Source organism: Neodiprion fabricii, chromosome 5, assembly GCF_021155785.1.
Source record: "Neodiprion fabricii isolate iyNeoFabr1 chromosome 5, iyNeoFabr1.1, whole genome shotgun sequence".
NCBI lineage: Eukaryota > Metazoa > Arthropoda > Insecta > Hymenoptera > Diprionidae > Neodiprion > Neodiprion fabricii.
Window position 1 is genome coordinate 28,368,425 of NC_060243.1, and position 537,842 is coordinate 28,906,266.

Sequence of the window (537,842 nt, forward strand, 5' to 3'; positions counted from 1 at the left end):
GTTTTACCCCGCGGCTTGTTTACCGCGGTTGAGAATTCGCCCCACGGCCATGCAGGTACTCTCAGCCACTTTCTAGTAATTTTCAAACGAGGTAATACACGTATATAACAGAATTTGCGGAAACGTCAACCGGAAGGTCGTAACGCTGCGAGGCATGGTTTTGCGACCGCTAACATCAGAGATCGTTATTTTTAATTAGTATAACTTGCCTCGTGTTTTACGCGATATATGTATACATATATATAATAAATACAAATATACGTTATATTTACGCGAACCACCCGGAACGATTCTCATCTCTAATTCCCTGCCACTTTTACCGCCGTCTACCGTGATAAATGACGAGAAATTTTTGAACAAACGGTGTCGAAGGAAACGAAAAAAAAAAAAAAAAGAAAAAAAGAAACAAAAAAAGGCAAAAAAAGAAACAAACACACTGAAAATGATAAGGTGAAATCGACGAGGACGATAATTGAATGGAAGTAGGTGTACGATAAATTACAAAAGTCTGAAATTATTTCCGGCTTGCGATTTCATCGCGGCTCTAACCTCGTTTGCTGTTTGCCATAGAACCGAAATGGCATAGGCGTTGTATTATTATATAAGTTATGAAGCGCCGATAATCATACGGATGTGTATCAGATACCCGGAAGCAATAAACTTCGCTGGGTGAAATAACGACTCGGCAGTTAAGGGTTAACGCCTGCTTTAAGGTGGGCTTAACGATTGTACGTTGCTGGTTCGTACGTGTGAAAAGAGAGAGAGGGAGAGAAACGCGGAACCGAAATTTTTAACCATCGATAAAAATCCAACACCGTATATCAAATTTTTTCAATATTCTTTCACCGTTCTAATTTTTCCAATTCTTTCATTTTCATACAATTGATATAATCATCAGTTTCATCAATTTCACACAATTTGACTGATTGTAAGTTGAATACTGTTTAACTGAATGAAAAATTTTGAAAAGCTCTGTCATTGTTTCGGTTTTTTTTTTTGTCGTAAACCGAGCTTTTTTTCTTGAGCTAACCTCAAGAAGAAACTCTTTCAAATTTAAAAAGTTGACTTCGATCGGAGCTTGCAGGCTTTTGCTTAATGTTCAGACTGTAAATCCGATATGCATCCTCAACTTTTGCTCGCAGAAATTTAACGAATTACAAAAACAGGTCCGTAAATTTTTGGAATTTTTCATTCCAAGTCGACATTATTCTCGAGGTGAGAGGTTAAAGCATGAAAGAATTTTTTCTACTTTTCTTTTTTCGTTTTTTTTTTTTTTTTTTACTTATTGTCTGTCAAACGAGACTCCTTGCTTAACAGAATAATTTTTGGCAAACACTGCGGAATCGTAGACGCGAATCGACGCACGAAAGGCGTATTATGATCGTGATTCGACGGATTTGAGGAATGCCTTTCGCTTTTCACACTCTACCGCCGTCGTCGCCCTTCACCTTCGCCCATTTTCCTTCGCTCGAAAACCTCCCAGATTACACGTCGGATGTTTCTCGCGATAGAAGAACGTCAAAGTTACAACGATATCGTTGTTTTATAGACGATACACGTACGATACAGATCCTGAAAAGATACTGATGGAAGATTGAGTGTAAACTCGGTGAGAAAAATTCTTTTGAATTAGTTTAAAAATAAAACATTACTTTCTAATGAGAACCGATAGCTTGACTGAATAATTCAGTTGATGTGAAGCAAAAAAATTAATTTCTTAACTCTGGCAATTTTTGCATCGAACTTGCAAATTTTCTAATCATAAACTCGGGTTGGATTTAACGCGCAATAAATAATCACAAAATTGATTGGGTAAAGTTCGTTGAATTTCATAAAAAATTTTCACAATTTATCAATAGTTTTTCTCAACCCGTCTTTGTCCGACATGCACGAATCGGTCTTTTGTATTTACAGTAGGTACGGCAATTGTTTTTACATCGTTCTAAACCAGACAAAATTATCATCGCTAATTTGAGATAATTTTATGCTGCTTGATCTTGAACGAAGGAACTTGAAAAAGATACTAAAGAGTTTTGTTACAAAAAACAACTTTGTTCCCAATGTGGCAAAATTCGTTTCTGGTTTTGTCCAAAATCCCATCGACGAGGATTTCTTCCTATACGACAGATTTTCGCTGAAATAAAGAATTTTCTGCCCTTAGCTTAGTCGCAAACGAGCTTTAATTAATGTTTGCCACAGAGTGCAATGCCGTGTCGAGGAAAAGCGGGAGGAGGACAAACAGTATCCGGAAATTTGAGCCAGATTTACAGGAGCGTCAAAATACGTTGGAGCTTGATCGTTAAAATTCCGCGATTGCGGTTGGAACGAAAATACTGCCTAATATTTGTCGTTTTTTTGTTATTTTTTTTCAAGTTTATATTTGAATAAATAAATTTCAATTTTATACATCGAATAACAACCGATATCTTCATTTGTCACTTACAAAGCTTGCGTAATGAGAAAGAATAGTAACGGATACTAGACTTTGTGGTAACAACTACAAAACTAATTTTTATTTTCTACCTAGAACTATATTTTTCGATCGTAGTAAAAAATGAAAATAGTCAAGGACTGAGCCGTAACCGGAACGAAAAATTTCTCTCAATGCATATTATGGTTGTCTATTCAGAAGAACAGGGAAAATGTGTTTCATAAAAATGAGATAAGTAAACTTTATTTATCGATTCTTTTACATTTGTAGTTTATTATCGATTAGTGACGAGTGACTGAGAAAATAGGTAATTTTTTTTTTGTATAAACTGAAATATCGTTCCGGTTTCTGCAAAACCAAACTCTGTCCAATAGAACCATTTTTTCTTTCATCAGTTAGACGGAAGAAATCAAAATTTGGCGTCTTGATACCAGCGACTCAAAATTCTTGTTGACCGGTGTTATTAAATACCGTTGAAAATTAAACCGCGCGTCATTTATTCAAACCTGCAGGGTGCAGTGTTCCTGTATCCTGCAGGATATCCTCCGATTCCGCAGAGTCCGTGAGCGAAGCTAGCCGCGGCTTAATTTAACTTTTAATTGGCGTGCTGCGGATTGTCATTCCGGTAAATGGCGGGGGTTGTTTGTTCAACCGAGGGAAGGTATAATTCCAACGATTCGGAAGACGAAACGATCGGCATTGCAGTTGGCATGTGTGCCGGATTAACCCGTTCACTTTGAAATGAAACTATTCGCTCAAAATGCCTTGATTTGCGTAATAAAAAAATTTAAAAAACAAACAAAAAACATTTTTTGAACGATTTTGGGAAGTTTTTTAGTTTTTTTTTCTTTTTCTTTAAGTTTGCGTTTTTCCAGCAATGAGAGGATAATTCTAGAAACTAAATATCGGCAATAGATTTTTCAGAAAATTTTACCCCTATTTCGTATACTTGACAATTATTTAACGTCTATTATATTTCGAGAAAATCGTAAAAAACGAAAATCAAGATCGTACACCTTAGGGTGAAAAAAAAAAAGCAAAAGCAAAGTGGTTGATTAGTAATTGCAATACGTACCGAGGGGGTGAAATTTTTCTCCAAATTTCTTTCTCCCCGTTTCCAGCACAGCAAAAATTCACTGTAAATCGTCGCACCGATAATCGTTCTCAAACTTATTCATCCCTTGACTTGTCTAATCTTGTACCATATCATCAAAATTTCATTCAACTATTTCCTCCCCGCACATTCACCACCACCGTATTCATCCCCGGTTATTATTATTCACACACGCGGTAATTACCCACGTGCCCATAAACTGCGGAATTACTGCCTCAAATAGTTCACCGTGTTTTCTCATCGCGTTAAAAATTCCACGCGACGACGTCACGGTGGGTGATTTTTTGTTTTATTTCTTTTCTTTTTTTTTTTTTGTAATTTTTGTAACTTTTTTGTCAAAAGATTACGGAGAGGGAGAAAAACGACGAGCAAAAAATTATTCAAAAATACCCGATCCTCCGGAAAGACCGGATCAACATCGAGAGCGAAAGAAAGGACAAAAACGAACCGCTTCGATCCGAAGAAACGAAAAATTCACCCCCTCCCCACCCTCCCAGATTTTGATTTATTTAATTTTTTTTATTTCGCGATTCGTTTCTTTCTTGTATTATTTTTCGACACTGTTCACTCGCGCCCATTTATTCGTCTGTTCGAAATATTCTTTTAACCTCGCAAAATTTTTTTCAAGGCCAGCCTTACCGCACCCTGCAAATCAACGGTGGCGAAAACTCACACTGTCACCACGGCCTATTTTCCGGGGGGTTTGCTGCAACTCGCCGACGACGTTTGCACGTCACGGATTTTCCCGCGCGTCCTGCGTCCTCTTTCCGGAGGCGGTCGGCGGCTGACTAAACGCGACAGTTTCAATCCCGAAGCGCAGAAGGTTCGAAATGTTCCGAGATGCGCGCCGCGGCGGCGCTCTGAACTTTATTTCACCCTCATGCGAGCCCGTATCGTAACGGATTCTTCGTCTTATTAGCAGAACCGATAGCCGCGTGCGGTTCGGCGATACCGTGGATGAAAGAAAAAAAAAAAAAAAAAAGAACAAAGAATATTGAACAAACAGAAACAAAAAAAAAAAAAAAAAAAAAAAAACGACTCGCCCTTTTATTGGAGGCGCTTCCGATGGAAGGACGAGGATGTTTCTTTCTTTCTTTCTTTCTTTTTTTTTTTTTTTCAATTTTCCACCGATCGATGCCAATTTTCTGACGCTCTTCGCTTCCCTAGATTAATTTTCCATCTAAAGTCTTGTCGACGCTCTGCCAGAGAAAGGAGTTTTCTTTCAAAGATCGTTTGACATTCGAAATTTGACACGGAAATTAGAATAGCTTGTTGTTCGATTTGAAACGAGAAGAAAAAAAAGAAAAAATATAATAAAATTCTCGATATTTAGATCTCAGGGAATTTCCTACATTTTCTCTCATCGCTAGGACCTGTATAAATGTGTAAGAATTACGAAACAGACTTGAAGAACTAAAATATACGGACAAAAAAATATGGAGAATACAAACTTCATTTTCCGCCCATAATAATTTGCTTTCCTTTTAAATCATTTGCGAGCCTCTAGTGTTCAAAGAATGGATTTTTAGAAATACATCGAGTAAAGGTAGATGTTAGAAAAGATTTTCATCCCATACAAAAAATTTTAGATCCGCAAAACTTGACATTTACTTGCTAACATGATGAAAAGTACTTTAAAAATACTGTTCTTGCAGCTTTCTTTCATTAATTTTTGTGGGGTCCGTTTTACCCCGATACGTTTGACTGTTTTCATTCAATTTTAAAAAATACAGGCAAGGTGCGTATATTCCAAAAATTGATGCAAAAAAAATTGATGCAAAAAATAACCTGAAGTTTGCCTTTTTTTTTTTTATTTTCAGTGCAGACATCTAGCTTTACTTTCTCGTATATCGTGCGGAGATGTAACGATTGTAGATACTGGATCGTTGACGTGGGATCCGCGAATTATTGATCGATGATAGCGGGATGATGATTACAAATTGATTCTGTTTAACTATCAACAGAGGACAATTTATTGATACGATATCAAGAGAGAAGAGAACGATAACTGACGAGTTACAGGCGAGAATACACGCAGATGATAAACAGATATGCTGTTGCGGATCAGATTTGTTTTGACTCGCGACACGGATTTGAAGTAGAGACGGACAGGTATTATAAACATTGCACGCGATTGCGATTACATTGGTGAGGATGATTTGAAATAGTGGGTGAAATGAGAATGTCACGAGTGTGAAATACTTTTGTTTAAACTTACAAGTCGCTACTTTGCCGAAACATATATGGAGAGACATTTTTTTCTTTTCGTATCATATGAAATGTACATAAATTTGATGAAAATAGTGACGGTGGATTTTTTACAATGCGGTACTTTTGCAATTATATGCGTGAAATTTTTCGAATAAATCAGCGTGATGATTATATTCCGGAAATCTGATAAAATCCCAAAATCTACACTGATTAAAATCTCCACTCGTTACAGTCAAATCACTGGAAAATCCTGCGTAGGAAGAGTATCGTTACAACAAGAATTCAAATATTTTTAAAACTCATATTATATCTGATAATGGTTAAAAAAAAAAAAAATAGTAATAAACGTATACCAGATATTTTCAGATCACCGCTAAAAATATTTTACAGTTATTTTTTACCGGGAACTACACTGAGAAAAATTTCATTTGTTACAGTAACTAGAAAAGTTCAGTAAAACAGGTATCGTTAATAAAAACTGCTCGAATGTTGTTGAAATTACGAAAAACGAGGTACGCGTAACTGTTTTGCGCTATCGTCGATCCTTTTTTGGTAATTGCGACGCAAAATCAGTTTCTGAGGTTTACTCTACGTTTTTAGCTAAACAAGGCTTTAACGTCAATTTATTTAATAAATTTTCGCAACGGTTACCAGAAAATATAGTAACAACGATCTCAATAAGAAAGAACAGTAACGGTTTTCCGGTAACAGCTATAAAACGAATTTTCATTTTCTACCTAGAACTATATTTTTCGATCGTGGTAAAAAATGAAAATAGTTCAGAACTGAGCGATAAACGGAACTAAAAATTTCTCTCGGTGTGCGAAATTCATTTGTTACGGTAAAAAATAGAGATATGTCAAGGAATTCATGCCTCTACCTGCATAGCTGGAACATCCTCTCCGTACAATGACAAACGGAAGAAGAATTGGAAGAGGAAAAGAAAAACAGGGAGAAGAAAATTGACGGGTAGTTAATTGACCCCAAACCAATAGACAATTAGTGAATATTCATGGGAGAGTGGCGTGTAATTAGATACGCAACATCCATGACGAGCTGTTATCCGTGAGCAACAACGCCTCCGCGCTTCTCGAGGACGGTTCGAAGGGTGAGGCATCTCGTTTCGTCTATAGCCGCCCCTAGCTATCAGTTCTTTTCCCCCCTAATTCGGCACAAATGAACGAATTAGCAATAAAACCCACCCCCGTATTTCGCCGAGCCCGGCTTGCAGCGTAGCTTTGGCATTAGGTTAATAAACTCGAAACTATTGGCCGCGGGAGATGGGATTGCGGGCGGATATCCGGGGGCGGGTGAAATATTTCTGCAGGGGCATCCTTGTGGCGGGTGACTATTTTGGAGGACGTCGCGAAAGAATGCGGATCCCGAGATCGAGGAACTTGCCGAAGGCTCACCCCGTTCTCTCGAAATTACTTTATCTACGTTCTTCCGAGTCTCAGCCTCTTCGTCTGCTCGCAGGATTTTTCTAACCCTAAGTACAGTTGAATTCATTAATTTTCCTCAACGAGGGCGCAAAATAGAATATTTCCGCACTAGTACGGGAATTCAATTGAATCACTTAATTACACTGCAAGAATAGTACGTTATGTAACAAGGGAATAAAGTCAACTTTTATTCCTGTGTTGAATATAGAACTTTATTTCTCAGACTGAACTTTGGCCGCAAGATTTGTTTGAAAATTGGGACTTTTAAATTACGCTCATATTTCCCGCAAATGCGTTTTAGGGAAAAATATGCGACTTTCGTCCCGCCTTTGAGGTAAAAAAAGTTGACCTCATGGTTGAGTCAGGAACAAGAGATATTTTTATTCAATTCTTGGGTACGCAAAGTAGAGTTTGCTGCCCTAATTCAGCCAAAATATTATGCGCGACAAGCACAGGAATCACGTATTTTGCGCACTGCAATGAAACTTCAGTTATAGGGTTTTCAAGGGTTATGGTAACATCGACGTGTATAAACGAGATTGACGTTAGAGTCGAATACCTGAATATTCAAAACCTTCGTGATTGGTAGATGAAAAATGATTGATTTTTAGTGGTTTTATTTGTTTCATCTCGTCATTTTATTCATCCCTAGCGAAATCGACTAATGTTATTAATTGGAACATTTTACCGCAGCACGCGCCAGGTTAGCCCTTCAAGAACGTACTGAATCATTCTTGCCCATACCGTTTGCTTCCAAAACTGTAATTCTTCAAAATTTCTCATTGTACAGATTTTTTTTTCATATTTATGATTCATATTTATACTTCTAAACTACACTATCGCATTCTAAGATAGTGAAGGTATACCTCTGAATTTTTTCAGTTAAATCGTACTCGTACATTTGAAATGGTAACTCGTCAGAAATGGATCAGGGTAATTTAGACCCGGAGTATTCTCCATAATCGAAAAACTACGTTTATTCTCGAAGGGTTGGCATTAATCCAGCGACGGTAAGTAAAGATCGTCTTTCCGTAGACGAGGCGCTGACCTGAACTTGCTGGAACGTGTTTGGAACAGGAAAAGGCACGTTTGTCAAGCAACGCCATCCAGCGGTAGAAAAGTTCACGAAACACGAAAACGCGCTCGCCATCTAGCGGTAGGCAAGTTGAACGTCAAATCGAAAGCTTCGACTTACAAGTCAGCTGTAACAACGTACAACCGAACAGAGAACAGCGCTGGAGGACGGAATACGCGGCGTATAAGTGGGAAAAACGTGTGAACGAGAAAAACGTACAAGTTCGAAACGTATAACTAAAGTATCACTATAGTTCCGGTTTAATAATCACCCGAGGCTTTTCTTTGCTACTCGGATTGAATAAACCAACCAAAATTGGCAACCGTTCGTTCAATCCACCTCCATCCCCCACCGCGTTCACAAGGGTCAGCCTAATTCTGACCACTCATATGTTTCGATAATCTCCCACCGCCTGCTGTGACAGGAAAAATCCTCGCGATCACCCCGTTTTTTTATTTTTTTTTTCCTTACAAATTCTCGATCGAATTCTTTATCATTTCTTTTGTTTTCTCATTTTTTTTTTTTTGGTGATTTTTTTTTTTATCTCTAATAAAAAAATTCAACCGAACGTTCGTGAAAAATTTGTGGAAATATTTGGGGGAATAACTGCATGTCACTTAGAAGTATCACAAACATTTAAACTATGTATAAGATGAACTTAAAGATTTCTGAAAGTTCTCTCACATTTTACAGAATTTTGATGGGCTTCAAAGATTAGAGAAAAGATTCTATACAGGGTTTCGTGATGTATGAAAAATCAGTAGAGTTTATACATTTATTTAAGTGTTTAAAACATTTTTTAAAATACAAACTTGAAAAACAGCTTCAAATTTCAGGGATTATACGATACAGAGCTTGAATCGAATTTCGAATATTTCAGAGTACTTTTTATACAAAATTCGTGTACAGAGTATCCAGAATCAAGAATTCAATTCAGGACTCGCCCGAAATTTTATCCGTCCCCCAAAAACACAACAGTTTGTTTATTACACGGTATAATTTTCCGATTACAAAGCAAGCCTTTCACCGCGAGTCCTATTTATCAATCGGAAGTAAGCCGCGTAGCGTGTATACGGAAGAAGGGATGAAACCACGGAAGGATTAGAATGAGGAGAATAAAGAAAAAAAAAAAAAAAAAAAAAAAAACGAAAACAAAAAAAGTAAAGGAGAGAGAAAAACTGTGGCTTTAATAGGAACGCCAGAGGAGAATGAAGTGCTTAACATTCTTTTGTCTCGCGGAGAGACGGCGTTATCTTTCCAGATCATATCAGCTAATTATTTCACCGAGAAAATATTGCCAATTTCGTATTCGCGCAGAGCACAATGGGCTTCCTGGTTTACCGGACAAAATTTTCTCCCCTTTCTTTCTTCCCTTTTACGCCGTTGCAGAATGCACTGCAAACGGGCTGAAGGATTGTTTTGCATCCTTATTATTTTGCTTAGTTTTGAAATTTGGTTGTTTTTTTTCTTTCTTTTTAATTATTTCTGTTCCTTTCTAGTTTCGTGTCGATACTCTTCGGCAAAATTGTTCGCGAACGACTTATTTTCAAACCGGCTTCAATTTCGTCTGGTTCAGAAATCATTGTTATTGTTGTTATTATTGTACAGCTCCATCTCGCTTCGCCGAACGAAAACTTTATAATCCTTTCAAATTTTTCTCAATTATGGCGATATTTATCGAGTAAAGACGCGATCGGCGTCGCTCAGTTTTTTGTAAACAAAAATTTGCCGACGTTATTTACCGATCTTTCATTTTTCCTAACAGCTTGTTATAATTAAGCTCATCCTTCAAACCTTGTTATAATCGATTATAATGCGCGTCGTTCATCTTTCCCATCCCCTTTAACGAGCGAAAACATTTCGCAATGCCTGCAGGGGGTAAAAAAAGAAAAAACAAATTCCAATCTGTTTTTCCCGGCATACAGTTAGAAACTTTGTTTCAATTTGAAATATATTCAAGGGTTGAACCTCTTTTTCCCGATGATCATACTTACCTGAAATCGTAAAGCGTCGATAATTATAAACAGCGTAATAAATTTTCCTTGTGAAAAAAAAAAATATGCATACGTTTCACACAAGTTTGACAAATCGTTCAAGAAAAGAATCTTATTACGATATGAACGCGGCAAAATATAATATCGAATATCTGTAATTGAACGGAATGATTTTCGAAGCAAATATTTCTACAGCAGGCTATTTGAATTAAGAAAAATTAAAACCTCGAAAGGAGCGTGCCTTGTGTGAAAAAAGCAAAGCTCTGTGCTTCGTTGTTTGAGTCACTATTTTCGGGTCAGAACAGGTTCGCATAAAATTCGACGCTCCTTTCCCCATCCATTAAAAAAATGTGAAACAAAAAGAAACGTAATGAAACTCGAGAAAATGAAACCTTCTGGTCTTTGATCTCGACCGTTTGTCAAAATCGAAGAGAGCCGTTCCGCGCGTTTGAGTTTACCGAAAGTATGTAAAAGAAGGAAGGAGAAAGTGACGACTGTACGACAGAGAAGTATAAGAAATGTGCTGTTATGTATGTATATGTAATATATGTACAAAATAAAACGCGCGGGGTGTAAAAACGGGGGCTGCTGTGCCGGACAGTAAACTGATTTAATTTCAGCTTTGTTATGAGTTGTGTCGCTGTGCGAACTTGAAGTACAATTAATTGCAAAAGCGAGTTTTCCGCAACTTTGCAGCGTTTTCGCATTCTCGTTTAGAGGAAAAGGGATCGATTATACGAAGCAACGACAAAAGGCAGTGTGTTATAAAACGGAAAAGTCGAGAACTCTGGCCTTGGATGAAATTTAAAAGGTAAGTGAAAACAAAAAACAAAAAAAAAAACAAACAAACAAAAAACAACAACCAAAATCGTCTGCAAGTACGTGTACGGAAGTGAGGAAAATAAAAAAAAAAAAAAATACCCATGTCCCGTTGAAAATTAATTAATGATAAACGTAAAGCTCTTCTCCCTTTTCACCTCTGGAAGCGAAGCTATGAGCTAATTAAGAGTTATAAAACCGGTAAAATGTTTTATCGTGTTATTTAGACAAGAAACTTTATCAAAATATTATTTCCCCTTTCCTGCTGAATTTATATTTATACATATATATACAGCCACGAATCCCCGAGTCGCTCCCCTGTCGCGATGTAAGATTGTGGCTATATTTTTTAATTAAAAAGGAGTGAAAAAAAAAAAAATAATAAAAAACGAAACCACCCTTTTCACGCTGCATAAATCTTAACTTCTCAGGCTTCTGATAATATTTTTTTTTCTCTCTGTCTCGTCTTCTGACCTTTTTTTCAACTCCCTCCGGCATCCCGTGATTTCATCTCTAATTACCTACGGTTGTTGCCTTGATTTCGATTCCGGCTGAGGATATCATTTGTCTCGTCGAACGATCGCTCGACGTTTTGAAATTAAGACAAATTGAATTTTTTCTTCCTAATTACCCAGCACTCTTCCGAGTCTCTTGCTTTGTTTCTTGTTTGTTACAGTCACATAGTTGTTTTTTTTTTTTTTTTTACTGACAGAGAGTAAAAGCCTAAGGTTTCGATGTTTTGTTGAAAAAAAGCATTGTCAATCGCCTTCTTTATATTTAATGTCATTAAGTCTACCGTTGCAGTAAAACCTCAGTTATACGTTTCGAACTTGTACGTTTTTCTCGTTTATACGTTAAATTTTCTCGGTCCTGGCAATTTCTTCCTACAAATGATGCGAAAATATTTCACTTGTACGTTTCTCGTTCACACGTTTTTTCCACTTATACGCCGCGTATTCCGTCCTCCAGCGCTGTTCTCTGTTCGGTTATACGTTATTACAGCTGACTTGTAAGTCGGAGCTTTCGATTTGACGTTCAACTTGCCTACCGCTAGATGGCGATCGCGTTTTCGTGTTTCGTGTACTTTTCTACCGCTGGATGGCGTAGCTTGACAAACGTGCCTTTACCTGTCCCAAACACGTTCGGGCAAGTTCAGGTCAGCGCCTCGTCTACGGAAAGACGATCTTTACTTACCGTCGCTGGATTAATGCTAACCCTTCGAGAATAAACGTAGTTTTTCGATTATGGAGAATACTCCGGGTCTAAATTACCCTTTCCCATTTCTGACGAGTTACCATTTCAAATGTGCGAGTACGATTTAACTGAAAAAATTCAGAGGTATACCTTCGCTATCTTAGAATGCGATAGTGTAGTTTAGAAGTATAAATATGAATCATAAATATGAAAAAAAAATCTATACAATGAGAAATTTTGAAGAATTACAGTTTTGGAAGCAAACGGTATGGGCAAGAATGACTCAATACGTTCTTGAAGGGCTAACCTAGCGCGTGCTGCGGTAATATGCTCTAATTAATAACATCAGTCGATTTCGCTAGGGATGAACAAAATGACGAGATGATACAAATAAAACCACTAAAAATCAATCATTATTCATCTTCCAATCACAAAGGTTTGGAATGTTCAGGTATTTCGCTTCAACGTTATTCTCGTTTATACACTTCAGTACTGTCATATCCCTTTGAAAACATGTCACTAAAGTTTCACTGTACATATATTTGTGTGATCCAAACGCATTCGGTAATCTGGATAAACGGCTATAATGATAATTACAGCTGCGATCAATAAATGAGGCATTAGTTATTCTGCGGAGGTGGGTGTATAGAAGCGTAAGTGTCGCAAATGCGCACTCGATTTAGTTCGCGGCTTTTAAATTCCGCCACTAAAATACCCCTGGTCTAATAGTGGTGCCCTCCACCTATATCGGCCGAGTGGTTGGCTCATGTTCCGTAATCTATATCCCATCTTTATCGGAAACGGATAAAACGACCCGGGTAACAAAACGACATCACCGAAGGCACTTTCCAGGTTACGTTATTAAAAACAAACGAGGCTTTCGAACCTCGCTGGAATTTCTTTCCGCGCACCTGCGAATACTGAACTTCAGGCTTTCCGAGGACTTTTATTCAACGAATTCGTTAGCAAATTTGGATAGCACAAGCTAAGATTTCAAGAATTCGAATAAAATACGTTTTACAATTATAGAACGTTGAAAGTTGTTTAAATCTGAGCTTTTCGATCCGATTCCACTACTTTCGGCTTCAGCTTGTTCACCTCAGAGATTCCCAGAGATAACGCGAAGAAAGTTAATTATTTCCAGAGTGGTTAGAAATAGATTCGTGTCTCCGATAACCAATCACATTTCCACGTTATAAACATATCACAATGTCAGACTTCTAAAATGTTTTCCAGACAAAATGTGTTAAAAAAGTGTAGTAAAAACGTGCATATTTCAAATGTCAAACCTCACATCCCCTTCGCGAAGCTTCAGAGTTGCAGAGGTACAGATCACTGCTTCGAACAAGATTAACGTTTATTTATTTAGAAGCAATCCGAGCGATGGCAGAGTCAAGAATCGAAAAAGTAAGAAAAAAAAAAAACACCCTAGCCAACACTTCTCTAATCGGATGCGTCAAAGGATTCGAAAGCGCTCTGCGCGCGTCACGATTTATTATTCAGCGTTGATGTGTATAAAATACCTGATTTGTCGAATGAAAGGAGTCGAGGCAGAGCCGAGCAGAAGCTAGACGCAAGGGTTTCGAGACGGGGGTGACCCTTCCTTTGAAATCTGTTTAGAAGGACGGCGAACATATTGCGCCCTCCTTCCCTATTTCTCGTAGCTCGCCTTATTTAACCCAACACGCGTTCCCCACGTGAAGCGTAGACGAGCACACGAACCCACGTCGCGTTAAAAAATCACCCCCATCCGCGCCATTAGTCCAGCACCTCTCGCGCACCCTCTTCTGGTAGGATTTCTGGTCGCGACGTACGAGCAGCGAGCGTAGCGGTGACGTCGCGCAACGTGGAAATAGCTCTATACACCATTTGACGAAGAGGCATAGCGGACTTCGCGGGGTGGGGGTTTTGGGGTTTTGGGGTTTGCGAAGTTGGGGGGGGGGGGGGGGGGAGTACGTCGCACTTCGCCACGAACAAAACTTCCCCCCCCTCCCCCTCCCCCTCCCCGTCCCGCCACGTCTCTCGAGATGTAGACCCCCAAGAGAAATGGAGGCGCTGGATGAGGCCGCGGAGAAAAAGGATCGCGCTAAAAAATGTCATACGACAGTCGGTATGAGGCACAACCCCCTTTTGTATAATATGCCAAAGTGCAAAGAGAGGAGGTAGAGTAAAGGAGTGAGAGAGGAGAAAGAGAGAGAGAAAGAGAGAGAGAGAGAGAGGAGGATGAGGGTGAGACGGAGACTGGCGCGAGTTAAATGTGTGTTATATAAGAAAAAACTTTTTTCAACCCCCTTTCGCACCCCCTGTGATATGGATGTGTATATATATATACACATACACACATATATATATATATATATATATGTATATATATTTATGTATACACGTCTCAACTTGGTACATTACTTGGAATATAATAACACTTTTGAGTATAAGACGGTTTCATTAATTCCAACACCCATTCTTCGCCCCCGTTCTGAGTTTCGGGGTGAAAGGTGAGCTTTTTTTGGTGAATAATGCGTACAATAATTCTAGGATTTTATGCACCTGTCTGATTATATACGACGAATTTTATTTAAGAGTATAAATTTTTCGTAACCAAACGAAGGGTTGAGGGTACGTAATTGGACCAAGGGGCTAACCCCTATTGCATTTCACTCGGTAAGTCTTACATGAAATTGTCGGAAGTCATTGGAATTGCTTGTATTTTCGTCAAATCAAACGAACCTTCGAAATGTTTATTAACGCGTGAAATTCCTGCAATTTTTTGAATTCTGAAACCGTTTCTACTTTAAAACCTGTGAAATTTTGCAAAATTGCTTGAAATCATTTGAAATCTATTGATATTGTACAATTTTGAGAACTGTTTGAGACGGAATTTTTCTTGATCTTGTTAGTTGACGAAAACAAAAAAAAAAAAAAAAAAAACAAAATGGATGTGTACAGGCATGTGATTCTAGAAAAATTGACGATGAATTGAATGACAAATGAAACGAAATATTGCTCATCTGCAGAATCGTACATGCGCTGTAAAGCTATTAAGTTTTTTATAATGAAATAGTAGAGTAGCACGAATTTAACTATGGGAATTGTCACTTTGCAATACGCCACCTGGTGGAAAAAAATGTAACTAATGCAACGAGCTGATCATTGATCGTGTTTTTTCGCGTGAGAATGGTTTGACAAGTATATTATTGATGATATTCCATTAATGTATATGACTTGAGTAATTTTAAGTCCCAAGAATTACGATTTGCCTCCATTAAAATTAAAAACTTTGGTTATGTGGTGATAAAATGGCGCTGACAATCAGGTTCCGACGGCATAAGGATATTTTCCAATAATCGTTGTAATGGCGAGGTGTTCACGGTTCGAATTCGGTGTATTATAAAATTTCGGCTACGTATCGTGTGAAGCTTTTTAGTCAGACGTAACAAGATTAGCTTTATACTGACACTATTTGAAGCTTTGTTACATGAGGTTTTATCCCGTCAACCCCGCAAGACGGAGAGAAGTGAACCGGCTGAGAGACACCGAGTTTGCTGGAACCCGTTTCGAGTCTCTCAGTCACTAATTACTCAATCTTGGTTTCCGCTTCCGCTAAATCCCGCGCCATGTTCATCATAACTCACAAGGCGCGTAGCTCCGCGGAGCGAAACTCGAATAACAGAATAATCCATTCTCTCGAGGATTAGCCTTCAGGCATACGCGAATGCCAATTCTACGTTAGAAATCGCGAGTCTTGCCGAGCTCTGTATAATACATTTGCATTATCCTCGTGCAAGTGCAGGTGACTCGGAGCTTGCAGCGCTAGGCAACGTCTGTTGTCGATTCGACTCACCGAATTCTCTATGCAAAGCTGAAATCTACACCCCGTAATTCCGATATTACGCAACCCAATTATCAGTGACTAATTAGGGTGACATCTGTCTGATGCATTGTGTCGATACGAACATTGTGTTTCTACTGTCAGACTGTTGCTGAAAATTATCGAGGCGTGGCTAGAGAAAAACAAGTTCAAAGTTAACCTTGACAACTGCGCAGAAGGATTACTGATCCTTCGGCACGTAAAGAAAGCTAGATAATTAATTGAAGACAATCGCTCGGGTGAACGCGTTCTCGAATAACATCTCTTACTGTTCCTCGGGCAATAATTATAAGCTGTAGATACGAACTCTAGAATGGAATTATGAAGTCGAGTTTGCGGAATGCGCAATGATGTATTTACGTTTTTTTGCTGTCAAATCCGTAATTCTACGAATTTTTGAAAAATTAAAAAGCCAAATACGCAGAAAGGATGCCGCTTTGGAAAGAAAAAAAAAATAACAATTTTTCGACGCTCTAGTCCCCCCAATTTCTTGACGATGATCTTGAGCGACGTAAGAATTCTCTTTCGCTTTAATCTCTGTGAAGATTTGTTGTCTTCTCGTTTATTTTTTGCACAATATGCGCGGATTGATTTGAGGATCGATAGAGACGTTTTGAGTTTAGGTCGACTGTAGAGGTTCGTGATTTTGAAAGCTTGTGCGACTTTGATTGTTTACAACAATGATACAAATTAATGTAATCGGCTCATAGTTTCAGGGGTGTTGATTAGCATATTTGTGAATAATAATATTGTACGACATCGTTCCCAGGTCAATAATATGGACGGTCCAACGTAATTAGTCCAACAAGGTTAAATTGGGTTTTACCACAATTCCGACCGAACGGGTCCGGTCCAATCCGGAGTTTCTTTGTCTGGATATCGTTATTGATCCCCTCTCTATAGATCCCCCCCCGTAAATATAATCCCTAGAAAAAATGTTGTCGCGATTTTACGATAACAAATGTCCCGATTTCTTCCTCATTTTACGTTTGTTGATCGTCGTTATTCCTAATCTTCATCCAATTTAAATTTCTCAAGGAAGAGGGGCGGAGGGGGGGGGGGGGGGGGGGAGTGGTTGACAGAGAGAGGTCAAATAAAGAGATCGAGACAAAGAGACTCCGTTTAAAGATCGATCTCCGCATTTAAGAACCGTTGGAGTGATTTGTAGCGACAGTATATATTGTGCGAACCGTAGCGTCTGTCGGATGACGAGAAATAAAACGGCGAGGATGAGATTCGCAAGGGCTCTTACAGGGGCGGAGGCGAAGTCTAGGCGCGAGCCATTGTTAAACGCGTAACAAAAGGTCTTCACTTCTGTGCGGATGTATAACGGCAGAGACGGTAATGGATACAAAACGGGACTAGGCAAGAGCGGATAGTATAACTGATGCGTTGCACGGTTTATAGTCAGATGTTAGTGTCACGACGAATTGTGTGAGTAACCTCCCGGAGATTTCACCCGCCCCGAGTAACGTGTCAAGTTCAGAGCCTCGCCTCGCCCCGAGCCGTCATGTTTTGCTCCATCGCGTGCTTGAATCCAGGAGGTCCTTGCCGTTTTTGCAAGAAATTCCAGGGCCTAATCCAACGGGATTACAAGGCGCTCTGCGTTTTTGGCCGAAAAAGGTCTCCCGGTCTTCAGATTTCCTCCATATCGCTTCCGTATTCCGGATTTTGGAACTCAGCCTCCGAAAGCTTCGGGCTTCCACCTTCCGATCGCTTAATCTTCCGTCTGGTCCTCGATTTTTGGGAAAAAAAAAAAAAAAAAAACATGGAACACGTCGCGCCAGCACCACCTTGCAGTTTGCCGTAGCGGATTAAAACGACTCGACGGTCAATTTCCACCCCTTTATTCCTCCAGGAGTGCGGGGATCGTTAGCGCGTCGCGTGCGGCTTTTTGCGACCCGCCAACGAAGTCGCGTCCCGAGTCTGCAGAGGGTAACGGAAACTCTTTAGCGCCCCGGAGATCCATCGCTGGGGTTGTTATCGTTCCGCGTCATCGCCGCCCAAACTTGACTCCAGGGAATTTTCCGCTCTCCCTCTCTCTCTCTCTCTCTCTTTCCACTTTGCGAACCACCCCCGCTCCGCGAAAAAAGAAATAAAAGAGAAAAGCACTGGCTGCAATATTTCCGAAACCTTTTGCCATCAGGGCGTCTACGGTGACACCCTTCGAATCTAGGTGACGTGCGGATGACTGGAAGTTCGAACTACTCATCGCCGTTAAAAGCTGCAGAGGTGGAAATTTTTGCCAAGTGAATTTTGATACGTGTCTCATACGGTGCAGTAGCGAATCACCTTTCACCTACAACCGCCTAAGTCATCGGATAAACGGGGACCTTTTACACACCCCCCCCCCCCCCCCCCCCCCCCCCCGCCCCCGACATGCATTCCAAGGTATGTTTCTATCGTGTGTGAGTTGAACAGATCTTAACTCAAGGGGATTGTTAGTTTCTCTGCGGGATGGGACTGCGGGATAATCCTTTGATCGCGCAGCTGATGCCCTCACGGTTTGTGTTTAATCAAGGGATGATAACATTTGCTGTACCGGAAAATGAATTGTTTCCGTATCCTGTGACTTTCCTGATTTCCCCGTGCAAGTGTACTCACCTATGTATTATATTATTATATCTTCTGCAAGGATTCCACCGAGTTTTTTCATCGATTATGTTTGAAATTAAAATCCGGCCGCCCCTCGTTCAGACCAAGTGCTTAAACTCACCCGTAGGTTGCCGTCATGCTTCGAAGGCGCCGTTTCCGTCAGGGATGAAGAGGAAAAAAGAATCTCGTTTCGCAAATTAAACCTCGTTCCCGAATCTACTCGACTTTTAATCCATCAAAGAATGATCCTGCGATAAACAAACAATTCACGTGATTTTCAAAAACAACAAGATTCATCCCCGGATCGCCCGATTCGGAATTGTCGAACACTCTGCTAATCAGTGAAATTGACTCCAGTCAACCCTTCTCTTCAACTTTTCCCTCGCAATAACCAAAGAGTTTTTCTCCTCACCCTGTGAGCCAAGCGTCGCGTTGTTTCTTGCCTTGTGACACAGCCGAGCAGACGTACGACTGGTTGCACCTTCTCCTCCTCTCGCGGCGTGAAATGGGGGTGGGATGAGTAATGAGAGCAGCTCTCGCTAGCAGAGGTCCTCCGGTGATCCTGAGGGAGGTAAGAAAAGCACTCGAAAGAAGATCAGGAAGAAAATTCCCTGGAGTCAAATGACAGGGGCGGGGATAGAAGAAGGTTCTGGAACGATACAGGCGCGGATAGCGAGCCTGACAACTTGTTCGATGCTCGGGGAAAGTTTTTACATTTTCCCAGGTCAAATATCGCTCTCCCCTCTTCAAGAGCCTTCTAGTTCTCCCGCGGGACCGAACACACGGCTGAGATCCCACCCCGCTGTCACCAGTTTTTGGTTCGAGTTTTGACAACACGTAGCGTCCGTGTCACCCGGAATCCTCTCCCGACAAAGCGATTGACACTATCAGAATGAGCCCACTCGTCCAGGACTCGACTGGTTAACGGAAAACCCTTTAGCCTCGCGCTTTTCCGCCCTTGACAAATGACAAGCGGACCCTATGCCGTGGATCTTATCAAGCCTTTGAGCCGTCAGAAGTCACGGCATGTAGATTAATCGCCTCTTGATGGGGGTTGCAGGTATTTTTCCCGAAAAACCCAGAGACGATATTTTGGACCTCATTATTGGACTTTAAGAAAATTTTCAGGTACTCCGGACTTACGTAATTCCTGGTACTTAGATAGGGAAATATCGTGTCAAAAATACCTCGTTTCAACGTAAAAACTGCACAAAGTAAATAGTCCTTGAGATTTACTTTTCTCGAGTGACGCATATTCGAGGTTTTATCTCCAAGGATCTGGAAGGCCAGTAAAACTTTATAATTTGTTGATTGGCTTAAAATTTGAACTTGTAATAATACTTCGTATAAGAAGTGGTTTTCACCCAACTCAATAAATTATGCCCCATACGTGTTCAGATATTGCTTAAAACAACGTCGAAAAATGGTGCTCATCAAAAAGCAAGATTTCTGTTGCAACAATTCCAAAAAAAATTCATAGTTATAATCGTAGGAGCGATACGACAAAACTTGTGTAGCAACTTTTGTTCCCACTCGGTACCAAAGTACTATGTCGAAAGCTCCGCTCTCGAGCCTCTACAAGGTCCACCACCTTCCTCAAAATGTGACCTACCCAGAAAACAATGGGCCCAGAAATTTCGTAGGATTGAACACCGGCCTGACGCGCCCTTTGCCTTTTCCTCGGTTCTTCGCCACTGATTGAATTACTTCTCTTCTGGCATGCAGTCGAGGGACTTTTAGTCAATTCAACCCCACCATACGTCCGTAAAAACTTTCGTTTGACCCGTACACTCCACGTATTAAACCTTCTTCAGTCACTGACGAAGACGTCTCACCACGTAAAACTGAGTGAAAAACCGAAAGGTTCTTTGCGCTGATTACAAGCTTCACCATCTTCTCAGTTACCCGTTACGTTGGTCTAAGGTACTCTTGTTTTGATCTTCCAAAAGCAACGTGCTATTTCGCCTTTGGTGGCCACCTCTAGCGCCATCCCTTCCATTTAACATCTCTGCAAATTCATCCCTGTATTTAGTCTGCTTCCACGAAATTAAGCTTCGCGGTCGTGAAACCCTGGGCAACGATCTGAAATGCACATCACATACGGATTGACACAGCATTCCCGGAAATTTGGAAAATACCCAAACTGCTCGTCTCTGAGCGTGAGTTGAAAGTGATATACTAGGTGTTTCCGACTAAACACCGCGGTATGTTGAGTTGCCTACCACTGAAGGGAACAAATATCGGTAAAACAGACCTACCAAGTTATCGATAGATACGAAACGAGCATGTTCAAAGTCCTCGCGAGTGAACTGGAACTGTCTGTGTTGCCAAGTTGTGTGGATTTGGCCAAGCAGCTGCTTCGTTGTTTATAAAGTAATTATATGATTCCACTTGACTCAAGTGACTGTATTATTTTATCACGATAGGTCTGTTTTACCGATATTTGTCCTCCTCAGCAGTAGGCAACACAACATACCGCGGCGTTTCCTCTGAAACACCCCGTATATCTCGTTGCAGAATGCCGGCTTTCAGGATGCTCGGAAATTTCTTATCAATTCTTAATCATTTCAAAACTACGCCCCCATTAGCGGATATTTATCCAGAGGCAGCTGTAATTAGGGTCGAAAAATGGCGCATTGCTGAAACTTAGCTTACTTATTTACAGAGTCTTTCACCCAACGTTCGGTAAATCTCTCGAGCTCGAAATTTGAACGAAATTCCCGGCATCGAACAGAGACTAAAGCAGAGATCGCAAGGAAGTATATATGCATAGGGTAATGTACGCGCGGCCTGTTTGATCGCCAGGGGTTTTCGAATGCCCGGTTTGGGACGCTCGGCGTCAGCCTACAAGGCAATATAATATTGAAATAAGCTCTGCCCCGTGCTTCCGGCAAAGCTCTCCGGCCAACACACGCCTTCATCCCCGTCAAACACCGCGGCCTGTAGTTCGTGCTGTAAGCCGTTTTCGGTGAGAGTGCGCGCGAGTGAGCGGGACAAGGTCTATCAAACGAAAATTGGGTGAAATATTCATCGGCGGGGGGGAGAAGGAGCATATATACCGGGCCAAGGTATTAGTTTGAAGTAAAAGTTTACCCGCGCTTTTCACAACCGCAGTAGGAAAACCCACCCTTTCACATCCAGCCACCCACTGGCGCGAGAATATAAACGGATCAAGAAATTTTCACCGCTACCCGGTTCGGAGGTGTGTGTAACAACGATTGTGTTATTAACACCTCGGGAACCCCTCCATTTTACGAAACTGTTTGCACTCATTAATTATTATTCCCGGCGTTATTTATATACTCGGTCGAATTTCGTTCCTCGCTCAAGCGAACGCACCTCGGACAACTTTCATTCGTTCTTCCTTCACCGCCCACACGTGGCCAACAGTGTATACTTTTCTTTATTGATTTTAAAGATGAAATATTCCAATTTATATATTCGTGAGCAACGAAGATCAGCTCTTTCAAAATACAAGGACAGAAAATTTCAGAACTACGGTGAAAGAAATAAATGCTCAGATATCGAGGCTTTGCTTTGAATCACCACGGATTTGTAGTGAAATCTAGTAGATTTGCTCGATTTCGCTCGCTATGGGATGGCTCGTTTTATTCGGAAGACTACATATCAACTGAAAAACTTTATTGCTTTCTTTATGATCGCGTCGTTATGTACATGCAAGCTTACAATATGTAATATCGATATTGATTACGATCAACAAAAAGCGATATTGATTTGACTACTGATAAAAAAACATTGATTTTTGGCCAACCAACCGTAGCGAAGGTAAAAACGTCGAAAGACAAAAAAGAAAAACAATAGCAGAATTCTGACGTTCTTCGTTTTAAGATTTTCCAAAATACATGTCCATTCTCAAAGCTGATCCTCCCACTTTCTCATCTTTCAATATTGTCACCTCTGCAAATTTGAGTTCGTACATTTGACATTCATCTCCAAGAAAACAACCATCATACTAACAAGGAAAGTACCTCATATCGGTCTCTCCGATTTGATTTCTTTTCTGATATGTTATAGTAGACTAAAAACTAAGCGACACGTGTTTTTCTTTTTATCTGTCATTAAACACTTTAAGGGGGTGAAACCACCCTCCAAAGCAAGGCATGTCAAGGGTCGATTTGACAGTGTGTTCTTTTAAACGAGAATATTACACGTTCCATTTCTCGTTATGAGAAAACTTGCCCAGTTGGATTGGAAACTGCCAAATTGCCATTTGACATGCCCTACTTTGGAGGGTGGTTTTACCCCCTCGAAGTGTTGAATTGCATTTACAAAAAAAAAAAAAACAAATACGTATCGCTCAGTTTTTAGTCTACTATAACAAATTACAAAAGAGATCAGCCTTGGACACTTTTCTTGCGAGGCCAAGAATCACCTTTCACATTTTACGTTCATCAGAAACCTCCACGGTGTCAGCGAAGGGCGGGGCCTTGGTTCAGAGGGTATTAAACCGATCTGCATCGAGTGTTCCGTCCCCATCGTCAGGGATGACGGCCCCGACAAACAACATGTAAATCTAACGGAGAGGCGAGTCCCCGCGCCAAAAACAGCAAGGGCCGAGTAATTAGACGGCTCGTTTCGGGGGCTAACCTTTGAACCCGTTATAACCGTGCCCGAGTCGTGCAGCCGTGCATATCGGACGACAGGCGCCCCGATACCCTGTATAATTTATTCCCAGGTGTGTGTATATGCGCGACAGCAAATGCCGTCTATGTACGTCGACGTATTACGTTTGCCCAACGTCGTCGTCGCCTCGTCGCTGACGGCAAGGCCTTGCAGCTCTTCCTCGCGTCCACTTCAAAGGCTCCCGATGCTACCGATCGACGCCCCTGATGTCGATGAGAGATCCTCATCCCCTTCGGCCGAAACTTCTGGAAGATTCGTTCACCGCCAGTATTTACGGGAACCGATTTCTGCACCGAAAGCACCGATTTCGAACCGATTTCACGCAGGTATTCCAAAGTTTGAACCACCGATATTAGGATATTAGTGTATTCGGAAGGTTCAACGATTACAGAGGCTCTTATTCGTTGATTTTTGATCGATTCAAAAATCAACCACCTTCGATTATTCATCCAATCAATTTCATCGGAGTCCAAACTTGATACTAAAAAATTTGATTCACGTATACTTTCAGCATTGAAATTCGAAATTCAATATCTTAATAATTTATCATCAACAAACACAGCCGTCGTTTCACCACCTGCAGTTAACCGACGATTCGTTATGGTTACATTTCGGAAATGAATGAATTATCGAGCATCGTGTATTATATACCTAGATGTGTAATGGAAATGCATAAAGGAGGAGCAGTTAATGGAACTGTAAAATTGAAGCTAACAACGATTTGTTGGAGCATTCCATAGCGTGGGATAAACGACTTATAAGATATAATCTTGGCTTCTCCAATTTCGGGCTGTGTTTAGATTATGTATATGTATGTAAAGATATTTGGCAGGCATTGTTATACCCGCAAGCTGCTAATAAAATCTCCCCAACCCCTGCATTTCATCTCGCCAACCTAATTTGACAGATTTATTGAATGCCGTCCCATAATATATCAGCAAATCCACTTCGCTCCAGGTTTAGGGAAATTTTTCGGGGATGAGAAAGAAAAGAAAAAAAAAAAGAAGTTACGTTGTAGCACGACGGACGCGCCACGGAAGCTTCCGGCCGTCAATAAATCGAGTCAGGGTAAGGAAATAAGGGAAAACGGGACTGAATGGGACGGAAAAACATCAACAATGCTGTACGGTGATCGCTGAAAATATCTCGGTGAAAACTATAACTCCGTGACATTCATAAATTAATCAAGGTGAAGGAATTGTTTACAAGTAAATTTTACCCGTTGTTTTCACAGAAAGGTCCGATTATCCCCCAAAACTTACCACTGGGTCTTAATAATCTGAAAATCATTCAGATTTCCATGAAAATGAATGCAAAGAGAGTGATATTTTTAGTCTGCAACATTTCGAAATTCTTTATCAAATGCTTCCTTGTCGTAATAAAAAACGAGGAAAACTTCTATATTTGCGATCCTTGGAAAGGATAAATTTCTTCGCAATTCTTCCCGGATTACCTAAAGGAACGAACTTAACTCGTCGCAGATCTATTTCCTACGTTTTAGGGTGGTATTGGGTTTAAGGGTTGTGTTTATCGGCTCCAAGTTGACAGGGCAGATCGACTGCGAGGAATTATCGGCAAATCGCACAGTTATAGCCGGGGTGACAAGGGAATTTCGGGTGTTTTATCCCGTGGGAAAATACGCCGGGTACGGTACATGTGTGGAGGGGTTGAGAAGCGATGAGACGCCCGTTTTCTACCGTGTTGTTCGGCCCGCGAGGCGTCGCGACGCCATTCCTCCGCTCTGTTTTATCGACTCTTTATCTTTTAACCGCGCTCGTACATAACGAGCCCTCCCCAACGCAAAGAAACGATGTCTACTGAAGCCCTCGAGCTATTCGAAGGAGCTTTGACGGGAAGCTGCGTGGGCTTGGCAAAAATCACGGCTCTTTCTTCTCTCCCTGAATTCAAAAAGAATGCGAAAATTGGTTTATCGAACAAACAAACACCTTTTTGTGAGCCTAATCTTTCAGTCGTAAAGTCCATGGATAGTTTCCAACGATTTCCGAGCGTTTTAGACGATTTTCAGTGATTCCTGGATCGAATGGAATCACAACGAATCACTCAACATCGCATAGAACGTTCGAAAATCATCGAAGATCAATGAAAGTCATTTAATACACTGTAAATCAATCAGAGCACGTGACAAAATTAAAGTCTGTAAAAACCATTTCGCGTTTACGACAAACTTTCAACGATTTCTCGAGCAATATCTTCACCGCTATCATGTGATTTCAAGCGATTCATATCGACTTCGGTTGTCTCGATTGACTTCTGGCTCCTTCAAAGAATCATTCAGTCATACAAGTTCCTTTGATTTACAAATTGATTTCCAACCGTTAAATTGATGGTTTCTTCGATTGAATGGTTCCGCCAATTTTCCTTCAAGACAGAAGCTGAACAAATACATGAAAGGTTAACTTCCAGCGATCGGAAAGCTCTGCGTAAAAATTCATTCGAATGATTAACATCGAGAGGCAAAAATTGTAAAGCGAAATTTCAACCCGTTCCAATATCCGCCGCCATGGCTGTGGAACAAATCAATAAAAGCTGGAGCAGGGGCTCCAATTGTTCGGCAGTAATTACTCAAAATTGAGTAACGCGAAGAGGAAATTTTACGAACGAATTCGTGAGCGGCATGAAGAACAAAAAAATAACCGCGGCAAATGGAATTGAGATAATTGATTCTAACGCTGGTTTCTAGTGGGTTCTCGAAGGCCTTGAAGCCGGCCGATAACCCCGAGACTCGACGTCACAGTCCAGCGGGACTCTCGAGTGATTCCTCTCACAGTCACGTACGAGCTGGAAACCTCAAAGTTAAGCGTTGCATGAACCGGACGAACCGATCGTGTCAACCCTTGAATACCTACAGGTGATTTGACACGGACCGAATCGGTACTTAAAGTGCATTTCTCTAAAGAATTGGAAACTTTTCTGAAGATTTGGAGGATGAAATTTGTCACCGAGTCTCTCTTTGTTGGAAATGACTGCATTCCAAAAAGTCAGTTACATGATGTAAATTTTGACGGTTTCGAAAAATCCATGTTTGACGTTATCTGCTTGAACATCAAAAACCACATTTCACATCATCGATTCATCGCCAGTGCATGTCTTCATTTTCCAGTAAAACCTTTTTGCTGTAAGCTTGAAAGTATACGGTTAGTCCAATTTGACTTCACCAGGCAGATTTTCCTTCAGAAAATCGGATGTCTGCGACAAAAAAATTTGAGTTACAAGGTCTCGTCTATTCGCTCAATTTTGAGGAGAATTGCAAAAAATGCACGTGATTATTTTGTGTATTACTCCTTGCCACCAAGTAATGAAGAGGAAGAAAATCACTGGACTCGAACGAAAATGGATTGTCTTGTGAAGAGAACGGTGCCTTACCATTTAAGAACGGACTAACGGTTTTGTGTCTTCAACCTGCCGAAAAATCAGCTTCTGGATTCAGGAACCTCGAACATGAACTTGTAAACCTTGAAAATCCCCCAGAAGTTATAGTAATCGTTAAGAAGATTGGTATCCTTGCATCCCGCAGCAATCTGCAGTTTCAGCGATACAACGGTCCTCTTAAGGATCCAAAAAATGCGAAACGAGCAGTTCCATCGATAGTTGATCAATTGACGAACACTTTGACCCTCCTCCATTCTTCGCCAAGCGATGAGGGATAGATGGAAAGCGATGTGGATTTGGGGACGTGCGTTGTCGAGCTTTGCAGTACGGCTTCACAGCGAGGGATGAATATCGCCCATTACGGAGAAGTTTAAACGAGGTCAGTGGCAATAGAGGAAGAGGAAGGCTGCGGGGGTGTTCTGGTAGCCTGATACTGTTTTTGCAAACAGCAGTTTGCCGGTGCCGATGCGAGATTGAGCACCGTGTCGCGGGGTCACGCAGCAGACGCGATATGTAATTGGTTCACTCAGGGTGAAACACGTTTTGCCCGCACCAGCAACATCCACCCCTCTTTCAATCCCGCAATTCAACTTGCACCCGAGTCGAACCCCTTCCTTCCCTCCCTTCACTTTCCCCGTTAGGTATCATATTAGGCTTTGTTTTCAGCGTCGACGAATGTGCCAGGAATACCTTCTCCAAGTCCCAAATCCAAATTACGAAAAGGTCGAACGCGCTCGAAAACACGGTCGAAAAAGTTCAAATCATCTCGATAACGTTCCTCGTGTGTTCTCGGCACATTTTACATGATGATTTTGAGTAACTTCGCGTGACTTCGTCATTAGCGAGACAGATTATAGTTTCGGTATCTTTTTTCGATTAGTGTACCAAGCCTCGAACTAAGTGACCACATTCGCACGTCCATTGATCAACGAGCTAGCTCAAACAGCGTGGAAATGTTATAAATCCATGTTTGTGAGTTTCTGATGTACGAGGAGGATCGTGGGTTGATCCAAAGAACATTGAAGTCGAATCTGCGGCCGAGCTTGTGGCTGTTTGTGATTTAAGCCGCTGCACGTGAGACCGAGCGTTCAGATAGGCGAAGATTATTTCTGGAAGGAATTGTGTCGCCCTTCGTCTATGATCGCCGATGTGGTCGAGAAACTGGGCCACAAATCCGGCCAAAGGGGTTTCGATGAATCGAATTTCAATGGTAAACTTTTGTCGTAATGGTGTAGTTCGTCATGCGTCGTAGACGGGCGGATAGCTAGTTAAGCTAATAATGCGAATTAGGATTCAAAGGGTGTTTCCTCCCGCGTATATATCTGCAACCGCCTCCTCGCCAACCAACCGTGCCTTCATATAATACCAGGTACCACGAGGGTGAACCTGACGCGCCTACTAAAACCGCGACTTAGGGGTGGCCGCGGCCTGAAACTCGTTGCCGAGTCCCATTCCTCTGAAAAGCTCGAAAACATTAAGCAAGATCAGTCAACCTCATAACGAGAAATTACCGGTGATTTAAATTTCAGGCATCGCTGCGGGGCGCGATTCGCCCTTGCTGCCATTTCCCTCCCCCCTCCCCCCCCCCCCCGACTTGGCCGCATCGATCTCGCATTGTTTGATCTGAAACAGTTTTAATTGGCTTTTTCCTCCTTCTTATTTCTCATTATCAGCTATCGGGAAGCGGGAATAAATCAAGGAATGAATCACCCCCCTCTGACTGATTCAAACGGTGTCCGGTAATATCGCGCTGAAGCCAGGGACTAATCGTTTTATTAAAACTTTTCATTTCGGTTTCGTGATCACTCCGAATAAGCGAAGACGTCACGAGCAGATTCCGTAGAAAAAGTGTGCGATTGTTTGTACAGAGTGAATTACTAACCTCTGCACTTTTCGTCGTCTGCTAAAATTTAATGCCCATGTGCTTCAATTCGAAACTATCTGTTTGCCAGGGCTACCAACTCTCATAAATTTATACGACAGTTTGCCGCGATGCAAATAAGTTCAAAAATTTTGACACTTGTCGTTGGCACTTCTACTCAACTCACAAATGTCAAAATTTTTTAGTTTAGAGACAGTTGGTCGTCCTAACAAACAATTGTTCTCGGATTTCAGCGCGTGCGCTTTAAATTTTAGCAGACGACGGACCGTGCGGTCTTTAGGAATTCACTCTGTACACACCATTCAAAAAATGAACTGAATCTGCGTAAGGAAATGATATTTCTGTGCTCTCAGGGAAGCGATTATTTACGATCTATCAGAGTCTAGGGAAAGGTCACTGTTGAGGCAAAAAAAAAAAAAAAACGTGTATAAACTTTCAGCCATAAACGGGATCCACTTAATTGTTTCAACAACTTCCGAAGTGCTAGCGAGTAGCAAAAGTTCAAGTTCTTCGCCTAACGCGATGCTCAGCTAGGCGATCCAACAGCCTTCGAATTTATACGAGAAAACGTTCGGCGCATGATTAGATTCGTTTTAAACGGATCTTGAAAACGACGGTGGCTGACGGTAATTGTTGAAATGTACTGTGAATGGAGATGAAGTTATGGCGGAAAATTTCAAAATTTGTTAGACTAGTTACATTGGAATTGAACAATGTTGGAATAAAGATGGCTTGAATTTTGAATGTCAGTTCTTTTGTCGACGGTCTTGTTTTTGGTAATGTGAGACATCTCCTTGATTAAACCTTCTCTGCCAGTCCTTATCATTATCTATAATTCTAACAATATGAAAGTCAAGTGTGTGCCTTTGCATTATTGAGTGATAAGCCAAAGCAGACTTGTCTGGATCTCGAGACTTCAAATCGTATTTTGATTGGCTACGCGTTTTTGAAGATGTCGAGATGATTGGCCGATATAACATTTGTCCAGTCGTTGCAGTCAATTTTGTATACACTATCAATTTGATCAAGAGTAGAAATTTTAGATTTCGAAGGAGTGAACAGATTGTTAAAAGTATTGGTGATCTTATAAGTCACATTGATGTCTTCTTTGTTCAAAATCCTTTTTATTAAGATCCAAAATACTTGATATTCCATTTTCCAAAAACCTCAAAACCTCGATACCCTGGCTACTGAGTTTCCAAACAGACCGGTTGTAGATAAAGTGTTTCCAGAAAATCAGTGACAACGAAATCGGCGTGATACACAATTGAAGAGTTCGCAGATTGTGCGTAGGAAAAAAAAAAAACAAGGATAAAAAAATAGGGGCATCCGGTTCGATCGGGAAAAAGATAGGCGCCCGACGATCATTCAATTGGGAATTCACGTCCCAGAGCAGCAATCAACGCCACAGCTACCCTGTGAAGATTAATTATCGAAGAAGGTCGTATCTAAATGCCATCGTCAACAGGGTCAGAATCGAGTGATAAATGGCTAGCTATTTTTTCTCCTCTCCTCTCCTTCCTTATTCCTGCTAGTTTTCACCGTTTCTTTCTCCTCTCCTTATCCCGGGAAGCCTTCTCCTCGTTCAAGGTACTTTTCGTCCCCGTTAACACGTCGAGGCATTCAGTTGCCTTATTGAGTTCTTGAAAGATATCCTGCGTCGACAAGGAGCACGACGAGTTTTTTTCACCACCTCGTGACGGAGACTCTTTCACCGATCAATATTGCCTCTTCCTATTTGTCGTCAACACGGGCTGATCAATGTTCAACTGACGTTTTACCCTTCAGCAATTATTGTCTGCACACTGTCGTAAACGTCGAGCAATTACTCAATTTTATATCCCATCGTTAAAGCCCGATGATAATTCAGCGTTTTTTAACACATTGTATTCGATTCCAAATACGTTTCATTATTCTGCGGACATTAAAATGTCCAACGATCAATCACGCATCGTGAAATATTTTCTATATGCATTATAATCCACGGTCATTAGGGTCAGCCTGTTACATTACAGCCGATAACTACACAGAGTGAGTAGCTGACGATCGAATGATCTAACGCGCATGCGCTAAAACTGTAGAGCAAAAGCAGTTGTTTCCTCAGGTTGACCAACAGTCATAAGTTCAAATTACAGGTTACCGCGATGCATGTAACCTCAAAAATATTTATCTTCCTGACAAAGAAACTGTTCTTGCCACGGAGATCAGATAAGGAGCACCAACTCAATCGCGAGAATTGATCAAATCTGCCCACTAAAAAAGTACACGTTAGGTTAATTTGTTTTTTTTTTGCCACCAGCGTCGCTGGTGTTGCTTTTGCACCGAAGTGCCATTTGTTTTCACGTAGTTGGTACTCCTTATCTAGTCTCCACGGCTTTGGCACTAGAATTTTAGCGCATGCGCGTCAGAACATTCAATCCTTAGCTATACTCGCTCTGTATACGGTAAGATGATGCAGATATTTTGGCGTAAATTTGAAAAGATCGTAGATACGAGGCGACTAGGTCGTTCGGTTTAAAATCTCGTTAAGCGATTAGGGATTCTAGAAGAGATAGGGGGAGGAAGAGGAAAAAGGAGTAGCAGGTGGGGGGTCGAAGTAGTCGATCTCTGGGGTAATTATGTCGGAAAGGAAAGTTCGCCGGTTGATGCATGGGTCACACTTGGTGTCCCGGTTCCGTACAACTTCGCTAAAACAGCTGCTCCAACTTTTTAACGGCTTCGCGTACAACGTTTGCTCCATAGATCACTCCGCACCTCAGTTAAGTATTTCGCCAGCGTCAAACCAGGGGACTTGATAGACTTCGCGAATTTCATTATAACTATACCGGCGGTCCAGTTTCCCTGCATAAAACCACCGTTCACGTACACCCTCTGACAACCCTCCAGCTTCCTCGAACTGGACCAGACTTTTCGCCATTTTTCCACACCTTAAGCATCGAAAATGATTTTGTAACAAAAATGAGGAAGTTTTAATTTTTACAAATCGTCCGTTAGGAACAGGTAATATTTTGAAAAGAACTTTTCTACTATAATGTAACTGGAATTATAGTTTCGGCTGACGGTAAAATTACTGCTTGAACTTTATCTGTACCTATATTTGAACTCACAGTATGGTGTTTTATACACGAAGAGTTAGAAGGTAGCGATTTTAAACGAACCAGCCATAAATTTGGAAATATGTGAAATAAAGAAAAAAACAGAATTAATTTGTTTACAGTATTTTGAATCGATAATGCAATTGATTTTAAACCTTGACGACAATGCCGATGGAACTTGGAACAATGAATCTTGAATAGAAAATCGATAAATGCAATGAGAAATCTTATACATAGACCGTTCATTTTATTTTCTATCACTTTTTTCATTCGAATTTTAAATTCAAACTTGACGGGTATAGGTCACGTGCATATATTTGATAAGTCTCATCGTATCGACGAACACACGGTACTGACAGCTCTCAAGATAGATAAACTTGACCCTATAACATTCGAGGAGGGTAAAAAGGTTGAAGAGGAAAGGCGGTGCTAGATATAGGTATATACGATGCATTCTACGTCAAACCAACCCATGTGCCTCACCCCCTTCGATTTTGATAATTTTTTAGTATGATGTTGCAACCGACCCAAAAGAGCCTCGAATTTTTTTTTAGATTTTTTTTAGCCACCCTGACGGCACTTGATTCAACATATCGTGTTACTCGCAAAGATTTTTTCCCCATTTTTGTCTTCGCTTTTCGCCACATTAGTAATCAAGTTTCTTTGGTTTCTGCCTCATTCACATGGCAATAACATTCATAATAATTCGCCAAAGACGAAAAATCACGACTGAAGGAACTATGTTTTTTTACAGGTGGTGGTGAAAAATTGTACATTTTTGTGTCGAGCAATTTCACAAACATGCCCGATTTTTGTCTGCGAAACATTATAAACACACCTCGCTACGACTGTGCGAGATTGACAAAGTTTCTAAAAATTTTCGTCAAAGTTGTATCACACAATTTGTTCACATTATTGTACCAATCAAGTTCGCGACTTTTTGGAACTTATACTTTTCAATATTAATTAAAAACGTATATGATCTTTGTTCCCTGCTTCGATCTGCCTGGAAAAAATTCATTGCCATACTCGCTATTCATAACGACTTATTGTCGATAAGGTTTAATAAACTGCATCTTTGCAATGTTCATTGCACAGTGATGAAGTTATTGATTATATTTGTGAAGAATTAAAAATTGTATGAAAAATGCGAGGTGTACGATTTAAAGTTCGACGCCTCTTCAGCTTCATCTGAACTTTCGTCAACTCGCAAACTCTGGAAAGTTATTAATGAGAAATTACAGATTATTACAGAAAGAGAGAAAGAGAGAGAGAGAGAGAGAGAGAGACAGAAAAGAAGACAAAGCAAGAGAGAAGAAGGCTTCTTGCACCATTGTTACGGTCCGACAAACTCGCTCAGCGAACTGTGAATGCAGGATCTCGAGATCTTGTTTCTATTTGAACCCTCGGCGAGTAACTGAGCTCAATATCGTCAAGATGCGTCTGTCTTTACAGGTTTATATTACGGAAACTCGGTGCTACGATCACCCTTTACTACCTTTGTAGCAAGACTATGAATTGACGTTATTGTTCGTCTGCTGCGCTCGAAGATGTATTAATTAATAGTAATCATTTAATTTTCATACACTCTACTTTTATACAAGTTTGCGTTTTATTCAGACGATACCTTACAGCTCTACTGTACGAACGTTTCGTTTCACTGTTAAAAATAAATTTTCAGTTGATACAAGTGTCGCGCACGTTCTGTTAACAACTATTACGTTATAGACATAATTATTTTCCACACTGCTTGCCGCTTTGATAATTACCATAATTTTACACTAGATCAATATACGGTGTAATATCTGTCTACATCAAAGCTCCCAGTATCGATTCAATCGTTTCACCTGTGGGTCCGGTTTTCTCCCTGGAATTTCATCATCGTCATCGGTAGGACTACGATCGCGGCTGGTTATCAGCACGAGTATAAAGTACGAGTGGAACGAGGTGGGCTGGAAGGTTTTTAATATCGGTTTGTTCTTTTTTTTTTTTTTTTTTCATCCACTTTTTTAATAAACATTTTTTTCGAAAGTAAACGCCTTCCGACCTTTGATCCCCCGTAGTTCTACTTCGAGCCGATACATTTTGTAGATGTTGAAAAAAAAAAAAAACAGGGAGATAATTGTTTCTCAGAACCACCTTATTACACCTTATACCTTATACTTTATACCCTTTGTCCGGTTCTGAAACTTGAGATCATAAAGACACTTGGAGAAACTTTTGCACACGAGAATTTACCTGAAATCAAAAAGAAAAAAAACGTTGATTCAAAGCCAGTCGTCGAATATTGGTCAAAGGTATCGATTCATTTCACAAGTTCTAGAAAATGGAAACAAATGTCACAAATGTTGTAATATTATTGAGTAATGAAAGTTTTAAAAGCTCCGTTTTTTTTTTTTTTTTTTTTGCACCACCCCGTTCGAATAAACCGACCGAGAATTTGAGCTCGTGAGCTTTTTCCTCTTTATCGACTTACGCGTCTCTGATGATAACAAGCAACATTCGATCACACGTACCGATGGAAAATTAAACTCTAGACATGTATGAAAATAAAATTCATACGCTTTTTCTATCCATCGTGTTCCCAATTTTTTTTCTGTGATATCATGATAAACCTACTCATGATCAGGTTTTTTCATTTGTTTTTACTTACCAACAGAGCCCGTACCGACTGAGTCGTGTGTAACAGCGGCAAGTAAAACGTACCAGTGAACTACGTAGGTACTCGATTTACAAAAGATAACTTGTCAAGGCGATAAGATGGAGGTTGATCACGTTTCAGAAACCGCAGGAAATCGTTCAATTCAAACAAATCATTTCGCAGCGCAGTTTTAGTGGATTGAGATTTCCAGATTCAAATAATACGTTAAATCAGTGAAATGCTCTTGACTTTCGGGCTAATGAAAATACTCATACAATATTCGTCTGAGCAGTAAACGATTATGCAGATTATTAAGAAATATATTTGAAAAAAAAAAATCAGTACGGATAATTTTCCGTAATTTGTTACTTTTGAAGTATGCAAGCGGTTCAAAGCTTGTGAAAAAAATCAAATCTGTATCAAATTTGGAAATGAAATAATGAAAAAATTTGATCGATTGTACAAATCATCGTCATCATAATTTAGATTAATATTGAAAAAAAATCTTTCGGAGTCTTGTCGAATTTCTTTTCGTCGAGCATATTTGGCCCGATTTTTTGAAATCTCACCCCGCGTTGGTTCTTCCCATAATTACTTGCTGTGTTTTGTCCCTGTGAGTGTCTTTTACGGGAAATTTTCGACTCGCATACCTCAAAGAATTCTTACCAAGCAGCCGGAGCTCGTCTGGCCGCTGGCCGAGTGTTCGACTCGTCCCGTTGAAACCTTATAGCAGCGAATAGAAGCATCGCATCGCATCGGGAGGGTATCGACTCGCAAGACGTCGCGTCGTGTGGTTCGGTTTGGTTCTCGTGTATTTTTCATTGTAATCTCAGGTTACAGAGCGGCTCGCCCTGTGTTACGTTATTACACCGGACTTCCATAGATCGGCCTGAACAAGACGCCGGTGCGGTTCGGTCAAGCCCTCCTTTTCGTCCCTGTCGCAGAATCAGGACGCTCCGCGAATTCTGGTCGTCAAAAATCCCCGGAATCATCGACGTGGATTAGCGAGCCGATATTGAACCGCGATTTAACCCGACGCCATTTTGGATAACTTGGAATCGATCCTGAAGCAAGCCGCGCAGAAAAGATCGTGGAAAATAATCCAAAAATATTGTTTTTATTGAAAACCAACGGACTGTGTCACAGTTTTGAAATTAGAATTGATTAACGATTCGATATCGCTGTTCATCTAATAGATTCATCTTTTATACTCTGTGTAAAGAATCGTGGAGCTTGAGAAGGCTGTTTTAAATTTTGACAAATTTTGGGAATCTCCAATTCCTGCCAGGAAATTAACGTAAACTCGTTTTTATTGATGGTTTGAGGAACACTTACGTCAGCTTATAAATTCGCCCACGATCTGACTTAACACGCGAGACTGTAATTCCTGATTTGGGATACCGAATACTCCTCGAAAGATCTGTTCACCGAGTGAAAGCGGCTGGCGAACCGTTCGCAGGAACTCGGATATCTCCGGACACACACGCTGAAAATTTCAGTAACGGGAGGAAAAAACACGCGACACGTATCATTCGCGTTTCCTGTACGATAAAATTGTAAAAATATACGAATCACCGTATTCGCGGGGAATATTCGTCAGAGCAAAGGTGAGTCGCCGCTGTATGAAGAAGCCTCTTAAAAATCTGTCGTACTAAAAAGTGTGTGTAACGATGACGAGACGTTCTGACTCTAGGAATATATTGTGCGCAATAAAGATGGGAATAATAATTATTGAATACGGTAACAACTGAACAAGATTTCAATTTTTTTTTTTTTTTCTTCTTCTTCTCTTTTAGTCGCTAAATCTACAACATTCTTGACTGAAATGTTTATTTTAAACCCACCTGCAAATTCCTAGCTGCGTTTTATTTACCATACTTATCGACCGGAAATTTACTGTACGGTGATTTTGTTTCCCGTTAAATACTCGATGACTGTTTTGTTTCTTTTTTTTTTTTTTGTTTCGTCCTCGAGAGAAGAGCAGTGAATTTTTTTGAAACGCATAATTGAAGCTTTACGTCGATTATTCACGCGTTAATCGGATATTTTCAAAAATTCTTTTACCAATTTATCGAGTTTGTTATTCCAACAGGAAAATACATCCGTTACCTCTGATTTAGATTTTGAAATGTGACCACGTATTGGAAAGAAAGAAAAATGAATTCGTTTTACCGTTTTCTTTCGTTACTTCGTTGGAAAAAGTTTCTATCCAACTGAATCAGCAGAAAATTATATACCCAGCTACGTGTTCAAAAAATTTAAAGATGTTGGCGTTCAACGATCAAAAATCTGTGTCCTAGAATCTCGACGCTGATGTTGCGGAAGAATCGAATAATCGCGAACCATTCGATTGGGGAAAAAAAAAACCGAGTACGCGTTGCAATCGCAAGAGGAAATAAAAACTCGTTGGTTATATTTTTCGTACCGAGCAACGGGTTTTCAAAAACAAAATCGGACCTCAAGACGGACGTCTGTTGATATCGAGTAAAACGATAGCGTAAACAATCGATGAGGACAGCTGTGGTTGAAACGCTGTCATATTACATACGTGTGTGCATGTATCACGTATGTGTGCACCATTCACTTCCGGCGAGAAAGTAAACAGTCGCGTTATTCAACTCCTGCAACAATATATCTTACCCGTTGTACGAGTATCCATGAACGTATCAGTCGATAAAATCCCCGCGATTAAACATTAGCTTGTACAACACGATACTGATTGTAAAACAGGTTGCGGACACCGTTCAACACAAAATTGACGGTAATTCGAAGTGCTCAAATCCGGCGATTAATCCGGGAACTGTAACGCTACTTTTTTTTTTCTTCTTATTTGTAACTATTCCGGTAACGGGGGTGAAAAAACTCCCCAATCTTGTAAATTCCATCTATCCGGTACATCGAACGTCGAAGATCCTACACAGTGTCTCATATTCTTAGTTTTTTGGTAAAGAATCACGTGGGTGAGAAAAAAACCTTTTTGTTTTTTTTTACTAACGAATAACGAAATTGAATTACGGTCGATGTATCGAGACAAAAACGTGAGCTGTTATCTTGCGGCGGGAAATTTGAATTCGTTTGGGATGTTTTTTCACTCCCCGTTGCGGAAATTGGAATACCTTGAAATTTATTAAGTTGCACGTCATACTAAATGTGCATAAAAACGTTTCAGCGAGAGTTTCGAAAACATCAAGAAAGAGAAGAAGTAGAGGAAATAGAAAGGGAACCGAATCGTTTGTCTTCAGCAGCAATGCGTCAATCGTCATCCAAGAGTTCCGGTTCCGGTGTGAGATTCGTTTGAGGAAAATTAACTCATGAGATGAACCCTGAGATGCGGAAGTACACGAAATTCTTTCATTGAAACCGTCAGCCATGGACATCAGCGGGGAGCGGATACCTTTGGTGGAGGGAAAGATGTCGAGGACAGTCAGGGTGTCTTACGCCCTCGGTCACGTATTCAATGACCTGGCAGCCGCGATGTGGTTCTCATACACGCTCCTCTATCTCCAGAGGATAGTTCTTTTCGAGCCGGTAACTGCGGGCGCGATGCTTTTGCTGGGTGAGTTTCAAGCTGGTCTGGAACTTGACTTCGGTCAAAGATTTAACCAATTTATTTTGTGAACAAAACGATATGGAAAATAAGAAAAAATACTAACACAGAGATTGATATTTGGGCTATGAAGGTGAAGACGACACTGTTGAATTCGATTGAAATTGTAGAGTATCTTTGAAACGCGTGGAAGGAAATAAAAAAATGAAATGGATTCGTGAATTCGAAGTGAAAGAAAAACCAAAGTTTTGATAAGCTGAGATCAATAATTTGCTGTTTTATGAGCTTTTTTGATTTATGGAAACCTGTCGATTCTCCCGATTTCACGAGGTTTGTTGGTCAATTAATCATTTATAAATAAAATCATGCGAATAACACAAACAATGGCTACGATTTTGGTATTACAAAATCAAAAGGGGACTGAGATTTTTCCAGATTTGCAAAAGAATTGTATAAACTTTTTGTACTTAAAACAGTGGCATTCGAAATTATTTTTCCCAAAGTAATCAGTTGAGATTCTTTCAACAAAATTCGATTCCAACAACTTTAGTTCCACCGTTTAGACCTTGGTTCCATATTGTTTTTGTGTACTTTAAAAATGACCATTTCTGAACTGTGAAAAAAATATCTCATTACCGATCGGAGTTCTTCATTCTTCAGGGCAAATCGTGGACGCACTTATGACACCGGTCTTCGGCATCCTGGTAGATCGCTATGGCAGTAAAAAAGCTTGGCACGTGTTGGGCTCGGTCTTGGTCAGCCTGAGCTTCCCCGTGATCTTCGGGACGTTCTTGGACGTAAGAAATCCATCCGCGACCTTCGTCTACGTTGCCAGTATATCCGTATTTCAAACCGGATGGGCGGCCGTTCAGATATCGCACCTTTCGATGATCCCTGCTCTTGCCAGATCTCAGCTGGCCAGAACCGATCTAACAGCAATAAGGCAATTATCATTTTACTCGACAATCGTCATCGGCCATAAGTCGATGTGTATAACGTACAATCTTAATTACTTTAACCTCTTTTTAACCCAGTCGACATCGTGTGGTACGAAAAAATTCGAGGCTTCTTAAAGTGCTGCCTAATCGTTTGAGTACGCGGAGAAAATTCTTCACATCTTCCATTTTTGTGGATATGATTACTTTTGTCGACTATCACTTTCGGCTTCTGGTTTTCAGATACTCGGCCCAGGTTGGCGCGGCTGTAACAGTCTTCGTGGTGACCTGGATAATACTTCCAACCCAGGGTGACTCGGTTGTCCAGGTGACGATAAACGACGCGTACAAATTCCGGGTGAGTTTCGATGCTCGCATACGTGAAAACCAAGACGAAGTCGTGAGCCTGGAAAAACATCAATTGATCCGTACAATTACCGATTTACAGAACATCGTGATAATCTGCACTGTGATCGGAGTGACGGCGAGTGTCTGCTTCCACGTCTTCCTCAAGGCGAGACACCTGGAGGACGGCTGCATCCCGCAGAGTCTGCAGAGCGACAAGAACGGCGATCGATCACCGCTGAGGAACGCGTCCTTGGCTAGTCGCAGGTACTGGTCAGGAACTACCCTCCTTTTAAGGGTGGCCCTCCTCTACGTCGCGAGCCGGCTCTTCATCACCCTCGCGATGGTCTACCTGCCACTTTACATCGAGGAGTCCGCCGTTGGTGGAAAAGAAGCTCTGGCCACCGTTCCATTGGCTTCATATCTCGCCTCCTTCGTCGCGGCGCTTTGCCTCAAGCACATGAACAGGTCCTGCGGCACTAAGGTTCAGACCGCAGTTTGATAAGTGATCGGAAATTAAGAATGACGATGATTGGTTCCAAAAATTAATCGGCAGATTTTTTAAGGCCTGTTATCTCATCGGAGCACTGATCGGTATCCTGGCCTCCCTGATCATAGAATTCGCCGGAAGCAGCACGGGGGTCGTTTACCTTGTGGCCGTTTTGATTGGGAGCGGAAGTTCCATCACCATGGTCACGTCTCTCAGCGTGACCGCTGAACTGATTGGACCACGAACGGAACGCAGTGCTCTTGTCTACTCGGTAGTGACGTTCTTGGACAAAGTGGTCACTGGGCTGGTGGTGATACTCATCGAGAAATTGTGAGTCATACCTACACGCGTTATGCTACAAGAATGTCAACAACTACTGTTCATGTCACTATGAGAAAAAAAACATTGCTCGTTTCTTGGTACCTGCTACATGATCGTAATGTTTTGTGATCAGATACTGTCAAGATTATTTCAAATTATGGTCTGTGGAAATCCACATTGCATTTTTACTGGATACCTCCCACATGATTACGATGTTTTGTGATGAAATACTGTTAGGACGACTCCAAATTATGGTCTGTGGACGTCCACATTGAATTTTTTCTGGATACCTCCTACATGATTACGATGTTTTGTGATCAGACACTGTTAGGATCACTCCAAATTGTGGTCCGTGGAAGTCGATGTCGCATTCTTGCTGGATACTTCCTAGATGAACACATTTTTTTGTGATCAGATACCGTTGGGATGACTTCAAACGATGGTTTATGGAAGTCCACATCGTCGTTTTCCTTGCACCGTACGATTGCGATTTTACTGACTTATGTTCTCCCTTCGCATTAATAGGAGATGCTTGGACAAGGGTTTGTGCCCCAGCTACTACCGGGACACCTTGTCAGTCGTTTGTGCAGCCTCGATGCTCCTGGGACTTCTCGCGTTAGCGTCTGTCGCGAGATGTCTGACTTGACGGCCAAGCTTCCTTCCAATTATGCACAACCCCTGAGAGTCAGCCCTCTGCGTTATTACCGAATTCAGCACCAATTACCTGGCCAAGTCCTCTGTGTCAAAAGCCTGCCAGGGAATCAACTACTCGACGACAATTGCAACTGCACCCCGAATTTATTATTAGAAAATTGATAATCTTCATGGCGATTTTGTTTCGGCCTTAGCAGAAACCGTAAGTTTAATCGTATTTGAGATTGGATTTCCAAGATAAATTATACCGATAACGATAAATGTGTATTGATAAAATCTGCAGCGATTATACGACAATTTATACCACACAAAATACATAGAATTTTAACGGAATTTCAACTCTGGTTCGATTCTAAACTTACCAGAAAGAAAAAAAATATTAATTTAAATCTGTCTCCTTTCGTGCTGCCTCCCTCCATTTTTCGAGATTTTAGGAAAAATTCTACGTCATGATGAATCGCGAGATGTTTTCAAGCCTCGATTTCATTTCCTTCAATCCATGAAGGAAATCGGCATTGTTCGATTCAACAAACATTAATTATACTTGCAATACTTGTTATTGCGATTCAACTCAACACTCAACACTCGCTGGTATTTCCATTCTTCAAATCTAAGTGATTCACTGATAAAAACGTTGGCTAATCGGGGCAATTTTTTTAACTCTTTTTATATCCGAGAACAGATTCTGTAAGCGATTGTTGACCACAAAAGAGACTAATTGGAGAAGATTTCAGAGAAAACAGTGAAAAAAACAAGTTATATTTCTTAAAAATTGAGGAGCGCGTAGATTCAAATATGGCATTGTGCAATTTCCCATCGATGTTAAATCTTTTTCTTTTTTTTTTTATTCTATATAGAATATATCGATAGACAATGCCATGTTTGACGTAAGATCGTTATAATCTTCATTTTATTATTACTAATTCACATATTCGTTATGTCGGATTTGGCACTTACGTAACTCAGGTGCCAGTCGTTACACCGAAGCTTTGTCAGCCACAGAGGAATTTTTATCTACACAGACAGATCGGAATATACTTGTGTAGATTTGTATCGGTTAAAAATCGCCCATATGCCAGTCATTACAATCTGTTACCGCATCACCAAAGGTCGCGATTAGTCTATCAACAACCACGGTCTTCTCCGATGAGTACATAATCATGATCTAAAATATTTCTATGTACACACTGAGAAAAATTTCATTTCTTACAGTATCGATCGATTTTCAAAGCGTTCCAAAAATAATACCCTAAGTCCTTATCGATGTCCGTGATAAAATGTAGCAAAGCATTATACACACGGTATTCGTTTCCAACTCAACGTTTCGCGTGTTGCCGCAGTTTTTTTCTATTATCTTTGTTTGCGTAAGCGGAAAACGTGTGTAACGAGCTAAACGGTATCTCGTACATTTGATTCATCATCCGCAAAAATTCCGCTGACATGCCTGTTGAATAATGCGCGAAGTTATGTTAAATTTCGCAATGCTTCTTTGTTCTTTCCCTGATATGAATATTGCGATTTTTCCCCCATCGAGTTGGGCGGAAAATGGGGAACATATCAAAGTTTGGAAAAGAAATGTCAGGATGAAGCGAAAAGTTGGAAAAAAGGAAAAGGCTGAACTCATATCGAACGTAAGATAAAAAAGAAACTTTAAAAAATGAGAAAAAGAAAAAACGAGGAATAAAATTATACAGAGCCAAAAATAATTTTATTCCCACTCCCTTTTCGAAATGAGATATACATATTTTTTTTTTTTTTCTGACACGCTGTGAATGCGTTAATCCTGCATACGTAAGTATGATTTGATACGTGTGGATACATGACGAGCTGATCCGAATTGGTTTCAATTTTGCGACAACTTAAAGCGGATCTTTATCAGCCTAGGACTTTCTATAATCACGTATGATTACGTGTCTATTCCTGACGTAACCGGCAAGTGTCACAGAACGCCTTGGACCATAGTACATATTTACGTTACGTAAACAATACCACGTTACGTAAACAATACCACGTTTCGTGCTTATCAAATACTTGATTTTCAGGCAAGTACACTTGTGCAAATGAATTCTGAAATAGTTGCCAACTTTTTCGAGAAGTTACTTTTTTCGATTGTCTAAAATTTCCCTTAGCCATTGATTTTATTTTTTTAAACGTAAAAAGTTTTAATTAAAAAATTAAATTTAATGGTCAATGTATTATTTTTTCATTAGAAACCTGGGCCGAATCTGCATTGCTAAGGTAATTACCTTGTCGAAAAAGTTAGTCGTCTCATATTCCATTCCCCCTAATATACAAACAGTACGTTATGCAATGTTCCAGACGTTTTTGAACAAATGCGCCCAATACTGTCAAAATTTTATCAATTTATGATGCTGAGATAATCTCGGTCAAGCATCAGATACGGGTGATCGTGTTGTTATAACTACGAGGTTCTGTCGAAAAAACGGCTAGTTACACGCTTGTTCTCACGAACTCAACATGGGCGAGTCGAAGCCGCACAAAATTTGGCTGCTCATAGTTGCCATTATCTTGCCAAACGCTGGCGGATGGGTCGGAGCTGCTCTATGGCAAGACAAGGACTGGTTCGAGGTAAGCTCAACCTTATTCACTTACACCTATGGAAACTTTGACATCACTTACACGCCGGCTTTGGAACGTTGTTACTTGAACAAAATTATGAGAGAAAATTTAACAAATTCAACACTTCAGACATAGAATCCAATCTTAGTCTTAGCGAAAAACGATGGAGGATGTGGGTGAAATTCTTTCAAGCAGAAAAAGCAAAACAACATTAAATACGTGTACGGGGTCTCTGAGAACCCAAAGTTTTTTCAATCATTCTTCATTTCACTTGCACAAAAAACCCTGATCCAAGCACGCGCACTTTAAAATTTTACGTAAAAGTCGGTTCTGGATTAAACTCCGCTTGCTCACTGATATTCTTTCCAATTTCCACTTCCGTAGAAAACAATGGTCTAATTTTTAGCGTTCCGACTTTTCTTAGAGTTTGAATAGATTTAATAATCCAACACTGAAACGTTCGATAATTTTTACACGCTATAGAACGAGGTTGTGCAACCGTCATGGAGGCCACCAAACTGGCTTTTCCCAGTCGCTTGGACGATAATTTACACATTGATGGGCATCGCTTCTTACTATGTATGGAAAGAATCGCCGAGTAAGGAGAAGCTTTACCTTCCGCTCGGAGTTTACTGTCTACAACTGATCTTCAACTGGTTCTGGACGCCGTTATTTTTCATCTGGCATCTCATCCTCGTGGTGAGTGTAATTCTAGGGATCAGATTTCCTCATCGCGTTTTTAATTTTTTTTTTTGCAAAGTCCGTTTCAATTCACTTGCAATAACAGATATCTGATTTCCGTACCTGTGACTTCTTATTTAAAAACAAACTTTTCTCCTCAGTCGCTGATCGACATCGTGATCCTGTGGGTGCTGATCGTTGTCATGATCTACCTGTTCTTCAGGGTTTCAAAGAAGTCAGCGTTAATGCTGGCCCCGTACATCATTTGGGTAACGATCGCGACTGCTCTGAACGCGAACTATTATCACCTTAACAAGGATCTCTAAGCCTTAGCTGTGATAATTGTGCAATTTATTGTACCTGTTCATAATTATATACTCATGTAACTGCGTCAGAGTAACACACGCGTGCGTAAAGAGTGAATTTTTAACGACTGCATGGTCCACCGTCTGCTAAAATTTAATGCGCATGCGCTGCGGTCCGAGAGCAACCATTTGCCAGGGTGACCAACTGTCTCCAGACTCAAAAATTTTCACAGTTGTAAATCGAACACAACTGACATCGACGATTGTGAAAATTTTTCAAGTTAAACATTGCGGCGAACTGTCGTATAAATTTGTAACGGTTGGTAGCCCTGGCAAACGGTTGCTCTCGGATTATAGCGCATGCGGTAATTAGAAATTCACTCTGTATAACGCTATATGACAAGAGTATGTGAAAAAGGAAAGGGAGCAGACAAACGATTAAGTGACAATCAAATTTTATATGATACTTGTAGGTTTGGTGATAATAAAATTAATTACTGACAAATCAAATTGCGACTAATGAAAACCCAATTCACCAATTACTATAATATTAATCCGCTTATGGTGAGCAGGAATTATATTAACAAGTCTGAATTGCGAATTTTTTAAACAAGCAATCTCGTCATCGTCAGAGGCGCGAATGGAATCTTTAGAAACTTTGCACTTACGCAATATAATCACCGGAAACTTTTCTAGGCGGTCAAACACTTTTTGTGTCAACAAATGATAAAGGGAGAGGGCGGGGGGGGGGGGGGGGACTGAGAAGACGTTTCAGCAAAGTCATCGACAAGCATCACATAACATTTCGATACGGTTTACCTCCAGAGAGCCGGTGCAAAGTTTGCTTGAAAATTCTGATGAGATCATTGACTCTTTGTCGAAGTGTCGTCATAAGTCCTTCTTTTCATCTTACCGTATCACAAGACTTATTCCGATGCTCTGATAGATTACTTCAACTACACTTGTACGCACATTCAGGGCTGCCCTAATGATTATTGAATAAAGTTTGCGAGGTTAATCATGTTTTACGCTTATCTGACAAGGTAAATATTGTGAATCATCTTACTGTAATCGAGGGCACACATGACAACGCCGATAATGTAACGTCAGCTAATATCGATTAATATTTTAAGGTTCCGCGTTACTGTGTTCTTATCAAAATTTATTCCGACATCGCGATACTTTGAAAGCGAGAACCGCTGAACGCCTACTGACATCTCGTGGCTGTTGCGAGAACCTCGATTGATTGTTCAATTTATTTATAAAGGCTTATCGTCAGAGTTATGCTTTCGTTACATTGTCATATGAAATTAAACTGGTTGATTTTCTCTCTAATTCGATGTTATCGCAACGATACGGATGTTGAAAATTATTTTCAACCATGCGCCATTTCTATCTAAATACGAAGCAGTTATATAATCAGCAGGTGTGTACATATATGTATATATACGTTAGGGGGTACAATTTTAGGGGGTATGCTAGTATAGGTATCAAAAGGTAGTAAACATTACATACGTATAATACGTATGTCAAAGGGTTAAATATTCATAGCCATAAAGGCATAAGCGTAGGATGAAGGGTTGAATCTGCATGGGTATAAATTTGGTTACAGTGAAGGGAAGGTGGTGGAAGGAATTAGATATCTTTACAGTATAGAGAGATATATCAGAATGTATAACGTTGTAATTATGTTATTAACTATCATGTTGGTTATTGAAATCGGAAGCCCCGATTTGTATAAACATGAAAGGATTGCTAGTAACGGCAGAAATAATGTTATCAATCCAATTTTTTGCGGACAAAATAAAAATCCCGAATGCGGATAACATCGTTAAAGGAAATATCACACTTTATCGAGTCTGTACGATTCCACGGTTCATTATCCGCTAGGCATTGAATTACCCCAATAAGACCCTCATTTTTCCGATTAGATCTTGAAAATAAATGAGAATAAAAGAAAATACTTGAACGTCGCTTTTATGTTTTCACGTAAAATTTTCTGTACATAATGTAAACGGAACTTGTAGTTTGTGAAACAACGCCTTGTTTTCAGAGCAACAAAATACAGTTGGGCGTAATTTGTCAGTCCCAATGAATTGAAAAAGAGGAGTTAAAAATTGTTAAAAAATTAGTGGAAAGTTACTAAATCGTCGGTGAATCAGCTTGTGTTGTATTTTAAATCTGAGAAACAGTTTTACAAGGATTTTTGGTGATCTTGCTCAACAGAGCTCAAACTATACTTACGGAGAAAATGACGGGTAAATCGTCCTTTTCTTTTTCTTCTTCTTCTTCTTCTTCTTCTTCTTCTCCACCATCGAATCAATTATATTAATAAACCGTACACATCTATGTTATGTAAGCAATCCCACGTTTCGCACTTATCGAATGCCCCTATATTTCTGCATGTAAGTATTACGCCTGTAACGTACTTTCATCTTTTCGACTAATGCATCATACAGTGTCAAAATATTATCAATTAGCGATTTAGAGATTACCTCTGTCTAACTAAAATCAGCCCTGGGGGCTCGTTGCGTTATAACTAGATCGTATCGCCGTAAGGACGTCCAGTTCAACCTCAATTCTCACTCACTAAGGATGGGCGAAAAGAAACCGGACAACATTTGGATATTCCTCTTTGCCGTTGTGCTACCAAATGCCGGCGGATTGGTTGGAGCCTCTCTCTGGCAGGACAGAGATTGGTTTGAGGTAAGCATTTCGCAAATTTTATCCACCTCTACACATTTTCTTCTTTTCTCTACTCCGTACGTGAACTGCCGAGCGTGAATCCATCATTTACAGACATTCCGTTGTCAAACCGAAAGAGTCGAAAATACTCACCGTCTTAAATATTTTCTGAAATCTTTAAGAACTTGGTCGGATTTTTTCATCGTTTCATATTTCAGCGCTAATTTTAGTTTATCGGTACAGTAACTACTTGATTCACATTTCTTTTTCTCATCTATTTGTTGCTCATCTATTATCTTATGGTATTTCATTTCACCTTCGTAGTAATTGTTCGTAAAAAAATCTGCAAACGGTTGTCGTTAAATCGTTTAGCAAAATATCTAAGGTGCTGTGCTTTGGTTATATAATTCTTGAAAAATTACGCACCGTGTGAAATGAAAAATTTTCTAGATCTTAGCACGACATTCAGCGAACCTGTTATAGAAGTGGCTTTACTCTTTATGCATTTAAGCACGTTCAATTTCACCGTGATTCGAAATTGACTTGAATAATCACAAAATCACACTATTTTCTACTTCTTCAATGTCGATTCAACAAATCACATTCCTACCATCATGGATGGTTCTTTCGCAGATCAGACATGAGTGAATTTTGCTGAAAAGTGACCTTCATTGAAAAGAAAACTCTCTCAAACGGATTATGGGATTTATTATCGGTGTAAAATTTTTCCCACCAGAACGAAGTAACGCACCCGTCATGGAGGCCACCAAACTGGCTTTTCCCAGTCGCTTGGACGTTGATATACTCTCTAATGGGGATCGGATCGTACTACGTCTGGAAGCATGGCGAGGGTAAAAACCTCTGGATCGCGCTCGGAGTTTACTGCGTTCAGCTGATCCTCAACTGGTTCTGGACGCCGTTCTTCTTCGTCTGGCATCTTTTGCTCTGGGTTGGTATAATTCTCAGGATCGGACCTCTTCTATTCGTTACTTTCGTATCGAATTAATGCTCGTTTACAAATATTTTTCAACTACATTATCTGTAAATAATTATTCTTCGTGGATTCCCTTCCCCATTCTATATTTCTCCCCAGTGCTAGATCCACTCGCCGTATTGAAAACACGCTTTTCCGCACTTGTGACCAATTGCACAGATCTACGATGGAAAAGTTTTCCGGATACTTGCACATGATATATTCAATTTTTGGTCTACCGATACAAAACATCAACTCCGTTTTTACATATCACATAATGATTTTATTATTTTATTATATTATACACGGAGAGATACATTTCTCAGGATAACTCTGGTAAAATGAATATTTTTCAATAAGATTCAAAGGAGTGAGCAATCTAGTCAATTCATGTTTACTTCGTTGGTATGAAAATTCAGAGTTTGATAATGCGGCAAGCTAAGAAAAAAATGCCTGGAATTCTTTCAAAACTGTTGTTTCTAAATTTTTAGGCAACGTAAAATATCCTAATTGTTAAAATATTGACCAAGAAGTGTTCAGCAACTATGAAAGTTAGCGTATAATATGAGCTTGAAAGTTCACTATATATTATATTGGCGCTAGTTTTTATATTATTGTAGTATTGTAAAAGTTTCTGATATAATCCTGATTTTATACCTAAATTCTACGTTTTGAAACACGAAAATTCACGGAAAAATTGAGGCAGCAAAGAAACAAATTTGTAGCTGTGTAGTATTGTTTGATTAACTTTAGATATTAAAAAAAAAACCTAATTTTTTATGAAATATCGCTTTTCCGAGTCATATATGAAAATGTCGATAAAATAGGTAGTTGAAAACAATTTCAAAAAAACTGCGCTTAGACCCAGGGTCGTTGAGATCAAATCTTACTAAGACTATTCAAATATCAAGGGCAAGAAGACGACTGTTAACCAGTGTAATCAAAACTTTAGATACAGGTAGTTTTATTCGATTTGACCTGCAGTTTACACCTATTTTTTATATAACAAAGTTTCAGCTAAATGTGACATGTGTGTATGTGACGTGGTATATATCAAACGAATCTCGTTTTATACTACATTCAGGACTACTTTCACGTATAGTAACAATCCGGTAAAAGAACTTTTAGAAAAAGAATAAATAAATAAATAAACGCAGGCTTGTTCTATTTAACAATTTTCCTCCACAGTCGCTGGTCGTGATCGTGGTCCTGTGGGTGCTGATCGCCCTTACGATCTACGTGTTCTACAGGGTGAACGTAAAAGCGGCGTGCTTCCTGATTCCCTACATCGCCTGGGTTACAGTTGCTACCGGTCTCAACTCTCATTATTATCACCTCAATAAGGACCTCTGAAGAAAATTTTTTTATTATGTAATTTACCGTACCTGTACACGTGCCTGTATGACCAGTTGAAACGATATGTATGTTACGTAAATGAAAAACACGCGAGCCTTGGTTTTTATACCTATATGATGTATAATAGATCCAGTGATAATAAAGAAAAGTTACGTAAAAAATGAATAATCGATTTGAACGTGAACGTTGATTACAGGCGGAATTTTATCTTCCTACATTTGACACTGCCGGATTAATCCCGTTAGTGAGTCATTGATGAACGAGTAATGATGAATCCTCAAAATTTAAACAACAGTCTTCGAAGCAGCGGCTTGTTTCGCAATTATACATAGTTGATAATTCATCGGAACATCATTTAGCGACGTAGATTCTATTTCTTCACTATGCTGTCATGAAAAACGTCAGAATTATCAGTTGTACCCACATTTGCGTGAATAAATATCACTATTACGCAGCGTTTCATTCTTTATCGTAATGAATCACAGTGCGAACGTATAAAATCATTGCCGTTTTTCAACCGTATTGGAAATTTGCACAGTATACAAAATCTGCGTCCAATTGTACTACGCTGATCATACGTAATTATATTACGTTGAATTCATAGTCAAGTGAATCAAGTTTCAGAAGTCGGAAGCCTTGCGAGAACTTGCATGCACACGGTAATAAACAACTGAAACAATGGCGTTTATGACATTGCACGACGCTTGCAGATCGCAGGCAACCCGACAGGCTGCGATGTCCACGCATCGTTGGATTGATTTGGCTAACAAGACGTAGGGGTAAATTTCACGGACTAAATTCTCGGTTTTTAGGTGTTACCCAAGAGTGCGGTCACTGATCATCAATTCTTGCCACAATTTTCTTCGGCCTGAAATAGCGTTCGACATCAAGCGAGTGCTGAAAATAATTGCAGAGCCAAAATAGAACTCGAAGCGTGCAATTGCAACATGGCCGACTGCACTGACGTCGCTGCAATTTTATTTCGGTCTTGTGATTATTTCCAGGGGTCTACAAGTTTTGAATGACAATAATTATAGCTGAAAGATGATTTTACCCTTATTGTTTTCAATTAGCTCTGTGCGGAAATACCTGCATGAAAATTGAATAAGGTTTGGCTTGAATGCGTCGCATAACAGCAGAAATTTCATTAGTTCTATAAAACGAGAAGTCGCTGAAATTTTCTTCCACAAATTTCACGAAAAATTCGACCAAACTTTGCGAATTGGGAGGTTTTCGTAACCATTCTTCAAAACCCGCAGAGTAAAATAATGAGAAAATTTTCGATTTTCACTGCAAATACAGGCAATACGTATTTGTCCGTGAAAATCATGCGAAAAAATTGGGGTAAAATACCCGAAATATTAAATTTCGCAGGATTTTCCCAAGAATCAGTTGATACCAGACTAGAAAGGATCTGGAAGGTATAAGGGGGTGCGACTCTATCTGACCATGACCGATGACGCGTTGATTAACGCACCGGAGTGATCTAATCGTGAGATACGAAGGTTCGTGATATTATAACTAGATAGTAACGCAGGTAGGATGATCAGTTTAACTGGGATTTTCGCGCATTCAATATGGAAGAGAAAAGAGCCGATAATGTCTGGATTTTCCTTGCCGCTATTGTGGTGCCGAACCTTGGTGGTTGGGTCGGCTTTTCCTTCTGGACGGAAAATGAACAGTTTGAGGTAGCCCTTCAATTATGGTCCAGTTATTAATCAAGCCTCAAAAGGCTTAAGCCGAGTCCAGTACGCTATGTGCTGAACAAAATGTTTCGGTACAATCGATATGAGTAGAAAAAAAAAAAAATTGTTTCCTACTAGAATCGCATCGGTCATCCATCATGGAGGTTTCCAAATTGGATATTCCCCATAGTTTGGACGGTAATGTACACGCTGATGGGAATTGCGTCTTATTACGTGTGGAAGGAAGGACAGGATAGGAAAAAGCTCTGGATACCTTTCGCAGCGTACACTTGTCAACTGATCGTCAACTGGTTTTGGACCCCGCTCTTTTTTATCTGGGTTTTAGTACTTGCAGTGAGTATAAGTCAATTGCAGGTTATTCATCTACCGTTTTTTTTTAATTCAGCCTCACGAGCCATGCAAGATTGATGTTGTAGCGTTATGTACTGAACACAAAGAAGTCTTTCCATAATCGCGCAATGTCTTATCATTAGCTGGATAAATTATGGTGTTATAAGATAATGTTTGCTTTATTTTTCAGTGTTTACAAGCATTCTCAATTTCCTACAATGTTCCACATTTTTTTTTCCTCAGGCCCTGATCAATATCGTTATCCTGTGGGTCATAGTCTTCGCTACGATCGTTCTATTCTACAGGGTAACAAGGAAGGCAGCGCTTTTCATGATACCTTATCTCGTTTGGGTCACGATTCTCATAGCGCAAACTTCGCACTACCATTACATGAACCCGGAACTATGAGCCATTTATTAATTGTGTAATTTATACCGTACCGTTGGCATATTTTATAATGCTTAATACATATCACACGAATATGAGTCAGTATGCCAGACTAATTTTTGATATGATAATAATGTGTAATGCGAGAGAATAAATTTGAGGTAATGCAATACCAGTTGAAACTTGTCTTTATAATATTTTTCTTTAAAAATTATTGATATTACCCGTCTCACGTGCACGGAAATGTGCATTTTTTTACATCTCGATATGGGAAATCGTAATTTTTTTTCCGATAATAAATGATTTTTCGAATCGAAACAAAGCAGTCGCTGGGTTTCGACAATTGAATATTTTTAAAAATCATACAGTCATACTGAAGAAAATGTTGTTATTAAGGATCTGTCGAAATTTCACTTGCAAATATCTTTTTCATATTAACAAGCAGTCCGTTGTCAAATGATATTTTTCGATAAATAAGAAACTGAAACTTAATAAAACCTTTTGCTAATTGTGTGCAAAAATCCGACGTTGTAATCTATAAATACCCGCGTGCACAAAAAAAAAAAAAATAAATAAATAAATAAACAAACGTTAAAGATTTACATATCTTACTTACTAAAGTGTGTTGAGCGTGCCGTCACGTGACAGATTTAAGAGTTTTCATGAGGATCTATTTCATTCTTTTGCAAAACTTTAAATCCATTTAAACGTTGTCGTAAAATGGTCGTGCTATTGTCGCTAATTGCGGTCTGGTCATCTCACAATCCGTCAAGCTTACATTATATTATAACTAATATATATTATAACAAGATTTTTTCGTGCAATAGCAATGCGTAAGCGTAACGGTGAAATTCAGCGATATTTCACTCGCTCGGTAAGAACGGACTACAGCATCCTCTTAATGGAGCGATAAGTAGCGAGCTGATGCGAGAATCGATTTCTCCGCTCCGTCAATTGTTTTGAAAAGTTCGAACGGCGACCGTTAGACGGCAGGCGAGTCGGTGCCGGGCGTCGAGGGCGAGTCGAGTTTCCATTCTCGGTCATTCGTGTTGCGCTAAATCGAAGCCCTCGGTTCCTCGGAGTCGGCAATATGGCCGCTTGGAAGTATAATAGGGTGTTACTGTGGTGTTAGTGGTTCGGTTTTATTTATGTCGAATTACCGTAAATCCTGTCCAAATCTCGCTTGTTTTCATGGGATCAGTGAAATACTGTGCAAACGAAGACATTCGCCCTGTACGAGAGCATAGCAGTTACCAATAACCGGGAACATGAAGTAAGTACAGCGGTTAACGTCGCGTACGTACCATTGCGAAGAATCGAAAGAAATCGAATACACCGAACGAGCCGTTGCGTTACCCTCATCGATGATTAAAACCGCTCGCTCCGCGTCATTTTGAATGATACCCGAAACACGGTGACTCATTTCGCTCCTTCCGCCAGACTCGCCACCCTTCGTCTCTCTCTCTCTCTCTCTCTCACTCTCACTCACTCACTCACTCACTCACTCACTCACTCTCTCTCTCTCTCTCTCTCTGTCTCTCTTTGCGTCAACTGTTTTCCTCCCTTCGCCCACCTCGATTCTTTTTCCAACAACACGTTCGCTCGTCCGGCCTGCCAGCGATCGTCGTTTGTTTACGGCAGAAACCGCGGAGCGATAAGTAAATCGAGGGGAGAAGAAAAGCGAGAAACCTGAGGAACCCTCGACCGATTGACAAAGGAACAACGCTCGTTTCACGACTTACTCACACGCTCATTGGTCGGGCAACGTCGAATCTCCCCTAATTTAACGCGAAAACGCAACCCGCCTGACAGGGGAAGTAGAAACGGGAAACAAACGAAAGCCTGCAAGGCGCGAAAGGGCCCAAAACTACCCTCGATCCGCATGCACGCGTGTCTGTCACAACACGCGTGTGTGTCGCATACGCACGCCGGCATCCCCCGCAGCGTGTGCAGCGTTCTAGATCCTGGAAGTCGGACTTTCGCCGCCTCCTCGTCGAAGTGCGGAGAAACCCGCCGCCTCCCACTCGTGTAACGATTTTTGACAGAAGTTAACGTTTCGCCGGGGTGCGGAGATCCCTACGAAACGACGTGCTTCGGCTTCCGGACGGGTTTCGTTTCGTTTCAATTCTCGAAATCGGTAAAATATTAGTAAGTAGTTGGTCACGGGAGCGATGCGATATATTTTTAGGGAAAATTCGATGTTATGCAGTTTCAGGAGGGTCCGATGCTACCAAATATAACATTCTAATCGGTTATTGTTGTAATGATGCTTCTTTAGAAAGAGTCGTTATTTTACAACTTTGGGATTACGTGGAATTTGTATAAGCCGATGATAAAGCGACAACAAACTCAGATTTTGTACATTCAACTTCTTCAGTTATTCCAGAGGTGCGAAATAGTAAATTTTTGTTTCAACATTTTCGATACGTTTATGTTACTAACTTGAGCCTAGTACATTCTGAAAACCCAAACGCATGTTCAAATATACGTATCGTCAAGTTAAAAATTGATCATTTTATTTCAATCTATCTACACTCGTTTAAAGTTACCAACTTCAAGCTCGTTCGAAATTCGCTTGAAATAGCATTAAATTGAGTGAAATTATTGAGTGTCGTATAAACTCATTGAAACCTTGCATTCGTTTGTTACTTGATCCGGAAGCGAATGGCCTCTCGTGAAAACGTGATTGGGCCGAGAATTGGGCTGATACCGTTTGTACGCACATGCCATGCTGGTTTTTTCACGAGGTTGAAGTTGGTAACGTTATAGCAACGAAACATCGGGGAAAAATCGTTATTTCCTCAAGTTTGAAATCATTTTGAAGAAAACAAGATTTCGAAATACGAGTGTGTTTTGTTTTACGACGATCTACCGAACTCTTCAGACAGTTCCAAAATGGAATAGATAACGGTTTTTCCTCAACATGAATCATCACGATAACGTGACTAACTTCAATTCGATGGTTTTTCCCAAAACCATTTTACCCTGCATTCTCATTCTTCGATGTTCTGTTTCTATTTACTCATCTTTCTCTTTTCGATGTATAAGTAGGTGTCTTTTCTCGTTACTAATCCCTCAAAAATTCACGAAACGTGTTTTTCGTTAGGTTCAAGTTACGTGTAGTGACGTTACTGTAACGTTGCATGTTTAAGAAACATCGTTCCTTCGCACCTTTAGAATTGTCTGAAATTTAACGAAGCATAATAGACAAAACGTACTCGTAACTCGAATGCACAATAACGAACTTTTCTTTCATGTCTCGTTGCGTTAACGCTGCTAAATTCAACCTCGTTTTTTTCATCATATTGAAGTTAGTAGCTTTATCGTAACGACTAATGCTGAGGATAAAACCTTTATTTCGCTGTTTTGGAACCGTCTGAAATTCAGTCAACCGTAATAAAAAAGCACACACTCATATTTCGAAATCTTAGTTCATTAAAAATCGTTGTAATATTGAAAAAACAGTGATTTCTTCTTCTACGTTATATAATTTATGATTCCTACGCATTACTTGCTTCTCATCATCTTCTCGTATTTTCTTCACTCTGTATTACAAGGCGTACGCGTGTATTGGAAAAATGTGGTGCGCGAAAACCAAAGTTCCTCAATAGACTTTCTTTTCAACGGCCGTTGCGGTAATTTCGTATCAATCTGTTCCGAGTTCCTGACCACAGACAACAATGCTTGCAGCGGGTTGTTCAAGATGCTGCCGGAAAAATTACACTATTCGAAAATTCATCATTTTTCACAATAGATACGTTCGTTCTCACTTGAGGCAATAGATTTTCCACGTAAATATGATTTCGGAGATAATGAATCACCGTTACTTCGTTCAATTACTATTCGCGTATAATCGCCTAGCTAAAAAAATTTCTTATTATTACAATCGGCGCGATGACACATCATTTCTCGGATCTAATGGTATACCCGATGATAATAACGGAAAAACCGCGAGTTATTACACGCCTTAAACGATCACAGAATGTAACGAGAGGGTGAAGAAGTAATGAAAGCAATTAAGAAAATCGAAAAAACAAAAAACCTCGAGTCGATAAGATAATTGAAATAACGAATGGCGAAGAAGCAGCAGAAGCATCAGCAGCAGACCGGTTTGCGTAAACACCTCACACCCCGAACAGACTTGCTTTAAGGGTAAGTTTCAAGCCATTCCCAAAAAAAAAAAAAAAAATTGTAAAAACGCTGTAACAATAACAACGTTGCGGACCAATGCGCATGTATAATTAACATCTGCGGGGAAAAAACGGGGGACGAAGAACAAGAGGAATAAGAAGAAAAACCGCGGGGGGGGGGGGGTGGGGGAGGGGGGGAGAGGCCTCCAAGCCGGCTTAGGTTCGGTTAGGCTGGTTAAATTTGCACGGGTACGTAAATGTAAATCGCAGGACGATGACTTCTCCTCCTTCCCAGCTTCTTCTGCTTCTTATATTCCGCTGCTCTGAAACGTCAGTCGCGAATCCCTCCCCCCCCACGTGCGTTTTTGCGATCGCCCAAGGCGTTAAACTGCGGGATCTAATTTTAAGAATATCGGTCTCGTTGTTCGACTTTGTTATATATGTATATATGTATATCCACGATTGCACTCGCCTACATTGTACGCCCTGCGGCATTTCGATCTAAACTATGTATAAATAGGTATAACCTGCGCCTCGAGACCCTGTCTCTGCAAAATTCCTTCTAATATGCGCACAGCTTTATGCACGGAGAGAAATTTTTAGTTCAGTTTACCGCTCAGTCCTTGAATATTTTCATATTTTACCACAAACGAAAAGTATAGTTCCAGGTAGAAAATGAAAATTAGTTTTATAGGTCTTACCGGAAAATTTAACGCTCGTGCAAGAATAAATGGACGTTAAAGCCTTGTTCGACAAAAAAAAAATAGAGTAAACCTCAGAAACTGATTTTGCGTTGCAATAACCAAAAAAGGATCGACGATAGCGCAAAACGGTTAGGCGTACCTCGTTTTTCGTAATTCCAACAATATTCGAACAGTTTTTTTTTTTTATAACGATACCTGTTTTACTCAATTTTTCCAGTTATTGTAACAAATGAAATTATTCACCGTTCAAAATTTATTTCTGCAGTTGTCTCAACTCTGAAACATTACCCTGAGTGTTTTTTTTGTTTTTTTTTTTCTCGTTTTTAGATTTTTTATTCAACCACCCATGCGAAACGATGAAATTCATCGACGATTATCAACACGACGAATCAATTTCAAATCGTCGATCCGCCAGCGATGAATAATTTTTCATTCGATGTATAAACTGCGATCAATCGAAAGCGTTTTAGTCACCCTTCAAACTCACCGCAGCGATGATGAATTACAACGTCTACTCGGCTCGACAATTGTCAGGACTCAGGTAAATTGCCGTCGAGTAACGGACACTCGTCGGTGTTGTTGGTATACCTATATATAATAACATCGTTTAAGTTACCGCGAGTCAGATTCAGCCGAACGTAATTAGCTCGACATGACGAACAGGTGAATCATCGAGGTGATCGAGGAACCGAGTTACCTGACTAACAACTCGTGTCTCATCGCGTTCCCATTACCCCGACTATGTAAGATAAAACCGGCTTGTCTCGGTATTCGTTGTCGTCGTCGTCATCATCATCGTCGTCGTCATCATCGTCATCATCGTCATCATCATCATCATGATCGGCATCGTTACGGACAAGGTGGTTCGAGCCAATTCGGAAGCCGGCTCCTCCTTTCACCGAGCAGGTGACTGAAGCTTCTTTCTTTTTTTTTTTTTACTCCCCTGCGGATGACGAACGGCGAAAATGAAGAAAAAGAATAAGGAGAAGGGGAATGAAACGGAGGGATGCGATTGTGACGCGGCGTGTGCAGTCCGCAGAAATACGGCCAATGTTATAGTCCTTGGATCGGTACGCTGTTGGGTATAACGATCGGCCCCCTCTCGTCTTCGTTGTCGTCGGCATTGTGATCGCAGCTAATCAAGTCCGCTGAAACGTCACGAGTTGTTACAAGGGGGTAGGAAGGGGGAGAAGAAGAAGAAGAAGAAGAAAAAAAAAAAAAATTAAGTAAAAAATAAAAATACCGGGAAACTGATGCTCGTACAACGGTGTTAAAAAATTCTTCCACCCGCGTATTTCTTTTTATTTTTTTTTATACGTCTGACACGTTCGTGTCAGTCATTGGTGGTTCTACGTTTCGACCGACGTATGCCGTCATTGTTTAACACTGAAACGTAAAACGAATATGCATAGTATTTTCTAAACGAACTGACACGTGCTACGCGGTATTGAAATTGGAATAAATGATGTCACTAGAGATAGAGATAGAGATAGAGATACATATGTACATTTAAAGAGGGATTAACACTCACGTACTTATCGAGTATACTTCTTATCGGGTTCAATCGCGACTGCTTTGCGAAGGATGAAAGGAACGCTTTCATCGATCAACAAATATCACCGCGGACTTTTACCGCTCCACGTATCTCGTAAGTGTAATGCACGCTTATTTGCTCTTTCTCGCTCTCTCCGTTGCGTCGGGATGACAAAAGCCCTCATCCACCTGGATGAATGAACCAGAAACAGGGAAGTTGGTTTTCACTTTTCTCTTTTTCCCCGTTTTTTTTTTTTTTTCCCTCTATTTCTCTTGTTCCGTTGTGCGCAGTCCCTCCAGTGCAGCTTTTCTCTCACTTTTTGAACGTCCAGAATACGGGTAGTAGTTTGCTCATTTAGAGCTTAAGCGTTGAGGGAATATTCGGGGAATTCAGTTTTGTGGAACAGAATTAAATTTTCAAAGTCTGGAATGGGGTGGGGGACAAACGAGTCAGGTTATACGAATGTGTCTGATAAAAAATAATAATAATTATCAGCCACGTTATCGTCAGCAGCAGCAACAGCAGCAGAAGTTGTTTACTTTCTAACGATATCTAGAAAATGTTAACCGTCACCGTCGGGTTAGAGAGAAATCCAAGGAATTTCATGCACTCGTCGTGAACTTGTTCAATCCAGAGTCCTAATCTCGAGTCCTAAGTCGAGTGGCCGGGCGTTAGAGTTGCAACCCAATGGCAAGGAGAGACGGTGTACGCTAAGAGAAATTTTCTTATTCCGGTTACCGCCAGTCCTTGACTATTTTCATTTTTTACCACAATCGAAAAATACAGTTCCAGGTAGAAAATGAAAATTAGTTTTCCAGCTGTTACCGGAAAGTCTGGTATCCGTTGCTATTCTTTCTCATTACGATCGCTGTTGCTAGATTTTCTTGCAACTGTTGCGAAAATTTAACGCTCGTGCAACGATAAATTGACGTTAAAGCCTTGTTTAACTTAAAAAAGTAGAGTAAACCTCGGAAACTGATTTTGCGTTGCGATAACCAAAAAAGGATCGACGATAGCGCGAAATGTTTAGGCGTACCTCGTTTTTCGTAATTCCAACAATATTGAAACAGTTTTTTTTAACGATACCGGTTTTACTGAATTTCTCTAGTTACTGTAACAAATGAAATTATTCTCAGTGTAGAGTTTCACGGTTATAGGTATAAAGAAGCAAGGAACCGTGCCTTGCACCATGCACACCATCTAGATCCGGGTATTCGCGTAACGCGGAAGAAGGATGCGAGAAGTTGAAACGTGATAGCGATCCGTCGTCGTCTCGTGATCTGCAAGTATAAACCTGAGAATCACGCTCTTGTTTTGCATTCTGTTAAGCTGCGGTACGCGGAACCTCCCGACGATGATTTCTCCGGATGACCGGAAGTGTGGAGAGAAAAAGCTTCCCGCCGATCGATTTCCAAAGCTCCGATTACGATTGTCGGCATCGCGTTAATCGTCCGTGTAATTGAGAAGGTCATCGGCGACTATTCATGTTTCTTCGCTGCAGGCACACGTGTCTGACTTTCGTTTCACTCGGTCGATAACGTCGTATGCTATCAAATGTGGCAATTGTACCAAGTCGATGTTACGAGTTTGGGAATCGAGTGATGTGGTGTAGATTAAAGATCATCCATTCGTATTTGCAGCAACAGTTTCAAGCGGTAACAGTAACAACGCATTGTTTTTCTGCACCATTCCCACAGCAATGATGATGGGATTTTTTTTAATAGTCCTTTTCGAATGTTTTCGCGAATGTGCCAGCTATGAAGCGAGAATGGTTAAAAATACCCTGGAATATGTGTCACGTAGGATAGAAAACGCGCGTACGATTGTTGTTATCAGGAGGAATGTGTACCGCAGCCGGAAGTGGTCGGCAACATCCTGCAGTGAAACATTTCATCCGGAGATTTCAGTCTGTACAATAAAGTTGTCCGAAGCGTTGGACGTTACGGGATCACCGCAGATCGGAACGTCTTGGAGGACCAGAATCGGGTTCGCGAATATCTGTATGAAGTTGGAAAGACATAACGTGATCGGTGAACTTCTTCCTCCTTGGGATTCCTGATAGTGTTTCATTTGTGTAGTGCAGAAAGTTTTTTTTTTAACGACTTCGGTATTAACCCGAGATACGGTTTCTTATGATTTTTATCGAAAGCTGAAAAATATTAGACTGTCAAGGAGAAGCGGAACGGTGGTAAAAGATATGCAGTTCGCTCGATTGAATTTCATTCCTAGTATCCTACGTAACCGTCATGGTGGCGATGTATTTACGATACTCGACATATCGGTTGATATATTATCAGATGTTATGTAACGATGTTCTTCTATAAATTTTAGTTTGTTCAACAACGGCGTTACTCTTATACTGCGATTTATATACTTCATTTCACAATACTCAAGGGCAAAAAAGTTTCATCGTAGAAACCATTTTTTATCACCCTTGTTCCAAGGAGAATCGAATCCGCAACCCGAGGAGAAAAAAGTTAAGGGATTCAGGGGACGAGTATGAGTTGACTTTGACGTATGGGGATAAAATGTATATATGTATACGTGTTCAGTCGTGTGGAATAAAGAACATTTTTCATAGAAATTATTCGTCCGAGTTGAGATGTCGGTCCGATTTCAATTGCCAGGACTACTAACTTTTTAAGAGACAAGAGAACGTCGAAAATATACCGTCGCCAAAGATATTTCAACTTTATTTGTAAAGTTATTTCTGAAAGAAAATCACATCGTTAGCGAATGAAATTGGATGAAAAAAAATAATCGAAATCAAACCAATACTATCAGGTACTCGTTTAACCTCAATGAATCATTCTGAGCGAATTTCATCCCAAAAATTTATCAAACTCCTCGTAGATTTCAGGAATAGACTTTGACAGTCGTTCGTTTTGCTGGAAATCAATTCTGTAATCGAACAAAAAATCCCTTAAATTTTTTTTCCATTTTACTTCAACTTCGCCGATGTCTTACAATATTTAAAAAATGAATTGTGGTTAGGAAAACTGAATCGAGCCTCTTCTCCGATCCTTAAACAATACCTAGATATTTTTTGTTGCGATTTTTAGAACAAATTGTCGAAGCAGGATATCGCTTTTTTGGAAGTGGAAAACCGTTATTCGATTCTGCCGCGGTGTGACGAATTAGGGTTAACGTGTAATTTTACACCGCAAGGACGAGGCAATTATTTACAGGAAAAAGTTGTTCGTTTTTCAGTGATGAATCGCTGAAAAGAAGTTTGAGAATGCTCGAACACTGCTCATTATCGTCGATGATAAAACTTTCCGGGTAGCGGTGTGAAAAAGGGTGCTCACCACGAAACAACGAGGGCAACATGCTGCAGACGTAATTGAATCCCCGCGTTTTCCCCGTTTCGCAAAAGTCAACCGATACCCCGGAGGCACAGCAGAGGCAACACCGTAAAGCGAATCCTTGAAAGACTCGCGCAGTGAGGTGTCACGAAAATGGCATCGTTTACCTGCAAAGCTGGCGGGGAGCTTGCGGCGATGAAGTAATCGTCTTAGCCGGCTTCCTCCTTCGGACACTGTTGTAAAAATAAACAAGGTGACAGGGTGACTTCCTCTGTCCTTGGCTCGGGCCAACGCCTAACGGTACCCCGGAACAAGGGTAAAGTACAACCCAAGGACGACACGTACCCTTCATCGGCAAGACCATCGCCGACATGACAACCGCTAATCACAAACGTTGGTCCGACTGGAATACCTACTGGGCATGGTATTGAATGCTAACTAATTCCATTCGCTTCCAAGCCGTTCGTTACCGTCTGTTCCATTTCTGTTTTCGGCTCGCCCCTAAGCCAACGCACGCGTGGCACCGTCTCTAATGACGAATAACAATGATCTCTTACCACTTGGCGAGTATGGTGGATCTTTGCATCGAATCTTACTTCCGAAACACGCGATGTTCCTACGTCAGATTACCGAATCCGTGTCACAATGTCGGTGAATCCATTATTGTTCCATTCGTCGTGTACGCGAGTATTTCGAACTCGTTTTGGTTTCAATTTATCGTTTATCGACGTACCGACTTCGCTCTGGTACTTGGTGTGTACCGTACTTAACGAAACAATGTCATTATCCATTTCGCAGTGAGGTAAGCATATCATCAGCACGGGCGTCGGTGATGGTGTACGACGACGTGAACAAGAAATGGGTGCCGAGCGGAAGTTCGTCCGGCTTATCGAAGGTGCAGCTGTACCATCACCAGGTGAACAACACCTTCAGAGTGGTCGGTCGGAAGCTCCAGGACCATGAGATAGTGATAAACTGCGCTATCCTCAAAGGACTGAAGTACAATCAGGCTACGGTTACGTTTCACCAATGGCGGGACAACAAACAAGTTTACGGGCTGAACTTCTCGAGTAAAGATGACGCCGACGCTTTCGCCAAGGCCATGCTGCAGGCCCTCGACGTAAGTGTTGTGTATACTTTTTATTTCCCTTTTTCTGTCTCTTCGCCGAGTCGAAATTCTTTCTTTTATCAACCATTCCCGTCTTGGAACTATGCACCTTGGAGAAAGGTCCCCGTATCTTTTCACTTCTCGTATTATATATTACACTTGTTTACCCTGCGGAGATGATATACGGACGTCAAAAATGGGGCGGCTTTCTTACCTTTATACATATACTATCTTCGATACACTTTACACAGCTGTACCTGGAGAGATACGGATATGTATTGAATTACTTCATTGTCAGGCTGGTCGCACACGAAATCAACCGGACGCTTGCGTGGGAGAAAGAAAAGAAGATAAAGAGAAAGAAAGAGAGAGAGCGAGAGAGAGAGAGAGAGAAGGCAACGTGCAGAGTGCATCGAGCCACATGCCGTGTAATTGGATAACTTCTCCCGGCCACACGAATATTATATCCGATGCAAAAAATTACGTCAACGCGTCAGCCTTCGCTTTTTCACTCCAATAATTCACAAACGAGATTCAACTCGGTTATTAAGACCATTTACCAAAACCCTGACTCGACTATATCAGTCGCTCCATTTTCCGAATCTGACTCACTGCGTGAGATTATGCGGTTTTTTTTCCTCCTTACCTTTCGTTACAGATCAACGACGATTATCCAATAACCGTGACAATTGGCAGTGTCTATCAATTTAGAAACCTTTAACTTTATAATGAAGTAAATTGAGCTCGCGGCGTATTATGATACATCAGTAGCCATTGAAAGATCGAACTTTAACCCGTACTAATCCGTCTGAATTTTCGTCCCAGGTCCTCAGCAACGGCAGCAATATCTCGAGGAGTTTGGGTCCGGCAGTCGCTTCCACAGTACCGGCGAATTACCAGCAACAGCAACAGTCCCAACAACAACAACAACAGCAACAACAACAGCAACAGCCTCTTGGTATCACCCAGCAGTACGAAGAGGACATGGGATACAGGTCAGTCCCTAGATTCGTTTTTCTTATCCAATTTTACTTGATCTTTTTTTTGCGGTTTTACCTTTCACCTCGATTCACGTTCCGCGTTCCATTTCTCGAGTGCTCTCTTTGTCCCCGATGTTTTCATTTCTGTCCAATACGTGACGGGAGTATGTTATCTGCAATAATATGGTAAACAGGATAAGACGACGATTACGGCGTTTCAGGACGATTCGAGAACCCGAATAGCGGCACTTTGCCAACGATTATATGTAAATGTTCCTGCAAGGATCCATCGACTCAGATTTCTGAAGAGGACTAATAGACTCTGACTATTCTTAAACTCACAATGTACATACCTGCTCCGTCTCTTTCATTCTTGTCACTACATAATTTATGACTAGTATAATATTAGTAGAACCATATTATTAGAAATACCGAACATGAGGTAAGGAGGCTCTTTGGGTGCTAATTAGCTGCTAATTACGTGCTATTTTGAAAAATACGATGCATAATTTTACTCGAATGATACTTCGGTTATATTGTACATTGCTTTGACGGGATTCTCCGAAATAAATTGAATAAGGAAAAATTTACGGCATTGTTTAGACCGCAGGTGCAATTCCAAAGTCCCTGAACTCTGCAGGACATATGCTCCGTGCAATCAGCCCGCCCGGAAACTTTGATCGAGTTACTCATTATTCCAACTGACTAAATGACACCTGGTAATTGAATAAATCACTCCGTGTCGCCTGCGAACAAGGGGATAACTGAGTATAAATCGCGACAATTAAATTACTGCGTATTGAATTAACGAATTAATTTAACGAAACAGTTGGATAGATAAAGATAATATATCTACTGCGAAAAAGTGACTTAATAGCAGCGATGACAAGTGTCTATAAATAGATGGATAAACGAATCAATGCAGGATAAGGAGACAACTCACGATCAACTGTATCTTGTATGCTCAGTCAAGATAACAACTGACAATGTACCATCCAGATAACCGAAATGACTGTAGCAATAACTTCATCGATGTAGAAACTACTGAGAATGAGTTACCAACCGTTTGAATGCCTCAATGATCCCATGCAAATAGCAGGTACCTACTTATCGTCACTGGTCAATGATGTGTTGGGTGCTTCCAGTCAGAGTCAGAGTCAAAGCCAAAGCCAGGCCCAAAGCGGATCTGGTCCCGTTCAGGGGGGCCTGGGGATGGTAGGAAGCATAGGGAGCGTAGGGAGCGTGTCGAGAGTTTCCTTGTCCCTGGGGCACCTCGGTGGAAGCCCAGCCCCCCCATCGGCAACCGCCGCTCCGATAGCGAGCGGCATCACAACCGTCATTCAGGTCGGGGGTGGAGTTGCGAGTCGGGGATCACCGGCTGATCGCGAGAACGTCATGAGGTGACTTACGACTGCCGGATATCATTGTCTCTGCTTACATCCATGTTATAGATGTGCGGTATAACATGTAAAGCCGGTGCTGGAAATAATATTTCTCAAATAACATTGTCACGTTATTGAAATACCGCTGACCTTTCAACTCACACTTCGCTTTTCTTTGTTTCTTTATCTGTTTATTTGGATTTACGAATCTTGTCACTTTTTTTTCGGTACTGGTGAATTATCACTCGCATCTTATCGATCGGAAAAATTCTAGAATTTTGAGTACCCACTCGGGTGGGCGGACATACGTTTTGGAAAATCAAATGGCCTTTAGGTAGAGAAAAAACGAAATTTCGGAGTGATCTGAGTATTCCTCAAGTTGATATAAAAAATTATTGACTGCTACAACTATCGTTATTCGTCAAGTGATTTCACAAAATTGATGATCCTCGTTCAGTTAGAGCGATTGGGAATAGATCGAAGATCCAAGTGAAGAGGTTCTTACCAATAACGATACAGCGCGCATGTCCTTCAGCGTTGGTGCCCTGAATAATACAATGACAAATCATCAATGCGATGTGATCCCTTGATCAGTTTTAGAGATTATGAATTAATTGTAGTTATATGTCTTTCCGCTATGCGTAATGTAGTTATAAAAATCTTGTGAATAACAAAATATATTTATAATAAGGAAATGAAAAATTGGATTGTAGCGATCGTCACAGCGGGCGACTCTACAACCTTAACCTACATCGAAATTATATTTCATTTTGCCTCTATGCATATACGCCAGTTAATACGGACTGAACTGGTTCTACTGTACTACCCACTAATATCAATAATGTTTCAAATTTTACTAGCATCCTTTCTAGGTAGCTGGTTTCTAGAGGTATAACCAAATATCCTAATTTTTCTAATCATGTTAGTCTAGCTGGCTGACTAATACGCTTTGCTCTAACCTCAAATACATATATTTAAGAATAAATTATTTTTCACGCAAGTTTAAAGGAGAAAAACCTTTTATTAAGAGAAAAGAATTTCGAAACAAAAAATCAACTTCAGACCTCCTAATTCACGTAAAAATTTTACCACACACAGAACCATGACCAGAGAAGACGTGGCGATAATTCAAGAGCGACGGATGTCTCAACAGAACCAAGGTACAGTGGAAAAAAATTCCATTCAAAACACGTTGAACGTTGCAATTTTCAAAACAAATAATCATTTCTTGCGTAATCATTGCCTCGGCGTCGGTAGCGCCCCGGCCGCGTTCGTGGCCACGGATCGAGAGGTCCTGGGTTCGAATCCGAATGGGGCCGTGGTTTTTTCATCAACATTTTCCGTCCCATTGGCGTTCCTAGCTAATGATGATGGTTTCTTCGCAGTAATGAGCAGCCCAAGCGCTACGGTTCCACCGGGGTGTCCGCCAGCGGCGCAACAACAGTCCGGCCATCATCGGACTTCGTCAGCACCCCCGGCGCCTCAACCGCCGGTAATGCCGGGCCCTATAAACCCGGCACAATCACAAATAGGGGGCGGTGGTCCGCCGGTACCGCCGCCACAACCACCGGCAGCACCCCCACCACCCTGCCCGCCGTGTCCGCCGTGTCCACCGTGTCCACCAGCGACGATAAGCTACCAACAGCAACAGCCTCCGAGCGTCAGCACCGCACCCGTACCGCCCCCGATGATGATGAACCAGTACGCATCATCCTCCCAAAATCCCAACCAGTCACAATCCCAGCCAATATATGGTACCAATCAGGGGAACCAGTACGGTGTTGTTGGTCAAAACAGTATTTACGGTGTCGGTGGTAGTGTGAGTCAGAGTAACGGTGCTAACCAATACTGCACTGGTAGTCAGAACAGTCTGTACGGTTCGACGACGATTCAAGGCGGTCACTTTGGTAGTAATCCGAGCATTCAGAACGGCCAACAACAGCAACAGTACGGTAGTAATAATTCCATAAACCAGTACGCGACCACTGGTCATAATCAACAGTCACAGTACGCGGTTGTTGGGAACGGTTCCCAGACTCAGTCACAGTCGCAGTATGCGGTAGTTGGCAATGGTACTCAGCAGTATGGGTCGACCACCGCTACCCAGTTGAGTAATAATAATTCGACAAACCCGTACGGTACCCCTTCAAATTTGGTCAATCAGTACGGCTCTCATTCCATTTTGAATTCTAACACTTATGCTCCTCCGGTTGGCAGCAACGGCCCACCGCCACCCCCCATGGGCCCACCTGGTGGCCCTGCTGCCCCACCCCCACCTCCACCTCCGCCCGCACCCAACGCTAATTCAAACAGCTCAGATGCACCGCCCGATACCAATTCGTTAGCTGCTGCCCTCCAGGCTGCGCGTCTTAAAAAGAAACAGGTAAGTTCCGAACAGCAAATATGCTTTGTCCAGAATTTTCAGTTGTAACAATTTCCATGCTCCGATATTACATGATCCAAATTTGTTTGGTATCTCAATGAATGTGATTTTATGTATCTTAATACAACTGAAGATCTTTGCTCCGAAGCTTGTTTGTACAACAACTCCATCGATGAAATCGATCTTTTTCTATGCGCATTTTTAATCAACTATTAGGAAATCACATGCTGAGTCTTGACTGGACACCCTGGATTTCTAGCGAAGAGAAGATAATGGCTTACATGCAGACCGATGGCTTTCATCCGTTCATTTTCATCAATCACCATTGTCGTTTTCTTGTTTCGTTTTTTGCTTCTTTCTCCTCATGTTGTACTTTTTAGCAATCCCAGCCAATCGAGAACAGCGGCTCGAGCACAAGCAGTAGTGGTAGCGCCACTGGAGGGGGCGGCAACTATGGAACACTTGGACGTGGCGGAGGCGGAGGAATAGCTTCTATGATGGATGAGATGGCTAAAACACTTGCACGCAGGCGCGCAGCTGTTGAAAAGAAACAGCCAGAACAGCCTCCGGTATGTACCAAGAAGTAACAAAGTCACGCTTACTTTATTCTGAGAAAAATTGTAAGATCAGCCTGGAATTCACTTGTCAAGATTGACCAGACGGTGAAATTTTCTTTTCAGGAGCCAGAGAATTCGCCGGGAAAGGGTACCTGGGATAAGAACAATTCTTCGAATAACAAATTCGCGAATGGCGCCGAATCCCCAAAGTCAGCTCGCAAGAGGTTCGGCTCCGCATCGGAAGACACATTGCTCAAGGTGAACGGAGTCAACGAAGGTACGCCGTTGTCCGCCCAAGAAATGGAGGCATTTAAGGCTGAAATAATCAAGGACGTTCGTAGAGAGTTTCAAAAGATGAAACAGGAGATAATCGAAGGTATGTTTCAAATTTTAGGCATTCTCGACGTGTACGGAAAGAGACAAGAATATTACAACAATATCTATATTTATCATCAATCTTTTCTTCGCTAAAAATTAAGGAATTTCATTTTATTCTGTATATATGAAGGAATTCGATGAATGTGGGACTTTTATTGTATTTTTCAGCACTCAGGTCGGAATTGAGCAGAAGGTAAAGTCAGCCTGATTTATCTTAAGGTTCATTTTCTACGGTATATTTATAAATGGATTCTACTGAAGTAAAAAAAAAAAAAAGAAAAAAAAAAACTAAAAACTAAAACAGAAAAAAAAACCACATAAGAAATGAAGAAAAAAAAATAAGTTAAAAGTAAGAAATTCATCATCGACAAGCGCGGAAGACACCGATTTTCATCAGACTTACATTGGGGGGAAAAAAAAATAAACGAAGAAAATCAGAATAGAAGCTACAAAACTAAACAACGGAGAAAGTAACCAATAGAAGATATTGTTGGAAGAACAAAGCGAATGAACGGGAATAGAAAAGAAAAGAAGAGAGAGATACATACACGATGTAGTAATATCCATGTATATCAGCCATTTGTATGTATAAGTACCTTGAATTAACTTAAATTAACTTAACTTAAATTAAATTAAATTATAATTAGTATATTACGTCTCTTACATTATACATATACATAACTACACGTATGTATGTATATTGCCTTTACGGTCGATATAACAAAATAGGTATCTACCTACCTATAATAATTAACGATACACTTATAATCGTCGCAATAACGCGTGCTGCTCATTGTCGTCCATTATTTTGGGCCTGAAACACCTTCTGTCGCGTCTAAAACGAGGGTTTTTCTTTTCGTAAACAACGTGTACCGTGATCACCATATTTATCTACCACAATTTTATTTTCTCCTTAATTCGATCACCGACACTGCAAAAATCTACGGTTTTACGTAATTGTCCCCCTCGCCCCCGCCCCCCCAAAAAAAAAAAAGAAAAAAAAAAAAGAAAAATAAGTCTGGACTCGATTGCTTTTGGTAACTATATTCTTATTTTATCGTAAGTTTCGTATTATGAAATCAATTGTCACCGACTTGGGTATACAAGCGCGTATTAAAATTTGTGCGTTCGTGTAAACTCGTGAAAGAGTTCAAAATCGGGAACGTCGATGGTTGATATATTTGTGAACCAAATACTTTTTTTTTCCTTCACGCTCAGGATGAACGACGTTCGGTCTACTTAAACTTGTCTTGCTGATTGAAGGATATCGATCAGTTGCTCAATTTATCTCTTCGTTTAGAATTTGAGTGTAAAAAAAAAAAAAAATGAAAGAAAGAAATAAATTAAAACAAATAAAATATATATCAACCAGACACGTCGAATTTTACGCACGTTTTAGATATCAATTCGAGATCATTAAATGATACTTGATGATAAAAAAAATAAGGATAAAAATAACGCACACGTAGGCGCATAATTTTTTGAATTACCTAATCGCTAGACGCGCTGTCATATCCTCCGCCCGCCCTTCCACGACGTAATCGAGCTGTGAACATTGACGTACATTTAATAGGGATCAAAGTCAGTAAAGATCTGTGGTATCTGTGATATACTTCAGAAATAATCACATTTCGAAAATTATTTTATCTCTCTATATTGATTTTAAATCTACTTTCTAAGCCGCGATACATTTGCAATTTTATCCTTAACCGAGATGGCAAGATGTACACTTGTCGCAGTCATAATCCGAGTGTTTTTATTACCCGTGTTTCATTATTTTATTCAATATCTTTCGTTTTTCAAAGGTTTTCCTATTTTCCATGTTTCAAGCCTCTGATCGCAGTTTCATTTGACGCTAATTCCGCGTAGATTCCTAGAATCGATACGACACCACAGATTTGCTAGATGCAAAGTTTAAAAAAAAAAAAAAATAATAGTATTGAGGAGAAAAAATTAACGTATTTCTTCTTCGAATAACGATGATAATAATTCGTTGCAATGAAACGCAAGTTTTGACTGATACAATATACATATAATTCAATTGTATTGATACGTGTATAAAAATATATACACATATATATATATAAAGTATATACACGTACATATATGTATATGTATGTATATATGTATATATATATACGTATGTATAACTTACGACTAGACGATAAATAATCCCTGCCTTGGGTTACGCATTATATTATAATAGTCAAATTGTTTATAGACGTAATTTTATCGATGACTGAAAAAATAACAATGACCGTTGGATGATGTGAGAGAATCGCAGGTGAAACGAAATTCCGACAAAAAAAAAAAATAAATAAACAAACAAATAAATAAAAAAGAGAAGAAAAGTTTTTTCTAAACAGTTAAGAAATGTAAGAAAACCAAACGTAACAAGTCGGTTGTACAATTGTGTCGTGAAAATTAAATACGCGCCATACGTTAGTAATAATAATGACCCATTGACATTCGTAAGATTAAAAAAAAAAAAAAAGAATACAAAACAACAAAAAACGATTATAACAGCACCCGTTCAACTCTTCGGTAATCATATAAGTTATTACCTACCGATTGGCAGTTTTTGTAATTGAGAACAATCATAAATCGTGATGCTGTAATAATTATAACAACAACAACAACAACAACAATAATAATAATAATAATGATAATGATAATAGTTGTAATGATAATGGTAACATTAATCGCGAATAGTTCTTTAATCTATTCGCTAATCAATTTTTAGCAATTGTTTTTCTTAAATCTTCTTTCAATTCTCATTTTCTCATTTAACCAAAAGTACCCATACCCACAAAAAAAAAATGCAAATTGTAGTATATATATATACATATATATATATATATATTTTTTTTTCTTTCTCTTACAATACGCGGTTTTAATCGGGCATCTAAATTATTGTCTTGTGAAATTTTACGACACAACGGTTTCATCATGATCGTGTGAAACTGACCGTTCGGTTGAATGTTTATATAGATGTTTTATCGCTGTATATTATTGTGATGTGAGTAACGTTGAAGCGACGGGAGGTGGACAAAAAGGACAATGCCATAGTGTGATAATACACTCTGCATACGTGAGATCGTACGTACGAGCGAAAAATTTGCTGTAATCATTCCGCCGATTTTATTGACAAAAGATTTTTCAACCTTGATACTTTTATAAATCCTAACTGATAATATCATAATTAGTTTTATTATCGTACTTTCGTACGTGTTTGCCGTTTTGTCCTGAAAAAAAAAAATGAAAAGAAAAACAACAAAAAAATAAAATTAAAAAGAAGGTAAATTATATTCCAGGATAATTATATGTATAGTAAATTCCACGACAAAAGTGTCAAACGAACAAACGAACTCAAAGGCTGGTCGGCTTGTTGGTGAGAATGTTGTATGATTAGTTTCTTTTTTTTTTTCTTTCTTTCTTTCTTTCTTTTTTTCTCCTTTCCTCAGCAATTGCCATTTTTCCATAAGTTTTGCTGGATTGTGCGTTAAAAAGAGATTGAAAATAAAAAAAAAAAAAAAGAGAAAAAAGAAAAGAAAACTTCCTATATTTAATTAGTTAACAATAAGTATTGTAATTGCTAGATCGCGCCAGCTGCCATTGAATTGATACGCGCGTTGCGGTTATTATGTTTGTATAAAAAAAAAAAAAAAAAAAAAAGAAACAAATAACAACAACAACCGTAATAATATTGTACGTTAGCTTTTAAGAGAATTTAAAATATTGATCGACTGTAAATACCATTGTTTTTTTTTTTTTTTTCCCCCTCATCAACTCAACCTATTTCTTATTTCGTTTGGTGATTCAAAAACGTTTCTAGTCCGAGGTGTAAAATGGTATTTAGTTAAATCCAGTAAATCTATGGCGATTCGGTATCTCTCGACCATCTCAAACCCCCGAGCTGTATCGTTAATGAAATTACGTTTTTAACTTATCCTAATTTGTATTAACCCTGAATGCAATGACTATGTTAAATTTGTAATACGGCAATATTAAGAAATTATTTTATAATTAGTTGCTTAACGCAGCGCAGCGTTACGGGCGATAAGTGATACAACTTTTTTTTGCTAAAACTTTCATTATGTTATTTTTATTTTTTTTTTTTGTCATTTTGTTCTCTATTTCTTTTCTCGACATTTTTATACAACGCATATATTATACTGAATTATCGTTGATCTAATTCTCTTGTAAATACATACTAGGATTATATATACATATATATATATCTATTGTACTAATATTCCACTGTAATTTATAAATTTTGATTTTTTTTTTTTTTTTAACTTCAATCACTTCAAAATAACGAAATTTCCGTTCGTCTAGTGTTTTTGAACGAGAAACCTGATTTCACACTTTTGCGAAACAAGAGTCTCGAAGTTTTGCGAATATTTGCGCCCTGAAACGAAAACGGGGTGAAATAAATTGAAAACAACATTGAAAAGCAATATCGTCGAAAGTTGAAGGATACTCGTTATTTTCGATCAAATTTGAACAAAGTTATTCCATTTCGTATAAATCGAAGAATGTCACATCTCTCTTTGACTGTATTCCATCTAAACTTATGCATATTTCCGCAACGAGGCAAAATATGTATTAATTTTATGCATACATAGACACGCATATGTTTACATTACAAATACATCATAACGATTATTATTTTATACAAACGACAGAAATTCGTCTAGAATTTTAAATAGCACTGTTTTGTTTCGCAATTTTTTTTAATTATAATGATAATAATAATAATAATTATAATAACAACAACAACAACAATGACAATAAAGATAATAGTAACAGCAACGATAACGATGATATTTTATATTTCAGCATCGTTGCCGGACTGGGTATGAAATCCGTAATTAAAACCGTTTCATTCCACGCTAGAATATAAATGGATTTAATTTATATGCACGCGTTACCGCGATAATCTATGAATATTTATAATTCGATCGACCGATCGTTATTGTAATTGTTGTTGCTATTATTATTATTATTATTGTTGTTGTTGTTATTTTAACTATTACTACTACTACTACTAACAATATCACATCTTAAGAATACAAAAGTCTGTTGCGTAAAGTATTTCTCCAGTTTGCCATTATGCGCACATTTTGTACACTGGCATTCGATTTTTTTTATTTTTGTATTTTTTTTTTTTCTTTCTTTCTTTCCTTACACAACAGCGAAAGGCCCAGCTAGTATTAGAAGGCATTTATACACACTATAAATATTACGTATACAATACAATACATGCAAGTATATTGTGATTAATTGTTAAGTATAATAACCACACACACACACACACGACACGCACGCACGCAAACCCAAAACACACGTAACACATAAAGTGGACCTACGAGTATTAAGAATGTTTTTAATATTTAACGACAAATTAAATAAATGATAATACATTATACATGTATAATATAAATATTTAGTGTTCCACGGTGAACGATGGTTGAAAATCTTAGTTTCATTTAAGATATATGATATGAAAATATACCTAGAACGTAGAGATTAAGACCAACAACTTTGCATTATCCTATTATTTCAAAATTCTAATTATTCTCATCGTCATTATTATTATTATTATTATTATTATTATTATTATTATTATTAATAAAAATTATGAATAAATTATACAGGAAATTGAAAATTTGTCGCGAGCCGCGGTCGGAGACAATGAGCCTGCAGTTTTTTGCTTTCTCTGTTTTGTGTTTTTTTTTTTTTTATATAACATACTGAAAGATCAGCTTATGATTACGGTTAAAAACGAAAGAGAAAAAAAAATGTGGAACAAAAGCGGAACGTAAGATGAAAAATCGCCAAAAAAATATTTGCCCTCCCAGCGATTATACGTATGCATATCTACAGCTTTTTGGAAGGAATTTTTTTCATCGTTTTATATATATATATATATATTGAAAATTGATGCCATTTTTTTTTTTTTTTTTAATTATTATTATTATTATTGTCGTAATATAAAGTATATATATATATATGTGTGTGTGTGTGCGTGTGTGTGTAGAAATAAAAAAAAAAAAAAAAATGAAAATACAAAATTTGGTATATGTGAAAAGTGAAACAACAAAAAAACAACTTTAAAAAAAAAAAAAAAAAATGGCTACTCATCGTTGTAAAATTATTTAATCAATGGACGAATTGCCAAGGAGCGTATTTCGAGTCGTAACTGGCTGACGTTTAAATCACACTGCCGTTTGTTGTGCTTGCTCGGTATGTTAAACATGTGAATGAAACCGCGTGCGTACAAAAGATACTATAATATACATACGTATATAATATACTTGTAACTGTAAAATTTGATATCGCCGGTGTAGTAAGAAAATTAATACCGTAATTCGTGAATCGAATTGTGGTTTCGTCTCATTCAAAACGCGTATAAATACAAAATATGGAAATCGACCTAAATCAGCTTTACTTACCGTGGGGCTTAAGTTTATTTTACGGACGGAACGAGAGAGAGAGAGAGAGAGAGAAAGAAAAAAAGAAAGGACGCAGTACACGCGTGGATATGTTATTATTGTTTGTTTTTTATTGTCTTTTGGACGACGGATGAAGGATTTGATTTTTCGGCTTCTTATTTTTTTTTTTCCAAATTTCTCGTGGCATACATCGAATTCATTCGGATCTTGGTTGACGGAGAAAATTGACAGACGATAACACGAAAAATAAAGTAACGATTTATTCTGTTGATGATGAAGTAAGATTCCGTTAACCGAGAATCACGGTAAAGAAGAAATAATTAAATAAATAAATAAACACCTTTAGCGTATAGCGTGATAAGAAAGATAAACTGATTGTTAGATTCTGAAGAGAACGTGATGGCGAATCACGATGTAAATAATGATGAAATCTTGATCGAACAGAGTATTTAATTTTTCAATATTTTTTTTTTTTTCAATTTTCACGCCCTATTCTATAATCTCAAGTCGGGAAAAATATCTGAAAACAGAAATCACGCGCGAATTAAATTCTGTCAGAGGATAAAGATTATATGAACTTTCGTTCGTGTTTTGTGACTGTACACGAATTGTTGTTCACTTTTTTTTCTGATCAAATTGCGTCGATAAATAATGTAATTTAAGATTCAGGGTGGGGTTAAAAATTTTTACAAAATTTCGTAACGAACGATAGCGATATTTATAAACAATCACAATCTTCAATAGCCGTATTTACGATATTCCAATTAATTAGCAAATAACTTTTTTCTCCGGGATCATAGTCCAACATTCACCACGGTGATTTAAATATTTCCTCCATACATGTATAGTAACGATAAACAATATCATAATTGAATAAAATTTTCACATATTTTTCGTAACGTGGGCGTGAAAAAAAAATTATTTCGTGTAACGATGTTACAATTATCGTGTAATTAACAATAATTAAGTATAATAAGAGAATGTGTATATACATATATACATGTATACATGAAATATATAATTTACATGTATACGTATAAATTATATGCTGCAAGGTTTCGATGTGTGTATAAACTATATTATCAACGCAAACTATATATAAATTAATTAACGAGGTGATAATATTAATGACGAAATATCGTCTTTTTGCGAGACCGGAAATCATGGCGGAACCCGCAAAAGCCGCGCATATATACACGTTACAATATTATACCTATATAATACAACATATACATATAATAGTAATAACGACGTATTACGTAATAGTGATGATTTCTATTATTATTATTATTATTATTATTATTATTATTATCGCGCTCGGTGCGTATAAATATTTCGTACCTTGTACTTGGATGTCCACCGCAAAAAGTGAAAACAATATTATAATTAATATTATAATTCTTACTACTATTATTATTATTATCATTATTATTAATATTATTGAAAATGCGCGCGAGCGTTGCTGACTATTGTTTCACTTGGCAAGGATGGATACCTATACATATGCTATACATATACCTATAAGATATTTGTATGTAAATGAAAGATAAACAATAATAAAAAAAAAAAAAAAATACAAACAATACATGTACAATGTGAATGTAAAACAAATAATCTCAAACACTCCTTGCGATGATTGAAGAAAAAATTTATAGGATTCGTGGAAAAGTTGTCGAAGTTTTCGCTATTTTTCTTCTTTTTTTTTGTTTGTTATTATATAAAACCAGCGAAAAATAAGGAGAAACTGCACTTGTTACAGCAAGAAAAAGGTAAACTGTTCAAAATTTCTATACGCAGTGCTTGTAATAGTTGATGTTTCGAATGAGGAAAATAATGGAAGTTAAATAAATAAAACTGTCCTTTATATAACGCGAGCATGTTTTACGCATTTTTCCATGCGTGATTTTCGTGAACAAAGCATCCGTTTCTGTGACGGTAGAGCGAGACTGCGAATGCGCATGCGCGGAGTGCAGAAAAGATCACTTTTCAGTCCTAGGAGTTGATGCGCATGCGCCGTCGCGAACTAATCTGTCATTACGCGACCCTAACCTCAATTTCGTGCTTAAACAAAGGAGGCGACGATCTTTTCGCCTCGCGTATTTGCAATATTCATCTTCGACTTAACGTACGTTTCGTATCGCAAACTTACGCTCGGGCCGAAAAAACCGAGTTTGCCTTCTTGTTAAAAAATAAACGGTACTGATTATGCCGGATAATCAGAACGAGGATACATTTGTAACGAGCGGAATGTTAATTATGGGTGATTAGCGAGGAAACGGCGGGGTTTCGTGCGGTGGAATAAATTGAGGATAGTATCGAATTGTGTGGTTATAAGAGGAATATCGGTTGATATCACACGGAATGCGGCAAGAAGCGAGGAGAGCCGAGGGCCGAGCCCATCGTACTCCAATCAGGCTAATGTTCCAATAATTCGGAGTCAGCAAACAGCCTTCGAAGGCGTAATGAATGGAGGAATGAATATGGCCTTGCCCTCTTAAGCAGCAGCTAAACCCTGAATCTACTCACAACTCCGTGTATTTCTTTTATACTCTGCACAAAGTATGAAAAATACCGATGGAACGGAATAATTCAAGAGGAGAAATGAAAAAGACTGTCTCTGTCAATTTTGTTTTTTTTAAAGTTTAAAAAAAAAAAAATTGCTCTTTAAACCTTTTTCAATTCATCAGGTTTTTCAACTACCGTCGAACCCCCCATTTTTTGTTTTTTTAACAAAAATTATTTGTATATAAACATAAAAATTTCGAATTTAATCGGGACACGATTCGACCAAATTTTCGTATTTGCACGCATTACTTTGCCACGTATGTTACAAGAACGTATTTCTGGATCCCGAATTTCAGCAGTGCGATGACTAGACTGTTTTTCTTGGCTTAAATTTGGTGAAAAATCGAGGCCCGTTTTCATTATGACGACGAAACTGTATAAACTTGTAATTTCCGGTACCTAAATTGCCCTTCGCACAGCTCAATAATATAGCTATACGTATAACGTATTTATATATCCAGTACCTTTACAAAATGATTAATATGTTGTACAATTTCGTTATCAATTGTAAGTGTATCCGTATATCTTGCAATTGACCAAGTTTAATACACGCATCAAAATTAATTCCTCCAAAATTCTTCACCTTTTGCGAATTATGTAAAAGAAAAAAAAAAACATTTCCATGAATGGATAAATTCAAAACTTTCAATCGTATAACCACACGACTCATATTCTACACACCGAGAACAACAATCTTCATTTTAAACAAGATCCTGATTTCAATAATCTGAAACGTTAGAATTCGATGATGGACGAAAATCAACGTCTGAGGCCAATTTCGACGCAGGATGTTTAACTCTACAACTTTTACGGAAAACAGCGCTAAAAAATACTTCGTGTTTTTTTTTTTTTTTTGGTTTTTTTTTCACCACCCTCACGATTTCCCGGATGTCCTTTTACCCCGAAAATTTTTGTACAATATCTTCGTACGTAAAACAAAGATAAAAATCAGTTTCGCAGCCGCTTCTAAATTTTCGAAGCTCGCCGCTCGTGGTTTTCCACCCCTAAGGGTGAACGTGTTGAATAATTATACATTCTCTTGCCTCGTGTTATACCTACGTTGAACCCGAATGTAGGGATTATTCGCGCGGCGTCCGAGGACCTTATCATTTTGGCCTGAATCTAGTTTCGCGTGTTTTCTCCAAGCCGGGCATGAATTTCGCGCGATCCATCCTGCGAACCGAGTTTTAAACCCGAGTGGAAGGGTGGAAGGGTGGGGGGGGGGGGGGGGATGAAGGAGAAGGGGTGGAAACCACTAAACGGAACGTCGCGTCGCTAAATACTCACCTGTTTTCTATTTGCGTGTACGTGCGTGCCCTTTGCACATGAAATGATTCTTCCTAACCCGCACGCACTGAAAAATTCAACGGGGTCGCCTTTTAAACCCCCTCCAACAAACCTCGCTCAACTTCTTCAAATAACATCCCTTGCATATATTAGGTATATTATAATTAAACCGAGCTGTCCTACTTTAACCACTGGGAAATAATTTCTTAGTAAATGTTCGGCGCGGGCGTCGATTTTTATTATTGTTTAGATAATTTGGGGCAGGTTTGAAATTTTGAATTTGAAAAGAAGCGAAAAAGTCTAATTTCGAATTTTTTGTGGCGAATCTTGAAATACGGAAATCAGACTTTTACGAAACAACAAAGGTTCAATTGGTCGGAAACACGACGGCTCAGAGTTGAAATGAAAAGTTCAGGGTTCAAATTCCGAATTTGAAAAGTTTTGAAACAGCCTAATTTCGAATTTTTTATTGCGGATCTCGAAGTATGGAAATCAAACATTCATAAAATAACAAAGTTTTAATTGGTCGGAAACACGATGGCTCAGAGTTGAAATGAAAAGCTCAGGGTTCAAATTCCGAATTTGAAAATATCCGAAAGAGCCTAATTGCGAATTTTTTGTGCCGAATCTTGAAGCGCGGAAACCAAACTCTGACGAAACATCCAAGTATTGAATGGTCCGAAACTCGACCCCCAAAGTTTCGAAAGGGCAAAATTCCGAAAAATCAAAGCTCCGAAAGTGCAAAAATGAGAAGATTTAAAAATCTGCAACATCGAAATTCCGGATCAGCGGAGATTTTTGAACTTTTGGCTTGCTGAAATTTCAACACTTTAATCTTTCTTCGTTTTGGAATTTCGACAATTTTATTCTCGGAATCCTGGTCATTCCCGATTTTTGGTTTTCCGGATTTCTTCACTACGCTGTGTGAGTGTATTTTAATTATCGAAGTCTTACTTTATCGAAACTTTATTGTTCGGGAATTTGCACCCTCGGAACGTTACTTTTTCAAAATTTGTTCTATCGCAACTTGATTTTTCCTACCAATTAAAACTTTGTTGTTTCGTAAAAGTTTGACATCTTTGCTTCAAGTTTCGTCACCAAATAACTCAGAATTAGGCGTTTCCAGAATTTCAACCTCGCCCCAAAATTTTGAAGGAAAAAATTGACGTCACTCACGTATGCTCGTTTCATTTTTAGGATATCAGTAACAGTTTTAATCGTCAATCTGTCGCGTCAAATTTCAAACAATTTCATCCAGAATCCGTAATTTTCACATTGCAATAGGTACAACATTTCCATCGGACAATTCTAAATTGCGATAAATTTTCAACGCTAATTTTCAAAATTCTCGTGAAAACAAAAAAAATCATCGCTGTCAACAGAAGTTATTATTCCTTATTCACCGTTATTCCCTGTCTAATAAACGATCGAATCGACGTTGAACGGTAGCTTTTAAAATCACAAAGAAAAAAAGCAAAAAAAAAAAAAAAAAAACTCGAGCAGTGAGAATTTGAGCTCGGAAATTGGAAAACTAAAACGCGAAAAGTGTTGAAAGCACTTATACTTATGGCTGGCCGAATGAGATATTCTACGAGGATAAGGGGTGCAGGTGTAGGTCAAAGTCCTTCAGCGGTCACCCCAATTTTCGCAAAGCTCCGATCTGCACGCATCAAGGATACTATAGTGAATATTATTCGGGTACGTAAAGACGGCGAAAGTAAAACGATAGGATTGTAATAACGTGAAAAAGATTTCGAGGTCATAAATGTCGGGAGAAAAGTTGAGAAGATCAGTTCAATTCGAAAATTTCGTCATTATCGATACGATTTTCACAAATCTGAGGAGATTGTTTGGACAAGAATCAACGTTTGCTATCAATTTTACTGTGAGAAAGTCGATCGTTTGGTACTTGGCCAATTATTACATTCGCAAGCTCTACGAATATCTCATTGAAAATACAAAGATCAAAGGTACTGGAATTATAAAATAAACGATTATATATCGACACTTTGTTCCAAATCGTTTCCAAATAGTTTTTAAAATCTATTAAATTCGTAAGCTAAAAATAATCGATCCATCGATTGATCGAGTCCAAAAAATAATCGAACACGACTGGATTGAATCGTTAAAAATTAGCCGATTGATCGAATATTTCGCAATTTTTTAAAACGTTGCATACGAAACCAAAATTTCGTAAATTTCACTATACAGTCTTAATCGCGGAAATTTTTTTTGACGATTAATAATTTCATTTAAAAATATTATTCAATTTCAGATGAAAAAAATTCATTTATCTTTCACTTATTGTATCAAACAGGTGCTTAGTAAGTAAAACAATGATAATAATTAATAATAATCCAATCGCGTAAATTGATATTTTATCGCATCGTTCATGGAAGTAAAAAGGAAAAACCGATTGCGGTGAAATACAATCGATTTCACTCGATAAATCGTGTAAAATTGATCGATTATTTCTGGTAAATCTTACACTGCGTTTCTCGTCTTCTTTATTTCGCTTCTTCTGCTATAAAAACCGGACGCGAGTGTGAGAGAGGCAGAAAAAAAGGGGCGCGATCGGGGGCTGCAGATACGCAAACCGCCTTCTTTTCCGCGACCTACATCCCTTGTCCTCTTTCGAAGGACCTTCGTTATTTTCTCGCCCCTCGCTCCCCACCCCGATCCTCGCAACCAGTCGCCAATTATTTACGCAAACAGCCCGTTAGCGCCGATTACTATATCGGATAGAAACAGTTAATAATTCAGTTTGATTCTCTCCCTTAAGGGGTTAGGTGGGTTTCAAAAGCTCAAAATAGGTACATTTTTATGAATTTTTTTTCATTTAATCAACAGAATATTTCATTCCATCAATTAAACACATTAAATATACATATTTTATAAGTAGTTTGTGAAATTTTCGTTGAAAAATATTGAAAATTAAGGGGTGGACGCGTCGTCTGCTATGACCCCTCAAAAAAAAGTTCTCTCGGCGTAGTCAGGATAACTCATGACAGATTCATCTGAAATGCAAAAACCGAAAATTTTCTGTTAGTAGATGTTTAAAACTCGTGCTTGGACGAAGGAAAAAAAAAAAAAAAAAATCACATTTTTGGCGGCGTTGAAAACAAAAAACCCTTATTTTGAGTAAAATTTTCACCCTTCATGGCCTTGAAAAATCACTTGGAATAGAAAAAAAAAAATTCCTTCGTTCAAGCACGAGATAATGTTATTTTGAAGAAGTGTGCAAAATTTGAAAGAGATCGGTTCATAAGTTTTCGAGAATTCGTGACTACCGATTTCAAAAATGTAGTTTCGAGAAAAACGCGATTGAAGATTTCCAGAATAGTAGCCAATAATCGTACTTACACCGTATAATGATGCAAACCCACGTTTTTTCCACGTGCCATCACCTGACACGGTAACATCTGTCGTATCTTCAACATTATTTTCATCACACGTTAATTTTTTTTCTTGATTCGCAGCAGACAACCTCCATATACCTGCGTCACGCTTCGTTATAGCCTGATGGGTGAAACATCCAAAGGCTATATCTCTTAGAATATGACTCGGATCGTTTTAAAATTTTAAAGAAATATTCTCAACATATTCAATTATAAGATAAGCAAAAAAAAAAAAAAAAAATTCGATTTTTTGAAATTTTGAAACTCACCTAACCCCTTAATTCCTATTCTTACAAAATTTCACCCCCTGATTTGACAAAAATTTACCAAATCGACTTTCTACTTCTCGTCATTTACTTTTGCTATTTTCCTCGTGCTTTTCATCGCTAGCTTTGTGATTATAACGAACGAGGGGCGGCTGCGACGTCGGTAGATTCGGAAAAGCGGAAGCGCTCGGTTCGGGGAAAAAAGTTGCTTTTAAAAATAACCCAAGTTGCTTTAAATTAAGACTTTAAGGCTGCACGATGGCGCCGAGTGCCGCCGGGGAAGAAAGCTGCATGCTGCATAATATACTCGCATTTCAGTTCTTCGACGAACTCGCCGCGCTGCTTATCCCATGACGAAACGTTCGGGTGTACGAGCGAGCTGTAACCTGACTTCGAAATAAACCCCGATCTTTATCTCACCTACGCGATATATATCGGTGAGTGAATCAATCTTGTGTATATATATATTAATATGCGAAATAGAGTCTCGGTTATACGGTCTACGCCATTTCAAGACCTGTTTTACACTGAGAAAAATTTCACTTGGCACAGTAATTGGAAAAATTGAGTAGAACGAGTATCGTTGAAAAAAGAAAACTGTTTGAATATCGTTGGAATTACGAAAAACGAGGTACTGCGTAAAAAATTTTGCGCTGTCGTCGATGCTTTTTTCGTTATTGCAACGCAAAATCAGTTTGCGAGGTTTACTCTATTTTTTTATTAGGTTCCAAGTCTAGAAGTTCGTCTAACGTCATGTTTTATTACAATTTATACATCTCTGCGATAAAAAAAAAGAAAAAAAAAGCTGAAACATTATTCATCCTGGAATTGGTTGAAATTTTTATGAAAGTTTTACATTCTTTGTCGGCGATAGGATAGAAAAATTAAAAGTAGAACAGTTTTTTTCTTTTCTACGGTAGCGACTCTTGTTCCGTAAAGTTAAAGAACCTCTCAACTGAAAATGAGACTGGCTTTATTTTAGTGAAAACTGAGAAACAGATTATCGATGAGAATACATGACTCTAATGATCAATTAATGACCGTGGGTTGTTTGAAAAAAAAATTTTGACCAGACGAAGTACGAAAGAAAAAAGACCCACAAACATCGAATTGAAAAAGGACAAACTAGCCCCGCACCTTACAATTAGTGATAATTTTTACATCCATAACCCTGTAGCGAAAAAATATATGTCGCCGTTTGATTTGAAGTCGAAGAATCCTAATCGCCGATATTTCAAAAAAGGTAAGATTTCGCGGAGGGTGGTAGAAAAAAACTTGGGTAAAACCGTTTCAAGAATTTAGCGAGCTCTGCTTTTTAACACGTGAAAAAATCTTCACACCAAGTTCAAGAAAATATTTGCACGACAATCCCGAAGCTTGCAATATCGGAAGGCGTGCATAGAGGTTCGCGAATTGATCCCGAGGGTGGGTTTAATTAAGGTATGTGTCGTATCGAGGGCGCGGGGTTAAAGAGGGGTGGTTTTCAGGACTGGACACAAAAGGAAAGGAAATCACTCGACAATATCGCCTCTGTTATACCCGCTTCACTCACGGAGCTTGCAGAAGGTACGCGGCGCTGTCGGCGCGAAAGCTCACGGCTTTCTGGGTGCGGATGAAAAGGGGGAGAAAAGTTTTAACACGGGGTGAAACTCTCAGTAAGACCGGAGACCGCGGACCGAGAAGGCAGTCGCTCGATCATTCTGCCTTTACATTTTCCATCACCTTAGCGCGATCCTCGCCTCGTGAACGAGAGCTTATTTTCGAAAGATCTTTGATTTCCGTCCGCCACTGATCGAGTGACGCGCGAAAGCTTTTTCACGGGGTTGAAACGTCGTTTCGGAAACCGATCGCGTGTATGCGATGCTTTCGGGCTTTGAACAGTTCGACTCCGGTGCAGTGAAATTGAAAGCTTTCGTCGCTCGGAGAACTTATTTTTCCAGCTTTCACTGTTTTTTAATTATTCATAACCACGTGATTACGAGGGAAATATTCACGGTACAGATAAAAGACCAAACCGATTAGTGCAAATCGTTCGATTATTGACACCGAGTGGTATTAAAATCTACGATAAAATTGTCTGGACTTCTGTAGAATGTTTTCGGTGTTTGATTCAACACCGCGTTTCTAACAGCGTGCAATCTTCGTTACTTTTGCAATTGAAAGAAGCGAGATTTTTTTTACTGGTAATTATATTTGTACGATCATTTTTAGCATCGTTGTGTTTGAGTGTGGAAATGTTTTTTTACTTTTCATCCCTGGTTCGATGTGTTGTTCGTATGTGGGCAAAAGTGTCGACTGGTTTTGTTTGCGGATTATACGCGTGTGAAAGATATTACACTTTGCAATTCCTGCGGAACTTCGGTGTCGAAAATAATTTTTAACACCACGGGAATCGGACGTTCGATTTACAAATTGGATGATATTTGCTGTATGAATTATTAAAGAACGTACCCGTGAATTTGCAATTCTAAACAAAGAATCGGCTCGCAGTATTTATCGAGTGAATCAATTACTGGAAACGGAAGTGCCGACAGCATTTTCTGTTACATTCGTAACGTACTGAAAATAAAAGTGAAAACTGTAAAAAATTACACGTGGTTTGAGGTTACGGGTAATAAAAGAAACCGTTAAATGTACTTATTAAGTAAGCATAATTTGTGAAAATTTGCATTAGACGTAGAAGTTATAACGCGTGTGTAAAAGTGGAGCAACTTTATCCCCGCGTGTGTTGCATTATAGCCGAGTGTGAAAAATGAATTTTTCCTTGTACGGCAGGCGTAACGTCTATGCGAAGAAAAATGAAATTCAAATCCACGATAAGATCTGCGCGATCCAAGCTAGACACGAAATCCAGTATTTATAAATTGTAATACGCACAATTAGCGTGCGGCTGTAATTTATTCCAGCGATACAGAATTACAAAAGCAAAGGCGGTTTCGTAACGTATAGAAAATAGAAATCGCTGCAGGTACATCCAATTAGGCGATAATTAACGCACCGATTGCGTATGCAATTTTCGTTGAGCCGTTTTTTCTTTCTCCTGAATAAACGTACGATTTGCACAATTATTTGTAAACTGCAACGTGAAGACGATTCCAATAGTCTTAAAGTAATAAAAAAAAAGAAAAAGAAAACAGACGACATGTACAGGAATGCACCCAAAAGCAGAGAGACTCCAGTCTGGGAATGACTGAGTGCCGAACAGCTGCACCGATTTTTTATAAAATTAGCTTAAACTTGACTTTAACACAGAAATGTAAACGCCACTTGGACGGAAATAGAGCCGACGATACTACGTCCGGTAAAACGAGGCGGAAATTCTTTCGCCTTTCTTATTTCTTTTCCAGTCCAAACGCATCGAGAAAAATCGATGCTTAATAACGACGGATGGAACACGGATACGGAGTGAATTTCTAACGAATGCACGCTCCGTTGTCTTCTGAAATTCAATGCGCATGCTCTAAAATCTGAGAGCAACCGTTTACCAGTGTGACCAACCGTCCCTAACCTAAAAATTTTTCTACGTACGCGAATACGCGAGAACTGTGAAAATTTTTGAGGTTAGAGACAGTTGGTCACCCTGGTAAACATTTGCTCTCGAATTTCAGCGCACGCGCATTAAATTTTAGCAAACGACGGAACGTGCAGTAAGAATTTAAGAATTTACGTTTTCTATTGTATAATTATTCAACGAAGAATTTCGACGAGGCTTTTACGCGATTCAAAAAACTTTCAACGAGTTACGAGCTTAAAGAAACTCACTAATTGCCAAATGTTGATCACGGCGATAAGGGGATAAATGCGATAATGCCAATTCCGTGTTTGCGCGTGTATTTACGGTATTATGACAGCTATCACGCAGGTACGTGTATAATTATTCTCTGGTTTTCACCTCCGATTCGACACGCGCAAAGCCGCATGACTACGGCGTAACTTACAATTAGCATCCTCACAAAAATCGGACAAAAAACTAATCAGAAGAGCAATATCTCTAATTAATTTGATGCCCGGAATTTAAGCCGTTATCTCAGCGTGAAAAATCCAGCTGAAAACCAATCTCAGATCTGATTCCGAGTCTACGTTTTCTTCTCGATCAAAGTATCGAATAAGTGAAATTTTCTCTATCGAGTTTATTGCGCAATGATTTCGCCGCTTGACTCTGGTCTTTAACGATATATTTTTGTCTCAAAAACTATAACCGATTTCTGTGAAAATCTATAGAAAATTTTTACTCACCAAATATTTTTCGGTGACTAATTAATGGCACCGGTATTACAGAAATAAGTGAAATAGCGTTTCGCGGATAAGCATTCCGCATTTTTGGCCTGCGAATAACGGACTCGGACGACTGTTCAATTATTCAATTCTCCGATTTCAATAAAATTATCATCGCTGTAAGGTCGAATGGAAAATGCCCAGAACCCTGTACTTTTTGCCAATAAATCACGCGAGTATCGCGAACGCGTGTAACGTGAATTTGCGATAAACTGACGTCTGTGAAACATACACGCGCTTTGGTAATAATTAAGAACCAAAATGCGGCCGTGAATATACGCAGAACTCCGCGACTATGATAATAATTACCAAATATAATAACGACAACGATAATGACAATGACGAATGACGAAACAAGCATTGCAATGAATTATTAATGAATAATCATTCCGCGTATACGCGCGCAGGATGAGTTTTGTGTTTGTACGTGTGTGTGTAAAGAGCCGTGTAAGTGTATTCGGAGTATAACAGGCACTGGGTCCGAATCGTTGTGTGTACCTTAAGTTTTCGTGTCGAAGTTGTTTGTAGCGTTTGATACTTAATTGCGAATAAAAAGTCACGCGAGCTGCACGATTTCCTTGCAAATCTGTTCTAGCTGCTTATAATACTTATAATATAAGACGTCGTTGCAACAACGGTGTAAAACTTTACAAGATTACATATTTGTGCGTGTAAATATTAGAGTGGTTGTTATTTTGGATTTTTTCAAATTTTTATTCGACCGCCCCGCAGATCAAACGAATGAAAATCTTCTTCAAACCGCAGATCTCGATTTTTGCAACTCTGAACTCTCGCGCAAGAGCTGTCAAGTTTCCCAATTAAAATACACACGTTTTTACAACAATTTCAGTATATATTTCCTCGCAGGAACAATCGTTTGCAAAAAAAAAAAAAAACAAAAAAAAAATCTGTCAATCTAAGAAATCATTTAGCATTTATTCTAATATTCGGTAAAAATATTAGCATTCCGTGTCAGCTGTAACCAATCAGAATTCAAATTTTTTTACGAGTTTCATATCAGCGGACAATTGACGTAAAACATTGAATCGACGATGCTGATATTTTTATCAACCAGTATCATCAATGCCGATTGATTTCTTACGCTTATAAGATTCTTCGTAAATAATTAGTCCTACGAAAATTGAGTAAAAATGTGTATACTTTGAACGAGAAACTTGATTAATTTTTCGAGAGTTTTCAGAATTAAAATATGCGTATCCCTTTTATTTCGAGGAGAATTATATTCATTCATTGAAAAATAATTTGGGGGTCGTGTCTCGATGGAATTTCGAAAAAGTTTTCAACAAAAACCACCCTCGTACACACGGCTCGATAGTTTCTCACAATTTGACACTTGGGTCGACTTTTTTTAGATTCGAAATGAAAAACGAACGAAAGAACGCACCTTTTTGAAAAAGACGCAAAGTAAATAAGGTAGGAAGAAATTGAACCGTTAAACTTTCTCTCCACGCACGCGTGCAGGAAGAAGAAGCCTGGCCGAAGGGATAATGAGCTGGTCTTGGTCGGCGGAGTTATTACGGCCTATGAAGGCTGATCCGGAGGCACTCGAGCGTTCATCGTCGCGGCGGTCACCCCGGCTATGAGAGCGTGAATGTCATGCCTTGCGGATCTGTTCTTGTCAGCGTGACGTTGCCTGCAGAAGGATCAGCTCGACTCCTTCCGCGGAAGAGCTACACAGCCTTCGGTAAGTCTGCACCCTCCTCGAACCGCGTTGACGTGGAAATTTTCACAACTTTTTTCAAATTTCGCATCTCTCTAGCTCACGTCGAAATAACAATTTATCGGTTCTTGTCTTCTTTTTCATTTGAAACAAAGTCGAAGCAAATTATCGGCAGATTGTAAAAGGCACGAAAATACGCAATATATCTGTATTGTGGAAATTGGAAAGGGTGAAATTCAGTTAGATATTGAACTTTTGCAATTGTAATTATCGTTCGTATGATAAACGGAAATGGAGAAATATGAATTAATTATTTTGAAATGCTGTATTTTTTTTTTTTTTTTTTTTACACATAGGAAAACATTGCAGGTTTTTTTCCACAAAAATTTTCCGTTGTAAGTATCGTATACGTAAAAGTACGTGAGATTGAAAAACCGATGAAAAAAACTATTGTTCGGGTTTATTTCTTCGACATATTTTTAGTGATAATTTAATCATCGTTCTTAAATGATTATCAATACCTTTTTTTTTTTTGTAAGTTGTTGTATTCGTTTTCGACCACTTTAATAGCACCTCAATTTTTTAAATTATGCATAACAGCAATCACAATAAAATTGAAAGAGAAGAGAAAACGAGGTTTTTAAAATTCACCATTACAATACATACCTAGTAAATTTTTTTCAAAAATGATTACAATCTTTTCATCGATCTAAAATTCATAAAATCTATTACAACATACTGGATTGTTTTTCCTCAATTTTCGACGTTTAAGAAATATACTTTATTATTTTGTCACTTGATTAAGGTGAGAGTTCGGTACAATTCAAAGTTATCTCATCTTTTAACGAATATTTCTGTCCGATAAATTTGGTCTATTCGTCAAAACTCCGAAATAGACTTTGATTAAAATTTGAACCCAACAAGTCGAGCGATTTGAAAGTTGCGAATATTTTTTCGAAATTCCTTCAAAACGTTCCCATTATACGTACAATCGCACGATGCATTATCTTACAATTGTAGAATACTAAATTTTTTTCATCGACGCACTTGCTACCATGAATTAAAAATTGTTGCAAGAATTCATGGATTCCAGTTTTCTAAGTAAAGTTTCTTTTCACCGCGATATTCGACGTGAACACCAAAATCCCTCGTCAATAATACAGGATATTTTCAAGTAAACTCTGCTATGTTGGGTTGCCTACCACTAAGGAGTACAAACATCGGTAATACAAACCTACCGAGTTATCGGCAAGTAGCGCGTTTAAGTCCCTCGAAATTGAGCCGGAACTGCCCGTGCTGCAAGGTTGTGTGGATTTGGCCAAGCCATTGTTCGTTTGTTTATAACCTATACCGAAGCGGTTCGCAATCGCGTTCCTTATTAACGTTAAAGTGATTGTACGACTTGACTCGACAAAGGTAATAATGACTCGGTACGTCTGTTTTACCGATATTTGTTCCCCTCATTGGTAGGCAATCCAACATACCGCGATGTTTACTTGACATCGCCCTGTAAAACCTCGATAAAATTTCCCCGGCAAATTTTCTTTCCTCGGCAATGTATTTCCTCCTTCGGTAGGTGAGACGGTTTTTCCTGGATACGAGAGGCGAGACGAGATAACAGCGGACAGCGATGAGGCGGACGGAAGGTGATGCCATGCGGGCCGCGCCACCCTTCCGGGTCCTCGGGGACGGGGGCGAAGTCTTCAGGGTTGCCTCACCGCCCCCGGCGCTGGCTCCGGAACCCTACAAGGTCGCCGTATCCTCGATGTCGACGAACAGGGCGCGCAGAAGGTCAAGCTTCGTCATAATCGCCGAGGCCAGACCAGCGACTCCGACCTCCAGGAGCCCTTCGCCCGGTCTCACATCCGGCAGAGCCTCGCCCTTCAGGGGGCGCGGATTTAAGGGCCCGTTACCCCACGCGCAGTCAAGACCGCAGACCCCGGAGGCCAAGGACACGCGGCGTCCTAGTCGGCCGGATCGGAGAAGTGCGTGCAATTCAATTTATCACACCCCTAACGGATTTAAAAATGCAAATTCGCGCCTTAATTACGCTCTAGACCTTGTGACATAAGCGTGTGAATTTTTTTCTTTTTTTCATTCAGTTTTCTCAACGCGCCAAAACCTTCCAGTGAATCGTTGAACTTTTCTCGATATTTTATAGTAACGCAGCAGGGCTTCCACTCTATCAGGAAACCTGAAAATCCTGAAATGATCAGGGAATTTAGTCGATTTTTTTTTGAAAAACTGAAATTTCAGACTGAGGACTTTCTGGAATCGGCGTGAGATTGTTCTTTTTCCTGTTTTCTGCTCCGTTTATTTGTGAATTTTCTGAATGTATTGAAACTGTCTAGTAAATCGTGAATTTTTTTTTTCTCGCTATATTTTAGTAACTCAGCAGGGATGACACTCTATCTGAAAAACCTAGAAGGATCAGGAAAATTCGTCATTCTGATTTAGTGATTTATTTAAATCTAAATATTTTGGAGTGTATAATTTGAAACTTTTGACTAATTTTTTCTGGACGTTGTTGTACGTTTGAAAGAGAGAAGACGTATTTGGAAAACTGTAATTTTAGAATTGGAGTAAAAAATATTCGTTTGAAGCTTTTGGCCAGAATACGTTAAAAAAATAAATAGACATTCTGTATAATTATGAGACTTGCCGAAAGAGGTTCTTGTAAAACGGCCCAGGTTTTAGCTCTTCGAATTTTCCACGTCAACTGCATTGAGTCGTGAGTCAGAAAAGTTTCAACGAAGGTTCTAAGATTACGGCTGAATAACTGCAGACCACGAAAACCGCGAGTAGTAAAATTAGATATCGCATTAATTTGCGTTCCCTGCTTGCATGCCTCGCTGTTGTACGATACTCTGCTCGTTTTTTCTTTTGTCGAATTCCCGAGGTAGGTATATTAATACTCCGAAGAGACTCCGCGTACGGATTGATTCGGAAACAAGTTTTCACTACCGAAAAATAATTTCAATGCCAAATTCTCAGAATTTCTTTCGATAAAAGTTATAAAAAGAACAATGCGATGTAAGGATAATTGCTTTTATTAATGCTCAAGTAACGCAAACTGTAAAACAACTGGTTTCAAGTATCTTTTGGTATTTCAAGATGTCGGTAAAAACAGAATACTAAATCTTTGTTCGGTTTCATCGTCAGTTGGTATTTTGAAAAAATTCATTTGGCTAGCTGGTTATCTTGATTCTTTAATTTAATCGTAAATACGTAAATCTGTCGTCGAATTTACGAACTCGATTAATTTCTGACTGCATATTTCTAGTGTCGGCATCGCAGCAAAATAGCCCGAAACGCAGCCTGATTCCGCAGCCTGCGCGACGCCGTTCCGTGTCGTTGACGAAGACGGAGAACGTTCGAGGGTCTCCGAAGTACGGACGCCGAGCTGGTGCGTCGATGACGGCAAAGAACTACTTGGAAGTGACGCCGGCGGCGGCGGGTCGACGAGGATCACTGAAGGTGCCGGGTCTCTCTCCGATCCAGGGAACGCCGACGAAGCCACCGGAGAGAAGGGGCCAGCAAAACGTCGGCGGGAAGAAACCATCTCCCGTAAAATCGCGGCGGAATTCGGTGGCGCCACCACCGGCGAAAAGTGGCGTCAAGGTAGCGCCAACGACGCGATCGAAGCCGCCGAGCAAACCGACGAAGAGTAAACCGCAACCTGATACTTCGCCGTCAAAGATTCCCGTGAAAAAGAACTCAATCTCGGAAGCTAAGAGCCCGAAAAAAGCGCCTCAGATGTCCCAGACCTCGCGGCGTGGCTCGGTGGCCAAACCTGTAGTTACAAAGACCGCCGAAAGGGGGGATAAAACGTCGCGGGAAAAACCGGTGGAGCCAAAACAGGAGGCGGAAAAACCCCAGAAAAAGACTGAAAAGAAGGCGACTTCCGTAGCTGAAAACGAGTCAGGAAACACCGTTGGGAACGTGGAGGATTCTGTGAAACAGTCGGAGGCCAAGGCCGAAGAACCGAGCCTCGTTGAGCTGCTTAAACAGTCCTCGGGGGCCAGTGGAACCTCCAGCGTCGTAAACACGACAACGGTTACCGCTGCTCAGCCTCTCAAAATCGACGCGGCGGCGCTGCTCGACGGTGAGATCGGCAAGGCTTCGGAAAAGGAGTCTGAAGTGAAGCGGCGCAACCCAGACAGCGGGAAAAAAGCTCCTGCCGTTAGGCCCTCCGCCATAAGCGTTCCGCCGCCCACTTTGCCCCCGAAAATCGACGGGGCCCAGAAAACATCCGCTGCCACGACGAAGCCTGAAGTGGCGTCTGATTCTCCCATCCGAGAGCCAAAACATGAGACCCCAAAGAACCTGCATCAGGTTGTCGACAAGCCCAATGGTCACAATGCCGATGGGAATAAAACGCATAATGGACAGGCTGTGAATGTAAGTGGAAAAAATGCCAATGTGGAACACAGCGAGGTGACTTTGACGCCGGATATGAACCGTGGACGACATCCTATGGGCAGTGCTCAGAATCGCGTCAACGCTGACGGTAAGATTTTTGTTCGTTGCAGAGCTGATTCGTTTTTGGCATTTGAAGAGACTCTGTTTTATCGAACTTATACATGGTCTTCCAGCTAGTGCTTTACCTTAATCACACCCATAATCAATTTTCTAGTATATGATGTACCCCTTTTTGTTGGCTTCCTATGTTCCCGCATACGCGACAAAATCATCCCGTCACCTTGCCAGCATCTTCACCAGAATTCCGATCATCTTCCACGAAGGACATCCTTAGCTGATGTTACTAATCTTAGCTACATCACCTTATAATGCAACTTCTAATGACTGTTAAAAAATTGCCAACAGTGAAAGGGACCAAGGAGAATGCTGACCCGACTGCGGAACCGCCTGCGGGAGAAGATCTCCACGCCGCGTCTAAAACCGGCAGTGTTAAGAGCTCGGACGAAAGTGTAAGAAGTTCGGCGCGGACAGTTAAGAGTGACGGTATAAGAGCAGCGATGGACGTGTCGGGGAGTGTAGGAAGTAACAGTTCAAGTGTGGTGATTAATCATCAGGGTAGTGCGATTAGACGATCGGAGGACATCCACGGAATGATGGGCAGTGCGGTGTCGCTCAGGTCGACCGCGGGTTTGTCGACTGGTTCAACGGACACTGGTGTAAGCGTTAACACGATACGCGGGGTGTCTTCCGCGAGGGAGAAACGTGGCATGCACATGGTAAAGCAGCCCCAAGGCATCGAGACTCTGAGCGGAAACGTGGTTCACCTGGAGCAGAACGGAGAACCCATGTAAGTTTGCTGTTGCCCCGTAAATTTATGCGCGGAACCTAAGGGCCTAGCCGGACCGGAAGTCGGGGTTCCTTAACCCCGGGACAGTGTCTGCCCACTAGGTACACACACTCAGGTGGGGAAAGCATTTCGCTTCCGAGGACGAGCGGGCAAGCTGCTTATCGATCCCTGACCAGATTTGCATCGACGCGGGGAGAGACAGAGAGAGAGAGAGAGAGTGGGGGGGATGAGGATGGGGTCGAGCCGGGGTGTCAAAGGGTTAATAAATTTGATCGCGAGATCGGTTGACCTCGGGATTATTCTTTCTACCTGTGATACATTAGCTGAGCGAAGGTCGTTGCTTTTGGAACGAATCGTTGCCGTCTTTAGCACACGCGGTCGCGAGCGCTAATTAGAATCATCACTGTTTAGCTGGAACAGACTCGCAAATCTGCGAGATACAAGTTATGAACAAAAAAGGGGAAAGGAAAATTTTTGGTAGAAGTATAAAACGTCTTTTCTTCAAATGCCGACAGGCCACAAACTTGGCTGTGATTTTTTCCAGGGCGAGGTTTCATGAATTCCCCCCCCCCCCCCCCCCCCCCAGTATTGCACACACATACACGCAAACGCACGGATGTTATACACTAACACAATGTCGAGTGGAAATATCGTTATGCATAAGGAGCTGAAGTAATAAGTAGCGCGAATTAGCGCCTACCTTATCGCACGATCTACCGTAGGGATCCCGATTGCTAATCTCCGAGAGACTTGCCTACCTTCAGAAAATGTATACCCTATACCTCGCACTTCTGGCTACCCGCCCTTCTGCATATACATACTTGACTATGTACTCGGTGTCGCAAAAATACTCTATGCCATGATTCTTCTTGGTCGTTTACCAAGCCCAGCTGCTTATTTTTTGTCAACTGTCGACTAAACAGTTCGGGTGTGTCGTACAGACTTGAATTTTTTACCTGATGTATAAAAAAAAAACTTGATAAATACAATTCCGAAAAAGAGCGAACGCTTAGCCGGGAATTAAGCACCGTTGGAAATGAATAGTACGTAGCAGACACTTGCGGACAGCGAGGGATCATGGCGTCCATAAATCTTCGCGTTTAGTCCACCTCGCGACTTTGAACCACGCTTTCTCGTCACCAACGTACAAGATATTCAAAACTGAGTTTTAGATCACTTCTTTGGTCCTGATAGAATGAAAAACCGCTCATAATGTCTCATTGAAAAACTTTTCCCAAACATTATTTGCAAATGAAAATTGCTGGCCAGTTTCATCTCGATACCATATCTGCATGTGTGTCGCAATCCACGCCATCTTAGCCTGAAAACCAAAATCTTGGAAAACATCACGATTATAAGTGGTCGAACTATTCCCTGTCCCTTGGATCTTGTAATACCAAAGTCTCGGTCAGCTCCGTGACCTCTGTTCGAACGACACCCTGTACACATCGGGTGTCACGCAGTCCCGCGAACTTAGTTGTGCCCAGCGATCACCTAGAGCCTCGCCACGTGAGTCGATGGTGTGTAAAAGTGTGTTATAGGCACCGAAGTGGATGGCGGTGAGGCACATAGCCGAAAATCGACGCAGTACGTAAGAGAGTGACCCAAGCAAAGTCGCGTGCGGCCAAGGTCGAATATCGCGCTGTATTTTACTGTGTCTTTGAAGGTGTGCCTGGCTTTCCTTCGGCCCGTCGCCTTCCTCCTCTGCAGCTTATGGTTGGCCCCCTGCAGCCTATCGCCATCCCAGAAGCCGCCCTGCGACGTCTGCGGTCCCGTTTTACCTCGGTATCAACATACATCATGTCCTCTCGACACAAACCACCCGCGACTGCGGAGGGTCGGCTTATTAACAATTCACTATAAATTTCACGCGTTGCTGATGTCGGTTAGCTGCGGATCCAACATGCATCCGTTACACACTGCAATTACCGTTAAATACGTTGTTAAAGCTGAAGGCGTTCGCGTTTAACCGGCCTCTCCAATACCCCTGCACATCCAGACCATGGACTGATGAATCGAAGTAAATTCTTGTGTCACGATTTTCACTCGTGATAGAAGATTCGAAATAATCTCAAGGTCCATGTCACCCAATTTTGTTCACCCAATTGATTGAAGAAAACCTTTGTAGGCCCGCCGTAGAAAGTATCATGTGCGCGAACTTGGCCGTTGATAATCGCGAATCGATAGCGGTGTCAAGTTTAAACCTCGGGTGACTTTAGTGGTATTTAAAAAACTACGGTAAGGGGAGGTGACCGCCGTTCGTCGTCGCGGGAACGATAATTATCAAGCTGAAAAATCAATCCTCGCGTATTGCGTACTGTGCAAACATATCAACCACAGTCATTCGATTCATCGGAATTGCGAGGTGCAGCGAAGAATGAAGGGTGAAGGGTGAAGGGTGAAGGGAGCGAGGATCGAATGGACGTTCCGTCATCGCGAGGGTGTAATTTTTGGCTTGCCTACTCATTCGCGGATTCTCGAGTGGTCAGCGTAGAGCGCAGCGAGTAGTATCGATTGCAAGACGTATGCAAGCAAGAAACCAAGCAAGGAAGGAGTTAGGCACCAGCGAGAAATCTTTGCGTGACTTAAACTTGGGAGGGAAAATGAGCCGGCAGGTTGCGCGCCCACCGACTGACCAACCGCTGACCACGGCGACCTGCAATCCCTGACTCGCAATCAATCCAAACTCGCTTATCGTCGCACTCGGACGAAACCGAGAGAGTCGAAATACGCGCTCAGATACTGATTTTTCTGCATTCGTACTATATTCCAACGTCATTTTTCGCGGCACGGCATGACGTAGCCGAACCTCCAAAGAGCAAAGTCGCTTCTTTTAGAGACGGCGAAGGCGCGGGGCGGAGGAAAGGGGTGAAAAAATTAGGAGGATCATCGTCCTTTCGCCGTGCTGCATTAATATTCAGGAATTAAACTTGTCCGTCATGACTGCATGAATTACTTTTTAAAGAGTGTCGAAAATCGTCCGGCGATTTTAGCGGTCTGCGTCTGAGAAGAGGTAAATTTTTGACAATTTTTTACCTTGATCTTACTAATTCCTGCAATTTCACGCCTCTACAAATATCGTGCACAACGTTATCCATTATTACAGTAGATCTTTTTCGTTTGCCTGGCTAAATGCTGCGGAATAAATGTTTTTCTTTCAAATTACTCGCCGTTTTACCCAGATCACGATTTAAAAACAAAAATCTCTTCGACGCTTTTGTTCACAGTATTATGGATATGCGAAGACTGAATCAATCAGCCTTTACGTTGATAATTACACAACTTTATTCAAGATTCAAATATATTATAACTTACCCGCTGATTACCGTAATCGACGTATGATAACACGTTGCAATGCGCACGATTTAGCGCAGTGTAGCGTATACGCAACGCAAGACTGCATGAAATGAATTTTCAAATCCGCATTCTTTGTTTGAAAATAAGCTGTTACGCGTCGCGTAGGAAAATTATACAAGAATGCTCATACCCGGCCATTTTACGCTTTCGATTAGGAAAATATACCTACGTGCATATTTATTATACGCGACGTGGGCAAAACTGGGACGTAATAATTGGCGAAAGTGCAAAGTGTGCATAAGACGCGGACAATACGTGATGCGATATTATTTCATTCCCTCTATATTATTACACGCTTTCCCAAAATTATCTTTAATCAGTTTTTACTCGTTAGTCAACAGTCGTGATTTACACTGGGGGTGAAAAATATTGATCCGTCCGTTGAACGACGCTGCGTTACAGCATTATAATTTCCATGATATGTATACACATATTCAGAAACGTGTATTCCTGAAAGGTTTACATATATATACATAAAACCGTTGTAACAATCCCTACACCGCTAATCGTTATTATAACGACGACGAGGAAAATCAAATCAATAGGAAATTAGCTTGATGGTTGAAAGAAAATTGACTGCCAAGAATTTCAGGTGATCGTTCGCAACGTTGCTTTAACTTACACGATTTACACACAATTTTCGAAAAATGCAAATCGTTTCAAAATGAAGGTGATAAATTTTTCGCGGTAACACGCCGAGCCGCACAATCGATAAAAAAGGGTTGCAGGTGAATTGAGGAACGTGAACGGAAGTTCAGGGTGTCATGTATACGTCTGTATCGACGAGCACAACTCGAGGAGCTTAATAACGCTAACAGGTTTACAGACACGCCTTGCTTTCAGGCTGCCGGGTGCCAGGACATCAGATCCTCATAGAAAGGACCAGGATCAAGACTTGCGCGGTGTTCCCGACGAACCCGAGAGCCGTTTTAAAAGGATATTTGACCGCTGCTGCGGGTGCTGCAAGTGCAAGTGCAACTGTTTCGATCTTGGAAAAAGCATGAGGTGTCTCGCCTGCCGAAGAGGCTTCAAGCCTCAAATGAACCAACCCTCGATGTTCCCGGGGACCAATACCAACCCACCGACGGGCTGTTTGTCCAAGATGAAAGCTTCGAGCAGGTAAAATGCCCTTGTCTTCTTTTGTCTTTATTTGAACCTTACGCTGCACACCTCCTGGGTATAACACTTAGGGCGATCCTTGAAAAGGTCATTTTTAAATTTCTAATGTCTCACCCCCGTGATCGAATCCAAATAATTAAAAAAATAGTCTGTTCGAAACCAGTCTGAAGTCGACATTTTGAAATTCAAAATAACTGATTCAATATAGCAGTAGGTACCAAGTGATTTTTGGTATGTTTGTCCGCCATATTGGAGCGGCCATATTGAATTTCAAAATTTCGAGTTCAGATTCGTAATTAGTAACTCAAGGAAATCCCCTAGATGAACTTTTATCGAAATCCGTTTGATAGATTTACTGTCTCCTTGAAAAGGGTTAAATGGAGAAATCAACCCTCTGACAGCACGAGTTTGAGTTGAGATAAAATTCTAAAAAAACATTCAGGAATTATTTTTTAATTATTTGTATTTTCTTATAAAAGAAATGATTTTTTAGAAACGTACTGAATTTTGTATAGAATTTTATTGCATCTTTAATTAATAACTCAGAAAGGCTAGTTCGGACATGAACAATTTTAATTTTTTCAAAAACGTCGCTTCAGAATAGAATGTCTATCAAATTTTATCGAAATCGTACGAAAAGGTTCGAAACCATATCGTACAAAAAATTTTGAATCACGTCGATTCGAATAAATCGAATGCAGTTGAAGAACAAGGGATGATTTTTCAAATTTCAGAGCTTGGAACTATTTAAAGTGAACTCAAAATTAAAACGTGAAAGGTTGAACTGACACAGTTAATTTTTACTGCCGTCTACCTGAAAAATTTATACTCGTGTACAGGTGTTGCCGTCTGCCGAAATGGAAGGGATGTTCTCGAGGAAGTCGCGTCGCTCCTGCAGAGGATGCTGGCTGTTGCCCGCCGGAAAGAAGGTGCGGAGCAGTATTCAGGAGGCTCTGCAACCGCTGTTCCTGCAAGCGTCAAGACTCTACCCAACAGACGAGGAGCCTTCAGGCCAAGCAGAGCCTTACCAGCGTCACCGCCCCGGTTCTTCCGGAGGTAAACTTGGGGGATAAATTCGTCACGGAATTCGGTTGCGTTTATTAATCTGCGATTCCGATCCGCGTTTTGGTCACGCGTAACGACAGCTTGACCGGTCGCAGCCCCGATTTTGACCTTTTCGCAAACCTCACCGAGACCTTTGATAAGAAATCTCGGAGTATGTATTTAAGTTGCGATCTCGTGAGATATAAAATTTTCGATAGTTTTCTGGTTCAACTCTTTAAAAAAAAAAAAAATAACTTTCTGACTCCTGTTAAAAGACTTTTTCCATGATTATATCAGGGATTTTATCAAGGAATTGAAAACGAAGGGGAATAATTGGAAGTGAAAATAATCCGTTTACCAATTGAGAATTGTTGGAAAAATTAATCGAGGTATTTTTTCAGGAACCGAAGAGTAAGATACCGGAAGTGTTGGTCGAACACAACGCGATAATGCGAGGAGCGATTCCCTGTCTTCCAATACCATTGGCCTGGTTTTGCCTCGTGTGCAATGTTCTGATACCGGGAACAGGTGCGAATTACTGATCCCACGTTTCCGAATTTACAAAAACTACGACCACATACCTGTCTGCGGAAATATCCAGATGAATCTTCTGGCTCATTTCAGGCACATTTTGGAGTGGATTGTTCAATCTGTGCGTGGGACAGCCGAGGTTCTCCACTGTGGCCAGTCCGAGAGCAAGATTCGGTGCATTCTTGGTGAATACGGTAGTCGGCGTGGGACAATTGTTCACTGTGTTATTCTGCCTCGTTGGATGGGGATGGAGCATCTGGTGGGGAGTCATGATGGTGCGATTGGCCAGTAAGTATCGAGCCTTGATCGATCATGTCGGGAACAATTGAGAAAACGGAATAAAAATGATGGTGGACCGTTCTTGTATCGACAGGAAGCGCGTGTAAAAGTGGGAAAAAATCATTCAAAGTCGATGAAACTTCATCGAGTGCTTTAATTCGAACGATATTCAAACGTGTGAGAAAAGCAGATCAGAGTTATCGTTCGAAATGCAGTTAATGGAGAAAACGAGCTTTTCCGATAAATTTACCGAGTTTTTCTACATGCATACTGTCGGTGAAATTGACGCGCATATTAATTGGCGTTCGAATTTTCATCAGGAAAGTACAAGCGGTACCGAGATTCGGAAGCAGCTAACAACGACGTCGAAGCTCAGGGTGGTAACGACGTGTCGACGCTTCCTCCAGGAGTTCCAAGTCAGGCACTACGGGGTATAGAGAGGGCGCGTTGAATCGATATTTTGGTAGTAATATTTTTTACCGCCTGTAACAATTACTTCGTACTTTATATCATAATAAACATAAAGAAACACATGTCAAACGAGTACATAAGCTGTATGCATTATTATTACGATATGAAATTTGTTACTATTTCTTAGACATGTAACAATATAAATTACAAATGGAAGGATTTTCTCAAAATGACTATACAGTGGAAGCTACCTGGCCTCTGTCTGTAAAAAGTTTCTGGATTTGTTTTTTCTTTCGTTTTTTTTAAAATTATTTTAGAAAATAGATTAAGTTGTATACTGACCATGTATTTGTAAATATACCTGTGTAATCAGTGATACTCCATATATACATAATCCACATTCTGAATTAGCATGTCATGTAGTTATACATACGGAGACACATTTTTTTATACGTTTATTATACATAGTTATAATAATAACAATAACAGTAAGAATAAAAGTATTTCTGTAAACTAAAAGTATAATATACATATCCCATTGTTATACAGAAGCAATTGCAATTTACGATATATTGATTAAACTTTGCTTATGTAAGATATAAAAAATAAAAACATATACGGATATAAATGTACGAATTTGTAACGTCATTCATCAATCTGAACATACGTATTCACGGTCATACATGTATTTTCTTTTAAATTTGTACATAATTTTCGCAACGCTTGGTCCGGGAAGGTTTGCATGTTACACAGATTCGAACGTCCGAAGATCTCCGAACGCAGCCGAAGGCGGTCGACGGCGTCTTGTGGCCGTTTGTGACCACCAGACGAGTGATGGCCAATCAGGAGCCATGATCGGGAGAATTCGGCGTCCGTCAAGCTATCAAGACGTGCGCGGTCCGCGGATGAGTCTAGTTAGTCAATATTCGAGGAGTTGTGATCGTTGTTGCGTTGCTGAAGATATACCTACATTTTCATCGACGTTCTATACAAGTATGTAGATCTATTTCACCTCTCACTAATATACTTTTATTCAATAAGCCAATTTAGAATTCATTCTCCATCAAGTTCAACTCCTATTATTTTCTGTGCTAATTGGTCTGGAAGTATCGGTTCCGACAGTCATCAAACCTCAGAAACAATTTTCTACGAATAACAATTTCACACTCAACAATGTTTTCTTGAACGTTAAAGGCAGATCACTGATATCAATTTTAACTAATATTTCCCTTTGATACTAGTTCCTTTTCCGACCTTCCATTCCTTGCGTAGAGTATTGAAAACTAAACACCTTTTGTTCAAAAAAGTAGAGCTGACCTCTTTGGATTCTTTCAGTCAAAATTTGGCTAGTTTTCAAAAACAGTCGCATGCATTCTTTGTTATATACATGTATAAATTTCTGAACAGAAACGAGATCCTTTACCGTATGGAAATACTGATCAATACGGAAAAATGAATGATTTCATCACTGTTTTCCTCCGGGGTAAGATTGCTATCTTCGCTTCTTAATCATGTATTCACGACGGCCTAATCGATGAGAAAAATTCCTCGACTAATATGCCACTTAAAAAGTAGTACAAATACGAAAAATTGCGACAAGTTTGGGTTAAAAATGCGAAACCTTAAGATATTCTCTATCCTTTCACAATATGAAAACTGAAACGGATCCAGAAGAAGTTTTTGTTTTAAAAATCGTTTATATGTTAAATTCCAGCTTTCCGAAGTCGTTTTTGCAAACTATAAATATTTGGCCATTGGGGGCGTCTCTTTGTCATTTTTGAGACGGCTTTCATATCGATTTTCGTCAACTGTGTTTTATATTAAGATTAACCGTGCTGTGTGAGCTAGGACTTGATACTTTGCTGTTCTTTGCTATGAAAGGAAGCAGCACACTTGACTTGCGCACGCGTCCTTGAAACCTAACACACTCTGCGATTGAGATATTAGACGTATATTTCCCTGAATGACAAAAATGCGTTTCGTGCTTTTCAGCGATCATTGCCAAAAACTGCAGCCGGTTTTCCGTCAACACATCAACACCGATTTTGAATTTTTTTATCGAGATCACGAGTAACTTTCAAGTGTGAAGTGTTACGCTCGAAGCGCTGCAAGCGGCTGCAGTTAATAGTTCGTTTTACGGTCTTACCGTTCGAGCAAGGCTCGGCCGTCTCTCTCAGCTGTAATCAATGGCGAATAAGTTAAATGTAGATACATATTCCACCAAATTCAGTAACTCCGAACGCAAGTCAGCTGTTAACTTGGACGTAAATTGGACGCTTGGTTAATCGAGATTTTGAGAAAATAAAAGGCTGATAGAGTAGCGTTATTCTATAAAAAGTACAGAAGGTAAGAACAGACGACGTTATTGCTCAATCCGAATGTTAGCATGATATTATTTTCACCCTTTTACGATATTCAACAATACATACGAGTTCTTGTTCAACTTCCTTACAATGACAGATAACAACACAACGTACCATTCGCGGATCTTTGATCCGATAATAACATCAACATATAACTTTTAGCACTGAACGAACTCGCGGCAGTAAATTCAAATCGAATCAACGTAACAACGAAAAATTGAGGAGATCAAAATACTGTGACACATCAGATCAGCCTGTCGACAATTACTTGCCCAAACATGCCGAGAGTTGAAAGAGTCAATTGCGGCTCTAAGGTGAGACTTAAACTCGAGAAGAAAAAGTCTGCCTCTGCGGTCGAAAGTACCGATTCACATCCATCCTGCTCCGATGTAGTGCCTAAGACAGACGACTGCGTCATTCATGACGAAGACAACACCCTGTTCGAGAGGATCTACTCAGACTTGATAGTTCCAAAAATGCCAAACTGCTCGTGGGCCATTCACCGCAGCCCGCTGCCCAATAAAACCATCGTTGCCAGTGAGCTCACCGCCTGGACTGAGCATAACGTCGAAGTTGCGCCGCTGTACATCAAACAGGTAACTTGGGTGAACTCGAGGAGAAAGAAGCCACATGCATCAAGCTTGAAGAATCTTTCGTATCGTTCTATGCAAATTTAATTATTCTGTTGCAGATCGTATTTGACCAGAAGTTGAATTTTGAAGTGTTTTTTGTGAACACTAAAATGGTCTTGAAGGACAAGCCGAGTGCTCCTCAAACTGTGGAAGAGTTTGAGCATATACTGGCTTATATTGACAATATTAAATTGTGTCCGGGAGGACCTGCGGTCACGGAATTCAGCAACGTTAGTATAGAATGCGCTTATAAAGACCCGACGGAAAGGTGGCGGCACAATTTGTGCTCCCTTGAAGCTGTCGGCGAATTGGTGTGCAAGTCCTGCTTCTCGCTGCAGGAAATACTTCAGAGGCATGTACAACGAAACAAAGTGAACGGCAGATCTTTACCATATTCCAGAACGGAGAAGAGAAAAGTTCCATACCGGAAAGCTAAGCGTATTTGAACAATAAACTTGAAAAGTTTGTCTTTCAACGCATCAGGCGGTATCGTTTTGTTGAATAGTGAGGTAACTTGCGTTACTGGAGTGCTACGGTGACTTACTGATTTATGGATTGTATCGTGTCACGATACGTCCAGACCTTTTGCAATTTGGATCTATATAAATTATATGCCAATAACTGGTCTTAGAGCCAAGAGAGGAACAAACTTGTTGCAAAAATTGTTTGCAAACTTTAAGTTTGAAATTAAAACATTCTATTCGTCATTAAGTCGAATCCAAAAATAGTAAATTATCGTTCAGTTTTCGTGGTATTTAACTTTTCCGATTTTATTGTTTAGACAACACGGTTTTATCTTATTTCGCTCGAGTCGAAAAAATGCTGGGATAAAAGAGTAGATTTGAAAGGAACAGAAGTAAAATAAAACGTAATTTACCTACAAACTTTGGAATTGAACAATGTTATCCTATCAATTGGTCAAAATGCTCCTCTAATCAATAACTTTACGCAGAATCTTTGTACGTATGTAAAAAAAGTGTTTTTTTTTTTTAATTTTTTTATTATTTTTGTCAGCGATGTATTTTTGAAAAACGTACTGTTTAAAGAAAATTTTCGAATTGTTAACTACAGCGTGTAAGAACTACCTCAGTATAATCGTCGATAATTTTAGTTCTTAAATAATTTGTGTATGTGCGTATGTGTATTTTATTTTTTCCTTTGATTAACGATGAGTTTGTTTTTTTTTTTTTTTTTTAACTGTTGACATCATAATAACCACGCATATAAATGTATATTATCAGATATAACAACGAATTATGATGCCACTATAAACTGAACAGTGAAATATTTTACCGTTTGATGATTTAATTCTTGAATAATTGTCCTCACCAAAATAATATCCCATATTCGACCTGGCCAAGGTTGAAAGCAAAAGAATAAGGAAAAATCATACGTGCATCGACATTGTTCTTACATTTCGAAGTAATTTTCAATCTGGAGATACTTTCAGTGATCAGTTAGGTAAAAGTATGAACGGTTGGAAACATCACCGATGTTATATATTCTATTATAATTTATTTTATATATAAACATTTGATACAATTTTAAATTTTATTCGTACAATTCAGTGTTTCAGCATTTATAGATAGTTAATTAGATTTGTATATAACTATAGATTTTTAAAAATTTTATTTAATATAGAACAAAATAGTTTTCCGAGTGATGATAAGACAGACGATCGGATCGAGTGACCAAGATTTATGTATTATTTTTGGCATGATGTACAGTAAATTTATTCTAATAATCATTCAACCTTTTCTCGTGTGCTGTCATGTACCAATTATTGCTTTAATAATTGCAGCTAAAAAGTTTGAAAGAATCGGATGTTGACTCAAGCTAAGTATTCATTTCCGAATCTTGTGCCGTGAATTTACAAGATGAAAAAACACGGAAAATCTTACGAAATTAGTATTTGATTTGAAGCGGTTTGAAAATTCATTGCACGAGTTAATTGTTCGAATTTCGTTTCTAAGAAAAAGAAAGAAAAAAACAGAGAAAAAAACTGCGCGTTGACAGATTGCGGATTCAGTAACTGTATGTTATAAATTTGTCGTCGTGAATCTGATTGTTTTAATTAGGAAATGCATACATATACGTGTGTATGACGTGATCGTGTGTGTGAAAGGGAAATAGAAAGACAGAGGGAGAGAGAGAGAGAGAGGGAGAGAGAAGTACAGATAAATTTTGATCACTTACATAGTATTGTACTTAGAAGGTAACGATACAAAAACGTACGTCGTACTTCCGCTCGGATTATTTTTAAAAATAACTATTTTCAAACTATACCCCTATATAGTTAATATTTTCTTACTCCTTCGTCTTCTTCCTCTCCTTTTCCTTCAATTACTGGGTTGTCCTAGTTTAATTTACGTACGCAGTTGCGTATATATGATACAGTCGTGATAACTTCCGATGAAAAAAAAAAAACTTGCAAAAATCTATTGTGTACATATAGGGATCCGATAATAACGAATTATTTTTTATTTCACAAAGTAACTATCAATAAACTGAAATAAATAAAGGAAAAACAAAGCTTTTCTCTAAAATCAAACTATTCGAACGGTGTTCATTTTGTTTGCGTCGATATTCTTTTTCTTTTTTTTTTTTTTTTTTTCTCTCACTCTTCAACAAGGTTGTTATCACGAACGTTAAATTTTTTTGCACATACTACTAATTCGCATCATACGTGGACTAGACTTGATTACTTATCATTAATAGTAGGGTTCTTAATGCGATATTGCGATAACACAAGCGAATTAACTAAAGGTTCAACAGCAGACACAAACATCTACCGCCTTAACCTGCAATGCCAACAGTTTTCTCATTTCACCAGTGTTTCGTATGTTTAGTAATAAACGTGACAATTTTGATCGAGTCTAGAAGATCAGGTCCTTTTATCCTTGCATAAAGATGGCGTCGTGGGCCGCCAAGAGTGCTGAAGTTTTATTTGCTTTTCACGGTCGAGTTACTATTTCGAAATAGAAACTATCGGTTTTATTCGAGTATGCAGGTGACGGATAAATACTAGAAGTTGAAATTGTTGTCATATCAACGAATGGTAAGTCAAATTTACGGGCTAAAATCGTGAGACGGACCGTGGCTTGAATCATGGCGACCGTGCGAGGATTCCGCTATTGGTAATATAGTAATAAATTCTGGATAAGATTCAACGATTGCATTGCAGGTGAAAGCGTTACAAATTGCCTAAACTTATGGAAGGCTCATCTAGCTTTGCTAAACACCGATTATTTACGTGTACATAAATAGTGTATAAATTAATTAAGTACAAAAATTACAAACTTATTAACAAAATGTTGGCAAGACTGGGTTTCGACCGAATTAACAGGCTAAATATTTTTAATTAATTTTTTCATCTCTTTTCGCGCCATTCATTTGTCCCCTTATTACGTTTCTCGGTACATAAGCAGTTGCGCCGATTATGCATAACGATTAAAGTATTGTGTGACGATAACGACTGCGGATAATTACATCTAGAATCATTCATTGCGAATTGAGAAAACGATAGTTTTCCTTATTTTCCTTTTACTTCAGTAGTCCGAATTCTTATATGAGTAATCGATTTTGCGGTTTATTTTCAATAGATACGCAAATACAATAATTATTATATTAACAAAAAAAAAAAAACTGAAAAAAAACTTGTAAATGAATAACCGAGGGAATCACCCCATAGTCCCCGCAGTGTACAGCTCTAATTTTTTTTCTTTTCATTTTAGTTTTACTATGTACCAATTCAATTAATGTTCCAGGCGATTAATTATTATTGCTTGTATTAGTTTTATTTTTCATTTCCCCTTTTTTTTTTTTACTCTCTCTCTTTCTTTGCCGTGATTCTCGCTATATCATCCTGCAACCAAGTACGTCTCTGACGATTTTCGTGTCGAAATAATCATCTAACACTTATCACAGAATACGTATTTCATTTCGTAATTATACAAGCACGATATCTATTATTGATATTATTGTTATAATTATTATTTATTACCTATTTACTGCAGTATTATTTATTCATCTATTACCATTATTATAATTATTATTATCTTTATTTCTATTTTTTATTATTTATTATAATTATTATACAGAATCGTTGTACACTTTTGTGTATATTGGATATAATTATTTACGATATTAAATTTATATATAATATATAGTTTTCTTATTCTCTTACACGTACAGTATATGTATATAAATTATCATATATATATATATACCTATATATGTAGGTCAAATAGGAATTAATTCATGTTACGTTTCCAAACGTAATACAGATCTGTGTTGCGTTTATTTTGAGTTAGGTACAGTAAGTTTGTGCTTCTACCGGAATTCATGGCGGTTGTCTCAATTGGTTCGATCTGATTTTATCAATTTTGAATATCTGACGTCTGATTTACAATCTGCACGGCTTCCACCAAAAAAATTAAGAGGATAAAATCAATAATCCACGAGACTGTTTCGGGGTGAATTAAAAATTTTCTTTCATTCCTACCTCATTTTTGTAGTGTAATTGAGTGGAATCGATCTCTTCTTTTAGATGACATACGTCGATACTCCAATAAGGCATGATACGTATCCATGCATAACGATCAGTAAATGGGTATGTACAGAGTTAATTTATACCGACTGCGCGGTCTATCGGCTACTAAAATTCAATGCGCATGCGCTCGATCCGAGAGCGGCTCTAAGTCAAGGCAACTAACTCTCACAAATTTAGTCGACAGCGCGCAGCCATGTAAGTAACTTCAAAATTTTTGACAGCTGGAGACAGTTGGTCACACTGGCAAACGGAGGTTCTCGGATTGTAGCTCGCATGCATTAAATTTTAGCAAACGACGGTCCATGCAGTCGTTAGGAATTCACTCTGTGTATGTGTATATTTATATTACAGGATATATCATACTATACATTATACACGTGTATAGAATTTATAATTCTCGATTAATTGAACTGATTATTTTTTCATCTTGTATGGTACAATTTGCGCACTTATAAATTCCATGATCGGTCGATTTAACAGACAGCCTGCAACGCAGGGCAATATAATACGGTGATAATTCGCCTGGAGAGGCCCTTACTTTCATACAAGTCCTGAAACAAATCGAAATTCAGGTGTTTAAGTTGACCATTTCTCAAAGTTACATTTTTCAACTAGTACTTCTGACGGCAGGTTATTTCGAGAAAATTTATTAAAAAGTTATCATATAGATTGCTCGTAGATCGCATGCACCGATATTACCAACCATACCGCAAGTTTTTTTTGAAACCGCCTATCTACAGGCGTTGAGCGGCGAGTTTCGCAGAAAACAACCGGTAAAAATATACCCGAGTACTCGAATAAAAAATATCCAACATTGATTACTTTCGATACGTACGAAGAAATCAAAATCAATCTAATTGTCATGGTTTTTCTTTTTCATCTGCCGTAGCAACACTCGACCGGCTTACCTTCATCGTTCTAGTCGCGAAGAATTGCCGACTACAACGAATAGATACGTTGGATCTTTTATCGATGGCTACTGGTTGAGCAGGGTGTTTGTCACCTCAGAGATGGACAGCAAAGGACTCCCGGTGTCCGGCTTTGGATCTGCGAGCCCACTATTGGGACCACACCGTGATGGTTGTGATGGGCCAGATGGTACGATACGCTGTTGCTGTTGCTGATGTTGGTGTTGCTGCTGTTGCTGATGGTTGTGATGCTGCTGCTGGTGGTGGTGGTGGTGGTGGTGCTGGTGCTGCGGCTGCTGTTGTTGATGGTGTTGCTGTTGCTGGTGCTGTTGCTGGTGTTGGTGGTGTTGCTGTTGCTGGTGCTGTTGCTGGTGTTGCCGTTGCCCGTTTCCATCGACAGTCTCGTCCCCATTACCCCGGCAATTCCTCCCCCCGACAACGATCCCGGTGACGTGCTGCAACCAAAATTAGGGTCCCCCTAGTCAGCTCGCTCCTCAACGTCGATTAAACCCACTTCCATTTTCTTTCTTTTTCTACAACCATGACCTTTCACGATTTGCCTCGTACAGGAATCTTATCAAATATCCTAGCTGGGGTAATTGCTCTGATATTTGGAAGTAAATTCGGCATAGGTACTTATAATAGGTTTTTTTTTTTCTGAACTATTGTAGACAGATAAGATCGCGATAGACAGATGGAATTTCATTTCATAAAAAAACGCCTTCGACAATATTACATCCAAGGAAAGACTTCCGAATAGAAAATTTCAGACGCGTGTTGACAAATTTTTAGTAGAGATTTTTCTCGTGACTCAATCGCATGGCGGTAACTCACGACAATGAGCTGGTTAAAACTGTATCAACTGTCTTGTCGATGGCACTGACATAATGATTAACTAACAGCACTGACTGTTTCGTTTCGATCTTTGCATTTTGAACATATTTGTGTTGACAGAAATTTTTTATCGCTCCTCGTTTTCAAGGAAATTGGATTTGAATGATGCGAAGAGTGCGCGGTTTTAGCCATTTTTTGAATGTATGACTGTAAAAGAGCTGTCTGTAATGTTTGAAAGTAAAAATTTAAAAAGAATTGCCGTGTTTCTGAGACAGTTAGGAAGGAAGGAAGGATGGCGGAGGAGGCGGATCACAACAACCATAATGCATCAGCTAATCTCTGTCGACTCAATTATCATTTCGAACATTGCAAACTGTTTCGTACTATCGGCGAGAGTTAAGTTTCATTAAATCTTGTCGAACAACTTGTAAATGTGTTGTTCGGAATACGACAAAAACTTGTTATTCTCTTTCTACGTACGCTTCATCCAAATCCAATTTGCTCGAAAATGCGTCACGACACAAGGTGTCCGTAAAATCGAAGAAATCATCATCATCATGATAAAGAAAATCTCGAACACAACAGTATCATAACGTTTCGTAATGTGTAGTTTTAACAATGATTAACGAATACTCTGTTCGAATGCGAAAACGTCGTGCGATAACAAAAAAAAAAAGATAAGAAAAAACAAACAGAACCAAACAGGAAGAAGCAAAAGTATAAGAAGAAAAACGGCAAAACAACAAACGAAAAGAGGATCAGCCTGGGAATGGCGACACTCACTGGGGCGCACATTGCAGTGTCCCGTGCCTTTGCGGCGGTGCGAGGTGATTCTGGTGGTGCTGGTGGTGCTGGTGATGGTGATGGTGGTAAGGATAGTACTGGTAGTGGTGATGGTGGTGCTGGACTCCTTGCCATACCTCCGAACCGCCCTCGGAGTGACCGTGGCCCGAATGAGGGTGCGGGTATCCAGCAGGAGTGGCGTAATGGGCGGCAGTCACAGCGTACTGCTGATGGTGCTGCTGACCCTGATGCTGAGCCTGCTGCTGCTGCTGCTGCTGCTGCTGCTGTTGTTGCTGAGCCTTGCTCCTCGTCGGACTAGTCGATGAGGCGACACTGGTGGTTTGCCCGTTGGGCGAGGTCTGCTTCCACTTGCAATCACCGTTTACAGAGTTCATCTCCGCAAGCGATTTCAAGGGGTCGTTTGGGGTTGTCTGAGAATGTGATATCGGGGGACTGTAGGCGCCGTTGTTCCGTGGCGGTGACCTGGACGGTGGTGCACCCCACATAAGCACCGTCTGTCTGGGTGCCTCGCCGCCGTAAATTACGTCCGGCTTGACGTCCTCCATCTTCGGTGTAAGGACGCCTGTCCCAGCACTCGTCACCGGCGAACTGCCTGCCGAATTGCTGGACGAAGCACCACCCTCCAGAGAGTGACGACTTCCCGGACCATGGACCACCGGCACCGTGGCCACCGGACTGGCCGCGTAGGGGGAACCAACGCTGCCCGGATGCCGAGCCTCGACGTACCCGTACTTCGGGGAGTCGGCCAGTTGTTGGCAGTAAAGCTTATCGTCCCCTTTGCCCGACGACGAACTCGTCAGTTGGTGGGGGTCGTAGGTGGGCAGCGAGACGTCGAGGAAACCGTTGTAGGCACCGGTTGTCGCGTGGTACTCGGGGTAGTAGGAACCCAACGGACGGTACTGGAAGAGGTTCTCCGTTGCCGTTAGGTAGCGGTTGTCCAGGGCACCAGCAGGGTACAAGGTCTGATGGTAGTTGCCCGTGTGTCCGATGTACGTCGTCAACGACGGATCGCTCGTCGCGGCGACCGCCGTCGGCGCGTATGCGGTTGGGTACATGTTGTTGAGGTTGCTGTATGCCGCGGCCACTGCCGCTGCCGCGCTCGTGTCAGCAGTCAGGTAATCGACAGATGCCACACTCGGCGTCGCTGGCGGTGATGAGGAGGACTGACTCGTCAGCTTGGTTCTCTTCCCTCTGCATGTCGAGAGGAAATCTCGAAGCTGCGTCTTGTAACGACGGTTCACTCGCTGTGGCGTCGGCTGAGCCGGGAGCGTTGGTGTTATTCCTGAACCCGTGAGGCTATCGCTGTCCGAAAAATAACTGTTCGTCAGACCCGCGTCCAGGTAGCTGACCTTGAAATCCATCGTTCGCTTGCCTAGCAGGTCTCGACCCTCTTCTTCCCTGATGACAAACAAATCACTTATATGTTAACATGTGACGCGACAATGCCAATCGGATGTCGAACAAACTCTTTTTGTCGATCTGAGTCTTGGGTTCAAGGCAGGAAACGGTAACTTCCGAAAAGATGATAGTGACACGTAGTTTATAGATTCTTTTTAACCACCGGAGTTCTTGGACAAGGTATGAGTCGATATCTTTTTCGGAAACCAAATCCGTATGTCGAACATGCTTCGAAGTTGCGCCAAACCACAAGTACTCTGACATAAAATTGTTAATATTATTTAAAGGTAGATATTATTATGATTGCCGGGTAATTTGATTCGGTTAGCAATGAGTCGTTGATCGGCCCTGATCGTAATTGACCGTACACAGGCAGTGGTAGTTACCTACGTAACTTTAATTCCCAGTATATATATATACCGAATATTCAATTTCACATCGCATAAGCCCGTGAAATTATTAACATCAAATTTATTCTATACGTTACACATGTGCGTATATTATACGTGAAACCCGTTGCGGGTATAAAAGAAAAAACCAAAGTTATAGCTCGTCTATCGTACAATTACACAGTACTGCAGGTATACCAGTTACCACCGAACGAAATGGCGTATTATGGTATTCATTTTATGGGAAATATATACTAACATTAATGGACGGTGTGTGCTGATTACGAAATCCGGCTTTGAGTTCTTGTAGACGAGCCTTGAACTCGTCTGAAGCCACTGCCAACCACCGTCCTTGGTCTGATACCTGTAGGCTATCATGCCGGATGCTCCAGTCTTTAGAACTGCACACAGAGGGAAGAAAGAAAGAGTCAAACCAATGTTCGCAAGTATATGTACCATGAACCGATACCGTCGAATAGCGACTTTGTTCGAGGAAGTAAGGAACCAAGGATCGTATTTAGCACTTACGTTCTTGGTGCGCACTCGCCACGTAGGCGAGATCGTCGTAGTGCACAAGGTCGTAGCCACCCAGGTTCGCCAGCTCGGCGTCCGAGTAACCCAGCAGCATTTTACCCCGCTGATCCATGGAGACGAGGGCGAGGTCCAGTTTGTGCTTGCTTTTGAACATCACCTCCTTCTGTGGCACCTCGAGCAACGAGGGTGGACCGAAGGGGGTGCAGAGGGCGAACAGCGCCAAGGGCGGATCTTCCGTCTTCCGGTTTTGCCCGTGGAGGACCTTAACTCTACCCCTGATGTCGAGGCGCTGGAGGAAAAATGGCCGTTCAAAAATCGGTAAGAGATAAATATTGCAGGTATTAAAAATCGAAGGTACACTTGGGACCACGAATCTGAGACGGCTAATTTTTTACACTAGACAGTTATGTTGGCAACACAGCGAAGCCTACAGCGCCACAGTCGGCCGAACGTGAAACTAACTCAATCTCAATAAACATGACATAACCCATGAACGTCGAATCTAACCTTAGTATTGACGTGTCAATCCAACAAGTCATCATCACCTCGGTATTCTAATGTTAGATTCGACGGTCATGGGTTATGTTTTGTTTATTGAGATTGAACTAGTTTCGCGTTCGGCCGACTGGGGCGCTGCAGGTTTCTCTGTGTTGCCAACGTAACTGTCCAGTGTAAAAAATTAGCGGTCTCAGATTCATTGTCTCCAAGTGTACGTATAACGAATGTTTCCATTTCATCCGCCTCCACCACGAAGATCGGGTGAATCGATATTTAATTATTACATTATGCGTACGAGGGTAAATGCATGATCTTGTACGACACGTGCGTTTCTGTTGGTACACATATTGTTGTACACCTGTATTAACATGTACGTTATTATACATGGCGAGTTAAGCTACGCGGGTTAAAACTACTTATCAAAGACTAACAGTGACTAATAGCCTCGAAAATGATATTTACGCTCTGCTGGTATAATACACGCGACCCCCCAAGACCTTTATTTATTACACGATGATTTACACACGCATTATTATCACCGATACACGAATATATGCCGTGTGTATTTGACGTATCGTAAATGTATATTATACAACCTACTGCACAAATATTAGAGTGGGTGTTCTAATCAGATTCAACAATGTGGAGAAAAAAAGAAATATTACCTCCACCCCCGTCATACGCGGTAAAATGTTTAATTTTGAGGGTTAAAATTGTTTCACCTTCGGCGAATTTATTCTCCCCCGTTCCTAAAAAATAACGATTGATTTTGTATAAAAACTAAGAAATTCTCTCCGAACGCAACCTCGAGTTTCGTTCGTTTTTTGGTTTCAAAGTGAAAGCGGTTATTGAAAATCGGAAAACTACGTGTTGAACCGGAATATATTTACCGTGAACCGAAATTACAAAAAAAAAAAAAAAAAAAAAATAAAAAATTTCCAAGCAGTAATTACTTTCAGTTTTTCTTTTTTATTATCAGCGTATATCACATATCCTTGAATATGATTTCAGTTTTGAATATATAATTTATTAAAATTGGGGGGTAGCCGTGTGAAACGAAGATGAATGAAGAAAATAAGCCTCGGTGTATCCCTGTAATTTTGCGATTTATTTATTTATTATTATTACGGTTTGCTTTTTTTGTTTTTGTTTTTTTTTTTCTTCCATTCCTCGACTCTTTTGTTGCGATTTACATGAATTTTCTTTCATTCAAATCGCGTGTTTTTTACTCTGTAATTGGCGAATCGCGGGGTTACCACGTATAATGATAAAAATTTATACATACACAACAGCTCGAGTCGGACAGCGGGTTTGAGGCTTCGTTCGCCGACTCTGATACTGACTCATTTTAATGTTTATTATCGCGGTTGCGGTGTACACACAGTATTATCCCTATACGCGCGGGAAAAAGTTGCGCTCATTTGAATACTTATCGCCCGATTCGATCTTACGATATTACTGTATACATGTGTATAAGGCATGTCTACGTATTCGTATACCGTACGTGTATGCATACGTATACAAGGATTGCCAAGAATTCATTATATCCGTACAACGTCTGATATACAAATTACAGTGAATACATTATCGGACCTTATAAATAATTATTAATGAATAATCGATAATGTATTCAAGGGATACAAAGTACAATCAATTATGCAATCAATTAAGAATCGAATCGATATTTTTTTTTCTTTTTTTCTTGTCTCCCTTTTCACATGTCATGATTTTTTAGGTTTACCGAATTACCGAATACATCGTTATTTGACACAATAAATATCCGGGCAACGATGTTGAGGTCGAAAGGAATTTTCATTTTTTATTTCAATAGAAAGAAAAAATCGTTACAGTTATCCGCGTTTTTGCAAAAATATCCATGTATTATTTTTTTATCCTCGATTGTTTGCCGATTTTTATTTATCACTCTTTCCTTCATTTTTTGCAACGAAAATCCCGTCGTTTCGTGCAATGAAGTTGTTAATCACGAATCGCACCGTTCACATACGCCTGCGATGAGCTTTCAACGGCTTCGACGCCGAATTATTTTCGCTGGTCCTGCGCACATGCAGGGATGCTGGGAACGGTACCGCATCTTCGCACCCCGCGATGTTACTCAAGGTTATATTCTACCTCACGGTTTAAACGAGCGTTACATTCGTACAAGCCGTAGCTTCTCTCTTTCGATATATAATACCGATACAGAATACGACGGACGGATATTTATACACGAGATATATCGCCAGCCTAGAATTATAACCTCATTCGCAATGAATCACGAATTTCAAAACCATTCGTTTGCCGCTCGTCTTGTGCAATTTATTTCAATACCTCTATGTACGTACAATCAAGGATTTCAAATTCAGTTTGATACGAGTATCCTAATCGATAAATGAGTTTTTCGATCAATTCTTTTTCCGATTAATCGATTAATCGACGGTTTCGATTAATCTTTTTTTCCAATTAATCGATGAATCGACCGTTTCGATCAATTCATTTTCCGATTAATCCATCAATCGACGGTTTCGATCAGTCGTTTTTACGATTAATCAATTAATCGAAGCTGCCTCATAAGAATTCTGTAGGTATAATAATAAAATAATAATTCAGAGAGGAGTATAGTTGGAAAATGTTGAATGAGTCGCGACTTCTATACCGATTGATCCCCAGAATTATTACGAGACAACATTCGATAAAAAAAAAAAAACGATTGATCGATTAATCGCACATCACTGGTATTATACTAATCAGACGAAAGTTTTAGTCACTGGAATAAAATTGAAATTCAATATCGATATTAGAAAAATAGATTCCAAACAGAATTTTATCGTCATATTGAATCAGCTAATTAATTCCGATAAATTATGTAAAATCTCGAATCGATATTATTGATTATAAAAATCAGCTGATCCGGTACGGATAGACGATTTTAAACAATTCGCAAATCATTCGACGCATGATTGATCCATCTTTTTTTCTATCTTTTCCTTCACTGCACATGACGCCGTACCTTCTATCACATGAGGATAATAAATGCAGGATGAGGGGAAGAGGGGAGGGGGGGGGGGGGATATTTCCGGTGAGGGATATTCAAGGATCAGCGAATAGTTTGCGGCGGCAGTTTGAAGCCTCGGCGGTTTCTGACCAACACTGCCGTAAAGCTTTTACGATTACAGTTTCATTTTCATAAACGTCAAAGCGACCGCGTTTTTGCCGTGACCGCGGTATACTCAGCAAAATCTTTTTATCTCTGTCTCTCTCTTTCTCTCTCGCTTCCTTCCTTCCTTTTTCTCTTTTTCTCCACGTCTCCTTGGAGAGTGTGACTATAAGACGCCGACGTCGAACTTTTTTTCTCTACTCTACTCTATTCTTCTCTTCTCTTCTCTTCTCTTCTCTTCTCTTCTCTTCTCATCTCTCTGCTCTTCTTGACTGTTTGCTGTAAGATAATTAGTGTTTTGCTTCTGGTCTCGACGCCCCTTATTTTCCCTTCCTGCCGCTCTTTTACTTCACCTTTTCAGGCCTGAATGTTCAATGTATAATCAACCAACCTACTGTGTATATATATATATATTCTCCGATACTGCGCAGATTTTACTTGGTTGTAAGTTTTTCTCGGCATTTGATTTATCGTACCTCTATACGTGTGTATATTATCTATACTTTTTTTCGATACGGTATCTACGCAGCGAATGAAAATTTATTTTGTACGAAAAGTACTATCAATATTCCGTACAAGTTGTTCGGAGAAAAAATTCATTCACAACCCGTTTTTTTTTTTCAATTTTCAGGATATATATTGTATAAAGATTACATTACGGATGTGAAATTAAAATGAACATTACAGAATTGATATATATTTTATCGAGTGTCTGTTTTTTTTTTTTTTTTTTGTCTCTTACAATTTATACAGTATTTTTAAAATCTCAAGAGGATCATTTTATACTATGAGAAAATGTTTGAATCAGGAATCTTGATTCCATTAATAAAAAAATACATGAATTTTTCTCGCGTCCTTCAAACCATCGAATAACTACAATAATTTCATAGTTTTTTTTTTTCAATAATCTTCAATGACTCGTAGCAATGTTAAATTAGATTGTTTAATTGCGTATTGATATTTTCAGATCACGCAATTTGTGAAAATAACCGTTGAATCCCCGAGACCGTGATTTTGTTTTTTTTCACTTCCATCAATTTTTTGTCCATCGTAAAACGAAAAATGTTATAAATAAACGCACTAAAATCACTGGATGTGAAAAAAGTCCATCTATACGTAAAAAATGTTTCGTAATTTTTTTTTTTTCCTCTTTACAATGTTCGCACAATTGCGATACGAATGCGTTTGAACATCTCGTCTATACGATGTAAAATGTAAAATATATCTATCGAACGAGATCGCGAGGCAGAGTTTTAGTTTCGAAATATCTCGTCCGCGGGGATGAGATTTTAACGGCTGAATCGTGCGGAAAGAAACTTGAGGCGTAGGGAAAAAGCAATTACCTCAACGGGTTTACGGGATGTGTACGGGAGGGTGGAAGACACACGGGACTCTCTTCTTTAATGACAGTGAAATTATTAATTACTGTTTTGTATACCGACGGCACCTCTCTCAGAGACGAACGTACCGTGGATAACCGGCCGCAGACTTTAATACCGCCGGGTGTTTCCTTTCAATTTACAAGGTCGATCGCGGCTCGAGATGAGATATGTCGAAAAGTCGGGAAAATCGTTGGTACGAGAAATCGATCGAGTCTATGACTAAAGAATTCAAATTTATGGCGATGTGATCGTTCGTAGATCAATTTTTCATCGATCGTCAGTCGACGGTCGCTTGATTTTTGTTTTTTTTTTCAGATAATTTCATCACCTTTTCTTACCTTCTTCATCAAAATTATTCGCTCATTTTCTTCACTTTTGTAAAACTTTAACTTTTTTTCTAAAAAATATTTGAGTTGAATAGTTGAATATTGAAAAGAAAAGAAAAAAAAAAGGCGGAATGCCTTGAGCACTGGTGAACGCGAAGTTTAGGCGTTGAGCGTATGTATTCACATCGTTGTTAGTATCATTGTTATCATCTTCGCGAATCGATGAGCGAGTAAAAAAAAAGCTAATAGCAACGGTTTAAAAATTTACAAATCGCATATTTCACAGAATTTCCACGAAATAATAACAACGTTTGTAAGTATTGGTCACAGATCCCCGTTGAAATGAATTTGAACGTTTTTTTTTTCCGACTCTTGGAATTTAGTTTCCTTGGAAAATATTTAATTCCGAAACGGTAATCTTCGAGAATTGATGATCGAGGGAAAAAAATCACGAACATTAAGGTTTAAACTACTAGTGACGGTTTAAAAATTTACAAATCGCATATTTCACAGAATTTCCGTGAAATAATAATAACATTGGCCAAAATTCCCCATTGAAATGAATTTCAACCATATTTTTCCGAGCCTTAAAATTTGGTTACTTTCGAAAATACTCGATTCTGAAAAGGTGATCCCCAGGTTTTTGGGGATTTTTGAACATTGATGGAGAGGGACGCTCACCAGGAAGCCGGAAGTGTTGTCCAGGAGGCACCGGAAGCGGACGGTAAAGCTGCGCTCGAGGAGATGTCCGTGCTGAGGCGCCAGAGCGTCGTTAAGCGGAAGACCGGCGCTTTCTGCGGGTAGGAAGGAGTTCCACATCAATTGCCTTTGGAGTTCCTCACGGTCCTCGCTGTGCACCAACTCGTACACGCTTTGGTGAACGATGTCGGACTGTGGAATTGAGCAGGTAAAGATATTTTTTTTGAGAAAACTGATAGACATAGAAAGAAGGAGAAAAAAACAAACCGAAGCAACAAAAAAGCAAAAACAGACGATGTTTTATTTTATTTTACCCTTTACACCTCCCTGTGCAGTAAGTAAGGTGGTCCAATGTTGAGAATTTTTCGAAATTTGACCATGACAGTCTAGGCTGTTCGTTAATTTCCGGCATATACTTGCCCCCCTTGGAATCGATGGAAAGTGACGAAAAAACGGTGTCTGAATTATTTCAAATTTTTAGGAGGATTGGAAAGCGTGTCGAAATAAATTTGACGAATAAAAAGCGTTTTGAAACCCTCCGTGCTGCATTTTTGATATTTTCTTTTTTCTCTAGCGAGCAGTTTGCGGGAAGCAAGTATACCCTGTGTAACTTTTTAATATGATGAGAATACTGTGAAATGTAATTGTCTGCTGAATGTATCTCGTTGTTATTTATGTCATTTTTTTTTCTTGGATATTCCAGAAATTTTCCCCTTTTCTCTGACCGAGTTTTAATCGAACCTCTAGAATTCGAAAAATATATTTTACAGAAAATGTCGGTCTGTCGGTTTGTTCGACAAACTTTAGCGACGATCTTTCGTAAACGGTTAGATTAAAAAATTTGTAACTTGCATGATTTCAGAATAAATTGATAAGCGTGAAAAATTGCCACGTCCCGTTTAATTAAAACTTCCGATTCCACCGGAAATAAATCGATTTTAAATGGTTTTTCCACTTTATTACTTTTTCTGAAGAAGCAATTATGTTTTTTCCAGTTTATATGTTGATTTTTTTTTCAAAATGTATGAATTTTTCGTTACTCCGACATTTTTTTCTCTACTTTTTCCTTAAAAACTTTATCATCCGGCTGCCAAGTCTTCTCAGTTCCAGATTTTTCACTATTCCGTTCCCTTTCCATTGCGATGAAATCTATCGCGAAAAAGTTGTCTTTCCGGTTTGTTCTTTTTTTTAGATTTCAAATTCGTTTCGGCACTCTTTCCAATCGAGCTAAAAATCTGACATAATTCAGGCAGAATATATGTCGGGCATTAACGACCACCCTAACGGAGCACCCTGAGTGAAAATTCGAAAATGTCCAAAATCAAAAGCACCTTAATATTTAATCGAAATTGAAATATTCGCCATTTGTTGCTGAAGGAATTTTTCACGCTATCCGATGTTGAGAGAATAATTGAACTTTTACACTGCGGGGAAAATGCACTAAAAATTTTACGATTTGTCTGCAAAAATAAAAACTCATGTCACAAGAAGAGCAGAGTGGCGCAGTGGAAGCGTGCTGGGCCCATAACCCAGAGGTCCGTGGATCGAAACCACGCTCTGCTATGTAAATTACTTTTTGCTGCCCGTTTTTGATCCTGTTTATGATCAAAATTGCCAACAATCAACTCGAGAAATAATTATCCGCAATTTAAAAGCTTTCAATTCCAGGTCGTGAACGTATTAGATCTCACTTATCATCCGTCGTTTGCGAGCAAGATTTCTTTTTGTTCAAATTCACGTATCATAAAATACATTTATTTTCTCTCTCGTCCAAACACTCATCCCGCAAGTAATTGCAACAAATTTTTCACTACACCGAAGTGAAATAACAATTCGCTCGAATCTACCTGACATATAAAATATATTTTTTTGCCGTACATACTGTTTAAAGTAATTATTGACCTTTGCGTCGTTCAGAAAAATATCCCATCGTAGATAATAACAATTTTTTTTTTAAATACATTAAAAAATACAAGTCAAATCTTTTCCGATCGGTATTCTGTTTGATTAATTTATACGTTGCGGTATTCATGAGAATGAGCAATCCGTACAATCCATATTCACACCGAGAAATTGAATTCCCGTGTTCTTTATAAACATATTCTGTACGTAAAACGCATGTTACAAGTTACGCAGTGCTTGACGACAAAATTTGTATAATATATGTTTTATCAGCGATATTCTGCGGCCTGTAGGCGTACGTGATTACCGAGCTATAACCAATTGAGCAATTAAATTCACACCTATTACACACCTTCGACGGTGTCGGATAATATCTCTGGATCGGTTGTAACGTGTTCGTCTGTATACGTAATATTATCGCAAACATGTGTGCATCATACACGCGAGTCTCTTGGGCCAATTAGCTGTGTAATCTGGACCGAGGAGGAGAGCGAGCGAGATGATTGAACGGCGAATAATTAGAGCACGAATTAATAATGCGCGCGTTTAACCGCGTATAATGTGCGAAGTGATTATTCCGTGCAACTTATTTAGTTGCCACATGTACGCGTTACTACGTACGTAAATTATTCGATTCTGTATCAGTAACGGAATCAAAGTGTCATCGTAACAAAAAAAAAAAAAAGAATCATTCAACATCGACGGATTAGATTGAGATTAATTGTTGACTCACTGAAAAATTCCAACTTTATTTTTTTCACCGAGAAAAATCATTATACACGGATCACGATTCTTCCATATCCTTTTTCTCCCGCAAGAAGAACAATTTTTCTGAACCGATTTGTTGAATATTGTATTCTCTTCTTCTTATTTTTACCATGTTTCGTTGGTAGATTAACTGACCCCCGGTTATACAAATTGACTCGACTCAAGCGACTCTGAACGATTTTCATTCAAGTTTCAATAATGCTGAGCGGAATAAAAAAACAAAATTCACTAAAAACATGCCGACAATATAATCGTTGAATCGAATAAATTTCATCAATTCATTAAACCTTCGCTCTAGGCATTGCGTATCTGAAACAAAACGATCGTCGAATTATAATTTATTATTCCGTATGTACAAAAAAAAAACAACAATCATCTCATCCTCGGTGTGATTTTTTCCCAAATTTATACCCGGGAGCGGATCAAACGAGTAAGATAAGCAGCTGACCGTTCGAATCTGTATATTATAATATAATAATAAGAAGGGTGGCGATCAGGGTGGCTCAAAGTCGCTTGTTATTGGCCGTATGAATGATAGCGTCCTTATAAATGCATAAAGGCCCCATAAAGCATCGGGAACGGGGGGGATGTGTATGGGAAAGAGCGATGAACGAAGTGCAGGTGGGAGAGGGGGCGGGTCGGGGGAGGGGAGGGGGAGGAATTGGGCCCCCTCGTGGGATCCCGGAGGGGCCGCACGTGATTCCATCCGGGCTTCATTCGCCCCCCCGCCGAGACTCGCGAGGATCCCCGGCGAGGTGGGTTTGTTTGTTCTTGTTTTAATTATACCCGATGCCCGAGGTCTCAAACAGAGCCGCGAGTCAGCCCCCCATCCCCTCCGATCCGTCGAACCACCCCGTTCGTTATATTACCCTGTATCCGTGAAACCTGCGAGACGGTCATTTGTCGGAAAACGCGTCCCACGGTGTCGTTGTTTTTTTTTTTTCTTTTTTTTTTCTCTTTCCTTACCTCTCTTTCCATCTATCGTGACCGACTCTCCGTATTATCTCTGTGAATTCTCCGACTGTGAGAGAAGGGGCATTTACACCCTTTAAGGTAATACCGACATACCTTACATCGACGCTTTACAACCTTGCTGTAAGGACCCCACGGATGGTCATTGTAATTATAGTAGAAAAGTCATTCGTTTTTTTTTTTTTTTTCGAAGATATTCGAGATACGCGGGGAGATCAACCAATTCATTCGAAGTCGGGATAACTTTTTGTTCGTTATTTTTATCACTTATAAGTAATACTCGCGTACTCGGTTAGTTCACTCGTTCGTTTCGTTCGAACGATCGATTGGCGTAGTTACTTGGCTGAATCTAACCTAACCTAACCATCCGTGTTGACTACTTTTTATTCATCGATACTAAATTTATCCTGAAATAATTTGTTCGTCACAATTTAGGTACCGTTGATAAAGAGAGTGTTTTACTTTCTTTTTTTTTTTCTCCATCATACGAATTTATCCACTCATTCAAAGATACCTACATCCGCTGAGTACTCCATTCGATCATTAATCCACTACTAATCTTAATTCGTCAATTCCTCAATTCATCAACATATACTGGGCATAATTAACGTATTGATTCACTCGATAATCGTTTAATCGTATCATTTATACTCGATGATTGTGAGTCAATAATTAATCTACGTATCGTTAAGGTACACTCGGCGTGACGGTATCTGTCATCCCGGAAGAGATAACTCAAGTGACGCGTTCGATATTTAGGTTGGCACTACGTCGCGTTGTGTAGAGATCCGCTAACTCGAGTGTTGGCAAAATTTGAGGTTAGCGAACGAACTAAGCTCGTAGATAGCAGATCCCTACATTACCCAGCTATTGCCAACCCAAGTTGGCCGTGTCACTTCGTTTGCCTATTTCAGGGGTGACAGATACCGTGACGGTTGGTGTACTACGAGCAGATTTGCTTACAAAATCTCATCTCAACTCGTTAGACCTTGTTCATTAATTTTTCGATGTGTAATAAACTAATAAATTGATATACATTCGTTCGTTCGTTCGTCCGTTTCAGGTACTTGTTTGGTTTGATTTCGGTGCAAGGTATTTTGAGGTTGATGGGGTTTGCGGCGAGGCAATTACACCGAGACGTGTAGAGATGCCTACCTGAAGGACACCCTGTATACAGGTACTTGTATACCTATAAGGTTGTAAATCCCGACGGCACTATTCACGGATGGTTTTAAATATTGTCGGTGGAACGGTATATCAAACGACCCTAACGAATAGGTTATTTGTTATTCGTACGTTGTATATGAATAACTCGTCAATAATTCATCGACCTTTTCCTATGTAGATATACGTACATTTATATCTACGCCATTCACGGTATATACGTATAAAGCCTGGCGCACGACCAAACTCATCGTCTATATACGCGTATTGAATGCGACGTGTAGTAGTATTAATGACGTTGATAAAAAAAAAGGAAAAAACAAAAAAAAAAATAAAAAGAACAATCGTGTTTCGTGGGTGTGAAAAACATTCGTAAATATGCCGCTTTTTTTTTTTTTTTTTTTAATGTTAAAAAAAATTTTTAGTAACCTCTGCACTACTATTCACTGCGAAGAGAAAAATTGGTGCACGACGAAGAAATATTGATTTAGAAGTTGTACCGGTTGATAATTTATATAAAAAATACGTCTCGATAAGTGAAGAAAAGAAGAAAAAGAAAAAAAAAAAAAAACAACAAAAATACACGGTAATTCCGTTTTCCGATCGATAATCGGCGAGGATTTCCGAGTTCGCCGAGAAGAAATTGCTCGATCGTTTGAATACGGGGTTATGTACCTAATACATTATGAAATATCGAAGGTGGCTTAAAGAATGGCAGAGGCGAGCCGCGGATGGGTTTACGATCATCTCTCGTCGTTAATTAAGAGGTTGTAATTATTTAGGTGATACGCTTGCGCACCCCCGTCGGCACCGCGCTCCATCTCTCGATCCTGTTAACTCTTCTTCATCTTGTTATATTTATCCGCCTCCTTCTCCTCTTATTCTTCTCATCCTTTTTCTCGCATATATCATATTATTAACTAGCGGGCCCGTTGCGACTCCGCCCGCGAATATTTTCCAATGCTTCTTGTGGCAAAACTGTCAGACTACGTAGCCACGCATGCTCTCGCTTACGTTTTTGTCCGGCTCGTCGAGAGCCTGAAAAGTCTTTGCAACGTAACTTTCCTCTATCTGTAAAACTTTGGGCATGCGGTGTTCGCATAAGTGTCCCTCATCCCCTTCCGCCTTGACTTTAAAATTTCGTTACATCTCCGAAACCGTTGATCTGGTTTTAACGAAGTATAGTTTAAAACATGGCCGGACTTCTTAGCTATCCGCAGAAAAAAAAAAAACAAAAATCATCGAAATCCGTTCGGTAGTTTTGGTAGAGAAGAGAAGATATTCGTTTTTCTCTTTGCGCTAAAATTTAGTAGGTACCGCGATTTTCATCGATGTTACATTTCATTCGCAAATCGCAATCCCGTGACGCGAAAAAAGTTGGCTAATTTTTATGCAAAGGTTTTTGTTTTTTTTTTTTTTTTTTTTTTTCGCACAACTGTTCTCAAATCAATCGCGTTTCAAATTCTGTAATTAGGCGAAGAGAAAAAAGCGTTTGGTAGCTTGTAAAATTTCTTACGTGCACACGTAGAAGATTAATTCGTTTCACTAACCATTGAATTTTTTTTTTTTTTTAAGCCATCGCCTGAAATTATAAATGATTTTTTTTTTTTTTTCATGTACAGTCCATTATTTCAACAATACAACGACAATTGTATTCGTAATCGATCTTGCTATATTCGAACAGTACAGTCTGGTATAAAAACAAGCCTACTCCAGATAACAATCAAAATAGTTTGAACCCCATCTCAGGTGATTTTTATTTTCACCTTCCTTCCTCTTCACTGACATTTTTCTTGCAACCTTGTAGCGACATTTACTGTTACGATGATTATTATTACCGTTGTTATTATTATTATTATTGGTGAATAATTGATATTAATAGTACATAACTGCATTGCGGCGCATGGTATGGATATTATAGGTGTTGACGACACACGCCCGAGTGCAGATAGCGGGTTAAACGGCCCGAAGCTATGGCGAACAAGTTCGTTCGGCGTGATCAAAGCGAGATCACAAATTGAAACAAATCAGTCCTGTAATAATAATGAATTCGTACGGAGCATTAATAACTCGTGGCTCGCTCGACGTCGCGCCTTTCTCTGTGTTACACTCGCGTAGATACATAAAAATATATATATATATATAATATTTTATATATGTATGCGTATGCACACACCGGTTAGGGATATTTACACATGTGAACTTATGATCGTGACTAAGACGTGTAACGCGTGTATTACATCTTTCATACACGCTCGTATTATATACGCGTGCATCTAAATCACATCGCTTGTCTACTCGGTGTTCTATTCGAAAACCGTAACGATTCAGTGATGGAAATTTGATTTTCGCAAGAAGGAAGAAAATGATAAAAGCATCGGACGTGTAATTTTCAAATTTTCTACCACGTGCGACAAAAATTCCTGATAATCTGTGCGATTTTCTTCTTGTTTATTTAATATTCAAAAGTTTTTCAGTACGAGGACATTTTATGAGAATTTCGATGAAAATTACTGGTCTTTTGGCGATTAAAATAAACTCAGATAAATCAATTCGAAACTGCAAGCTCTATAAATTCTAATCCTTGTGAAATTGACGTTTTCTTTAATTTCTCTGCTTTTGAATAAATTTTTGAAATCATCATCTCGACACTGTTGAAACTGCCATTACAATTAACCCTGTCATCGTTTTTGAACAGAGATCACGATATGAATTGTTCGTTTTTTTTTCGCGACTCAAAATCGGTATCAGTCTACTTTGTACACCTGGTATAGACAATAAAAAATACAAAATATGAGCGTCAACTGTAAGGCTGTACATGTATAGGCATGCAGGAAGGTGTATATTGTCGTATTTACATTTATTTACATTTATTTATATACGTTATGCAGTGATCGAGTTCCCCCCGTTATTTCACTCCTTTTCTTGTACGTATATTCTTCCCCCTTACATCCCTCTCTCTCTCTCTCTCTCTCGTTATCTTTCTCTCAGTCTCTCGAAGCATGCTTTGAGCTCTCAATTACTGCGAAGAATTATGAAGCCAGGATGCCCGGAGCGTAAGAAAAGGGTCGTCGGTATGTTACCGTGCACGCGTACGTGTTATACCATACATGGACATGTTTATTTGTATAACCACGTGTTATTTAAAGATGCGTACCTGTGTCTATAATTCTATACATATAATACACACCGCGCGATTCCACTCGCGTCTTTATTAGCCTCTTTCCTCTCACCCTCACCCCCTTACTTCTCCCCATTTATTAATAGTTCAACCGATACGATCATTAGTCAATGGGGCACCATTAGTTCTCAATCCGCGTCGTTCACCCTTACCCCCTACACCATCCATCTAGATAACTTCTATTTCTTTGCCAACTTCAAGTAGACGTATCCCCGAGGTATTCAGTGCTAGGCGTAATAGTTTATAGACAAATACGCGCAGATTATCAGACCTTTGTCTTTTGCGACAGTCACTCATGCTTGACTGGACATTAATTATTCTCTCTTCACAGAAATCTGAGTTTAGTGTCTGGCAAGAGTGACATTTGGTGATGCCGAAATCTGATTCCAGACTGAGTATCGGTGGAAGTAAATCTCGAAATGACAGAGTCAGTTCAGAGCCCGGTTCACCGTAACCGTGTCTCATTCGCAAAATAATTGTAGACGAGTAGAAAGGTTGAAAATTGAAAAAAGAATGGTGGAAAATCTGGGATAATACGCTCTATTCCTAACCCAAGGTAATCGAGGTGGTGTTACGGTTTATTACCATGTATTATCGCGACGAGCTGGAAAATGACTGGCTTCGTGTTCTCGCCTTTTGGAAGCTGTGTAGTGGTGCATCGTGTGCAGTGCGTAGGTACATCGACGTCACGGATACGTGCGTGAGTGTAACATATCCGAACGTGAAAGTCAGTCATTTGGATACACGTGTGTACACAACCTGCCAACGGGCGGCTCTGTAAACACGAATGTACGGAGGAGAGAGAGTGAGGGAGTAGCGTGACTCGGGCTCTTCGGCACGGCTGCAGGGATTTGCGTTTCTACTATGTAAACTTTGCTAAACGCGACCAACGAGCCGCCCTACAAACCGTGCACCGGCTTTCCGGCAGGATTTTAGACAATGCGCGTGTCTGGTGAGTGGGAACTAATTTTGATATGTTTATCTCTGAACGAGCCACGCTGATTGGATTCGGTATTGTAGCCTGACGATCGAGGATCGATTAATTGATTTGTCGGAATTGTCGATAAGTGGAAAGCTCGATCGGTAACCTGTCGATAAACGGAAAGCTCGATCGGTAACCCGTCGGTAATCAGAAAACTGCATCGGTAACCAATTGATCCTCTACCTTTGATTTGACGGTCCGATTTTTAGTCGCGGATCATGAAAACGATTGATTTTCAACTCCTTTCAAACTCACCTGATGGAAGCCCAGGTAACTCTCGATACTGTGAGTTGCGAAGAAGACTTCACCGTCGCACGTGAGGATCAGCAGGAATCCGTTCAACGCCTGAAAGAGAGATCGATTAGTGACTGAATGATCAGTGCTGATCCTGAAAGATGTACAACATTTTTTCTCGGTCGATACTATAAGGAGAAAAATGCATTCGTTGAAGCCAAGATTTTTCGTAGTAATTTTTTGCTCAAACCAATCAATCGGGTATTAATTGTTCATCTGCCATTTACAAAGCGACGCCGAATACTCAGGGGCTGGAAATATCCGCGTTCCAGTTTACGAATGGTTCGAATGTTATATCGACTCAAGGGGGTGGTGCAAGCGGAGGGAAGAAGTTGGAGCTGAGGCTCCCGAGGGTTGTGTAGCTCCGTTTAAGGCCAAATATATTATTTTGTTTTATTTCGGCGCAGTTCCGTGCCAGGCACAGCCACCCCGGCGAACCACCGCCGAGGGTATAAGAGGGTAGGTGGATACCCACAAACGCCCAACCTTCCGAAATACGACGGGGAACCTCGGCCGATACAGAGTTGGCTGTAAAAAAAAGTTTGATAACTTTTTGCCTCGGTGTGATATCGACGCAGAGTTTCTACGGAGGTTGGGTTGGCTTTACTTCCGAACGGAAATTGATGTCGAATGGCTGGAAAATTCGTTTAAGGTTAACCTCCAATTCGGGTTCTTTACCTTATTATTAATGCTATCAATAGAAATTGGTAATCCGAAGTCGAGTCTTCGACGGTCACTGCTAATGGGCCCGTTTGATTTGCTTTAGGGGTGGATGAGGAATCGATGAACAGCTGCAACGATTCGCGTAGCTTCTGTGATTACCTCGAGTATCCAGCCAATTCGGACGAAGAAAAGGGCTGCAAGCGTGGTTCTATTGTCGTTGGAAAGATTCTTCTTTCTTCAATAAATTCACTGATTTTCGTTTTTTTGTGTTGGGCAATTAATGGGATTGTTACTAGCTCGGATCGAGGCTCGTAAATCCGGTTTTACGCAGAAGCTAGCATGTGGGGAATCGTATCGTACAAGGGGATGTTTGGCAGTGGTAGGTATTGTTTTATAACTTGACTGGAAAGGCCATTTGTCTTTACTGCGCGTCGCCGGTGGCTGACGGTGTCCGTCACTTTTCTTGAAAAATGTTATCCCTGCTGGTCTGTATGCGTGTGTTTGGGGGCTGGATGGAATGGATATAAGTTACCCGTCTGTTTTACCGTTTCACGTGCGACTCGAGTGCCATGGCACTGCCGCCACTACGCGTTGTTTATACAGGCACACGAGGCAGACATACCTGTATTAGCATAAATCACGTATTCAGGGAATTTTAACGAGTTCCAGGTGGTATTAAAATAATAACAAAATAAGACGCCCGCGCCCGCGCCACACAGTCCCTATATAATAGGCACACTCCGTCGAGGAGAACACTTTTCACGGTAATGACCCGGCCTTTTTTACGCCGTTGCTTCAACCTGCACAGCGTAGTGCCACGGTGAAATATCCGAGTAATTACACCACACGGTTACTATTTTATCAAGATTCAAATGATCTACAGTATGGACTACTAGGCGCTACGGTAGCTGTTGGATACCTTGGTGTAGGTATGGTTTAACCCCTCGTTGACACCCCGGGTCATTTTGACCCGTACGAATGCACTTTTTCATAACTAAGAATTTGCGATAATTTTTTTTAAACCATTCAATTTTATACTTTCCAAATTTCAACTTTGCAGACATGGTAAAAAATGTTTAAAGTATAGTCCTAAATTTTTAAAGTAAAACCCGACTAATGGGTTCTAAATGTGCAGGTGGATGAAGCACCATACGGGTCAAACTGACCCCATGTGTCAAAATCGTGGCCAGCAGTAAGTGTGTTCAAGAAGTGTTGACTGGCTTTTCCCATTGTTTCGGTACACGATAGCCTAAACTGTAGTCTATAATATAAACGGTCTGCGATTTGTCAATCTGAGAAAAATGATATGTTTATACTTTATAGTTCATCCGTGGGTCCTGAAGGTAAGAAGATACCAGAGTTTTCGTTACGGCCACTTCGAAGGCGGATCACGTATTCCGGATCACTCTTCGTGCATCCTTGAACTAGCAATTAAGTGTTTAGCCTTCTATACGGGGAGGATCATGTCCCAGGTTGAATCGTGAAGTCAATTCAGTCTCAAAGCCGGCCAGCACTCTGCAGTTAAGATAACTCGAGGAGAATTCCCCACCCGCCCAGTTTATCCAATGATCGAAACATCCATATCAACACGGGGTTGACACAAAATGGAATCCCAGGGATAGCGAGATCCGCATGCGCGGATGCTGCTCTCCCTTCATTGGTTATAACGCCTTGGAAGCGAGGGTGATGAGGAAGGAGGAGAGAATCAGGGGCGAGCTGAGGGAGTATAGTCAGCCATGGTTCGAGGCAGGGAAAGCGGGGAGAAGATATAGGTTTCGTCGATAGAGATCTGCGCGTAGAACGCGGACGGGGTGCACACACCCCTAAGCCCGGCTTGCTCCCCAACCTGAGCCGTTCACGACCCAATCCAAGAACCCGATTCCCCCGGGATACGACGTAATAGGATTTCACCTCGATATCTGATGCAGCTCGGAGCCGTGAATCCAACCCTCTGAATGTACCGGGCGTGTATAGGTGTATATTTCTACGTGGAGGGTGAAGCAGAAATGGCAACTTCCTTTCGCCATCGCCCTAGCTGGTTTCAACTTCGGGATACTTTCTGATCTGTACAACATTTTTCATCGTCACTATACTGCGGGATTTTATTTAGTTTCTTATCACTTGGATTTATAACCGATGGAAATACCCCACCGTATTAATCAAAAGCTTAAGGAGAGGAGAAGAAATTGTTTGAAATATCTTGACCTGTGTTATTTCTACCAGTGATAGAAGGTACAAAAGGGACTACTTCCCTGCTGTGTGATAGAAATGGATCTGCAAAAATTTTAAAAACGCAACTCAATTTAAGGTATCAACGTTGATATGAGATAAAGTTTTATCATCAAAACGATCAAAATGATTGAACTCTGGTGTTTTACATCAGATTCTAATATTTTTGTGCTCATTTTGTTCGATAACCAGAAACCTACAAATTGACCATAAAATTATTAAGAAATCATACATTACAGAAAATTTATAACGTGCAAATGTAATTCTTGACAAACATCTGTTGTATCATGCTTAGAAAAATCTACATCTATTTACGCTGGAGATATCTACTTCTGAGGTTATTTTTCGGCAGATTTCTGAATATCTCAATGGTGAACAAAATATGCTAAAAGACATGCGGATTGGATCAAAGTAATCAGAGTTTAAGTATTTTTAGTGCTCAATTATGAAATCCTATTCTCAAATTGTTGGCATCTTGGCTTGCGTCATTCAAATTTGATCATATTCATTTCGATCACATAGTACAGGGATGTTGTTTCATTCGCGTTGACTAACATTGACACAAACGACATTTCTTGAATTTTTTTAAACGGTTGCTTTACTCTGTTTCCTAACTTTTCATTCAGACGGTACGGCCAATTCATCCCTAAGATGAGTCGCGCTTTTACTTCGATCCCGTGTCATGCGTGTTTCTGCAACAACGTTGTAGGGGCAGGCCTAGGCGTAGCCGGTGGTCAGCGTTGAGTCTAGGTAAAGTGGGTCTCGCGTGCAGAACAGTCAAGTTTGTTTTCGCGTGTCTCAACAAAGCGCGAACTCCTAACGGGCTTTAACACCCCGCATTTGCACCGCCAGATCATACAACCGTCACTGCAACCCTCCTGGTATTTCATTCCGCAATTCGAATTTTGAATTTTCGTGACCACCTTCGCGTCCAAATGTCCCAAATCTCGCACACATACATCCATTTTGCAAAAAATATTATGTAGTTGCAATTCTGACCCCATCAAAAACACTCCTGTTTCCTCGAGTTACCGTTGTAGTATCCGTTGATTTTTCAGACGACACGTAATACCCGGCATTCTTCTATTTGCAGCAGAATTTTCGCTCTGTATTATTTTTTTTCCCCCATTTTCTTTCAGTAATTTCAAGACTGTGGAAATCGTTCCCGGAACTAGTCACCGCAATGCTTTTGTGAATAACTGTTACAGAATGTATTCCTGGAATTGGTACCTTTGTACTATTCGCGAAAGTGAACCACAAAGTAACTTGCTGCTTGCAAATATACTTATAGTTCAGACATGTGATTCTTTGTTGAAGAAAATAGCCACGTTTCTTTTATGTGTACGCTAGACGCGTGCAATTTCCGCATGCGTAATGCAGGCCGACGTTTAGACACCCATACGAACCCCTCGTTCTGTTCCAAGAACATGAAAGTTTTTTTATTTCAAAGATTCTACACATTTCACCACTCAAATGACTCGAGCTACTTACAAGAGGGTCGAAAGTTTTTGTCAGTTTTCTTTTTTCTCTTACATTCTCATCCTCTACTTCCGGTGGGTCATTACCTTCACTTTTATCCCGAATGAATCTTGACGGAGCTCGCTAATGATCTCGGTTTTCAAAATTGTACGATAACGGGGCTTCTCCTTTCATTTTCTCTGTGATTGTATTACAAGAAGAGGCAAAAACCCGGGCAAGCTTGTTTTCTGCGAGAAGACACAGAAGGCGGAAACGGGAGGGTCGGTGGGCTCAAGGAGTCCCCGATCAATACGGCAAGGACTAGCCGTGCCAGACGAAGGCGCGCGAACCTCGCCAGCTTGCCTAACCTGAACTGACTCGGGTCGACCCAATCCAATCCCATCCACCTTCTTCCCTCGTTCAGTTTATATTGCAGGCGCTGCACTCTGCGGCTCCATTGCTCTGGTCGCAGGACTGTGGATATTTTTTAACGAAATGAATTACACGAGTGTCTGCAAGCCGTTGGTCATAACTGAAAATTTAACCTACAATTGAGTCCAACTGATCGATACGTCCATTCGGTTCTTGCGATGGAAAGAAGAATGGAAAGGGAGGAAGCTGGGCATACCTGATGAAAATCGAACTTTGAATTCAAGTTCGAATTAACTGTCGCACGCGACCTTCGCACGAGGTCTTACTTGTTGCTGACGAGCCTCGCATGTCTTTGGACTCTCTAGCCTAGCGACTAAACGTAAATATGGCGGACACGCGTCAGCTGATCCATCGAGAGCCCCAGCTGCGGCACGCCAACGATAAATTATCGCGTCAAGTTGTATAATTGCAATTTTCAACGTGCACGATGTGAATAACGTGACTGATAACGGACTTTGAAACGTTTTTGAAAAGTCAACGCGGCCGATGTATCGGACTAACCTCTTTTGTCGATAATCAATTTCCGCCTTCCGTTTTTTACACGTACGAGGAAAACTTTATTCGAGTTTGTATAATTCAAGAGAAGCGCGTACAGGCTGAAACGTAAGAAGATGCCGGAGCGAAAGGCACGAAGGTAATGCTTTCTAGCGTGGAAACCGAACCTTATACTGGTTACGCAATAATCTTTCTCTCGAGCCGGCATTAATAACAATGAAAACCTTTACGACGCGGCCTTTGGAAGGAGGAAGAGGAGGGCGAGGAGGATGGGTGGATGCTCGGCTCTTACCTTCAGGACTCCGCGAGCTAATGGCCAAGGAACTCGGTAAAAAAGAAGCGTCAAAAAAATAAGTAAATAGATGAGCTTATTATAAAATCATTAGGGTCAGCCAAGCCCTTAAGGACGATTCACCAACGGCGTCAGACTTCAGGGATTGAAATCTATGAATTTTATTCATACCGTTGTAAATGATACAGTGTATGATACATCGTGGACGTATTACAGGTTTATCGCTTTTGATGGAAATATTTAACGTGCATTGTCAAAAATACGAAAAGAAAGAGTTATCCCGTTGAAGTAAAAATCTGAAACCGGCCATTCGGAGCAGGAATCTTTTTTCGAACGGTATATTTCATTCTTAACAAGAGATAAATTGAATTATAGATCTCGTTCCGATTGAGCGTGTAATACCTGCGGGTAAATATGCTTATATCGATAATTTGAGAAACACCCGAGGTGAATTTATTTCACGCCTGTCGGCCAATCGGATCATCGACACGAAACATACGGGCGAGGGTCGATTATTGGCCATCGTTAGTATCGCATTGACAGCTCGCGGGGAACTCATTGACTTCGGAGCCGCACACGAGCGAAATATAAGCTTGAACGACTAGACACAATTCATCAAATTCATTCCCCGGTTACACGGCGCACGGTCTGACCATCCATTAATTTTTCTTCTTCTACCTTCGATCGCGTTGCCTACTTATTTTCTTGCACCACTCGCTTTTGCCACGTTTCATTGCGTCTTTTGACACCGCAGTGTCACAATCCCATCTCACGGACCTGCGTTTTATATACCGAGTTGCACATGCACTTGTGCAGCAGTGTAAGTACTATGAGCGATTGGAGATAAGGGGTCGAGGACGAACGACACCAAGTCGTGACTTACTCACCTGTAGGAACATTTCCCCGTCTAGGTGATGGTGGTCGTACGCCGCAAGAGCAGCAAGCTCGCGTGCTCGGTAATGCGAATCGTGGTGAGCACTCTCGTCCTTGTCCTTGTGCATCACAACTGTAACAGAGATTCGAATTAATAGATTCATCCCATTCTCTACATCTCAACGTTCATTCGTATCGGTAATTTCAATTTTCCCTTCTTGTTGATTCGCACTGGTTCTGGTTATCTCGTGAGAGAAAAGAACTTGGACTACTGATCACGGTAAACACGTTTCGAGTCTTTTACTTTCTTCAATTCCCCTTCTTTCTGTTTAAATCATTCCACTTACAAAATACCGGATCTTTCCGAGTAAACGCCGTAGTATGTTAAATTGCCTACCACTGAGGGGTGAAAATATTGGTAAAACAGATCTACCGAGTTATCGGTAGCTAGCCCGTTACCTACCGGTAATTAGGTAAGTCTCTCTTAACGATATTTGTACCCCTCAGTGGTTGGCAACCCAACGTAATCTGGCGTTTACCCGGAAACACCCTGTATATACCCTACGTCTACTGTTCTTTTCACTATATCGTTTGGACGAGTATAGAGGTAGAGGTGGGCACTGGGAACCGTGTGAAACGAAGCGTACAGGTTAAACGAGACCGCAGGCGATCACCGGGATACGACAAGGTCGACTAACGGCGCCTAGCGTGTCACAGGACAATGCTGTACGATTTCGAACGTATCCTGAACACATCCTGAACACGCTTGCCACTCCCTACTTGTGTTTCTTTCTCACCTTCGTCGCACCTTGTCTTGCTCTCTCTGCGGCTTTTAACTATCCTCGGTGGACGATTCCATGTCTCGAATCCCGTTACTGCAGCTTTTTATTTCAGCTTTTTTCGCAATTTCGATCTGAACCTTCCGTGTCATTTTTACACCCAGGTAATACTTTGAGCGATAGACGGTTGACGAGAAGATTCTTGAGGAATGGAAGGTTGAGAGAATTTAGAGGTTATTTGAGCTGTTTGAATTTTTTTAACCTCAGTCTTAGACAAAACCTCGAAGAAAAAAATGAAAATTCTGTCGATGAGGATGGAAGAGGATTTTTTTAACGAATCGTATGCTGTTCTCCCGCTCGGATTACGCGGAGAAATTTAAGTATACAGACATTGTTTCACGGTTTTTGCTTGAGATGAGTCGAGGATATCGCTGTCCGATGTGGGATGTAGGATGTGAATTATTTGTCGATTAAATTAGTAACGCGTGCATTAACGAAAGACGAATTGTGCACACAGTTCATGGAGTCGTCAAAGTTGAGGGCAAACAATGACCGACACATTTATCCCTGTTATAGGCTGCAGTTGCATCAACGCTGTTGGTTGCGTAGCTATAAAGGCAGGGATGACTTGCAGGAAGGAACGAAGAAGGATGAACGGCCCTAAGTGAACGCTTAACAAAATTATTATCCAAGGGTTACACAATCGATCGGTGATTAATGACCCGTCACTCGGACGTCAAATTAACCAGGAATCTCCATCGTACGTCATACTATATATAATATACTCAACAAACCTTCTAGCCCTGTATCTCTTTTCCCTCATGCACTAGATTCCTCAAACTGGTCTCTCATTTTCTTTATAACTGATAATTTTCTCTCGTTTGTCTACTTCTTCTTCCACACTCTACCCATTTGATCACTTCTTTAAAATAGTTTTGTTTGTACCGATATTTGGATCAAGTTATTCTCAAATTTTTCACATCAAAACTGACCGGTAGCTTCGTGTAAAAAGTATAAAAGCTACGCGAGTGCAGCTTTATATCTCGCTGAGTGCTCAACGCCACGTTACAAGGTATGGACTCTGATATAACTAGACTCTCAAGTGTCTTTATCCCTTGTACATTACTAGTGCAAATTACGTGAAATTACAGTAACGGTGATCTCAGACGGCGGAATTCCGATGCTCGGATCCTGAACGCGCTGCTAGATATTTTGATTTTTTCCTTCCTCATTCACGCAATTGCTCCGTCTTTCGATACAATTCCGTCCGAATTCACCGTCGCCGATAGTCGGAGGGGGTGAAAAAATACACCCGTTCGGTGTGAAATATATTACACCAACGAGAAAATGGGCGAGGAATACAGACGAGGGGTTGAAATGGGAAAAAAGAACAGAGGGGGGAGGGAGGTGTGGGGGGAGGCACGCCCTATCGCTGTAACTCAGCGATAAGATCTCACCCTGCTGCTAACCCGACTGAGGACCCCCTCTGCCCCCTCGTATTAACACCGCAAGAGCTCTTTGGGTTGTTTTCGGGTCGCCGGGGAGGGTTTTCACTTTCAATGATAGATTTTAGACTCCCAACATGGCGGTCGACGTTGTCGATAAATCGACGCTGCGCGAGTTCTCTTCCACCCCTAACAGTGTCGTCATTTTTTTTTTTTTTCATCCCGCGTTTCTTTGGAAAATGACAAAAATTCTGATTTACTTTTACTTCCGCACGAACGTCAGTTGTGTCGTGTAATACGATCGGTTGCATTTATTTTATTTTATTTATTTTTTTTTTCACGAAAAGAATCTTCCACCACACGCGTTTTTTTTTGATACTGGCAATGTTTCGGTTTTGTGACAGACCGCTGCGGAGACCGGAAGTCATTCCGTCTGACTCAGTAACATCAGATAAAATTTTCTCTTTCTCTCTCTCTCTCTCTCTCTCTCTCCCTCTATCTGCAACGTTTCTCGCAGCTGACGCTTATTGCTCGAGTCCCTCCGTGGCGTTGTAAGCATAAACATATATATATATATATACATATATGTATATATATGGGTAATATCGTGTACAATGCTCGACGAAATATTCGCGTATTAGATTAACTGCAGCTTGTATAATATTATTATACGATCCACGAGGCATAATGATCAATGCAATTTGCTTGTTTACCGCAACGGAATTGGATCGCGATCCTCCCTCCCCCCCCCCCCCCCCCCCCCCCGTCCTTTTCTAAAAAGTTATACACATATACCACAGTCGTATAAGTTAATGGGTTTATGACCCGAAATTGGTCCTTCTTTACTACAGCGTGCAGTTATCGCCGTAAGCTTGACGTAAGCTCGCAGCGCCGAATGATTTGATGAGCTTGTTATTATAATCCTCTCGGAGCAGTTCGTCGAAGCTGTCTCTATTAAGATCCTCCAATTATGAATTTTAGTCTTGTGAAAATGGTAGGAAACTGACGGAACCAGAGCTTTGTTGTAAGGTTGTTCGGACAGTATTCCGTAAATCGTAATAAAGGCTAGATTTTTTTTTTTGTGACTGAAGTAAAAAATGTGAACATTTATAATTAAGGACTTGAATTCAGATGTTATCTGAGATCACTTCTGATCGGATTAGTTTAGTTGTTTATTTACTAATATTAATAAACCAAGGTCTTTTAACTCAAGTATTTTTTCGTATAATAAAGATCTGGCAACAGCGTATTTAACAGCTGTACGTTTTTGTTGCTAGTGTTTAGTTGAATTTCGTTTCTAAACTTACAAAATGAGGAATGAATCAATTCAGTTTCGACACAACGGACGATTTGTGAAGAAAAAAAAAAATTATAAAACGGAAAATAACATGATTGAATGAGTGAATTTAAATATTGGCGCGTTTTTTTGTTTTTTTTACCAAACGTTGCCACACTTTTACGTTCTTCGATCATTTAGATCAAAATATTGACAAAACTACACATCGGAACAAGTTTTTTATAATTCTTTCGTAATCTACAAGAATCGATTAACACAAATCACAGTTTTTTGTATTCTCAACTTCAGCAGTTGTGGTTAAATTGTATTCTCTATCGACCACGCGTTAAATATCCAATTCTTACAAACGCAATTACTCAAAAAAATTATTTTATACCCATTTATTTGCGAATAATAACAAATAAATAATGTAACTTTTTTTTCTTTACGCTGCTCTAACGTCCGAGCAACCTTGACTTGAAAATACTTGAAATCAGGAAAGTCCGATGATGACGATAATCGCCGAATCCTGTTTTTAAATTAGTTCTTATTTCTCCACATCCCCGTCAAGGCTTCTTTCTGTCCTGCGTAGCCGAATCGCCCAGCGATATTTCCGGTCCTACGCACCCTCGGGGTGGGAATGGAGGAGTAGAAAGCACCGCAAACCACGGACTGTACCTTGGCGCATGAGCCAAACTGCTCTTTGTCACGATATAATACCCGCGGCTTGAGAGCTTTGTCTGTCCCTGATGCCTAATGAACTTCATAACTAAATTACATTTTTAAACAACCTTACGGAGGCTCCACTCCCTCTGCGTTGCTATTTTTGCTCGTCTGTATTTCGCCCTGATGTGCAAAAGTTTGCTGCCAAAAAACTGTGCGACACGTATTTTTGGCCGATTTATCGAATCCACAAACGCGATTCAATCTATACCGGTGTAATTTTTAATCAAACAATTTTTTCTGCAATTCATTAACCATCCTGGTCACTGGAGATATTTTAAAAAATTCATTGACTCTTTCCTGACTTTTCATGACCAGATTTAGATTTTTTTCCGCGACTAAAATGCTAAATCGTAGTGCCAATAAGAGTAATTATTTTGTTACTAGTAACATTTTATAACTTGTTTTTTTCTGACCAATTCAAGAATTCTCTGATTTCCAAGTTTTCCGTGACGAATCACCACCGTGTGATAACGGTTTTTTAAATGATTCGACTTTTGTCAAAATATTAACAAGAGCCTTGTCTAATACTCGTTAAAAAAAATCCTCCCAGTCATTTCTACGACGATTTTCTCAGCGATCGGCTTGAACAATTTTTTCTGATACACAATTCTGCAAAGAATTCACGGCACAATTTATACTGACCTAGTTTTTCAATTATTCTCTGATAAATCTCGCAACTATTATCACGAATCGATGATCTTTCGATTTCAAATTCTCGTACTTAGCTTACATGGTTTTATTCTTCCGTGAATAAAAAAAAAAGAAAAACGAGTACGTACTGATTTAGATCGTAAAATTTTACCGATCACTGTCTAAAAATGTTTTTTCTGCACTTCCGTTACTCAGATGCCTGGATTGGACTTTACAAAAATGCGATGTAAAGCAGTAATGAAACAAAAAAAAAAAATAAGTAAGACAGCTGCTAATTCTTGGCGCGATCAGCGGCTGTACGTCGTCAATCTCAGCTTTGATTTCTGCCTCCATCGGATTGGATACTTTTACTGCGTGCCTCGTAAATTGTAATTACGCCCCCGATTGTAGATTGCGATAGCCAACCAACCAACCAACCGACCGACCGGCCGACCGAGTTGGTAGATTTGTCGAGTAACCACAGCGAGGAATTTCATTGATTTTTATTATACCTCCAGCTTTTACCTTTCCAGTTACATGTACGTAAAATCCGAGGTAACGGTTTTGGAAAAAATTCATCGATTTTATAAAACAAGAATAATTCAGTCGTACAATAATCGAGCAGCTAGAGAAACGGTGAAAGAAATAAAGATCGAATTTTCCAAAATTATTCAACGCTTATCGATTATTGGCGTTATAAACTCTTGTCGCAACAAATGGACGAGGCAATTTTTCGGTCAACAGTTAAGCGGAAAACGATATTCCAGTTTGTAGATAACTTTTTTATCGCGAATCTGTACATCCTGTAACATTGAAAAATATAGAATCAACAGACGAGTAGATATTTAAAGCGTATTACTTTTAAATCCCTCGAAATATTCCGAGGACATTTAAAAATAAAAAATTAAAAAACGCTCTACTTTAAATTATCGGAAGCTATTTTAAAACTTCCTTTTTAAAATCGTTGAGATCCATTGTTTCAAACATTTGTCGCTTACCCTGTCAAATAAATCGGTATATGAACGGCTGCTGAACAAAATTAAATTCCAAAACTGGAATATTTCGTAGACAGAAAGTTAAGAAATGGATCCGAGGAGGTGGAGAATTGGGGTGGAGGGGGGCTTACGTGTGACCATCGACGACCCTTCGGGGACCGTGACGTCACTCCGTGCGTGACCTTACAATTATAGGAATAGCATCGAGTACCCTCTTCTCTGAGGAATGGCCTGCATAGCTGAGTCCGAACATCGTATCCGGATTGAATGCGTTTTCGCATAGCTAAATAATTGCGGATAGATTTTACGGAAGGCCATTTTTCATCGAGTCAATTCTAACGGTGATAAATTTTCGCAAATTCAATTACCGAAGTATTAGAATTTTTGCGAAAAACAATCATTCATTTTCGATTCTGAGCTCTACGCTGAATTATCGATATTTCTTCTTTTTTTTTTACACTACACATTTCTGTCCGAATTTTTCTCGTCAAAGGTTTGCCAAAATATTTACAATTTTCTGCTTTTCATTCCAACGTGACAGGTTGTTAGGTTAGACTTTTACCGATCATCGCGTATAATTTCTACATTTTTTCACTCTCTTTGTAGATATTCTAAAACTAATGTTAGTTTAATCTCAAGCACACTAATTTCCATCCAGAAGAACCTATTTTATCAGTTTGTCACGTTCTTTCAATTTTTAATCTTCGAATTACGCCGGCTCAATATCCGAGTCCGCAAGTCTTGAACGCAGAAAAAAAAAAAGAAAGAAAAGAAACAATCACATTCTGCGTTAAATTTTTAATAAAAAACAGGCAAAAAGAATTCCATTTTCAATCAAAAGTATAAAAACAGCATGAGATCTCCGAAATTAAAGTAGTCGTAACAATATTCGATGTCATTTCCCTACTTTCCGGTGAAAAAAAAACAAAAATCTTTCGGCCAGAATCCCATACCGTAATTCCCTTTTCACATTCGATATCCATGGACTTGGATATTTCGAGTTACCCAAGTGCGCGTTAAAACTCGAGTACGTATAATCCTCTCTTTTTTTTTGTTTTTTGTTTTTTATTTTTTTAATCACTTCCTTCGCTACTGCGGATATTTACGAAGCCTAATACCCCCCCCCCCCTTATTTTCACACAAATTGTCGTTTATTCCCCCTCAAATTGCCAGGATTATAAAGGCCGCGAAGCCTACCGCACGTCGGTATATCAACGCAACCGAGTTTTAAACGCTCCAGGTTCTCCTCTCAATCAAGCCGCTGCACAGGATACGACTCAATCTCGCGGTGATTTCTTCATTATACCTGTACTATCCCGTTTGTATTTAAGCGGTTTTTATTGGTCTTTGATACCGGTGTGATTAGGTATGCCGTCGTTCCCCCCTCCTCCTTCGCCGCGTGTTATATATATATATATATAAATATATGTATATACATATATGTATATACATATAAATACATACATACATACATTCATATGTATATATATATATGCTAGGGACACGTTTCCACCGCTGCAGGTCTCGGATCCGCCCCTGGCAACGGGATAACTAGAATGAATCGACGTAATATTTCATCCTATACGCAGAGAGTCGTGACATCGCGGCAAATGAGCTTGACAAAATACGCAAAGTTCTGATAATCATCATCATCATCGCAAGCGTATTATACACCAACTGCGGGGGGTTGTTTGCATTATTTATGTGTATAATGATACGGGTATGTGTACGCAGTTTTGAACGATATTATTACAGTTGGTGAAGTTTCTCGCGTGGATTCTAATAAGAGAATGAATTTTTTAGGTAAATGAAGATGTAAGAAAATCGATCGTTACAGGAACAGATCGTACCAATGAACGATTATTTTTTAACCGTTATCGGCGATTTTGTTATTTGGAAAAATTTTAATCCTTGATACTCGTTCGTCTTTGAGACTGATTCATACTTTTAGGTTCTATCTAAACCGCAGTTTTGAAAACAAGTCTTTTCGTTCTAAAGAGTATAATATTTATCGACTCGGGATTTCGGCGAAACTTTCGTCAAGTATGAAATAAAAGAAGGAATAAAAAGAACAAAGTTCGCTCAATTCGTACGGTAAATTATATTACTTGGAAAACTGGAATCGAAAAATCTTTCCAACAATTTTTTTAACAAATGATAGTCAACTATGACGACAAGAAAATTTTATCGTTCTGTATAAAAATTGAAGCAATTATCAGGAAAGTTTCGAAGAAATCTTACAAAAATATTTACAATGAGATCAAATTTGCATAAAATTCTTATAAACTCATGGCTTTAAACAAATTCATGTGAAAAAAAATTCGGGAATATTCATATAAAAAATGTGTTAAATTTTTGTTCAATTTCACCGAAGTCTCTCCTCGGATTAAATACAGCACATTTCTCTGCGTTTGTATACTTACTAGAAATGTCGATGTGTCAAATCACACGGTGTTTCGGAAGAATTCAGCGTTTAACTCACTAAATGATTTATTTCGTAAATTCGATAGGATATATAAGAAATCACACAATAAATTACAAAAGCAGACATCATCAGATATACTAGATTAAAAATCATGTAAACAATTATACGGTGAACTAGATGATTTTTGATCCAGTATATCCGACGATGTGTGCATCTGTAATTTATTGAGTAATTTCTAGTATATTTTATCTAATTTACGAGATAAATTTTGTAGTAAATTACGCATTGAAGACTTTCAAAATATTTTATGATCCAGCCATTTTCAGTTCAGGTAAGGATCGAGCGATCAGGACGAGAGGCGAAACAAACGTAAAAAATAAAAGAAGAGGCAGAAATAGCAACAACAGCCCTATGAAAGCTGTAATCACTAATCGTTACTTTACGCGTTTGCGTTTATACAGAGCGGCAGAAGCAGAAGCAGGAGCAAAAGCAGAAGCAGCAACGCCAGAACCGTCCGTCCGTCCCGAGCCATTAATCTCGCAGTTAGTTTGTTAGTTACCGGCGCCGTTGACTGCGGCGATAAATACCCTATACCTACCCATCTTTACCGTGGATATACGTTAATTGTTATTTACGAGGGAGTATAAACTATATCACGGCTTTATTAAACTCGACTTGTAGGTGTGCAGGTATAGAGAGACGACTCTCCGTCTGTGAGATGCCAAAATACCGTCGCTAGTCACCGTGTACACTTTGGGACGATGAATCCGAGGCGTCTAATTTTTTACACCAGACAGTTACGTTGGCTGCACTGAGAAACCTGCAGCGCCACAGTCGGCCGAGCGCGAGACTAACTCAATCTCGATAAACGTAATATAACCCATGACCGTTGAATCTAACCTAAGAATTGACGTGTCGGTTCAACAATTCAACAGATTTCTCCGAGCCAGCGATTCGGTAAGAAACAAAATAACTCGAGGCAAATAAAATCGATTAAGACTCGATTCAACGAAATTCAGTTTAATTGCCAAGTATGCAAATGATTTAACGTATAATTACGAGTATTTTGTTGTGGTATGAAATTTATCGCGATGAATTTAAAGCGTATTGATACTGCAATCACTAATTTATTTAAATTTCAAGTTTCAAGAAACTTTCCGAAACTAACTCAGCCTAACTTTGTTGATTAATGTGTAAATTTGATTTGTCGAGATATTTGGATTGATCCTTCATCGAGAATCAACAATTGCATTACATACGAAAACGATTACTAAAAAACCAGACGGGAAGTAAAGTTGAACAAGATATTCGCCGTGTTTGTTGACTTTCATCGTTGAAACGAATGCCAATAAAAACGTTTCGCTAACATGTATCGTAATCAAAGTCGAGCGTATGACGACAAAAAATCGTACTAGAAAAGATAGTCGGGTGTAATATCTTCGGGTCAATCGAGGTTAGAGTTAAGGGAGAGGAGGAGGGGGAGGGTTGAAGGCTGGGAGGGTCGACAACTGGTGGAAGCAGGAAGGGATGAAAGGGGCTTCGGCTATCTCTGGCATAAATCAGACCGTAATTAGCCGGCTAGGGTGGAACCAGACAACGCGTGACGTCACTACAATTAAAAATACCGTTAATTAATGCGGCATACGGAGCTATACGGCGTTTCGCCAATTTCCGGCTATCTGTAAAGGCACGGTGGCTCGATCATTTTTACGGTCATTTGTAGAAAATTTCAGTGAAAAAAAGAATAACAATTTGTTCCAGTCTAATTATATAACGAGCTGGTAAATCGCAATTCAGGTGTGTCGAGAAAAAATTGACCGACAATTTTCAATGTCTTTACGCTACTTTCAGAACTTATTCGTCAATCAATATATATTTCATATAACGGGGACACTTTTTACGCTGTTTTTAACAAGTCACCCGTGTTATTATCGATTAGTATAATTGAAATATCTATAAAATTATTTACCTTCACGTATTTGTTATACCTGTATGATGAAAATTATAATTCCGGAGGGTTATTATTCATACTGATATACCAATGTATAATTTATACATATACGGATCCGTGTATACACACCCCTTTTTATGCAAGGTTGCCTATATGTATATACATATATTGCAGTAATAGGAACAGGCGCGTAAATAATCCACTTATCGTATCCGGTGTCGCGTCTGTTGTGGTGTTCGGTTTCGCTAAGTATCGCTAAGACGGTTAATTTGCAAATCTTTTCAAAACTCCGAAACCCGAGGCGAAAGTCACGCCGTTATAAATGCAGCGGATTGTAGGTATACCTCATTCCTTACAAACATTTCATCCAGATTTTATATAATAAACAATACCGTAGGTCAGAATCGATTCGCGATTAGTTTTTTTTTCTCACAAAACGAGTATTTTGAAGAAAAATATGATCGTTTGTTCACCTAATTTCTTATCATGTAAAATGAATTGAAAAAAAAAAAAAAAAATTGCAAACGAAGAATGTTAAACGATTTCGTCCAATGAGTTGCAAAAAATCTAGTTATATTACGTTCACGTGTTTCTTTTTTATCGAAAAGAAAAAATTAAAAAAAAAAAAAATAAATAAACTTCGTTCGTTTCGTGATATTTTTTAATCACTGTATCATTCGCTTTTGTTGAATCTTCAATATTTTCATCGCATTTCGGCTGTTTATTTATTTGTTTGTTAACTTGTTTATTTTGTTGAGGCCGTTCACCGGCGAGGCGATTGAATTTGAATATCATCACGGGAATTATAATTTGCGGGCCTGACTCATTAGGGATTGGACGATTATAAGCATCCCCCGTTTCTCGCAGCTCTGAGCTCCGAGATCGGTATTTACGATCTTTCGTTCCTGGTTGATGCGCTTTGGCGTTGCGTATATCGTCGCGTCCCTCGAGGTGTAAGGTAACATCTCGTCCCGTGCCGGACCACCTTGGAGCCATCGCCGTCAAGGAGGACGATGAAGACGAGGAAGACCGAGACCAGGACGAGATCGAGCCTGCGCTACCCTACTCGGGGATTAACGGTGTTGGATTCGCGATATTGCTCGCGAATTACACTCTTGCTGCTCCTTCTTTACACCGATTTTCTTCATTCTTCATGCTCTGTCCGATACGTTCAACCTGCGAGAAATCAACCGGTAGTCTAAAAAAATATCCTAATCAAACTGGTGAAACTAGTTCAATCCACGTCGAACTTTCACCAAGTCGTTTTTTAAGTCTCAATCAAGCAGTGATATCTTTTACATATTTTCAGCCAGGTTTGTATCTTCTGTTTTGTACGGAGTTTCTTTTTCTTTTTCTTTTTTTTTCATCTTTTTTGGTGGTGAATTTTGACTATCCACTGGCGTTTATGAGCGAGTTTCGTTGGCAAATCGTACTTATATAAAATTACCAGTGAAATTACATTTCTGGGAAATATTGAGGTTTCAGTAAATGATGGAAATTTATTCTAAATCATACTGTGTCAGGAGTTTTTTTTTACGGTGTTGTAGGCAGTCTGGATTTTTCGAAAATCGATTTTTTTTTATTTAATTCTTATCACGCACGTGTATTCAAGCATGTACACAAATAATTTCATGCTGATCCGATGAGTATACTCGAAGTTACGCGTTTGAAATTGCATTTGAAACTTAGAACGCGGATTTATCAAAACTATGTTTACAGAGTCGGTGAGCAAGATTTTTCGAAAACGGCTGAACCGATCGGTCTTAAATTTTTACACAAACTTTATGAATGTATTTTTCAGTCCTTTTTTCGACCTCCCGACTGCGTATAATCCCTTAGTGAGAATTTTTTCCCCCCAAGCCTCGTAAAATCTGATACTCGTATCATTTATTTGCTAAATAATTGTCAACGATAATCACGGAGTTCGTAAACAATAACTCCCACCACTTTTACTGCTTTTACTTCCAGTTTTGTTCCTCCGTAAAATTGATTCTGTTAAATTTCGCGATCGCGGTATAACAATAAAGATAACAATAACTTTCCCCGAATGAAGAATCGAGTGAGGATAGTCGGTCCCAAGAAGCGGTTTTCCGCCGTACAGATCGATAACCACGAAGAGAGAAAGAGAGATAGGAGAGCGGGAAGAAGATAGCAAGACGAAGGGAAGTTCGGATGGAAAAATAGAGAGCGAGCGAGAGAGGGCGAAGGCGATAGAGGGTAGGAACGATTACGCGAGTGACTCAGGCGGTTTCCGGTCGGCGCCATGATGGATTTAAATACTTCCGGTCAGTGGCGCGTGCGCCTTCAAGTCGGAGAAGGTAACGGAGAGAAGTAAGAGAAGGAAAGAGCTAGGGTGGAGGGTCGTTTATTGAGGTTATTCGACCCCGAAATATACCTGATCCTCGATATTCCCGCGGTACTTTCGAATATCTGCATAATGACAGGGCTGCCAACCGACCCCCTAATGCCCTCATTTGTTTACAATAATTACATCGCATTCGCGGTTTCTAATACCGCATGTTCTGTATACGTACAGAGTTTGAGGATTTATACACTTTGGATTACTGTGGTGGCATTTTAATATTCAACTGCAATCACGACACTAGGTAGCTGAATGAGGATTAATAACTGCAAAGTTAATGAAACCTTGCAGAATTTTTCCTTACGGAGTCTGGAGGTTTAAACTGAACTCAAGGCGTCTTAAACTCTTAAGTAATATAATTTACTGAGAAACATGTGCTGATTTTTATCGAGAATTAGAAGGATCGATCACGGAAATCATTATTAGCTCGTTAGTCTCGAAAATTGAAATGTGGAAAGAGATGCTTCTCGATCCATTTTGGAGAATTAGGCTAAAGTTAGAAAATTGTTGGACAAAATGTCCTGATTTAGCAGTCTTTTGGAATTTTCCGAAATTCATTGAATCATAGTGAACCACTAGGTGCTAATATTTCGAGAACTTTACTCCTTCAAATACGTTCCAAAATTGCAAATTTCTTACTTTTGATTCAACGTTTCGTTACGTTGATGTCACCAGCTTGAACCTCATTTCAGAAACGACTATGAACGAGAATTCTTCGACAAATGGTAACGACATCTTCAAACAACAGTGACTGCAATGTTCGTTTTCCAATTGAATGGAATAAGGTAACAATTCACTTGACCAAAAACTTCTGGCAAAGAAGTTTAGGCGCTTCGTGCCATTGTCGAGTGACCAATGTTCACATGCAAAGAGAGAGTGTAGCTGGACTAGCACATAACGTGGTTGAAGCACGCGGCGCCACGTGCAAGCCTCGCTAGGTGAAAGCCACTGGGAGGGTGTCGGTCAGAGCGTGGAAATATATGGGGCCAATGACAGGGGTCGAACGGTTTTCGTGTTTTTATGGGCTGACGAAATCCATAAATCCCTTGACTTGTATTACGGATAAGTATAAGGGAGGTTCGGGATCAAAGAGGACGGAGAAAGAAGACTCCTCGCCAGTGGGAGGAGGAAGAGCTGGCCTGATTCCTATTGAAATTAATGACACATCGACCAACCTATAGACGCTCTCTTTTTCCGACACGTGACGTTGCCTCGACTTTGATTAGTCACCGCCCGCACCTTGGCAGGCACCTTTTTTCCATAAGGATTTTTACACGGAAGTTCGTTTCTGATGACCGCAACCTCGGATCGATGGTTCGTCGTTCGGATTTCGTGCCAACTTCTATTCTGATTGTCTAGGACCTCCAAAAACTAAGTTTAGTCGAAAATTTGTAACGTTGTGTATGCAACGATGCGTTATTAGAGAAAATCGCGACATCACAACCTTGGGATTGTCCGAAACTCGGTAACCAAGCAAATGATGCTACTCAGCTTTGGTCACCTCAACCAATTCGAAATAATTACGTGGTTGTGTACTAGTACATTCATTCGCAACGCTTCGTTGCTTTGACGTCACTGATTTCAAGCTGGTTAAACCAGAACCTTGAATCACCGAATAAGCGCCATCAAACTTTTGAACCCATCCTTCAGGAACATGAAGGACTTCCGAACTTTGTTGCGGTTTTGACTTCTTCGTTTCGTTTTCTTTTTTTTTGCTGAGCAACACCAGCTCCGATCGAAACATGGATTGTAATGTTCAAAAAAGTGTTTTTATCATTCATTGTATCGAAAACCTCGCGAATGGTTGCAACAACGAATCGGTGGTCGCCGGTTGGTCTCCGATCGATATTCAAGATCGTGCTTCGTGCTGTCCGGATTCGAAGAGGTGACTCGGGATCTCTTGGCTTCTTCCGACGCGCTTTTGACGAGCAGTCTCGTTTCCCCGGTTGGGGGCGGCACGCAACTGCATTTTGCATGTATCGAGCGCACCGGTAACAAACTCGGAATCTCAAGTTTCGTTGCTGTCGCTGTTGCCCCTGCATGTAACTAGACGTCAGTCACATGGCGCAAGCTGCCACCAGCACTATCACCATCACCAGCATCGTTCCTCACCCTTTCGGAGTAATTACTTTGTTTATCGTATCCAATCACTGGCGGACACTCACATTTGCATAAGTAAGGTCGCCAGCAGTTAAGCGCGTTTGTAGTTGTGAGGCTACACCATGCGGAGGATTACGTTGTACCCACCCTACACCCGGTACCAAGGAATGATGATTGTAAATCCAAAGCCTTGTCGGGATTTTTATTTCCATAGACAGGTCGATGGAAGTCTTGGGGAGGGAAATGAGGTAGCAATAAAAGGTGAAAAATAAAACGAGAATCAACCGAGAAGGGAATGAAAAAAATGGCGGCATTCTTTTCCCAGATAAGTAAAACCTTGCAAGGTATATAAAACTACCAACGTACCAACAATCGTGCAGCGGGAGAAGGGCTATTAAGCCATTTTATCATATCCTGAGGTGGAAGTAAGTGTGTAAGGTCTTTCCTCTCCCTCTGCCTTTGCTTACTCATGTTTACTCCTCGAATCTCTCTCTCTCTCTCTCTCTCTCTCTATCCCTCACTCCGTTCCTTTTTCTCGCGCTCTCTTTCTCCTCGGCTACCTATCGCGATGTATGTACCAACGCGTGGCTCATGCATATGCATGAACACAGTGAGTAGCGCCGGCGGTGATCCTCCCTCGGCACTCGGCTCTAGGGTTGAGTACAAGGTACTCTCAAGACAAGTAGATTCTGCTTGTTACGAAGGATGAAGTAGGAAAATTTTCACACCAATGTGCGTGAAATCCTGCATGTCTGTAGAGTCGTAAAATTACCATTCCTCTTCGTTCCTTACTCCACTCCTCGTTGCACGGTATAACAATCGTGCTTCATCTTCAGATATAACGACTCAACTTCCAATCGATGAGACGTTTAATCAGAGAATTACATTCGAGATAGACCAGGTGTCCTTAACAAATTTTTACAACTGTTTGGACCATCACCGTGGCTGGTGAATCACCTCCATCATCTTCCAATTACCCTGGAATCACCAACCGCAAGATTGGCTGGTACTTACTTCTGTTCTGTATCTTATGAACTGGGTAGTGTTACGATTTGGTATCGAGGAGGAAACGACTCAACTCCTTGGATTGAAAAGACTTGGTAACAATGCCTGGAAACGCGTTTCTGGCCTTACCATGGAAATTAAACGGGGGTCAAACACTCTGCGAAGACAACTACCAGGCATCGATTTACCAATAGCGACACTTTCCTTCTCCATTCTTCTCTTTCCTTCCGATCAAGAATAATTTCAAGAGCGAGTGTTTCGGTTGTGGATACATCGCAGGCATATCCTTATGGCGCTGTTCTTAAATGACAATGATAAACTCGAACGGCTGGGCTAGTCATCGTTTCTCGTTGGAATACAGAAACGCAGCTGCCGGTTAGGATGCCATTTGCACCGATTGACACCGATCCTTCGCTCGTTAACGATTCAGCCATCGTTCCAGGTGCGGCATCGGTTTAAGGTATCCATCCGTCTACACATGCTTCGAACATCATCGCACGTGCGTTATATTCATACACGAGGAATACGTGAATCATCACCGTATAACGAAGAATAAAGTGCGCTTTATCATCCTAATTACTCTTTTTTCGTTGTACAGACTTTTCCGAATGGTTTCAACCGTCGTCAGCGCGTTAACTTCGAATCGTTCTCTATGATCATTGTCAAACGTCACATTAATTTGCCTTGAAGTTACTTGTCTATACATCAATATCCAAGAAAAAAAAAGGAATAATTTGATATTGTATCTAGAAAAAAAGTTAATCAAAAAAAAAAAAAATACTTGATCAAAATTAGAAAAATCATCACAACAGGGAATTACGAACTACTCATGCAGCAGGGATATTATTTGATGTAGACACTGGGTATAGGTTTCACCCCTTAATTGTTACAACTTCGGGCTGCAGGGCGCGGTGAGATACTCCAGGTGGAGGAGGCGGTGACCCTGACCCGCTAGCTGATTTACTGCTAATCATTTTACACGGTTATCGCGCCGCCTCGTTACCCACGAATCACCGCGTTTGTCTGCGTGATGAGTTGGTATTTTTTTGTCCCTCTCTCTTATCCTCCACAGCTTTCAATTTGCAATTTTCTTGCGTTCGATAATTACGAGTTAAGGTGTTCGACGTGGAGATCGAGGAAAATTTTGCGTGAGCTTTACAAATACTGTACATACTGTACTTTTACAGGAATCGTTCTTTATATTCTTTTTTTTTTTTACTTTTGTCATCTTGTTTCGTCGACCGCGAATATTTTCACACTCGCGGTGTTTGATAAATTAAAAATTAGGAAAGAAACGAATCGTCGTTGAAATTTCGAATCGATTTGACCGCCTTAACGGCCTTGCGTTACGATACGCTGGATAAAGGGAGCTAAAAAACAGGGTTTTTCTCCGCCTCGTTTCCTTCTCGTTTTTACTACCTTTATTTTTTCTTCTTTTCACCACTCTTTTTCGTCATCTCGTGTTTACCGGGCCGGCTTGATTTCGGCTGGTCAACCTTATACTGTCGACCACTTCACCAAGCGGTCGTCTCACCGATGGCGTCAGATTCCACACTTTGGTCGTGATCGACGATTTCTCAACGCTGTCCCCCCTCTTCCTTCTCTCGCTATCCCCAATCGATATTCGACACTTCGTTGTTGCTCTTATTTCACCGATTTTAGCACAGCTTCTGTTGCCAATTCGATAATTTCAACTACAATGACAGTTACTTTCCTTTTAATTAACGTCTATCTATTTAATATCTATCTATTTATCATTCTAAAAGAAAAGAGTTGTCGTCCCTTCCATTTCACCGATTTTTTTTTAATACTTCTGCTACCGATTCGATAATTATAACAAGAACGAGAGTTTTTTTTTTTTTTTTTATTCACGAACGTCTATCTATTTTACATCTATCTATTCATCATTCCACCGGAACACGTATGAAAAATTTTTCATCCGCTTCGACGACTTTAAAAACTTTCTTCACAATCATTCGAGATCAAACTGTGTTAATTTCATTGAACAATACATAAATCCCGCGAGTGTCCGAACCTGCTACGAACGGAATCAACAAGTCTGGATCTTCGGTCATAAGTTGAGGTGCCTGAACGGGAATCTGGTATTGCGCAATTCGCCGGGTGCATGAAATTTTCATTGTCCATGGTGGTTCGTTTTGGCAAAGAGCCGTCGTACCCGAATGCAACGAGTCGGTGCCGGGTTTTCGTGGTCACCGCATGAAAGGTGAGATATCTCGTGATATCCATCTCATGCACTGCATACCTCCATGTACCCGACTGACGACTGCCGAGTTACACGCGAGAAGCGTCGACGCGGTTACTCAAAATCTTGGAATATACCTCCTCGCTGCGTACATGTCATCATTACGTGTATGTATACATGTATATATAGACATATATGTATACGCATATATATGTATGTGTATATAAGTACGAGGCCGTCATGTACCTGCACCTGCTTTCGTACATATGCCGACACTCGAGACAAGAGTCTCGATCTCATCCCTTCCTTTCCCATATTCCATTTTTATTTTTAGTTGTATTATTATTATAATTTGTTTTTTTTTCAATTTTTTACTCTGTTTCTTTATTTTTTTTTTTTTTTATTTTTTTTTTTTTCTACCGCTTTCTCACAAGTCTCGCATACTTTTTTTTCACCCACCGGCATCGCGTCTCTGTGACTTTTTGTTTTTTTTTTTAGTCGAGGGTTAAATCATTATGGAAAAAGGGGCAACGGATAACTTGGACGATCTTTCGATGATTAACAAGTCTGAGATTTGTAGTTTATGTGAAATTGATGTCGCGCAGGTACTATTTGAAGTCTTTAACCATGATTGAAAAACTACGATCGTGGGTACAAGATTAAAACGGAGTTTGGTAACTGTGACTTAATGTCCTGGTACCTACGTGTTACTTTTCTATCTTCAATTATACGATCGCTCGTAATGTGTTTTCTTGTATTTATTTGACGCTGGTGCTTCGATAAATAGACGCTGAGACTTTGTTCTACCAAATGAATAGAAAAAAAAAAAAAAAACAAATCAATAAACGTATTTGGTAAATTAAAGAAACAGATCTTAACGTTACAAAAACTGGAGAATGTAACACATACAACTACAATCACACTAAATAGTTACTTGTAATTGTTATTTTATATCGATATCCATGTTACTAGAATCTTCTAGTACCTAACCGTAACAAATAAGATCTTCCTAAGCTGCGAACAGGTTAAAAAGTTACGACAATACCGCAAATTCTTTTAAATCTTGAGTCTTGTAATATTTAGCTTTGCAATACCGTAAATGTGGAAAGAAAACGGAGCGACAGAGAGAGAGAGAGAGACAGATGAATAGATGGATCAGTGGGTAATGTACCAACGGGTATAAAGGGTGAGAAGAGTAACGTAGGAAGTACAGTAACTTGGAATGAAATAAAATAAAAATGAAATAAAATAAAGTAAAAGATAGAGAGAGAAGGAAAGGGAGAAAAAAGTAAAAAGTACGGGGAGGGGGTAAAAAGTAAACGACCCGAGGGCTCATCTGCTCGCCTCTCGTGAGATTAATTCCCGTTATTTGTCACGAGGATCTGCTGCACTCCGGGCGGGAGACATTAGCGGTGGCTTGTTGCACTCGCGTATCAACTATCATCATACTTTAACTTGATATCCACCATTTGCTTCCTCGTGATACGCCTCGTAAATCGATACGGCGTTTCGCCGTTTTCACTTACGATGTTGGTGTATACGCATGTGTGTGTATGTATGTATATATATGTATGTATATATATGTATATACATACGTGTACGTAACACGTGTGTATTTATATGTGCACGCTTTACCTGGCTGCTTGCCTGACTACCTGCTGCACCAGCTACCGTCAACCTCCGGCAACCTGCTGCCGAGGCTAACGTCAACTCGGTATAAATCGGGTCCCGTATATTTTTTGCTCTCAGACCCATGTCACCTCGTTCCTGTGCACGTATATCGTTATATATGCGTAATTCACACGCACTTGCGTTTCTGAAGTTTGCCAATTTATATCCACGTTATGAATCTTGGTCATAGGTATTCCATGTACCGGGACAATCTTTTGACAGTTGAAAATCGACCGCGCATGCGCGAGTTTTATCGGCTCTTCGCGCAGGCTGGCCAACCCGAGTTTTCAGCCGTCAAACTGTTTCTGACGGCGATGTAGTCGATACGAATTTTCGAGGTTAGAATCTCGAATAATTGAGGTAGCGACTCGGAAAGGTTTGGGAGGCAATTGTTGTCGTGTCGGAAAGTTGATTCTTCGAAGAACGCTCGGAATTCAATGCTTACGCTCTTTGAAAATTCAAAAGTACACATTTTGCGTACGTTGGCCCGCCTGCGTCGCAGATAAGAATATCGCTGCGGGAAAATTTCGCCGACCAATGAGATTTAAGTACTTGGCGCATGCGCGGTTTATTTACAAGTTTCAAGAGATTGTTCCGGTATAACACGATTTAATTGAAAATAGTTCGAAAAACAATTTCTTTCATCAGCTTGCAAGCTCTGATAATAATACAATTGATAATTAGCATTATTTAAAAGTTTATTAATCGTCATAATCAATGTCAATTCAAAGTACCTGATAGTGGTGGTCATGAATTTTTATTTCAAATCACTTGTTTTCTATTTTCCCGAATGTTGCTACCGAAGGTAAAAATAATAAGATATTTATCCGTTTGCGTACGGTTATGAAAGCGCGGAAAGTTTACACAATCTTCTTACGTATTACGCAAGAGAAAATAATATTATATTTATACGTAATCGCAAGACATGAATCTTGTTGGTGTATATAATTATCAAATGAGAATCTAGAATGAAATTATTATTCGCTTTGGAAAGTATGCTGCAGCCAGTTTTTTCACCCAAACTTGCTGAACTTCAGTTCGAATTATTTATTAATTAATCAATCGCGATTCTGAACTGTTCTTACTCAGTATTGACACTGGCTAACGAATTAAAACCAGAAAACTATTTCAGTGTATACTGAATACTGAACCGTCTCACATTTACAGTAAATTGCTATCCGAAAACCGTAAGAAACAACTTCTTCATCGTTCTCAATAAAAATTTCAAGTTTCTTCGAAAATTTCTTCTTCTTCTTCAAAAAAAAAAAAAAAAACAAATTTCCAAATTATCCGGTGTTCAAAAAACACATCGACAGAAGACGGTCCTTTTTTTTATAATTTATTTCTCGTGTTTGATTTTTTTTTTTTTTTTCCAAGAAACATCGTTTGACAGTAGAAAAACCTCAATAAAAACCAATGAATCGATTTCAACCGAACGAAGGGATCCGAACAAAACATTTTTCATTCGCCTCTATCAGCTGACCAACAGATTCGGTAAATTCGAACATTATTTTTTACTTTCGTACATGAAATACTGTAAAAAATATACCGCGTCGATAACGGTGAAAATAATTCATTATTAATACCGTGTTGTAAAAGTGGTCGAAGGGGGAGGGGGTGAGGGGGTGAGGGGGTGGGGAGGGAGGTGCGCCTGCAGGGAGGAATGAGTCGCCAGGCATACGCAGAGCCGCACACGGGGCAACGTAATATCTAATTTACCGATCGAGGAGATTGACCCGAAACTCGGGGTCTCCACGGCTCGTGAGCATCATCTGCGGGGGTCGAAATCCCCCCCGCCCCCCTCTTCCACCACGCCCCCGTCCCCCTCCGGACCTTCGGCCCTTCAGCCCTTCAGCCAGCTCGTGGTCAGCGCAGAAGGGAGGGCCAGGTGGCTGAGAGGGCGACTACCGTCGTTCCTCTCCCTCTCCTTCTTCCTCTTCCTCCCTTACACTCCCCCCCACCCCACCCCCTCTCGCTCATTCTCTATTTCTCCGACAACGCGATGATGTGATCGTGCCATATGCCGCCGGCGCCCTTTTCTCTCCCTCTCTCTCTCTCATTTTATTTCCCGCGACGTCGGCGTCGGCGGTGAAATTCCGGCCCTATACCCTACAGACCAGGTATGTATATATGTATATATATATGTGCCTAGGTATAATGTATAATCGTCGGACGTTGTCCGCGCCCCCGAAACGCCGCAGAGATAGACGCGGGAGGTAAAGGCCCTCCTTCTCCTTCTGCCTAATTAATTCTCGGCCCTTTGTTCCAACGGAAATTCACCCCGAAACTGTTTCTGCCTGTTGCCCTTGTATACTCGTAAAGTTTTATCTCTCGGCCACGTTTGCCATGCATCGGTGTAATCGATGTGCTGTATTGCATGGATTCGATAAGTTTCCAACTTCTCGTTTGTACGTTTTCAGGGTGAGAAGGATGGTTGTCGCAAGCACCACGATAGTCAAGAGTTGAGTTTTCCATACATCTACACGTTTTTTATGCCCAGAGAATCACCTCCGATCATTTTCGATGACGATATCTCGAGAACGAGTTGCCGGATTTCAATGATTTTCATCTCAATCAACCCGGCTTTTCCAAACTTAGAAATGGTTAAATTTTTGCTTCGATCGGTTGGCCGCTTTTTTAGTTATTCAGATTTGGATGAAAATTGGTACCTACTCGTCGGTTTGTTGAACGGCTGATAAAGAATCTGAGATCAAATTGCGATATCCAAAACGGCGGTTCAATTTGGTGAAAAAAACAATCTACAATTGTTTCGATTCTGGTAGAAATTGGTAGGAGGAAATTTTTTCGGTCACCGATGACGGATTACAAAATTGTAAAAAATTATGTAAAATGACGTGGGTATAGTTTTATGCAATTTTGTCGGGTCAAGTTCTAATTATAATTTCACACAAACTTAGCGTACAGAAACCTCTTTTTCTCCTGGTATTCAATAGTATAGGTACGAATTCGACGGCATCGTTGAAAATTTTTACAAAATATCGTACTGTACAAATTCCATAAATTATTTTACTTTCACAATACAATATTGAACGCCTAAGCTTGCTCAAGTATTTAAACACGGAGAATAAGAAAAAAAAGAAATGTAGCCTGAAACGTTATAAGTCGAAAAAAATGCACTCGCTATAAATTTTCACGAAAATTATGTTCATTTTCTTTCTCCCTCTCTTGTCCGCATATTTGTCCATCTATACAGATGCACTCAATATATCTACGCATCGTGGCTCGGGGGGTTCGGGGAACCCTCGGGAAACCCTCGGGTATCCTGGAAGGCACCCCGTGAAGCATAACCGAGGGCTGAAAGCGATACGTTTGTATTTGCCATTGGCCGGATGTGTCTTACCATTATTGCCGGTTAATCGGTCGCGTTATTTCGGTCTATTCAATCCTCGAGACTTTTGACCTTGCTCGTTTCGCTTGTCAATGTTCAATTTTGTTCGGTTTTTATCCTCATTCGGAAATTAACACGCGATTTCTCCAATCCACGTTATTAAAAGCCCCAAATTAACCCCGGAATGATACACCGAAGTGAGTTTGTACCCCACGGTGATTTCAAATCTCCCGCCAAAACAGGTATTCTTAGAATCAAGCCGGAAATCGAAAAATTTTTCACACACTTTTTGGAATTATCAAAAATTTTCAAATGGTACCAAAACGAAGAAAATGTTTTATTCAAAAATCTCCCCGTTTGTTGCAATGACGATACATTTGTGTCTCGGTGTATAGTTGGGTGGTAAAAAAGGAAGATATATATACCATTCCAGGGTTAACTGTCGTCTTAAGGCACAATGCCAGGCGAATTGCTCCCAATTTCATAATCCTCTCAAATTCTCTGTCGAATTATGCTCATCGACTTTTTCCCTCTAGCAGGTGTTCGTCACTTTCCTTTATTTCCATTTCAATTGTAATTTCGCAGACTTTCTTTTCATCTAGTTTAGAAAATGATTTATTGTTTGTTGCTAAAAGTTGGGTGAAAAAATTCACAAAGCGAAAGTCAATTAACGTTGAACTTGTGTGGAGTAAATAGGTTGAAAAGTGTAAATATTTCGAGAATTAAGTTTTTGTTTCGTTTCAGGGAAAGATAAGGGTCGTATTCTGTACGACCGTCTGCCCAAATACTGTGAGGGGCTGGTTTGAGCGGTCGAGACAATAGTGATTATCCATCGATCAAACATCAATTAAACCAAGCCTTATTATACGCTATTTGTGCATACGTACGATACGCGTATATACTAATACTCATGTAAATATTTACTGTTATACATATTAACATGCTTCAGTTGAACATCAGTAGTTTATCGGAAGAAGGATATTTCATTCCGTAGAAGGTCACCGATTTTTATCGTCCGTTGCGAAACTTTTCGTTTTCCTCGAAACAGCGAACGTGTCGCGAATTGTAATTTCGATCAGCGAGAGAAATTTTTTTTTTTCCCCATTTCGAGCCAAAATTTTGCGAGTAACGAAAAGAGAGGATGAGAGAGAGAGAGAGAGAGAAAAACAAACAAATTCTCCATTTTGATAATAACATACGGATTACTTGTGCAATTATTACCTACAGGGAAAAAGTTTCAGAATCAACGGAATTACATTGCACATTTCGCGTTGCGTAATAATTTTTATTTCATTTCACATTTTTTTCGAAATACCAATTAACCAACGCGTACAACGTATATACGTCGATTAAATGCAAGAGAAGAAAAGAAAAAAAAAAGAAAATATGCACAAATTGCATGCTGACAGAGAATAACCGTGCGATAAAAATATCATTCCCCTCGGTATGAAGTATTATTTGCAATATCAATAACTTTGTACAGGCAATAATTACGAAGTGTATAATAAGAAATTTTTTATAATAATGTCAAACATTAACACGTCTCAATCGTAACGACGAACAGAAGAACCAGACGGTACTCGGTAGAATTAAATTAAAGGGGATATTAATTCGTATTAAACTTTTTTCTCGGTACTTGTAATTTATACAACATTTTTATATATTACAACAATATCAAGAGGGAGAAATCGAATATACGTATATAGTGCGATATATGCGTAATGTTGCAACGCAACATATGTATATATGTATATATTAATTATATGCGTGCATGTAATGTGTATATATGTATGTATTTAACCCCGCGCGGTGTCTCGCGGAGTTAACTAATGACGTCATCAGTCACCTGGTGACTCTCCCCGAGGCAACTCGACGTTCGAAGAACAACCCCGTCGACTCTGTTACGGTGAGAACGCTTACAATTCGTTCCGCAGCGAGGGAATGGAGCGGAATTATTCACGCGATGAATCGGAGCACCGCGACTCGACATTTCCTATTTTTATTTCCCTCCTTTCCTCAACTTTCTCGTCCGTATAACACTGCCGCGACCGACTCGCTTCTTCATTTTTTAAAACCCAATTCTTTGACAAATATTACACTTAGAAGAATGAAAAGTAAGTGAAAAAGCTGAGTAATTCGTGTGATGTGAGAATTTGAATTTTATCTTATATTTTTTCTTTGAACGATATCGATAAAGAACGAATCATAGGTAAGAAAAATTAGGGAAGCATGTACAAATTTTGGTAATTTATCACTCTTAAATCAATCATTATACGCGATCGGGGTTTGTTTTGTTAAAGAAATAAGTTGATCGAACTTCGTTTCGATATTTTTATCATCGGAATCAATTATTTGGAAGTATCGTTGTCGGCAATGACGTTGTTAATATCGTTCGGTGACATGTTTTTCTTTGCGGTACCGTCGATATTTCAAAAACGTTTCAAAACGATTTAGATATTTCAAACTTGGAGACTCCTTGTTATTTCACCCCACTTCTTCTTCGATCAATGAATTTTTTTCTCGGTCGAATCAAAGCGTCGTAAATTTTCGAAATTGATTAATTGAAATCAACTTCCAACAGTCGATCGTTATCCAATGAAAAGTGAGCGGGAAAAATAGGTTTTCACTACACGTTTTATCATCGTGGAAAGGAAAAAATCTGTCGGTTGGTCCGACAAACTTCCGAAACGATTTCGAAAACAACCGAGTGAAAAATCTGAAAATGATAAAACTTGGCAGCTGAATGAAAAATATTTGAAAGAAGAATCGGAACGAAAGAGAAATTTCTGTAAGAAAAAAAAAAAAAAAAAAAATAGAAGATAATACTTTCTCCAAATCTCAAGTAAACCGTACGATCCGATTTTGAGATATCGTGAACGCTGCAAAATTTTTTATCGATCTAAACGGCCGACGTTTATAGTCAATAACACTGCAATGTTTCTCATCAATTGATTATATTAAAAAAAAAAAAAAGAAAAAATCTCTCGAGTGGGTCAGAAGTGGCAAGAAAGGTTGTTCCGGAGCACGTCTCACTCAGCTGATCGCGTCTTTATCGGTGCATGGTGTGTGTATGGTGGCGTGCAGCGGACCAAAGACCCGTGCGAAGCCTTATGGCAGGCTTTGAAGTTGTCCTGCGTGAGCGAAAACCGACTCACGCAACCTCACACCCCCGCACTAACCGATTTCTGTGTCTTCCCGCTTAAAATGCGGATCTCGGCTTCGAGCTGCCCCGAGCACAATTGCTATAGAGGGGTGAGAAATTGTTCGTCCATATTATTTATCGCAAAAAGCAGCAGAAAACTACGGAGTGGGAGAAAATAAACGCCTTTCATTGTTTTTCACGATTTATACGATCGCTGTGATAAGATCTGGAGTTTTTCTTGTCGCTTATTTTCACCCTCTTAATCATCCGCTAATTACAAACTCTCCGCAATGATGTTACCCTACAGATGCTGAATTGCAGAAATGATATTCATCGTCTCGGTGCATCGGGCTTGTGTATCGCTGTTGGTGTACTCGCTGCGAAAAACAAGAAAAATTTATGCAAAGTGCTACTTGTCACCCGGCAATTCCTCGAATAACCCCTTTTCCATCCCCTCGATACAAGCCGTATTATTCACGCGCGCAAAATATTGTGTTCCATTTCAGTGTCCAGACGAGATATCGTTGGTGTTGCCGTATCGATTTTCAAACGGTACAGATTTTATTCACTCTACGGTTTTACGAAAAAGAAATTCAATCACTGAACTATCGACTAACATCAGCGAAATAAAATTGCGCAAACAGATGCGGAACAGAGGGAATATTTAGTTCATTTTGTCTACTGAAATCGGTAAGAAATCGCGTCCTGTTCACTGGATTATTCAAAGATGATTGTAAGATTTTCCAATAATCTTCAGTCAGAATCGCAATTGCAAAATTCCCGCGTCTCTGTTTCACTCGCAACGGCGCGTGGGCGTCCTGCCGATTTTTTGCGATCGGTGATCTGCGGCGGATGATAAAGAGCCGAGCTATTTGGGTCGATCGTCGGTATTCTCGGATCTCTGCGGTAGTTGGGATTGTGCTCAATTCGCGCTTACAGATTGCGGCAATTATAAATACACGGGATTGAATCTAGTCCGTCAGTCAGCTGCGAGTTTATATAATACAGAGAGATCGGCAGATCGATCCCGCCCACTGCATAAAACAAATTGCGAAATAAATCGGTTGCGAAATTATCCCGGCTTCGTTCAACTCGCTAATCGCCCGAGACAAAGGGCTGCTTGGCTATTCAATCCGGTCTGTTTCACCGATTTCCGCAGATCCAAGATCTTTAGAAACTCTTCACTTATTATTTTTCGAACCGGTATTGATCCGCAGTTTTCACTCGAGACTAGCTGCTCAAACGCCACTTCGTGAACTTATAGATTGTTTGATAAATTGCTGGAAAAAATTTATCGCTTAACCGATTTTTCAGCGTGATCTGATTCACCGATTTCGGTAGAACTGCGATCTGTAGAAACTTTTCTTATCGACCGAGTGTCTAATCCGAAACTGTACAAGCTCTGTTTCACGAATTTAGATACTTTGATAAATTGTTGGTGAAAATTTATCGCTGAAACATGATGTATTTTTCTTTCTGTTGTACTTGTATTGTGTGGGTACGTGTAAATACAGGCGATAAGGAATTGATATTTGTCAAGTGGAGTGTATTTTTTTCTTTTTAATTTTTTCACGTCCAAGCGATTCATTAATTCCGCAAAATCGCAGGTAGCCGGTCACCCGTGCAATTACAGTAGGTACAACACACCCGGATTGTGGAGGGTGGCTTATATTTATATGCATAGAAATCTGATATATGTATGATGTGCCAACCTCGTGCCGTACTTTTTTATCGGTCTAATATGCATATATTCAACCAGCAGCAAAGGTCCACTTAGACAAATTAAGTACACGTTATTAGACGCAGTTAATGCAGCACGAGCCGAGGTGGGATAACGGATATAATTCTTATCGCCCTTGTACGGAGAGTATAAAACAAGAAACGTAAAAATGTTATCGTGGATAAAAAAGTGAAACAGGAATCCGCCGAGTTCGGCAACTCAGGCCTGCAATTTTTGAATTTTTCAATATGTCTGCAAAATCGACGAACTGATTATTCTTGTAAAAGTTCATACGGTGTGAAAAAATATTCAAGTGATTATTATACGGATAGGAATTGATTGAACAATGTATTTAAGTGTTGTTTAAAAATTGAATATTTCATTCTTTTTTCTATCTCTTAATTTTTTGTGAGAAAGTCGTGATTTCTGCGCAGAGCTGGGAGCGAAAAAATAACAGTCCGTGTCGCATGTGGGTAGCATAAATGAGATAAAGCTGATTGCACAAGCCCGTGCAGTAAAATACGAAACGTGCCAATTACGGCGTATATACCTCAAACGGGTAATAAGGTAGGGCCTTGAGTAAGAAGGGTTCCTTTTTAATTAAGATAATTGCTCCCGTAGAAGCGATTATACCGCCAAACTTGGTCGATAATCATTCGTATTTCATTGATCAGAAACTGTTGTTATAACACGAAGTTTTCAAGGCTTCCGAATCATCGAGGGAGACATTTTCTTCCTCGATTTATCGATGACGGAACGATCGGATTACGTTTTGAATTCGAAACGCACGGCTGCTGCATCGTGCGGTAAATATTTTTCCATCGAAAATTTGAAGAACAAGAAAACACACTTCACGATGTCGTTGTGGCACAAATAACGAGGGGATCGTATATTTTTTAATGGCGAAAACTATCCGCCTGATTTGCATTTAATCGGTTCCCGCTGGACGATATTACCGGTATAACCACTTGATAAATATCGCTCATTAACGATACTATTAAGAAAAAAACGTGCAATTAGTTCACCCGCTGCACCCTGCACATTATTACTCATACCACATGTAAGTATATTATGTACGTCATACGCCATGGTTAACGATTTTCTGGTTGAAGGTTTTTCACCTTTTTGATTTTTCAAAAATTATCGACACGATATGAGAATGATTTTATGGCGAAACTTGGATAATTTGATAACGATAACGAGCCTAGGAATCGTCATTTCGGTGCAGTGGTCAGGTGCACTTCCGGTTCGCGAGCAACCCTGTGAGTGACGTATTCAATTTATTAATTTAATCAGGTGAAGCAGCTGCAGAACGAAATGAATAATGGCGATAGATAGATTACGGTCGAGCGGCATGAGCAGGGGCTCCGGCTCATAATACATACTTAAAGATATAGAGATATAATATGCAGGAGCCGAGTGTGTTGCTTGTATCGTAGGAACGTGTGCTGTAGACATTAAACGAGAACGGTGGATCCGAACCCCGCTGCTCGACGTTGGATTGCGCAACTCGAATATCATCCACGTCCTAATTGAGACGCTCTGACGATGAGGATCGAAAATTAACCAAACGATTTTTATAATTTTATCTAAATCGGTTATCGCCCAACCGATCGGGATCAGCCGAGTCTCTCATGTCGAATCGATTTATCCCCCCCAGTTGGAAATGAACCTTGGACGGTATAAAACTAGTCGCAGACCATTTTTCCGATCAACCGATACCTGCAACGTTTTTTTTTTTTTTTTTCTCTCTCTTTCAAAGATAGTAAACGAGATAAGGAAAATTTGGTCTCTCTTTCGACTTCGGTTCTTCGAAAATTTCCTTAGACGCGGTGACGAGAGTTCGGGGCAAAAAGCTCCGGGTCACGTGCACCTACCGTGATGAATTTCAGGTCCATGGTTACCATAACCAAGTTGAGGAAGAAGATGAAACGAAGATACGCGGGGCTGCGGTTTAGTTTCCCAGTCAATCTCGGCCGGTCCCGCAGTGTGTGAATTCATTAGTCGACGAGTTGCGCGGGCTTTCGATTAAAACATCGGAAGAGTGACGAATTGTCTAATGAGGATTTGATGCGCATGCGCGGTAGGTAATTAGTCCGCCCGTCGTTATTAATGGTCCGACCGGGACCGCGACGGTCCTCTTTGCCCGGGAATTTCATCCCGCTCCGGGAGTCTAGGCCCGAGTCTAGTCCATGAGGCCTGGACCATTAGACCAACGTCCTCATCTCCTTCGTCTCTCCCTCGCTTCCCCTCCGTTCCTGCGACCGGGACAGATTACACCCGCACCATTTACTGCCTAATGGTACGCGCCCGATAACCTTTTCCGCAATTCTTCCGCTGCAGCTTGGATTTGACAATAACTTAAACCCAGACTTGCCGTTGTATCGATACTTGAAGTCGGGCTAGAGAAGCTCATCTTAAATGGATTCGAGTCACTTGCTCAGTGTGCACCTGGATTGTTTTAACCGAAAAAAATTCCAATAATGTACCAGTGCTAATTGAGTCATAATCTTTTCATGTCTCCCCGTCAAATACCTTTCGCAGTTTTAATCACTCTTCGAATCTTACAGTATCGGCAGCAGATGAGTTTTGAATATCGGATTTGCCAACAACTTCAATCCAGACTTGAAGTCGGTCTAAAGAGTTTTTCGTTAAACCAATTGAAGTCACTTGCTCAGTGAGTACTTAAATTTTTTTGGTTAAAAAGAGGTTCAATAATGTACCAATGCAAATCCAGTCAAATAGCTGTCCAAGTTTTACTCGCTCTTCGAATCTTACACTATTGGCAGCATCAACTTGTGTACACGATCAAACCTGATCTATTAGACCAGTTGAGGTGTACGTAATCCACTGATGCTGAATACGAAGGAAAGTCATTCTCGTGACGATTGTAGTTTGATACATCCGTGAGACGGAAATCGCGAGGTGGTGAGGAACAAGAACAAGAAAAAATCAAGATAAAAAAAGTAAAAAAAAAATACCATCAGCTTGTGGGATTGCACAGATGTCGGCGCACGAGAGACTTCAAAGTGCCGTGACCTCGCGGTGAACCGGATAGGATCTTTTGTCGTCCTGGGATCGGTACCGCACACACCAGTGTCTTTCTACGTCTCAGGCGCATTGTTCGATCTGCAGATCCCTCTCTTATTCCATGGTGAGGCGAGAAAAACCACCCGAAGGAGACAAAGAAGAGCGAGAAAGAGGAGCAAGAAGAAGCAGCAGCAGCAGCAGCAGCAGAAACGGTGCCAATAATAAGACTAAGTGGCGTCGCTCGGTTAATTGCGGGGAGTTGCGCACCTTGGTTCGAAGATCGAGTGTGTGGGACGCGCTAAGCGCTACCCGAGATCTCTTATCATCCGGGACCCGGGTGCTCGCGACGGTGTGCGCCGATTTCCCACCTACTACCGAGCCGACGGCACCGTTCCCAGATCCCGTCTCGCGACGTCCACCACCTCCACCTCCTTCTCTTCCTTCTTCTTCTTCTTCTTCTTCTTCTTCTTCTTCTTCGACTTCTGCTTCTGCTCCTCGGCGAAAAATTACCCCGACGTTGCGTCCCCTGGTTTTAACGGGAAGAGCGAGAAAGGAGGCTAATTAATTCAACCACAAGATCCTGGAGGAACTGCAGTGCAGCAAGTTGACCATCGGAACTTTGAAAAGAATGGAAACCGACCCAACGGACTGTTAAACACATTCCTAGATCTGGTTCTGGAGTCACATTTTCTCACCGTACCAACTTGTGTTACTATAGTGTCAATATCTTTCTGCTCCGCTGCGAGAAACCCTCCTGCAATAATCTGTTCGGAGATCTTATTACTAGACCGATGGTCTCAAGACACTGTGTATGGTTTCGAGTGAATTGTAATTCATTGTCAGTGGCACGGTCAGTCACTTCCGTGTTTTCGGTGGTTCCGATTTTACACCAGCGGAGCGGAGCAAGCTCTGCGATTTCGCCGATTTCGGATCGACGGAGGGCTGCGCAGGGAGAGACGAACTACTTAGCGATGTTCTTAAAAGCGGCACCGAGAGATTGCGTCCGAAGATATCCACGGGGGGCTGGCCGCTAGTGTATGCAAGTCGTTCCGATCAGGCCGAGGGTTACACGGCGAGGAACTGCATGGTGTTAGGTGTTCCCTGGAGTTGCGATCGCGGGCTGGAAGTTGCCTGCAGGGTGAGAGTCGAGAGGAGAGAAGCAGAAGAAGAAGAAGAAGAAGAAGAAGAAGCGTGCAAGGACCGGCGTATAATCGAGGATCTGGCAATATATCACCCGGGTACGAGAGAGCCGGCAGTCGGGCTGACCGGGTGGACGTCCTGCAGGCCGGCGAGTAAGCGAACAGTGCGGGTGATCGAAGGAGGGAAGGAAGCTGGAGGCCGCGACGATTCGACGGTGCGCCTGCACGCCGAGAAATACGGTAGCGCCCCGTACTGCTGCAGCATTGTTCACACCGTTTTAATAGCTATTCATTGTCAGCATCCCGGGATCTTTTTGGTCGCCAACCGAGTGTCGCCCGATCCTCTGATACCCGGGACCTGCATCCTTCGACTCGAGCACCAGCCACCCGCTTCCTCCGATCAGCTTCGTTACCCATAATGCTCCGATTGAGCTGGGATTGCCGTCTTGCTGGGATAAGATTCCTAAGAATCCTTGGAACAGAGTTCAGGAAAACATGTCCGAATCGTACGGATGTATACTTGTACGCTCTGATGGACCTGAAGTTGCGATCAATCAAGGTTGATTCAAGTCTTGAATAGACAGACATACACGAACACAGAGGTTAGGGAAAACCTCTGGATGGTCTTCATGCTGACTGATGATGGACCTTAAGTTGTGATCGATCAAGTTTGACGGAAGACACGAACAGTCACCGATAGTGTCCAATAATGTATAAATAGGTCATTGGAGGAAGTTGAATGTTCCAAGCTGACCAGGTTTTAAAGATCCTTCAAGAACTAGGGATCGAAACTCAGCACCAGTGATAATTTTGGGTTTCGATCGTATCATCGGGTATAAGTATCTCTCCGAGAGCGAATGGGATGTATTTGCAAGGCCGAGTTTCATCGCCGATTATTATTTCTAACCGCGCGTGGGGTGAATTAAGCGGAATGAAAGGATGCGGGAGAGGATTATCGAAGAAGAAGGGGCAGGTTGGCAGGAGTTCGACAAGAATGGCAAGGGGCGTTGCACACGGCACCCGCTGGAGCAGCTTTTCTCGCAGTTCTTCTCTATGCCAGCCACGGTATTCCCGCCTTATCCCCTCGAACCCCCGGACATTGTTTTGCTTCGAGTATTGTTTCCACAAGAAGACTAAACGACTCGTTCGCGTGGAACATCGTTCTTGGAAGCCGTACCAAAATTCTGTGATAATTACCGTATATATGTGCTCGATTCAGATTAGACTCTGGTACAAAGCATTAAAGAGGTACCCGATTCTATACAACCTCGGGTTGAACTCGGTCTGGACTGGAAGCAGAAGGACGAAGAGAGGAAAGCCATAGAGGGGGGAATCCAAATCTCCTCGTCCAGGCGATGAGACACTCCATAAAATCAACATTCGACTCACCTTGGAAGTAGCTCTTGGTTCGCAAGTAGCTCACGCTTAGCCTGAGGATGCTTAGCCGGTCGAGTTTGCTCAGTATATTCTGCTCGAAGGGTAGCAAGGACGCGAGAGTGTCCAGCTCGGCGTTTAGTCGTTCGCGGTGCCGTTTGCTTGGGTTCGATTTAGTCACCCCATCCTTCTGCGGTGGCTTCAAACTGCAAAAGAACAAGAAACGTGGTCAGCGAGTGAGATCGTCTCACGATACTCCGGGTAACAACCGGCGCCTGTCGCACCTGCCCCGAAATCCCCGAGGATGCTTGGATCCTAGGGATTACCTTGTTTCGTTCCTTCAATTTCAGGGGGTTTGGCGTTAATGACGAGTGTCGGATCGTGGGTAACGATCCGAGCCTCGGAAGGTCGTGATGGTTGCTGGCTGTACATGCGCACCGTTGATATTAGTTTTTAATTATGGAAATCTTCGGTCTCTCCTCTCTCTTTCTCTCTCTCTCTCTCTTCCTCTTCTTTGATGGAATCGTTACTAATACCCTCGTCCCGTTCCGGAGGGGCACCGCTGCGTTTACTGCGCCGCCGTTTGCCCGTCGGATTCCCTCCGTGATATCACAGGACAATTAAAAGGTCGTAATTAACCCGCGGAGGCCGGACTCTCGGTGCCTGATTGACACGATGAGACGCGACGGTGCATCCTACTATATATGAAAATAAGCTTCGTGCGTTCAACTCGGTGACGGGGAACCGTCGTAAGATTCCGGGTTTACGACTTTTCTTCGTAAGAGGTTTTGCCCACGAAACTCGAACGGAAAATATCCATATATGTGGATGGGAGCCGAAAGGGTGGAGGGACTATACCAAACAGGGCGGCGATTCATTTCACCTATAAAATCTCTGAGTTACGAAACTTTGGCTCACCGCTCATGACTGACGGCTGCAGTTACATCGTGCCGCGGTTCTCGGTCTATACCCATCAGCGGAGTCAGGGTAGCCCTTTCACCCTACCTCCATCATATCCATGTATAACCGCGCTGGGAGATTCAGAGGGAAATGAGTTGAAGAAGAAGAGAAGAGGAAAGTGGAATTGACGAAATGGTGATATCCAATAATGACACGAGGACATGACCACTTTACAAATCCTTCCATTCATCATGTTTTTTTGTTAGATCGAATTGTCTATGCGTCTATACACCCCCAATGAACATCCCATCCCAAGGTTCAGGTGATGCGAAACTATAAGAGGAAGTGTATTCCGCTTCCCGAAGAGTTCTGACAAACCCAGATGGAAAATGAAATTGTTGGTATTGATAAAAATTCGAATAATACTAGGAGTATGTAACGGGAAAATATTGTAGTCGTGGATCATTAGTTGCCAGAGCGGTGCGTCCATTACCGGAGCAATGCAGCGGCCGTGGCGAATCTGTCGAAATGTTATTTCTATTTTTTTTTTTTTTACTCCAATCCCTGTGAAGCTGGAGCGTCCTAAGAGAGGGCCAGAACTCTTCACTGTTCCTAACTATTAGATTCTTCGCGGTAATCAACCGGCTCCAACACCAAAGCGTGTAATGCAGCGTTATAGGCAATAATTACAACGCAGTGAGGTTATAGGACGTTGCTCGTGTCGGTGTGCATGTGTCCGCGTATAGGAGTTTGAAAATTAGTTAAAACAGACGTCGAATGTCTCGAATAGGCTTCAACTACGGCAAATAAAAATTCGTTGATAGAGATTGAGAGGGGGAGGAGCACCGTTGCCTCTTTAATCCGGTACCACGTAATCGCTCTGGGACCATAGCAGTGCTCGAGTACTTACCAAATTAATATGCAGAATCAAATTTTACGGATTTACTCTCCTCGGGACTGTTTGTTTAATTGAAGGAGGCGGTCCCGTGGGAAACACTCGGGAGGTGGTTCGGGGCGGAGGGGGGGGGGGGGACGAGAAAAAGGATGGGAACTCAAAGACACCGGCTCGGGCTGTCAAACGAAGGCGTATACTTAACCACTATACGAATAATTATTATTCTTACAGCGTGTACAATTAAAGAGCGAGGAGATGCTTCCCCGACGTACATCCAGCTCTGTATAACCTGTATTAATATCCTCTCCGTTTGTTCACGTAACTCCACATCCGAGACAGGAATACCTCACACAACTGAGGCGTTCAGAGAACGGGCTCCACTTCTTATCGTCGGTTATTACGAAAACAGTGTTAATGAGATATTGCCGGTCGGACGGAGGAACTCTGAAACCGCCACTTTGAACGTACAGTGGACCGTTTTGTAATCCAATTTTCTTTCACGCTGACAAATCTTTTTCGAAATCTATGCAGTCAGCGAGGTTAAAAATGACCTCGAATCCACCCCCTTTCGTGTTCACATCACCGACTGACATTGACGCCTAGGATTCGGCGTATCATACCTAGCCTAGGAGGAGACCCTTGCCTTGGTCAAAAACCAGTTTTATCCGGTTCACCGAACTTTCGGGAAACGGAACCTTTCAACTTTTGATCTGAACCCCAATGTCGGGTCAGAGCGAGGTGTTCAACTCTGGGCGTCGAAGCTTAATTGAAGTAAAGTGGGCAAAAGTCGTTCAGGTACCTCAATTTTTGAGTTTCGTTGATAAACGAGTAGGTTAGGTTACATCAAACCACCCTGGCGACCTTACTGTCGTAGAGTTGAACGACAGCTAAGACTTGACGTCACTGTCAAGTCCGATCAATCTAATCTTCGGATATGACGTGATTGATAAACAATGTACAGTCATCAAGATTGAAACGAGTTTTCTTTCTATGTAAACTTTATATATCTATGGTTAACGTATCGTTTGTATCACCTGTCACTTGCGTGTCACCAGTCATTGGCACATAAAACTTTATCAGAAAGGAAACTCGTTCCAGTTTTGATTCCAAAGAAATAGTGAGACACCGTGAACCCATTGATGAACATTACCGTACAATAATATTCACGAATGCCTTAACCTTCCTGCCAACTTGTTTTCGGTCCGAAACAAAATGAGAATTCGACACCAGTCATTGTCACATAATTCGTATAGAATCGAAACTCGGATTTCGTTTCGCACCGATAAAACAAGTTAGCCGAAAGGTTGAGGCATTTAATCATTTTACCGTAGATACAAGGGTTTTCTCTTCCGTTCCTGAAGTGTGTCAGGTGTTGTTCGGCGAGTTTAGTCTATAGGCGAAGAGGAAATTCATGCATAGACGGGTTGGCAGTGCGAAGTTGGCGCTGTTGGTCGTGCGCCCAGGACTATCTTGAGCTGTGTGGTGCAGCAGGCGGAGGGGAATAGTAATTAGCTTTGTTTTGCACGTCGAGAAGAGGAACAAAAGGCGAGTGCCGCTCGCTCCGGTCTACAGCTAATGGCGAGCTAGCTCCGAGAGCTCCATGGCATGGCGTCCGCTCGCCGCTGCAGAGCGGTAATGGATTTTGTGTCATCCAATAATTAATAGAGTCGCTCGGCTGAAGGCAAAGGCAAAGGCAAAGGCAAAGGTAAAAGGCAAGGGCGCCGGGGAATAGACGGACAAGAAATTTTGAGGACGCAGATGGCGCTGCTGAGGAGGAAGACCGGATAACGGCCCCGTCGTGTCTCTCCTCTTCTCGGCTTTCCTTATTACACACCGCTGCTGGACGCGCGGTGAGGCTATAAGGTCCGAACCCCGTTCGACACGCTTTCTACCATCTAAACATTTTAATTTTATTTATAACCGCGTTATTGTCCCCGCTCTATTACCCCACCATTCACCGCGTTCCGCTGCACAATTTTCACGTCTATGCCATGTAAACGCGCTCAATAATCTCACGTATCTTTCTCATCCTCGTGCGCTTATCACGGCTATGTTTGTCCATTCGTCCTTTATTCTTGTCACCGTCGTACGGGCAAAGCTGTTTCGTTATTATCTGCGGATAATAATTATAAAAGGTCGTTCTTATTCTACGGTGATTTCTATAAGAATGTATCGAGGGAAAATAAATTGAGTAATTTATTTTATACTCATCTGAAATCTTATTCATTGCCGGATTAATTTGATTGTAATCATATTGTAATCTCGCTTATGCTACAGTGTCAAATAAATGACCCGCGTATAACAGCGAGCTGTGAAAAAATGTCGTACACTTTACATATATTATCAAAACAAGTTTCAAAGAATGAAACAAATTTTTAGGCAGAGAATTTATGCGTCAACGGTGATCTACATAATGGCTTCTTTCTTTATTTTTATTTATTTTTTTTTTTTTCATCAACGCAATTAATTTGCTCAATCCGTATTGTAAGACGTGCTGCCGCATTATGTATGAGGAATTAGTTTCTTTTTTTCACTTCTTCTTCTTCATCATCTTCTTGTTTTCTCGATTTTTTTTGTTTAATTTTTTTTCTTCTTCCACCTTCTTCTTTTACTGTTGAAATTATTTTCTTATCGGCGAACATCGCTATTCCGAACGACGAAGCTTTCGAATAAATTGCATCGAAGGCGCTGCGCGAGTGGTTTATATACAGTTTATACCAGAGAACAGCAATTCACGTTCTAATTTCGTTATAACGTTGCTTGCGGATAATTTATGGATCGCATTTTCCTATCTTGGAATGGTGCACATGTATACGTACGGATATGTAATATTTACAAATATACATACACAGACTAGCTCGGTGTTGCTCGTGGTCTAAAATTTGCACCGTAATATACTTACTGGCGGCAGATCAAATCGACGGAAGTGTTCCACTCCCTCCAAGGGTTTCAAATCCGGCCGCCACACCGCTGCAAACGGTGAGAGAAAACCATACGAAAGGTGCTTCTGAAAGCTCCGTGAGCGAAAACTTTTCTCTCATACATCATGTATCTAGATATAGATATATACGCCCTTTGATACTCCAGACTAATTGATCACCGTCATACTTTTTCTCCCCGACGTTGTGCGCAAAATTTAACAACAAACAGAACAGCAGCTTGCAATCTTCCTTAATTATCATCGTGAATTGTTTCCCGCCATAAACGATTATCTTTGCACATTTTCTCATCCCGCGAGAAAGTTAGTTTACTTCCATGATCGCGATTAAAAGTCTTCTCGCAAAACTGCTCATGTTACGACTGACAAAATGTTTGAGGTTAGAGACAGTTGGCAAAATTATCGCGCGTGCGCGTTAAATTTCAGCAGACGACGGATCATGCAGCTGTTAGAAATTCACTCTGTATGTACGTATATACGTGTGGCGAGAGAGTTAGAAAGGGTGAAAAGGACAGTAGCCAATAAATAATAATGAGGAGACACAATGCTTGTTCGATCGATCCATTCCACGTGGCCAAAGGCCAGACGAAATCGATTTCATTCCACGCCTCCTTCAGACCGTTGGATTATCCTTAAAAACGAAAAATACTTGTCGTGATTCTACAACCTAAACTGTACCCAAGTACATATAATTTTCAATTATGAACTGACATACACGAAATACATAAATCGGTCGTAATTGTTTCTGCAAAAGACTTTTTCAGTTATACATTTTTAGTTTTTTTGCTATAATTAATATTCCTTATTACGTTCGTTGAAATCATCATAATTGCGAGATTAATGGATAGTCGACGAAATGAAACGTGGAATGTTTCGCAGGGACAAAAGGATAAACGAAAAACAATTGTAACGGGAACATTTTACCGCGGTTGACTGTTCGATGATTTTTTTTCACGGCCAATAAAGCGAACGATGGTAGACGCTTGACTATAATTGGGGACTTCTTCTTCTCGCAGATTGTGAAAATAAATCGATCGTTTTACTCGCTAATATAAAAATCGATTCCCATGCACACGTACCGTCACGAGGCGACGCAATTCGTCTGGTATTCGTCGTTGCTAGTTGCCGCATTTAACAACGGCATTCACCATCCGTCGTGTAAAATAATTTCCACGTGAAGTTTTGAAATAAAGCGAAGAATAGAAATAGAATAAAACCGCAGTTCTAAGGGTACGTGCGATTTATAGAATCATTGTCAATGAACGAAAAAAAAATCACTGCGAAACGGTATCGATTCAACATTCTGCCATATTGTGGGTGAAATTTCGCCATTTATTAAACGGAATTATTGTAATTAACAATAATGACGATGATAGTTACGCAGAAGATGGGACTTTTGAGACAAAAAAAAAAAAAAACATAAAAATGGAAATAATGGATGGCTTCGTAATTTTGCTGTCATTCTGGACACAATTCAATCTCTAAAAAAAAAAAAAAAAAAAAAAAAATACTCGCATTATATATTAATTAGCTTGTGTTACCAAATATCAAGCTGCTTTGTCTTTTACTACATATTTCTTAAAATGTATTCATATTCACCATCGTATTTAAATACCGTTAATTTCGTCAACTTGTATACGTATAACGTTAAACATTGAACACGATCACGTATCGTAAATACTCGGGTAGAAAGTGTTTGTCCACGAGCTTTTGCGAAATAAATATCTTTAGAAAAATAATTTAAAAAAAAAGATACAGTTTTTTTTTTTTTTTTTTTTTTTTCCTTGTTTTTTACAAAAGTCGGAAGGTAAAATCAACGAACAAACAGATCGACTATCGGATATAAAGTATTACATCGTGCAAGCATTTAACCCGCGCAGCCTGTGCGTGTACAATAAAGTGCGTATACGCAGGTATTTACACATTATGTACGTGTGTTCATAAATAAATATAATGATTAACCCTACAATTCTTTCGGTGAGATAAATACTTGCGTATGTATATACATACATACATATATATGTGTGTATATATACATATATCCATACCTACCCCGATTAACCGTAGCGTCAAATAAAACTGAATCTAAAAATCTAACCAGCCATTCGTAAATCGTGTCCCACGCGACTTCCCCCAAATAATAACAACAGTGATAACAATTCGAACGTTCAAACCTTCAATGGTCCGCACATTTTTTACCCGCGAACCGTATCATGCCTATATAAAAACCTCATTATCGCATCACGCGGCGTTACATGTCAGCGTGTTTGTTAATCACGGTTGTGTATTTTTTTCTTTTTTTTTTTTTTTTTTTTTATTTCACTTCTTTTTCCTTCCTCCTCTTTCCTCGTTACTCGTTGTATTTATATTTTACCTTGTATGTACGTGGTTTTAGTGTTTTATTTTTTTTTTTTTCACCCATTCGCTGGCACCACCCCTGTTCAGTTTTCGCCCCCGCGCCTAATCTCGGTATTTAAATTCCCAACAGGGGAGGCGGGATCGGGGGTGGAAAGGGGGGGGGGGGCTGCATTAGCCGTTGTTATGCCAGGCGCTACCGTTGCCAGACATAAAAAACCCTCCTCCCCCTCTTCGTTCCCTAACCCCCCCCCCCGAAACTAAAGCCCACCTCTCTATACCCGCTGGTCTACACGAAATATCAGATCAGGTCAAACCTCGGAGCTATAAATTAACAAGAAAAAAGGAAAACGAACGATACGTACAGAGAGAGAGAGAGAGAAAGAGAGAGAGGGAGAGAGAGAAAGTTCTGCAAAAAAAAATACAAAAATAAGCAAAAACAGTCGGAGAGAAAGAGAGAGATGGAAAATATTCCGACTCTTTGTAATCGTATCTGATTTAAATAAAAAGGACGGTGATAAGCTCGTTCGATTTTTCCGTTTCTCGTGCGTTGTGTTGTATTTATTTATTTATTTTTTTGTTTTTTTTTTTTTCTCTCCAGATACTCTGTTTCGTTTTATTTTGGACTTACTTTATTACTCTAGCCGCGACCTTATTACCGGACACAAAAGCCGGTCGTCGTTACTTAATTACGCAATTTTTGCACGTGGCCCAGTCGTGGATCTAATCCCCGTTTCGTATTTTTTTTTTTTTTTCACCTTCCTCTTTTTATTTTCTATAACCACCGACTTGATACTTGAAAATTTACTGAAATACATTTACGAGCGTGAGATATAAACGGCGTATTATTCATCGATAAAACGAAACGTAGAAGTTTTTAATTAGAGAAGTAGAGAAAATAATTATCTGCAGTGTAATAGAAAAATAATTGATAAATGTCTGAAAAAAATATGTTTTTTTTTTTCTGTCGACTAAAATTTATTCTCGTTTATTCTCGGGTTAATTCGAACGAATCAAGAACCAAAAAAAAAAACGTAAAATTTAACTTTACGTACTTTACCCACACGATCTGTTATAAATCGAGATGAAAAAAAGAACCGCCTTCCAACCACGGTAAGAATAAAATTACGCTGAACTCGGAGGAGAGAATTATAAATCACACATCTAATTGCTACGAATATAATACAACAAATAAAGTGTGTCTCGATCGTTTCACGACAGTCGTGATGATCGATTAAACGAATCTCATTTCGTACCGTAAATGCACATATTTTATTTCATAAAGACGCGTAATAATTCGTATAAAGTTCACACACATGGCCTGTGAGCTCTGGACGTTGCCGGCTATGATATTATCTGACCGGAAGTCGAATGAGGGAGGGAGGTTCTCGGTTGCCTGTTGCTAGACACCCGCCGCAGGGTGTGAACCGCGAAACAGTGGAGTTCCTACGCCGGTGGTGGAAAATAAGCACCAAAGTGCATCAAAGTATGTTGAATATACAAGCCTCGCATTTTATTCGACGCCTAATTTCGTACAATATATTTATCGCTTCGTGACAATCCCAAGAATATTCCTTGAAATTTTTCTCGACTTTTCCAACATAGATCACTGTCCTATCATATTTAAGAGAGCCGAAAACTTCAATTAATAGCTTTTCTGCAAATAATTTTATCTATTATGCAACAATTAACAGGCTAACAAGGCTCTGGAATAACACTTCGTGTAATTTATAAAGCTGTTCAAGCCAGTCGATGTTTAAACGTTTATTCAAGTGAACAACTGCAAATTTTTTATTATTAATCATTGTTTTCGGATATAAATGTGTAAATAAATAAATGAATAAATGAATAAATGAATTAATGAACGAACGAGTGAATGAATGAATAGATGAACGAATGAATAAATAAATAATCGAATGAGTAAATAAATGAATGAATAAATGAATGAATGAATGAATGAATGAAAAAATGAACGAATGAATGAGTGAATACATAAATGGACGGATAAATGGATGAATAAATGAAAGAATCAATGGATAAACGAACGAACGAATGAAAGAATGAATGAATGAATGAATGAATGAAGGAAGGAACGAACGAATGAACAAACAAAAGAACGAACGAACAAACGAATAAATAAATAAATGAATAAGTAATTATGTAAATGAGTGAATGAATGAATGAACGAATGAATGAACGAATGAATTAACGAATGAACGAATGAATGAGTGAATAAATAAACGGACGGATAAATGAATGAATAAATGAAAGAATCAATGGATAAACGAACGAACGAACGAATGAATGAATGAATGAATGAATGAATGAATGAATGAATGAATGAAGAATGAAGGAACGAACGAATGAACAAACAAAAGAACGATCGAACAAACGAATAAATAAATAAATGAATAAGTAATTATGTAAATGAGTGAATGAATGAATGAACGAATGAATGAACGAATGAACGAATGAACGAATCAATAGAGGAACGAAAAAGCGAACGAAAAACGAAAGAACGAACGAATGAACGAACGAAGAAACGAATGAATGAATGAATGAATGAATAAATGAACGAATGAACGAATGAACGAATCAATAGAGGAACGAAAAAGCGAACGAAGAACGAAAGAACGAACGAATGAACGAACGAAGAAACGAATGAATGAATGAATGAATGAATGAATGAATGAATGAATAATTACAAAACGCGTCCGTTAATGCAGTGCAGACTTATTGTCCGTTCATCCTGCACCAGGGCTCTCGACCTGAACGTCGACCACACGCCAAGCGTAGATCGATCAGCTGGGCAAATTACTTTCAAGGTTGCCGCTGCTTCGAGCCTCGAATTTTTTCAGATCCTTAATCAACCCTCAGTGTTTTGTGCCTGTTCGTCGATATCAGCAGCTCGCGAGTGCTGCTGATTAATTACTAAAATTTTTCGGGAATCTTACGAAAATATATGTACAAACTTCTTAAACATATGTCTATTTATGTTAGAATTGACGTTATAATTTTCACTTCAAGGATCTAGAAACGTGAAGTAACATTTAAGGAATTTTACGAATATCGTTTCCATATGCAAGCCACTAATTTCCAATTATTAGCTGCTAGAAGAATTTTTTATTTTTTATTTTTGCCATCGATAATTCTGCAACGAGTACAAAAATCTTACACGAGAAGCTAGAGAATTATTTCCAATATTTTTGGATATGCTTTGTGTTTGATTTGAGAATTTTTTTGTCAGAATTTCAACGAAAAGTGTTATTCCTGTTTATCCACACAAAAAGAATAACAATACGTGTTTTTCTAATCTAGATTTTTTTCTGTGAAAAGGATTCTCTTGCAATTAGATTCCATCGGTATTTAATCGTTTGAAAAATATATTGAAACCTGAAAATCGGTAATAAAATTCTTTTTTCTTTAATTTTGTCTCATATATGCATTAGACTGTTTCGGGAAAAGATATTTGCAATTTTGCCACCATGGTCGAAATAAAGATTCCGTGAAAAGATGAGCATTCTACGTTACGTGGAAAATCACGCTCAGTTGATTTTCAACTCTTTTTTTTTTTACACCTTTTTGAATTCTCGAAGTACAGTGAATGAAAAAAAAATATTTTTTTGTTGGTTACATCGATCGTAACATCAATTTAGGTCACAAAAAACATCCACACTTGTGATATCAAGTCTCCTGTCGATGTTCTGACAAGTATATCTGACGACTTTTTTCATTACTAATTCAATCTAATAAAATAGTTATAATGTAATATGAACTTTGAATTTAGGACAATAAGAATCCCGGTTGATACATCGTTGTGTTATGTATCGTGATCTTTGTATCGAATACAAATGTCAGGAAAGAAATAATGATTAAAGTGCTACAACGTGTTTCTTCACAAATTCTGAAAAATATTAATAAAAGTGGAAAATCAAACGAGCACGATTTTCCCCGTAACGTAGGACGCTCATCTTTTCGCACAATCTTTCTTTCCACATAAACAAACCCTTCAGGAGTTGCCACGGTGGAAAATCGCTAATTATTTTTTCCGAAACACCGTAACATATGTACCGGGACAATCTCTTGAAAGTTGAAAATCAACCGCGCATGCGCGAGTTTTATCGGCTGTTCACGCAGGCTGGCCAACCCGAGTTTCCAGCCATCAAACTGTTTCTGCCGGCGATGTAGTTGATACGAATTTTCGAGGTTAGAATCTCGAATAATTGAGATAGCGACTCGGAAAGGTTTGGGAAGCATTTGTTGTCGGGTCGGAAAGTTGATTCTTCGAAGAACGCTCGGAATTCAACGCTTACGCTCTTTGAAAATTCAAAAGTACAAATTTTGCGTAGGTTGGCCCGCCTGCGTCGCAGACAAGAATATTGCTGCGGGAAGATTTCGCCGACCAATGAGATTCAATTATTTAGCGCATGCGCGGTTGATTTACAAGTTTCAAGAGATTGTCCCAGTATACAAAGCCGTTTCACGAGCCGTCGGCCATCTTGCGAGTGATATTTGCCACCCAGGGTTGCGCCGTTGCAGGATCACAGGGACGAACAGAAGCGTACAAGGGTTGCCTCTTGCCTCGGTGTGAGATAACGCCCGTCCTCCCTCTCTCTCTCTCTCTCTCTCTCTCTCTCTCTCTCTCTCTCTCTCTCTCTCTCTCTCTCTCTGCGTGTGCCTGTATAAACCGAGAGACGCTTTCGCAGGTTGATATGCACGTATATTCGGCAAGGGGCGCCTGCGCCTGATAAGGGTGGGTCCGCTATGGATTTTCGAAGGTAAGCGACCCGCCGCGCAGGTTCCGGGGTGGCTTCTTTCGGGGGACAATTTCGGGGTGGGGATAAAACGGGGGGAGGTTGAGGAACTGGGGGATAGAGAGAAAGAGAGAGAGAGAAAGAGAGAGAGAGAGGATAAGGGATGAGGGGGAGTGGCTCCGGGATAAACCAAAAACGCGTTGTTGTTTCTTCTTCGTTATTTCGATGAAAGTAGAAAGTTTTCACTTTGACCTTCCGCCAATCAACATGGACGATATCGTCCACCCTGATTTTTTCACTTATCGTTATATTGGAGATTTTTTAATTGCTTAACCGTTTCGAATAATTAACCAATTGAAAATTTGATAACGCAAACTATCGGAATAGCAAAAAGCCACCTGAAATTCATTACCTGAGATTTTTGAAAAGCACTAAGTGGGAAAAAAACGAGCCCCGAACAGAAACGTCCATGTTGGCCGTTAATGATAGTAAAAAACCACATTGCCGATGATAGTTTAATTTTCAACGATAATTGTTTTTGAATAATCTCTTATTTTACTCTTCGTAGAATGACGCTAAATACTTTACACATCATTCGGTGTCAAAAGATCGAAATGTGTGTATTGGAAAGCTTTAGAGAATTGTTCTTCATTTTAAAACACATCGAGCATAAAAACATGATTTTTTTTTTTCATTATTGAAATACGACTACAAATTCCTTGTCGTGCAGCACCCGAAATTAGAAACGTTGTTTTTTTTTCGTTTTTTAACCGAAAACTTGATGATTTTTACTATCCATGAAAAAAATTGTCTTTTTCAAAATTTCTGTACGTCAAAATATATTTCTTGCATTAAAATTATGTTTCGTATGAAATTGAGGATTCTTTTCAACGCTCACTTCGTTGCTCTTGATCGTTCTCCTTTCGTCTCCGTTTCGTCGCGTTTTTGATTTATCCGTTAAGAGGCGAACGATACAGAACATGTATTATAAATATCCTCGTAACAATCGTACGACGCAGAGTTATACAGTAATTACTCAACGGAATTGAATTACGAACAACAAGCTATCACGTCCGATCTAACGAGTTAATGCGAGCTGGTCACGTGCCCCTTGGATTATGATCAATTCACAATAATATTCACCCATTGCTTCGATGTGGAGAAATAGCACTGTTTGTTTTGGGTGTTTCGAATAAAAAAAATATCCGATTTTCCAACGAGTTGATAAGGAAAACGCTTGTTCCTGGCCTGAAAAAAAAGCCTTGAAAAAACTGGACGCTGTAGCTCAGGTGGAAGGCCGATCCGTTTTGATTTTTGTAATAAAAAAATCGAAAAGTCGATCTTCGCACCCATAATTTTTTTTTTATTTTTTTTTTTTTTTTTGGATTCATCGTAGCAAATAAATTAAATTAATTATCGCTGTTCTTTTGAAGACAGAGAGTTCAACTTTTGCTTTCGGCAATCGGGATACAGTTTCCGGTGTTGCCGAACTAGTTGCAAAACGTATTGTGCTCGGTCTTGGTTCTTCGTTAATAAAGAATTAAATTCTTCGACCAACGCTGCTGCTCGTTCAGCAGCATCGTTGACGACTTTTAAGTCCTTAACGACTTCCAGACACTTTTTGAAAAGTCTCATCCGGCTTCCGCGATTCAGGACTTTTGTCGAGAAAATCGTACGGCAAATCGAATTGAACGAACAGAAATAGCTATTTTTTTTTTTGCTAATAAAGTCACTTGAAGCTTTTTTTTTTAGCAGTGACTAAATTTCCATTGGAAACAGTGTTGCTCTCGGATTGTGGCGCGTGCGTATTAAATTTTAGCTGACGACGGACCGTGCAGTCGTTAGGAATTCGCACTCTGTACGACGTTGACATCAACACTGCTAGAAGAGAAAATATTGTTTTTCTTTAAGACAAGAAGAAAAAAAAAAAAAAACATGTCCCGCTCTTAACAATTGTTTTTTCATGGACTCTTTGATCGAAATCTTTCCAGCGTAATTTTTACAATTTATAAATTAACATTTTACACGCTCCAAGATTGAAAAAAAATCTCCCGCTTACCTGTACCTCTCAGCTGTGCAGACGCACGAATATTACGGCGTAAGTACGAAAGCTTTTCGTTGTAATGGAAAATAAAAATATGTTCAGCACTCCATCAAACGGCTGCCGGATGTGGAAGGGAAGGGCCGAAAGTCGCCGCAGGTTTCTTGGCGAAGTTACAAGGCGGCAGAGCCACCCCTTAAAGAACTAAAGGCGAGGGCTGAGTGCTGTTCAATCAAAGCTCGATTTACTTTTCACAACCACGGCCGCGATCTCAAAGAACAAAGAAAATTATAAAAATAATATCTCTCTATTTTTTACCTTTCCCATTTTGTTTTTTTTTTTTTCTTTCTTTTCGTTTCGACAAATTGCTTCCGAAATTCGTTCGATTTTGTCGCAGACAGCTCGCGCAAAATTCTACTTCCTCGATTTCCTTTTTGTTCCCAAAATTTCATTTGTTACGGTAACTAGAAAAATTCAGTAAAACAGGTATCGTTCAAAAAACCGTTTGAATATTGTTGGAATTACGAAAAACGAGGCACGCCTAACCATTTTCCGCTATCGTCGATCCTTTTTTGTTTATCGCAACGCAAAATCAGTTTCCGAGCTTTACTCTACTTTTTTAATTGAACAAGGCTTCAACGTCAATTTATCGTTGCACGAGCGTTAAATTTTCGCAACGGTTGCAAAAAAATATAGCAACAGTGATCGTAACGAGAAAGAATAGCAACGGATACTAGACTCACCGACAACAGCTAGAAAACTAATTTTCACTTTCTACCCAGAACAATATTCTCCGATTGTGGTAAAAAAATGAAAACAGTCGAGTACTGAGCGGTAACCGGAACAAAAAAAATTTCTCTCGGTTTAAGACCAAACTTGTCTCAAATTCCTGCATCGCGTTTTCAGGTTATGCGTAAGTTCATCCCTCGTTGAAAAATCTGATCGACAAACGGATGTAAATGTCTGATTCAAAAAAAAAAAAAAAAAGAAAAAAAATTTCAAATCAAAATGTCTGATTTTTCTTCATTGCATTGTTGTAACTTATCGGTTGAATTCGTCTTTGAAGGAACGAAATAAAAGAAATGGGGGGATAAAAACCAAAAAAAAAAAAAAAAAAATGGCACCTACAGCCTTTTCTAATTCTCCTCTTCAATTAGTTGTAGTCGCGTTGCGTCGTTGCGTCATTATCAAGTAATAACGTAATTTCGTATACAAGATTATATATAATACTAGACGAGCACACGTCATATCCGTATCGCGCGTGCCTTTCTTCCGTAATATTTATAGTCTCGTATAGACGGTGTTTTTATTATTATTATTATTATTATTATTATAATATATATATACACATATACCTAGGAGCTAGGCCTGGTTCCACAACTACGTGTATAATAATAATGGTAAAAACAACAACAATAATACATGTATACCTTAAGTTGGTATGCAGAGCTGCCGCGGAATAAGTTACGACCGTTGAGATTAAAGTTCCGTTTATTGTTTAATTAGTTAATTGTTTAATTACATAAGTAGATTCCCGGCCGCAACACGTTCATGTAATGCCCTTTCTCTCATGATCTACGCGAGTTCGTATCGCCATTGCGGACGCTGGATTCGCTAATTGTTACGCGGCCCGGCAGAGCTCGGCCCTTAATTAACTAGATTCTAGAACAACGGCGTGTCTTTTTTTATTTTTTTTTTACGCGTGACAGCGGCGGTTTCGTTGAGTAAAATGACTCTGCAGCGAAACAAAAAAAAAAAAAACACAAAACAAAACTTGACAAACCGCGAAAATTTTTTTACGAAGGAAGAAACGAACAACGAAATTTATCGAAAAATTATGATCGTGGTTTGAAAAAATTCTCCACCCTTACCCGACGCGAGAAAAGTTTCCGATGGTGTTGCAAGTGTGAGGTCGAAGAAATTTTGAATAAATTACGCGGGAAATATCGGAATACGGATCGGCGATCTTGTTTCTTGGCTATATGTTTATATACTATTATATGCGCTTTTAATGCGCATCTCTGTGCAAATGCACCTCGCTTATATTGTGATATTTTACGTACACGAAGACGTGACGCTCTGCTTCGAAAGCTATTTCTTCGCTAATAGGCGAGGAACTGCAGCGAACGCAACCCGGAGTTTTATGCTCCAATTAACGCGCCTATCACGCCCTGACAGGTTACCATATATAAGTTATACACGCATATTTTCGTTTACGTACGTGTCTTTATGGGGTATCGACTCGTCTTGGAGGTGGGAAGAAATTTCTAAGATAAGGTACTTGGCTGTTTTTTTTTTTTTTTTTAAACCTGAGTATAAGAAAAGTGAAAAATAAATTAATTCAATTTTTATGATAAATTGCGTTAGGGATGCGATAATAAATTGTCGTAATTTTTTCTTACCAACCGTTGAATTATTATACTTTTCTTTTTGTTTTTTTTTTTGTTTTTTGTTTTTTTTTAAACCTGAGTATAAGAAAAGTGAAAAATAAATTAATCAAATTTTTATGATAAATTGCGTTAGGGATGCGATAATAAATTGTCGACAATTTTACGACAGGTCTGTACTATTGTCGTAATTTTTTCTTACCAACCGTTGAATTATTATACTTTTCTTTTTGTTTTTTTTTTTGTTTTTTTTTTTTGTTCGTTCTCGTCTTTCTACTCGTCGTACTTTGTTCGCCGATGCATAATGTTTTAGGATAAATTGCAAAGTTCTAATGTATTCTGCTGAAATTGTCCGAACAACGATAAGATCGACGATCAAATCCATCGTACAGACAATTTTTACTCGTTTTATTCATTTCTTCATAATTGCTTTTTTTTTTTTCTCTCCCGCTGCAGCTATTCTCCGAGCGAAGAATCGAAGTTGATAGCTTTTTGCACGGATACTTTGAGAATATATTCTTGTTTGTATAGAAATTAAACGAAGATTCGTAAGCGATTAATTAATAATTGATAGGCTGTCTGTTGGACGAGAAACGAGAAGGTGGGAAAAAAAATTAACAGCGACAAAAAACTCAAGTTTTTACTAGCGACGTGAAAAAAAAAAAAATAAATAAATAAAATTCGGCTGTAAAAATTATACGCAACTACATTGTTCGATTTACTCATTTTAACGACATCGTGTTCTTTCACCCTGAACTTATTCTCGAACTGTCATTTTTAAATTGCATCGTTTACAACTGACAATTGTGAATCTGGTCACCCTCCTTTATTTCCTTGTTCAATACATACGCACATTGTGCGAAAGAAACTTTCGCGTTTATAAATCGTGCGAGAATAACTTTCGTGAATCGGAATGTTTTGAAATTGAAAAAGAAAAGAAAGGAAAACAAAAATTGATAAATTTCCAACATTGATTGAAGTTTTCTGTTTTCTTGTTTCTTTTTTCTTTTTCTTTCATTTTTCCACAAGACTTGGAACTATTTCTCGAAGCTGTTTTGCGCGTTTCCAAATCACTGTTTTCCAAATGGAAAATAAAATGTCGATCAATTGACATCGATTCAGTTTTTTTTCAACCTTTTAGAAAAATATCGCAGGAAGTTGGATCATTTTTTTTTTTTTCAAATTACTCTTCTCCAAATGGAAGATAAGATGTCGATCGATTGATCGATTGAATATTGTTAACCTTTTAGAAAAATATCGCAGGATATTGGAATTTCATTTAATTTTTTTGCTCCTTATCCAGCGAAATAATTTCCGCGTATCGATAACGAGAGTGATTATTTTTTCCGCCTCAAGAAACTTGAAATTATTGCATAAAGGTGGGTCTCTTTTTGTTTTCTAACGAAAAAGAAAACGTCGGATCGATTGATCGGTTGAATATCGTTAACCTTTTAGAAAAATATCGCAGGATATTGGAATTTCATTTAATTTTTTTGCTTCTCATCCAACGAAATAATTTCCGCGTATCAACGATTCGAGCGATTATATTTTTCCTCCTCAAGACTCCAGACACCCGTGTATAAGTAGGCAAACGCGTAGGCAGGCCGTGGAGCTTTGGATATAACGCCTCCGGGGTAGGAGAGCTGCCAGATATACCCCTCCGATAAAATATAACGATGAGATCGTTACCGGGATATCATCCTCCGCGGTTCAAGGAAGTTGTGCGTTGTACTTTGTTCAACGGCGCACATAGCTAAATAGGATATTCCTTGCGTACCTGAGGCCAATGCAACGTGTAGATGCGATCCACGTACATCCATACGTGCGGTGTACGATAGAAATTTATAGGATAAAACCGTGCGCGTTTATAGACGAAAATACACGCGTATTTTTATGCACAAATGTACGAGCGTATGTTATGAGTGGAAAAGCCGGCGCTGCTAATTGTTAGAAAATTATTCCTCGATCGTAAACACGCTTTTCTTTATCACGATCTTGTCTCATCATTATTCATAACTTTTTTTTACCTTTTTCTTTTCTTCTCCGCTTGTTACAGCGCCTTAAATTACCCTTGAATATATCCATCGCACGGTAATAATTGCGGAAATTATTATTCACTAGGTACGCGTTTGTGTTTACAGTGTGAATGAAAAAAAAAAAAAAATATTTACATATTAATAATAATAATCAGACGAGGAGAAGAAATTTTTCAAAATTTGACAATTCTTACGGAATTCCGCGGTTGATCAAAGATTGACGATTGTTTTTTTTTTTTTTATTTTGGTTTTATTTTCAGACACGGATGCGTTTCGTAATGTTTTGTTGGTTATACTGTCAATACTTTTAAATTATGTATATTGCGATTGTTTAATTGATTGTTAAGTGCGATTCGGAGTTTAACATGATTCGACCATCTTTGAAATTAATGTGTTACAATTCTTCGTTCCAGTTGTTAAATTAGTTAATATTTTTTTTCAACGCTGTGAATTTTCATGCGAACAAAAGCAAACAATCAAAGAGACGTTTCGCCTGATTCTGATTGAAGAGGGGAATTTAAATCGGCTTGTGAGAGCTACTTTTTTTTCGAAGATATATTTTTTTTTTTCTGCGCAAAGTAAGCCAGTGTTTCAAAAAATGGCACTTACAGCACTTTCAATTCCCCTCCTCAACTTATCGAGTTTCAACAGGACGGTGACAATTTCTCGTTCGAATAAAATTCCCTGACTTTTCCCGTCGTAAAAATTCCGTAATCCCGGACATTTTTTCCTACAAAACTTAGGTCACGTTGGGCAGCTTTTACGACCAAAAGCTCCGAAAGTTATAGACCGTGAACGGATAAATTTGGATGATAAAAAAAAAAAAAAAAAAAAAAACAGCATTGCTTCGTTTCGTAGAAAAATAATTAGAAATTGAACGAGATGCAATTTCGAAAAGTTAGTTTAGTCGAATTTACGAAGCTTATTGTCTGAAGTCTGAAAAGGATTTATAAGAGAAAGTACGTCCGTCGTAAATCCCCGACTTTTCCCGGTTTTCACGGTTTTCACGGTCTGTTCAAGAATCCAAATCCAACCGGATTAAATGGTCGACTATTCCGTTGAATCCGGATTTCACATTCGGTAAGGTGAATCTTATCCCGAGATGGATCTCGGAGCCACGCGGCGAGGTCATAGCAGTACCAATTTATCGGCGCCTCCCGGCATAACGGTAACCTGTATTAAAGTCAGATTAGGATATCTGGGAATTAGTTGGCGTATTGAGGTCCCGTCGCACTTGGAAGTACACTTAAAAACGCATTAGGAGATATATCGAGGCCCTCGCGGCAGCGAAACAGCGCCTTCGAGATGGGACGCGATGGTTGTGAGAATCGAGCTGCCGAAAAACCGCGAATTTTCTATCGCAAATTTCCGTCAAATTTTGCAAATTTTTATACAGGGTTCGAATTTTAATTTCTGTTTTTTTTTCCATGTTTTTTTCTCAAACTCTTGACAAATAGAAAAGAAATGCAACATTTTTACACCAGGCAGCAATCGTGAAGACGAAATTCGTTGATTGGCGTAAAAAAAAAAAAAAACAGCTACTTGAAAAACTTTCTATTAAATTTTTTTTTTTTTTTCTTTTTCTCTTTCCACTATCTTGTCGGATATCTCGACGTTTGTTGGACGTAAACAGTGTTGCAAGTGTCGTGCAGAATTGCGGGGCGATAGTTTAACAGATCGAGGGGATTATTCCGTAACTACGATACGTTTTGTGCCAATACCCGTTTCGATAAGAGTATGAGTTATCGCCGCGGGACGATATTCCGATAAAGGATCGGTAAAAAGTAAGAGGCTGACGAGTAAAAAAAAAAAAAAATGACAAAGAAAGAAAGAAAGAAAGACGATAGGAGAAAGCATTGATGGAGATACGTTGATTACTGTACCTACAACCAACTTCACAACAACAAATGTGCTCAATGTCCATTAACATAGACACTGTATTTTCTAGGTATATATACCGCTGCTCCAAGGCAATTAACTCATTTTTTTTTTTTTTTTCATCGTAGGTTTAATAGTTCGAACGACTGTTAGGGGTGTTTGTTTTATAGAAATGTCGGAAAACTGACGCTCGACTCTTTAAGTCACACATTATTGTGCCGAAGTCAAGTTTTAGGGCAAGATAGTATTCTGTGGTTCTTGGACTCGCTGATTACGAATCTGAAGTAAGATTTAAAAAATTCAAGACGGCGGATTTAATATGGCGAATGAAAATTTCAAATTTCATCGAATCTAGTGAAAAAAAACTCTACGCAGCGGTTTTTGGGATCGATAATTAGATTCGCCATACTGGATTGTCAAAATCTGATTCCAGATTCGTAATCAGCGACACCTGAAAAGTTCGATCGAAGTTGAAATTTTCGTCCGCCATATTGGATCCGTCATCTTTAAGTCTTACAATACGATTTCAGATTCGGAATCGGCGACTCCAAGAACTTATAATTTCTGTAAAACATGTACATATGTATTTGTAGAGGGGTAACTTTCTCGGAAATTAATTATTCCTTCAAATTTCACGGTTTTTTCAATCAACTTTCTTCTAAGAATAACAATTTACGTTACATCGCAACAGTCACTCCCGAGTATTGAGAACCTATCACTATACTATCAGAAATAGCTAAGAGCCGCAAAAAATTATGTTGAAAAATTCTTTATATACATGCAAAAAATGGATATAAAATATGTGGTAAAAATAGTTACCGCTGTGACTCGAAGGGTTAAATTTCTGTTAAAATAATGGTGTCGAAACGAATAAACGCCCAGCTCTTACAACCGTAAGTAGAAATGAGTAATTTCCACGAAAGTTTATTTAATTCAATAACTCAAGGAGGAAAAGTAACGATACGACAAATTTAAAACGCTTTTTTTTCACCTTCGAAGCGAGCGACGGATTCATGGAATTGAAAATCTGCAGCCGATAATTGAAAAATTGTAATTCCTCATTTCGGCCACAATACAAAGTTCGCGATAGAAAATAACGTTGGGATCCGGGGATAAACTATCATCCGAATAATGCTGTGGCTAATTTCATCTGCTACCGTTAAGCCGTAACCGCAGGCACAATAAATAACGTTAATACATGTAGTTACGATTATTAATACGGCGATATGTAAAGTGTCGTAATATTTCGACGGGCAGCGGCAGAAGCTAAATCCTATTTATAAATATTACCAAGCGTTCATGATTTGATTGGTCGTAATCCGCGAATTACAGCGTGTAATTAAACCCGACGATTATCGTTGTTTTCTTTCTTGTTTTCGTTAAATTTATCGTTGATGATATTTATTTTTCTTTCTTCCCCTTTTTTTTTTTCTTATGCTTTTCGTTTTTTCTTTTCTCTTATTCCATTTTTGGCTAATTTTCTGCCGTTAACAGCCGGAATCATCGTTTCTAATCAACGAATCTATACCTGCTCCCGGAATCCGTCTAACGGGTTTCTAGCATGGGTAATAGATGTTCGGTAATTTAATTGTCCATCGGATAATATTATTTCGAGTTTTATTTATTTTTTTTTGTTTTATTTATCCCGTTTATCCTCAAAATGTTTTATCCCTGGGAACCTATTAGAAAATATAATCTCTTTTATAGATTGAACGTGGGGAAGGAAGGAGGGTGGGGGGGGGGGGGGAGGAGGCTTAAACAGCCGCGTGGCTTATTGTACGCGTATAATTAACCGCAATCAATTTTATTCACCGAACAATCTGTAGATGATCGGTACATAAAAATTGAGAAAAAGATGAAAATACACGCGTTATATTATCCCATAAAATTGACAAAATACAATTTCATACTTTAATGGCTGCAGTAATACGTATTTGAGGTTATTGAGCTGTATGTACATATATCGTGGGAATTCGTCTTCCTTCTCATCCTCGAAACCAAAGAGAATATCCACATAGAAATTGGAAAGAGTAAGAATAGAAAAGAGAAAGAAATCGACGAATCGGTCGGCAACAAAATCTTGTACCTACATTGACTTCACACTTTGGATCTGTTTCAATGTTTCCGGGTCGATGTGATTGACGTTGGACGACCCTTGATTCCCACGTTTATTAACTGGCTAGATGAAGTTTCCGATTTCCTCTCCTAGGTTTTTAGCTGACAATAGAACTCACTCCCAACTACTAGACGACCTGGCGTAACGAAACAGCTTCGTCGACATTCGATCAGCCGAGTCGAACGGAGCTAGGAACCCACGGGGATCATTGCCACTCGATAGATTAGCTCTCCCTGAACTGAGAAACATTTCATTTGTTACAGTAACTAGAAATATTCAGTAAAACAGGTAACGTTAAAAAAAAACTGTTTTAATATTGTTGGAATTACGAGAAACGAGCTACGCGTAAACATTTTGCGCTATCGTCGATCCTTTTTTCCTAACTGCAACGCAAAATCGGTTTCTGAGGTTTACTCTACTTTTTTAGTTGAACAAGGCTTTGACGTCAATTTATTCTTGCGCGAGCGTTAAATTTTCGCAACAGTTTCATGAAAATATAGCAACAGTGATCGTAATGAGAAAGAATAGCAACGGATACTGAACTTTCCGGTAACAGCTGGAAAACTAATTTTCATTTTCTACCCAGAACTATATTCTCCGATTGTGGTAAAAAATTAAAATATATTAGGACTGAGCGGTAACCGAAACTAAAAATTTCTCTCAGCGTATTATTTTTACTTCTACCACTCGATTTTCACTTCTTCGTATTTTGTCGACTCTTCCAAGATTCGTTGCGTTACCAAGATTTGATTTTCACCGGAATTATTGAAGGAATCAGCAATTCTTGAGAAAGATTTATTCAATCATCGAATTGTGTTTCACATCTTTTCTGGAGTTTCTTTACTGTTTTTTTCTTTTTTTTTCTCACATCCCCCTGAAATTCCTTCGGTTCGATTAAATCGAGGATCGGATTTTGCGATTTGTATCCTTTTTTTTCCCTCCTCTCTCTTCCTCTCCTTTACGCCGTTTAATCGGTCGTATTCAATTTCTCTTCTTTTTTTCTCCCCTTTTTCACTTCACCTTCCATTTTTTTTTTTTGTTTTTGTTCCTTTCGCGCCGATTTCTTTACTCAACACCGTCGTCGCCGTTTAAAACCGGTAGCATAGTGCTCGTCAATCTTGATCGTCGATAGTCAATGCTTCTCGAATCAGCTCGCGATCTTTCGCAATTAAAGGAGGGGCGCGTCGCACGCGAGATTCTTCTCCTTTTTCCTCAGTCTTGAGAGAGGGAGAGAAGAAGCAAAAAAAAAAAAGAAAAAGAAAAACCAAACGAGTAAAAAAAACGTATCGAAGCCGCCCAATCTGTAGCGCTAAATTGCAATCACTGAAATTCTACAACGTTACAAAAGTGTCGCAAAACAATTTCCGCCGTTATAAAGTAGGTACATTGTAATTATAGTTTGAGAAGCCGTTGATACTATTTTGTTTTCCTATTATTTATTTTTTTTTTTTTTCTTTGCTGTTTCCGGCTTTTTCGTCCAACAAAATTCAGTTTTCGCTGAACAAATTGGCTTCGCATTCATCACATATCTCTGTAGAGATACCAACACGTAGGCGCTAAATCGTTCGGCACTTATGTTGGTCGTAGTTTTGTTATTGCGTAATTGTAATACACGATGCGGCCGAGGCAATGTCCAATCCAACAAACAATGTACAGGCGTAATTTGGCACCCGGCACACTCTCACTCTATATCCTATCATTTGCCCTCCCTCGTATAAATATATTCACATACGTGTGGCCGCGTATATATTTAACGCTCAGTGAGTGCAAATCATACGTACCAGAGGCTCTAAGTACCAGTTACGGGTTTCAGCTTTTTTGCCGCAATTATAAAATCCCCGTTGACTACGGACAACGGTATAAAAGTGACATAAAAAAAAAAAAATAATAACGGGCGAAAGAAGAGAAAAGAAGAGGAAAGAAGAAAAGAAATAAGCAATGTCAAGGAAGCCAGCGAATTAGACGAAGCAACAGTTAGACACTAGTTTTCTAATATTTCGTTTCTCGGTTATTCGAGCTGCGGAAAAAACTCAGGACGTATTTTCCGCTCCCAGGTAATTTTCGGGACGCATTTACCGAGGAGGGAAAATTCACCGGTCCCTTTGCCACAACGCAAATTTATACCTCGTTTATCGGGATTTTGAGCAGCTCGCGAGAGGCTTGTTCGAAACGGAGAACCGTTGACGTCGGGCTGCTGAATTAAACGAACATCTAAATCGAGGAGCAGAGTCCACAAATCTTCGCTTTGGAAAGACACGAAAGTGAGGCAGGTCTGCCGGCTTCTGTCCTTAACCGCCCATAAATTTCGAACCATCCGCGCAGGTTTGAATTTCGAACGAAAACCGGCGTGTCACGCTCGCCTCGAGACTAAAAAGTCTTCCCCGCCTCGACGTATCCGTGTGTGTATATTGCTTATATGCTTATTCTTCTGCCGTCCGAACCTCTCGATCGCCCCGCCCCGTCATCTCGTTCTTTTTGCAATCGAAGATCGCGTGGGCGGAATGCCAGGTGATCCATGATTTACGCGCTCACCGTTCGATCCTCAATGCGAAATCAAACCGCAAATTGCACTTCTGATCGTGTAGTCTTCCCTCGCTGTGTAACAAATCACGCTCGTTGTGTATTCGTTGAAAAAAATGTTATCAACCAAACCGTGAAACCGGAACCAGTTTCCCAGATGTCAAATGTTATTCCTACGGTCAATTTCGTGGCTAATTATGATCGTGATTTACTAAGCGTGAAACGTTCGTCTTCGTTCTCCCGAAAGTCACTCAATCGGCTGAAAAGAGCGAACGATTTTATTTATAGTAAAGATAAATGATCGACGAACGTTGATCACGACGCTCGGAATCGGAGCCGAAACACGTGTTTTCAAAGTCTATGAATAATTCAACCCGTTCGAAATTGATCGGGCCCAAAGCGAACGGATGGAACGAAAAATCGGAGCCCCGTAAAGGTGACGACAAATTCCGTGATAATCGCTACCGCATCGAGCTTCCGGACGGTCTTGACCTCCTGATCTCTTTGGCGTCGCGGCGCACGCACCTCGAGCAGTGATTTTCATGCGCGACTTGACCGGCGTCGCCTCAAGAAGCCCGGCCGTGCGTCGTTAATCAAGGCAGCCGACGAACCCGGCGAAGTCAACAGGTGTCGGGACCGAGAGAGTCGCGGGTCAACTCACGAGAGGCACGCATGTGCCTGACCCTCGACACGAGAACCTGAACCTCCCCGATTCCAGGGCGAAGAGAGGAGGGACGCAACTCTCGGCTCGTCGAGGCCCGAGGGAACCGGAGATGAACGTCCGATCCGAAAACCATTTAGCGGCTCTTGGCCCTGAGGAATTCGCGCTAGGGTCGGTCTCTGCCCTGCGTGTGAATGTACACGGTGTGCCTGGAACTTCCGCGACACGCCCCTTTATAAATTTTGTGCCAACTGTCTAAAGAAATCACTATATTGCTAGGGAATTATCTTTTCCCTACGCAGATTCGACCTCGCGACGATCAATCACCACCGATCTAGGGTATTTTGGCGTGGTTGGTACCGAAGTTAGTTATGGTAAGTCCAGTCCACCGCGAGAGGGAAACTTTTTTAGAGAAAGAAGCTGCACTCCTAGGCACACCGTGTATATTCACACCACGGTCTCTGCCCTTAGTGTGAAGCAGGTCCGAGTCGAGTGTTGTTCCCAATTTTATCTCGATTGCGAGGTCCATCTCCGTGTGGGTGACTGTCGGTTTTAACCCAGGCTACCGAACTGTAGGATACCTCGCATTAACATATGTCCCCCGACTCATTAGACCGCAAATTAATTATCTAATGGAGTCGTCGCTTTCGAGGTGAATGCGGTTGGAGCTGCATCCGCACCGACCAAGGAAGTCGAGTTATTGCGAGACCATCCGGTCGGCTCTGTTCCGAAGAGAAGGCTCCGGGTATTTGGCGCGTCGTTCATCAGCCACCCTGAGAGCTCCTGCTTCTCCTTTTCACCTTTCGTTGCTAATGGCGACCGAGGAGACAATCGTGGAGGAGAAGGAATCATGCGGATCGTTTAAGTGGCGGTGATCGGTGATTTGGGGTAATTATTCGAGCCAGGTGACAAAGCAATCTCACCGCCGAGAGCGGATATTCAGCACCTTCTCGCTAGGCAGGGGAACCAAGCTGCGCCAAGTGTTGTGATGCACGAAAATATACCACGCAGCGACTTGTGAGAGGAGGAAAAAGAGCGAGTGAGAACCGCGATGCCCAACACCGGGAGAAGCAATTAACCTAATGGATGCAAAGTCGCGCCCTGCACCCGGGATGGTAATGAGTCGATATCGCCGCATACCGAGGTCTTGTAGCGCGTTCTACCCGCCTGTCTGGCTTCTCCGAGAATCGGCGTCTTCGATCCCATTTCCATTTCACCACCACCTTATGAACATCCTTTATTCTCAACATCTCACTCGCCGAAGAAGTGTATCCACGACTATAACCTCGAGGAACTCATCCTCCACGAATGATATCCTCACTCATCAGCTCTTCTCTCGAGGATTCGTGACCATGCTCACGAAGATCTGTCCCGAAACCAAAATATTTTCGATGATTACGAGTATTTTTGAAGATCCTGGAAGCTCTTGATGTTCTCTTGAAAGTATCCAAATCATCACCAAGAGTTTGCTCATGAAGTTCAAATAGTCTCTGACTGTAATTTCTGACTAGCTTCGAGAATGACGTCTTAGGCAAACTTGCGCGAAGACTCAATTGCGGCAAGAGTGCGGAGCAAAAGGAGTTTTTCCACATCTGAACTCTGAACGCGCGTCGTCGTTCGTGTCGCGTCGTTCCCGGAACGGATCATGGATACCACAGCTCGGAGTTCCACCTGTGGTGAACACCTATGCTCGCTCACGATCCTCGCCGAGTGGCTCACGATTCGAGGAAACCTAGGCCTCACGTGGTTTATGGTTTATGTAAGCCCGGGATACCGATTGCTCGATACCTTCTTGGCTGCACTGACGACTCGACACTGACCGCCGCCGCAACGTTGGTGTGCCGCGTTATTATCCATAGAACAGGACGTATTTAATTCTGGTTACGGACATTGGCGACGAGCTGAATTAGAACCTTGGCACGAGCTTCGGTATGCACTGCCAAACACAAGTCAGAGAACGAGAAGCCGTTCGGATGGTGTCAGCGATTTACACAGTTATTTTCAAACGTGAGATGACTCTCATCTTCACCAGGAAGATGATGATGACGAAGAAGAAGAATAAGACGACAAAGTTGTTGGGTACATTGAGCATCATAAATACGTTCACAATCCTGCAACTAATTGACTATTCGACGTTACGAACGACAGCCACGATGATCGGTAACAATCTTCATCGCATACTCACATCCATCCATCCATCCATCCATCCTTCCATTTGTCCGTCCGGGATTGACCGCAGAGGACCTGCAGGGCGCAGCATGAAATAGAATTCACTCGATACACCGCGAGTGATATCTGGTAGCAATTGAAACGGAATACCCGCTCGCCGATGGTAGGTACCTGCCTAGATAAAGTGTGGTGGGTAGGTACCGACGCGTAACCGTATATCAATAAACATGGGTCCCGGGACGACGAGCTTCGTGAGGTGAGAATCGCTTGCCCCTTGCGGTCGAGAATGGGGGTCACTCAACACCCCGTTTTAGGCGAATTCAGTGGACATGGATGACCGCTCCAAGGGGGCCGAAATTCTCACGGATTTAAATTTCTACCGATAATTAAAGAGCTGATTCGAGTTTTCGAATTTTGTTTCATTCGAGCAGGGTCTGGACATTTCGAATTAACAAAATCACTGGATTCAAAATCACACCGAGTTTCGAAGCAAAAAACTTACTGTTAGTGGTTGGGCTAGAATTTATCAAAGACAGTGAATTATGTCTTAAGTTCGTTTATTTGTAACAGGAATAATGGAGAACGATAAAGAACTCAACCCTAGTAGTAGGTCGGACCTGAGTAGAATCGCATAACGGTCACACTGGGTGGAATTAAACTCAAACGTGATATTTTGCTTCAAAAATGAGTTCTAAAAATCTAAAAAAAATATCTAGATATTGGTATAGAATCGCAGAAAAAGATCCCTCAGTTTTTCTAACCAAAATCGATTGTTTAAATATCGTAAAACGTCGGCCAAGTTAAAGAATGTGACAAGAATGTCAAAAAAAAGGTCTTTATTTGCATGAATAATAGCGCCAGGAGGCCCATTTCCACGACTAAGGTCTACGAGGAGCTTAACAAATGTTTGGGGTGAAGTTCACCCCAAGTGACTTATCAGGGTTAAGCAATGAATTCTAATCTACCAAGAACAGGTATAATAGAAATAAGAGCGCAGGAACTGTGAATCTAGGAAATTTTCTACAACCGTGGAATGGACAAAAGAAGAAAAACGGAAAATCGGCAATGTCTACACTCCCATTACCATTCCGGACAAACGTACATACCTGTAGAGTTCGATACAGCCCGGATATAGTGCGAGGCATGCAATTTCGTCGATTTCTGACGAAGGTTCGTGACGGGAAATTGTTCGGTGCAGTTGGTATTAGGTGCTACGCGATATACCGTCGGTGTATCAGGAGTGATCGAGTGGCAAAGCAGCATGTCCGTGAAGCACTCTCTCGAACGACACCAGATAGACTGCTAAAACGGCGTTGGACCCGAACCCTTTTGTACCTTTCCGCAAGCCCGGATCGGGGGGCTTGCAGCGCGGCATTACGTGCACCGGCATTGATTGAAACGTGAACCAAGAGAAAGGGGTGCAGTGCAACCTTATCTCTAAGCTAACAAAACGACCGCTGACACAGTCACGGCTTTTATGCACGCACCCCATCACGCCATCCGAGTGCTGCCAGTGCTTTCACTGGTCAGAAAATCCTCGAAACCCACTTTCTTGCCTCAGCTGTAATCTATTAAACGCCAATTCCACCTTCCGTCAGACCCAAATTGCGTCTGTTAATCGTTCGAACGTCGATCACGGAACGGAATTCTGCTCTCCTAGCTGAACGGTACTTGAAAAACTTGGATCTACGTAAATGATTTTACTCGATCTCGGGTGATGACACATGATCTGTACCTTCGGCTGGTCCGTTAAACATAAAAGTGGAAACGGAGAGGATCAAGAACAATTTATGGTGAGTTAATGCTCAGTTGATGACACTGCTCAAGGTACTCTGCAGGTCATTATCGTGGTCGGTGTCGCGAATACTCGGTATCATATCACGTTGAGTTTGAGGCTGACGATGATGTCCCGGTTTACGCGGATTCCTAAGCGGATAACCGTCGTCCTTCTGGGGTCTCCGTCATCGAGGTTGTCCATTCGTTAGATAACCTGGCTGAGCTTATTCCGTTTCTGTAGCCTGTAGGTGTTGGTTACCGTGTATCGAATGCTTGAGCCTCGTCGTAGACGCGGATTCGAATACAGTGCGCGATCCGCGCCCTGCGCTTATGTATATCATGTTGAGATCCGCTTGTGTTGGGGCAACTATTGGATTATTAACGCTGACAACTCCGGAACGGACTGCAAGCCTGCGGTTAGCAGGTATCCGCGGCCTGAGTTTGTCGGATTCGGGATCAGAGCGGGTAATCTCATTTGCCACCCCCGATCAGCCTATCCTTGTCAACCAGGGGTGGCAAAACCACGCCCAATAAAATTCTCGGCATGGCCTGAAAAACTGTTGGAAAATGAATTGTAATAAAAATTGTGTCAAACTTTCCCACCATTTGATCGAGAAAAATCACAGAGTTCGTTGGGAATATTCGGATGACGTCGATCCCTCGTCCAGACCTTCGAATCTCTTCACGATATTCATTTTCAACGTTAAATTGGTCGTTTTAAAAGCTAAAAAACTGACAGAATAATTATTCACCGTGTTTTAGATCGTGCCGATAAGAGTGTCAGCCGAAGGGGTTCGATTTGCGAAAGACGGTGAATTTAAGAAAAAAAATTTCACCCAAAACCGTTAAAAAAATTTCTTACACTTCTCGGTGTGAATTGTTCGAGAAAGTTGGACAGCCCTGGGAGCAGCTGATGCGTGTAATCCAATTTGCAAGCTCTAGGGTGGATTTTGCCACGGTTCGGCTACCGCAATCCCGTATGCGCTGTCTTTACAGACGGATTAAACGTCGAATTCGCTTCAAATAACGTGCAAAAATTCAACCGATCATTCCAGAGGATGGTTCGTCTTCTTCTCGTATTTTTTCCATCCAATTTTCATCGCACCAACTTCTTGTTCCGTCCCGTTTTCTTCAAGGTAAAAGAAATACCGCACCAACCCTAAATTTCCGTCGAATAAATCGTCGAGTAACTCAATGCTCGTTTGACGAGCCCCGATCAAGGACACGCCGACAAAACTTGCGGAAATTCTTGGAGAACAGCTCGAGCAAAAAACCTGACCCAAATTGACGATATTTCAAAAACAAGGGTTGAACTACTCGAGGGAAGTCTGAAGCCGCTGCATTTCTCCCTACGATTCGCCGATCTTCCTCAATCTGGATCCGCGGCCAGCTACCCCGAAGATATTCGTGCCTGACATCAGGCGATCGGGCTGCCACGTGGCGAACGAACCCATCGCGTGGTCCATCGTCTGTAGCAGTTGAGGCACGCGCGATGACGTGCTCACGTGACCCTTAGAAACCTGACCTAGCCCACACCCACGCGTCCCAGGAACGTCAGAACCGGCACGCCATCAACCAGCCTCTACCCACTGTGCACATCGACCATGAATGGAGAGTCCCCGAGTCCTTCTGTCCCCAACGAGTCCAAGACAGGCCCCGAAGGATCGGCGACTCGGCGTCGATGTGAAAAACTTTTTTATTAATTTTTTTCCCCGAGAGTTTTTTCTAATTTCTGAAATTATTTCTCGATTTTAAATGAAATCCTTCGAACTTCACCTCACGATTATCTTCGAACATGAATTGAGTAATATTTATGCACCTGGCAGATAAACTGATTCAATTCAGCTTCTTTGGTTCACTGGACATATGAATTTACGAATGTTATTTGCTGGTTATTGCAAATATGTACATTGCAATTTTTTATACTCTCGATATATTGTGTCTAGTAAATTTGAACGAACTACATGAAAGCCGGAAGAAGAAAATTATACGTAGGAGAGAGATTTGTGAAATTCTAAATATTTAACGATAATTGCATCTTTTCACTCTGCAAACGATTATCTCTGCACAATGTCATCAAATTCCTGATAACTGCAACGTAATTTTACGAACGAATGTTTTCGCTGGTGGGAAATATCGTTCGATATTAACGCTACCGAATCGTCTGCAATTTCTTTAACACTCCTGTGATTATAGGGTAGGAAGATTATTTTTCCTCCTCAGACAATATGCTGTTCCAATATCCGAACCAGCCTGATTTCCTGTAAGCAAGGTACTAGGAAATGTTTTCTATAATCGTTCCAGTAATTCACCAACATATACAACTTTGTTTATTTCTCTTTTGCCGATGATTGAATCGAGTCCGCGTTGAAGTTTCAACGTGAAAGTGTTACAGACGCAGAAAACTGAAAGTAGGCGCAAGGTAAAAATCTACAGAATGTATAATTAAAACCCGGAAAAAGACAGAAGGGATGTAATTTAATTGCATTCCCAATAATTCGAAGCTACAACTGTATAAACGAACATGTTTATACAAAATTGGCGTGGAATTGTTCGGCGATTCGAAGTATTCTACGAGTAAATTTTTCGACTCGTAACACAGAGATATATAAAGCTTAATTGACGTGTGTCGGAGAAACTCAACGATCTATCGAAACAGTCGATTAGTTACGTATCGTACTGCTCCAGTATACACTTGGAGTCAGTGATTCCGAGACGGCTAGTTTCTTTAGGCTGGTTCCTTTCTTTAGTTTCTTTGCACAAGTCGGTTACGTTGGCAACGCAGAATCAACCCGCAGCGCCACCACCGGCCGGCCGTGAAACAAGATCAACCTCTGTAAACATAACATAATCCATGACCGACGAATTTTGTAGTTTTGGGTTAGATTCGACGGTCATGAATTATATTATGTTCTGAAAGATTGAGCCTATTTTGTGAACTTTGTATTTTTTGGTTAGGTTTGAGAGTTAACGGTCACGGGTTGCGTAGTGTTGGAAAGATCGATCTCGTTTCTAGACCGGCCGTCTGTGGCGCTGCGGTCTGATTCCGGATTACCAACGTAACCGACTTGTCCAAGAAATGAGCCGTCTCAGAATCACTAATCCAAAGTATACATTGGCTATAAATTGTTGTAAGTTGGCTTGTTCGAGCCCGCGGAATTCGTGCTCTTCTCCACTCGTCTGTACCGCGTAAGCCTGAGTTATAATTACAAACTGGTTAAATTACCGCGGGAGCATTTCAGCCCGTCGAGCTGTGGAAGGAATAATATCATACCGATCCGATGATTAACTTGCGCGGGGGTCAGCAGCCAAGTCTCATCCTCTTTGGTCAGCAGCGCCGGGAATTGACGTAAGAAAATATCCGGTAACGATATCCTCGAAGATGCCCTGAAATGCAGCGAAATCCGAAGGAACGCTCGCTTCGAGGCGTTATTAAATATAGCGAAAAAGCGGAAACCACTCGACCGTGCTATTCGCGTGGCGAAACCACCCATCCAACCTCTTCCAGCCGTCTGTGCCCTCGGGAAGTTTTCCAGTTTCTTGCCGACGATTCTCCGCGGGCAGTGCTGCCGTTAACCCGGCGGGTAAAGTAGAAAAACAACACGAGAACCTGTAAATACTAAGAGAATCGTTTGGGCCAAGCAATGATCATTTCTCAATTCAGGCTCGCGGAAGGCGTCGCCGTTTTCTACAGGATATTGTTTCATTTATTCACCTGACATTCTGCCGTTACAACAATAAATTTTTACCGTTTCACATCGGAAGGTTCAGGCCCAATTAAAGGCCCTGCGGGTACTTGATCGAAAATTTTACGCGTTACTCATTTTATTACCATACAGTCGTGCTTCGAGTATTTATTGAATTATTATACTGGAAAGTTGCATGCGAAGATCTCGTTAAAACATAAAATTAGAAAATACTGGTATTGTAAAGAAAAGCTTGACCGGCATCGATTTTTCGTCTCGAATTGCTTTGAGATCGTTGAAAATCTAGTAGATTCGTTCGATCTTTCATTTTATTAAGAAAACTGTTATCGACAAACTCACGGGACCATTTTTTTTTTCCATCACGTTGGTATCTTTTGGTATTCAGTTTTACGACATTGCACCGATATTGATTACGTTCAGACTATTGCAATGCTAAATTGATTACTGAAATAAAAATCTTTGAATACAAAGATCCGAGTGTCCAACGTAGCGTGCGATCGACAGAATCTGCTGCATCAAAGTTTCCAGATCTACAATCTCAGTCTTCACATTAACGAAAAACGAGAAGAAGCGAATGATTTAAAAATTGCGCGACGACACCGAATTTTCTTTGAAAAAACGGTGATGAAAAAATGAGATACTCTGAGTATCGGAGCTCAGATCAAGTTCCATACAATAACAATTTGTCAATCTCATCAGAGTTCGACTATCGTAAAATTTGAAAGCTTGGTTTCTGTAACATAATTCCGTACCCCAAAATAACGAGATAGGTTTTTCTACCACATCGAACCTTTGAAAAACGATTTTCCCGATGCGAATCAAACCATTCGCGTTATCCGTTCCGCGCCGATATGTTTCAAGTTAGATAATTTAGGGTCGAGAGGATGTTGCGCAGATTGTTTCTGCATTGTTAACGAGACGAGTGGTGATTATAATTATTAGAATAACAGCCTTTCGAAGTAGTGATAGTGGCTCGGGAGTGCGGATGTTTTTGCTAAAAGTACCGATCGTTTCGTGCAAGAATCCCTAAGAGCGAAGAGCCGCTCATCATCGACGCGTTCGAAAATCTTCGAGCAAGCCTCGCGGCCTCTAACCGCCTTCAGGCTTTACTACCGAATGCGCCAAGCTGACCGGATAATTATCGCCGAGGTTTACTATCAGCGTACATAACGAGAAGATGGGGAAAAACGGCGAATGAAACCATGGTGAGCGAGAGATGAGGATTGAAAATAGTAAAAAAACACCTTTTCAAACAATAATAATAATAATAACAAAAAGCGGTGAAAAACCGCACGCGGAAACAACGCCAACGCTTTCCCACAGCTTCGCCCTCTCCCTGTATACATAATCCTTCTTCTTCTGCTCCTCCTCCTCCTCCTCCTCCTCCTCCTCCAGCTGTTCTCCGATATTTCTTGCCCCGAAACTCCTCGTTCCGAGGACTCGATAACGTTTCTCCGTTTTCAACACCTGCTGATAAACGGCCGTCGCGCAGCGAGTGTGTGAAAATAACCGAGGGATGAAAGGATCGATCGCGTTGACGGTGAGATTAAGGATCGATAAATTCGTACGACGTTTCACCGTTGATCAGGTTTCGATTTTCTGGTAATTTAATTTCCGCCAATTTCAATCGGCTGCTAAACTCTCCCTGCAGGTGCTGAACCCCGTCTCTTCGTCCTGATCTTCCACGGGGAACTACTCCGAGTATCCTTTTAATGGGGTTCACCTCCGGAGCCGACCCTGTGAAGGTAATTAAGTGAAAAAATGATCCGAAGCCGATCGGAATTATAGATCTTCACCTCTGTATTATATCTTCTCACGGTTCGATTTCATTCCTCGACGATGCCGATGCATCGATGGAAAGGACGCGAAAATTTCGTTTCGCGAATTGTTTTTGTTTTTTTTTTCCCCCTTTTTCGTTCACTTTGAAAAGCAACAGCTGTTCTTCGGGAATTTCAATTGCGCGGTTGATGCTTCAATTTACATATTCGTGTTCGATTTTTCATCGATCTTTGTGGGCTGATTTTTGAATTGAAGAGCAGGCAATGTTTTATTTTTTATTTTTTTTTTTATTTAATCCTTTGAGACTGTTTCGACTAGTTACCGCTGTAAGCGATAAATAATCGTGCTTCGAACAGCGACGATAATAACAATGAGAGAACATTGGGTCGTGGAAACTGGATCGAACCGAATAATTTGGCGAGTAACGCGTAACATTGGGACTCGAGGATCGTAAATGCAGCAGGGGCCTTGTTGAAAGCGATAAAAAAAGAAGAAGGATATGACGAAAAGCAGATTTAACGATTCAGCTAAATAACGATAGAGGGGTGAGATTCGGGGGTGACTTCGTTTCACTTTCGGCGATAAATAACTGTAAGAGTTTAAGTTTGTCAGATACACTGAGAGATATTTTTTTATCCCGTTACCGCTCAGTCCTTAACTATTTTCATTTTTTTAACACAATCGAAAAATGTTGTTCCAGGTAGAAAATGAAAATTAGTTTTCTAGAGTGGATAATTTAACCTATGAATTTCATTTATTTCTGCAGGAATAACGTTAACATTTATCTGCGATAAAAAATTTTATTCCTCAAAGAACGAAACGCGACAGGAGTTTGAAAATTAATCCTGGAAACACAAAATGAAGTGTTTGTTCGATTGTGGGATTCAAAATTTTTTTTTTAACGATAATCAATTTCGTTTAATTGTTGATTCGAATCCAAAGCACAGGAATTCGATTCAAATAAATTTTGTACGCGAATAGAAAAACTGAGTTTCATCTCATCCGTAATCATGTTCATAATACGATATTATTTCTAATCGAATAATTCGTGGTTTTTCAATTCACTAAACCTTCCAATTAAATTTTCAATTAACAACAAAGTTCGTTGAATTCGACAAATTTATACTTCTTGATAATCGAATCTTCGGAGTGCAACAAGTTGTAATTCGAAGCCATGAAAATTTCGAACTATCCAAAACACGAAATTCAGTCTCTCTGTGAAAATCAATAGTTAAAACATTATACATAGTTTTCGAATTCACTAAACTGTCTTTTTCAACTGGTTGAACAATGATTGACCCGATCAAATGTTCGTTTGGAAAAAATCTAATTTTCTCATATCGGACTGGACCGTTGTTTTGTTTTTGTTTTTTTTTTATTTCTAATTTTCTTAGACACTTCTCTTTTTCGCGCTTAATTTTACGCGAGCTATAAATAAGTCGAGGCGGCGATCGGACCAGTCCGGTGGTCCAGTTTTGATCTCTGGCTAAGTGGAAGCGAGCCTTTGGCTCGTCAGTGGTGTAACAAAGGCATTAACCTCTCGGAGGCTATTTAATTACAGAGGGTTTTAAGGCCTCGTTGATCCCTCGGCGCGAGCTCGCTTTTCGTTTGACGCTGGATTAAGAAATAGTTATGATTTTCAAACGGACATCGTGTTATTACGCCTTCGCCGAATCTGGAACTTCGAACATTATACGTATTAAGTAACGATTGCCAGTTTGTTTATTTCTCTACCGCCATTTCTTATTTTTCATTATAGTCTTAGCCTGTAATAACAGATTCTTTTTTCCATCTCGTTTTCTCTGAAATCTGTCGTCAAGTTTCCGTCTAAAGTAGATAAAATGAAAATATATAATAAACGATAATAATGGAAGAAACTTTTTGGTTTATAACAGATTAGACGTAATTTTTTTTTTTTTTTTAAATTTCGCACCGAGAGTTAATGTATCTTGTTAATGTCGCCATTTCCTTGCTTTTCAATTTTTTTTATAAAAATTTCAGATGCATTCTCAACGTCGACGTTAAATTTGATGATGTCAATTTCTTTGCTTTCGGTTTCCTCCGTCTCCGCAGCCTTTCGTTCTTCTTTTTTTTTTTTTGTTACTCAACTATGGAATATTATACGTTACTTTCTTCACCACGTACCGAGAACAGAATTTTAATTTTTTCGCGCGCGTTTCGATTCTAATTTGGCAAAGAAAATCGTGGAGAATTTTTAAAAAAATTCCAAAATTAATCCTCGAATAACAATTTCAGAAGTAAATCGAGTCGAACAAATTTTGATGTCAATTTTTTTCACTCTCTCATCGACTTTTTCAAGTGCTTGTATTTATTTAATTTCAAGAAAAATAAAGTTCTCGTAAATCGGCCAACGCGTTCGGATTTTATTCACATTTCAAATCGGTCCCATTTATTTTTTTATTTTTTTCTCATTCTTTCTGTTCTTACTTCATAATTTCGTTAGCTAAAATTTCCATTATTAACCGCCGGTGAAGAAAGAGAGAAATAAAGAAAAAAAGAAAAAAAAACGTATAATAAAAATATGTGAGCTCCTCTCGATTTCTTTCGTCCATATTTTCGTCCCTACCATAAAAACGGGAAACTTTAACCCGTGTGTGTATTGAGTTTATAAAATTAAACACACACACACACTCGCACGCGCATTTTACCAACAAAATAATGACTGCCTTGCGGCAACTGTGGCATCGATACCATTTCATACAAAAACCGGCGGCTACGCCGACGGTTAAAAGGAGTCGATAAATAATCCTTACGTCAATTCCAACTAGATTTCATTGGATTGGATTGGATAGGTGCGACCTGTTACTCGTCCTGTGTTCACCCATCTACGCGCCTTTGTTAAACACGAACATTAATTAAGAACGGAATTGTTTTCCACGGATTAGTTGATCCGGCTTTACATATTCGAACGGCATAATCGCCCTGTTAAATCTGATTGCTTTTCCTCTAGAAACACAATAATCGTATCACCGCTGCTATTTTCTCAAGAGTCAAGCTATTAGAATGAAATGAATTCTTTCCAGCATTTTTTTTTTTTTTTTTTTGTCTTTTTTAGTCACGTATTTCACCATTTCCAATAATAACATCTTCATCGCATTTTCAATGGTAAGAATTACTTTTAGGGAACTTGTCGAGTGTTCTCAACTTTTTACATTTACATATTGTTCGTATACACAGCGTCTGATAATTTTTAGTCATTTGTTTTTTCATCGAAATTCGCATTGTAAATTATAATGTTGTCGCTCTATAAATGTGTGAAACTAATCTTCCGGTGAAAAATAAAATAAAATAAAAATAAAAACGAAACGTATAGTTATATGGTCAGCGACCTTATCGAATTAATTGTGAATGTTTGTAACCTAAATTTGTATGTTTATTTGCTGGTTTTCGTGAAATTTTTATTGATTTTTACAAAGTTCGAAAAATTAGGGAACATTGTATTTTTATCACATTTCAATTTCCCGAAAACGAATCTTTCAGTCAATTTGAAATTTCAAGAGTATCTTCATCGGTAAACTTTACTTTCTTAATTATTAATCGACACAGAGCTTCGAATCCTAGAAAAAAAAAAATCGATGTTTTCACGAAAATGGTCGAATTTTATTAATTTCTTTTTTATTGTTTATTATTTTCTCCGAGCATGGCCTGAAAACTACAAGTCCTAGAATCATTACGGTAAAACTTGACTGAAATCGGCCAAGTGGAACTCAAGTATTTAATCTCTGCAAAACGAATCATGTGTGGAAAAAAAAGTTACCCAACCTTCGACCCCACATTCCACCAATATTGATAAATTTATGTGACTGGAAAAATTTGCTCAACACTGTTCAAACCATTGATAAACATCGCGCAAAAGAGTAAAATTTTTTACCGCCATCCCCATTCGTTCGTAATTAATTCCCGAAGAAAAGTGCATTTTCGGTTCCTTCAAATATTCTTCCGGCTATCAAAACGGCAATAATCCTCACCGTGAAACGTATCTTCGTGAATTTCGAGCACAGCCGTCATCCCGGTGACGTTATAATAATTTATCGTCACACGAGTCGACGCCGGCATTCCGGTTTGATCAGCTGCGTTTCGAGCGGCGAGATCAAAGTGTTTCATGGTAGGAATTGGGAGAAGAAGGGACCCCGATCTCAATTAACTTCTCTACGCGCCCAAATACTTAGAAGAACTAATTTAATTCTACCGAGAGGTTAATTGCCCTTACATTTCTACAATTGCAGCCAGATACAAACTTACATCTATTTTTGTCCTACAAAAATAAATTTTCAACACAATTTCATGAAATTTCCGACCAAGGAGATAAATTTTAAGCGCGACGTCGCAGCTGCAAATCTCATTTCGTTTCCAATTGGTAGCTTAAGGTCATGCGGCATTCCTACCTTTACCGACCGAGCAGGCTCACCGTTTTTATTCTTTTATTAAATAAACAAACGGAAATTGGAACCCATTCCGTTTGTTCGTTTGTTTGTTTACTTATTATTCGAAGAAAAATTGCGAGTTTGCTCGGTCGGTAAGGGTAGGACTACTACATGACCCTGATAGATGTTATTGTGTTTAAGCTCGTATCGGCCAGCAGAGGATTCATAAAAACCGTGCTGTCGTCTGGTACGAATATTAATTGCTTATAGTACAGTAATTAACAAGATATTTACAGACTGACGCATAATTACGTTGCACATTGCATGTTTTCGATAACAGAGTTAAAAAAATATGTCAAGGTAGGTTGTACAATAATTTTTTTCCGATATCAATTTACCAGCATCAGATTTCTTTACAGTTTTCTCCTGTATCCAAATTCTCAACATATATCGAAGACAGAGGAATTATAATAAAAAAATTTGATTATCAATTTTGAACCGTCCGATTGATACGTAATATTATTAATTATCCGGAATTACGTATCGTATCAGAATTCCTACGATAATTATTATTGAATAAATTTTTCTTTTCTTTCGTTTGACAGGATTTGTTTCTTTTTTTGTTTTTTTTTTTTTTTATCGAAAAAGACGTAAACCCTACATTGTATACGCAAGAGATTAGAGCTTTGCCGAGACGGGGGAAAGCGTTCAAAGCTCGACGGTCGAATAGGTAATTCGATAATTATGCATGTAATAGACGTATAAGGATGCCGAGCGGCGTAACATCGGCTGCAACTCGGTAATGATTACTTTCCTAATTAGCGGCAATTAAATCGGTTAATTGATATCCTTGCTATTTTTTAAAATGCGCGCGCTGCAGTCTCGGGGCTTCTCGTATTATAATACTTGTTAATGCCATCGGTGCAGAGGTTTTAATGTCACAGTCGTTAAACTGTTATAAAATTGAAATATTTTATGGCCATTGAGCACAGGCTTAACCACAAACTTACACGATTAGCGGGGCCGCCGAATGATCGGTTACGTAATCGCCGTCGATATCACTTTGTGTTTATTTATCACGGAAAAATACAGATTTCGCCATGACGTCATTTTTTTTAACAACAATTTGGATTCTTTTTTTTTTTTTAACTCGTCAAGATCATACTCCGGATTTATATTCGAACAAATAAGCGAATTGGTAAAATTGAAAATACGAATTCAAAATTGCTACGAATGCCTTTGAACGAATGATTGAAAATAAAAAAAAATAAAAAATTTCACTCGAAACTTTTTTCAATTCTTTTATTCAATTCTTAATCCACTGGTGTTATCATTTTCAAATTTGATGCAAAAGTCAGGTGATTTTCGTGAAATTTTTTCCCTTCCGTAACGGAACTTTCACTTCATATAGACGAAAAATTCGATCGATTTTCTTTGACAAAATATTTGCCGACATACTGGGATTACGATTATTTTATAGCAACAGTCTATTTATAAACTGTGTTTATTTTCGCTATCGAAGTTGTCACGAACAGACCATTTTACAAGTTTTCAGTGGGTGAAATTGTATCGATTTTTTTTTTTTTTTTTTTTTTTTACCGGCATCAATAACCAAATTCAAAAAATCGTTCGAATCAGGTGAAAATGATGCAAGAAAATTAATTCAACCCGCAAAAAGCAAATTTCTATTTATATTTTCATTTGAATCAATCTTTCATTCACACGGAGCAAGTTCTTTTTTTCCTACCCCGTTTCTTTTCTGTAATTTTTTTTTTTTCTTTTTTCTTCAAGTTTAGGTTAAATAAAAATTATTATTCGCAACGAATGAATGGTTTTTTCCCAGTATCTGTCTTGAGAAAATTATGTCCTTCATTTTCGAAACCAATGGTTCAGTCATTTTGTCCGACAAAAAAATATCAAAGTGATACTAACGACGGCACTGTGCCAATTTTCACGTAATCGCGCAGAGAGAGCTCAGAAAAGTCTGAGCTCGAAATTTCGACCAGATTTTTTCTGCGCATTTTCCGCCATCTCGAATAAAAAGATAAATTTCATTAATTAATTTTTTTTTTTTTTTTTTCGTGCGACAAATCGACTCACCGTCGCGACACAAAAATTTGTACGAGAAACTTTTTCGCGGCCTTGACTCTACGTTCTACAATTTAGGTTTTTACAAATTTTTTCACCAATATCACCGACCGTTGTCGATTTATCGCGCCGAATATACGAAACTGATTGAATTTAAACCGTGTTTTCGCTGTTTTCTCCTTTCCGGTGATAAATGTCGAAAATGAAAAAAAAAATGGGTGCGTGTACTTATGTACGCGCGTGAGAAGTTATACTTCTTTGGCATCATTAAATAATAAATATTCAACATTGATAATTTAATAATATTTTGTATTAATTATATTAAATAATGATATTTTAATTCATATCAATAAATAATACATACGGATAACTAACCTTGATTATATTGGAGCACTTGAAAAAGTATTTTAGCACAATTTTTTCACTAATATTCACAAACAGTAAATAATATTAATCCAAATATTAAATTTAAATCACTACTGAATATATTTTATTGCCACATATATAATTCGCACTTGTATGAAAATAAAACACGTGCTGTGACTGTAAAAACTAAAACCATGTGGATAAATATTATAAATAAATATGAAAACAGTGATCAGAGGCGATAAGCGTACCAACGTTAGCTTTTTTTCGAGACTTGATGAATTCGGTTGAGTGGGCAACTTCATCCTGTCAATTTTGTGTTACAGTGATGCGCGCGCATCTTGAAATTTCACTCTCATCAGTTTTTCATAACGCGCCTAAAGAAGTATAACTTCAAAAAAAAAAAAAATATATATATTTAAGAAAATTGCAGGAAAATAATATTTCACCGTTCTCTTCGGTCTCGCGAGTTAATTTCGCCAGGCTAAGACCGCGTGTAATATCTCGCCGCGGATGAAGTCATTCCAAAGCCAGAGAGATAAGTGAAGAACAAAAAAAAAAAAAAATAAAAAATAAATAAATAAACCGAAAGTACGTTACGAGCAACGAGAGCGAGAGATCGGGCGAAGAAACTCCGTGTCGGAAAAAATCGCTCCGGATTGCCTAATTATAACGAGTTACAGAATAAACTTATGCTTGATGACTCAAAATTACATCTTGTTGAGCAGGGGTGGGTCAGGCATTCGGTATAATACGTAAGGCCGAGATGTTTACGTACCCTAAATGCGCACTGGTTTCGACATTTATTTCAGGCCTCGCAGTCGAATAATTTCAACGTTCAACCAGAGACCCATTGATATATACCTATATGTATCCAACTTGTACCGTTTCGCAATTGCTCCGGATGTACCTTCGCATCGCCATATTTATTTTTGTACTTTTACATTCGGACTTCGGTACGAACCGCGCAAAAACGAAAAATTTTAGCGACTCTATCGATAGGGAAACGAAAAAGCTCACTTGCTGCATTTAGCGCAGTTCGGCAGATCGGCTACGCGAATAGATTCTCAATTTTTGTTCGTATCCTCGAATTGTTTCATTTTTCATTGTTCTTCGATTTGCAGAATTCTTATTCATCGGGTTGTTGGGTTATTTATACAAAGTTTAGAAATTTTAAAGCTTACAAGGTAGATTATTTGCAATGTTCAGAAATTTGAAGGGTTACAAGGTTATTTGTAACGTTGTTTGTAAGGTTCAGACATTTTTTTGAAAGAAGAACCGGCAACGAATTAAAAACCCATGAAAAATCAATTATTCGTATTCAATCCAAAGGCCAGACAATGGATTTAAAAAATCCGTTACTCGTTATATTGTCAGCCCTGCACGAAAATTCCGAATGCACTGAGAAAAATTTCATTCGTTACAGTAACTAGAAAAGAAAACTAATTTTCATTTTCTACTTGCAAGTATATTTTTCGATTGTGGTAAAAAATGAAAACAGCCAAGGACCGAGCGGTAACTAAAACGAAAAATCCCTCTCAGTGTACAGAGGTTAAGAGGACATCGCGTCAGGTTAAAAGGACGTTTGATGCACGACGTTGCATCCTGACGTACGTGCGTTTTCAGGGGCGGAAAATCGCAGCACGACTAAAGCCGCAGCAGTCGGATTACCGAGTTTGTACCAGTCGGTGCTACGCAACCCCTTTCCATACTCCGTAATACATCACGTAGATACCATGATTGCCGTATAAGCTGGCAGTGTGTTCACCCCACCTCGTAGTTTCAAAGATATACGGAGCGTTCCAGGTAAATTCGACCCAGGATCGAGCCCCGTGTGTTCAGATTCAGTTTCGACAATAAAGATTGGGGGTAAATCGATCGCGAAGTGCTTGACGAGAAGAACGATTTTTGAAGTTATACTTCTTTAGGCGCGTTGTGAAAAACTGATGAGAGTGAAATTTCAAGATGCGCGCGCATCACTGTAACACAAATTTGACAGGATGAAGTTGCCCACTCAACCGAATTCATCAAGTCTCGAAAAAAAGCTAACGTTGGTACGCTTGTCGCCTCTGATCGCTGTTTTCATATTTATTTATAATATTTATCCACATGGTTTTAGTTTTTACAGTCACAACACGTGTTTTATTCTCATACAAGTGCGAATTATATATGTGGCAATAAAATATATTCAGTAGTGATTTAAATTTAATATTTGGATTAATATTATTTACTATTTGTGAATATTAGTGAAAAAATTGTGCTAAAATACTTTTTCAAGTGCTCCAATATGATTAAGGTTAGTTATCCGTATGTGTTATTTATTGATATAAATTAAAATATCATTATTTAATATAATTAATGCTAAATATTATTAAATTATCAATGTTGAATATTTATTATTTAATGATGCCAAAGAAGTATAACTTCTCACGCGCGTACATAAGTACACGCACCCATTTTTCTATTATTTTGTTTCGTTTCAGGAGGAAAGAAAATCACCCTTGGGGAAGGTCGCAGCTTTTTTCAAAATTTTAAAACTACCCGTATCTCTTCTTTTTAAATTATCGGTATTACAGTTTCCTCCATTATCGACAACCGTGGCCCAACCGCTTCGTAGAAACATTGAACAAAGTCGACGGATTCCCGAAGCCGAGAAACTTGCCTCGCCTCGACAGTTCCAAATTCAGTCTTGATTTCGAGGCGGCGGTGATCGGATGTCGCTAATTTCTACCTCGCGATTTCTAACGAACAATGGAATATCGAGTGACGTTTGAACCGGTTACGCAGTGTCTCAAGTGTTCGAAACTGTGCGCAATCGTCGGTGTTCGTGTCCCGTTGCTTGTGCGTCTTGCACCGTGTTTACTCTCTCTCTCTCTCTCTCTCTTTCTCTCTCCTGATACTCTGTTGTTCCTGATCACTGTTTACCAATAATCATCCGGAGACAATTGGCGATGGGATTAGGAAAGGATGCTCCGAGGTGATATTGGGTATGTGTTCCACTTCCAATTGGATTAACAAACGTGCAAATCGTAGTGACAAATGCATTCGAATATGATACCTGCCGTGTGATCGAATCGCAACGTTGAATAAAGTGGGACGATAAGGAAACGGTGTCGAAATCAGTCCATCCAAAGCTCTGCGTTGATTTTTTTTTTTATCGATCTTGAATGATGTGAAACCATCGCGATTCAACCCGTCAGTTATTTTGTGACAAGTTGACATGTTTCTAATTTGTCGTTTCTCTGTTTTCACGGAAAAACAAAATGTTGTTGCAATCACTCCGAAAATCGAAAGATGAATTTCTAATCACCTCAGATCATTTTCGGATAGATCTTTGTGTGCGTGTGTGATCAATTTTTTTCGTCCGTTGATATCTGGAGAACGAGTTGCTGGATTTCAATGATTTTGGTATCAATCGACGCAGATTTTTCAAACTTAGAACTGGTTAAATTTTCGCTTTGATTGGTTCGGCACTTTTTCAATTATTTAAATAACAAAATTCCAAAAAATCGAATAAAAACTATGATATATTGAGAATGGATGAATGGATTCGAATGAAAATTGGTAACGTGGAGTTTTTTTGGTCGCTAATCACGAATCTAAAATCAGATTCGAAAAATTTTAATTTCGCGTATTCGATGAGCTGGGGAAAAAAAAAAACTAAAAACATTTCGATTTTGATGATAATTGGTACTCGTCGGTTTATCGGGCGATGACGATCCAATACGGTGTAAAAAAGTCTACAAATCTTTCAATTTTGATGGAAATTGGTAGGCGGAATTTTTTTCGGTCACGGATAACGAATCCAAGGTCAGACTTCAAAAATTTGTAAGAGCGGATCCGTTGTAGTGGTTCAAAATAAAAAAGAATCGTCATATTTTCATGTAATACGGTATCCGAGAGTTTAAAATCGTTAGTCACAAATCTGAATTTTTAGTTAGAAATTCAAATTGGACATTAGTCTTTTTCTCTCTCTATGAACTTGGAACCTAGTTCGGCTGGCTCATGGTTTAGTCAAACTTCGAACCGAACTAAGTATTTCAATTCAATGAAATTTTACCGTCAGAACTCACATTCTTGCGCTACGTCCTTGTAGAAAATGTGGATTAATAAAAAAGGGCGATTTAAAAATAAAACGTCGTAGATAAAGTAATTCAGAATCTTCTTGAGAGTTGATGGAATTTGGGAAAAAAAAAACAAATTGAGAGCTGAACCTAAACACGTGAAGTCGAGCGAAGGTCGGATTCGGTTGGAATGCTCCATACATAAATTAACAACGGCTCAAAGCAATCATGATACATATATATATATGTATAATAAACATACCCGAGGAGACCTGAAGTTTCTTATTGGTCGCTTGTACGAATGACTTGCAGTTTTCTTCGCGCTCCTCATTGGCTTCCAAGACTGCAGGGGTTACCCCGAATACATACATACATATATATATATATATATATATATATATATATTCGACCAATCCGAACATCCCCGATTTTCCGACCTCCGGGACGTACGTATAACCCGACAAAAAAAAAAAAAAAACACATTCCCTACTTCTTCTATTGTCTGCATTTTCACGACCATTTTATTCCCGATCACGGTTTTTGGCAGCGATTGTACGATTTGGAGATTCAAATTTTCTCCCCCAGTTTCGATTAGTTCTATAAGGGATTGAAATTTCATTTCAATTTTTAAAAAAATATCATTACAATTTTCACTTTCTGTGCCTGCTACCATAATTTTTTTTTTTTTTTTTTTTTTTTTTTACCAATATACGTTTAATTTACAAATTAGAAGTAAGAGGGATAAAAAGAAAAGTTTTGTTTCTGCAACTAACCGTAACGAAAAATTTCTCTCACTGTTGAAAAATAATTACTTACACAAGTATCTGCAAGGTTGAAATGAAAGAGCGAGAGAGAGAAAAAAAAAGAATAAAACAAAATTGTTCTCTTTGAGGTTGGTTGAATTATTATTATTATTGTTGTTGTTGTTATTATTATACAATGTCGTGTACCGTGTAATAAAATTGCAATAAATTAACGTTTGCGTGATAAAACGAGAAAATCGAAGCGTTTACCTGTAATAAGGAAGAGAAATTAGGGATGAGGAGGATAATGGAGGCGAGGGGAAAAACTAACGAGCAAACGAAATGTTATTAAAATTAATATCGAATTGAACGCGATGAGGCAATACGAGATTGGCTTCCACCGTTCTCCGCATTATACCGATTCAATGTATTACATTTGATATACGTGTATTTATAAGTATATATATATATATATACACATATATACACGTACCTAAAAGCATACGTGTGGATAATAATTAATAATATAATGTAGCCGCAATGCGTCGTCGATCCAGGTGCACGCGGTAAATATATATTTACGACCTGCATTACGCTTGTAAATTATATCCGCCCGACTGTGATGCTTGTATAATAATATCGTCTCTCTACGTCCGATACACACAGGCGCAAAATCAAACAAAACACACACACACACACACACACACACAATCATACAGGCGGTGATGCCCGCCTGCGTATAAAATTTTTTTTTTTTTTTCTTTCATAGCGATCGCGTAGTCAAGTTTAGAACTACGTGTACACGCACGTATTACATTATACGTAGGTACGAATTTATACGGAGTTGAAATTTACGTGCGACAATCGAAAATGAAAAAAAAAAACAAAAGTGATGAGAATATTCCGCGTGTGCGTATAATGCGTACACAGTATACAATTGATTGTGATCGTGTTGTTTTTTTTTTTTTTTTTCAAATTTTTGACAATATTCGACTTACCGTATACAGAGAATCTTACGATCTGTCGACTTTTTTGCAATGATAATACCTCAACTTTCCTCGGCTTGGTTAATTTATCGCTTTACACGGATGCGGAAGTTTGTTTCAAAAACGAGATAAAAAAAAAAATTAAATTACGAGTTTCGCAAATCAATCGGAGACAGATTCAATTTTTATCGATTGTATTTGAATATTACTCTGCGTCGCGATCCATTCATTCTGGAGAAAATCAATGAGAAACGATGAATAAATGAATTTAAAAGAAAATAAAAAAAAAAAAAAACTCTTACCGAATTATTTAGAAGTTTAAAATTTATCCGATAATTTCGAGAGATCCCCAAAATGAAAAAAAAGAATCCTAACCTAACCTAACTTAACCCAACCCAACCTGATCCGACCTAACCTAACCTAACTCTTTTTTTTCATTTTAGGGATCTCTCGAAATTCTCAGATAAATTTTAAACTCCTAAATAATTCGGTAAGAGTTTCGTTTTTTTTTTCAATTTATCATTATATACATGTGCAATTGCACAATTATAAATTTGGCAAGATGACGAGAAGAAAAAAAAACAGGAAGATGTTTGTATCGTACGCAGGAAAAAGGTTTCAAACTTGCAATATATTCTCAATATCAAGGCATCGAGTGTGTGTAAGCATAATGTATAATGTTATCCTGAGTACATCCAGGCCAAGTTTCCGTTGTAATTCACTGCTCAATTCTCACTCGCGTTAAATACGTACCATAAAATACGTCGGTTGTTTGCTTTTTGTTTTCTTTTTCTTTTTCTGTTTTTTTTTCTCTCCTCTTCTTTTTTCTCTACTTTTTTGGAATTATTTTTTTACCCTTCATCTCTCATCGCCGGAGAGGAGCGAACTAGCTTTCTACTCTTAATACGAGAATAATAGTCGCCATGCATCAAACAGCTATCTCTTACGTGTTATTATAGTTACCTATGCTCAGTTTATTATGGCCTGAGTACCTAGACGGGCAGATCGTGTTTCGAAAACGGTAACAACGGTTGGTGTACGTTTTTTTTTTTTTTTTTTTCGTTTTTTTTAAATCTTTCTTAACCTCCCGCAGGCACCGCGATATATGCACAAGGTATCCGCGATTTATCCAATTAATTTTTAACCCTTCTTTTTCACTTGACGTTTATTTTTAGGTTAAAATTATTTTTTTTTTTTTATCATCCTTATTTCTTATTCGTAATTCCAACAATATTCAAACAGTTTTTTTTCTAACGATACCTGTTTTACTGAATTTCTCTAGTTACAAATGAAATTTTTCTCATCGCATCTATTCTCGATTTCCAATGTATAATTTTGTTCTATCACGAATCGTTCTTTGGAATGATGCGGTTTTTTTTTTTTTTTTTTTTTCTTATCGCGATATTGAATAAACGAAAATCGGAAATATTGGGTGAAAAATGAAGACCAGATTTCGATGTTACAATTAAAAATCTAGATAACTGGTAACATGTCAGAAATATCTTCATTTCTCCGTTCGACGAGCTATCTTGAGGATTTTTATCGTCAAGATGACAATCTTGACTGATTTGAAGCCAGGAAAAGGTTTATTAAATAAGAAAAAGAAACCGAGAGTAAGAATTTTTCCTGACGCAGTCAGGGATTACACCGCTCACTTCTGTACTAAGTTCAACCGAGATAAGTTCGGATTTGTTTTCCCAAAAATCCTAATTCAATTCTCACCAAGCTCGGTACGCAAACCAACCCTCGACGCGTATAATTGCAATAGGGTGAAAATATGGTTGCGGCCGAGAACGAGCAAAGAATCCGCTACGAAACTTGAACTTCCATCTTACGGAATCGACGATACTTTTTCCGTGTATCGTGGCGTTATCTATTTTTGTCGTAATTTTTCTTTCCCCAAAGAAAGCGTCCTAAAGCAAGAAATTTTCAGTACAATATCGAATTCGAGAATTGAACGAAAATGGTTCGGAAGAAAATAGTGATGGAACTTCGATTCTGGCGAACTCGAGAAGGATTGAAAACTCGAAATTTCTATACTTCTTTCCCCTCACCCTCGCCTTTCACCTTTTGATATATGATTCTTCTGAAAGGGCTGTAATTACATGGGATTCTACGCGTTTTTGGCCCTCAGCCCAGTCACGCAGTTGTTTGTCAGTGTACTCTATGAGACTCTATGAATACCCATACACCGCACGGTTCTTATATGGCTGTATAAAGGTGTCGCGGCAACGCAACTTCGTCCAGAGGCTTATACTATAAACGTGACTAATGAGAATGGGGCAGCTGTCAAGCGGCACACCCTGAGTAACAACCGGCAACAGAGGCGCCGCGATCCGAGTCCCATAAATGAATATTTTGTCTCATTCTTCTTTTTTTTTATCCAACAATTTTATCCTTATTTATTTATTTATTCATTCAATTTTTCTACAAAGAGTAAAAAGATGACAGGAAAAATGCATGATTTTGTACGGAGTGAATTCCTAACGACTGCATGGTCCGTCGTCTGCTAGGATATAAGGCGCACGCGTCAAAATCCCAGAGCAATTGTTTTCCAGGTTGACCAACCGTTTCCAACTTTAAAAATAGCGCCGGTTCCGAATTAAGCACAACTTGAACCGACGGTTGTAAAAATTTTTGAGGTTAGAGACGGTCGGTAACCCTGAAAAACAATTGTTATCGGATATGGCGGTTCTTACGCGTTCAATTTTAGCAGACGACGGAACTTGCAGTCGCAAGGAGTTCACTCTGTACAGTTTTAAGTAATTTGTTTGCCGTTTATCGCTATTCGAATCTATCAATAACAAACAATGACCGCTGATCATTACCCAACCATTTCTCTGAAACAAAAAAAATAAACAAACAATCTAGGCAGTATTTTATTATTCCATAAATACGTGTAATTCGAACGACAGCTTTAAAAAAACCATAAATCAATCCAGTGATAAAAATCCTTGAAACGAATCGCACAGTGGATGATATAAAATCCTCGGCCTAATATCCGTTACGACCATAAACTACTTGATCGAACATTTTCGATCGTGAGAACAACGCTGTTAAATATCCAAGCGTCGTTTGCAACAAAAAAAAAAAAAAAACCAATTACATCGCTGCAAACCAGATTGCATATAAAAATATCGTGCACTTCTGTCAGATATTACGCAACGCGTCATTTTTCTCGAATGGAAAAAATATCCCGAGACTGGACTGGGATCGGATGTTCGGGCAGATGTGAACGCGTGATATGTGAATAAATAAGGGCCGTGAAAATGACGATGAAAAATGAGGGAGAAAAAAAGAAAAAAACAAAACAAAAAGAAGCGCAACAGAAAAAGAAAAAGAGCGTGGACATCGGCCCCTGTGTTTAATTACAGTAACGTTACATACGCGATCGGAAACGGATTATACGAACATTTTCACATAATATATCCAACTATACCAGCAGATACGTGTAATCTGATAGTAATTTTTATACTTGCACCTTGCACCGCTGCTGCCATACAGAGGCAATGCACATCGTATTGCTGTCGCGGATTGTCACGCCCCTCGGAAATACACGCGGACACGGCTTGACGGCTCGTATAATGCGGCCATTTTTCTTTTTCTTTTTTCTTTTTCTTTTTTTTTTTTTCACCGCTCCTTTTTTTTCTCTCTTTTCCCTCGGCCGTTCTTCCCTTTCGTCGATTTATTTTATTGTTGTTAATATTTGTGCGTACTTTTCCTTTTTTTTTTTTTTTTTTTGTTTTCTCCGATTCTTTTTCTCTTACATTTATTTCGTTGTTATTATCTAGGTTCGTCCGCTTATCGCAACCGTTGCGTAAGCTTCTCTCTCTCTCTCTCTCTCTCTCTCTCTCTCTCTCTCTCTCTCTCTGTCTCTCTTTATTTTTCATTGCAACTCCGACGCATCGTGCATAATAATTGTCGCTGCAGGGGGGGGGAGCGATATTATATGGACAACAGACGCTGTGTAATTAATACGAATTAAAATACACAGAGGCGGAATACAGATCCTAAGATATATTGTATAATTGCGACTCGCGGTTCTCTTGTCGTTAGTCGTAACAACGTCCATTAAAATCAGATTACTTCCCGTATACCTAAATGTGTACAAAATATTATACACGTACGACGTGTGATACAACTACACGTGTATCATATGTATATACACAGTGTGAATATGCGTTTTTGCTTTATCGGTATTATTTCTATGATAGCTTTATTCTTTTTTTTCTTTTTTTTCGCAACGGACGCAAACGCAAAAATTTGTGGCGATTGCTCGATGCGAATGACCGATCGTTGACTGAGGCTGGAGGTAAAAAAGAATTAGAAAAAAAAAGAAAAGAAAAACAACGATCCGTCTATTGCAAAAAAAAAAAAAAATAAATAAAAATAAAAATTTCCCGCGTTTAGCCGCGGGAATGAATATGTAATTAGAATTCGAGAAATTTACACGGTTTCTGCGTCAGCGATTTTAACGGTTATTAAAAATTAGCCTGAAATCTTTTTTAATTCGTATTAACAAATTGCTTTTGATGATTATTGAATAACCTTTGGTAACAGCTGCGCGTGTGTGTGTGTGCGTAATGTAAAACGTACGTTAGAACTGTTGGATCTCGGTAGTTACGCCAATTTATGTAATTTCACACTGTAATTTCTAGACATCAAACGTCGAGCGATAAAATATATGTGTACAATTCTTCCCTCGGAAGTATCATGTGTTCGTGTTATTATTAAACAGTAGCTGTCGTCTCAATTACGTCAGCGGCAACAAGCAGCAGCTGCTTTTTTAAAATTATCCTTATCGATTGACCAGAATGTTTTACACAATAATATTTAGTCAATTTTCTTTATACAGTTCTCGAAATTTGTTGCGAAATTTCGATTTTTCAAGTTTAACTTATTAGACAATTTTAAAATCCTCACTCCAGAATGATTGATCGTAACGTTTAATCGATTTTATTCGTACAATTCTCCAAATTTTTGACGAAATTAAAATTTTTCAACACTCAACAAATGGACAATTTTCAAATTCTCAGTGCAGAAGCTTTGACAGTAATATTTAATCAGCTTTGTTTATGCAATTCTCCAAATTTGTGACGAAATTAGAATGTTTCAACCCTTACTCATTAGACAAATTTAAAATCCTTACTGCAGAACGATTTGTCTTAATATTAAATCAATTTTCTTTATAATATTCTCCAAACTTGCTAAAAAATTTGAATTTTTCGTCTCTCGCTCAGCGAATTCCAAGCCATCGATTCCGTTACGATTCCATAATTTTACCATCAATCAATAACGGTTCGATTTCCGGTTACCAAAGTTCAAGACAACAATAGTCAGAAATTATTCATATTGGATTTAAATTCCTACCGCAGCTTGGGTCGATTAAAAATCGTTCACTTTTCTTCCCCTCGATTCGTTTCAGGGTTTTAAATTAACCGCGAATAGTTTGAGGCGTCGGTTTACAGGCGTAACATTAGTCGTGTGCCTGAACCAAAGGCAGGTGGTAAAACTGGCAGGCCTTGCAACGGTTTGCATATTCATCGGGCACCGCGAGCTTATCGGGCTTATATTATCACCGCGAGCTTAATTGACTTCAGATTCCCTCATTAGCGCTAATGGGTTAATTCTTAAACTGTTCGCCTGCAGCGCCACCAGAAAACCGCAAACTCCGAAGTCGGTCTAACGCAATTCAAGCTGCATACGCAGATATGGGGCATTCCGGTCTTAATTTACCCTTCGCTGTTGTTTTCTTTTTATTTTTTTTTTTTCTCTTTTTTCTTCCTCTTTCTTTTCACCCGTAAAAATCTTTGTTCCTAGAAAGCGGGAATTTTATAATTCGCGCTTATTATTTTTTATTTTTCATTACATTTATTATATTCGCGCTATATTTTCTCGCAACTCTTGCGAAAATTTAACGCTCGCGCAACAATAAATTGACGTTAAAAATGACGAATTTTTCCAGTTATTTCAACAAATGAGATTTTTCTCAGTGTACGTTTCTGGTCCGAAGAATCGGAGATGTGCGTATATATATATATATGTACGTTATGTACCAGAGTTATGTATGGTTGCTGAAGGGGAATTACTGACAATAAGATGGAACGGAAACGACTATCGCTAATTCAATGCCAGGACATACAGTCGGCAAATAACGTAGGACGTACGGCTAACTTTTATAATACGCAAGGTTTTACGGAGCTTGTTAGGAGTTGGTAAATTATATACTTATATGGAAATAGGCTGGGAATTATATCTCAAGAAGTTTACTTTACCCAGGCGTGTATGTAAGAAATAACCTTAAGAAATACAACTGTCCTAAGTACAAATATTAGCGATGCTTAGCCGTAATCAAAGTTCATTTTTTCTGCTATTCTCAGCCCATCGAAGTTTCGCATTTGTTCGTTTATTTATTCATCCATTTCGTATATTAAACTCCGGGATTAAGGTAAAATTAATTAATATCGATCCTTGAATCAATTTCATCGTTATTCCATCCAATATGAAAAAGGGGCAGAACCGAACTACGATGAATAATTAACAGCAACATTGTGCAAATTCTGTTTATATCCTTAATTAAACCGCGGCGTTCCGCTGTTGTAAACTTATTACCGTACTGTAAGATCTAAGTAACTCTCGATCAATCGCGAAAATTTTACAACAATAATTACACACATATATATATATATACATACATATTGTGCAAGAATTTGTTGACTTCATTGGGATTGAAAAACAATTAGCGTTATAAAATAAAAAAAAAAAAAAAAAACTAGGCTCGCTCTTGTCATCGATATGAAATTCCGTAAAACAAGTCGCGACGAAGTTTAGAAACAAATATTCTCGAGGAAGAAAATGAGAAGTTCGTTTCGAGATACGCGTTAATCGTTCGCGACGTTCGCTAATTTGCAAACCGCTGAGCGATCGATCGATCCGAGAGATAATCCTTGAGTGATCGGCTCAGGGATTCACGATTAGGAGAGCACGTTGCTGCAGCCCGCAGGTCCTTCGATGCAGGACGGTATTTATGACCGAAAGCCCCCAGCGCGTCTCTTTCTCTATTCTAGAGCCGGCTGCGCGGTACGGGGATCATAAATTTTCACATAGCCGTTAATAACGGAAAATCGCCAGGTAAGGTACGAACGAACGGCGCGAACCGAGTGCCATTAATTATTAATAATTGCGTTCGCCGGCCGTTCTAATACTCATCGCTTAACATATCGTCTCTGTTGTATGCAAGTATTTCTGTTCCGTGCACCCGCGCGGAAAGGCGAAGAAGAGAGAGAGAGAGAGAGAGAGAGAGAGAGAGAAAAAAAAAACAATCGACCAAAATAGGAACTGTACTATTCGCATTTTTGCTCGTGCAACGATAAATTGACGTTAAAGCCTTGTTTGGCTAAAAAAAAGTAGAGTAAACCGAAGAAACTGATTTTGCGTTGCAATTACCAAAAAAGGATCGACGATAGCGCAAACAGTTTTTTTTTTTTTAACGATAACCGTTTTGCTAAATTTTTCCAGCTGCTACTAAGAAATGAAATTTTTCTCAGTGTGTGAAAAAATTTGAGAAACAATCGTAACGACGAATTTTCGTTATTTTTTATACAGTATTCAATAATCGATTTTGTAAGTCTGTTTTCACATTTGATCACACATTTTTTAACCGAGTCGTAAAACTTGACGTGTACACCAATTATTGTACGCCTAAACGAGAATCGTTAGGCCTGAGAAACGCTGTAAGAATACGATCGACAGCTGTAATTATTATTGGTTTATTGTTATATACAATCGAAAATAAACGAATCCCCGAAACGAAGAAATCCTCGTTCGAACGAGTTTAACACGCTCAAATGAGGAAACGTAATGTCTGTAATTTGTGTCCACGATTTACGTGGGTAAATTGATGTATTGGCCATATAAAATGGTATGGAAGCAATTCGTTTCTACGCTCGGTTCGAAGACGGAGAAAAATGAATCACACGTGATTTTTCCCCATTTGAAATAAACTATCGGGGATTAGGAATGTTGAACGTATTTAAATATCGTCGGGTATTAAAATACGCGCATAATCGTTTCGCCAATTGGAGAAAAATTAAGTTACAACGGGATAATGAAAAAACAACAACAACAAAAAAAAGGGGGTTGGGGGTGGGGGGGAGGCAATATTTACACGGGGTAAAAGTCCGATAACGAAACAAGACAATTAATTCAACTTACCGTTTGATGTTCGCCTCAAATGTAATAAAATTTGAAGATCTCTTTACGATCTTGAGACGTCAATTTCTCCCGGTGGTGACAGAAGTGAAAATATTCGTGGTTAGCTAATCGTGTGGGAATGGTTTAATCTATCACCTGCCCAGCCCTATTTTTTTCATGGGATTCAGGGATCGTCGGGGTAACTTTTAACGGATGAAATTTGACGCAATTACGAGCCGAGTGTCGAGCAATTAAACTTTGAGCTTCGACGAGCTTCCGGCAAGTTTTTCGTTTCTTCTTACAAACGAGGAGTTCAGATTTTAGGCCAGTTAAATGTTTGGGGAAAAAATATCGCGTGGCTTTGAGCACTGCGCTGTTACCGGAGGCATGTTGGAAGGGATGCCGGAGAAAGAAAGAAAGAAATATAGAAAAAAAACTAATCACGAAGGCATAATTTATGCATCCGGTAATGAGTGAAACATTATTTATAATGTATATAAATTTTTTCGTCAGTTATAAGAGGGAAATTGTCAGTCTGATTTAAATCGTGTATGTATGTATATATATATATACATTCCCTAAGCTCGTTACAAAATAATGGTTGACTTTTTATACCTAATAGATCGTTAAATTGATAGAAAAGTAGAAGAAGAAAGAAAATCACTAAACTGATCTCGGTTGAAAATTTATCGCCGCAGCTGTTGCCGCATAATTTCAACTTTGCCTTGCTATTGGATCATTTCCAACGTCTCTAGTGGCACGCACCTGTGAATGTGCGAATTAAGCTCAATACTAGGTACAACATTCGAAGTGCTGTTGAACGCTCGCGATTGGCGAACGCACCAATTTTACTTACATTGCCTAACAACTCGGTGTAATTCACCCCTCACCAATTTTCTCACAGCCGGTTATTTCAAGGGTCGAACTTACGTACCGGTCAATTTTTACACTGTTGAAAATGTTTAACTATATGCAATGTCCCGACGGATCCACTTTGCATTTGTGTTGTTTGTTATATTTCTGTTAGTAAATGCGACTCAAAATTTTCTAATTTTAACATTTGGACTGTCGCGTCAACATTTAATTTGTAATTTATACTTTTTTCTTCGGTAAATAATATGTTGAAAATAGTTGAATCGATCGAAAAATTTCGGTGGATTTACTGGGACATGTTTTTTTTTTTTTTCTAACCGTATACGGTTAATTAATATCACCCACTGACTGGCTCGACTGCAGCAACGAGTTTCAAAAATAGTGCCCAAGAGATGAAGTAATTTTTGGCAGCACGGAAGGATTACTTATAAACAGGAAATTCCACGCGAATTCAAACAAAGTTTGACCCGAACCATTATTTTTGATTTTTTTTTTCCAAATTTCTCTTCCAATTGTCCCAATTCTGAAACAGTACTCTGAATTTTTTCAGATTTTCCATTCAACTGATTCGTTATTTATATCTATATTGGAACTGCTCTAGAAATAATCTAAGTGAAAAATAGCAGTTTTGAGAATTTTTTGGGAACTTTCATACCGTGCAAACAATGTTTTTTTAGCTCACTAAAAAAATTGAAGGCGCTGAAAAATTTGGAATAGAAAATGCAGCTTCTGAAAATTTGTTGAGAATTTCAATAAAGGTCCTTTTCAAAATCACTTTAAATATTAACAAATAATTGAGCAGTTGAATAAAAAATCTGAAAAAATTTTTGGTAATTTTTAAAAGGTGGGACAATGGCAGAAAGGTTTTTAAACAATATCAGAAACGGTGAGGGTCAGACGTTGGTCGGATTCGCGCGGAATTCCTCCAACAACGTTGATAATCATCGGTGTTCGAATAGTTGGATGCTGATTCATTGGATGGTATTTATTTTCATGAAACTATTACAACTTTTCACAACCATGGTTTTCAGTCGTTTTCAGTGATTCAATCGGACTCTGTGATTACTGTTCAAAAATATAAGCAAGCTTGTCATTGTTCCCAGACTTGTTCTCTCTCTCTCTCTTCTTACTTAGCTTTAAGTTCTTTCAGTACCTAGGATCTAAGTTTCTTCAATATTGTTATGGATAATAATAAACCCTATTCCATTCTATTCTATTCTCTGTCTTTTTCGCAGATCCTCTGTATTATTCCAGTGAAAACTGAACCTGCATTTTAGGATTTTTCATTCCTTTTTGAGCCGATATGCAACAAGCTTGGCTTGTTTGCCCCGGCACCGCGCCGTCCCGCGACTAAAACACTTTTATTCGGTTAGAGCGTATCGGAGTATCCCGTTCCCGTATTCGATCAATCCTCTCGGATCCCCAGGTAATGCGAAATGAACAGAGTTGCGCGGCGTACATGCCTCGCTCTGCCTACACACACCGACCTCTCCTCCTCTCCTCCTCTCCTCCTCTCCCTCTCCCTATCTCTGTTTTTCGCACAGACGTGTAATCTTCGGAGCTAGCCACTGGGCGTGGTAATCACATACGCCAGGCTGACGATGCGTGGCGTACAGGGAGCAAAGAGGAAAGAGGAAAGAGGAAAGAGGAAAGAGGCAAGGAGAGTCGCCACGGTACTCATTGTACCAAGTCGACTTCGGTATGTCCGTCTAGGCGCCTTCCATACCTCAAACTCCCTCTTTCACTTCGCAGTGACCGAGTGTAACCGAGGAAAAGAATCCGCGACGAACTTATCACGGAATGTAAAACTGTTGCAGACCTTACATCCCATGTGGCGAATACATGCAAAGCACTTTCTTGGAGTTAAACTTACAGCAATTGTGGCAAGATTTACAAATCCGATAGTAAGATTTACAAATATGCTCAGATAGATCTACCGCAATTCATGTAGATGTGACGTCGAAGAAGTGATATCCGTATATTCACCACATGGGATGTAAAATCCACAATCCATTTTCATACCCTCATCTTTTTCTGCGGCATGCAGTTTTTTTCATGTGCCCAACACAGTTCGGCGAACAGGGTACCAGTGACTCCTGTAAACACCCATCGAGCCATTCCAATTAACTTTCGTTCAGTTCAAAAGATGACTGTTCACTGTACTGTGAGATTCGACGAAGCCCCGAGGTCATGTTTGAGGACGTAAAGAGTCCATTCGGGATTTGGAGAATTTTTATCGGAGGAATCAGAATGGGACCACACAATGCCCGCGATTCGAATTGAACGTTGAACTCCGGGAATCGCGGTTAGGGGTGATGCTCGGGGTTCGGTGAACCTTGGTACTCGGTGTGAGCCTCGCGGATGGTGCTGCTGGAGGTTCGGCCCCGAATGTTGAGAAACGAAGAAGCAGGAAACCCTGTATTTACTAGCCTCGAACCGCTCCGCCCCTAGCAAACTGCCCGCTCTGTGCCTGCAACAGCATTTCTTTTCCACGATGCGTGCAACGCCTAATCCTACATTTTTGAAATGCAAATCCCGCAAAATTAACTGATACCTTCACTCCCATCGCAACCCTGCGTCGGCTTAGCTACTTTGAGTTCGGAACGTTACTTGGTATCTTGGTATGAAAAGTCTTTATTTTTTACCGCGGAAATCATGACGAACTTCGTTTGGTCTTCTTACAGATGTTGATGAGTTCCCTCAAAGGCTCGAAATTAGGGTCAAGGCTTAAACCATACTGTGATTTCCGCACGATGTGTTTGGCACTCTTGGTTCCTAAATCATTATACCTCATCCAAACTACGCTTAATAATAGATTTCACCTTCTGAAACTCAGTTGACTGGAAACTGAGCCCGCCAGAAACTTTGTACGGTCCAAAAATCTGTGGGAACCAATATCCAGTCTCTTTTCTAGTATTATAGAATGACATTTGTCCGTTGAATCGTGCACGTTTCACGTTTCCAGTATTTTCAAATATCACATGAAACGTCCGGTGACTTACGTCAAATCCGAGAGATCTTGAAGCTGCAGCCGAGTTATTACACGTATCGCAGTACAATATGCGTGCGAACGGTCAAGGTACCTACTTCATACCTTCACAGTTTCTCGGTCTAGCGCTGCTACTTGTGAGTCTCGCTCGGGGCGCAGTACAAGACATACATAAAGCCAAGTTGAGTAAACACGCTATTAATATTAATCTAACCATTAATTAATCGGCTTATTGTTACCTGTCACTTGTATTAACTAACAATTACGCGCGTACGCATGACAAGCGGTTGACGTATGTGGAACACGTCGGTTTTGACGACTTGTCTTGCGATAAATAGAAATTTATCATACCTACTCATCGCGTCCGCTTTCTCATCAATACGTTATCCACGGCTGCTGGCTATAGCAGTGGCCATGATAGGACTCGACGAGGCATTACTCCAAATTCACGTCTTCTTTAATATGCTATACCTCTCCTCCATAAATCCTCTTCACTTAAGAATTACCCACGATCTGCGTGAGAACAGCAAGAGCGAAATATCATTTTCTCATTCGAGTTTGAATGGAATACGAAATCTGACGAGGAACTCTGGTTCACCGTGTAACTTATGCCAAGTTTTCACTCGTATCAACCGTCAAGAGCTCATCCAACTCTCTTATATCGTACGTATGGGATTTTTCATTTCGCAACGCAACCGCGTCGAAACATTTTACGGTTTAATCAACGCGTGGTGGGGGTTCGCTCCGTTCGGTAGCTGATTGCTATAAAACTGCAGGTACCTAGTCTGCCCAAGCGTACGCTCATAATCTTTACCCAACCACCGACCAGCCCACGTACTACCTGAAGGCACACTTAGCCGGTATAGACTTTGCCGTATCTTCTATAGTTTACGAGCAATTCCTGTGACAGATAGCGTGAACGGTATTTCCTACCTTATGGAGAGCGAGCTTTCTGTCAACTCGTCGTTTGACGCTAACTTTGTTCCCTAATCAATTAGCGGGCGTGCATGTCCGATGATGTGTCCTTTGTACACAGGAGCACGAAAAACATCGCATCGCGTACCGGTACGTGCCCAACGTACAATGTATGGAGTTCCTATTTTGAAACAGACCTTTACCACTAGGAATCACCTTTAATTCAGTATCAGAGAATGTTTTTTTAGTTTCTTAGTGTTAGCGCCGATATTGCGACGACCTCAACGAGTCCTCTTTCATCAAATTTGGACAACCTGGACCCGAGATAATTGAATTTGAAGTGGGAGGAATAGCGCGACTAGACGCTACTCGCTCATTCGCGTCGCAACGCCAGTTGCGCGACTCGCGCTAATTTTCAACTCAAAGCGGCATATCTCCGGATCTGGTTGACCGAAATCGACGATCAAATGTTCGTTGGACTCGATTCCGTGACAGCTGTGATGTAAGGGATGGAAGAATCTTGTATTTTATACCATTACTTTTCATCCAAATGCGTAATGCGAGAAAGTTTTTTTGAACGTGATGAAAGTGGGCTGTGGAAATTGGAGAAAATTTATTTCTCTTATCAAACTTCGATACCATCTTTAACAAAAACGAGGTGTAAACACGTAGCATGTACTTACGCGTACCTATATCATGGTACCGCAACTATCATCGCGAGGGAAACATCGCCGTAATGTGTATGAGGAATAATCTACGGCGTTGCTACAGCGAAACGAGAACAGGCAATTAATAAAACGCGTAAGTAAATCACCGTACTCTTATACAAATATAGGTATATGATACACTTACTCATGAATTATTCATCAGCGAGTATATATAATATCCTCGAGATAAGAATTTTCATTATTACCCTGTTCCTTTTACCTCTGTCTCATTCCCATTTTACACACTGGCACTTAGGTATAATGTGGCTAAATGAGAACGATTCTCAACGCATCGATAGAAATTGAAGAATGATACCGCTGATATTAATCCTTACTATTAAGTTGGACTATAATTTTTAACGAACAAAAAATAAAAAGGTATACTGCGAGAGAGATGGATGTATATGGGAGAGAAGGTGAAAGGAATTAGGGACAGCATGGTGTGACGTAGGATACAATACCTAATGACAGTGAAAGAGAAAAACTCTGGGAATAAACCGGAAGTGAGGTCTGCGGCCAAAGTTTCCTGATCAAGGGACCGAGGACTCGACTTCGTCAGTCCGCACCAAATGCCGTAGCTGCTGCTGCTGCTGCTGCTACACTCTGTTCTGCAACGGCGTTGAATTCACTGTGAAGTACATGCAATGGATATAACTTACATAAGTGTAGGTGCCGGGTTATAGAGAGCTGGTAGGTAGGTAGGTACGTACCGCTTTATGCGTTTATGCGTTTATGACTGCGGTCTCATGCGGGGAATACAAGGGTAACGGATGTTTATTACACTGCCCACCATATCGCGTCCACACAAGCTAGCCTCTAACAAAGCCCCAATTTAAGCCGGAGCGTGGCCACACGCGCGCACGATCCCTCCACCAATTTAACCGACGATACTAATCTTGCCGAGAAGTTATTCTACACATTTTGGTGCACGAGGATAGGTTCGTTTAGAAATGTGATCTTTGACCAAGTTTCCACGTCCAATGATGTTTGGCCAGGTTGGTATTGGAGGATTTCACGATTTCGTAACCTTACGCTTACCGTTATTTTTTTGATCCACAAATTCGCCTGACTTCTGTCTTCCCATCTTTGAATCCCCGGGAGAAAGAAACGTACAAATCCAATGAGAAAAAAACGACAAAAAGGAGAAGGATTTCAGGACTAAACAAACTGTGGTAATAAGGGAATGATGCATGGTCGTTGCTGTGGTGGGGGGTGGTTGGGGGCGGGGGAAACCCCCGCGTTAACCAATACATAAAAATAAGATAAATTTCACGCTCGACTCGTGATGAATGGCGGGATGAATTATTGAATGGTTAAACACACACGGAGCTCGCTTCCATAGCTGCTTGTAAAGTCCGAGAGGAGATTCAGAAAAGGAGAGCTGCGACTGCCGGAGACTCGGAAAAAAGATAGAAAAAGTGAGGGACATTCGGTATGTGCGACTCGACTCGTTCAAGTACAAAGCGAGCTTGAACGACGATTCGAGTAGAAGATTGCGGGAAAACTTGCGAGGAAATCCATGAAACTAAGGGATTTAATTTCCTAATTTTCTTGCCTGAGGAAATCTGGTTTCATGACTGACGTCGACTGGGATTGATAAACGCATAACCAAATAGATGACAGTTGGATCGCTGTACGATAGGAAATCGGTGTTTGAGATGACGGACGCGTTGACGCGTAGCTGTCCAAGTTAGAGTGAAGGTTTGGGATGACGAGTGAGATGCGAGTAGACATTTTTCGAGTCTAAATCCCGAAGTGGAAAGTCAGAAGAGAGTCTAAGGTCTGAAGTATAATCAGCTTCGACTGACTATACGGGGATCTGGTAATAACAGTGATTCCTCCCCTCACCGGCATGGCAATTTGGCTGTTCGCTCAAAAACTCCCAAATTATAGAAGCTGGTGTCATTAGCCGAGCGGTGCAAGCAGCGCCTCAACGGCCTTCTACGAAACTTCGTAAAATTTAGGGAAACGACCAGCCGCATCTTACTCGATGGACTCGGACTTGGTGTGAGTATTTGCGTTGCGCAAATTTTCCTCGAGTAATCCAGGAGAGGTTATATTTTGCTAGTATAGTAATAAAATCCACGAATTGAACCCGAACGTAATACGAGTCATCTTCTTCTCCGCGTGGTCAAAACATTTTGGCGATTCACCTTAATTCCCTGCGATCATTACTGACGGATTTTTCCGGTAGGCATGCCACTTGCACTCCGTCAATGGAATCCCTAACCTGAACCAGCCGGACCAGGTCGACGACGCTCGCCCTAAGGGCAAAACACTTTGGCTCATACGTATATAATAGACGCGAAAAAATATGCCTAGCCATACGTATACCCGCTTAAACATGTTCTTAGACGGTGCTTAAAGAGCCTCTTGTATATTATTCTCGGCACCGAAGAATCGCCGCGTAAAAACATCCATTAGGATTACTGTTTTTTGCATAGGTGTTTTCAACTCTATTCATTTTACGAACACACCCTTTTTGGTTTTCTTTTGTTTCAATCTTCAGCTCAACAATCTCTCGACATACTTTTGGGACAGTCGGGCGAAGAAGATGAATTTCGTAAAGCACCTCGCAAAATAATCTTACGTTGCTTTCAAACCTTACAAGCTGACACTGCGGTCAAGGAGGTTAAACCACCTGGTAAAGATTCGGTTATATCTTGAAGCACTTTATTGATTTTCTAAAAAATGACCCAAGTGCTAACCATGTTCTGTCAACTTATCAAAAAGTCATAACATCATTTTCTCGACATCAGAATCATGCCTGATATACTCGGCATCTGATCGTGATGGGTCTGATTGCCATGGAATGGTCTGTGCTGAACGAATAATGGTGCCTTACGTAGCCGTGTGTACAGTGGGAACTGCGTTTGAATTTCAGCCTATTCTGTGAGCACGGTCGTTACGTGATCAAACTCTCTTAAAGAGATTCAATCTTCAGGTGTAATACCTACCGCGAGTATACGTGCAGCTCTTATTTTTCCACGTCTCGGCAATGAAGCCGCCGCTTCGTCACTGCCAGCTCACGTCAGTTACTCTCCAGCTGCGTGCGCTGCACGTAACAACCCTCAATGATAATTCCATCGTCCACTGATTACTGGTGAAAAAATATTACACCGCTATCAAAAATCTGCCATGCTCTACACGTCCACGAATCTATTTCACCATTAGCTTTCCTTATCGACTAATTACTAAATGTTCAACCTAGTGAGCGAGTTGAAGTTGTTGGCTAAGTATTTTAGAGCCAGGAGTCATTTTGCCAAACTCACTGGTTCCAGAAGGTTTTTCATTTCTACAAAGACTCTTATTTTACTGATACGACTGCTAATGAAATTGTTTTACATTGTCTCGACAGGTTCTGAAGTTCGCACCGCCGGAACGAATTCAGAGTCATCCAACTTCTGTTGGATCCTATGCAGGAAGGGTGAGTGAGGTTTTTGATTTTCGTAGTCTTAACGCGTTAATACCCTGAAAATATGTGGTCACATTTCTCCGAATCTTGAGCTGAGCATTGCGTCTGATGAATAAATTGGAGTCAATCAAATGCGGTCATCGAAAAGATAGTGGAGTTAGATTATGCGTGTGGAAGTTTGTGTATCAAATTCGATATGGAAGTCATAGTCATGCATATTAATACATCCAGCACATGCAAACTGCTCGTGACTCCACCGTTAAACGAGCAACACCTTTTGGTGACAGATGGACTAGCGTCGGTGTACATTAACGGCGGTAAACGCGAGTATGAATAAGTAACGAACCCTCCCTGATCAAGTGGTTAAGTCCGTCAAGCCAGAGGTCTCAAGTCAACTCTATTTAAACGTACGCAGCTGATTGCAGTGCAGCAGTTTAACCGGCGTCGAGTACCAGTGCAAATATTGTTCTTCATGTTAAATAAGTAATAATGTTTACGAGGGTAGAATGGTGGCTCAAAAACGGGGCTGGGACTCCGTCTGTAGAGATTTTATTTGCCGTAGCCACTTTAAAGCGCCGTAGCGCCCGGGGCCCTTCAAGGTGTTTAGCCGACCAGCCGGCCGCGAAGCCTCGACTTGCTCGTCGGATCTCTGAATTATTTACGTGAAAACGAGTCGCTGAACTGAACTCGACATTTTCTGCGACTGGGTATTTCACCTCGCGCAACTCGCCGAGGTAACGACTAGTCAACTGCTCAATATTTAACACGCGTATTACCGTTGTTTTACTCCATTCTCGTAGGTACGGTTCACCCGTGATCATATGACGTCGTTACTGTTCATCGGTTGTGAATGGAGTAGCGTTGCATTGTGTACATGGCATATACATATGGCTGTCCGAGTCGAACTTGATCTTCACGGTTCTTCCATCGCTATTTCATACATCCTGAATCATAATTTAATCAACGTTTCGATCAGTTTACAATGTGTTACCCTCACTTTCAATATCTTCTGCAATATGGAACAGATCGCAAGTTACTCTGCTGTCATGTGAGTACCTGGCTACTTGTTTTACGGTTAGGAGTACTGGCCAACAATTACTGAGTTTGGTGTTACGACTGTACCTCATATTCATATCTTGATGGGATCTACACTATACCTTTGGGAGTGAATCAGAGTAGCGATGAATTGTTAATACCTCTGACTCTGGACTTATGACGCTAAAAGAGACGTTAAAACCCAGTGTTTCGTAGGTGGTGTATCAAAGTACTTCGTTATAACAAGACCTGATACCTCGCAATTAGAATTCTTGCATGCCAAAGAACTATAACGAAGACGCTTTGAAAAGTATCAACGATCATTGGCAGCCACTATATCAGAGTTGCGGATGTTCAAGATAAGAGAAACGTCGAAGCCTCACAGAAATCGCCAAAATACTCGAGAGAAAGAGTCCGACGTTCATCGCCAGTGGTTAGAGGTCCGATTTTGAACTGCTCGCCGACACAACCCAATGTAATTCGGAATACCACAAAAATTAGCAGAGAATTCGGATTCGTTTCTCATTTCAGCTTCTGTGCAGTAACATGAATTGAAGCGGTACGTTCAATCATTTCACCATGGAAAAGACGATCTCTCTAAGATCTTGGCAGCCGTCCCCATACCTCGAAGAGTAAGTTTGGGGACTATCGATGGCGGATAACAGTTCAAAACTCTCCAGAGTCAGGTATTCCCAGCGATAAAAGTTTCGGGTACCGAATTCGCAGGCTGACCACTACACGCAGACGCTCAATAATTACGAATCAGATGGCCTTCTTACCTTTTTCCGTTTCTCCGGCGGCGTTTGGTCGCGTAAACCGTCCCCAGCTGGCTCATGGCGACGGGGTTGTTCGGCCCCGCGACCGAGGTTGGTGCCGGCGCCGATGTGGGCGTCATCGCTTGGTCAACGACGACGGTGGAGGGCTGGGGGTGCACGGCGCTCAAGGAAAGCGTCGAGCCCGGTGGTGGGTAGCATCCCGCGGTGACGTAGTCCGTCGGCGTGATCGTTCCGGATCCCGGGCCGCAGATGCCGACCACCCCGGGGCCGATCCCGACTCCACCGACTCCACCGACCACCCCCAGCCCTGCCGCGCTTCTGTCCAGCGCGTACAGGGTGCGGACCGGGGTCGCACTGTTTCCCTGGCTCGGCCACCCCCGGGCTACGTCATCCTCGACGGCACCGACCTGCACCTCCTGACGATGACGGCGCTGTGGGGATCGCTGCAATTTTCTGCCGGTTCCCGTTTCCGATTCACCACTTCGTACCGTCGCTCGACGACCGTTCTTCCTTCGACAATTTCAACCTAGCTTCGCTCTCCTGTTGTCAAGGGTTCCCGAACGAACAGGTTCCTTCACTCTCTCAAGGGGTGCATCGTGGCTTATACCACCTCGGACGGACTCGCTCCCTGCAGTTTCGTTGTTGTATATTTCACTTAACGACACTGTCTACTACGCTGTTACTGGTAATCGCACAGTTCTTCTTACTTATCACCTTACGTATGCGAAAGTTTTTGTCTGAAAATCCTCAAATCATACACCGCGTATCCATTTTAGTACGGTCTCATTTCACGATGGAAGAACAAAACCATCACAGTCCTTACTTCGGTTATTCACTGTCATGAACTGCCACTAAACTGCAACCACCTCGTTGAAAACTTGTCTATTCCATTTGATCATTAGCTTAATCACTATCCTGAAAATTTGCACATGACTTCGTTCAACGCCTGACCATTGATCAAGAATAGTTTTACTTGGTGATTTTTGACACGATCCACCGTGTTCACAAGCCCTGAGTAACTGGAGCACTTGTTCACCGTCGTCGACACTGGTCGATGTTCGAAACCCGAGGATCACGATTACGACAAAACGTTTCAAAATCTCTCCACGTGCACTAAAAAGTTCATCACCGTGAACGCTGGGTAAAATCACTAACGTCGAACCGTCCTGCGGTGAACATACAACGTCTCACTGGTCACTCTCACAAAAAACTGATAACCCGTATCACTGTTCGTCACTTCCACGGTCCACCACAGTCTGCAAAGTAAGGTAGCGGTAAGATGCCTTTCGATTAGTCACTTGGCACGTTGCTCGTCGAACATGACCACCGCGAATTTCGGACCGAAATGGTCGGAGACCCATTAATGGATAGTTGGAAAGAAGTGGTAGTGTCACTGTCTTCAGGGCAATAATTCACGGCAGCGGATCGGAGAACCGAAACCATGCGGCGGCTGGCAGCTGCGAACGTGGGCTCGTCGCGGTCGGACGCAACTGCAGCGGTGTATCCAGTCCGGTCAAGACCTCGACTCCAGGAGTCTGTCTGGCTGCCGAGGCACGAGCACCGGCACGAAAGCGCCGCGCGCGCTGAAGGATGCGGCGGTAGCGGTGGAACCGGCGGTGCTGGTGGTGGTGGCGGTGGCCGTGGTAGTGGTGGAGGGTCTTAATAATCGAGCTCGGGCCGAACGACGAGCGCCGCTCCAGGAGGCGCCCTTCCGACGTAGCGCCCCGCGATCGACACGCCCCGGTCGACGCCGACCCGGCCAATCACGAAACCAGCATGGCGCTTTCTCTGTGTACCTTTACTGCCGGCTATAACCGACTCGCTATGAGAAGGCCAAGCGCCACACTCCCTCAACGCGATTGCTATCGCCGAACCGCGTTGCGTCGCAACTACGACTAGAACCCTCGGTGTCAACCCTCGATTATTCTTTCATTTTTGTTTAACCAACCTCCCACTTTCTTCGGGGCATCTCTTTTTCCGCATCACATTTGTCGGATGGTTTTCTTTCGACTGATATGTATCCGGGCACTGTGCGGAAGCTGCAGAGTTGTCGTGCTATCGATCTGTCTTGCCATGTCTTGGGGCTATTTTTACCGCATCATTTTTGGTCATATCCTTCCATCGTCCGCTAAGTACAAACGTCACAGTTCAACACCACCATCAATGATACCGGATTTCATCGAACCTTCATTCCATCGTCTCCTTAGCAATGTCTGTCTAGTTTCATCAGTCGCAACCATGTTACCCTGGATCATTGATGTCCTGCTCGACTCAATCTTCTTTAAATGATCAGATTCATTGGAAAAAAACACGGACATAATTCGCCAATGCAGAAACGAACAAGTTTCTAGTTCAAGAGGATGGAGGACTCGTTGGAACATCCATTGATCAATAAAGGAGGATTCTAATTGTTTCTCTGAATGAGACAAAGCTGAAGCAGTGGCAGAGTTCCGAGATGTGTGCATTTTGCATCGGTTCCATCATTTTACCATGCAAATAGTTTAAACGACTCGAGATTTAGTTTGGCTGAAGTGGAGAGCTTGTTTCTCGATGATGTAAAAAAATCCTTGAATGAACTAGTTTCTTATCTAAACGTCCTCCTGCTGTTGAAGTGCCTTCAGGTTTCTGTTGGAGTCAACGGTTTCTGTAACTTTAACACTATGCAGTTTTCATGCGGCACACGTATATTACCGTCCGGGTTAAACAATTTTCTTCTGGCACTTAACGATATGCGTGAGGTAAAAGAGATTTCGTACGGGGGTGCCACTTTGCAGTCAACTTAACACTTGGCTGGTCACAAAAACACCAGCTGGTGGTTCGAATCGATATGGAGGGTAGACCACGAGTAAGCGCAGACTATGCCGGGCGAATTATTTTTAAAAAAAAGTTTATTGCTGGGTATACGTTTGTTGTCCAGGTTATTATTAAAGGTAAATATACAGCTCCGTTTATTCCTTCATTGATATCACATACATGGTATACAGGTAATTGAATGAGATCGAACGAATTGAATATCACTTTGTCCCGAAACTCAGAGGGTGCAGGTTTGGCTTCCTGAAGTTCATGCATTCAGACACGAATACTGTGCTTTTCGTATACGTGTGACGTTTCTACCGATGTGTGGGTCACTTATATCCGCTCAACTACTTTCGTTGCTTACTTATCTTCATAGATCACAATTCTCTTATCGCCATTTGCGCCTCGCGTGGTATTTATCAGATATACGATTATACCAGTACAAGCAATAGCGACTATACAGCGATAGCACTTATATAAATATAGATTATCCGGCACCGTAGTACATAGAACCCAACATGCAGCACGGATTATCTCGAACGCTACTAGTGTACAGTAGGTATATATATACGTATAGATACAGTACCTACCATTGGGTATTACCGATGTGTTTACGGCACTGCAGATAAATCAAAAATGGTAGAAATTATTGGTTTTCTTCACCTTTGGTTAACTTCTTTTCTCTCTTTTTTTCTTGCCATTTCGTTCACACTTGTATAAAGTAGAACAATTTTTCTAACACTTGGCAAGCAAGCTATACTTGACTATTTGTACTCTAAGAATGTCAAATTTTGAACGATTTTCAAACAGTTCATCCCCACTGAATAAGATTCAAGTTTTTCTTATTACATAATATTTCAAAGTCTAAGCATGCTGTTGTTGGAGATTAATATCAATAGAAACTACAAAACTGAAAAAGAATCTTTGTGCAATGAAATGAAGAAAATCAAATATTAGCAATCATTCTTTAAAAACTTAAAGCCTAGTGCTTGTTAACGTCTCAGCAATTGAAAAAAAGACGTGCAGTTTTTACAAAAATTCATCGCTGGATCCATGATACGTGAGTTGAAAAATCTTACAATATTGAAAGCTATTCAACAGAGTCGTAGGGTAGGAATTATACTCAATGCATAAGTATACATGTATGTATATTTATTTATTTGGTTACTCACACTCAAATGCATAGTATACGTTACACATTCTATTTATTATTTCATACGATGGTAACGCCTCGGAAGCATGCGAGGTCCAGGCGTTTTATCGGCAATACAGGATATTGGGGATTCTCCCCCTCTTCGATTTATATATATATATATATGTATATACAGGGACCTTATATACAGCATGGTAATGGATTATTGAACAGTGTGGCATTGGTCAGGGAATTGCATCAGGTACCACGGAATGTTGCACGCCACCCAGTGTCTCATTCTCATCTGTCCCTTTCTCTCTTCGTGGGTGTAACGTATACACCTATGTACACATAGTTTTTATTTTTTAATTGATTGCTATATATTTCATCAATGACTCGGATCTCCAAAACTCACATATACGTGATTTGAGATCGAATAAAAAATTGCCAAAAAAAAAACGCCGATGTTTTTCGACAACCATAGTTCAAAAAAGTCTATTCTGCACCTTTAGACTCCGCAATTGTACATCGAATCTCTTGAATATAGGGGAGATGAGAGGAAAGGCAGGGGAAATGGTATCTGGATGTACCTACATTAGTATAGCGAGGCGTGCAGCAACCGCGCGAAACGTATTAAGAAAGCGAAAGGGGTCTTGGGAGGAGTCGGGTAGCGGACTGCACGCATCGTGAACTCACTGATTCACGCACGCGACCGAAAACAACGATTGTATATCCAACGTTAACCAGTTGAGCTGGTCAGTGTCGCTCGATGTCATCACGCATCCACGCACGCACGCATCATTCACTCACGCACCGTATCCTTACACTATTTATTGGCAAAACCTACCCCTACACGAATCACATACGCCGATTGACCGCTAACACGATATCCGATATCGACGATGGTCGATGATGGTCACAACGCGAATTGCAGGGAAGGAATTAAACAAACTGAAATTCCGCGCTTGAACAAACATATTATTCATTTAACGAGTGCATGTTTTACGCGTTTTTTCATGAGTGTTTGAATTATGGAGAACATAAAGTACCAGTTTCTGTGACGATTGAGTAAGTCTGCGAATGCGCGTGCGCGGAGTGCAGAAAAGATCACTTACAAGTCCTGGGAGTCAATGCGCATGCGCTGCCGTGAACTAATCTGACATTACGCGACCCTAACCTCAATTTCGTGCTTTGCGAAAAAACGCGCAACATAATCTTGTTATGTGAAGAATCCTGTGCAACAAGCAGGAAACGGTCTTTTCGCCTCACGTATATACAATATTCGGCTTCGACTTCACCTGCGATTCGTATTGCAAACTTACGCTCAGTCCGAAAAGACCAAGTTTGCCTTCTTCTTATACAATAATACTATTATACAGCAACGACGACGGGAACGGAAAATTTCTCAGCAGTCAATTTTTGTATTATATATAATTTTGGTTTTTTTTTTTCTATCAATGTAGTAGGAAATTTTTCGCCCACTCTGTTGAAGACACAAAGTAACCAAAAACAATTAATATCACTGATCTAATCCTGTTTAGTTAGTAATTTCCGAATCAGTCTTCCTATGAAATAAACATTAATTCTTTCTTCGGAACATTTGTCGTTAGAATTTCTTCTCTTATCGCTCATACAACTTTCACTTTATCCAAACTATTTCACTAAATATAAACAGTCGCCTGATCCAATACCAAATATTAATATAATTTTTCTATCGTGCATTTGCTGTTGAAATTTATATTTCTCAAAGTAAAATTCATTCTTCTTTATTTTTATTTACGTTTTTTTTTTGTATCGTTGTTCATAATTCAAATTCATTTTCAATGCAAAATTTTTAATCGTTCAGCGGTTCGTGCCGGAGTAAATTTCGCACGGTTGTGTTACACTGTTAGGGAATATACGGAATCCCCAGCAGAGGGAAGCCTCGAGGGAGATACTCGTTCGGTATACACCTGGTTTTGCCATCTAACGGAGCTACTGCCAACTGAACGGACTTTTACCTGGACAGGTGAAACACAAAATTACCGATAGAAGGAGCACCTGGGAATTCAGGAACAAGCAGATTACTATATAAAAGTTTAAAAGTCTTCTCGGATTATCATTAGAATAATTGTTATATCTGCGTGAATAAGTTTTTGACCCAATTTATTCATTCTTTATACGTCACTATCGGTAAATACAAACATTGAAAATACTCGAACATAACCAAATTTGCGATTTTTTAGGATTTGCGCGTAACTTTTTTTTTTTTTTATTTTGAAATTTTTAATCCATCAGTTTTAGTTTGACTCTGCGCAAATTATGTTACACATTATGCAATTCACTGTTAATTTGAAATCGAAAGTCTTGCCGAGAATGAAAACCATGCCGCAAAATTGACAAGTACTTTTTCTCTCCGCGAGTCTCTCTCTCTCTCTTTCCCGACGGACTTATAATTACCAAATAACGAGCATTACATTCGGTATGAATAATGGGTAATTAATTATCCGTGCATATTACGTATAATGTAAATAAAAATTCTTGACAGGATCATTTTCTTTATCTCGGCGGCTTTTGTTCGCCGATCTGATTTCTGGATTACGAACTAACTCGCACATCCGCAGTTGTATATTATACATAATTTACAATACATGAAAAAAATATCTGCAGTTTTCTACACACGTTCGAAGAACGAAACAAAAGCTTTGTTAAAAAAAAAAAAAAAAAAATACCGCATCTCCGCATACGAATGCGGAATATCACATGAGTCTACTTATTGTTAATTAGATAAATCATTGTTTTGAAATGTAAACCCGCAATCAAATATACCAGCTGCAGCAACTAGTGGAGGCAACTGATGCAACGATATCCCAGCGTGCAGTCCATATATGTGTACAGCTACTACATTATATACGATATACTTACCATTGTATATATACCCGCTTCTCCAAGCTCTTGTACCTGTATATTATAGATGTGCACCGCGTCTATAAGAGCTGCAATGCTGTTGAACAAGCGACACAACGCGCTACGCGCTTATAATTGCGTGCTAGAAATAATTACCACCATGGGTATGTAGCAGAAATATCAACATGGTTCTCAAATTTCATCGCGCTAAATCACAGGTTCTTAAATCCGGCGTGCAAAAGTGCAGGAAATTTTCACATTTGTCCAAAATCTTTCCAAGGACATTGAAACTCAATGAAAACGATTGCGTCACGTTTTTTTTTTTAAATTTATTTATTCTACTTTTCTTCTTCTTACAATTGCTGATGTACCGTACAGCCTGAATTGTTTCGATGCATGCGATTACTGAGACAACGATAGTTATGGGCTGAAAAACAGAGCAAATATTACGACAGCTTCTTTTCTCCTTGTTTAGCAATTTGCATGGATTGAGCATCACTGGCATGTGAATGTTTAAAAAAAAAAAAATGAGGAGGAGAAAGATGGAAACAGAAAAAGGGAGAGAGCGAAAACGGAAAAATATGTTAGCGCAGCCGTCAGCCCGGAACTACGTCCTATGCATTCCCATGCCATTATTTATTGTTCATTTTAGTTCGTATCGCAGTATGGGTATTCACCTACCTGCAGTGTCCTGAACACATGCCCAATGGCGTTACATTTTAAGGCCGGAGTGCGCAAAACGAGCTCATTTGATTCTCTCTTCACATCTCTCTCTCCCCATTCCTTGCTTCCAATTTTTCATCTCTTATTTGTCATATAAAATCGTATCAGCGCAGACTTTCGGGTACACGATTGACTCGTCTCTCTATATTCACGCATCAGACACGTAACTGGCAATTTGTTACGTCTCGCGAATCGGCAGGAACGATTTCCGTACAACCAGACAGACAAACTTTGCACTTTCAGCATGGACCGATTGCATTATTCAGGACCGTATGCACTTCATACGCCCTGTAAGCATTTCTAGAACAATTTCCACGTCGTCTAATGTCTGTGAAAGCGAACGAAGATCTGTCACGACTTGAGTCGTAACGCGATAAAAGCTTTTTTTCCTCTCGAAATTGGTGTACCAAGAAGTAGAAGATTTGAGAAGTGATTGCCAAGCGCAGTTCCAACGGTATTTTAGGACCTTTTTTCCAATGGCAATCAATTGTTCCAAACGAGCGACAAGTCATTGGTTCACCGGTCCGAATTCGAGATTGATTTTAGAAAAATACATCGCTATTGGAAGAAATTCTTTCTTTTATCGGATGCATAGTAGATTTGTGGAGTAAAACAGAAGCGAAGAAGAGAAAATAAAGGAACAAAATGTTGTATACAGCGATTACGGCAAGATAAGAATGGGGTTGGGTGATCGGCGTGGTGCGGCTGCAGTAGCAACATGCGGAGCACTTTGAGTCAGCGGAGTGGTAATGATGATGGAACGAGTTGCGTGTCGCTTGTAAGCTCTGTAAGAGAATCCACGTCTTATATACACCGGAGGAACGGTAGTAGTCTGCGCTAAAATTGTTAACCACCACCACCACCACCACCACCACCATCACCATCGCAACCCTCCGTGGTAGGAAATTCGCCGGTCATTTGCTGATATCGTTCGCGTTCGACCAGCAACACGACAAGAACTGTTACCATACTTATACTTATAACTATTATACTTTACTTACCACTTCAACGACCATTTATACACATTGATCGCTCTCTCTTGGAGTTGGTAACGTTGACACAAACGAATAAGGAAACGGGGAAATGTGGCTCAGTAGTAAAAGAAAACTCGTAGAGTCCTACCCGAAATACGATTGAGTAAAAGTTATTTGTTAGGTGGATTTTCGATCTTACGAAAAATCGATCAGAGTCTGCGGTTAATTTCAATCACTGTAAACATTCTCTGAAACTGTGTGATGGAGAATCCGAAACCTGATTCGTGTACTGTCTAAATACTCGTATGTCGTATCTCAATCGACTTTCCTGGACGTTATAAGCGTTCCTGAAACGCGGTGCGAAAGGGTTCGGATCCCAGCTGGCGACACGTGCGAGTCCGGAAGAAACGATCGGCATTCCGAGTATCATCAGCGTAATGAAGTCCATAAATCTTTGAGAGGATCGAGAAACCGGAGCGGGGATCTGGCCTTTTCTGAATCATGCAATCACTTTGCGTCCAGTTTCCCGGTGGTCGGAAACATATTGACGGTTTATTGGATGAAACGAAGTCTGATCCCCCTGGGATTGCGAAGCTGTACGGAAGGAAGAAGGGAGGATAAGGAACCCGTGGTTAGGACCGTGTTCAACGCCCCGTGAAGGCCTCAATCTCCCATCCCGGACAATGGACAGTGGTCACTCGGTCCGGTCCATTGTACAGGTCCGAAATTTTCGTCAAGGGATAAACACCGCCTCATGTCACAAGAACCCGATGAAAGCATCGCCTAGATTTCATGGCTGGTACCCCGTCACGTTCGATCACGTTTCAATTCGCAGGATTGGCGTAACCTGAACGGAAGCCTCGACTTTTCGGCTCGGACTTGATCGCTGTTTATGGTTCCTTTGTTCGTAGTTGGAGATGGATGGCGGTCAACACATTGAAGGTGAATTATGAGGAGATATCGTCGGATGTACCCATGGTCTGTACTGGGTACCGCAGTTGCAGTGGACGATTACAATTTTGTGGTACGCCATTACAATTGTGGTATCGCAGACTAAGATGCGTGATTATGGTACTCCCAAGAATTCTTTGTCCTTTTCACGGATGTATGAATTATCGTACAATGGAAAGATTGCGAAGAAAAAAGGATTCAGAAAGCACGTTCATCGTCCGACTGGAAAGAAGCCCCAAGTTTCGAGGTAGTTCCGTGGGTGAAATACGTTTTATAAATTCACAGATCAGGTTCATGGATTATGAATTCATTTTTTATTCGAGTGTAAAGTATCAAAGTCGTTGAATATGCAAACAGACACGTATACGCATAAAATGTCGAATAATTTGAGTCAAAAAAAGCTGTTATTCCCAGAAGTGGTCGGTCAGATGTTGCGGGTAAGAGGATCGCTTCTGATCTGTAAAAGTTAATTAGATAAATAGATAATTAGACAAAGGATATCTGGCGTGGCATCGGATAGGATACAACTTCTGACGGTCTCTATACGCATGTATAATGGAGGAAAGGGGGAGCCCATGATTACACGGGGTGTTCTCTACGCACCCACACACACAACTGCATATTGTTATTACTGTATAGCAGATTGTTATTATGTAACCGTTGATACATGCCCAGAACTATAATGAGGCGAATAATACATAGAAAAGCCGCGATCCGTGATCGGTGCAATTACCTTTTCGTAATGATTCCGGCTGCGGTTCATATGAGGCTGCGCCATGCCGCGCCGTTTCACCTGAGGAATTCTTACAAATTATGAGAGAAGAAATTGGTAGTCTAGCCCTCGGTTGATTGACAGCTGCCCGCCGCGAGATCTGTTGCCCTTCTCATCTCAGTCTTCGTCCCCCGGATTACAGCCGCCACCGTCGCCCCGCCGGTAAGGTAGACGCGGTGCAAAACTAATCGCGAGGATAATCCGATGATTAGCCGCGTCCGGGTTTTCGTACCGATAATTGTCAGATGCGAAAACAAAAGCGGGAAGAAGGGGGAAAAAAGAGAGGTGTAAAAAAAATTCAAACGGATCTTTACCTCTATTCCTGTAATTTTAAACCGAATTTCTAAATAATTATCGTACTTATTATAATGGTCGGTATGTAAGCGCAAATGGTGAAGAATGATAACCACCATTTTTCACTCCAAGATCACAATCGTTTTTTGCTTTGTACCGCTTCCCTTTTTTATGTACTGTTATTCTTTCAAACATTTATTTACCCGAGTTTCTAAGTTCATGTTGATTTTACACGTACAGTTTTGACTGATTTTTATTCAGTTTCATTATCGACATTTTGTTGGGCAGATTATGTCTGATACTTCTCAATAATCCTTCCGAGGACGAAAATACGTTTTTCCTAATTTTGCCATTGCGCATTGTGACATACGTGTTACGTTCAGGAAAAGTTGACGCGATGTAATTTTCCATAGGGAAAAAGTCAGGTTTTCAAACTATGCGTGAAAAGAATTTAATGCCATGAGTACAAATATAAAAATTGTTGAACCGTGTATGCGAGAAATAAAACGAAAGCTAGTAAAAAAGAAGAAGAAGAAGATGTAAATTAAAATAGAAACGTATAGCATAAGAACGATTCTGTTAAAAAAATTAATAGCATGGAATTTGCCGGGTGAATGTTTAATTTTTTTCCATTCTCATCGGTAATTCTTTTTTCCAATTCTATTCTACGGCCAGCCACAGATCTTCATGGCGACGGTGTTCGAACTCGCATCGTGAAACCTCATCGTGTATATATAAGACGCGTTCGCATCTCGACTGTAGAATTGGAATAATTTTTTAACAGCCCAATTTAGCGGTATAAAAGCCTGATCTTTTTCACGTATTATATAGTATATTCGAAGTTGAGAGTGAGGAAGAGAGGGGATGGCGATGATGATGACGACGATGATGATGATGATGATGATGATTATGATAATTGTGCAGACAAGAGGCCGCAGGAGCATTTTGCACGCGCCTCAGAAGTCGAGTCCTGCCGAATGTATCGGGGCCCAATAAAGATCCAGGCCGACAACATAGTCCGGACGCTCCTTGACCAAGAAGCTGAATTTATCTCGAAGCTTTTTAGACACCGTCTCTTCGGAGGCTTGCCGAGAGCATCGCGATTGACAGGGAAATAACCACCGACCATTTTGCCGATGGTTAGTCAGTTACCTCCATTAACGGTGCAGATTACAGGAGTCGTCTCGTCCTCCAGTCCGATCGACGCGTCGAAGATTTTAACCAATTTTCGCAACAGCGACCGTCTGTGTACAGGAACTTGGTTTAAATGTTTCGAAATCGCTTCGACATCTTTTTCTTCATTCGTTTTTCGTTTCCGTTCTGGGAATGAAATTTTTGTGCTCTCTACATCCTTCTTGCGCCGCTTACATTTCCTCTCAATCAATGTGTAGAGTTAGAGTAGGACTCTGATCTCGAGATCGATCGGATTTTTCCTTCGTCCCACCGCTGACACCAAAGTTCGATTTTAATGCAAGACACTCGATATTTTTCGTATCAAGGTTGAAAGGTACCCGTTAAAAGAAGAAAAATCTTTTGAGTTAGATACAGTTTTAGACTTTCATCGATGAAACGTCGTAGGTACGACGCTAATTGTACACTGTATGCGTGTAATTGTAAACGCCTGTGAAAGAGATAATGCGAGTTATTTTGCAATGATAATATTCCGTGCGAATATGTGACGCAAGAAAAGGTTGACATGACCGTTGACCTACACCCTGAGAAACTTGAGTGGCTGCAACAACGGCAGAAGCAGCAACAGCACGCGCTAATAATTATTATTAACCTGCCAATTATCAGACGACGGTCTCTTTAATGCCGCGGAAAAATGGTGTCGCAATACGCGCGACAAACTATTGTAGCGTAATTTGCCTTCCTCGATTATCGCCGCCATTCTTTAGTCCTAATTCCCAGGCTCACAGGCATTTGTTTCTTTCTTCGTTGCCTTGTTTTGTTAGGGATAGAGATGAAAAAAAAATTATAGTAGGAGCGACAGCGTGACTATACAATTCGGTATTAATCCAGCTCTGAGAGTTGAAACAATACAATATTTCAAGTCTGTGATGATTATGCGACTTCTAAGTTTCAAAGGTCGGATGGAAGAAAATTTAACCCCCTTTGCGACAGGGCGTCTCATGTATGAAACAACTTTTTTGAATCGGTTATTCAAGATTTACATTCAATCTTTAAGATGTTGCTGTAATTTTTTTTTTTTTTTTCTTTTTACATTATTAGACCTCTGTAATATCAATATGGGTTTTTTAAGAAGAGTTATGACGATTCCGAGAATATAGCGAGCCCTATAAATAAACAAAGTGTTGAAAATGCCTGTTTTTACAGGATAAATGTAATTGTGGGACGGTTATGGGAAATAGAAAAGTGGAACTCGGTAATATTGGATAATTATGGTCGTTAAAACGTATCAGACTTCAGAATTTCAAAATTCAAGATGGCGGATCCAATATAGCGGACTGAGAATACACAAATCGTTCCTATTCGTTTGAAATTCGCTACCCGGATGTCTTCGTAGTCGCTGGAAATGAATCTGACGTCAGAATTTGAAAATTCAAAATGGTGGATCCAATGTAATAAAATGAATAAAAAAAATTCATCCTATTCGCTTAAAATTTGTTACTCAATACGACTGACGACTGAATTCTTATTCCCAGTTTTTGTGATATCCTGTTGGATAATTATATCACAGCTGTAGTAGAAAGAAAGACTACAGTAGCGGTTTGATTGACGACGAATTTAGTAGCGCGGTCACGCCATGAGGATCGTGATAAATTACGGATAAAGATGAAGATGGAAAAATCGGCCATCGAGGTTTTTGGTTCGAGGCTGCCCTCGCAGGAAATACTCCGGGAGCCTTGAGTCTCGGAGCCTCCTGGAAGGCAGGGATAAACAATTACCTGGAAATAGGCCCGGCAAACTATCCGACGATTATGTCCTCTGAGCCACGAAACTGAATTGGCCTCTGTTTCGACATCACGCGAGATGAAACACCCGGCTCCTCTGTATTTATACCATGGTAGCTAAAACAAGTTCAACAGTCCCAAAAAGGCCGCCATTGATTGCCGAATTACCCAGACCATGTGTGCAGCTTCTCGCGTTTCTATCCAATTTCTTCCAAATTTTGTCGCGAGTGCATCGATTTGACGAAATTGTTTGATTCTGATAAATCTTTTGAATCTGAATTTAAAACTGATCGTGAATTTTCAATACACTAGTTTCAAAAAAAAAGTTCACAGAAACAGGTCAAATATTCAAAAGCTTACCGAGCGTTGAATTAAAAATATTTTGAAAGTGAGATGGAAATAATGTCGAGAAATTGATTAGGAAAATCACAGAGATTTTCAAGCATCGAAAATTCTTATACAGCTTCTCAAGAGATACCAAAAATTTTCAAAAAACTTTAGTCTATCCAGAGTTTCATTTTGTTTCCGGTTGCGGAGAGATTAATATTATACTTGATAGAATCGAAGACGGTGGAGAGCCTTAGAATCATTTTTCTCGGTCAATAATTTTGAAGTGCCTCAGTTGTCATCCGATTTCAAAATTTCGGTCCCAATCATTTGTTTCCGATTTCGAGAACAACTTCAAGAAAAGACACAGAAGCCTTCGGTGATAACATAGTTAAAAAAAAAAACCTGAAACGTTAAAGAATGATTTTCGGGTGCCTCAGTCTTCATTCGATTTCAAAATATCGGTCTCACACATTTGTTTCCAATTTCGAGAATATTAACTTTGAAGCAAGACAATCAGAGCTTTCAATGATAAAATATTTGAAAATTCTTCAAACGTTGACGAATGTTTCTCCGTCCTTACATATTATTTTCACCCCATTTTCCTTCCTCCGATCTCCGTCATTATCGAACACAGAATCGACGATACGAAGCGAGCAGTTTTAGGGTGCCTGAATCTTCGATCCATTTCAAAATTTTGACCCCACACATTTGTTTCCAATTTCGCGAAGATCAAGTTCAAAGCAAGAGAATCAGAGCTTTCGATGATGAAGTATTTGAAAATTCTTCAAACGTTGACGAATGTTTCTCCGTTCTTACGTATTACATTCACCCCATTTTCCTTCCCCCGATCTCCGTCATTATCGAACACAGAATCGACGATACGAAGCGAAGAGCAGTCGTGCCTCCAGTAGAGGCGTAATGGGATACGGAGGGCTCGGTTGTAAAAATTCGGAGAAACAAACGGACGCAAGCACACGCGACCAAGATGGCGGAGGTGCAGCGGGGAACCTGCCGGACGAGAGGGCTGGAACCGAGCCCGGAATGAGCTGGGGGTAATTGCGCGTTAGTATTCCGGACGCCCCTCCCCCAGGAGGCGACACCGCGACGGCTACGACGGCTACCGAGACCCGGACTTTGCTGCCTCCGCAATCCTCCGCAGGCAACGCGCCAAACACGCTGACCCGCAAAATCTCGCCAGATACTCCAATTTTCACACCATTTTTTCCACCACTCATCGCCGAGCAATTGTGCAGAGGAGAACCGAAGCAGACTGTCGGTGCCGTTTCTTTTCAAAAAGAATTTTTTCATTTATAAAGTACGTATGTACCAAGGCCAATGTTTTCTGGATCGAATTTTTAGTTTATGAAAATTGGCACTTTCAAGTCTTCTCTTCGATTTCCGACCACTCCGTATCACTTCGTACGGTAAATATCGACGTGCTTTCAGAGATGCAGCATTTTATTTGTAACGATTTGAACAATTTTTGACTGTTTATGGAGACGGGTTTTCAGTGCAGATCAACGTAGAGAGGCTTGCAATATACTTCGTTTGAATTATGATAATTGATAATTAGATGCTGTATGTTTTGGTATTTTTTGGTATACCATTCATTGAATGTTTTGTTATTTTACCTGAAAAAAGAAATCGAAATTGAAGGGATAAGAACCGAGATTTTTAGATGATTCGTTTGAGCTGTAACTTCGTCTGACGTCGGAAGTCCAACGGTTTCCTAAAACCGATTTTCGAAAGGAATTAATTTGACACAGAAAACTGGAATTAATAAAAATTCTCGATTCGTTGATCGGAGGAAAAACGAAATTTCTCTTTTTTCTATCGAGTGATTTTATTGCGAGTGAAAACGCGAGTAATCTGTACCTAACATCAAAACTCCATGTTCAGATATCCCAAATGTCGATGATCTTTATGGAATCGTTCAAACTGAGGCGATATAAAAGAATTCAAATGTGAAAAAGTTAATGATTTCAGAAAAACTCCAATTTTCCCTCAGCTCTTTTCAGTCTGACTAGATTTTTCCGTTTCTCGAACAATCCCACGGCTACAGTGTTGAGTTAATTCTTCGTTTGAATTCACGTATCTTTCAAATACAAATATCACTTTTTTTTACGAACAATTGGGTCGGTAATATTAGATTATTGCACTTTTTTGAATACGTGGGAACAATTTTTTCAACCAATAACAGAAGTGCGTTATACATACAGGTGTGTTAATTGTTATCGCATGATTTAAACGCGATTTGATTTATCAAAATAGATAATCCTCATTATGCAAATCTTCTTTCTACTTCTCGACGATAATTTTGATCCTTTCTTTGTCCGTAAATGTTTTCCAACCTCACGGATGTTCGACTTCGACAATTAGTAGGAAGAGTAAGACGTTGCAACAATTACAACGATAATTGTTTCCCTCGGTGTGTAAGAAGGGGAATGAAATGAATCCTGAGAAGAAAAAGGCAGGAAAAGGTGAGGAATTAACACAGCACGAAATACATTTTAAATTTATTTACTCGCGTTGAATGTTAATTTAATTTCATAATTGTTGAATAACAATTATGCAAAAGCGTGCAATTATTCGCTGTGATCTACGGGGCGAAACAGTTGTTCGCATACCTTGGCTCGTTGTTTAAATTACGTGTAATTAGTAAGTACGCAATCGTTATTACATGCCCGTTACCGAGTGCATTTAAACACGTATTTCAGCATTTAACCATACAAGTGTTTTCGATTTTTAAAATCAAACATTCATTCATAAATTATCGAGCTCCGTACGATCTAAAAATATAATATACAAAACATGGAAAGAATGACAATATGTATTATTCATCGCACGTCGAGACGCCAAAAGTGCAGAGGAAGAACGACGCTCTCAATATTTTATCGTAAGATTGAGGTTATTTATTTATCAATGCCGTCTAGACTGCACTTTGATACGTCTCTTCTTTTTTCCAGCGCAATTTCTTTTCTACATTCTTCTTCAAATGTTTGTTCTTTAACTTTTTCGACGAGAGTTCTTTGCCATCACAGAATCGTTTCATCCGTGGAAAAACAGGAGAGTATTCGAAATTTCAGAAAAGAGAATCGTCGCGTGAAAGTTCTGAAATTTTTGTAACTTAATTTCGGGTAATTTGATCAGAATTTAATAGTAGACATGTTCAAGGTTTTGAAAATTAATCAAAATCTCAGACTTGAAATTTTGAAACAATCTTCGGTCACGGTTCAAACAGCGATGAATGAACACGAGCAGAGCTTTTTCTATCGTGTTTAATTATAATCTTAAAGTTCGTTTAGCCCCTCTAACATCTGTACAGAAATCTGCAACACACGCACCTTTTTATAATACACCGCAGGCTACTTATCGGCAAAGCCAAAGGCGAGGGAAACCTAGAGGCTTAGGTGACGGGAGAAGGCTCTGCGAAATGCAAATTGATTTACTACATGAATGTTACTGCCTCGTTTGAATGATTGATCTCCCGCAATCACGCCACACATTTTCTTATACACAGTAGACTTCGGTAGAGAGTCTGATGAATCGACGCGCACGCCGCGTCTTGCTTTTCATTAGCGCGTGCGATACTGTGGCTTAATTAGTTTTGTGCCAATGTTACTTTTTCATTTTTGGAAATGTTGCAATAGTTCGACGATGTCACAAAAGCGTCTAAATTATTCGGCATTAAAAGTTAACCGGAGAGGTTAAAGAATATCTTATACACTTGACCTGGAATTAAAATAGACGACCGGATTTCGGTTAGTTGTTTTTCAAAATTGGGAAAAGAGAAATTTAATCGCGAAGGACAGAATGATAAAAATCATCGATTCGGAAGAGAAAAATTTCGTTTCACGCTGCTTTCGTGCTCAAAGTTAAAACACAGATGTTCAGTGTACACGGAGTGAATTCCTAACGACTGCATACTCCGTCGTCTGCTAGAATTCAAAGCGCACGCGTCAGGGTGACCAACTGTTTCTAACCTCAAAAATTTTTACGGCTGTGAATTTTCTCACAACTGCCATCGATAACTGTCAAAATTTTTGAGGTTAGAAACAGTTGGTCACCCTGACAAACAGTTGCTCACGGACTGTAGCGCATGCGCATTGAATTTTAGCAGACGACGAAACGTGCAGTAGTTAAGAATTCATAATAACGGAGGGCGGCGTTTTTAGAGTATCTAAATTCTAAGATCTTGATCGAATGACCTTTCATTTCTATGGTTTTGTTGCGTCAACCTTTCGGCCGAATAATGTGTCGAGTAATTTTCTGACGCAAGATTTTTCAAAGCTTCAGCGAATGAACGAACGATTTTTGACGCCGTTCAATTCCTCGAGGAGTCTTTCTCGAATCCAAAGGCCTCGTCGGTTTTCCGTGGGAGTCTTGGAGCAAAGAGTTCGAAACTCGAGGCGGCTTCTGATGTTACCTCAAAGTACAACGAAGCGGAATTAGTCAAACGAAGACCTAGCTCGCACCATGTATCATGTATAGACGTGAACGTCGCCGTAGTTGACTCGAGCCTCGGGTTTCGTATGATTTCCCGGCTATTTCTGTCACTGATAATTGCTCAACACCGACCGACAAAGCACACGCCTCTCCTAATTCGCTTCCGTGAGTCATCCTCAGTGCGCCGTGTCGAAAAGTGACTCGAACCCTCGGATTCGGTTCGTTCTAAATCAGCGGTTTTCCCAGTTTTTCACCTCGCAGATCGATACACTCGTAGGGAATGTGATTACAGGTAATCGCAAGAGCGAAGCCCGATTGACGTGTATGGAAATTCGGCTGTCGTGATTACCGAAATAATTGTACGCGGTAACGAGAAACTGAGCAGCTGACGCCCGCAGCTCCGTTCTTCAAGGTGTTTCGATTCGACGTAACCGACCGACGACCCTGCAGGCAATTAATGCGACCGCTTACGAGGCCCATTAATCGAATTTTTACAGACGGTGCGGAATACCTTGCGATTTATTTCTTACCGGCTCAAAATTGCCCGGATGAATTTTTTTTTTTTCGACCTCGAACGGCAATAGAGAAAAGTTTTTCTAGCCTAGTAGCGATATTCGTTACCTACAGCTTCGAGCAGCGTGATAAATAATAGTAAAGGAGAATGGGTTTGTGAGGCGTATATTTGTATTATACCGATGAGTAACGAGGCGTATTTCGACGCCTGGGATATATTTGAGGCTGATAAATTTTGGGCACAACGCTTCTGACGGCTCGGGGATTCGTAACCCCCACTTTGCGAGGCATTATCATTCGTCTTCTGGCTCGTTAACGAGAGTTTAGCCGCCTGTACTTGCATACATTATTTTCGTCTACCGGGGTTGACACAACCCTGTTATTTTCAACCTCGAAATCTTGTTTAAAGGCATTCTAAATACGTCTCGACGCTTTTTCAGAATATTACGTCTTACCCGGTTCCTCCCCTCGGGCAACTTGATTGATAATTACGAGTAATACGTAATTTCATGCGTGTTGAACAATCGAACGATTCATTTCACGCCGTGTGAAACTGTCCTTTTTTTTCATGTTTCATTATGGAATTTCATTCGTTCGAGCAATTATTTTCGCCACATGTTTTCGTTTGATTTTTTAAAGTAGTTTCAATCATTTGAAAGTGTTTGACTTTCGCTTTCCTATACAATTTGTTCAAATTTCTCGCTCCACAACTTTCAAAGTTGAGCTATATGCAGCAGCTGCTGACACGTCGAGTTAAATTACTTCTGCGCAGTTGACCGTAACGTGGTATTATTCGTACGAGTCTAAGACTGTATAAAACATGTAACGGATATTGTATGTAGGTAAAATTCTCCCTACATTATATACGCAAATTACCATATTCACGTATAATACGCGTGGAACTAGTGTTCCCAGGTATCAAATTTCATCAACTTTGCAGGTGATTCATACGCTGCGGGTAATAACCCCGACTGTCAGTTAAGGAGAAATTCAAAATCGAACGTCAAAAATTCACGCACTCTATCCAACTAACTACATTCGTGCATGAGAATACAAAAATTAACGAATCAAGAGTTTCAATTTTTCTTTATTCCCATAAAACGCTGTTCTCAGATGCGTCCGACGTCGAGACGAATCCAACGAGCCCTCGTTTGCCAAATTCGGACCAAGGACACCAGAGATATTGTAATTTAAAGGGCGAAGTAGCGCGAGGCGCGCGATTAGCCTACTCAAGTCACCGTGCTAGTTGCGCAGCTCGCGCTACCGTCACGCTTCAAATGACGATATCTCGGGACTCATTAGTCCAAATTTGACGAACGAGGGCTCGTTGGATTCGTCTTGACTTCGGCTACAACGCTCACTGATGAGTTTGATTGTTAACGCGAAGAGAAGTTACGTCGCTTGTTGCATCTCGCGAGCCACTAGATCGATTCTGATTGTACCAACAGTATCTAAAAAAGAAGTGAAAATCGAAGAATTTGGTGCCGATGATACCGCGAAAAGAACACCTTGCATTTTACTACAAGCGCATCAATTTCGGGAAGTAGGGCTTGCGGAAAACGTACGGCGCATCTAGATCAAGGGTAGACCAGCGATCAGCTCGGTGGTTTGAGTGCAGGCTGCAGGCTGATTATAGGCGCATTTGCGTACCTGCATCATTCCGCAAGGCTGCGTCGCAGGGTTCGAGGGTATTAATAAACCGATTGAATTTATTACCCCGCGACTAACTTCCGACGGATTCCAACGACCGCACGCCGGCTCGTTTGTGCCTCGCAATTCGCTTTCCGTTACAAGAGCGCTGCATGATCTTTTTAATTATCGAACGACGTCGACAGCGACGCGCGGTGCGTGCCAAAATTTACACCGACCGCTTCGCCATTCGGTTTCGAGCTTGTTTAACGTCTTCCAATGACCATAAAACGAGCATCCACTGCATATGTTCAGGGCACAATTTATCCTCGTGTCAACCGTGTAATCGAGAAAGTTGAAAATCCACCGTGCCTAAGAAGAACAAAAAGTTTCTTCGGTCTGTGCGATTTTTTGCGACGGGAATATTTCACGCATCATACTTGGGACCATTGGTGTAAGCTTTATCGGCGCTTTTCTATCGTCAACTTACACCTAATTGCACTAAGGGCGATATCGCGAAGCAGACGAAAAAAAAAAATGATGCCCACCGTGTGTCATCCGTTCGTGACAAGTGAAGTACAAAACGCGCTTATAGCAGCTTTGCGCACCACCCTTGCTAATTGCTCAAATAATCCAATATGGATCCACCCCAAGCCGCAATGGCTGTCCATGAAAATCAACGCGAGAGAGAGAACTCTCGCAATTTTTTAACATTAGACCTATAATTTTCAGCATCGAAATAAGGATAAACTGGATGAATTGGTACTTTTGTACCTAATTGAATTAGTCAGATATCTCGATCGATGTTGTCGAAACACGGGCACGTTTCGGGACTGCGGTGAAAAAAGTTCACAACAGATTATCATCATCTGCCCTATGCGAAGGTCCGCCTTTATGGTGTTCAGGTTACTAGACGGCCGTGCCGGAGAAAAGAGAGGACCGGGATTTTAGGGTCGACAGAGGCGCGACTAAGATCCTTAATCATGAATGCCTCGTTAAGGTGCTAAACTAAAACCAACAGCTGCCGTGGCGGATTTGGTCTTCAACCCGCTTCACGAGTGAGTTGAAAACTATGTAAAAGCGTGAAGAGGTGACAGGGATCATATAGTAATCCAAGAGTCGGACCAGCTGGAATAAACAGCCAATCATCTACTGATCTGAAAGAAACTGGAGAACATCCCGATGATCGTTGCTGGGTCGATGGGTGTTCGATCAACCGCATTCTATACCAGGCAAAAATAGCCATGCGCAAACGCATGCGTCGCATCGCAACGACTTGCGGCCGGTGATTTGTTGCTTGGAAAATTTAGCATTAAGGAGCATTAAGATCGAGCCTGAAGAGCTGCGCTCATCAGAAGCGCGGCCTCGAGCGAATGGCACAAAGCTGACGATGATCATTACGCGGAAGGGAACGGAGCCGGTCGGACAGGAAAGGACGGTGGTTGATGGGCGGTGGATAAGAAGCATGCAAATAACTGCAGGTCGAGCGACGCTGCGTTATTTAAGTGGAGGACGTGGTGTGTATGAACGACGGAAAGGGCGCCATATTGACGGACAAATGATTGTTGACTCAGCGATAGGATCTCGGCTACAAGCCTGCAGCGGACTCTCCGAGAGACGTATCAAGGAAGAGAGAGTCTCTCCGGCGGTCGCAGGAAGAAGCGCATCTGCGGACCGCAAATCGCACTCGGAAATCACCGGGTGAACAACACTAGCTCGGTGAGAAGTGTACCGGTGACTGTGGATACGGCCGCTCGGAAGTCCTTCTCATGCTTCTTCTCATCCCTCCTATTCTCGATTCGCAAAATTACACCGGAGTTAAAGGATGCATGATAAAACTGCGGAGGCTAAGTCGCCGCCAAACCGTTTCACCAGAAAGGTGGCTATTGGACCTGATGGGAGTCTCTGAACTTTTTATTCTTCCAAGCTGGACTGTCCGATTGTTGTACTGGTACAAGTAAGTGAGTTCATTTGTTAAATTCATCATAAGATAAGTGTACCAGTTACTGACCCTGTCCCAATTATTGACATTTTTTCATCGCATCTGTTTCATCCTTAGTCCTAAAATTGGCAAAAAATAAATTTGTAGTGTCTAACTCTCTAGCAATTAGTTTTAGTCAACGAAAAATCAACAATTTATGCCGTAGATTTACAATTTTAGAAAATAAAAGATTCAATAATTGGGTCTACAGGTGTCAATAACTGGTGCACTTACCTTACATAGAATTCTACAAAAGAGTGTATGTCCTCATCAGTTTGTTCAGCATACATGGTTGTATCTTGGAGATTGTTTAGTACAGAGAAAGTAATATAAATGTAAAACAGAGACATTCTGTTTCCTACCGCTAAGCAACAAGGTTTATGAATTGAGCAAACCTAACGCTTTATGATGTTTTGATAATGGTTACGAAGGTGAGAAAATTTAGGTTATGATCAACTAGATCAGGTACATATTTTGTTCTTTGTTCGGTGTAACAAAGGCAGGCTATTGATTTATGAAACAGAGTATCAGGGTAAGACCAACATTCACAAAAAACATTAGCATCGAATCGGTGTCTTCCTTTCTTAGTCACAAATCTGGTATTAACGTTGCTGTATAATCCAATTCGCGTAATGATCCTTTTTTCCCAAAGAGGTACTCTGAGATTGAAGTAACTGTTGCTCTTTTCTTTATCGAAGATAAGAGGGTATATTGTTAGTGAAGTTGCATTTCCACAGTGTAATTAATCGCTGTCTTCAACATATTTGTTAAATCTTCCAGTAATATCAGTTTCTTCGTTTTTGAGAGTATCAATCTTGATGTTGCACTACGTACAGTACTACGGTAGAGGAAACTTAGAAGGCGAGAGTGATCTTCATGCTGGATTATACTTCGAGCACGTGGCAACACGCGACTGCGAATCAAACGTTAGGCAAATCTAACAGTTAATTTCATCTGACCCTTGACTTATATACCCTGACTCGAGTGCTCGTATATTGTTAGAAATTTTAGGTGGCGTGGCCTAGAAGCTCCTGGTGACGTCCACCGTTTAAAAAGCTCGAATAAATTGGTATCTTCATTCAATGGAACATCGTGCTTGAGGACACGAGGAAAACGTCAGTTGAATCTACTTCAACTGAACACTAAATACTGCCACTTGACAGAAAAATCATTTGACGGTAGATTACTGCACGAACTTGGCATCTCACGATCGGTGAGCTTTCGGTACTCAACGAAAGAAACAATCATCACCAGGCTCCGTAACCTGCACTCTGGTTTCTCCATAATCAGGAGATCCTCACCGATCGAATCCCAAATAATCCATCTTCTTGTTCACAGTGGCAAAACTCAGCGCAGATTCTTTCTCACCCTTTTCGCCCGGCATCTTTAATCTGTCTCCTTTACGGTCCTCGTTTTACTCTCTTTTTCGCTACCTTCCCGGCTCCTCGTCACTCGCGCCATAAAAGTTAGTCGGTATATTCCGCGTTTGATTACTGGAGGGGTGGGCGTGCCTCGCGCACACGCATGCAGGCACAATAACTTCGGAAGTCGCATAAACTAGCCAGGGCTCTTGCAACGTCTCACTTAATGAGCGGCTTGATTATCCCCACCGCCACACGGCCTGACCCGCAAACGCGTTATTTAACCGATAGATTTACGAGCCAAGATTGCGTCCGGACGACGCCAAACGACGCGGTCAGCTGCACTGCCTTCGCTACCGGAATTCATCCACCGATCATTCCGCCTCTTCGGAAATCCGAGACCCGTCAAACCAAGGAATCACGACTCTGCTTCATGAGAAGATTCGTCAAAGTTACCTCGAGATCAAACAAAAGCGACTTCCGTTTTCCCACAACGCGATTATTCTCGGGACACTTCGGATGCCTTCCGCGAGAACACTTCGGTAACTAAACCCCGATTAAAGGGTGAAATCATCTGCGGGTTTCGACGAGACGGGCAGATGCACTTTGCACGTATGGTCAACTACGGTACACGCACGCAAAACTCCGTAAGTGCGATTAATTGGATCATTACAGTTTACATCGAAGCTCCGAGGTATCGTTTAGCATTCTTTATCGGCGGACGACTTGCAGCCCGCATATTATTTCAAAGAGTAATTCGTATAATTTTATGCCTTTTCGTATATTTGAGGCATGAAGATACGTGCGGGATTCTTTAAATCCATGGTGCTTCACCCACTCCTTTGATTTCGAATCCCGAAACTCTGGAATCCACGAGTGCGTTTCAGGCTTAACGAGACGCTTCGAATCGAGCGATTTTGAAGGGCCGTGGATATCTTTGATAGTAATTAATGTACCGAGTATCGGAACGGTTGATCTCGTAATTGCAGGTTTTCGGATTACATCGAAGAACAGCGTACGCCGCCAAAACAAGACCAGCAGATGCCTCATATTCCTCCGGGACACGTGTAAGTAGGCGCCTCGACTCTTCGGTTCGATTTCCAAGGTTCATGATGGAATTGGTGATAATTTTGTCGCAAGTTACTCGAAATTTTTCTCGCTAATAAAAAATTTGTTTCAACGTAACGTACGCATTAATTCCATTTCACGAAATATCAAAGTACTCTTCACACATGGTTTGAAAACACGGTGCAAGAACGCGAGAGAGAGCTTGTGTGTAATTGACCATTGGATAATTGGCAGCGTTCGTTGGTCGGAGATACTCTGGCAGTACGTACGGTTTGCGAATGGTATGAGGCAGAAGGTATGGGCAATTGTCATCGGGGCGACAGGTGATCGGAGAACTGGTCGTATCTCTTGGATTATTTATCTTTCAACGGGTTCTTTTTAAACTTCTCGAGCCGTGTATAAACAAGCACTTAATTTTATCGATGCAACATTGCAGCGGGAACCGCGAGCCTTGCATACGATCCTAATTGTTACTGCTTCTGTCTCGCGCGGTGAGAAATAACCAAGATCAAAACCACACTTCTTATAAGAAGAGTCAAGCGCTAAGAATCAACGTCAATTCGCGATCTGGAAAAAAAATTTTAAATTAAAATAGAATCAATAAAATGGAGGTGTTATTCAACTGCCTCTGAAATCGTTCACAGTTTTTTACTGCGTGCACTGAGAGAAATTTTTAGTTCCGGTTACCGGTCAGTCCTCAACTATTTTCATTTTTTACCATGATCGAAAAATATAGTTCTAGGTAGAAAATGAAAATTAGTCTTCTAGCTGTTACCGGAAAGTCTATTATCCGTTAGATGACAAGGTTAGATTCAACGGCCATAGGTTATGTTACGTTTATTGAGATTGAATTAGTTTCGCGCTCGACCGAGTGTGGCGCTGTAGGTTTCTCTGTGTTGCCAACATAACTGTCCGGTGTAAAAAATTAACCGCAACACATTCATTGTCCCCAAGTGTACGTACGTATATTGTCAAGCTGATGTGAGACGCTTACTTAATGCTTGAATTACCTTGCATTTATTTGATTGCTGTTTTTTTTTTTTTTTTTTTTTTTTTTTTGCGCTTTATTCCTTTTGCTCATATTTCGCCAATAATATTCGAACCGCTCTTTCAATCATCGTAATTACGACGGGTTTTCGAGCATAATGAGTACATAATGTAATTCGTACTTACGTATCTCCTCCTCTTCGGTAATGCGCCGGTGCCTCGAGTAATGCTGGCGCTCCGCCGGTTCCGAGGTATTTATAATAAACGTAGGTACGTGTGCAGCGCAGCAGCTTCCTGGCGACAAAACGAGATCAAAAAGTTGAGGACGAAAGCGTGCGGGCTGCAGGTTGGATCGACCAGGTGATCCGGCAAACGGGGAAAGGCTGCTGGGTAGTGAAACGTAATGACGTCTGCCGCACGCGGATGAAGCCATTGACCGGTTCAAAACCGTACACGATTCTCCTTACGTATTCAATGCCAATTTTCTTTGCCTAATTGCAATTCGAGAAATAAACATGCACCTGCGCTTAATCGATTATCGGAATCAATTCGCTCGCGGCTGCTGTTGTTCGATTTTCGAACACAGACGTTAATCTTGAGCACGGTGATTATTTTTTATCGCTCATTAGGCTCCTCCGGTTGTTGCAATCTACTGTTTAAAGTCATGAACATTTTTTAAGTCGAGAGATCGGGGAGTTCACATTGAACGGTGGACCTAAAATCTACCAAAATATACAGTGCAATGTATTACTGTATCCTTTTTCTAGAGAATCGTTGAAGTTTTATCAGTTTTTGCGCATCTCCGATCGATCTCGAGACTTTTCAGAAGTTTTTGATGCATTTCGAATTTTGTATGAGTTTTAAACATTTCTGTTTGCCATTTGGAATTTTGTTTGCGAATTTTGCACTTGGTCTTAAAATCCAGCAATCCGAAGAACCCCTGAATGTTATGAAATAGGTTTTTGACTAAATTGGGTGAAATGCTTTTTCAATTCTTCGACTTTGATGAGATCCCGTTATCTGATTATGTTCACAATGAAAAAATCTTAACGTTTGGCCGATTTTATTGAATTAGTGCTCGTTTTGTTCGTAAAAGAATTCTCTACATATTTACAAAAACTAATTTTGGATAACGGTTGAATATTTTTTATTGAGACATTGGATTACTATTTATGACTCGTAATGATTTCACTGTTCATCTATTTTCGATCAACTGAGAAGCGAAATAGAAAACATGACTTATGGTTAGCATATTTGTAAAGAATTCATTTACGATCAAAATGAGCTATATTTCATAAAAATCGTTGGAACGATTTGATTTTTTCTGGGATCTCTTCAATAAATGATCGATAATTTTGCTATTCTAGCTGAAATTAATGGTTTCATGAAATCATTTCCGTCCCAAGAGAATGTTGTTTCAACTAAATTCAGCTCTATAAATTTCAGTTTCACACTGAGAAAAATTTAATTTGTAACAGTTGGAAAACTAATTTTCATTTCCTACCTAGAACTATATTTTTCGATTGTGGTAAAAAATGAAAATAATTAAGAACTGAGCGGTAACCTGAACTAAAAATTTCACTCAGTGTGCACACTTCCGAACCTTCGTTAAATAATATTCTTGCCTCACCAGCTCCTCGACTGGTCTGAACGTTTAATTACATCCTTAACCACCTGTGACTTACGTATGTTTGATTGATTGCTAGAAAGATTTGGTAAAAAAAATCTCGACCAAAGTGACATCAGATTTATCATCCGTCAATATCGATAATAAAATGAGCGATAATTTATTTCGCGAACGATCTTACTCCCGATTTCGCGACGTAGTCGGGACGGGAATCGAACGGCGTTCCCGATTCCAGGACTCATCCCGGGGAGTCCCCGCAGGCAGGGGGGCGGCGGATTCTCGCAGTGGGTGACCCGGCGGGACGGATCGGAGCTAGGTGTGCAGGATGTAAGAGACGCGGTCGCGCGCGAGTCGAGAACCCCTATCCGTTACGAGTGACGACGTTTTTACGATCGACGAGGATTGTAATTCAAATATTTATCCGGCGCGGTTCTTTTGGGCCTGGTTTACGCCCTGTACACCTACATTTACCCGACGCATGGTACACAGGAGTGGGACTCGGCCCCCCGTCGGCTCAGACCCGTACGTCATCCCCGGGGTGCGAACCCCGGACTCATCCTCTTATAACGGAAATTAGCCTCCTCAACATCGACCATAACTCGGGGTAAGCACCCAGCAAGTATACACGATCTAATCGATGGATCCTGCTACGTCGATTCGTAATCAATCCGTGATCGTCTCGCGGTTACCACTAACGTAGGGGCAGGACATAAAAAATCTTAGCCATCTGTATTCTGACATCGTAAACAACGGAAATTGACTCAAACCGTAATCTCAAACCTCCAGCAAACTTCAATTCAAATTTCGCACACTTGTCGTATCGACTCTGCAATTCGCCTCTATGACTAACGAGTACGTTACGAGACGTTGTCTGTAGAGCGCAGTGAAAATTTTCCAGCAGAACTTGTCTCCCGGATCGTTATTAGTTAATGACTTTCTCGGGTTATTAACCATCTGGTTTGAAAAAATGTAAAAAGAATTCGCAACACGAAACACGGCGAGGATAGTTTGTATCGGACGCCGAAACCTGTCAGGGAGGCCGAGGAGGTCACCCGAGGAAGATGCCGTAAGTTGACACATACGTGCTTTACACGACTTCCAGGACCAAAGAGCCAAGTACGACACGTCGTAAAGTCGGCCCAAACTCCGGGGTATAATATGATACGTGTTTATTTATGGATGCGCGTATGAATGTGGGCACTGATTGGCTGAAAACGATTCGCGAGTTTGACCACCGCCAGCACTTGGGATTTATTGCTAATTTTCAGCTTCTCGATATTTGAAACAATCTATATTCATTTCAATTTTTCTGAGCGACTAACAATCAGATCAATAATTTTCGATGCTTGTTTTCCTGGCAACAACATTTTTTTTTTCACAATTTAATTGTAACCGCGTTTCTCGATTCATTCGACACATTCAGGAACTCGAGAAAACACAGCTAGAAAATGGCACGATCAAGCACCGAAGAAATGAAAATTATTGGAAGTATCATTTTGTTTTACAATCGTAACAGAAACCTTTCGAACTGTGGTGGCAAACTTTTTTTTAAAGAGTACTAAAATATGCTGTAGTTTTTTGAGTCAAATGATTCGAGTCATTTTTTGTTATTGCGTCGACAAAGCGTGTAGCGAGTCTTACATCGACTCAAAAATTTACCTCCGGGCAATATTTTCTCCGAAAAGTAACATTTTTTCAATGCAGACTTGGAAATAATTTTAAATCATGATTGAGAAACATTCGAGAACCTGAAAAATATCTCTATATTTAATTTTTAACAAAAAAAAAATTAATTCACTGCTCGACCGGGGTTGTTTACATTCGATATATCAAGAAGCACTATCACGATCAGAGGTTATTAGGTGTACAGAGAGACCTGTAAACGTGTCGCACAGCGTGCTCAAGGGGTTATCTGGAATACAGTCCCTTGAAAGAGTGTAAAGATGCTTCAGGCCAGATCCCATCTGGTTTATGTTCGCCTCTAGCCGCAGGTCGTTCTCCAGGCGCAGCTTAGACTCTCTCTCTCTCTCTCTCTCTCTCTCTCTCTCTCTCAGGAACTCTCAGAATTCGCGCTGTGTATGTCGAGTAGGTAACGCAGGCGTAAGGAATACCCTTCGCAGGGTAGCCCGAGAGTTAAATCAAAAAGCAATTAAAAGTAACTCAGAGAGTCTTATGTGAATAGGTCGTCTCGTAACTCCCGTCGACGCTAACATAAACTTTTCGATTCTGGGGAACTCCTTTGGTGCTCATCTCTCTCTCTCTCTCTTTCTCTCGCTACGTTTACGTTTACCGTGATCCTGCACTGCCGTATATTCGTATTCATGTACAGTAGAACCGTCCCAGCAACGTCCGACTGTCGCACGCCCCCCACTCCGATCTCAGATTTGCGCATTCTGGATGCGCGCGCGCACAAAAGCATCTCTTGAGTCAGCCGAACGTCAGTCGCGCTGGAGACTTTGTTGGACTGATTTCGCTTTCGCTCTCTATTTCTGTTTCATTTACACAAGTGGAGTCATATTTTGTTTGCATAAATTCAGTCAAGTTGTAATTGTTTTTTGAAAAAGTGAATTTCTTACGATTACTTGGGTCTCGTAAGATTCCAAGTTGCTCATCTATCACCTTAATTCCTAGACTGTCTTGTTCTCTTGACAAAAATCTTTTATCGTATGAAAATACGAAATTGTGATTAGGTCTCTTTTGACGGAGACATTTATGAAAAAAAAAAAAATAACGATCGATATGTCATTTTATAGATGCTCTTTTATCTGAATTAATTATCTGTATGTGAAATATGAAAATTCTCTCGCCGACGAAAAAATTATGTTAAAAATTAAAATCTTCAACTAAAAGAGGCCCAGTTTTTTTTTTCTTCTAGACTACATTTTACCGATTTCCCTACCGCATGTAGGACCGCAAAGAATGCCGGAATCCTTTTGCGTCTGTGGTTGTGATCGAGGCGTCCGAGTGTAGTAAGCGTCGATAATTAATGCGACGAAGGAAAAAAAAAGAGATGAGAGAGAAAAATTCAAGCTGCATCGTGGCTGCGTTCATAACCGCCACGTAGGATCATCAATATTCGTAGGAGGTGAATCGAGCACGAGAGCACAGGACTCGGAACACCTAGATCCCAGCGGGTGACACGGCCGACCAGGTCCCACCTCCGACAGCCACCCTCTCTCGCCTACGTCGACTTGTTACAAACATCGAACTTACTAATTCCACCGACTAGAATTAGCTGTTACCGGTTGCCCTAGACATACCGAAGTAAACGGATCCTAATGCCTTGTAAATCCAATATCATCTCCTTCCTCGAACCGTGTTCAAACAGCCTCGACGACCGGCTTTCAAACGATCGGACACGTGACTCTGTATCTATTTCTTGGAATCGGATCCGCTGTGTTGCATCAGTTTTCATTAAGTCAGGATTAACTGCAATTTACGACGATAAATATACGACGGCTCTGATTAAAAATCGGTATCGAATCGTAACGATCCGTGGTGAAAAATCATTGACCACAAATTGCATTCGGACATGATGGAACGGATTTGAGAATGAAAATTCAATGAAAAAGTTCATTTTCTATCAACCGATTTATCTGTACCGATCGATCGTTTCTTCACCAGGTTTTACTTCAAAATTTTTACTTATTCGCTAACTCATAAACTTTTCGCAATTTCATAGAGAATTAGTTCAAGAATTCGGCAATCTCTTTAGCCGATCGCAGCCTCTCATTTACCCCATATATCGATTATAGCGACAGAAAATTGACGTATGTCCGAATTACATCTAGGCAGTTGTCCAGTGATCGTTGGACATCGCAAACGCACCGGTCATTTAATCAGGCTATTTAGCTAGCGCCGATGTCGTCGCGAATTAGCCCTGCGAAGAAAAATGCTCATTGATCGGTATCGATAAGCCGATCGAGGCTGCAGGCTGCGCGAGCCTTTTCGCCCTTCCGTCGCTCTCTCGAACTCCTTCCTCTTCCGTCCTTCGAGGAAGAAGCGAGACGGGCGCAGTGCCATCGGTCCGTTATTACGATGCCCAATTTGTGCGCCGATCCTATAACGATATACGTCCTTCGACTTGAGATCCGCCGCATATCATTATAAACGCCGCGACTTCCCCGCAACCATCAGCGCGTGCCGATTCGCCGCCGCTGGCAAAAATTTCGCGACTCGTTACTTACACGGCGTTCGATCGATGATCGGGGCCCCGCAGCGTCGTCGGTCCCAAAAATTCCTGGCCCCACATTCCCTGGAGGAGATTTTTCGACGATTTCTTCGTAACCTATAATTATCGGTGAATTCTGATCTGATTCAACCTTTGTGTGTAAGTTTGCCTGTGTTTTGCGGATAAAAAATATTTCAAAAAAAAAAAAGAAAAGAATACAAACTAACAAATGAAAAATTATTCTACTTAATTCGAACGTAACTTTGATACGAAGTGTTTTTCATGTTCGAATGAGGTGCGAGGGGCGAGAATAACAGGAAGAAAGGCACGCCGCGTACACGGGTATAAACAACGGGGGCCCATTAGGCGTCGGTTTTATCGTACGATCAGGTGAAATTGCTTCCAAGTGAAAAAGCAGTCGATAAAGAGCGACACACCGCAGTCGGGAATCGGGCCGGCCTGAAGACTTGGCTCTGGATACCCCCTTGATAAGACTTGATACTTTTATTTGAGGGATCTACCGAGGCACCGCAGACGACTATAACGAGAAGAGAGGAGAAGAAGCCGCCCCTCTCCCGAAGTGCTGCACCTGCCACGAAACAGGCCCGTATGTTCCATTCCCTCCTTTTTCGTTATTTATACATTTAGCCTTTTTGTCTCTCTTTTATATCTCCGTCGCTCGTGTCGAGTCTACCGCGCGTATCGTGTATACGCGGGTATATTCTTGTATGTTAACGCGAGTACACCTCGAGCTAGAACTGCAATTTTTAACGACTTTGGCCAAATCGTCAGGGGGATAAGCGATGCAATAGCGACACAGGGATCGCTGAATTTTGACCAAGGTGTTTGTTTCGATGGTTCTTTTCTCGGAACGTGTGTTATGCGGATTCATTCGCACTGCATCCTGTTTCGCGCTATAACTCTTGATGAAAAATAGCGACAAGTGGTGGATTTTGATAACGTTGATGAGGCCGGTCGAAAAACTTTAAGCCGAGATGCGTTTCGAGTCTATAAAACATTGAATAACGATTTTTTTTTTTAATTTGTTTATCAAATAACTCTAAAACTATACGACCGATGAAATCTAGAATTTAGTCAGTTCTGAGAAAAACTGCTTTGATTGAAACTGATCCGTTAATCCAATTTCGAGATATAATACTTATTTATTTTATTGTTGTTTTTTTCAAAGATTTCAATCGAATAAGTTGTGAAATATTTCTCCGATCATTTCAAAAAGCGAATCAATTCCGAGTTCAGAAAATCTCCGTCGATTGAAACAAAAATCATCCAAATCCGTTGATACGCTCTACGGATATGGTCGAACAAAAATTTGATCACACAAGCACACATTCCGACGTCCGTTTGAAAATGGTCGCAGGTAATTTTCTAGAATAGTAAAACTTGAAGATCTAGTGAATACTCAATTTGATATTTTTAGGGTGATTGTAGTAACTTCCCTTGATCTTTTTCTTTTTTTGAAAGAAGCAAAAGAAGCAAGTAGTCGAAAAAAATTCAAAGTGTGTACGGTATGAATATGGTAAATTTCGAAGATTGGTACGAACAATTATAACGATATAAATAGTAATACAGATGATCAATTATTATAATTACCATCGAATAACAATTGTTATGAGACAAGTTTGTTGAGTTTATATGTATAAATTGAGCATGCAGATGACTGTGACCAATGAACGAATTTGGAAACCCGTTTCTTTCAGTTTCTTGATTTTCATTTTCTTCCGCCATTGTATTTGGGAACCACTCATTAATTCGTACACATAGTGAATTCCTAACGACTGCACGTTCCGTCGTCTGCTAAAATTTTATGCGCACGCTTTCCAATACAAGAGCAACTGTTTGCCAGGGAAACCAACCGTCAAAAATTTAGATGACAGTCCGCCGGGATGCAAATAACCTGAAATATTTTTCTGTCAATATTTTTGAGGCTAGAGACGGTTGGTCACCCTGGCAAACAGTCGTTATTGAAATGTAGCGCATGCGCACTAAATTTCAACAGACGACGGGCCATGCAGCCGTTAGAAATTCACTCTGCGTACACCTATCAAACCACAAGCCTCGGGTCGTCTTGCATGCGTTTCTATTCGTTTATTTACGGACGTTTAATGATTATTCATCGCGGCAGATGCGGTATAGCTATACCTTTCCATGTTTCATCCCCGACGGAGGCATTATGCTAGGATGCACCCTGAACGGTGATACGGCGTTACCCAGGATTTAACGGGCGCGCGTTACATCGAATAACAACGAAAACTATAGAATTCGTTTTTTTCTACATACCATTATACTAAACTCTTCTGGTTTTATACCGTTCTGTTCGATTCTTTACGTCATATCACACAATTGTACAAGCATATATCTAAAAGCAAACCGGTTAACAAACACGAACGTGTGTTTCGACTCGGTGTTACGCCGGGTTGTAGTCTGTATTAATCACCCACGAATTCTTTTTTTTTCCATATACAATGTAGACGTTGAAACTAACGATAAAACATCTAATTTTTGATTCCCTCTCGTCGATCGGTGTGTAAATATAAATATGTATCCATGTTCAGAATTTGTACGAAAAATAATTGTCGAGTACTGTTTTCAACAGGGTAAGATGTTCTTCAGCTGATAAAAAATTATCATAAATTATAAACCGTCACTTTTTCTTCTTAGATTCTTGTTTTATTTTCAAATACCAAACAATGAATAACGTATATTGCGATGAATTCAAGCTGAAACAAGGGTTAAAATTTTTTTTGCATAGTTCTTCCGAAGGGTAACGGGATTGGGAATAAATCTTTGAGGGATGCTTTAAAAATTTTCTACGTTTCACAATTTTTTTGTATGAATATAAATTTTATACAAATATGAATAAGCAATACGAACAATCTTTCTCTAAAAATGAAATATACGTTTATTATTTTACACATGCATAAAACGTGGATATTTCTTACAGTCAAAAGAAAAATAAATCCAACTTTTCGAACAATGAATTGCAAAACGCATCAATCTGTTCCTTGAACAATTATTTTCCGCGCACAGTCACGAATGAAATGTTTTTTTTATATCAGTAAGAAGAAGAAAAAAAATAAATAAAAATAAGCGTCCCTTTTTCTTCTGGTTTCTTTGTGCCTTTTTCGCTCTATAATCCGGACCTAGACGTAAAAATACTTAATTGGAATCCGGTCAGTGGAGCAGGTTTCGCAAGTATCGTGCAAGCGTCAGGAGTCAGGAGACTCGAATAACGGACACACGTTCATATTATAAGGGCGTGCACTTATGCCCACGAAGAAGAGAGCAGTGGTGCGAAGACGTCCTTGCTCATCGGCGTGCGTGCGGTTGGACAGTCAAGAACCTCCGTGTCCTGGCGATGAGGAACGACACGCACTGGAACATTTCACCTGATCCTCATCTGCCGGGACAGGGATTCGGATATTGAACAGTCGCGCCTCTGTATTCGATTTGAAACTGATGAATAACCGAAAAACCGAATCCGCAGAGCAATGTTACCGCAATCTACTGATTCACGGTTTGAACTCCGCTTTGAACAAAAGCTCGTCAACTCTTCCAAGCGTCTCGATTTTTCAAAAACTTTGATTGAAGAAGAGAATTAAAAAAGTGTATTCTCGCCCTTAATTTTTTTTTTTTTTTTATTTTTGGCAAAAAAATTCTCTCCACTAAATATATTCTGTGCCACAGTGCGTTAAATTTTATTTTCGTCCAATCTTGAGGCTATCGATTCAATTAGATTCCATGACTTTGAATACATTAACACAGAACTGAATAATTTGAATAGTTTTTTTTTTTTTTTTTCTTCTGACAAATTGCGTTGCATTCCACGTATTCCAGCTTCTTCGGCATCCGTAAATCTGACCAATATTTCAACGTCATCTTACAAGGGTACGAGAAAAGATCAGGCAACACTGTAGTTTCAAAAAAAGGTAGGAAAAAAAACACAGAATCGCTCGGGTGATTTTTTCCCGCCTCCGTTTCGATGCTCTAACTTTTTCACTTTTCATCCCTGATATTTTGAGGATTCGTGAATTTTTATTTTTTTCATTCCCGGCGCAGATGGAAGAAGTTAGACGAACGGTCGGCTGGATCGGTTGGCCGGATTTAATATAATTGCGTTTTTACAATCGCGTCAAATAAATCCAAACTTGAATCACGAGACGTGGCTCACGCCATCTACATAAATTCTAAGTCCATATCGGCCACTTTGATTTTGATATAGTGTATCTGATGGTGTGTGAGTGATATTCATTAATGCCTCAACCTTACAGCTAACTTGTTTTCGTTCCGAAACAAAATGCTGCTTCGATTCTATACGAATCTATACGAATTATGTAACTAGCGATGCAGTCGGCGTGAGAGATTGGGAGTCATTGTCACATAATTCGTATAGAATCGAACTCGCATTTTGTTTCGGATCGAAAACAAGTTAGGCGGAAGGTTGAGGCGTTAACTCGTTAAAGCTCAGGAAAAAAACTGGGTTAGAGAGCATCAAACTAACTATTCCATTCATGGTAAAACGAAAAAATAAAATATACGTATTTTTTCTTGTGCCATTTGCAATTGTTTATAAGAAATTATGGAAGCAAATTATACTCTGATGAAGAAATGTCGCACAGGCTTAGTTCATCGTTTTTTCCCATAGAATCGATTGGTGCAATCAGTTTTTCAACTTCCACTTTTCCACTCTCATATGAATAGAATAGTTTGATGCCATTCAACCCAGTTTTGTCCTGGGCTTTAATGGGTTAATAAATATTACTGTAAATATAATACACAGGTAAATCGACGAATTGTTTAAAGTTCCTTGATACAGGCGCTTTCACGACTATTGTACTTAGTTCAAATCTCTCACCGACCGATTTGTGATTTCTTCACCAACAGATAAAATGAAAAATTGAAATGAAAACAGGGCACAAATGAAAATACTAATAATCGTTAGAAAACCGAAGCGTCAGAATCGCTTCTTTGCTTGATAGAAGTTGACGGTAACCTGCAGAATTTTATTATTTCTCTAAATTACGTATCGTGCAAAATACATGCGCAAAACTGATCGAAGAGTTTTGAAAAAGAATCGCACGTATACTTTTCGACATAAGTGAGATAATTACCGGAATATCCTATACGGCAAAAAAAGTAAAACTGCAGCCATCGTAATTGCATATTGCATCGGAACATTTCTGCAATCTATATTAGCGCCATTAGCAATACGTACTTCGGTTTACTTTTTGCACACCATTTCCTGCATACAGTTATACCTACTATCTATACCTCTTTCGGTGTACATGCAATAAATAATACCGTCATCCGGGTGTACGGCTACAGCCGATGTCAAGTTGTCTATTCAACACTCTGTAATAAACCCAGGCTAATTACCCATGAAGTGTCAGCATGTGAACACCCAGTCGATGCAAAGTTACATTTCGTTATTTATCATTCCCATTTTTTAGACGCTGGATAGAAAACTTGTAAAACCATTGACCAACGCGTTACCTTTGTTCTTTGCTCCTTCCATTTCTTTTTTTTGTTTATTATTATTTTTAAATAAAAATGCAATCAATTCAACGAAAGCTTTCTGTTCTTCTTATGTTTCAATGTCGTTGCAAAATATTTCATCATCTTTCTTTTTTTTTTTTTATACATGCGTAATTTAGCAAAATTATAAAACTCGAACACGATGGAAGATCGATGATTTTCTCTCACTCTCCGACCGCGGGCAATATAACTGAAGGTAGTTTCACACAGCAATGATGCACACGTACGTAACACATTGATGCAATGCTATGCGGAGGGTTTTAACGTAGTTTCGTGCGTGCTGCACTTTCTGCAGGCGTTTCTCATCCATAATTTAGTTGTGGAAAATATGAAATATTTTCTAGCAATGCCAGATAACACGGTTTGAAAAACTAATGATCCCAGTGATGGATCGCCCGTTAAACGTAGAATCGTCCACCCTGGTTGCACCCTATTCGTACACCTACACGTATTCGAGTATCGTCACATGCACCGTACCATCCTTGTACGAATCGCGTTACAAGCCTGCGATGGATCGAGTTCGCTATATTTGCATTCCGAATGAAAAAAATAAACAAATAAATAAATCACATGTTTTAACAACGGCGCGCAAAGCTGACGTTTGCATTCGTCAAAAAAAAAATAAATAAATAAAAAATTCCTCTATGCCGTCCATGATATACATTAACATATTACAAATCATCCATGAGGCCAAATTGTGTAATACTGTTCGGAAAACAACAACTAGTAAGAGAAATTTTTAATTGCGGTTACCGCTCAGTCCTTTACTATTTTCATTTTTTACCACAATCGAAAAATATAGTTAAAAAAAAAAAAAAAAAAAATTCCAAAACCGTCGAAGAAGAGAGGTTCTTCTTATTTCAACGGCAGACATATTATATACGAATAGAAAATTCGTTTAATTCCCGCGACCGAATATAGAAACGTTATCGAGTTCCAGCCGAGTGCCGGGCAGCCTAGCGACAGGCGCAGCCCCGGAAACCCCCGCCACTCGAGGTAGGCGCAAATTTACCCGGAAGTGGGGGTAAAGGAGGGAATTACTGTGGTACCTCCCACGCCACCTACGCCCTCGCGTACTGCAGGTCGACTAGGACTGCAAACGCCTCGCGACGAGTCGGTAAACGATGAGGCACAAAAAAAAAAAAAAAAATGTTTTTTATTCGCACACGAGCACATCCCGACCGCCTTGGCAGTTTTTCATAACCTCTTATTTTTTCTTGTTTTCAATTCGCCAAGTCGATCGGGGCGATCGCTGTTTGAAAATTGGACGGCACGTCCAACCGGATATCGGGATCAGGTTGTTTGCTTGGTATACGCCAATACGCCTCCGTATTAAATATTGAACAATAAAACATCGTCGGGTCGACACTGCGATGATCGTATCGTTTGTACCGGTGCTTTTAATAACCGGGTGTCCGCCCACGGTGCAATGCACTTCGGGAATAAACGCTCCTGTACGTCATGTCATCGGGCAGATAGGAAAGTGCAGATAGCCGTCTCGTTCGGTGTACCTGGGTACTAACATCCACTCCGGCATTGCCAATGAACTATTCTATCTCACACCAATCGTGTGTCGCAGGATCTGCAGGAACATGGCGCTGAGTGTAAAGAGGAGAAATCGATCGAAGATAACCTCGCGCGATTTACGTACTTCATGGAAATGAAACTTATGGCCGCTGATTCGTTTCGTAATCATTTGCTGCACTCTTGCGGAGCCTTAATTTCATCGCGAATCACTTCGAATCACTTGAAGTTTGATGTCGAGTGTGGTATTTTTAAGGGGTTACTGACATATTGCAACGAATAATATTTTTTAATGCGTAATAGGCTTTTACAGTTTTTCACGTTACGCGTCTCACCACGAACGACGTCGGCCATAGAAGGTTGGTGACACAGAGAGGGCGTCTCGTACACAATGTGTCTAACTTGTCTGTCGGACCTTGGTCTAACTATTTTGCGTCTTGACCACGAAGCAGTCAGTCGGCAAGTAACGGAGTCACTTTTCGGTCCGTAGAGTAAATCGGTTCGTTGATCAGTGGATCTAAGTGAAATATCGGTAACCCTGAAGTTCGGTTATTCAGAATAAACTTAATAAAGTATCGAGGTACTTCAAGCTGATATAAAATCCTTTGGAATCCCAAGCAGCTCCGAGTTTCTTTCATGACTAAAATATCCGATCGGCAAAGTATTTGACCCTGGGTTGAACCCGATATTAGAAAACACGGTTCTGTAGCTGCAGTTACATACCGGTATGATATGTAATAAATACCCGCGGTGAATAGTGTGAGCTCCTTTTCATTCCACGTTTGGACTGACGTCGAAACGACGCCTTTATGTGCCGTTAATTAGTTCCTGTACTCGTACCGATCGTTCGGCTCTTGTAAGTAGGTTGTAATAGTAGGAAACTAGTCTGCGGAGCCGATCGAGTTAGAACTATGCGTTGCGATATTCGTACAATGCGGATACTTGTGTATTTATAGCACGTGTGTTTGTGCATCTGCGTGTGTCGAGTACAAACCTTGACGGTAATTTACGCACCAAGGGGTAATTACCGCGCAATCAAACTGTCAAAAGGTGAACTCTGACCCGTAACGAATTGACGGTTGTACAGCGGGGCCTTGTGCAGCCGTCTTATAACACACTCCGAACTGCTCTCCTGGCGTAGCTTTGCCATATTATAACTACGTATGCCTCTGTGAGATGGTGCGCGAGTGTGACACGTATTGTACCTTGTACGTCTAGCTAGGCTTACAATTATTTATTTATTTATTTATTATTGATCATGGAGATAACTCCCCTTTTGATCACAAATCCCAAAAAAATTTTATATATAACATAATACAAGTAATAGTAATAATAAAAATAATAATAACCATAAACATAATGCTAATTAAAATGTAATAGCTATAATTATGACTATAACTATAATCTCAAACATTAAGCAATCTCAGACATTTTTTTTTTTTGCAATTAATATCTTATCATAATCAAACACTTAAATCGTACTGACTTTTTCGATTTCTAATAAATGCAGAGAGGAACGTCACTGACTTTTTACAAGTGCGGAATTTTGTTATACTGTATATGTTTAGTCTGTGACCTTTTTCGTCGGGAAATGACGAATTATTACTTAAGAATCAAAATTTAACAATTGCCATTTTTGCCAATGTTTTACTTCAGGTACTTGATGTGCGTACACTGTGCCTTGGATCGCGATGTCTAATTCGTTTGGTTTGACTTCACCGAGCTTGATTCAATCAGCGCTCAGGTTATAAATGATAGTAATTTCAATTTTGTCGTGAATTTTCATTAGTTTCATTCAATATCTCATTCCAGCAATAATAATCTAACGGTTCATACTCGTAATAATAAAAGTTAAATCTTGAAATATGTGACATTGGCTTTGGTCTATAAAGATAAATTCAGTTAGTACCAAAAATTTGACAGATTTTCAACGTGGATTAATCCACTTACATGTTTTTATCAGCACAACGGCATATACTTGAGTAACGTGTTGAGAAAATTATAAACATTTATTTCATGCTGTATAATGATACGCCCTTTGGTGGTGACGCAGTGTGAGGGTTGAGTAATGTGCGATACCACGTTTAGATGACGTATGGATGCAGACGGTGAGATTTATTCTAAGACGATTGTTAGAATTGGAAAATATGGTACAGATTAGAAAAAAGTTGGTACATTTTTTATTCCCTAATCAGGTCAGACGCTTGATAATACAACTTAGAACAAGTAGAAATAATTTTTTGATTTTTTATTTCACATTACTGTAAACTATTGTTGTAATATTATTATACGTCTATTTCTTAAAAAAAAAAAAAAATACAACAAGGAAAAGAAACGATATAACAGCTATTTTGCAATTGCAAATGTCATTGTCAGTTTATTTAATGTATTGTTTATTTTGTGTTACTCCGGTGAATATGTACTTGAAAAAAGAAATTACATGACGTATCGATATCTGTTTTAAAAGGGACGAACTGAACGATACATGCAAAATAATTTGATTACAAGATTCTCTGTCTTGCAATGTCATGTTTGATTCTGTACAAATAATCAGATCATTCTGATTGTAAAAAAAAATTAAAAATTAATCTCCCCGGCGGGGAATCGAACCCCGGTCTCCCGCGTGACAGGCGGGGATACTGACCACTATACTACCGAGGACATGTCCAACATGTAATTAAAGACTTTTTTCCCCACTTCTAACCTATCAGGGCAGAGCGCATTCAAGTGCTATAGAGGTAAAATGAACATTACCTAACTTCAAATCAATATCTGTTTACAGAGGTTGATGCATAGAGACAAATCATGGGTCTCTGTGTATATAACGCACTAGAGGAAGATGAACCGACGATGAGTTACGTGTATAAAGTAATCACTCGATGAAATTTCGATTTTTTGTCACGTTTTTTTCTAATGCGATCATTTCGAGTACGGAGAAAACATTCAAAAAACTCTTCTCCCTGGCGGAGTTGTAGGTTAGGTTAGACATTTTTATTCCCAGACCAATTTTTGGAAGCTTTCGGTCATTTTTCTGGGTATCGTCGTCTGATCGGTAAATCAAAACGAGCAGTTTTTGCGAGATAAACTGTAAAAGAAAAATTTAAAAAAAAAAAACACTTCGACTGCGAATCAACGAGTTTATCCTTTTGAGAAACGAAAAAAATATCCTCCCCGGCGGGGAATCGAACCCCGGTCTCCCGCGTGACAGGCGGGGATACTGACCACTATACTACCGAGGACATGTCGAACATGTAATTAAAGACTTTTTTCCCCACTTCTAACCTATCAGGGCAGAACGCATTCAAGTGCTATAGAGGTAAAATGAATATTACCTAACTTCAAATCGATATCTGTTTACAGAGGTTGATGCATAGAGACAAATCATGGGTCTCTGTGTATATAACGCACTAGAGGAAGATGAACCGACGATGAGTTACGTGTATAAAATAATCACTCGATGAAATCTCGATTTTTTGTCACGTTTTTTTCTAATGCGATCATTTCGAGTACGGAGAAAACATTCAAAAAACTCTTCTCCCCGGCGGAGTTGTAGGTTAGGTTAGACATTTTTATTCCCAGACCTATTTTCCGAAGCTTTCGGTCATTTTTCTGGGTATCGTCGTCTGATCGGTAAATCAAAACGAGCAGTTTTTGCGAGATAAACTGTAAAAGAAAAATTAAAAAAAAAAAAACACTTCGACTGCGAATCAACGAGTTTATCCTTTTGAAAAACGAAAAAAATATCCTCCCCGGCGGGGAATCGAACCCCGGTCTCCCGCGTGACAGGCGGGGATACTTACCACTATACTACCGAGGACATGCATAGATGGCACTTACGTTGCTACATAAACTCTAACACTCATATATTGATTGAAGTAGCTGAGCCAGTCTATCGAAAGTAGACACTATTAGTCACAGACGATAAACTTATTTATACACCGTACGGAAGTACGACGCAGGCGTTGAAACAGTCTGGAAAAGAGTCTGTAGTAAGTTCGAATTCTCGAAATAAACACGGCGGAACAACCAGCTGCATACAACATTTATTTATTTTCAATTCATGTAATCACCAAATAATTATCTCTTTCATTTCATGGTGATTACAGTAATAAATATAGTAATCAATTACGCCGCATTGGTAAAAATAAGAAAATTGTGGAAGTATATAAACAAGCTTTTCGCTTTTCTTCTTCTCACCTTAATCTTACGGTTTCATTTTAATCGAACTACGTGCTCCAGCAATGTCTTATGACAAGATACAGTGACCTTAGAAATTTGGAGTACGTATTATGGTTATAAAATTTTTTAAACACCCACGTTCTCATACCTTCGATAGCTCAGTTGGTAGAGCGGTGGACTGTAGTTGGCGTGATAGAATCCGAATAAGAGACATCCATAGGTCGCTGGTTCAAATCCGGCTCGAAGGAGTTTTTTTAGAAATTTTTTCTTTTTTTTATTTCTTCTTTTTCATACCGTTTTGTGTACATTTTCTCCTTCAATTTCGAGCTTTAAATTGACAAGACCTTAACTCTGATCAAGCAAAAACTGCGAAACCACGTAAATTCAAGTTCAACGTCTTTTTATAAAATCAGCAATCACAGTTTACGAAACTATATAGTTACAAGCATTTCGCAGTGGTTTCATCGATCGATAATACTTTGTTTTTTTTCTTTTTCCACGAGGAAGAATCGCGGTTGAAATTTTTCACACGTTGGAGAAGAAACAAATCGATAAATAAAATAATAACTGTACATTTATTATTCGAGGGTTAAATTTTCAGCGTTCGAAGCGGCGCGGATTGTTTCGTTGTACATTATTACACATACCCATACATAAATACACTTACTCAGAGGGAATGGTAAGATTAAAAAAGACGGTGGGAGGGGGAAGGGGGAGGAGGCACAGATATTAGCCTGGGAAAAGACAAACGAGAATAAAAGAGAAGCGAAAGAGTCGAAGGATAGCCGTGTACGCCTTTTGCCTTTTGAATATCCGGAGGATAGGAGGCGAGCCCGCGTTTTACCCGTCGCGCCAGAGGAGCATAAAGGCTTTCACGCATGTGTGTCGTACATGAGTATGTTCCTCTTTCGAACCCGGCTTCCCCGCAGCGCCATAACGCGGCCCCATTCACTACGGGGTATTTCAACGCGAACGGCAGACACACAGACAGCACAATGAGCCCAATTACTTTAATTGTAGTCTCAGTCTGCTGGATGCGAATATAACGCCCACCTTTATACCGGAAGAGACGAGGGGCGAAACCAAATCCCCCCCCCCTTTCCTCCCCCCGGTACCCTAAACAATTTGCGCAACATTCGTTTGTTTGTTTTTTTTTTTTTTTTTAATCTTTTTATTCAACCCCTAAATGTCTTCTTCCCGATTATTCCCGCACAAAGCATCCGTCTAAGCAGTTTTTCAACTTTTTCGATTCCTCGTTCGTTTGATCGTTGGCTCGAAGTCATCGCTGAAATTCTCTTGTCACATTTTATATCGATGGAGAAATTTTTTATTTCCCAGTCATTTTCAACAACGGAGAAAACGTCGACGGTCACGGTTCACGTTGCCGAAACGCCCACTGATATCAGCCGAAATAGCTCAGTTGGGAGAGCGTTAGACTGAAGATCTAAATGTCCCCGGTTCAATCCCGGGTTTCGGCAAGTGCATTTTTTTTTATAGTTTGGTTTTTTGATTTTTTTTCCATCACGATTTTACTCCCTTTTTTTCTTGCCTTATTCCGAAATTCTTACAACGATTTAAAACGCAGAATGAAGGGATAGTTAGAAGTTTTGTTGAAAAGAATTTAGAGAAATGATTTTTATAGACAAATTGGATTTTGAACGTATTTTTCAAATTTTCATATTTTTCATTTGTTTTAACGAATTATATAACTATAATGTTACATTGGGATTTGAATAATAGTTCACATTAACGTTATCTTATGTACTCGGAAACAGTGAAAATTTGATAAACAAGTAGATTAGATTGAAAATAGTTTTATTGCTGATTATTGATACACCCGGTTAATTTGAAAGATTTTAAAAATTCAGTTTCCTAAATAACGTTGACGGTTAGTAGATAATTAAAAATCAACGTTCGATATTCGCGTACTCAAATTATCCGACTTATTGATCTAGCTCAATAAAACTAAGGTTGAAATCCAATAATGTAATCGGTGAATAAATTTTTTTTATTAATTTTTTATCACTCGCAAGACAGCTTGTTATAAATAATAATATAAATAATTGATATCATCATTTCCCAGTGTGTCGTATATAAATAATAAAATAACAATGAGACGAGCCGGTTGACGCAGCTTCAGTGTCGCACAAGACTATGGGTGTGACAAGACGTATCGGAGCAGGTTTTCCTGCCGAGTCGTTTGTACGGTCGATCGTAAAAACAGCTACCTTCAGACCTGGTTGAACTCGGAGCACAGGATGTGGTCACGGGCCGATTTCCGCAGTCGGAGTTTTCCCCGGAAGAAGATTGCCTCCGCATAACGTAAGCCGTCGCGCAGCAGAAGAGAACTACGAGAATCCCGAGTAGAGCTGCAATCTGGCGAAAGGCGTTCAGGAATTTCCGTCAAAGGACGCGCTGAGAAAAATTTCATTTGTCATAGTAACTAGAAAAATTAAGTAGAACAGGTATCGTTAAAAAAACTGATTCAATATTGTTGGAATTACGAAAAACGAGGTACGCCTAAACATTTTGCGCTATTGTCGATCCTTTTTTGGTTATTGCAACGCAAAATCAGTTTCTGAGGTTTGCTCTACTTATTTGGTTAAACAAGGCTTTAACGTCAATTTATCGTTGCACGAGAATTAAATTTTCGCAACGGTTGCAAGAAAATATAACAACAGCGATCGTAATGAGAAAGAATAGTATCGGATACTAGACTTTCCGGTATCAGCTAGAAAACTAATTTTCATTCTGTACCTAGACGTATATTTTTCGATTTTGGTAAAATATGAAAATAGTTAACGACTGAGCGGTAATCGGAACTAAAAATTTCTCTCAGTTCAATAAGGCTAAGCGCAACTCCGTAACCGAGTCAAGAAAATTAACTTGTTTTTCTGGAAAAGGATACGACCGTCAGGATGATTTTAAGTCTGTTCGCTCTCAAACGCGGCCACGGAAGCATCTGAACGTTGCAGAGATGGATCAGCTCGGTGCTCGGATCCAGGTTGTCCACCGATTTTGAGGTCCATCCTTCATGGCAGATACAGAAACCCGTAGAATTGTCGGTCTTGCCGTGATGGCAGTATATGTTCTGGGAAAAGATTCGATTGGTAAAGCCTGAGGCATGGGAACCCATTGACGATAAGTGGTAGAGTATTTCTCATGAAATTTAATTTCGAAATTTCAGTTAGGGTTTTGAGAAAATTTTTCGTACCGATAAGTATGGCCGCGGTTCCGACCTCCAAGCCGTCTCCGCTGTTCCTCGACTCAGGGCGCGAACTTCAACTTCGTTCACCGCGTTCTCCAAATCTCGACAGGTGTTGCTAGCCGGCACGTAGGCCTGCAGCCAGGATGAAAGAAGAGAGACTTTTGGAGAATAAGTTATACTTCAACAGTATGAGGAATGTAGGGAGTGGAATGAACGTGTGGTATTCTTTTTGCTCGAAGCCAATCGTGACCGCGACTGTGGGGTGAGTTATAGACACACGCTCTTGTATCAGGCCTATACAGGGTATATGATAGTCGTGGAAGTGCAAAACCATCAAAAGTAAGAGTTATAAATTCCTGTCAAATTAAGCGGTAGCAGGGCGTCAGTTACACGCTACATCGCATGCTGTTTATAGTAGCCGGGTATAAATCTCTGGATCGCAAGAAAAATTCACCCGCGCCGCGTTTTGTTGGGCCTATATAACTTTTATAATGCAACCAGCTTATCAAAGACTTACGTGATTTACGTATAACGTGAGAAACACAGAAGGAAGAAAGAGTATATCTGTTCGAAAGGTTCTTTCGCAATATTTTTGAATCATATCACAGAACGTACCGGTTTAAAAATGTCGGAAATTTCAGTCTAATGAAGGCCAAAAGCGACTACTGAACTTCAAGTTTCGGTCTGACGAATTCTTCAAAACTGAATCCAACTGGATAAAGGAATCCATTCCAGTTGGTGAAAACCGAAATCGCGTAATCGACGTGTCTTTTATGTACTACATTTGAAGATAGTCCACGGAATGCGAAGGATGGGAAAAAAAGTTGTGTTAAATTCTTGGTGAATATTCAAACCCACAACGTCAGGCAGTTCTTTATTCGTATCAGCGATACAAACTGGAACTGGCTGGCACCGCCGGTGCCGACGGTTAAAGAAGTTTCTCTTCCCGTGGTACTTTATGTGACAATTAACCGGACGACAGTCATCCAGAGTGTCTAGATCGACGGTAGGACACTTCCTGGCTTCACCTCTGTCGTAGTATCCTGATTGAAAGTAGATAAAATGAGCCAGAGAAATGGTTGAAGAGAGCTTGGCGGTATTGAATATTTCATCTCAAATAAGAAGTCTACTTTCTTCTCTACTGGATCCCTTAGAACCGAGTGAGATTCGTGAAAAAATTAACGAAATCATGAGAAAATCAGCGACCAAAACTTACCTTGAAGAACGGGACGTACGTTTGATCTCGATGATACGCCGGTGTCGAATTTAACCTTCTGACGTATCTCGCCAGTCTGATTGTCCTTAGTTGTGTAACCGATCGCGATCATGCATTCCCCGACACGGTCATGAAGGTACTGCATAATAAATCAGCCAAGTCTCACGATCGTCTGACGGACGATACCTTACCATGCATGGTGGCAACAAGTTAAACAATTTCTGAGCATTGATTCAACGTCGGAAATGAATGAGAAGGATCGGTAATAGTAAAAAGCTTCCACGTCACCAGGAAAAACGGTTTTCAAAATATTGCTACGCCAGCAACTCGTACAACCCATGATGGCGTCGAGGATCGCGATCATGCGACCACGTGCGATGATGGCTGTGTGGGTCGTCGTCTTCCTTCCGTTCGAATTCCCCCAGGGTTTTTATTCGCTCGGTGTAGGTGGTGTTTAGTGATAATATGTTTGGCCATGGTGGTGGCAGAAGCACACAAACTGGTGTGCTGGTTGGTGCGAGACGGCTCCGCCCAGTCCGCAGGATCAAGATAACTACCGGTATTACGTCACCGCGGTACACCAGGGCGACCCCCCCGCCTTCTCATTATTTCCCTTATTTCCCACCGTTTCGAAAGCGGACGAAAAATAATCCATCCCCGACTGTACCTGCCCACCCCCTGCAACCATCACCACCCCGTACACCTACCTACCAGAGCTCATGTCAAGGTAATCAGGAACCGTTTATGAATATTTCAACATTTTCACCGGAGTCTTACACCCTCCTCAGGCAATTACATAATTATTCGTGATAATACTGACGAATCGTGACGAATAATACAGCGATGTGTTATAGTAGTATTTTCTGGGAATGATGTAGCGTTTTGGTCAATTCGTCAGTTGCCATTTTGAGAAATGGTACACCCTTTAGAATTTCCTGGGATTTTCGAATGGAATGGAACAGGTACATACAGACCACTGAGTAAATCCTGAGCAACATTAGTTCGGAAGTAGTTTTGCATTTTTTTATTTGTTTGTTTATTTTTTTTGATCATTTGCAACCGTTATCCAATTACCGAAGCAAGTCTCTATCTGTAACTCTAACTGAAACCAAGCTCATCTTTTAGGTCTAGATCGTAAAATGCTGGTGGTAAACTTACAAGAGTCGGCCAAACAAGAGTCACGTTTCTGGAAGCATTTGGAATCAGGACGCCCATGTCACCTCCGACGAGTTGAATGTGCTGGGGGTGATAAGATCGGGAGGTTTAGAACACTGGTCAGAATCGTTGATCTTTGAGCGCTTCGGTATTGGTACTAAGCTGTGAGGTGCACAGCCCTTCCAGCTTCGAGGTATACAAAACGACGCGCATGAAGTACACAACTACACGTTATATTCACGTGTCACATTTACCTCGCACTCGACGTCATTCGGGCAGATGGTCTCGCAGCACTTGATCATCCGAGCATTTATCGCGCACCACTCGTTCCCCTCGTTCTTGATATCAACGTCTGAAAGACGCGATGGACTATTAACGCAGTACACTCTCTATTTCTACGACTGCGCAAGAACTGGCTACGCGTTATTGCACCCTGGTGAAAACATTCGTCGTAATATCAAGACCAAGGTCCTTCTCAGACCTGAGTTTCACCGGCAGTAACCATGGATCGTGATTTTTCGTAGCGTCGAAAACGTCCCACGAGTGACATGAACCAAGGCTTGACAAAAGCACTAAAATTTCAACTCATTCCAGCTACAGACAGCAGTCTGCGACTTGTGAGTTCTGGTAACTAATTCGAGGAGCAAACCTTTCCGTTTGATGGCCAGAAAGAAACTAATCCGCGCCCCTGCAGGTGGACTTCGTTAAGTTTCTTGCCGATGAAGTTTCCGTGCAAAGAGGCCAGAGCCAGCCTTCCTCTTCGTGTGTCGGATGTGTCCTGCTGTCAGTGTGCCGTCACTCAGCCGCAGACCGTGCGTAATAATTATTCCCTGACGCACCCGACGATCTTTCGAGTGGCTTAAGTCACCCGAAACCGAACCGTCGTTGCAGGCCGTTAAACGGTCGGATCGAGATACGGGTATCCTTTTCCTCCTCCTCCTCTTCCTCAAGCATCGGTTGATCTTATCCACGAGTTGGAAGTGATGCGGCGAGATTGAATCGATCCTCGTCATCAGGCATGTCATTCGTTATCACCTTGGTTGGGTGAGTCTGAATTTCTGGGCTCTCGTGGCTTGTTCTTGATTTGAAAAAGGGGCTGACGCAGGTTTTCGGTAGCCATTTTCAGCCACCGAGACGGGATGAAGGTGACCATCATTCGGATCAGATCAGTGCGACGGTACGCGCGCGGCAAGAGCAGCTCGACAAAACTGAACTACACTCCACAGTTTCAGACTTTCAGCTGGTCACGTTGCGTTTCCGAGACTCTCTTTCTGCATCAGGAGAAGAGTGCGGGAAACGCAACGTTGCGTGTAGAATTGCAACGATGTAGCCAGCCGCTCGACCAGCTGGGCTGTTCAGTATGTTCCAGATATTCCCTACCCTCACACGTCGCGATCGAAACCCCGATCATCGTTTACCCCTCAAAACTACATCTTCCGGAAATAGCAAGGATCCGGAATACCAGTTGCGAATATTGGTTGCAAATATTGGCAAGGAATTAGAGATTGAGATGTACCGAGCACCTTGGACAATTGTTCATGTTGACGAGCAATTGAGTGTTGGAATACAGTGTTCAATGTCTCGCCTAATCCTGTACTTTGTACTGATGGTGAACAAAGGTCTGCAGTTCTTACAGCGATGAAGATGCATGGTTCACTTACCGATGCGGTAGTGTCTCGGGTTATTTTACATCATGGTTAATGAGTTTCAAGTGTGAATAAGTATGACGGTTCTATGAAGGATACCGTAATGATATTTATAACCATAGTAACCAAGTTTGAGCCGTACATTCGCAACCATTAAATCTTGAGAGCGAGTACTGTGATCGAAATTTCAGAACGTCTTCACCAGGGTTACGTACTTTGATAACTTGGCAGTGATTTCAGATGATGATGAATATTTCTTCGTCGAACAGGGTGAAACGAGGGATGGAGAAAAATAATTTTTGGATCGTTACCAAGTCGGCTACTCACAGAAAACCATGCCGACGTCCTTACGTTCGATGTGGCGAATCCCGCAGTTCTGAAATAAAATGAGGGACAGTCAGAGGGGTGGTTGGGCGGGTAACGGAGCGACGGCGGTGATTGTGGCAAAGAGCCGATTCGAACGGAGCCTTGAAGGAATTAAGAGAAGAGGGCAGGATGCACGGAGCTCGGTCTGCATGGTCTCGAGGGATTAAAGAACCGGTGAAGCTGGGGGACGCGCATAAGTGGTCTCCGTAGGTACCATTTTCCCACCGGTACCAAGGCTAGGTTGGGATCGTCCGCAGTCTGGTCTTTGTTGTAACGACCTATCGGCTGTATCGGCATTATACAGAACGCGGAGCAGCCTGGCGCAGGGCATCGTGGCAGCGATCGCCCATCCTTGGCCAATTTACATGTCAGTCTGTCAGGGTGTAATTTGACCGCAGTTGATTCCTCGCCCTCCGTCTTCCTCCTCCTTCTCCTCCTCTTCCTCTCCTACCCCGGGACGAGACACAAAAACAGCCACGATCATCCTCTGACGGAACGACGCGAGGATAATTGCGACCAGAAACTCGCGTCGATTTCAAAATATCGGAATTCTTAAGGCTCGTTCTCATACCTACCCTACCCCCAGACCTCCGGGCTATAGTCATGTTCATTTCTAAACACGGTATTGTTACTCTTTCGGCGATCATGGCCGATACGAGTCCCTGGACAAAGATGCCAGAACGTCACAACCTTTTTGTTACACAGTAAAATTGCCTTCCAATGACCTCACGAGATCGAACAAGATCTCACCGAGTCTCGTCTCTCACGTTTGTCAAGTATCAAATTACCAACCCTCGGTCTATCTGTTCGAAACTCATTCACCGTGTCATTTTCTCTTCAACGAACTTGTACTTGCCAAATCCATGTACCCAACGAAATGCTTTCTTCGAAAGTTCCGCCATTGAACGCCTGCTGATCCCAGTGCGAAAGGTAGCGGGAAGAAAACCCCATTCCGTGCTGGTCCCAAAAAACGATGAGAGTAATTTAAAAATAATCGTGCGCACTGCGCTGGTGAGTGGTTCAGTATTTTTGGACCGCGAGCGAGCATGAAAAAGCGGACTAAAAGATCGCGTGCGCGGACGACAGTTGCAGGTAACATCAGCTATTCCCCAAACCCCAAGAGCCGGGAAGGTGCGGAGCGTTGGTTCCATGAACAGGACTGAAAGTACGCAGGGAGAGGAGCAAGCGGACGTTAACCGGTGCCAGAGAAGCGGTTTACGGGATGCTTTTTTTTTCATTTCGGTTTAATTACTCCAATAGGACGTCGAGGTCCGAGTAATACCTATATGTATGTATACACATGTATACGTATATACTTTCTGTTTATGAAAATAACTCTAGACCGACAAACGGCGATCTTATCTACTTGAATGACGTCCCCGAGACCTGCACCGCTCCGCCAACTTCAAGGCAGTTTTATTTTAACCCCCACCATACGTCTGGGGTGTCACGATGCACGACGTACTTTGCTCCCTTGTAATTTTTTATTTGGACCCCATATTTTCGTTCTTTTTTTCGCAGACGCGTGAAAATTTTTCACTTACCCTCACTACCAGCTCTCCGAATGCGGTGGCAGAGTTCGCCAGCAACCAAATACACGCCAAGATATGTTGACGTGACATGTTTGCAGGGATGGTAACGGTGACTATCTGAAATAACTAATTTCATATGGATGTCAATTTCATGTTCGTTACGCCGATTGGACAGTTGTCATTCGAAATAACAGAACGTCGGGCATTCGTACATATGCCGGGTATCCAAAAAGCGTGGATAAAATTTTCTGGATTTTCTCAATGTGTCGAATCTAAGAAGATAGCATGAATATTCTTGATTTTTGAGACCACAGTTTCAAATTTAGGTATATTTTAACCAGTTTGATTTTGAAATTCATTTATTTCCTGTCTGTGGTAGAAATTAAAAAAAAAACTCTTCAACCACGTTCACATTTTTCCGAACTAAGGTATCAAAATCTATGTTCGTCCAAGATTATCGTGATTTGCTACTTTCGCGCTTTCAGCTCTTCAGGACATGATACCGGATACAATACATCGTATCGTGAACCCAGTGCTTGAACATATTATTGAAAAGGGCGCCACTGACTGGTAGCGACCTTAACGCTACTTCGCGGCGATGGTGCGAACTAGTTTCCCTGCAAGCCGGTAAGCCACGGCCAGTACGAAACTTCTATACCCTCAAACGTGAACAAATTCCTTATCCTGTTATACGTACCTTCGTTCAGTCGTGATCTGAGCAAAATAAAATCGTTGCGTCTGATTGAAAATACGTGAAAAGTAATAAATCGTTGCCACAGCTAGGTGATTATAATCCTTGTCAATTTTGAAAATGTTTTTAATCAACATTAATATCCTTTAGTACTTACCGATCGAGTCCGCGATCATTCGAACCGTTCACTAGCGTCATCCTTCGCGGAATTTAGAAATATCCCTGAAGAACAAGTTGCCTAAAACAAGGCGTACGGAACCACATTTTTGTCACTGTAATAATATCAAGACTCAAAAGCTATCTGGGAGAACTGTGAATTCTGAATTTGAAAGTTTTAGTCATTGATAACACAGGTCTGTATAGAAATTCTCTTTAAAAAAACAACAAATTATAGCTATGAAGGTGTTGATGTGCATCAAATCTATTATAATTACACATATTAATTAAGAAGGAAAAAATAAGTTGCTTTCTTTGCAGACCAGTGTAATAAGTCGATTCCTTCGTATGTTTTTCAAACCCCTTGGGTAATTTGAGATAAAAAATATCCCTGTTGTATGGCTGTGGCATTGAATAGCGAGTAAAGGCGAGAGAGAAAAGAGAAAAGGGCGAGCGAGAAGGAGATAGAGCGAGGGGGGGGAGGGGAAGATTTAAAAAGTCATCAAAAAAATCCGGAGAACAGTCGAGTCTTGGGGCAAACACAGCTGCTGCAAGGCCAGCTACTACCTACAGTCGGGTTCCAGCTCTCCTTCGAATCTATAATCCCTGGAGTCAGCCATCGAGCGTGCCACAGGATTTTTATTACATACACACGCAGGAACGGAGGCCGATAGCCTGGCGTCTGCAGCTACCGGATGAGGTAAAAAGTTGCTCGATCCGACCGCAGGCCTGCTCTCGCTTCGGTAAGAAGGAGAAAATTCTTGCCAGAAATTTTAGAATTCAACAACACGACAATTGTTGGAATAAATTATGTTGTCTTTTAGAATTTATAAACTAATGAAGTGTCAATCATTCGCTTCAAATATTTGACGAAGATTTTCGTTTGTTTTACGGACACTCTTTATTAACTTGGTGAACTTGTACACTAGATATTGTAAATTCGTTCAATTTGTTGAAAAATATCCTTCACAGACGATTCTCATGTACCGGAAATTTGTAAGAAGACTAAGAACTGCTGTAGCAATAACGTAAATCGATATGGAAGAAAGGCGTGAAGTATAACATGAATCGGGTACCAATTTTATTGCATAACATACTGCTGACGTTATAGCGCCATCTGATTGTGCTGATACTTGCAGGGCGTGCCTTGTGGTTCGCCTCGAACGGATCATTGACACGAGTAAAACCGGGCCGAGATCCTTTTTGTACCATGAACTGCACATGTGCGGCGCTTCCAAGCTTGCGGAGCGAAGATCCACTCGTGTGAACGGACTTTTGCACTACTCGTGATAGCTTTGCTTCCAACTATATAAAATCAGAGATTTTTGCAGACCATTCGGAGAGAAACTAAGCAATCGACGATCCCTCTTCATTCGCACGTTCAACAAGTGATTGATGCACAAAGATGTTGTACAATTCCAACATCTTAAATTTGATGGAGAGATTAAGAGGCGCTCGAACAGCCAAAAGATCCACCGGTGAAATTCTCCTCGCAAATCATTTCTACTGCGGTATAACTCAATCGCTGTGTAAGTATGTATGTAAGAGATTCACACACACACACCGCGCTTTGCGGTTAAGTGAAACCATTTTGCAGAAGTACATACATAAGCAACCTAGTTTTAAACATCGCGAATGTAGCGGCAGCTACGAGAGAAACCGTTTAAAAAACTATCGATTCTGCAAAGTGTTTGATCCGTGCCGTTTTCACTAAAGGCTACTATTCGCAACATATGCGCATAAGGTATAACATCGACGTCCGTAATCAAGACAGGAAGACTCGCCTGCAATATGTTACCCACCTCCGAAGTTTAGCGAACTTTTTGACGGTCTTCTTTCCCCCGCAGGCCATACGGTGAAAGTTTGATCAGTATAATATAAATACGCAGGTACGCGCATCCTTCAAATGCGTGGGTATAACAATGACTCTGCAAATATCTGTATACTTAAGTATTAACGATAAGTATGAGTCGCTGGAAGTTGGATCAATTCCAAAGTATAACGATATTCCGGGTAATTGCAGGAAGCTCATAATTGAACGGCTCCAACATGAAGCTCTTGAAATTTCGCATTAGTCGGTTCGATTCGATCTTACGCTAATTGGTGGAGGATATCAGCACTCCACTCAATCAGATCGCTGATTCCACGCCGATGATGCAGTCTCGTTTGGTGTAGCTCTTGTTGAATTCGACATTCGGTTAACGCGTAAAATCCGCGATTCAGTGGAGTGGGCGAACCTCGATGAATCAAAAAATTTGTGGGAAGCTTTTACACGCGCGCGAAAGCTTTTTTCTGAAAACGTTGGTAAGGGATAAAAACAAGCTTGCAGTCCGTGATGGAACATAAATTACGACAGGGACTGTACCGGTTTCGTGAGCGTCCATTTTGTTCTCTGAAGCAGCCCCGGGACCGGGTAACGGATCGTGTTGCCTCGTCAGGGTTATACAGTGTGTGTTTTAGAGTATGCAGATACTCGTTAGGGTTCGGCGTCGTCGACTATAAAATCGTCTCAAGTCCGAGACGTCGCTTCCGGTGAACGCAATTACGGCTTGTTTTCAAGCATAGCGCCGCTCCTTGACTTCGGGCAAGGATTTTCTCGATCGTTCCTCATCGGACTCGGTCGGTAACGAATTGCTCCCGAGGTAAAGTAGAGCCCGGGAGGCGACACACGCGTTGCACTCGTCGAAGGTGGTGCGGATAAGGAAGGAGAAACGCGGAGACTTGGCTTCGGCTCACCTGCACTGAAACCTGATGCGCCCAATAAAAATGAGAACAGGTTAGCCGCGCCAGCCGCCTTCCTGTCCCTCTAGTCCCGGCTCTCTAGGACAGTCTTGACAAACAACGAGCTCAGAGCCGAGTTCCTCGGTCTGCATTCGAGTCCCTGTCCCTTCTTTCCTTGCCGGTTTGCCTGCTTCGTCGTTCATTCATCCGTTCGCTCGATCACCGCCTGCATCTACCTGCGCTTGCATACTAAAGCTGCAAGCCCCCGTCTGCACGTGCACTCGACTCTGTTATACCTTATGCCTATGTAGATGCAGCGTATATAAATGTACTTTCAACCGTGCGGTGCAATGTCTCTCTATATACCAGGTGGCTCCGCTAACAAAGATAAGCGACATTCAGGGTACTCCGTGTATTTGTATACGTCTAGGAGTCGAACGGAAGTTGCGTCACGAATTCTTACCCTAACGGTGAAAATGTCGTGACATCATGACCGGTACTCCCTGGAGTCGTAATATTCTTTTCTGACAATTTCCTTATTTTTTCCACCCTGATAAGCAAGTGGCTTCGCTATTTGCACATTTTTGTGTAAAACACCTTTCCTTTCCATCATTTTATGTTTATCAGAATCGTCCTGCGATGGTCATAAAGTTTAAGTCAAACTATGCTGGAATTGGCGACTGTCAATAGCGATAGTTGTAATGCCAAATCTATGTATCATCGTCGTTCATGAAAAGACAGAAGATCGTTACGAGGCATGTGGTTTTTATTATTAACAACTTCCTAAACTGGATGTCGGTATGACACAACCACCTCGTATCACATCCACGTTTAGGAATGATTACACAAGTTCACTAATGCGGGGAAAAACCGATTAAATATAAATGGTTGGATGACTGTTTACTCGGGAAACGGGTAAGAGATTTATCTCAATTCTCAAGTGATTTCCGCATTACAGTTCTGTTCCAGGATCTACCAAATTGCTTGCTTCATATCGTTCTCGTGTTAGCTTGACTTCTAACGGTTGGGCTGTAGAAGACTTGGAATGATGATTTCAAAGAACAGCACTTGACGAGCGAGAAGTTTATAGAAATCTAGAAGGTTATCTCGCATATGATGAATTTCATCGTCTGTTTTCAATCTCGTTATTACCGTTGCAATGTAGTATACACGTCGATTGAACAGACCTGAAACAACATCGAAAGTTCCGTGAATAGAACACTTCATGAATTCCTACTGAAGTCTGGTGCCATTTGAAGTAACTTTTGAATCTGGAGCATGCCCTGTTAGTTGTTACCCACCATCAGCTGTATCATGGTTTCATGGTCTGGTTGAAGTTCTCATTAATGGCGGTACAGATTAGAAAATGCAAAATAAATGGCGTTCCGTGATTTGGACAGAACGTTGTTCACCATGACCACGTTAAGCGCGGAATGTGACCTTTTCAGAAAAGACTTCCTCGAGTAGGCATCCATACATACGTACCACCTTCCGTCCAACTACCTATTTTCGCAATGTCTTCCATTCAAACTCTACGGTCAGGGAGTGCGGACGGCTGTAGTCACTACCTCCATTGTCTAGTCAGCGCCCACGTGCTCGGGTGCATTCCGAAATGCGATATCTCACGACTGCAGCGGATCGTTGGTTATATCATATTGGCTGAAAAGATACGGTATACGTTGGGTATGCTCATGTGCGCTCCGCGGAAATGCTTATCTAATTTTTGCCTTACCATTGTCTCTTCGTAACGTATGTCATGTGTGCACCACACATGCAGCCCATTCTCGAATTAGTCGTACAGGAAATTGATAAATAGTGAAATTTCATCAGTCTGTCATCGAGTTCATCGCTTACGACAAGTTTTTATCAAGTTACAACACTCCTTTCAACTTCCTACGTACAACTCGCGCCAAGTTTTCCCTCCGATTTGTGGAGGCGTATTATGTATACGAATTTTAAACAAGAGATCCGCAGTATACATGCGGTGAAGAATAATATCTGCAGGTTGACGTAGAGTTTGTCATTGGTTTCTGTTTGTCTTTCTTCTCTTGCACGTTTTTTATGCTCCGTTTTTTTTTCTTCATCTTTTCCAACAAGTTCGCACCCATTTGGCGAGAAAATATGTCATCATACACTTCTCGCAAAAATTAAGGGAACAACAAAATTTTCGAAATTTTTTGGTGATTTTCAAAAGGCTGTATTTCAGTGAAAAATGGTCGTACAAGAAATAAAAAAACAAAGCTTTTGAAGCTTGAAGACTCTAGTTTTTGAATTTTTTGGTCAAAAATTTTTCGAAGCACTATTAGCCATGAAATCCTTGGATAAAGCACGAAGAAAAAATTTTCAAAATTTTTTACATTTTTTTTTTCGCTCTACGGGCATGGAAAAATTTTTACCCCTTACTTACGTACCCTTAATTTTTTGAAAATTTCAATCAATCGGTCCAGGAAGACCGCTGAACCGATCGATCTACCGATTTAGGGGGACCTTTGGGGTACATTAGGCTGTGAAATTTTCTTCTAACCTAAGCTTTCCCCCCAATATTGACGAAGATACAATCGATTATCCAAAAAAAGGCAAAATGGCATTTTTTTGCTCTTCTTTCACGTTAACGCTACCGGTGGAACAAAAATTTTTTTTGACATCAACCTTAACAGATTTTTGTAGGAAATTTTCTGCAGAAAAAGAAACTGCCCTTCGGCTCGCTGTGCGACCAGTAGTTCCAGAGATATCGGCAGTTGAGTGAAAAAGGATCCTTTGGCATTCAAAATTCGATATCTCGAAGACAAATGATCGTATCGAGGTTTAAAAAAAGCATCTTGAAGCTGAATAAACAGGTTATGCGACCTATGCATTGGTTTAGCTCGGAAAAAATTTTCCATGCCCGTAGAGCGAAAAAAAAATGTAAAAAATTTTTAAAATTTTTTCTTCGTGCTTTATCCAAGGATTGCATGGCTAATAGTGCTTCGAAAAATTTTTAACCAAAAAATTTAAAAACTAGAGTCTTCAAGCTTCAAAAGCTTTGTTTTTTTTTTCTTGTACGACCATTTTTCACTGAAATACAGCCTGTTGAAAATCACCAAAAAATTTCGAAAATTTTGTTGTTCCCTTAATTTTTGCGAGAAGTGTATATCAACCAAAGATCCATTTTGTTGATCCACATGTATTGAAAATACATCGAAAGAAAGTGATTGTACATATTATACTCTCTGTCGAATCCTCAAATTCTTACCCATGTCAGGAAATTATATTCGCAGTAATGGACGACACGTTGCGAATCACGCGCATGACGATTTCAAACACCAGGTACGAAAAAAATGCGAAATTTGCAATATACCACATGCAGTACCTAGTGTGACCGCGCGAGGACTGAGGAGGATACGCAACGTGGCAAATCCATAGTGAATTAATTATTTCTCGTACGGTGCGTCGTCGTATAGAGTTGGAATCGGTTGGGCCGCGTGCCAGCAGCTGAGACAGCAGTTCCCTTCTGCAACCCATCTTCTCCTCCCGCAGTTAAGGTTGTACGTATTCTATACGTGACACACACACTCGCACGCACGTACGTACATATAAGGTATACGTATAGGCGCATTAACCAATCTCCTGAGCAGTGGCGGGCCTTGCCGAGGCACCAGAGAGTTTCTAAACGTAGAATCACGGCGGGCACATACCACGTACAGCTTGTGTATGGCATCAATGACCGAGAGTGAAACCTTCGTTTCTCCTTCCGCACGACAAGTACTTCACGGTTGTATAACGGTGCGTAATTTTATGCGAAACGAAGAATCGTCGCGAGGCGACATTTCGAGAGAATCTGCACATTCACTTCCGATTAGGTATAGTTTAATAGAACGGTGAATAATCGATCGTACCAATAATTTGTGTATTTAATTAACGTATCGAGTTAACGTGTAGAATAATTTTTACTGAAACGATACGAACTGCCTTCATATTTTCGAGACATTCGAATCATCGAAATGCTCGTGAATCATAGACGCGATTATTTTTAGAGAGTTTTAGGAATATTGTTGAGTCTGCGTGTTATGGCGGTTTAACACTGAAATCCGATTATGTGATAGTTTTCTAAGAATTTTAGGTAATTGTTTAAATTTCCATTTTGAAACTCTCTGTTGAAAATGTTTAGACCGATATAACCCAAGGCGCTTAGCTCGGTAATCAAAGTGACTCCGATATCGCAGTTTTGTCATCGGTGAAAATGTTATTATGACTTTGGGGCAGATACGTCCGATATCAGGTTGCCATCATAACGATCTTCTATCGATCACAAAGTCATCCTGATCATTAAAGGATTAAAGTACGGTCGTTAGGAAATCACGATTCGAATTAACAGTGAGCGAGGTAGATAGGTAGGTAGGTAGGAATAGAAACAAAGATTTTCAACGGGTTATTGGAGTGATCCAAGGCGATTTGCTTACCGAAAAGAAAACACCTTTAGTCACGGATTTTGGCTACCCCATGAATAAGTAATTTGATTGTTTTTCAAAGAAAGTTGTTCTCTATTTCAGACAAATTGAACATGATCGATTCAAGTAAACATTTGTACACATAATAGTAGACAAACTTTCTATTGGGTTAATTGTTTTATCCACGTATCTGGATATGTAAGATTTACATTTGATGACTTTTGGCAGTTAATTTTTCCGTCACCATTGATATGGTAAAAATCAGTCACCCACGGGACTGATCATACATACTAATACAGGCTACCGTACACCTTGGTAGTGTGTGGCCCCATCCATATGGGTATGAAAAAATCCGACGGGTCGAGAGAGTTGGAAGTGGACATACATAGGTAGGCAGATCCCTTCATGGCGTCCCATACGACCACAATACTGCCATGAAATCGAATACACGTTACTACAGGGATGAAGAGTGGGGGAAGCCTAGCGTGGAGTGGGAGGAGAAAAGACGCACAGACGCTAGTCAGTCAGTCGCGAGCCGACATTCGCGCGTGTTGTTCTTGGTTGTTACTGTGCTGTCCGAGCGATTTCGTTCGAACAGTACGTGTCGCGAGTGGGTTTTAAATAAACAAAGTTCTAACCGAGGTTCGTTGATGTCGACATCGAACGATGCGAAGGAGATTTCGAGGGTGAATTAAAAGTGCATCGGACGACGCCCTTCTTGTGTTCCGCGTGACCCGCGGCAGCTGCGGTGCGTTTTAATAATACGAATACACACCGTAGCGTTTCTTCCTTCTCTTCGTGTTGTTACTACTATTATTATTATTATAAATATTTTCCTTCAAGGAGCCTTGAATTAGGGAATACCGAAGGGAATAGAAATACGGTAAGTGGGGTAGGACGCTGTAATATTGCCGGTTCTCTCTACGCGTGCTTACTTACCCCTCTGTTTACCGTATAGTTTCGGGCGCGACAGACGGTCGCAAGTGTATTCGCGGATGTGTTGTGTTTGTGATTTTGTGTGTGCGTGCGTGCATTACTAGCTTTCTAGTAACTGATCGTTGCCCCATTGTTACTGCCAAATTCCCCTACTTCACCCGGTGTTGTACAGTTGATTATAATTATTTGTCATTCCATTAAACCCGCGAGTTGTTTCAAACGCTATCGAAATTAAGTGTCAGATTGTGCGGTTTGTTTATTTTTTCATCGAGCACTGACCCGATGTTTAATGTATTATACTTACGTATATTGTGGATCCAGGAGTTGAAAACAACGTTGAGGAAGTAAAGTGAACGACCGCTTCTCAAAACCTATTTATCGTTCTTCGTTTCTGTGAAAGTTTTTCAAAAATATACTTCGCGCGGTTTTCGGCAGTCATATATCTCATCTGTCAGTGCCGAGTCGAGTGTCTGTGTAAACCGGACGACTGTCGAGTGTCTAACTATGCAGGACGAATAAACAACACAACATCGCCGATGAGGTTGAATCTAGTCTAGATTCGCGGCAACGCCGGCCACGAACTACGCGAATAGGCTAGGCGCTCTACTCGATTCTACGAAGGGTGAGTATCGTTGATAATTTTTGCATTACTCCCTCCACCGCTATTCTCTTTGATTGAAAAGTATTTAAACTCGAGAAGAAGAAGAAAGGAGAAGCATATAGATTACACAGCAATCGAGACGAGTATCAATCGATCATCGTACCTTATGCATGCGATTCGTATTAACCGCAGTGTTTATCGTTCTGTGTAAGATGTTGTTCATGCCTCAAGAATGTTGTTAGATAGTTGGCTGATGAGACTGCCGATTGTGCAGATTGTTACACGGTGTTTTGAAACGTATGGCCTCGATAAATGCGAACTCAATTATCTCAACGCATAACGAACGGCTCTGTTTTACTGTATATAACGATCGTTTCAAAGCTCATCCTAGAATTTGAAAACTTGATTCCGTTTTTATAACGGATTTCAAATACACAGATTGCGTCTAGCTTTTTTCATGTGATCGTAAATAATTAGGTTATACATTCATTCCGTTTTATTACTCTCCTCCACTGTTCTCGCCAAAAATTTTCTTCTTTCTCCTTTTCTTTTCTCTCACTTTTCACGACAGTGTTTAAGAAACCTAAACTTTATACAGAGGTATATGCATATCGTATACGTGCGCATATGTTGCATACATATACACAAGTTGCGACAGGGAGATTATAATATTCGCCGTCTAACAGTCTAGCTGATACATTCACTCCGCTGTACTCTCAGGGACAAATCGAGCATAGTAGTTTGGCCTCTTATATTATTATATATTCCCTGACAAAAGACATGAGAGTAATGTCCCCGCTAATAAATTGGTCAAAGCGAGATTCAAATTTTGCTACGTAGTTTCAATGCCAAAATGAAAGTCAGTACAGGTACGGTAATTATACATTGATTGCCGATGAATGAATAAAAATTTTATCGGTTGTAACAGAAACGAATCGACAATATTTCAGCTGCTTTATCATGCGTATTTTACATCGAGCCACGAACTCTGATATCGAGAGTTAAAAAACAACGAGGGCGAACAAAAAATAAAGAAATGAAAGAAGAAACACTTGTTTTATAACTGCAGTCAGTGTGACTGTGTCGAGTGTGTTGTGCTGTATGGAAATCGAGATTTATCGTATCAATATCGAAGTGTAATACGTGGTTATATTTATAGAATGATACTGCCTGCGCACTGCCATATATACCGTGTAGGCATGCGTGTGTAAAGTATACGTGTATATCTAATCGAGTTGCTGATCGATCGATCGGTCGATTGATTAAAAAAACAAACCGTGTACGAACTGTGCGTTATAGATACAAAACAATCGTTGTGAAAGATACAAAGACAGAGAGAGAGAGAGAGAGAGAGAAAAACTGTAAACAAAGAAAGAAAGAATCCAAACGAAAACAAAATTGCGTGCCAGTAGTTTAAACGTACATGTATATACATCGTATGTAGTACTTAGTGTCCGTTGTACACACATTATATACATCTACTTGTCGTCGAGGTTATTTCGGTGCGGTTAAAATGGCTACGACGCTTTCAAATTCTCGTCACACACGACGTAGTACGATGTACGTTGCACGTACGAGCGTACATAGATATATCTGTTACGGGTACACGTAAAACCTGCGTGCAACGTTCTCGTGGCGCGTAGCATGACCATAGAGGTAAGTACAACCATAGAGCGAGGAAGGCGTATGTGTTTGTACTTACACACATACATGTGAAAGTGCACCTATCACTATTGGAAAGAGAAAGAAGGTCGGTTTCGAGCTCTGCTTACTCTCCCTCTCTCTCTCTCTCTCTCCAACATGTGCCAGTAAAGAAAAAGAAACGTAGTAGTCTTGCTTACATTCTCTCTCTCTCTCTTTCCCTCTCTCTCTCAATCTCTCTCTTTTTACAGGCCGGACACTTTCAGAGTCGCCTGTCATACTCTATCCTTCTTATACCTCTATGAGTATAGCCTATAACGTACAACGTAACAAAACGACGGAGTTAGTTTCTTTGGACAGACAATCGCAGTCGGTAATACAGTACACCCCCCTACCGCCGCCAATCTGCATTTATCGTCGTCACGTTCAACATCCCGTTCATACAGCTACAATACGCGCCCATCAATTTGACTCGATCTTTTTCGTTGTAAGACTAGTTGGGATCGAGTGTATATTATACGTGATGTTGGATGGTAAGGAGTGAGAGTTGGGATAAAAATGTCGAGAGATGAGAAAATAGAAGGATCATAGTGTCGATTTTTCAGATACCTCAAAGTCTGTTTCATAAGATTTCAAAACGTAGAAGGGTCAAAGAATACACAAAGTTAAAGTATAGAATCGTTAATGGAACGAATAAGAATCTAGCAGGCCGATACATGGAATCGCCAAAACGTTCTTCTGACGATTCTCTTGTGTTTCAAGTCTTCCCTGCTGAAACTTATCTACATTTTGCCTTTCCTCTGCATCGCCCTGACACATGTTCACATTGTGTGAAACAGATTTTCACCCGTTTTTGGAAAAATCAATAATATTATGAACCTTCTATTATAAGGCCATTATACTTTCTGACCTCCTCCATACAGTGGTAACTAATACATATGCTGGCTTTTACTGTCACCTTTACAACTGTGTTCAATTTGTAGGCGGTAGGCATGTAAGATGCGCGCAGTGCGCGTGCGCTACCGGATTTATTACCGGTGCAGTAAAAGAAGAAAGGGGGATTAAGAGAGGGTGCCGTTTGTATAACTTGACTTAACCAGACGCGTATGAACGACGCCAGCGCCGCCTGCGTCCATGCATGAATGCATGTTGCCCTCTTCGTTTCGTTTCGTTTCGTTTCATTTGTCCACGTGTTCTCTCGACGCAATGGAGATAAAAACGTGTTTATAGATGTAACGAACGAACGAGCTGTTGGATAAAAAAAAAAAAAAATGTTTATGTTGTAGGTAAGGCTGTGCATCTACATGTTTCACATTATATCATGTTCGCACGTGCTTTGTAGAAATCGTCGAATGGATTATATCCATTATATCCATGGTTTCCCAATAAAATACCACACGGCTTGACAGAAATGGAATTTATTTTGTTGCTCTGATTTTTTCCCGTGAATTTTGGAGTTTGAGAATGTACAATTTACGAATAAAATCACGATTATGTTAGAAACCATCCTCCCTCCTTGCAATGCTACAACAACATAAAAACTAAGGTCAATCTGATATAATCATGATTTTATTTGTAAATTATACGTTCTCAAGTAACAAAATTCAGGGAAAAACATCAAGGCAAAAAAAAATATAAATAAATAAATACGTTTTCATAATGTCATTTATAGCCAGATACACGTTTTTTTCTTTTCCTTTTGGGAAACTTTTTTATTTTTAGTTTCATTTTGTTATTTAATCATAATGTCCACAATGCATTTTGCCACATGTGTATTATATTTTCGTTTCGATTTTAATCACTCGGAATCTCTCCGATGCCACACTCGGCGAGATTCGATCGCCTCCCCCTCATAATTTCGCTGTTGTCATTTCATTCTCGAATAAATTGCAGCATTGGTGCGCAAGTTTGACGTGTAGTATTGTTATTCAGGATTCCTTCCCCCACCCCCTTGGTCGCTGTCATTTATTTTCCTTTTTCCTCCTATTTTTCACGTTCAATATCTTTTGTTTAATGTGTATAATGTACAATACTGATAACACTTTTATCGTCGGCAATGATTCATTTTCATACGAACTGCGATATCGCCTCATAGTGTAACATGCGTATGCACGAATAATAATTGTGCTTTTCGCGGAGTGGTTTCATTTTTTTTTTTTTTATCTGTCATTTAATAATAGAAATAATGCGAAAGGAAGAGTAAAAGTAAAATTCAAACACAGAAATATGAAACGGTAAAAGGAGACTAGAAAATATACCTACAGCGAAATAAATTACAAATGTTTCTTGTCATTCAAATTGACGTTTCTAATTTGAATTAACATTTGTGAAAGTAAACAAACCGATAAGGCAGTCAAGAATAAAACCCGAATCATCTTTCACAGATTATGTAACAGGTTGACTTATACATATATATATAATATATGTGTGTATGATGTTGATAAATTCATTGAATAATTCACATTGTTTGTTTAGAATTTAAATTAAAAATCCAAACTCGACGTAGCTTATTAAAACTATTCATTTAACAGTCCTGTAATGTATGAGATGAACATTTTGTAACTGTTAAATACAAGTTGATGTTTTACGTCGATAATCCATGTATACATACATATATTCAATCTATCTGTAAAAAAATGTTAATGATAAGAAAATAATTAGAATGTTCTGCAGCCGCGTGAGCAATAATACACGACAAAATCTTTTTTAATTACATCATTAAAACATGAAACGAAGTGTATTTTTGATACAACAATATTCCTTGTTATTTTTATTGCACACAACTATTGGTCAGAAAAAATATGCCGGGACAATCTCTTGAAACTTGAAAATGAACCGCGCATGCGTCAAATAATTCACTCTGATTGGTCCGCGATATCTTCCCGCAGCGATATTCTTGTCTGCGATGCAGGCGAGCCAACCTACGCAAAATGTCTTTCTTTGAAGAATCAACTTTCGCACCCGACAACAAACGCTTCCCAAACCTTTCCGAGTCACTACCTCAATTATTCGAGATTCTAACCTCGAAAATTCGTATCAACTACATCGTCTTCAGAAACAGTTTGACGGCTGAAAACTCGGGATGGCCGGCCTGCGCGAAGAGCCGATAAAACTCGCGCATGCGCGGTTGATTTTCAACTCACAACAGATTTTCCCGGTATGTGCATCGGATAAAAAAAAAGAAATAGAGGGGGTGAGAAAAAAAAATTGATTTTGTTTTTCAAGAATAATTAAAATACGCCGTTTGATGAGAAAGGCGAAAAGAAATGAAAAAAATTCGGGTTGAAATCCCGATTCGGAGGAGGGATTGACGTTTCGGTAGGAGGTGACGGGTTCGACGTTTTCACGCGGCGGCGGCGTATCGCCGAGGCTGTCAATAACAGGGCATGACATTAATTGAATGTTATTGACGAAATCGACGAGAGCCCAATTATTGGCTCCACCGCCGTTCGTACCATAGAATATACGTATCGTGTATGCATTCAAAAGCGTACTCGTGTATTACGTAACGTATATAATGCATAACACAGATGCATCCTTCACGGCAAATACATTTTTCCGTTGACGAAAAACCAACGTCGTTGCCTGACCATTACGGAGATGCTCGTCAATTCTGATGTTCGTATACGACGTTAAATAATGTATGCATGATGGAGAAAGAATGATGAAATATGAAGGAAGAATTTAATTAGAAAAAATAAAAAAGAACAAACAGGGGAGTAATGAGAGTAAGAAATATCCAATTAAGAATCCACCTTTTTGTGTTTTAATTCCAGATTTATATGTATACATACATACATATATATATAAAAGGTACACTGAGTATATTTCGCCTGGAATTGATCCGCGATTGAAAAATAATAATCCCCGTTTCTTGCTTCTTTATATCGGATTACCGATATATCTATACTTGTGAGATTTTTTTTATCCTTCTCATTTCATTGTCTCATTGTAATAGGATTAAGTACGATAATAATTACGATAATATTTGATATTTAAGTGGATTATTGATTGGAAACTGTATCTATTGAATCGAATGTACGTAGATAACATTGGCAGAGGGGGTTCTGATTAAATGTTGTATTGAAAACCATCGCGCTTGAATTTTTTTCCAAAGTAAAACTGTGTTTGTGTATGTAGTTTGATTTCTTTGTTCAATTGTTGATGAAATTTTTACCCATTTCGAAAAGCTTTAGTGAATTATCTATTGCTTTATACGCTGTGTATCGACGCTTTATATTTTCGAAAGAAAATGATTGCGTGTATGTTAGTCTGAAGTAGATCGGGCAAAGCTATCAAAAGACCCGAATTAAGATTTCTTATATTCTTAATTAAGGCATTACATTAGCATCCGAAGATTACTTAATTAGGTATAAGCTGTACACTTCATGGTTCTGCTAATATTATTAATCACGTCTGAAATACATGCTTGCGAAAAAATTAACTCAAATATTTTGTCACACACGTACGTAAAATAGTCTTCGAAAAAGTAGTCTAAAGGTTCTTAGATATTATTTTTTTTTTTTTTTTACTTCTATTCGATTCCATCTGTGTTTAATTGCAATTGGCTTTATTAAAATTGAAGAATAATATATAATCGTAATCATCTTACCGATGATGTTGAATTGGAATATTTTTGTCTACTGTTTTTTTTTATTTTTCGCTTAAAATCCTGTCTACGAGTATAAAAAGTTACATAAATATTTATAGAACCATAAGTTGAAGTGATTTTTTTTTTCTTCATCCGATCGAATAAAATCATGTTCTTGCTTAAGATTCGAGGGGTGGCAGTTCTTGGGGGTGCAGAAAACCTCAGGTAGTGGAATGTCGTGTACGTGACGAAGGAAACTAGAGAGAAATAGAGAAAGTCAGAGGAAGAAATAGAGAGAGAGAGAGAGAAAGAGAGAGATTTTACTACACGTTACAAGTTATAGATTTTTCTATCGTGTCGACGCATCGTAGAAACGATTTATTGAATGTAGGGAAAAAAATTAGAAGATGGAAATGTTTTTTTGAATCAAAGCAATGTTATATTCTATTCGGCAAATTAGAAGTTATGTAAACAATACAATTTAGGTTAACGATAGAGAGATAAAAAAAAAGGAACACTGAATACTTGAATCAACAAAGCATTTCATTCGCCATACTCAATCATTGATTTGACAGGTTTGTTTTCTCAAGTTCAAAGGGTAAAGATTAAAAATTTTTCACGAAAATTGCAAAGGAAACGGGTCTCAAACGATATTTCGATGAATAATACTAAACTGTCATTATTCTGAGATTCTAGCCAGAATTAGTAGACGAACTTTCTGTCTTCGTTAAAACAAGAGATCTGTATTGGTCAAGTGAACAGAATTTCGTTGAACCTGGTAAAAAGATTATCTTGAAGTTAGCAACGTTATCGTACAAGATGCGCGTCGAGTAAAAAAACCATTATATTAATATTTTGGAAACGTGAATCCTTCGGTCATTTTAAATTTGTAAAACAGTGCAATTTTTGCCAATGCTTCGTTACTTCAACGTTTCTAAGTTCAACCTCTCTTATGGAAAGCTAGTATAATATTATCTTCTAGATAATCTCAAATGTCAAACCTCACTGAATTATCCTACTCGTAACAAGTTCATTGCATTTGGCTGATAGCATCAGCTTCACACACACACACGCATATATGTATATATATATATATATATCTATGTAACACGTATTGTAAAACTAGACCATCGTGGATATTTATCATTTTTAACGAGCCACCCTGTAGAATGTACAACGTATTATAATCTGTGTATCTAGGTGGCGAAGAAGAACGTGCAGAGGCATAACCGTTGTTGCTAAACGTGCAAATACACAGGGGTTGCCGTTTTACCTGATTGTTTGTTTGTGTGTGTATACCTACCCTGCATCCATCCTTCTTTTCTCTTCTCTTCCTTAGTTTTCCTGCTCCTTTTCCGCCCCTTCAAATCCCGTAAAAACTAGGTACATATACCTAGGTAGGTGCTTGGACGATATTGCGCTGAGTTATCGTTGCACTTGAAGTTTCGCCGTTATAAGCTCGGTGAAACTTTTTCCGCACTTCCACTTTTACGGCCGTAATATATGCATGATTTATCCCGCGCGTGTGTGTGTGTGGTTTTTTTTTTTTTTTTTCTTATTTTGTCGGTTGTCGAGTGTGATAAGATTGTACTTGCAACAACGCGTATTACCGCAACTCGGACTTTTGTGGGCATGCAGGAAGAGTGACGAAAGACTGGGAAAACCGGGAACATTCAGGGAATTTTATTTATATAAAGCGAGCATGGTTACGCGGTTTTTTTTTTTTTTATGAGTGTTTTCCGCACGCAAACTATCCGTTTCTATGAACGTCGAGTCAGTTTGCGAATGCGCGTGCGCGAAGTGCAGAAAAGACCACTTTTAAGTCCTAGGAGTTGATGCGCATGCGCCGTCGCGGACTAATCTGACATTACGCGACCCTAACCTCAATTTTGTGCTTCGTGAAAATACGCGTAAAAAGGAAAATGTTTCGATGATAGGTTGAGAACGTGTACGAAAGAAATGTGGTTTATCTACTATCTTTTCTTTCATCGCATCAAGTAAGGCACTGGCAGTATTAAGAAAATAATACTGAAGTAAATAGACGAACGAAAAATGTAAAGTTCTGGGTATAGAAATCGATTTATCCTTTCTGATGGATTAATCTTTATACGTGCTGCTAGCAGTGGATATATTTAGAGTTACCCAGTGACACTTCAGCGTCCTGACCTTTACACAACTTTTCGTCGTTTTTATTTAGTTTTTTTTCTTTCTGTCTTCTTTTATCTTTCTTCTGATTGAATTAACGCCGGGGCCGCGGAGTCGGAATCGCTATACCGAGCATTATTATTGGTCTTATCTTGTCGGGTCTTATTCAATACGTGGTATTATATATAGAACTTTCACGTCGATTGGCACCGCGGAAATAATTGGGATTTTCTGTTTCAACCTTTCAATACTTCGCATTCCCGTTTTATAATTTGGGTGTGCCGGTTTTTAGAGTTTCGTGTTCGGCATGCTTAACTTTATAAATATAAAAAAAAAATTCTCGCCCTTTCGCACGATTGTTTCTCGATAAATGTAGATAAAATGAAAATATACGTAAACAACGTCCCCGATAGTTTTGAGCCCAAATAAAAACTTTTTGACGAAATAAAAGTAAATATAATTGGATCGTTGACGAGAACATTGTTAATTAGAAACGCCGCATAAATACGCACAGTGCATATCGTGCGTACAAAATATGTGTGTTGGGTGCCCGTATGGTAAAAATAAGCAAGGTAGTAGTGGTAACAATAATGATGTCGTTCATGGCGAGAGCACGTTTCTCGAAATATCACGCTTCCAGGAACCGTGACGGGTTTAAAACAGGTACAGCCAACGAGAGAAATCTCGAACGGTCAATATTTCCTCAGAATACAAACAGAAGTAAGAGAGATAAAGACGTATGAAAGCGTTGCGTGCAGCAGTCCTTCAATTTTTCTCCTCGCAATTACCACGCCTCAATTCTGTATTTCAACCCGATTATGAGTCGTCGTGTAGTTATAGTTAGTTAAATTCCGGAACTGACCGGACATTCCGCATGACTGATCCCAGGCTTCCTTGTTCATCATCTTCGAGGAACCCATTCTCCCAATTGTATCCTACTCACGAAATTGCACGTGTTGTATGATTGGTCTCGAAGGTGCCGCCCACGAATTGTTTCCCCGCTCTCACGGTGTCGTAGCTGACCTCGAGCCGAATCCAACGAGCCGTCGCAGGTCGATTTCCGATCAGCCGATCCCGAGATATCGGAGTTTGAAGTTCTCAGCTAGCGCTAGTCGCCGTAAGTGGAGTTGCGTGAGCGGCGCGACTCGCGCTAGCGCGGCGTTTCGAACCGCGATATCTCGGGATTGGGTGATGGGAAACCGGCGTGCGAGGACTCGTTGGATTCGTCTCGAAGCCGGCCTCTCGAAGGTAGATCCGAGAACGGCGTATAAAGTAAATTTTGTGAAACGACGCTGTCTCCGAAGCCGCTAAAATCGCCCCGGGCTCGATATTTACGTCAAAAAAATTCTACCAACCGAGCCCAAATATAATATCCCACCGAAGTCAGCAAAAACTGCACCACAATCACCATCATCATTATCATCGACGTCATCGTCGGCGGTCGTGTAGGCATCTCGCAATTAGACACGCAGACTCGCGCGTAGATTATCGATGCTTTTGCCTACGGCGAGTGATTGTTCGAACCGAGTAGTATATGTCCTAGAAGAACGGTGGAAAGGCGGTGAAGTGGGAGGCTGAAAAAAACTCGCCACGTAAACTCGACGACGACTCGTTATACTCGCTGTGCGGGATCCGAGGGACGAACGGTGCGGCGTTTAGCCACGTGCATCAAGAGAGACAGAGAAAGAGAGAGAGAGAGAGAGAGAGAGAGAAAGGGAGGGGAGAGAACTCGCTTTATACCTGGGCCTAGGGCCCCGGTAGTCGTAGACGCGCGGCTATAGTCGGACCCAGAAAAACTTATACCTACTCGAGTTCCTCGCTGCGACCTGAACGCGTACGCATGGATCCAAGATGGCCGCCGCCTTCTCCGGGAACATAACGGAGCCGGTGCTCACACAATGGTCCACAATGGCCGAGCCATGATGCTCTGTACGAAAGTTCGTAGCCCTCTCTTTCTCTCTCTCTCTCCTCTCCTCTCCTCTTCTCGACGAGTCCGCCCTTTCACGCAAGATATTGCGTAGGGACGACGGACTTGTACTCGCCGCTAATACTACATACGTATAACGAGCGTGATGTTATTATACGTACTATGTCCACGTGTGTAACACACGCTTGATATAGGGTGTACTTTGTGTTGGTCGTTCTGAACTTGACGCTGCTGTACCTACGCCGACACGTCCAAGAATAGCCGGGCTATGTTTCAGATTCTAGATCCTAGATTACTTTTGGATCGATTCGTTTCATTGCCGTATTATAATATGCAGACCGGACGGTGAAAGAATGGATATAGTTGGTTTTTTTTTTTTTTTTTTTTTATTTCTTTTTTACATTTTATTGTTTTTCCAAGTATAATCTATTGCGACGAAACTATGTTTTACGTTTTATACGTACAGCCGTCTTTTTCATAATTGAATGATGAAAAACCCGAGTATTCTTTTCACTCGATCGTGAACGAAAATAAAAAAAAAAACCAAATAAAAAAAACACTTTTGTTGCTAATTTTACAATTGCGAAACTTGGTTTAACACGATGTAAAAGAAAAAATAAACGTACGTTATCAAAGACTGACAATATTTGGATGCGTGGGTAACCGAATGACGGTTCATTTGTTTGGTTTAGCGAGAATAGTTTTACGTTTGTTTTACGTTGAGGAAAAAAAAATTAAACAAAATTCCTTCAAAGATTGTGGGAAAGATTTTTTTCCTAGGTATATAGTTGTCTCTTTTTTTCCGGTATTTCTGTGTTAGAAATTGAAGATTGATTCATGTATAGTAGGGTCGAGAAGTTTATGTGTATAATATATTGTATACACACGGCAAGATTCTCTTGGAATCGGATAATTTCAATAAGATGTGAAAGATGAAGTAAAAATTCAAGTTTACAATATTTGAACAGTCGTGCAAACGCTTCAAATTACTGCGAAAAAAAAAGACGCAATACGCTCTGTAATGACGGGTACCGAAGTATTGTTTAACCATAAAGAAGTGGCCAAAATATTATTAATTTGTTGAAAACGCGATTGAAAACATTAATTAATATATAAACGTAATACGACACACCGTCTGCATGATTAATATTAAAATGGATACACGTAGTATTTTTATACACATAGTATATGTATGAATGTGTTTAACTTCTTTTGCAACAGAATATTTATATATGTGATTAAAATTTGGGTATTTTTTTTTTTAACTTTTTTCCTCTTTCGTTTTTCCTTATGTACTCATGCGGATTAAGAAAAAAGAGGGAGAAAAAACCGTAACAATGTAAAGAAATATTATATTGTGTAACAAGAAGAGAAGATCGGTTTTTTCGGGCCGAACGTAAGTTTGCAAAAACGAGTCGTAGGTGAAGTCGGAGAGAAACGATGCAAATACGAGAAGCGAAATGACCGTCGCCTCCTTGTTGCACACGATTCTTTATATCACAAGAACATGTTACGCGTTTTTTCACGAAGCATGAATTGAGGTTAGGGTCGCGTAATGTAAGATTTGTTCGCGACGGCGCATGCGCATTAACTCCTAGAACTGAAAAGTGGTCCTTTCCTCACTCCGCGCACGCGCATTCGCAGACTCACTTGACCGTCACAGAAACGAGTACTTTGCGTACGGGAAACACGCGTGTTTCTTACTTACTTACTTTATACAGCAGGACGTGTGATGCGTAAGGTACACAGACAATACTCGCATTCACCACGTTACATTCTTTCCCAGCTCCGGTTATCCTCCGTTCTCAGTTCACTTTGATTCTCTCTCTCTCTTTTTCTTTTTCCTCGTTTTCTTCCTGTATCCTTTTTGACTCGTCCCGCGGTGAACATCCGCAGAAACGAGCTTGACAAACTCCACATTCCTAACCCTGCAGGTTATATTATGTACTTTACGATATGTACACGCGTACGTAAATTGATGTTTGCAATGGCGCACCTCGCATGCACAATACATCATTGCGTATAATGATTATGCCCGCAGTTCACCTCCTGTTACACTTCCTTTTACCCTTTTGTCCTATTATCAAATTATATACTATTCTTTTCTACTCTGTTGCAGTTTTTGTTTTATTTATTTTATTTTTCGCCTCATTGTTTGCTCCCGCATTCAATTATTTTACATATAAATATCAAGTTCCTGTATGCATCTGCAAACTGCTCCCCCGTAGATGAAAAACTACAATGGGTGAAAGTATTTTTATTCTTATTCTCCTTGTTCGATATCAAACATCCGTAGAAAACAAGACTTTTCAGATAATTTCAATAGCCGGCTAATGATTTATCGTTTCCGATGTTGAACAAAAAAAAAAAAAAAAAAGAGTACCAATTCGGAGAAGGGAAAATCCGCACGAATGTAACGTTGAATAATCGATAAATCAGGAAATTAATTACAGTCGATCGGAATAAAGAATAACTATCTAAACTATCGTTGTGTCTGTAAATTACATGATTGTATCAAACTAGTATAGAGTAAAAAAAAAAAGGACGAGCAAACGTTAAAAAAAAATTAAAAAAAAATACTAATATCTATTTTCCTTTCGACTTCTCTTTTCGCCCCCAATTTTTCGAAAATGTATCTCAATGCAGAGAATTATTAAACCAAGTAGCGCGAGAGAATATTGAGAACCCTGGCAGGAGGAGGAGGAGGAGGAGAGAGGAGGAGACCTCTAGAGTTGGTTTCTATGTTGGAAAAGTCTATAACCTTAGAGAGCGAGTTCATTGCCGTTTCTTCACAGTGGGTACAGTAGACTTACTGGCTGGAGAGCGAGCTCGAGGGCAGGTTCGGTAATTTTTCCTTTTTCCTTTTTTTTTCCTTTTTTTTTCCCATCACTTTATGTCTTTACATTTTTTAGCTTCGACTAGATGTAAAAATAATAATTTTTTGTCGCATTTTTTTTTTCTTTTTTTTCTTTTTTTCTCCTCACACAGTACAGCAAACGCAAGCACACGTATGTTTTGTAATAATTACGGTACCGTGAACGGAGAGAGAAAAAAAAAGAGAATGTAAAGAAGAGAGGTGAAAATAAAACGAAATTAAGGTAACTTATGTAACCCGTTTTTTATTAATAAGATTTGTCGAGATATCATTTGAAATAAAATATCTTTCGATTCTCGATTTTAATCACGGTTATATGTGGGGAATTTTATGCGAACCCAACAAACGACTGATCGAATCCTCACCTTTTTTTGATTTTAGACAAAATTTTTGCCGCAATTGTTCCAACTCCGAAATTGTGAATACCCTGAATTTTTTCACATTGTTTGTTCAACCGGTTAATTATTTATAGATATTGAGAGTGATTTTGAAAAAGAACTTTCTTTAAAATGGAAAAAAGGATTTTTGTTTCTTTCAAACATTTTAAGACCGCGTTCATTATTAGATGTCTCGAATGTACGTAGATAGGATGAATTTTGCAAAGATCACATCAGTTTTCGTTGCATTGCTATAACCTGGTGGAAAATGAAAGAGTTAAAAGATTAGTGATTGGAAAAACGAAACTATAAACATGTCGAACGAGGAAATGTTTGGAAAACAATTTCCGCCCTGCGGTTGTCCCAAATTAGTTGCGAAAAGCAATTTGCTATTTCGATGTAAAATTGTGCGAAAGTACGAGTATTAAAACAATTTAGAATTCGTCGATCGGAAAATACAAAAAAACCGTCGTTTATAATCCACATCATGCAGTACACGTGACCGAAATGTCAAAGGTTCTGTGGTATTTCTTCAAAATCACAGTCACAGAGAATCGCATCATGGGAAAATCAAATCGGTGACAATTTTCTCGAACCCTTTGACAAAGAAACGGTGCAGGCACTGAAATTCGTTAAATCATACCTACAGTGAAAAGGAAAAATATCACAGCCAATTTTTATTCAAAAATGAATTTAAATCAATCCTAGACGATTTTGTAATTTTTTACGTTTACGCGAGTCAATTATCTCAAAATGTGATCAAATTCTTTGCTCCTTTTAAAATCGGGGGAAAAAGAATGAAAATCTTCTTCTCTGCTTCCAACTGCTCCGATACCGATCGGATTATCTTTTATTTTTCAAATCAAAGCTCGCCAACACACGAATCTGAAATCCCACCCGCGATATTTCCTAGATTCTCTCCTGATTTCCTCTTCCGTTCTTTCTACATCTTGTACTTATATTTTCTCTTTCTTTCTCCGTTTTTTTTTTTTTTGATTTTTTTTTTTTTATCAAGTCCCGCCTCACCCGAAACTGTAAACAGCGATGCACAGCTAGAAATTCAACAACCGCTGATGCATCTCGGTATCTTGCGCAACGCCCACGCAATGATGCTGCGGTCCAGCGGTGCGGGAGAAGGAGGAAAAGGCGATAAGCCGACTCCGTTGCACCACTACAATTTCAAGTTTAGCACCGGTTATTGCATCGCCTAAACACGACGCCTACATTCAAACACCGCGCGTATATCTCGCGTCCGTCCATTCGGAGATGAATGAATGAGAATCTCTTTTCTACGCTGAAACGCTAAAGGTCGAACCGAACGGCAACTACTCGTATCGTATCGTATCGTATATATATATATTATACTATTCTTGCATCAGTATCGAAATAATTCAACATAGGTGAGAGAAAATATGGTACCAGTGATGTAATAATAATATGTCATATTGGAAAAAAATAGTAACAGCCAGGACAGGAAGTTAATTTTCATTTTTTAGCCACGAGTGTAATTTTCCTTTATGGTTGCGAATGAAATGAAAATGGTTAGGAACCGTCCAGTGTCAATTAGAAACCACAACTAGTAATTTTTGTCCGTTGTCCAAAAACACATCTTTCACATTTTTACTATCCATGCTTTTTGCGAATAATCGGTTCCTTTAATTCTGTTTTCGATAATCTTGCAAGATTGACGAAATGAAAGAGTAAATCAAAATAAGGAAATTGTTTTATCATAGTACAGAATAATTCATGCTTAAGAAGAAGAGAGTCGAATTGAATTTCGGAAATAGTCGATAATAACTATCGACAACCAACGTATTTGAATAATAGATTATCACATATATGGTAGTCATTCCAAAAGAATCGTTTGAAACCTCTAGAAATGATCTTTCATAACGGTTTTATACACGTTAACTGACGATCGGAAGAAGAAAAGAGGAGAAAAATACTTTGAAAAAAATCGGTACAGCATCGTTCATAATTTACCTGCAGAAGAGATTATAATATCTAAAAGGTGACTTGAAAGATAAAAAGAAGACGAAGAAGCAGAAGGGGGAAGAAAACGACGTCGTGAGCGTGTAACGGTGTGAGAATAAGGCGCGACAGGAAGAAGAAGAATAAGAATAAGAATGAGAAGAAGAAAGGGAGTGACCGACCTGCACATATGTGCAACGGTGGTGCACAGTGCGTGAGTACAAAACGGTGACCAGCCAAGTATGTATTCGAAAGGGGAACGAGAGACGCAACGACACCAGAGTACATATTACAAACACATCCCAACCCAGGCGCAATACCAAACCCAAGTATACGATCCACGCATAACATAATCGTCGAAGTGACTCTACACACGACGAAGAGAACGGTTAGCCTTGAAGTTGGCGATAGTCGGGTCGCCCCGTGTTTTCCGTTACGTGTATAGTTGGCTGTGGAAGGCGAGCGTGTACTGTAGACATACTCGAATAGAACTGCGCATGCGCAGCGGCGTGTTTCGGTTGATGGCGCTGCCTGCTTGGACAGCTGTAGCGCCTGCACTTCGGGACGGCTTGACTTCCTCCTCCTCCTCCTCCTTATCCTCCTCCTCCTCCTTATCCTCCTCCTTCTCCTCGCTCGTCCGGACCGTGGACCAAGAAACCGGTCGAGAGTGTAGATCTACGCTCAGCGTCTCACTCACTTAGTCGTCGGATGAAGAGTCGAGTCGAGACTGACTCTGACGCCGCCGTTGCCCTCCACCCCATCCTACCATTTTTTCATTTTTTTTTCTTTTTTTTTTTTTACTCCCAACTTCTTCCCTTCTCTTCCCGCGATCCGGCATCACGGAATACGTCAGCCAGCGCTGCCTTCCCCGGTTTTAAATTGAAGAGGATTGGTGGTGGTTTCCTTTCTTTTTTTTTTTTTATTTGAACTTTTTTGTTTCTCTATTCTTTTTCTTTTTTCACCCATTTTCATCTTCGACCACCGCAGGGTGGAAGTGAATTTGTTTTTTTCACGACTCGCGGTGAAATATTACACATAACCAGAGTATATAAACGATTTTATTTCAATTTTATTTCACGCTTCGAGTATCGTAGAAGCTGTATGTATGTGTATTTTACAATGTAATCATGTATTATTCGATGTTGTCTTATTAGCATGGTTGCAATACTCTGACCAAACGACGAGTTTATTGATTGCTTGATTACATGCCGATTTCAAGTAAAAAGAAGCACATATTTTCGTTATAGGATTTCGATGACGATTTTCATGTATAATACAACTTAACCGAAGGCAATATCTGCATCAGAATTTGAAAGTAGAGTTACATTTATACACGATTAAGGTATATCTTGTACATAGATTGCTCGGAGATTCAACCATGCGGACTAGGAATTTTTCGAAATTATTTTTTATACACACGATATACCGGCGTGTATAATGAAGAATCGTCGTCTGATTGGACGATGTGGGAATAAATCGTTTTCTCGTCAGTGCATCGAGGGGTCAATAATAACAATCACAGGACCCAAAGAGCAACGAGGCCGGAATTAAAGGGGTCATAAACCCGAAGAGAGTATCGAGTACTCTATACGTGTGTAACTAGAACGTAAGACGACGACGACTCACGGCTATGGAGGAGGCTCGCAGAGCTTGAACTCCATGTACTATTCGTTGCATATTTAACTGGGTCCACAAAACTGAGAGGCGTTGACGGTGGCGAGGATCGCAAAGGGGGGAGGCCCCGAAACCGTGTCGGAGTAATGGTCCCGCTGAAAAAATGAAGAGCGAAAGAGGAAAAGCATGCAAAAACCTAAAACGAGATAAAACAAAAACAAAAAGAAAAGAATAACGAAAGTCGAGGAGAGGAAAAACTATGAAACGACGCCTCGGTACTCGCTTTTCGCTTTTAGCTTGCGATGTCTTATTGCAAGTACACCTATTACCCGACGAGCTTCATCGAGGCTTGATGACCTCTGTGTAACACCTCGCCTGCGATGATCAACGGGCGAAGAGTTGCAGCATATGTTACTCTCCGCGTTCCTGAACGGCAAGCTCTCGGATCTTCTTCCTTCTTTGCAGCGTTTAATACCTACAGACAGGAAGACATAAAAGACGAGACAGCCTTTGAGAAATAACGAACATCGCAGCCGGAAGAAAAGTTCGGCTGTCTATTGGCGCCTACCGTTTACGTACGTTACTACAGCAGTCCGCGGTGATTCGGAGACGCCGAATTTTTCGGACAAGTCGGTTACGTTGGTAACGCAGAATCAACCCGCAGCGCCACCCTCGGCCGGATTTGAAACATGACCAATATATTTGTAAACATAACCGTTTACCGAAGATTGTTGAATACGGTTAACCTAATGGAGTTTTATATGGTTTATGACATTACGTGTTTACCGGCTCCGTCGGATAAAGAAGCTACCGGATAGCTAACACAGCTTCTCATGACCCACTTAGACTGACTTACCGGCGGAGTATTGTTCACGAAAATTTTTTTTAGATACTTACCTTAAAAACCGCTCGAAGAGGATAAAAAAAAGTCTACAAAAACGAATACGAAAAAAGAAAAATCAATCAAGACAAATTTTACAGAAAATAAACGGTAATAAATCAGTAATTTGTTATCGCAATTTAGTTCAACAAGATTTCTGTACAACCATACGGAAAATTATGTTCAAGCTGTTTTTTTTTCCTCTCTCTCTCTCTCTCTCTCTCTCTCTCTCTCTATATATATATATATATATATATATATATATATATCTTGTTCTTCAGTCGTTAATCTGGCACTTACTTTCTGCGTTGATAAAATAAACTGGACTAGAGACTCGTGAAATTTCAAGATATGTATCTTCTCAGATTACAACTGATATTGAAAAAGAAAATCAATTGACGATTATAAACGCGTTATTGTGTTTTACTGGTCGTTACTCTTCTATTCATATTTAAACGACACGAATCCTTAATTATTTACAAATGAAATTGTCGAGTCTTGAAATTTGTTTACGGCAATGTCACGAAGTGCACAAAATATGCCGCAGTATATAGCGGACGTGTTAATTCCGCCCGACCAAGTGCAGAAGCGTTTAATCTTCTCCCTTCCTTTCCTCTCTCCATCTTTCCTCCTCTCTCTCTCTCTCTCTCTCTCTCTCACACCACGTTTCCACCGACTTACCGCCTTTGCGGCCGTGCCTTACGCTCCCTCTCGCATTGTTCTCTGTCGTCTCAATCTCCTCCTCCTCCTCCTTCGCCCCCCTCCGCTCCCTTTGTTTCACCGGTTTTCTCATTTATTTTCGTTTGAAACCTCTTTTTTCAATTTTTTCATCCCTTTAACCCCCCCCCCCCCCCTCCCCGCGGTCCGTCCCTCCTTATCCTCGACAATCTTCTTCGGCTTCTTACATTTTTTCCCAAAGGTTCATTTCCCATTCTTCGCTCATCTATCTCTCTCTCTCTCTGCATTTTCCCGCCACTGAAAAATATCCAGATAATATATATGCCAAAACCGTGATGAAAATTTGAAAAGACCACCAGACCAGCAACAGCAGCAGCAGCAACAGCAACAGCGCTGTGATTTTACCGGTTATAACTCGCGCCTCTAACGGGTGGTGGTTTTGCGTTAAACCTGCGCAGGGCGGGTAATTGCCACGAAATTGCCAGGGAATAGACCCCTCGCAGCCTCTCGATTCTCTCCCCCCCCCACATCCCCGTGCCCTTACTCTTCTTGCTGTATACAAGGCGAATGAAAGGTAAAAATTGTTTTATATCTATATACACGCGTCAAAGTGGCGGCGAATCCGTTTTATCCTCTATATCTGAGGGTAAAAAGATTCTTTCGTCAGAATTCGCCGTAATTTTCAGTGCCTGCCACAAATTTCTAACCTCGGATCTTTTTGTACATCGGTTTTATCAATTTTTCTTCCCTTTTCTCCGATAACCTGTACATAATAGCGGGGATTGTATAAACCGTGTACGTAACGTTCGACATATAATTGATAACTGGGATAAAAAAATCATTAAAACGAAAAAAAAACAAAAAAAAAAAAAAAACAAAAAAAACAGTAAAAAAAAATACAAAGGAAAGAAAACGTAAAAAAATCGATCCTCGAGGACCAGAGAAACCGGATTTTTTCCCCCATGGGATTTTATACACCTTATTTATTATAAGTTTCAAGGGTAGGTGCGGTGTTCAATTACATTTTTGATTCCTTGTGGTCGTAACTTTACTCCCTGAGCTCGCTCGCTCACCTTGTCATCGGATTTTGTTCCGTTTCGTTCGGTTCCCTCGAAGCTATGATTTGTTGTTGGCCAGCCTGGCAGGTATAAATTGTCACGATTGTTATAGCTGCCTGCTTGCTTACCTGACTGTCTGCTTGTACCACCATGAAAACCGACTTCGAGGGTTTCGCCCTATAACCTCGTATCTCATACAACTTCTCTTCTCTTCTAGCCTTTAACCGTTTCGATCTAGAACACTGGAACATATTTTCGTAAATTCGGTGCTGGAAATTGAACGATTTTGATGGGCAAGAAATTATTACACGAAATGTTGTTTTTGTAGTGAAAAATTAGCACGAAGAAATTTGAAAAATTTTTAACAGCAATTTGCAAAACATTTATTATGGTTGGGTCATTTTAGCGTAGGTAAACAGGGTGGTCGTTCTAATCGCTACAGGTGAATATCTCGGAAACCAGAAGATACTCGGATACGTATTCAAGGTTTTTGATAAATTTTCAGTATCATGAAATATTTGTAAAAATTTCATCGCGAAATAGTGATGAAATGCTAGTTTTTATCCGGTAGACATTCTTTTGTTTTTTTTTTGGTCTAGTGATTTTATCAAAAGTGATGTAAAGCGAGGAATTCCTGATTTGGGGAAAAGTCAGGGAATTCAATTCCAGATGATTCGTTGCCTCGGTTTATTGCAGGTTTAAAAATTATGTGAAAATTTTTACGCATATTCATAAAAAGTCGAAAATTTATTGTCAATCGTCGACATGAAATCCGAGCACTTCGTTTCTACCAATAGTTACGTAAAAAATATCGCAATAACGAATCGCTTGAAAATCAAACTGTGAAAAATTTTTCAAAATATAAATACACGTTTCAAAATTTATACGAATCTCTCTATATTCCAAAATTATAATTTCTGTATCGAAGTACGAGAAGAAAATAACAATAATAACAACAATAATAATAATAACAATAATAATAATAATAATAATTTTCAACCTAATCGTCAGTTTTCGTCCAACTCAAATACCCGCAAAATTAATCGATAAAAACGGATGAACAAAATCAAACTCCACAGAATAGAATAGAATAGAATAAATTTTATTACACTAGGGTAGCGAACCCAAAAGTATAAATTAACAGCCCAATAACAAAGAAATACAAATTTTAAACTTAAAAAATAAACTTGAATCTAATGTACTTAAAAATTAACTTAAATCTAATGTATAAGCGAGTAAGTTAAGTAAGTAAGTAAAAACAGAGAGAGAGAGAGAGAGAGAGAGAGAGAGAGGAAATATGTGACGCAATGTTCTTTTACCTCACGATTGTGATTGTATAATGATTTTCTAAGGTATGCGCCAGCAGCTGCAGACTGCGCGTCGTGCGTTATGCCTGATCAATTATAATTGCTTGAATAATGTACTATACCTATAGCGGAATAGAGCTGCACAGATGTTTCGCGATATCATACGTCGTCTATTCCGTAAGAATTCTGCAGGTATGCGAACACCTGTCGGGAGAGGTCCAAGCGCGGCGGACCTTTTTCTTTCTTTTTTTTTTTTTTTTTTTTTCTCGTCTTCCATGTTTATTTTTTCACCGCAAGAGAAAATCCTTCCATCTCAAAATTCCGCTTCGCCTCAAAGTGTACACGATCCTTCTCGTCGTTAATTCTCACACGTTTTTGACGAATTTTTCGAAAATCGAAGGGAAGAATCGAAAAAGGGGCGATGAGTGAATTTATTTATTTTTTTTTCATATTTTTTTTTGTTGTTTTTGTTCAAATTTTCATCCTACGTTACACGCGCTTTCAGCCGTCTTTGTCATTTCCTCTTCAATTTTTCATTTATTACATTCTTCTTTCATCGTCTCATGTTTTTATAATTTGAGGTGAGATTTGAAAGAAGTGTAAAAATTTTTCCTTTCATCAAAAAAAAAAAAAAAAGACAAAAATGGCGTATAATTACAAATAACCGTTGCTTGCCGTTAATTGATTACTCTCGGTTGAACGATTGATGGTCTTTGATATATGATAATTAGACTCACGATCGTTGATAAAAATTTCATTACACACGCATGTATATTATACTCTGATTTTTACTTACAGCTTATTTTTTTTTTCAATATTCTTTTTTTTTTCAACAGGTTTCTGTCTCACGTTCCTAATATATATATATATATATATACTATACGTTTATTTCGATTACGATCGAATGTTTGCGCAATTATATAACAATGAAAGAGCGTTGTCACATCGGTAAATAGCGGTCTCAATATTCTTGCATTGCGTATCTCCGACTCGCGATCGATATACATAATATACGTGTATATATGTATAATATACATGTATATATATATGTGTGTATATGTGTGTATAGTTAATATTTATACAGTTTCGTAACGTTTTGACGACGAGGCATACGTTTAATGCTCACGAGAGGAGAGGAGATTTCTCTTTCGTATTTCGTCGTCGTTGTTTTTGTTTAGCTCTGGAATAATTCACTCTCTGTCCAAGGAACGGGCAGGTGCGTGTGGGCAGTTAAAAACTATACCGAGAGAGAAAGAGATAGAGAAAGAGAGAGAGAGAGAGAGAGAGAGAGAGAGAGAGAGAAGTAACCGACCAACAACGATCGAGCCAACCTGTCTACCTACTTGATTTTCTCAGCCTCGCACACTGCAAGATAACATATGTGTGCATGTGTGTTTGTATGTGTGTATATATATATATATATGTGTGTATATATATATATATGTGTGTATATATATATATATATATATATGTACCTATATATGTTCACAAAACCCGTAACCAGTTCTTACATTCACTGACTGCACAGTCAGATATTATTACGCAGCTGAAATTTCTATGAGGAGGATAAATTTGTTCGTGGGTATCGCGTGTGGAATTGCAGAATGGTTACTAAAGGTACTAATTTTTAATTGACCTTTCCATTTTTATTATTCGTGAACATCAAGCGGCGGGCAAAGGAAATTAAAAGTGTAAAATAACGTATTTATTGTAGTGATTTATTTTTACATATCTTTATCACGCAATATATGTCGTAGGTATTGAGATTTCGATTTTTATTTTCATACAATATACGTCCGTATCATCGAAGCTTTAATTTTGTAATATGTCTACAAATCATGCTTGTCAACGATCAGGGGAATCTGGAATGCTATATGGGATTGATTGTGAATTGTAGATGAGGATTTAAAAAAAGGCTGTGAGATCCATTAAAAAAAAAAAAAAACAAAGAAAAAAGAATAAGAACGAACAAATCGTTTTGGCATGTTTTTTTTTTTTTTTATTAATAATAATAATGAAACGTAGGGGAAGTAAAGAAAATAAATGACGAGGGAAGAAACAAACGAATCAAATGGATCAAAGATTGTTTGCGATTGATTTGTTCGAGGGTCGAATTTTACGTTGTTTCTTATTTCTTGAACTCCATTTTTTTTTGTTTTTGGTCAATACGTCGAAAAAAATTGACTTGTATCTTACTCGCGTCGAGAATAAAATTTGATAGACAAATAAGAAAATGACGATATTTTTTTTCTTCATAAAAATGGAATTTGAATAATGGTTAATTAATTTTCCATTTTTTCGCGTTAAAACACGTTTGATGCAGAAGCGTGTGGCAGTGATTGGAAAATTTTTATCAAAAAAAAAAAAATTTCATGACGATGCCAGCGTAACGATTCCGACACACAATCGTGGCGTTTTAGAGAGCATCGGCGTCTAGATGGAATGGAATGCGATGCAATGCGATGCTATTCGAGCGTAGTCGAGGAGCGGAGGGAAAAGTTGATAGAAATGAAGAGAGGTTGCGAGGGCGAGAGAAGTACGATGAAAATAGAGAAAATAGAGGAAATCGGTGTTGTATGAAAGGAATAGGTAGCTAGCGGCAGTGGAAAATGCGGCTTTTGCCGAGGAGATGAGGGAGAAGGAAAAGAGCGAGCAAAGTGAAAATGGCGAACGGGTAGTCGAGCATAAACTCTGTAAGTCTTCTATGCATTCCATGTACCTTATACGTCTCGATTTACGTCTGTAAGCATCGATCGCAAAATTGTTTGTTATATAACAACACTGTTTAACTTGTTATGAAATAACACACCGGTCGAAATTTTTTGTCGCATTAAAAGTCAGATGCTTGTGCTGTTTGAAAATTCAAACGTACACATTTCGCGTAGGTTGGCTCGCCTGCGTCGCAGACAAGAATATCGTTGCGGGAAGATTTCGCCGACCAATGAGATTTAATTATTTTGGCGCATGCGCGGTTGATTTTCACGTTTCAAGAGATTGTCCCGGTATAATTGGCTACGTTTACTTTTTTAACTTTTGTGAAAAGATGAAGAAGAAGAAGAAGAAGAACATTGAGAAAAATTTCATTTGTTACAGTAACTAAAAAAATTGAGTAAAACATGTATCGTTTTTGGTTATTGCAACGCAAAATCAGTTCCTTCGGTTTACTCTACTTGTGCGGTAACTGGAAATAAAAATTTCTTCCAGTGAAGAAAAATTGGAAAAAGGCATAGAGGATGTGAAGAAAGGGGGTTTGGAATAGAGAAGTGTTCGATAGATGCGAAAACGTCACGCCCTGGCCGTACGTCATTCCTCGAGATTGAATTAACTCTTCTCTTTCTCCTTCCCCTTCTCCTTCTCTTTCCCTCTCGATGGAAACGCAAGCTTTACGCTTTCTATAGGTAGGCAAAGCCATGAGATATATGACCACGTGTCGCTGTGTGGAGTTTATAACCGCGTTTCGTTGAGTCCGTGTGTTTGTGAGTCGTGAAACCCTCGAACCCTTCCATCTCCTCTTCTCACCATTCCATCGGCGCTTCCTCTTCTTCACCTATTCCTATTTTAACCCTCCGTCAACTCCTTCTTTCGGACCCGACGAATTTCTCGCCTCGCTTCGCTCGCGGGTTTCCCTCCCTCTTCTCATCCTCTTCGTCACCCTGATGAATTTCCAATACATTCACACTCGGCGCACAGTCCACGCATTATCGAATCCTCGTAGTTGAAACGAAACTAACCGATTGGTATTGACGCCGGTAAAGTGTAAGTAATTCTCGATGCGTTATACTTTGTGAGAGAATTTTGGAATATGAATTTGGAAATTCTCACTTCGCAGCTTTTCGAGGATAGTCTGAAATTTTGTAAACGACGATGTAGAAAAACATACTCACATGTTGTAAATACATGTTCAAATTTTCAAACAGAAACTTCGAACGAAACAGATTTTATGCTGTAGAATTTGAGAATTGTAAAGATTCATTTGTTTTTGTACTTTAAATTTACAGCAAAATAGCCGTAAAACTTATTATTTGTTGATTCGTTCATCCGTTCAATCATTCGATAATGCAATACATCAATTATCGGTCGAACGGTGTATGAATTAAAATTATAAATGTAAATCGTTTCTTTGTCATCAAAAATTTTATAAATCGATCGTTTTTCTTAGTCCAACCCATCTGTGTAAATTGTCTCTCTTTAATCTGAATTGTTAAATACTCTCTCGCTTTAAATTTTATATGATCCGATGAGGTTTTATCATTTCAAACGTTTGAATGGTTTCACTAATAATCACTCATATTTTGGTTACGATTAGCGCCAATCAGTCGATGTTATTAATGGCGACACGTTCGTTGAAATCTCAAATTAATGTAATTTCCTATCCGAAGATATTTCAAAAGGTTTAATATAGAAATTCATACTGATTTAGTAATTATTTAACTTAAGTCTTCGTTTAAATGTTTTTTGTGATTTTTTGTTTTTTTATTCGAGGCACGGATATTTGACGCGTTGTAATGTATTTTCAAAAGCCAACTCCTCGAAAGTCATTCGATAATTGCACAGTGATAATGTTTCAGATGGTTGAAGATATCTTAGAAAGAAAATAACTGCAACATTTCTTCTCCCGTGGCAGTAGTGAGAAAAATTGAACACGTATTTGAAGAAATTTTAACAACATCGATCATCTTTGTCTTAATCCCTTCAATGACAAGTAAAGTATCCGTCGATCGATCACGACAGTAATCCTCTGAAACTATAACTTCACATGTCCAGCGCTATCAGAGGTTTTTTTATTTACAAAAATTTTCAATTCGAAGCGTTCACCCAAACCATCTTTGCGCTGGATTGAGATCTTCCATCTTTTTGGCTTTTCAATTTACCGCATCATCGCGCGGCTGTTTATACAAAAACGGAAATTCAATTTGCTGAAGAAAATAACACGTTTTAAAGTTTCCGTGGCTGAAATGGCTTTTGAAAATTGTCTACGCAGATTAAATTTCGGCAGATGATCGGTATACGATGTATACGTCAAGAATTACTTGCAAATTTATTTTTAAAAATTTTCTGCATTTTTCTCAAATCTGAAACAGTACCCTGAATTTTTTTTCAGATTTCTTATTCAACTGCTCAATTATTTATAAATAATTAAAATAATTTTCAAAATTACCTTTTCTATTCCTGACATTTTAAGACCGGACCCATGATTGGACATCCATTTTTGTTTTCACCACTTTCAATTTTTTTTTTTTTTTATTTGGTCAGATAAAACACTGTTTGAACAGTATGAAAGTTTCTGAAAAATTCTCAAAACTTTTATTTTTCACTCGAAACATTTCCAGACCGGTTCCATTATGGAGCAATTTTTGTCTGTTTTTTCTTTGGCACGTTAAACTTTTTTCATCAACTTCATCATGAAACCGGTCTAAAAATGTCTTGAGTGAAGAATAGAAGTTTTGAGAATTTTTTTGTGATTTATAAACCGTTTAAACAATGTTTTGGTTGATCAAAAAAATTAAAAGTGCTAAAAAAGTTGTTAAAAAATCGGCCCAGCATGGGGCTTGGTTTTGAAATGTCTGGAAAAGAAACTACAGTTTTTGATCATTTTAAAATCGCTGCTATTCAATATATTTTAAACAAAATCAAAAATCCTGAGGGTCAAACATTGGTTGGGTTTCGCATGGAATTTCCCCTCATACAGTACAAACAAAGACGAGGACGAAGATTTGCAACGATTGGTTCTTCAGGGTATATTGATATTTCTTTTTTAGGGTGTCGGATGATTGAATAGCTTTCGCAAGAATTCTGTGCATACGTATGATTCGAAGCTGCGAAGTTGCGAAGTTGCGACACTTAAAGAGACGAAGGTAGACGATGGGCTTGTTGAGTTTTGAATACACGGGTTCGACGAATTTGATTGAACCCTCGATTGCGTGCCTCGATCAATTTCCTTTTCCTTTTCCTTTTCTCGAATAGAGAGAGAGAGAGAGAGAGAGAGAGGGAAAAGGAGCCGAGCGGTGCCTTTGGGAGTGACACTTTTATCCCGAAATCCATACGAATTTTTTTTTTTTATCTTATTTTCATTTCTTTTTCCCAACATATCCGTCGAATATATTCCATCTCTGCTCCCCGAGACTTTGAAAATAATATTCTATACAACCAGTCGCGAATCTCGTTATTCTCAAACTATGTACGGAGACCCGAGATCAGTGACACCTATCGGATGGAATAATTTCTATGGTTACAGTGCTCCGGATCCCGTTGACCAGACTAAGTTGAGACTTTGGAATCCCCAAGATTCTCGGATAGCTGGGATTATCCCGGAGGGGGAAAAAAAAACTTCTTCTTCTTCTTCTTTTTCTTCTTCGTCTTCAGCTTGAGCTTTGTACAAGTCTCGAGGTTCAACGACGAAAAGAATTTCTGTTTAAGGACGAGAGTCGAGATATTATAAGGCGTAAGGTATCAAGGGAGGTGTAATAAAAACAGGGTGAAAAAGAAACGAACGGTCATTTATTATAATCGTACCGTGATACGGAGTAAGTTCTGTCAGGATGAAACACCGAACTGTATGATGGATATGAAGCTACGGCTTCAAATCCCGAGTGGCCGAAGAAGAGATGGAGCATGGCGTGAGGAAAGATGATGAAGAAGAAGCGGAAGAGGAATCCACGCTGGTTTGCCGAGTCGTCGGTGAATTTGTGGATGTGGAATGAGTGTTTGTTGATCAGGATTTATGGACTTCCATGTAACGTTCATGGATGACGGTAACCACACGGAGAGAACGAAGTCTTTGCAGTACGGTCACCATGCATTGAGCATCTTACGTCGTGAGATGTTGATCCAATGTTCTCCGTTCTTCTTCACGCTTTTGGACACTTCCAAATCTCTTCGCATATTCGCATTCCGGGTATTTTCCCCATGAAATTTGGCAACCGCATTTGTGGAACGGACGCGAGTACCGAAAGACGCCATCATCCATCTTAAGAGTGTTTAACCGAACCCCGCCACAAGTGTAATTCGAAGACCCGGGTCGACGTTGCAATATCGCGAAATTATACGACCCTGGATCGCATTGACCTTTTCGCCGGTCGAAGCTAACTGTCCGAAGGTTAGACACGTACGCGTTTATCGCGTTATATAATATTTTATCGTTCTCGTAGGGGGAAATACCGCGGAAGGATTTCTTCTCCCTCGTTTCGGTCTCGGGCTCCTTTTTATCACTGATCAACCTCGCGATTCCTCGATTTCAAATTATTTCTTTACGATTATTAATCCAAGAGGTGGAATAACGCGTTGATCACGCGATGCACCTTCGGTTCCAACCTGCCTTCGAAGCCATTTGAATATACATACTCACATACTTGCATGCATACCTTGACCCTGCAGCTTGTACCGTTGCTTGCAGTATCATCGCCTATTCCGTACGGAATCCCGTATATTCGCGACTTTAACGGTCGTTAACTCCGCTCCTGCTGCTGTTGCTGTTGTTGTCCTCGGTGACCGCTTAAGCATTGCAGATCTGCTTTTCCTCTACCCGTTGGAATGCTCGATACACACCCCAGCGTTATCCTTACGAAATCCTGTTACTCGTGTATCTTGGAAACTACAGATGTCATTTCTATGCATTTCTCATATCTACAGGTCACTACGGTTGTAATTGGATTGGAATGGGATTGGTGCGTAGTGCCAGTTCCGTAGGTTAACGGTAACCGAAGTTTCGATCTGGAACTTTCATCCTCGTATCATATGTGTACAAAATATATGACTCACGGTGTTCTTTATGTGTAACGAAAAGTTTGTGCTTACGAAGTATGAGGTTCGTTTCATTTTCAGATAAATTTTCAGAAAATCAACATCAATGTCTGGAATTACGAGACTTTCTGTTTCACATGAAATCGCTTGGTCTTATTTTTGCTACACCGTCTGACATGGTGAAGCCAAATCCGATACGTTGGGCACTTTGTCGCTTACCTTCAAACGGAAGAACTGCTCGTGCACATCGTCCGCGGATTAAAAGCAAATTTGAAAATAAAGATGAGACCGAGACGATAAAGAAAGGAATAAAGTCTCCACGCTATGAGGAGAAATAATTACTCCCAAGCTAACACTGAATAATTTATACCAAATCTCTGAAGACTGGACGTCTACCCTCGTTTCAATTTTACAGACTCTCCCTTTCCTCTTTCTTCCTCTTCTTCTTCTTCTTCTTCTTCTCCTCAATCTTCTTATTCCTCCTGTATTCTTCGTCTCAAGGTTCAAAAATCTTTCGTAATTTGACGCGGGGCTGAAAGCCAAGTGAAACTTGTTAAAAATGAAGGACCTCGGGATCCATTTCAATTGGTGTTACGACCTGGAATTGCAGAGAGAAGCGAGCGGAGTGACGTTGCTTTGAGGCTACTGAATCAAACTTTTTTATTCCATTCAACATTTCTCTCTGTCTTTCGGTCGCTTACTCTGACCGATGAATTTTTTCCCTCCATTTAATTCCGCGGTTATAATACCGTGTATCGTTCACAAAATTTTCGGTCACGACCATTGCTGCAGAGAACATCTTACGGTGCCTTCGGATACCCGCTTATGAATCCGGTCAGCATTCTCAGCCGACTTTACGGTATCAGATGTGAAATATTTGTCCAGCTGGGCATGGGGCGAAGGGTTCATTCCTATCACGTTGTCGTTGAAACTCGGGTTGATTGGTGTTTGCGCACCGTGGAGTCAGAGTCGAGTCATTGTACTACAATTGGTTCGGAATATCTATCGTCCTTCTCACGGTCTAAAGAGGAGCAGGAGGAAGCAAACGGCCTGAATGGTCAAGCAGGAAATTTAGCAACCAGGAAGATTCAGGCCTGGAATTGCGCGTATCAGTTCCAAGCTTTCAGTCCTAAAACACTGCCTCGGTACGGTACGTGATTCCGATACCTTAAGAGCCCCCGACTCTCTCTCATCCAGGTCCGTGAATCGCGCAGGGTTCAAATTAATCCGCCGACGCTTTCAGACTCCGGAAGATATTCGTCCCCGTGATTAGTAATCTGGGTTAAAGGCCGTTTTTTTTTTTTTTTTTGATTTTTTTTTGACGCCGATGTTCTTCCAAATTAGTTTGAAGGAGTTCAAAGTGGTTCGTGACTCTTTTACCGCGTTACGTCGTGTCGACGAGACACTCTAACTAGACTTTTTAAAGTCAATTTTAGTCTAGGTTGGTACTATGACGTACCTTATTATGCACTTGAATTATTGTACACGTAACAAGTTTTGTAAATATTTCATCACACGCTTCTTTTAATGTAATTTGATGATCGTGAAGCGATGTGATGTGGTGTGAAGTGGAAAGGAAAGAGAAAAGACCAGTCGTTATACTCTAATTGGTGACGATTCAAGATCCAGTTTCGACTATGATTCTTTTCCTGAAAAAGAGAGACTGTACTTTAATCCATGTTGTTTTTTATTTCACTTGGCTTGTTATATTTTACATCGTAGATTCGGTTCTCGTGCCGATAATTGCGAAAGATCTAACGATCCGTGGAAAAACTTCATGCTCTCGATACCGCCGCGCATTCATTCTCCTTCTCACTCGGGATAATCGGATTCAAACTTTCTCTGGCTATTCCACCGCTATGCATGTGTATGTATATGAACAATTAACAATCAACATTTGTCAGCAAAGATAACAGCGCGATTTATGAATAATTTACTATTTCCCATTTATTGATTTAACAGTTTTATCAACTGTCGAAGTAACTTTGAAAAACAAAACTGTACAAATAAAGAAAATCGCTATCGTCGATCCTTTTTTGGTAATTGCGACGCAAAATCAGTTTCTGAGGTTTACTCTACTTTTTTAGTTGAACAAGGCTTTAACGTCAATTTATCGTTGCACAAGAATTAAATTTTCGCAACAGTTACCAAGAAAATATAGCAACAGTGATCGTAATGAGAAAGAACAGCAACGGATACCAGACTTTCCGGTAACAGCTAGAAAACTAATTTTCATTTTCCACCTAGAACTATATTTTTCGATTGTGGTAAAAAATGAAAATAGTGAAAGACTGAGCGGTAACTGAAAGAAAAAATTTCCAACGAATTATTGGTAAAAAGTCATTGGGGATAAGGTTTATATCTGGTTCTTATAATGGTTCGTTGAAAAGATAGAAACAAATTCGCAACAAGTTACAACTTTATAGATTCGTGACTATTTTATAGATCACGCTATTTTTGACGAACTTTCCCGCAGGGGTAAAATCATCGATGTTAAGTCACGGATTTAAAAATACTGCAAAGGTTCTCATTAATTTTCACAATATCAAAATAATACCAGTAAATTATTACGATTCCACGATTCGGACATATTCCTGGCATGAAAATCTCGCAAAGTACTTACATACCTACCACACATAATGTGTAATACGGTCGTATTTCTGTATATATATATATATGATGATCGAATAATTTTCTCTGGCATCAGATGGACCGAGGACCTGAATAACTCGAGTGCAGTTGCAGACGTCAGAGTTCTGCTTGATATTTCAATATGAATGGAATAATGCATTTTGACGGTGGTTGGCTGGATCTGGTGGACGACGCCGGGCGTCGCTACGACGTCCTGTAACGTACAGTATAATGTATATACAGTGGACGGTGTTCGTCGGGGGGTTCATTTGAATTCAGCGCTTGAACTGAATTTTAAATTAACCCGAATTATCTTAATAAGGATCCGTCGCCGCGACGCCGTCATGCCGCTTCCTCCCACCTTCGTCGTTCTATCGCTGCACTCGCTCTCTTCCTTCCTACCTCAATTTGTATACATTGAATTTAAAGCAATGCGCATTTCCAGCCAATCAATTACACCACCTGCCCTCCTCCGCCCCTCTTATTCACGCTTTTACCAGACGTTCAGACAGTATAAAACGATGAAACGACCGCGAGACAGCCGTGCGGGAAAAAAATTTTTATTATCCGCAAATTTCAACGCCACTGCTGGATGATGAAAAATTATTTCAAATTGCTTTTTCATCGCTCTTGCCACGTTGTGTATGGAAAAATCGTGGACGTCTGTACGAAAATGAATCTCTCTAATTTGAATCAATCTCTACGTTTTAAATTTCAATTTGTCGACAAAACACTCGCGATGATATTTGAAACGATTTAATGATAAAACGAATAAGTATAATCCAATAGGAAACAATTTTGTGAAGAGACAAGCAATTATTTTTGTAAATGAATAAAATAAAGAATAATACCGACGTGTAATTTGGATCGTACTTTACGGTTCGTTTAGTAATTATATTGGTTCGTAACGTGATAAAATGTCTACCAAAAAAATAGTATTTTTACAGCTTGTCTGTTTTTTTCGTTTTCATTATTCTTTCTTCTGGCAAAAAATCCGTAATTTCTGTTTTCCCAGACTTAGCATAACGTATTTTTTCCAAACCCCCCCCCCCTCCCTCCTCCTCCTCCTCTCGACCTTCTGAATTAATCTAACGGCTTGTATAATCTTGTGTGTTTTTTACACGATCGTTATTCGCCGAGTGCGGCTCACGCCGTGGATTCGTTGGCTAGCTTTCAAATCACGTCGAGATCTCTTCCACCCCCGGGCGGCTCATCAACGTGTACATCAGGCATTGAAATTTAAGGACATTGAAATTTAGCCTCCGGTACGACGAAAATAATTTTTCCGATGTCGCCGCGGTGTATTTGCTTCTTTGATTGGCAATTTTTTTTTTTCTCTCCCTCTTTCTTATCTTCAAACGAAAGGAAACAAACTGACGGACCTTCTTTATCTAATTTACAAAAACATGAATTGTCAAGGACGAATGGGTCGCAGCGTCTGACAATGAGGCAAAAGTTAAAGAAAGCGAAAAATGTCCATCGATGTTAATTTTATACACAAATTACAGTGAACGCGAATTAAAGAAAATTCCTACTTATTAGTAATGACAGTAATGGATACGAGGGAATTCAAATTACACTAACAGTTCAAAATCATTCCTCCCACGTATTAATAATGCCATTTCATTTTGTATTGTTTTATTTTTTCTCTCTTACGTAGCTTATTCCTCCTTAAATATAAGGCATACTTTACTCGGTGGAATTACAGTGCCTCAATTCTCTGAGTGACGTATGTTCGATGGTATTTATTTGGGAAATTCGAAAGATACGAAGGATGAACAGATCACGGATTGACGCGGAAATAAATCAGCTGAAACACCTCGAAGGGTACGAATGTCTGTTCCATTTATTCCAGAGTCTGACTTAGGCCGAGGGTCGATGATCAATGACCGTTGATCACTTCTCGGATGGTTTCTTGTTCGTAAGCAGGATCGTATAGCGATTCTCGAAGCAAACTTGTGCGGATTATGGCGAAACGGAAATGGCAACTGGGACGGTGATTACTACACACATTAACTTATTACTAACTGCAGTAGCAGCAGCAGACGGCCGTAAGTCGAAGTTCTGGAACTTGTAAGCGAGTGAGATTTGTTCGGCTGTCAAGCCTCGAGCGATTCCCGACCTTTCCGACGTCCATTTACCCCACGCTTGGTTCACTCCACTTTGGACTCGATGGATTCTCGTTTTCTGTTTTTTTCTTTTTCCTTATTCTCCTCTGCCAAGAACTGTTCGGAAGGGAGTCGGTAAGTCGGATCACAAATCAAAATCCCGGAAGTCGAGGGACGTGTGTTTCATATTCGCGCGTGATCCCATTTTCGAAGGTGTAAGGATACGCTATACTTTCCTATTTGAAAAGGACCCGACCTCGTTCTACTTACATCATCCTTCTTATCAAATGTCCTACGATTAACTTGACTGCATTGATAAATCATTCAACTAATCTTGCACCGTTACAAGTCTCTCTTCGCAGAACTTGATGTACCAATTATGGAAAAATTTCTCTAGGTTGAATTTAGTACCACATTAGTAACCTTCCCAGGAGGATGTAGTCGGATTCAGATCGTCCCACGTTCATCAACGTTCCGAAACCAATGGACATATCACCGTGCCATGCGAGAATAGTTTTCGGAGTTACGAAGGATTATAGGAGGTGGTGGTTACGGATGGTATGCAGCGATGGTTTAAATACGTACCTGTACCCAACTACGGACCGCATTATAGATGGTTTGCAGCTGCGACGACTGAGGTAGAAATCAAAATTGTAGAAAGTTATTTTCGGGAACCGTACCCAACAACTAATGACACGAATAATATTCCACGTCACACTCTCACCGGGGCCTTAATGGCGACCTTTTCTCCACGTCTACACCACCATGATGACGTGTACATACCTCCGTGTCCATCAACCTGCCTACGACTATCCATCCGCTCGTGAAAGTCACCTTGCAGGCAAATCGCGTGTGCGTTTCACCGATTCTTTCGACTTGACCAACCGAATCTAGTGTTCGATGGTGTAACTTGTGCTCGTAGACGATATTAGCGCGTTCCACGAGCAAAGAATAACAACGAGTGTTTTGAAACTACCCCTCGAAACCGTCACAGGGGTGATGAAGGTCTGTTTTAAAAGTCACTCGCAGCAGTCTCGTGCAATGCTGCTTGGAGCGTATGAGGATCATGCATTGAAACTGACCGACGACCCGAGAGAGGCAAATGCCACGGGCATCTTTAATGATCCTGCACGTTCTCTTATAATCGATTGTTATTCCATCGGCAAACGCGCAGTACCAACCCGATGAAATACCTTCAAACGGTCGAACATGTATTCAGTATTCATTGCCGGTTGGGTCGAAACGTGCTCATCGAATTTTTTTAAGACATTTGTGCTTTAGGAGAGAAGAAGAGAGAGAGAGAGAGAGAGAAAAACCCAACGGTGAGCGTTCCCAGTGCTTGAGAATGGCTGCTGGCTCGTTTCTCGGAAATATGGTTGAGGTTATGTGGTGCAAAGAGGGCAACACACCGGGTTGAGATAACATACCTCGATGGGCACGATGATGTTTTTCCTCTCGTTTCGCGGCTTGCTGGTGCTGGATGAAGACAATCGACGTGTTGACTTACCGTTGGGTTGAATCGTCCTCTTCATCCTCCTTCTCTTCGGGCTGTAATATGCTTGGTAAATACCCATCCGGTATTCCGTTTCAGACCACCAGATACACGGTATACGTTTCGGTGGAAACGATGATCCGGAGACGTCGTTGTAGATCAAGCACAAGGAAAACGAGAGGAGACTGCGAGAATGTTCTTAAGGAGGCTTCTCCTTGATCCTTGGAGCGTCAAGCAATGCCTTTGAGCCACCACAAAATCTCTTCTTTATTCATGACGCATTGTAATTTGGGTGAAATAGTAGGTGTATATTGTACCTATATCAGCAGTGTCTTCTCGCTACCTGGCTTTAAAGTATACCTGCTGAATTATACCTATTACTCCTTGATTACCTGGGTGGTTGGATTCACACACTCGTGCCGACATTACTTGGAGCACTTTACTTCTTTCACCACACCGGCGGCTTGGTGCGGACCGAAACTTGAACAGATTAATTGTTTGCCAAAGTGAAGAGGGAAGAAATTTTACGTACAAGGTACACTGTTTTTCAAAAGTTGGAAATGAATGTGACTCCTTGTCCAGATCCTTTCGTCAAACTGTTCCAACGGAGAGCAACACCTCTAACATCTTTCATCGGATCGAGTTCATCTCACTTGACTTTGAATTTGGATCAAGTTGGGGAAAAGGAACTTTTTCATTTTTCCTTTCCTTCTTTCCATCTTTTTTCTGCTTCGTACTCCCAAGTTTCTCGATTCATCACGCGGTTCGCGGTGAAATTGAAATTCTACTCCAGCGTCGCCCTGCACCCATATCAACCGTATATTCACCTGCCCACCTTTCCACCTACTAGTCGCGTGACAAGCTGTTCCAGCGAAAAGCATCGAACGTTTGTATAGAATAGGAGCTGCGAGTAAACAACGTTGTTATATCGACGGTTGCGGTGGTTTACAGACGCGTTCCTGGTTTGCAATGGAAGCAGTGAACAAGCGATAAATAACCCGAGGCATGGCACAGACCTTTCACAGTAAAAAAAAAAAAAAAAAAAAGGATAGCTTGCGCGAAAAGAACAAAAAAATACATAAACAGAGGCCCAAATTTATTGCGAATCGAAACGTCCATAATAATAATCACTGATGAATAGTATTTTCTTGACCACAGAGTGTTGAATTGAAATGGTAATCTTGGATATGGAGGTCATTAAAGCAGAACAACCGAAATATTGTTGACGTTTCGGTTGTTCTGTTTTAATGACCTCCATATCCAAGATTACCATTTCAATAATAATCACTTCCAACAGGCGTCATATCAGATGGGGGGGTATGTCCATCACCAGAACAATCACTAACCATCTTTACGACGAGGAAAAGGCACAATGGGAATTACATGATGTTACACGAGGACACGGAACAGTGTAAATGATGTGCTAATTTTTTTCTCTTCCATATTTTCGTATTCCAGATAGAGAGGGAGGGAAGGAAGCAGAGAACTACGCCTGCATCAGAGGCTTCCGGTGTACTGCGGAAACGGAAAGGGAATCGAAGAGAAGCCCTATGATGACGCTTTCGGCCATCAACGACAGTTAATCCCGGAGCTCGTCTTCGCCCGCTCGCTTCTTCCAATCCTCCTCTTCTCCATCCTCTCCAACCTTCCAGGATGTACATCTTCGCAGTCTTCTTCATGGCCGTGGCTCTAGTCGCCGTGACATTTGCCTGGCCCCAGGAATCGGTGCCGCGGATCCACATCAAACACCGTAAGTCCATTTCAAAATCATAACCTCAAAATTGGATCGTTTACACGCGTTTCCCATCGATTATCTCAAACACCGATTGACCGATTTTCACAAAATTTCAACATACGCTTCTGTACTATCTCCGAAGCGACGCATTAGGTGTAATTTGATGTATTTATATACGGAAGTGAGAGAAACTCGCATACGAAAATGTCGACGAATTTTACTGTGGTGAAAAATTTCTTTCACCGCATTGCCTGCTCTCTTTTATTCAATTTAAATTCATAACTCTTGCATTTCTCTTCGCGACCTCAGACTTCTCGCTCATAATATAACTTATACCTTGTTATATCCCGTTCGTTCGTTCGTTAGTTCGTTCGTTGGCCGCTATTCCTCCGGGATAGGAGGAGGGGGGTTAATAATGTGCTTTATACATACTCGGCTATTACTATATATCGTTCTATTCACATAACGCCACCAACCCTCGCTTACGTATAGCTCTACTTGCTTGCTGTAGGAAATCGCGAGCTATGCAAGAAATAAACGAGGATCCTAATTATATCCTCTAATCGAACAGGCTACTCTTCGAATTCCTAATTGATCCAATAACTTGCTGACCTTATATACATATATATCATTCTAATCTTTGTTTCTCTCATATTTTTTGTCATTATTGTTATCACTATCGTCGTTAGTACAATCATTCAACGTAATTTAGTTGAATTGTGAAAAAACAAAAAAAAAAAAAATAGAAAAAGTGTTACATACAACGGAAATGAACTTTTATTTCACATTTTAGAGTTTAAATTTGAGGTAGAAAAAATTACCGTCTAAAATGGAATTTTTTTTTACCCTCTCGTTCTTTCATAGGTATTCATTCCATATCTGCTATGAAAATTTCAATACCCGCCATGCTGCGTTTGTTATTCCGGGATGTGTGTACATGGTATATACATATAAAATGGTACGGCATAAAAAAAAAAAAAAAAAGACAAGCCTTTTGCTCCAGCTTCTCTCCGGTTGCATAATAATAAAGGTAATATAAATTGCTACCCCCACCTATACGTGCTATGATGCAGGGAGAGGATTACTCGCTCGCACAGGTTTACCTTCGCCGAGGTTCGTTGGTCGGGTAGGTTAGAGAGACGGAATTGAGTGGCGTTATCGTTAAACGCTAACGAAACGCGGTGACGGGATAGAAGGGTGAAACCATTTCCATCCTATATGGTATACAATTTTATATACCTGTATGAAACGAACTATCTGCTATATTCCAAGTGATAAATTTCAAACGCGCCACGTCGTTAACTAACCCTCGATCACGAATGTGAAGTTTTGTTTTTCTTTTTCGTTAAATAAAATAAGAAAAGAACAAAAACGTGACATTTTTCAGTAGATGAAATGTTTTCACGTACCCGCAATACGTGCAGTTTGTCAAATTTTCCAAGTTTCATTTTTAGTTTTGGATTGTAATATAACTGTATACGTATTACAATTTTGAAATAACTTTTCTAATTTCAATCGATGCAACGAAAATTTTATACGATTCTTTTATTTATTTATTTTTTTCTACTCTGAATCGCTGCCGAAGAAACGAGAGATTTTGCAAAATTAAAATTCCTGAGAATTTGTTCACATGCAACTCAAGTATACGGAAACTAGGAGAAAAAAGAAGAAGCTTGTCATCTCGGGAGTAATTTTTTTACAATTTCTATGTAATTCCACATTAAAGCACCTTTCTTTTTTCTTTTTTTTCTTTTTTTAGCAAAAAATGAATTCAATCAAGTCGAAAATCAATCGAACGACATGATTTTACAGCGTTCGAAATGCTTTGAATAATTCAATTTTCAATAAATTTCGAATAACTTTTGAAAGAGAGTCGAGTCATCAAAAACTTATAAAGAGACTTCCTTCTTTTTCGCAGAGCGTGGAATATCCCCATAAAAATATGTATGGGGCATTCATGTAGATTGCCTCGTTAACGAGCTACAAAATTCGTAAAACTATTTTCGCGCGTTAGTCAAATTGGTAAAATGAAAAATAGCGTTCAGTAATCGCTAGACGTAAACGTTAAGGGGTTCAAACTTTCACAGGCGACTTATTTCCTCTTCCCACAACTATTGACCCTGTGACTTTGAAATAAAAGAAAATATATTTTTTTTTCTCTCCATTTTTCAACCGGTCTCTCGTATTATCCCTCCCTCTATTACGTTGTAATAGAAACAACGCGCCCCGTGTATGCGGAAGTCGAGGGGCAGCTGAGCTGGGAAATGACTCACTCGCTGCAGACTTTCAACCCTCTTCTTTACCCCGAGGCAGGAAGCGATGAGTCCGCGAAAAGTAGGCGCACGCCCTGAGGTTAGGCCGAATTGCTGACCGATGTGACCCGCCTCTGCCCTCTGGGCTTCTTCGCTCGGAAACCGAACCTCTAAATTGGCCTAACCAATTGCGATGTAATTTCCTTACTCCCTCTCATTGGTCACTTTTCGCTTTACGTGAGATTTTTCGATTTTTGATTTTTTTTTTGTTTCTTTTCATACAAGTGTATGATATCTAGATTTGTCATCGAGAAAGAGAGAAAAACAAACAACGACAAATTGGACATTTCTGTGATTTTTCATTCTTTTGCGCGGAATAATACGCGATATGAAAAAAAAAAAAAAAAAGGTGAGAAGTGAAATGGAAAGGTCTTAAGAATATATATTGCATTCTATGGTATACGGGAATCGTTTACGTTCTATTCGGTGACTTGTACTAATCGTCGTATTATATTGTTCATCGTACCGTCCCTTACGGTTCTGAAGTGAAAGAAATCATTCCTGAACAAAGAAATTATATTACAAAAGAGGATGGATACGTACGCATAATAAAGAAAGGAGAAGTGAAATGAAATAAAAAAAATTTCACTTCTCAAAGCTTATTGTTGTATTGGCATTGTACATGTATATATATATATATATACCCTCGAGTTAGTTCTCATCTCGCTTTATTTGCCGCGCATATCTTATTATCGTACAGTTTCTATATTTATCCTCATTCATACGCTTTGTTTGCGAGAATTTCCTCCAGCGGTGTGATTACCCCGGAAGAAACGTTGAGACGTACGAAGTTCAACATCGACCTTCGAATTCCGTGTCGGTGATGAAAAATACTTTTTCATTTTTCACAGTTATTATCATTATTAATATTTTTACAACCGTATTTTTGTAGACCTTAAAAGTTTCTTTCCGTTTATAGAAACAGGTTTTTCGTTATCGTAAACGCATACAGTTTGAAACAATGAAATTCTTCGAAAGGAAGCACGAATATTTTTGTTCACCGGAAAAGTATACGAATAATGTAGAGAAGAAATTTTTTGTCGATGTAACAGAATTTTTATTTGACAGGAAAGGCAATAATGGCTGATGGAAAATACATAGTTGAGAAAAAAAAAAAAGTATCAGGGCTTAATGACAACTCGTTTGGGAGGATTTTATACGGTGGGAAATGAAATTTAATAGAGGAAAAGAGTATTGCTGAAAATTGCGTATGTATGCATATAATACGTATACCTATGTACGCGTATGGACATTAATTCAGAGACGGCTAGTTTTTTTTTTTTTTTTTTTTCGGCCGAGTCGATTACGTTGGTAACACAGGTTCAGACCGTAACTGCGGGCTGAATCTGCGTTACCAACATAATCGACGAGAATGAAGTTAGTAAAGTTGTCGTAATGAAGTATTGGGAGAAGAATACGAATTTTTTTTTTCAAATTTACAATAGTTTTGAAGGAATACTAAGTTTTCTAAATACGATTGTGTTTTGTTTTATCACGGTTTACCGGATTTCAAACAATTCCAAAATGGCGATATCACAGTTTTTGGTCAGTATGAATCTTTACGATAACGTAACTAACTTCAATATCATTGTAATCGACTCGGCCGAAAAAATTAACCATCTCTGAATTAATCTCCTCATGTGTAACCACCTCTACATCGATCTTGCCTCTCAATTATACAGCATATAAGTACATATTGGGCAGCACCAGCGGCTATATTCTCAAATAATTTGATTTTTCCTCCCCCTCATTTTCCATAAATACTCGTTCTTTCTGTTCTTTACTTGCGAATCTCGGTACGCACCCGTCGATCCGATTACTTAACATGTTACATGTACACAAGTAAAAAAATGCAAAATCCTTGAATGGTAAAAGAAGATGTTCCAAATCATGGTAAATTTATCAAAAAGATTGAAAACAACCAATTGAGATCCAACCCGAGGAATTATCGATACGTTGATAAAGATTAGCGCGAGGGAGGGAGAATTACTGGCCGGAAATACGTCGAAGCCTTGTATACGTGTAGAGAAAAGTGTGTGCGCAGGATTCTTGGAGAAGGTTTCGACCCTTGAACTGTCACAGATACTCGATGCTGCTGCTTCTGCCGTCCGAGTTGACTTACACCCTGGCCTATCCGAACCTGCAACGGTTGGTTTAACGGCTGATTCATCCGGCTAATAAGCGGACAATCTACCGCAAATCTTCGTCACGCAGTTGGGTCATAACAGAGGAGAGAACAGCTCAGTCAGAACTCGCATATCGATCTCAGGCATGACTTTATGTCGAGCCTCGTCGTGACCGGGAAGTCGTGACTCCGCGAGACTGACTCCTGACTCGTGACTAATTTTCATTACGTGGCACCGTGGTTCGGAGTATTTCAACCCTCCCCCGCCCCTCACTTATCGTGTATTCATAATTTACGCCAACCCCCTGGTAATGTAGGTGGTCGGTATGGTTCCGTTTCAACCGTGCATGAATTGCGATTAGAATGATTATAAGAACGACGACGATGATGAAGGAGTATAACGTCGTGTGATGCGAGATGTGTAGGTACTCGAGAGCAAGCCTGCAATTAGCGAAGAGATGAAAACGCTCTTGTCACCATTTTATTCATACCGGTGGTACGGTTTGTCCTCTGCGTAAATTCCAGCCCGAATTAAGAGGAGAGACGAGACAAGAAGAGAAGAGGAAGTTGGAGGTAGAGATAGTGGAGTTGGAATCACCCCGTTCCTTTGCTGGGTAGTTACATAAACCTTCCTGCTCAAGTAGGGAACACCTTAGCGCTCTCTCTCTCTCTCTCTCGCTCTCTCCCCTTTTTGTTATCGCGATCGGTATACACGTCGCTGATGCAGCCCTCGCACTGTATGTGAATCGAGGTGTAGCTGGTCGTCTTCCCAAGGGACTTTATGACTAAGGACGTCTCCGTCGCCTGCACGGTCATCTATGTTGGGTATACATGATTTTAGGCACGAGATAATATACCAGTCTCTGCTGTCTGCCCCTGGGCGTGTTGGTAGTTGATTTGAAACGGCAAAAGTAGGTCGTCGTGTTGTTAGACAACCAAACTAGACCTCAACCTTTTTTAATAACGTGTACGGCAATCGAGAGCTTCATCTTCTTGGTCTTCTTCACTCACTCATAAAACGTCCGTGTCAAATATACACTAACACTGCTGACCAAGTGTCTCTGTTTATCCTGGAAATGAGATTCGCATAGACGGAAATACGATCATCGTCAAACGAGGTCTAGACCATTCGTGCAAACGTTGAATTGTTCAAGGATGGAGCCATTCCGGATGCTCATTGTCTTGGATAGTCTGGAGTTACAGGAATGTCGTTTCTGGACGGTACATATAACCATTCGTCACGAGTGTTTCTAATTTCTAATGGTATGGTTCGAGTTCCTGCAATTGATGATCAGGTCTGAAGTTATGCGCTGACCAGAAAGACACCGGCTGCCCTAATATTTGGACCAAGATGCGTTACCGCGGGTTTAACGATCGGGTAATCCGCTTGACCGTAACCCGTGTAATTTCAACTACACACACGTACACCTATATGTAAGCTCGACTGGCTTGCAGAGTGAATAAGTGTCGTAATTATTATTACTATACCGGAGTTAGAATTTGTGATGTTCTGCTTATCCTTCCGCGGGATGGAGAACGGCGAGTGACGTTCTCGCGTCGTCAGATGTGTGTGTGTGTGCATGCGTGTAATGACGGTCTCGACGCCACTCCAGAAGCACACACTCCATACCACGCATGGCTAACGAATTCCACCTGCACGAGTTATGCGGTACACTGGGGGACCAGCTCGGCGAGATATTCGCGACAAGCTGAGGACAGCTGACTGATGTCCTGGTATGTGACATCCTTCCTACTACAAACACGTGTCGTCAGTCCAGCCTCACCGCAATTCGGGTTGCATGACGCCTCAGGCGGGAGCAACGTTTCGTTGTTCTTCTCGTTGCCCTTTTTTACTTTTCATTTCATTTTCATTCGCAACCTAATGACAGCTCCGACCTCTTGGCTCACTCGTGTTAACGATTGAAAAAAGTTGACGGAGATCATTTATACTTGGAATACATCAATTACAGTGACGTACGGAGATGAGAAGATCACTTAGCGTGTCGCAATGACTCACCGAACTGCGTCGGTGAAAAATCAATACCGCATAAAATTGATCCCGCAATTGGCACGAGTCATATTCAAACATCATGCTTGCGCAAATGACGTGTGTGAAAGAATTCCTTCGCGAATTAGCACGTCATTCGGTACGTGCAACGGGTAATACTCTGTGCTTTGTTGTAAATGGCGGTCAACGTTCATGAACGTAATACAAATTGCGGCCTGATTACATTTCGACGTCTGGTAAAGACCAGTAATTCTTGCACGATTGACCTAAACTCACTATTCGTTACGCATTCGGTATGATCTAAGCGTCTTTGCAATTATGACTTAAGTCACGCTGTCGATTAGATTATTGAACATTGGAATTAGGCGAACCTGCAGAAATCATTTATCGATCTGTCGCTAGATCCGTGTGACACATCGCTTCACGGTCATGAGTCAGAGTCAATTCTGAAGTTAGTAACAGCGAATTCCGTATTAACGATAGTAATTGCCGCTCTATTACATTCTTTCCATTCGCGAGCCGCTGAGCAGAACTCGAGGAATTATTTGATCGATAGCACGCTGAATGGTGGAAGACAAATTATTGTTCGCCTCCTACGTCTGGTGTCCTTTTTGCTGGCTCTGTGACACCACATTCTCCACGGTCACATATCTGCGAGTCTCTGGCACAAAGCTCAAGCATCGTACGTCGACGGACCTCCTGGTATTCTCTTCATTGGGTGCTGGTGGCATCTCTCAGGAATTGCGTGACGCTGGTAGTGGGAGAATGTCGAGCGCAAGAATTCGTGGTTTCATACGGCGTTAACGCAACGCCTGCCAGCAAGCAACGCTCAGGTCGTAGGTCAGAATTGCTTTTGTAAAGGCGGTCGGTCAGTCCGGTGGGTCCGTATTCATCGACCGCAGTTTCACGACTAGGTTCTTATTGAGGCCGTCTCTACAGTACCACAAAGAGAGACGGAGGTGTATAGAAAGAGAGAGAATTTCAGATTAGATTAGGTTGGATTAGATTAGATTAGATTAGATCAGATCAGAGATCGAGTTGGATTGGATCCGACCCGATATTCCGGGAATTGATTCCTCACTGCGCGGATAGTAAATCGATGATAATTTCAATCCATGCGTATTGTACACATGACATAAGTTGAAAAATTCTTTGCTTTCAACACCGCAGTCCGGAAGAATAATAATAGGATATAACGCGTTGCAAACACCTGAAGATAAGCAAGATACGCGATTGCGATAAGAGAGAGATATCCGAAGGTCGAGAAACGTGTGGCATCTGTGTCGTCGCTGAATCGTCTATGCCAGACATCGCAGAGTATGCGATATAAAAGACGGCGACCAAACGTAGCCTTTGCCCTGCTGGTTGTTGTGAATTCGTTGAAAAGAAAGTTTAGAAGAAATTCTTCTATCCTAGAAATTTGAGGTTCCTATGATAATCAGATGGCGGACGCACTGTGTCGTCCAATCATGTTAGAGCCGTAGTTGCCAGACGCCACCGATAGATGGCGCGTGGTTCGTTGAAAACCGGAATCGTTCCTGGTTCGAAAGAAACCGTAGATTTGACGTTTTTGCTCGTGCGATGTTGAGCCATTTTTATTTATTTATTTTGTTTTATTTTTTTTGCTACGCTCATCGTGCGTCTGCCGGAAGAGTAGAGAGCAATTGTAATTTTTTATAGAAAAAGCTACAACCGAATCAGCGTCTAAAATTCGTGTTTATCTGACGAATGTACGGGTGCAGTGCCACCGACTTGTGGCTGCTGGAGGAGTTAAAAATATACCGCTGTAAGCGCAATTGATCCTAATTGAGACTATTCTCGTATAATTTAATATTCACCCCTCTCACTCGCTCTCATTTGTCGCGCACAGACTACTGCAGCGCTTAGCCTGCATGCCGACGAAATTAGCAACGAGTTGAAATAAATGTCCCGACATCCACCGCACACGCTTCACATAAATAGAGTATTATGCCCCCTCTGACAATGAGTGTACGTATCCTCTTTTCTACGGTCAGGGGTTGGCAACTTCTCCCATTCTCAACTTGTTACCTGGGTAAAGTCAAGGAGCACCAAACGCACAAGTTGCCAACCCCTGATTCTACAGCCACAAGTTACACGTCATTCGTCATACGTCACGAGATGTTAGACTTGTCGTGGTACAGGTCAAAACGAATTTTGCATCTAATGTCGTCTAATTCTTACGGCGACAATTTCTCACGTGCTGGGCGCAGGTATTTTACAGTCGTAATGTACAACACGTCCATCACTATTTCACTCGTAGTCATCAGTCACACTCTCGGTGCAATCATCTGCCTACCTACCTACTCACCTTATATCTAACGTTATTTCACTCAATTTCAACCAATTTCGCGATGATGTAAGTGTAATTGGAACGTGCGAGCGCGTCTACCCGCCGCCATATTTGTAGGGTCGTTAATTTGAATTATTTTTAAACTTTTGTCAAGAGATTTTTGTTGGTAACGTTGAATTGAAAGTTGATTTTTTTCTTTCTTACTCTGGATATATAAAATTTATCGCGGTTCACCCGTGATGATGGATGTAAAAAGAATGGAGGGTGAGAAAAATTGGTGCAATTTACGTAATTTCAAATGCGATGCATTTTATTTCTTCATTACAGGTAGTGTTCTGCGTCGGCGAAGCGCGCTGCGCAATTTACTCATTAGATTCTATTGTGGTCGTCCCGTAGGATGGTAGACGTAGGTATATCGCAGTGTCTACCTACTGCTGCTGCGGACACGTAATACATATTTGCAGTCCCGAATACATAAACGGCAATGCGTCAGCGTTAAATTTGTGGTTAGCAATTCAATTTTCCACACCACCACAGGGATTTTCGATATTTTAACCGTCCACTTCGTTAATACGTTCATCGATTCGTTATCCAATTTTCACATTGCCTGTAAATAGCTAACGCTGCTGCTGACATGAATTTTCTCACGTCGGGTTCTAAAGATCGAATCATCGAACACTAGCTCGGAAGCTATGCACGGACGAAATCATCTTCTTTTACAGTCTATGTTTTATCCGACGATAGGACGAATCCAACGAGCCCTCATGGATGAATTTCGGATAATCCAACCTTGAGATATCGAACTTTGAAGTGCGGAACTCGCGCGAATCGCGGCTAGTTTGACAGCGCGATTCGCGTCGCTCGCGCTAGTCATTACTTTCAAACTACGATATCTCGCTAACGCCCTGACCGATTTTAGACTGCGAAGACTTGTTGAATTCACCGCGACGTAAGCTACGATGCGAACAACGAGACGTCTGTGTCACGTGGTATGAAAAAAAAAACACAACAACGAACAAAAATCGCCTGTGCGATGAAAAACCACGTTGCGTTGAGAACATCTGTGTGTATCCCTTCGGAGAGACGGAGAAGACTTGCGGGTACGGTTTTGAAAGCATCCGGTGACCTTTTACGCGATGAAGCCTCGATTGCATGGGAAAAACGTGCGTATGTACATTAACCAGATTAAAAACAACAAAAAAGAAAGAAAGAAAAAAAAAAAACAAAACAACAACTTCGTTATTTACATGCGTGTATACCGCAGACGCGGCTTTTGTCCCTAACTCGCGACAACCAACGGCACGACACTTCGGGCGAACGATGATCCCTCGGGATTTGACAACTGTGACAGCGCAACGCTGACACTTTCCTAACCGTGAATTCAGCCTCGACGTAATCGTCGTGGATGTCACTAACTCCCGAGGCTGCCGCTTCCTTGCCCGAAGCTTTGTCTCCGTACCGTCGAGATTCTCGTTCTAATTGAATCGCTGATTGGTTCGAGGAGACTCAAACATCCTCCGCAATTAAGCCACCGGATTCAACCCCCTTACCTTCTCCCTCCTCTTCCCTACTGCGACCGGAGGATCGCAAATAATTGGAACCCGGTCGTAATATAGGTACCCTGCCAATTCGATAAACATTCTCCGCTGTCTGACCGAAATCGTCACCGCGTGACACGTTATTAATCGTCACGCTTAGTTGCCTGCGACACGTATTGTTTATTACCGACACTAAAATTTTATCATATTCATTGCTCGGTGATAATTTTTTCAACTCACGTTCCTTTCAAGACGATTATATATATATATATATATATATATATATATAAAAAGTTTCATTTATTCATCACCTCGACCTTTTCTTCTATATGTATTCAACTTTTTTCTCTTCTTCTTTTTTTTTTCTTGTCATGTCTCTTCCTTGTAAAAAAATAATTCTTCACATCAGGGTGATGTTGAAGTTGGACTGCAAATGCGACTTCACTGCGACGGCTTTGATAACTCAGTAGTTAGTTACATCAGCTTTAATCGTGCCTCGTCAACGAAATGATTCTGAAATTACGGTATCTCATCGTTTGAAAGCTCATATAACTCGGGAATGACGTACAAAGGTGTCGTCAAAAAGGAATGCTGTTCTTGTTGTTTGAGCAGAGTCTTCAACTCTAGGTACTCGATAAATTTTCACGTACGAAATTGAGAGGAAAAAGTAAGCGAGTAACAGAAATATCGAATAAAATTGCAACCAGAATTTTAATCGTAACAATTTTGATCTTATTACGATTTTGTTTACGTGGAATGCGAATTTGATGACGATTATGGATGATGGGTAGGATTATTTGAGGTCGAAAATTATTCAAGGACCTTAAATAACTTTTGAAAGAGTAGATTTATCATAAAATAATAAAGAGACCTTTTTTGCAGAGCGTTAAGTTCCCTACAAAAATCCATCCGCGAATTTTCCGTACGACGCATCGTTAGCTAGTTATAAAAATCAATAGGAACGAAAACCATTTTTCCCGTATTATTCTTACAGAAAATAGAAAAATGCGATGCGCAAGCTCTTCATTTTAATATTAAGAGCTAAAATTTTCACAGACGTATTGTTATTTCTAAATGAAACTTTTGAACCTGTTTCCAAGGGGTAAAATAATATTTTTAGACACACCCTAACATATATATATATACATATCAAATCAGCACGTATTGGTGTTCATTCTCATTTAATCCCAATTAATGTCGGAACAGTTGAAAAATAACAAGGGTTGAAAAAGTAAAAGAAATAACCGGCTCGTTCCGTTCGTTCCGCAAATATAAAACACAATGCTTTGATCGTGTATTGTATAAACATATATATTTTATATATCTATGGGTATAACCTTTGGTATATATTATATATATATATATCTGCACATTCATCTGTACACATACGGACGTATACTTTGGAAGAACGGCAGCAATAATTATCGCGAAAATACGACGAAGAACAAATATAATAAATAAAACAATTAACCTGTTTGAACAAAATTTCAATTGGTTCGTTTTGGGAAAATATTTATCTTTATTCGGTAAAAATTTTCGCTCAAAATCGCCTGAACAAAAACAAAAAAAAAAAGAAAAAGAAAAAGAAAGGAACAATCAACGATCGAAAATGGAAACTTTTTTCCACCGTAATTTGAAACAATTTGGAGTCGGTCGTCTTTGGCGTGGCATGGTTCCATGGTTCCATGGTTACATGGTTACCTACTCAATAATATCTTCTCTCGGGTTTCGTGCAGGTCTCCGGGCACGTATCATCGAAATGATAGCTACGTGTTTGCCTTGTGTGTGCCATTTGTGCGTGTCGATGTAGCATTTCCTGCAGCGAATGTTCCGAACCGGATATGTGTTACAGAGTGCCCTGCAACTCGGGGGGGTGATGGTGGTGGTGCTCGGGTAATGCGAAGCAAAAGCCATTAACGGCTTTCGCTTAACTACAAAAGGTTCTATGGTGCAGGGTGCACTTTCCACCCGCCTCTCCGGTGCATCTCGAACCCATTTCCATCCCCCGTCCCGCGACTTTTCTTCCTTCCCTTCCCTCTCTCAGTCGTCTTTAATCCCAACCTATACACCGCGCAACACTTCGCCTCGTCTCTGTTTCTGTTCATCGGACCTTTTACATTCCATTCAGCAACTTATTTGCCCCTGGAATTCCTTTTCTAGCTATGTATATTATAACGCTCTTTTCTCTGAACAGAGAAATTTCATCCGTTGGTGTATCATTTTGCCGGTTATACTACAAGTTGGAATTCTTGCCAAGCGGTAATCGAATATTGAGGACATTTTTATACGAAGTAGACCTTCTTTACTTCGTTCATTTATTCCGTATCATTATTTTTTTTTTTTTTTACAACGAACTTCTTTGCTTACATTGAAATTATAATTCCAACCTGTGAATTAAATCTTTATAATCGTCTATTGTTCCCACTTTTCGTATCTTCTGTTTATCCGTATACAAAAAATGTAACAAACTGATGTTAATTTTTGAATTATTTTCTCATGGTCTCCACCTATATTATTCTTATCGGTTTACGAACGTATCGACAATCTTCGTTCAATATCCTTACGATTTAGATAATTATTACCTACTTTATACAAAAAAAAAAAAAAGAAAAAGAAAGATGTAACTGCGTGTATATAAATATGTTCCGCACGATGTATTACAATTAGTAGTATTTTTAAAAGGATGTTTTTTTTTTCATTTTATTTTCTTCCTTTTCTTGTTCTTAAACGCGTACAAACGAATGGATGAAAAACAAACGAGTGTGGTTAAGGGGCGAAGGGGGGGGGGGGGGGGTGCTTAGCTCATGTCCGCAGAGTGAATACACCGCTCGTTAAAATCATGAACATATTATATGCGAACGTAGCACACACACACACACACACATAGACACGGATACGTTTACAGTCCGTGCATTGCCTTGTACACTGCTTGTAATTATAGAGGTATCGCACTGTATAGCGCCTGCTAATATATCATCTTGTGTAAAGTGGCCCGGAGTAGCTTACTGCATAAAACACTAGGTGGGGTGGTGCTGTGCTATTTGCGGAGTTGCCCTTCGCCTACGAGATCTCAGCTATGCCTATGTATCGGTGAGTGTTTGCTGCGCATGGGGTAAACGGGTGGAATAAAAAGAAGGGAACTAGGGAGGAGAGGAATAAAAATGAGAAGGATGAAGGTTGAAAGTAAGGAGGGAAAATAAAAATAGGAATAAAAAAGAAAAAAATGAAAGGAAAACACACACATACACACCTTCTGTACTCTTGATCAGGGCTGGATATCGCTGCATTCGTCGTCTTCTTCTTCTTCTTCTTCTTCTTCATCTTCTTCTTTACTCTAGGATTCTGTATACCTGTAGCCACTTGCACCTTGCTTCCTAGCTAGCAACCAGCTCGAAGAAAGATATACTAGGGTGATAGGAGGTGATGGAACGTAGGTAGAAGAGGTACCTGGCTTTGAGATATATCCAACCGACACTTTCCTCTCTCTCTCTCTCTCTCTCTCTTTCTCGCTCTCAGCACACCCGGGTACGTTTATAACGTAAGTGTACGTACACAGGGCAATGTTTTATTTCCGCTCATTTATATCCTACCTTTTCCACTTGGTTGAGGAAAAAGTAAAATGGAAGGGTGTAGGTATACGTGTGTGAGAACGTGCTGCAGGAAAAAGGGAAATTACAGGGTAAAGAATCGGCGAGGAAACGAACGGTGTGTAATTGTATTATGGATACACTGTTTGTGAATATATTTTACAAATTCAATGATCGGAGTGGATGAAGAAAATTGCGAATTTCCGGAGTGAAAAGTTGATTCAATTACATCGGGGAAAATTTACCGCTCTTGTAGATGTAATTGGGAAACTTTCAACTCCGCAGCGATACACTGGACCGAGTTTCTTTTCATCCTCGTTTTTTACCTTTGGAATCTCGCCGAGATCGAACATAACTAAATAAAATTCTGAAGTATCATCTTATCCACGCGTAATTGTTATAATTTTTAAGATTGATTTCAAATCATCTCCGTGACGAAAAATACTTGGAGATAAATATTTCAGTTCTTAATAACAACGGTTCGACTAATTCCGGTCAAAAGAGTTACCATACAAATATGTAATATGCATATACCACAAAAAGTTAAAGGAGGGGGAAAAAAATTAACAAATACAAACACAGAGTGTTACGGGTTTATTTCATGGAAAGTGACGACGAAATTTCGAAAAGGCAATTAATTAATAGAGGATCAGGAAGGATCAAAACTCGGCATCGGGGATATAAAAATTCCGGTCGTACGTGGAGATGAATCGGTGCTCAAATTTCCCCAATTTCCCGTATCTGTCGCAGGTGCGGCGGTTTCACCTTATAGAACATCTCGATAGTTCCGAAGTCGAACGAAACGACACATGGCGAAAGACGTCGTCAGACTCCGAGCACCACCATCCGGTATCGGTTTTGATCGAGGTTAAAGCCGATCACCCGCAAGTTCCGTATTCGCAATCCGCGCGTATTTCTTCGATCCAGTAGCAGAAGCGAACAGTTCTGCTGAAAAAACATCGCATCTGTTTATTCGATATCGCTCTACGAGAGAAGGAGAAAAATTCTCTCGTCGTGAATCATGAATGAAGTTGTAAATAAAAAAGTACGGCTCGTTTCTCTCGTTTCCTAGATCGCGGGGTCAACTGGCGCCAGTTGACACTGTTAATTTCGCAGAATCAGCGACGATCGAGGGACTCTGCTGAGGCCAAAGATCGAAAGGAGGTTTCAAGGGTGTGGGGGGACGATGAACAAACAACCGTGGTAGGGAGGTAGGTGAATCCCCCCCGTCCCCCACCACTCTGCGCCGCTCGTCGGCCCGTTAGCGAGTGTGCTGCCCTCTAGAGACGCCACACAGAGTCACGTGACACCGGCGAGACCGAATAACCGCTGCAGCGACCTCCAACAACGACGACGACGACGCGCGCCTCAAATTAGCCGAACAATTTTGCTACTCGGTCCTCTTTCTTGCCCGTTATCCCTCACCCTTAAACCTCTCGCCCTACGCCGTCATAAAAATAATTCGCAAAGCTCTGAGGACCCCGGGGATAACTGCTTGCCACTCTTTCCACTCTCTCGCTGTAACAGCCCGTAATGGGTCTCTTTCACTTCTGCCCGCCTGTAGTATATATACAATATCTACTGTTATAATACGCAGATGCGTGCGTGTGTGTGTGTGTGTGTGTGTGTACAGCAGTGCTTCGTATAATAGCGATACGAAAATCTGAAAACATATGCAAATTAGAAGGGATTTTAATTCGGTCGGGATTTTTTTTTGTGCGATTTTTATATGAATCTTTTTTTTTTTTTTTTATATGTATATATATATATATATACATTTTATCTCGCTTACCATTGGTTGTTTTTTTCTCTCCCTCTCTTTTCTTTGTTTTTCTTTTTTTCACTTTTTTTTCTCTCTCTCTCTCTCTCTCTCTCTAAGTTCTTTTACTTTTCATCGTTACATGTTACGGGATAAAGGCGGGTTGATTCAACGAACGGTTGTCGAACCACCACTATTTCCATCCAAAGATGTTATTTGGGTAAATTTGGATTCGTTCTCGTCCCATGGCTTCGATCCGAGAATGAGGCAAGGAATGGTATATGCGATGAGGAAGGTTTTTTCACTTGTATCCACAGACGATTTATTAATGTGGTAAATAGTGTAAACGGTGTTGACGAGGTAAATTTTGGAGTAACGTATAGAAATGGATTTGAAAATTTCGAAGTCGAACGGATCAATGAACGTTGAAATATGAATTGCTTCAGAGATGGAAGATGGAATGAAAGTACGAAAGGTGCGAGAATCCAAAAATTTTAGAATAGGGGAGAATAGAATTGGCAGATTAAGGGTGACGACGAGTCTGGCGTGTGGCTGGATAGAAATAAGTAGAAAACGATATAGAAGCTAGTTTAACGCGAGAAATGTGGAAAAGTTAGCAGGTAGGATAGAAAAAGATGTATAACGTACAGATTATACGAGTTGAAGAAAAAAAAAATAGCTGTATTGGTTTCTGTCGAAAATGAAGTTTTTTCATGTGTTTCACGAAATTTTCTCAAGTTTTCGGACCTCTGTTTACGAAAAACAAACTTTCAGAAATGTCTCTGTCACATACGAAGAAAAAGTTTGAAATTCGATTTAAAAGACTTTATAAACAAATTATAGATGTAACGAAAAATCGTCACATCGAAGTTTCTTTTTTCTTTCAATAGTTTTATCTCCTACTGCAAAGGAAAAAAATAAAAAATTCAACATTTTCATCTACCAACAATTGTAGCGTTCGCGATAATACATCATTGTTATACGAAATTTCAGTGAACAACTCATAGAATGTTATTATTGCTACCGTGATTTTTACAGCGATTTTTGAAATTAATAAACATAATTCTGACACGTTATCCAGAATAAGTGGGCACAAAACTTTTTACATTCAGTAGACGGATAAAAAGTTTTTCAACAAATTTTTATAACGAGACAATATTTTGATTATGTATATTATACTTGATGATATACACTTTCAGTAGTCGAATTGACCTGTGAGATATGATGAAAAATACCGTTTTTATAGCTCGTTAATTTTATTATATTTCACGCCATATCATCCGCATTTTATCTCTCGATTTTTCACCTTCAATTTTTCATCCAATTATCCTGAAATAAAAATATGCGTATATGAACAAAAAAATATAAGAAAAAATACCGCTACGAATTATTTAAATCAAGGCCGATTTTCAAGCTCTTTTATTATCATTAATGAGATCGTCAAAATTCATAGGCGCGCATTGTGGAATTCTCGGTGTTATAACCTAGCTTATAATATAACTGTGTAACTCGAGTTTCCAGCTTTTGTGTGTTTTCGGAGAGTATAATAATTCATCCAGGTATGAATGTACGTGCATTTACAGTAAGAGACAAACGCCCAGACACGTAGAAAATCGCGAGTATCCTCAGCAGCTCTATTTTATCTCATTTCGGTAGTTTGGGTTCAGTTTACTTTCCTTCATTCCGTTTCATTTCGTTTCATTTCGCTTCATTTCATTTCATTTTTACTGCGACTAATTTTCTTTTATTACATTACCCTACTTGTTTTCCGTCCCTCTCTCTTTCTCTTTATTCACTTTCCTCATCCGCGTCCCGTATTTTTAATATTTTTCATTTCTCTTTATTTTTCCTTTCTATCCTCGTTTTACATTCGTCGAAATTAAGTAGCTGCTAATAAAATGTATACACGTGTAGAATGAAAATTGAAAAGAAAAATGCAATCTAGTTATAACGATTCAACTCGTTAACGTATTTATGAATATATAATTATAAATTATAACCAAGCCGCCGGGGGGCTCTTTTAATTGAAAACATTACGTCAACAATGCCGCTTCTGATCATCTTATTGTTAAACACCACTAAATACCGGATTAAATCTTCTTTTTCCGTGCACAAAGTCAACTAAAATTTGTTCCGTTTTGTCGACACGTTCATTCAATCTTATCTATACGTATACGTATATTTTCTTTTCCCGATTCCTCGGTAATCTCCAATCTCCTTGTATCAATCCCGTTTAACCGAGTCGTTTCCGTTGGCAATAACGAGGTCTTATCTCTATTGCCGGGGCCAGTTTAAGCTTCACGATCGAATCTTGACTGTTAACTCGCGCTTCGATGTATACGTAAAGTTAGTCATACCGTACGGATAGATGACCGGTAAGTAAATTTCATGCACATATCATACACCTAGAGTTGTAAGGTTCGCACGGACGCTGGGTAACCTTACAAGCACTCAAATAAAATCTATACTTACCTAGATAAATGCTTGCTGCCGGGTGGCGTTGGTGTATGGAGGCCAACGAAGTGCGCCTCTTCAACCTATATTATCAGCTCTTCCGTACCGTGTATCTACAATGTACACTTGTACGCGATGATTACGAGGCGAATCATTTTTTGGACAAGTCTTTTAGGTTGGCAATAAAGAACCAGACGCCAGCGCCACCGCCGACAGGATGCGAAACGTTTGACTCAAGTCTCTTCAAGAACGTCGCTCTAATAAAGTTTTGTGTGATTTATGGACATTGGGTTTTTACCGGCTCCGCCGATAAAGAAACTACCGGATCGGTAACACAGCTTCTCACGGTCCCAGATCCGCCCGTACTGACTTACCGGCGGAGTACTGGTCACGAAAATTTGTCCAGCGGTAACGGTCATTAAATTCTTCCGTCAACCATATCACGTAACTGAACGTAACCCATGGTCGTCGAATCTGACTAAAAAATACAAAATTCGACGTTCACGGGTAATACGTTATGTTATGATTCTGCACTGCCGATGTAACCGACTTGTCAAAGAATTTAGCCGTCTCATTATTACTGTGAACAAGTGTACGTACCGCGTATGCATACGTGTACTTACGTGCACACGTATCGCTCCGTACCGACCGAGTTTACGTTTTATCCGCCATACCAGCTTCTATACTCACGTTTCGCTATCGCATAAATCTACCCAGATAATGTTTTTCAGCAACTCGATGTGCGTGTATCCGTCTTTTACACGGCTCCCTTACTCGTCTGCGGCTCATCAGGGTCACTGTTTTACGTATACGTAATATACGTAATATACGCGCGCGCATATGCGATAGCCCGTTTTTGCGTTATACGCTTTTATTTTTTCACCGATACCGGATAATAAGAAGGGAGAAAGAGGAAAGAAAACAAAAAATAAACACGTGGGTAGCTCCAAGTGGAAAATAAAGGAAAGCGGAAGAAAAATATCTCGGGGAATTCACCGAATGTACAGAAACGAAGGATGCTGCTTGTTTGTATGTATACGTGTACGTAGTTACGTATAACCTGTGTGGGTGGGTGTGCAATATCAAAAGCAATTCCCAGATCTCGTTTTTTTTTTTTTTTTATATATACCTGTTCTACCAATTCGATTAATCGGACCATGAAAAAAATTTATTCAACTTCAGGTTCTTGCAATAGATTATATTCTACGTCGTTTGAGATGGTATGTATGTGCATATATCACATACATATATGCAATATGAAAGAAAGTCGTTTACAAAAAAAAAAAAAAAAAAAAAAGACTTACACAAACAATACGAACGATGTGATCTTGCGGGATTTTCGTATACTGCAAATAGAAGGGATAAACTAATTTTTCTTTTCGGTAGTTCGCAAAAACATTCTATGCAAGTTTCCTTTCACTTCTTCTTTTCCCGCCTCGATGGAAAAAAAAAATTGAAATTTTCATTCTTTTCCTGTTTGTTCAGCTCGTGAAAGAAAAACTATCAAAGCGATCATGATTACACTTTTCTTTTTACCGAGCTGTATAAATTAAGTTGTATACAATATTGCGTATCGAAAAGAATTTACAAAGTTTCTTCAAACGTCAATAAATGTAATGTAAAAATTCTGAGAAACTTCATTCCAATGGTTTGTTTTAAAAAAAAAGTATCCAAAAAAAAAAAAAAAAGTTTAAAGAAAACAGCGATGGATTAGAGTTGAAGTAAAAATTAAGAAAAAAAAAAAAAATTAGACAATTGTTTCCGAATTATTCGAAATTGAGTCGGCGATTGATCGGGAAAAAAATTCGTCTTCACATGTACCCGAATTTGAATTTAGGAATTTTTCGAGTCGAGTGTATTACGTAAGAACGGATTTTACCCGGAGGGGTGGGAGAAAAAGGGTTGAAATTGTAGAATCAAGGGCTTTATGCGGCGAATGGCTCGGTTTAAGGAGGCGAACTTTATCTCGGCATACCCAGTTCTTGGCTGCTGGCTTGGTTATAACTTCACCGCTAATTGAGCGTCTCGGCGCCGTTTATTTCGGGTTATCGCGTTACTCTCGGCGTCTATCCCTGTTCGCGAGTTCCTGCTTCCCAGCTAAACGCGATCAGCCGTAACGCACCGGCACCCTACCTCGTTATAAGGGGTTGAACCTTCCCGCCTACCGGAAGGAAAAAAAAGGGTGTAATCAATGTAAAATCAAAATAAAATCAAAAAAAAAAAGAAGAAGAAAAAGAAAGAAACGAGGAAAAACGGAAAAACTCGTCCCATATTTCCATCGCTTTTTTTTTTTTTTTATTACTCCGGCGATTTTTTTTACATTCCCTGCCGTATAAATATATATATATATATATTTGCACGTGAAAATCTGTGACCTTTGGTTGCAGCTGCCGCCGTCATACTTGTCGCCTCCGAATTACGGTCACCCGTTTTCTTTCCGTATCTCACTTTCTCCGAAACTGCTTCCCCTTACCGTTCTCGTATATTATCAAAATTCTTTTACACGGCAGCGCAATTTTATTGCGATGAGAGTTATTTCATCGCGTTTATAATGCTTCACGTCGGTGTGAAGAATCGTTATGGCCTTTTAACTAACAAACTGTTAGTCAAACATTTTTAAAACGAAAAAGTAAATGGCACGAGTTAAATAAAAAAAAAAAAAATATGGTCTCTGCTCTGTAATTTCTTGCGTTCAAAATATCCTTTCGTTACAATTTTTAGATTGTAATAATAAAATATTATTCTATACTTGTGTGATTCGATTATTTGCTGTCCGTATTTATCGTACCGTACGAAAGTTGTTTGTTTTTTTTTTGTTTTTTTTTTTTTTTTTTGTTTTACTTTTGGTACAATCGTTTATCTATTTATATATTTATTTCGTTATTGCCAGCAAAACATTTAACCGACTGACGTTGAATCTTGTGGCACAATGTCTAATCGAATCTGCGGAAATCGATGCGAAACGAAGGAACTCGGTGTAAAGAAATGGTCAAATTAGTGTGTACCAAGAAAAAAAAACTGGTAAAAAGAAAAACAAGGGAAAAGAAGGAGATAGGAAGTTGCGGGCTAAGTGGCAATATGTCTCCCTTGTTATACACATATATATATATATGTATATATGTGTGTGTATGTATACCCTATCACACTTCACCAACTTGTGTCACAAGCCGCTTCGTATGAAGCATCGCTGACGTTGCCATAGAATAATGCGTAGATCAAAAGATCAGAGCCGAAGCTCTTGTTCTTATATGTTTCGTTTGTTTTTTTTTTCATTTTTTTTTTCTTTTTTCTCATTTCTTCATTCAGTTTCAAATTCAGTTTCGTTCAATACTACGTACACATATATATGATACAGAGAAATTTAAAGAGTTCGTTTAAAATTTGGTCCGCGGAGAAATGAATACAGCAATCGATCCACGATTTTCAATGTTTCTTCAATTCTTCTTAGTTTATTAGCTTACAATGTCTTACACTGGTCTCCGCGTTAATTCCTACCCTAGAAGATGCAAAAAAGTGTGCAGAAAATAGTTGCACGCAGGCTACTAAATTGAGGAAAGTGTGGAGATTCTCATTCTATTTTATTTATTTATTTTTAATTCAATCTACGGGTTCATACAAATTTGTATAATCATTCTCACTGCATACGTGGCATTTTTTTTTTTTTTTTTTTACAAAGATAGGCGTCGCCCTGCACTCAATGTGACGGCCTGTGCAGTGTCATTTAGGTGTACATAACATTGAGCGTGGGTGAAGTAACTTGACGTTGGGTTCTGTTGGTTGCTTCTGTAAGCCGCATGGAACGACCCACAATCAGTGGAATTAGTTTTAAAGCTACACGAGAGAGAGAGAGAGAGAGAGAGTAAATTAGATAAAGTATGACGTCATACGTCAACTTGGTTTGTAATTTCATCACTTGGTATTTTTAAATTGTTGAACAAAACGTAGTGGCTTGGAAATATGTAGATTAATTTGTTGCAGTGAGAGAAATTTTTAGTTCCGGTTAACGCTCAGTCCTTGACTATTTTCATTTTTTACCACAATCGAAAAATATAGTTCCAGGTAGAAAATGAAAATTAGTTTTCTAGCTGTTGTCGGTAAGTCTAGTATCCGTTACTATTCTTTGCGAACCGTTGCGAAAATTTAATGCTCGTGCAATGATAAATTGACGTTAAAGCCTTGTTCAATTAAAAAAGTAGAGTAAATCGGAGAAACTAATTTTGCGTTGCAATAACCAAAAAAGGATCGACAATAGGGAAAAATGTTTAGGCGTACCTCGTTCTTCGTAATTCCAACAATATTCAAACAGTTTTTTTAACGATACCTGTTTTACTCAATTTTTCTAGTTGCTATAACAAATGAAATTTTTCTCAGTGTGATAAATGCTCAACGTGCGTAAACGAATGGATAAAAAGTATGGATTTTTGGTCAACGATATCCTTGATCAAAAGAGTATGTATATATGTATATACGCAGAAAAAGTATTGCTGACATTTGGGATCGAGTTAAAAAAGGAAAAAATTAGGGTGATTTATGTTGTCGGATCGGTTGAATTGGGTGGGTAATCATTCGAGTATTTCCAATTTGTCCGGCATCTCTCGATGACCGGGAATCGGAAGTCCGTGGTTCGGTTGACCCGTGTCATAAGAGGGCGAGGAGAGTGGAGAAAAGAGGCGGGCTCGACTCGAGGAGCCAATCTGCTAATCTGGTAAATAGGTTAACCACCGACGTACAATTGGACGTTGCGGAGAAGAACCGGCGATTGTTTTAACGTTCGAGCCCTTAACTGGTATATAGAGATTTTTCAATCACTAGTTCCGCTCCCGATTTTACGTTATCACGTACCTATTATAACGTTTATCCACGAGTTACGCTAATGAATTCAGAGACGATGTAAGACACCCTCGAGCTTAAGGATCTGTCGTAGGTATAGTCGGGTCGTAAAACATCCCCTAAATATAGGGTTGAAAATTCTCGCTGAAACCGATGAACTTGAATTCAGTGAATACGATCGAATCCAGCTCTATTCTGGGTAAGGGAAATAGTCTCTCAATTATTTATCACACAATCGTATCGAGTTAAATTGAATTGTTTTTTTTTTTTTTTTTATTTTGTCTATAAGTCTTTAACGAATATTTATCCCCAACCACAGAAACGAATAATACCTATACACGCACGCTTCATCGCCAACGTTCCTAAGTTCTAATTAAAAGATTATTAATTCAAGTATTCCGACGTGGAAAAGGCGACCAATTTTGTCAATTAGTATACCGATTAAATTATACTAATACAGATTAGACACGGATTTATTTCATCGAGTAAGGTATATTACAACCTTCTTCTACCGCTGGGTCGTGAAACTTGTGTTATTTCATGAATATTCATTGAAGAAAAGTTTGTCAATTAATAAAGGCTTAATTGATTCCGTTATGTACATCCATTTCCGCGTACGCGATTCACCAGACGACATGCCTCGGTTGGGGGGGGGGGGGGGGGGGGGGGGCTGATGGTTTTAGAAACTCCGTTATTCAAACATCGTCGCGGTGTGTGAAGGTATCACCGCATGTACTTGCACAGCTGTGCGGTGTATCTTACCTCGGTAAATATATGCACAAAACTAGACCCAACGCGTATCAATTACCTTAATAAACCAAAACATTTGGAAAAGCAGAAACGCAAACTCACTGTCTCTCTCTATCTCTCTCTATCTCTCTATCTCTCTATCTCTATCTCGTTTGGATAAAACATTATTAGTCAACATGTGCTTGGTGATATTTTGTTCACCGAAGTCTACTTTCGATCATTCGACTTTAACTTACATCAGGCTTATGAAAGGAATCTCTTTACACCACCATATCATCCAGACTCCCAATGGTGAACCGGAATTCTGACATTGGTGTTGAGCTTTAATCTTTACCGGCTCAAAACAGACAGACAGACTGACAGACGGACGGACAGTCTGGTTTTTGTTGCAGGACGCTTCGTACATCACGGCTGAGTGGTGTCGTCGGCGATGAGAATGAGGGGCTCGGAAAGCCTTTTTCGTAATTAAAACAGGCTGGTGGTCATTCTCAGGACAGACGCTGCAGAAACACGCGTAATAATAACGATACGGTTCAATGTCCATGGTCAGTTTCCCGGCTACATCCCCCTTTCACTCGCCACTCATCCATCCATCCATGCGTCGATCCATCTTATTCCCGCTTATAGTTATTGAGCATACAGAACGCGCCTAATTCCGACTGGACGCGTGCCAAGAGTAATCCAAGCGGGCATTCCTCCCTCTTCGTTTACTCCACGTTTCGCTCAGTGCTCAGAGGCTCCCCCAAGTCGATATGTTATGGGCATGAGCAATGCGGGTGGGTGACGTAAGGTCGTGTGTGCACGCGCGTTACGCGGTGTGCGGAAAAGCCAGACACGTATTAGGTAGTATATGTATACATATACAATATCGGGTGAATCTCTTGAAACTGAAAATGAACCGCGCATGCGCCAAATAATTCAATCTTATTGGTCGGCGAAATCTTCCCGCAGCGATATTCTTGTCTGCGACGCAGGCGGGCCAACGTAGGCGAAATGTTTACGTTTGAATTTTCAAAGAGCGTAAGCATTAAATTCCGATCGTTCTTTGAAGAATCAACTTTCCGACCCGATAACAAATGCTTCCCAAAACTTTCCGAGTCGCTACCTCAATTATTCGAGACTCTAACCTCGAAAATTCGTATCAACTAAATCGTCGGCAGAAACAGTTTGACGGCTGAAAACTCGGGATGGCCAGCCTGCCTGTGTGAACAGCCGATAAAACTCGCGCATGCGCGGTTGATTTTCAAGTTTCAACAGATTGTCCCGATATACTCGGATGTTTGTACAATATGTACAACTGTAATACCTGCGAAGCTCGCATATCTTCTCCGCGTATACGGGGTGAATTTCTAACGACCGAATGGTACGTCGAATGTTAAAATTTAACGGGCACGATCTTAAATTCGAGACCAGTTGTTCTCCAGGGTGATCAGCAGTCATAAATTCAGATGAAAGTTCTTCTTGATAAATGTAACATTAAAAATTTCTACAGTTGTCTGCGTTGAGCACAACTGTCAAAATTTTTTAGGTTATGTTCATGACGGTTCGTCACCCTGTCAAACAATCGCTCCTGGATTTTAGCGCACGCGTATTGAACTGTAGCAGACGACGGAATATAAAACTCGACGTCTCTCAGTCTGTCTGTTCGTATGTTCGCTTATAACTTCAGAACTGCTGAACCGATTTTGATTGGTTTTTTTATTCTGTGGATATCTGCAACGTTTGGTCATATTTTGGCCCATATTTCTCCACAGTCAGATCAATAGTTTCGGAGATATAACGATTTTTGTAAGACAAGTTGAAACTGGATCACACACTCAATGCGAACGCTGAGACTAAACTCTTACGGATAGAGGAAAGTTATGCTCAAGAGTTTTTAAAGTCTAGACGAGCACTACGAAAAAAAAAAACGTACGCGAGAGCATATGGCTGCTATGTATAATAGTTTTTTTAACAAGCATTTGAAGATATTTGCGTACCAAGCCGTGACTGACTGCTTGTTTAATATAATCTAGTATACATGTTATATCTCGCGAGATGCCGTGTCTGTTCAATTTATCGAATGAGATCGACAGAAACGTGTACGAATTTTGTATATTCACCTACCGGACACTGTCGGTGTGTTTGTCAAGGATTCGCAAAATATGTATATACATATACAGTGAATAAAAAAATAAGTACACAAAACGGTAGAAAAAGAAGCAAAGTGAGCCAAAAAAAAAAAAGAAGAAAAAACAAGAAATAACAGAAATGAAAAACAAAAAGCCGGATTGCGCAGGATTCAATCAGGACTGCAAAAAATGGCGTGCCTGTAACAATGTGCATTGGTGCATATCCGGTATAGTGTTTGTATCCGCGTGAAATTTTTATCCGGATTGTTTGATCGTGAATGATTGAGAAACGTATACATGCATACCTCTCGAATCCACAAATCGTTCAGTTATATACACAGCAGCGCGGCAAGCCCGTATATAATCCAGCTGTACAATATATGATGCGATTAAAGTTTGAACAGCTCGTAAAACATTTCGCTTTCGATGTATTTACATTTTTAATTGAACAGTCAGTCTGTAGTAACGGCTTGAAAATATGGTTGAGAAAAAAGACGCAATTTATACCGAGCCACCGGATTCGATTTTTGTGATTGTGTTTTTTTTTCTTTTTTTTTATTATTATAAACAAAAAACCGAAGTTTTTGAATTCGTTCCAATTTTACTGCTTGGCTTCGGTGATCGTCCGCATTCAGCTGCGATCGATCGTCTAACCGAGACTATTGTAAGAACTTTTTACGAAAGTCCGTTTTAACCTTCGTATATAATAGTGAATCGATGAAATCTAGAAAGAATATCAACGTGGGACAAAGGGATCCGAGGCAAAAATTAAGGTGGATTAAACGAAATGAAAGAGGAGTAAAATCGTTCCAAAAGAAAAATTTAGTATTTTACCTCGATATTCGAAAAGGATGCACCCTGCGCATCGGGTTCGTTAACTCGATACCAGTGCTTGATTATGCATCGGTTCACGTGAAGCCTGCGAAATTTTACTTTATCTTCGATGTACTTTGTATTGCGCGGAATTTCTCATTCCGTTAAAGGGACTGTAATAGCCTTTCTTGAAAAATAAGAAAATTCGAGAAATGATAATTCGCGTAGCCAAAGCAAAAAGCAACAACAGCAACAAGTAATTAAAATCACTCAATTCTCATCCAATTAGTGTACCCCGGTGCATCGCGTAAATCTGCAAAAATTGGATGAAACAGTTTTTTTTTTAATTCTTCATTCGAATGAAACATAAAAGAGGTCCGAGGTTAGACCCTCGGAGTGTTAGTTTTGGTACAGAATAAATTCGAGGATGAAACGACGATCCGACCGTTGTAGATTTGCTCTTAGTCCCGAAGTCTGAAACCCCGGGTATTGGGTTATGGAAGTTGCGGAGAAGGGGGAAGAGTCGGATGATGAGGAGAGCCGGTTAACTCGTTAAAATAACACGGTGGGACGCGCTAAATCAAAACGGCACGCTGGTCCCAAGGGCCGCAGAAGAAGGAAGGAAGGAAGGAAGGAAGAAGGCGCTGCTGACGAGGAGGAGAGAGGTCTTTGTCTGCGAAGAGTAAACCCTCATCGCGGAACGCCGCCCGACGCACGTTGGTCTCGGGTTATATGGACTAAGGGCGGCTTTCAAGGTGGTGCAGGAGAAAAGGGGTGAAGGGAGGGCTCTGCACGCAATCTCGCGTGCTCGAAATACTCCCACACCTTTCCGACCGGACGGTCGACCGGAGGAATAGAGAAAGAGAGGGAGAGAGACGCGGCACGATCATACGGCTGTGGTGGTAATACAGCAATAACGCACAGTCGGACCTTATCACCCTCGAGTACACACCAACCGCTCTATTTATTAGCCGATTCGTACGGTGCCGGTATAGCCTTCTCTTTCTCGGGAAACAGGTATTATTTGTTCGTCATACCGTGCGGATGATCCCTCCCCCTTCTTCTCTCGGGCCGACTGAAATAAACCGACGGATCAATCCGAGGATTCTGACCTCCGACCCAAGTTCTATCGGAAACCAAACCAACCACCTCGAGTGTCGATAAATTTCCGCTGTTTCGTGCACTCTGCAACAGTCGTGCAAGCGGACATATCGACAGCGGTAGCTTGGGATTGTCAATCTGTGAGGTGAGAAAGAGGAGTGAGTCGGTCTTGGTTTTAATCGCATTGACCTGGAAGCTTTAGATTGAAAAATGGGCAAAGGTGGTTGTTTGTCTTACCACTCGTTTTCACTGGTCGATTTTTCTCGTGATCGATTGCGTTAAACGCTTTCGATTGGCAGTCTTTGGAACGGCGTCCCTTTACACAAAATCATTAGACGCTGCTGACGACAAGTCCATTTTACATCTCCGTTCTCCGAAGTTGATTTAAACCGGTCCTATTGAATTGTCTTTGAAACTAGACTACTAGAAGGTTCGCAGTCCGATGATAGCGGTAGTCGTAAAGTCCCCATCATGAAATTTGGAGGTTCTTGTCCCAGTTATAGCTGCTGATCCAGCACCGGTCGATGAACCAAACCATACCCCCGAATTTCTGCTTACATGTCTCGTACGAATTTGGTATCGTGGTGTCCCCGAGACTAGAAACTCGTGATTTCTCATTTATGATTCCGTATTGCTTACCTCTTTTCATTTTGTCACATCTCTGGTACTCTGTGAGTTTGGTCGTGGCTGTATTACCAGCGGTGAAGTCCTCGACTTTCCGAGATCGTTGGGCCCCATTTCGGTCGACAATTCCGACTTCCCTACAATTCCTCTTACCGTTCGACGGAGGAAAAAAATCATAATTTCTCATTAGCTGTGTAGTTATCGTACGTCGTGTCGTTCACACTGTTCAACAAAAGATTCCTCGTGTTATTATTATCATCGTCGTTGGTCCCCCGCCCCCCGTTCGTCTGGCCGGCCACTCTAGCCAACCGCGGTGACCTCAAAACCGTCGACTTTTGGAACGTTGCCCTCGTGCTGTTGAAAATTTCTTGTTTTCGTATCGTCTGGACTGTTTCGGTCCACTTGGACGACCCGAAACCCTTGACTGTTGAAACGATGCCCTCGTTACGAAAACATGCAGCAGGCGACTTTGAGTCACGGACTTGAAAATTGATAGTTTCGTTTTTTTATATCAAGTGTCTCGAGGATACTCCATCATCCCTCCGGAGTAAATCGTGAAGTAAACTTTTGTCCATATCATATTTCAATTTCATTTCTATCTTCCAATCAAATTTACAATTTTTCAATATTTTCTCATCAACGATGATATTTCAAAGCCCAGTCCACTCGGTTATAAGCTTGTATGTACATCATGTACTCTCGAAGAGGCCTTTGAACACACTCATGAATATGAGAGCGCGTGTAATACGGAGGTAGAAATTTGAGTGCCTTATATTCCTTGCGCGTCACGACTCCTCCCTCCTCCCTCGGGACACTTGAACTGTCTTGTTGATTTTGATTCTCAACTCGAACGTTCCTTTGTTTTTTATTTGTTTTTTATTTTTTTTAATCCAGGATTGGGGTCCACGTAGGTACACGCATATATGCATCAGTGTCGATTCGAATACCTGCTACAGTCTATTCGGTTGGTCGATGTAGAACAAATTGACGAGGATTTGTTCTCACGAACCATGCCGTCGCGTGACCCTCCAGGTTGAGATTTATTTATTATTTTTAACATACCTGTGTTATCTCTTGACAAAATGGATGACGGAAAAAGAAGAAGAATAAAAAGGTAAGAATACACGAGCACTTAGGACCTTGGTAGCAGTAGCGGCGCATGGTTTGTGAGCCTGGTTACCGACCCCTCTGGTATATATGAGTGTGTTGTCGACGCTTTATCACTAACCATTTGGAAAATGACCTCAGGCCGCGATACCGAGGAGCGTAAATCTGCTCTCGAGTGGATAGGGTGAAAGAGGAACGAACGAAACGTTGGTGGTTACGGTCGTGAATTATAGATATGTGTTTCATTTTGGGGGTCTTGTTTTCGTCGTCAAAGTACCTTATATACATATACCCTCCTGTACCGGCACCGAAAAACATTGTAGGACAAGTCACCGTTTTTCAAGAGAGGGGGGGAAACGCGAACTCGAAAGAGAGAGAGAGAGAGAGAGAGAGAGAGAGAGAGAGAGAGAGAGAGAGAGAGAGAGAGAGAGAGAGAGAGACAGTGATGAATATTTTTACCAGGAATTTGTATTATACCACGTCCCGCGGGGTGATTTCATCCTCGACACGGTCCTTCTCGTTATTCCCACCACGCCGGGTATAGGATGGGACCTTTGAATTGCCAGTCATTTCAACGACACTCTTTTGATGTTTATAACTCAAACGCGTGCGAGACTGTCCAAAGCCTGTGGGATTCCCTTATCTACTTAGTTGGCTCCGGTCAAAGCAAAGAATGCACCGTCGATTGGAATACCTTTCAGTTGCGGTGGTAAGCCATAAAGATGCGCAAAACAACAGCGACGAAATCGCGTGCCTGCCATATCCTGATCGTCTAATTATACAAGGATAGGAGATCGTTCTGGAACGGTATCACCGCTCCTGCGGAGTTGGCTGCCCTCGATGATAATGAAATCGGCGTGTGTGGGGTTTGGGACGGGAAATGTCATGGGGGAGGCGGGAAGTGAGTCGGCTCAATCGCAGGAAGTAGGAAGGGCCGTTTGCGCGTCCCGACGCGGTGCTTGGCAACGCTCGTTTCATCCGTGGCATTGGGCGCCTCTCGACGTGCCTTCTTCCACTACTGCTTCTTCCTTTTTCTCTTCTTCTTCTTCTTCTTCATCTTCTTCTTCGTGTTTCGGGAGCTAAGGGAGCTGGAAGGAAACTGAGTCGAGCTCGTTCACGGAAAATTCGCAGAGGCGAGAGCCGGCCGCTTCGTCGTATAAAGATAGGTCCTCGCTTTATCCCCGTGACGACCGTGCTCCATAAAACTTTGGCAAGATTCAAGTGGACCGGAATCCGTCCCGATGCAGGAAACCGCGGATACCTACGAGGGTGCTCCGGAATTGGAACGACGTCGTGCTCCATTCGCGGATTCCACCACCGCCTATCTCGCTCGTCAGAACGGAACCCGGATCGCGGGATCCTGATGAAAGATAGGACGTGCCTTGTTCCTTTCATCTGTTACAAGATAATCCCACCTTGAATAATGTAGACCGATCCCCGATGGTTTTGGTCTTATGTAAGGGTACTTGCAACCGCTTTCGCCGTGCAGATTAGAGGAGCGGGAAAGACCGAGAGATCTGACTATGGTACGTCCATTCGTTGATACAACTCTGGAGTGAATGGCGACTGGACTTCAAAGGCCAAAGATCTCCGTCGTACGGTCAACGGAATTGCAGGCGTGGCCCGAGTCGTGAGATCAAGTCGAAGGGTGTGCGGAGGAGAATAAGAATGAATACATAAGAGCCTGTGTCGCGGATCAGAAGCTAAAAAACATCCCCCATGGTCGACCAACCGGGAAGAAGAAAAACATTCTTCCGTCTAGCTGACCTGGCTGTTCCTGGTGGAAATCTGGTTTATGAAAATCCTTCAGCCGACGGGATGGATCGATCTCGGAGCCATAACTCGTCTCCTTCAAGTGACGAGGAATAGTTGGCTGGGCGAGTTCATCACTGTGCTCTTGAAAAGAGCTCGGATGAAGGTGGACGAATAAAGGTCCTTAGAAATGATCGTACGACCTTGTGCACCCCCTTCGTCCTGCCGTCCGAACGCCCTCTGCTCACGCTGTCTCGGCATACTAGTCCCTGGAGGTAAAGACGCTTTGAGGATTGCGCTTTTCGTATGTTTCTCTGGCTGATACCAGGACAATTTTAGGTACGCGACAAAGCGTACGGGGTGAGAGATCCGCTTTTGCGGTTGGTACCAAACTAATTCCTGCTACTTTCCCTCAGAACCCCGTAGTGATGCGCAAACACGCTCGGCTCACTCGTAATTCTCTTCTCCTGCTGCTCGGCCGCACAGAGATCCCTTCTGGCTTTCTGGCCTTCGGGATTCCTACGGATTTACTCAGCAGCCCCACCACCCTCTTCTCTCTTTCCGCAATGACGGTGGACCTCAATTACAACGCTCGACCCAGCCCCCTGCCGCTGTCCCGATTCTGTAACTGGTGCTTCACCGACAAAGTTGTACGTCAGGGACGCTTCGGTCCAAGCCTCGATCCTTCTATTCTCGTTTTGCAATTCTAGCAGAGAAATTCGCACGAGGAAATTACCCTCTCTGTGAGGATGAATTAATCTATCCGTGTAAATACCTCGCTCTGGTGTTCGGTCTCGTGCATGACGTTCAACGATCCCGGGGGCAAGAATTGTTTCGACGATTCTATACATCGGCACGAACATCGCGATCAGGATCATGCTCATCGATGTATGAAGCCTCTTTATTATATCCAGTCAGTCTACCGTGTCGGATGAAGTCAGAACTAAAAGACATATCGTGCCTTACGGGACTTAGCCATTATCCCCTGAATCATATTGTGTGACATTTGAATATCTGACCACGACAAGGAGTCCGCATGCAATATTGTGATGTCATTCTAAGGTAGTGTAACAACAGCTATCGCCTTTTCTTACGGTTCGAGAAATTCGTGACACCGATAGTGAAAAACCCACTGAAATGTGCGAACAAGAGCAATCGACAAGACCCGCGCTATCTCTCGTCTCTTGTTTTCTTATCCAAAGTTCTTCGGCCAGCCCTTAACTAATCAGCCCGCATTCATCTTTCCCCCTCTCGCAAAGAACGCCGCGGCGTTATCACCGTTCCTTATTCTCCACGAGCTTGTTTTTTTCTTGGCACCCACTTACCCACAGTGAGGAGGGTCGTGATACGATCCCGACGTTTGACGAGCCAGTGGGTGAAAGCGGTACCTGGTTCGGTACCGGTTCGTACCTACCGTGATGACGGAGCGCCGTCGTCGTTGTCGTCTTCCTCATCGTCGTCACCGTCGCCCTCGCGTGACCCGATGATTCACGCGACCAAACAGCTGCGAGCGCCACATCGACCACCACACGCCCAGGATCAGCCATATCTGCATATGGACTGAGCGCCGCACCGGTTACGTTCACCCTTTTGGCGCCTCGATACTCTCTCGCCTCCCGACATGCATCGCGCCGGTCTGTCTTGCCCCGTTCCCTCCAACCTCCCTCCCTAACCACCCTCCCAGCCATCCACCCCTTTCAACCACCCTAAATATCCACGGCGCGCACCACTTGGTAATTCATGCTCCCTATCCGCTCTCGCCTGACAGTAGCATTGCTCAGGGTTGCTTCCGGAGGCTGACAGTGAGCGATGGGATCGTCGGAAACGTGATCATCCACCGTCCTCCTTGCATTGAGCCTCACATTCGCTCGTCCTCATCCTGGAGATGAGGTGGTGCTCAATCGAACTCTCAACACCGGTAGACTGTGCCACATAGTGCACGGTGTCGATACAGCGCCGCCTGGTGTAAGGGTGTTTACAGGACCGTTGATGGCTGGTGGTGGTGCTCTTCTCTCTTCTCTGTTATACATCAAGCGTTCCAAACCCGTGGGATGAAGATGACAGGCAGTCTCGAGACGAATGATAAATCAGTGTCTTTCTCGTCTTTGCCGCGCAGTCTGGCGAGTTTACACCGCGGGCCAGCAGCAGCCACTCTTTGTCCATAGCCAGAGAAACGTCTTCTTGTTCTTCTTATTCATCTCCTTTTCCATCCTCCTTAGGATCTGATTGCTCGAGTGGTCGAGGCTGGAAACGACGACGAAATCGAAGATAGTCCACGTACCCTGGTTGCACACATACACACAAGCACACACACATCGATGTGAGCACTCACGACTCAGTGGAGTAGCTAGCTCTTCATTCAGGTTTGATACATACAGGGTGTCCTGTTTCAGTACACGGACGGGATGAAGGAAAGAAGAAATAAATGATTTCATTGAAAATCGACGCTTGGCGTCAGGTTTGAAAGCAGATACACTTGGCAGCTACATAGCATGATCAATTTTCATCAACATGGCTGGATGAATGAATGTTTGAAAAGAGGTAGGTACTGAATTACACCGAGCAACGTTCTTTCCTGTCCAGCATTCGATACCCTTTGCTTACAGAAAAGTCGTAACGGAAATCGATATCAGTCAAGTCAAAACTGTGAGGTGAAATGCTCGATGAAGTAAGCAAATAAAATTGAGCGTCGTCGAAGGTAGGCTAAATTCAACAGACGACGTTGATCAACAGAGTTGAATCATTTTCTTTTATACCTACGGGGTGAATGAGTAGCGATAACGGAAACGAACAAAAGCCACACTGTGTCACCGAGTGTATTGGCGAAACGCATCGAACAGTTGAAAAAAGTTGAACCATGAATAAATAACGTCATATCGTTCTTCGTCGCCTTCCCCCCGCTCCTCTTTGTCACCAACGTTTTTCCGTCTATCTCGCGACGGGCACAGCTCGAGATAATCGAGCTTGTCGAATGAAACGGGGACACCCCGTGTGCACCACCCTTGATTCGCTTGAGTGTGTGTGTGTGTGTGCGTTTCTGTGGGGGGCGCGAGGGCTCCGAGCTACGATCGCACAATGGTCCGTCCGTGCACAAAAGAGACCAACAAAGAAGGGCTTTGCAAGCGAGATAAGAAAACGCAAAGACGCGCGGAAGTGTAGAGCCAAGCCTCTGCAGCAGAAGAAGCCGCAGTAGCAGCAGCAGCATCGGTGACTGGCCGTCTCCTTCCTTCTTTCCTTACTTGGAATCTATACCTGCCCACCAGTCGAACCGACATGAACACCGTCACACCGACACTGTAACCCATTTATTGTTACGATAACGAAGGAAATCCTCGCTCATGGTTAACGATAAGACCGCCATATCAGATCGCCCTGCTCAGGTTTCTGCTACCGCTGCTGGTGCCCGTTCAATCAGCCCGACTTGATGACGGAACGTTGTGACGCTTTCATCGGCTGAGGTCCTAGAAAGATTCGAGACCATTTTCTACCCACAAGGCACTCGACCTGTCGTTCAAGTTTCGTAGACTTTGTTGCGTTGTTACTGTGTTTTGACAATAGTCAACGTACCGCTTCTGATCGATTGCTGTGAACCTCCGTATTTTTTACATCATGGCTTGATTGATTTCTCGAATCAATCTCATCATTGGTATCAGGATAACGTAGTATGGGATCGAGATGTCGCATATGCTGTACATGAAGAATATCCTTAGTTTATATAATGCAGGAGAGGAAATTCGAAAGAGTATTTTCTACCGGTATAGTAAAGTAGTGAGAAACTAGTCCAGAGCCGCCTGTTGTATTTCGGCACTTGAGACCAGCCTCATGCTGTGATGGAGGGATCGCGTTAGGGTGCTTTTATTTCATTGATGTACTCGACGCAACGTAACCGAACCTGACTCAACCGAACCAGTGTGCTCCGACTGTGAGTAAAAGTTGGCATGGCGCTGACGGGGAAAGGAATGCCGTTGCATTAGTTGCAGCTCCGGCAGGTCCTCACTTATAAACGCGTCGAGAGACTGCCAAGTTCCGAGTTGGTAAGTATATAAAGTACGGTCACTCGAACCGAACTATGCATCCATCTGAAACAGTCGTCAATCCTTTTCAGACGACGGAAGGACGTACATTGAAGTATTTCGCGAAAGCCATGCTTGACTTCTTTCAACGTTGAAAGAATCTGAAGTGAAACACGGTATAATCAGAGCAGTGGTAGCTAGTTGGATACCTGCTTTATGAATACTCGAATAACTTTTCGTTCAAACGCTAAAAGATTCCAGTCCAACCGTGACTCTCAATGCGGATCCAAGTTGTGTACTTCGTTTATATCCGATGTAGATTTTCAGCTCATTTCTTTTCCTCCAGCTTCCATCTTAATTCACTCCTTACTACACAATTTCCCTTGGAGGCATTCAAACTTTATATTCACCCTCGAATGGTTCACCGTTTCTAAACCGGCAAGAAAAATAGTTCGACAACTAAAATTTCCCCTTCAGGCTGGTTACGCCATCGGTAAACTATACCTCTCTACGGGAATAGGGTTCTGCAAATCGTTTCACGATTATTGTCGTCGAGACTCGATTTCGCCCCTCAAAGACTTCTGGGAGCCTCAACCACTTTCAATATGGTCTACGCACCCCAGGCGAGGATATCGCGCATATGGATGCCGGTAGACTACAATAGTCGCATTGTTCACATCGTAGAAATTAATCCGATTGTTACTGGTCGGTGAATCAAACCCAAGGCTGGGTGAAACCCGTTGTTGTTATCAACGAATTTAACAGTTTCGACGACTGACAAACGTACAATCCAACGCGTTATTCTGGTTTTAATGCGTTTCAACGTTTTCTCGTCATTTTAATTTTTAACTTTCGAATTTGGCTACTGACTCATTTTCATTCGGCAGTATCAATACCATTGAATCTGATCCGCAAAGAATATCGTATTTATATTTGAAAATTTAATAATCTCCTCCAGCTGTGGGTGAGCGTAAATTTATACATGAAACACGTATTAGCAATTAACGGATGGGAGGATGCGAAAATTGAATGAAAAAAAAGGAAGGAAGAATAAAAAAAAAAAAACCACGCAAAAACTTGACGGAAAATAAATCAAGCGAAACGTGTACGTGTACAATATAAGGCATGTATACATGGAATTTATGCAGGGAAAAAGTACGCAATTTAATTTTGATTCGCCGTCGTATCGAGGAGGGTTGTAAAAGAACCCGGTGAGCGTTCACTGCGATGTGTATAATAATGTATCGATTTTACCAAAGCATGCAGGCAAGGGTACACACATCAAAGTTTAACAGCGGACGTTTAATTTCACAAGGGTGATTTTTTTTTTTTTTTTTCTTCTTTTTTCATTTGTTTTTTTTTACCTCTCCGTATGATACGCTGCAGGGGAGGGGGGCTGACGTGTAAAACTTTTTTCGATTCGAGTTATATTATGTTGTACATTTGTAGGTAATTCGTTGAAATAAGTTGGTTTAAAAACAGCGAAAACACCGAACAAGGAAAGTTTCACGTCTTTGTACGCGTGTGTGCGAAGTAGTTTGAACTGTCGAGTCTTTTATGAGAACGCGTTCGCGTGACCCTAAATCGAATAGACATATAACGAAGAAAATGTTAATGTCGAAACTCCGTTTTCCTATTTTTTTCTTCAGTTCTTTCTCGCATTCTCAGTTTCATCGTTTTTTTTTTCTTTTTTTTTTTAATCTCGTTTTCTTTTTAGCTCGCTATTTTATTGTTTCAATTTATTTTACTCCGTGCGTGTTTACCGAGATGTACTTCCTCCCCCAGCCAGCGGCTTATAAACGTCAACGTTTTGTTCCTCAAAACGCGGTTGTGTGTGCGTGACTTTTTTTTCCACTTTTTCCTTACTTCTTACCCTTTATTTACCCCTATACGAAGAAAGATTAATAACTTGTGGAGAACTTTTATCGCCGCATGTATTATACATGTGCAGAGTGCGAGTACCTAATATATTATATGCAAATAAACTGGAACGATGTAACAAGGAGAAAGTAGGAGAGAAAGAGAGAAATGGACATGAGAGTAAAATGGCACGAGCGAGTCTCGCGATCCTGTAAGAATATTTATACATTCGGTAATTAATTATATCGAAACTTGTTGAACGAGATTTCTTTGAAAGTAAAAACTGGCACTTGCTACTGTTCAAGATAGAGAGAAAGAGAGAGAAAGAGTGAGACTGAGAGGATTGAAAAATTAAACAGAAGCTTATATCGATAATAAAAAATGCGTTGTTTTTAGATTTGAATTAAAAATATTCAGGCTTTCGATCCGTGATTTCATTTTTGGGTAGACTTCTTGCAGCGGGATGGCTGAGGTGAAGAATATTAGATTACGCAACTGGTGCGCAAAATACGCGATTCCCGCACGAATCCAGTTTTGCGCACTCATTTTGGCACACTAAATCGAATTTTGTGCACTCACAATCAGTTCCTTCTTTCTAGTTACGCCACAAGACACATTCTGAATTAATTCCCACTCCAGTGCAGGAGTCTACTATTCCGTACACTCATTTGGGTTCGCAAAATCGAGTTTTGCGGACTCAGTTAGAAATAGTTGAATTTTGCGCACTCTGTTCTATCTTTCCACTTACCCTACAAGAAAACATATTTCGAATCAATTCCTGCACCAATGCGGAAATTTATTATTTCGTGCAATCATTTGAGTTCGCAAAATCGAGTTTTGCGCACTCAGTGAGGGAAAATCTAATTTTCTGTACTCGGTTCTATCTTTCCAGTTACACAACAAGGAAACGTATTTCTAATCAATTCCCGCGCCAGTGCGGGAATTTGCCATTTTGCACACTCATTTGAGTACGCAAAATAAAATTTTGCGCATTCGGTTAAAAAAAAAAATAACAATCGAAATTTTTTCCCGAGTCGGCGGGTTTCCATACAACCGTTCGCAACTGAACAAGGAAAGGATAATCCAAGGATGTGCGATTAGACAGCTTTCCAAACTCCTTAATTCCTGTATCCGAGCAGCCTCTTCCTAGCCTCGGATATCTCTCGATAGTTTTCCTCTCCGTCAGTTGCTGAGATTGCCGGTAGGGATAGTCGGTTAAGAGTTTCTGCCAATTGTACCGCGGGGTTCGTTTCGACGGCGATAAATTTTGCGGGGTAGGTAGAGGGGTGTCCCGATTGCCGATACAGTTGTGTGAGTAAGAGAAGTAGGAAAAGGGAACCGCAGGCGATAATCAGTGAGTCGAATCGATTCGCTCCGCACGTTTCGCTCCAAATTTCGCCTAGTTTGGTATAAACCTTGCAGGAGTCTGGATCACCTGCGCAAAAAAGTAACCTGATCCGAAGCTAATCAACCGAATCCTCGCAAAAAATCAAGAAGGGCAAACCCTTAGACACGGGCACGTATGATCCCTGCAGGACGAAAACTCGGCTCATTCCAACTTCTTCTCATTCTTATTCTTCTTCTTATTTCTACGCGGCGATCCCGAGGGATCCCGATTGATTCTATGCAGCGTACAAATTACCGCGCGAACATTCGACACGGGATTATTTCCTCCAATCTAGATTTTTACATTATTCTGCGATAGAGCGATCAAGATTTAAAAAAACTTGAGCTTAGCTACTGCCTCGATCGGTTTTCATTTGGCACGATTAGTCCCTTTTTTTTTTTTTTTTTTTTCTTAACAACGAAAAATAACGACTTTTCGCACACTGTAAATTCGTAATGTAACAAATGTCGAATATCGAGGTGACTACGTATCGGCAAGTCTTGTCACGGAATCGCCTCATCGTCGAAAATGTATTAAACACTGCGAGAAAATTGTTGTATCCTTTTTTTTTACCCTACTATCTGCTTGATAATAATTGCTGTAAATTGCGGTAAATTATATTCGTTTCCCTGCATATTTCAGAGTATGAATATAGTATACATGGACAGGCGATAATACTCTACAATTATCATCGGTAATTGCGTCAATTCTGTATTAAATGGATAGACATATATATGTATATATAGGAATAAAAAAAAAAAAAAACAAAAAACGCAGAATTCAAACGACGGTTCGGTTATTTATCGAATACGTATACACGCGTATTCAAAAATCCATATATCCTAATTATCAGAAGGATATAAACGTAATGAAAAGCAGTTATACTGAGACAATTTATTACAGGTAATACCGAGTAAAAATTACTAGATTTGCCTACAAACTGACGTTGCGTAAACACGAAACTTGTATTAGAATCGAAAAAATACTCGAGAGTATAAAAATGATGACCATATATTATAATAAGAAAGGAATTAAATTTCCTCATGATTCCCACGTAACTATCAAGCTTAAAATAATTGGTGATGTGGAAGAAAAAAAAAAAAAAAATTAACATCTAAATGCGTGGTAAATTCGTTATTCGACAAAGTTCAGAATCGCTTTCTATGCTAAGCTATCGTGTATAAAGTTAAATCTCAATTGTCTAATAGCGAGTGATAAAAATAGTAAAATTTATTGGAAACTAACAATAAGCGGGGTCGGAACGATTCACGTGTGCCTCGGTAACATTCGGCTGAACATTTTTATCCATAAAACTCGTACTTCCACGGTAATATATTACTTTTGCAATAATAATTACGTTAATAATAATAATTATTGAATCATAAATTCGTTTCATCCATTTATACAATTACGATAATGATGACGGAGGGAAAAATTTTTGTTCAACATATTTTAATAACGACGTAGAAATTGCATATCAAATTCCGTGAGAAACTGACTAAACTTTTACGAAGACGGCAATAATCGTTGTGTTTTAAATTCAAGGAATAAGAGATGGAAATTGGGTCGAAAGGTTTTTTCGTGAAATTTCACGTGTTCCAACCACATTCTTTAAATTTCTTCGATCTTAAAAACCGCGGTATTCAAATGACACATTTTCCCATTAACCTTCGGCCTGTGATTAGTTAACGAAACGTTTCCGTTTCGTTCATTACTCGCAAATATACATTCAGAATTTGAATCACGGTGCGTACAACCGTAATATATACAGACATATACGTGACACCGCATGTCGATTCTTGAAAAAAATCATCAATCGCCAAGATTCAGCGAAGCGAATGTTTGCCAAACGGTAAATTCGTGCGTCACGAAACCGAAATCCGAGCCTCGTTCCCGGTACCCACGCATACTTTCGTTCCTCACGCGACGAAACGGCTTATGGGTAGAGGTATCGAGTATTTTGGGAATTAACTATAACCCTCGTGTCCTTTATATACCGAGATCACGACGTCTCGGAAGGATCGACGGAAATGAGTCGAAATGTATAAAAAGTAAAGAAAGACCAACTACTGTACACTGAGAAAAATTTCATTTGTTACGGTGATTAGAAAAATTGAGTGAAACAGGTATCGTTAAAAAAAACTGTTTGAATATCGTTGGAATGACGAAAAACGAGGCACGCCTAATTATTTTGCGCTATCGTCGATCCTTTTTTGTTGTTGCAACGCAAAATCAGTTTCTGAGGTTTACTCTACTTTTTTAGTTAAACATCAAGGCTTTAAAGTTTTAAATTTTCGCAACAGTTGCGAGAAAATATAGGTAACAGTGATCGTAATGAGAAAGAATAGCAACGGATACCCAGAATTTGCGGCAACAGCTAGAAAATTAATTTTCATTTTCTACCTAGAACTATATTCTCCGATTGTGGTAAAAAAATAAAACTAGTTAAGGACTGAGCGGTAACCGTAAGTAAAAATTTCTCTCAGTATACGATACTTCATAGGATTGAAATTACCAAATCATTGATTGTGAGAGAAAATTTTGCAATTTTTACGAATTGCAACCTTGAGGTTTTTTTTTCTGTGATTTGTTTGATTTCTAGTTACCTTGAAGCTCTTCTAATTCATGAAAATCACGAAATCCATAGATGTAAAAAAATCTCGACACCCTCGAAGCTGCTAATTTTTGGGACTTGTGTCCATGAGAACTTTTCATCGAGATGATATACGCTACAAACGTACTGAAAATCCAGCCAATTCGAACCTGAGCCAATTTCCATAACAATCCTGCGGGTTCTTTTAAATTATCTCATCTTTTTTAATCATGCCGAATTTATAATGATTTTATGTGCGATATATTTCAACGAAATTATTCAAACAAATCACGATCTAGAGGCTTGTTGCTTTTTTTTTTTTTTTTTTTGTATGTGTAGCGTTATTCGATTTCGGGCTAGATTGCTGAATTTGTGTTTTAAATTTTCTGGCACTCCGCATGCGTATAAATGTATCGCTGTATCAGCAATACTGACGTACCAAGAGAGAGGAACATAAAATACGCGACGTTGAATAACTTGTTTTTCTTTTTTCTGTTTCAATATGTAAGATACGTGTTTCATTTCTTCTCCACCGTATACTTTTCTTACGTTATTATATCACATCGCCGCTGCGCGTACGGTATAAGAAAAAGAATCTAACGTACGCGGTGTCGCCTTCAAATCTCGTCTTTCTTCTCTATATCTCTATCATCTGTAATCGTAAAAACGGCGAATGATATCTCGATTGTGAAACACACACGCGATGCTGTTATTTCTGACGAAAATTCATCAATTATCTTCCAACATCTCGAGCCAAGAAATCAATATATTATTACTGATTTTTTTATACAGGATACGCGAAATAAACAAGTTAAACGCGATACTAATAATAAGAATAATAATCAAAGTATAATTCGTAAATAAATAAACGATGTAATAATATTTACCGGAGCGCGGATTTTAAGCCAAGGAAAGATCATAGAAATCCATCTTGAAATCGTAATAAATGAAATTTCGTTGTTGGATTTAGCGGATCGAGACGATGCGTTGGATAATAAATATACATCAGATAAAAGGAAATAAATTTAGAAGTTTTTGCGCAGGGAAAAACGTGGAAAAATAACAAATTCGCGTACACACGTAACGTACATATTACATGTACAGTATACTGTATAAAACGCCAAAGTTTCGGAGGTTGAAAAATTGAAGTTGTAATTCGTTCAGGCCACTCTGTATATATATCTTGAGTAGGACAAATCGAATTTTCCACCACTCAGCTTCTCGGCATGATATACGTATACATGTAATGCACGAACGCACACTCATATGTACATTAGAATGGTTGAAATGAAAAAAAAAATTCAATTGTTCTACGAACGGATGAAGAATATACTTGATCCTAGTCTGAAAAGAAGCCTCGAAAAAACTGAGCACCGTAGCTCAAGTGTAAAGTCGAGACGTTTTGATTTTTTGTAATAAAAAAAAAAAAAAAAATCAACGAGCGAGAGGGATCAGAAATACCACAAAAAAAGGAATGGTAGTTGAAGAAATGGAAATTGTGCCACTGCTAGACAAAGCTTCAAGTGAATTTATTGGGAAAAAAAAATCGCCATTTCTGTTCGATCAATTCGATTTACCGTATGATTGGTTCGACAAAAGTCTTGAATTACGGAAGGCGGATGAGACTTTTCAAAAAGTGTCTGGAAGTCGTTAAGGACTTAAAAGTCGTCAACGATGTTGCTGAACGAGCAGCAGCGTTGGTCCGAGAATTTAATTCTTTATTAACGAAGAACGAAGACCGAGCACGATACGTTTTGCAACTAGTTCGGCAACACCGGAAACTGTATCCCGATTGCCGAAAGCAAAAGTTGAACTCTCTGTCTTCAAAAGAACAGCGATAATTAATTTAATTTATTTGCTACGATGAATCCAAAAAAAAATAAAAAAAATAAAAAAAAATTATGGGTGCGAAGATCGACTTTTCGATTTTTTTTATTACAAAAATCAAAACGACTCGACCTTCAACTTGAGCTACAGCGTCCAGTCTTTCCAAGGCTTTGTTTCCAGACCAGGAACAAGCATTTTCTTCGTCAGCTTGTGGGAAAATCGAAATGTTTTCTTCGTTTGAAACACCCCAATACATGAATAAATATGTACAATACATTAATCTTCGCGTGTGTAATAAATATGAAATTCCAGTTCGTGCCCGTCGAGCGTTTAGATTGGATGTATGGAAGATATTGCGTCCCTAAATACACGGAACGAGGGTGACGTTTCAACCAAGTTTAGCGTTCTGCCGGCTGTATCGAGGCTTATAGGACCCGTTTGGTCGTCCTTCCCCCTCCGAGGAAATGTGCATATCGGATTATCCGAGGAAAGGTTACAAGAGTATCGTTTTTCCACCGATGATACGATGCAGGTAACGCGCGAATTATACGAAGGTTATTTAACTGCCGCCTGCGGAAACGAGATCTACGTCCGAATCTTGATTCGAAATGAAGCGAAGTAAAAAATTGTTGCGTATAAAAAAAAAATAAATAAAGAAACAGCGCGAGACGAAAGTGAAAGACCAAAAAAATCGGGCAATTGCTTATGAATCGCAAATTCACTTGTTATAGACGATAGGGATGAAGGAGATTTTTTTTTCTTTACCATTTAAATTACATTGTAATATGTTGAAAACGAACTTGTGGATTTATTAAATTTTTAACGGATTTTTTAAATGTTATTATGCACTGTGTACACGACGGTTTATCAATAAAATAAATTGCTACGGGGTTTTATTATCGTTCTTGACGGATTTCTTTGTCGTTAAACCTTGTGACGGTGAACTTAAATAAATAAACTAAAAACATATAAATCTTTCTCAAATATGACATACCTATGAATAACTGTTTGAACATTTTTTAAATTACGAAACTCAGATCCAGAGCGGTATAAACTGTGTTGTATCTTACAAATAAATGTTTTATCCTACTCTCTCCAATATTATAACAATATTTGAATGAAACTCTGGTCAAACAAGTCGAGGAAGTGAAAATAGGATTTTTCTGCGTAAAACATTACCGCAACACTGCATGTACAAATGAAACATCGTTTTCGTTCGATTCTGTTTATTCTACCGCGCATGTTCTAAAATTCGAAAGCTGTTGTCTGTCAGGGCTGCCAACCGTTACAAATTCGGACAACAGTTCACCGCGATGTATCTAACCTCAAAGATCTTGACAGCTGATCCAGACTCGACCGTTGGTCATTCTCCCCAGTGAATTGTCACGAATAAAAGCTCTCGTATTCTATCCCGGTATAATTTTTGAGGTTAGACAGATCGCCGCGAACAGTCGTCTATTAGTTTCAAATTTCCGCCGGCTGGTGGCGCTGTCGGACGATAGCTCTCGGATTTTGGCGCGTGCGCGTCAAACTCCAGCGTAGAACGGAATGTCTGGTCTGTAGGAATTCACTCTGTGTGCAGTACAGGTTGTACAGGGTATGTAATCCTCTTGTTCGAAAGTTTGACTGTGGAACAGAGAAGTGGGAGGGAAGACGGGGATGAGGATGAGGATGAGGAGGAGAGCTACTATGATCACTTTGTCTGTGTTAAACCGTGTTGTCTGTTGCGGTGAAGTTTGAAACGAGGGTTAGACGTTTCGGTCTGACAATGAGCGCTCCATAAACTCTGCGGATAGGCAACATGAACGCACAGGTATAACTTGCGCCATAGAACGTACATAGAGATTTAACTCGGTCGCGAGGCCCTCAAGCCCTGCAACGTTCCCGGGACGCAACCTCTGTCGGATTAACTATTTATTCATAATCTTTGGACAAGGGTCGGGTAATGTGTACTGCTTATAATGTACGTCTTACTTATCCCGATGCCACGGGTTTCCGCATTACCGACCGAGCCGCGATCATCCAACAGGAAGTCGAGGAAGCTCGTTTTCCGATTCGGGCCATTCGAGATCACTAAAATCTTGATCCTTCGAGAACACACCTCTTTTTTTCTCAAACGTCAGGTATATTCTGGAATAAAATTAATCTATCCCATATTTGACGCGTTAACGTTCCAAGCGACGAGTTTATCACTCGTGAAATATGACGTAAGCTTTTTCCGAAAATCTTGTGAAATCTTTTCAAATCCTTTGAAAACTTTTTAATCTCGATGTCAGGTGTACGTCAAATCCACGAGTGATTAATCCCTCAGTTCCAAGTGTAAGCCTCCGATCGAGATGACAAATTCAGGGGTATGCTTACATCAAATGTTGATGTTTTTTGGTTTTTGGAAATTTTTTTTCACCGCTTTTTGAAATTATCCGATCTCTTTTCTTCGCTACACTCATGAGTACTTCATGTTTTATACTCATTGTTAGTTACTTCAATCCCTCATTACTCGCGGCTTCCTCGAAATGACTCTTTTTTTTTTTTTTTTTTTGTTTCTACCCTGCAGCAATTAATATTTTTCCTCCAGTCCCAGAGACACTGCGGCTCTTTCTTTTCAGCTAACGAAGCGTGACACTCATTCGGCTCCGCGATACGATTACGCTGCACGACGCAATTGAGCTGTTTGTAAATTGAAATAAAAATCAATTGCATCGATTACAAATAAACGTGAACCTAGTCGAAGAGAATAAGAAAAACAAAAAGTTAAACGAAAAACCATTGATCAGAAGGATCGTAGATAAAAGTAGAAAGTCATCGCGGTGATCAACAAACTACTGCAGCTGTAATTGTTTGTCGTATTATTTTCTCCCTTTTCTTTTTCCATTGTTGGGAATATCGCCCGACGACTCGATTTGCCAATTCGCTAATTTATTTTGCTTAATTACTGTTCGTTGTCAATTATCGTTATTCAATCTCCACCCGTTGGTCTCGTGGGAATTTCTCTCCTTTTAGGCACGGGATGTAACAAGTCGGTATCAATTTGACGATATCTGATGCTGCGAATAAACCTGATCAGCATTGATCCCCCTGCGCAGATATAACGCGTATGGGACATTCCACGTCAAATCGACCTGGGTCTGTAACTCAACTACTCCGATTTGGTTTGCGATTTTTGTACTATTCTTTTCACTCTTGCGAGCGCTCATTTTTGTCTGAAGAAATTTTTCAATATCATTGGAATTAGCGACAATTTTTTAAAACGACCAATACCGATCGAAGCAATTTAAAAATCTCAAGAAAATTCTCAAATATCTGCCGTTGCGTCTGAAAATTTTTGATCATTTGTAATTTGTTTTTTTTTTTTTTTTCTCACGTTACTTTCAAAAAAGCTCGAAAAAGCTCAGAACTCTTCGAAATTATTTCCAATTTTTAAAACGTGTCGATTGATACGGTCGTTTTAAAGAATTTTACCTAATTCCGATGATTTCGAAAGATTTGTGAAAAAAAAAAAATTGGTGCTTTTCAGAGCAAATACAAGCATATAAAAAATTGCGAGCAAACTTCTGGAGGTCGAGTTTCAGGCTCAGATTGATTTGACGTAGAATGCCTCATACATATAATTTATTTTGGAAAATTAGGTAATTTTTGTCATCTTTCGATAGTCCTTTCATAGAATTATTCAAGTCAATGAAAGTAATATTGAAATATGTTAAAAATTATGTAATTTCCCTAAATAAATCGTGTATTTTATTCAAGATTCCTGCCGATCGAGTTTCTATTATTATTATTATTATTATTATTGTTATTATTATTATTTTTTTCACGAATCAAGCATCGTTTCCTTAGTTTTCCTCCAGTAATAAAAAGAAAATCTAATTTCACTGAATCCGAGTGTTTTTTTTTTTTCAAATTTTATTTTCCACCGCAAGAAACCGTCAAATATATTCCAAGAAGAATTTTTTATTTTTTTCTTTATTTTTACTGAAAGAAGTTCAAAAAAAAAAAAAAAATACAACACACTCATCACTCTCGTCCGATTTCGGAACCGTGACGGAAGAATGTGCGTTTTTTAGTCCCTTGTTCTACAAAAAAAAAAAAAAAAAAGAAGATGGAAAAAAGAAAACAAAACGGATTTATCCCTTTTAAAAATGGTGGAGACAAATTTCGAGTCGTTGTTATCGATCGATAAAAAAAAAAAAAAAAAAAAAAAACAACCAAATAACCCATTGATCGTTGGAATCCCGGCACGGGGAGGGAGGTGGGGGGGGGGGAGAGTCAACGACCCGGAATGGCCCGTACACACAAACACGGAAACGCAGGCGAACAGACCGGCTGTGAAGATAAACAGATAGACGCAGATTAATTCATTGAGAAGCGGGATGAATTCCGGGATACACTAATTGGTCGTCCCTGCAGGCATGTGACAACCGGCAATCCAGTCGGATTAGCCCCGCCACCTCGCCTCCCCCTCATCCTGCAGGACACTCCAGACACGTCGAGCCACTTCCTCGACCCCCTCTCATCTCCTTATTCCTCCCCCCTCGCTCTTCATCTCGCTCATCGATTTTAACCCCCTTCGTATTCCCCTTGTTTGTTTTTCCCCCGATTCGGGTTTCTCGCACTTATACAGTATCACGGTTAATTTACAAACTTATACTCTCGCCTCGGGGAATTGAGAATTGGGGAAAAGGGATTTGAATAGCGCCCAAAAATAATATGTAAATAAAGCTGGAGATTGTTGCGCATGTTGGGCTTTTCCTGTCAACTCGACCAATAATTTTCCTATAACGTTATTTATTCGGCTCGACGAATTTATTTTATATGATCATTCAACCTCGAAAAAGATGTTGTGATAATTTTTTTTTTTTTTTTTTCTACAATTCTTACACCAGCACTGAGAAATATTTCATTCGTCGTAGTAGCTGGGAAAATTCTTGCCTCGAAAATGTCGGAATTCAATGTATTTATTTGCGGCAGAACAGTTCATGATTTATACTCATTACATTTAATTATTTTGTTTTCTCCATTTTCCGTTTAAATAACGATTCGAGAAAGTCTGAAAATTTTTGAATTTCTATCGCTCGCAAGTGGTTCGACTCATAAACTATCTAAATTTAGAAAAAGTGCAGAAATAAAATTTTCCCAACTCTAACCGATCGCGAGATATTCGTTTATAAACATTGAGTCATAATATGCGAACATCTCTCAATCGGTTAGAGTTAGGAAAATTTTATCTCCGTACATTTTTTTATAGAGCGTGGAATTTCCTGTAAAAATCTGTATTTAGAAAATTTCTAAGTCGAGCCGTTTAGGAGAAATAGAAATTCAAAAATTTTCCGATTTTCTTTACGTGCTGTTTATACGGAAAATGGAATAAAAAAAAATAGGCATCTTTAAATATCAATATTAAGAGCTCGTATTTGGATGAGATATGTTATTTAACGTACTTCAGGGAAATTGTGATTTTTTTTTTCTCGGCACGTCCTAATTTAATGAATACCGTTGTGCAATTCCGAAATTTTCCGTGTTTTATCCGCACCTAAATTGGACTAATTTTCAGCATTTCTCTTCTCTGTTTTTCAGACGACATGGGGCAGAAATTCCTGGGAAATGAGAGCCACGTGGAACACTTTAAGCTGCTGGAACGGACGGGGACTTCCATGTTGATCGGTGCCAGGTAACGATTACAAAAAAAAAAAAAAAAAAACTAAAATTACACGGTAATAATCATTCCAGCGTAAATTATCCGTTGTCGTTGTGTTTTCTCATCTTATTGTATTTAATTTTTTTTTTTATCTAATTCTCCGGTTTTATCCTTTGAAACGGTGTATAGTATCACATACTAAAAAGCCAGAGAAAAACGAAAAGAGGGAAAAAAATAAATAAATAAAATAACAACGTCGAAAACAAAGAAAGCGTTTACTTGATACAATAAACGGCAACGAGATAAAAAGTGACATAAAGAAAAGAAGAGTATCATTTAATGCAAAAATCGTCTCCAGTAAAAGTCTTGGGAGTCTAATTTGCAATAATTTTCCATGAAGCCTGAGGCGACTCTGGAAGCGCCGTATTATACGGATTTACCGAATCACGAATGTCATGCGAGAATTGCTCCGAGCAGCGTCCGGTTAACGGAATCTCAAATTTTTTTTCCCCCCTCTTGTGTTTCAGGAACACCATTTACAACATCAGTCTTCACAACCTGGCGGAAATACCGGATCAGGTAAATTGTCAAAATATAAATTATCAGAGAGGCTTTCATGTGTGTAAAATATATTTCAAACGTCAAGGGGAAAATTCAGGGAATTTCCGGACTACGGAGAATTTCCTTTAACTTAGGAATTTCCGAAACGAAAGATTTGAAATGCTTCGGTCTGGATATTTCACAATTTCGACACCAGAATTTCGTTGAAAAAAGAAAAACGAAAATAACAAAAAAAAAAAAAAAAAAGAATTCGAGTCCAACGGTTGAAAAAAGCTCCGTACATTTCATAAATATTATCGCAGTGACTCTGAAAAGTTAATTTATTCTCGTTCGCTTTTTTTTTAACCCTTTTTCTAGTAATTATTAATCATTCGACATCAAGTGAAGATTTCTTATCTTCCTTGATTAATGTATATTTATTTATTTAATGTCGCGTGTTTGGATACAAATTCTTTAAGCCTCGATATAATAATGTAGAGAATTTTTATTTCATTTATATGTCTCCAAAATAAAATTTTCAAAATCGTCATTTAGTAAATTATGCATTGCAAAAGCGGTAGTTAATGATGATTTAAATAATATCTGGTATAATTTTCTCACGATGACTTTACATCACGCGATCATACTGTGTATATAATATTGATTAGCTCAACGTCACAGGTTTTGTTGTTTATTGCAAGATTTGATAATTGTTTTCATTCCAGTATCTGTTTAATTTGAAGATCAACAATCTATTTCCAATACCGAATGTCTAATCCTACAGCGAATTTTATACGAAATATTGATACATATTATTTTTTAAGTGGTCGTGATCCGCTGTTTCGGGGAGAGATTTATTTCCGATTCTCTCATCCTTCCGTTATCCGGCTTCTTTTTTTCCCTTGACTAAACCGATGACCGCACAATTTATTATACTCGTACAAAAGTTTAAATTGAATATTTCGGTCTTATTTATTACCCCTCGTTTTTGTCGTTGTTCGTTTTTCTTTTTACATTATTTTTTGCTTACTTCGTTTTTTTCTCTCGCTTCGCGCTTACGTACGAATACAAGGCTAAAGATATTGAAAAGAGTTTTTCATACATCGTAGAATTTGATACATTGTAAAAAAATTTTTTTTTCAACTCGCAAAACCCTTTCATTAGATGAAAAATTTTCAGAGATCACAAAACAAGATCGAAACATGCGGAGATTTGTTTTTCGAATTTATATATCACTTCACAATGTTGAGATATACGTATAATCGCAGAAGAGAACAATTTAGCAATTCCTAACGACTACAGAGTGAATTCTTAACGACCGCACGTTTCGTCTTTCGCTAAAATTTAATGCGCATGCGCTGCGATTCGAAACCGGATGTTTTTTCAGGGCGCCCAATCGTCTCTAACCTCAAAAATTTGAACAGTTGTCGGTGGTGGTTTTGTTAAATCCGCAATTGTACAAAAAAATTTTTGTACGTTAGGAACGGTTGGCCATCCTGTCAAAGAATTGCTCTCGGATCGTTGCGCGTGCGCATTGAATTTTAGCAGACGACGAAACGTGCAGTCGTTAGGAATTCAATCTCTGTGCTTACCTACTTTCGTTTTCCGTCGTTCGTCGTTGTTTACGATATTATATCCTATCCAGGGCAGAATAATCTTGCGATGGGGAAATTGGAGGAGAAATCGTAGTGGAAATAGAGGCGGGATTATTACCTGGCGGTTTTATATCGGTCAAACGTCTCAACTGCTGATATCTGCTAAACCGCAAACAAAACAGGCAGCAACAGCAGCGATCAAAGGTTGACTAACGCTGATATCGCAGGCGTGTTTGTCTTACTTTCCCTAGCCGTGAGAAGAATTGTTGTCGCTTCGTGTTGTTTCCGGTGCAATATCGGCGAAGTATGCTGGGGTCGATTCGGCAATTGACTATGGCTTATAAATTATACCCACAAACGAAATCGACGATGCCAGTTGTAAGAAAGAAAACCGAGAAAAAAAAAAAAAAAATTACATCAACAACGACAGAACGATAGAATTAAAACAAATTGCAAGTGCGATTTGACACGGGTCGTTGATCGATTTCTATTATACTGGGATACGCGAATTTCACGCCTTGTTTGTCAGAGATTTAGAAGAAGAATAAATAATATAAAAATAAATTCACACAATTTCGTCGGATTAATCGAAAGTACAACAAAGATTTCGAACCGCACTTCGTGCGAGGCTACTTCGAAATATTACGTAATTTGTTAGAAACTCGTGAATTTTTTTTTTTTATGATTATAGGAAAGAAAAATGTGTTTGGTGAAAAATCATTAACAAATTTATGAACGTATAAAGTATCGTGAATTTTTGCAAACATTTGATTTTTTTTCCGTGGCCGATATTTTCCAAACAAAAATTGCGAAAGGTTTACAATATTTCGGTTACATTTTCATGAACCAAGTATACTTAGTTTATTGATAATTTTCGTCTGATCAAAGTTGTTATTTTTTTTTTTTTTTTTAAGTTTCCAAAATTGAATTCAAAGAAACGAAAAAGGAAAAGTAATACACAGAAACCGGGTTGAACTTTTGAATTGATTTAATTATTCGTACCTTTGATAACGACAAAATTCATCCACTCTATACATGCCTATAATAAATTATATTTATCTGTGCAATGCATAATGCACGTAGGTACAAATGACTTGGGCGAATTCTGCAGTAGCGTGCAAAAGCCTTTCACTTCCTAACCGCGGCGATATTCTCGGCCATTCCCCATTCGGCATTCGGGTCTACATAGTATAGATAAATAGCAAAATCGTGCATAGAATAACGGACAAATGCATAATCCTGCCGCATGAACCGTATAACGCACGTGCAAAATGCTGGCTATTTCGCAACGAACTCGAATTGGATAGATTTACACGTGGATATAACAGAGAAATTTTCGAACAAGGCTTGTTTCGCTGAGAAAAAAAAGTCACGCCCCAATTACAATATTTCATGATTACTCACATCTTATCGATTTATTACAAGATACTTGACAGATAAATTTTACATTTATCGGATGATTTCTCATACGATTTCTAAAATTTCATACAATTTCTCAAGATCGTACAGAGATTGGTGTAATACTAAACGATTTCTCATTACTGCCAATGATTACTTATGCAGTGTGCTATTTTAATATTACTGATTTCAGAGATTACACCGTGATTACAATATTTCACGATTGCTCATATTTTATCAAGTTATTACGAGATGTTATACTTGTGAAATAAATTTAACTTTGATCAAGTGATTTCTCATATGATATTTTATGCAGGATTTCACTTTGATATTACTGATTTCAGTTTGATTCCAGAGATTACACCATAGTTACAATGTTTTATGATTACTCAAATTTTATCGATTTATTACGAGATACTATACTTGACAAATAATTTTTAGTTTTATCAGGTGATTTCTCATACGATTTCTCAAGATTACAGAGAGATTGCTACAATCATAAACGATTTCTCATTACTGCCTATGATTACTTATGCAGTGTGCTATTTTAATATTAATGATCTCAGAGATTACACCGTGATTACAATATTTCACGATTGCTCATATTTTATCAAGTTATTACGAGATGTTATACTTGAGAAATAAATTTAACTTTGATCAAGTGATTTCTCATATGATATTTTATGCAGAATTTCACTTTGATATTACTGATTTCAGTTTGATTTCAGAGATTACACCGTAGTTACAATGTTTTATGATTACTCAAATTTTATCGATTTATTACGAGATACTGTACTTGACAAATAATTTTTAGTTTTATCAGACGATTTCTCATACGATTTCTCAAGATTACAGAGAGATTGCTGTAATCATAAACGATTTCTCATTACTGCCAATGATTACTTATGCAGTATTCTATTTTAATATTACTGATTCCAGAGATTACACCGTGATTACAATATTTCACGATTGCTCATATTTTATCAAGTTATTACGAGATGTTATACTTGAGAAATAAATTTAACTTTGATCAAGTGATTTCTCATATGATATTTTATGCAGAATTTCACTTTGATATTACTGATTTCAGTTTGATTTCAGAGATTACACCGTAGTTACAATGTTTTATGATTACTCAAATTTTATCGATTTATTACGAGATACTGTACTTGACAAATAATTTTTAGTTTTATCAGACGATTTCTCATACGATTTCTCAAGATTACAGAGAGATTGCTGTAATCATAAACGATTTCTCATTACTGCCAATGATTACTTATGCAGTATTCTATTTTAATATTACTGATTCCAGAGATTACACCGTGATTACATTATTTCACGATTACTCACATTTTACAAAGTCGTTACGAGATATTATACTCGACAAAATCTACATTGATCGGGTGATTTCTCATACGATACCTAAAATTTCAAAACTTGTTTCTGTGTTAATACAATAATAAAAATAACAATAATGAGAATAAGAATCCTCATCGTAAAATATCGTTAATCGTATCTCAAAAAATCTAAGATAAATCGGAAGAGGAAAAAGTGAAAAATTTTGGCGAGGATGAAAAAAACTGCTGCGGTAGAAAAAGGGATCCAAGAATCCTGCGCCACGGGGTCGTGATATTATAGTCTAGCTAATCTACATGTCTGGGCGGGGCAAAGTCGGTCTCGCAGTAAACGAGGAAGGAATCAGAGCAGCACGGCGCTGCATCGCTGTAACATCGAATAGCCGATGGATAGGAGCCTCCGAGGCTGAGGCTCGATAATCTCCCTGTGTTTTTGATCGGCGAGCTCGGGCAAGGAGGGGAAAAAAAATATAAAAAAAAAAATAAAATGGAATGAAGAAAGGAAGAAATTGAGATGGAAAAAAGGAAATCAGGACTAGACGGACGGACACGGAGCAATCAGCAACCGCTAAGAGTTAACCGGAGATCCGCTCAGCACCCCTTTCTCTCTTCTCTTCTCTTCTCTTCTGTCATTTCAACTCTCGGCCTGAATACGCATGGCTTTGTACTGACGATATACAAAAGGTATGGTTATTAGTGTTGAGGTGTCTTCATTGTAGACGCTACGAAATAAAAAAAAAAATAAAAAAAAAAAAAAACTGTAATTGAAGGTGATAAATTGAACGAAGATTCAATATCTGGAAACGGGATCAATCAGTCTGAATTTAATCTGCACAGAAGAATGATGATAAATTATTTAAATTGGAGAATTTCAACGGAAAAATCCAAATTATTATAATCATTACGAAACAAATTACCTCAGATAAACTTTTATCAAATTTTAATTAATAAACTCTGTATAATATATTACACATATAGCGTTATGAAAAATTTATTTCGACCGATTTGACAGTAATTCATTAATCTGGGACAGAATTGAGAGTACTGATCCAAAAAACATTCCCAACTATTTTCGCACAATTTTGGCACGGAAACGGGTGCAAAGAAAGTAGGAAAAAAAATCGTAAGAATATGATTTGATATCATTCTCAAGGACCTTTTTTAGTTTAAATATATCGTTTTCAATTTTCTCATCATCCGATCAATTATATAACGACGATATTGAAATCATCTCGCGTAAAATTAATCATTGCGAATGAAAATTCCTCAATCAATTTATTCCTCCAGCTTATACGTGTGGGTATTTTGTAAATTGCGAGAAGGCGAATAAGAATTTGAAGCTCTCGTAAGAAATGATGAATCTCGTCAAATTATTATACGCGTCGTTGAAATTGAGATTTATAGGAGCGATTTGTTTCATCGCTCTGACTGCCGGCGCTGATTTGGCTAAAAATAAAACCCACCGAGGTCGCAGGATGTACACCTTATATTCATTTGCCTCGGGCGATTAAAGAAATCACTGTAAATCAATCCCGACGTACCCTCGAAAATTGTCGCGTAGGACGCGACTTGCAAGCTCTCCTTTCCTTTCCTCTTTTCAGGCAACCGCCACAATTCTTATCTCATCCTCAACTGTACGATTATGTCTCTCTTGCTCGAATTTATTCTCCCTCATTGTTCACTTGCGCACGTATCTTTTTTTTTGTATTTTTTTTTTAATCATTTTTTTTTTTGATTTTCATTTCATAACTACTCTTTGTTTTTACCGATTAATTTACCCATTTCACTCGTGACTATATTTATAATATATATATCGGCCATATATCGAGCGGAAATATATCGAGCGGCCATATATCGAGCGGAAATATATCGAGCGGAAATATATCGAGCGGAAATATATCGAGCGGCCATATATCGAGCGGAAATATATCGAGCGGAAATATATCGAGCGGCCATATACTGGTTGGAAAAAAAAAATATATAAAATGATGAAAAAGGATATGGGGATGAAAGTGAGATGCATTTTTCTACTTTGAAAAATTTTGACACGTTTCGCTGCTAATTCCGCACGCTGGCTTCAGCTCCAATTCATCCTCTGTATGTGTCATGCATACGTCTAGAAAACAGGGATTGAACGCTGAACTCTCTGTGCACATACATCGTTGTACCTACAAAAATCTCCGTATGCAATATACGCTTAGTCTTATGACTCGATGCGGAATCGGGTTTTCCTCTTTCCAACTTTGGCTTCATCTTCTAACTGAATATTAATATTCAGCGAAGGAACCGCGCTTGGGGGCTAAAATACAACCGTAAACTAACTTCGTACTTGGAAATTTTCCACTTTTTATACATTAAATCGGTTCTTCTGGCGATTTCTGGTCCTCTACAATATTCCCTGCGTAATGCGTAACGCGATTCTGCTACTCATTTTACACGTAATATTACACTCGGAATTATTATTGGCCAATAAATTTCAATTCGTTACCAAAGCTTCGACAAACATTCAATCGATTATTTAAGAATACAGAAATTTTCTTTTTCTCTTTTTTTTTTTTTTGTGGACAGATTCCAAATTAATTTTATCATCTTCTCGCATGATTTAATGCTCACCGATTTCTGACAACATCATCTATACCTTTTTTTTTTTACCCATAAGGTACTTTTCATAATTTCAACAGCCCGTTAATTCAGTGATCGATCCATTTTTCCGATTTACCAACATTCAACCTAGTTCTCACGATTTTCCTCACTTTTGATTTTATTTTCTCTCTCTCTCTCTCTCTCTCTCTCTCTCTCTCTCTCTCTCTCTCTCTCTCTCTCTCTCACTTTCTCTTTCGCTTACATAGCACCTAAATACGTCAGGCAAAACTGCGGTCAAACTTTTCATCCCTCCTCTGGTTAGTTGTCTTTTACCTTTTTCCCCCCCTCACGAAATCCCCTCCTCTATATTTACTTCCTTTCTTTCTTTTTCTTTTTTTCTTCCTTCTTTGCTTTTCTCGCTTTCTTTTCCACCGTTTTCTCGCGTGTTCAAGATATATCGACTGGTTTGTATAGCCGCAGCAGCAGCCACTCGTTTTCGGTAATGGCATCCTCTCGGCGCCTTTTGATTAGGTTACCCAGAAATTAGAGGCTCTTTCCCTCGCCGATCCTCTCAGGTCTGATTTTAGTGCTCTTATGTGCCCAAAAGAAGTCTTTTTAGTCAAGATTCGTAGCTCGTGTCGTAGAATCGAATGTCCGACGCACGGCTTATGCGCTCTCTCTTTTTTGTCCCAAAAAAAAAAAAAAAAGTAATAATTGTTCCGTGACGGAACCAGTCTAGAAATTTTCCAAATGAAACATGAAAGTTTTTAGAATTTTGTTTAGAATTAAAAAAAAAGCTTCTTTCAAAATCGCTCTCAACATTTATAAATAATCGACCAGTTAAATGAAAAAAAAAAAAAAAAAAAAAAAAGTGAAAAAATTCAGAGCACTGTTTCAGAGTTGGCAAAATTGGAGAAAAAAAAAATTTTCAACAAAATTACAAATGGTTGGCATCGGCACGTTCGCATGAAATTCTCCATGTATAAAAGTTTCCTTAAATTAGGATAACCAGACTTTCTGTAAAGATTCATAAAATTGCTGTAATTCACCGTGTGGCAAAACAGTCGAATTAAAGGAATAGAAACTTCTTCGTACATGTGTCTTGGGTTTGTCATGATTGCATGGTTTCGTATCTTATACACGAAACTGGGGAATAGAATCAGGGGAATAGAAAATGATACCTAGGTGCATATATAAATACCTGTACACGTATATGTTGAAAATAATTTTCACGCGTCATTCATAATCATTTATTCATTTTTATCGACAAAGAATTCTCAGAGACACGTCACGCGGGCAAAATTCATATTATACACTAAACGAGAGAGAGAGTGAGATAGAGAGATGTGATTATTGATCGGTCGATTATATCCCAACACACAAAACACGCTCGTGAATCTATTTATCGGTACTATAGTTTGGACTAAGAGGTGCTATACATACAGAGGCTAAGCAGTAGAGACGAATAAAAAAGTTGCGGAGAAGGATTGCGCGAGCGTAAGATAGATTATAGAGAGAGAGAGAGAGAGAGAGAGAGAGAAGAGAGCTTGCGCAAGAAATTTTTACCCGCTTTTATCTTTTATCGTTTATCCTCGTGAATTTTTTGCGGACAATGTTTGTTTTTCGTTTCCCAGCTTCGGGTTCTTCGCCAAGTTTTTTCTCCCCCCACCCCCCAGCCCTTCTTTCTTTTTTTTTTTTTATCCAAACCAACAGCTCTTCCCGTACTTTTTTTTAACGTTCGGTTCCTGACGGAAAAAAAAAATAAAAAAATAATCTGTTTGGCACAAAAATCGGTAATTGATCGTCGAATACCACATTTTGTTATTATTATTATTCTGGATTTGTTTATCCGGAGAGAGTTTTGTATATAAAAAAAAGGCCAATTTCGGTTCGAAAATGGTGTTGATATTTATTATTTTTAATCGAAATATCTTTTTCTCTCTTTCTTGAATTTTCGACTTGTGGTAGACAAAGTTTTTATCCATGGGATATTTGGTAAGATTTTATACTTGTACTCGTTGTCGAATTTTTCTGCGACTCGGTGAATCGTAAAGTACGAATAAACTTGACGGATTGACTTTTCGAACTATCGTATACCAATCTCGGGTTCGAGTGAGAATTTAATCGTTATATATCTACAGCTCTGGTGGCACCGAATCGATTTATCGTTTTCCAATTTAAATAACATAAGAGAACGAGCCGAACGGCGCTGCCTTATCTCCATTTCGCCTTACTTTTCCTCGGCAAAAGATTTCAAATATACATATATCCCTTGGGCGATATACGCGAGGGCTGCGAGGAGAATGAAAATGTATCTGTAAGGTATCGGAAAGCTGCTGTTTAAGGTATTGTATTTTTTGAAATACTCACTCGCCTGTCTTATTCTTATATTATTATTCTTCCCGTCTGATACGCCCGTTTCTCAAAATTTTTTATTGAAAAACTTACCCTTTCTATTTACTACTTTTTCACAATATATCTTACATCGATTCAACCCTTTGAGTCACGCGTTATTGTGCCGAGTCAAATTTTCTCACAAAATAATATTTTGCGCTTTCCGTAGTCGCTGATTACGAATCTGATATCAGATTTTCAAGATTCAGAACGGTGGATCCAATATGACGGACGAATCTTTGAAATTTTATCGAATACACCTTCTCCTCCTTATTACTATTTACAAATAAACGATTATGTTTTCCCAGTTTGCGTATATCTGTTAGGGTGTTTCAAAAAAAGACGATTTTTTTTCTTTTCTTACGGTGTCCAAAAATTGATAGTATACCTAAAATTAAAAATTTTGGCGCCAATATGAGCTCTTGATATCAATAGTAAGGTTTGCCTCGATCCATTTCTTTATTTTCCATTTAAATAACACGGGAAATTTGTTTTTTCATTTTTGAATTTTTATTACTTTGGAACGGTTCATCGTAACAACAATCTGAAAAAAGAGATTTGTAGGAAATATCACGCTCTACAAAAAACGTCCGGAGATCAAAGTTCCTCTGATCAAACGTTTCGAAGATATCAGCGATATTTATATTATTTTTTACGTAAAATTACTTTAATTCTGTTGACCTGAGACTGTAAACTTTTATCTTTTTTTCACTAATTAATTCAACACTTGACTCACAAAAAGCACAAATACATAAATATAAACGTTAAAAATATCACACAAATGATTTTTGTGAGTTAAGTGTTGAATTAATTAGCAAAAAAAAAAGTTTACAGTCTCAGGTTAACAGAATTAAAGTAATTTTACATAAAAAATAATATAAATATGGCATATGATATTTTTTTGTAGTTTTATTGGAAAATATTTGAAATTTTTGATTAGTGTTATTTTTGATCGCTGACATCTTCGAAACGGTTGATCTGAGGAACTTTGATATTCAAACGTTTTTTGTAGAGCGTGAAATTTCCTACAAATCTCTTTTTTCAGATTGTTGTTACGATGAACCGTTCCAAAGTAATAAAAATTCAAAAATGAAAAAACAAATTTCCCGTGTTATTTAAATGGAAAATAAAGAAATGGATAGAGGCAAACCTTACTATTGATATCGAGAGCTCATATTGGCTCCAAAATTTTTGTTTTTAGGTATACTATGAATTTTTGGACACCGTAAGAAAAGGAAAAAAAAAATCCGTCTTTTTTTGAAACACCCTAATATCTATACATATTTTTTCTGTCAAAACAACATTTCTTTCAAAACTTTCTTTATTTCGTTACCGCGTCCTATCAGTTTCAGACTTTTCACTCGTACCGTTTTCGCGATAATCGCAGAAGTTTATCGGACAGACCGACGGAGTATTTCCTTATCACGCTGACAAAAAGTGTGGCGAAAAAATTATTTTTCCGCATTGTTCTTTTCGTTTCTGTACCATTTCGGGGTTCAAATTTGGCTTCGGTACAAGTTTGATAAAAATGCCGAAAGCTACAGCGGCCGTTTACTTTTTTCGTTTAATTTTGTTCTCTTTTTTTTCTTTTCGCCTACCATACTTCCTGTTTGACTTCTTCTCCCTGCCTCACTTTTTATACTTTTTATTACGGAACTTTTTCTTACCCTTGACGACCTCGAGGTGGCCGACCTGACTTGACTCGTACTCTACTTCGGTATCCGGCTATTAGCGAGCTTGTAATAATCGAACTGTGCAACGGATTCAAGGCGGAACGTGTCTCACTTACAGACTAGACAATCAGTTTCGTTTCGAACCCTCGTCGGTGTCCGGAGAATATCTAAACTTGGGGAAATAACTGCGTCGAAAGATGAGAAAATCTACGGAAAAAAAAGAAAGAGCTTTCCAGCATGCTACTTGATTCGCGATATAATTTTTCACCTCGTTGAAAAATTTTCCACGAAATCAATCAGCGCACTGAGAAAAATTTCATTTGTCAAATTGAGTAAAACGAGTATCGTAAAAAAAAAAAAAAAAAAAAAAAAAAAACTTTCGAATATTGTTTATTACGTTTTGAATTACGAAAAACGAAATACGCGTATCATTCATTTTCTACCTAGAACTATGTTTTTCGATTGTGGTAAAAAATGAAAATAGTCAAAGACTGAGCGGTAATTGGAAATAAAAAATTTCTCTCGGTGCATAGATTATATTGATAAATTTTTAATTCTATTTAATTGCGGATAATGTTTTTCTAGGAGTTCGCTAAGTTTGCGAGGTTCAAGTTTGCAACGTTTAACGTAACGATACTTTGAAGAGAAAAAAAAAAAAAAATAAAATAATTCACCAACCTTCAACCTTACAATGGCTTTGAAAAGGACCGAGTTTTCGGAATTTTAGATATTATGTTCTGCTTCGTTACGGTTTACTGAATTTCAGCCAATTTCTAAAGTTGCGAAGTAACCATTTTTCCTAAAATTGCATCGTTACCTTAATGTCACGCACTTCAACCTCCCCACTGTTCTATAAAGCTTTTCACCGCGTATAGTAAACCATAACTATACACGGGGATCAGAAAGAAAGAATCCCCGGAAGAGAATAGAATTTTTTAATTTTTTTTTTTTTAATTTTTTGGCAACGTGGAATCAGTCATAATTTACACGTTTCTTTATATTTTGAAATTCGGTATCGTCGATAATCAAAAGTTATTGTTATAAACAAAAAAAAATCCAACTCTCCGGTCATTTAATCCTTTGAGTCATGGTGACAAGTATTCTAACCAACTGTGTTTCATATTCATTTTTTTTTTTTTTTTTTTTTTTTTTACATATTTAGAGACATTCACAACATATTTCTTTGCGGTATTTCGCTATTTCTGATAGTATACCGATATATTTTCAATACTCGTGTGTAATCATTGCGATGTAATGTAAATTATGATCGTTAGATAAAGAATTTGATTGAAAAAGTTGTGAAAATTGAAGGAATAATTCATTTCCGTGAAAGTTACTCCTCTACGCGTATATATGTTTTACATAAATTATAAGTCTCTAGGGTCGCTGATTACGAATCTGAAATAGAATTTTAAAACGTCAAGATGGCGAAACCAATATGGCGGAAGAAAATTTCAAATCTGATCGAAATCGTAGAAAAAACTGTCCAATAGTTTTCGGGGTCGTTGATTACGAATGCGAAATCAGATTTTGAAAATTCAATACTTCGAATCCAATCAGCGACCCCGAAAACCCCGGCGCAGAGTTTTTTGACCGGATTCGATCAAGCTCCAAATTTTTTTCCGCCATATTGGATCCGCCATTTTGAATTTTCAAAGTCTGACGTCAGATTCGTAATCAACAAACCCGAACTATCTTGTCACAAAAGTCGAATAAGCACAATAATACAAGACTCGAAAGTATTAATCCGCGAAGATTGAAAAATCGTTGAAATCTACACACTGAGGAAAATTTTTAGTTCCAATTACCGCTCGGTCCTTAACTATTTTCATTTTTTACCACAGTCAAAAAATATAGTCATAGGTAGAAAACGAAAATTAGTTTTCTAGCTGTAACCTAACAAAAGTAGAGTAAACCTCACAAACCTATTTTGCTTTGCATTTACCAAAAAAGAATCGTCGATAGCGCAAAATGTTTAGGCGCACCTCGTTTTTTGTAATTCCAACGATATTAAAACAGTTTTTTTCCAACGATACCTGTTTTACACAATTTTTCTAGTTACTGTAACAAATGAAATTTTTGATGAATAAGAATTCTCGACCTCGTATGTAATCTATTATAGAGTCTTGGTGATCGGTCAATTAAGAAAACGTATTTTTAGTTAACGTTTCGACCCGGATATGGGCCCTCCTCAGAACGATTTATTTTTTTAAACTGTCAAAAATAACAAAAAGATTTTTGTAAAATGCATAATAGTACTAGAAGTAATCAGACTTAAATATTGTAGATGTAATACTCTTAGAGTTATTATATATTGTTGATAGTAAGAACCTTATGATTAATTGAATAAGGATGTTTTTTGAGTGTTATTTACCTTTTGAATTAAGTAAGTGGACTAAGATGTAGCCGAATTCACAATTTACAATTGGTGGAAACAGCGTTCTTTTGAGTGACGGTAGACAATGTCAATCTTCAAGTTATTTTATATGTGGGAGTTAATAGTTGGTAGTCATTAATTAAAAAGATTAAAGAACTATGTTTCTTCACAGTCAGTATGTCATTGTCTTAAAAGGTTATTAAAGAAGGTCTTTTTAGCAATGAAATTAATTCACAGGTGTCAATGAAGTGGAGGTAGGCTCTTTACAATTAATTCTACATGTCTAACGAAATATTGTTGGTTGAACCAATTGTGTCAACAGGTGAATAACGACTGATGGGAGAAAATAATATAATCCAGAGTGAACCTATGAAACTATAACCTATATATATTAACCTATATAAATGAAATTTTTCCTGGTTGTACAAAAGTAACACATCTCAACTCTTATATATATATATATATATATATGTATATATATGCAGAATAAGTACAATTCCCTCGGAGTTTTTTTTCTTTTTTTTTTTTTTTCTTTTTTTATTCTTTTTTGTTTATCGACTCGCGGAAAATCACAGCCCCGAAATTTTCCTCTTGCACACGCCGCGGGCATTCCTGTCATGTAATTAAACGGGAGGCGAGAGGGTCAGGCGGAAAGGAGAGGAGAATATGCCAGGCGTGAAAGGGTAGATAGGTGGAAAAGACAGATGAAAATCTGACATGAGAGAGATGGGTAGGTTGGTAGGTGGGTAGGTAGGTAGGTAGGTTCAATCGGGCAGAAGGCATGATTACTCTGGCTCGCGGTAACGCGCAGCACTTAACGCACCACCCCCACCTCCACCCCCAACCACCAACCACCCCCATTCCCGTTTCTGCCGCACGCGTTCGAGGGGAACTTGAGTGGGTATCGACCACTTTCACGAGACACCCAAAGGGTGCCCCGTTTACTTCCTCTTTTCGCCTTGCAAGCGCGGTATCTGCATATAATTATTATTAACTCGGTATACTTGCGATATGTATATATTAATAAATATACGAGAGCGGTAATGAACGAATGAAAAATTAAGACGGACGAAAAGGAGGGAAAATATTACGTCGAAGGTGCATTTCTATTTTATTTTATATGGCTTTTTTCTTTTTCACGTGGTAATTAATTGGCTCGCCGATGAGAAGCTGTCTTGCTCGTAATTACCTCGTTGTAATCGATGGGGGGGGGGGGCAAAAAGAAAAAAAAAAAAAAAGTTTGAAATAAAACCGTTGATTACAGGTTAAATATGCTTAATTGTTGTTAGAGCGGATAATTGGGCTTTTGTTTTTTCACCTCTGCGTATGTTCGCGGGAAAGAAGAAATTTCGTCGATTTTATCGAGTTGAAAAGATTTCTCGGTAAGAAACAATTATTCTTCACCTACCTCGATGTGAGTATCGTTCTTGTCGAGTATTACCGATAAATTGGATGACGGAAAAGTTGAACGTCGAACGAAAGTTTGGTACTGAACGATTATTGACGGTAAATCTTGTTCTTCGCGACCTACCGCAAGTAAAAAAAAAAAAAAAAAAAAAAATCACATCCATTAATTTTTCAAGTATTAAAATTCTTCTTTCTTATATACAACGCGTTAAAGTTGATTATTAATTTCATCTCACGTACGTTTCGGTAAAAATTACATTCTCCGTTTCGCTTTCAGTTTTACTTTTATCATCACCCTAGTTGGTGCGATAAGAATTGCATCCGTGGTGTTATCTCATATTCGTGACGCATCGATTGATCAATTATTGCACTATTTTTAATTGTTTTCAGTGCTTACGAAACCCTCGGTATGTGTATCCGAAAATAGAACAGAAATATCCTTTTGTTACCCTTCGGTCCAATTATTCAAATTTTAATATATACCAAGATGTCGTCCTGAAACAATCGCGTTCTCTACTGTAGCTTGTACCGTACTTGTATATATATATATATATATGTATACATGTATATATGTATATGTGTACGTATAAGTGAGTTCCTAGGGTGAAAGGCGAGGTGGTAACACAGAGGCCTGTTATTATTGAATTAGATTCCCGTTCATCGAACTACCCCGAGAACGATCAATAATATATACAAGAAGGTACGAGGCAAGGGGCATGATTGCGGGCCTAAATAATCGTACGTATAAGTTTTTGCATCGCGTGCCTTTGACGGCTTCTTTATTGAACCTACAAAATGTTTCTCGCGAGTTTTTTATACGTATATACATATATATATATATATATAGGTATTTACGCACGTATGTATACCTAGAGTCGGCCGCTCGTGCAACGAATCACAGCTGGCTGATCGAGGAGGGTGCAGAATAGTTGTCGTAGGTACAAGAGGAGGGTTAAAAGGGAACGCTTAACGACATACGGACGAAACGGAACAGCGAATCAACCCCCAAATTAACCCTTTGACCCTAGCAGACCGGAATACGCGAGCGATACTATCGGCGATAATTTATCGCATAACGTTTCGCGGTGCGGCTTTATTACGAACTTGTATGAAGAAATTGAGACAACAAAGTCGACGACTCGCGAGGCTTTTGACACAACTTGTTTTATGTTTAATCGATCCGTAACGGGAGGTGAATTTTTTTTTTTTTTTTTTCTTTGTACACACTCATCGAAGGTTCGAACAACGCGTAGCTTTGATTTTGAAAATTAGGTTGGTAACGCGATAGAGGAATATAACATTGTGTTATTTAAACTCGCCCGAAAGTATTTCACAAACGAAAATAATAATAATAATGACGATAATAACGGAGGGGAACCGATCCGAATAAATATAAACAAATGAGAGTATAATTGAAATTTTTTTTTTTTCCTCGACTCTCGCGCTTTTGATATATTTTATTACTTTTATTTTATCGTGACAGAATCGGAAAGTTTCATGCGTATATATATATATATACACACACACACAAATATGTCGTACGCATGCACTCAACATTTTTTTATAATAATTGTAATTAACAACGAGAGAAATATAGCGTGCCTACATTGAACGAATCTGATTGTGCTGAATTGAAAATTTTATGTGTAAATCAAATCGACCGACGGTAAAATTTAACGTAACTGTTAACGAATCGTCGCTTTGCTTTTTAAACTTTTTTTTTTTTTTTTTTTTTATTTCAAACCCCAGTAAAGTTTCCGGGAGTTGATCGCGCGATATAATTTTTGCCAAGTCGAGAGGGTGGCAATTTTCAGATCAGTAGAAACAAAGTTTACGGCACAAGAGCTTTTCGCAACGTTTAACTCGATTGGTCTACATAAGTTTTAAGCCAGTTCAACACAGTTTTTAATCTCGGTCTTGGAAGAGTCTGCGAGAATTTAAGAAGATGTATTAAACCGACGACGTCGAGAAAAGTTGCGTGATAAATTTTGTCGAGATTCAATTCGAAGTAAATTGAAACAAGTGATCTGTTGAAACTGCTTTAAACTGGAAATATGAAGGACAGATTTTTTGATCCAGTGATTCGATAGAGTCGATTGTCCAATATCGAAGAATGTATTTCGTGTTCATTCCATCGGATGGATATCTACGATATCAACGTGAAAAAGTAATTCATTGATTAGTTTAATCGATCGAAAGTTATCACACCTAACTAAAGTTTCGTGTTCAAACCGATCGAATTACAGGATCAGACGTATTTTACCAAAAACCAGAATTTCTTTTTCTCCATATTCGAAGATAAAAATGAAAAGCAGCTAAAACGCCTTGGAAGAAGGATATCGGTAAGACCCTCGGTGATATCGCCGATATTATTCAATCCCGTTATGCCAGATAAACGACGGTGATAAATCGATTTATAGACGGATTACCTCCAGGCATATACATCGAGCAAACCTAAACCCACCTGGCTGTACCGTCGAGGAGGAGAAACGGCACCGGAAGCTCAAAACCGCGCAACCGAATCACGGGATGAATATTCACGACGATTTTGCTCGCGGTAAAACTTTCCTCTCTCTCTCTCTCTCTCCCTCCCTCTCTCTTTCTCGTGAAAGCTCTCTGTGGCAGCATCGCCCGGCAACAAGCCGGCGAGTAGGTACCTCTATATCCCCGCAGCGAGACCGTACGGTTATTCAAATCACGACAAAAAGTCGCTTTCCTACCTCTGTCGGCACGTATACCTAATATCCCGAATGTATACTGGGTGGTGAAAGATATCCGAGGAAAATGTACACCCAATCATCCACGACCCCGAAACTACGGGCGATTTGACCCCAGATTGTCCCAAAGAACGAACGTTCATCTCTCTCTCTCTCTCTTTCCTCGACGAGTGTGATTTTTCAACACCTCAGGCCTCGATCCATTCGTCGAAAAGTATCGTCAAAGGGTGTAGGAATCGGAAGCGGGCTGATTTTTGTCGAAGGATAAGACGAGTGCGATAAAGCTCAAAACGCACTATCTTTGAATTGCGAGTTTCATTTTCCGTCAAACCCAATTTTCTTAATCACACATTTATCTTTCTGTTGCAGAGAGTGCAGTGGCCCAGCAGTGACACGCATCGAGAGCTCTGCTGTCTGAAGGGGCGCAGCGAAGACGAGTGTCAAAATTATGTACGGGTATTCGGCAGGTACAGTCCGGACAAGTTCATCGCCTGCGGTACCAACGCCTACAACCCTCAGTGCATGCACTTCGGTTTTCAGGTGAGTCGAATTTCGAGACGGTATTGCTTGAAAAAAGTCGAACAATTTTTTTTAGCAACTCCTTCGGTCGATGCCTACGGCGTTGCCGACGTCGAGACGAATCCAACGAGCCCTCGTTGATCGATCTCCGACAAGCCGTTCCGGAGATATTCCACTTCGAAGTTCGCCATTAGCGGATTCACCGCGCGATTAGCGCGCCATTCGCGCGTCGCTCGCTCGACTCGCCGGACGTTGTCATTTTATTCTACGATATCTCAGAAACGACTGGTCCGAAATTGACGAACGAGGGCTCGTTGGATTCGGCTCAACGTCAGCTTGAACGTTAAATGTAAGAAAAGTCACGTTTTGGTAGATGAAAGGACGCGGTGTTTTTTTCTTCTCTCGACACCACTCGGTTTGAGTTCGAAGTATACAAACGCGAGAATTGTGCGACTTACCGAAACTTATAACCGAGTTCGGAGAAGAAGCTAGGAAACATTTACCGGCTAAAGAGGCGGCGGAGTTAGTTAATACTTCTTTGAGAAATAAACAATCCGCGAGTTCCGGTGTTTAGTTTCCGACTACTTCTGCAGCTGCAACGGCATTCGTCGGAAGTCTGTCGAGGCCACGAAGAAAACTCGGTCCATGTATCGAAGTACGGCGAATTTCTTGCCCTCGATTCCGAAGATTCCAACGTTTGTGTACATTACCAATAACTTTTGTGGAAAAACGATGAAGAATAGTTTCTCAAGAGTTCTTTCTTTCGCCCGACGTCATATCCCGGCACCTGTTCTTGCGTCGTGGTACGAAACTTGGAGAATTTTCTAACGCGATTCCGCTGACCCCGAGATTCAACCCCGCGCGGCGAATTTAGAGGGAAGTATCGAGCAAGCCTGCAGAAACTTTGAGAAAACACCGAAACGCAAACACATTTTCCGACCGCTTTGCAAACTTTTCCACCCCGGATGAAACCGAAGTCTAGTAAAAAAGGGGGGACGCTTGCAGATTCGCTGAAACAGCTGAACGCGTCACGTCTTCCAAATATTGGACACCCTTTGAATTCGCGCGGCAAATGCACACCGGGGACAGAGGCATTAGGTTATAGATGTGGGCAGGGAGATTGTGCCACGATTCTGTTGGCGCCACTCCAAACGCCGCTTGGGTTCGTTGGCAGGTATCTAAGATCTGAACCAGCTTGAGTTCGTTTCGTCTGTCCGACGTCTGGCTGCTGCTGCCACCCCGCAGCAGAGATGAGTTTGTATAGATTGCTCGCCCAGGTCACCGAGGGTACCGAGTTTTGTAGGTTAGGTTTACTCCTGCCATCGCAATCCTCGGCCATTTCACACGTCGTCTGAGAAAGCGTGCCGTGTAGGTCTGTATCAGGGTTGCCACACGTCTGGAAAACCTGGAAATGTCAGGGAATTTTTCATCCGGTCATGGAAAAATCTGGGAATGTCAGTTTTTTATCGTGGTAATTAGAGATGATTTTTTGAGGTAACGAGTTTACTTTTTTTCGTCGAGGAAATAAGCCGAATTTTTTATACATTATATTGTTCTTCTATTCGAATTGCATTCAAACCTAGTATAGAGTTGATAAGCTGAACGATTCAAGTTTTAATAATTTACCCGAACTGTGGGAAATGTTATGAAACTTTTTTTTTTAAATTTTTGGTTACCTTGTAATTTGTGAATTCGAGGAAACGAATTTCGGAAAATTGTTGAATGCAATAAAGTTTAGCTCAAATTTCCTTCCTCCCTCTTTTTTGTCGCCATGAAGGAAGCGAATCTCACTATCGAAGTATCTTGTCGACATGAACTGAAATTAATTAATTAATTTTTAACCTTAACGTTATCACATTTTTAACACTCGTATTTTCATAAAAATTCCTTCAAAGAAAACGTGCTCGGTATATGCTGTACTACTTTCGTGAGAGTGCATTGGACTAACAGTGTATTCAGAGTTCTCTATCGTGTCGCTGCTCTGTCGAGAGGAAAAAGACACATTTTAAAGGTTTCATAGACGTGGTCTGAAAAATGAATGAGAAAAAAAAAAGCTCACGGTACACGAACCAGAAAGCGAAGCTTTCTTCAACCACACGAGGTCGGCTGCTTTGACGATTTTACAAGAAGTTACTTTTATTTTCTTTTCCTTCGAGTGAAAATCGTAGCAATTTTCAGTTGAAAGACTAGGAAAAAATTCTCGTCAAATTGCCAAATATTGTATAAAAAACGTAATGTAACGAAATTGCCTCAACTAGCCGCAAATATTTTCGATATTGATGCGGTAAAAAAAGAAAAAACTAAAAAAAAAAGAACAAAGTCTCGTAAAGCCGAAAAAGCTTTCGCATGCAGCAGGACCGAAAGTTGGATTCATCGTTTAGCATGAAGCTATTTTGAAATGTTTAAATACAGAATACTTTCAACATTCCCTAATTGTCGTGTAACGGATGAAATTTTTATTCAGTCGATAATACCGGGTAGATACCTGATGTATAAAAATCGAAGTATCGTTCCATCGTTTGTAATACAGTTTTTCCTACGAGAAAGAAAACGTGTTCATTGGGGTGAAGAAAGAAAAGGAAAAAAAAAATCGGGAAAACCAACTGTCTATAATAAAGACCTAAACAAGCGTCATAAAAATATCATCCCGGGGAAAAGAGGAAGAAGAAGAAGAAGAAGGTGGCGGGGGATATAAAAAGAGGTAAGAATGACCAGCGGTGAGGCTGAAACGTGCCGATATACGGTAGATGCCCTAAGAAAATTCGATTCCCGCGGGGGTGTCGTAGCCGGATGATCCGGGATGCGAGTGACTCGGCTTAAAGGGATGATCGCGTCACCGTGGGGGGAGGGGGGCGGACCTCTCTTCATCCCGATAAAGAACGGCGAGCGAAAAATAATCTGCGGTCTGAACCCGCGGGGCGAAAAAGGGGCGGCGGGGGAGGCTTCGCGACGCGGGGTGAACCACCCCTCAGGGTCCATTAGTCTGCCGGAGCTCCCGCGTCTCGGATGATTTAGGGAGCCGCTGGGACCGATAAGATTCGTGCCCGCCGTAACTCACCGTCGGCTTGCACGTTTCTACCTACGTTTTCCACCCCTCGCCAACCCCCCCTCCCCTCCCCCGCAAGCTATCTCACCTCCTCTCTCTCTCCACGCGTGTGCACCTCAGCCGCGACGCGTTTCTTACCGGCGAATTTTAAACCTGCCGGGGTTGAGAGAAGGGAGGAATTTCGGGAGATAAAAAAGAATCAAAAAAAAAAAGAAAAAATAAAAACGACACAAAAATGCAAAAACACCCTCACGCGTCGACCAGCCTGTTAAAGGTATAAATATTCCCACCACGCTTTCCGTCCTCGTGTTAAACCTTGCACTACGTCACGTCACGGATATATATATATATATATATATATGTGTATATGTATATGTAGTTACAAGGGTAGCCACCTTAAACCTACCCTGTATGCGTATATTTACGAAGTGAGAACTACCCGAGAAACGTGAAGGAATTATGTATACGCGAGGCTGCGTCGTGGTGCTTGTGATGAGAATGAGGTACAAGGTTTTTTAACAATAACAATATAATTATCTGAATTTATAAACAGCGAGTGTGAGGGATCGGTTGGATTTCATGTTTCAATTTTCAAGTAAAGAAGAAATAAAAAATTGATCTGCTACTGCGAAACGAGAGGAAAATTTTTGTAGACCGTATTCGATTGGATACTCCATTTGTTTTCGTTTATAAGTAGACGGTATTTTTTGTCGGTTAATCAAGTAATCGGAATATTTATTTCACGGAATTAAAATTTTGATCAGTATTTTTTCGGGTGGACTCTGATATGTTCAGTTTTATTGTTTAGTCCGTTTCTTTTTTTCAAACTAGTGATATGGAATACATTATATAATCCCGAGTAACGATGTTTTTCGAATGCACTTTTGGTGTTGTCAAATAACTAATCTATCGGAATATCTAACGCGGCGATGCTGTTATTTAGTAAAATAGTCGCTGAAGGAAAGTTCTTCGAAAACAAGACGTTCGAACACGTCTTCAACTAATCATCCCAACTCCGAAACATTAATCCGATTTTTATCCTTTTCCGTTTCTTTTTTTTTTTACTAAATTTGTTTTATTTGCGATTCTAAAAAAAAACAAAAAAAACAAATCTTTGGCCGTAAATTAAAAATCTAAAAAAATTCAGAGTTCCGTTTCGGAGTTGGGACAATTGTATGAAATTTTTTTTAGCCAAAAATCAGAAATGGTGCGGTTCCAACGCTGGTCGCATTGGCGCGGAATGCCCCATATATAAAAAGTCTCTCAAAGTCTTTCTGACGTATGTTCGGTTATAAGTCCAGAACCACTGAACCGATTTTGATTATATTTTTTTTTTCTGTGGGTAGCTGCTACCACGTTTCGAGCTATATTTCGTTACAACAAGATCAACAGTTTCCAAGATATAACGATATTTGTAAGCCAAGTCGGAAGTCGGCCTAAACTCTTACACGCGTAAGTTAGGTTATGTTATATTAGATTTTATGTTGGGTCGGTTATTGTTAATTTTTATTCAAAAATATCGTCGTATATTTATATTACAATAAATATTTCACCAGGTCAGAGCAGCGACGAAACGAATCGTTACCATAATTTGTAAAATCTAAGAAAACTACTCGAAAGTCGGAAGAGAAAAATTTCCGTACAAGTAAAAATCTAACAGACAACAAGAAAACTCGTACCCGACATGCACCGCGGTCGAGGCGAGGAAGCGAGATTGAAAAATGATCAAAGTTGCGAAAAGGCGTTGCGGGGTGGATTTTCCGCGTGCCGTGGGATGGCTGGAGGAGATTCCGCCGCAGCTCGACGAGGAAAAGCGGCGAGCGAGTTGTAGAAATGTTCTTATCTCGGTTGTACGTACAGGTCCCTACCTAGCCGAGCGACGGCGATTGTTTGCCGCTACCGGTTGAATTTATCGCGTATCTCAACCGTTTCGTCGCAACGCTCTTGCGCAGCGCGCGCGTTGATGTTGAAACTTTTAAAGTTCCACATCCCCCGCTTGGCTCCGCTTTTCTCCCGTTGCACCGAGGCGACGAAGGCGGGGGAAGAAGCGCCGCCGAGCCGCTACTCTGCCCAACTTTTATAATTAAACGTAATTAGTTTGTGAAACTTCTAAGCCAAGATAACGGACAACACCGCTATGGAAGGCGAACGAACGCGTGCCGCAATTCAGCGATGAAAACGTGAACGCAAATATTTATATAACGAATTAACCTATACACGGGTGTGTACGCGGAATGCCCGCCGAGGCGGAACGAAAAATAAGACATCGCAAGCACGAAGGAAGAAAAAGGAAAGAAAAAAATTCGAACACGTTGGGGAAAAATCACCGAACCACAATTCACACGCTTTACATTTAAATCGATATATCCGAACCCTTCGAGTCACCGCTATACATATAATAGAGCCGAAATCGTTTCTCCGAAAAAACCTTCACCTTCTTATATATATATGTATATGTATATACATACAATCATGTATTATATAGCTGATCGAGATTCGAATTTCCCGCCACGCGAAACAGCTACGAGATTTTGTGCGAGGATTGCGATTCGATTTCGATGTAACTTTTAAGCGTTCCACTTTCGCTTTTTACGTCAGCTTGAAAAATCATGCAATCTTTATGACGCAGAAGAAAAAACTGAAAAACATCAGAACACGATGACAATTATACACCAGAGTTTACGCGTGATTAGATAGAGCGTTTTAATCAAAGGAATGTCTTTACCTTCAATTATTGATATATCTACTTTGCTCCGTTCGAATTCGGTCGGAACAATTTCTGCCTTACACGTTAAGTAAACGAACAGTTTTTTTTTTTTTCTTTCTTTATTCGAGACACGTGATTCAGACGATGATCCCGACCGATTTATCCTTTACGATGATTGCATATGTAAATAGGCGGTGAAATTAAGCCGAGAAGGGATGGTATGAATTACCGGACGAATAAATAAATGAATAAATAAATAAATAAATAAATAAATGAACGATATTCGTCTCGCGTGTACGAAAAGGAAAGGAGAGGGATCAGCGAGGGTTGCAGGGAACAATAAGGGGTGGAGGTTGAGCTAACGTGGCTGGGACCGAGTAAATTGGACAAATTTCGCTGATAACCTTTCTCTGTTTTATACCTTTGTTCCAGAACGGCGTTCACGTGCCCGAAAAAGACACCGTCGAGGGCCGAGGACTCTGCCCCTACGACCCGGAGCACAACAGCACGGCCGTATTTGCCGGTAAACGATATTTCTAACCGTATCTATCATGCGGGTGTGTTTTATATTCCTTTACTAACCGGCCGAATTAATATCGCTCGGCCGTTTCGGCACGCGATTTTAACATATACGTATATATGTGTATATATATATATATATATGTGTGTGTATATGTATATACACGTATAAGTACGCGTGTACACCTCGCGCATGCAACGTGCGTTATAACTTTTCCATTTGGCTTTTCGTATCGTCGTCGTTCTTGTTTTTGTTGTTATTATTATTATTATTGCTACTATTATTGTTATTATCGTGTTGTAAACGCTTCGAGAATTCATTTTTTGACGGATGACTGTGAGAGAGAGAGAGAGAGAGAGAGAGAGAGAGAGAGAGAGAGAGAGGCTTAAAAAGGTGTGAATTAACAACCGTCGTACAAAAGACCGTAAGTTGTATACATACGTATGTATATTAGGGTTCACTGAGAGAAATTTTTAGTTCCGGTTACCGCCCGGTACTTAATTATTTTTACACTTTACCACGATCGAAAAATATAGTTCTAGGTAGAAAATGGAAATTAGTTTTCTAGCTGTTGTACCGGAAAGTCTGGTATCCGTTGCTGTTCTTTCTCGTCACGATCACTGTTGCTGTATTTTCTTGGTAACCGTTGCGAAAATTTAATGCTCGGATATTTTGTTTGACTAAAAAATTAGAGTAAACCTCAGAAACTGATTTCGCGTTGCAATAACCAAAAAAAAGGATCGACGATAGCCCAAAATGTTTACGCGTAACTGGCTTTTTCGTAATTCCAACAATATTCAAACAGTTTTTTTTCTAACGATACCCGTTTTACTGAATTTTTCCAGTTACCGTGAGAAATGAAATTTTTCTCAGTGTGTTTCGGAAGGAAAATAATTTGCAATTTTCCACCGTGGCATCGCCTAAAAAGTTTGTCCAGGTCGAAAGAAGGATTGCGGTCGTTTGATTTTTCCACTTTTTTCTCAGTTTTTCTTTTTTTTTTTTTTGGAACTTCAATTTGTATTTGTGAAGAAACACGTTCTACCACTTTAATTCTTATTTCTTTCCTGTTCTTTATGTTCAATGCAAAAGATCACGATCCATAACACAACGATATATTAAACGAGATTCTTATTGTCGTAAATGCAAAAAGTTCGTATTGAATCGTAACTATTTCATGAGATTGAATATAATGATGAGAAGATCGTCGGATACGCTTCTCAAACATCGGCTGGAAATTTAATATTACAATTCTGAATTTTCTCAGCGACGTAAATTCATATTACTTATTATTCACGATAATTTGTGAATTTGAAAAAATGTATATAACAAATGAAAAATCGACTGAACGAGATCTTTCACATAACGTTGGACGCTCATATTTTGACAGAACCATTTTTTTTCTTCACCTAAACAAACTTTTCAAAGGATGTCGTGGTGGAAAATCGCAAACAATTTTTTTCCAAAACATCCCAATCTCCGTATATGTATACGTATATATAAAAGGTTGGTTGGGAAAAAATGATTTGACGCGATTTTGTTGTTACACGATAATAATGCAACTCGACGTTGTGACTGGGTTTTAATGTAACGTAACAGCGCGGGTATATTTTCATAAATTTCTTTCCCTGTTCAACGATATTTTGATAATTCAAAAAAAAAAAAAAAAAAGGAAAAAAAAATAAACAAATAAAAAATGCCAAAGGAAAACAAGTTACTGATTCCACCAGTCGAAACTGTCGAATAGATGAGAAGAGGCAATCCAATTAACGACAAACCGTACGATACGTATATAATTATATTTTTTTGAACGAGAAAATTACAGCGAAATTGTACGCATATACGGTACAATTATACGGTTCGCGAGTAAAAAGGAACAATGAAAATTACACGCAGTAGGTGAGAAACTGTGCTAGATGGTTATTCTGTGATGGAAAAAAAAAAAAAAGAAAGAAAGAAAAAAAAAAACCCCGGACGATTCGAATCCGTTTATGAATTAATATAGAATAGACTTGATCCATAATTTATGAATTTTTACGATGCCTGTAATAAGGGGAGTAAAAAACACGTGAAAAAGATCGAGGACAACGATTCCTCGTAATTAAGTGAAATGAGGTTAAACCTGCCAAGCATGTAATACATATATATATATATATATAGTATATACGTATAAAATATAATATATAAAAGCAGCCGTGTATAAATTTTTCTTACACGCTGCTGCCGGTATGATACAAAACCGTATCTTCTTTCTCTTTGCCTCTGATTTTTATTTATTTTTTGTTTCTTCTTGTTTCTTTTTCCCGTCTTCCTTCCGTTATTTCTTTCTTTTCTTATTTTTTTTTTGTCGTTTTTTTTTTTTTTCCTTCTCCGCTTTACTTTCTTTTTTCTTCCGCCTGCAACGTTCCCGCAGAATTACGGAAGTCTCGAGCGGTTGAATGATAGTTTATCGCGAGGCAGAAACGCGCGCGCCACGAATCCTCAACTAAAGGATAGAAACGGCAGATTTACGACAAACGACGACGACGAAGAAAAAGAAGAAGAAGAAGAAGAAGAAGAAAAAACGGAAAGCAAGAAACTGGGGCTCTTCCTTCTCATACCAACAAGCTCCTTTCCGCAAGGATCTTCGGGACTCCTTCCTTACGCGCGCACACAATTTACTACAATTTTATACGTGTATAGGGCATTCCTCAACGACTCGTTAAATCCTTGCGAGGATAATATTTTTTCCAACTTCACCAGGGATTTTATCCTGCCCGGTTATTACGATCCTTGAAAGACTTTCAGAAACATTTTCTAATTTCACAATTCACTCGTCTTGCTTGTTGTATTATGAATTTTTTAAATCCATCTAAAAAACATATCCAAATTAATCTTTACCGACCAAGTTACATGATTAACAGAGTCCGAGTGAAAAACAATTTCAGGCAAAACTTGGAGTGGAAGAACGTTGTTTACTACATATATATATATATTTTTTTTTTTCATCGTTTTTTCGGACGACTTGAAAATTGTTTGGTGGAAAATTTGAAAAAAAAAAAATCATAAGCGTGTCTTATAACTGGAGGAACGAATGAATGAAAAGAGAAAAAAAAAACCAGCCATTACGTTCTGGGAGGAAAGTCGCGGGAAATTTTTGATTCACTGCGTGATTTTCGGGTTCACCTGGATTCGCAAACCTAATTATTACGTACAGATTCGAGAACATCGATGATCTACTCGTGTAGATTTTTCTCATTCAGCTTGGTCGTATCACTAGGCGTGATTGAAATAATTATTCGCACACAAGAGTTTAATTTAAATACAAAATTTATAAACAATAAGATGTTCTTGTAATCGATTTTTCAGATTTGGTTTCACAATAACGTTGTTCGTTTATTTAGTTACGCTCAAATTTCTAGGGTCTGAATACAAGCGTTCGGTGATTTAGAACGATCCGTTCTCGATGGTCTGAAGTTTGACTTAATTCCGCGTTCTTTGGTGTTCAATTCAGTTTTGTATTTCCGCGGGTTTCCGACGATGATTCAACGTCGATCGATATAGATCCTGAACCTATGGTACGAGCGTGTGAGCTCTCTTATGGTAATTGCACGTCGGTAAGTTAGGGTGCAGATAGGGTACTTACCAACTGAGACGCGACATGAAAATCAAATAATTGGACGAAAATTCGCAGGATTTCTTCGTCGGTTCTAGCGTTCGGCGGACATTGAAGGGAGCTTGACGCGTTCTCAACGAACGTCGGAATCGCTCGAAGTCTTACCGTTTCAATTTCTATCATCCAAATTCGCCGTTTCACTACTGGTTCATATCGACTATGTCGTAGAATTTACTTTCTTCTTTTACTTGATTCGCAAAAATTAATGCAGATGCTTTTCAGATGGTTTTAAAAAATTCATAGAACAAAGACGAACGGTGGTAAAGAATTTGACAATTTCTTCGGATGGTTTTCGGGGTTCGTACTGACGTGAGAAAAATCCCTCGTTGAAACCAAAAAATGTCACGAACAACCTTTTACCGAGTCGGCGTGGAATGCCCCATATATATATATATCTATGATTTGTGTACACATACGCATATGTATCATGACACCGTGTATTATATCATACTTTTTGACATTATATACACGTTTTCTCCCTGATCGTGTACGAATTTCTTCCGAAACTCTGCAAAACTTCGTCGTCGTCGTCGTCGTTGGTAAAAAGAAGGAGATCGTAAAAAACGGTGATATAAGTATTACGTGTAGAAGCGAAAGATGGAAGATGATCGAATTTACAAAGAGAGAATACACATATTACCTTCAATTTTCACGATCCTTTTACTCCGTCAAACCTAAAACGCCGATCCATCGATTTTCTGATTAATTTTTTCAAGTTTTTTTTTTTTTTTTGTTTTTTCCTTCTCTCTCTCGAATTAACTATCAACTTTTTCCCTCCACTTCTTTACTGCACACTTCCAGCAGCCGCATTTCACTCTCATCTCCAAACAAACACATATATATATATATATGTATATGTATATATATGTATATACTACCTTCATAAAGGTGCACTCATATCACGATGTAATTACGTTATGTATATAATGTATATATATATATAGGTACCTATAATACATTACGTTGTTAAATGGGATTAAAACCGTCCGAGCTTTTCGCAAGATAGAGAGAGAGAGAGAAAAGCACAGCTATTTAATTACATTCGTAACACAGACGGGCACATTCGCGTATGCTTGGAAAGGTATAAAGTTAGTCGGTGAAGAAAAAAGAAGAAAAAAAATGTGCGCGTCGGATTCATAAGGGTTTAATCAACCCCGTGTTTTTTCACTCGTGTTTCAGGTGGGCAACTTTACGCTGCAACGGTGGCTGATTTCTCAGGTGGCGAACCTCTGATATACAGATTACCGATCCGGACCGAACGTTCGGACTTGAACCAGCTGAACGGTAAGTAATTTGTTTTATTACTCCTCCCCCTCTCGCCTGCAATTTGTCTCCGTCTTTCGTTATTTATTTTCATTTTTTTTTTCTTTTTTTTTCTACTTTTTCTTCTCTACTCTTCAACTATTCATCAACTTCGACATTGAATGATTGTCGAAAGAGGAACGTGACGTTTGAAACTGCGAAGTTACAGAGCGCCGAAATAATCTTGCGGTGTTTGAATAACGAGTACTTTGTTCGCGGGGAAAAAAAATATATATATATATATCTGTATATATTCGAAGCAGCAAAAGGATTGCGGGGGAATTTTTTGAATTTTTTTTTATCACTCACAATTTCAACACCGCCAAATTTAGGAAATGTAACCTCCGTTGATTTCAAAGCACATCATACATACCGTGAATGTAATTTGAGAATTAGTTCGATCCTGTCAAGTTCCACTTACTAATCGATTGTAATAAACCAATTCACTCTGAGACAGATGAGGGTGTGAATATTATTATCATTCTTGTTGTTATTGGTGTTCTTATTATTATACAGTTAATAAGGTCGAAAATGCACGTTTGTCAGATTAAAAACAAATTCAGAAACGGTCAATTATATACACTGAGGGAAATTTTTAGTTCCGGCTTAACGCTCGGTCCTTGACTATTTTCATTTTTTTTTTTTTTTTACCACGATCGAAAAATGTAGTTCTAGGTAGAAAATGGAAATTAGTTTTCTACCTGTTATACAGGAAAGTTTGAAACCGATTCTGCGTTGCAATAACCAAAAAAGGATCGACGATAGCGCAAAACGATTAGGCGTACCTCGTTTTTCGTAATTCCAACAATATTCGAACAGTTTTTTTTTCTAACGATACCTGTTTTACTCAATTTTTCTAGTCACTGCGACAAATGAAATTTTTCTCAGTCTAATTTGCATATCAAGGATCAAAGACGCGGTTGATTAGAAGCTGTTTCGTATAAACTGACCATCGAATTAGTCGATACGGGATGTGATGTGAAATTTTGAACGAATATGCAAAAGTTTCTAGGTTCAGGGGTAATAATAATAATAATAATAACAATAATAATAATAATAACGAAGTGCAGTTGGCTAATTATCGCGGTTGAAAGCCGCTGTCGAAACGTCACTGAACAATTCTATGTCAATACTTTCCCTTGAAATAGTGCATTGGATCCGATTACCCTCGTATTGTTATCGTCCCTGCAGAAACGTAGATCCTGCCGATCCTTTTGCCAAATCTTACCCTTGAAAAAGGTTTATTATAACTTGAATAGAATTCCTTAGACTACTCGCATGGCGTTGATGTCTATTGTAAATAATTTAAACCGTTATTCGGTAAATTTACGACTCTATTACGGGCGCTATGTTCTAATGAAATTTATTTCAGGACCGAACTTCGTCAGCTCATTAGCCTACGACGACTACGTTTTCTTCTTCTATCGCGAAACCGCCGTCGAGTACATGAACTGCGGAAAGGTGAGTGCTACGTCTGACATGCAGAATTCACTAATTATCACCCTGCTTGATTACAATTGTAATTAACTCGTTTAGGTTTATCAATTCGACCATGATGAGCCAGTTTCATTGCTTCGTTATGATCGTTATTTTCACATCCTCGTTTTAGTTTAAAAATTAACAATTTCCCGTTCGACAATTTTCTCGTTTCGTATCGATTTGTTGGGATTGTTAAAAAAAAAAAAAAAAAAAAAAAAAAAAAAAAAAAAAACATTAAACCTGTAATATTCCCGTCAATCATTTATGAGCCAGGAAATTGAAAGGCTCGGTTTTCTTTCTTTTTTTTTTTTTTTCCTTCTCTTCCCTTTCATCTGTACTCTGCAAAGTCTGAAAATAATTATTGACGAAACGTCGATCTGTATTACACAATGAAAAATCCGGCCACTTAATATTAGAATTCCATTCAGAGTTTCTTTTTCCCCCGTGGCGGCTATAATAATTGTAAAATGAACACGGTATGTGTCGATGAATTAAAATTGAACGATTTTCATATAATTAAAACGTTCTAATTCTTCGAATAATTGACGACGTGTTACAATCTTGCGCGAATTGCAATAAATTCAGTGCTTTGTTGAATTATTTTTCGTCGAGGGTGATTAAAAAAGAAACAAAAAAAAAAAATAAAAAAAACTTGCGACACATCGACGGAACTACCAAACCATTTTATAACCGCGGTCATTCTCTCTCCCTATTTTCACTGGGTTCGCGTGTGTTTTATTTTTCATTTTATTTTTTTTTTTTTTCTCATTTTCTTGCCTTTTCGATTCCAGGCGGTGTATTCGCGAGTCGGCAGAGTCTGCAGACACGACAAAGGCGGTCCCCATGCTTTTAGCGACAGATGGACGAGCTTCCTAAAAGCGAGACTGAACTGCTCTGTCCCCGGCGACTATCCCTTCTACTTCAACGAGATACGTGAGTACATGATCCTTTCACATTAGTGTCGATGCATTCAAAATCACATATAATACCGCGTAGGTGTAAATTGCATAAAAATTGCACCGTGTCGTCGCCCTTAATAACGGGTCAAACAACATTTGGAAGCCTCAACATTAACTGTTTTTTTTTTTTGTTTTTTTTTTTTTAAGAATTTTTCATCGAATCGAAATGAAATTCGAATTGAAATCGTTCTTGCGCGAATTTCACACGTTTTTCTTTTTTTTTTTTTTATTTTTTTAAGAATTTTTCGTCGAATCGAAATGAAATTCGAATTGAAATCGTTCTTGCGCGAATTTCACACGTTTTTCTTTTTTCTTTTTTTTTCTTATCGTTCACCGATAAACCGATCGTATAAAAAAAATTTCATTCAAAATCGAACAAATAGTTTTTGAAAAATCATCAGCCGAGAGTTTGGAAATTATACAATGCAGTTTTGAAAAGAACGCGCGTTTAATGTCTATAACGAATAGAAACTTTCTTTTTGTGATAATATCGTTGTTGTTCTGAGCGTGCTTTTCGATTTCTCAAAATCATTTTCCGACCATCACAAAAGTCGACAGCACATCGCGTTAATTATGCATAATATCTAATTACGCGCGCGGTCGGATCGAGACTGTCGATCATTCTGCTAGCGGCATCTGCTCGAAAGAGAGACAGAGAGTGCAGGTGGTTTATTATAACATCGGAAAATCCCGTCTCCGAAAATCATCGCCCAGTTTTATTATCCGTTTGTTAATTTCGTGAATTATTCAACGGTGTGATTATACACCGTTTATTCAATCGTCGTAGATCCTCGAATTCATTCAACCGTTAATTTTACTGTAAAAATTCGTTCATTTCATTCGCTTACTTCTCTTATATATGCGTTAAAATTGATCCCGTTTTTTAATTAAACCAATATTTGGCATCTAATTTTGTTTCGGTGATCATATTCGTTGTCTCGTTTAATTTCGTGCCACGGAGTTGTTTGATATTTGAAAAAAAGTCCCATGGAATTCTAAAATTATTTTTCAACAAGTAAGCGCCGATTCGGGGAATTTGATTTAGGAAATCTGTGCTTACCAAAAACAAAAAAAAAAAAAAAAAAATAATAATCAGGAACAAAAAATTTATCGCGCCAATTAAACGGTAACAACAGTTCAGAGTTGCTTTTGTACAAATTCGACGAAATTTTGTTTCGCGGCGGTAAAAATAATACGATAAAAAAAAATATATATATATATATATATATATACATGTTCTAGATCGTTGTATAAAATTTTCACTACAAAGTTGGCAGAAATGTCAAAACCGCACCTTTTCAGCTATATATTTTTGCTCGGAAGAATTGACTTCATTCGGTTTTACAACGCTGCAGTTATACGTAAAGTAGAAGATTGAAAATTACATGAACATTTTCTGTGGGACAAGAATAGGAAATTTGCAGACACAGACCGTCTCTCCTTTTGCATTATAAAAGTGCCGCCGGGATAATCAACCGACCCTAATTTAACGTCGAAGCAACCATTTGCCAAACGCAAATGACGGCGAGACGTCGTAAATTTTCGACAAAACTTTCAACGGTCAGTTGTCACCGTTGGGTCGGGAATAATTTCGAGCCCTTTACTTCCCGGTGTTTACCTACCCAGAACCCGACTCTCTAATCTTCCTTTTGAATAGCGCGGCACGTTCCCCGCCGGGTTTCGAATTTCGAATTTCGATCCATCCCCCCCCCCCATCCCGCCCTTGAATCCCGTACCTTTCATAGGCCGCCTGTAAAATCATCCCAAAAATTGTTTCGAAGTGTTCGTAATCAAATATGCCTGGAAAAACAAAGTGCTGTGTTTTAAATTGCTCCAACGTAATGTCTGTGCGTCATAGGTTACCAAAAATGAAAAAGATGTATTTCTTGTATGGAAACGTCCAACTCAACACGTGAGATGTATAGCCAAATTAGCGACGAACATATCGTGTCTGAATCATCCATTTTATATTACCCTTCTTTTAGTTATGATTTTGTAAAACACGTGAAACATTATTCCGTACTATAAATTTGAATTTCCCGCTACCGATTATTAGCCTCTTTAATACCGATTGCTACCACAGCAAGGTAAGTGGCGCTGACTGCAGGAAAACTTATCCCCACCTCGGAGCACCGCAGATACGCTTTTGTTTGTCTCTATTCTATGCGTATTTGTTTCTTCTTTTCCTTCTTCTTCTTCTCTTCGCCGTTTTAGTCCAGTTGGTAATTACAAAAAAAAAAAGACAAGCTTAAATTGAAGTTCATAAATAACACAGTTTTCATTTTCTACTCGTTGCGGGGAGGTTATGTTTAGTCTAAATCCAGAATTTCGAAAACTTTCCGCGGTAGCTTCGGCCGCCATCTTGGATTTTCTCGTTCAAGTCGAAAAATATTGATCGTAGATAAAGAATTGTCATGATCCAAGTCGTAGAGTAGTTTCGACCAGTACAGTGTAAATCAGAAGATGAGAATAGGCGAGTTATTTAACAGAAATAAATTCCCCCGTAAATTGAAGATGGTGGGCGAAATGCTATCGCAGAAACTGATCGAAATTCTGTATTTAGACCGGTAATCAACCTCGTCAACGATTGAAAGAAGATAATTGTGATATAGAAAAATTTCAATGTCAAATGGACATTTTAAATGCATTATTTCGGTATACCTGCACTCTTATTCAATACGCGTCTCGTGTGGTCCGCGTTGATCGACCGAGCGAAAGGATCTAACTCATTTCCATTGTTCCCGATATTTACCGCCGTTAAACCGGCCGCGAATTCCATCTAGGGATGTTAAAAGAGCCACGGACCTCCGGGAAAGAGGGAATCGAGAACCGAGGGATGCGATTGAGCGGAAATAAATCTTTCGAATGATGTATAGTTCGCCGATTGTCCCGTATTGCCGGAATTTAGGACCGAAACCGGATTCTTGACTCCCCATATTCACCCGTTCCATTTTCAGTGTTACGGAAATTTGATAATATCCCTTCTAATAACCGCCGTTCCTCTAGTTCGTCACGAAATTGATCGAGTGAAAAAAGAAATAATGATTAATCCGATTCGAACACGTTTAAAAATGTATCGAATCGCGTCAAGTTTTACGAACTTGATACGATCAAAGAGAACTGACCGAAGTCTAGAATAATATACGAGCATTAATTTCGTAGAAACATTTTTCTCAATCAATATTCCGCAATTCGAAATTGTGGAGTAAGCCTTAAAGTCGTCACGGTGGGTAAGTAAAAGAGTGAAGGGGGAAATTGAAAATCGTGACTAGAATGAGGAGAAATTGATTTTGCGAATTGAGTCGAGAGAAGAAGAAGAAAAAAGAGGACATCATGTTTCGGTGCGGGCAGCGAGTATTCAAAGTGATTGAACCTGGGAGAAAAAGCACGTTGGCACTCTCTAATTCGGGCTGATGAAAATAGCTAGCCGAAAAGTCGATTGAAAAATGCGACTACTCGATGGCCGATAGAAATTATTCGAGGCTTTCGTTGCTTTCGTTGCGAGTCTGGACGACTCTTGTTTGCCGTCAAAAATGGATGCTGTAATATCGTGTAAACACCGGGTGTGCCCTGTTCTTCGTCATCGTGGGATGTAAACTTTGGCTCGTGGCGAACGGCGGACTTAGCCAACTTCACAAATAAGACCGCTGCTCTCCGGCTTTCAGCTCCGGAGCAAGCAAGCAAAGACGTCTGGGGCTTGCAAGCTCACCGTTATACGCCAAGCTCACCCGCTTGGAATATCCGCTTTATGCCCATGCAGTAGGTAAAATACTCGACACACGAGGGTGAAAAGACTTTGCGAAAATCCTGGCGCATGGATGCACCCGACTTTAAAAAAAAAAAAAGAAGAAAAGAAGAAATTGGTTTATCCAGCCAGGCGAATGGCACAAGATAAATACACGCGCTGAATGTCATTTTTCTGTACCAGCTGCGGGAGAAAAAGATTCTTCAAATTTTAATACCACGAAACAAAAGTATTCTTGGCTGTTTTTTAATGGTTGGGAAAACCGATTGGTTACAGTAGTTGGAAAATTTTGTCACTCGCTTTTTAGTTAGTCGCTCTCCACCTTTTCCGTGCAATCAGCCGTGAAAAGCTTCGCTTTGACAAATGAATACTGAAAATATCCATTTTTGAATCTAACACTGTTAGAAATGCCGAAAATATTCTTTAGAAGTTTATACCATTTTGGTATTGATTTTAAGACCACTAGTGTCAAGAATCAACCGATTCACACCGATGACGTTCAATTTTGCACTAATCGGTGTGGACTTTTATTGCCAGTATGAATTTTCCGACAGTGTAAGTAAGGGAAAGCATTTGTCACAAGAAGTGAAGATATTTGAGAATCCTTCGTCGATTCGCTTCGTCAAATCGATCGATTACATGCAAGACTTCAACTCCCTGAGATTGATCTCAATATTGAAACGATCATCCTTTGAGAATGCAATTATTATCGTAAGGATGAACACATCGTGTCTCGTGTCAAAAAGAGACCATCGCGAAGGTTTGATCAATCGATGAAAGTGGACAGATAGAAAGATCGTATACGTATGTACTATACGTATGTCGACGTTGGAAAGGGAATGTAGGAAGAGGAGTAATCAGAGGGATGGACGATCGAGAAGAGAAGAGAAAAGAAGAGACGCGGAGAATCGCGTCGCCTAGACGACAGTTGCAACATAGCGTGATTTGGCAACGGCCCATACGCCACCGTTTTGTCTACCCTCAGTCCTGGCTCTCGGCCAAATCCGTAGAATTATATAGGTTTGGTACACGTACGTCGGCCTCGGGAATATCCCGCCACACTGCTGCAGGGTACATTTAACGACGTTACCTGCCCACCTGCCAACACATCACCGACCATCCGCGTCCAGCTTTGCCATAGAATATAATTCTTCGGTCCGGGATCACCGTCCCTTGTTTATTTATAGTTTTATTCTTATCCACGATTCTTCTTTTTCCCACTTTATTCTACGTTCACATAGACGCAATTTGGAAGTGCTGATTAAGGTGGCTCCGACACTCAGTGCCTATTTGCGTGGGGCCTTAAGCAAGGCCCAAAATTTTTTCAGTAATATACACGCTTGTCGTCCTACACTGGCATAATTCGATGCAACAATTACTGCTTGTATGGGGATAAATAAAAAGCGGAGGATAGGAATGATTTCACGTTACGGTACCGCATACGGAATAACGGCAACGTCGCGATTGTTCCTCTCAATCCCACCGCCGGTTTGTTCGTCGCACTCATTGATGATCATGACGCTAGCCTGACCCTGTGGTTCGCATTGTTCTCACGCATGCGCTCTGGCGTTATAAACATACCACGTGATATCTGCGACGTTGCCGGTTCCCGAGGCAGTTACCAAATCCTTCTCAACTACCAATTTTTCGACACTTCGACAACGAATATCTTTTTATGGAAGTCGTTGACTCTGCACTTTATTGTTGTATTTGCAATCATCGTGATTTAATTAACGTTATTCTGGTTTTTCGTCAACATCTGTTCGGTAAATGCAGAGATATTACTCGCCCCGTGTCCCGCAGGGGTAATTCTCCCCTATGCCTTGTGTTAAAAATCCGATTTTCAGCTATTTTTATCTCTCTTATCTGGTCTGAAATTTCGCATGGATAAGAATGAGCCATTTATCTATGATGTGCTGAAAAATTGTTTTTCTCTGTTCACGACCCGTGTTCGTGTTCGAGCCACCTTAACTCGTACCGCGTTTGGTGATTATTTTCCGTTGATGGCATCGTTGTTCTTCAAAGATGATGCTAATGGGTTGGCTAGTCAAGCTTTCCTGGAACTCATTTTGATCATCAGCAATTGAATGTAAACCATTTCGATACGATAAAGATTATTTTCGACTAGCAAAACGAGCAAAACGAACCTTCTGTACGTTTCCTGAAATTTGTCCGACCAATTAATGATTCATCGCAAAGATGATGAACCGTTCTTCTGAAAAATGACATGTACTATAGAAAGTTTTCGACAATGCAATTTCGCAAAGAGCTGGAACAAAGTTATTCCGAAAACGGCAAAATTGTTCGCAAAATACAAGAACGCAATTTTTTGATGCGTCGTTTCTTCGTTTGAATGTTCCATTTTATTTCAGAATCTACGAGTGACGTGACGGAGGGTATTTATGCCGGGGAACAAACTCAATTGATCTACGGCGTGTTTACAACCCCCGTGAATTCGATCGGTGGATCAGCAGTCTGCGCGTTCACAATGCGAAGTGTCTTAGAGGTCTTCCAGGGGGCCTTCAAGGAACAGGAAACCATCAACAGCAACTGGCTTCGCGTTGTTCCAGAAAAGGTACCCGAGCCCAGGCCTGGAGCCTGCGTAAACGACTCGAGAACCCTGCCTGACGTCACCGTCAACTTCGTCAAGGCCCATCCCCTAATGGACGAGGCGGTTCAACCCTTCTTCTCGCTTCCGGTTATCACTAAAGTTAGCTTCAAGTGAGTTGAAACCTCTGTATTATAATCGCAGGATCATCCAGATTTCTTAACTCTTTTTTGTTTTTACTTTCTGCGCAGACCCAATTATCTCTCCCTCGTTTCTTTTCGTATGAAATGTCTTTAAAGAAAGACAGATAAACACTTTAAGCATCTTGATATCTTTTCAGCTATAGGTTTACCAAAATCGCCGTCGATCCTCAGGTCAAGGCGCTCGACGGCAAGGCTTACGATATTCTCTACATAGGGACAGGTAACTTTTGAGAAACAGATAAACTCCCATTTTCAGGACATACTAAACCATCAAACACCATTCAAGTAAACTAAACATCTTTCAACTTGTATCTCTTTCAGACGAAGGCAGAGTCCTCAAAGCGTTGAACACTCAGGCTGTAAACACCCGTGAAAAAGTCGCCCAAGTCATCGTCAGTGACGTCCAAGTCCTGAAATACGGTATTTACTAACCGTCATTGACGAATTCATCTTACCGGACATTGTTGAACTCGCGATTTTCTTTCTTTTTTTTTTTTGTTTTACCCTGCATCTGAAAGATGATTTTCGTAGCTGATACCTTCTTGTAACCATTGCCATAAATTGACGTCAAAGATTTGGTTAAATTGATAGTGAAACGGTACTACTAGTAGTAATCGCAAACCGTAGTAACGATCATCTTTCGATTTCCGTACAACAGGCCAGCCGGTGAAGGACTTGCAGATCGTCCATCTGGCAGGTGAGGCGAGTAAACTGGTTGTAATCGCTGACTCGGAGATCCGAGCTATTCCGCTTCACTACTGCGATACCTCGGCAGCAAATTCTTGCGCTTCCTGCGTTGGTCTTCAGGATCCCCATTGCGCCTGGGACGCGATGACGAAACGCTGCGTTGCCGTGCCGAACAAACTGCACGACAACGACGCGGCGAAGACATCCTTCCAGGATATCGCCACCGGAAAGCACAAAGGGTGCGGATACGATCAGGGTACGAATTTTTCGCAACGTGTGAAATACGCCTTCGCTGTTGTCTCTATGTAATTTTTTTTTACTGGGTGACCTAGTGGTGGTGGTGGTACAATTGAGGAGGAGATGTAAAAAAGTAGCATTCAAAAAACAACAACAAAAAAAGAAAGAATGTTTTACATAATGCAAAATATGTGTTATCCCTTTTTTCACATTCGGGTTCGTAATGTAAAGTGACCGTTTCAGCGATGCTGAAGAGTTAGTCGCGACTGCGCATGCGCGTCGTACAATAAAGAGCGTTTTCAAGTCCTACGAGTTGAAAATCGTCTTTTCTGTACTCCGCGCATGCGCAGTCGCAAAAAAATCTGACAATACGCGACCCTAACCTCAATTTCGTGCTTTGCGAAAAAACGCATAACATACTCTTGTTGCACAGAGAAGAGTGTGTAACAAAATAGCAACGGTCATTTCGCCTCGCGTATTTGCTATATTCTTGTTCGACTTCACCTGCAACTCATATTGCAAACTTACGGTCAGCCCAAAAAGACCGAGTTTGCTTCCTTGTTACGTAATGTGCTATTGTTTACAAAACATTGGCCTTGCACGTACGTACTTGCCGAAGGAATTTTTTTTATTGGAAAAAATTAAACTTACAGCCTTTTTTAATTCTCGTCCTCAATTATCGCTGATTATTATTTTACATAGTCTTACACCTTCGCATATCTATACATTTCTTAATTCTTGTTTTTTTTTTTTTCTCGTCATTCGGAATGGTCAATCTTATTTTATATCTTTGTTTCTTTGAATGATAGTTTTACTGGTTGTTTTATCTTGTTTTTTTTTTTTTTCGTAGTCGAGGATCACATTACTGATCGGTATAATCGAATTCACGTTTGTTGAATCGAACAATTTACAGACGTAGGCAAAACTTGCCCGCTACGCGTGTGTAATATTCATGTTTATCCGATTGCTGCAAGATTCGTTGCATCAAGTATTCAGGCTCATAATTTGTTTTTCTTACTTATTGTTTCATCGCTTATTCGTAATGCCTTGCTCGTCATTAACAATGCTTTGAAACATATTCATATTTTATTTTAAATCTATGTTCTCTGCCACATCGCCTTAATTTTCCATCAATTTCTAATCCTCGTTACTTCACCGTCGTTATCATTATTAGTTACATCTTTACACTATAAATTACAGATATTACAAAAACCTGTTTTCGACTCATACTTTTTCCTTCTTCTCGTACAATTTCTTTTCCTTTTTCCCACCGTTTGCGTGAGTTTTAGAAATAGTAACGCTGAGCATGCCAGGTAATGATCATTGTAAATTGTTACAAACTAAACTGTTATCAATTTATTAATCCGATAGTCAATCAATATTATTTACTTACAAAATGGTGAATACATGAAATAGACCTTCGGAATGGAATTGAGTAAAAATACTGAACAATACCGTCTAATACCATAGTTTCTCCATTTGTTGAGTTATTTTATTTTATATTAATTTCTATCCAACGTGCTCCTCAAGTTTTTATCAATTTTTACTTTCCTCCCTTAAGGAGGAGGTGAACAAACAATGGGAACCGTAGTAAAATTTTTCATTATTACTCTTCTTCTTCGTTATTTGATATGATAACTATAATTCTTTTATTTATATATATCTCGATATACTTTTCGCGCACCAAAGTTTGATTAAGGAACTCTTAAAAAAAGTAACAAAAAAGTGCCGGTACGAAGATTATTTATCTTTCTACAAAATTTTTTTTTTTTTTTTTTTCTCAATTTATGTATATATATATACAGAAAAAATTGTAAAAAATTACTGCAGTTACGTGGATCATAAATATTGCTTCAGAGTTGGCGAAACCCGCGCAACCGGTGGTTCCGCCACGTGCCGGGTGTTGCGAGCAGCCCGACGAACGTGACAACGAAATAGTCATCGAGTTGGATCGAGAAAATCAGTACAGTCGTACTCAGCCCAGAGCCAATGAACCCCAAGGTAAAAAACAAAAAAAAAAAAAAAAAAAAAGACAACAAGCAAAAAGGAAACGGTCGAAGAAATCGGAACGATAAGATACAACAGCAAAATAAAAATAACGAGACAAGGATAAAATAAAAGAATTAGACGATGAATGCATACGAAATAGAATTCATCAGTGAAGGGTTGTTAATGCAAGTGGTGTGAGTTATTTAGACCTTCGGTGAATCATTCTGGTTCTGAACGTAAGCTTGATATAGAACGAAGGAAAATAATACGCAATTATCCTGACGCCGGAATTGCTAGTAATTTCAAACGCGAATTCCTTTTCTCGTGAAAAATTAGGTAAAATAACTGAGTTGCACAACTTCCATTCTCAACCACTCAATTATACCATTGATGCTAAAATAGTCACCTCAAACATTCCGTACAACAGCTTTTGCAGTGTTATCATTACTCGTTTACAGTGTGAGTATGTATATTATTCACAAGTAATATACCGTTGAGTGAAACGTGATAATTGTTTGAGCCAGTTGACCATCGCTAAATATACACATTTTTATACGCATACATTTCTATGTGTTCATATTGTGCCATTTCCTGTACGTTTTCTCTCGACTCTTCATCATTCGCAGATATATCGTTGCTCTATGTGTAATACTAACGTCGGTCAATCGTTTTTGTTCTATCGTTTTACAGTCGGTACTTTCGCGTTTAGTGTGCAGTTTCGTATAACCGTACCTCTACTATATTATTATACGTACGAATTGTACCTACGCCTTATGTTGATTGCGCAAGTTTACAAGCGCAGCGATATACCAACTCTGTATAAAATTTTATTACCGATAGAGATTACGTTAAGGCAATAAACAGGCCTTTCGCGCCTTGCCGCCGGGCACTTTTTTATACAACTCTTGATCGTGCGAATGGCGTGGGATGCAGATTATATTGTATGCAAATTTTTTTAACGTTACATTTTTTCGATTCAATTTAACCAGAGGTTTTTTCGACTCGTTCGCTCTCCGGCGAGAAAATTGGCTACGGGTGAAAATTGAATAATTACATCGCAATTGGTCTCTAATTTCTGATCGAAATAAAGCTATCCGTTATCTGTTTTTATCGATTTCATCAAAAATTTAATTTCCCCCAAAAAATGTGGTCGAGGATTGAGGTAGAGGTAAAAAATTGTCGAGAACTGTGGAAGTCCGAAGTTTCATAATTTTTAACACAATCTATTTCTAGCTACTGCACCGTACGTCGTCTGCTAAAATTTAACGCGCACGCGCTACAATCCGAGAGCGACTGTTTGCCAGGGCGACAAACTTTGAAACTTAAAAATTTTTCACCGTTGTCGGCATTCGGCACAACTACCACCGACGATTACGAATATTTTTTTTTGTCGGACAGTTGGTGAGCGTGGAAAACAGTTGCTCTCCGATTCTAGCGCATGCGCATTAAGTTACAGCGGATAACAGACCGAGCAGTCGCTGGCAATTCACTCTCTACACGCATTTCCTTATTTACGTAAATTTACCGTGACCATTTTCATCGCCTAGTTAACTGATTATCGCTCGAGTTGTACGCGCAACAACTGCGTAATAAAAAGCTGAACTGTTTTAGCGGTAAGAAAGAAGAATCGTCGGCTTTACTTTGTATGCAAAGTTCTTCGAACCCCCAAGGAATAAACAATATTAAAAAAAAAAAAATTCGAAACAACAACGAGACTCGATGAACGAATGAAAGATTTGCTTTTCGAATATAAAAAATTAATCCTGCACTTTTGACAAGTTTAAGATTAATGACGCAAAATTATTTCCTCCACGCGTTAGTTTTCTTTTCTTTCTGACGTTCAAAGTTCCTCAAAGTCGTTACTCTACTTTTTCTCTTTTTTTCTCCATAGCTGCATTTATATTATCATTCTTTCTTTTTTTTTTTCTCTCTCTAACATATTTTGTCGAAACGTTGGTAGTTTCATATGTGGGCTTAAGTAGCGAACGAAAAATATGTTTTACTGTTCACTAATCGAATTGCCTAATTTGATAATATTCTTATCTTTTTTCACCTTGTTAACTTAATATTGTTCTATTCTTTCTCATTTTTATTAAACTTTACTTCAATCGCCTTATTAATTGAACATGTCTGTTATATGCGTCTGTTAGAAAAGTAGCCTGTAACTATAATTGTTATTATAGATATTTGCCTTTTACTCACAGCTAATGGTCGTTAATTCTTCACGAGTTTTGCATATAAAGGATTGCTTCGATTATTCTTATTAAACCGTAAAAAACGCAGCGTAATAACCGTTTTTCACTCACTTATATGAGAACGGGAAATAATGTTTAAAAATTTGAAACTTGTGAAATAGACTTTGTAAAGCTAGACCCCGTTTCGCGATTTTAATCCTTTTCAATAATTCAGGAAAATTGATAAAATAAAAAAAAAAAATTTAACGGTCGAGAGAATTGTGAAGAAAACGAACGCAACAAACGTGACGACAAAACGCTTCGGAATAAAAATAAAGAGGACAAGTGTGGATAATTTATTGGAAAAACATTTGAAAGGGACGAAAAAAATTGTCATACTTACACTGTAAAGAAAAAAAAAAAAAAAAGAAATGCGGTGTAAACTTCTGTATAACATTTTTTGATCTGAACCTAACACTGTTTGATATCGATCTGAGTAAATTGTTCCACAGTAGTCCACACCGGCCACTATTTGACAGTTTTTGACAGTTTTTGACAGTCTACGATCTTGGAAATTTAAGAAACAGGCCTGTGTCCAACAAAGAATTTCTTTTTCCAGGTGTTATCGTGACGCCGGTAGTTTATTCGGCGCAGACGTTGACGGGCGCGTTACTGGGAACATGCCTGTTTTCCCTGCTGGCCGGTTTCGCGTCGGGTTTCTGGTTTTCCCAGAGATTACGAGGCACGGGTTACCCGGATCCGCCGGAGCAGCGACAGCAGCTGAACCGGTTGACGGAGGGTCCGGAGTCACCGGGCTACAACAACAAGTCTATAAACCTCGTGCTGAACGTACCGCCGAAGAACCCGAACGGAAAGAACGCGAACTCGTCGGCGGAGAACAAGCCGATGCAGAAGGTGAAGAAGACCTACATATGATACAGGAAGAGGCAGCCCGTCTGAGCCCCAAGTAATCGCCTGATGGACTCGAGCTCGTCCGAAACCGGAACCGAATCCGGCGGAACCAAGAAGCCCTCGTCGTCGAGCATCAACAGGCGGTCTTCCTCGGGCGATACGACAACGGCCGCACCGACGTCCTCGACTTCCGTAACCGTCGTCACTTCCGGGGGTAGGAAAAAGAGGAAGAGGACAAAGCAGCCGGCCTGCGGTAAGAGGGACCGGAACTTCTTGGAGACTTTATCGCCGACGGAGACGCGGCTCGGCGCTGTTAGAGATCCGTCTGTCGGCTCTAACCGCGATCACTACATGATAGCCACCTTGGGCCATCAGGGCGACGAGGGCTCGATGTTCAACCCGCAATTTTTACCGAACTTCAACGACATGGTGAAGTGCATTGCTCAGTACGAGGCGAAGAACGGACGAGTTAATATTCCCGAGACGATGTTCGCCGACGAAGAAGAAAAAGAAGAAGAGAGCGAAGAAGGAGTCGAGCGGATGTATCGTTGGGACGATTCCGGGGGTGACAAGGAGGGCGATCGCGGTTTTTACCAACGTCGGAAAAAACCGATACAACCGTCGTGCGGCGACGAACTCGTCGCGAATTATCCTCAGCTAAGGATCTGCCTCCAGGACGAAGACGCCCTTGAATCGCAGTCCGAATGCTCAACGGCCGAAATTCAGATTCGCGGCTTCTTGGGTAACAGCGACAACGACGACGTAAATGACGATTGCCAGAGCACAGCTTCTAGGTACAATTTGGACCGTTCGACGTCACGGGATAACGATGATGTCATGATGATGACGATGATGATGATGATTCGCGACGAGGCGAGAAATTGATTAGGAATACCGCGGGCGTTCTCGCTTGTTGTTTTTCGTTTATTTTATTTTTTTTGTTTTTTTTTTTTTTTTTTTTTGTTTTTCTCAATTTACGTGAAACGTTTCATTCGGTTTCGACCGATATGCTCGTTTCGGTAAAACCGACTAATTTTTACCGAAAATTCTCGACCGTACGTCTTTTTTTTCTCTTATCATTCGCATACTTCGGATGCGATGCGAAATTGAATTCGGTAAATGTGTAGTCTGGCAACTGCACGGGTTTCCAATTTTTTTACAATGGTACGTCAGGATTTTCATTATACGATTATGCAGAACAGGGAACAATCTGATCACCTTATCTCACGGAGTCTTAACGAAACCAAAAAAAAAAAAGCCGATTTTGATATAAATAACGATATGTGCTTTACGTGAAAACGAAAAAGTAAGCAAGCATGTGCCAAATGATTCGTTAGAAAATCAATTTTACTTTAACTTGTACTTTGGGTAATTTGGTTTGTTGCTGTTTTTTCTTTTTTCTTTTTTTAATTCACCTTTCACGGTAACGAGGCTCGGGATGTTTTAGAACGAAACAGAAACGGTAAAAAAAAAAAAAAAATGGGAAATCCGATGTAACGGAAGTAACAGAAACCTGTGCGGTATCCGGACTACCCGTATACGTGTAAACGATAATAAAATAAGGGTGAGAAAGAAAACGAAATCGTCTGAACGTGAATACGTTGTTACGTGTAATAAATAAAGACAGATGCCCGGAGAGACAGTCTCTACGTAGTAATACCAATGTACGGAGAAGGCGTAGTAGATTATATCGTGTAAGTATTGGGAAAAAAAAAAAAAAAAAAAAATGTGATACAATGGAGAACTGTGTTCGCGTTTAGTGCCGGCTGCCCCCCCACCCCCCGCCCCCCACTCTGCCACCGCCACCCCCGTGTTGTTATTCTAGTTAACGTGTGAATAAAACGACGAGAGAAGAGGATGACGACGACGACGACGACGACGATAATTGTACAGCGCTAACAAAGGAAAGGAATGAAAGAAAGAAAGAAAAAAAGAAATAGATTTAGTGTGACAGTGAATGAAAGTAAAACGGAGAGTGAGAATGAGAGAGAGAGAGAGAGAGTTTTAGAAAAAATTACGAATATTATGTTGAGTAGTACTTAAGCATTCGCAGCAAACGAGGCGTGCCTTCCGTAATAACCTTTATGTATATTTCTCGTGAGTTTGTACGATGCGACAAAGAGAGAAAAAAAAAAAAAATCGATTACAAGAAGATGAGAAAAAAAGAGACGGAAAAATAAATAAATAAATAAATAAATAAACAACAACAACACGGTGACTCGTTTATACTGTAATAATATTATGCAAAGGGGGGGAAAAGAAGCTTTGAGGAAGACAGCTTGAGTAAGAATTTGAAAGCCGGGTATCCAACCGACGAATCGCCTCGACCACGAAACCTAACCCGCGCCGTCGTCGATTGCCTGTAATAAAAAAAAACTTAGATTATAAACGTATACGTATTGTATGATACGACATAGATTTACTGTAAATAATGTATCGGATCGCGGCGAAAAACGGAACGAAAGATACAAATCGATTATTGTTATAGCTTGATTAATATAATACGCTGTAATGCGGATATGTAGGACATATACCTTATATTGTACAGCGTACGTATGCGGAAATAGACAGTGAATTACATTAAAATCGTCTAACAACGGAGTATAATAACGACCTTCGATTGAAATAAATTAACTGAGGAACAATTTTTAGAAGAGTGAAAAAAAAAAAAAAAAAAAAAGAAACGTACATGTAATCAAGGGACAATTATTGACGATACGATTGTAACCGCAAACAAAAAAACTGCAGCTCGATCGCGGAATAAAATTATTTTAACGATAAAAATGTTCAATAACGATATTGATTATACGATTGATAAAAATTTAATAATAATAATAGTAATAATGATGATATTCTAGTATTCAAAGAAAAAAGTATGTAAATATTCGACGAATTATTAATAGGAAACGAAAAATCCGGTTATAGTTTACGCATTATCGTTGAATAGTTGAGCGTCGGAATTTCGTGAGAATTCTGTGAGAATGAGTGAACGATTTTCTTTTTTCTTTCTTTTTCTTCCCTCGTTTCGGGGTTTTCTTTTTTTATAGACACGCCGGGTAGAAATAAAAAAAGTATATATATATTATATATATTGTGAACAAATAACTACATACAAACGAATAATGTAAATACTATTACGCTATATTATAGTACGTTCAATCGACTGGGCAGTCGTTGTAAAATGTAAATTAACACGTTGTATTATACATACATTATACGATAACGCGTCGTAAATTAACGCCATAATCGTACCGGTACATTTTTCATTAGTCTCTTCTATTTTGATTTCGTTTTTTTTTCTTTTTTTTTTCGTTTTTCTCTCTCTCCTTTTTTGTTATTTTCACTCCTTGTCGGAAAGATATTATTATCTATAATTATAATAACAATTACCACGATTACAGGTGCGTGTAATCATCTCTTCGAAATTTACGTTCGAAGTACATAAGTTATTATTATTGTTGTTGTTGTTGTTGTTGTTATTATTATTAGTAGTATATGCAGTATAAATATATTTTAAGTACAATTGTAAGCGGCAGCTATGAATATACACAATATCTACGTTATTAATTCTCGCGTTTAAAGTTAAATTACGGTAATAATAGCTAGTATTAGTTATAAGTATGATGACAAGTATATCGTAATGAAAAAGTTAATAATAATAATAATAATAATAATAATAATGATAACAACAACAATTGTAAGAATTACGCAGTATAAGTATAAAAAAAAATAAATAATCGTTTCGATCCTCCGCAAGAGATTACGTGTTTCGTGTATGAGTACAGGACGGAAAAGTACTAAAATTTTGATCACACGTTTTCAAAACTATGAAAAATTTGTTTGATAAAATTAAACAAAGGCGGCAAAAAAAAAAAAAAAAAAAAATGAATTCTTCCGAAAGATCTGAAAAATCTGTCAAGTTTCAAAATGGATATTTGAGTCGAAGAGGATCGAAAGTAATTACGATCATTAATTACACGTTGGATTTTAACATTTGAGAATATCGTTGAAATGTTTTCTTCGCAACTTGTACTGCGTACGGATGAACATTCCATTGACAAAAAGAAAAGAAATGAAGAAGAAAATAAATTAGTAACAAAGAAAAAAAAAAAAAAAGAAAAAAAAAACAACCGCGGGACTGCCAACCACGCAGAAAATAGTGTAAATTTTATATACATATATATATATATATATATCTATGCGTATGTATTAAAATTATAAATTTTATAATATTATGTACGGTACGTAAATGCATATATTATTGGAATCTGCCTAGATTTATCATAAAAAAAAAAAAAAATCCGCACTGCCTAATTGTTCATTATTATCATTCGTACGAATTGTTGATCGGTTCCGTACGCAAGTTTAACTTCTTCGGACGAAGAAACGTTTTTTGTTTGTTACTTTTTTTTATTTTCTCCAAATTTTCAAACTAACAAAAATATTTTCCACTCATCTTTATAGGTACTGACAATTGTACCGTAATATACACGTATGTAAGGACACGCAGCGTACCTATTTAAAATAATGTAAATGTTCGTAGAAATGCCTTTTAATTATCATTATTATTATCGATTGATATCGGTTTCGTGAATTTTTTTTTTTTTTTTTTTTTTTTTAACCTAGTAGAAATCACGCTGTGTAACGAGATACAAGCACTGTACCTGTGGCATTGAAAAAGAAATCTAACACATTACACCGAAGGGCGTACGATTGAAAATAATTGAATATTTTGCCATTCGCATACGCAATTGCCTAGCTTTACAGAAGATATTGTAATAATTAGATCGATGATAAATGATGTTGACAAATTTTAGACGAAAACCCCTCCGATTCATGAACGTATAATTTAATGAAAATGTTGTAAGTTTAGGTGTCTTCGAACAAATTCAGATATTGTTAAAGAAAGAAAAAAAACATTACACGCGAATTGATGGGAGATGAATAAGATGAAAGATAGCCGAGATTGAAATTGAGATGAATGATATTTTATACACTAATTCCATTCGCGTTCGCTGCAAAAAGATGATTATTGTCATTGTTATTATTCTTGTACCGATCGTGACTGTAACAATGATACGAAATGCTTGTAATTAGTGTCTAGAAAAAATTACGAGGTCTAACAGGCTTTGGGCAGTATATAAATATACATGTACGCAAGTTGAACTACATATATATGTATAAATGCACACACATATATATATACATATAATGTAATATTTTTATGAATTTCCAATCTCGTTATTGCAATATTATTTTATTGGCATGAGTAAAAATTAAATAGTATAACGTGAACGAAAACAAGAAATAACAAATATATATATATACATGTATACAGCTTTAAACTACTTATGATTAAATACATATATTATATAGCATTAGTACAAATCGTTATATTATATTGAAAAATGATTATATACGTTTGTAGTGGCCTTCAATTATAATTATTGTCGATACATGTTATACATTATACGATGATGTATAAGGAATAATGTGATTTTGATTCATTGCAGTTACGCATGTTACATGCGTGTTGTATTATGTATGATATATACATACATACATATATATATATATATATAACTAAAGTGGCTTACGATTAGATAATACTAGACGATGGCGTCAGATCCGTAAATCGATATCTATCGTTGATGTTCAAGATAAATTATAAATTTATTTTAACCAACATTCGTCACCGGTGAATATTTTATTCTCTTCGCGCAAAGATTCTTCTCCGAGCGAAAATGTCGAGTTGCGGGAATTTCCGGGTTTTTATCATCTCCTTGGAAATATTTCTGCTTTCTTCCGTAATTTCTTATTTCTCTCCAGGTGTTATCGGACTCGATCTGAAAACAATAGAACGGATTATTCTCTGCGGGGAAAAAAGAAAAAAAAAAACAGAAAATAGAAATTGTACCCGTTGCATCTTCATCTGCAAATTTTTTGCCAATTTCGAAGATACGTCAAGTTGTACGTGTATAATTTAAATTTACTTTAGAATTTAATCTATCTTCGGTGTCTCGCAATATTCGCGTGCAAATTTTTTACACGATACGGTAATAAAATTTTACAACGCCGAAACTTCTACTAAAATGACAAAGTTGGTTTTCTTTGTCTGTTTTTTTTTATACTCTTTTTTTTTCTTTTTTTTCTTTACGCCTTAAACACAAACGCAGGGAGACGCGAGAAAATATTCATCGTCGAATAAATGTCTTTTGCAATATTTCACCGCCGTCTAATCTCGGTTCACAGAATACTTGTGCAAGTGGTCTTGTATCGCGAAATTAGACGGATATATTTGCGGGTGGAAAAAAATTTCACCGAGGTTGGTTGAGCGTTACAACCGTTGTTAAAAAGAAAATATTTCCATTCACGGTGCAAATGAGCACGGAACGCGGATATTAAAAATATTCTTGCGCGGTATTGCAAAGGGATGTGAAGAAGAAAAAAAAACCTGTTAAACAATTTACCACCTTCCATTCTTCGCATACGATAAACGCAAACGAAGTCTTCAGATTTCGCGTAACGAGGTAATTTTATTTTCTTTTTCCTCCCCCCCCCCCCCCCCCCCCCGCACTTTTCTCAACCCCCGCGGAAATATTTGTACAAATGATTTGTGTTCGCATTCGGAATCGCGAATAAAAGATAGGCTCGATTACGAGTTGTATGGAAACAAGAAAAAAAAAAAAAAAAAAAAAAAAACACATTACGCAGAAGATCGAAATATTTAGGAAAAAAGTAGATAGGAAAAATTGTGTTTAAGAAGCTGGTTGGCAGTCCGAGTGCGCAAAAAACGCTGTGCCAATAAAATTTCTGTCTTCGTTAATTTTTCACAGCTATTTTCTTTCTATTCGCATTTTCATTTAGATCGTTTTTGTTTTTTTTTCCCTTTTTTAAAGGATGAGAAAAATCTCTTTGTTCTCTTGCGAATAATAGTGGCTAGTTAGGATAATATTTCACACCGTATATATAGAAAGAGCCAATTTCTTTGCGCCGTGACAACTGATTGATGTATGGCTCGTGTCACTTCTTACGTTGCGATTCGAACACTTTTAGGTCGTTTCCTTGATAAATTACACGCGGTCTGATGACCGAGAAAGGCGAATTTGAAACGGTGATTTCATAAAAAAACAAAAAAAAAAAAAAAGTTGTTGCATACAACTTATGATAAGAAAAGTCGATTACGCGAAGTATTTAATCCGGAAAAGTATCTGAAAACGATTATTCACGTTAGACGGATCGGAGAATCGTTTTTCCACGGCCATATTCGCATCGTTGGATGCGAATTTGAAAATTTAGAGCCTGCGCTGCGTCTCGCAAATAAAGAATAGAAATAAATCAGTCGTATTATCGAAATGCATTGCAGGAAAAGATGCGGGGCCGTTAATCATTCGATTCTCACGGCTCATCGAATTTTCATAGTTTGCGATAAGTTGACGAGATACTTCCTACGCATTATATGGGCATGAATTATTTATTCCCGTAGAATAGACGTGATCGTCATACGCGTTTTTCGACCCTAGTGATCAAATTACTGTATATTATTGGAACGAATTTTTCTTCACGTATAACATTTGTTTCATACATGTATAAAAATTTGAAAGAGTAAGAGCTGCGATTTGTTACTGAATAATAAAAACAATAATAATAATTAAACTAATAATATTGATGATAATGATGATTATAAAACGGCTATACTACATACATACATTATTAATTAAAAATAAAAACAAGAATATATATGTATATATATATATATATATATACTATATATATATATATATATGTATACAATATTGCATATTTAATCGAAAGGATTTTTCTATATTTTTTTATTGCTGTACATATTATACGCTCTGCTTAATTATGCCCAAGTTTTACTAATTATTATATACTTTAATATAATACTATCGTTACATAGCAAACCGATGTTTTATAAGTATTTCTTCACCTCAGACTCTACCTGTATCATATATATGATATGTAATATGAACATTGATTAGGTATAATTTAGGGTAGGTTAGAAACATGTTATAATAATGTATAATAAAATTATATGCGTGCATATATTATGTAGATTGTAAAGATGAGAATTCAATGAAAATAATGAGAAAATAACAAAAAAAAAAAAAAGAAACATGCATGTACGTCAAATTACGACGTTTGAAATTCGAAACGATCCTCCACCAAACTCCGCAGTATATTTTTTTTTTTTTTTGTATTTCTTCTCCGGTACACAAACTGCTCCATTTTGACCAACTCTTTTCGAAATATTAGATTTTCATCTTGCCAATCGATGCACGGTTTTACTCTAACTTTTCGTCGACGTTTTCTAACGGTATACGAGGATATTTTCGTTGAGATCGAATGAGTATTATCAAACTGAGCGGAGGAAAAAATAGAGTACAGTAATGATAATTTTTATTTTCTTCAACGGAGAAACGATGTGAACTCCACACAAGACTGAGGAGCTTGTAAATAGAGGACAGATAATATAGAGCTGGGGAATTAGCCGTATTTGATATTATTAGCATGTAAGAAATGAAAAGGAAACAAAATATGTAACATTGAGATGGTTTGACAAACAGGAGATGGAAATTATTGTAAGTTTAACAACAATAAATGCAACTGTGCACTGAACAATGATTATTATTGTCGAACGAGATACTTCGTCAATATTAAATTGTATATAAGAAACAACGTTATTCCATAAATCGAAAACGCTATGTAAAAGAATCAGGTTTCGTGACAACATTACCGCTCTTTGATTGAAATTATTGGTACCTTCGTTCGGCATATTTTTTCCACTTCCGCTTCTTCAATAGTGAGAATGAGATAAATTTATGTAGATGAATGATGAGAAGTGTGAACGTTTAATAGTTTGGGAACGTTTCAGTAACAGTGTCTTGAATACCATGCTCTGTTTAAATATGGAACAGGTAATGCTGAATGTGCACCAAACATTACAAGTGTGAGCAGAATTGATGTTATTATTTTGCGATAAAAAAGTAGCAAGAAAGATACATTCATATGATGTATGAACCGAGTTGTACATCGATAGGTTTAAGATGGGGCAAATGATATGTCACAAATTATGTAATTTGAGAAAAGATATATATTGCAGTGTAATAGAACCATATTGTATTGTTTTAGTAAGATGAATAAAAACAACAATGATAATCTAATACTGCATTTGTGTTACATGCTACTATCGTTATAAGTATTACCTACGACAACAAAGAGTGTCGCAAAATTCATTCTGGCACGACTGAGAATCGGCTTAATTTCGACTAAAGAAATCTGAAGGGCCTCGACTTTTTTGGCGATTTTCAGATCCCGGAAAATTTTTGCTCACAACACGGTTTGCAGAAGTGTTCCTCGACTGATTGGACCCTCAGGAACGCAGCAAACGTAGAGAAAAGAGCGTTGTATCAACGGGAGCGAAACGACGCTTCAAATTTTTCGTTTTTCGGCTCTAACTTCTTATCCGCTGATCACGGCGTATTTTTTGACTTTTGCTTGCCTTGATTTTTTTCATTTTTCGACCAAAAAATTTTTGGTCTTAGATTCGAATTTCACGACTCTTTTCTGACTAATTGAATGCCCAGGAACTCAGAAAACGCAGCGAAAAGAACGTGGGATCAACAGGAGAGAAATTACGAAGGAAAGAGCACCTGCTGAAAAATGTCGAAAACACAGGTCCTCGTTTTTTGGCTGTCACTTCTGATCCGTCGATCGCAGCGTATTGGGACTGCGCCCAATCGATTTCTCTCGCAAAATTACGTCGGAATAGTGCCAGAAAGAATGCGTTCCAGCACTTTTCAGAATCGCTCAAATTTTCGCCAAAAATACAAAGGGGTTAGCCTTACTTTTTTTTCATTTTTTGACCAAAAAATTTTTGGTCTCAGTTTCGATTTGTATGACCCTTTCCTGACTAATTGGACCCCCAGGAACTCAGAAAACGCAGCGAAAAGAACGTGGGATCAACAGGAGAGAAATTACGAAGGAAAAAGCACCTGCTGAAAAATGTCGAAAATACAGGTCCTCGTTTTTTGGCTGTCACTTCTGATCCGTCGATCGCAGCGTATTGGGACTGCGCCCAATCGATTTCTCTCGCAAAATTACGTCGGAATAGTGCCAGAAAGAATGCGTTCCAGCACTTTTCAGAATCGCTCAAATTTTCGCCAAAAATACAAAGCCTTACTTTTTTTTCATTTTTTGACCAAAAAATTTTTGGTCTCAGATTCGATTTGTATGACCCTTTCCTGACTAATTGGACCCCCAGGAACTCAGAAAACGCAGCGAAAAGAACGTGGGATCAACAGGAGAGAAATTACGAAGGAAAAAGCACCTGCTGAAAAATGTCGAAAACACAGGTCCTCGTTTTTTGGCTGTCACTTCTGATCCGTCGATCGCAGCGTATTGGGACTGCGCCCAATCGATTTCTCTCGCAAAATTACGTCGGAATAGTGCCAGAAAGAATGCGTTCCAGCACTTTTCAGAATCGCTCAAATTTTCGCCAAAAATACAAAGGGGTTAGCCTTACTTTTTTTTCATTTTTTGACCAAAAAATTTTTCGTCTTAGATTCGAATTTCACGACTCTTTTCTGACTAATTGGATGCCCAGGAACTCAGAAGACGCAGCGAAAAGAACGTGGGATCAACAGGAGAGAAATTACGAAGGAAAAAGCACCTGCTGAAAAATGTCGAAAATACAGGTCCTCGTTTTTTGGCTGTCACTTCTGATCCGTCGATCGCAGCGTATTGGGACTGCGCCCAATCGATTTCTCTCGCAAAATTACGTCGGAATAGTGCCAGAAAGAACGCGTTCCAGCACTTTTCAGAATCGCTCAAATTTTCGCCAAAAATACAAAGGGGTTAGCCTTACTTTTTTTTCATTTTTTGACCAAAAAATTTTTCGTCTTAGATTCGAATTTCACGACTCTTTTCTGACTAATTGGATGCCCAGGAACTCAGAAGACGCAGCGAAAAGAACGTGGGATCAACAGGAGAGAAATTACGAAGGAAAAAGCACCTGCTGAAAAATGTCGAAAATACAGGTCCTCGTTTTTTGGCTGTCACTTCTGATCCGTCGATCGCAGCGTATTGGGACTGCGCCCAATCGATTTCTCTCGCAAAATTACGTCGGAATAGTGCCAGAAAGAATGCGTTCCAGCACTTTTCAGAATCGCTCAAATTTTCGCCAAAAATACAAAGGGGTTAGCCTTACTTTTTTTTCATTTTTTGACCAAAAAATTTTTGGTCTCAGTTTCGATTTGTATGACCCTTTCCTGACTAATTGGACCCCCAGGAACTCAGAAAACGCAGCGAAAAGAACGTGGGATCAACAGGAGAGAAATTACGAAGGAAAAAGCACCTGCTGAAAAATGTCGAAAATACAGGTCCTCGTTTTTTGGCTGTCACTTCTGATCCGTCGATCGCAGCGTATTGGGACTGCGCCCAATCGATTTCTCTCGCAAAATTACGTCGGAATAGTGCCAGAAAGAATGCGTTCCAGCACTTTTCAGAATCGCTCAAATTTTCGCCAAAAATACAAAGCCTTACTTTTTTTTCATTTTTTGACCAAAAAATTTTTGGTCTCAGATTCGATTTGTATGACCCTTTCCTGACTAATTGGACCCCCAGGAACTCTGAAAACGCAGCGAAAAGAACGTGGGATCAACAGGAGAGAAATTACGAAGGAAAAAGCACCTGCTGAAAAATGTCGAAAACACAGGTCCTCGTTTTTTGGCTGTCACTTCTGATCCGTCGATCGCAGCGTATTGGGACTGCGCCCAATCGATTTCTCTCGCAAAATTACGTCGGAATAGTGCCAGAAAGAATGCGTTCCAGCACTTTTCAGAATCGCTCAAATTTTCGCCAAAAATACAAAGGGGTTAGCCTTACTTTTTTTTCATTTTTTGACCAAAAAATTTTTCGTCTTAGATTCGAATTTCACGACTTTTTTCTGACTAATTGGATGCCCAGGAACTCAGAAAACGCAGCGAAAAGAACGTGGGATCAACAGGAGAGAAATTACGAAGGAAAAAGCACCTGCTGAAAAATGTCGAAAACACAGGTCCTCGTTTTTTGGCTGTCACTTCTGATCCGTCGATCGCAGCGTATTGGGACTGCGCCCAATCGATTTCTCTCGCAAAATTACGTCGGAATAGTGCCAGAAAGAATGCGTTCCAGCACTTTTCAGAATCGCTCAAATTTTCGCCAAAAATACAAAGGGGTTAGCCTTACTTTTTTTTCATTTTTTGACCAAAAAATTTTTCGTCTTAGATTCGAATTTCACGACTCTTTTCTGACTAATTGGATGCCCAGGAACTCAGAAAACGCAGCGAAAAGAACGTGGGATCAACAGGAGAGAAATTACGAACGAAAAAGCACCTGCTGAAAAATGTCGAAAATGCAGGTCCTCGTTTTTTGGCTGTCACTTCTGATCCGTCGATCGCAGCGTATTGGGACTGCGCCCAATCGATTTCTCTCGCAAAATTACGTCGGAATAGTGCCAGAAAGAATGCGTTCCAGCACTTTTCAGAATCGCTCAAATTTTCGCCAAAAATACAAAGGGGTTAGCCTTACTTTTTTTTCATTTTTTGACCAAAAAATTTTTCGTCTTAGATTCGAATTTCACGACTCTTTTCTGACTAATTGGATGCCCAGGAACTCAGAAAACGCAGCGAAAAGAACGTGGGATCAACAGGAGAGAAATTACGAAGGAAAAAGCACCTGCTGAAAAATGTCGAAAATACAGGTCCTCGTTTTTTGGCTGTCACTTCTGATCCGTCGATCGCAGCGTATTGGGACTGCGCCCAATCGATTTCTCTCGCAAAATTACGTCGGAATAGTGCCAGAAAGAATGCGTTCCAGCACTTTTCAGAATCGCTCAAATTTTCGCCAAAAATACAAAGGGGTTAGCCTTACTTTTTTTTCATTTTTTGACCAAAAAATTTTTGGTCTCAGATTCGATTTGTATGACCCTTTCCTGACTAATTGGACCCCCAGGAACTCAGAAAACGCAGCGAAAAGAACGTGGGATCAACAGGAGAGAAATTACGAAGGAAAAAGCACCTGCTGAAAAATGTCGAAAATACAGGTCCTCGTTTTTTGGCTGTCACTTCTGATCCGTCGATCGCAGCGTATTGGGACTGCGCCCAATCGATTTCTCTCGCAAAATTACGTCGGAATAGTGCCAGAAAGAATGCGTTCCAGCACTTTTCAGAATCGCTCAAATTTTCGCCAAAAATACAAAGCCTTACTTTTTTTTCATTTTTTGACCAAACAATTTTTGGTCTCAGATTCGATTTGTATGACCCTTTCCTGACTAATTGGACCCCCAGGAACTCAGAAAACGCAGCGAAAAGAACGTGGGATCAACAGGAGAGAAATTACGAAGGAAAAAGCACCTGCTGAAAAATGTCGAAAACACAGGTCCTCGTTTTTTGGCTGTCACTTCTGATCCGTCGATCGCAGCGTATTGGGACTGCGCCCAATCGATTTCTCTCGCAAAATTACGTCGGAATAGTGCCAGAAAGAATGCGTTCCAGCACTTTTCAGAATCGCTCAAATTTTCGCCAAAAATACAAAGGGGTTAGCCTTACTTTTTTTTCATTTTTTGACCAAAAAATTTTTGGTCTCAGATTCGATTTGTATGACCCTTTCCTGACTAATTGGACCCCCAGGAACTCAGAAAACGCAGCGAAAAGAACGTGGGATCAACAGGAGAGAAATTACGAAGGAAAAAGCACCTGCTGAAAAATGTCGAAAACACAGGTCCTCGTTTTTTGGCTGTCACTTCTGATCCGTCGATCGCAGCGTATTGGGACTGCGCCCAATCGATTTCTCTCGCAAAATTACGTCGGAATAGTGCCAGAAAGAATGCGTTCCAGCACTTTTCAGAATCGCTCAAATTTTCGCCAAAAATACAAAGGGGTTAGCCTTACTTTTTTTTCATTTTTTGACCAAAAAATTTTTCGTCTTAGATTCGAATTTCACGACTTTTTTCTGACTAATTGGATGCCCAGGAACTCAGAAAACGCAGCGAAAAGAACGTGGGATCAACAGGAGAGAAATTACGAAGGAAAAAGCACCTGCTGAAAAATGTCGAAAATACAGGTCCTCGTTTTTTGGCTGTCACTTCTGATCCGTCGATCGCAGCGTATTGGGACTGCGCCCAATCGATTTCTCTCGCAAAATTACGTCGGAATAGTGCCAGAAAGAATGCGTTCCAGCACTTTTCAGAATCGCTCAAATTTTCGCCAAAAATACAAAGGGGTTAGCCTTACTTTTTTTTCATTTTTTGACCAAAAAATTTTTGGTCTCAGTTTCGATTTGTATGACTCTTTCCTGACTAATTGGACCCCCAGGAACTCAGAAAACGCAGCGAAAAGAACGTGGGATCAACAGGAGAGAAATTACGAAGGAAAAAGCACCTGCTGAAAAATGTCGAAAATACAGGTCCTCGTTTTTTGGCTGTCACTTCTGATCCGTCGATCGCAGCGTATTGGGACTGCGCCCAATCGATTTCTCTCGCAAAATTACGTCGGAATAGTGCCAGAAAGAATGCGTTCCAGCACTTTTTAGAATCGCTCAAATTTTCGCCAAAAATACAAAGGGGTTAGCCTTACTTTTTTTTCATTTTTTGACCAAAAAATTTTTGGTCTCAGATTCGATTTGTATGACCCTTTCCTGACTAATTGGACCCCCAGGAACTCAGAAAACGCAGCGAAAAGAACGTGGGATCAACAGGAGAGAAATTACGAAGGAAAAAGCACCTGCTGAAAAATGTCGAAAACACAGGTCCTCGTTTTTTGGCTGTCACTTCTGATCCGTCGATCGCAGCGTATTGGGACTGCGCCCAATCGATTTCTCTCGCAAAATTACGTCGGAATAGTGCCAGAAAGAATGCGTTCCAGCACTTTTCAGAATCGCTCAAATTTTCGCCAAAAATACAAAGGGGTTAGCCTTACTTTTTTTTCATTATTTGACCAAAAAATTTTTCGTCTTGGATTCGAATTTCACGACTCTTTTCTGACTAATTGGATGCCCAGGAACTCAGAAAACGCAGCGAAAAGAACGTGGGATCAACAGGAGAGAAATTACGAAGGAAAAAGCACCTGCTGAGAAATGTCGAAAACACAGGTCCTCGTTTTTTGGCTGTCACTTCTGATCCGTCGATCGCAGCGTATTGGGACTGCGCCCAATCGATTTCTCTCGCAAAATTACGTCGGAATAGTGCCAGAAAGAATGCGTTCCAGCACTTTTCAGAATCGCTCAAATTTTCGCCAAAAATACAAAGGGGTTAGCCTTACTTTTTTTTCATTTTTTGACCAAAAAATTTTTGGTCTCAGATTCGATTTGTATGACCCTTTCCTGACTAATTGGACCCCCAGGAACTCAGAAAACGCAGCGAAAAGAACGTGGGATCAACAGGAGAGAAATTACGAAGGAAAAAGCACCTGCTGAAAAATGTCGAAAACACAGGTCCTCGTTTTTTGGCTGTCACTTCTGATCCGTCGATCGCAGCGTATTGGGACTGCGCCCAATCGATTTCTCTCGCAAAATTACGTCGGAATAGTGCCAGAAAGAATGCGTTCCAGCACTTTTCAGAATCGCTCAAATTTTCGCCAAAAATACAAAGGGGTTAGCCTTACTTTTTTTTCATTTTTTGACCAAAAAATTTTTCGTCTTAGATTCGAATTTCACGACTCTTTTCTGACTAATTGGATGCCCAGGAACTCAGAAAACGCAGCGAAAAGAACGTGGGATCAACAGGAGAGAAATTACGAAGGAAAAAGCACCTGCTGAAAAATGTCGAAAACACAGGTCCTCGTTTTTTGGCTGTCACTTCTGATCCGTCGATCGCAGCGTATTGGGACTGCGCCCAATCGATTTCTCTCGCAAAATTACGTCGGAATAGTGCCAGAAAGAATGCGTTCCAGCACTTTTCAGAATCGCTCAAATTTTCGCCAAAAATACAAAGGGGTTAGCCTTACTTTTTTTTCATTTTTTGACCAAAAAATTTTTCGTCTTAGATTCGAATTTCACGACTCTTTTCTGACTAATTGGATGCCCAGGAACTCAGAAAACGCAGCGAAAAGAACGTGGGATCAACAGGAGAGAAATTACGAAGGAAAAAGCACCTGCTGAAAAATGTCGAAAACACAGGTCCTCGTTTTTTGGCTGTCACTTCTGATCCGTCGATCGCAGCGTATTGGGACTGCGCCCAATCGATTTCTCTCGCAAAATTACGTCGGAATAGTGCCAGAAAGAATGCGTTCCAGCACTTTTCAGAATCGCTCAAATTTCCGCCAAAAATACAAAGGGGTTAGCCTTACTTTTTTTTCATTTTTTGACCAAAAAATTTTTCGTCTTAGATTCGAATTTCACGACTCTTTTCTGACTAATTGGATGCCCAGGAACTCAGAAAACGCAGCGAAAAGAACGTGGGATCAACAGGAGAGAAATTACGAAGGAAAAAGCACCTGCTGAAAAATGTCGAAAATACAGGTCCTCGTTTTTTGGCTGTCACTTCTGATCCGTCGATCGCAGCGTATTGGGACTGCGCCCAATCGATTTCTCTCGCAAAATTACGTCGGAATAGTGCCAGAAAGAATGCGTTCCAGCACTTTTCAGAATCGCTCAAATTTTCGCCAAAAATACAAAGGGGTTAGCCTTACTTTTTTTTCATTATTTGACCAAAAAATTTTTCGTCTTAGATTCGAATTTCACGACTCTTTTCTGACTAATTGGATGCCCAGGAACTCAGAAAACGCAGCGAAAAGAACGTGGGATCAACAAGAGAGAAATTACGAAGGAAAAAGCACCTGCTGAAAAATGTCGAAAATACAGGTCCTCGTTTTTTGGCTGTCACTTCTGATCCGCCGATCGCAGCGTATTGGGACTGCGCCCAATCGATTTCTCTCGCAAAATTACGTCGGAATAGTGCCAGAAAGAATGCGTTCCAGCACTTTTCAGAATCGCTCAAATTTTCGCCAAAAATACAAAGGGGTTAGCCTTACCTTTTTTTCATTTTTTGACCAAAAAATTTTTCGTCTTAGATTCGAATTTCACGACTCTTTTCTGACTAATTGGATGCCCAGGAACTCAGAAAACGCAGCGAAAAGAACGTGGGATCAACAGGAGAGAAATTACGAAGGAAAAAGCACCTGCTGAAAAATGTCGAAAACACAGGTCCTCGTTTTTTGGCTGTCACTTCTGATCCGTCGATCGCAGCGTATTGGGACTGCGCCCAATCGATTTCTCTCGCAAAATTACGTCGGAATAGTGCCAGAAAGAATGCGTTCCAGCACTTTTCAGAATCGCTCAAATTTTCGCCAAAAATACAAAGGGGTTAGCCTTACTTTTTTTTCATTTTTTGACCAAAAAATTTTTCGTCTTAGATTCGAATTTCACGACTCTTTTCTGACTAATTGGATGCCCAGGAACTCAGAAAACGCAGCGAAAAGAACGTGGGATCAACAGGAGAGAAATTACGAAGGAAAAAGCACCTGCTGAAAAATGTCGAAAACACAGGTCCTCGTTTTTTGGCTGTCACTTCTGATCCGTCGATCGCAGCGTATTGGGACTGCGCCCAATCGATTTCTCTCGCAAAATTACGTCGGAATAGTGCCAGAAAGAATGCGTTCCAGCACTTTTCAGAATCGCTCAAATTTCCGCCAAAAATACAAAGGGGTTAGCCTTACTTTTTTTTCATTTTTTGACCAAAAAATTTTTCGTCTTAGATTCGAATTTCACGACTCTTTTCTGACTAATTGGATGCCCAGGAACTCAGAAAACGCAGCGAAAAGAACGTGGGATCAACAGGAGAGAAATTACGAAGGAAAAAGCACCTGCTGAAAAATGTCGAAAATACAGGTCCTCGTTTTTTGGCTGTCACTTCTGATCCGTCGATCGCAGCGTATTGGGACTGCGCCCAATCGATTTCTCTCGCAAAATTACGTCGGAATAGTGCCAGAAAGAATGCGTTCCAGCACTTTTCAGAATCGCTCAAATTTTCGCCAAAAATACAAAGGGGTTAGCCTTACTTTTTTTTCATTATTTGACCAAAAAATTTTTCGTCTTAGATTCGAATTTCACGACTCTTTTCTGACTAATTGGATGCCCAGGAACTCAGAAAACGCAGCGAAAAGAACGTGGGATCAACAGGAGAGAAATTACGAAGGAAAAAGCACCTGCTGAAAAATGTCGAAAATACAGGTCCTCGTTTTTTGGCTGTCACTTCTGATCCGTCGATCGCAGCGTATTGGGACTGCGCCCAATCGATTTCTCTCGCAAAATTACGTCGGAATAGTGCCAGAAAGAATGCGTTCCAGCACTTTTCAGAATCGCTCAAATTTTCGCCAAAAATACAAAGGGGTTAGCCTTACTTTTTTTTCATTTTTTGACCAAAAAATTTTTGGTCTCAGATTCGATTTTTATGACCCTTTCCTGACTAATTGGACCCCCAGGAACTCAGAAAACGCAGCGAAAAGAACGTGGGATCAACAGGAGAGAAATTACGAAGGAAAAAGCACCTGCTGAAAAATGTCGAAAACACAGGTCCTCGTTTTTTGGCTGTCACTTCTGATCCGTCGATCGCAGCGTATTGGGACTGCGCCCAATCGATTTCTCTCGCAAAATTACGTCGGAATAGTGCCAGAAAGAATGCGTTCCAGCACTTTTCAGAATCGCTCAAATTTTCGCCAAAAATACAAAGGGGTTAGCCTTACTTTTTTTTCATTTTTTGACCAAAAAATTTTTCGTCTTAGATTCGAATTTCACGACTCTTTTCTGACTAATTGGATGCCCAGGAACTCAGAAAACGCAGCGAAAAGAACGTGGGATCAACAGGAGAGAAATTACGAAGGAAAAAGCACCTGCTGAAAAATGTCGAAAATACAGGTCCTCGTTTTTTGGCTGTCACTTCTGATCCGTCGATCGCAGCGTATTGGGACTGCGCCCAATCGATTTCTCTCGCAAAATTACGTCGGAATAGTGCCAGAAAGAATGCGTTCCAGCACTTTTCAGAATCGCTCAAATTTTCGCCAAAAATACAAAGGGGTTAGCCTTACTTTTTTTTCATTTTTTGACCAAAAAATTTTTGGTCTCAGATTCGATTTGTATGACCCTTTCCTGACTAATTGGACCCCCAGGAACTCAGAAAACGCAGCGAAAAGAACGTGGGATCAACAGGAGAGAAATTACGAAGGAAAAAGCACCTGCTGAAAAATGTCGAAAATACAGGTCCTCGTTTTTTGGCTGTCACTTCTGATCCGTCGATCGCAGCGTATTGGGACTGCGCCCAATCGATTTCTCTCGCAAAATTACGTCGGAATAGTGCCAGAAAGAATGCGTTCCAGCACTTTTCAGAATCGCTCAAATTTCCGCCAAAAATACAAAGGGGTTAGCCTTACTTTTTTTTCATTTTTTGACCAAAAAATTTTTCGTCTTAGATTCGAATTTCACGACTCTTTTCTGACTAATTGGATGCCCAGGAACTCAGAAAACGCAGCGAAAAGAACGTGGGATCAACAGGAGAGAAATTACGAAGGAAAAAGCACCTGCTGAAAAATGTCGAAAATACAGGTCCTCGTTTTTTGGCTGTCACTTCTGATCCGTCGATCGCAGCGTATTGGGACTGCGCCCAATCGATTTCTCTCGCAAAATTACGTCGGAATAGTGCCAGAAAGAATGCGTTCCAGCACTTTTCAGAATCGCTCAAATTTTCGCCAAAAATACAAAGGGGTTAGCCTTACTTTTTTTTCATTATTTGACCAAAAAATTTTTCGTCTTAGATTCGAATTTCACGACTCTTTTCTGACTAATTGGATGCCCAGGAACTCAGAAAACGCAGCGAAAAGAACGTGGGATCAACAGGAGAGAAATTACGAAGGAAAAAGCACCTGCTGAAAAATGTCGAAAATACAGGTCCTCGTTTTTTGGCTGTCACTTCTGATCCGTCGATCGCAGCGTATTGGGACTGCGCCCAATCGATTTCTCTCGCAAAATTACGTCGGAATAGTGCCAGAAAGAATGCGTTCCAGCACTTTTCAGAATCGCTCAAATTTTCGCCAAAAATACAAAGGGGTTAGCCTTACTTTTTTTTCATTTTTTGACCAAAAAATTTTTCGTCTTAGATTCGAATTTCACGACTCTTTTCTGACTAATTGGATGCCCAGGAACTCAGAAAACGCAGCGAAAAGAACGTGGGATCAACAGGAGAGAAATTACGAAGGAAAAAGCACCTGCTGAAAAATGTCGAAAACACAGGTCCTCGTTTTTTGGCTGTCACTTCTGATCCGTCGATCGCAGCGTATTGGGACTGCGCCCAATCGATTTCTCTCGCAAAATTACGTCGGAATAGTGCCAGAAAGAATGCGTTCCAGCACTTTTCAGAATCGCTCAAATTTTCGCCAAAAATACAAAGGGGTTAGCCTTACTTTTTTTTCATTTTTTGACCAAAAAATTTTTCGTCTTAGATTCGAATTTCACGACTCTTTTCTGACTAATTGGATGCCCAGGAACTCAGAAAACGCAGCGAAAAGAACGTGGGATCAACAGGAGAGAAATTACGAAGGAAAAAGCACCTGCTGAAAAATGTCGAAAACACAGGTCCTCGTTTTTTGGCTGTCACTTCTGATCCGTCGATCGCAGCGTATTGGGACTGCGCCCAATCGATTTCTCTCGCAAAATTACGTCGGAATAGTGCCAGAAAGAATGCGTTCCAGCACTTTTCAGAATCGCTCAAATTTCCGCCAAAAATACAAAGGGGTTAGCCTTACTTTTTTTTCATTTTTTGACCAAAAAATTTTTCGTCTTAGATTCGAATTTCACGACTCTTTTCTGACTAATTGGATGCCCAGGAACTCAGAAAACGCAGCGAAAAGAACGTGGGATCAACAGGAGAGAAATTACGAAGGAAAAAGCACCTGCTGAAAAATGTCGAAAATACAGGTCCTCGTTTTTTGGCTGTCACTTCTGATCCGTCGATCGCAGCGTATTGGGACTGCGCCCAATCGATTTCTCTCGCAAAATTACGTCGGAATAGTGCCAGAAAGAATGCGTTCCAGCACTTTTCAGAATCGCTCAAATTTTCGCCAAAAATACAAAGGGGTTAGCCTTACTTTTTTTTCATTATTTGACCAAAAAATTTTTCGTCTTAGATTCGAATTTCACGACTCTTTTCTGACTAATTGGATGCCCAGGAACTCAGAAAACGCAGCGAAAAGAACGTGGGATCAACAAGAGAGAAATTACGAAGGAAAAAGCACCTGCTGAAAAATGTCGAAAATACAGGTCCTCGTTTTTTGGCTGTCACTTCTGATCCGCCGATCGCAGCGTATTGGGACTGCGCCCAATCGATTTCTCTCGCAAAATTACGTCGGAATAGTGCCAGAAAGAATGCGTTCCAGCACTTTTCAGAATCGCTCAAATTTTCGCCAAAAATACAAAGGGGTTAGCCTTACTTTTTTTTCATTTTTTGACCAAAAAATTTTTGGTCTCAGATTCGATTTGTATGACCCTTTCCTGACTAATTGGACCCCCAGGAACTCAGAAAACGCAGCGAAAAGAACGTGGGATCAACAGGAGAGAAATTACGAAGGAAAAAGCACCTGCTGAAAAATGTCGAAAACACAGGTCCTCGTTTTTTGGCTGTCACTTCTGATCCGTCGATCGCAGCGTATTGGGACTGCGCCCAATCGATTTCTCTCGCAAAATTACGTCGGAATAGTGCCAGAAAGAATGCGTTCCAGCACTTTTCAGAATCGCTCAAATTTTCGCCAAAAATACAAAGCCTTACTTTTTTTTCATTTTTTGACCAAAAAATTTTTCGTCTTAGATTCGAATTTCACGACTCTTTTCTGACTAATTGGATGCCCAGGAACTCAGAAAACGCAGCGAAAAGAACGTGGGATCAACAGGAGAGAAATTACGAAGGAAAAAGCACCTGCTGAAAAATGTCGAAAACACAGGTCCTCGTTTTTTGGCTGTCACTTCTGATCCGTCGATCGCAGCGTATTGGGACTGCGCCCAATCGATTTCTCTCGCAAAATTACGTCGGAATAGTGCCAGAAAGAATGCGTTCCAGCACTTTTCAGAATCGCTCAAATTTTCGCCAAAAATACAAAGGGGTTAGCCTTACTTTTTTTTCATTTTTTGACCAAAAAATTTTTCGTCTTAGATTCGAATTTCACGACTCTTTTCTGACTAATTGGATGCCCAGGAACTCAGAAAACGCAGCGAAAAGAACGTGGGATCAACAGGAGAGAAATTACGAAGGAAAAAGCACCTGCTGAAAAATGTCGAAAACACAGGTCCTCGTTTTTTGGCTGTCACTTCTGATCCGTCGATCGCAGCGTATTGGGACTGCGCCCAATCGATTTCTCTCGCAAAATTACGTCGGAATAGTGCCAGAAAGAATGCGTTCCAGCACTTTTCAGAATCGCTCAAATTTTCGCCAAAAATACAAAGGGGTTAGCCTTACTTTTTTTTCATTTTTTGACCAAAAAATTTTTCGTCTTAGATTCGAATTTCACGACTCTTTTCTGACTAATTGGATGCCCAGGAACTCAGAAAACGCAGCGAAAAGAACGTGGGATCAACAGGAGAGAAATTACGAAGGAAAAAGCACCTGCTGAAAAATGTCGAAAACACAGGTCCTCGTTTTTTGGCTGTCACTTCTGATCCGTCGATCGCAGCGTATTGGGACTGCGCCCAATCGATTTCTCTCGCAAAATTACGTCGGAATAGTGCCAGAAAGAATGCGTTCCAGCACTTTTCAGAATCGCTCAAATTTTCCGCCAAAAATGCGAAGGGGTAAGCTTTGCTTTTCATGCGTGTTTTAGAGTTCGGAAACATCATGTCTCAGAATCGTTTAGCAGGATACAGTAACGACTCACTAGACCCTCAGGAAAACGTAAAAGGACAACAGCCAATCGGAAAACACGATAAAAAAAACCGCACGACCAGCCGCTTAGAAATAAGGCAGAAAAACTTACTCAGGAAGTCTCTTCGACTATTAATTTTTTCTATTATTCTTCCCTGAAAACACGACACGGTCACGAATATAAGTCACTTGAAATCAATATCAGCTCTGATATGGAATCTCGTGCTGAGATATTTATATTTCTCGATTTGACCCATCAAATCCGAGCACGGCACAGTCCTGAACGACCCACGTCGAGCTTACTGATTCACTAGTGATTCGAAGGTCGCAGGTTTAATTGATGAAACAACTAATTCCGAAAATACGGTTAATTGCCATATTACTAGAAAATTATACTCGCCTTACGGGCGGCTAGGAACATCATTTGCGATATGAAAATATTCCCGCCCGATTTCGAGAGAACTGGACGTGGTTTTAGTCCCGAGAGAGAAACAATATTCGGGAAAACTCCAAACTTCGTTACCGAACAATGCGTTATCTATATATCCTTCGTCAATGAAGCTATTTTAATATCTTTGCATCGATGGAGTCAAAAACCGTGTTTATAAGATTTTAAGGGACTTAATTCCGACGGGACCGTACTTTGATCGAAAGTCCATTCTCTCACAACCGTATCCCTGTTGTATTCAACTCGTTCCGGGTGATCGAAGTATTTTCAACAATTGTTATCCGTGCCAGACACGAGGATCGATGTCATAACGGCATAAGGTTGATGGGAAAAAGATTTACCATGGTGATGAACATCACATTTCACACAAGACAAGCAAGGTCGATGACGTTTTTGGTGCGGAGTATATGAGGGTCAGAAATACTGCAATGATATTATTTTTTATTTATAGCCAAATTCCGATACATTCAGAACGATGGACCTGACATCGTTGCAACTTGTGTCACTGATGAAGAATTCCTTAAGATTCCGACGTCACTTCTGATACACATTCCTCTGCTGTTTCGTACGCCGCCTTCATGTCAGTCGCGTAGGTTGCCACTCCGGCCGTTTCGCTGCACTGTGAGTATTCATCCGCAAAGTCGGTTGTTTCTGTCAGGAAAGTAGACGCGTCAGAAAGGATGGTTGACCAATTGCTCATGTCAGAGACCATCTCCGTGTCGATCTAAAAAGCATGATGAAAATATTATTTCGGATTGATATGTTTCACGTATTTTGTAGGTTTTGATGAGAGTATATTGGATGTCTTGGATGGAGATTGTCGGAGACTTGCTACTATTACAGACTAGCAAAATAATTGCGGTAACCTGGCTTTGCAAGGTTCGAAACGCCACGTACACGTTGCAAAATGCTTCAGACTTCTACAATTCAACGTCATATTTTCTACGTATGCTTGCAATATCGCTTCAACGATGGATCGATGCGTACATCCGTGTAGTGAATAGACTTTTATCCGTTTCGTTCATCCATTGCTTTAGGAGTCATTATTCTCTGAGGCTTGAATGCAACTACGATCGATTGAAAGATATGCCGAATGATTGAACCGTTAGAAATCGCCAATCATATACGTGAGCACAAGATTATATCGATAGCAGCACACCATCGACCTAGTATTCGGTACACAAGGATCCAGGGAAATGTATTACCGATCTAAATAGTTCGACAAAAAGTAGTACGAAACACGTTTCAAAAATATAATCGATATTTGATTGGCAGAAATTGCGATGGCAAAGAAAGCTCGACAATGAAACGAAATCAATCGGGATCGCGTAGAGTTTTCTCTGATATACTTGCGGAGGGTTGGGGTAAAAATACATATGAATTTTATGGAAAAACTACAAGAGTTTACTAACCGTTGCGACACAAGACCAGAAGGTCAAGATACTGTCAGCGTCGCAGTCAGAAACTTCTTCCAAGAGGTTCTTGACACTGGACGTCACATTGTTGAGCTTGGCCTTGAAGGTGTTAGCATCAGCTTGAGCCAGAGCCTCCACCTTGTTGATGCATGTGGTTGCATTGGCCAAAATTGATTCACCTTTGCTCGACGCACTCGAAAACGCCGTTTCGCACGAGCTTACATCTCCAGATACATTCTCAACCAAGGAATCGTAATCCGCTTGATACTGTTTCGTGTGCAAAGTGTTGTGCATGTAACAGAAGTAATTTTTTTTTTTACAATTGAGAAGAAAAATTAATCGGCACATCTTAACGCAAATAACGTGAATATGCATGTACGTATACTGTATACGGCTTAAAGCTTGATAAAACCCTGAAAATTGATCTTAACTCTGGAAAATTTTTTTTTTATGCAAAGCGATGACTTTGGACGCGTCGCGTCTTCGGGTCTTTTCGGATTTTTGAGTTTGTTTGAAATTGTTAGGTAATTGTTTTCCAGCTTACCTCTGCAGCCACCTCATTTATTGTGCTGCTTGCCGAGCTGATTGCTGATTTGCTACTTTCCTCCATATTTGTTATTATGGTTTCCAGCTCAGTCTGATACTCCTCAATTTGGGTCAGTACCTCATTCAACTCCTCCTTCATTACCGTAGATAGACTCGACCCGTGGATACCCTGAAAATCATGTCCGTCAAGAACACGTGAAATTTTTGTGAAGTTGAAATAAGCTGAGTAAAGACTAACTGTAAACCCTCCGATTTACGCGAGTTATGCTGGAAATCTAAGATATTTTTTTTCTGCTTGGATTTACGAGCTGGATCGGTAATTTATTATTGTTAGCGTAAAATATCACTGGCATCAATATTAAAACGAAACAATAAACCACACCGAGCTCGCTGAACGGATTTGCTAATATTCGTTACACTGTCGGTGTACAATAATCGCAGAGAAGTTTATTGCTTACAAAAAATAACCAATCCGTGCGAAACAAATTTTTCAACAATATTTTCACATTACGTATTGTGTCTAGATATTGAAGCGATTAGAAAAGAATTTTTAGCATTTTTCACAGAAAATCGAAGACCTGAACAGCGGATAAATTTTCAAGCGAGTTGTTATTATTGTGTGGCAATTTTGCAAAGCTTCGCAACTTTTTCTTAAAAAACTTGAGATGTTATTCATTAGAATTTATTCTACTTACGGTAACGGTGACCAGAAGGCACAACGCAGTTGCGAATTTCATCATTTTGAGAGAGTTTAGTTGTGCAGAACAGACGTCAGCTGAACTCGAAAAAAATTTGATGCCTAGTGTCGGAAATCGGGACTTTATATACGCGACGGAACCAACGTGAGGCGCAAATTCAACACCTGCTCAAACTTTGAAATCGGCAAATGAAGTGTAAATGAACGTTAATCACCTTCTCGGATATTACAGCGTGATTATCACATGATCGAACAATTTGTAAATTGTGAAATACAGATGGTTGAAAACGCGGAAAGAAATTCTCGAAACTTTATTATACTCGTGAAAAATTTATTACCATTTCTTTGATAATAATTTTTCACCCGGTTTGCTAACTATTCGATCCAAGAAACGAAGCGATTCTACACAATCGATTTTAAAAACAGCTCCGTAACAAATTCTATGAAATTTTTGAAATGATATCAAAAAGTAAATCGCTCTCAACGCATATTACAGATGTATTATTATTGAATAAAATGTTTTTCCAAATTTATTGCGCATCTCTCTCAAGTCAATTTATCTCAATTTCCCATAAGAAAAAAGTTAGGGGTACGAATTTACACCCAATTTGGTTTTTTTCCGTGAGGGTCATCATTTGCGCGTCAATTTCATTTTATCTTTCAAGAAACTCGATCTTATAGCTTTACGTTCGGCGTTCTATATACTCACTCTAGGTCTTTAACAACACGGTAATTGTATTGAATTTCTGCTTAAATTGCTATCAATGAGGTTCAAGTTCTTTTCTTCAAATAAAAAGCAAACATCGTTCGCACAAAGATAATTTATTTGCATAAGTTTAGAAACAAACAACTTTTTACTATTTGAATGACTTTGGATCTGGTAAATAGAATTAGTCACACTGAGAAAAATTTCATTTATCATAGTAACTAGAAAAATTCGGTAAAACAGGTATCGTTAATAAAAACTGTTTGAATATTGTTGGAATTAGGAAAAACGAGGTACGCGTAACCATTTTGCGCTATTGTCGATCCTTTTTTGGTTATTGCAACGCAAAATCAGTTTCTGAGGTTTACTCTACTTTTTAAGTTAAACAAGGCTTTAACGTCAATTTATTCTTGCACGAGAATTAAATTTTCGCAACGGTTGCAAGAAAATATAGCAACAGTGATCGTAATGAGAAAGAATAGTAACGGATACTATACTTTCCGGTAACAACTAGAAAACTAATTTTCATTTTGCACCTAGAAGTATATCTTTCGGTTGTGCTAAAAAATGAAAATAGTTAAGGATTGAGCGGTAACCGGAAATAAAAATTTCTCTCACAATCAGTGTCCGCTGCTCACCCGGAAGCGAATCTTCGCAGGTTGCGATCGGCACGAATAGTTAGTTCTGCATTAGGGCCGTATAAGTGAGATTTATTTTTGATCGAAAAAAAAACTGGGAGTAATTGATGATTGACAATTTTGTGAACGAAAAATGCAACTTTTTTGAGTTTTTCTAGAATATCCTGAAAACTAGCAGCGTTCTGCTTTTTTGTTGCCTAAGTAGGTGACTTATTTTTTTATAATATATCGGGAGAAGCTACAAAACCTATTCAATCCGATGGATATTTCTTCATCAAGGAAAGAAAAAATCTTCTTTTCGAAGATCGTAGCTTGAATTTTTGCAAATTTAGCGGTTGATCGACTTGAGTAATTTGGCGCAGTCCGACGAATATTTCGTTTACGTAAATGACGATCTTGTGGTGTTTGAAAAGCCTGGTATAAAGCAAATAAAACCACTGACTAGGCACGGATGGTTTGTTTCATCTGCTTGCACGAATTTGAATTTGATCATTATTGAACAAATAACGTCGCAAAATTTTCACGTACTCGGCGATCGTATCATTTTTTATTCGACCGTCCATTGTTTGAATAGTTGTTATGACGTTAAAAACTGGTTGGTTATTTATTGATTAAAAAAAAATGTCTCCTATGCTTGCGATTGAATCAGACCATTTTTTTGCATAAAAATCTTGTGCCACGTGGCATGCAATGTGGCTAAAGCGTTTCGTAATATACCATATGTGAAATTTTAATTCTTACAAAATTGTTCTGCTGCAATATTTTCGCAATATGAAATATTGGGCGCAGCGCGAGTCGTCGGATAGTCCCAGAGATAAAAAATCGGGAATCAAGAAACGCTGAGTGTAGATTAAATTCCGGAACATCACTATTGTGCACTGAGAAAAATTTCATTTTTTACAGTAACTAGGAAAATTCAGTAAAACAGGTATCGTAAAAAAAAAACTGTTTGAATATTTTTGGAATTACGAAAAACGAGGTACGCCTAACCATTTTGCGCTATTTTCGTTTCTTTTTTGCTCATTGCAAGAAAATATAGCAACAGTGATCGTGATGAGAAAGAATAGCAACGGATAATAGACTTTACGGTAACAGCTATAAAACTAATTTTCATTTTCTACCTAGAACTATATTTTTCGTCAAAAATGAAAATAATTGAGGACTGACCGGTAACCGGAACTAAAAATTTCTCTCAGCGTGTAATTTATCAAAACGAATAATTTCTTTAACCCTATTTCCAGATTTCGTAACAACAAAAAAGGAAGGACTGGGGTAAGGGACGAGAAAATAAATTTTTTTATCACTACCAATGAATTCAGTGCAAGCTTTTTCATTCGAGTATTCTTTATATAAACGATAGTTCAGCAAAAACGAAACGGAGTCGCACAGAATTTGGGTACAAAAACTCGGACAATCGGTAAACTCTTAAGGTTGAATCAGTTCAAAATAGGTAATTAATTATGTTTGCAGCCACCTTAAGCATCATTTTGTAGGCATTCGAAGGTTTATTTGTTCCGACAATAAATTCTGCCAACACGTTCGCTTCGGTTCGCGCCACGTGATTCATATTTCAGAATCGAATTAAAGTGAATTCAGTGGTGCAAGTGTAAAAAGTAAAAATTTGTTGAAATTTGGCACGTTGATTAAGTTTCATCTCCTGAATGTTGTTCCGAAGTTTCGCAGCGATTCACAACTTCAGACCCGAGTGATTGTAAACTAAAATTTCCAGTTTCCGGAATCCATTAAGATGGCTTCTTACGGAGATTTGGTAACCTTTCAAAAGTCTTGGGTTTCTACCGAGATAATAAAAAGTTAGACTCGAGTAAAAGTCACTAAAGTTCTTAAGGAAGGTTTGAATTAACGATACGTGTGAAAAGTTTTCGAATAAGGGTACTTATTGAATGAGATATTGATAATTCTAGATCGAAAGAAGACGAAATTTCACTGTTTCGAACAGCGGCTGAGACATTTGGCAACGTCGCGCATACGCCAAGACCATACAGAATGGACCGGGTAGTCGAGTAAAGCAAAAGAGGTGGAAGACACTGTGTCGTTTGTAAGAGAAAGACGAAATTCTCTATTCGCAGAGTAAACGTTGACACGTTGAAAAGCAGCTATGCCACATAGTATTCCATACCCTGTGTGAAATAACTCAACGGCATCGTAATACTGACTTCAAAGAATCGTAACTGCAGTGTAATGAATATTATTTTTGTTGTGACCAAGAAATAAAATAAAATTAAATATTTCAAGGCTCGTAATTATAAAAAAAGCGGGCGATAAAAAAAAAAGGCGTCTCCTTCCACGCGCATGTATAACAGCGTTTAAATTTCGATTTTTACATACACCTCAATGTTATCGAGTTTATCTTAATTTGACTGGCACACAATGCGTTTTTATTTTTACAGATTTCCAAAAGATTTGCGGCAGAGATCATTATGGATTCAAGCCACTGGACGATCCTGCGAGCAAGGAAAAGCAGCCGTCATTTGCTCGCCAAGCACTTTAGACTAGAAGATTTGGAACGTAGCTACTCCGAAGTATACTTGTTCAAAATCTGTGATGAATTTTAGTTTATTGATTATAAGTCAAATATAAAAGAAAGGGAAATAAACAGACAATTACGAGAAATAGTTGTTGACGATCAAAGAGAAAATTATGCATTTATTTGGGTCATTTTGGTTTAAAAAGTCAACTATAATTTAATAGTACAGAATACCCAGTTTATAGTCCCTGCACGTCGCAACCCAAGAAACTTGGTTTGATCGTTTAAAAAATATAAGAGACAATAGTCGAGTAAGAATAAAACAAAGTAGTAACAATAACATAAAAACGGACGGTAAAAGTGTATATAAATAAAATCGAACGGAACAATTATTCGAAGAATTTGAAGGGAGAGTGTTTGATGTGTCGTATTTATAATTTTAGAATGGTGTGACTTTCTTCATTGTTTCAGTTCGTCATTATTTATTGAATTTGTTACCTGATCAGGATTTGAGTTAATTTCACACATTTTATGATTTCCTGACACCTCCATAAACAACTCTCTCCTTCTAAAGTCGTAGGCCTACTAATTTGCCGATCTGCTGATCCGCTGATCCGCTGATCCGTCCGAACTTCGGTTCTTAATTTCGTCTATCAAAATATATACATCGTCGGAAATCCGATGTTATTCCCTCACATTTCAAAAATCGAGCGCTAACCTCTACTCGTCGTTGACTCTTTAATTTTGCACGTGTATCGCAATTAATTTTTTACACAAGTTAATATTTTTTACGGTGATATAAAATATTTTCTTTCTTACATAATTATGTACATACATAACTATTCAGGATTATTTTAGGCATGCAGAGTGAATTTCATGGCTGGAGCGTTTCAAAATACGCACTTTTTTCAAAGCCTACCAGATTTCGAGAGTTAGCATGAACAAGGCTTATTCGTACTCATACATATATATCGCTATAGCTATCCTTGTCTCCTTACTGACCAGCACCCCTACCATTCCAATGCCCGGTCCATTCTGTATGGTCTAAGGGATAGCTTGGCACATCGGATTAAGTTAGGTTACCGTTGGTTTCTGGTTTGCCGGATACTCCGTACAGCGTTGCCAAATCCCAGGGGACAATCCGTAAGTCGTATAAGTGAAACTTTCGAATGGTATTCCAATTGATTTTACTACCGCACTTCCTAGAACCTCCCTAAGTGGAAAGGCCACTCTGAGGGCCGAAGAGCTAACCGATTTTTAAGCATTTTTTTTTTTTTTTCACAGCAATAACTAATTAATGAAGGGATCGAATTGTGGTTGTTTTATTAAGTGTATATTAAACTTTTTTTTTTGTATAAATTTTTATTAAAAAAGATCTAAAACAAACAAAGATACGGGCCTCGACTTGAGCTGGCTCTAACACTCGGTGCCGATTTACGTGGAGGCTGGAGCAAGACCATCAATTTTTTCAATAATATACACGCTTGTCATCATTCGGTGGCGAGATTTTGTTAGAATACCTCACGCGTTAATCGAATTTGACGCGAAGGTCATCTAGCAATTGTACCCTTACCGACCCAGCAAACTTGACTGTTTTCATCCCATGTTAAATTAAGAAATGAAAGCTAAGGGTTAAAAAAGGTGAAGGTGCATCGCTCCTGAGTAGCGGAATTCGGTAAAGTTACTCATACCCCAAAAATAAAAAAAAATAAAAATGTGTGATTTTCTGACACGTGTTACTATTTCCACATTTCCCGTATTTCAGAGGTCAAAAAATGCATAGTTGAGATACTTTGCGCAATTCCGAAAAGAATTAGGATAAAATTTGAACCATTTCTTTCCATTCGATAGTTAGATACGTGAAGAGAACGGGTGAGTTTGCTCTGTCGGTAAGGGTAGGACGCTGCATGACCTTAACTCGAGTCAGCCAAAGTTTTGCGAAATAATCAACTCTATTCCATCGATGGCAAGTATCCTCGGTCTGAAGCGGAATGTCTCGAGGCTAACAAAAAAAATTGAATAAACAAACGCAAAAGACTTCGTATAGTTTTGAAAAGTTTACCCAAACCTGACTTTGTCGTCCTCTGAGGTACCACCACGAAATTTAACCGGGTTTTTAGACTCGGCGATACTACAGTCGGTACAGGGAGAACCTCAAAGAATTGGTAATACCTCAGTTAGTTGGGTGAAGAAGATTCAGTCGATTTAGCGACAGTCGTGAAACTACGATGAGAGTCAGTTGCCATCTGTTGGTAACTCAAGAATCAGTGAGCCTTACGTTGGACAGTGAGTAACAGCAGACATTATGCTATTCTCACTGAGGATTGTATTCTAATTTACGTACATCATGTCCATCAATGTGAAACGTCTCATCAAGAGCGTTTGTTTTCTAATTTCGAATCGAAACTTTAAGAAGCAAAATGTTAACACTTTCAGTTAATTTTTTCTACCGACATTTGATGTGGCCGGTAATGTAGATTTCGATAATACCACGCAGGAACGTAACCCTTACAGAACCAGGATATTTTTTTCTTCAACTTTTTAGTTTAAAGTCCTAAAACTTTGCTGTCTATTTAATTGGGTTGGATGGTGAAAAAGATGACATCACTTTCGAGTCGATGTATCGGCTTCCGGTCCAATAGGGGTTGATAAAAAAAAAAAAAACCAATTAGACCGAGACTTAGCGCGCAGGGGAAAAGAGGAAAAGAAAGTATTTTTTTCCACAACAGAAATGTAATAGGTACAAATAAGAGCAGATTAATTCATAGTCGTTTAGATCGAAACTTGTTGCAATGAAATCTTAATCATCTCTGCAATGCGCGAATATTAGAAATAATCATTTTTTATTTACGCACAGATCGTTTCGTTCAACTTATCTCATTTACACGGAAATCTTGTTGTTTCACAATTCCATTCCCAATCACGATTCTACTATCAACACTTATCCGTAATCACAATATATTCGAATGACTTTCATTCGAAGCTGAAAGAACGGATTTTGACGTTGTGAAAAAATGGCGAGATCCGAAGTCGGGTCATCCGTTCCAGCAGATAACCAACTCTCAGAGGACTCGCTGATGGATTCTGCGGTCTCGATGATACGACAATAACCAGCAGTGGTCGGATTTTGACGAGTCAGTCGCCGCGTCGCTCGTCTGTCAAACCATTGAAAGCAAGTCCATTAGCCCTCCAGTTCGTCCCGTCGCTTTCCGTCCTTCCGTCGTCGTCGTCCATCCTTCCCTCACAGCCATGATGAGGGTTTCCAATTGACCAGATTGTGCATCTCTTCTTCGGTTTGCTTATACACAAACAATGGTAAACATCTGGTACCCCCGATCCCTATCGTTGCGAGAGAAGAAAACAAGCCTAAACCCAGACGATTCTGCGTCATCTGACTGTGTCAATTCACTTATGGAAACATTGAGAGACGTGCGTCGATTTCACAAGATTGAAGAAATTGGGATGTTTCAACGCTATCGAAAGTGCATCCATAGAAACAGCACAGAGCATGGTCCGTCGTTATACTGGTTTTAGCTAACATCGGACACCAATTGGGTTTTATTTTTCTCCCCGCAAAGTGGTCGGTAATTTACGAGAATCGGGTAGCCTGGCAGATCAGATGGAAAATAATGCTGGATCGTATTGGCGATGCTCGTCCGAGACGAAGGCGATATCCAATGCTCAGCTGCCTCGGGAGAGTTTCACATGGTGTTCGCCGTCGAGGATATTCTCTCGAATCCTGTGGCGCAGAAACAAAACTTTGGTCCCAAGGCGAGACCGCATTCCACCGGGTATTTCATTTTATTAGGCTGGAAGGTGTCAAACACACACACACACATATGCATACACATATGATACATGTACAAGTAGGGGTATAGGTACCATAAGAGGCTGAAGCCCACCTAACGTGCCTGAAAAACACCCACACGTATGATATTCGTGTAGGTATACAAGATGCGTAGAGATATTGGAAAGGGCGTTGTTAAAATCTTAAAGTGAGGCTCCAAAGTCCTCGAGCATTGTGGCGAAGTGACAGTTTTTTGACAGATTCTGTCTGATTTGGTGTCGAGTGACAACCCAGCGAGCCTCTTTTTTATTCCCCTATTTTCCTTCTCTCCTCGTAACTCCCCGTTCCTGATCGCTCTCCTCGTTTTTTAAATCTCTTCTACTCTCCTGACTGACGTTGCCAGATTCGAAATTCGAGTCTCACTCACACAGTTACTCGGAACTACCAATAACCGTTTTCTGATTATCCACATATTTACACGGTACCTAAAACTCACCCTCAGCATTGTAATCGGAGGCCTTCTCTCATCATAGTTTCGTGATTCCGGTATCACGATCATCTAAATTTTATACTCTCAAAATGTTTATGAAAATATGGGGTTAAACCTGACTTTGAAAGATATTCTGAGAATTCCTCCATTTCGTATTAAAGAAAATTTTGATAGGTAGTAATTTCTTGCCAACGAGATTACGCATCTTCCAATAGACGTAGAAAAAATTCTACGATCACAACACTGCCGATCAAATGGTAAAAAAAAATTTATGACTGTCGAGGGCGGAGAAACCGCCAGATTTACACGTAACATTAAAATCGAGTGAGGTAATTTAGTCGAATAATGGGAGGCTAACCGAGCATATCATCGCACATCGTTTGAATGATAAAGGAAAAAGGGTCTGCGCTGTATCTGCAGTGAGATGCGAAGGTGACGAGTCGAGACGCGGACATGGACAGTCGGGGTTGGAACCGAGTACATACAGGTATTGTGCCTTGCACAGAAGGGACGCATACAGAGAACCTCCAGGATAAAGCCCAGGGTAACTGCAGTAGGCGACGAAGCCAGGAAGAGAATAGCGCCGAGCCAGCGGGTGTGTGGGACGACGAGGCTTATTGGCGACAATGCGCGGGGCCTTTGGGCGAAACGAAAAGGCGTATAATGCTCGTCCCTCTATGAGGTGAAAATTATTCTGTCAAACATTCGACGCCCGGATTAGCCGGCCTCGGTTCTCTTTTCCCCTAGTTGACAGTCGACTCCGTTCGACGATCGCGTCGAAACGCCATCCGGGAAGCTCTAATTTCCTAGACACTCGCCCTGCATCGGCATCAGGCTTCGTTTCTCGTCAAGAAATTTCAGGGCTCTTGTCCCAAGTAGGTATCAAACACTCCGTTCCTGCGTTCGGGTTACAACCGCGTTGCACAGTGCATCGAAAACGGCATGGAATTAGCCTGATTACATATAGGTAGGAGTTTTAATGGGCTCCTTTGGTATTAACCTGCAGGTTTACATTGTGTTACAATTTCAGCAGTAGTATACTTAATAATTGAAAGTGAAAAGTATACTATGACCATAAACTGGAATCAATGATCGGAGTTTAATTTAAAGCTGCTGAAATTTTGAAGTACCTACAGAGTACGTGAACCGTAAACAACCGACGGTGTTAAAGTCAACCAAAATTGGTCAATTTGGAACTTGAACTTCGGATATAGTGTTGGATTGACGATATGTAGTGTTGGATCCACACCAAAATGTATTCTATAGAAGTCCACACCGCATTTTTTTTTTTTCACAGCGATAGAACCGACTTACAAAAATTCTTGTCCATCTTTTTTGAATAGTACCGATCACTCGCTTTTTCCGGAGTAAATTTGCAATGCCGTTTGAGCAGCAGGCGTGAAGGATGTTTTGTACGGTCGCTTGACGCGGAGCTATTCAACGATGATATTTATGTTGCAAACGCGAAATGTTGGCTTTCCTCAAACATGAAACGCCCATTGCACCCCCATAGAATCGGGATGACAGCCAGTCCTGACCCCTGAAGGGCATGTAGGCACGGGATACAATGTACGCGTATACAGGTAGAGGTGAGCACGTGAGTATGCCTACATAGACGAGTCTTTACCTGGTCAGGATAAACAGACAGAGGTACGCAAACAGCCTTCTCTCTGACAGACGGAGAGACGAGGCTATACACGGATCGGCATATCCATCCCTTGTCACTATTATACCTCGTATATACGGCCAGGAGTATCAAAACACCAAAATTTATTTGGAAATACGAAACGCATGACAGGACTATGGCCAGCAGACACACATGCCGTGACCGTATAAACATTCGCACAGGCACGGTATATTTATGTCGTTTTCGAACTCGACTGCCACGCGATTGTTGATCATGTTTCGCTTTCCTAATTGATCACGTTTTATCGGTGTGCTTGGAAGGCAACTGTACAATTACTCGATCGCATAAGAGTAACCGCATCGAAGTTACAACGAACCGCGTACGATAATCGTACGGTGATTGATTGAATTTAACGATAGAACAGCGTAAAAGAAACACGAAATTCGTTTGACAAACTCCGACGTTAAACCCATCGTGGGTGATTAAACTTCCATCTGTAAAATGATGATCTCTTAAAGGGCCCCGCTTGGACCGTCAATGTCATCGCTTCGCACGCGATCCGTGTTTGCGTCTGCTGTGCAGAACTCGGTGGTTGAATGAAGATATTTCTAGCACAATACAGTATTTCAGGTAGTAAACTTTGGAGAGACGATTGTCAGCCGGGGTAAGTTCACCTGAATTCTTGCAAGGAAATAAGTGGATACATGTCTGAGGTGACCACAGGAATGTGACGCGGCGGGAAAACCTGCAGCTGTGGTAAGAACCGTTAACCGGTAGGTAATCAGTTCACGGAAGAGTTAACTCGTTAGATGCCGGCAAAATACTTGAATAACGAGTGAGAAGGAGCGGCGGCGAGCGGCGAGCGTTAAAGTGAACCCAAAGATAAGCGGGTAGGTATTTTGGGTACAGAGGTAACCCGGGATCCTCAAGATTTGCAATAAGCTTACAGTTGTCTACAAATGCACGACGTCGTTAAGAATGGTCCCCGCGCGACAGGGGTCCTGGAAAAGTACCGAGGGTTCAAGACCTTTGTGCACATACCAGGCGAATTCAATTGGCACCTTAAAATTTCCCAAAGACCTGAGGTTTCCTTCCCGTTGGAAATATTGTTTCAGTCTTTGCAGGTACGAAGAAATTTTCATGACAAACGACGCTGCTCATGCATCTGTTACGAAACTTCATTTTCGAATTATCACTTCTTTGTAAGCCTGTATTTTATATTAATAAATGATATTTCACGAGGTTCCGATAAAATTGCTCTTTATTCTGCCTACGGTGATTCTAAACCAGTGAGAACCGCTAGCGATACATCCGATCATTGCTCGGATGGTTTTTTGCTCGATTTGAAACTACCTGTAACGCAGTTTTGGTATTATAATATGCATCGGATTGCCGTTATTTCTGCAGATTCAACACTGCACGAGCATGAAGCAAACGATTTCGATTGGGAATCTCATCGATTTTAAGAAACCCAACCGAAAGAGGGGCTTTTCAATGAAGATATACTGAAACTATACAGAGATCTTGAAGACACACCGATTCAAAAAAAAAAACTATATGTGTGAACATTACGATCGTTTACAGTATTGTCGTCGTTAATGTTATTTTAAGTGCAAATCCGAAAGGGTCTTTCGTTCCGGGGTTGTCGAATTCGCGGGTAGGGATTCCGGTACGTTTATGGCTTTGTTCACATGATCAGGCTTCAGAATGCTCGATCCAGGTAGTTTGAAAGGAAATGAGGGACAGTTTGAGTAAAAATAGGAAAGTATTATGGTTCTACGATTATTGCACAGTAATAAAAAGAAAAAAAAAATCCGGAGAATGCTGTACTCGATTTCGATGTGGACTCATATATCTCGGATGCATGAAGAGGCATCAGGTATCTACAGCGACATTCTACATCCAATTCTGAATAAAAACATGTCAAAAGATATGCGTTTCACGGAAAAGGTAATGAAACGGCATCAAGTCGGTGAAATCGTGATACGACTAACGAAACTCCGTCAGTTTTATGCCATTTCCGTATTATTGCTTGAAACCAAAATGTCTTGACATGTTTTTACCAAGAACCGCATCTAACATGTAACCGTTGTTCCCTTTCTTACGCTTCAGATTCGTGCACTTGGATATTTCGATGAAACCAGCCAGCGGATTTGAATGAACAAGAATAAAAAGAACATGGCGCATTGCCAAAAACGCAGTTCTTAGGTTAGAATGTCGTGCTCCGGGATACGTTTAGAGAGAACCTTCAGTTTTAGAGCGCTTGTAAAATAGGTTACACCCGAAAGAACAGTGGATCCACCGTGGAGCCAACATGATATTCGATTCGAGCATTCTGGTCTGTTTATGAGGTGTCTCTGTACGCAGGATACCTTACACACCTTCGGAACAACTTCCACGTATGGAGGTCCCAGCGATATCGATACGCCAACCCACGTCCGCGATAGAAACAACGCAAACGGCGATATAACAATACCTATGAATAAAAATAACAACAACAAAACCGATATGATCACAAAGGTCTCTCCGCCCCCCCCCCCCCCCAACACCACCCCCCGCCCGAGTAGTCGACGGGTGGGAGAAAAACGAAGAGATCTTGCCGGAGGGTGAGAGCCACGTATATAGACGCGGGAACGAAAAGCGGGAAAAACAGGGAGAGGGTCACACGGGATGATTGGGGAGAAGAGAGCCAGCCGGCAGCTGCGATCGGGATCGCAGCTCACGCCCAGCCGACCTACACCCGGCCAATCGCGCCCCGCGATGTCGGCCATTTTGGTCCATTGAGAGGCTGCGCGGCATCGACCTACCTTCGGCACCCAACGTAGCAACGTTGCCCCGTGTCGAGCCAAAGCGCGCGCACTCGTATATATCAGCCGAATACGATCTCGCGAGCTACGAACGGCGGGGGGGGGGGGGGGGCAAAAGCGCGTGGGGCGTGTGGGGCGTGTGGGGCATGGGTGATTGGGATCGGGTGGGGGTGAGGGGGGGGGGGGGGGGAAGCAACCTCTCGGCGCAGCTAGCGATGCGCGGCCGCGACGGGCAGCGCCGCGTCGGCGTAACGGTGAACCAGGCGAAACGCGAGATCGGCGTAGAGCGAGGAAGAGCGTTCGGGCGATTTCAGTTAGGACGACTTCTTATGTACCGTTGCCATCGTGGCCGCCGTCGCCGCCGCCGCCGCAAGGTTCTCTCGATAAGTTTCCGCGCACACCGCTGTGCACGAGTATCGCATTGTAGTAAACGGGAAAACTCGCCCTCGCCCCCGGTGCTCATCCGCCCCCACCGCCCGCTATCTCGCTCGCTCATACACTCTCTCTCTATCTCTTTCTCTCTCGCGCACTCTCACTCTCTCACTCTCTCTCTCTCTCTCACTCTCTCTCTCTCTCTCTCTCTGTCTCTCTCTCTCTCTCTGTTTATCGCAAGAGAGAATAAGAGAGGAACGACTCTTCGTCACGACGGAATGGATAACGCGGAACGCGAATAGCCGAGGAGAAGAGGAGGATCGAGGAGCGCGTAGTGACATCGACGAACCTAATCGAAAGCATCGACTGTACCCAAACCCAAACACCTCCGAATTCCAAACTCCGAAGCTGGTCCTGTACGCGGCTCGCTTGTTTGGCGTCTACTATCGGGGTGACAGTTCCGTTCGTACCGTTGACCATGGTACCCGATGTGCGTCATATCTAACACTTGGTGAAACGTTGTTTCGTGATGTATACATAAGTATACGCATGGTGACTACACCTTGTATCGTTGTTCTTGGACTGTGGAATGACGCGGGTGGTGCACGGGTTTCTTTAATACCTGGAAGAAGGGACTGGCTGGGCTGAGTGTGCGTACCGAGTAAAGGTACCCGAAGGACCTTTAAACCCGGGAAAACAATCCGGTGCAAGAGGGTTTTCGAGTACAAGGTATATACCTGCGTAGTGTACTCGAGACGTGATTCGACGGTTCTCCGCGATCGTCTTCAACCCGGAAATCAGGGATCAGTGGGAGGCGTTAAGGACGAGCTGAAACGGTGAGTGTCTAGTTTCGGTAGCCTCGATGATCAAACCGACGCATCGCGCGATGCAACTCTTTCAAGTATCTTGCGGAACGACCGTCGAAGAGACTTAAATACGAACGTATCGAAACACACAAGTACATTACGGTTGTACCCACTGTTTCTTCGACCGGTGTAAGACTAGCTCGAGCCGATCACAATGGTGCTCAATATTTAGCGTCGAAAGAGTTGAAAAACCAATCGATCTAGGACAATGGTCTCAAAACGTAATCCATTCATTCCGAAGCGTCGAATGCTTCCAGGAAACTGTCGATTCGTGCCAGTCTACGGAGTTGCGTCCAAAATTAGAAAGCCTGTTGGAAGTCGTATAATAAGCGTAGAATTTCGTTTATCGAGTTACACGTGTGTTGTAGTACGGAATAGGACGCGAGTCGTATCCAGGCTATTGATCGAGGTTGGAGACTCGAACGGTTCCTCGTCGTGGAATGAGAAACTAAGGAAAACAATGCGAGATGAGAAATAAAATCAGACGTGAAAAAAAAAAAAAATGTCAACAGAATTTGATCGTTGACAATGAGCCGGGCCGAGCGGTGCAGGGGCGCGTGAATACATCCATTGTGCCTATGTAATACCGACCTATCCAGTCAGCTCAACGAACACACGGGCACGACGTACGGATACACTTTGATACACACAACCGTTGACATCTGCCCTCGTGATCTTCTACCGCCTTACATGTATACGTAGGTATTGCTATGTCGCGACATTACGAGATGTAGAAGAAAAATTCTTAAGACCGTTGAATTCAGGGTGGCCATTAAATCTCCATCCGGGAAATTCCCTCGCTTTTCCAAACTTGTCCAGAAAAAAACCCCTGACATTTCCCTGACTGTTAGAGAATTTCAGAATTCCATGACATTTCCAGGTTTTCCAGAATTCCCTGACCAGCGGCCACCCTGTTGATCCAACACGTGGACGCTGATATTTTGTCAACCATGGTTATCGTCTCTACGTTACGCTTGTGTACAATACGGGCAATAGACTTGCCCGAAGACCTGCCTCAAATATTTATATCATTGTACCTACCTGTGTTCACTGATCACATCACCGCACACGACGAGAAACAAAATAAAAAACATGCTTTCGGTGTATCGGTCAGTGGTAAAAATGCGGTGAAGTGGAAAGTATGCTCTTTCCGATAGTATACCACTGATATTACAGCCGATGCAGTCGCAGTAACGACGGATTTGACCGACGGGATACTTTTGCAATTATAATTCATCCTCGGACGCGATATTCCAGAGAAGAGAAAGAGACGCGTAACGACCCAGTCCTTTCACATGTCCGACGTTACTTGATCACCGACGAATCAGAGACCGTTGTACAGTTTCGAAGAACAACGAAGAACGACTTGTTTGATAAATTCACGAGAATTTCTATATATTAATAACGATAATGCGAGTGTAACTCGTAACCGAGGATGCGAAACGTGTTACTGGTGCTTATGTGGGACTAAATACCTACGTATAAAAAATAAAATAAAGAAACATTCGCGGGCTACATCGATTATCAATAGGAGTCTTAATTTGCCCGCGTTCGAGCATCGTAATTTATACCGTATTCCGAATCTAGACGGACTGATTTCGCGTGTGAAACATACAAAGTCATACGAGGTCATCTCGTTTGCAAAACTTATTCGCGGCGTCTGCAAGCGATTAATCTTGCGAATGATCGAGAGCCGTAATGTCCCGAGGCTCGATGGTTGGCTGTGTTTAATTGTTCCCAATCAACGCCGGCAACTCGCGCGTTGATATTTTATTCAGAACAGCGGTTTCACTCATTGTTGCCACGTCGCCGTTATTACACCGCCTTCGGAGCACATTCGTTCACCGACTAGAAGTGAAAACTCTGCAGAGTCATCCCGAGTAATCATCACTCGGTGAAGACACTGCGCGTGGCTTGCACCGCGTCTTTACACTTGCAACGATTCGTTGTCGCTTGTTACTTATTAGTTTGTAAATCATTGTTGCGCAATAATTCCAGCTAACCATTAGAAAAATTGTAGAAGGATAAGGAAAAAAGAAAAGAAAAAAGAAAGAAAGAAAGAAGAAGAAGAAGATGATCTCACCGTCTAAGCGTCTGTGAGAACGATGCTGGCAGGGGCGATTCTCCCGCGGATATGCGGTTGGATTAATATTCTGGCTTGAAATGCTGGCAGAACTTTTCTTTTCGTCGTATTGAAGAAACTTTGAAAATAAAAGAAAGAAAATTAATTATCCAGGTATATTCGATCCGTGTGAAATTTAGGATTCGTCGGGATGACGTTGGAAACTTTACCGCAACGATGCATGTTTACTTTGCACGTTTGGGAATGTACGATGAACAAAACTTACTATTGGTACTTCGAGAAGTCAACTCCTTGAAAAGTCAATCTAATATTGCACGATAATTACGTTTTTTTCCTGATGTTTCGTTGCGATAACGTTACTAACTTCAACCTGATGAGGATCAAGGGTTGCAAAGCGTGATCGTATTTCAGTCGTTCCCGAACTAAAGACGACGAGAAAGAATTCTCGACTAATTGTCAATAATACAACGCGATCGTCTCGTTTCCTCTTCTAACACCCGAAACCAGCTTACGTCACAGGCTTTAACCTGAACTTCGATTTTGTTTCCACTATCACACGAATTGCAGCAAGCTTATTTCATCACTTGCGGATCAAACGGTGTCTCAAAACGTACCTTCTTCAACAGACTGCTGCAATCTTACATTTCTCACGTTTTTCGTAATTCCAAAAATATTCAAACAGATTTTCAAACGATACCTGTCTTACCGAACTCTTCCAGCTACTGTAACAAATGAAATTTCTGTCAGTGCATGGTAGCTGAAATCGCGGTTCAATCGCTCGACAGTTTTCCGACCATCCCCATATTTCGTAGTTATGGTTTAATAGAGTTGATATAAAGTCAACAGGCGCCGAGCAGCAAACGAAGTGAAAAGGCTCGCGTGCCTGAGTAAGTGGAAATGTAGTAAAGACTAAAATCTTTCGTGACTAATTTAGTGCCCCCTGCTTTTGCACGACGGCTTGATCGATCTGGGGCTGTTTCGTCGTCGACGCAATTTGTACGTGGATAGGTACATGTCCAACCTACTTTGGCGATGCCATGGGCGAAGCAAATTTCGAGCATGGTATATGGCTGTGGCTGCTTTTGGACGCCGCCTGTTTATCGTTTCGTTCTTCATTTCTAACCTGCGTAAATGTTACGCCGGCCTCGATGCTCCCTGATATTATCCACAACCGGGCAGCAATGGAAACCATTCGTGGATTCGTGACGTGACCCCTTCTTCTTCCCTCCCCACATTTTTGTAAACTTTCTTCCCTCGCCGTTTGCCACGTGAATTTTCTTAATGTCTGCAAACTAAATCCATTTGAAACCCAGGTATAAGAGAGCGTGTAAAGTAGGCCTCGAGCAAAAATCGATCGATTTAACCCTAGAACGGTAACATTTTTTACTTATTTTAGTAACGGGGGTGAAAAATCTATTGAATTAAGGGTTCTGTAGGATCTGATTTTCTTAGTTTTTTAATAAAAAATCACGCGGGATAAAAAAACAAAAAAAAAAAAACGTTTTAAATATGTGTTTTAACATGTATAACGAAAAAGAATCGCGTCGACAAAAAACTGAATATTAATACTTATAGGTGTACGACTCGTTTATAATTACGCATAACGACTTCGGGTAAAACCTGAATGAATTTCAATGAAATAGATATTATAAGTAAATAACACGGTTATTTATACATACGTTATACCAGCGTTTGCACGTATGCGGAATGTAGGATAAAAAGTTATAGCTACCTCCATAAAAAAAATCATCGACCCGATTTAACGATGAGTGAAAACGATCTTGGCAAAAATAACCAGGATATTTGAGTAACCATTTATTCCGGTTATCACGCCTAGTTTTACCTACGTCTATTATACGTACAACTTTTCATAGCTGCGTCTACAACGTCCTATTTACAATTAATTTGAGTAACGATTGACATAGAAAAAAAAAAAAAAAAAAAAAGGTTTGACTGAACGAAAAAAAATTGTCTCAATTAGCAGATAATAATCTTACAAATAACCATTGGAATGTCTAATAATCGTTCTGACGAACTTTTATCCGGGGATACACTAATTTTTACGAGTGCCGATTATTCGTAATTCTGATGTCAGGCCGAATGTATAAATTATGCTCGCCGTTTTCCTTCTAATAGGTACATATTACCAACGATTATACTTAGACACCGGTAGGTAATTTTCACTGTGCTTTATATTGATTTTTAACGACGTTTCATACCATAGTTATATAATCAACGCGATGCGTTTGGAAAGAATGATTCTGCTAATTATATTCAATTTGTTTTCTGTTCTCTAACGGTATATTCAAATGTTTGTGCGTGATTAAATATGGATCATATGTTGCTAACTGTTAATTTCACGCATTACCATTCCACGGATAAGAAACAAAATATCTCTAAAACAAGATGTTATTTCATTCCTTGCATCACATAAACCGAACGTGTATGAACGTTACTGGAATTACCTGAAATTATTAAAATAAAAACAATTATATTAAAACATCGACCAGTTGTTGTTAATTTTATTTTCTGATAACTTGTTGGAAACAATGACACAATGTTGATCATTAGAACGTAACAGTCGACTAAAACAATAAATGACGAGCGCGGTTACGTTCGGAAAATTGATGATATCCAGAATCCCGCTATTAAAATTTAGTAGTTTGACTGTTTACGTAGTTAACTGGAGAATTTCGCATAGTTGGACTATTTCATACAGCGAATGTTTCGCTCTTTTCACACACTCACGGATACAGTCACTGTCCACATGGTTGATCCAACGACGGTAAAGAAATGAAGAAATGGCATCGATCCTACGAAATCGCAATAGTAAATTGTAAAAATGGATAATAATAATTTATCCAGATGCGAAGTACCTACAGGTGGCATAAGAATGATCGTACATTATAGGATGGCTCCTAATCTTAAGATTAAAAACCTAACCCAACCTAACTAACCTAATATCAAAGTTAAACTTAAACTACGGAACAAAACCTAAAGTTAGTACGAGTCGACTCGATGGTCGATAGTTAAAAATCACAAAACCCAATATTGATACTCTTGGTTTAAACTTTTTTTGAGTTGGGATGTATTATTCTTCATTTTCTGTTTTGCCAGTTATTTACTCCCTTCTAAAGCTTTCAAATTACTCGGTAATTCATTGAAGAATTTTACCGCGCAATGTAAACGTTAAAAAAAATATGTTCCGGCAATGGAATGCTACGAGGCCCCGTGAACGAGTACAGAATGGGACTGTCAGGCCCTTTTTTGCGTTCTAGATCCGACGATTTCGATACTTGGAGATGTATACGACAACGACGAAATCGTCGAGAGCACCAGGTTAAAAAATAGTCACTTTGACCAACAAACACCTCAATCAGCACTGAGAAAAATTTCATTTTTAACACAGTGGCTGGAAAAATTGAGCGAAACAGGTATCGTTAGAAAAAACTGTTTCAATATTGTTGGAATTGCGAAAACCGAGGTACGCGTAAGCATTTTGCGCTATCGTCGATCCTTTTTCGGTTATTCGTCCGAAAGGACGTTGACCAACCGATCCACAAACCTAATCGACTGAAGAATTATAGTAGCAATAAAAAAAACAAAAAAAGAAAAGAAAAAAAAACAGATTCGTTTAATTCGCTCGGAGCCGGAGACGGTGGACGTCGTCCTAGGACGACGAGCGTCGCTCTCGAGGATGACGATGACGAGGAGGATGAGGAGGAGGAGGTGGAGGACTCATCGCGAGGAGTCGGAGCCGACGGGGGGCAGCCGATGTCCCGGGGGACAATAAGCGCGAGGAATGCCCCGCGGTGCGGGACATGAAGACGTCACTCAGGAACGGGATCGACGGGGTCAGGTCGACCCGACCTACCGACCGACTCCGGCCAGCTGCGTCGCGCCCTCGGCCATCCAGACTCTTTAGTCCCGAAACTCGGGACTTGCGGCTCCTTCGTGGAGAGAGGGTTATGCTTGGTTGTGTTATAGGTGGGCACGCAACTCCGGGTGATGCCAGGCGTGTCGAGTGACTCAGCAGCGAAAATGGTTTTGAATGAAAAAAAAAAAAAAAACATTCGGGACGCGGATGGATTTTTGTGCGCATCGGGGGTTTCGACTCTCGGGACCTCGAATCCGAAGTCCTGGATTTTTCAACTGCCGCAGACGCCGTCTCGAGAATAAAAAGAAAAGAAAAAAAAAAAACGGCAAAACTTGACGTTTTTCGCGTTTTTCTCAAAAAGAAAAAAAAAAACAAAAATTCTGTTATCGGTAGATGAAAAATTCTACATCGAACTGTGTACCCTCGTTTACTGTCGGGAACGGGGTCTGATCAACGAATTAAGAAAAAACGAAATGTTTTAACAAAAATTCTCCAGACGACGTGGATAAGCGGAGTTACTTTTTCGAAATGCAACCGTATTCCGAATTGTTTTTAACTCGGAAGTATTTTGAATGGACGAATCGGCTGATCGCAACTGCCGGGGAACCAAGGATTTACGTTTATTATTGTCGCATTTTCTTTTTTTTTTTTTTTTATGTTTTTTATAATGCGATAATTTAGGGGTGCGGGTTCCGAAATTGGGACTCGTTTGTTTCAAAGTTCGAGTAACTTGTGACTTGTAAATGTATGATTGCCGAAAGTTTTTATACCGTTGTAAGTTTTCTCACAGATTATATCAAATGTTTATCAATTTCGTAAAAATGATTTTAACGCGGTGAACAGAATTTGCGAAATAAATACTGGCATGGGTACAGACACTTGTTTACAGTTTTATCAAGTATTCTGCTATCTCCTTTTTGAGGAGAATCAGTAAATCAAAACGATATCTTCATTCTTCTTTCTCTGACATTCCTCTGTCACAGTTTAATTGTTTAAAAATAAAAGATACATGTACACGGAGATATACAGAAGAGTGGAAGAGAGGGAGGGGGGGTAATAATGCTGTTGGTTCTGGGATCGGGTTGATTGACTGACTGACTGACTGCCTGACTGACGGGATTCTCGGTCAGCGTTTCTTTGCGAGGTATAGGAATCGGGGGTGGAGAATTCCATGTCTTCGCTCCCGGATCCAAACTATGTGGACACACGGGAATAAAGGCCCCCACAGAGGCTAATAACGAGACGCATTGTCGACGTTGTAAAACAGCTTTCGACGGGCCACCCTCAGGGTTCGGCGTTCATTTCCCCAATAGGCCCACCACCACCACCACCCCACCACCACCACCGCACAATACCCACCTCCCAATCATTAGTTTAACAAAACGCGGCATGAGTCCGTCGTGCGCCGTTGCGGGACCTTGAACCTTACCTGCAATCTTCGACCCTCTCATTAGTGGTTGAAAAATTTCTATGTAACCCGTTGCTACACTAATTTTACGACGGATAATTTTGTCAAATACGTTCTTCGCTCTTGTTCGCCTCATCTTCTACGATGATCGATAGCTGTACTTGCGTTTGAGAGAAAACTATAAATTTTCAATTTACACGGTAAAGGATTTGGCTCCCATGATGGAGATGATTTGAAAATTTGGATACGACAGCGGCAAAAACAGAAACAGCAACGGCAACAAGAAACAGAAACAGCGACAGAAACAAAGACAGCGACAGCAACATAAACAACGATGGCAACAAGAAGAAGAACAACAAAAACAACAAAAACATCAACAACAGAAACAACAACAACAGATTTCAAGTTTATGTAACAATGAATCGTTGACAGGTTTTTTTTTTTAAGATACAGGTGAATCGAATTGAAAACGAGTTATGGAAATAAGATTTTAGCGATATAAATATATCTAATCTATTTCGCGATTTTGTTGTCCAGCTTTCTTCCTTCTCGCGTCCAGTCGGGGGAAAAAAAAATAGGCGAAGGGTGTGAAAATGTAGAAAGATTGGAAAACGGAAGCGTTATAAGTTTGTAGAATGTTTGGTAAAATGAGAAAATGAAATGGTCGCGGTGTGGAATTTTTAAAAACGGGGCAATCTGCTTTTATACAAGTTTCTTAAAACGTAGAAAGTCAAAGTACAAGAAGTCAAAACATAAAATCGTTAAAATTCTAAATCTTCTATCACACTTGGGCTTTCGACATTTTTAATGATTCGCACATGCAAAGGGTTTGAAATTTTCGCGTATCTCGAAATTCTGTACTGCGATACTGGTGAAATTTTTATAAATATTTTCTAAATTTTTAACCGCAAAAAATGGTCAAAAAATGGAAGTGAAAATAAGAGGAAGCCTCTTTATGTGAGTATAATATAAATATATATATATATATATATATATATTCGCTTACGGCGGGTTCGAGGCTCTAGAAAGTACGGAGGAAGGTTTTCTTTGGGTAAAACCCTCTTTTCTAGTTCTCGTCAAATTACGGTCAGTTGCGTCTTTGCACCTGTCCGAAGCTCTATACGTATGCCTAACCTTATGTATGGAATATGGATGTAGCAGCCTGCTGCCGCATGCCACGCTTGTCATTTCTATACATACATAATTTAGATACCACGCATCCGTAGTCCGGGGTTCCTAGTTTTCTAACGGAATTTTTATACGTATCCATATACTATATAATATATATAATATATATATACATATACCATCCATTCTATCTGAATTTTTCTCTATTCCGTTATTAGGCACGTATCCGAACTGGTGTATATAATATACGATATTAAAATATGATGTGTATTAGCCATCTCACGTCTTCCTGCGTTAATTAAACGACTGTTCAAAACCATGCAAAACATCCGCTAAACACGGCATTAGAAACTCACCGTCGCACCGAGAAAACTATTAATATTAATATGGAAATGTAGGCAAATTTTTTTCCCCCCGCATACGGTGGTTAGAATTTTTCAAGCATAAAAAATTACGCTCCTCAGACTAGACTCGAGTTAAAGTTTATATGCCATGTTATATGCGTAGGTATAGCATGGGTATAAAATGTTGAGAAAAAAAAGTTCAAACCTTCTTTCGATCGTCGTGAAAATTTAAGCTGCCTTTTCGAGGTCTGGGAAATATATAATTATACCCCGCCACCCACGTACGTTGAGAATTATTTCGAGAAAAAAATTTCTGCCGGATTTAGAAATCTTTAAAAAATATAAAACACCGTCCGTCTATGTTAAACCCATTTGCTTTTTTCTACGCTATGGCGCGCGATATCGATTTTCGTTTTCAAACGATTTTCTCGAAATATAACGCACGAAATTATTGTCTTGTATGATATGAAACGGGGGTAAAATTTTCTGAAAAATCGATCGCCGCTATTCATCAGGTATGTAAAATTATTCTCACATTGCGAGAAAAACGGCAATTTTCAAGACGGAAACAAACTGAATTTCTAAAAAAATGTCCAAAACATCTCAAAATCGTTCAAAAAATTTCTCTTCGCTCAAACAAAGGCATTTCGAGTCAGTATTTTAATTACAAAGCGAACGTGTCAAAAAAAATTAATATTGCAAATTTTGGTCAATTTTTTTTGAAGATATACGCAAATATCGAATTATCCGCGGAAAAAATATTTCGCACGTCCTGTACTGCACGGCAATTGGTGTTGTTTACTTTTTTATCGTAATTGCCGTCGTAGAAAGAGAAAAAGAAGAAAAAAAAAAAGAACGGCAACAACGAAACGTCAACAGAACGAAACGATAAACATAAAGACGATGAAGGAGAAGAAAAAATCTCACGAAGTGTCGTTACAGGTGAGATACGGAGAAGGAAGGAAAAAAAAAACGTCGCAACAACGTACGAGTGTACGCATAAGAGGGAATACCCACGAAACTCGAAGAGATTTGAGGATCCGGAGTCGCAGCAACGGCAGAAGCAAAGTTGAGGAGTCGCGGCGGCGGCGGCGGCGGCGGCGGGAGAAGAAGCTGCAGACACAAGAGGTGTCTCCGGAGGCATCTCCGTATCTCTCCCCATCCCTCTCCGTTGAACGCCGCAGGTGTATGGGGTCCGAAAAGTTTCAGTAGGGCCCAACGCGGGGCGGCATATTTCATCCATTGTCGCTCCTCAACTCCGGCGGCGGCACTTTTCAACTTTTTATAGAGATTTTTATACCGCTATATCTATACCACGCCGCGGGAATATACCAGCGGGAGAAACCGGCAGCAGCGAGAAGAAGAAGAAGAAGAAGAAGAAGAAGAAGAAGAAGAGGAACAGCAGCAGCAGCAGCAGCAGCAGTCAGAAGACGAAGATCTTCTCTCGCGCGGGGTGGTGAATGTGAATATGAATAATAAGAACGGGTTTCCATCGCTCCTCGCTACGTTCCGTTCCGTTTCGTTTCGTTTCGTTTCGTTTCGTTTCGTTTCGTTTCGTTTCGTTTAGCTCCGTTCGGTTCGGTTTGGTCCTCCCGCGCTGCGTTGGGACCCAAATAACATAACAGGTCCGAAGCAGCGGCGTGTCACTGACTGCGCTGGATGCCTCCGGATGAGCAGCTTCTTTGACTAGCTCGTCGAGGGGATGGAAGAATGAAATTAGCCGGACAATCGGCCTCGCGATACAAGGTGTACGAGACGGTCGTGGTGGTGCTGGGGGTCGTTCGTCCGGCGGCAACATCGGACCCCCCTTTAATTGATCCCCGAAAACGGTCTGACGGATTAAAAGAATTCTTTTTCTTCTTCTTCTTCTTCTTCTTCTTCTTCTTTTTCTTAACCAGGTCTCTGAACTAGCTGTAACCAGTAGCGTAACCGGTGACTCTATGCCCGAGAGTGTGCTACGAACTGATTCGGTTTAATATTAATAGGTAAAGAGCGCGAGAGAGAGAGAAAAAAAAAATTAGACGGTAAATTTTCAATCACGCGCCGTTTTCAATCGTTATACGCGATTGACACTTTTTTTTTTTTCTTTTTGTACAAAATACTCGTTCTACCAGATTGCAAAATTTCTTGCTATAATTTTATAGATTTACTTCGGATTGGTAAATTTAAAGAGAACTTTGTAGAGAATTTCGCAGATTGATGAGAATATAATTGTATGAATTTATCGTCCTGACTCTACCTACGTATTTCTTATCTAGAGCTAGTAATATTGAAATAAAAGAAAATTTCAACGTTGATACTTTGTTTGATTTTCTTCAATATTTATTAAAATCCGTTCCAACTACAGTCGAACACGAGCCTCGGGATGACCGAGGAAATTTTTGTCGGACGCAAAGCTTCGAGATCAGTAAATAAGTATAAAAATAGCGTTACAAAGGGTGAAATCTCACCCGTTTTACCCCCCGCTTCTAATGTTTCAGTGGTCATCATAGATAAAAGATGCACAAAGCTTTCGCGTATCGAAAGCTAGTTTAAGGTTGGCGCGCCAGGCATCATCGTGGTAAACAAGAGTCTTGCTTCCGACTTGAAATTGCAAGCACGCAATATTTCCAAGCACTGAATTTCGCCGACTGATAACTTAATTATAATTTATTCTCTAACGCGTGCTCCGTTCGCTGAGAGAAATTTGTTAGTTCCGGTTACCGCTCGGTCCTTTAACTATTTTCATTTTTTACCAAAGACTCGTTTTTCGTAACGCCAGCAATATCCAAACAGTTTTTTCAACGACACCTGTTTTACCGAATTCTTCTGGTTACCGTAACAAATGAATTTTTTCTCCGCGTCACAGGGGAGGTTCACCCCCTGCCCGACGGTGTCTTTTGCCGAATAAAGAGTCGGGGTGTGATAATCGAGAAAACACGGCGCGGCATGGCGGGAAGCAAATATCCTAGGCGCGGAGTCTAGGCGGTTAAAACTCTCGCCGAGGAATGCCGGGCACAAAGGTGTTGAGCTCATCGGAGGTGGGTGAGTTTCACGATGTGCCGTTGGAGCGGAGCTGTTTCACCGCGGTAACGCGAGTCGGGTTATAACTGTCGATATATTACTGTAACCGTCCGCGTCCCCGCGTACCTACCAAAGTGTGGGTGCGTCCGTGGGCCAGTTAAGGGTGAAAGGACGGGCATATTTTAACTTTATGGCCGTTCGTCGCTACTGTGCTCTGAACGCTGCGCTGCGTTGCGCTGTGTGTTGCGCTGCAGGCTTCGAATCGGCCCGACTGCCGCGGCCCGCTTGTCAGGCCCAGGGCTCCCCGGGCCTTGCCGGGCCCCACCGCTCATGTGTCATCTTCCTCTGTGGCACGGCCCGAGAGCCGCGCTCGCCTCGCCTCTACGACCGATCCGAATCAACGATGGAATTTCACGCGCGTTTATCCCGCCTCGACTGGCTGCTTTTACCTTATCTGTACGCGTAATAACCGCCGAGGCTAATGCGCGTGCTCGATCCTACCTTCGATCTTCGACGACTCTAGCGGATATGTTAAATTGGTAGAAAAATTTACATTTATTTTATTTTTATTTCTTTTCTTCTTCTTCTTTGTTTTACAATTGTACAATTTTACTTGGAATCTTGGAACGCCTACGTAAAAGTTTCACGATATTACACGTTATGTACTTCGCGCGGATTAGAACTAGACGTTTCAGCCCGGAATTGTGGATGCTGTTGGTGCTGTTTAGAAGAAAAAAAAAAAATTAAATTTAATAAAATTCTTTTTCGAAACTACGTACGTGGTCGTGGCAAATTTTTGATCTTATTTCAATGACACTTGTAGCCATTTTTCACTCTCCTCTTGAATTATTCCTTACAAGAAACAATGCTTGACCTTTTTACGCGTCAGATATACAAATGATTCGCGATAATGAATACGAGAAAAATAAAATTTTGCAGGGAAAATTTGTTACTAATCACTTGTTCGTATTCGAGTCAAAAACGTGATCGTACAATAGAAAGGTCACAATATCGAGATATTGAAGATACCAATGAAGTACCAATTAAAGGACCCAATTTGTCGTTCGATATAAAATTCAAAACCGTCGAAATATGAATTCATAAAAATATGCGAAAGCGAAAATACACGAGTAGTTGTAATTCGTAATTTGTTTTGTTTTTACTCTGGCTTTCCGTATTTTAAATTACATTTCTCGATTGTGGTAAAAAATAAAAATATTCAAGGACCGAGCGGTAACCGGAACTAAAAATTTCTCTCATTGCGAACCCTCCTTACGTTGCGAACGATCCAACTGTAATTAAAGAAAAGTAGAAGAAAATTTCCAATCTCCAGATTGATTAATTATTTGTATTCAAACACAGAATCTACGTCTACGAAATTCTTAAACTCGATCAGTGGGATGACCATCTGAAATTTACACATCAAACGGGCGAGGAGGATTTCCACCCGAGAAAGAAGCTCGCGAGGTCGTTAATTTATACAATTTGTTCAAGCTCGCGCGACACTCTCTATTCTATATTCGTACAGCATGCGTATACGTATAAAATTGTTCACATACGCAGTCTCGGGCATACTCATACGAACGTGCGTATATTACGGGTGTATTTATAGCCTCTGCACCTACCTGGAGGCGGACGAGGAGAAGCTGCTGCCGCCTCGCTGGTCTGACTCCTGCAGACAGACGCCTCCTCCTTGTGCAGGACCGACGATGCGTCTGGATGCGCGTTGCCGCTCTTTTAAACCTTTTTTCCCCGAGATATTTATGGATGTAGTTTGTGACCCGCGCAGGCTTCGCTTCACCCCTTAATTAACGATTGTGCCACCGAACGTCGCGTTCGCCCCTTTCTCGCTCCCTCTCTTATCCTTCTCACGTTGTCCTCGTCCTTCCACAGCCATTAGCGGCGTATCCGTATAACGCGTGCGTCTTGGCTAACGCAAGTGTGAGCTCGTAAAATAATGCACGTCGGAACAAGAATCGCGAGTTTCGTTTCGTTTCGATAGTTTTCGATCACGTGGGAGAGTGAAATTTTCGATTCGGTGATTTTTTTTTTTTTGTGTTTTTCTGCTCCATCGAATTTCGAACTATCAATTATAGCTACGCGTCGTTTTGTCGCGGGATTTTGACGAAATTTATGTAGGTACAGAACAAGTCGAGACCACTTTTTTTTTTTTGCACTTAGATATTCATTTACTTACAGGTACGGGTAAATTATGAGGTTAAAATTCGTAACGTCGATGAAAAATCGTTGTTTCGCAACTTTGCGAGCGTCTTGAATTTCGTTAAACATATTCAGATTCGGGAAACTCGATCGTAAGTTCAATAATACAGATCTCGTTACTTCAAGCTGGTAAAAAATAACGAACGTCGAGTATTTGAGCGATGTTTTTTTTTTTTTTTTTTTTTTTATAAATTTTATTTTTGTATTCTCGAGTACCGGACGTCGACACTTTCAGAATATACGGTTTCGCAAAACCGCGAACCGACGTGAAAGCTTCGGGACAATTTTCAGGCTGTGTCAAGTTATTCAGGCCTATAAATGTCCGTTTTTTATTCGTCGCGTAATTTGTGGAAGCCCCTGGCTGGTCAGCGCGGTGGTAAAAAAAAAAAATATCAAGTAGGTCGCGTACCGATTAGGTAGGTCAACAGACGGAGGTTTTTGAAGGGCGTTGACGCGTTCCGCCCGTGATATTTTCGTCTTTCGCGTTAATTCCAGATTGGCATTCTTGCAGCTTCCCGGGCGTCGATCCCCGCGAGAAAGGGCGAAGTAAGGAAGGAAGGAAGGAAGCAAGGGGCGGGGAGGGGGAGGGGGGAGAGGACGAAGAAGGGAATCGAGAAGTCGGATACTCGAGGGTGATGGAAAAAAAAAAGAAAAGAAAGAAAACGCGCGTAGTCCAATCGTTGCAAATTTGTCGGCGGTGGTTGAGCTCGAGGTTTAGACCTTGTAACGCGAAACGACTGAAATCATCGAGCCGTGAAGCTCGGCTAATGCTCTCTAAAAGCTCGTCCAATAGCGCTATAAGGCTCGCAAACGGTGAACGGCGAAGGCAGGCGGGAAGAGAAAGAGAAACTAAAAAAGCGAGAATATACAACCCCCAATAAGGTATAGAAAATCCCAAGAGAGAGAGAGGGAGGGAGAGAGAGGTGATATCGCCGAGTAATTTGGCCCGGATTCGACTCCCCGTTCGTCACTCTTCGTCGAACATACAACGAGCCGGATTTTTCAGGCGGGGCCAAAACGAGGGTGCTGCGTAAGGTCGAAGGTTGGGGTCGAAACCCGCGAACGCGCCCCTCGACGGATTTTGCGAATCAGAAATTAGGAATCGGAAGGGCGACGCTTCCGAATCGGCTCCGGAACGGTCCTCCGCACTCCTTCGTCGAGCCAGTTGGGCGTGAGAGTTTGACATTCCGAGGTTACACCCCTCGGGCACAGTGTTCACCCCTCCGTAAGGAGCCTCGCAGAAGTTATGCAAACCTCCGGGATTCGATTGCCGTCTCGCCAAACAATGAAACACCGATTAGCGCCCACCCCCGAAGATCTGAACCCTTTGTTCCGATTCGACTCGGCACCTTAATCAGCGCAGATCGACCACCTTGGATCCCTCGTCACAGGGTAGGTATCGATTTTTGAAAGGATGGAGCGTAGGTTGACGGTGGTCACGAATTATCATCCGTTCGGACCGTTCGCCCCGTGACTCACCGATCGGAGTTTAACTTTTTGGTCATCGTGAGACTCTCGACGTGAGAATAATGGAAGGATACGACAGTCCGGGCATGACTCTGGCTGTGAGCGTCGCCACGGCGTTATTTTTCAAAAGACATCTCCCGCAAGGTTGACACGTGTATAAGTGCACGGGTACAACGGACTTGGCGAATAAACGTCGGTGATCAGGGTACGGGGACCATAACCGATAGAGATCGAATTCCCGGTGAGTTTTGACAGGAGGATCATACGACGGGGAGGAAAGAAGCAGCGGCAGGTAGCAAGAGGCGGAATCCCGAGAAGTTATTCGATCCAGTTTTCGCACATGCGGGAGTAAATGATTCCGCTGTTTTGTCAACGGAGGAACGAAGAAGAGATCGGATCTCGCGGTGGACGTGAAGGGCTTGGGACCACCACGGACCCCGGGAGAATGGGCCTGGCAACGGTAACAGTAATTTGACGGTCTCGTGTTTGTTGTGTTTGTTCACGGGCTCGTACCGGGTAAGTCGGCGTCCAGGTATAAAGCACAATGTCGCCTGGGTTGGTACCTACTCTGTTACTGCAACCCAGCGCTAAGTCTGCGGTGCGGTGGGACACAGGGCGCTGTTATGTACCTACCTTGCATTATGGTAGGGGAGGTAAACTTTCGGAAAGGACATTTTCTCGAAAAAGTGTTCAACGGCCCGTGAAGTGATGCAAAGTAGAAAAAAGGTCGGCGGTCTGGCTGGCTGCCGGTTCCTAAGTAGGTAGTTTTCTCGCACCCTCAGCGACGAACGTCAAGCAGCGGTACCCGGACATCAGAGATCGGATCGGTCCTCTCCTCACAACGCGTACCCATTTCGTCAGCGTGACACTAAAAGCCGCAACCCCTGTAATCTCGGAACTCCCGAGTCCTCCGGTCCTTCGGTCTCTTCTCGGCAAAGAGAGTGCACCAGCACCGACTATCTCGGTCGCGGTAACCCGAGCACGGCCATTCAGCTGCGGTTTTCACACAAAATTGTACGACCGATGCGGGTTTTCCCTCACCCTGCATTGAGTCCGGAGGCCCTCCGCTTATCTCGATGAGGTTTTTTGGCCCCCCGATCGCCGCCGCTCTCTGCAAACCTCTCGATTATTACCATGGACGATGGTGCGTCGTCAGGATTCACAATGAGAGAAATTTTTAGTTCCGGTTAGAAAGTCTATTATCCGTTGCTATTCTTTCTCATTACGATCGCTGTTACCTATATTTTCTTGCAACTGTTGCGAAAATTTAACGCTAGTGCAACAATAAATTGACGTTAAAGCCTCGTTTAGCTGAAAAAGTAGAGTAAACCGAACAAACTGATTTTGCGTTGCAATAACCAAAAAAGGATCGACGATAGCGCAAAATGGTTAGGCGTACCACGTTTTTCCTAATTCCAACAATATTCAAGCAGTTTTTATTAACGATACCTGTTTTATTCAATTTTTCTAGTTATTGCAACAAATGAAATTTTTCCCAGTTCAGACGTAGCGGAAGAAATCAACATCATCAACGATTAGGGTCAAGGCGTGATTAACCCTAGTCACTTGCACGGGGTCCGGTTGACCCCGGCACCGACTTGAACGTACAATTTTAAAGGCAACGTACTTGAATCAGGGTTGTTTGTGCAAGTACAATGAAGAATGTTTGAAAAAGCTTAGAAGTCTCAGAGACCCCGTGTACGTGTTGCGCATTGTTTTACCTTTCTTGCTTCAAGAATTTCTCCCGCATCCTCCATCGTTTTTTGCTAAAACTAAGATTGGAATCTATTTCTGAATTGTTTAAATTTTGTCTCAGATTTTCATAACGTCACGTTGTGTGCAATAACAACGCTGCGTAATTGGCTGGGGTTTGGATGACCCCTTGTGAGTAATGTGGAAGTTTTCACAAGCGTGAGTGACTAAGGTTAAGGAACCCCAATTGGTCATAGTTTTGGAACACCGACAAGGAAGGTATATCTCAGGTGGTTCTCTCCGATTTGATTTCTCTTCTGATATGTTACAGTATGCTAAAAACTAAGCGACGCGTATTTTTTTTTTTTATCCGCCATTGCACAATTTAAGGGGTTGAATCCACCCTCCAAAGTAAGGCATTTCAAGGTGCGCTTTGACAGTTTCACCCACAAGAACACAATATTTTTTAAACAATCCTACTGGTAAGGTTTCCTCATAACGATATATGAAAAGAGGATATAGATTCAGAGGGTGGTTTTAGCCCTTTAAAGTGTTTAATGGCGGATAAAATAAAATACGTGTCGCTTAGTTTTCAGTCTACTGCAACATATTACAAAAGCAATGAAATCGGAGAGAACGACCTGGAACACCTTCCTCGGCAGTGAAAATCATTGACTGATTGATCGCTTCGTTGCGCGAAAGTCTGACGACAAGCGTGTTTTCCCCAGCTTCCAATGGTTCTCTGCTCAAATCACGTTGTCGTCGTTATCCCTTCGAAAGTCTCAAACGCCCCGAAGAACTGCGAAAGTCTCGGCTAATCGATCGACAAATTTGAAGTCCGACGACAACCCTGTTTTACTGACCTTCCAATGTTTCTCTGCTCAAACCAAGTTCTCGTCACGATCGTTTTTGCCTCTCTTCTGAAGCCTCAAAGGCCTCAGAAGGATCGTGAGAGTCTCCGCTAATCAAGTGACCAATTTTTCAAGTTTTTGCTAACCAACACGCGCGTATCCTTGGAATACAATTTGCGGACGGGTTTTCGCAAGCTAGGGGTTGGCAAGGTCCTTCCCTTTGCTCACCTCCCCTCACACGGAGGCTTCTACCTCCGAGCTGACTGTCCGTAAGTCATGACGGTGAGAGGAAAAGGAAGCGGGTGTTCCGAGTGATTTAATCATCCACGGTTTCCGTACATGCCGAGAGTATATATTACCCCGTTCAATAACTCACGAGCCGCGTTTGTTGTGCGAGCCCATCCGACGGATCCGCGAGAGCTTGTGTGCTTTCCACGGCGAGCGAATAAATCAACACCACGGCGTCCGCTCAAAAGCTCGTGTATTATACGAACGCACGTCGAAGGAGTCGTCGTACATATTGTACACTTCACCGAAAAGTACTACATGTTACACGTTCAATGTGGGTTAAAATCGACGAAAATTGCCGGACGTATAGTTTTAACGAACGTTTTACTATTTTGGTAATGGATTGTGTTATAAAAATATAATTACCGCAGTACGAATGAAACTTTTCGTGAATTATTGTATCAGAATGAACTAAACTTGTGTACCTACTCAACATAAGCACTTCGACCGATGGTGTACGAACAATTGATTACACTGAAAGAAATTTTTAGTTCCCGTTACCGCTCGGTCCTTCATTATTTTCATTTTTAACCACAATCGAAAAATATACTTCCAGGTAGAAAATGAAAATTAGTTTTCTAGCTGTTGCCGGAAAGTCTAGTAATTTCTTTTTTCCAAACAAATGAAACTTTTCCCAGCGATGATAAAAAAAAATCTTCCCAATTTCCGTAAAAATTCGTAGTGATGATAGAAAGTTTGCACAAAAACACTTGTACATTTTCGTGAAAATTTTGTATCTCTTCGGTAAAAACAAAAAAAAAAAACCCTATTTACGTTTAAAAATTTTTTTACGAAACAATGCGAAATCTTTCAATTTCCGTAAAAACTCGTGGTAACGGAAAACGTTGCACGAAGGTAACTTTCAATTTTCCGCGCGTGCATAATTCGTCCAGGCCTCGAGATAGCACGAAAACGGGTCCAGATGCACGCCCTTTGAAAACGCGGATGTCCTCTCTCGCTCTCCCGCTCTATTTTTCTCTCGGTTACGCGCGCGTATAGCGATTACGAATGACCGGCTCCATTCAGTCCAAGCCTCCTCGCCTTCTCCTCTTCGCCTCGTCGCAAAACCGGAGCGATTTGGCATGTGTGAAACGGCGTGTTATACCTACACGAGGTTGCGCGTGACGTACGTGCGTGTCCTCACGCATATACCCTCCTCTCTGTTTTCTCTATCTTTTTTTTTCCATCGTTTCCTCCTCATCCTCCATCTTTTTCTCATCCTCCCCTAGCCCCGCCGCGTTTGTATTTCGAACGGGTTTCGCACACACGCACGCAATCGCAATCCTGTTATACCTACACTCGGACATCCGACCACCTGGGTGCCAGGATATAACGCCGCACACATAGGCCTGACTAAACCCAAAGCGGTGAGATGCGGTCTGCGATAGCTGTGTCATTCGCCGCCGCAATCATGCGACAACTATTTTTCTTTTATGTACATATACATATATATTTTATTCAACCCTCACGCGTACGCTCTGTGATACGTTTACGAACGGATCGTGTAAAATGTAAAATATTTCTGTACGGAACTTCTTACACTGTATTAGAAGTTTTATTAGTATACGTAAGAGTGAATTCACACCATACGTTTACTGTCTATTCAATGTACGAACACAATAAATTTATTACAAAATTTGGTGAAATCAAATTACTATTTTTTTTTTTTTCTAGTCTTTTTCCTATAAATTTCAGACAAATGCATAGTTAATTTGCGTCGCTGCACTGAATTTGTAAATTTACGCCTCTTTTGTACGGTAAATGTTAAGTAAATTCACAATCATTTTTACACAGTGTACAGATACGTAAGTACATTTCTTACCAAAAGTAACGTTACTCCGGTTACCATTTTTTGTTTGTTCATTTATTAATTTATTTTTTTTTATTTTTTTTTATTTTTGTTTTTTTTTTTTTTTTTACTCTTCTCGGTCACTTTCCTTGGTAAAACAAAGAGGAACGAAAATTGGCTGTCGCCTGTAACGTAAAATGTTTTTAAATATCCTGCCGCGATTAATTTAACCTGACGATACTTCACTGCGATACGGATTATGCCTTACGGTGAACTAGACTCCGAGCTGCCTATAAAAGGCGTCCGCCCTCCATTCATAACTTTCGTCTATAATAAATCCTCCACGCCCTTAGAATCATCCGTAAACCAAGTCCCGCCAACCCCTGAGAACGCAACTTAGACTTTCCTTTCTTTTACCCCCTTTCTTTACCTCAGGTTGGACCGTTTTTCTTACAGAAATATATACGTGTACGTATTATGCGTATACAGGGTGTCCCAATTTTAAAGATGCGTTACGTTTTCAGCCGATCTGATCGTTCGATTGGACAATGCGTGGTGTAAAATTTTTACGATTACATGAAGAATTTTTTTTCACGCGGTCCAACATCGTAAGTTGTGATGTTGGGGAGGGTGGAGCAGTTTTTTTAAAAATGGAATCACACATTTTTGTTTCGACTCAAATATTCTTTATTCGAAAGTGTACAACTATTTCGGGGAAATTTTTTTTTTTATTTTTTTTAAAGTGAACAGTTCGCGAGATACAACAAGAAATCGAATTCCGCAAGACACGGGGATGTGGATTTAAAAAGATTACCCTTAAAATTGCTCTGCACGCATTACGAATTCTATTCGTCGTGTCTCAATCTCCCCGTGTCTTGCAGAATTCGATTTTTTGTCGTAACTCACGAGATATTCGCTTTGTAAAAAAAAAAAAAAATTTCCCCAAAAAGTTGTATATTTTCGAATGAAGAATATTTGAATTGAAACAAAAATGTATGAATTAGGTCTTTTGAATTGGGACGCCCTGTGTATACACATATATATCTCTGCCCCAGATACTCTTGATTAAAGTTAAAAAAACAACCTTTTTTTTTTTCCTTTCCGTACAAAAGCTCGACCCTGGGTATTTTTTCGGTTATACTTCGATCGGTTTGTTTTTTCATAAAATATCGCTCGGCTTTTGGGTCTTGATAAAAAGTTTGAAATACATCCTGACGAAATACCGCATGCATAATAAAAAATCACAAAGTACCTTGTATCAGAAATATTTCGTAAAGATTTGACGTCCGTTCTGACGGACATTTACGGAATATGGTCAAGTAAAAAAGCCCCGGCTGAGAGCTTGCGCGACATCGCAAAGAATTCGCAAGAATCTTTCGATCGTTATAAAAAATCGAAAAACGTTAAAATAAAAAAAAAAAAAAAAATAATAAAAAAGAACAAGAAACTATTTCCAATGCGATTAGTGCGAAACGAAATTTCTGACATTGAATTTCAATAAAATTATTATACAATTACAAGAGAAAAATAAATTAATTACCGTAGGTAACAAAATCCCGAGTCTCCGATCAGTTTTCATTTGTGAAGAAATTTCGGCTCCGCTCATCGTCGGCACGTTGAATCTTATCTCCCAACTGCAACCGGGGATAAATCTGGGAGCCTCTAATTGAATGACGCACAATTGTATAACCGATTAGAATCGCGGATGATCGGCGCGTTATCTCCAACGGTATATCTGTACAAAGCAATAAACGTCTGGTTAGCTGGTTATTACCCGCAGGAGGCGGCGAGAGCTTGGATCATCGAAGGGAGGCGCCGAAACACCCCAAAGCAAACGGACACGGACGCATTTCCGAAACCCCTGCGACGCGTGCGACGCGCGTTATCGAACCCCCGACATCCCTCCTAATCTCATACTCGGGTGATAATCTGAGTGCACGATACTCGATAAACCGAGTGCTTCGCGCGGGTTCCCGTGCAGTGGCGTAAAATTCGCTGATATATGGCGCTGCTTCTGCTCGTTCGTACGCCGGGGCGATATGTTGAAAGTTGAAAATCAACCGCGCATGCGCGAGTTTTATCGGCAGGCTGACCACCCCGAGTTTTCAACCGTCAAACCGTTTCTGACGGCGATGTAGTTGATACGAATTTTCGAGGTTAGAATCTCGAATAATTGAGGTAGCGACTCGGAAAGGTTTGGGAAGCATTTGTTGGTGGGTCGAAAAGTTGATTCTTCGAAGAACGATCGGAATTCAATGCTTACGCTCTTTGAAAATTCAAACGTACGCGTTTCGCTTGCATCGCGGACAAGAATATCGCTGCGGGAAGATTTCGCCGACCAATGAGATTTAATTATTTTGGCGCATGCGCGGTTGGTTTTCACGTTTTAAGAGATTGTCCCGGTATAATTGGCTACGTTTACTTTTGCAACTTTTGTCAAAAGATGAAGAAGAAGAAGAAGAACATTGAGAAAAATTTCATTTGTTACAGTAACTAGAAAAATTGAGTAAGACAGGTATCGTCGAATAAAACTGTTCGAATATTGTTGGAATTACGACAAACGAGGTACGCCTAAACATTTTGCGCTATCGTCGATCCTTTTTTGGTAATTGCAACGCAAAATCAGTTTGTGAGGCTTACTCTACTTTTTTAGTTCAACAAGGCTTTAACGTCAATTCATTCTTGCACGAGCATTAAATTTTCGCAACAGTTGCAAGAAAATATAGGTAACAGCGATCGTAACGAGAAAGAATAGCAACGGATAATAGACTTTCCGGTAACAGCTAGAAAGCTAATTTTCATTTTCTACCTAGAACTATATTCTCCGATTATGGTAAAAAATGAAAATAGTCAAGGACCGAGCGGTAACCGGAACTAAAAATTTCTCTCAGTGCCGAACTCTCCTCTCTTCAAAATCATTCTAAGAACGAGTCGGACGTAGTTAAACATATTAATTATCGAATTCCGGGTCGGTTGTCACCGGTTATTTGATAGGTGAAAATGACCGTCCGTTTCTTCCAATATCGTGGGTCCGCCGTCGGGGGGCGGACGAAGAGTGGATCGCGGCTTAGATATCGAAGTCTGTAGTCCAGGCCGACAGGTTGACGTGAGATTGAATCTGTCCCGAGACCCGGTAAACCTATTCCTCTATTCTCCTGACTCCGTCGGTCCATGCCCCACCACCCACACCCCCGAACCTCACTGCAGTCCGTAAGTCTGCACGGTGTCGAATGGTAAAAGCCTTTTTTATGGGTATGGGTGGCCAGATACGTATGCGACGGGACGGAACAACCGTGCACGATCGCTCCTGCGGCTATGGGGTGTCCCCTTTTAGTGCTCCGCACATCCGGCCTTCCCCTTCCGCCCCCTAATAAAAAATAAAATGAAAAAAAAAGAACAAAACAAAGTAATAAAAATAAAGGTTAAGACGCTGTAAAACTTTATTTCAATTCGCTCGTACAATCATCGATTCGTACTGAGTGTAGTGATTACATGGTGTGGTAATGGACGGATGATGGTTTTTTATGGGAATGGGATTGTCAGGGTACGGTAAGAAAAAGGAAAAAAGAAGGGAATTATACACTGAGAGAAATTTTTAGTTCCGGTCACCGCTCGGCCCTTGACTATTTTCATTTTTTTACCAGAATCGAAAAATATAGTTATAGGTAGAAAATGAAAATTAGTTTTCTAGCTGTTACCGGAAAGTCTGGTATCCGTTGCTATTCTTTCTCGTTACGATCGCTGTTGCTACATTTTCTTGCAACTGTTGCGAAAATTTAACGCTCGTGCAAGAATGAATTGACGTTAAAGCCTTGTTTAATTAAAAAAGTAGAGTAAACCTCAGAAACTGATTTTGCGTTGCAATTACCAAAAAAGGATCGACAATGGCGCAGAATGCTTACGCGTACCTCGTTTTTCGTAGTCCCAACGATATTCAAAAACTTTTCTCAGCGTAACTTCATCCGAAATACGCGCATCCTCGAATCTTCCGCGATACGTAAAACTCGGATGATACCTATACTTTCGTTTCACCCAGTACAGGTTCGAAAGTGTCTTACAGGCATAAAAGTCGATCTGTATCAAGGTATGATTCTCACGTGTGGGTGAGAAGCACGCGGTACGAGGTCGTTGTGTATAATATTCGGAAATACACAGGTATGCTGGAAGTGTGTGGGAACGAGAGGCCGGATCGTGGGGACCTTTATATCAACGGCCCGAACTGAGCAGAACGCTATTCGACTAACTCGGATATCTTTGAAATATCGCGTTTCAAATCTTCAACTTGTCAATCGAAACGTCAGCGCCGACTTTTTAACTTGTTCCTTTTACAGGACCAATCCTATAACAAACGCAGACATTCGTGAAGGCGCGCCCAAACCCATGGTTCGATTTACACGAAGTTACGACTCCGCGAAACCTGCACGTTTCAGACTCGCAAAATTTTCATTATTTTTCAACCGACAAAGTTATTTTACACGAGCTTTAAGGTTGTCATTATTTTATCATGGTTTTTATTTGTTTTTTTTTTTTTTGTCGCACTAATTGACCTGCTATTTAATCAGAAAAGAAATTCGAATCTCTCGCGATTGCCGGTTTTCATAACTCTGTAGTAAAGGGAAAAAGTACCGTGTATAGAAATTCCATATGCAAAACTCAGAAATACAATCATTGTATTCTATGTTTGGGACGAGCCTTCGATGAGCTTTAGGTGAAATTCTTCAAGAAAATCTAGAGTCAGGTATTATTAAACGCCTGAAGAGTCGTCAGCTTGAAAAGTTGAATCGAAATTCGTTAAATACTGCAAATGATTTCCCACGGAACATGACGAGATGACAGAATGTAATAAAGTGCAAATACTCGTCGGTGTTGGTAGGTCCGTTATGGACTATAGAATGGGTTCCTTTTCACCAAAAGCAACCGCACCGAAGGCTGTCAATGTGGTATTCAGCAAGTATTCGGTAACGATCGATGTTTGTCGAAAGGTGTTTGTTCAAAAACATGGATTCTAAGGTAATTGGGTGAACGCGTTTGAATGTAAGGTCCGGAGACGTGTCTCTGCAATAAGTGAAGGTTTCCAAGTGAGTTGTAAAAGCATGAAACGGGAAAATGATCGGAGTAAGTTTGAGCGAATCAATTTTCAGGCAATTTGCAAGCCCCGAGGAGAGGTGAAAGATAATGGGACAAGAAAAGGGAATTATGAGATTGCAATCAAGAGATAAGGTAAACAGTCCCGGACTCCACCGGATGTAACAGGGTGACCGTTACTACCCGAAACACTTAGACAAATGAAGTCCCCGACACATTTCGGATGAGTTCTATAGAGTTTCAGGATTTACGACTTCCCTGTTGAATGAAGTAAACGAGTACCCGATAATTACCGACCTTTTGGACGCCTCGCAAATTTACGCTTTGGTTCCTTTCCCCCCGGTGTGATTGGCCGGGATCAGACGGCACGGAAGATTAGGGCCCTTTGGCAGCGCGGGGCCAGTTTTAGCCAGGCTTAGCACAGTTATCCTTGTCTACGACGGCTTCCGTCGGTCCTCCTCGTAGCACCTGTGGATCCTCGAGTATAACAGACACGAGTAAAACCGAGTGTACGAAACTCCAAGACGAACGGAACGCTCGCCGCAGGTGTCGGTTCGGGGATGACGGTAAGAGAGAATGGCGCCCCTCGTCACTGTTTCCTTATTCCAGGTACCTTCGAAGCTTAACAAGGGATGCCGGTTACGCGCTAATTAGCAAAATTCATTCATGCCAGAGAGTCGTCGTTCGACAACCGGATCTCTCCGTCGCGACGACGAGCGTTGTTTACTTTAACCCATTTCCGTTTTCAAACGTAGCGTAGGAACTGTACTTTCTTTCGCTTTGCGAAACATCTTTCAATCGTGTTTCAGGCGATCAACGTCAATTCCGAGATTCATTTTACATTTCAACAAATTAGCCACGATATAATTGTCCGATGGGAATAGATGTGTACCAATGCATATCGTTACCTTTAAAGGCGTAGAGAAAAAATGTGTTAGAAAATTAATAAACAGCGCTTGGAAAGAACGATAGTTGTCCGTGAGATTGATTCAATTTCTTGACATCTCAAAGCGATTCATACCTACGCGGTGATACGAGATAATTGATCGTGAGATCGCAGCGGGCGTTTCCACGCGGTAAGAATAACTAGAAGCTGACCCATACAGTCGTATATTTATATAATACGTACTACTTATCTGCAGTATAGATTCGAAGGGTGGAAGAAAAAAAAAATAAAATAAAAAAATAACCGTAGAAATGGGAAGAATAAGGTGAGAGTAAAAAAATGTTGAAGAAAAAATGAAGGACGAGTGTATATATCGCCTTGGCTTGCCACGGGCCCCGGATCCCGATGATCGCGTCTAGCGATGCAATAGGGAACGCCGGAAGCCAAATTTGTCGAGCTTTCGAGGAATAATGGGACGTTAAGAATGGGCCTGGTATAGCGTTCGTCAGAGTGCGCGGGACAATGGCGGCATAGAAGAGAACTGGGAGCCCAAACGGGTGCGACAATGGCGGTGCTGACGTGTTTATATAGCTGCCTACCGTGGCTTCGGAGCCTTCGACGAGAGCGTGTAATTTAGTTATAGATCAGTTTGCTACAGTTTGCCATTTTTATTTGCTCGAGAATGGTTACAGCTATTCGTTGTTAAAAATTCACCTATGTTTACCCAGGTAAACGATGATCGACGAGGCACGCACAGCGTTTGTTTAGGGCGCCCGGTGATGCGCCCTAACCTTTTTCCCCGTTGCACTCCGAATCGAAACGTTTCTTCTCTCTCTTTTTTTTTTTTTTTTATTCGAGAAAAGTTTCGCCGGCACAAGGCATTGCTTATTCTTCCTCCACCGATCTACCTACGTCTTGCAGTTACCGGCTCCATCCGGACGTTTTTCAGGCGTGCCAGAAGCCCGGAATACGTAGGAATTCGCATCGTTCGTCGGAGAAGCACAGTTTCGTGGATATACCGGGTCAAAGTCGCGAGGTGGAGGAAACGAACTCCGCCATTACCGGCCGACTCGCATCGGCTGCTAGTCCGTTCTGTTTGTATCGTCGAAAGATCGTTCGGCGGTAGTTTTCCGCTTGAAAATCTACGACGCCTTTGCAAACGCACCAAAAGAGAAGATGTACAACATAGAATAGAACGCATTCCGGAATAATTACAATATCGTATTGCAGCAAAGTATACATCTGCATAGCTACGACTGTATCCTAGTCTTGCTATAAGCTATTGCCGGTAAAAAGCTATTTCTACTAGTTTTGTTACTTCCTGTCGACGTGCCATAAAAAATAGTAACGTTTCGCAGAATTCCGGTAAAATGCTATACCTACGTCTTTTCTCTCGGTGCAGTTACGACAGTATTCCGAGAATATCACCTTGCGCTGATCGGCTGCCAATAACAATCTAAGACGGTATAATCCGCGAGTGTACGTAGCGATGATGCCAACAGCAAAATTGACAGGTTGAAACTTGGAGAGAAAATTCAAAACGGCTCAATTTACCGGTTTCTATTCACGCGGCTTGTCATTCCTCGGCTCTTTATTTGCTGACACAAGTATAAAGCGCTGTCGGTGTTCCTCGGACAAGCGTTAGGTAGCCACATAATGCGTTAAGTAAGTAGTTGTACAAGAATAATCAGCCCCGGACGCCGACGAAGCAGCACCTATGCCCGTGCTAGGCCATAACACCGCTAATCCCAAATCTGCGACATCTCTAAGGACGGATATACCTCGGACTGGCACAGTCCGGCAAGGTTTGCTCGGGTTTTGAGTCTGCACGTAAACGGGATGCACGCGCGAAGAAGGACGCGTGTAGGCATATACACAGGTGTCTACAAGCGAACTCGTCGAGAGCCCCGTTCAACGTCGGATTAACCAATTTAACTATTAAGCCCGGGTTAAGCCAGGATTTGTGGCTTAGAGCTCTGATGGTGTTTGCGCCGAGTGTACGCCAGCCATTAGATTCAACCGTTTCGAAGCTTCGCTCGGGGATGCACCCGCAGGTAGCCGGCGAATTACATTCCGTGGCTGCAGCCTTGCAGGCCTTCGTTTCAGGCCGTACCTGTTTTCCCCAAGCTTGCGGCGCAACCAACTACGTCACAAGTCGCGCACCTAAATCATCCAGAAGCACTGCTGAACCGATTCCATGACACCGAGGAGAAAGTCACGCGCGATTAAGCCGAGACTCTAATCCGGTAGCCATCCGCGTCGATGTACCTGGAACGCCAAGCCGTGGAACTCGAGAGATTACGACCTGCGTTTTTGTTACAATTCCATGAACTCCGTGATAAGCGGTTAATGCGGCGTCGAATTACGGTGCAGTCGGATTCTTGGCAGATTCATTTATACCATCGTTATGGTCGAGAAGACAGTGGGATTCCGTAGAGCTGAGCAGTTTGACGACCTTACGTTGGTACTGTGAAAGCTTTTGAGACCACCCCGGAAACCCAGCCGTTTTCAGCCCCACGGTATTGTAATGGAGAAAAGGCGTTCTTGCGGCGAGTCTGGAACGCAGTCCGTAACCCAATAGCATGCTAGTTCACTCTGTCGTATAAAAGCAATTTGCTAACGATACTCTCCACGCCCATTATCGCCTCGTCGTTCAAGGTCACCACAAAAACTCCCCCGCATCGTAAATTTGAGAGTGTATTCGGAGCCGGCCTGGCGTGTTTTGGTCGCTGACCCCGAACCCTCCTCGTGTCACAACTGTGCCAGTCTGATTGCGCCACGTGGCAGAATTCTTGTCCATTATGAGAAGACAATGGAACTTGAACATGTTTTCGCTTCGCGGTTGGACTCCAATTTTTTTTTTCTTTTTCCCCATCGTCGTGCGCAAAATTCGATTTCGTTCGCAAAGTGCCACTTTTCCATACGCTGATAAGACCGTGCGGGAATGTAAAAGAATGTACAAGGATAGTGAAGATGTGCCACCCGAAATGCACGCCGCAGCAAAACAAATCGTCTTAAATTCGCTGCCACACATTTCAAAGCAAAAATATACAATGGTATATAATGAATTTAAAAAATGGCGCTGCACAAATAATACGAAATCATTCGCAGAATCTGTTTTATTAGTGTATTTTAATGAAACCAGATAGTCTTTGAAACATATGCCTTTCAAATTTGTCAACTGTCAAGTTACGATTGATATCCAAATTTAAAGTAACGTGTAGAAATGAAATTTTCGCACTCGTTTAATAAGTTAATAATATTTTTTTAATTCACTTTTTTGTGAACTTTTTATAATAACTATATGAGTCGAACTTTGCGCACGCTGAGCTGTGTAGATTTACCCAAACTCGCTCTTTTGTTTATTTTTTACTTTCTGCTCTTTCTCGCACTCATCAACTCCGCTCGTGCGCAAATCACCTACTTTACGGACTAATATCGGAATGTACTGTTTCCTTTTCGGTTCAGTATGCCAAATGCGATGAACCGCTAGAAAACTATCGATCATTCTTTTATTACCGACAAACGGAACCAGTTTAATTTCTGATGCATACCCTTCGGCTGTATTTATTACTCCGATTTCTGACTAGACGACTCGTTTTGGAGTATTGATGTTCAACGCTTTCACCCCGCGTTTTGTAAAGGTGAAAATAATCCCTATAACGGAACTATTGTACGGAGACAATGCAAATTGTCCGAATTCCAAGAGCCATAAAAGCAAAGAAATCGGATGACCCGGTATTAAGTTATTGCACGGTTACGAATTTATTGTTACCATCCTCGCGCGGTAAGAGAAATAGAAAAAATATTTGTCCATTAGTTTCAGTTGTGAGACAGTACGAAAAATAAGTGAATCACATTTCCGTTACAATGACGATTTATAAAATTTCTTAAGGGGTTATCTGGGTCTTGTGTTTTCAAAACATCCATTTTTTCTATAATTTTTTTTTTTTTTTTTTTCTCAAACATAACAAAACAATTATTCTAATCAAACTTAAGATACACGAGAGAGCAATATTTGAATTGGTTTTCAAAGATCCGGTATTTCCGCAATGAAAACGAAACTCCGGCTAGCTTAATCTGGGATTGAAAGAAAGAGAAAAAAAAAACAAGTATTTTCTGTCAGTGTGTGAGTATAGCTAGTGAATGACGAGGGACTTTTTTTTTTTTTTTTATTCCATCACAACTTATCTTACAAGCCAATACATGGTGTAAATACCGAAAATCGTAATTTAAAAAAAAAAAAAAAAAAAAAAAAAAAAAGCTCTGACAAAAATTTAAATTTCAATTATTTAAAACAATTCTTCGTTCACTTACTAGCTATGCTCACCTACTAACAGAATATATTTGATTTTTTTATTTCAGATAAGGATATCAGGAGTTAATCGTGTCCGACGCGGAAATACTGGGTCTTCGCAAAACCAATTTGGGACGACTGAATTTTCGACATTTTTGGATAAAATTTCTTACGAAATATACCTCAAAACATTGTTCTCCCTTACATACTTTAAGTTCGATTGAAATAATTCTTCTATTGTATTAAAAAAAAAAAAAAAAAAAAAGAAGAAATTATAAAATAAACGGATGTTTTCGAATGTTCAAGAACCACGTACGTCCTCATCCCCTCAATCCTCATATAATATTTTCATCAAGCGGATATCGTCGAGATTCCGGGAACGCGTCGCCCAGAGCTGCAGCATGAAATCCACATTGGTTTCCAAAAAAAAAAAAATAAAAAAGAAAAACAGGATGCTCATCCGTCGAGAACTCACCGCGCGTGTTTTTTTTTTTATCTTCTTCTTTCGTTTTTTTTCCCAGAGGAGAAAAATCCCGACGATGAATCGAACAGGAAAGTGCCGCCTTCGGCGATTGTCTAGTGTGTGTGTTTTTTTTTTTTTTTTTTCTATTTATTCATTTATTTTTTTCTTACATCTAATTTCGTATCCCTAGATGAGAAGATCTTTTTTCACGAGGGTTTCGAACGCGACGTAAAACAAACCGCTGCCGGTAGTCGGCGTATGTGCGGAAAAAATTCCGACATTCGTATATATATATATATATATATACACACACAAGCCGTGGACAATATGAGATGTACTGTTATGGCCCGACTCGTTTCTAAGGTGACAAACGAATAATTCAGATCGGTGGTGTAGGGTATACGGGTGTCAGGATAGCCGCGAGGCCGCAGGATCATCCTTTATTCGTTCGTAATTTTTCATTTTCTCCACCGAGGGCCGTATCTCCCGGCACGCCGGTTTTGCGAAAAACGACGAGAATTATACCGGTACGAATACAGGGTCCTCGCATCCGTTCGCACAAGCGTTGATCCTCCCGCAGTGCCGCTTATACGGTGAAAAGCACGCGGTCGAGTTGCATCGCGAGAGTAAAAAACGCTCCGCTCGACGCCCACGCACACAGAAAAAGCGAACGTGACCATGCGGGTTTTACACGCGGAATAGCGCGTGAGGTAAAGAGAAAGATGAACGAAGGTGTGCGTGTGGGTGTTTGCGTTTGTGTGCGAACGCATCGCACCAGCAGCAACCCTGTTGGCCCTGTAATGATGATCTACGGGCCGCTACCGCGCACCGCTTTCTATAAGCCTCCTAATTTCTACGCTATAAATTTGTCCGTCACCCAGCTATTCCCTGACTCCGACGCCATTGTAAAGGTCCCACCGTCCGCGCGCACGTGTGTGTGCGTGTGTGTGTTTAAAATATTTTTATACGCACATATGGGTGCATATTAATTCGATTCGTTCGTTACGAGGGTCCGGAGATTCCTCATTTTCGAAACGGGCGGCAGCACCTTCTTCGGATTCTGATCGCCTGCCTCCGGAGACCAGAGAAATGATATCCGAGAGTTCCGCGCGCTCCTCTCTCTCTCTCTCTCTCTCTCTCTCCCTCTCTCTCGCTTCGGAAGCAATAACCTCCTCGAAAATAGTGGAACAGGTCCGCGTGCATGTTTTACTCCGAGGAAGGAGAGGGAGGAGGAGGAGGAGGAGGAGGAGGCCGCAACTCCGATCGATAAAACCCTCGTCATGTTCCTCCGAGGACTTGGTGGAGGTGGCGCCACGATATAATGTGGAGGGAAAACGTCGCCGCCTATTGGCCACGAACTCACGGAGGGCGGCTCGATTAACCAACACTGGTACGGAAACCCGGAGAGAGGGAGAGAGAGAGAGAGAGAGAGAGTGAGGGAGAGGATGCCGCGCAAACGCTGCAGGACAGACCTGATCGCTTCTGCTCATGACTCGCCGACAGCCACCGATCTGCACCGCCTGACTATCGGCTATGGATTTTCTCCCGCATCTATGTGCGAACGATTTTTTTACGCGTTAGGTATAGGCACAAAATTTGTAACGATGTACCTGATCCAGGCCGCTTACAACTATGCAAGTTTCGTCAATGTAACAGCATGGGATTGTAGGGGAGGTGGATTTGGTACCGCGCTGAGAAAAATGTCATTTGTTGTGGTAAGTGGAAAAATTGAGTAAAACAGGTATCGTTGGAAAAAACTGTTTGAATATTGTTCGAATTACGAAAAACGAGGTACGCCTAAACATTTTGCGCTATCGTCGATACTTTTTTGGTTATTGAAACGCAAAATCTGCTTGTGAAGTTTACTCTACTTTTTTAGATAAACAAGGCTTTAACGTTAATTTATCGTTGCACGAGCGTCAAATTTTTGCAACGGTTGCAATAAAATATAGCAACAAATGTAGCGATTTGTATCCTAAATAGCCCTGAAAGAATCGAGCTCGTTCGAAAATCGTGAAACGTTGATGCGTTTGGTCAGAAACCTTTGTTTAAACTACTTACCCTGCTCTATTAAAGAATTCGTCATTGTCGAGAAGCTTGTTCGATGTTCGTAATGACCGTATGAATACCACGATGTATCCACCGAGGATATATACGCCTTCGACTAACCGGATCGCACTGCGGGATGAACATGAAAAGCACGGGGTTTATACCGACTTTAGCCCATTGAAACTGGTTCCAAGAAGAACGCAAATTATTGTTCAGTTACTCGTAAAATTTACATACCAAAGGAATTCTTCTTGGACCGATACTCACTCCAAGTTCCCGTATTCGACACTGACATTATCTGAAATTACTCTCTAACTTAACTAAATTCAAGTGTTCTTCCCTCGGACCCTTTTCATTGAAACAAAAACAATTCCTTCGGTAGATATTAGCCTGTGGGATAGTCGATAGAGTGGTAAAATCCAACCTTTACATTCGGTCGCAATTTACTTACTTGTATACCTACGTATGTATACGCGGTATGATTTACACGCAGCTAGCCGAGGGGTGGAAAGACAAGAAGAGCTCAGGTATAACAGGAAATTGCAACGTCGGTTTCTACGTAGTTACTTACGTAACTACTCAATTTTATTTCACACACCTTGAAGACCTTTGAACAAACTATAAGCGACAATGAGATTTGCGGTGGTGCCAAACGTATCGCCGATTACCCCCGATCGTCAGTTTTTCCCCGAAGAACTCGGTGTTACCATTAAACGGTAAAGTAAACAGACGGACAATGCCGAGAGATAAAAGCAGAGCCATAAATGTGGTTAACATTCTAATTATTCGTAGACGTCAATGTAAACCTTGAGTTTTATGGCTTTCGAAGACAGTCCCAGACATCCGGTGAGTTTATTATTATAGGCTGACATAGGCTTGGCAGGATATCGTTGGCGACAATTAAAGCCCCGTCGTTGGCTACGAGCCTTAATGACCTATCCAAAAATCGACGATACACATCGGCCTGTCAGTTTCGTGAACCTTGTAAATCATTTCCACAGTGCGAACAATCCTCCACGTCCAATATGCTGTCCAGACAATCACTACGTACTACTAGGTATAACACCGTTTTCATTCGACCAATAAATCTTGCACTGCGACCAGTGAAGTGGAAGATGAACTTAGTTCTTGACCTCCGTGTGTTGAAAGGGGTGGGTTCTTGGATACGAAGGTCGCAAGGACGCGGAAAGCCTGTTTGGGTATTCGAAATTCCGAGCTCTGCTTTAGCCTCAATTGTTTTTTCTCAAATCAGTATCTCAAAAGTTGAAAGTTTACGATTTTTTATTTATTTGTTTATTTATTTTTTGTTTCCAATTCCACTTTACAGATAAACTTTCGTTCTCACCGACAATAAGTAACATTCCGCGGCAAAAACAAAAATAAAATTAAAACGCACGCGTTTCATTCGCGATTGTTTCTTTGGCCGTTCGAAAAAAATTCAATTCACCCATCGTGAATCGAACCGGGTTCCAACAGGAGGTTAGATAATGTTGAACCTGGTTCTGAACTTAATCCGACATATATTCGTCATTGTGGATTTGCAAACAGAGATATCTTGAAGACGCGTGCAATCATCCTAAATGCAGTTAGCCGATCGGCTCACATTCTCGTTCCTCGTATACGGAGGATAAAAAGTTTCTCAATTATTTGCCGGTTATATTTAATCGGTGAAAAAAAAAATAATATATATATATATATATTTCCCTAGCGTGTTTTTCAGTTGAATGTGATCAAAGGCGTTCAAAATATCATCGTGACATGACTAACCATTTTTGTTCTACCTATGGCGAGTTTTTTTTTTGATTAGAAAGTCTGACTGACTCGTCAATCAAAGATGAATTATAAAGAATATTTTTCCGCAGACTTTGAGGATAATAATTCGAGTTACGGGTAAAGGTGAAAAAAAACTGAAATTACCGATTCATAGAAGGATCAGAATATCGAATTTTCACGGACGCGAAAATCTTATTCGTAGAATTTAGAGTTGTGGAAAGTTTAAGTACAGAAAATAGAAAGTATTCAAAGTCGAAATACGGAATGGTCGAAACGTAGAACAGCAATATCAAAAATCTATATAAATATTTTATATTATCGAGAGGAATGCTGACGATTCTACAATGATAGAAATTTTTACTTTCGGTCATCGTTCAGTCCTCAACTATTTTCATTTTTTACCACAATCGAAAAATATAGTTCTATATAATTTTTTTTTTTTTTCTTTATATCGAATATTTCAAACATTTTTTTCAACGATACCTGTTTTACTGAATTTTTCTAGTTACTACAGCTGATGAAATTTTTCTCAGTGTATGTTTCGGCATTCTACGTTGTGACCTTTCTACTCTTTCACCCCCCCATACTTCGTCTTTGAAGATTTTGAAATTCCATAAATTGAGTTTCCGCTTGTTTGAAAATTCGACATTCCAGCCCTTCAATTTTTTAATCTTTCGACGTCAATTAGTACAGCCATCGGTATATAATACGCGTACGATAATAAAAGAGAAATAATCGCCGATGCAGCTGGTCCCCGCATAGGGAGGACACGCGTGCAGCAGCGTGATGTTAAAAACCGGAAAAGCCTGAATCCTTTTAGCGGGTGCTTCTCGGCCTGTGGCTAGATAGAAAAGGAGAGAAGGTTGGGGGGAGGAGAGAAGTATGGGGGCTCAATTATCAACGCCGATTACGACGTTGCGTACCTAACACGCGATAATTGATACGCTTAATTGGAACATCGGGACGCGCATTCGAATTCCGGTAAGTAAATCGCTCAATTTCATCCCAGCCGAAAGGAAGATGGATCGTCGAATGACCTTGGAACGTATCCTCGCGCAGATGACTCGGAAGTCGGAAGCGGGGAACCGTTAAACGTGAATTTAGCGCCGTCAGTTCCTCGTCCGCAACCTGCACTCGACGTATCCCGATGGACCCCCGTCTATTCCTAGTTTGTTTAACCGTTTAGCACCTCGTGCCGTCAGGCGGGATATTCGGTTCCCCGTATAAGCCGTTTTTAAAGACTTCGCGTCCGGCTTACACAACGAGCCGTCACGCGTCTCTTTTCCCCAGAGACTTGACTCGGCCCTTTTTTCCGCCCTCTCATCTATCACCCTATCTCTCTCTCTCTCCCTCTTTCACCTTCCGTCCGACTATCGTCGTCGTCCACTTGCCGAGGAAGGATTCGATCGAAGGCTCGTGTCCTGTCCGATGACCGCGTCGGCACCTCTGAAAGTGGGCTGGACATTTTGAATGGGTCGGCCATTCGTATCAACAACCCCCCCAGTAAGCTGGCCCAAATCCCCACCACCAGCGCCTCTTCCGCAGCAGGGTAAAGGGTCCGTAAGGCATATTAGGACCCAAGAAGTGGGGGTGAAGATTAGTTAGGCTTTAGGCCAAACAGCGCAAGGTGCTCGGCTAGGAAACAAGTTTCCAGTCGTGCAGTTCCTTGCGGACTCCTGTGACGTCGGTGCGTTCGTGGAGTTGATTTGTCATCGAGACATCTTTCGCTATCGCGCGATTTACAGTGGACACTATTTAACAAAAGTGATTGTTACTTTACAGTGCTGTGTGAATAGTGGACCCAATCGTATGGTGTGATACCTTCGTGTGTTTTGTGCCTTTTTCTGGACATGCCCAGGGATATATTTTCAACGAGTTGTAAAATAATCTAGCACCGTGAGTTAATTTTATTATCATCATTTTCGATAAAAATATAACGTTTCATCCCATAATTTACGATAATCACTTTCGAATCGATTACGCTTGATCGTACAACAACGCTCGTAATGAAAATTTCTTCTTTGCTCGGTGGGGGAGAAATTTTTTCCACCTTGCGTGAAAAGCCGCGGCTACTTTGAAAGAAAAAAAAAAAAAAAAAAAAGAAAAGAAAGTCAATGGTAATATTTCGCATTGTCCTTTCCGTTGGTAGCAGGGAGCTGCCAGGAATGCGTTACCTTCAAAATCTCACGTTCCGACGGCCGAACAATTGTTCAGCAACGTTGCCTCGCCTCGGCGAAACTCTGCCAAAGAATTTTCACCCTGATACAAAAACATATTTCGTTTTCTTTCGAAGCTCATAAATGTTCTTGGTGATTTTTACCGAAATATCTTGAGGAAAAATAAGTAAATTCAAAGAAAAACCTGTGCAAGTCATGTGTCAAATTTGTCACGTGGAACCGTCCACCGGTAGAAAAGTAAACAAAACGTATGAAGACGCGCGCGCCACCTTGCGGTGAGTAAGCCAAACGTCAAATCGAACGATACAGATAATGCGAACTTTAACAACGCGGGAAAAGCTTACAAACGAGAAACGTACAATTAAAATATTTTCACGTTGTTTATAGAAAAAAACAAAAATTGCCAAGAATAAAATAGTTTATGAAAAACGTATAACCGAGGCTTTACTTTATCGTATTTTCACCAAGTGCTACCGAACAATTCATTGTTTCGACAATAACGTTTGTATAGTCAAAAATTAAACAGATTGAATAAACAAATAACAATCCGAACGATAATCATATAAATTGCGTTCACACGCTACAGGATGTAAACATTCGTTCGTGACTTGGGTATTTTTTTACTTTTCGTCCTACATATCTATAGCAACTAAATTTCAAATTGCAAGTATAATATGTTTGAAATAATTTGATAAAGTTTATCTGAAAACACCGAACCGCGGCTCATCCATATTTTTCTCACCGCGGATTTATTCATTCACATTATTGCGGTTCCTCATTCGTTTTGCCCGCGTATCTAGTCCTGCGGAAAGTAATTAATTGAACCTTCTCTGTCACGGTAAATGTACCTATTGAAATTGAAGTTTAACGCTGCGGTGAAACATCATCCGTCTACCATTCGCTGACAAGTCCTAACTAATTACAGTATCGATTCGCGGGTGTTGGATTAGGGTTAAAAACTTCGCAATCGCTGGCAGCGCCTGCATTCTTGTTTTTTTTTTTTTTTTTTTTTTAATCTAGATTTTAAACTTACTCACGAATTATTATTTATTTATATATATATATGTGTGTGTATAAGCTGCGGGTGTTTCTCCGCGGCTTCGCCTAAACCATTTGGCGCTAATCAATTTTCCTTTCCGACAAACAAATAAACCGAAATCAATTCGATGCGGCACGTGAATTCGTTCCACCGATTTCATCATGTTCTAGCTGTACGAATATCGATGTATCCGAATGTGAATGTCATGACTGTATGCTCATAAATAATAATTGCTAACGTCGACGGACTTACGGTTAATAAATTCACCACAAGCGACCGGCCGACAAGGTAATTGAAAATTTTAACGTTAATTGGTCGAATGCTCACGTGCAGTTATAAGCATTGAAAAACCCTTCTTTATAGGATTCTGATTGAATATATATATATATATATATATATATATATATATATATATATATATATATTATACTCCTAAAGGGAAGTATACTCCTGAAGGGATTTTTTAATTGCCGCCTTCGTTCGGACAGAATCACTCTCGAGATCAATTTGAAAAATTTCATATTCAAGGCTAAGTTTCTAATGCAATGGAAAGAATGGATATTTGAAAAAAACATCGAGAAGAAAAAGGTATTGTTTTTTTAACGTAGTTTTAAGGAAAAAAATATACGGTATCATAAAAACTAGCAGAAACGAAAATGGTCAATATTTTTTCGCCTCCTGAATATACGCCATTTTTTGTTTGGAAAAATTAAATGTTACATTAATCTCTGTCAAATTACTCTCAGCATGCTATGCAAAAAGTGCTTGATTTTAATCAAAACTTTATTGATTTTCATCGTAAGATGTGTTTTTGAAATATTCATTAGGGTTATAATTGAATTCCATTGAAAAAAATAATAATAATAATAATAACAATTAAACTAATGAATAGAATCGATTGTATTCTTAGCGACTCGACCGATCCTGTTCATTCGATCAAATCGATCTATCTCTTTAGAAATTAAACTACAGAAACAGTGAAATGAATTTGATTCGCCGAAAAAGAGCTTAAATCCTTAATTTTAGCAAGACTTACGAATATTCCAGTCGAGAAAAAAAATTTCTTGCGCTTTCACAAATATAATAATATGTACAAGAGAAATCGTAATGTTGGTTTCAATAAAAAAAATATTACGATTGTTGAATACTCACGTCAGATTTCAAATAGATTTCGATCCGCGATGAGGTCTGCAGTCCGTGACAATCGTGTTTTATTATCTTCCGGCTCAAGCTGCAAGAGACAAAGTTATTCAAATCCCAGTTATTTCACCAGTAATATATTTAAAAAAAAATTATTCAACTGCAGTATAATTGAATCAGCGAAATGTTACGTTCAAGGTGCACCAGGTCATGGAAATTTTTTTTTTTTTTTTTTTTCAATCGAGTATAAAACAAATTCGCGCTGAAAATCACAGACAAATTGGACTGTCGGAAATGTTTCCGCGATCCCCTTATGCAGATATAAATATTTAAACGTTATTTTTTTGGAAATTTAATAAATCATTGCCTCTCAGTTAGAAATAATGCACTAATGTTTTTTAATATAACCAAACATATATAGAACTAAAAAAATAAAAGAAAAATAGTTTAAAACATTTCTCTTTTCTTAGGAACTCACATTGGAATAAATTTTCATGAAACTTATAAATTAAATTGAAATTTTTCGAATTATTCATCAAAAACTGTTAAAATTAGTATGCATTGAAGTTTGACGATGAATATCTTTTAAACGCTTAACTTAATCGACAAATCATAAGACACCATTTTTGTAGAGCAGTTAATTTCCTACAAAAGTATGAGTTGTGCAATTCATCAAAATTTTTTGTAAGCGAGTTAAAAAATTCATAAGCAAAACAGAAATTTCTCTTAAAATAATCAAACTTTAAGCTTTGATATCTTTGAAACGGTAAGGTTTACGAAAAAATTGTAAGAGACCTTTTTTGTAGAGCGTTCGATTTCCTACAAGAATATGAGGGGAGATATTTTTTAACGAACAGTTGTCAAAGAGATATGAATTTTTGTTTCTAATACTCAGGAAAAAATGCAAAATTGCAAAGCGGAGGACCTTGTTATCAAAATTAAAAGCTCATATTTAGTGAGAATTCTTTAGAAGTATCTAGCAACCGATTTTCAGAGTATAAAGTAAAAAAAAATACTCATTTTTTTTGGCCCATCCTAATATATATATATATATATATATATATATATATATATATATCCTGATTTTGCGTTGCAATTAGCAAGAAAGGATCGACAATAGCGCAAAATGGTTAGGCGTACCTCGTTTTTCGTAATTCCAAGAATATTCGAACTGTATTTTCAACGATACCTGTTTTACTCAATTTTTCTAGCTACTAAAACAAATGAAATCTTTCTCAGTGCAAAATTTTCTCCTAAATCCAATGATATATATATATATATATCTGTATATTAACACCGTTGTTACATCGATAAGCTGAATGAAATCAAAAAAAAAAAAATTTCTGTCAACCCCGTTTAAAACTGCAATATTTCTCGACGAAGGTGGATAGCTACGGGCCTTATTGCCCGGGCAAGGGGGCCGGCGAGGACGAGGAGGAAGAGGACGCAGAGGGCGAAGAAACCTGCGGAGACGGGACAGAACCTCAACGTCAGGGTGAGGAGAACCCGAATCGGCAGCGTCAAAACTACGGCGACAAAAACCGCGCCAACGGGTGGTGGCCGAACGAACCGCGAAAAGACGCCGTCATAGATCGCAATCATAAGCCGCCGATAAGAAACAACAACGAGGAACGTCGCAACAAGGGAGCCGCAGCGGTGGCGGGGGACCTGGCGTGCCTGGCTGGCTATATGGCGGGATATTTGAAGGCGGCGGGGGCGTCTTGCGCCCCCAACGGAAGCCCTCAATATCACCCCCATAGCCACCCAGGTATGGCCGGTCCTCCGCATCAAGCTCCTCCGCACCCCTTCACGCTTGGGCCTCATCCACATTCACTGCCCCACGTACACTCCCTTCCCCATTCTCATTCCCATCCGCATCCGCATCCCCACCCCCACCCCCATCAACACCAACACCCCCACCCACACCCACACCCACACCAGCATCAACATCAGCACCAAATACCGCACGCACATCCTCACGGTCACGGTCATCCTCACCCACTGGATCACGGACTGGTTGCTACCGCGTTCCCGCAAGGTGAGTCAATCCGCATTTTTATACAATGATTGCGAGGGAAAGAATATTGTTAAAATCGACCAAATGTGTCGTCACGGACGGTGAAGTAAATATTTGTTTATGTCGATTGAAGATTTTTTGGAAGAACAAAACGCTTTGTGGAAATAGACTGACACGTTGTTGGTTCGAGATCTGTTGGTCTGACAAATCGTCTCCCGTTGGCTTTGATTACCGAATATCTTGGAAGGTGAAATCGTAGGAAATCGAAGGGAATTATCGGGAATCGCGTGAAATCGTTGATATCTTGAAACGCCGAAAAGATTCGACGAAACTTGCTGTTGTTTTTCCAAATACTAGGAAATATGGTGTCCAATGCGATGTGTACATTCTTCAAATATTAGGTACTTGTGGTTTAAACCGGCTGTTCGTCATTTTTAACTCGATTAGAGAGAAGAGAACTCGACGTAGTTGATAAAAATCGAGAGGCAGACGAAAAATATGATGGATTTTCAAATTGTTTATTCCGAATTTTGCTAGGAACACTTGAAATTTACTTCTTGACCGTGCACCTAATTTGTCAGGCCATTGGTCAAAGTCACACTAAAAATGAATGCATCGAAGAATCACTGAACCAAGCAAATTGCGGATCACCAAAAAATCATGCATACTTTTACAGAAGAATAATCAGGCCCGTATGAAAAATGTTATTCTGTTCAAAAGTTTCAACAACTTTTAGAAATTGAATAGTCAAATTTTTGATGAATACCTGCAAAACGTGTAAATTCATATGCGTGTACAAATTTTCGTACGATTATGATAATTTTGCCTCCGGTAATATATCTGGAAATTAATTCCGTCACTAACACGTATATCGTAGGTACGTGAACGCTTTTCTAAACAGCGATTACATTGCTTGATCTCTTTTGTTGTACAACTACTACAAAAGCGAGTAAAACATCTTCGGAGTGAAGAACGATAGAGGTTCATTAGCCCTTTCGGAATGAGATTTTAAACTCGTTTTATGCCTTTCAACCGAAACGCGTTATTTATTTATTTATTTTATCTTACAAAAAAATAGGCAAGACCGTACAAGTGTTCCTAGTTTATTTCATTGAATCGAGATGTCAGGAACGTGCCAAGTTTAGTCTGATTGATGAACCGTGAATTACATGTAGACGGTACGAAAAGTACCTGCGTAAAGTTGAGAAAAGTAACACGGAAACTTGACGGTCGTATTTTTGTCCATCGTAACGACGACGAGTATGTACTTTAAATTAGCGTTTCAGGACTTCAGCTCTGAGCATAGGTGAGATAAAGTATCTTCTTCGGTATTATCCAAAGGAATTTGCGTAGCCAGCAGCAACACGCTGTCACATTATTGTTATGAACCCAATTGAAATCACACGATGCTCCGAGTATCGCACCAACTTATGCAAACACACACACACACAATACGCCCGTGCCTATTTGCCTGCCGTATTGATCACCCCGTGCGAATCGATGCATCGACTGAAGCCGTAGATAACCGGGTAGCGCCGGGGCTTCTCGGTACCATTAGACTGCAGTGCTAACGACAGATTCTACCGTACGTTTGTTTTGGTAGATGCCGAGGGTCGTGTCGCGTCGCGTCGAATAGCATCGGTGAAAATTAACGGCTCCCCGCGCCTCCGGCAAGCGACAGAGTTATCCAGGCTCGAGCCACTTGAGACGCCAAACTCTGATCTGAACGAAACTTGGAGGAAGCGTGTAGAATTCGATTCTGTTAAGGGGTAAACCACCCTCGCCTGCCAACGTTAGATTCTTACACCAGATTCGTCCGCCAAAAGTCTCGTTAAAATCGGTACCTGATGCGTTCCTTCTCTCGTTATCCGCACAACCGAGTTTCTATCATTTTATCATCCAACCGAGCAGAAAAAAAAACAATTCACGGAGCGAGAATATGATGTGAAAATTAAAAATTCACCCCCGCGTGTAAAAACGAGGGAATAATAATTGTCGAAGGTTCGTACGGTTGAAAACTTTACCTCGCGAGCATCCCACTCACTGGTAATAAACCGTCCTCTCTCTCTCTCTCCGTCGCTCGCTCCTCTTGCCTGCAGTTTGTCTCCCCGAAAAGAGAGAGACGCGGGGAACTCGGAGAACTCGAAGCACTCGGAGCACCCTCGCGGGTCTCCGAAGACGACGCGAGCGAAGAACGCGGAGAGCCAGTTAAGCCGCTTACGGGGGTGGCGGCGGGTATGTACGACGTACCTTCTCACCCACATCCACGTATATCTAAGGTAGGGGGTGCACAGGGTGGAGAACTGTGTTGTACCCACACGCACAGAGATACGGGCGGCGTCACCGCCGATGTTGGTTCTCGTTTATACGCGCGTCTTCCTCCGCGTTCCCATGGAAACTCTCTTCGGCTCCTCGTAGTTGCGCCTTCATAAATCCCCTGCCCATCCCCTTCGGTTATGCCCCCGTAATACTCGAGGAGAGAACCGACTCCGCGCTCTCTTTCCGCTCTCCTCAACGTTTCCAGATGCGGTATCAACCAACGTCTGCGGGAGATAAAGGGGCGGACCAAATATCGCCCCGCGAACGTTCTTTCCCGAAACATGGCTGCGAGAAATCGAGCGGACACTAGGACGGAATTCATAACCTATATTCGCGATACGTTGCACCGCCAAATTTTGTTATACCTTCACCTCTTTCTTCTGCCCCGAAGAAAAATAATAATTCCCTTATACATCTGTGTATCGACTGCCCGCTGCAGTTTATGTTTTCTCGCCTAACACGAGCTTGACTTTCGAATTATAAATTTTTGTTCCATTCCGGTATACTAAACAGCTCATGGGGATGAAAAAAATTGGCAAACATATCAGGCGTTAATTTATACTTGAAATATGTTGACTTTTATACACACTTGGGAGAGATTCGTTTCAAGATTGTTGAAAAACAAAATTTGGTCAAAAGCTACAATTTCAAATTTTCGGCAAAAAGTATAAAACAGATACGGCAGAATTGTTTGCTCATTTTATCGTATATCAAAAAGTTCTCATTTTTTTTTTGTTTCATGATTAATTTCCAATATGAATTCCAAGAGGAAATGACTGTATAAAAATGAATATCATTTCCGTATACTTCGTACTTATATTCGTAATTGAATAAAAATTCTACCTGATCAGATCGCGGCCTCAATTACACTCGGCAAGTCGTGCTTATTCCATCGACGCCAGCGAAAGCATTCGTACACAAGCATCGAGGATGTAGATCGGTACCTATAATAACGGCGGGGGTGGAAAGTGGCGCGTGCATTCTGAGCAGCTATCCGTGTCATGCGAGGTTGTACGGAGGCGTTGGACCCGCGATGTTTATTTTATTGAGAACGAGAGGGAGTCCCCGCGAGACGGACGTGGGGGAATACCGCCGCTGAACACATAGCCGTGGGATTCCCCGCAGTTGGCGTAGTTTTCATTCCGCACACCTATGCAGGCCGCAGCCAACCAACCAACCAACAAACCAACCCCGAGGGCCCCTCTTCTCGACGTGCACACCTCGTGTTTGTTGTTTCATGGAATTGCCACTCAACCGTGCAACGAAATATAGTATAATATAAATATATAAGTTAGACGCAAAATGGATTTGGACGATTCAAGGAATGCAAAACTGCTGATGGTTAGAAGAATTTCCAATATTTTTTGCAATTTACCAAAGTCCTCGAATTCAAGCAATCAAATGTGGATAAAACTTGGATGGAAGTGGCAAAAACGATCCGAAAAACGTAATAATTAACCGGAAGTTTGATCGGACCAAACGTGGGAGGTTTTTTTTTTACCTTGGATAATACAGGCCATGAAAATTTCAAATCTGAATCTGTAAATTTGCTTTGCGGACAATCGAGTCCAACTGAGTGATGACGGTACAATTCCAAATCTAGCTTTGGACTCAGCCGAAAACGAATTCCATTGATTTCATCTCACCAAAGCGAAGAGACAAATAAAAACGAGAGTGTATCTTCATGTATGCCATGATCAATTGAACAACGAGAACAATACAACGTTGCTACAGGGAAGTAAAAGCTGATTGAAAGTTTCGAGTTCTCCCCTCTTCTCGGGGGCGAATTTCCGGCGTGCACACTCTGTCCCGGGCGAGGGGTGATTCTTTTCTGCACCGTGGAGATAAGCCTGCACTGCTACAATGCCCGATATAACCCCGTCAGATCAAGCGCGTTCCAATCACTCAATTAGGCGTCAAGTTGGCGGCCACGTGCGGCGGCACGCGACCATGATAGTTGACCGCGGAACCGCGATTGGGGCCCAACAGGGCCCGAGGCGTAGAAGACGAGAACGACGAGGAAGGAAAATCGAGTGCGAAGTCTCGCGAGCTAATTGCAGGATAAACACTCTGCGTTGAGTGAATAGTCGGGTTCAGAGACGCCGGATATCCTCCTCAGAGGAGTCGGAATTCCGGGGTTCTGCAGAGTCCTGAACCCACTTTTCGAATATGCCTACTCCGGTAACTTGACGACGGTGAGCCGATTAGGGTTCGTGCTATGCTCGTGCATAGCTATGGGTTTTTGTCCAGCCTCGACTTTCATGCTTGCCGGCCTTCCGTCACCTCTGCATCTAGGTACCCGATAGACGAATCAGAGATTCTCTCAAGATTTGCTCACGATATTTGGTGGTCAGGGTTTGACCTGTTGCAAATTTCTCGCGAGATTGTCAAGAAGATTGTAAGAACACTTTTCACTTGGTGAGATCATCGATCACCGTTATCCATTATTAGTAAAATCAAAGAAGAATCATCGGAAATCACACTGGATCGCTTTCAATTTGGATCACTATCATTCCTAATCATTTGCATAACCAAACACGAGGGTGAAGAACTGCACACATCGATTTAAGCCGATAGAGTCTCATTGCCATTTCGAATCCAGGTCACCGAATGTTAATGGTGCAGTTTCTCGTCGGATTTCCTCTCGAGGCATATAATTATCCAGAGTCTGATGCAGGGGTAGAAAAGGGGCGAAGAGTTTCTTCTTATTTCCTTTTTGTTTCCTGCGGCCTGTGGATGGAACGTGGGCGACGGAGACGGAGTTGGTCAAATGTTTTCATAGCTGATGGCCTCTCGAAGCGTTGACGGGTCTCTTCTTTCTCTTCGCTTCGGTTTTCCCTCTCCTTTTTCGCCACGGCGTCCATGGAAAGCGGCACGTGCTATCGTCCCACGCTTGCGCTTCAGGCATCATAATCTTTATCTCGCCTCTCCCTTTTCCCTCCACGCCCCGTCGCCAAACCCGAACCACTTTTCTCGCCTATGCACATTTTAGCTTTTAATTAATTTTCAATTCCCCAAGGCCCCGTGCGCTTCGAGCTCGACACTCTCGACACCCGGAAGCCTCGCCGCGTTCTTCTCTGCACGCCCTGCTTACTTCTTGGTCATCATCGTCACCGCCAACAACTAAAATTCTATGAATAATCAAGCAGCCCGTGCTGTGGCAAGGATTCATTTTATTCTTGGATCCGTGCCTAGCTGCGCGGACGCGAAACTTTCGGTTTAGTTCAACTAATGGGGGTGATAGGTGCCGACCCGCGTCACGTTGTATGACGCGAGTGACGTTCCAGGCTTTCCAAAACTCATTATGGCTGATCGATCAGCTCGGATAGCTTTGGTTGCATTTTAATTGGCAGTGCCTCGATCACTTCCACAAGGATTGCTAATCAGGGAACTGATAAGAATACAAAACAAATACAATAAAAATTGTTAGAAAATTAGGTCGATTTTTTGTAGAAAAAAAACAACGTTCAAAGCGTTTAAGATACAAGATGGGAAACACGTATATGGTGACGGTTGACGTCTAATACACCGTCCGGTAATTTATTTCCGTCACTTTATATAATACATGCTTACCGTAAGTTACACGGCTCGTTTGATCATAAGCTTTTCCTCCCACCACCGTTTCGCAACCCTCTCCCGTAGAACGAGGGTTGAAGCGTAGAGTGAGTGGAGCAAGTTGGTGTATTTCCTGCCGATGTACAGCCTGAGTGTCATCGTTAAAGAATTGCGTTAGCCGCCCATTAACTTCTGCATGGCTCCGGGGCGCGGGGTCCACGGGGCTCAGGGGGTGAGCCATGGCGCCGTGAAATCCAATAAACGAAAAAACGAATTTGCCATTAGCGAAACTCCGCACCACCGTCCGATTTCTCCTCCGCTCAAAGCTCAGCCCCTGAAATCACGGAGAGTCACGAAAAAAAATCAACCATAAAATTCACTGGCTGTTTTTCACCGCCGAATTGAGGTGGAGTGAAAATCCATATTCCCGCTGGTTCGTACGTCGATCAATAAGTGAAAAATTGCATATTGTATATTCCGGAATATCAATAATTCAGTAGACGTTGGACTTGGATAAAAATTAAGTGTCAAATTTGAATATTTATATTTTTTACAAAGTAGTACATTGCTCAATTTTATCTTCAAAATTGTCGTTCAAAGATGTAGTTACACCCACCAAGTGTTTACGCCCGCATCTGAGAAGCCTAGAAAAATTCCAACGGCTTGTTTATATTTCCAAATCTGCTGGATAACGTCCGTGACAACAACAGCTCAAGATGAACACATCTCAATTTCTTGCGACATGGTCCCTGTACCCAGTGCGCAAATTTGGCGGTAGTAGGTATATCGATATAGACATAAGTGTAACGTACAAGGGCGATGCGAGGGTGGATATATAACCGTGAAAGTCGGGAGTGGCGTCACCGTATAGCGTCGGTAACCCCAAGAGCCGAGATAATAAATCGAATGATACTTGGCATCCCGGCGGGTGTTTGCCGACCCATTACGGCTGCTTAGCGGGGCTGCGTGGCTGCACGGGGTGAAGAGAAGACCTTGCTGTACTTCACGGCTGGTGCCTACCAACCCGTGCAATGATTAGATGAGGACACCCTCCTCCACTTATCGCCCGCACGGTATAAATATATTTATTGGATTGAGTTGGGTATGCAGGGTATGGATGGCGTGTCGAGTCGCTGAGATAGTGGAACAGCAGAAGCGACTATTAGGTACCCGTAATCACTCCAGTTATACGTTCCTTCCGTAAGACCCTTAAAAGCGATTAAGCCAATGATGAGACAGTCAGGTTCAAACCGAACTACACACAGGGCGCTGTTTGCGAACCGACCGTAGGAATGGTTGCGAAATTCATGATAGTACTGCCAAATAGTGTTTAAAGTGATTTTGGAGAACTCGAAGGTCCATTAGCATCCTCAACCAACCTCTGACTTCCATCATCGAATCAAAATTTTTTAAAGCATGTTATCGGTTGAATGAAAAATACGCCTGTCTTAAGTTGAAACGGCGAACCATATCATGAAACCACGGTTTTCACCAACGCGTTGGAATCGCGATTTTGCAATGCATCGTTGGATTCCCAAGTCCGCATTCGCTGACACCTATATCTAGCACTCTAAAAAATTGGGTTGGGTCAGGTTAGGCTATAGATTAGATAGCCGGAGGCGCTCGGCCTCGACTCGGGAATCCGGTAGCTGCCAAAGACGTCGTTAGCAACAGCTCACCGACGCTACGCCCACCGGGTAGGCAATCAACCGGACGGAGGATGAAGAGAGCTGCGAGTCGACGAGGTCCAGAAAATCAAGAGAGAGAGAGAGAGAGAGAGAGAGAGAGAGAGAGAGAGAGATGAAAACAGGAAGGTGCAGTAGCAGTAACAGCAGCAGGAACCCGGTGGTTGGATCGTAGATCAATGACGCGGCGCCCGCGCCGTGCTTTACCTTCGTACCTTCTCCGTGCCGCGTTTCTTCCTCGAATAATACCGACACATGTACGGAGTTTGAACACACGGGTGGTAGACCTCGGTAGAGTCATGCATGTAGGTATCCGTAAAGAGGGACTCGCGTGTGGCAACGTACATCAACGCGACGCTCCTCTTTCTCTCTCTTCCTTGTCCTTTTTTTTTCGAGATCCTAGGAGATAAATGTACCCGTTCGTCTCGCCTTCGCTCCTCCAGTCCTTCTTTACCCTCTCTCTCTCTCTCTCTTTGGGTCTGTTATATCTGGGACTTTCGAGAGGATCGTTGAGGAGTTATCGGGGGCGATCATGCCGCGAAGGTTACTCGACCAGTTCGTTAGGCGCAAGCGGCGATTGTCGTCCGATCCCGAAAAGGAGGCCCGAGATGACATCTCCACCTTATGGCTGTCGAGTATCTCCGCCACTCCTCTGCCGGCTAGGCACCAGTCAGCCTAACCACAAAACCTAGAGTTCACTCCCGTCAGCTCGCCTCGAAACCTCCGGCGTAAACGAGGAGCCAGTCATGGGGCTACACCATCAACACCGACGGTAGCATCAGCAACATGGCCGCTACCAGAGACGTCGATTCGACTCGGCTATCTGACTCTCCGGTCGGCGTTAAAGCCCTCCCTCCGAAGATACATGCGTGCATTATACAGCGTATATTCCTTCATCCTGGAACACATGTGGTTGTACAGTATGTAAGAAGCTCTCTCGGTAGCTGCCGCGCTTTGTTCCGAAAAAAAAAAAATAAATAATATCCCTAATTATGCTTCGCGGTTGAAAACGAATATATTCAAAAACATTTTTGCGTTCTAATGGTAGCGAGCCGGTTATAGAAATATAACAGAAGCTGCCTTCTTCCTCCTTCATTCACATAGTCGTCGTTAAGGTCCAGGAGAAGTTCAACCGACTGTGAAAGGACCAACTACTAATAAACCAAATCGGAGTTATTACGCTCCGCAAGTAGCGATTCCAGTATAGGTTCTTGAAAATTTATCAGTCATATACTGGGAACGTTGTATTAGCTTGGAAGTCGCTTGTAATACAACGCAACAGTCTTGTTTCTCTTGGTAGTATCTCGCGAACCATAAAGTCGAAACGTATTTCGCTACAGCGTTCCATTACTCGATCAAGTCCCATAAATTTGCAGTTTTAACTAAGCCGTCTAATATACATATCTCGAAACAAACAAGATTACACGGATTAGCTAGAGGACAGTATTCGCTCGTTTCGACTATACATGTCACATATCTCTCTGCGTGTATGTTTCAAACACATTCGCCAAAACAGTTTCAAAGTTCCTTCAAGTAGCATCGTGGCAGTTTGCATCGGTCGAGCAATCGCGGACACGATCGCGAGTTGATTCTTCTCTTCTCGCTATCCGGTCATTCGTTTTTCTACGTTTTTTTTTTTTTTTTTATTGCACACTTGACGGCGCTTCTGCATTGTTGCAACGAAAGACATCTGAAAGCGGATCGGTTCAGTTCTCGTATCGCGTCGCGTCGCGACGCTTTCTCTGTGCACTGCGGATGATGGTTGTGTATGGTATTCCAGGCGTCGTCCCTTTTCCCCCCTCTTCCATCGTCCCTCGCCCTCTCTCGCTCTTCCCTCTACCCCCCCCCCCCCGCCCTATCCACCCCTCTCTTCCTCTCCCGGGTAAGCGGATTACGTTGGTCCTGAAACGAGCCAAGCGAGGCTTGATGGCACGAGAGGAGGGCTGCTCAAAATTACGCTATCGCGGACTCGCAACGCTCCCGAACCAGCCTCCCCCATTTCACCTCCCTGCCGTCCCTCCTGCCACCCTTATACGGGGCTCTTTGCCATCCAACTGCCACCCGACCCGGCCATCCTGCTCTCCTGAAAACCACTCGTTGCCGACGATGTCCGGAGGACCGTGTCGCGTTTCCAACATAAAATATTACCGAGCACCGTACTCTGCTGCTTGGATGCCACGATGTCCTCGTCTCCGTCTCTTCTCTGACGTTCACGCTATAGATAAGAACTCGTGGCTATACAGTACCGGCGGTATCTCATCTTGTGTCGATCACACCTACCGAGCTTGATTTCTATGACCTTGGGACCATGCGGCCCTTGTTGAAAGCTAATTCAAAACCAATTAACTTGCCTTGTTTTTGCTTGGTGCACGAGGACCACTGCCGTTGAACAACATTGACGGCAACTTTTAACCGTATATATGTTTTCCTCATCTTTCAGGAATGAATCAACGCAAGCAGCGCCGGGAAAGAACGACCTTTACCAGGGCACAGCTGGATGTCCTGGAAGCTCTGTTCATCAAAACGAGATACCCGGATATATTTATGCGCGAAGAAGTCGCACTGAAGATCAGCCTGCCTGAATCGAGAGTACAAGTAAGTAAACTTTTGACAATCATTATTGATCTTCTAACCGTCTAGCAATTCCCATAAAAATACATAACTAATAATAATTATTGATCATAAGCTACGCGATCATTGAACAAAATGCCGAGTTTGGAGACCATTTTTATTGGGGTCCTCTAAGTGCATTCGCATCTTCCGCTACCCGATACTGTTCGAAACAGGTCAGAATCCACTAATTTCATTTCACATCGACTGCGTTCAATCACCCGACATAAAACTGATCCGACCGACGAATAGATGTGAAAAATTTCATTCTTTCGACACAGCTTGTGCGTAAAAAAATAATATTCAACAATACTAATTTCATACTCTGGTGCACAGATTCATATCGGTATTCGCTATATCTGCCCCCGTGAAACGTAGCTTTTCTGTATACTCGATACCTACACATATGTTGTTTTTATACACACACACGTACATACGATGACGCTCTTCGACGGCGCCGAGCATCGCGACGCTTCGTGCTTCCGCAACGTTTACCGAGATTTAAGGTATTTACACGACGACAACGACGATGATGGCGAAGCGGGCGTCATACACACCCCGCCGCCAAACCGCCTTTGTCAATGTCATTGTCACACTGCTGCTAGTTTGCTACGATGCCATTGTCGCGGTTACTCCACGGTGACACACAGCCCTGAAAATAAATCCATACCCCAGCGTGGAGCCACTACACATATTTACTCGCACACATTCTTCTTCGACCACGACACATTTTTACTGTGATATATCGAACCTCCCATCATCACCGTTTTTATTACCGATCCCCAATTCACCGCACGTTGCATCTTTATTTTCGTACACTATATATATATATATTTTCACGCGGGCATAACGGTGTATCAAAATTTCATCTATCAAAATCAATAATCCTCATTCTAAATTCAACACAAATACATAGTAATTTTGTAAATTTTTAACCCGATTTCGTAAATTGACCATTCTTTTGTACATTAAATGTGTAGTAAGTTCACCATCGTTTTTAACTGTGTATAAATACACACGCACGAGCCGTTCATTTCAGCCCAGCGCTGATCTCGGCATTCCAATTGCACATAAAAAAAAAAGCAGATTTCTCTCCCGCGAATCACTGTACGATTGTACGGTGTTTAAGGTATAAAAATAAGTAGGCGCGTGCGTTATACATTCGGCGAATCTACCTCGCCTCTCATCTCTGTTAGGCAGAAATGATTTCGCTTCCAGATTACGATCACGGCTGTGTTCCCGTCGGCACAACGCGAGAACGAAGCAGCTGCACCGCGCGACATGCTTGAACGAATGTAACTAAAAGTATTCATCCATTGAGATTAACAATCGAACGCATCACGTTTTCAAATCGATTTCGATATTTATACATCGATCTTAACCGTAGATTCCTCGTTGACGAGGGTAATTTTCATTAATGATTATTAGTTGTCTGTGGCTTTGAAATTTTTTTTAAAAAGACACGAGTATATTTTTATTATTCATTTATTTATTTTTTTTTTCCAAGTAACACGAAATCTAGTTCACTCAATCCAGAGTAAAACGTTCAAAGGCAGAGAGAGAGATAGATATCTATGAAATCAGATTACGTGGGCGTGTTTTTGAGAAAAGTGTATTTCGAATTGGAGGAAAGAGAAGGCGTAAGCGTCGTTATGCTAATGAAATAAAACATCCAAGATCGATACCGCCAGCTGAAATAATTTACGCGAGTGAAAATTTCTGCACCGTCCTTTTCGTTCTGTTTGGTACGGATACACACGAGGCAAGCGGTTGGTTGTTACACGTTGGACACGAATCGTTTTGCTGGATGTAAACCAGATGGTGGTGCAATTTGCACCTCAGCGTGCAAACACAGCTTCCCGATGATGCCAAGGCCCCGCAGGGGCCTCGACACCCCATACAAGCGACGATCGAACGGGACCCTGGATATGCCTTTCAATTTGAACTAGGGGTGTCACTGGGTAAACAAGGGGGGCAAACGGGGTGCTAATGGCTCCACTCTCACCTCTCTTTTTCGATCTTTTGCGGTTCCTACGGCTCTGACATCCGTGCGCAAACGCTCACCATATATATATATACATGTATATATCCTCGTTAATCCACGGTATTTGTGCGATACGGTGCGATTTTTTTATTAACCAGTAAAGCAATTTCGACTCCATCGTTACGTCTCATCTGTACCTACAGACTCGAGAATAATTTTTACATTTTTTCAACAATCCTAACATCGAACGTGTTACTCAGAGTCGTATTTATTTTCAATTTCTGTGAAAGACAAAAGTATCTGTGGGTACATATTACGACATTGAAACTTGTACGATACTCATTGGCTGGAAACTTTTTTTTCTTCGGTGTTATACAGCTGTGTCCGTAAGATTATAAACGGAATGCAAGAAAAAAAAATTTTAAAAAAAAATAAAACGGCGACAACTAAACGCGGGGGAGCTGCAGCAACTGCAACTGCAACTGCAACTGCAACAGTAGGATTTGCCGTTGAAGAATCGAATCGTTGAGCGAAGGGGCGCGATGGGTACAGTTTCGACGTGAAAACGGACAGGTATATATATACGGGGTTCGGTTGTACGTGAAGCAAGCGCTGTTTCCGCATGTATGGTTAATACAGAGATTCATGGGGCCGCGGTAGAGGGAGACCCCTGGCCACATTGTACGGGGATTACCGAGGCGTGCTCGGGCGCAACGAGGGTTGCGGCCTTCCAGGGGGAATCGAGCCTACCACCGACATTCGCCGTCGGCTTTCAGCCTTCAGCCTTAGTCTGCCTTCTCTTTCGTGTTTGTTGTTACAGTCGGCCACATCTATGGTGCCCCGTCCCCTCGAGGGTGCGCAGATCCCTCCTCCCCTACCATTCCATTCCATTCCATTCCGTTCGGTTCGGTTCGGTTCCTTTCCGTTCCATTCCGTTCCGTTCCGTTCCGTTCCCAGCGCTCGGCTTCGCCTCCCGAGGGGCGAGCAAGCAGCCCGAGAATCGCCCCACGCGCAACGTGTACCTTATACCTCATCCCATATCCAGAACTTGTTATTGTTGAGATTTAATGAAATGTTACGCCCGCCCGGACCCGATTACTTTTTCATTGCCTCGATTAACGCTCCCGCCTGTAAGACCGAGACCGCGAACCGATCCCTCGGGAATCTGGCGGGGCTCTTTCTCTTCACCCGGTCTGTTATAAATATCGTTACAGTACCTACACGGGTGGGAGACATATACTCGTTCGTAAAAATACTCACACGTACACGAATGACGATGCAATTGAAACCGATACGTCTACCGAAATTTTAACCGGTATACGCGAACTCGTTATTCATGTTTTGATTCACGTTCACCTCCAGTGTCTCGTTGAACCCAAGAGTAGCCTTGAAAGAATAAGTCCTGGATAAAATTTCCTGCTACTCCCGTTACTTGCAAAAATTCCAATCAACAATGAACAAAAGTTTATCAGAGTACCTCTCAACACCCCAACGAGTGTTTCCATTTTTGTCAAGCACTCCAAAATACTTCCACTTTTCCCGTGTGGCCCGGACATTCGAGGGACGTCTAAAGTTGAACCGAACCTGCGTAAATATCACATCACCGCCCTTTAACATCGGTGAAAATTTCTGTTTTCAGGTTTGGTTCAAGAACCGTAGAGCCAAGTGCAGGCAGCAGCTACAACAGCAACAACAACAGCAGCAGCAGCAGCAGCAGCAGCAGCAGCAACAACAACAACAGCAACAAACAACACCGCCAAAGGTATCCCCTAGAAATCAGCAGCAATCGAACGCTTCGCAGAACGCGGGTAACAACAAGACATCCCGATCGAGTCGGAGATCATCGGGCGGATCACCGCCCGGCGGCAAAGTTCCGCCGTCATCGAATTCACCGCTGCTTGCCGCACATAACCTGATGTATCCAAGACTTGGAACGACGCCGACCGGAGGAAGCGGGGCCAGCAGCGTTTTGACGACACCATCGCCACCGTTGACGCCTGGCTCTAGCCAATTGCCACCGTCGTCTTATCCACCTCAAATGAACCAAATGCACCACGGTGATTACGGATTCCCATGGAGTTCCGCTTCGGCTGGACCCATCAATCCCGCACAATGTTACGCTAGCCAGAACGGTTACAACGGTTATCAAAACAGCTACGTGCCATCCGACTATTACCACCAGACCCAATTATCTCAGATCTCGCAAATATCTCAGATCTCGCAGATATCGCAAATGCATCACAACCCTCAAAACAATTACCACCACCCCCAGTACCACCACAACATGTTGCCAGCACCGGGAGCCATGCCGCCTGTCCAAGGTGCCATGCCACCGGTCGGTGGTAACGGGCCTCATCCGAACCCACCACCTCCGGGGACCGCGCAGCACAACGGACAAGCACAGAATCAGGCCCCAACCGATTATATTTTGGATGACGAGAAGTAAGCATTGACTTTATTATTTTTTTTTTTTTTATAACATTACGCCGATCGGTCGTGCAAATTCTTGTACGACTTTACACCGCAATTATTTTAAAACCCTGTGCTAACTGTGAATTTGCTTTCAGGATAACCTATCCCGGTGAACTTGACCCCGATTTAAATGAACATAATCAGTAAATATTCGTTAGAGTCGTAAAAGGGATCGTCGACGAAAGATAAACGCCTGGCGGAACTGGACGAAGATGTCGAAAATGGTGGGAGGGGAGGATTGCAGAAAGAATTGAGAAACGCGCGGTCCTCTTATTTTCGTTTACTACTCTTCGCTCGAGTTTCGGCCTACTTTTCTTTTCAATGTCACGCAATAATTTTGCAAAAACGGCGGTACGTCGCATAATTGACCGACAAGTGACGTTTTACTTCTCATTTGTTTTCTTTCTTTGTTTCTTTCTTTCTTTTTCTCATCATTACTTCCGATATTCTTTAAAAGCCTTTTTCGAGTTGCGCTCTTTTAACCCTCTCGTCACTGCAATCCTCCTACGCCCCGCATTCTTCGCCGCAACGTTATTTTACTTACATTAGCAGTAAGTAGTTGTATAAGAAAAACATTTCGCCAGAAGATTGACTCTAGTGTTATTTTTACTCCTGTTGCTTTTTTGGTTTTTTGTTGTTTTTTTTTTTTTTTTTTGTTGGTTCAATTATCAATTTTTCACTACTTTGTTTCACCTCATTTTCATATTCGATATACACTAATCACAAACACTTCGCCACTCTGCTCCACGATCTAGTTTATTTCGCGTCAACGCGTACCGGTGAAGAGTAGAGTATGCAACGAAAAAAAGAAAAGTTCCACGCGAATTATCGTGTCTTATATCAGCTGATGCGGCAGCAGTGTTTTACAATTTTACCATTAATAACCCTGCGTAGGATACGCGTTTCTACGTGATTGACCGAGTGTTTTTTAATGATTCCATTATGAGCGCTGACCGCGATCATCTGCTTCCATAAATTCCGACAGTCTTAATGGCGTTTTGGTTTTTTTTTTTTTCTTTTTTTTTTTTATCAATTTTTTTTATTGACGGCTTCCACAAGCACCTATAATTATTTCTTTTTCTTTGCTGCGATCAGAGTGGCGCTGTGTGCTTTACGAATTACCAAATGAAATTAGACGATCGTAGTGTTGACGCGCGAAACCTATTCCTGATCCCGATGCAGTTGTACGAAAATTTTCACAATTTTTGTTACAATATTGTGTATTTATTAACAACTTTATCATAACTATATACGTTAATGATTACTGTAAAATTATGAGCGTATTAACTGGGATATCATTAAGAGTTAGATTACTATCATCATTACATTGTCGTATCTATTATCAATATTATTCCTTTTTTTTTTTTGTTTTTTTTTTTTCTTATTTCTATAACCGGAAAAATTACGTCAGGACGCTAGGAATACCAATATCAAGACTTTCAGCCAGTTACACAATCTTGCCGAAACTGTTAATACCTACTATCTAACAATCGAACACACCTACCGACTTGTAGATAGTAAATTTTTTATAAGTTTGTCAGGATAAAAATTGGTAAAAAGAGAAAGTATAATTGAATGAATACGAGTGAATTGCAAAAATGAGAGTAAAATATGAATGTACAATATGTACATAACTGCTCCATGCGACTCCTCATATTCAAATCAATACAAAGGTATCACGTCCTACAATTGTTGTTAGATAATTTGCTACTTAATATTATTATTATTATTTTAATTTTAGTCGTTTTTTCCCCACACAAAATACCTACTATTATTATCCGTATTATTATAATTTACTATTATTATCACCATTCTTCTATTATAATCTGCATATTGTTGGCATCCTAATCGCTAGTCGTAATTCGTATACCTGTATTGTAATGCTGAACAACGGTGTTCGGGGACCAGCGAACTCGTTCACCGTCCTACAGCCATCATGCAGGTATTTTCGAAATCTAACGACAATAATATCGACGATCTGAGGATAGCCTGTATAATTTCAAAAAAAATCTGCTAAGAGGATAAGAATATTTCATTTGTATCAGTATCAGTGAGAAAATCGTTATCAGATTAAAGTTAACGATATTATTTCATCACGAAACATTCGTATACAGTGAATTTGAATACGTATCAACTCGACGACGATTTAGTTATCCAATAATTTGGATTTACACCGCGGATGATTTTGAAAAAAGTTTCAAGTTTCATTCAACGTACGAACAACTAATGGTATGTCGCGTATACGTACGAGGAGGGTTTATATTACCGTGTGAAACCGCGATACATCAAAATTTTATAATTTTTGTGCAATTTCTTCTTCTTCTTTTTTTTTTTTTTTTATGTGGTTCGATATTCCAAGAATATGGCACTACAGCCTCAAAGATTAAGCTATTATAACGATTTTTCAGTCGAATTACGGATTTATCCCTGTTACAATATTTTTTTCAAAAGGTAAAAAAAAAAAAATAATAATTTCTCACCGTTTGCAAATCTTCCTGAATGACGCGAGTTTAAAAACATCTTGATGCGAATTTAGATAACCGCTAATCATTTTTTTTTTACAAATGATGCATTTTTTGAAATCTTTATTGTACGAAAATTGATATTCAACTTGCACTCATTGTCATAGAAATTGATAGCTTTTCATCAACTACGTGACCGTTGGTAGTCTTTCGCTTACTGACTTTCGAGTTATTTTGGAAAATTTAGCAGGAATTATTATTTTTTTTCCTTCCTTTTCTATACTTTTCATCTATTTTCGTTTCTTTTCTTTTTTTTTCTTTTTTTTTCGTTCAATTAATGAAAACGTTGTGCGACTTTCGTAAAAAAAAAAAAAAAAAAAAAAAAAAATGGGAAATTCCATACTTTCGATCTTTCGCGCTTTCACGGATAGACACTAATTGGACGAAAATTAACACGATCATTGTGCATTCATAGACAGATTACGAATGCCAATGATAAATTCAGGCGTACGGTAGGTACGATATCAGAAGGAATATCGACACAAAAACCGAACATTTTTTAACAACGATACACGCATAATGTAAGAGAGAGAGATTATCGAATCAATATGATAAAACATTTCATTGTACATAATCTTATACGTACGTGTATGATAAGATGCATATGTAGTACCTATATATAAGAATATGTTATATTACAAAATAGTAATAATAACGATGATTTCACACATCATTGCGATTACGAGCCTGGGGTTACGTTGAAACGTAAGACAAAATAGAAAACGGAGAACGAAGAGAAAAGATAAATGGACAGTTCGTCAAAATGGAACCGGCATACGCACTTGTATGCAAATAATGAAAAAGTGAAGTTGGGAACTGTAAATAATTATTATCATCATTTGAATAATAAAATGTCGCATATTTATATTGAGTATTTACTGAATTCCACACATCCTTTATTCCGCATGCGATTTCCCATCGTTCCCCTAATTTTTATGTGTTAATGAAAATTTCAATAATCCACGTCAAGTCCTATTGAATGTAACAACCTTCATCCGTATTATTTATTTATTTTCATTTTTTTTTACTTTTAGCCACAGCCGTAAATGAAAATTATTCCGAAAATATCGTCGACTAAAATTTTACACGGGAATAAGATAAGTGACCCTGTCCCAATTATTCATCTTTTTTGGTTACATCTGTTCGATCGTTAGTTCAAAGATACCCAAAGAAATTACTTTGCAGTGTTTGGCCCTTTAGCGATTGGATTTAGGCTTAGAGAAATTCACAATTTGTGCCTTCGATTTATAATTTTGAAAAATAAAACGGTCAATAATTGGGTCTAAACTAGCACACGTACCTTACTTCGTTACGTGAAGTTAACATGAACTGAAAAACGAGATGATAAGAGAGAAATTTTTTCCCCTTGGTAAAAATTGTCAACTAGCTAATTTATGTAGGGAATGAAAATAGACTGTTTTTTAAGGCTCGTTCTCACCCAACGACACAGATCTCGGAGCACGATCCCGGAGCACCCGGATATCCATCGTCGGCGCATTTAATTAACCCCGTCGCATCGTGCACTGTACAGTATGAAATTAATTAATTGTCCCGCCCTCGGCGATTTTCTTTGATACCCTAGCAACGTGGGGATCTATTCCGAGATTCTCGCGAGGCTGCGGTTTACCCCCGAGGCCCAGAATCCCCGCCTTTACTTGGAGTTGCGCCGTCCGATCCGCGTCGAGGGTGCAGGATGACGATAAGTCCTTTGCGTGACGGTTACGTTTGTCAAAAATTTTTCAATTCCTCGCCTCGACCCCCTGCGCATCTTTGTATCTAGCCTCCGAGATATCGAGGCGAAAATCGTCACGATCTAGAATAAAATTTGTTTGATCGATGCTTTTCCTTGGTTGCGGGGGGGGGTAAAAAGAGAGAAGAGAAATACGAGGTAGATTGATTATCGATAATAATTATGATATCCTGAATTTTTAGAATTATTTATATACCGTCGTCGCAACGGTGTTCGTGGAATTCAATTAAATAACGAAATGATTAGCGGTCGCGCTCTCGCAGGATTTGAATTTTGATTACCGCTGATGGGATTTCCTGCTGCGTAGGTTTGTGCGTTATAATATCGTACGCACAGACGGACGTATCAGTTACGAACACCAAGTTACTCGAACTTTTTTCAAAACGAGGCGAGAAAGTTCAGACCGTTTATATCCATATTTAATCTTTTTTTTTTTCCTTGACTCAAATTCCAAATCAAATCGGGGATGGCTGATTCAAAAACACACTGAGAGAAGTTTTTAGTTCCGGTTACCGCTCGGTCCTTGACTATTTTCATTTTTTACCACAATCGAAAAATATACTTGCAAGTACAAAATGAAAATTAGTTTTCTAGCACTTACCGGAAAGTCTGGTATCCGTTGCTATTCTTTCTCATTACGATCACTGTTGCTATATTTTCTCGCAACTGTTGCGAAAATTTAACGCTTGTGCAAGAATAAATTGACGTTGAAGCCTTGTTTAACTAGAAAAGTAGAGTAAGCCTCAGAAACTGATTTTGCGTTGCAATAACCAAAAAAGGAAAAAGGACAATAGCGCAAAATGGTTACGCGTACCTCGTTTTTCCTAATTCCAACAAATATTCAAACAGTTTTTTCAACGATACCTGTTTTACTCAATTTTTCCAGTTACCGTAACAAATGAAATTTTTCTCAGCTCATCAACAAGAATACCGCACACGATTAACACGGAGGAAAGTGATAAGAGGCTATAAGAGAAACAGTTTACCGCGCCTGTCTTATCGTTAGCCTCTAATTTTGGTCTGGTCTCGTTGCGAACCAGATCCGGGGTTACACGAGCTATTGGTTTCCTATTATTATCTATTAATAAAGCGTCGGGCTCCCTGGGGCTTCCTGGATTATAGGAAGGGACCGCAAGTCCCGAGAGAACGTGAAGTGCGGGGGACTCGAGTTCGGCGAGGCATGCACACGGTGGAAAATAGATTCCGCTCCTGCAGGTCGTCGATGGTCGGTGGTGATCATCCCCCGCATCTGTACCGAATACCTCAATCTACGTTATACGGTATTACGATATACGCATGGTAGAGTGAACGGTGAAATCGTATTCGAAGCGCATAAACATACTTGAATTGTCTCGCACTTTTACAGAGTGGAAATTAGATTAACCCTAATCAGTCACTCTGGGCAAATTTTGTTCCAAAGAGTCCCTTGGTCGTGGAAGTGGGCCTCGTGGCTCCATTCTTCATGCGAAATAAAGCCCTTTTTCGAAATTTTTGGCACTTTTTTGAGCATTGCCGATGTTTTACGATATTTAAACAATCAATTTTGGTCAGGAAAAATGATTGAGCTTTTTCTGCGATCCTTAAACAATGCCTTGAAATTTTGTTTAAGGTTTTTGTAACCCATTTTTGAAGCAAAATATCACTTTTGGAGTGAATTCGTCTGACCGTGTAGGGTTAAGAGACACTGTTTTCTCTTACAGTTAGGTTGTAGTAAAATTTGCACGGCTCTAAACGGTGGACGAGGACACTAATGTCACGCGAATGAACCCATAAACTGATATCGTCGGTTAGAATAAAGTCGTTTGCATATCAAACGAGTTCATTTTATTTTCAAACAAATACTCGAATCAGCACGATCCTTAAACGAATGGTTTGAGCGATGAACTACACCTAATGTATCCCAATTCTGTCTTTCACACAACCGAGCCGTATTCTTTGAAACAGGGAATTGATTCCCTCGAAGCATAAACCATAGTCGTATTACAGCTGGTGATCAGAAAACAGAGAAAATCTAGAATTTGAGCAACGATGCAACCGTTCACCGTGTACTCCGCAGACTTTGGCGTGGTTCTCAAGTCTCGGTACCTGAGCAGTACCTTCTTTTGGCGCAAGAGATCGAGGATGCTGAAGAGCGGTTTGATGATGAGAGGGTGGCGGTTCGGCGCGAGGCATAAGATCATTAGTCCGCTTATCTGTAATATGAAAGTCCTTCGACGGATCATTACCCCGACACAGGTGCGCAGGGCTAGGGGTGATCCCAGGAGTTTGGGAGTTTAGGGTCCATTCTGGTGGGTCGAATCGGGCACGGGCAAACAACAAAGGGTCGAGACTCCCTTGGCGAGTTATAATGACCGGCGAAACTACTCGGCATTCATTCCGCGACCCTGCTAATTGCCCCCGGTAGGTAGACCGGCCGGTGCTTTTGACGATTGGGCATCTAATCCACCGGTTAGCTTCGCGATGAAATTACCTAATTGGTAAAAGCACTTCGACTCTCTACCTTTCCCATCGCTGAAGTCGCGCAGCGTTCGGGAAATCGGGTTCTCCGATCCCTGATATACTCCTCTCCATGTTCCATGTCTATTTCACGCACTCCGTATACTTCTCACTTTCATCCGTGCCTCACCGTGTCCTGTCATGTTTTCCAACACATGGGTCACCATAAACATGCACACACACACACACACTTTTTCTTCCTCCTTGCAATTTCAGTTCATCGTGCAGTTGCGCAAGTTCATCCGAACAGTAACGTCAGCTTTGCCACTTGCATGGGTTCGACTCCATACCATCGATATCTGGGGATCTACACTCCAAGTGTCGTCAAATGTGTCACAGTTTCCAGGTCCCGAGTCAAGACTAGGAGAGTCAATGTGCTTCGATGTGCTCCACGTAACACAGTTCTGCATCCGATATACGGAGATGCTCGAGGTGCACGGCTTGGGCCACTGACACAGTGAACGGCACCGCGTCGCAGCTTACGGAAGCTCAGTGTTGTTATAATGGGATCCGGCTAAACGCAAGCCGATTTCAACTCTTCGTCTGCGCCTCCTACCGCCATTCGCACTGGGACCAGGTCAGGTTCAAGGTCAATACCTCGGGGTAGATTCAGGATAAGGTTGTCGACCTCGCTCGACGTGTCTGACGGTGGGATGATCTATGGTTTTTAACTTTTTTTTTTTTTATCTCCTTTCGCGGGTTCTATTCTCGTCGCTTTTACCCAGAACGGAGACAAAAGTCGACGACTATGTTTCGGATGTTAAAAATGTCGCGTGGATAGTTCCGGTCCGCTCGGATTGCCAATTCCGATAACGAAGCGGGATGATCAAAGCGCGGCTGCGACTGGCTAAGTGGATTTAGGACTTCAATTTTTTTTCACCGATTGCTTAATAATCTAAAAGAGTACGACTCGACATCCAGAATCGAATGACGTGGAGCAGGAGGGCGCGTCGGGTATCAGGGGCCACGACAGCGTTAACAATTCGATTGAAAAATCAAATTCAAGTCGGCTGCTGACACTCTACGATCCTCCCCCGTCTTCGCTTTGATCTCAAATTCGCATTCACGGAATCGGGATTCTTGCGGTAACATTGCACGTAAACCCAGTCACGTGGCTAACTGGCTACCCTCCAACCCTTCGTTCTTTCTTGAATCAAAGTAATTCGGCTGCTCATCTCTTTGTCCTTGATGAAATTCAAAAGCTATTCGATTTTCTGTCACTTAACATCCACCTACGCGCTAGATCTTTGAAATGTAAAACTACGACAGCTGGAATGCCGTTTTACCATTTCCATTGGATCGGAGTGTCCGATTATCGAAATAAATATCTCAAATCCTGTTTCACATTGTAGTTGCAGCATTGGCGGTATTACTATCATAATAAAGAGGCCAATTACTTTTATAATTAAAGAATTCATCGCGTGAATAGAACGAATCCAAAAAGATGTTTATAAATTTTGAACAAGGGCAGCAAAAGAAAACGGTCATAAAGGTCCAAAAATTGAAGCCTCGCTTTCCCGCGCCAACGAGCAAAGTTCACTTAGCAATCTCGACGTCGTTGATAGCGGGGCATTCGCATCGTGACTAGAAAGAGGCCACCACGTGTGTTTCCTACAGGATGGATATGAGCGGAAGTCGTCGGTCCATTTTTTAGGATTACGTAGATCCGCGCCGAATAGCCAGGAGACCCAGGTTTGGGGGTGACTCGAGGGGTGGTAGAATAGTAGGGGTATGTTTGGATAGAGGGATTCGAACAATGCGCTCGCGCGCCCCTTGACTTCCTGGCGGGCTCTCTGATCTCGCCCGTTCAACGGTGGTCCAGAAAACTGATGGTTCCGAGCATCACGTTGTAGGTATAATACACATATTTTATATATATATATTCACATAAGAAAAAGAGCACTCTTTAAATGGGTGTCTAGACCAAAAATACGAAGATCCTTGTGAGCAGTATCTCAGGCTTGTTATAGATACAGATATACATATAACAGCTATTATATACCGGATAAATATCAGTTACTGAATACTGAAGGATGGTGGAATTAATTGCTGCCCTTTTTCTGCACGAGCTGATCTCAATTTGGAAAACCTGTGTTGTACCTGACGCTTCAGCATCGGGTAGGTACAACACAGCGGGCAATCGACGATACTATCCTTGTGCTTATTGATCCGGGTATATCGTTTGGAAAGACTACGTTGGTTTTTTTTTTTCTTATATCTCTCTCTCTCTCTCTCTATCTTTTTCTCGCGTACTTTTGAATACCATACCGAAGTGGGTATCCGATACTTCGATAAAAGAAGCAAAAAAAAAAAAAAAAATATAAAAAATGGTACAAACGAAAAGCTTTGTCGGTTACGTATATATATGTTATACATCAAGCGTGAATTCAACGATCTATCGATCGTACCGCGTACAGTCAAGTGCATGCAATTTGACCGGTAATGGTCGCTAATCCCTCACAGGAAAAACCAGTGCCTTTTACCTGGTCCAGTTCTTTGCGCCGGAGCGCGTCCCGACGGAATAACAAACTCAATAAGAAAAAAAAAAATGTAGAACAAAACGAAAAAAAAACACGAAGAAGCCGCGTCGAGACGTGCGCAAGAGAGAGAGAGAGAAAGAGAGGATGCGGGGGCGGCACCGCGAGTTCGAGCTCCACAGAGTGGATATATCCCGGCTGCGGGGAGCATCGCCGGTATGATGAAGGGCAAAGGGCGGAGGGGGAAGGAGTGGAGAGGGGAAGGGTGGGGGGGGGCGAAGGGACGCTACGGGACGCGGTCCTATAAATAATTAGCGAGCCTCCGCCGCTCTCCGGTCGACGGTCTGCGCCAGGCGGGCCGTAAGCGGCTTAACTTCCCGTCATCCCCGCGCGTCGCGAGCGTTGCGGAGACCGTAGCGCGCGGCTGTGGATACAACGAAGTCGGTACGCGCTGCGTCCTACGTCATGCGTCCTGCGTCCTACGCGTTGCGCGGTTACGCAGCGTACGCAGCGCTGCGTCGAGTAGCGCGTGCGCCAAGCCGGCGCGCTCTTCGCTAATTGATTTCGCTTCGGAAACTGTACGTACGTATGTAACTACGGACAACGAATCTGCGGAATTTTTCTTACCGATTGCTTATAACGGAAGGTTGGATACGTCAGTGTCCCAATTTTGCTGAATGATTTTTGGGTACAAAGGATCAGGGACTGTCCTGACGGTGAGATTGAGAAATGAAACGCATTCGCGAAGAACGTGAGGACTGCGTCGATTTCGAAGTTGAATTCTGGGTCGTTGCATCTCGTTTAGGGTGTTTCCACAAATTACGCAATGCTGAAACTTGCATTTTTTGCAATCAACCTCTCCCCCCAAACTCAATGTGAAATAACAGTTATTATCAATGACCCCGTTTCTTGAAAAAATTTAAAACTAATTATTGATAAGAGCATTCTTTCAACATTCTTTGAACACTTCACAGTGACAGTCAGTAAATTCTTCGTTTTAAAAGTAATTACATTAATAATCATATACGTTGCACATATTTTTCAGGTTTGAAAAAATGTATTGTTGTACGAAAAATTATCGTTACTTAACGAAGATATCAAACCCCCCCCCCCCCCCCTCCCCCGGCGAGCGTGTTACGTAATTTATGGAAGCTCCCTCGTTACAAATCGTGAAAACAGCCATAGTGAATAAGAATTATGTACATTTAAAACGGGAATACTTTTTCTACAGCTGCGCCAAGACCGTGACAAGATAAAGTGGATTTGAAACTTCAGAGTACCTGCAGTTCAAAAATAATTGCCTAATAAAAATCTAGCACGCTGCGGGCCAACATTATCGTCATCGGTACGCAGGCCCGTGCGCTACAAAATCAGCTTGTTGTTGGCGCGAGGTCGAAGGTTCTCCGATACGTACGCAACCAACTTACGTTGCATGCACAACGCGCTATGCTAACTGGGTCGCGCCTGCGCCACGTGGCCTTCGGCAGGGGTTCCCCCTTCGATCATCGAGGATTAACTTCGAACGGCCAATGTACCAGCACTACCATTAACAGTCCAATGCGCTCATGGCCCGCCCGTAGAGCATCCCGACTGATTTTGACCGATCGCCAATTCAAACGGTCCATTAGCAGGTTCATTTTTTCTTTTACTCTGACAGAAAAAAAATTGAGGAATTTTGCGCAATAAGACTGGCAGATTTTCTCTTTAATTAGTAGAGCCTGATTTCATTTAATAAACTGAACATGAAATATTCAAATGAAGGTTATCCAAATACGTTCGTCATCATGTACGTTGAAATGAAGCTTGGTATCAATATACGTGTCATTGCTTCTGCATGACGTGAAAAAGGCTGACCGATGGTTAATCAGGGTGGTTCATTTTTGTACTTTTCTTTTTTTAAGGTGCCACTCGACAAAATTTGTAACAAATACTGAAAAACAATTGTTGAAATATGTTTTATTTACTTTTATGCGTACACCTTACGAACTTATGTATGTATATTAGTTTATTTTTTTCGTATGGATATCCAATCAATCATTGTTCGTAAAAATCCGTACTGAAAACGAAATAGGGACATTAATGTTATACAAAACCTGGTATCCAAATTTCTCCGAGACGATTACATATTACGTAAGTCCTGTTCTACACATAAAAATAAATAAAAAATATAATACTAGACATTGGTAGCGACATCTAAATATTTTTCTACTTCCTCCAGATCTTGCGATAAATTTATTTTATTTTCTTTATTTTTTTTTTTATTTCAGCATTTGTCAAAAATTTTTCGAGTGGCGCCTCTGAATAAAAAAAAAAATAAATAAATAAATAAAAAAACTTAAAAAATGAACAACCCTGATGGATAATGGGTAAAATATCTATAGGTTCGAACGGAAAACACGAGGTTAGATTTTTTCCGAACACTCCGTCTGATGCATCATACACTGCATCTACATTCCGAGTTCGTTTAACGCGTATCGTGATTAAACACAAGCTGGAGAAACACGCGTATGACGAGTATAAGGCGTTAGTGTTGGTGAGACATTGAGGAGGCGAGCGTGGCTAGAGATATAAAGTGAATCTCAGGTTTCCAGCAGTCTCTGGGGTCGAAAGAAACTCTACACCGAAGGACGCCGTCAGCGGGTGGCCCACGTGGCGGCTCGTCTAACCTAACCCATCGAGGAGCACTGGAGAACCGACTCGAGCCCAACTCGTGCATTAATGGCCTCGTAATAGCCTATTTGTGATCGCTAATAGCGTGTTCCCTCTCTACCCCCTTGGGAAATCTACCCTGGCATTCACTTCCAGCCCAGCTTTTCGGACGGCTCCTTTTGCCAACTGATAAAAGGCCGTCACCCTCCTCCCGATCCCCACCCGTCACTTTCACCGACTCTCTCGATCCAGCCTCTCTTGACACGCGCGTCTGCGCCCAACTTCATGCGTGATTCGCGTCTCTCGAGCCGGAAAAAACGTCGATGAAAATTGTATTTTGACAATAAATCTGAACCTGCATCGTGACATCAGAGTTCATGCTCAAGGTGATACGTCCGAAGAGGTCAGTTCGACCAAACTGTGCGAAATACGTACGCGGCGAAAACGTCTTTGCCAAAAATTGATCGACTTCGTCAATCCGTATAATCATGAGAAAAGCTTCTTTTTCTCAGCAGTCCATTTGCCACGGAGGAAGTTTTATTTTCTCTCCCTAAATCGCCACTGTATATCCTGATCGGTCACCGGAACTGTGGAGGTAAACGCCGTCACACGAGTTAGATGTCCAAATAGAGGGTGCAGGTTGGGTGGGTTAGTTACGGTCCAAGGCGACAGGTATCCAAATGTATCAGAATGCGGTAAAAGTCTCCCACGTATCCGGCGGAAGACCGAACGCAATAGGAGAATCGGGAAGCGCGTGAGAGGAAGACCAGGTTATATTCATCCCGCAGGACGACCCCTGGAACTCATATTACAGGACAATGGCGCTCGGGCAGGTAGCACTGCGGAGTCAGAGAATGAGGTTCCTCCTCCTGCAGCCGGACGCCGATTAAATTCTCGTTAGCAGGTCGGCCTCCTATAGCCTCCTATAGCCTTGCAGCCTCCGGACTTCAGGGTCCGGGCCCCGTGCCGTTCAGACTAACATAATAAATGTGAGAGAGCACCGGACACGTCGGACCGAAAGGAACTCCCTTCCCGTCTTACGCGATTTATTATACCCACTCATTCAGTCTTTGTCGTTCCGATATATATTTTTTTTAAACCAGGCTCAACCTGCTGTGAACGTATTTCCAGCTTAACTTATACCTACGACGATCTCACCCTCATACCGTTTCATCCGCGGCTTCACTGTCACTGTTCAAAACCACGCCGATAGTGCAGACTCTCCCAATCGTTCTATAAATGAACTTTCATATCTCACCAAATCACAGCGTTCCTTTTTCCCGAATGAATAGCTATGTTATTGGTGGAATTCCTTCAACTGACGTGGGATTTTGGGACATTAGAGGAATTCCTTGGAATGACGGTAGAAACAGTTGGACGATTATGATAATCTCATCCAAAATCTAAAGCTGAGTAGCTTGAGTGATGAGACCAAAAGTGGGCCATCGGTACATTGAGTAACTGTTGTGGAACAGAAGTCAAGAGTTTATAGTCTGTACGTATATTAATCAAAATCATAGCGTCTTAAGCTAAATATGACCTAGCAAGAGAGCGATAATTCTATGCTAGGAGAGTATCATTTGATGTTTGAGGTGTTTTACCGTTAAGGAATTGCAGAATTGAGAAATTAGTTAAGGAAATATAAATCGCCAGCTAGCTTTGCGGAAGTCAATTTTCAGTTCACATTATCAAGTTGAAGAATTTATAGTCAGGAACGCAACGCTCAGCATATTTGTACGCGGAGATACTTCCATTCCTGTTGACTCAACGAAAAAAGAAGATGGCTGACTCCACTGTATACTTAGCTTAATGTGCCCTTCGGTGCTCTTCGCTTTCCGTATTACAGTGAATTAATTTCTTCACCCCGTCTCTCACGCTGTACCCCTTTTCACTTTTCTCGCAAATGATAGCCAGATCTGTTCACCACCATCTTCTATCTTCGATTTTCACTGTTGAATTGGGCATATAAATGATGACTAGTGAGAAATTTTCTACCTAACCTGGGAATCGATTCTATAATTTCACTTTTCACATTTCCCACTATGCATCATTCTGATTGTTTGCAAAGTTTAGTCGACCAATCAGGGAAGTGTGAAAAGTGAAATTACAGAATCGATTCCCTGGACCGAAGTTACTAACCGGAGGGAAGGATCGAGTGACCGAACTCTCCAAGAAAGAAACTCGGAATTAGCATGCCTTTCACGAACGAATCCTTGTATCAACGAACGTTACGCACGTCGTCTTCGAAGCAACATAGATCAACGGTCAGACCATGGGCTCTCGCAGTGACAATCGCATCACCCTCGCGATCGATATCTTCCGGTCCCCGCGAGTATTACGGTGCAGAATGTTCTGAATGGACCCAGGATTGGGCCCGCCGCAGGGGCTCGTCGAGGAATACACACCCCCCGGCATTGTCTGGGATTTAAGTAAAATTACGTGAGCATCGGTAACAGACATCGTGACTACGATTCGAGCGTGGATTCGTCCGGCATCTATGCGTTCATCTCCCACCAACGATCGCACCAAAGTGAAAAGGCCGTAAGTCACGAGGAGGTTGAACGTAGTTTCATATTTTACTGTTCCATTGACTAGTTCGGAGTTCGGTTACCAATTGAACGATCAATCGGTAGGACTGACATTGATTCGATGGAATTGAAAAAAATAAACATCTGTTCCGCGTACGGGCTCATATTGCTCGTGTGAACACCATTGGAAGATGGAACAAGGACCGAAGGATCGATTTAGTTTTGCGCCCTTGTGGTTCTGCGAGGGTATCCGCGTATTCCCAAAAGAAATCGACTTCGTCGTAGTTGGACACCTGTAGGTGGGCATAGATCCTTGTTGTGACTCGGCATCGAAGGTGGTGTGGCCAACGAAGATGACCGGCAAAATGGGCCGGGATGTAAAAAATGAAAGAAAGAGAAGGGAGAAGAGGAGTGGAGTGGAGAGTGAAAGAAGAACCGAAAAAAACAAATGCAAGTAAAAATTCTAGGAGCGCCATCGTGACACGCCCGCGTTTCTTATTCTTCATCTTCCTTCTTCGTCTTCGCTTCGGCTCATGTCTTGGACGTTTATTTTTCATGCGTACCATGCCCGTTGATTTTATCTGCGGAGACCCGATCAATCATAATCGCTGTGGGTATCAATAAACGGACAGTCGAAGCCACCGACCCTGAAGAGGCTAGATTCCCGAACTCCAACGAGCGACAAACGAGCCAGCGTATTTTGCTTCAAAAGCGAGATGATGAAGTAAAACACGGACCAGGAGGGGGGCTGACAAAACGGCGAGAAGGGATACCTGTAACCTCCATACGTTTTCGGTCTGGCAACGAGTTCAGCCGCGTTGGCAGACCGCCGTCGTGGAATCTGCACGTCGTCTAATATCGATCCTAATTGACGGGCAGTCTGTATCAGTCTATTTGTAGCTTCCGTCATTCTTTTTCATCCTGTAAAACAACCGCGTTATCAACATCCATCCCCCGTACCAGAACCGACGCCGACGCCGTGCATCGACTCGGTCGAGAGGAGCGAAAACGTCGCTAGGGCGTGGCTATCCACAGCCGAACCTCCTGCTCCTCGTTTTCTCTGAAGGTTGGCAAACTCGCGATGCTTCGTTCTGTCCACATCATCGCTATCGCAGACGATATGACCGGCCTGCACTCATCAAGGCATTTCGGCAAGGATTAACGATACTTGGTAATAAGTGGCGGCGGGGTTTTTCCACGACTTTCCCTCCTCACCCTGATCCAGTGATGAAAACTTTGCAGCCGGCGATATCGTCGCTTCGAAATAATTTGTCTGGTAGATGTAGAGACCAATGGTAGCCCATCGTTACCCAAAAGTTGAAAGTTAAATGAAAAGAAAAAAGAAACCGTTCTGTTTCATCTTTTCACACTCTGTTTGACTAACTCAGAATAATGTTTGGAATCAAAGGTATATTTTTTTTCTCAAACTCTCATTTTTTCTGAAATAATGTTCCAGTGGTTCACTGAAAACACATCCACAGATCTTCCTGCATAATCCCACTAATTTACGAAGCATAATTAACTACGGATCTTCAAGCTGACTTACATATTCACAAAAACGAAAGATTAAAGCAAACAAGCGAAAGCGTGGTGCTCTCGTCATCCTGCATAATTCCCGTCCAGCTTGAGCTTACGTGTAACGTCATTGATAAGCTTGAGCAACCGTTTTCGTGTTACCGATGCGCTACCATAATACGCGTAAGGAAGAATCGACAGGACCGGTCCATGCCTGCATGGCGTTTAGAATACCTACCAATCATTGAACCGTACAATGACTCGGTAATTTATCCTCATTGGCTAGGCGTACTGTAAGCCACGCGTCAAGTTCCACATGCACTTCACGTCAATGATCAACGAGGCACCCTTCTCTCTTGGAGATTCAAGCAGAAGGGTGCAGTTGTACCAGTTGGAAGAATGATTCCGGATTTTGGATCTTCGATTTGAGAAACCGTCGGAGCTTGGCTAGTCACGGGACTCCCTGTATAAGTGTACATAAGAGAAGAGTGAGAGAGAGCTAGAGAAAGATTGAATGAGGGGGAGTAGCGGACGATGACTGGGGGTTATTTGCAGTGGCTGCCTTTTTTCGCTGCCTTTTTGTTCGAACAGTTTGTCGAACGGCTGAGCCGGCGCTGATCTTCGAGCTGAACTACATTTGGTATAAAACCTAGTCGCGTGGTTCGTATTAGCCGGTTTTCTATTTACTTTGGGCCGTGGTGAGGTGCACAAGGCCATCGGAAGACCGACTTAATACACGCTTACACATATCAAGCTCGACGGTAATGCGCGTTCAATGATCTCTTCGGGTCTGAACCGCAGTTCTCGCCGCTTTCTAACCAAAACAAACAGACGGAAAAAAAATGGTTAATGTTCAACACGTACCGAAATGGAACCACTCGAAACTACATGAAGACTCATCAGGAACACGTTATACCAAAGTGATGATATCTCACT

General features: G+C 40.3%; 14 protein-coding genes, 2 long non-coding RNA genes and 6 other non-coding genes across 44 annotated transcripts in view; 13 read left to right on the forward strand and 9 right to left on the reverse strand.

Annotated features, from left to right (window-relative positions):
• LOC124182559 (lachesin-like) overlaps positions 1–23,557 on the reverse strand; it is a 203,092-nt gene extending 179,535 nt beyond the window's left edge. For 2 of the 3 annotated variants that reach the window (XM_046569997.1, XM_046569995.1), the window contains exon 1: positions 3,507–3,995. The gene's annotated coding sequence lies outside the window, so the exon portion shown is untranslated. Of the gene's footprint in view, positions 1–3,506; positions 3,996–23,491 lie in introns of those variants that run through there. The other variant, XM_046569996.1, reaches the window with a different exon arrangement.
• An 11,597-nt stretch (positions 23,558–35,154) lies between these two features.
• Positions 35,155–40,849, forward strand: LOC124182208 (major facilitator superfamily domain-containing protein 12-like). 2 transcript variants are annotated; one of them, XM_046569155.1, is made up of 8 exons: positions 35,155–36,002; positions 37,565–37,951; positions 38,603–38,885; positions 39,121–39,235; positions 39,326–39,706; positions 39,789–40,042; positions 40,167–40,293; positions 40,559–40,849. In XM_046569155.1, exons 2-8 carry the CDS (start codon positions 37,765–37,767, stop codon positions 40,847–40,849), a joined length of 1,638 nt encoding a protein of 545 aa, XP_046425111.1. In that variant the 5' UTR covers positions 35,155–36,002; positions 37,565–37,764. The 2 variants fall into 2 exon arrangements, with proteins under 2 accessions (XP_046425111.1, XP_046425112.1); XM_046569156.1 differs by lacking the exon at positions 40,167–40,293 and having other exon boundaries at positions 35,157–36,002; positions 40,559–40,696.
• LOC124182213 lies at positions 38,165–39,125 on the reverse strand. The gene is made up of 2 exons (XR_006870709.1): positions 38,962–39,125; positions 38,165–38,871 (listed from the first exon to the last, which is right to left on the reverse strand). It is a non-coding gene; the product is annotated as an uncharacterized LOC124182213 (long non-coding RNA).
• A 1,745-nt stretch (positions 40,850–42,594) lies between the features above and the next one.
• On the forward strand, positions 42,595–44,763 carry LOC124182209 (tryptophan-rich protein TspO-like). Its single transcript, XM_046569157.1, has 3 exons — positions 42,595–43,276; positions 43,751–43,966; positions 44,110–44,763. The coding sequence occupies exons 1-3, from the start codon at positions 43,166–43,168 to the stop codon at positions 44,272–44,274; spliced, it is 492 nt and encodes a 163-aa protein (XP_046425113.1). The 5' UTR covers positions 42,595–43,165; the 3' UTR covers positions 44,275–44,763.
• Positions 44,764–46,801: 2,038 nt separating this feature from the next.
• On the forward strand, positions 46,802–49,432 carry LOC124182211 (tryptophan-rich sensory protein-like). The gene is made up of 3 exons (XM_046569159.1): positions 46,802–46,959; positions 47,675–47,887; positions 49,100–49,432. Exons 1-3 carry the CDS (start codon positions 46,849–46,851, stop codon positions 49,262–49,264), a joined length of 489 nt encoding a protein of 162 aa, XP_046425115.1. The 5' UTR covers positions 46,802–46,848; the 3' UTR covers positions 49,265–49,432.
• Positions 49,433–50,823: 1,391 nt separating this feature from the next.
• On the forward strand, positions 50,824–51,908 carry LOC124182210 (protein CrtK-like). The gene is made up of 3 exons (XM_046569158.1): positions 50,824–50,955; positions 51,091–51,306; positions 51,547–51,908. The coding sequence occupies exons 1-3, from the start codon at positions 50,845–50,847 to the stop codon at positions 51,709–51,711; spliced, it is 492 nt and encodes a 163-aa protein (XP_046425114.1). The 5' UTR covers positions 50,824–50,844; the 3' UTR covers positions 51,712–51,908.
• An 841-nt stretch (positions 51,909–52,749) lies between these two features.
• LOC124182207 (protein enabled) lies at positions 52,750–69,520 on the forward strand. Of its 4 annotated transcripts, XM_046569154.1 has the most exons (10): positions 61,276–61,787; positions 62,162–62,483; positions 63,297–63,466; positions 64,597–64,851; positions 65,932–65,993; positions 66,219–66,534; positions 67,051–67,216; positions 67,597–67,785; positions 67,897–68,149; positions 68,320–69,520. In XM_046569154.1, exons 1-10 carry the CDS (start codon positions 61,735–61,737, stop codon positions 68,346–68,348), a joined length of 1,815 nt encoding a protein of 604 aa, XP_046425110.1. In that variant the 5' UTR covers positions 61,276–61,734; the 3' UTR covers positions 68,349–69,520. The 4 variants fall into 4 exon arrangements, with proteins under 4 accessions (XP_046425108.1, XP_046425106.1, XP_046425109.1 ...); XM_046569152.1 differs by lacking the exon at positions 61,276–61,787 and adding an exon at positions 52,750–52,963 and having other exon boundaries at positions 66,219–67,216; XM_046569150.1 differs by having other exon boundaries at positions 61,270–61,787; positions 66,219–67,216.
• Positions 69,521–84,169: 14,649 nt separating this feature from the next.
• Positions 84,170–100,705, forward strand: LOC124182842 (protein stum). Of its 3 annotated transcripts, none has more exons than XM_046570594.1 (10): positions 84,170–84,308; positions 87,774–88,105; positions 89,658–90,066; positions 91,365–92,591; positions 92,909–93,350; positions 97,551–97,826; positions 98,666–98,882; positions 99,272–99,398; positions 99,495–99,689; positions 100,001–100,705. In XM_046570594.1, the coding sequence occupies exons 3-10, from the start codon at positions 89,712–89,714 to the stop codon at positions 100,129–100,131; spliced, it is 2,970 nt and encodes a 989-aa protein (XP_046426550.1). In that variant the 5' UTR covers positions 84,170–84,308; positions 87,774–88,105; positions 89,658–89,711; the 3' UTR covers positions 100,132–100,705. The 3 variants fall into 3 exon arrangements, with proteins under 3 accessions (XP_046426550.1, XP_046426549.1, XP_046426551.1); XM_046570593.1 differs by lacking the exon at positions 84,170–84,308 and adding an exon at positions 87,031–87,065; XM_046570595.1 differs by lacking the exon at positions 84,170–84,308 and adding an exon at positions 87,031–87,065 and having other exon boundaries at positions 89,684–90,066.
• Positions 100,706–102,280: 1,575 nt separating this feature from the next.
• On the forward strand, positions 102,281–105,371 carry LOC124183969. The gene is made up of 3 exons (XM_046573203.1): positions 102,281–102,437; positions 102,617–103,050; positions 103,146–105,371. Exons 2-3 carry the CDS (start codon positions 102,733–102,735, stop codon positions 103,530–103,532), a joined length of 705 nt encoding a protein of 234 aa, XP_046429159.1. The 5' UTR covers positions 102,281–102,437; positions 102,617–102,732; the 3' UTR covers positions 103,533–105,371.
• Positions 105,372–106,838: 1,467 nt separating this feature from the next.
• LOC124183965 (neuronal PAS domain-containing protein 1-like) lies at positions 106,839–235,636 on the reverse strand. 8 transcript variants are annotated; one of them, XR_006871103.1, is made up of 11 exons: positions 172,194–172,197; positions 168,619–168,622; positions 167,607–167,797; positions 134,284–134,402; positions 127,789–127,878; positions 118,547–118,756; positions 112,500–112,794; positions 112,231–112,372; positions 110,164–111,582; positions 108,547–109,001; positions 106,839–108,189 (listed from the first exon to the last, which is right to left on the reverse strand). XR_006871103.1 is itself a non-coding variant. In XM_046573194.1 (9 exons), the coding sequence occupies exons 1-9, from the start codon at positions 234,155–234,157 to the stop codon at positions 108,615–108,617; spliced, it is 2,832 nt and encodes a 943-aa protein (XP_046429150.1). In that variant the 5' UTR covers positions 234,158–235,631; the 3' UTR covers positions 106,839–108,614. The 8 variants fall into 8 exon arrangements, 3 of the variants coding, with proteins under 3 accessions (XP_046429150.1, XP_046429149.1, XP_046429151.1); XR_006871101.1 differs by lacking the exons at positions 168,619–168,622; positions 172,194–172,197 and adding an exon at positions 234,042–235,629 and having other exon boundaries at positions 110,301–111,582; XR_006871099.1 differs by lacking the exons at positions 168,619–168,622; positions 172,194–172,197 and adding an exon at positions 234,042–235,629.
• On the forward strand, positions 120,056–120,127 carry Trnam-cau. Its single transcript has one exon. It is a non-coding gene; the product is annotated as a tRNA-Met (tRNA).
• Positions 212,127–432,163, forward strand: LOC124183967 (semaphorin-1A-like). Of its 4 annotated transcripts, none has more exons than XM_046573198.1 (16): positions 212,127–212,329; positions 232,171–232,239; positions 331,999–332,290; positions 380,709–380,802; positions 381,297–381,348; positions 399,178–399,348; positions 405,513–405,603; positions 410,432–410,536; positions 411,927–412,015; positions 412,825–412,966; positions 419,110–419,458; positions 419,626–419,708; positions 419,810–419,908; positions 420,147–420,431; positions 422,270–422,413; positions 425,195–432,163. In XM_046573198.1, the coding sequence occupies exons 3-16, from the start codon at positions 332,194–332,196 to the stop codon at positions 425,509–425,511; spliced, it is 2,118 nt and encodes a 705-aa protein (XP_046429154.1). In that variant the 5' UTR covers positions 212,127–212,329; positions 232,171–232,239; positions 331,999–332,193; the 3' UTR covers positions 425,512–432,163. The 4 variants fall into 4 exon arrangements, with proteins under 4 accessions (XP_046429154.1, XP_046429153.1, XP_046429152.1 ...); XM_046573197.1 differs by lacking the exons at positions 212,127–212,329; positions 232,171–232,239 and adding exons at positions 294,509–295,526; positions 327,017–327,161; XM_046573196.1 differs by lacking the exons at positions 212,127–212,329; positions 232,171–232,239 and adding an exon at positions 294,509–295,526.
• Positions 275,261–275,332, reverse strand: Trnad-guc. Its single transcript has one exon. It is a non-coding gene; the product is annotated as a tRNA-Asp (tRNA).
• On the reverse strand, positions 275,839–275,910 carry Trnad-guc. Its single transcript has one exon. It is a non-coding gene; the product is annotated as a tRNA-Asp (tRNA).
• Positions 276,417–276,488, reverse strand: Trnad-guc. Its single transcript has one exon. It is a non-coding gene; the product is annotated as a tRNA-Asp (tRNA).
• On the forward strand, positions 276,998–277,098 carry Trnay-gua. Its single transcript has 2 exons — positions 276,998–277,034; positions 277,063–277,098. It is a non-coding gene; the product is annotated as a tRNA-Tyr (tRNA).
• On the forward strand, positions 278,256–278,328 carry Trnaf-gaa. Its single transcript has one exon. It is a non-coding gene; the product is annotated as a tRNA-Phe (tRNA).
• Positions 278,882–283,642, reverse strand: LOC124183968. Of its 2 annotated transcripts, XM_046573202.1 has the most exons (7): positions 282,684–283,642; positions 282,433–282,513; positions 281,275–281,872; positions 280,917–281,101; positions 280,065–280,190; positions 279,759–279,941; positions 278,882–279,226 (listed from the first exon to the last, which is right to left on the reverse strand). In XM_046573202.1, exons 3-7 carry the CDS (start codon positions 281,417–281,419, stop codon positions 278,987–278,989), a joined length of 879 nt encoding a protein of 292 aa, XP_046429158.1. In that variant the 5' UTR covers positions 281,420–281,872; positions 282,433–282,513; positions 282,684–283,642; the 3' UTR covers positions 278,882–278,986. The 2 variants fall into 2 exon arrangements, with proteins under 2 accessions (XP_046429158.1, XP_046429157.1); XM_046573201.1 differs by having other exon boundaries at positions 281,275–281,413; positions 282,433–283,642.
• A 17,093-nt stretch (positions 432,164–449,256) lies between the features above and the next one.
• On the reverse strand, positions 449,257–451,610 carry LOC124182774. Its single transcript, XM_046570442.1, has 4 exons — positions 451,489–451,610; positions 450,792–450,962; positions 450,245–450,514; positions 449,257–449,556 (listed from the first exon to the last, which is right to left on the reverse strand). Exons 1-4 carry the CDS (start codon positions 451,531–451,533, stop codon positions 449,353–449,355), a joined length of 690 nt encoding a protein of 229 aa, XP_046426398.1. The 5' UTR covers positions 451,534–451,610; the 3' UTR covers positions 449,257–449,352.
• Positions 451,611–454,081: 2,471 nt separating this feature from the next.
• Positions 454,082–455,069, forward strand: LOC124182775. The gene is made up of 3 exons (XR_006870855.1): positions 454,082–454,284; positions 454,564–454,684; positions 454,757–455,069. It is a non-coding gene; the product is annotated as an uncharacterized LOC124182775 (long non-coding RNA).
• Positions 455,070–464,306: 9,237 nt separating this feature from the next.
• Positions 464,307–524,343, forward strand: LOC124183332 (homeobox protein OTX1 B-like). 3 transcript variants are annotated; one of them, XR_006870964.1, is made up of 6 exons: positions 464,307–465,238; positions 505,711–506,365; positions 516,344–516,498; positions 520,137–520,939; positions 521,065–521,520; positions 522,381–524,343. XR_006870964.1 is itself a non-coding variant. In XM_046571702.1 (5 exons), exons 2-5 carry the CDS (start codon positions 506,017–506,019, stop codon positions 521,114–521,116), a joined length of 1,359 nt encoding a protein of 452 aa, XP_046427658.1. In that variant the 5' UTR covers positions 464,307–465,238; positions 505,711–506,016; the 3' UTR covers positions 521,117–521,548. The 3 variants fall into 3 exon arrangements, 1 of the variants encoding a protein (XP_046427658.1); XR_006870965.1 differs by lacking the exon at positions 505,711–506,365; XM_046571702.1 differs by lacking the exon at positions 522,381–524,343 and having other exon boundaries at positions 521,065–521,548.
• On the reverse strand, positions 467,350–512,547 carry LOC124183339. Of its 2 annotated transcripts, none has more exons than XR_006870966.1 (4): positions 512,237–512,547; positions 504,340–504,418; positions 468,377–468,643; positions 467,350–467,469 (listed from the first exon to the last, which is right to left on the reverse strand). XR_006870966.1 is itself a non-coding variant. In XM_046571719.1 (4 exons), the coding sequence occupies exons 1-4, from the start codon at positions 508,377–508,379 to the stop codon at positions 467,414–467,416; spliced, it is 315 nt and encodes a 104-aa protein (XP_046427675.1). In that variant the 5' UTR covers positions 508,380–508,488; the 3' UTR covers positions 467,357–467,413. The 2 variants fall into 2 exon arrangements, 1 of the variants encoding a protein (XP_046427675.1); XM_046571719.1 differs by lacking the exon at positions 512,237–512,547 and adding an exon at positions 508,369–508,488 and having other exon boundaries at positions 467,357–467,469; positions 468,475–468,643.
• Positions 524,344–537,842: the final 13,499 nt, after the last annotated feature.

Bases quoted from the DNA above. Each gene is read 5' to 3' on its own strand.
- LOC124182842 (XM_046570594.1), top strand. From the start codon at position 89,712: ATGAGGCGGACGGAAGGTGATGCCATGCGGGCCGCGCCACCCTTCCGG. The intron at 90,067-91,364 runs GTGCGTGCAATT...GCATATTTCTAG, and splicing joins TAGTCGGCCGGATCGGAGAA to TGTCGGCATCGCAGCAAAAT. The intron at 99,690-100,000 runs GTAAGTATCGAG...AATTTTCATCAG, and splicing joins CATGATGGTGCGATTGGCCA to GAAAGTACAAGCGGTACCGA.
- LOC124182210 (XM_046569158.1), top strand. From the start codon at position 50,845: ATGGAAGAGAAAAGAGCCGATAATGTCTGGATTTTCCTTGCCGCTATT. The intron at 50,956-51,090 runs GTAGCCCTTCAA...GTTTCCTACTAG, and splicing joins CGGAAAATGAACAGTTTGAG to AATCGCATCGGTCATCCATC. The intron at 51,307-51,546 runs GTGAGTATAAGT...TTTTTTCCTCAG, and splicing joins TCTGGGTTTTAGTACTTGCA to GCCCTGATCAATATCGTTAT.
- LOC124182774 (XM_046570442.1), bottom strand. From the start codon at position 451,533: ATGATGAAATTCGCAACTGCGTTGTGCCTTCTGGTCACCGTTACC. The intron at 450,515-450,791 runs GTAAGCTGGAAA...CACACGAAACAG, and splicing joins TAAATGAGGTGGCTGCAGAG to TATCAAGCGGATTACGATTC. The intron at 449,557-450,244 runs GTTAGTAAACTC...CATGCTTTTTAG, and splicing joins TCTGGTCTTGTGTCGCAACG to ATCGACACGGAGATGGTCTC.
- LOC124182207 (XM_046569150.1), top strand. From the start codon at position 61,735: ATGACAACCGCTAATCACAAACGTTGGTCCGACTGGAATACCTACTGG. The intron at 64,852-65,931 runs GTGACTTACGAC...TACCACACACAG, and splicing joins GATCGCGAGAACGTCATGAG to AACCATGACCAGAGAAGACG. The intron at 67,217-67,596 runs GTAAGTTCCGAA...TGTACTTTTTAG, and splicing joins CGCGTCTTAAAAAGAAACAG to CAATCCCAGCCAATCGAGAA.
- LOC124183965 (XM_046573193.1), bottom strand. From the start codon at position 234,157: ATGACGCCCACATCGGCGCCGGCACCAACCTCGGTCGCGGGGCCGAAC. The intron at 112,795-118,546 runs GTGAGCGTCCCT...TTTTTCCTCCAG, and splicing joins ACAACACTTCCGGCTTCCTG to CGCCTCGACATCAGGGGTAG. The intron at 111,583-112,230 runs GTTAGTATATAT...GTTTGTCATCAG, and splicing joins AGCACACACCGTCCATTAAT to GGAAGAAGAGGGTCGAGACC.
- LOC124183339 (XM_046571719.1), bottom strand. The intron at 468,644-504,339 runs GTGAGTATTCAA...AAATGGATTTAG, and splicing joins AAATCTATTTGAAATCTGAC to TTTGCAGACATTAAGAAAAT. The intron at 467,470-468,474 runs GTTAGAAATGAA...TTATTTTCAAAG, and splicing joins CCGGCGTAACATTTACGCAG to TTTCTTCAATACGACGAAAA.
- LOC124183967 (XM_046573198.1), top strand. From the start codon at position 332,194: ATGTACATCTTCGCAGTCTTCTTCATGGCCGTGGCTCTAGTCGCCGTG. The intron at 380,803-381,296 runs GTAACGATTACA...CTTGTGTTTCAG, and splicing joins TCCATGTTGATCGGTGCCAG to GAACACCATTTACAACATCA. The intron at 410,537-411,926 runs GTAAGTAATTTG...AATTTATTTCAG, and splicing joins GGACTTGAACCAGCTGAACG to GACCGAACTTCGTCAGCTCA.
- LOC124183968 (XM_046573201.1), bottom strand. From the start codon at position 282,489: ATGGGCGTCCTGATTCCAAATGCTTCCAGAAACGTGACTCTTGTTTGG. The intron at 279,942-280,064 runs GTACGAAAAATT...ATCTTTTCCCAG, and splicing joins AACCGCGGCCATACTTATCG to AACATATACTGCCATCACGG. The intron at 279,227-279,758 runs GTATCCTTTTCC...GCCTTTCGCCAG, and splicing joins TTAAAATCATCCTGACGGTC to ATTGCAGCTCTACTCGGGAT.
- LOC124182211 (XM_046569159.1), top strand. From the start codon at position 46,849: ATGGGCGAAAAGAAACCGGACAACATTTGGATATTCCTCTTTGCCGTT. The intron at 46,960-47,674 runs GTAAGCATTTCG...TTTTCCCACCAG, and splicing joins AGGACAGAGATTGGTTTGAG to AACGAAGTAACGCACCCGTC. The intron at 47,888-49,099 runs GTTGGTATAATT...TTTCCTCCACAG, and splicing joins TCTGGCATCTTTTGCTCTGG to TCGCTGGTCGTGATCGTGGT.
- LOC124182209 (XM_046569157.1), top strand. From the start codon at position 43,166: ATGGGCGAGTCGAAGCCGCACAAAATTTGGCTGCTCATAGTTGCCATT. The intron at 43,277-43,750 runs GTAAGCTCAACC...TACACGCTATAG, and splicing joins AAGACAAGGACTGGTTCGAG to AACGAGGTTGTGCAACCGTC. The intron at 43,967-44,109 runs GTGAGTGTAATT...TTTTCTCCTCAG, and splicing joins TCTGGCATCTCATCCTCGTG to TCGCTGATCGACATCGTGAT.
- LOC124183969 (XM_046573203.1), top strand. From the start codon at position 102,733: ATGCCGAGAGTTGAAAGAGTCAATTGCGGCTCTAAGGTGAGACTTAAA. The intron at 103,051-103,145 runs GTAACTTGGGTG...ATTCTGTTGCAG, and splicing joins CGCCGCTGTACATCAAACAG to ATCGTATTTGACCAGAAGTT.
- LOC124182208 (XM_046569155.1), top strand. From the start codon at position 37,765: ATGGACATCAGCGGGGAGCGGATACCTTTGGTGGAGGGAAAGATGTCG. The intron at 37,952-38,602 runs GTGAGTTTCAAG...TTCATTCTTCAG, and splicing joins GGGCGCGATGCTTTTGCTGG to GGCAAATCGTGGACGCACTT. The intron at 39,236-39,325 runs GTGAGTTTCGAT...ACCGATTTACAG, and splicing joins ACGACGCGTACAAATTCCGG to AACATCGTGATAATCTGCAC.
- LOC124183332 (XM_046571702.1), top strand. From the start codon at position 506,017: ATGGCGGGATATTTGAAGGCGGCGGGGGCGTCTTGCGCCCCCAACGGA. The intron at 506,366-516,343 runs GTGAGTCAATCC...CTCATCTTTCAG, and splicing joins TGCTACCGCGTTCCCGCAAG to GAATGAATCAACGCAAGCAG. The intron at 516,499-520,136 runs GTAAGTAAACTT...TTCTGTTTTCAG, and splicing joins TGCCTGAATCGAGAGTACAA to GTTTGGTTCAAGAACCGTAG.